Raw genomic sequence first — 576,716 nt, 5'->3', positions numbered from 1 at the left:
CGAGGAACCACTGAAGTGTTTGGTTTGGTTTTTTTTTTTTTGGTGTGCAGAGATAAACTTTATTATTTATTTGTTTACTTTTTATTGAGATACAATTGACATGGAACTTTATATTAGTTTCAGGTGTACAACATCATGATTTGGTATTTGTATATATTGTGAAATGATTATTGCAGTAAGTCAAGTACATCCATCAACTCACATAGTTACAGATTTATGCGTGTGTGATGAGAACTTTTAAGATCTCTCCCACTGGAGTTTTTTGAATGGACAGTCACATGAGGTAACTGGCATTCTAGATGAATCTGGCATTCTATTCATTTGACTCTTTCCTCACACTGCCAAATTCTAATTTATATTCTAAATGATCAACTTCTAGGACTTTGCTTGTCACCTACAGCAAATTCCAAAGTTACAGCTTTGCCCACACAGCTCTCCTGAACCACAGACCTATGTTTCAGTTGCCTCTGGGCCTCTCCACTTGGATGACTCATAACCATTTCAAAATCAACATGTTCAAAACTGAATTCAATATATTCGCCTCCAGAACCTGTTTGTCCATTTCCCTTCCCTATCTCAGTTAACGACCTTGCTGTCTAATTATTTGACTAAGCTAAAGCTACCCGCGCTTCTCTATTAATATTCGTGTGTGGTTCGTTTTGTGTCGTCTTGCTTATTCTGCTTCCATTCTGTACCCATCGCCCTCACCTTTGTTCAGGTCCATGTCATTTCCTGTGGAAACTCTTTCTCATACATCCCAGTACATCCAATTTCTCTCCTGTCCAGTCCATCCTCCACCCCGTCACCAGAGACATTTTCTAAAACAACTGTATATTCCTCTGTATTCCAGTTCTGCTCACAGATAGCTTTCACTCTCCCTGGCCTTAGGAGAGAATTCAAACTTCTCGTTATGGCATTTGGGGGATAATCTGACCCCAAGCAACTTTTCCAGACGTATCTCAACATTGCTCAAATGCTCAGTCTCTGCTTAGTGGATGTTAAGCAACTATGTGAACACAGTGCTCCCTTTCCTGCCCCTGTGGTTTTGCATATTTCATTCTTTCAGATTTCCTCCTGAATTCTTCACGTAGCAAACTCCTATTCTCTCATCAAAAGACAACTCAAATCACCCCACCATTTATGCCGAACTTCTCAGGGCAGCATTGCCAGGGATTCAGAGTCTGTTCCTCCGTTTAGCAAGACACACAAACCTGAAATTTTCTAAGCATTCAGATTCAAGAGGATTGATTCACATCAGTTAGACTCATGGCATTCACTAAATTACAACTTTGAACCGATTTATTAATTTACAATGAAAAGCACAGCTATCAAGCAAATCGTAAAGTTCATGATCACTAGTGTGGGAACTCTAGTAATTAGTAAACTACGCATCAGGTTGTTAGTGGAGCATGGAATCAGGATAAGGAGATTAAGGTGGGTGATCCCAGCAACTGTTGCCATCAAGCCAGGAGAGTCTGCTGTATCCCTCTGTGTTATAAGGATGTCTGTGCCCTGCAACGGACTGAATGTGAAAACAGCCAACATGTTGCCTCTCTGGGATAATTCTAGAGACAGACTAGAGAAGCCATTGCTCCCTTTGCTAGACTGCAGAGACACTATGTCCCCTTTGCCCCACATCCTTTCTCCACAGCCATGACATTGGATAGTTCAGCTGTGATTATAAAGGGGTCACTGTGGTTGCAAAGTCTCTGAGAGATCCTCCTGCCTGTCCCCCACTCCGGAACTTCCAAGAACGTTTACTTGGGTTCATGCATAAGCACTGGTCACTCCTCTGTGCCATAATCAGCTATAGCCTTCAGACCTTGATGTTCCCAAAGAGGAGCACCTCTAATTTGGAATTCTGCCGCCCATGCGCTGATGGATTGCATATCTCCTACCCAATGACTCTAGCCACCATCCTTTCCTGCCTGAAGTATAACGTCTTCAAGGTCTCCCTTAGTCCAGGCTTGTCCTCCCATAATCTACTCTCCATAGAGCAGTCAGAGTAATTGTCCCAAATCACGTCTGATCACCTCACACCTTTGCTCAAAACCTTCTACTGGCTTCTCGCCTCACTCAGAGAAAGGCTTTGTCTTCTGTTCTCCTCTGCCTGTTTGACTCTGCTCCAGCCACACTGGCCTCCTTGCTCTGTGTACACACCGGGCACACCCCCACCTCGGACATTTACACCTGCTGTTCCCTGGCCTGGTATTTCTCCTCCACTGATACCCTCTTGGCCCGCCCGGATCACTATGAAACAGCAACCCTCTTCCCCATCTCCCTTTCCTGCTCTATTTTTCTTCTTGGCACTAATACCATTGAATCCGTTATGCATTTATTTATTTTTCTATTATGTGTATCTCGTCCCTGGATGATGAACTCTGCGAGGGCTGAGGTTGAGTCTCTTTTGTTCTCTGCTGCATCCCCATGGGAACCGGGACCGTGCAGGGTCTGCCGTGTAGTGGGTGCTCCGTAAACATTTGTTGTGTAAATGAATCCAAAGTCTTCGGCTTCATTCTTTTCATGGCAATGCACATATTTAAAAGTAATCATAGGACAGGTATTTGTCCTTATGTCTTTTTTTAGCGGGAAAACCTGCTAAGGCAGGAGAGAAAGTGTTTCTCCTTGGTTCTTTTATGTACCTACGTATGTAAAGCATAGGTAAATAAAGAGAGAGAGAGAGAGAGAGATGCGGAATTGGCTCCTGTGATTGTAGGCGCTGGCAAGTCCAAAGCTGCAGCGTGGGCTGGAAACCCAGGCAAGAGCTGGTGCTGCAGCTTGGTTCTCAAGACAGACTGCAGACAGAATTACGTCTGCTTCTGGGGAAACTCGGTCTGTCTTCTCAAGGCCTTCAACTGGTCACATGAGGTCCACACACAACCAGAGGATAAATGGCTTAACTCTTAAGTCTACTGATTTAAATGTGAATATCATCAAAAAAGACCTTCTCAGCAATGTCCAGACTGGCACCGGACCAAATATCTGGGTGCCACGGCCTCGCTAAATTAGCACATAAAATTAACCATCACAGTTCCTCAGTCCTGGTTTTTCAGGCTCCTGTGTTGATGGGGATCTACTGAGGGACAGAACCATTATTTATGTAGCCAAATGTTGCTGGTTGTTTGTGTTGAACTTTGTGGTCGCTTTAAATTTTCTGTTTCAGCAGAAAAGTTATTAGTTTACTAACTTACTAGATTATTAATTACTAACTTGCCCCTACCTTAGCTTACCCAATCCTTTCTGATCAGTAGTTCATTCAAGATCCCATAGCAATGAATTCTTAACTCACAGAGTCTTAAAAACCTATTGTGATACAGACTACTTTTTGAAAGCTTAGACTTTTAAAATCCACATAAATAAAACTTTAGGTTTAAAAAACACATTTAGGGCTTCCCTGGTGGTGCAGTGGTTGAGAGTCCACCTGCTGGTCCAGGGGACGTGGGTTCGTGCCCCGGTCCGGGAAGATCCCACATGCCGCGGAGTGGCTGGGCCCGTGAGCCATGGCTGCTGAGCCTGCACGTCAGGAGCCTGTGCTCCGCAACGGGAGAGGACACAGCAGTGAGAGGCCCGCATACCGCAAAAAAAACAAAAAACAAAAGAACAAAACAAAACAAAAAAACCCCCACATTTAAAATTATTGCACCAAAAGCTATCTGAGATTTAAAAACAACAACCAAAAGAGCATTTTGGACATGACTTGAAAGCAAAATTTGATTTTATACTCTGCTATTTGGTTTCTGAGTCTTCAGTAATATACTTTTATTTTCTGAAATACTGTTCATCTCCTCATTATTTTTGAAAACGGCTTTTATCTGAGCAGTTATTGGTTGATTATCAGCTCTTCTGATTATAGCCTTGAGGATCCCAGGATCGTGGGTTCAGGTCTGACACGGTGCAGTTAGCCAGCCCTCCTTGCTTTGGAAGCTGCAGTACCTCCTAGTTGTCTCTGCCATTGTGCACATACGTGGTCTGGGGCCCATGGGGCAGTCTAAAAGAACACAGTGTGCAAAGCCAATATCAATAATGAAAAGTCAATTGGAAGTTCCTCACCCTATTTACAGTGGTTCAGTGGTGTACCCAAAAGCACATCGAATAAAAGAGTGCATTTAAAAACTTGATGTCTTCAATTATTTATTTGTGTTTTCTTCCCCTCAAAAACAGAAAAAAAGAATTCCAAGGGAAATTTCTTTTTATATTTCTCCTCCTAGACATTCTGAAGATTTCCCTAACATTTCATGTATTTTTTCAGAGTGACCTTTGATTTTCTCATGAAAACCATAATCGGATTTTCCTTCTGAACACCTTCAATAACGTTGGCAACATCTGTAAGGTACATGGAAAAAGTGTGAGTTCATCTTGTGCTTCTAGAACATTTTTAGATTAGCTCATGCTTTTGGAAAACTTTGAGATATCTGGCACACAAGTAAGTACATTTCTCACTATTCTTTTTTCTTATCTTTTCTTTTTTAAAAAAAGAATGGTTTGAAATTGTGATTCGTATTCTGATAAATGGTTGGGGAAATTTTTGGTGTAAGGTTAGAAATTTCAGTTATGTATTGAATAACTTCGGGTGGTTTGAAAGGATTAAGCAATGACAAGGCGGATAATGATTTCATATTTGATAACAGTGATGTTTAGAACAGGTCATCTGCCATTTGTTGTTTCCTGTTTGTCCACTGCTAACTTACTGCAGTAGACTTTCAGGGTTTGAAGTGAGGGTTCCTTATGAGTACTACCACTGCAGCTAAGCTCTCACCAACTTTCTTTTTTTTTTTGAATTTTATTTTATTTATTTTTTATACAGCAGGTTCTTATTAGTTACCTATTTTATACATATTAGTATATATATGTCAACCACCAACTTTCTGACAGGCACATCTTTTTAGATTTTAACAAGAGAAAGAGCTCGGACAGTCCATCTTTTGTTGAGAACGTAAACTGTCCTGGAACCTAGATTTCTCTACTGATGCAGCTTGCCCATGTAGCGGGTTTAGATACATCTTATTCCTCCCCAATTCAGTGAAACAGTGGACGATGCGGACCTGCAGACGTTTTTTGTCAGAATTTGGTTGCATGGGTATGTGAGCCTTTAGCCGCGATTTCCATAGATTACGGGTTGGTAAACAGAGCAGCATCACACCCTTGTCTTTTGCAACTATTTTCACATTAGCACAGTTTCTTTTTTTTTTAATTGATTAATTTATTCATTTATTTTTGGCTGCACTGGGTCTTTGTGGCTGCACATGGGCTTTCTCTAGTTGCGGCGAGAGGGGTTACTCTTCGTTGTGGTGCATGGGCTTCTCATTGTGGTGGCTTCTCTTGTTGCGGAGCACGGGCTCTAGGCACACAGGCTTCAGTAGTTGCGGCATGTGGGCTCAGTAGTTGTGGCTCGCGGGCTTAGTTGCCCTGCTGCATGAAGCACAGTTTCTTATGTAGTTTTTCCTTTTTTTTTTTTTTCCTTTTCAAGCCTTTCTTCATATTTTCCTCAAGCAGTTAAAAGTATGTTTACTTACATAAGCAATTCTTGTTGTAAAAAACAAGCTCAGACATTATAGCTAAAGCCCAAGTTCCCTCCGACCACTCCTGTCCCCTGAAGGCTTCCCCAGAGGCAACCACTGCTCTCATCGGTGGGTGTGTCTTTTTGCAGCTCTTTCTTTATGAATGCGTGTACATATATGTGTAGAATATATAATACTTGGAAATATAGTCTGTGTGAGAATATACAGCTAAAAATACATCATATTGTCCTTGTTTCTATTTTAGATCTTTTGGTGCCCAGAATATTTATTATTTGATTTTTGCTACACTTGGTGAAATTTATCTGTGGACACACATTGCAGACTTCCTTTTCCTTATCAGGTTCCCACACGTTTAGAGTGCTAGCCCTTCACGTTTTCTTCTTATTTTGGCCCCATGATAGAGGGGTGATAACGCGCTTGTAACTCTCATATACAAAATCTTATCACCCAACATATTCTAATCTCAACTAGCAAATGAGGGCTGGATCTAATCAAGTTGGCCAGAAAAAATGTCTTCTCTTGCAGTTTTTGCTGTTAGTTTGGTGGCCGTCACAGAAGTTTTAAGTGGCCTGGAATATCTGTTAGGGTTTCTGGAAAAGGGAGTTGTAATTTCTAACCTTCTTCCCTTTCTCAGAGCCACCGAGGGTTTTAGGACGTTGGTGGTCTGAAGCTGTCTTGAAAGAGTGATACTGAGACAGAATTATTGTTTCACTGAAATGGAAAAGACAGGCCAGTTGTCAACAGTATCCCCCCGTGGCCACCCTACAGCCAGGTCTTGCAGTAGATTTGTTCTTAATAAAAGTTAAATAAAGCCCAGTAGATGTAAATGGCATCATATTTTAAATGGAGCAGAGAAGTGTCTCAGCCTGGGATTATGGTTGCAAGATACCCACCCAAAGGATTGGACTTCTCAAATTCTGAGTCTGCATGCTCTCTTGATTCTGCCTTTCGGTCTGCCACTTTCTCCTGCCTTCATACTGGTCTCACCTCCCCCGCTCCCAAGTCCCACCCTTGCCCCAGCCTGCTACCTCCAGTTTCCACTCCCCTAGAGCTACAGAAGTTACTGGGCTCTGTCTTTGTTCTGTCAACCCTTTGATCTGCCAATAACTTAGCCAGCCCTGGGCAATCTTGGCCCAATCACCTGCGGTCTTGGAGGAAGGGAATGAAATTACATGGAACAAGCATGGCCATCTAGGCTGGCTCCTTGGGTAAGATTAGTTTGTAGAGACAGAGGCTGAGGATGGGGTAGGTACCCCCAGACATGTCGGCCACTAGGAGTACACACAGTTATTGAAAGGAAAAGCCCTTCAGTGAATACGGCAAAATAGTTCATTCTTTCCATTTTTCATGGAACAATGTTCTATACCTAGAATCACATGGTGTGATTAGAATTGTTGGAATGCACAATCGGATGTTTGGTGATGGCAACATTCTCCACAGGAGGAAAGAGGGGAATAGAGTTTTTCTTTAAATTTCAATTCTGTTAGGAAATTTACTTTTTTTCCTCATCTTACAAAAATACAAGTATGAATTATGTTTCACAATTCGAGACCTTGCTTCATGAATGAATAACTCTTTTCTTTCTGTTACCTGTACAGGTGAAACTTCAGCAAGATCTTCTGGTTCTACCTCTCAACTATGCCCTGAATCTGACCACTTCTACCATATCCACTGGCCATGCTATTTCTTTGCTTTTAATCCTGTGAGGTACACTCACTGCCATTAGACTGATACTCACACTTCTTACCACAGCTGACAAGAGCCTGCACGACCCCATGGCAGCCTATTTCCAGACTTCACCTCCTACCATGCGTTCCCATCTGCTGTGTCCCATCCCCTGAGCTATCTACGTCTTCCTGCAGCCTCTAAGCTTACTCTCATCTCCATGTGCTTTCACTTGCTTTGTTTGCTCCTTCTGCCTGGAGCCCTCTGTTCCCAGATCTTGGCATGGTTGGCACCCTCTCATCTTTTTTGGCAAATGTTGTCTTCACATAGAGACCTTTTCCGACTCTCCAAGGCAAAGTAGCCCTTCTCCCTTCTAACTCTTCATTTCATCATCCTTTTGAATTTTCTTTATAGCTTTTTTTCACCATCAAAAATGAGCTTATTTTATTTTTAGTTGCTTGTATTTCTTATCTGTATCTATCCACTGAAAGGAAGGTCCACGAGTGCAGGAATTTTGTATTGTTTATGGATGTATCTTTAGTGCCGACGGTAACGTCTAGAGTATAATCGTCACTCTCTCTAAGTGTTTGCTGAATGAGTGAATAAAAGGAAGAATAAATGAATAAATTCTGTCATGTTTCACATTCTGTTATGTTTCTTATAGTTCTATTTGTATTACAGTATTGGTCGGAGCATACGTTTTGAACTAAAAAGTTTTATGTGTCCCTGGGCCTCCTCAGTGTTAACCATTATAAATCTAAATCCTGTCTATATGTCTAGAGACACATGTATTAAATGTTCATTGGGAAATTTAACACAATCACTGCTATCTCCAAAGGACACAATAAAGAGGCCAGCAAATTGTCCTTGGAGTCAGACAGATCTAGGTTTGAATCCAAGGCCAGTAGCTTACTAACTTTGCCACCACAGGCCAGTGGCTTAACATATGTAAAAATGCCTGGTCCAGTGCTCAGTATTGCATGGTAACTGTCCTCTTCACATTGTATGTCATTTTTTATTGAGTAAGTTCATAAAGCATTTTGTGTGTCATCTGCAGTTGCTACTAGCAGATTGGGGTCAAGTTTGAGAAATAGCACTTGTAAGAAATAAAATTTCAAGCAAACTTAAAGTCAGGTGCTATTTCAATATAGGTAGTCTTCTAAACAAGTTTCTTTATAGTAACACCTTTCTCAAGAGGCAAAATAAATAGATACAAGTAAGAATTTAGTGAATTTAACAATGTCATGTCTTATACAATTTGAAAATTTTATAATTTGTAAGTAAAATGTACAAAGTCAAAATGAAGGAAGAGATACATAAACAGGTTTTTGAAAATAGAAAATGACAAAGATGTTTGTATGTTTATTCATTAATTTGTCAAAAAAATTTGAGTGTCTTTGGAGGCTAAGCATGGTGCTATGTTGAAATCACAGGTTCATTTGAAATGTTTAAATGAATAACCTTTGCTTGAGCGTCAGTAAAGCATCTGGCGCAATATATCTTAATTTTGCTTTCAAACACGTACAAATTATTTAAGATATAATATGTTACTTGGACCAGGACAGTTCGACAATTGGGCAATAATAGTCTCTTCAACAGATGGTGCTGAGACAACTGGATATTCACATGCAAAAGAATGAAGTTGGGCTCATACTTCACACATATAAAAGTTCATTCAAAATGGGTCGTCAACTTAATGTAAGACCTACACGACCAATCTCTTAGAGGAAACCATAGGGGTAAATCTCTGTGACTTTGAGTTAGACAATGGCTTCTTAGATATGACACCAAAAGCAAAAGTGACAAAAGAAGAAATGGAAAATTAAACCACATTAAAAATACAAACACTTTTGTGCTGCAATGGGTGTTATTAAGAAAGTGAAAAGGCAACCATCAGTATGGAAGAAATATTTGCAAACTATGTATCAGTTAAGGGACAAATATCCAGAATATATAAAGAACTCATAGAACTCAATAATAAAAAGGCAAATAACCCGATTACAAATAGGCAAAGAATTTGAATAGAGATTTCTCTAAAGAAAATACATAATTGGCCTTTAAACACATGAAAAGATGCTTAACATCATTAGGCACTAGGGGAACACAACAAAAGTCACAACGAAATACCACTTCACAGACTCTGGGATGGCCATAATAAACAAAGAAACAAACAAACAACCTCTAGAAAACAGCACTTGGAACATTTGTGTATTGCTAGTGGGAATGTAAAATGGTGCAGCCACTGTGGAAAACACTTTGGCATTTCCTCAGAAGATTAAACATAGAATTATATAATCCAGGAATTCCACTCCTAGGTATAAACCCCCAAATTTGAAAACATAGACTCAAAGAGATAGTTGTATACCAATGTTCATAGCAGCATTATTCAGAAGAGCCAAAAGGTGGAAACAACCCAATGTCCATCAACTGATGAATGGATAAAGAAAATGTGCTATGTATTACTGTTATATAATATTATCAATGCAGTATATAAAATATTTTATATTTTCAGTAATAAATAGAAAAGAATGAAGTTCTGATAGCTGCTACAACATGGATGAATCTTGAAAACATTATGCTACATTTATGAAGCCAAGCTCAAAAGACCACATATTGTGTGATTCCATGTCTATGAAAAATCCAGAAGAGGCAAATCCATGGAAACATGAAGTAGATTCGTGCTTGCTGAGTGGGGGATGGCAGAGAGGATGTGTATTGACAGCCCATGGGTACGGGCTTCTTTTAAGGGAGACAAAATTCTCTTAAATTAGAAATGGTGATGGCAGTGTAACTCTGTGACTATACTGGAAAATATTGAATTATACAGGGTAAATGGTTGAATTGTATGGTATGTGAGTTTTATCTCAATAAGCTGTTAAAAAATGTTGTTTGGAGTGAAAATTACCATTGGGATTTATAAATAAGGAGCTACACTTAAAGTCATTTAAGTTGTTCAATATGCCACCAGATGGCTTCAATTTAAATTCAACTAATTGACTAATCTGTAAGTGTATGTTCCTAATAGTTGGCAGATATATTTTCATCTGAGTTCACTCCAAAGTGGGTAGAGGGGAGAACCATAGGCTTTAACCTCTGTAGTTCTCGCTTATTGCTATTCTGTTGTAATATTTATCATAGTTAAAAATACACAAATTTTAGGGAAATATTTTTCTCTTTCACCACCAATTTTTTTCACTTGTCCTATGTGTGCCAAATTGTAAAATTCTAGTATCCTAAATGTTCATATGGGAAAACTGAATCTGCTATAAAGAAAGACTCCTTATTCATTCTTTGATTCTTTGACCCAAAGTATTATAAACACCTTTTCCCTATGCCTACCATTACCATAGGGATTTTTTTTTTGAAGAGGTGATAGAATATTCTTTTATGTTGACTAAATTTAACCAGTTGGAATTATTTTATTTTATTTTATTTTACATACTATATTTTACTTTTTAATTCAATGGATGTATAACAGTTTTTTTCAAAATATACCTTAAAAATTAAATTTTTTATTTAAAAAGCATATGCTTCACTATAGTATGGAAAGTTACAAACTGGTAAATGATAAAAAAATAAAATTCAAATCCCAATCAGAAAATCACAATGAACATTAACCATTAATAAAAGCTACCATCTACTGATCATTTATTGTGTGCCAGGTATTGTGTTAATCTCTTTATCTACATTGGTTAATTTAATTCTTAAAACTGCTTTACGAAGTAGCTATCATTTTCACTTCTATCAGATAAGGAAGCATTCAGAAGTGAATTAAACTTCACATTTGAATCAAAAACTAAAAGTGTATACTCTTCTGATCAAATTTAATTCTATTAGTGTTTTGGGTTTTTTTTTAAAAACACCTTTATTGGAGTATAATTGCTTTACAATGGTGTGTTAGTTTCTGCTTTATAACAAAGTGAATCAGCTATACGTATACATATACCCCCGTATTGCCTCCCTCTTGCGTCTCCCTCCCACCTTCCCTATCCCACCCCCTAGGTGGTCACAAAGCACTGAGCTGATCTCCCTGTGCTATGCAGCTGCTTCCCACTAGCTATCTATTTTACATTTGGTAGTGTATATATGTCCATGCCACTCTCTCACTTCGTCCCAGCTTACCCTTCCCCCTCCACGTGTCCGCAAGTCCATTCTCTACACCTGCATCTTTCTTCCTGTCCTGCTCCTACATTCTTCAGAACCATTTATTTTCTAGATTCAATATATATGTGTTAGCATATGGTATTTGCTTTTCTCTTTCTGACTTACTTCACTCTGTATGACAGACTCTAGGCCCATCCAACTCATTACAAATAACTCAATTTCATTTCTTTTTATGGCTGAGTAATATTCCGCTGTATATATGTGCCACATCTTCTTTATCCATTCATCTGCTGTTGGACACTTAGGTTGCTTCCACATCCTGGCTATTGTAAATAGTGCTGCAATGAACACTGTGGTACATGACTCTTTTTGAATTATGGTTTTCTCAGGGTGTATGCCCAGTAGTGAGATTGCTGGGTTGTATGGTAATTCTATTTTTAGATTTTTGAGGAACCTCCATACTGTTCTCCATAGTGGCTGTATCAATTTACATTCCCACCAACAGTGCAAGAGGATTCCCTTTTCTCCACACCCTCTCCAGCATTTATTGTTTGTAGATTTTTTGATGATGGCCATTCTGATGGGTGTGAGGTGATACCTCATTGTGGTTTTGATTTGCATTTCTCTAATGATTAGTGATGTTGAGCATTCTTTCATGTGCTTGTTGGAAATCTGTATATCTTCTTTGGAGAAATGTCTATTTAGGTCTTCTGCCCATTTTTGGATTGGGTTGTTCGTATTTTTGATATTGAGCTGCTTGTAAATTTTGGAGATTAATCCTTTGTCAGTTGCTTCATTTGCAACTATTTTCTCCCATTCTGAGGTTTGTTTTTTTCTCTTGTTTATGGTTTCCTTTGCTGTGCAAAGCTTTTAAGTTTCATTAGGTCACATTTGTTTATTTTTGTTTTTATTTTCATTTCTGTAGGAGGTGGGTCAAAAAGGATCTTGCTGTGATTTATGTCATAGAGTGTTCTGCCTATGTTTTCCTCTAAGAGTTTTATAGTGTCTGGCCTTACAGTTAGCTCTTTAATCCATTTTCAGTTTATTTTTGCGTATGGTGTTAAGGAGTGTTCTAATTTCAGTCTTTTACGTGTAACTGTCCAGTTTTCCCAGCACCACTTATTGAAGAGGCTGTCTTTTCTCCATTATATATTCTCACCTCCTTTATTAAAAATAAGGTGACTGTATGTGCGTGGGTTTATCTCTGGGTTTTCTATCCTGTACCATTGATCTATATTTCTGTTTTTGTGCCAGTACCATACTGTCTTGATTACTGTGGCTTTGTAGTATAGTCTGAAGTCTGGGAGCCTGATTCCTACAGCTCCGTTTTTCTTTCTCAAGATTGCTTTGGCTATTTGGGGTCTTTTGTGTTCCCATTCAAATTGTGAAATTTTTTGTTCTGGTTCTGTGAAAAATGCCTTTGTAGTTTGATAGGGATTGCATTGAATCTGTAGATTACTTTGGGTAGTATTGTCATTTTCACAATGTTGATTCTTCCAATCCAAGAACATGGTATATCTCTCCATCTGTTTGTATCATCTTTAATTTCTTTCATCAATGTCTTATAGTTTTCTGCATACAGGTCTTTTGTCTCCTTAGGTAGGTTTATTCCTAGGTATTTTATGCTTTTTCTTTCAGTGGTAAATGAGAGTGTTTCCTTCATTTCTCTTTCAGATTTTTCATCAGTAGTGTATAGGAGTGCAAAAGATTTCTGTGCATTAATTTTGTGTCCTGCTACTTTACCAAAGTCATTGATTAGCTCTAGTGGTCTTCTGGTAGCATCTTCAGGATTCTCTATGTATAGTATCATGTCATCTGCAAACAGTGACAGCTTTACCACTTCTTTCCCCATGTGGATTCCTTTTATTTCTTTTTCTCCTCTGATGGCTGTGGCTAAACTTCCAAAACTATGTTGAGTAATAGTGGTGAGAGTGAACAACCTTGTCTTGTTCCTGGTCTTAGAGTACATGTTTTCAGTTTTTCACCATTGAGAACGATGTTTGCTGTGGGTTTGTCATATATGGCCTTATTATGTTGAGGTAAGTTCCCTCTATGTCTACTTTCTGGAGGGTTTTTAATTGTAAATAGGTGTTGAATTTTGTCAAAAGGTTTTTCTGCATCTATTGAGATGATCATATGGTTTTTCTCCTTCAATTTGTTAATATGGTTTATCACAGTGGTTGATTTGTGTATATTGAATGTTCCTTGCATTCCTGGAATAAACCCCACTTGATTATGGTGTATGATCCTTTTAATGTGCTGTTGGATTCTGTTTGCTAGTATTTTGTTGAGGATTTTTGAATCTATGTTCATCAGTGATATTGGCCTGTAGTTTTCTTTCTTTGTGACATCTTTGTCTGGTTTTGGTATCAGGGTGATGGTATCCTCGTAGAATGAGTTTGGGAATGTCCTTCCTTCTGTTATAGTTTGGAAGAATTTGAGAAACATAGGTGTTAGGTCTTCTCTAAATGTTTGATAGAATTCACCTGTGAAGCCATCTGGTCCTGGGCTTTTGTTTGTTGGAAGATTTTTAATCAAAGTTTCAATTTCAGTGCTTGTGATTGGTCTGTTTATATTTTCTATTTCTTCCTGGTTCTGTTGTGGAAAGTTGTGCTTTTCTAAGAATGTGTCCATTTCTTCCAGATTGTCCATTTTATTGGCATATAGTTACTTGTAGTAATCTCTCATGATCCTTTGCATTTCTGCAGTGTCAGTTCTTACTTCTCCTTTTTCATTTCTAATTCTATTGATTCAAGTCTTCTCCATTTTTTTCTTGATGATTCTGGCTAATGATTTATCAATTTTGTTTATCTTCTCAAAGAACCAGCTTTTAGTTTTATTGATCTTTGCTATTGTCTCCTTCATTTCTTTTTCATTTATTTCTGATCTGATCTTTATTTTTGGTTTCTTTCTGCTAATTTGGGTTTTTTTTTGTTCTTCTTTCTCTAATTGCTTTAGGTGTAAGGTTAGGTGGTTATCTGAGATGTTTCTTGTTTCTTAAGTTGGGTTGTATTGCTATAAACTTTCCTCTTAGAACTGCATTTGCTGCATACCATAGCTTTTGGGTTGTCATGTTTTCATTGTCATTTATTTCTAGGTATTTTTTTATTTCATCTTTGATTTCTTCAGTGATCTCTTCGTTATTAAGTAGTGTATTGTTTACCCTCCATGTGTTTGTATTTTTTACAGATTTTTCCTGTAATTGACATTTAGTCTCAAAGCATTGTGGTCAGAAAAGATACCTGATATAATTTCAATTTTCTTAAATTTACCAAGGCTTGATTTGTGACCCAAGATATGATCTATCCTGGAGAATGTTCCATGAGCACTTGAGAAGCAAACAAGCAAATTCTGTTGTTTTTGGATGGAGTGTCCTGTAAGTATCAATTAAGTCCATCTTGTTTAATGTATCATTTAAAGCTTGTGTTTCCTTATTTATTTTCATTTTGGATGATCTGTCCATGGGTGAAAGTGGGGTGTTAAAGTCCCCTACGATGAATGTGTTACTGTCGATTTCCCCTTTTATGGCTGTTAGCGTTTGCCTTATGTATTGAGGTACTCCTATGTTGGGTGTATGAATTTTTACAATTGTTATATTTTCTTCTTGGATTGATCCTTTGGTCATTATGTAGTGTCCTTCTTTGTTGCTTGTAATAGTTTTTGCTTTAAAGTCTATTTTGTCTGATATGAGAATTGCTACCCCAGCTCTCTTTTGATTTCCATTTGCATGGACTATCTTTTTCCATCCCGTCACTTTCAGTGTGTATGTGTCCCTAGGTCCGAAGTGGGTCTCTTGTAGGCAGCATATATACAGGTCTTGTTTTTGTATCCACTCAGCCAGTCTATGTCTTTTGGTTGGAGCATTTAATCCATTTACATTTAAGGTAGTTATCGATATGTATGTTCCTATTACCATTTTCTTAATTGTTTTGGGTTTGTTATTGTAGGTCTTTTCCTTCTCTTGTGTTTCCTGCCTAGACAAGTTCCTTTAGCATTTGTTGTAAAGCTGGTTTGTTGGTGTTGAATTCTCTTAGTTTTTGCTTGTCTTTAAAGTTTTAATTTCTCCATTGAATCTGAATGAGATCCTTGCTGGGTAGAGTACTCCTGATTGTAGGTATTTCTCTTTCATCACTTTAGATATGTCCTGCCACTCCCTTCTGGCTTGCAGAGTTCCTGCTGAAAGATCAGCTGTTAACCTTATGGGGATTCCCTTGTATGTTATTTGTTGCTTTTCCCTTGTTGCTTTTACTATTTTTTTCTTGGTATTTAAATTTTGATAGTTTGATTAATAAGTGTCTTGGCGTGTTTCTCCTTGGATTTATCCTCTATGGGACTCTCTGTGCTACCTGGACTTGATTAAAATTTCCTTTCCCATATTAGGGAAGTTTTCAACTATAATCTCTTCAAATATTTTCTCAGTCCCTTTCTTTTTCTCTTCTTCCTCTGGAACCCCTATAATGTGAATGTTTGTGCATTTAATGTTGTCCCAGAGGTCTCTGAGACTGTCCTCAATTCTTTTCATTCTTTTTTAAAAATTCTCCTCTGAGGTAGTTATTTCCACTATTTTATCTTCCTGGTCACTTATCCGTTCTTCTGCCTCAGTTATTCTGCTATTGATTCCTTCTAGAGAAGTTTTAATTTCATTTATTGTGTTGTTCATCATTGTTTGTTTGCTCTTCAGTTCTTCTAGGTCCTTGTTAAACGTTTCTTGTATTTTCTCCATTCTATTTCCAAGATTTTGGATCATCTTTACTATCATTACTCTGAATTCTTTTTCAGGTAGACTGCCTATTTCCTCTTCATTTGTTTGGTCTGGTGGGTTTTTACTTTGCTCTTTCATCTACTGCATGTTTCTCTGCCTTCTCATTTTGCTTAACTTACTGTGTTTGGGGTCTCCTTTTCGCAGGCTGCAGGTTCATAATTCCTGTTGTTTTTGGTGCCTGTCCCCAGTGGGTGAGGTTGGGTCAGTGGGTTTTGTAGGCTTCCTGGTGGCAGGAACTGGTGCCTGTGTTCTGGTGGATGAGGCTGGATCTTGTCTTTCTGGTGGGTAGGACCACATCCGGTGGTGTGTTTTGGAGTGTCTGTGACTTTATTATGATTTTAGGCAGCCTCTCTGCTAATGGGTGGGGCAGTGTTCCTGTGTGGCTAGTTGTTTGGCGTAGGGTGTCCAACACTGTAGCTTGCTGGTCATTGACTGAAGCTGGGTCTTAGCATTGAGATGCAGATCTGTGGGAGAGCTTTCACTGTTTGATATTACGTGGAGCCAGGAGGTCTCTGGTGGACCAATGTCCTGAACTTGGCTCTCCCACCTCAGAGGCACAAGCCTGACACTTGACTGGAGCACGAAGACCCTGTCAGCCACATGGCTCAGAAGAAAAGGGAGAAAAAAAATAAAGAAATAATAAAAATAAAATAAAATAATTAAGATAAAATTTTTTATTTTTTTCCAGTATGCGGGCCTCTCACTGTTGTGGCCTCTCCCATTGTGGAGCACAGGCTCCGGATGCTCAGGTTCAACGGCCATGGTTCACGGACCTAGCCGCTCCGCGGCATGTGGGATCTTCCTGGACCGGGGCACGAACCCGTGTCCCCTGCATCGGCAGGCAGACTCTCAACCACTGTACCACCAGGGAAGCTCTAAGATAAAAAAATTTTTAAAAATTATTAAAAATATAAAAAGTAAAACAAATGGACAGACAGAACCCTAGGACAAATGGTAAAAGGAAAGCTATACAGATCACATCACACAAAGAAGCATACACATACACACTCAGTAAAAGAGAAAAAGGAAGAAAAAAAATATATCTTTTGGGAAGTCTGAAGTCTTCTGCCAACATTCAGTAGGTGTTCTCTAGGAGTTGTTCCACATTTAGATGTATTTCTGATGTATTTGTGGGGAGGAAGGTGATCTCCATTCTTATTCCTCTGTCATCTTGAAGGTCCATCTCTCCCATGGGTTTTTTTTTTATACCTTTATTGGAGTATAATTGCTTTACAATGGTGTGTTAGTTTCTGCTTTATAACAAAGTGAATCAGTTATACATATACATATGTTCCCATATCTCTTCCCTCTTGCGTCTTCCTCCCTCCCACCCTCCCTATCACACCCCTCTAGGTGGTCAAAAACCACTGAGCAATCTCCCTGTACTATATGGCTGCTTCCCACTAGCTATCTATTTTACGATTGGTAGTGTGTATATGTCCATGCCACTCTCTTGCGTTGTCACAGCTTACCCTTCCCCGCTCCCCATATCCTCAAGTCCATTCTCTAGTAGGTCTGTGTCTTTATCCCATAGGCTTTTGTGTTTTGTTTTGTTTAAACTGCTTTTAGACCAAAGCTGGGTCTCCAAGTCCCTGCCATCTAGTGGCAATATTGAAGAAATACTGGTTTCCTACACAGCTCTGAGTGCACAAACTTTGGTAGATGTCCAAGAACTGTTAAGAACCATCGGCAAACTAATGACTAATCTTTATGTTTACCCTTTAGTTCAAAGTACTGAGCTAATGTTTGCACAAAATTTTTATAACTTTATCAGTCTTTTATTTTTGATGTTAACTGCCTTCAGTACAAGACCTGGGACTTCAAGACATATTAATTTATTACTAGTTTCTAACCACTTAAAATGGAGGCCGACTGAGTTTTACAAAGACATTTCTATTTGCACTGTAAACAGAAGGTACTTGAAGAATTTGTTAGTTTTTGTCAGGTTTTGTATTAACTACAGTCAAGTTAATTTCTTAAGCTCTGATATATATACACATATTAAATGTGGGTTATGTTCACTATTTTAAATTAAGCTTTAATTGATTGAACGTATTTCCCCACATGTGATAGTGATGGATCTCTGTGTCATGGGTTATTTGTAGGATGTTTGTCAGGTTAAAAGTCAAAAATAGGATGTCTCATTCCTTAGAATATGTAAAATTCAGTGCTGGTAAAGTCTTTATTGGCAAAATTATAATGAAGCTTTTAAAAAGCCATTTTTAAAATAAAAAAAATAATAAAATAAGTATATTTTATTACTCATGATAAGGTATGCTTACTTCAGAGTGGACTTCTCTTATAAAATTGGTGGCATAAAGTTTGATTGAGATCAGCTAATTTTATTCAATGACAGAAAAATACTTCTTTATTAAAAGTGGAAAATACCCAAGATTAGGTTAAAAAGTAAAATAAAGTACAATTATTTAAAATAGAAATGAGGTAATTTGTTTACACTGTGGAGCCATTTTAGTTCACTTCTGGGTAAATGTTATCTTTTTTAAGGAAAATCATGTCAGACATGTAGGCAGCACATTCAGTAATAACCTGGGTAAGGATTTTAATAAATCCTGCTTGCAGATACTCAGCTGTAGCATTTTATATTCAAATGAACCCAAATCTCATTATTATGGATGAACTTAGAGAGGATAAGCTTAGAACTTAATCCTCAATAGATTATCCTGTTTGGAACTGACACTGGCATACTGCAAATCTTCCCACCTCTTTAGAAAATAGAATAATTATCATGTGCGTGTGTTTGTAAATTATAAAGTTGTTCCTTTGTAATGGGGTTGAACAGGGGAGGGGATGCGGAGGCTAGTGAAAACCACATGACTAGTGCATCATTTTTCTGCCCAAATGCCATTGAGTGGTTCGCGATATGTACATGAACCAAAACCCTATTGTCTTGGTTTGTGTACACATTTGTCTCTTCTTTGGGTCTGATTAACCATCATTTTTCTAGTGCTGATGAATTTCCAGCAGAAGTGTGCTGGATTTGCACATGGGAAGAAAAACTTTAATTTTCTGAGAAAGATCTACACAATTTGTCCCTGAAAGCCTGAATCTTATACTCTTGTCATTCGAGTGCCAGGGCCAGACAACCAGCTAAACGATTAACTCCAGTCCAGAAATCTATGAATAAAGTTTGTGAAAAGAGAGAGAATGAACAATGCAGGGTGGAGAGAAACCGTAGCATAGGTCTTGTAACGGAAATCTACAACTTCCATTGAGGCTGCTGTTTGAAAATCTGTAAGGCAATGGCTTTCCCCAAGACTGAATATACGAGAAAAGAAGCAGATGTCCTTGAACTGTCTCTTTGAAGATGCTCATTATTAATACAGAAGAAGACGAAATTCGGGAAGGGACTGAGTGTCAACAGAGATGTTATGAAAGAAGCCAGGAGAGGTAGTTGTCTGTGAAGCCACAGGACAAAGTGGGAAGAGCTGCCAACAGTTGACAGGAACATGCAGAAGTCAGAGGGGAAAGAACAGATTTTGGGTGACCTTGGATTCTGGTCCAAAGCATGGGGCCGTTGGAGTCAGTACCACTTGGCGACAGGAGGGGGCAGCAGAGGGCCGCAGGGTGGCCTGGTTGAATCAAAGTCAATTTAGGAGCCAGGAATGCAGGGAGAAGCTGGGAGGAGGGCGTGATAGTTACAGAAGCTCCAGCTGGGCTGGCTAAGTGGTGAAGCCTGCAGGGGACGCTCCTGCACGATCCCCTAGCCCTAGAAGGCCTTTCCTTAAAGGACCTTTCAAATACCCACTTGAGTGTGGCTGCAAACGCATAGCCCAGGTCCTAAGAGACGCCAGGCTGTAGCGCTTTGCCCGGAGCCTGTTAGTCACATTCAGCCACAGTAGGGGCACAAGGCCAGCAGTGATATTAACTGAGTGTCACCACGCTTCCCTATGGCCCCTCACGGCTCGGGACTCTCCCCAGGTGTCACACTTGACCTTGATTTCTGCCTGACGGCCCCTGAACTCCATCTGCCTGATCGCAACATGATTTCCGTGCTGTTAATTTCAGGACAATGTAAGTACTCCAGGAGCAGTGGAAACCCTGTAACTTCCATGGAGACTGTTTGAAAATTTGCAAGGGGGTGATTTCCCAGCTCTATTTTGGTCGACGTTTTGGTCACTCTGGTCCCTCGAGTGTGATGGGCACACCAGGGTGGGGACCGAGGTCAAGTTCAAGCTCGTGATCCAAGGTCAGGAGGAGCCGCTAGTGCTCTTGTGCCAGGAAGGCAGGGTTTAGCCTCTTTCTATTCTTCTAGGAAGCGCAGCACTTGCTAGCGAGATAGATGCACTATTTGACGACCTGCCACGAATGGGCAGCCCTGGCTCAACCACTGACTGAAGCCAAGGAGGTTGGTAGCCCTGCAGGTGGTTGTTGGCTGGCTGTGGATGGATTCATTAGGGGCTTATTGAGGTCCACCCGTAGTGCTGTGTTTGAACTAGCTTGTCCTGGCTCCTGAGACCGACTGTCAGCATCTCAGTTACATCACGTTGGTAGCTTGAAACGGGCCATGAAGGGAAGAGTCACAACACAGAAGTCGGAAGACTTTGCAGATGAGCCTCCCGCCTTCTCATCCTGAATGCTGGTGCTTAAACAGTTGCCAGCACACCACTGCCCAGGCTCCAGACTCAAGGCTCGTCCTCGTGCTGGTCCAGGCAGGGATGGTGGGATCGCGGCGCCCCTGTCGGGTCTTCTCTACTTTGTTTCTTATTAGAATCTCCAAAGCTGCTCAGTATTATAAACCATGAAGGTGAAAGATTACCTTTTTCTCAACTACCCTCTAACCTTGCAGGCATGGATGGTTTTTTCTGAACACCCCAGTTTGAGTGTGAGGCCAAATTGTTTGGATCAGGTCACAGAGCTGTGCTGTGAATCGCAGAAGCAACATCAAAGTTGGGACCAGCAGTCGAGGATGTTGTTTAGTTAACCTGGGTGAGACAGATGCCTCTCGTCCCCCAGCCCCTGCAAACCTGAGTTTCTCTGCAAAATAAAGAGGCTTGGGTCTAGCAAACTCTAATTATCCCTGCTCTTGCATTCTGAATTACAAATCTAATTTTCTTCTGCAATGTCGTGTATCAATATACTTTGGGTTATCAGTCATCATCTCTAAATTATTTTCCCCAAACCTCTATTTGTACTAAAGCACTTTTCATTCTCCCAAACACGCTGTGTCAGTTCTCTGGGCTTTGTATTTAATGTCCCTCGTGGCATGTCCTGCCTTCCTCTCTGTCCACCTGACAGCATCCTGCTCCTCTTTAAAGGGTCAGCTCATGTGTGTCCACCACTGTAAGGCCCTCCACGACTCTCAGAACACTTCGGCGCCCCATTTTGCTGCTTCTCAGTGTCCCGACAGCGCTCTCCCTGGCACAGCTGGAGGATGCGTAGGAAACATGGAGGCAGGTGTGGGACCTTCAGGGTCTCTCTATGGGTCCCTGTCCTGTGTTATCCTCTTGAGTTCATTTGCTCTGTTTAGATTGGCTGAACCTTGGATTCAGCTACTGCTTGGTCTTCACCTCTCTGCCCAGCACCCCCCTTCAGATTTGACGGTTTCCCTTTTGTTCCTGACCCCAAGGGCCATTTCTGTTATTCCACATCCATACCTTGTTCCAATTCCTGAAATTCCAAGCCTGGCCACAGACCTAATTCCCTACCCACCTGAGCAGGGAGTTGTGAGGAGAGCTTGGAAATTCTTTAGGGAAGAAACTGTTCTTTCACTTATGTGTCCTATTGTCCTGTCTGGAACATAGAAGTGCTCAGCGAATGTTTATTGAATGAATACATGAACGAATACGGTGTGGAGAACTGACCTAGCAGAAGATCCTACTTAGGATTCAGACTTGGTCTCACTTCTTGCATGTCATGTTTGGATTTTGCCCTCTAGACTGGTGGTTCTCAACATTTTTTAGGGCCTCTAGGAGGATGTGAAAAAACTGGATAATTTTACCAGCAAAATAACGCACAGTATACAAAAGTTAGCACAGAATTTCAATGGCTTCAAAAATCCCTTTGAAGCCCATCCATGAGTGCCACCAAATAGCCCCTGTAACACACAATGGAGAGGCACTGAATGGTTTTAGGTCTGGAAAGACGAGATGAAGATGATTCAAGGAGGTGTTCAGAAAGCTGGGAACTGGAGAGCTGGAGGGTGTGGGTATAAGGTGAGAAGGGGCTGAGACAGAGTGCGATGCCCTGCGGATGAGGAAGGAGACGCAGGAAAGGAAGACCAGAGAGGCTCTACTATCACTTGTATGGAGAAACCCGATAACAAGGATTCTGTGCTCTTGGAAAAAGGTTCTTAAAGATGAGACAATTGACACAATAACCATCCCTTGCTTTTAAAGAGTGATACTGGCACACGTGAAATAAATCAGTATTTCCAAATCTGTTGACTTGTTTGTTGGGAGCAGTAGGTTTTCGTGCCCGATTTTCCGCTGACTTGGACACTGTCGGTTTAGGAACTTTGTGGGAGCGAGCAGAAATAGAAGGGAGGGGTGTCAGACAACTTTCCAGAACTTTAGAACTGGCAACCCTCCCTCCCTCCCTCCCTCCCTCCCTTTCTTCCTGTCTCTTTAATATAAAGGAAAACACACTTTTCTGTAAATTACATTTTTCCAACCATTAAAAAATAATGAAATGTACCTTTTTCTTATGTTTGGTGTTCAATTCAAACAAGATGTCTGCCTGTAAAACCTGTGAATAACGGTCTCCTGCTTCCACTGAGTCAGGCTGGTAAACTCTCTCCCATCCCTGCAGCTCCCGATCTAAAAGTACGATATTGCTAGCGGCCATGGCGCATGAGTGACCGCCTGAAAATTCATGAAAAGCATGTAAGATTTAGAAGACGTCAGGCTTAGAGTGAATTAAGACTAGGTATTAAGTGTAGTCTGCAGGGATGAAGCTAACTACATTTAAGTAAGTGAGAGAAGATTAACACAAGCTCAGTCCTTTGGAAATTCCTTATGTCTCTATGAGAAGATGGGAAAAAGTGATCCATTTTGCTATTATTAGGTTCTCTGCAACTTTTCTGTTCCTTCTAATTTCTTTGTTTCTTCTCCCATCTTACTTTCCTTTGCTCCACTCTTTGAGCAAACCTTCCTTCCAAGACTTATCTCTTCGTTGGTGTCTTGAATCTCAGTCTTTCATTTCTTTTCATGAAGACTGGTCCCTCCGTTTCCTCCTATCTTCTTTACGTTGCCAGTGTCTCTCTTTCTTGGTTCCTTCTTGCTTGGGTACAAACAAGCTCCCATGGGCTCCAATGGGCTCACTATCTTTTCATGCAGTCACCCTCTCTTTCTCCTTCTTTGTTTGGGTCAGAGGCAGTGTAACCTACTCTCTTATCCCCACCTCTCAGTCTATCTTTGCGTTAATCAGGATGCAGGAGACGTTATGCTGTGATAACAAATATGTGAGAACTCTCTGTGCCTTTAGCGAAACAGAGGTCGGCATCCATCCACGGCACGGTCTGATGCAGGCTGGGCAGGCGCGTCTCTCCCAGTCTCACTAACCCACAGACCTCAGTTACATCCAGCTCCACGGGGCTGTATTAGCGTCCAGGGCTTTGCTTTCAGCCACAGCCAAGGGAGAGAGCACACGTGTGGAAGAGACCCTTGATTATACCCATCCAGGCTGGCAGAGACACCTCCATCCTCCTTAGTTCTGGTGGGAACTCGTCATGGTCCTGATGTACGAGGGCTGGGAAACCGTGAGCAGCACGTGGATATTCCATGAGTGCTGACGGGCATGGCGTATCTCCAGTTCCTCAACACCGTGTTTCTGCTGCACATCTTTGAAGGAGAGAAAAAAGCAGATCACGATCTGGGTACATGCCATGGCCCTCAGGCTGCACCTGGAAGTGCTTTGGAAGGTGAGGTCGTGAATACTAAATTGAATATAAGATTGAAAATTTATTTTATTGAGGTATAGTAGATTTACATTGTTGTGTTAATTTCTGCTGTACAGCAGAGTGATTCAGCTTTGCCTATGTACACATTATTCTTCATATTCTTTTCCATTATGGTTTATCACAGGGTATTGAATATAGTTCCCTGTGCTATAAGATTTGAACTTTTAAACCAGCCTATACTGGACTGGATGTTTTAATATTCGAAGTCACCAGAAAGCTATGGGTTCTGCCTGAGATGTTATTAAGGGTCAAGAAAGAAAGATTTGACACAGTATATTTGAAAACAATGACCGGGAAAAAATAAACTGGTTAATGTTTGTACCATGCTGGGCTCAAGACTGTCCAATATAAAACCTGTGTCTGGTTTGGAGAATAATGTCATCAGATATAAATAAACTATGCAATGCTTTATTATTAAATGTGGGCTACATGAAGAAACCAAAAGCTAATAAAGATATTCTTTTGTTTTTGAATAAGCTTAAACAATGACTTTACATCAGTTTAGATAACAGAAAAGGGAATTTAATCAAATTTTAAATTAAATTCAAAGGTACATCCTCTAAAAATAATTGAAGTTTGCTGAATGCCTTTCTACTAAGAGTGATGTGAAACTCTCATAATTAGATTAATGTGTTTAATTCCCCTGGAGTATTGCAGAGGGTGTGAATCAGCCCTAATCATAAAGTATATCCCATTTAAACAAAGCAAATGACCTTTAATATCTTTGTAATGACCTTTGTGTGGAATTTTCAAATTCTCATAAATTCTTATACATGTTCTTAACTTCTAGGGATTTTGGCATGCATTATGATTCAAAGATAGAGTTTGATTAATAATGTCTATGTCCATGCATAATTAAAAAGAGCTCTTCCTTTACAGAAAAAAATTCTTGAGTTCTGAAGAAAATGTCTCTGATAATGTTCAGAGGGCTGGGATGTGCCTGACACGTAATCCCAATCCTCTTGCTTCCTAAGCCATCCCACTGCAACTGCTTTGTCTTTAAAGACCTCCAGAGAAAGATGTTAACATCACACAAGTCAACCATCCTCTGGTCACAAATAAACCTGTCCATTATTGATTATACTGAACACTCTTTATTATAACTTTCTTAAAGCCAAGCCTATTGTATTCTTACAATTTTGCTTATTACTTATTTGTGTGAATTCTTTTTTTTTTTTTTTTTTTTTGTGGTACACGGGCCTCTCACTGTTGTGGCCTCTCCCGTTGCGGAGCACAGGCTCCGGACGCGCAGGCTCAGCGGCCATGGCTCACGGGCCCAGCCGCTCCGCGGCATGTGGGATCTTCCCGGACCGGGTCACGAACCCGTGTCCCCTGCATCGGCAGGCGGACTCTCAACCACTGCACCACCAGGGAAGCCCTGTGTGAATTCTTTATACATGAATATTTTCAAGTCCCTTTTTGCCTTCTGGAGGACACAGCCTTTATTTGTTATGAAACAATAAATTGTTGGAATATAAAATAATGTTGTGATTGGAAAGATACTTATCACGTGATTTTAAAATTGAAAGAACCCTACCAGGATATCTATGGTACCACCTAATTTTACAGAGTCTAAAGAACTCTGCAAGTTCACTTGGCTAGTGGCAGAGCTGGGACTCAACTGATTTTCGGGCCGGTGCTTTGTGCCTTATATAATAATTTCCTCATTGTGTATAGCTCTTTATGTACATAGAGGGGATAGAAAGGCTGATTTAGGGTCTAAGCAAGCAAGATTATAGCAATAACTAAAAAGTACTATGGACAAGTTGCCAACCTTTTTGGCACCAGGGACCAGTTTCGTGGAAGACAATTTTTTCACAGGCTGGGGGTGGAGGGATGGTTTCGGGATGATTCAAGCGCATTACCTTTATTGTGCACTTTATTTCTATTATCATTATATCAGCTCCACCTCAGATCATCAGGCATTAGATCCCGGGGGTTGGGGACCCCTGGGAGAATATAGAAAAATAAAATCCATATTATTGTTTGTAGTTGTACACTAATTTATTTGATTATTTAAAAATACCTTTCTAACCCACTAAATTGTAAGCACCAACAATTACATTTTAAATTATATTTTGATAACAGGCGTATAGTTGTCCTTTTTTAAAGAGATATTTAATTTGCCAACTTACAATTTCTCTTTAAGTATTTTCTCTAATATTATATGAGCAGTTCTACAGATAATTTCCAAGGTCTGAATTTTGTGAATTTTATGAATGTTTCTTTTTCATAGTCATCCTTTGAAGTAATTGCTGAACTTTATATATGTTTCTAAATGTCATCAGAAGAGCCACATTTCAGTGCTCTCTTGAATTTTTGACATTGTTCTGAAGGGTCTTTTCATTGCAATACTTGTTAACTGCATCACTTTAAAGTAGATGAGTGGATCAATGAGACATCTTCCAAATTGAGTGTGAGTACTGATGAAACGGACAGTTGAAGTCTTTCATCGATGGCTCGTTCAACCTGCATCTGGTACGCTTCTGAGTCTAAGAGATAACTGAAAGTATCACTGTAAATGGGCTATAGGGCTTTTTTCCCCCTTGATTTGCTTTTACTTCATTTAAATAATAAAAATACATTAATATATTCTTAAAGGAAAGTTACATAACATAGCAGTTACAGAGCAAAAACTGAAGTTCTTCCTTAATAATTGTCTTAGTCAGCTCAGGTTGCCATAACAAAATACCATAGACTCCACGACAGAAGTTTATTTTCTCACGGTTCTGGAGGCTGGAAGTCTGAGATCAGGGTGCCAGCATGGCCGGGTTCTAGTGAAAGCTTTCTTCCTGGCTTGTAGGTGGCTGCCTTCTTACTCTGTGCTCAGAGGCTGGACACAGAGAGCAAGCTCTTTGGTGTCTCTACTTGAAGGACACTAATCCCATCAAGAGGGCCCCACCCTCATGACCTCATCTGAACCCAACTACCTTTGAAGGCCTCATCTCCAAATACTATCACAACAGGGGTTAGGGCCTCAGTGTATGAATTTTGGCCGGGGGGTGGGTGGGTACACAATTCAGTCCATAGCAATACTATTGATAAACATTGGTGTAGTGCTTGCTAATTTATATAATGTGCCAAGATCTGTCCTGAGCAGCATTTGCACACATATACACATTTTACAGATGAGGAAACTGAGGGATCTAGAGAAAACATGCAGCTAATAAGGGGTAGAGCCAGGACTCGGTTTAGGAGGTGTGACCAAAAGTTCCACGCCCTTAAACTCTACCTTATAAGACTCTCTCAGCCCTCAATTTTCCCAGATAAACCTTCTTAGAGGTAACACTGCCTGCAAGTGGTGTAAATTCTTCCAAGCCCATTATGGACTGTTCAGGGCTCTGTGTTTTGGTCACCGAGTGATACTGTAGCACGTGGCATATAGAACCTGACAGGCTGAGCCTGCCGACTCACTCTTCTCCCAGCATCTGCCCATTTCTCGTACCTCACTGATGTATATCAGGCCTGCAGATTCCAACTGAGCAGCTCTTCATCAAGGAAGCCTCCCTGATTTCCCATCCCTTTTATTCTAGAGGAAAGAAACGAGATCCAGAGAGGCAAACTGATTTCCAAGAGGCTGCCTAGCTGTTTCGTATGAGAGCTAGGACAGGGATTCATGCCTCTGGATCTTACTGAGAGCTCTCCTCCAACACACCACTTGGATTTTCTGGAACTCAAACTCACCACCTAAAACTCAGGGGAGAAGTTCACAAGAGTACTACTGTCTTGTGATTTTGCTAATTTTGGAGAAGTACATTTTAGATCTTGAATCTTTAAGCCAATTCTTCCAAAAAGCAGCAGCAAAATAATAGAGACCATTCTTGCTTTCAGCAAAAGGCACAAGACAAATTTTTGAAATTTCTTCTGTGAAAGACAAGGTCATTTAAAATGATTTTTGGATGTTAAGTTCCTTGAAGGTATGGAGGCACTATACGATTAGAAAAGCAGAGAGGATCATATTCTTATAATAAGTTAGATCTGACTGTGTATTAGCTGCCTATTATTACCAGCATATTATCACAAACTCAGCAGTTTAAAATAGAACAGAGTTATTATTTTACAGTTACGTAGGTCCGAAGCCTGGAAGGCTCAGCTGGTTCCCCTGCTATGGGTGCCACAGGCTGTAATCAAGGTGCCGGTCCGCCTAGGATGTTACCTGGAGGGAGAATCTACTTCCACGCTCATTTGGGTCTTTGGCAGAACTCAGCTCCATGTGGTACAGCACTGAGTTCCTCATTTCCAAGCTGGCTGTGGGCTAATTGTTGTTCTCTGCTTCTGGAGGCTGCCTGCATCCGTGGCTTGTGGCCTCTTTCTCCATCCTCAAAGCAGCAATGGTGGTCCAGTCTGCATCCCAGGGTGTGGCCTCTTTCTCCATCCTCAAAGCAGCAGTGGTGGTCCAATCGGCATCCAAGGGTGTGACCTCTTTCTCCATCCTTAAAACAGCAATATGGTCCAGTCTGCATCCCTGGCTAGTGGGCCTCTTTCTCCATCCTCAAAACAGCAGTGGTGGTCCAGGGATTCTCATACTTATTCCCTGTGACTTCTCCTTTTGCCTCTTCTTTCTTGCCTTCTTTTCTGCTGCATCTCTGATTAACTCTTCCATTTTCCTCTCCTACTTTTAAGCATTTTGCCTGATAATATATTGGGCCCAGCTGAATACACTGGGATACCATGGCTATTTTACTGTCCATAACCAGGATCACATTGACAAAGTGATTATGCCTCCCATTTTGCCACATAGAGTAACATTGTTCTGGGAACACTACAGAGTGTGAACACTACACTCCTACAGAGTGTAACCCCATATCTCTGTCGAGTCACAGATGGGAATAAGAGAGGAGAGCTGGAAACTGAAGAGGACACAGCTCCTGGGAGCCAAAGGAAGAAGTTGGAATGCATCCAGCATCGTATGGACCACCGATGTCACAGCAACCACGCAGGCAGAGGCTGGAGGCTGGGGGTCCTGAGCAGCTGTTCACCATGCTGACAAGCCCAGAAAAGCCCTTCTGGTTTGAACCAGGAAGGCAAACTTATGCAGCAAGGGAGCCCAAGTAGAAGAAATAACGCCTGTATCTTTAGTCATCACGAACAAGTCTGATCAGGAGTCACAGTGTGAGAGCAGAGAAATAGGTTGGCTTCACAGACCAACACTGAACTCTGCTCTGTTATGGTAACTCAGTACATTGATTTACATATGGTACATATGGTACAACTCAGTACATTGATTTAGCTCCATGGTAAGAGTCCAGGCGTGCTTGTCTCATCTTGCAGACATTCTCACGAGTGTGGGAGTAGGGATGGGTCATAAACCAATAGCATCAAATTCCCCGAGACCATCTACGGGGAGAACTCCTGTCAGGGTGTCCGATAGAAGCTTACCTGGTTAGACCACAGAGCCATAACAGATAACACCACTTACCAGAGTAACAATACGGTAGTTGTATATTTATTTTTTCTGCAGTAGAATCATTCATCTGGGTCACATGAATCACACTCCCTCTGACCTGGCAACTCAATAGCCAATATCCACACATAACTCATATTAAGATAGGCTCTGGTGCTTAAACAAGAGACTTCTTAATCCCGGAAGAGTGTGCAGGAATCTTTTTAAGGACTTTGCCATCTCCATCTGCTTAATTTAAATTACATAGCCAGTGTGATGTTTAAACTGTCTTGTACTAGAAAATTAATCAAAGAACCTCATTCATGTCAGTTTGCTTTTCTGCAGCATTGGCTCCAGCAGAGAAGTGTGATGAGATACCATATTTAGCTTAGCACTTCAATCAAGGCTACAGGCTCTCTTAAGTATATATAGTGACTTTAGTGAGTTAATACTCCTTTCCCTGCCCTGATGGCTTGCTTTCTAAACGGGATTCTTTCCAAATCCCTTACACAGGGGGAAAGAAAAGCAATTTAAAATTTGAAACAAGCCAGAATCAAGTACTTCACACAGTGCGTTTAATCATGAAACTAAATCTTAAATTTAAAAAAAATGTCCAATTATCAACAATTTGAACTGGGGCCACAGTAATTACTGAAAGGTCTCTTTTCTTTTTTGTTTTTAGTGGTGAAATAAAGACTGTGGTGTGGTCATCAAGTTATGCAGGTGTGTGGGGGGAGCTTATTGGCCATTTTTCTCATTTAGGTTTTTCTTAAAGATGCAGTCCTTAATACTTATATATGCGTGTACTTTTGGAATACTGTATTTGAACTCCATCCCGGAACACCCTTTAGTCTTATGTGGAAGTAACTTGTCTTCATTGGGCCATGATCACCTGAGACAACGTGGTTCGGGGTTAGGGAGTGGGAGAGAGTCTATCTTTTTGCTTGCCTACATTTATGGTCATTGATTTTTCAGGGGATCTTTCCTCAGATGAGTCCATGCCGCCCCCTTCTACTAACCGTATGAATGTTCTCTGTGAATGAGCCTTTTTTGGGGGGGTGGGGGGTGGAAATTGATGAAAGGTTTGTATCTTCCGTCCAAATTGATGCCTAGTGAAGTAGGGACACATCTGTGGATGCAGGAAGCTGAGGCAGAGGAGGCCTTGGGGATATAGTTACCCCCAAATCAGCAACACCCTGGGGAAGGCTTTGGGCAGAGCAGGGCAGTTTCAGCTGGAACTCAGGGAGTGGAGAGATCCCATCTACCACCTGCATTACTCATGTGAACACAATAAAGTGTTTACATGTCACTGTCAGAACGGTCATCATCAGACACTGGTGTAAGTTAAAAGTTCAGATCTATAGAAGCATCGTCCCTGCGAAAGGACACGGCACAGGTGTGATCCTTGTCTCGTGATAGCTTGAGACGCTGTAGTCCAATCTGGGAGGACTTGGAAAGTCAGACTCACATCATCTTCCTGCTGCCTCTAAATTGAATTCCGACCCTCATACCTTTGTCCTCTTACTCCAATCTGTACTTGAAAATTACCCAAAGCCAGATTACCTTGTCTGCCAGAGGCGGAGTCTGAATTACAACTAACTGCTCACTCAGGGGTAGCCACGGCCGAGGATAATCACAGGTCGCCATGCCTTTGACATCGCGTCGCAATTTCGCAAACCGTGATTAGCGGAGTACAAAATATCCCGGGAAATCTGCAGTTCCAACACTGAAGGGTTGTTGTGTCTTTAGGATCTGCGAGCACACATCTGGGAGCGAGGGGTCTGCTACGTGTTTGCTTTTAGGCAGCTGTACGGTCAAAGTCGTCTTAAATATAAAGTTGCTAATTTCTCACTGAAAGAAAGGCTTTTTGCTTCTTGCTCTGACCTACTTAGACTTTACCGAGGAGGCTGCCGGACAAACAAGAACTTTCCTTGTCTGCTGTCGAGATGCCAGAAGAATGATGAGAAGGGCACACCAGGTCCATTTATGAGGTAAAACTGTTTTAAGGCACGACTCACAGCATTCCTTCTCAGATCTTCCAGACCTCACATAGTTCTGAAGCATTTGAAGAAACGTTTTTAAAAAATGTGTTAACAGTTTCTCTAAATTCTTAAACTTTAGCTGTTTTATCATTTGGTACTGTAGTTAAGATATAAATAGAGAGAGTTGACATGTGTGGGAGTTACTGGTTTATTTGAACATCATGTTAAGATATCTTTTGAGGTGTGCAAAGTCGTGGCTATAAATATGTTGTTTTTAGAGCTGGGAATGTCATTGATGGGCGCTGCACATCTTGAAATAATTTGAAACAGGATTTCCTGAAGTGATATATTTCTTCTACCTACCTTTCCTGTGCTACCAGCTACTGAATATAAGGAAAGAGTAACGCCATACTAGGAAAGACGAAGGGAATACATATTTTATACATATACATATATATAATAGACATATTATATATAATATACACACATAAAATATATAATATAAATATATATAATAAAAATATATATAATATACATTTTTCCTCTGCTAATGAGGCTGCAGCTATGAAAAAGAAAAGTTGGCAGACTGTGTTGAGATGAATCTCACGTGTCTTTTGAATCTTGGTGGAATCATTCCAGTTTTAAAGTCTTACATTTGATGATGAACAAATTTGATTTAGCTCCCTGTTATTGGCTCACCCTGTATAAATCATTATAACTTCACCCTGTTTTCTCCAGTATTTTCTACAAGTTATAAAAATCTCTTATTAAAATATGACTTCAATCATAATTGAATAATAACATCTGACACGTATCGAGTGCTTCTATGTGGTGGGCGTGTGCAAAGCACTTTAATGCATTATCTCATTTAATCCTCAGAACAACCCCATGAAGGAGTATTATTAACCCTGTTTTGCAGATGAAATTATTCATGTACTGCGAGGTTAGGTAACTTGACCATAAGGCTAGAAAATGGTCAAATTGTGATATAATAATAACTGTTGGTAATCTCAAACTCCTAATTTATCTCTCCCTGCCCCCATCCCCTTTGGTAACCGTAAGTTTGTTTTCTATGTCTGTGAGTCTATTTCTGTTTTGTAAATAAGGTCATTTGTATCATTTTTTGGAATGATTTTGGGATTAACATATACACTCTACTATACATAAAGTAGATAACCAACAAGGACCTACTGTATAGCACAGGGAACTATACAAAATATCTTGTAATAAGTTATAAGGGAAAATAATCTGAAAAGGAATATGTGTGTGTGTGTGTGTGTGTGTGTGTGTAACTGAATCACTTTGCTGTACACCTGAAACTAACACAACATTGTAAATCAACTATACGTCAGTAAAAATAAACTAAAAGAATACAATTGCTAAGATTTATGTAGCATGTCATGTAACACACTGAATCTTCACATCAACCCAACAATGGGGGAGAGAAAAGCAACAAAATAGATAGTGAAGCCAGAGTTTGAACCTTGTCAGTATGACTCCAACTCTGAATATCAACTCTGACTATTAAGATATTAATGTGTGCTGTCCATTATGGTTGCCACTAGGCACATGTCACAATTCAAATTTAAATTAACTAACATTTTTTTAAAAGTTCAGCTTTGTAGTCACACTAGCCCCACTCAGGTGCCCAATAGCCGTATGTGGCCGCAGCTACCATCCTGGACAGCACAGCTTACAGCTTCCTTCCATCACCGCAGAAAATTCCCTAGAACACTGCTTCTCTACAGACTGCGTACCAGTGTTTTCCTGATGAAATCTCAATAACGTGAACTCCAGGAAGAGATTTGGAAAGCACTTAAGTTCTACTGCCAACACGTGAGCTTATCATCATTTGGGGTAGATTAATTTAATTGATGGATCGTTTAATTAATTTTATGTTTATTCTTTTTGTCATAAATTCCATATGGGAAAAATTTCCGATCTTGCCCCTAATTCTGGAAATTTGGGATCCTTATTTCAGATCTGTGACTCTCTTCCCATGGGCTACATAACTCCTAATAATTTTCCATTTGGGAATATGAAGTGGTTAAAATATTTTCAAGCAGACAATAGGTGCAAGAGAGTATTAAAATTTCACTCTAAAATTTATTGGAGTTCTTCCAATAAATAAATTTACAGTTTCCTTTGCTAAGAAGAATAAAACTGTTTAAATGAGCCCTTTTCCCCACACTGCATTCTGTTTAGTCATTTGAAACATACCTTGTCTTTTCTGAATGGTGTACATAGCTCTATTTTGTGTGTGTGTGTGTGGTATGCGGGCCTCTCACTTCTGTGGCCTCTCCCGTTGCGGAGCACAGGCTCCGGACGCGCAGGCTCAGCGGCCATGGCTCATGGGCCCAGCTGCTCCGCGGCACGTGGGATCTTCCTGGACCGGGGCACGAACATGTGTCCCCTGCATCGGCAGGCGGACTCTCAACCACTGTGCCACCAGGGAAGCCCCTACATAGCTCTATTTTAATGCTGCTTCAAGAGTAACATAATCAAGAAGAAATGTTCTTACTTTGAATATGTTTGAATTTTTATGGATATCCAAGTTGGGTTCTTCTCTCTTCATTTTTTGACTTGAAAAGGAGACAATGCAGCTTGCTGCCTAAATACTGATACGCTGGGTACCTGTTGGATTCGTTCCAGTCTATAGCAGTGCTCTGAATAATAATTTCAGAATCGACTGGACGCATTTCAGATGCAGACTTGTTTCTATGGCAACATGTGGGATTTACAGACCGAAAGACTATTCCAAATAGCATTAACTAAAATTGCAAATGCATGAGATGAGTCCCCTCCTTCCCTAGAAAGCTCATTAAAAGAAAAAAAGAAAGCTAGAGCAGGCTGAACCAATTATCCAGTCACCTATAGGTTGTCCATCCTACCCAGCCCTAGAAATAAGCAATTTCGTGGCCAGTATGTGCCCTGTGAGAGGAGAGGGCTCCTTATCAGGGCAGTGCTTGAGTGTCAGTACCAGCGAGGTAAGGAAGCCGTCAGTGGTAGGATACTTGTGAGATCATCTTGCTGGGGGTATGAGCTAGGCACATAAGTCAGAAGTGATTCTAAGAGCTAGGGCTGGGAGTCAGTAGTTCAGACACCAGAGCAAAAACAAGGACTAGATTCAATATGGAGAAACCACTGGGGATCAAAAGGAAAAACATGGGGCAATTTGGGACTGGGGTGGTGAATGCAGTTTCTGAGGACGATGGTGCTGTGCGAGCAGGTAGAGATAGCGTCTCTACGTGGAGGAAGGTCAAGTCTGTTTACTCTCCAGTATAATAGGTCCATTTCCCTCCAAGACAAGCTCTGCCAGGCTGACTTCCCATTCTAAAAGATTGGGGTTTCCTAAGCTCTCCTGCAACAAGCCCCATTCCACGTGCAGGCATCACCTGGCCTTCACATCCCCTGTGGGAACTGGAGTTCAGGGCCCTGACACAAATGCTGATCCTCTGGCTACAGCTAGGAATGGTAAACTGTCCTTTGCCTCTGAGCCAGGAATCTCGTGTCTTCTGCCAGCAACTGTGAATACGTGGCAGCCTGTCTCAGTAGCTTGCAAGGAGGGTAGAATTTTAGACCCTTGACAGGTCTCAGCAGTCAGTATGGTTTGGAAATGCTCTTCATCTTCAGCTTGAGCCCTGAAGTACTTTAAAAGATACTACTGGGCTTCCCTGGTGGCGCAGTGGTTGAGAGTCCGCCTGCCGATGCAGGGGACACGGGTTCGTGCCCCGGTCTGGGAAGATCCCACATGCCGCGGAGCGGCTGGGCCCGTGAGCCATGGCCGCTGAGCCTGCGCGTTCGGAGCCTGTGCTCCGCAACGGGAGAGACCACAGCAGTGAGACGCCTGCGTACCGCAAAAAAAAAAAAAAAAAAAAAAAAGATACTACTGTCACCTAAGTCATCAACAAACAGGGCTTCAGCGTCTCCATGCTCTCCTCCCCTCACTGTAGGGGCTGCTGGAGGGGAAGAGCCCTTGACCCTTTGGACTAGGTCTCTGGCATCTCTTGCTGCCCTGTTTCCCAATGTCTCTAGCATAAAGGGTGGAGAGATATAATCTCTATTTGCACACATGTATAAATAACTGGATGTTGTATTTAATAATGGTGCCTAGTTTTAATCTTTTTTGTCATGTTTGTACATTTATGTGGGATCACTATATAGTCATTTTGTTTCGATTGCATAATTTTTGTCATCAGTGGCCACTATCATCTCACATGGATACTGACACCTACTTAGAATTGGGTTTGAGGTTTTCCAGGTTTCTTTAGATTTGGCTGCTGTGAACTACCGTGTCACACATGTTATATGACCTGCCTGGGTGTGACACTTTGTTTGATGAGTCCCTCCTAGGAGATTGTTATGACACAGCTAATATTCAGGATGCAGAGAAGGTATTGGATTGGCTAAAAAGTTTGTTCGCGTTTTTCCATAAGATGTTACGGAAAAACCCGAACAAACGTTTTGGCCAACCCAATATTTATGTGACAACTGAGAAAGACCGGAATTTAAAGTCAAATCTCTCTAAGTAACTGGAAAGAAACATTATTACATTCTAAAATTATTTCCTGTTTTGTACTCTTGCAGAGGATCAAAAAATAGACGTGACTCACAGTTTGCTGCTAGCAGATTACAAGATGCTTTTGGGGATCTTTCAACCTGGTTTTGGCTTGATTTGCTACTGGTGAGAATTCTGAAACACCTGATCCAGAATTTTTCCAGATCATCTCCCCTACCTCCCGTCAGTACAGCTTCACACAATGTCGAGTTTCTGGGGGAAAAAAAGATGTGTGTAAAGATTTCTGCAAAATGGAAACTGTAAAAGCCAACTTCCCCACTCAACAATTAGCCTGAGAGTTATTTCAGTTCTCTCCACAATTCTAATGGCATTGTCAATTAACTTGTCCGTTTGTGCTTAATCTTGTCTTGCTAATGTCTAGTGATTGGTGCAGAAAAGAGCGGAGCATAGGTAAATAGGAAACATGACCTGGAATTTATAATTACACATGTGTACTGGCTTGCACTGAATTGGTATTCGGAAACAGTGCCAAGCTTTTAACCTTTGATTTGAGTTTTTGTGCAAAAGCATTATTTACTTATTTTAGGGGTCTCTCTCTTTTTATGGCTCAATTATTATTATTTTTTTTTGCGGTACGCGGGCCTCTCACTGTTGTGGCCTCTCCCGTTGCGGAGCACAGGCTCCGGACGCGCAGGCTCAGTGGCCATGGCTCACGGGCCCAGCCGCTCCATGGCATGTGGCATCTTCCCGGACCGGGGCACGAACCCGTGTCCCCTGCATCGGCAGGCAGACTCCCAACCACTTCGCCACCAGGGAAGCCCCTATGGCTCAATTTGTAGCACTATTCAGAATGTCCATCTGTTTTTCATGAGTTTAGTGACTAAGCTTGCATGTTACTTTTTTTCCCACTGATGATGAAACAGAATATAACCAAAGAAGGAAGTCACCTGCATATTTATCAGGCAATATGACAAATATAAAATTTTCCTCTACATGGCTGGTTGTTAAAAAAATACAACCATTAAACTTTCAGGAGTTTACAGATATTACAATTATAAAATTTGATTTGCTTTTATTTCAGATTATTCTTTTCCATTTTTTCCTCTGATAGTGCAGATGAAGCAGTTATAAGAATTTTTTTTAAAGAAAATCTGGCAACAGTATTAGATTATGATAAATCCGTACAGTACTTAATTTAAAGTAAAAGGAACTAAATCTTTTTCTCCCACTCTTGATTCTCTTACGTCCCTCATTAGCTGGTTAAAGAGTTCCCAGCCCGGACTCTTCCCACTCACAAATAGGAAGAGGGAGACGCAAGAGGGAGGAGATATGGGGATATATGTATATGTATAGCTGATTCATTTTGTTCTACAGCAGAAACTAACACACCATTGTAAAGCAACTATACTCCAATAAAGATGTTAAAAAAAAAAGATGCTGTGTGAGCCTGTCTTGGTCAGTTTAAACTGCAGTAACAAGTTACCACAGACTGGGTGGTTTACAAACAATAGAAATGTATTCCTTACCATTCTGGAGGCTGGGAAGTCCAAGGTCAAGTGCCAGGAGATTTGATGTCTGGTGAGAACCTAATTCCTGCTTCACGGACTGTAGTCTTCTTGCTGTGACCTCACGTGGTGCAAGAGGCCAGGGAGCTCTCTGGTCCTCTCGTTCATGGGCACCATCCCTACAGTGAGGGCTCCACGCTCACGACTGATCCCCTCCCAAAGGCCCCACCACTTAATACCAACACGTCAGGGATTAAGATTTCAACTTGTGAATTGTGGGCGACAGGGGGGCCCAAAAATTGAGTCCATGGCAGAATCCATTCAATTTACACATAAAGTCCGAAGGGAGCCACCATCGCTGCCTGCACATCCTACGTTAGATTAGAGAGTATCTAATCCAGAGAGGCTACATCATATCCGTTCTGCTCTATCATGGCCAGTTGGTAAAAGCTTGAAGTACCTGAGTCCATTTTTGATAGAGTATCACATTTTGATGGGCTCTCATTTCCATGCCGACATAAAGGCTCTACAGGGTTTCCTCAGTAAAAGATCTCTTAAAAAATGATCCAAACAAACGTATTTATAAAACAGAAATAGACTCATGGACATAGAAAACAAACTTATGGTTACCAAAGGAGAAAGGGGGTGGGAGAGATAAATTAGGAGTGTGGAATTAACAGATACACACTACTATATATAAAATTGATAAAAAAACAAGGGGCTACTGAATAGCACAAGGCACTATATTCAATATCTTGTATAACCTATAATGGAAAAGAATCTGAAAAAGAATACATACATATAAATGTGTGTGTGTGTATATATATATATATATTTATCTATAAAACTGAACCACTTTGCTGTATACTTGAGAGTAATACAACATTGTAAGTGAACTATGCCTCAAAAAAAAAGATCTTTATGGAAAGTGCTGAAATGTGCTATGTTCAAGATTTCTCAGAGAAAAAGATACCCTGAAGATGGATGGAAATGGTATCCTAAAGACATTTTATTCAACTTTTCCAGATGTCAGAGGTGTTTGGTAAGCCACAATACTGGAGACTTTGGAAATTGTTGCGACCCAGACAATGTTAGGTCTGGTTGTTGATTCTGCCACTTGGAAATCTAGTTGTCTGACAACAGTTAAGAGTATATTAATTTTTTTAAGCTGCTGGACAACCTTAAGATGGTATAACATAGGAGCACACATTAAAAAAAATAATTAAAAATCAGCACGAGAAAGTCTGCCTCTCTGCCATTCTATTGAGAGATTCACATGGGGACCCTGCCCTGGGCCATCACACATCAATTATCACTGATGGGTGTCAGCTCCTTTCCTCTAGGTGTAGCTACTAGAAGTACTACTAGTAGCTACTGTAGTAGCTACTAGAAGGACATCTCCTTTGGTTTGTGCTTTTCCAAAGATCCACTGTAAGGAGGCAGATAATAGGACTGACATATAGGGAAAATTAAGAGTATAAAGGAATGTCAAGAAAAAGACAGCAGACATGAATTGCTTTAGGAATATCTTTGCAATTATGTTGGTCCAAAAATATGTGCTGACTTACATCAGCACGTATTTAAATATATGCTGAGAACAAATACACACAGCTAAGATATAAATTATAAATCAACAGTTTTCTTGCCCCTGTTAGATAGTTCTTATATAGCAACTTCATGGTCCTTGTAAACATAGAGAATAACTTAAAATACAAAAATTTAAGCAACAAATCATATTTATGCTAGACATTATTATTCACTCTAAGGAGAAATAATTAGGAACAAAGTATTTCATACATATGAATAGAACATCCTTTTTTGCCTAAGGTCACGGTATTTATTTGAATACTTGGGAGGATCCTATAAAGAAGCGTAGGAATTTGACTTTGGGCGATTTGTAATCCATCAGTTAGCTTCGGGTTGTCTTGTTTATGCCTCACATTTGATTGAATTCATATAGAGTCTGATATTTTGTTTGTCATTTCCATTCTTCCTCCATGTTTTATTACTTACTTTTGCCTTAGCTCTTATGAAATCTTCTCTATGTAGTCCTTCAGATGTATTATTGGTGATGGGCTCCTGCCCTACCAGGTACCACCAGTGTGGTCTTGGTCAGCTCACTTAATTTATCAGAGCCTCTATTTCTTTATATTCTAATATTGGGGTAAGGACAATTATCCTCCACATTGTTGGCAGGATTCCAGATAACATGTACAGAGCATGGTGGCAGGTCCCATGAGGGGAGGGGGCGTGGGGGGGAGCTGGTGGATCAGTCCACCCTCTTCCGCAGGTACCGCTGACCGTTATCAGGAAGGAACGGCTGGCCCCAAGGATGGTTCCGACAGCTCCAAGTCCACTCTGGGCTGGAGTCTGATTCTGGTTGTTTTTAGGGTAACCAATCATCCTGATCTGCTTAGGACCGGGATGGGAGGGTGACTCCCAGGACGCCAGGTTTTCTAAAACCGGGAATGGCCTGGGCAAACTGGGATGAGTTGGTCACCTTAGACTTTTGGTTTATATATTATTGAGGATGAACTGCGGATTCTTTGCAAAGACAGTGTGCGTGTGTGTGACATGAACCTGAGCCTAGAAGTTTCATGAGACAAAGAGCCACTCAAACTGGGGGTCAGGAGAATCGTGTTTCACTGTCCTCTGTGAGTTGCAGGAAAAAGTTCTTGCCCCTTGAGGAAAGGGTCTCAATCTAATTGCCTAACTTGAAAATGAAACCAACCAGGAATGAACTGAGGAGAGACCACAGCTGCCGCTGTTTGTAGTAAAACTCTGAAGCATGGTTTCTCGCAGTTTCTGCCCTCTACGCTGGGGTGCACTTCTACAGTTTTCACGAGTCACTGAGAGGTGAAAGGTTCTGTTATTTTAAATATGAACAGACTGTATTTAGAGCACCTGAATATTGCTTTATTCCAGACTTGGAAACTAGGAATTGAAACAAGGAATGGCTCTCCACGTCCCAAAGCTCACATATGTCCTGACGTTCAGGGCCAGAGTTTTATAATCTCTTTGACTAGATGTTTTTTAAAAAGTGCCACATCTAATTACTTTCAGCAGAATACACTTCTTTGCTTTCTTGGATCAAAGTCATATTAACATGGAAACATTCCCTTCCAAATGACTTTGCTGTCTCCTTAGCAAGTTTAGCGATGTCATGTGCAGCTGGTGTAAAGATAACTAGGTCAAATTTCTTATTTAGTCTCCTGAGAAGCCCTGGAGGTGATGTTTTAATTTAATATTGCTGTGCATGTTTGTAGTAAAGAAGAGATAATTTGGTGAAGAGCTTTGACTGTCACCTCAGATGTAATCTTATCTTAATTAGAAAGAAACTAGATCTAGAATGTGTTTCAAGATCCAATGAGGATACATAGATGTTCAACCACCCCTAAAACTTTTAGGTTTTTGGACTGGCTCTATAGCAGTGGTTCCCAACCTGACTACATGTTTGAATCACTGGGGGTGGACGTGGAGGGCGTGAGGGGCTGGGGAGAGGGATTTAAGAAAATACTGATGCCCAGGCAATTAAATCTGAACCTCTGAACAATTAAGTCTGATCTACCCAGATCTGCTTGAGCAGATCCAAGCACCGGAATTTTTAAAAAGGTCAGCAAGTCATTTTAATATACTGTTTCACACAGCTATAATGTCTCTAATGGATCAAAAATTCAGAGGACAAATAGGTCCAGAATTTCAGGCATTGTGTGACAGCTTTTTAAAAAATTCTTTATTTTAATCGAAGTATAGTTGATTTACAATATTGTGTTAATTTCTTCTGTACAGTCAAGTGTTTCAGTTTATATAAATATGTATATACACACATTCTTTTGTATTGAGTAGAACCAGCATTCTATTTAAGGGAGTTCTCTTTTCACTCTCATCCTGGGACCCCTCTCACCTGCACTTCTGGAAGAAATGGGAAGCAGTTCTTACACAATTACAACCTCCCCATCTTTCGTGAATGTGCTGAACGCAGGTCCACACAGGCCGGTGCATGGAGACAGGCTGATACTTACATGTCTTCCTCGCCCATGACTGTCTTCTTCCCCGACAAAGCCCTACAGGACCTGCATTGAACTTGGGAGGAAGTGATCCCCATGAATGGACCTAGGAGTTCAGGCTTCCTCCCTTGAAATTTTAATGTATAGCGGTGAGGAAACCAAGGGGAACAGTTTTCATAGGAGGAAGAGAAGCATGAACTTCAGGGATGGGTTGGCTAAGAGAGAGGGAGAAGAAAGAAAGGACTATCAAAATATAGGAAAAATGGCATTTTTGCTTTCTCTTCCCTAGAAAAACAACAATATCGGCAACAAGCACAAACTTAAAAAAATCAATACATTGAAGGAAAGTTACGTTAAGATTGAATGTAAAAGACTGCAATTTAATTTATAACTCAGCTTATGAAAATGACAAAGAAACAAAAATGACAGTATGCTCAGATTATTACTCAGATATCTGGGTGATGTTACAGGGGAAAGTTGTGAATCCCCAACATAAGACAGTGAGAGCCCATGGCAGGACATATCTGCCATCTGGCCGGCCGGCCCCAGAAGAGGATGCCTATATCCTAGGTCCTTAAGTAGTGGTAGTGGGAGATGGGATAATGGAAGGGGAAGGAAAAAGAATTAAAGCACGTACTAAAGGTACTCAAGGACAGCAACACAGGGTAGTTAGCGTGTGGAAAGCTAAATTTGAGGCATTATTAACAAGGGTCTGGGTTTGGTTGGGTTTAATTTTGTTCACTTTAAAAGCCACACACACACACACACACACACACACACACACACACACACACATGCCTCAGGTGCAGACGGTGGGGGGAATGGAGAAGTAAGGGACCGTTCCTACCCTCAGGATGCAAACCCTCTTATTGGAAAGCTTATTTTTACATAGAAGACATAAGGACAAATTTAAAGACAATATTAATCACTAACACGATCGTCCATTAAAAAAAAATTATTTATTTTTGGCTTCGTTGGGTCTTTGTTGCTGCACGCGGGCTTTTCTCTAGCCGTGGCGAGTGGGGGCTACTCTCCATTGTGGTTTGCAGGCTTCTCATTGCAGTGGCTTCTCCTGTTGCAGAGCATGGGCTGTAAGCGTGCGGGCTTCAGTAGTTGTGGCTCGTGGGCTCTAGAGCGCAGGCTCAGTAGCTGCGGCGCAAGGGCTTAGTTGCTCCGCGGCATGTGGGATCTTCCCGGACCAGGGATCGAACCTGTGTCCCCTGCATTGGCAGGTAGATTCTTAAGCACTGCACCACCAGGGAAGCCATGATTGCCCATTTTTGTATGGTTTAGTTTTCTGATTACAAAGATGATAATGCCTATGGTAGAGAAGTTAGGAGTTAAAAAATGTGGAAAGACAATATCGATCATCCGTAATCCCCGAGCAGTCCCTCCTTTGAGTTCAGATAGCATCTTTGCTCTCCCTGTAGGTGCTGGCTCCCTCTTTTCAGCCCACAATGTGGTCAAACTCTCCTCATCTCAGTTTCCTCATCCCTCCAGTGGGGATAACTGCACCTACCACTCTCGGTTGCTGTGTGATTAAATGAGTCACTATAGATAAAATGCTTAGAAGAGTGCCCAGATAAAATTGCTATTTTAAAGTTATGATTTAAAAAAGAAACAAACAAGAAACCCGTCTGGTAGATCCTGTCCTCCCGGAACCAACGTCCCTGTTTTCCCCTCCCTGGTTCCCTGACTCTGTCGGCACCATTCTCTGCCCCCCCCACGGTGATCAGGCTTCTGCTGGAGGTGGTGCGAACCCACCCTTACGCTTTCCCAGAACAGCTGAGTCTCCGTGGTCACCTCCACTCCCACCCCCAGCAACCAGCTGCCTTACTGCGCTGGTCGATCCAATGCCATGTCTGGTCCTTTTCACCTTTTCTGGAAAAAGAAACCCAGTACTTGGAAACAGATTTCACACTCTGCCATCTCCTGCAGGCTTTACCCGTGGACATCTAGGCTTAAGCCTCTCCATCTGCCTTTCTACACAGACCTAACACATTCCCAATAAGCGCTTTCTTTACGGGATTTATCACCATCTGCTGGTACTGACACCATCACTGTTTCTCTGTCCTTCCTGCCAGACAAGTGACAGGGACCATGTTTACTTTTGGATCTCAAGAGCCTGTTTCATGGATATTTGTCAAACTGAGTTGAAGTCATGGGGTATTGCTTAGGGAACTTACTATCTGCTACTCTGTAAGGGTATGTATGTCTTCACTTCTCTGCTACATTTTAAGGTTTTTGAGAGTTGGGAGTTTGCCTTCTTCAGATGTGATTACTATGCGAAACTGTGGTCCTGCACATCATAGGTACTCCCTAAATGCTTCCGAAACAATAATTACCTTTGTAGGTTACTTGACACTTTACAAAGCTCTCTCACGTGGATGAGCTTGGGTCTCACAGTGAGCTTCTAAGGGGGTCCCCACTGGACAGAAAAGGAAACCAGCTCAGTGGTTTTAAGACCAATGAAGGGGACTTCCCTGGTGGTGCAGTAGTTAAGAATCCGCCTGCCAAGGCAGGGGACACAGGTTTGAGCCCTGGTCCAGTAAGATCCCACATGCCGTGGAGCAACTAAGCTCTGCACCACAACTACTGAGCCTGTGCTCTAGAGCCCACAAGCCATAACTACTGGAGCCTGTGTGCCACAACTACTGAAGCCTGCAGGCCTAGAGCCTGTGCTCTGCAACAAGAGAAGCCACCGCAATGAGAAACCCATGCATCACAATGAAGAGTAGCCCCCACTCACTGCAGCTAGAGAAAGCCCACACGCAGCAACAAAGACCCAATGCAACCAAAAATAAATAAATAAAAATAAATTTAAAAAAAAGACCAATTAAGGACACCACTGGTGGAACGAGGGGGGCTCAAGGCCAAGTCTCCTGATTTTAGACGTCCCTGCCTTCTCCGCTATATCTTCCTGCCTGGGGAATGGAATGTGACATCATTCCATGCAAATAGCTTTTCCCACGAGCAATCAGAATGCAGAACACAGAAACAACCTAAATGTCCATCAACAGAGGAATGGATAAAGAAGATGTGGTACATATATAGAATGGAATACTACTCAGCCATGAAAAAACAATGAAATAATGCCATTTGCAGCAACATGGGTGCAAGAAATTATCATACTAAGTGAAGTAAGCCAGAAAGAGAAAGACAAATACCATATGATAATACTTATATGTGGAATCTAAAATGTGACACAAATTAACCTATCTATGAAACAGAGTCACAGACATAGAGAACAGACTTGTGGTTGCCAAGTGGGGGCGGGTGGGAAGGGATGGAGTGGGAGTTGGAGTGAGCAGATGTAAACTATTATATATAGAATGGATAGACAACAAGGTCCTACTGTAGAGCACTGGGAACCGTGTTCAATATGCTATGATTAACTCTAATGGAAAAGAATATTAAAAAAGAATGTGTGTATATATATATATATATGTCTATATATGTGTATATGTAAAGCTGAATCACTTTGCTGCAAGCAGAAAGTAACACAACACAGTAAATCAACTATACTTCAATTTAAAAAACCCTCGAGGAGACCTTCAAGATGGCGGAAGAGTAAGACACGGAGATCACCTTCCTCCCCACAGATACACCAGAAATACATCTACACGGGGAACAACTCCTACAGAACAACCACTGAACGCTGGCAGAAGACCTCAGACCTCCCAAAACGCAAGAAAACCCCCACGTACCTGGGTAGGGCAAGAGAAAAAAGAATAAACAGAGACCAAACAATAGGGACGGGACCTACACCGGTGGGAGGGAGTCATGAAGGAGGAAAGGTTTCCACACACTAGGAGCCCCTTCGTGGGCGGAGACTGCGGGTGGCGGAGGGGGGAAGCTTCGGAGCCGTGGAGGAGAGCACAGCCACAGAGGACAGCACAGCCACAGGGGTGCGGAGCGCAAAGCGGAGAGATTCCCGCACAGAGGATCGGTGCCGACCGGCATTCACCAGCCCGAGAGGCTTGTCTGCTCACCTGCCGGGGCGGGCGGGGCTGGGAGCTGAGGCTCGGGCTTCGGTCGGAGCGCAGGGAGAGGACTGGGGTTGGCGGCGTGAACACAGCCTGCAGGGGGTTAGTGCACCACGGCTAGCCGGGAGGGAGTCTGGGGAAAAGTCTGGACCTGCCGAAGAGGCAAGAGACTTTTTCTTCCCTCTTTGTTTCCTGGTGCGCGAGGAGAGGGGATTAAGAGCGCTGCTTAAAGGAGCTCTAGAGATGGGCGCGAGCCGCAGCTAAAAGCACGGACCCCAGAGACGGGCACGAGACGCTAAGGCTGCTGCGGCCGCCACCAAGAAGCCTGTGTGCGAGCACAGGTCACTATCCACATCCCCCTTCCGGGGAGCCTGTGCAGCCCACAACTGCCAGGGTCCCGGGATCCAGGGACAACTTCCCCGGGAGAACGCATGGCGCGCCTCAGGCTGGTGCAACATCACGTCAGCCTCTGCCGCCGCAGGCCCATCCCGCACTACGTCCCCCTCCCTCCCCCCGGCCTGAGTGAGCCAGAGTCCCCGAATCAGCGGCTCCTTTAACCCCGTCCTGTCTGAACGAAGAACAGACGCCCTCCGGCGACCTACACGCAGAGGCAGGGCCAAATCCAAAGCTGAGCCCTGGGAGCTGTGAGAACAAAGAAGAGAAAGGAAATCTCTCCCAGCAGCCTCAGGAGCAGCGGATTAAAGCTCCACAATCAACTTGATGTACCCTGCATCTGTGGCATACCTGAATAGACAACGAATTATCCCAAATTGAGGAGGTGGGCTTTGGGAGCAACGATATATATATTTTTTTCCTTTTTCTCTTTTTCCGTCTGAATGACAGGGTCTTGGTGCTCCGGCCGGGTGTCAGGCCTGTGCCTCTGAGATGGGAGAGTCGAGCTCAGGACATTGGTCCACCAGAGACCTCCCAGCTCCACGTAATATCAAATGATGACAGCTCTCCCAGAGATCTCCATCTCAATGCTAAGACCCAGCTTCAGTCAATGACCAGCAAGCTACAGTGCTGGACACCCTATGCCAAACAACTAGCAAGGCAGGAACACAACCCCACTGACTAGTAGAAAGGCTGCCTAAAATCATAATAAGGTCACAAACACCCCAAAACACACCACCGGATACGGAACTGCCCACGAGAAAGACAGGATCCAGCCTCATCCACCAGAACACAGGCACTAGTCCCCTCCACCAGGAAGCCTACACAACCCACTGAACCAACCTTAGCCAGTGGGGGCAGACAACAAAAACAACGGGAACTACGAACCTGCAGCCTGCGAAAAGGAGACCCCAAACACAGTAAGATAAGCAAAATGAGAAGACAGAGAAACACACAGCAGATGAAGGAGCAAGGTAAAAACCCACCAGACCAAACAAATGAAGAGGAAATAGGCAGTCTACCTGAAAAAGAATTCAGAGTAATGATAGTAAAGATGATCCAAAATCTTGGAAATAGAATGGAGAAAAAACAAGAAATGTTTAACAAGGACCTAGAAGAACGAAAGAGCAAACAAACAATAATGAACAACACAATAAATGAAATGAAAACTTCTCTAGAAGGAATCAATAGCAGAATAACTGAGGCAGAAGAACGGATAAGTGACCTGGAAGATAAAATAGTAGAAACAACTACCTCAGAGGAGAATTTTAAAAAAAGAATGAAAAGAATTGAGGACAGTCTCAGGGCAACATTAAATGCATGAACATTTGAATTATAGGGGTCCCAGAGGAAGAAGAGAAAAAGAAAGGGACTGAGAAAATATTTGAAGAGTTACAGTTGAAAACTTCCCTAATATGGGAAAGGAAATATTAAGTCCAGGAAGTGCAGAGAGTCCCATAGAGGATAAATCCAAGGAGAAACATGCCAAGACACATATTAATCAAACTATCAAAATTTAAATACAAACAAAAAATAGTAAAAGCAGCAAGGGAAAAGCAACAAATAACATACAAGGGAATCCCCGTAAGGTTAACAGCTGATGTTTCAGCAGAAACTCTGCAAGCCAGAAGGGAGTGGCAGTACATATTTAAAGTGATGAAAGGGAAAAATCTACAACCAAGATTACCCAGTAAGGATATCATTCAGAATCGATGGAGAAATTAAAATCTTCACAGACAAGCAAAAGCTAAGAGAATTCAGCACCACCAAACGAGCTTTACAACAAATGCTAAAGGAATTTATGATTAAAAACCCTGCAGAAAGTAGGCATAGAGGGAACTTACCTCAACATGATAAAGGCCATATACGACAAGCCCACAGCCAACATTGTCCTCAATGGTGAAAAACTGAAACCATTTCCACTAAGATCAAGAACAAGACAAGTTTGCCCACTCTCACCACCATTATTCAACATTGTTTTGGAAGTTTTAGCCACAGCAATTAGAGAAGAAAAAGAAATAAAAGGAATCCACATGGGAAAAGAAGAAGTAAAGAGGTCAATATTTGCAGATGACATGATACTATACATAGAGTATCCTAAAGATTCTACCAGAAAACTATTAGAGCTAATCAATGAATTTGGTAAAGTAGCAGGATACAAAATTAATGCACAGAAATCTCTTGCATTCCTATACACTAATGATGAAAAATCTGAAAGAGAAATTAAGGAAACACTCCCATTTACCATTGCAACAAAAGGAATAAAATACCTAGGAATAAACCTACCTAAGGAGACAAAAGAGCTGTATGCAGAAAACTATAAGACACTGATGGAAGAAATTAAAGATGATACAAACAGATGGAGAGAAATACCATGTTCTTGGGTTGGAAGAATCAACATTGTGAAAATGACTCTACTACCCAAAGTAATCTACAGATTCAATGCAATCCCTTTCAAACTACCAATGGCATTTTTCACAGAGCTAGAACAAAAAATTTCACAATTTGTATGGAAACACAAAAGACCCTGAATAGCCAAAGCAATCTTGAGAAAGAAAAACGGAGCTGTAGGAATCAGGCTCCTGGACTTCAGACTATAGTACAAAGCCACAGTAATCAAGACAGTATGGTACTGGCACAAAAGCAGAAATATTGATCAATGAAACAGGATAGAAAGCCCAGAGATAAACCCAGACACATATGGTTACCTTATCTTTGATAAAGGAGGTAAGAATATACAGTGGACAAAGGACAGCCTTTTCAATAAGTGGTGCTGGGAAAACTGGACAGCTACATGTAAAAGAATGAAATTAGAACACTCCCTGACACCATATAAAATAGTAAACTGAAAATGGATTAAAGAGCTAACTGTAAGGCCAGATACTATAAAACTCTTAGAGGAAAACATATGGCAGATCACTCTATGACATAAATCACAGCAAGATCCTTTTTGACCCACCTCCTACAGAAATGGAAATAAAAACAAAATAAACAAATGGGACCTAATGAAACTTAAAAGCTTTTGCACAGCAAAGGAAACCATAAACAAGAGGAAAAGACAGCCCTCAGAATGGGAGAAAGTATTTGCAAATGAAGAAACTGACAAAAGATTAATCTCCAAAATTTACAAGCAGCTCATGCAGCTCAATATCAGAAAAACAAACAACCCAATCCAAAAATGGGCAGAAGAGCTAAATAGGCATTTCTCCAAAGAAGATATACAGATTGCCAACAGACACATGAAAGAATGCTCAACATCATTAATCATTAGAGAAATGCAAATCAAAACTACAATGAGGTATCACCTCACACCAGTCAGAATGGCCATCATCAAAAAATCTACAAACAATAAATGCTGCAGAAGGTGTGGAGGAAAGGGCACCCTCTTGCACTGTTGGTGGAAATGTAAATTGATACAGCCATTATGGAGAACAGTATGAAGGTTCCTTAAAAAACTAAAATAGAACTACCATACAACCCAGCAGTGCCTCTACTGGGCATATACCCTGAGAAAAGCATAATTCAAAAAGATTCATGTACCACAATGTTAATTGCAGCTCTATTTACAATAGCCAGGAAGTGGAAGCAATCTACGTGTCCATTGACAGATGAATGGATAAAGAAGACGTGGCACATATATACAATGGAATATTACTCAGCCATAAAAACAAATGAAATTGAGTTATTTGTAGTGAGGTGGTTGGACCTAGAGTCTGTCATACAGAATGAAGTAAGTCAGAAAGAGAAAAACAAATACCATATGCTAACACATATATATGGAATCAAAAAAAAAAAAAAGAAAAGGTTATGACAAACCTAGGGACAGAACGGCAATAAAGACGCAGACCTACTAGAGAATGGACTTGAGGACACGTGGAGGGGGAAGGGTAAGCTGGGACAAAGTGAAAGAGGGGCATGGACTTACATACACTACCAAACGTAAAATAGATAGCTAGTGGGAAGCAGCCGCATAACACAGGGAGATCAGCTCGGTGCTTTGTGACCACCTAGAAGGGTGGGATAGGGAGAGTGGGAGGGAAGGAGATACAAGAGGGAAGAGATATGGGATATATGTACGTATATAGTGGATTCACTTTGTTATAAAGCAGAAACTAACACACCATTGTAAAGCAATTATACTCCAATAAAGATTTTTTTTTAAAGATAAAAATAAAAAACCCTCAAAAAAAAAAAAAAAAAAAGAATACAGAACACCTGGCTTGAGGTCCAGGGTGGGAGGTGCTTCGTGGAGGGCTTGAGGCTTGCAGAGAAGGGCTGGGAAGTGTGCTATAGAAGGGCGCTCAGAGGGAGGCTATAGTCCCTGAAGGGAAAAATCTTGTATTAAGATTACTTTCACTATGTCTCATTTGAGAAAATAGTGGTACTTAGGCTTGGCAGGAAACATATATTTTTAAAGGAAACTCATGCATGGCAAGTATACAAGTTACAGTTGAATTTGTTGCCAGTGTGACTCTGGACACAGAACGATAGAAATGAATATGGTGGGCTTTGTGGGCAACACAGCAAACCCTGAGGGTTTTTAATAATCTTTCAATCTCTTTAAAAAAAAACTCTTTTTATGGTTATTTATAGTCCAGTGAGGGTCACCTAAGTTCGTGGATTTTCTTTTAAAATAACGTCTCACAATAACACACCAAGGATCTATCATTTAGCCTCTGGATATAACATCAAAGTTATTTATTTCTTGCCGTCTGTGTTTATAGTGTGTATTTATGGACAACTTTATTATGGTACAAATCTGTAGCCAAATGACATTTCCCAGTATTGTACCAAGAGACAGACTCCTGCGATTCTTGAATAATGTTTCACACGTTCTTCTGGCTTTCGGCAGTATCCCGTCAGCTGACAAAGCTTGTAAGAGCATCTACAAGTGATGAAAGCCTGGTGGGGCTGCAGTTTCTCCACATCTGCTCCTGAAACCAATGCTCCGTAGCAAGTTCTGCTTGGAGAGGCCAATAATTCTGGGTCATTTATTCTTTTGTTGCTTGTTTATTATTTTGTTCTGCTTGACTGAATAGGTTTTAGGAGATCCGCCACGGGCATGCTGATTTCCATTGGGGCTGCTCTGGCTCCACTCTGCCTCTTCCCCGTCTCCCGTTTGAGCGTCACTCCAGAGCTTATTCCACCATTCAGAGCAGCTTCAATTTCAGATCTTTTCCCTGCACACAGCGCATCTCCCGTTCTCGGCTGTGTGCCCTCGCTCTTGCAGGCTGAAGCCATCGCTTAGTGTGTACCCAGGATTCTCTTGGACGGTTAGTTTTTAAAGTAATGTAGATCTTTATTTACTGGTTTGCTTTCCCCCAAGGAACTGAGAGCATTGCTCACTGGTTATGCCATCGATCGTCCCTAGCCCCTGACTTAAGGCAGGCTTCGTAGCCTAATACTGATATTAAAGGGAAAAAGTAAACTGTACTTTAAGTGGTAGCAAATAACTTGTGTGTCCTAGTGAAGACATCGTCCCTCCTTTACCCTCGCTCCTGGCATCAGGCACCTGATCTTCCTTTTGTCTTGATGAAATTCTCAAACTGAGAAACCTTTGCAGATGACAGAAAGTTTCTCCTGGAACTGTGCCACCCTACCACTGAAACTCTTACTTCTACCTTTTCCATGACAGCAAATGGGTTGCTGATTTGTTTTCCAGTGACAAAATAGGAATGTGATAGGCAGCTTAATAGAAGACAGTCATAAACATTGTTAGAGCCCTTATTTATTTATTTACCAAGTGGGGTTTAATGACTAGTTTTCTCAACCCCCGGGTTCATAATGACACACAAATAATATTTTCAAAAAGTGAAGTCATGTCTTTGACATAATTAAATACATGCCTCACATCATGATGCCTCTGAGGTTTTGTTCTCCTTGTTCCAACTGCCTTGTCACCCTTTCTGCCCGTAAAATCTGATTCGTCCCTCAAGGTCATGTTAAAATGTCACTTTCCTCTGTGAAATGCTCTTGAATCTTTCTAGACAGTATCTGTTAGTTTTACCTTTCTGTCTCTAGAACACTTTGTGGTTCTACTTATTTTCATTCAGGGGTCCTTTTAGGCCAAAGCGTGCGTCACAGCTTTGGGGTGTGTGTGTGTGTGTGTGTGTGTGTGTGTGTGTGTGTGTGTCCTTCTTCCTCGAGGGCAGATAAAGTGTTATTTGGCTCTAAAATGTCCTTAGTACCCAGCACTGTGCTTTAAATATGGTGTTGCTTGAAGTTCTGAGTGATGAAGTATATACGAACGCTGGCTGCAGTAGGTCATAAAGGAAGAGAGATGATAAATAATCGAGGTCCCTAACCTGTAAGAGTTTAAAATTTGAGACAAATTTTGAATAGAACCATATGAAAATATAGAAAAGACCTTTACTACTACTTTTTGTAGTTTTTAGCAAGGCACCAGTGATGCAAACCTTTGGACGCAACTCACCCAATTAGGGAACCAAGTTGTTGACCTGTGCAAGGACAAATTTTATCAGCTCTTGAAGGAGTTCTTAGCTTGGGGTTTATTTACTCATTTAAAAAATTTCCAATATAGATTATATTTCTACTTTTTAAAATATGGACAAATGAGGGAAACAGGGAAGTAATTATACTACCCTGTAAACTTGGGGCTTTATGAAGAAAGGAAAATAATCGTGAAGGATTAGATGCACAGTGAGATGGAAAATGTACTTAAGCTTACTGTGCATGTGTGTGTGTGTGTGTGTGTGTGTGTGTGTGTGTGTGTGTGAGTGTGGACCCAGAAACAACAAATTATAGGAAGAACATTGGCTTTGGTGTCAGATAAACCAAACTTAGGTTTGGCATGCCATCTGTGTCCCTTAGCAAGTTTTCTAACATCTTTGAACCTCACTCACCTCCCCTATAAAATGGCAGTGATTCGTGTAGACTGAAGGGGATGACGTCTTTTTAAAGCATGAAGCAGTTCCCGGCATGGTAGAGGGATCCCTTCTCCCATATCCTCCTTATTTTGTACTTCTAGAAAAAGCCCCGGAAGCCTGGGAGAAGCCCTTGGTCCAGACAGACTGGGATGACACCAGTGCCTCCGATCCTGAACCGCTGTCAGCATCTCTGTACTCCCTGCCCTCCTGTCCACTCCTCTGGTCCATTCTGGACAGACAGCTGCCTGGAATCACTGTGCTAATGCTAGAGCCCTTTCAGCTTGCGGGGGCTCTAAGGTCAGCCCTTAACGACAAAGACTCTTTATCACCTGCCCCTGTGTCAGTTGCCATTGCTATTCCTGGCATCAGTCGTGACTTCAGGGATATTTGAAATGCAGGAATGGCAGGAAGCATGGCTCCCCTGCGGTGGCCCTGCTGCCTCTGGAATGCCTGCCACACCTCTGCTGCTTTGTGGTTAGTCAGTTGGTTGTGAGTTTATGGTCCCACAGGGCTTTGGGTGAGAAAAGGAATGTCTTTCAAAAACCATGAGCTGCTGGAAGAATCTGCCCCAGTTACTCAATGGTCCTTTCTGTACAGTTGTTCTTTAGAGGTTACAGCAGTTAGAATTAAAAGGTGTAATCTTGACTTCAGGGCTAAGTTCTTACACCTGGGCTTTGCTTTCTATTCTGTACATGCCACATCATTGCATTTAAATTTGGGGAAAGAAAATGCTACGCTCTTCGTGACGTGTATTTAGAGGTTGTGAAACTATGTAGAATATGATCACAACTTGCGCATAGAAAAGGAATTGGAAAAAATATCCTAAAATGGTAATAGTGAGTTGTCTCACTGAGTGATTTTTTTTCCTTTTTTCTTTCTCTATGTCTATATTTTCTACTTTTCTATAATGATCACATATTGCTTCTAAAAATGAAGAAACCGATTATATACAGACATAGATATAGATATATATGTATATAGTAAGCAGCAGTTTCATTGTTGTATCTGTTTCAGATTCAGTCAATAGACTTGGGTACCTCCGTTGTCACCATGAACTTAGGCAGCTGTCTTCCATCTTCACCAGGAAAACAGGATGGTCACGTCTATCTTGTTGGCTTGTTGTGAGATACAAAGGAGATTATGATGATAGATGTTCTTGAAGAACCACACAGCACTATGAAAGAGAAGGTTTTATTGATGCCGAACTGAGCTTACAGGGCTTAGCAAGGGCAGTTTTGTAGGAGGAAGAATCATAAACGTGTAGCAAACAGCCAAAGATGTGAGTATGGCAGGGAGGAGGGGGCTTCCGATTGGTTTATTTTGGTAGCTGTAGGTGGGTTTTCCAGTAGTTGTACATTGCCTGGGAGTTTTCAGCTTCTAGCACAACCGTACACCCCACACAGGGAAAGCTTTTCTAAGGAGATCTCAATTAGCCACCGCTGGCCCCAGCAGAGTGGGACTGAGTGGGAGAATTATGTTTTGGAGAGTGAGTTACAGTAACAAAAACATTTGTAGCTGAAATTTATTGAGTTCCAGGCACCATGTTAAACTCCGGTTTAACCCTTAAAATATACATATAAGGTGGATGCTTTTATAATTCATATCGACACCATGAGGAAACTGAGTCACAGGGAGATTAACGAACTCTTCGGGGTTTCCCAGCTAGAAGGGGGTAGTGCTGAGTTGAACCTAACTGGTTTGGTTTCAGAGCCCATACTCTTAACCTTGGGGATGGCCTGCTTAGTTGTAAGGCTCAGTTTGGTGGTGGTGAGGGGGACAGAGTGGATGGCTCACCTCTTGGGGCAGAGTTAAATTTAATTGTTCATTTAATGTCTTTCTCCTTCAAAAGACTTTCTGAACAATCAGAGTGCATTGTATTTGTGCATTTATTCTGAGAGCAATCCCAAAATGGAATCAATTATAATACTCCAATATATACATATGGAAATAACCATGAATGGAATATTTGCATAAAATCAAAGTTGTCTACTTAAAGACCGGAAATCAGATTCTAGTCCGATGCCTTAGCTTTGGTTTCAAATTTCAGGATTACACTGCCATCTAGTGCAGACAAAACATTTTCCCAGAGTGTGGAAGCTAGTGAATCCATATAAAATTTCTTGGGATGCAACGTTAAACAGTGTTTATTTAAGGCTTCTTTCATAAAAGAGGAAGAACAATTCAGAATCAAGGATCTTTCTATATATATTGATAAAGGGTAACATGGAATTCAGAAACGCACTTTCTAGTTTTTGGTTGATAGTTGATAATAGTACAGAAGGAAAGGCTTGGTTTCCTGTACTTCATTTAATTTCAAGTACATTTCTTTAATACATATCCAGTAAGGAAATTAGTACAGTTTTTTTTTCATGATCATGAAAGTTCCTGTAGGTCTTATGAGTTCAACTGATAATTATTTTAAAAATTATTAAATGCTACAGTCAATATCAGCTGTAAGAAGGAGGGGTAGCTTAATGGAGCTGAAACCATTACTTTTTTTTTTTAAGGTTAATATATGGTCTTTATTTATTTATTTTAACATCTTTATTGGGGTATAATTGCTTTACAATGGTGTGTTAGTTTCTGCTTTATAACAAAGTGAATCAGTTATACATATACATATGTTCCCATATCTCTTCCCTCTTGTGTCTCCCTCCCTCCAACTCCCCCTATCCCACCCCACAAGCGGTCATAAAGCACCGAACTGATCTCCCTGTGCTATGCGGTTGCTTCCCACTAGCTATCTACCTTACGTTCGGTAGTGTATATATGTCCATGCCTCTATTTGTAATGAGGTGGATAGACCTAGAGTCTGTCATACAGAGTGAAGTAAGTCAGAAAGAGAAAGACAAATACCGTATGCTAGCACATATATATGGAATTTAAGATAAAAAATGTCATGAAGAACCTAGGGGTAAGACAGGAATAAAGACACAGACCTACTAGAGAACGGACTTGAGGATATGAGGAGGGGGAAGGGTGAGCTGTGAAACCATTACTTTTATGAGCAGCCTTTCTTGACCAGTAGAACCAGTGGCACCCGGGACCTTGCTAGAAATGTAAATTCTCAGGCCCACCTGAAACCTTCTGAATCAGAAACTCTGGTGGGTGGAGCCCTTGATGTGTTTTTAACAAGCCATCCAGCTGGTTCTGGTGTAGCTTTGGGAACAACTGTTAGAGAAGGAGATTACAGTATGTCAAAGAACATGCTGAGGTACCAGAATGTGAAGTTTCTTGGAAGTAGAAAAAGAGGCTCAGGACAATCAGCTGCTACAAACTGAAGATCCACAAGGCAGCAGATGTAGAAATCTGTGTTGGAAGCCCACACATGGTGCAGGAGAATTGATTTTTCTCTTTCTTGGAGAAAGGGAAATTCTCATATTTTAGAGGAAACAAAAGTAACACACTGAAAGGCTTGGGGGTAGGGATGGGGTGTATGTTAAATAGCACATTGTTGTATTAATGGTCTATGGCAAGGACACATTTATCTGCGAGTGATTTCAGAGAGAAATGGCTGTCATCATGGGGCTCTATTTGCTTGCTATATATGATTAGGCTACAATTACAAGTATAGAACCAAAATAAGCAGATTCAAAACAGAGCTTTGATTGTGGTGAAATTTCTTTACAGTAAAAACTGAACCCAATGCAAAACCGTGGGAGTCCTAGTTTTAGCAACTCTCTGATTGTTAATCAGCCTCTCAGCCAGATTTCTCTGATAAATTTCAGGCCCTTGCTGTATCTGATTTGTGGCATCCTCACACAACTGACACGTGCCCTTAGGCATTTTGGGTCTTTTATTTTTAAAGACAAGAGAGACGGAAGAAAACTTAAGCCTAGATACTATTAGGAAGCTAGTTTTTAAAGTGCCTCTTCTTTGTTTTACTCTATAATGTAATTAACAATGGGAGTCGTGGCATCTTTAATTAATGCTATAAGTTAATGGGAACTTCAAAAGAATACTTTCTAAAAAATATAGTCGCGTTAAAAGCGAGGAACTTGTTCTACCATTCATGAGTTTTATGGGACATCCCAACTATTGTGCCCTGTACTGGGAAATAAGAAGAAAGCTACCTCTTGGCATTTCTAGCGCAGCTATACTCTAACCCAATGTTTTTCAAACCATGGGTTGCAATGCATTAGGTGGTCCTGAAATCAATTTATTGAGTTGATCACATCACTAAAAAATGTAATAGAATAAAACAGAAAATAGAGTGCACCACACTTACGTGGGTAAGTACTATTTTCTGAAACTCTTGTTTCAGTTGTATGTATGCATATTTATCAAATCCATTCAATCCATCTTTCCAGAAATGCCAGAACCATCTTTCTGAAGACACATCTGAAAAGTCATTCTTGGCCTCAAACTCTTCACTCATTTGCTTAACAGCCAGAGTGAAGTCCAAACTCAAAGATTTTCAAGATCCCCTACTCATCTCCTCCCTCATGGTCCTTCTAACTGTCATTTTAAAAGAATCACCATCTACTCAGCTACTCAAACTTCTACTTCCCCACCCAGTCCTTTTCCAATGTTCCACCCATCAGTCTTACCTCCTCATTCTCATCTTGTCTGAGTTAAAATTTACCATCTCAGATAAGCCTTCTCTGACAGCTCAGTCTAGATCAGCCTCTAAACCCACCCTTCCCTTCCTCTAGCACACTTTACCCTTTTTAAAATTTTTTAAAAATAATAGTTCCAACTGAAATTATCCTGTTTCTTCTTATAAACATATTTAGTATCTGTCTCCCCAGAAGCATGTAAGCTCCATGGGGCAGGCACCTGGTCTTGCTCTGCCATATTTATGAGCTGAGATCCATTCAGGGCTCATGGTAGAAAAGTCACCAATAAGTATTTACCAAGTGAGAGTTCCAGAACTAAACTTATGGTTCCTGAAGTATACTCCTCTACCTTTTTGTCATGGTATCTGTTGTTTCTTCTGCCCCAAATGCACTGTATCTGTTTTTTCTCTTGGTAGGCATCTATTCATTCTTTAAGATTTCACCTCCTTGACAGTTCCTGGTTCAAGATGGTGGTGTAAGGAGATCCTGAGTTCACCTCGTCCATCGGACACAAGAAATCAACAACTATACGTGGAATAGTTTCCTCTGAAAAAGACCTGAAGACTGGATGAACAGAGCCTCCACAATAAGGAATGAAAGGGCAGCATTGAGATGGGTAAGAGGATCAGAGACACAATCTCTCTCACACACACAAAACCCCACTCTAGGAACAGTGATCCAAAATTGAGAGGTATTTAAGAAAATGTGGAATTTTCCCATAAGGAGTGAAGGCTTTGTGTTCCACATCAGGAACTCCAACCCTTAGGTCCTGTACAGGACAGATGAAGCCCCCAAATGCCTGGGTTTGAAAAACAATGGGGATTATGTCCAGGAAAACCATAGTACTGTAGGGGAAGAAGGGCTCCTGCGCAGACTCAGTCACCCGGGGATCCAGAGTGGAAAACACCAGTTTGAAAACTGCCTGGACCATATGTGAGGGAGACCCACTTACTAATCTTAAGGCATGAGCTGGAGAGGCAGGGACCTGCTGGGACTCTCCCTGGGAAAGACACACAGGTGAGTAACATCCTGTGATCTTAATCTACCTTACTAATGCCAATGTTGGTGGGAGCCACTTTGTAACTCTCCCTCTAATGTGCTAGTGCTGAGAGGTGCACCCTGCTGAGACCCCCACCCATCCCCATGCCACAGCTGCATGTCACAGCTGAACTAGATGACAGCACCCCCCATACCCATGCCACAGTAAGTGGGCATGCCCAGACTACACCAGGGACGCCCCTTGAGCACCCAGCTCTGGTGGCCAGGGGAGACTGTGCTTCTGGGCCCCATGGGACATCTCCTACCCAGGCCTTCAAGATTGGGAGAAGTAGCTGATTTGCCTAATACATAAAAACAAGCACAGAGAGTCAGGAAAAATGAGGAGACAGAGGAATAAGTTTTGAATGAAAGAACAAGACAAAACCTCAGAAAAAAATCTTAATAACATGGAGATCAGCAATCCACCTGATAAAGAGTTCAAAGTATTGGTCATAGGGATACTCACTGAACTTGGGAGAAGAATTGATGATCATAGCGAGAATTTCAACAAAGAGACAGAAAATATAAGAAAGTACCAAACAGCAGTTACAGAACAGAAGAATACAAAAACTGAACTGAAAAATACACTAGAGGGATTCAATAGCAGACTGAATAAAGCAGAAGAATGGACCAGTGAGCTGTAAGACAAAGTAATGGAACTCACTTAGAGCAGCAAAAAGAAAAAAAGAATTTTAAAAAGTAAAGATACCTTAAGGGAACTTTGGGACAACATCAAGCAGAAATAGCATTCACATTTTAGTGGTTCCAAGTGGAAAAGAGAAAGAGGGCCATAAAACTTCCTTCAAGAAAAAATGGCTGAAAACCTCCTTAATCTTGGGAAGGAACCAGACATCAAGGTCCAGGAACCCTAGAGACTTCCAAACAAGTTGAACCCACAGAGCTCCACACTAAGACACATTATAATGAAAATGATATAAGTTAAAGAGAGAATCTTAAAAGCAGCAAAAGAAAAATACCTTGTTATGTACAAGGGAAATCCCATAAGACTACTATCAGCAGATTTTTCAGCAGAAATTTTGAAGGCCAAAATGAAGTGGCATGACATATTCCAAGTGTCCAAAGGAAAAAAAACCTTTAAAAAAGAATTCTCTACCTGGCAAGTTATCATTCAGAATTAAAGGAGAGATTAAAAGTTTTCCAGATATGCAAATGCTAAAGAAGTTCATCACCACTAAACTGGTCTTATGAAAAATGTTAAAGGGACTTCTTTGATCTAAAAAGAAATGGCACTAACTAATAGCAAAGAAACATACCAAAGTAAAAATTTCACTAGAAAACGTAGTTTTATAGTAAAGGTAATGGATCAATCACTTATAAAGCAAGTATGAAGGTTAAGAGACAAAAGTAGTAAAATAAACTGAAACTACAATACTTAGCTAAGGATGCATTAAATGAAAACATATAAAAGGTGATGTCAAAAATATAAAACATGGTGGGGGAAGTAAAAACATAAAGTTATGGAATGTGTTCAAATTTAAGTTGTTATCAACTTAAAACAGGCCATTATATGCATAGAATATTATAGATGAAACCCACGGTAACAACAAATCAAAAAGGTATAGTAAATACACACACAAAAAATGAGAAAGGAACCTAAACATTACCCTAAAAAAGTCATCAAACCCCAAGGGAAGAAAGAAGAAAGGAACAGAGAAGAACTACAAAAATGGCCAGAAAAAATTAACAAGATGGCAGTAAATACATACCTATCAATAATTACTTAAAATGTAAATGGACTAAATTCTCCAATCAAAAAACATAAAGTGGCTAAATGGGTAAAAACCCAAGGCCCATTTATATGTTGCCTATGACAGACTCACTTCAAAAGTAAGGACACACTCAACTGAAAGTGAAGAGATGGACAAAGATATTACATGACAATGGAAAGGAAAAAAAAGCTGACATAGATATATTCATATCAGACAAAATAGACTTTAAAACAAAGACTGTAATAAAAGACAAAGAAGGGCATTACATATTGATAAAGGGGCAATTCAGCAAGAAGATATAACATTTATACATATATATGCACCCAACATAGGAACACCAAAATATATAAAATGAAAATTAATGAACCTAAAGGAAGAAATTGAAAGCACTACAATAATACTAGGGGACTTTAACACCCCACTTACATCAATGAATAGAGATCATCTAGACAGAAAATCAATGAGGAAACTTTTGCCTTAAACAACACATTAAATCAGATGGACTTAATAGATATACACAGAACATTCCATCCTAAAGCAGCAGCATACACATTCTTCTCCAGTACATATGGACCATTTTCCAGGACAGATCACATGTTAGGTCACAAAAGAAGTCTCAATAAATTCAAGAAAATTGATCAAGCATATCTTCTGACCACTATGGTATAAAACTAGAAATCAATTACCAGAAGAAAACTGGGAAAAAGAAATGTGGAGATTAAACATGTTACTGAATAACCAATGGGTCATTGAAGAAATCAAAGAAGAAATTAAAAAATACGTAGAGGAAAATGAAAACAGAAATATGACATACCAAAATCTATGGGATGCAGCATATGTGGTTCTAAGAGGGATGTTCATAGCAATGCAGGCCTATCTCAGGAAACAAGAAAAGATCTCATATAAACAATCTAACTTTACACTTAAAGGATATAGAAAAAGAACAAATGAAGCCCAAAGTTAGTGGAAGGAAGGAAATAATAAAGATCACAGCAGAAGAACATGAAATAGAGACTAAAAAGACAGTAGAAAAGGTCAATAAAGCTAAAAGCTGGTTCTTTGAGATGATAAACAAAATTGGTAAACCTTTAGCTAGACAAATTAATAAAAAGGAGAGACTCCTCAAATAAAATCAGAAGTGAAAGATGAGAAGTTACAACTGATACTACAGAAATAGAAAGGAACATAAGAGACTACTATAAACCATTATAAGACAACAAATTGGACAACATAGAAGAAATGGATAAATTCCTAGAAATGTACAATCTGCCAAGATTGCATCATGAAGAAAGAGAAATTGGAATAAACTTATTACTAAGTAAGTACATTGAATCAGTAATCAAAAATCTTCCAGTAAACCAAAGTCCAGGACCAAATGTCTTCACTGGTGAATTCTACCAAACATTCAAAGAAGACTTGATACCTATCCTTCTCAAATGCTTCCAAAAAATTGAAGAGAAGAGAATGCTTCCAAACTCATTTTATGAGGTCAGCATTACGCTGATACCAAAACCAGACAAGGATACCACAAAAAAAGAAAATTACAGGCTAATATCCTTGATGAATATAGATGCACATATTGTCGACAAAATATTAGCAAGTCAAATTCAACAATACACTAAAAGGATCACACATCATGATCAAGTGGAATGCAAAGATGGTTCAACATTTGCAAATCAGTCAACATGACATACCATATTAACAAAGCAAGGGATAAAAATCATACTATCATCTCAGTAGATGCAGAAGAAAACATTTGTCAAAATCCTACATCCATTTATGATAAAAACTCTCAACAAGGTGGGTATGGAAGGAAAAAAAGTGGGTATAGAGGGAACATACCTCAACATATAATAAAGGCTATATATTACAAACCCACAGCTAACATGCTCAATGGTGAAAGTTGAAAGCTTTTCCACTAAGATTGGGAACAAGACAAGGGTACATACTCTTGCCACTTTTATTTAACATAGTATCAGAAGCCTTATGTAGGCAAACAAAGAAAAGCATCCTAACTGGAAAGAAAGAAGTAAAACCGTCACTGTTTGCAGATGACATGATACTATATATAGAAAATCCTAAATACTGCACTGAAAAACTGTTAGAACTAATAAATGAAGTCAGTAAAGTTGCAGGACACAAAATCAATATACAGAAATCTGTGGAGTTTCTATACACTAATAACAAAGTATCAGAAAAAGAAATCAAGAAAGCAATTCCATTTACAGTTCAATCAAAAACAAACAAAAAATACCTAGGGAGAAATTTAACCAGGGAGGTGAAAGACCTATACACTGAAAACTATAAGTCTCTGATGAAAGAAATTGAAGAAGACACAAATCAATGGAACTATATATCATGCCCATGAGTTGGAAGAATTAATATTGTGAAAATATCTATACTATCCAAAGCAATCTACAAAGTCAATGCAATCCCCATTAAGATTCTAATGGCATTTTCCACAGGACTAGAACAAATAATTATAAAATTTGCACGGAGCCGCAAAAGATCCCCCAAAGCCAAAGCAATCTTGAGAATAAGAATAAAATTGGCATTATCATGCTCTTTGATTTTAGATTTTACTACACAGCTATAGTAATCAAAGAGCATGATATTGGCATTAACTCTATGGACACATATATGTACAGTTAATTTATGACAGAGGATCCAGGGACATAAAATGGAGAAAGGACAGTCTTTTAAGTAAATGGTGTTGAGAAAACTGGACAACAACATGCGAAGAATGAGACTGGACCCCTGTCTTACACCACACACAAAAATTACCTCAAAATGGATTAAAGATTTGAATGTAAGACCTGAAGCCATAAAATTCCCAGAAGAAGACACAGGTGGTAAGCTCCTTGACATCAGACTTAGTGATGTTTTTGTGGATCTGACTCCAAAAGCAAGGGAAACAAAAGCAAAAGTAAACAAATGGGACTATGTCAAACAAAAAAGCTTCTGCACAGTGAAGGAGTCCATCATCAAAATTAAAAGGTAACTTACTGAATGGAAGAAGATATTTGCAAATCAAATATCTGATAAGGACTTAATATAGAAAATATATCAGGATCTCATAGAACTCAACAATAAAAACCCAAACAACCTGATTAAAAAATAGGCAGAGGTTCTGAAGAGACGTTTTTCAAAGAATACATACAAATGGCCAACAGACACATGAACAGATTTTCAACATCACTAATTATCAGGGAGATGCATATCAAACCCACCATGAACTATCACCACGCACCTGTTAGAATGGCTATTCTCAAAGACAAGAATAACAAGTGTTGGCAAGGATGTGGGGACACGGGAACCCTCTAATACTGTTGGTGGGACTATAAATTGGTGCAGCCACTAATTCAAAAATATATATGTACCCTTATGTTTGTTGCAGCATTATTTACAATAGTCAAGATTTGAAAATAACCCATGTCCATCAATGGATGGATGGATAAAGAAGATGTGATATATATATATATATATATTCCATTGTATATATATATATATATATACACACCCACACACAGAGAAGGAAAAAGACAAATACTGTACAATTTCACTCATATGTAGAATCTAAAACAAAGAAACAAACAAATGAACAAAGAAAACAGAACAAAAATGAACTCGTAGATACAGAGACTAAATTAGTGATTACCAACGGGGTAGGGGGTTCGGGGGTCAGCCAAATGGGTGAAGGATCAGTTGTGTGGTGACGGATGGTAACTAGACCTTCATTGTTGATCATTTTGTAGTGTATACAGATGCCAAATTATAAAGCTGTGCACCTGAAACTTCTATAACGTTACATGCCGATTTTACTTCAATTAAAAAAAGAAAAGGTTTTTTAAATGAAAAATTTCCCAGTGTTCCTGGACTGAGTTCATACTTGTTTTCAGTGATGCTGCAGCCTCTTTCACTCGCTATCTTGCAGTCATTTTTATATTGGATTCCCCACTGGGCCATGGGCTTCTTCAGGGCAAGGTTGTGTTTATTCATCCTTTTGTCTCTTCAACTCCTAGCCCTTGGTAGCAGTGGCATATACTCGGGATACATAGTGATTCAAGAAGTGTTTGTTGAATGACTGAGTAAACTGAGTAAAAGAAAGCAGATGATCAAGGCATATGATTATTTGTGGTGATGTTCCCTGATTTAAACTGTAAATAAATAAAATTCTGGGTTTATAGAAGGGAAAATATTAGTATATATGTATGTTGTGTAGAGGACAGTGTGTCTGGGTGGGGAGGGAGTAAAGAAGGGTAAAAACCCAGTTACTCTGTATCAAATACTTTCATTTACAAAATGGATCATTTAAAATATCAAGCTGTCAGTGCATTTACAGTCTGATATGATTGACCAGATTTCATTTCCACATGGTTTTTCAGGATCAGAACTGTTAAGTAAGGTGAGGGAACAGAGTTAATGGTAAAAAATCTTGTGTGCCTATGATTTTAGGATGCAACCTGACCCAGACAGGAATAGCTTGGGGTTTGCACTGTTCCCTGTGAGACTCTAATGTCATATTAGGAAATATGATTAAGAGAAAAGGGGGGTGGGGGGAGGAGAAAAACTGTCCTAAATATGTGTGTGAGACAAAAATATCTTGTTTTCTCTGGATTTACATTCTTCCTTAATAGAGTTGTTGCTTGCTCTTTACCACCTTAAATAAAACTGCCAAGCTGGAAAGAAGCCCAACTACTTATAAACAAACCCATTTTCTTCTCTATTCTTTTATCTTTTATTAAAGTCTCTCCCTCACTTGTCTTCAGATCGTAGCTGGAGAGGATTCTTCAAAGTGGCGGGGGGGAGGCGAAAGCAGAGGTGAGATCTCTAAAACACTTAACAAAAAGATTTCTCGAACACTTAATTCCATAGGGAAATCTGCCTCTTCTTTCCCAGAGTATTAATATTAGAGGATCTGTATCGCAAATAGAGAACTTCAGTGGAGAGGGTCCCTTTGGAAAAGGCCCTTTTCCCTGTGGAGCTAGGGCTGGCTTACCCTGTGTGATTTCAGGATGTCAGGAGGTCCCCAGCTGCACAATTTCTCCTCTGATGTCCTACCAGTAGAGGGTCAGTTCTTTGGGCTAATAAACTGCTCCATTTATGTAAGATAAGCTCTGGCTGACTTATAAGAATAAGCTAAGACCCTCTGTAATTCTGTGACTCAGCCAGAATGGCTGCCCTAGGAAACTGCAACTTTGATAGATGAAAGAAGAATGACAGGGCCGTGTGGAAAGCCCCAGACAACGTGACGAAATGGATGTCCCAACGCTGGGGGGAGACAGGGGTCCAACCGATAGGTCATGAACAGAAAAGCAATGGGGCACAAATGGACAGTGGAGTTTGCCTAGCTCCCAACTTGTCAGGCCAAACCCTCCAGCGAGCTGAGAGAGGCAGAAGAGGAAAGGATTTTTTTGGGGGGGGGCACCAAACAAAACATAAGAAGCAACACTGCTTATTTTGCAGTGAAATAGAATGTTTAATTAATTTAAAAATTAAAGAAACGTCAAGGAAGCAAAGCAACTTCATGCTAGATACCATGGACTTATTAGGATCATTGGATGCTCCGACCCTGAAAGTCCTTGATTTTGGGCTCGACCGTCCTGAGTGGGTGGCATGGGGGCTTGCTCAGGTTCTGGGAGAGAGTGGGTGTGTGTGACACGGGGCTGATACAAATCTCTTTCTCCAGGTCTGTGCTCCTTGTAACTGGAACTCAACTTGTTTTTAGAGCATAATATGTTGCTGACTTCCGAGGATATTCTGCTCAGCTCTGGTCCTGTAACTATAGAGTTTAAGAAAAAATAAGACCTGGGCTTGATGTTACATTTTATCAAGATTTCCAGCCATCAAGTACAGAGAGCTTGCAGTGTATTGAGTAACTTAGCTGTGCAACTTTGAAGTTACAAGTTACTTCATTTTCTGTGCCCCAGTTGTCTCATTTCTAGAATAGAGATCATTTCAGTCTTACCTTATAGTGCAATGAGAATTAAATGTTATCAGACGTCAAGTACTTTCAATAGAGCGGCACACATGGTGAAGTGTTAGCTACAATGACAATGATTATGGGGAATAATGATGGTTTTCAAAGGCCAGGTGTGAGGCTCTTCTATTTTGTTTAATTCTTTAACAATTGTTTGGGGTAACTATGTTCAACTTGTATTGATTGCAGTTAAGGCAACTAAGTTACAGGCAGATTAACTACTTTGCCTGAGGCCAACAGCTGAAGAGCTTCAGAACAAACCGGGATTCAAACCTAGGTTGGCTGGGCACCTGGGCCGCTGTGAATTCCCACATCCCTGCCTTCCAGGGAGCCCCTCTTTACCCAAGTCCTCCAAAAGCTTGCAGTGTATTCCTAGAGCAGTTCTCAAAGCTTCCACTGTATTCCTATAGCAGCTTGTCTGGATTTTTTTCTGGTGAATTTCTCCACATCCTGATTTTTTTTTTTTCTTTTCAGCAAACGTTCCCTTGCTAATCCCTCCTTCAGTGTAACCTTGTTAGCTTTGGGGACACACCCCTGGCTAGGCCTGGCCTTACAGGGCGGCCTCTTCCCACCCCTTCCCTCTGCTTTGGCTTAAAGTGTCACCAGATGCCTCTGGTTCACTCCCTTTGCTTTAAGCCCTCACAGGGGCAGGAGGGACCAAGGCCGGCCTGGGGTGGCACTGAAGGGGTCTCGGGGGGGCACTGACTCCCCACAACCCCTTCTTCATTGGGACTGTTGGCAACAAAGGAAAACCAGTCAGGAAAATGAAGAACTTCTGGTAAGACCTTGACGCAGAAAAGAGTCGTGGGGAGACTGGGCTGGGGATCCTTGGAACCCAAGGTCTGTGTTTTTGCAGTGGTGGTAGGAGGGGAGAGGGGAGAGCAGAGAGACAGAGAGATAGATGATGGAGTGAGACAGAAAAGAGCAAAAATGAGAGACAGGAGAGAGCCAGAGAAAGAGGGAGAAAGAGACAGCCACCCAGATGGAGAGGCAGAAAAAGGAAGATAAACGAAAGCAGAGACAAGGATATGGGTGTAGAAAGAGTGAGACAGGTAGGTATGGAGAAAGCGAGACAGAAATGTGAGAACTCATTAAATCTCTTCATCGGATTTAATAAAGAAAATGGAAGAAGTAAACTGGACTGAGGGTCGGTCACCTGCAGTCATCGGGTGAGCTGTATCTAAAACAGTGAAGCAGTCCCCATGTGGAAGGACTCCTGTCTGAGTCATTTTTCTTCTCTTCTCTTCAGGAAAATCCCATTTCTCTTCTTTGTATGCAGCTTTGTGGGACCTTGGGCATCCGCAACTGTCAAGCGCCGCCCAAGTAAGGGCCACAGTTTCTAGATTTCACAATGTTACTCCTTCCGGAAAGGATCAAGCAGGGCTGTGGCTGAGTGAGGCATCCAGGACCCTTCACACCCTCCTTCTTCAACCCTGCTCTATAGCTTGTTTTCCGTGGTCAGTGTTGCACATGGAAAAGTCCTGGCTGTGATCACAGCTGGGCAGGAGACCTAATCTGTGGGCTGCAGTGCCTCACCCAGCGCCTCCCTGGTTCAGATGGTGATTGGTAATGATGGATGGATAGATGGATGGAAGCCAATAATCTGGGGTCAGGGGGCATATAAAGAGTATGTTTGATGTACTGAAATGGCCAGGCCAAAGCTGTGTAACTGGAAAATGCTTTTTCTGAAATCTAGGACGTGTCTGTCACCAGGTGAGGACCAGCAGGGCACCGGGGTTGGACAGTTACAAGAAGCCTTCTGTGTTGTTGAAAAAACTGTCCCCCCCTACAACCTTTCACTGAGTAAGGAGCACCCAATTTCATTCTAGGATTTCTCATCCTTCTTGTGATTGCGGGTTTAATTCTCACAATTCTTTTGTCTTGTCACTCTTCCTTATTCTAAGATGCTGGTCATAGTCTAGTTGGAACGCTTATTTGATCTCTTAGAATAAATTTATGAAATTAAGTGCATCCTCTATATTTTGTTTAGGGTTAATGAATCCTAAGACATCCTCAACTCCTTTCTCAACTTGACAAAGATTCTTAAGAACTTCACTTTTCAGAAGTCCCATTGAACTGGCTCTCTGGCTCCTCTCAGAATTTCTAAAATTTGTGGTGTTAAAGGAATATCTTCTAGCCCAAATCACCAGAAGTTTTCCAAACAGTCTTCTGACACTGTGCCATTCAGAACATCATGCAGCTCTGGTTCCAAAAAGAACAAATTCTGAACTTCCTCAAAGGGAACATTTTCCCAACACAAATTATTAAAACAACTTTGTGCCTTGCCTCACTTCCAGGATGGGTTGAAGATGAATAAATTATAATCATAGAGTCATAGAGTTAAAGCCAAATACACTACTTGTAAGTAAATATAGCATAGTTTAGTATGTTTTGTATAATTTTGTACTTTAAACAGTTGCCCAGCTCATTATTATTGATATATCCCCATGATCCCTGTAGGGGTTGAGGTAGGATGACATGTTATCTCTTTTGCAGGGTTCCCTGTTAATTCAAATGCTAATGGTGAAAATGAACTCTGTCCAAAGGTCAGGATTGGACAAGATGATTTACCAGGTGAGTATCAGTGTATCATATTGACAATGCATGTTTTCTATAAACCTACCTGATACATGTTTTATTTGGGAAAGTTGTGGAAAGGAATGAAACCAATCTCATTTTAGACTTTTATTTCATGTTCTCTTTCTGTAGGGTTTGACCTGATTTCTCAGTTCCAGATAGATAAAGCCGCATCTAGAAAAGCTATCCAGAGGGTAGTGGGGTCCACTGCATTACAAGTGGCTTACAAACTGGGAAAGAAGGTAGACTTCAGGATTCCAACCAGGTAACGTAAAAAAATACTTGATCTAATTATCTGCCTCAAGCGCAACTTAAAAAATGAAAATCTAATCAGTCTTGAGAGTCATCTCCTGCTCAGTGTTTATTGGATCATGATTTTATTTAAAGATGAAGGAATTTATTTACCTACCTATCTTTAGTACCTGAATATGTGAATGCTCTTCATGTTTTCAGTACGTAATTTACTTTCCATTCCAGGAAAAAAGGATCACTGAGGCTATTATACATTGATTCAGGACATGTTCTTATTACTTTGCTCTCTGTTTTTCTAAAATTTGTCTGGTTTTGCCTGAAAGGACCCTCTGTGAAAAGTGCCAGAGGTTAAGCATAAAATTTTTTTAAGCATCTTCATTGGAGTATAATTGCTTTAGAATGGTGTGTTAGTTTCTGCTTTATAACAAAGTGAATCAGCTATACGTATACATATACATATATCCCCATAACTCCTCGCTCTTGCAGCTCCCCATAAATTTAACTAGAAACCGCTGAGCGGTTAGAAGGCTCACGATGGCGCTGTTCAAGCATCCTGGTGCTGAAATAGATCCACACATCTAGTGCTTGGCTCCTGGCAGGAACCAAACAAAAGCAAAACTAGAATAATGATAACAGAAACAATGGTAGTGATAATACTTTAAAAATCCTGCATCTCCTTCTCTGGAACTAAGCTTTTTCTTCTAAATTATTATAACTGAGGTGGTTTAGTGCATGTGTAAGTTTTGAATCATGCCATTGTTAGGAATGAGCTTCAGTTTTATATCACCTGAAAACCTTAAATGTAATGATGATGATTGACTGTTTTAGGGCACTGTAAAAAATGTAACTAAGATTCCTTTGGTATATGAATGAGAAAATTAGGGCTTTGATAGAAATTAAGATGTAAAGGTAAAGAATGATTTATAAGAGCACTAAAAGGATATCATGAGATTCTAAATGTTTATAATAATGAACATTTTGTTAAAATTAGAATATTCTGATATAGTGCCCGATTGCAGATAGAAATTCATGTTTTGAACATACTATATTTTATAAAACAAAATAGTGTACTGTATAAGCTCTTTTTATAGATTTACTAATTAACATCTTCATTACAATTTTATGGTGGGGACATTATTATCCACATTTCATGGAGGAGAAAACCGAGGCCAGAAAGTTTGTTACTTGCATAAGGCCACAGGGTTAGGAGGTGCTGGGGGGATTGAAACCCAGGGAGAATCATTTCAGAAGCTGAGCTTCTAACCACTATCCCATACTGACCCTGGAAACCAGTCACATTTGGAAAGATTAAAGGCATGATAGCAGCCATTGACTTTTTTCTTATATTGTCTTTTCATATGCTAGATGTGTTCTTAAATAAGCTTTAGAATACTTTGGTTTTTCTTTCTTCAATAAAATAACTAAACATGACACGAGACCCTCAATGTTGACCTTTCTTTATAATTTAAGGTACAATCTGGACTGTCATTAACTCTAAGTTCAGAGGTCGATAAACTTGAGGCCATGGAGCCTTCCTACCTCCTGCTCATCTTTGCTGTTGTTTTTGTCTAAGTGCCTAGAGTGATCACGAAATATTTTCCACAGGTGAAAACGTCCCAGGACATTTTTACCAATGTCCCGTATTTTCTGTCTCCTTGACTCCTTGCTCCCACAAGGACTAAAGGCTCTTGCTCTACTGGCAAGGTTTATTAAGATATGAAGAAAGAAGGAGGAAGGAATAGAAGAAGAGAGTAGCAGAAAGAAATAAAAAAGGAAGGAGGAGAGCCAGAGGGCTGAGATAGGTGGAGTCCCTTGGGCAAGTTGCTTAGACGGTCTTTGATTCTGTTCCCTCAGTTTAAAACTAGGAATGATAATAATGATGCCATTGGGTTGCCATGAAGAGAAAACGTTAGTACACGGAGATGACGAATAGAGCCTGGTACACGGGTGTTGGTGAAATGTTTATTGTAAGTGGTGGAGAGCAGTAGAAGAGAGAGGTGCAGATGGGGGTGGTTTCACCTTAGTGGATTCTTTCTTTGCGAGCTGCCCTCCAAGTCCTATTCACTCAAGAAAGGCAGGGACCTGAACTGCTCTCAAACCATGCATGCAGTAGACTGTCTTGGTTTTTAAGGGAATCTGTGCAGGAGAATATAGGCTCCGAAGGAGTGAAAGAAACTATTAGCACGGTCTTTTTGGGAGGGAGAGTATGGCATAGGGAGCTAATGTGATAGAGTCACGATTCATCCTTATTTATGTTTCAATTTTTTAGAAATATTAGGAGCCACATAATTTTGGTGCTTTTTATTCTTTTTTTTAGGCATAAGAGTGTCACAATCTCAACTTGTACTTCAAATATATTATGTTTGTTTGCAGTAATAGTCTGTAGCTTTTCTTTGGGTTAAGGTCCTAAACAAATGTTCCAAGGTTCAAAGATTTCTTATGTTTTATTCAAACCCTATGGTTCTCCTTTTAAGGTAGTCTGTGCAGATTGTAACATAATGAAGTAAATCATTTATAGATTCAGCTTCTTTTAAATTATGTATCCTGTCAAGTTTACTTATCGATGTGTAGAGCATAGTTGCCAGAAAAGAATCTCAGTTGTTCAAAAAAGAAAATGAGACTGACTGTTCTATAACTTAAACTTTTTTTTTTTTTTTTTTTTTTTTTTTTTGTGGTACGCGGGCCTCGCACTGCTGTGGCCTCTCCCGTTGCGGAGCACAGGCTCCGGATGCGCAGGCTCAGTAGCCATGGCTCACGGGCCCAGCTGCTCCGCGGCACGTGGGATCTTCCCGGACCGGGGCATGAACCCACGTCCCCTGCATCGGCAGGCGGACCCTCAACCACTGCGCCACCAGGGAAGCCCTATAACTTAAACTTATGAGGACTTTTAAATGGCCTTAGGTGTACACAAATAAACACACACACACATATATTTTATTAACTTGAACACTAAAAGGAATTTTCTCTTCTCACCATGTTTTTCCTCTTACCATTCTCCTCTTCCCTCTTACTGCATTAACCTAGTTCGAAAGAGTAATAGCATGATAATCCTGATGACATTTGTGTAGACACACAAACACACATATTATACTCATATATATGGAGAAAGAGAGATGGCCGCTCTTGACTTAGCCACATGTTTATCATGAATTATTCTTCCAGCAACCTCAACCACCTCCCATTTTTAAAAAGTTTTTGGCATTACGTGACCAAGTCAGAAGTAAATGAAGACGTTTTGTCATATCTTACCTTCAACACAATCACTTTGTTCACTTAGCAGGAGAGATTGGATGAAGCACAAATTGGGAGAGATCCCTCTGTTAACCTCATAATGTCTTTGCAAAGGAGTCATGAGAAGTTACTGTGACTTCTAGTATCAAAACACCTAGACTTGTTTTTCCTAGAGACTGATGAAATTCTGCAGGCTTGCTCAGTACATCTTTAAACAAATATATAGGTGACACAGATAAGTTTCTTATTTTTTGATATTTTTTATTATTATTATTTTTTACACAGATATGTTTTTAAAAGCCTAGAAAATTAATGCTTTAAGGTAGAGAAGATAAAATATTAGGATTATCTTCCTTCTTGGAAAAACTCACACCTCAACAATAACTATCTTGGGCTCCCCCTAAAACTCTTTAAGTATCTAGTTAAATTCAGGTCATTGGTTGGAAAGAATAATAAAAAAAAATTATAATTTAAATGGAGACTTGCCAAATTTCACCATTGAATAAGACTTTTAAGTTACCTCCTAGCTCCAAATTAATCAAGGTTGGTTAAATGAGATGTATAAACTTCCATAAGGTTTTACAATTACACAGTAGGCAATATCTTTTTTTCACTGTTTACAATTACTATTTTATTGAACATTTACATTATTTCCAACTTTTTGTCATTACAAATGATGCAATACATGTTTCATAAATAAAACTGTTTCACCATTTTGTGATTACTTTCTTAAGTTTCCAAAATGAAAAGTATTGGATCAAAGGGCATGAATATTTTAAGGATGTGTGTATGGATCTAGTATTATCAATACTAACATATCAATATTAATTTAAAGTAGGCAATGTCTTACACTGTCATTAGTGAACCTTAGTTTCTTCTCTAGAAGATTCTGGAATAGGTGTAATCTGAGAAACCTAAAGTCAAAATGACAAACAGAATCTATATTGAAAACAAATATCAAAATAGATATGTTAGACATCCTTTTTCTGGGAAGATAGGATAGTAAATAGTTCTTGCATACGTTTTTTTCTTCTTTAGTTCCAAACTGAATCTTCTAAAATGTACATATTTAAACCTCCTGTACACTTGACAGACGTAAAATATATTTAGCAAATTGAAAGCTTTGCAATAAGAATAATAAACATCACCAGTAATCAATTAAAAATATGAACTGAAAATTGAATTCACCCAGTGTTATAAATAAAAACTAAAGTCATCTTAGAAAATAATGGCTAAAGAAGTACTTGGATGATAAAAGAATACTCAGATGAAGCTTTCACATTTTTGTTATTTTTATAAAACTAACAAAGCAATGACATTTGTTGACATAGTTGACAGCTAGCTATGACAGCTAAACATTTGGGGCTGAGGAAAATTTTGGTTTAGAACTTTTCGACCCCAGCAATATATTTTAAAGTAACGGGCAGAGTGCATATGCTAATACAATGATTTTTTATGTTATTCATATTAGGTTGTAACAAATTAAACCAGTATCCACTTAGCTGTTTCTTCTTGCCTTTTCTTCTTTACACAAGAAGAGGGCCGTAAAACAGGAGTTTGACCTGAAGGAAGTTTATTTAGGACTTTGGATCCTGGTCCGTAATTGTTCAAACAAAATTAATTGGCATCTAGTTTTCCTAGGATTTCTCCTTTGCTTAGGAAATTTTCTATGCTTATAAGGAGGAAGGTAGAAGGAAACAACCTTCAAGCCCCTGAAGGTAAAGATGTAACGGTGATGTTTACATTTACTGTGTCCTGATTTTTTAAAGCTTGGTCTTCAGCTTTTAGCCACTTGGCATCAACAGAAGACCCAGGTAGCTGGTGCAGCTCCAGATGGCTACCTCACAGAGATGGGGGATGCAGGAGGAACAATGAAGTCTTATGCAGCCATTTAGAGCAGTAAAGGAAGTTGACATGATACAGATTTAACTGGCAGATTGAGGAACAACTGGGTTGGAGTAGAGAATTAATAACTGGTCACCTTTCCCTTGTCACATGTCCAGTGACAAGCAACCAGCTGCTACTTTAACACACTGAAGTCCTTGGAAAAGACAGACACGCTCAGTGTGAAGGGGTTTCTCACGTCTGCAAGTGACCGATTCTCAAAGTACTTATGAGTCTAGGTTATACTAGGGGAGGGGAAAATCCAAGCAATTATGGAAATAACAAAAAATCCTAACATATTACGTTAAAATAAAATTTCAAGAACCCGCTTTAATTAAAGGGTGTCCTAAACTGGTAGAGCTGCTTTGGATTCCAAATGATCTCTTCTCTCATTTGTGGAAGAATGTTGCCCAGAACTTTGCAAGAATGTGTTTTTGGCGGAATGTGTTTTTTGAGGTGGAATTGCTGAATAGTAGCTCTTTAGGTAGCATAAATAGTAATACTGTTGGGATTATGTGACATTTGGGAACACTCCTTAGCTATGAGGGAGGGTTTTTTTTAAATGTGTATTTTAAGATTTTAAGATGTGTATTTTAAGATGAAACATTAATGTACACGAAGGAACTTCAGTGAAGGTCTTTATGAACAGTCATGAAAGAACAACTTGTACATGGTTTTTCACACTGGAGCCTTTCTGTAGGTCTAGAATCTAAAACAGCATAATTAGGAAATACGGTAATATGCTTGGGTACAGAAAACAAGGTTTACATTTACTGTCTTAAAATTTTGCTCAGGCAATTATATCCCAGTGGGCTGCCTGAAGAATACTCCTTTCTAACCACTTTTCGGATGACTGGAAGCACACTTGAAAAGAACTGGAGCGTTTGGCAGATTCAAGATTCCTCGGGGAAGGAGCAAGTTGGCGTGAAGATTAATGGCGAAACAAAATCTGTTGCGTTTTCATACAAGGGACTGGATGGAAGTCTCCAAACTGTGACCTTCTCGAATTTGCCCTCCTTGTTTGATTCCCAGTGGCATAAGATCATGATTGGCGTGGAAAGGAGCAGTGCGACTCTTTTTGTTGACTGCAACAGGATCGAGTCCTTACCTATAAAGCCAAGAGGCCAGATCGATGTCGATGGCTTTGCTGTGCTGGGAAAACTTGTGGATAATCCTCAAGTTTCTGTTCCGGTAAGTATACAAACGTACACTGTGGGAGATTAAAACAAACCCAGATTGGTGAAAATTAATACCTCAGACATCTTTAAAAATCATTCGAATATCTTAAACAATGGACAGTTATTTATCTTTAAAAGTCATCCAAGCAGTTTTGCAAGATGCCTTCAGTGCATTTTTTGAGCAGAAACACTTGCCAGATGGAATGGGGAATCAGAGCAAGTTGAGTAGATGTTTCCTCATCCTAAGGAGCTTGAGGTCTACTTGGGAGATGCTACATGCCCACCTGGAGCACCCAGAATCCTTTGAGGCAACTTGAAAGAAACCCATACTTGTGTGGTACCTATTGCTTATAAATAACCAATGAGCATATTCAAAGTAAGGTTAAGATGAGTGGTGGATTCAGTTAGTCAAGAATCCCATGCTTCTCAGAAGCAATGAAACCTTGAAATGGAAGGATTTGAATTGGTAAAAAGAGGAGAAAGTATATTCTAGCTGAGAGAAAGAGCATTAAAGGAAAAAGAAGTAAGAGAGTAAGTAGGCACATTCAAAGATCTGGAGCCTGGCTGGTTTGGATGAAATGTGTGTGTGAAAATGTGAGTGAGTGTGTGTGATGGGGGGTGGTGAGGGCAGGTGAGAGGCAAGGTTAGGAGGCTGTATGGTATCTGACCCACAAGAATGAAAATCATGTAGACGGCACAATATTTCTTTATTTAGAAGTAGGTCTCGCATGACATATTATGAAAATAAAGGATTTTAGAGCTCTGTTCGTGATTTTGCTGTAGAGACCCATGGATATAAAGGTAAGGAATTGTATGATGACACAATAATTGTGCCAACTAGTACCATATAGTTCTATCATTTTGAATCGTTAAACTTTCACTGAGCTGTCCTTTAAAGGATATTTCATAATATTGTTACGGGAATTTAAAAACTATATCTTACTGGACAAGTGATCTGTTGGAAAAAACAAAAGAATTTAGAGCTCAATAAATAAACTATTGATTCCCCCCCCCACCCCACTTCTGTCTCTCGTACAGAGCTGTTAAATTGTAGTCACAGAACTCATATCATGGAGGGTAGCAGAGGTGACACAATGATTTTGAATGGTTCCTGTGCACTTGTCCAAAGAAAGAAAGGTTATCGGGCATCTCAGTAATGGAATTGTTCAAATAACTTATTTTCAAGGGAAGAAGTGTGACTAGTGTGAAGGATAGTGTGAAATTTCTATATTCTGTGATGGACAGGAAGCAATTTTTAACTGCCACGTTACTGCTCTGACTTGTAGGCACTCGAGAAAGTATTCCTCCAAATAGTGAGTTATCACACTCAAGTGGCTGGGTTAGAAAGCCAGTGGGCCATCGTGATGCCATCTTGAAATTTTGTGCAGCAAGACCTTTGCAATGGCATTGGGGTGGCTTTCAGACCACACAACCTCTGCCATGTCTGTGTCACTTCTGGACCATAAGTGAGGGAAGGAGACCTGAGGGTATGTCCTCACTGTGATGGATAGCAGTCAAGTACTTGTATAATTGATTTACTAATTCATTGCTCTTGAAAAACATTTCAAGTCATTATAATTCTGAATTCTGCATGCTAGGATGCTATTAAGTTGACTGATGGCCAGAGCAGTAAAGTCTCAGTATTACTTCGTTATATTATAGTCTAGCCGATCATGTTACAGCTGACTGTAGGTTGTCTGCCGAATGTGGTCTTACATCACAGTGGAGACCAGTTGGGACAGTTATCTTCAATTTTATTCTGCCGTGTGCAGGAATGCAACTAAGATGCCGGCAGCTGGTGTTACATTTCACTTTTGTTCCACCAAGGAGCTTTTCAAAGTCAGCACACTGTCCATGTTAAAAGTATTTGGAACAGGCATGAACGATTTTTTTCTTTTGTACTGAATTCTGACTCTACCACGAGGAAACACAAAAGAGACTTGGGTCTAACGTGTCATTAAAGTTCTGTATTTGATGATGTGGTTGGTGGTGGTAACCATAACTAACATAGATCAAGGTTATAGGTCCAAAAATATCCTACTTACGTCCAAGGACAGACTGTGACAATGTCAAACTCAAACTTGTCACCAAAACATATTCCTCAACTTTTACCCTGTATAAGACAAAGAAGTAGAAAACTCTACGTAATTAAATCCCATTTATGCTTTTTTAGCATCTTAATACCCCTAATATACCAATGTAAAAGTTTTAAAAATACTTCTATTCCCATTAACTTACTTTATCCTTTCAACAAGTTCATAAGAGAGCAAACACAGATTGGATTCTCTCTATTTTTCAGTTGAAGACATGGCTTCATGTAGGTTTCTTGGCTTGTAAGAAACAGTGTTAGGCATAAAATTTCTAATCTACCTTATTTTGTCTATGCCAACTAACTTTCCTTTGAGAAAAATAGAAACATATGTAATAACCACATATCTTTTCTTATAAAGGATCTCATCATTCTCATTTTGGAAGGTATTTGTGATTTGCATAGATTTTTCAGAATTTACTTTGCAGGACAAAATAAAATAAATTTTTTTAAAAGAAGGGAAACTGTGCAGTATAAAACATGTCCTCAGACATTGGTCCTACTTGTTATTCATTTAGTGAGCTTTTGTTTTTTATTTATTTTTTGGCTACACCGCAGGGCATGCGGGATCTTAGTTCCCCAGCCAGCGAGATCAAACCCGTGCCCCCTGCATTGGGAGGGCAGAATCTTAACCACCAGACCACCAGGGAAGTCCCTAGTGAGCTTTCAGTTTTTGCCTCTATACTGGGTGTAGAGAATTAAACAAGTCACAGGTCTTGTTCTCCCAGTTCCTGGGAGGGTGAGTGGTTGAGATAAGTAAACGATGACAAAATAACATGATAAGGATCAGGAAAGTGGAGGGAGGCACAGGGAAAAGGCTCTTCACTCAGATGGGGGCAGGGAGGCATGGGAGTGAAGTCCAAGGAGGTTTCCTGTGGGAGGTGGCCTTTGAGAGGAATCCTAGGGGGAGAGGAGAGTTACCCAGGAGAAGATAAAGTCCAGTGTTCTAGGAAAAGGAATTCTCATGTGGGAATTCCCATATCTGTGAATTCTTACCTTTTCTAGCTTTATTAGTTTTCCGACACTGCTCTTTACTTTTCTAGACTAAGAATAGTCAAGTGCTCATACGAGTCCCCAGACAAACCCAAATGCCCGTGAATTGTCCCTACGCCCTTGTTTTTATTTTGTGGCCGATGATCTCACGTTGGCTGAAATCTCAAGCTGCCATCAATGACTGCAGCGACTGTCTCTTGGAAGACTTACAGAGTGGTGAACAGCGGGATCTGTGTATTCTGAGTGGTAGAGGACGTATCCTGATAGGGCACTCTTCTCTTGATTTGGAGACAGCAAGTCTTCAGTATTCCTTGTGAGAGATTTTAGATTAAAATGAAATGTGCTGCTAACATGAAAGCAACAAGTAACAGTGCCTTTTTCTATTTTCCTTCATGAAATCAGATTCATTCTAATCTTTGACACTCCACATTAATTAAATACTTTTTTCAGGATCGGCACTTGCTTTTCTTTAGTAAAGCAAACGCCCCTTTTAAAGGTATTAACAGATGTCAAAAGGTAACCCTAGGAACTGCATAATAAAAAGGCAGTGGAACACAACATTTGATGGGGCGCTAACACTAAGAGACTCATTTATATTGTGCTTGTTTGTGATTTCTCCCGATCTAGCCCATCTTTTGTCTCTTTCCCTTTTCTAAATTGGAAAAGGAAACCAGTTGCAAGAGGTTTACATAAGACTTGCAGAGCAGCTGCTCCCGTGCTGCACAGCTCAAACACCTTCGCATCATTCGTGGTTAGTTAGTGGGCTCAGAGTATTTATATTTTCCCCAAAGTACTGCTATAATACATAGTTTGACTCCAAAGCCATAAATTCCATATTTTCTATTCGCCTTTGTGCCTGTATTTTAGGCAAAGCTCAGTTTCTTGGCAGTATACCATAAAAACGTGACTTTATGGCAGGTTCTTTATTGTTCGTTGGCAACGTGGTTGCCCGGGAGAGTTATTTGGTACGGCTCCATTAGAAAACAAAGTAAGGCTTTCTACCTTTTCAGGGATGTACATTAGGGGTTTGGGCTTCTTTGAGGGAGGATGAAAGTATATATGGCTTTACAAATACATGATTCAAACCCTTTATCTTTTTTTTTACATTTGAATTTTATTTTATATTTTCTTATACAGCAGGTTCTTATTAGTTATCCATTTTATACCTATTAGTGTATACATGTCAATCCCAATATCCCAATTCATCCCACCACCACCACCCCTGCTTTCCCCCCTTGGCGTCCATACGTTTGTTCTCTACATCTGTGTCTCTATTTCTGCCCTGCAAACTGGTTCATCTGTACCATTTTTCTAGATTCCACATATATGTGTTAATATACGATATTTGTTTTTCTCTTTCTGACTTACTTCATTCTGTATGACAGTCTCTAGGTCCATCCGTGTCTCTACAAATGACTCAATTTTGTTCCTCTTTATGGCTGAGTAATATTCCATTGTATATATGTACCACATCTTCTTTATCCGTTCATCTGTCGATGGGCATTTAGGTTGCTTCCACGTCCTGGCTATTGTAAACAGTGCTGCAATGAACATTGGGGTGCATGTGTCTTTTTGAATTATGGTTTTCTCTGGGTATGTGCCAAGTAGTGGGATTCCTGGGTCATACAGTAATTCTATTTGTAGTTTTTTAAGGAACCTCCATACTGTTCTCCACAGTGGCTGTATCAATTTACATTCCCACCAACAGTGCACGAGGAAAACCCTTTATCTTTTTACCTATGCATATTCTGAATAAACCAAGGCAGAACATGATTAATCAGACAGATATAATGCTTTTAAAAATTATATTTCAACCGTGTTGCTCTATGTTATTTTTTTCAAATTCAGAGAAAATGTGAGAGCAAATATTATAGAAAGAACCAGCAAAACCCAGGATGGAGAAGCTATGTCTTTCTCTCTATCCCACAGAATTGTCATACTAACTTCCCAGTGTACAAAGAACGTTTCATGAATGATAACATGGGAAAGATAAATTATGAGGTTGTGATTAATATTATTTCTGGTATTTGAGAAATATTATAGGAAAGTTATGTTTTCAGTCATTTAAGAAATGCATTATCTACTGTGCAAAATATCTAAACTATTGTTTGCTTATTACGTTGCTTTTGACAAGTGCTTTTTACAAATACTCTTTCACTAGGAAGTATTAAAAAATATGAAAGAAATGGTAGTGTTATCTGTACATATCCATAGAAAATACTTTTTATAACACTTTGGTGCGATTTGATCAGGTTATTTTTGAACGTTGACTGTTAGTCTTTCAGAGATAAAACCTAGCTTGCTACATCCGCTGGATCTTGCACTAGGTGGCAATAAAACAAGAAGAGCACAGAAAATAGAGCTGCTATCACAGGAGGAGCCATGATGGGGGAAGGTGCTAAGGACAACCAGAGTGAAAACTAAACGACGGCCAAACTTGCTTTTAATGGAAAATAGAAAGTACAAAAACTTTTATTGGCTTCAGCTGTGCCCAGACTGTTGCAATGAAAAAAAAAATCGTTGTTATTAGTATTCTATTTTTCCTAAAATGTATACAGACTAAGATCATAAAGAATCTTTGTTATGTAGACTGGGTGACTAGAAAGCAAGAGATTCATTCAACGGCATTTTCCCTTCTCTTCACGTTAATTCCTCTGTTGTTAGTTTCTTTGGTTACAACATGGTATCCATAGAATCATGGGCTTTCAGAGCTATAGGAAACTAAGTCTATGTAGTTCCAACCTCTCAGTCTATACATGAAGAAATGAAAACCCAGACAGGGGAAGGGGCTTGCCCTGAGTTGTAATCAAACAAGAAGGCAAATACTAACAATACTTTCTTCATTATATTTCTTATCCATTTCTATGTATTCATTTATTAACACTCAGTAACTATTTACTAAACATCTGCTAAGTTATAGACAGAAATTAAAGCTGCAATGGTGCTTACATTCTTTCTAGGGAGAGGTGATGAACACAGATGAGTAAATCAATAGGTTTATAGTATGACAGGTGGTCATAACTGCTGTAGAGAAAAAAGAAGACAATTGGAGTGCCTAGAGAGAGAGCCTCCTTGAGAAAACAAAACAAAACAAAACATGAAGGAGTCGGGGGAATTAGCACGTATATACTATCTGGGGGAGGAGGATTCCACAAAGAGAGAGTGAGTCAAAGGGACTGTGTTAGTGTTGTCGGCTGTCTTTGAGGAAAGCATGGAGACCAGTGTAGCTGGGATGAGACGGAGAGAAGCAGGCTCTGAGGCTGGAGAGGGACCATGATGTGAAGGTGAGAGACACTGTCAGCACCCTGGCTTTCCTGTCATGTGTGAGATAGAAAGCTATCAGATAATTGGGCTAGATAAACAACATGTTTTCTTTTTAAAGCATCTCTTTGGCTGAGTTTTGACAGTATATTGGAGGGGGAGATAAGGACAGAGCATTTAGGAGCATCTTAAGAGGAGACCTTTTTTTTTTTTCTGAAGTATAGTTGATTTGCAATATTGCATTAGCTTTAGGTGTACAGCGTAATGATGATTCAGTCTTTTTTCAGATTATATTCCATCATAGGTTATTGTAAGATATTGGGTATATTTCCCTGTGCTATACAGTAAATCCTTGTTGCTTATCTATTTTATGTATAGTAGTTTGTATCTGTTAATCCCATACTCCTAATTTGTGCCTCCTTTCCTCCTTCTCCTCTTTGGTAATCATAAGTTTGTTTTCTATGTCTTTGAGTCTGTTTCTGTTTTGTATATAGCTTCATTTGTATTATTTTTTAGATTCCACATAAGAGTTATGTCATATAATATATATTTGTCTGTTTCTGTCTGGCTAACTTCAGTTAGTATGACAATCTCTAGGTCCATCCATGTTGCTGCAAATGGCAAAATTTCATTTTTTAAAAGACTGAGTGATATTGCATTGTATATATGTACCATATCTTCTTTGTCTAGTCATCTGTTGATGGACATTTAGGATGCTTCCATGTCTTGGCTATTGTAAATAGTGCTGCTAGGAACATTGAGGTGCATGTGTTTTTTCAAATTAGGGTTTTCATTTTTTTCTGGATATATACCCAGGAGTGGGATTCCTGGATCATATGGTAGGTTTTATTTTTTTTAATTTTAATTTTTGTTTTTTAAAGGAACCTCCATACTGTTTTCCTTAGTGGCTGTATCAGTTTACATTCCCACCAACAGTGTAGGAGGGTTCCCTTTTCTCCACACCCTCTCCAGCATATATTACTTGTAGACTTTTTGATGGTAGCCATTCTGACTAGTGTGAGGTGATAGCTCATTGTAGTTTTGATTTGCATTTCCTCTAATAATTAGTGACATTGAGCTTCTTTTCACGTGCTTATTGGCCATCTGTATGTCTTCTTTGGAAAAATGCCTATTTAGGTCTTCTGTCCATTTTTCAATTGCATTGTTTGTTTTTCCATACTGTATTGAGTTATATGAACTGTTTGTATATTTTGGATATCAATCCCTTGTCAGTTGCATTCTTTGACAATGTTCTTTCCCATTCTGTAGGTTGTCTTTTCATTTTGTTGATGGTTTCCTTTGCTGTGCAGAAGGTTTTAAGTTTGATTAGGTCCCATTTGTTTATTTTTGCTTTTATTTCTTTTGCCTTGGGAGAATGTTCTAAGAAAATACTGTTATGATTTATGTCAAAGAATGTTTTGCCTATGTCCTCTTCTAGGAGCTTCATGGTATCATGCCTTATATTTAGGTTTTTAAGCCATTCTGAGTCTATTTTTGTGTATGGTGTGAGGGTGTGTTCGAATTTCACTGATTTACATGTAGCTGTCCAGCTTCCCCAGCACCACTTGTTGAAGAGACTGTCTTTTCTCCACTGTATATTCTTGCCTTCCTTGTCATAGATTAATTGACCATTAATTGGTTTATTTCTGGGCTGTCTATTCTGTTCCATTGATCTATGTTCTGTTTTTGTGCTGATACTGTACCACACTGTTTTGATTACTGTAGCTTTGTAGTATAGTCTGAAGTCTGGAAGGGTTATATCTCCAACTTTGTTCTTTTTTCTCAAGACTGACTTGGCAATTCTGTGTCTTTTATGGTTCCATATAAATTTTAGGATTATTTGTTTTAGTGCTGTGAAAAATGTGATGGGTATTTTGATAGAGATTGCATTAAATATGTAGATTGCTTTGGGTATTATGGCCGTCTTAACAATATTAATTCTCCCAATCCAAGAGCATGGGATGTCTTTCCATTTCTTTGTATCATCTTCAATTTCCTTCATCAATGTTTTATAGTTTTCAGAGTGTAGATCTTTCACCTTCTTGGTTAAATTTATTCTTAGGTATTTTATTCTTTTAAAGCAATTTTAAAGAGGATTTTTTTTCTCTTTCTGATATCTCATTATTAGTGTAAAGAAACACAACAGATTTCTGTATATTAATCTTGTATCCTGCTACATTGCTGAATTCATTTATTAGTTCTAATAGTTTTGTGTAGAGACTTTATGGTTCTCTACACAGAGTATCATATCCTCTGCAAATAGTGACAGTTTTACCTCTTCCCTTCCAAATTAGATATACTTTATTTCTTTTTCTTGTTTGATTGCTGTGGCTAGGACTTACAATACTATGTTGAATAAAAGTGGTGAGAGTGGACATCCTTGTCTTGCTCCTGATTTTAGAGGAAAGGCTTTCAGCTTTTCACTGTTGAGTATTATGTTGGCTGTGGTTTGTCGTAAATGGCCTTTATTATGTTGAGATATGTTCCCTCTATACCCAGCTTGGTGAGCATTTTTATCATGAATGGATGCCAAATTTTGTCAAATGCTTTTTCTGCATCTGTTGAGATGATCGTGTGATTTTTATCCTTTGTTTTCTTAATGTAGTGTATCACATTGATTGATTTGTGTATGTTGAACCATCCTTGTGGCACTGGAATGACTCCAACTTGATAATGGTGTCTGATTCTTTTTATGTATTATTGGATTTGGTTTGTTAATATTTTGTTGAGGATTTTTGCATCTATATTCATCTAAGATATTGGCCTGTAGTTTTTTTTTTTCGTAGTGTCTTTGTCGGGTTTTGGTATCAGGGTGATGGTGGCCTCATAGAATGAATTTGGGAGTGTTCCCTCCTCTTCAATTTTTGGGAATAGTTTGAGAAGGATAGGTATAAGTTCTTCTTTGTATGTTTGGTAGAATTCCCCAGTGAAGACATCTGGTCCTGGACTTTTGTTTGTAAGGATTTTTTTAAAAATTACAGATTCGATTTCACTTCTAGTGATCTGTTTGTTCAAATTATCTGTTTCTTCTTGACCCGGTCTTGTCAGTCTGTATGTTTCTGGAAACGTGTTCATTTATTCTAGGTTCAATTTGTTGGTGTTATTGTCACCTCCTCTCTTCAGAACTCTATCCTTCAACCTCCCCATCTCTGCTTATGAAAACCTTAAATGCCTTCAGGTCCCTCCTTATGTATTCCATGTTATATGATCCCCTTGTTGATGACCTTAGCCAGAAGTATATCTTTCTCATCTCAACTGCTGTCGTATTTATTTTCAAAAACATTTTTCAGCTTAGATACTGTCCTATACACTAAACATTTTTGTATCTTCCATACTATCTTTCTTGAAGCACATGAATGTGCTATACAAAGATATGCTGACTTAAAAAATGAGTAAATGACTAGTTGCCAGTCTGCTAACTCCAAGTCCACTGCTTTCCCCTTTCACCATTCTGCCTCTGCCTTTGGTGTGATTTGGATGAGTGTTGCCCACTCATATTTAACCACATTCTTGGCACTAAGTCTGGAACCGCATGGCCTAGTCTACACAAAGTTAGGGGAATTTCTGATTTTGTCACAGCTCAGAACCTCCAGCTCAGCAACCAGGAAGCTTCACCCAGAGGAGGTCCCTTATGACGGTAGAGAACAACATGTCATCATAAACTGAAAAGAAGGACGAGATCTGTGAATTCAAGTATCTCTTTAAATCTTTGTTGCTACTGACTAGACAAAAAGCTTAATGAATCACCTCTCCTATTAAAGAATTTATATTTGAAGGGCTAGTTTTTAGGCAATGTATATAAAATCTAATCATAATTCAGTTTGCAAAATATTAAGCCTTGTGCCATTCTCCTTAATATAGAGTCAAGTTCCATAGTTTGTCATTAAAATTCTCTCTCGGAGGAAAAGGTAGTTGTCTGCTATTAGTTTTTGTTTAGTTCTTCTGAATGGCTTAAGTACCTTATTAATATTTGTCAATAACCTAGCAAAGTAAGTAGAAATCTCTAGCCCTATTAAAAGAGTAGAGAGTTGGGGCCAAAATTCCTTGGTTTAATGTGTTGTCAGCTGGACCCTACTCTAGCTTAGGGGATAGAATTATACCTCAGAGTCCTATTGAAAACAATTGGATAATGATGAATCTAGGCAGATGTAAGACAACTTACACTCACACAACCCAGTTTGCCTTGAAACAATGCAGAGGTATTTTACGTTGAGAAATATGGATTGTCCTAGGGCCTTTCATGTTCTGCTTAACAGATTAAAAAAAACTTTTAACTTTTTATTTCTCTGCTTGTATTTTTTTTTTTCGTGTCACATACTGTAAGCCCATTATGGGGAGGAGAATATCTGGTTCCCGTAGAATATTTCCTTAGTGCTTGGCTTATATTGGGACTTGAAAAATGTTTGCTGACGGACTAAATTAAAACATTAGTCACATATGTTTTGTTCATGGGTATTCAAAGTGAAGAATGATTCCAGGTATGAAAATGAGAGATGTGTGGAAATCAGCATTTTAGATGTATAATGAGAGTGACTTTTACCAGGGAACTCTGCCAATCTTCCTTCAAAATAATTAGCATGGAAATTAGAATTCATATTGTATGCCCCCAAACGGTTGTTGTATAGATGATTATTAGTGCATAGGTGGTGTTTATGTGGAAGCACAGATGTGTTCAGAAACCTCTGATCTGGGTGACACTCTGTCACAACCCAGCCTGTATTCACAAGTGAATTCCATTCCATTCCCCCTTATCCTGCACCACAACTGCATCGTGCGTACTTACACAGGTGTACCTATTTATCCAGACAGAATTACATTTTTGAGAAAATAGCTTAATGAATTACTTTGCATTTGCAATAAGTAACTTTAATGAACTATCTAAACAAAGGATATAGGTTTCCTGGTTAGCCATATAATTAAAATTTCTCAAGGCGGTTAAGGTATGAATTATTTTTGAGAATCAAAGAATCACCCACATACAATGCATGCCTAGTTTGATACCAATTCACAAAGGACTTAGTGAATAACATTGTATGAGTGGTCTCTTTTATTTTGAGAGTCAGGGAAGGGGAGGCACCTTTTCTTATTCTGGTAAAACTTTTATCTGGTCACTGAGGAAAAAAAATCACATTTCCTATGTGATATTTTGTCATACACATGAATATGTAACTGCATATAGAAACGGCTGTCAGTTTTGGGAGGAACAGTAGAAAGTTTGCTTCTGGATCTGTTTCTATAACAAGCATGCAAGTAGGGTGAGTTTTGAGTTCTTATGAAAATTTATTTGTCGAGTTCTGAAGTTTTCTAGTACATGTAGGAAGTAAGTTTATGCAGTTTTAATTTCTAGGTCTGTCTTCTTTTCTATTCATCTTTAGTACAAATGTTCAATCACCACACGCATGGGTTACCTGCTTAGAAAATCATGATTCATTCTGGAGAGATGCTGCATTCTCCAAGGAGGCTGACCGGGATAGCAGAGAAAGTCCTTATTTTAGAGTCAGGAACATTGGGAATGTCAGCTCTGACGTTTACTAGCTGTGCGACCTGGCAAATGATTTAACCCCTCTGAGCCCCTTTACCCGTGTGTGACTGGCCTCCAAGAGCTGTTGGGGGCATGCCGGGTACTTAGTAGTCATTAAGGAAAAGGTTGTTCCATTCTTTCATCTTCCTTTTACAGTTTCCTCTGCAGGTTGGAACAGAACCAAGATAAAATCCCTCCCAAGCAAACAAGACTATTATGATGCAAAACAAAGTGTTTGATTAAAGTGATTTCCTTAGCTGCAAGCTATTGTGTGGTTTGGAAAGCAGTTCTTTTGTAGGATGTCAATATGCAATTGTTAAATAATTCACACCAAGAACATGCAGATCAGCATAGATTTCATACAATTTGTAGATAACTTTCCACCCTAAAATATGTCTTGATTTAGCTGCTCACTTTCTTTTCATCTCACTGAATTCGTTTTTCCAGTGTCCACATTTTCTGGAGAAAAGGCATAGTATGGTTGAGGGAAACAAGAAAAATGGAGGAAGAGGAGAATTCCAGGGCCTGTGAGAAGGGGCACCAATGCAGGAATGTCAAAGCTTGATGTCTTATTTTCACCCCTTTATAAAATTTTGGTTAACTTTCCCTTCGTCTGTGGGGAGAAGGAAAGGACTTCATCTTTCATTCCTTCCAACTCTGACCTTCCATCCAGTAACTTCAACTCTGGTTGCTTCTGGAACAATGGGAAAAATGTGTCTAACTTGATTCTAGATCCAGTAGATGGAGTCATTTTGGCAGGAGGGATGGAGTGCAAATCACCATTGGATGAAAGAAAAGAGATTACCTTACATTAAGCTACTTTATATTTAGATGACATTATGTTTAGATTTGGGAACTGGACATGTGCAGAATGTCAGGAGAATCAACTGACCAAGAAACATGGATCCAAACAGAAATGCCTGACAAGGAACTTCCTCATTGAAGAGGGGCCAGAGTGGCACTTGGTGGCAGGCTTCCTGTGGGGTACATCTTTTTTTTTTTTTTTTTTTAACCTTCTCACCTGAGGCTTTCAGATTCAGACCTGGCCACTCTTCCTTTGTTCTGTTTCTCTCCTGTTCTTCTTTCTCCCTTAACACCTGCTAAAAGGTAAGAGGTTGTCAAGACACACCTGACTTTCAATTGTCTAGGAATTTTATATCTCTTCAACCAATGAATTAAACTGAAATATTTTTTATTACCTTGTTTTTTTCCTGAGTCCTAAATTTCTCTCATTCCCTCCACTTCCAGACCTTCCTATTTCCATTTTAAGCTGTGACACTCTGTGGCAAATGTCTAGCACGCATATTCTCCCAGGACCCAATTTTCCTTTCTCTACTTTATTCCTGGTGCCGCCTCTGTTTCTAATCTTTTCCCGTGTGAAGTGTCAGTGCATATGTCCTCTGGGATCCCATCCAGACTCTGACACTTATTGGCTGGTGCCTAGGACAGTTTCCTGTTCTCTCTGAGACTCATTTTAACAGAATCTACCTCTTGAACGTTGTGGTGAGGATAGAAATAGAAAGTCAGTGCCAGTGATGGGTTTCCTGCCCAGGGCTGTGCTGGAGCAGTGCAGAGCTAAAGTCATCTACATCCAATGATAGGAGAAAAGTGGGAAGGGTTTGCAGCCCGTTTCTATTGGAAAAAAAATGGTATTCAGGAACAAAAGTCCTGGTCCGCTGAGGTCAACCAGTTCAAGTTGGTGACCAGACACTTAACCATTGGACCACACTTACAAACTCATCTCCTTTTTAAGTGACCTGCTTCTGTGCTCCAAAAAAACCTGAACTGACTGGCTGCTGTCTTTCCCCAGTTTGAACTCCAGTGGATGCTGATTCATTGTGACCCACTGCGACCCAGGAGAGAAACTTGCCAGGAGCTGCCAACGAGGGTAACAGCGAGTCCCTGGACCACCTGCAAAGACCACTTCCACCCAGCGTAGCTCTCGCCACCTCCTCAAAATCCCCCCCTCCCCACTCTCTTTCTCTAAAGAATCCAGGCTTTGCAGCACAGACCAGATAGACAGTAAGGAAGCACCGGTCCCACCCACAGCTGGGCGGGTAGAAACCACCTTGGGGCGGGGGTGTCTGTTTCTGCCTTGGGTGGCTTACGACCCTCCCTTCTCCCCTCGCAAACATCTCCGCAAGAACACTGCCGGTCGCAGCCCTCAGTGGCACGCAGGCCGTCGCCTTGGCTCCTAGGACAGCAGGATGCTTGCTGCCCTGGGGCGGGAGGGGCGCGTGCAGAACCGGCCTGAGCGGCCGCGGGGAAGGGGTTAAAAGGGACTGTTGTCATTCTATCCGTCCTCCCGGCCCCGCAAGCTCTCCTCCAATCCCCAGGACCCTCTCCGGGGCCACTCACAAACAGGAGGAATTTAGGCCTCTCTGTCTGGGGGCGCTCTTTGTGGGGACAAGCGCCACTGTGCGCGCGTGGAGGGCGGGCCCGGGGATTAGCGGCGCGCGGCGGGGATGGCCTGGTCGGCGCGGGACCGCGGGGCCCTCGGGCTGGGACTGCTGCTGTCGGGGCTCTGCCTGTCCGTGGCTCAAGTAAGTTGCGCGCGGGTTTAGGGGGACGCCTTCCCACTGTCTCCCCATCTTTTCTTCTCCAGCCCAGCGAGACCACCGACCTGGTAAGCCAGGGGGCGCAGCCGTCGGGGGAGCCTCAGGGAAGGTGCCGAGCACCCCGTGGGCTGCCGGGCCCCGCGCATCCTGCGGCGAGCACGGTGGGAGGCGGGGGCCCTAGGTGACCCCTACGGTCCCGGAAAGGGCGCCCCCTCGCCCACCGGGCCCCCATACTGCAGGCTCAGGCGGTGGAGGCCGGCGGAGGCTGGAAGCCGGGGTTTAATTTTCAGCCTGACTGCCCCTCCCCCCTTCCCCTGCCCCTTCCCCCTCCCCCCTTCCCTCCCCTCCCTCCTTCCCCTCCCCTCCCCTTTCCCCTTCCATCCCCTCCCCCTTTCCCTCCCTCTCTCCTCCCCTGTCCCCTCCCCCTCTCCTCCCCCGTCCCCTCCCCCTCCTGGCGCGGTCCAGGGCAGCCCAGCGTGAGTAGGCGGTGTTCCAGCAAACTTTGCATCCCGCCCACTGTGCCCGCTGGTCAGGGTGGACCCGCGGCCCGGACTCGCCTCGAAATTTCGGCAGCTTCCCGAAGGCTCGGCGTCTCCTCCCTCCGCCCAGGACAGGACCCCGCGGGGGCAGGGGAGCCAGCGCCGTTTGAGGTTTCACTTACAAAGACCCCATTGTAACCTGTCTGGTCCCCGGAGTTTAGAAAAACCAAGTTTCCTTTCATCAGAATGAAGCTTTTTTCTTTCTTTCTTTTTTTAAATTTAGAAGAGAGACAGAAAAAAAATCTCACATTCCCTAAGCAACGTGTGCAAACTATTTCAGAGGCCAGCCTTCCCTCTAACACCATCAAAGCTGAGCTGTTTGCAGCCGATAAAAGGGGTCACACCCTAGGGTCAGCCTGAAATTTGGGGTGTTTTTGAAGCGAGGTGCCCAGACCTCCTGCAAGAGAATCGCTGCAGGCGGATCTGAAAGAGGGCCAGGCGCTCGCTGGGTTTCACCGCTTTCCCCACCCGCCCCCATCCTCCCTTGTCTTTCCCTGAGAGGATTCCCCCAGCTTTCTCCTGAGCACAGGAAGGTCTACAGAATGACACTGTAGTTGATCTGGGCTGGAGCGCCTCCGCTCCTACCTGTTCCACTTTGGCCAAAACACTGACCCGCAATCACCGATTAAATCGAGGTATTCAGTGACCACCAGCTTCAAGATCGAATCCCTTGAGGAAGAGGTCCCCTCTTCCTCACAAGCCCCCTTCGGTTGAATGCTCTGTAGACGTGAGGACTCCACCCTGGGGGCCTGGACTGTGCTCTAACCTCACTGTCAGCCTCACTGAGAACCTTGAGGAGGGGAAGAAGTTCCCTTGGAAGTTCGATCCCCCCGTGTTATGTTGGGTTCAAACCCCGGCCTCTGCAGGGCAATGCCTTTACCGGGCCACGCGGGGGGCCTTCGGCCCTGGTGTCCAGTTTCGCGTCGTTGCCCCACGTACTCTACTAATCCATGTGCGCTCTCTTGTCAGAGGGGACCCCCGGGTGAGCAGGGTCCTCCGGGGCCGCCGGGCCCCCCTGGAGTCCCGGGCATCGACGGCATCGACGTAAGTGTCACCTTCCCCAGCGGCTCGGGTGGGTTCTTTGAGAGCGCACGGAGCCCCCCACCCAAAGGCGGGATGGGACGTGGGTGAGCCTGGAAGCCTGGGAATTTCGGAGGGAGGAGGTCACGTGTCCTGTGACCCCAGTTGGTCATGGACCAGCACCGTTTAGCCCGTCCCCGTCCCCGATTTGTGAGGGATTCTCCCGGAGGGGTCCCCAGCGCCCCCCTCTCACGGACTGCTCTCCCTTTCCTCCTGTCCTCCAGGGTGACCGAGGTCCGAAGGGTCCCCCGGGCCCCCCGGTAAGTGGATCAGCGCCTTGGCCCTCCACTTCCTTCCTTCCGACGTGGTCTGCAGCCACGTGCGTTAGAAGAGTCTCAACTCTGCCCCCTTTTCTCTCCTTTTTTCTCTCCCTGCCTCGCGACCTCCCTGCCCAGGGCCCCCCGGGAGAGCCGGGAAAGCCGGGAGCTCCGGGCAAACCTGGCACGCCGGGCGCAGACGTGAGTAGTGGGAACTGGGGGCGCGCAGCCGGGCCCAAGGCGTGTGTGTGTGTGTGTGTGTGTGTGTGTGCGTGTAGAGAGGCGCAGGCTGCAGGGATGGGGGTGACCGTGGTCCCAGCTGCAGCAGGGCTGTGGCCCTGAACTTGGCCTTGCGCGCGGGCTTGGCACGGACGTGGCCGTTTCTGCGCATGGGTCTTCGAGGGTGGAGGCTCCGCGCAGCTCCCTGGGGAGAGCACGCAGCGCTGGCATTTCCTGCTCTCAGAAAACATAGGTGGGTACCGGTTCCTGCCTCTAACCGTCCACTCCCCTGCTCAGCCGGTGCCGGGGAGGAGGGATCCGACTGGCCTCTGCAGGGGCTTCCCAGCAAGCCGTCTCTGCCCTTGCCTTCCGGCACCCCCTAAATGCATTTAGAAAAGGAACCTGCAGGGGAAGGTTCTTGGGGTTCTCCTAAATCCCAAGGAAAAGAGAAGAGAAAGATGCTCTTGAGGGGAGGGTCTGAAGTGAGTGGGGGTGGGTGGAAGCAGGGCTGGGGCAGGGAACTGGTCAGTACACGTGGAAGAGGAAATTCAAAACTAGTCTTCTCTCTTTCCACGGGTGTTTTCTTGGCTGACGTCACTGACAGAAATAAGCTGACTAGGGTTGCCTGAAGACCGGGAAGCAGCAGCCTCTCCCCAGCCTACCCCCCAGCACACCTGCCTCCCCCGCATAGGAGGGACGCTCAGATGCTGAGCCGTGTGATAAACCTAACACTAAGTAACATTTCTTCAGAGTAAAAGGACTTCAGGCCTCTCGGCTTCTCTGTCCGTACACTGGACTGATATTTATTGAGGTCTCACTGCAGGCCACTCCTTGACTTTGCCGCTGGATACGAAGTGAAGTAAGACCCAGCGCCTGCTCTCAGAGAACAGACAAGGCTGGGTCCCTCAAGTTATCCTTCAAGTTACCATCTCATGTGGTTTCCCCCAACTAAGGACTTTTCTAAATCAAAAAAAAAAGCACCCGAAAACCTATGATTATAGATTCCGAGAAGTTTTGACTGGAGTTTAAGACAGAGCCTTCATTTTGAGAAAAAGAAAAACCACACAGCTAGATGTTAGTGGTTACTAAGATGTGCTTTCTTTATCGAGATTAGCATAATGAAAATATTTGTCTATGCTATTCATCGCCTTAGGAGATATCGACTTTGTTTTATGCTTCAAAGGCCCTAGTTTGAACTTTCTAGGTATGCAAAGTGGCACTGCATGAGGTTCCCAGGGACCAATATTCGTATAATACAAACTGAAATGATATAACTTGTTGGCTATCAAGCTTTTCTTTGAAACTCCGTGAATTACTTATGACACATGATAACAAAAACGTCTGATAAATACAAGGCCACTAAGTAAACCAGTAGCCCAATACAGGTTGGATTTATTTCTGCATTCCTTTGAAACGTGGACCTTGTTTTATGTGAAAAGAAAATTGATGATTAAATGACTATCATTATTATTGATTGTTGTGGCGGTTGAAGCGTAAACCAATGGCCTGAAGTCTTGTCTCACTATTGAGTTGCCATAATTTCAGACAGAGGACTAGAATTATGGTGCTTTTGTAGCAGGTGCAACAAATTTTTCACCTGTAAAGAAGAATAAAGACAATGCCTGGTTTTGCTTTATAAAGTAATTTCCACGCTTAAACAGAAACTTGGGATAAACAAATGAAAGGTCTTCAAAATCTTCAGAAGTACAATGTAAATAACACCTACAAATAGTTTTTTTTTTCTCCTTTGTCTATAGTTGCAGTACCACAGTGCAGATTTCCAAATCAGATTTCCAAAGTTAAAAAGTGTAAAATAGTAAGGTTTCTTATATCATAGAACTTTGACCCTGGAAGGTCCTCAGGGAGACACTGATGAGGGCATTGAATCAATCTTCTGGGATTGCAAAGGAAAGCAAGAGAAAAAGAGAAAGAGAAAGGAAGGAGAGATAAAGTAAGAAAGTCGTGTGTGCGCCAGTATTTTGGGCATTTTTAGAACTGAGCAAAAAATGAACCATACTAATTTGCATTTGAGTAGAACTTTTTTTTCAAATGCAGTCACAAACATTATTTCCTTTAACTTTACAACAAGCTGGAAAGTAGGTTTGGCTAATTTTATTCTTCACAGACCAGGACACTGAATAATTATGAGGACAAGTAGTTCCCCCAGGGGCCCAGAGTTATTCAGTGGCTAAGATGGTGAAAGAAACCAGATTTCTTGATTTTTCGAGTCACTTTCTTTCCAGATAGCTTTGCCTCATGCAGATATGAATGAGGTTCTTAAATAGATGAATATTTGGAGAAAATAGGGAGAAAAAGAATGATAGTGAATTTTTGTTATCTGAATTACCAACCAAGAAATATGATATTAAAAATTCAATGGATAGTAAAAATATTTTAATTGATAGTTTATAATTACTTGTAAATATTGGTATCAATTTCATGTTCACCAAAGTTTGAAATGGAACCACATGCAGCTTACAAAATCCTGACCTGAAAAGTTTTTTTTATTCCACTCTTTGACACATTTGACATTTTAAACAGACCTTTTACCCTAAATTGAGAATAGACCTTGAGACTAATGAAATACCAGAAGTGGATCAGAGTTTGCTGTTTGTCTCTGGGCTTGAGAGCTAAGTAAGTGGGAAAGCGTGAGTTATCTTTCTTGGTAGGTGAACCTAAGTGTAGTGGTGGGATCTGAACCCTCCAACCTTGGTTCATGGCAAAGCGGTATTTTTTGGTGATGTTAACAAATGGTTAATCGATGGTGTTTGGAAGGATCTGAAAGGAACGTGGCTTCAAGGTAATTAACCTGAATCAAGTGGATTCGTGACAGAAAAGGTAAACGAGTCATGGCAGCTAATCCTGTGGGATTATGTGTTGGGTCTCTTGAGCTGAATGGTTGGAATGTGGGAAGGAAATTACTGTTGATGGCTGTTGTGCTCTGCCAGACAGAGGCAGGAAGTTTCAGAACACAGTTGGCTTTACTATCGTCCCGTATAGAACTTAATCTTCATAAGCATTCATATGAAAGCAGTTCTTTCTGCCGCTGCCAATATTTTCCTCTAGTCATTTCTTTGACAAATAAGAACGATTGCAAGTTGGAGTTGTATGCGTGCATCTGTAAATGTAAATTGTAGGAGACTTATGTACATCCATATAAAATCCCTCCTTTCCTGCTAAGACTTTAGTAAGTTGATTCTTTTCCCTTATAGACGTGTAAAATTAAAGACGTCAGAGCTTGGTTGTAAGCTCTGCTCCCAAAGGACAGCTGTGCTGTTATCATTCATAACTTATATTCTTATAGGCGCTTTTGCTGTGGCATGCTTAGTGAGCTCTGTAAAGCAGTATTTTTTTTGCATTCGTATAGCATCCGTCTCAGATACAGAGAAGAGGAATTAGAATGAAGTACAGGAATTATAGTTAAGCCATGCTACTTTTTACAGGCAAGAGGTTAGAACATCCTCTGAATGTATACAGCTATCATCCCTGATAGATGTTATATGATTAGGATAGTGAGTAATAAAGAAACTACTCTGAAAGGTCAGTGTAAGTGGAACTAGTCAGGCGGCAAAAAAAAAAAAATGTGAGGGGGACTGTGAAGCACAGTGCCCGTGGTTAATACCTAGAACTTTTTGCTTGTTTATTTGCAGAACCCCTTCTGAATGAGGTTTTAAGCTCCCAGAGGGCAGGAAACATCACTTCCTGTGAACTCTTCGTTAGCATCTAGTGTAGTCTGACCACACAATGATGATGATGATAAGAACAGCTAACATAACTCAGTGTCCGCTCTGCCAGGCACTGTTGTAAACACTCTGTGTGTAATATCCCAATGAATGTTCAAAATTACCATATGAGGTAGATATTAACATTATAGCTATTTTACAGATTGGGAAACTGAGGCTACATACAGTTGAGCAACTTGACCATGGTTGCACAGCAATTAAGTGCCAGAGTTGGGATTTGAACCGAAAGTAAAGATGATGTGGAAGGACAGGTGTGAAATCCCTCCACCCAACACCCAAAGTAATTTATTCAGTAGTCGTGTACTGAGAGTGTGTTAGATGTTGGGACAATGTGCTAGGATTGTAATGGACACAGTCCCGTCCTCATGGAGCTTATGCTTTTCTACATGGCTATTTCATAAAAGAGTTCACTGGATTATCAGACACCAGAATATATTTTCATTCATTCAAAGAGCCTCCTAGTGTTTAGACATAGTTTATCATGTCTATGGAAGACAGTATAAATAAGAAGCGACTGGAAGCAGCCTCCAGGGTATCCGGCCATTCTGCTTCCTTATTATGGAGCTGAAGTTCTACCATATACAGTAGCTACTGTCCTCCAACCTTGTCAGTTATTTCAATCACTGAGTGAAGATGGTTAGCTGGCTGTGCGTGTGGGAATTGACCAGGATTGGTCTTGGAGGGTATATGCATAGAGTGGACATCAGACGTCCCATTCGTCAGACATGCCCTGAGGTTTATACAACCCATGTGCCATATGTGTTACCAGAGTGCCCCTGCAGGAATGGTTTGTTTGCTGAAATACAAAAGCCAACGTTCCGTTACCATAGGTGCTCAGCAACTAAGATGCTGGGACCTGTTCCCAAGTTACAGCGTTACAGTTATACTGGGGAGATTGAAAATCTCAGCCTGTCAAAAACTCTTCCGTGTGTGTTTGATAACTTTATTCTTTGCTAAATTTCCAGTAATTAACATTTTCAACTCATTCTTTTCTGCTTCCTTTGATTCGCTCTTTGGAGTTATGAGGGAAAATAATTGATGTAGAGAAATGTAAAAGTGGTGATCAGTGAAATAGTTTTCTATATAAGCTACGTGAATGCATCTTACTGATATTTATGCAGACTAGGACAGATTAAATATGGATTTTGGTGATTATTTTTAAGTAGGGCTTTCATATTTTCAAGGAATCCATCCCTCAATTAATATCATTTTAGCCTTTTTCAAAATCTTGATAATGTATAGGTTTTATAAGGTATTTATATTGTATATGCATGCATATATGTATATGTACATATATGTATGTATACATCTATAGATACACATATACATATGTCTTTAGCAAGGTGTTCCCTTCAAGATTACATTATAAATGACAACATCTAAAAGTAAAGAAAAAATTACAAAGATAAAAATGCATCCTTACCTGATGTGGAAATTTGGATGTACACGTGGTGTTATCATGCTTTGATATCTATTAAGTCAATTACTGTGAAACACAGTTATAACCATCATATGTAAAGCTAAAGCGGCTATTAAAGCATCACTTCCAAACATTGTCATTTTCCCTATTAATTTTCAGTAACTGACTTAAGTTCTACATACTGAGTGGCACATATGAAAATGTATACTTAATAATAGCCATTTTACTAAGGGAGATAACCTAGAAACATACATGCTCTCAAGTGATTCAAATTTAGAAGTTAATGTATTCCATAAGCAGTCATCATTGCTAAGATGACTAGAGACCTTTAGACGGCTCTAAGGCAATAATGCGATGGATTAGTTTTAATTACTATTGAAGGAACATTTTTAACTCTCAAGACGTGATTCAAAAGCTACAGAGACATACAGTGTTTTTGTTTTATAAACGAAGTCAAAGAGGTACATAAATATGGCTAAATGGCAGAGACAAGATCTGTCGTCGTATCAGACTTACCTATTAGAACACTGTAACTATTAGTTTGCATTTTTCAAAGAAGAGACAAAAGTACTAAATTATTGAACCCTGTGAGAAACAATGCATTTAGCAGGAAGTTAGGAATAGGATAGAATTTATATCAACAGAAAGTAACTAACAGGCAGATCTTAAACATTAGCTTTCAGAAAGAATATGCAAAGGTATTTCTTTACAAATATTTAGGCAACCATCCTGTATATAATTAACAAATTAAGCAAAATTATCCACTTAGTGGTTTGCCTAAGGATGCTGTATTAGTTCTAACATCATCTTGCTTTATTAGGGATTAACGGGACCTAATGGATCTCCTGGCTCTGTTGGACCGAGAGGACAGAAAGTAAGTTAGCCACCTGGTATTAATTGCTGGTATTAATTAAGTGTGGAAGCATAATTTCATTGTGGTGTTTCCATATCAACTAACAGATTAGTTGTGAAGTAGCTGAAATACACTTGTTCAACTAAAATCGTGTTTCAGTTGAATTAAATTACATCCGAAACACCAAGATGGAGTGTTGTAATGATCTCAATATTTACCCAGTTTGCATACTTACATATTCATTCTGCTAAAAGCTAAGTACAATGGAGCTATTTTTATTTTTAGGGAGAACCTGGCGTGCCGGGACCTCGTGGATTTCCAGTAAGTAAATGTAAAGTGACGTGGTTGATAATCTCCTATCTTTAGGTAAAATTCTGCCACTGTGAAATTTTTCAATGTAGTTTTCTACATAATACACATCACAAAGGAGTTTATGACTTATCTGCTGTGATAAGCATTCTGACTATGAGTAGAGAAATTTTAGAGCAATTTGAATGTATGGTGTAAAATACATACATCTGTTTGCAGGTAGCGTTTCCCAATAGACATCCCCCTCTCTGTCCCCACTGATGGAAAATGTTTCTTGCATAACAACAGCAAATCTAAGTATTCAGTGTTTAGACCTGGGCATCACACCACTTTCTTCACAACTGGTTTTATCTCTAATGAAATATTGGCTGTCAGATATGTCAGATATCATCACCCACCTGGTTCCCTGGCAAGTCTTTTTCTACATTGCACAATCTGGCAGACTTGTGTTATTTCAGTCTACAAGAGAACTGGGTTCTCAGGCTGCTATCTTTTTTTCTATTCTGCTCTTCATTCCTCTTTTGTTCTTGTCATGAATCTGTATTTTTCCTCCTTGTTTTCTATTCTCACTGTTTTCTTTGCCTTATTTCAGTGTCTGTCAACTTTTCCATTATAAGTCTATCTGCAGAAGTGAATATCTTGCTGGCCTTTCTCCCATATTTTCAGCTCAGAGCTCAACATCTTATAGAGATGCCTTTTTTTTAAGATTTAGTGAAATTTATCAAACCTCTAGGTCTCTGATAATGAAATAACTTATTGATTACTTTGGTATTGCCAAACAGAACATTTATTCCCCAAATTGATCCACATATTAAAATGTTCAAATAGAAGTAATTTTTCAAAGAATCGCTTAAAAAAAGTCCCACTTATCATTAAAACATACTGCTCATGTGAAATTCATACTTGTTGTGGCTGCCTAAATAATTAGAAATAATAGAGAACGGACTTGAGGATATGGGGAGGGGGAAGGGTGAGCTGTGACAAAGCGAGAGAGAGGCATGGACATATATACACTACCAAACGTAAGGTAGGTGGCTAGTGGGAAGCAGCCGCATAGCACAGGGAGATCAGCTCCGTGCTTTGTGACCGCCTGGAGGGGTGGGATAGGGAGGGTGGGAGGGAGGGAGATGCAAGAGGGAAGAGATATGGGAACATATGTATATGTATAACTGATTCACTTTGTTATAAAGCAGAAACTAACACACCATTGTAAAGCAATTATACCCCAATAAAGATGTTAAAAAATAATATCATTATCAGAGGATGTGCACTGATTCCACTGGGTGCTTCATATAAGGATATTTTAGAAAAGGAGGTCTGGAAGTATAAGCTATCAGGAATATGGTATCAGAGACAGTTATGAATACAAGGGATTCAAGCCAACAGAGGAGAGGAAACCCAAGGCCGGGAGACTGACCCCGGAAAGCATAGAGAGAATAGGGGCTCTAGGTAGCAGATGCTCAGTTTTATTAAGTTCAACAAGCGTAGAACTAGAGCTTCTTATGTACTAGGCCCTGTGCTTGGAATCCAGGCTGCGAGGCTGCGGAAGGCGTGGTTTCAACCCTTGATTACACGCAGTTCGGTGTTGCTCAAGAGATAGAAAATGTAAAGGAGTGTGAGATGGGGTGACCAGCTCTAAAATAAAATTCAGCATACTAAATTAGGATCCATTGGAGGTTATTTCATGAGTGACACCGTTTCATTTTCAGTATCTAATGGATTTGGTGTCTGCATATAGCCCTACCTGTCGAAGGGTGTGTTTCTAAACCCTTTTCTTCTCCCCCGCCCCTCTGTGCTAAAGGGAGAGAACTTTAGGAAGTTCTCTCCTAAACTAGGGAGAGGAAGTTTGGGGAACTTCCAAATATCACATTAGAAACTTTAAAGCAGTATTGTATTGCTTTTAATGTAGGTTTCTTATAAAACATGACAAGTGATATCACTTATATGCAGAATTTAAAACATGATACAAGTGAACTCATTTACAAAACAGAAATAGGCCCACAGACATAGAAAACAAACTTATGGTTACTAAAGGGGGAAGAGGGGGAGGGATAAATTAGGAGTTTGGGATTAGTGTATACAAACTACTACATACAAAATAGAAAATCAACAAGGACCTACTGCATAGCACAGGGAGCTATATTCATCATCTTGTAATAACCTACAATGGAAAAGAATGTGAAAAAGTCTGGTTGTGCCTCTTTGTGAGTAACGGTATCTTGGTTTTCTTTAAAAAAATTTTGGAAAAAATATTACTGGTTAGCTTAGATGTCAAAAGAATATTTGAGGAGCTGAAGCAAATTTCTTCCTTTAGAAGTAGAGCCGTGTTTGCTTTTCCTTACCCAGTCCTTTCTGTAGAATGAACATCTTATGTTTATTTAGTGATAAACTTTATTTATTTTTTTAAATTAATTAATTAATTTATTTATTTTGGCTGCTTTGGGTCTTAGTTGCGGCACATGGGCTCTTCGTTGCGGCACTCAGGCTTCTCTAGTTGTGGCATGCGGGCTCTCTAATTGTGGCGCGTGGGCTTAGTTGCCCTGTGGCATGCGGGATCTTAGTGCCCTATTGTTTATTTTTGAACTGAGTTATTTCTGTGTCTGTATTTACACTAAGTATGGGTGACGTACCGTAACAACTTTTATTTTAATCTTTTAGGGCCGTGGTATTCCTGGACCTCCTGTAAGTATTATCTCTTGGTTTGTTTTACATAGTCTACAAAAATGGCCCGTTTCTCAGATCCCGACCCTACTCTCCAGCTAACACTGTACCCAGTGGCGTTTATAGTGTCCTACCTGAATGATCTTACGGGACTACTATGACAGCACCCCTATTCTGCTAAAAGTATTTTATTAATTTAAGGAATTTCTGTTAATTTAATTAATTTCTATATAAGCAATTAAAATTTGGTCCAAATTTCTCGTTGGAAACCAAATCTAGCTCAGATACGTAATTCTAAGTCAGCTTATCGTACTTGATATCGCTTGTCATAGATTGTAAAAACATTCGTAAATCACCGTGTCCCTTTAATTTGTTGACTGCAGGGTCCTCCTGGGGGAGCAGGCCTCCCCGGAGAGCTTGGCCGTGTTGGACCAATTGTGAGTACACGCACACACAGTGCATTGACAGACATTTGCTGATTTAACCGAAGATGTTACTAGGGAAGGCTCATCGCCCTAGCTGTATGCTTCCCCCTGCAAATCCAAGAAACGGCAGATGAATTTCATTCCAGTTTATAATATTGATGAAGACCAGGGTGATAATACCCCCTCATTTTTGTAGAGTGATTTAAATTTTTTCCCTGAAGTTTTCAGCTAAACTTTTCTTCCCAAATTCTAGAATTAGTGATCAAGTGGAGAAGTGTCACCTTCGCTTTACAGACTCTCAGCCAGGATTGGGGTCCAGTGTCTCTTTTATTAGTCTCTCTGCAGGAAATGAAGTGAATAGTCTAAAATTACTACCATGTACACGTATGTTAGGATCATGAAATCATAATCGAACTGACAGAACTTAACTTTAGTCAGTAAAGAGCTGAACTTCATGGAAGAAATTGCTGGTAATGTGTTTGATGTTCATATTCAATAAATATTCAAAAAACGTTGAATCATTGACGTTCTCTGAACGATAGGTAATAGTAAATCCACGGAGAGGCTGTAGGTGCTACTGTTTGACAAATTTATTTAGTGAATGATGAATGAATATGAAATGATTGTAAAATTGATTGTCAGATGCCTTTGACTTCTTATGATAGAACATTAGGAAGGAAAAGATGCGCCAGGAGTCAACTCTGGATAATAAGTCTAACTGGACTCCATTTTCATCTGAATGGCTTATTTGAATTCAGCCATCTTGACCTTCCGTCCCAATGGCAAGAGCGTGCAGTGACAGACCGAGGGATAGCTTCTGGGTGAAGAGCCCCAGGGGTGGCTGGCCCTGCAGAGGTGACGACCTTCCCTGTTGCAGCTTCAGGCAGGCGCAAGCCTTCCTTGCTGCTGTTAGCTGGGCAGCATCAGCAGTGTTGGCTGTCCTGGTTCCCCTGATAATCAACTAGAGAAGTACGTAGTGTTTCCAGTTTGTTTGCAGAGTAGATAAAGTGATCATCCTATAGAGAAGGACTGGCTTTTTCGCCCAAGTCTCCCTCTGCCTTGTCTTACTACTTTGGTGAGACCGGAACTCCTTTATTCTTCTGGCTTTGTGGAGGTAGTTGGGTTGTGGGTCCCCCATCGATTTTGGTGGCAGGTCCATGCAGGCTGAGCTCTGCAGTGTTTCTAGGAATGTCAGTTTCTCATGCCTCGCCAGTTTTACGCACTATGTTTTGACATGTGTATAACCACTGTGTCACAATTTTCAAATAACTTAGGGTGACCCTGGGAGAAGAGGACCACCGGGCCCCCCTGGTCCCCCGGGACCCAGCGTAAGTTCTTTGAAGATTGAATTTCTCTGTGCCTGAGGGTTGGGATTAAAGAAACCTAAGAACCAAAAATGGAAGTACCTTTAAGTCAAGTCATTGTCCTAAAATTCCAGAATGGCTATGATTTTTTCACTCACTCAGAGCATGGTCTTTTTAGGCCAGAACAGTAGAGAAATCACAATAATTTAAAAGATGGTTTTCACGGGGACTGGTTTACTGATTGTATTTGAAGTGCTTTGAGGCTTGTGGTTTCTCAAATGTTCAAACCTTGGACATATAAAGGGAACATTTTCAAAGGAACTCGTTTTTACGAAGGATTTACAGTTAAGTACTTTAAAAATGCAGTTAATTAGGAGATTATCCTTATTTTTAATTTACGATTTAGAGTTCTCCATATTTTCTATTCTCTCATTTTATTTCCCTTCAGTCCCCTGAAAGAAATAATCTACTGCAATTTAGTTTTCTCCAAACAGAAGAGGCCAGGTCAAGTTTTTAGAATGTTAGCGTATTATACGCTATTTATTCCGTATAGGTTATTGAACAAGTACACTGATTGTATTTTTGTCCAATGAACTTTCTGTTGTTAGTAGTTTGAATTAAAATGTTTCACTATATTCTTAACTTTAGTATTTTCTTTACTTTAGGGAACAATTGGCTTTCATGACGGAGATCCATTGGTAAGACGTTTTCCTTTGAACAAAGTACAGTTTAGGTCAAAGACCAGGAATTCTCTTTAAAAGGTGAATTCTCTTTAAAAGGACCTCACTGGAATATGTTGTATTTCTGTCTTTTACTTTACTCAGATAGCAGAGCAGTCGGCCGGACTGGTGAACTGGTCGCTTGTGTACACTCAGAAAAACCGTTTTTCATTATAGAAATACCTTTTTTTCCATAATCTTTTTACTTTATGACTAAGGCATGCTTTTTCACCAGAAGTCAAACAATCCGCTCTGAGACTTGTTTTCCTTATAGACTAATATTCAAACGATGTAGGAAAACTGCACTAAATGCAATTTTGGTCCATTTGTTGGGGGGACGTGACCCTCAGGACAGAGCTGTTGGAGTGGGGGGCAGGTGGGAGGGGACAGAGGTCAGGTCCTGGGACAGTGGCCTGTCTGCAATCATTTTATTTCTTTAACAAGTTAAATCTGAAGTAAATATGGCAAAATAGTAACATTCATTAAATCTGGGTGGCGGATATGTGGGGAAAGGGTTTGTTATGTTCTCTGTACTTTTCTGTAAGCTAGGAATATTTCCAAGTTTAAAAATAAAAGAATAAAAAAGGAAAGGGGTTAGTCAGAGTTATTTCATGAATATAATTGAATTGGGGTTCTGTAGCTGGACTCCTAAAGGAGGTACCATTTTGTCATAAAGTAGAAGCTCTGGTTTACTGTCTCTCTGTCTCTCGGGCAGTGTCCCAGTTCCTGTCCACCGGGCCGCTCTGGATATCCAGGCCTGCCGGGCATGAGGGTAAGAGAATAGTTTCCATGCTGTATTCTGTTTTCTGTTTTCAAGAGTATTATCCACAGGAAAAGGAGAGCCTTTCCTTGAAGCACTGGCCTTTCTGGTGCGGAGTGCCCACTTTGATGGATTGGGAAAGTCTGTGTCGCTTATTCTGTGGTCCTTATACAGTCCTGGAGATTCCCGCTGGTACCCTGACAGACACAGATGCTTGATTATTCAGTGCTGTTCAGGGAAGAAATACCAGTGAAATGTATTGAATGGAGGGACCCTACAACACCAAATGAAGGTTCAGAAGTTTGCTCCAGTGATGAGAGATGCGAGCCAGGGACGGTACACATGATGTATGTGAAACTGGTTTAGTTAAAAAGAATTGGAAAAACTGTGCAAAATAGAGAAGAAAAGAGACTTTCCAAAAGTGTTTTTCTCTCACTCTGCCATCATAACTACTTCAAAATTGCCCATAAAAATAAGAGAATAAATACCAAAAGCTGGGGTTAAATGGCTTTCTCTCTCTAGTCCAGACCAGGGAAGTTCTGCCAAAGATCTCAAAGGCTCCAAGGCCCTGGGTTTCCCACTGTGATTTTCGTGGAGGTTAGCTTTGGTGGGTTCCCATAACTGCAGAAGACTTGGGCCTGGCTTGGTGTCTTGTTTTTCACAGAGACTTGCACCCTTGGTACAAGAAAGGTTCTGAGGAAGGAAGCTCTGACAGACTTAATTTCAGAATGTTTATTTCACACTTGCCCCATGTCCCTGACCCGAAGCGCACATATGCTTAGAACAGGTGGCTTGACAGTGAAAGATGAGGATTTCTGCACATGTTCTGCAACCTTCACGGGCTGCCGCTTATAGCTTGTCACCTGCACTTAAACTGTGTACAAGAAGAGGCAGAAAGTCGTGTGTCTGGGGAAGCCCTTCTTCTGCTTCCAGGAAGGAGATGGGCACAGAGGAAGCAGAGGTTTTCAGGGGAGCCTCCAGAGAGCAGAGAGTAGCCCGTTGGGTGTGTCAGCCGTCACCTCTGGAGAGCGAGTTAGTGATGCTGGAGAAGACTCCATGCCCTTCGCCCAACTGTGGGAGGGAGCTGAGGGGGGAGGGTTAGGGACCGGCTGGCAGTGAGTCATTGCCCAGTGGCTGAACTAGGTAACGGGGTGTTTGCTATTCTCGAACAGAGTTTGTCTATTAACTGAAACTGATATTTATTATATACTGTGGTCATGTAGCCCACATGGTGTTATTAAGGTCTTCTAAGGCTGTCATTTCTCTGACATAACCTTTCGGCTAGCAGCCTATGGACATAGATTTGGGGGGAGCAAGGTCATTTCGTGAGCCTTCTGACCACTTTCTGTGCCAAACTCAACACGTTTGTTTGCTTGTCTATTTATTTATTTCTGTACTTATGTACTTTTGCATTTGTTAGGGTCATAAAGGGGCTAAAGGAGAGATTGGTGAACCTGGAAGACAAGGTCACAAGGTAAGGACCGTGCCCCGGTCTGGGAAGATCCCACATGCCGCGGAGCGGCTGGGCCTGTGAGCCATGGCCACTGAGCCTGCGCGTCCGGAGCCTGTGCTCCGCAACGGGAGAGGCCACGACAGTGAGAGGCCCGCGTACCACAAAAAAAAAAAAAAAAAAGAATTATAAGGGATAATAAAAGCATACTATTTTACCCTTCCTTTTCCAGTGATGATTAACAAGTTCTCAGTAGATGCATTAATATTCTGATTAAGCATCATATTCTAACATTGTTCAGTTACAAAAAAAAGAACAAAGAAAGCGCCATATACTTTCATTCTTTCCTGTATTGCTACCCCTTGCTTTCCTTTTCAAATCAGTCACACTCAGCTCTTTTCCTTGATGGTTTTGATAGTCAAGTGTTATTCTAGCTGGTTGTTCCACTCCACTAAGCAAAATTTTTATGACAGGAGTAAAATTTCATGACAAGTGTTGCTGAGACTAGCAAACAGGGAAGTTGGTAATTGGCTCATAGCCTCTCATCTTAAGTTCTGAAATAATTTATCTGTTTCTGACCTAATTTCAGTGTAACTTAGATTTTGAGTAATCTGGAAGTTAGCAATTGGCACTTATATTATATTCTGGGTAGAAACTGAAATCCACAGCACAACTTGCATTGGGGCTGGCATGTCCTACGGAAAATCCAAGGCTGAAATTTAAAGCAAGGTGACCTATTTGCCTTTTCTTTTCATCCATTAGGATGAAATCTCTTTAGAGTAACTAAGAATTTGACTTCTTGTACGGTAGAATTTTAGTTCCGGTTAATTCCATGATATTTTACAAAGTCAAACTGTTCTTATCAATGTGGGTCTTCTAGACTTTGTTGAATATGTCCTTCTACACCATTATTGGATGGCAGAAGTCTTTTTCTTTAGAAGTTAAGAGCTTGAGAGGCAATTTATTAATACCTTCAGGCAGGCATTAATATTCCTTATTTTTTGGCCGTGCCGCAGGGCTTGTAGGATCTTATTGCCCCGGCCAGGGATCGAACCTGGGCCCTCGGCAGTGAAAGCACGGAGTCCTAACCACTGGACCGCCAGGGAATTCCCAGGCATTAATATTCTTGAACTCCTTAGGTAAAGCTGTTGAACAATCTCAGATAATGAGGATAAATAAGCCAATTTCCAGTACCTTATTACAGTATGAACATGCATTTAAAAAGTCTTTTATTACTTAGGCTCTGAATAGTTAAGGCATTTTATTTATCTGGCATATAACAGCTGGATTCTTGATGTCAAATTGGAGAAAATAGAAAAAAAAATCAAGTACTTTGGAAATTTCTCTGTGTGCTCATTCCTCCATTGAATTTTTCAATTCGTAATTTAAAAAAAACAACAAATATTTATTAAGTACCCACTATGTGCCAGGGTTTATTCTAAGCGCTAAGGGCACAGAAATGAAAAATGTCCAATATGGCTAAATTAAGTATGACGTACCCATATAATAGACTATCATCTAACCTCAGAAACAAGTGTGTAGGAATATTAAATGACACCAAATATTCAGGAGGTAATATGTATAATAAAGCAGATTTAGTAGACTTCTGCTATTTTTGATGCCCTGCATCCCTTTCTTTTTTTTGGGGTGACCTCTTTTCTTGGGGGAACTTCCACTTCCCCATCCCATGGGATTTGGGAATGGACCTGTCAGTCAGAGTGTCTCTCCACTCTCCCGCGAAACTAGCATTTTTGAGACCTATACAAGTTAGTGATCTGGACTTTCAAATTTGGTTTGGTCTTCATTGGGGAACCTGCAAATTGTTTGGTGTGTTAGGTAACTGGCCAAAATTTTCATTAAAAGTTGTTGAAAACTCCTTTAATTTATTTCACATGTTTATGTCACTTAACACTTTCAGTGGTGTCTTTGAAAATCGGCCTATGAAGATAAGATAGCTCCTTGAACAATGAAACTTGAAAGGACTAATAGATGCTTTTAACTGTAAACTGAAAGCAGAAAGATGAAGAATTATGAGACTATAGGGGTCTGAAGTTAGCTTTCAGATTCACAGTTCTGCCTTGAGTTTACTCTACAAATTAATTAATGAAGATTTAAAAAATTGTTTATAAAGATAAGAATGAATAGTCAAAAATCTTTCAGTAAAACGGTAATAAGTTGCTATTCCTAAATTTGTCATTTAGCTTTGTGGTTATAGATTAGTTATTGTGTGCTATTCATCTGCTGGTGAAATATTTCAGTCAAATACATTACTCCAAGGTTTATCAAGAATCTATGGGAAAATACCCCAAAACCTGCTAATGAAAAATTACAATCACTGTTGTTTTTGTACTTACATGGGGAAATACAAGTAGTATTTAATCATACACATGTGTTGATTGTCCGCTCCATAAACTAGCTTATTCACTGGCTTTCCCATTAGGACCATCTCCCTCCACTGTCAATCTTATGTTCTGATGGAATGTAATCTGAATATAATTATGAGACAAAGATCCACTATGTAAGACTCTCAGAGTTCATTCAAACATCAAGTGTAAATTACTTAGGTATAGCCTAGTTCTTTGCACTAGATGCCCAAATGTTCTATATTAACACTGCTACTAAATTTTTTGTATTTCTTTGCGTGTGTGTGTGTGTGTGTGTGTTTGTGTGCAAAAACTTCTATGTATAAAGTATAGCATGTGGAGTAGGAAAATGGGTGAATTGAAACATGTAATAAACAATAGAACTGGATTTTAATCTACCATTATAAACAAATATCAAAAACTAAGAATGTTTCTCATGATGAATTTCACAATTTAAGTTATTCATTACCACAGAAAATGTAAAACAGTATATCTATTGTGAAAAGCAAAACCTTTGTCAGAGAGAAAATAACTTTTTTCCCAGAGTCCATAAAGGAATCTTTCTGTAAGAAACAGTAGTTGGATTTCTGTTTAGAATATCCTAACATTTTAAAGTATATCAGAGATTATAAAATTAGTATCAAAAAGTTAAACCAATAATTAGTTAAAAAACATAATGGAAGAAGATTCCATTGGCAATAGCCACCAGGTAGTCAAAATACTTTAGAACAAACTTAAGAAGTATTCAACAAAATGAAAAGAAAAAAACTTTACTGGTGGAAAGAAAAAGAAAACGTTTTGACTAAATATGAAGACACACTGAGTTCTGAGATGGAAAGACTCAGTATTGTGAAGATTCTAACTCTCTCTCTACAATCTATTAATTTAATGAAGTCCTAATACAAAGCAAGCAGTGTTTTTGTGAAGATTCGCCCAACAATTCCGAAGTTCATGTGGAAGGGTAAACATTTAAGAAAATCTGAAAATAAGAGTAATTATAAATGAAAAATAAAGGTAAAGGAATTCTCCCAACCTGAGATTAAAATGTATTATAGAATTTCGATAATTAAAACATTATGGTATTGACAACATCATACAGCAGAACAGTATAGCTGAATAGGAAGGAAGTCCAGAAACAAGTATATTTATCAATTTAACATACATTAAAGATGAATTTTGCAGCCTGGGTGGAGAGAATCTATTATTCAATAAGTGATATTGGATAGAGTGCCAGTTATCAGGAAAAAAATAGATTTCTACTCTATATTTACATAAAAATAAATTACTGATAACTAAAAATTTCTATGTAAGAAATGAACTATAAAATTACTAGAAGAAAAATATAGATGAATATTCATATATTTTGGGGGTGTCAGAGAAGGCTTTTCCGAGCACCATCAAAGGTAGAAGCCATGGAAGAAAAGACAGATTTAGATTTAAGTACAATTAAAAAAAAAAAACTGTGCATGGTACAAAAACTATAAAGAAAAAGTTAAAATGAAAACCATAATTTAAAATATTATAGTTTAAGGAAAAGTTTGCATAGTGTGATCACACTTTCTTAATAATACACCCACAACACACATACTTAGAACATGAATGCATACACTCCCTCTCTCTCTCCCCCTCTTCCTCTTTCCCTCCCCTCCTCTCTCTCTCTTTAGAAAAGCTTTGAAAGGATAGCATCCAAAATGTTACTGGTGTTTATAGTGGAAAGGTGGGATTTGGGTGACTTTATTTATATGCGTCTCTGTATTTTCTGAATGTTCTGCAATTAATATGGACTACTCATATAAAATAATTTAAGCAAGTATAGTAGACTAATTCAGGAGATGCCAGATGAACTTACCACGTGCCAAGTTAGACCGAGCCCATTTCAGTGTCCATTTGGTGCCCTTCTCTCTGTTTTTTCAGGGTGAAGAAGGAGACCAGGGCGGAATTGGACAGGTTGGAGCTCAAGGACCTCCGGTGAAGTATTTTTAGAAACGTACTTAACTATGTTGCGGGACCCTGGTGATCTTTGGAGGATATCATTACTGCTTGCTGAACTTCTGGGATTTGGGAGAGGATATGCCAAAATATTTCTGTAAAATTCACAGTTTTTCATTTTTTAAATATACAGCATCTGTCAAGGAATGCAAGATTTGTAAAAAGTATGCTTTTTGGAACACTTATGCACGAGCTCGGGAGACAACACATGTCATTCTCATGTCTCTGCTATTGACCCAAATATTTTTGGAATTCTTTTTTGAATTACCTTCAGAGTCAGAAAATAAGCCCCACAAGAATGAGCGGCTTTATTCTGATTTGGTCAGATCTCACTTTGTGTCCTGACTGGATCACCCTGGCCATGTGTATTTCAGGCCATTCCTAATTGATCTACAGAGAACCGGGACTGACCTGGATGTAAAACAAACAGTTGGAGATGCCCCCTTTTCTGCAGTGAGAGCACGGGGAAATGACTAGCCTAGAGCTACTTTATCCTAAGCCATTGTGGACAGTTAGCAAGTTGCCCGGAAGTGACTACCCCGCTTTCCTGATGGGGCGTCTGCCCGCTGCTTCTCCCCAGGGAGCATCTCTACGGCATCTGCTGCTGTGGGTCCAGACAGTCAAGAATGACAACACTCAGTGTTGAAGGGGGTCCTAGGATCGACGCCCTGCACCCTCATTTTGAGGATTACCCACTCCTGTGCCCGAGAAGGGAGGAGATGGCTTCCTCCTGCCCCAGATTGGGATTCAGAATGCCTTTTATTGTAGAAATGGTGTAACGTGGAGTGATGGCAAGTGAATGATGGAGACCCCAGCTACACTTATAGGAAGAAGCTTTTGTGGGGACCTGTTGCCTTGGATGGCACACACTGGTGGGGAAAAATTAGTCCAAGGTTTAAAATCACGATCATGTGACCCGTAACCATGTTACAAACCACGAAGGAGGCAAAAGTGGCAGTGTATTCTGTGTGAGTTAAAAGTCAAAGGCTTTATCATGATTCTTTGAGGCTAATGATACCTACTCTTTTGCCATCAGTCATTGTTCCGATTCCAGATTTGTGTAAGTCTTCAGAATTTTTAAAAAGGTTTTAACATCAGAAGAATTCCTTTTGGATTTTTCTTCTAAACCAGGAAAGTTTGTCTGCAATATAATGTCACCTTTTCTCAGTGTTACCTTTGGTTATGATAACATCCTTCTTCTCGATCAGCTTTTGTGATGACATCAAGGAATGTGCGCTTCAACTAAAAGAATTTACTTCTCTTTTTTACATTTCCAGGGAGCTCAAGGTTTAAGAGGCATCGCGGGCATAACTGGGGCCAAAGGAGAAAAAGTAAGATGATGATGGTGATGATATGCTACCAAAATGCATAAATGTTTACGTTTGGGGCCATTTCAAATATCTTCTTATCTTTAACAACGTCACTTTTATTTCTTACTTGGTGCTTTGTAGATGTTTGGTTGGGTTCTTACTTTCTGTTATAAATGTAGATGATAGAAATGAGTCATACACAGGATACTTGTTATTATTATATATTTTAAATTATTTTGGGTAAATAGGAGTAAGCAGGGCTGTTACGGTTAATCTCTTTTCTTTATCAGTAGTTGACACTGATAACACTGACACAGTACCTGGAGTGCCCGGCAAAAGCAGAGGATGGAGAGGTGGAGCTGAGGATGGCGCGTTGCCCTTGGTGGGGAGGGCAGGGCAGGGCAGGGATGGCTTGTCTGAGTCAATAGAAGAAGCAATAACAACGCAAGCTTGAGCATTCATGATGAGCTCAGAAATATTTTTCTTGCTGTGTGTGCGTGTGTGTGTGCGTGTGTGTGTGTGTGTGTGTGTGTGTGTGTATGAGTGGAGGGGGCGTGTCTAGCTTCTCTCAGATGTTAAGGAAATGGTCAGCACTTTGTAGAAAGTTTGTTAGGAAAGCCCATTTGTAGACTCCAGAGAATTAAAAACGGGGCTCTTTGCCCACCACCCCTCCTGACCCTCGCCTCACCCTCTGCAGAACCTCTGAGGCTAATTCATGTTGTTCTGCACGGAAGCACAGAGTCTTTCATTAGCAACCAGACAAGGATAACGGGCACATTGTAGGTGCTCAGTAAATGAAATTCAACCTTTTCAATAAAGAGATGCACACTTTTGTGGATCGAAGGAATTGCTTCATGAATAATTCCATCACTTTCATTTTTTCAGCCACTTTCTCTGTCTGTCTAGGTTTTCTCATTGTGCCCGTCTCCCTCTTCTGTTTCCTATAGAATGCGGTTTCTTTTCTAAAAACACTGTATTTTTAAAAACATATTTTGCATTTCTGTACTCATGTTTCCTTAAGGAACATTCTGTGTGTACTCTTCTGTTATTAAAAAATAAATCCCATTTATTTTGAAGTTGCTGATACACAGGCTTTTGCTTTTTCTGGGTTTAAATCACTTCCTAAAATACGTGACCCTCACTTTGAAACCAATTACTGTTCTTGATATGCTCTTTATTTGAGGTATTTTGCTACTTGGTAGTTTTCAAAATTTCTCATTTCCTCTGATTTTTGTCCAATTGCTTTCATTAAAAAGAAAAAAGCTCTTCCGGTGAATTCAGACCTGCGGAGTGGTTACCTAGTAACAGCAGTTAGGGTCTGAGCTGGTGCTGAACAGCAATAAGAGAGAGAGAGAGAGAGAGAGAGAGAGAAAGGGAGAGAGACGGGCAGCGTCCAAGCCATTTCTATAACCGAAGGCTGGCTCTCCTTCCACCAGGCAACGTGAGTGACGACTTCAAGGGCTTTTTCAGGTCTCCCAAACCTCTTCTTCACTGGTGGAAGGAGAACGCCTTCTGCTCTATTCTAGTTTTAGGGATCAGAGGTTTTCAAGGCTCTGTGGTGCCTCTGCTTCTTTCTTTGATTCCACCCACGTCTGAACCTTCTAGCAAAGGTTTTCTAATTTTTAATTCTTACTGCAGACACCATCCACCTGGTTTTCTTGGCCTGACATTTACCCAAAACCCTTTTGACTGTTTTCCATTTCTTTTATCATCTCCTCCTTGCAAGCCTGTTTGTCAGGAGATGGCTTGTTCGCTTCAGGTGCCCATCTGTCTTCTCGTTCCCCTGGTAGAGGAGAAGAAGTTTTAAACAGGGGAGTGTGTCTTGTCATGCAGCATATGTAGAGAGCACTGAAAACCCCATATTCTTGTTTTCAAATCACATTTTCATTCTTATAATGAAAATAGGGAGGCGATATGTGCAATAGATAACAAAGACAGAGATAGTTTCACGACGATTAGATTTATAAAACTCTGTAGTTTTTAGCCATCATCACTCAGCAGGGTAAATCTCTTGTGGAGAAAATAGATCAATTACTTTACACATACTGAACCTACCATCTATCCAGGATGGAAGAGGAGATGCTTCAATCCTTATTACAATTCGTTCCTCTGAATCACACGGCTGGACTCCTGATTCTAGGTCTGGGTGGGGATCTTGAGTCCCAGAAATCCCTCCCACTGGTGTGGTGGCTGTGGAGTCCACAGCAGCTACTGTTTGGGTGGCCCCTTCGTCTTCACCATCAATGAATTCCTGTAGGGATCCTGAGAACCCTGGAGTGTGATGACCAAACCTTTTCCAGTAGGCTTGCCAAGTTCTCTAAACAGGTAGCTCATATCAGCAATCAGGAATGGACGCAGTGTTTGTTAACTTAAAATATTCAGGGTGGTATCAAAGATTGGGTGTAGGTACTTTTGGTGGGATGAGAGAATGTAAACCAGTGTTTTAACATCTGAGGTTTCTGATTAAATACTCCTCGGGTTCACTGATGAATAGAGTGTATATTACAAAACACAAAACCTCCTTTTTATCTGGCTATTGAAGTTCTTTAGAAAGACTGGTGTGCCCTTTAGCATACATGGCTGATCTCAAGTTCATTTCTTTGTCTCGTGTATTTCCAGGGCGCTCGGGGCTTAGATGGAGAACCCGGACCACAAGGTCTCCCTGGTGCACCTGTGAGTAGTTTTCCTTTCACGGGATCCACTGATAGATTTTTTCGCAATGATCAATGATAGACTTTTTTGCTATATGTATGTGTGTATGTGCAAGTGTCTTTACGTGTGAATAAGGTGGAAAAATGGGCAATAGTTTCTATATTTATTTAAAATTTTAAAATTAAGACAAGCATCTCTTTTTTGTACAGAGAAATGTTCTTCTGACTTGTTATGGGTTTTGTTTTTCTCATAAGTACAGTCAACTTGTTAAGTTTTTAGGCTTTTGCTGCGTTTTCCTTTTGCTTTGGTTGCTAGGAGGCATAGAGTCACAGAAACTCTCTCGCTTGAAGTTCTTGGGTAGTTCTGTCATTTTTCTCTCCTGTGATTTCTGATCTCATTATCTGATCTTCTGACGGCCGTGTGCACACGTGTCCTTATTGTGGACGGCCTCACACCTGTTTTGGAAGTAAATAAACCAAAGAGCTGTTCATTAATATCTCTCACACCACATTGAAAAGAAGAAAAGGTATAGTAAAATAGAATTTCCAACTATCGAGGTCCAGTGGGAAGGACAGAATGTAACTGAAGGATGACATTTTAAGATCAACCTCCAGAACGTGTGGTGGAGGTAGTGCACCGAGCGGGCCTGAGAGGAAGGAGGGCCTGCAAAGCCGTGCTGGGGGGGAGGCGGGGCACAGGCGGGAAGAAGCCCTGTCGGGGTGATGGGGGTGTGTGCTGCCTTAGGGCCGGCACGGCCTGGGTGCAGAGCTCCTTTTGAGAGGATGAACTTGAATAGATAAGGTCGAAGCACATGATGGAGAGTGTGTGATGCCAATCTGGGCGATCCGAAGTGATCCAGTAGGAACAGGAAGCCATTTGAGGTCTCAGAGCAGTTAAGCAATTCAACAAAAGCTATATTTTAGGAAGACACCTCTTCTCGTCTATTACCGCCTGTACCGTATATCAACATTAGTTGGGTAATTGTGACAGAAATCATTATTATTGACTGGGGGAGCAAGTAATATGGAGAAAAGGTTGGCAACTCGTCCAAACCTCGACCCACCACGATAGTCAATGAGGCTAGAGGATGTGTAGATATAGTTACGGATGTCAAGGTTACCTGCAGTGCGGACCTTAATTTTATTATACTTATTCATCCAAAGAGCACAGAGCATTATGCCTTGACAATGAAATCAATAGACATGTACGTCTCAATTATCTTTATGGTAATATCAATTTTGAGGACCATATAATTTTTATAAAAAGATTTCTTGAGGCATCCATGATAGAGCAAAGCCATTGGGATGAAAGGGCAATAGTAAGGCAGCGTAGATGGTGTTTTATAATTTCGAAAGTCTATCAAAAAGTTACTTTTGTTTACTTAAACGCAATTTTATTTTCATACAGGGTGATCAAGGGCGGCGAGGACCTCTAGGAGAAACAGGTCCCAAGGGAGACAGAGTGAGTTTGAATTCGCGTTCATCACCGCGAGCATGCAGGTTGTGCTGGTCTCTTTGATGTGACCTAAGTACACGTGGTAATTGACTGTGTCTTGTCTGTCTTCTCCCTTCTACCCTGTAGGGGGCTCAAGGTTCTCGAGGAATTCCTGGTCTCCCTGGGTCCAAGGGCGACACGGTACGTGAGCTGTAGTCATCAAGCCCATTTTTCAAAGTGCTTATTTTAATAAAACTTTAGAAAGTGTTGAAGGGAAGAAGAATGTGTTTCTAAGAGACAGTGTGTTTCTTTGTGCGTCTTTAGGGCTTGCCAGGTGTGGACGGCCGGGATGGGATACCTGGAATGCCGGGAACAAAGGTAGCTGTGTGATTTAGTCTAAAGGTGGTGGAGTCGTCCCTGCCCGGGGCCAGCCAAGCACAGAGTTTCCATTACTACACCATTGGGACTTTTATGGAGCTGGTTTTGGCTTTTTTCCTCCTTCTAATTTTTTAATCAAGTGTCAGTTCAAGATACTTATTAGAAGTCAGAAAGAGAAAGACAAATACCATATGATATCAGTTACAAGTGGAATCTGAAACATGGCACAAATGAACCTATCTACAAAACACAAAACAGACTCACAGACGTAGAGAACAGACTTGTGGTTGCCAAGGGGAGGAGTTTGGGGAGGGACAGACTGGGAGGTTGGGATTAGCAAATGCAAACTATTATATATAGGATGGATAAACAACAAGGTCCTACTGTACAGCACAAGGAACTATATCCAGTGTCCTGAGATAAACCATAATGGAAAAGAATAATGAAAAGAAGGTATCTGTGTGTATAGCTGAGTCACTTTTCTGTACAGCAGAAATTAACACCACATTCTAAATCAACCACACTTCAATAAAAAAAAAATTATTAGAATAGAATGTTTGTTTGCTTGGTTTCAGAAAGTCAGTAAAATTGCCCCATTGATGAAAGTAGGCAGAAGGAAATTATGTATTTTGATTGCATTTCTGTCCTAAGTCCTATCCCATCTCCCCGCCCTGAACTGGGTCATGCTATAAAAGTGCAAGTAAGGTCAGCTGTGCGGATACTCCTTTTACTTAGAAGGTCTTGGTCTTTCCTTTTCTTTAAAGAAGGACGGCAGTTCATACAGATTCAACAAAAATTTTTTTCAGGGTGAACTAGGGAAACCTGGACCTCCTGGGGAAGCAGGGTTGCAGGGGTTACCTGTAAGTATTTGAGTATTTAAATGTTGATTGGTTTATATACATATTTGGAAGATATGCACTTGGGGGAGAAACATGTTTTGTATGTAATTTGATAAGTTCTGGAGAAGAAATGATGCTTTCATTTTATATCTTTACAGTTTTACATTGACATTTCTGTACTTTTTCTCTGAATAACTAGTTATTTCTCTGGTAACCACCCTGAGCTTTAACTTTATATTTTGCATCCCTCCTCTCTCTAGAGTTCACTAAACCTTCCTTATATCGTTTCACTAACCCTGAGCTGTGGTCCAGGCTTTATACTTCCTCCTACTTTTAACCAGTTCTGAAGCTCTTGTACCAGGGTTGAGCCATAAGAGGTTGAGAGGATGTTCAGGGAACGATGTGAGATAATAAGATTTCATTGTTGGATCGTGTGCTATTTTGAATTATTCAAATTGGTGTTTTCCTGCATTAATGTGGCTGGAAGTTCACGTGGGTTATACCACGTGTATTCTTGGCCCTTTGGAGGCAAGTATTTCAAGTTAAAAGGGATACTTGGTAATGATGAGGGCTGCCCTCGGTTTCTTATGATATCTGAAACCTTAAAATAATCAGAGAAATCAGGCCTCCCAGTGGCACCAAATCTCAGACCCAGCATTCTCCTGCCATTCTCTTTTTCTACTTAAGGCTTAGAGTTTTTGATAGGTCCTTGCTTTGTATTCCACACGTGAAATCATGCCAGGAAGAGCTCCTGTTGATCTGAAAATAGGATTCTAATTTGGAAGTTCATCCTTGAAAAGTAACTTTAGTTTAGAGCTAGAATTTGCTGTAAGGGTATTCAGACATAACAAGCCAGTTACAGTTAAGTTGCCTTCTCCACTGTGGGTAGGTCTATAACTGTTCAAACTGGGGAACTAGGAAGAATCTCCCTCTAAAACTTTGAGGTTGTCACGACGCCCCCAGCCCCTCGGCAGTATGCAGTGGGCTTGGCATCTCACGGATTCTCAGAGGAGGTGATTAAACCTAAGTTCTCTGTGCGTGCTTTCAGGGTATACCTGGAATTCCTGGCGCAAAGGGTGTTGCCGGTGAAAAGGTAAAAACTTTGTAATTAATATTTTTCTCTATTTCTTTATTCTTTTACTAATATATTTTATGTATCATTTTATATATTTCCAACCTGCCTTTTATTTTATGCTTGACCTTAAGGAGAAATCAAAAAGGCCTTAAGGCTTCAGAAGCTAATCTCTTTCCCAGTTGCAGAAATGGTACTTTGACAAAGCGTTGCTGATCGGACTACCTTCTTGAAAGGGTCATCCTCTGCCAGTGTAAAACAGAGAAAGTTTGGTTGCTCTTTACGATTTACTATGAGGACGATATAAAGCCATAGAAAATGTCAGTGCATATTATTAAGATGATTTATCTTAAGCTAAAAGATATTAAGCATTTTGTTCACATAATGATCAGTTTTAAGTGCTTATATTCGAGCACTTAAGAACAACAGTTGAAAGAAAAAGTTAAAGGGATAAAATATAGCGTTACTTTAAATAAAATAGATCAACTGTGAATAACGTAGAAACTGATTACTGTTAGATTACACGGCTCCAGGCCTCCGATCATAGTGGCTCATGGAGTCTTGAGCAGAGATGTGCCCTAGTACGCAGACCATGAGCAACTGATGGTGGGTGGGGTCCCAGACACCTGCTTTCCCTGGAGCTTCCTGGCGCATCCCTTATTTCCTCATGTTGGCACGATCTTTTACAGTTTTAATGGTGTCAACGTCAGGTATCAATAAAAAGGCTCCAGGAACTGTATTAGAGGTGGAAATGATGAAGAAAGACATATACAATTCATATTGTAAAGAAAGAAAAATCCTCTCGTATTCTTGTCTGTCTAAAGACCTTCATTTTTGGACATCTGACCTTCGCTTTTAAACATTTTTGACCTCTATATTATGCCTCTGGAAGTGACAAAACAGTATCCTAACCTAATTCTAAAGAACTTGGATGTACCCACCAAGAAAGAGAGTTTACATCTCAATGTAAAATCAGGAAAGTAACGCTATTTAAGTGTAAGAAATACCCAGTCTGGGTAAGACAGGTTGATCATTATGCTTATTTACTGCCTGAATTACTCTAAATGTTGTATTTTACCTTCAGGGTAACACAGGTGCTCCAGGGAAGCCCGGTCAACTGGGGAATTCAGGCAAACCGGTAAGTTGCCATAGGTTACCTTTTCATACCTTGTAACCTGTTGTAATCACTAAGCAAAGGATTAGGGAGTTTAACTTTTTCTTTACCTGCCTTCCTTATAACAGGGCCGCCAGGGGCCACCAGGAGAGGTGGGACCCCGAGGACCTCGGGGCCTCCCTGTGAGTATTCCTTTTCTGTGGACCCCTCCCAAAGTGCCTTCCCCAGGCTTTGCTGGGTCTTCCTTCCCGCCTCTCCCTCCCTCCCTCCTTCCCTCCCTCCCTCCCTCCCTTCCTTCCTTCCTTTATTCATTCATCCACTAACTCATCCAGGAATGCCTTCTGACGTTTTAACATGTGAGAATCCAGATAAACAATGGAACAGGAATGCTACTTAGATATACAATATGCTTTTTTTCCCCTAGAAAGTAGAAACAAAAATGAAGTATTCAAAAAAAAACACGCTGACCCTTTCTGCTCTCATCCCATGATGTAGGAAATATTTTAGTGTGATTAAAAAAAACAACTTTATTGAGGTATAATTCACATACTATATAATTCACCCATTTAAATATACAATCCACTGAGTTTTAGTACATTTGCAGAATTGTGCAATCGTCACCACAGTCCACTTTAAAACATTTTCATCACCTCAAAAAGAAACTCTAGATCCACTTGCAATTCAACATTTCCCCGCCCCCACCCAGTCCTCTCAAACCTAGGAAACCACTCATCCACTTTCTGTAGATTTGCCCCTTCTGGAAATTTCACATAAATGGAATCATGCAGTATGTGGGGTTTTTAATGATTGGCTTCTCTCACTTAGCATAATGTTTCAAGGTTCTGCTATGCTGTACCATGTATCAGTACTTCATTCCTTTTTATTGCCAAATAGTATTCAATTGTATGGATGTACCACGTTTTATTCATCCATTCATGCATCGATGGGCATGGGGGCTGTTTCCACTTTTCGACCATTATGATTAATGCTGCTGTGGACGTTTTTCTACAAGTTTTTGTGTTGACTTGTTTCATTTCACTTGAGTACATACCTACGAGGGGATCGTGTGATAACTCTATTTTAATCTTTTGAGAACCTGCCAGACTTCTTTTAGTGTGAATTTATAAATGTGTCTATTTTGCAGCAAATATAGCTATGTATATTTTCTCACTAGATACACTTTAACCCTTAGAGAGAAACTGATTTGGAAATGAAACATGATGCACTCAAACTTAACTTTAAAAAAATTCTCCCTGGTCTTGATTTTAAGTTCTTATCTTCAAAGCCTGCCGGGTAACACAAAGAACTCCAAGTGAGAACACAGAAACGTTCCCAAATATCATTGTTACTTTTTAAAGAGCGTCTCTTGAGTATGTTGAGTGAGGATTTTCACGCTTCGGAAAAGTGAAATATCCCAGGTGTCTCGCGATATGAGAGTGGAGTGTGGAGTTTTCCCACCTCTCACCGCTGTCCGTCAGCTGACCTGTACCAGGCGGTGTCCAATACTTTCCCTCGACTGACTGTCAGAGCAGTGAGGTCATAGCTGGATCCTATTTCTGAAGCAACAGAAAGACTGATCGGTGTGGAGGAAGGGCGCTGGAGCTTTGAGAAAATTCTATTTCATCTCGTACTCACGTTATAGAGCAGAAAGCAGTACAGTTGTAGGTCCCCCTGCTGATGGCAGGACCAGGCACACAGCACAAGCCGTACGGGTGCAGTGGGCTCGGCCCATCCCCAGCTCAGGACGCGAGGCCGGCCTTCGGAAGCGATGGCGTGCGGTGGAGGCGGTGTTGACTTCGCTCACGGGAGGGCGGCGGATCCGAGGAAGTTATGCCTGCGCAGGGTTTGGGGCCTGATTCCGGTTTTGCTTGTTAGTTTCTGTAAGCGTGCGCGTTCTTCCCACTGTTGCCGTCACCGAGGCTCAAAGCCTTGGTGTCTCTTCTCTATCACGTTCCTGCCCCTGGTGGACCTGCTCATCCTACCACGTCCTCTCTAAAGCCTCCTGTCTGACCCTTCTTTCTAAGCCCACGCCCACCCCCTGGCTCAGGTGGTTCACTGCTGCTTGATGGTTGCAGTCATTTCCTGATTTGCCTCCCTGCTCCCATCTTTCCTTCTGCTGCGGCTCGCAGCAGGGTGCTCTTGGTACTCTGGCTGGGATAGCTCTCCGTTCTCCAGGACTCTTGCACACCGCAGGGTGTCCTGCATCCAGAACTCCAGCAGTGTCCCCGCAGTCCTGGTGACAAACGTAAATGCCTGGGGAACGGTAGGGCTCCAAGTCTGCACGTGCCTCCATACTGGTCTTTGCAAAGTACAGCATCCAGCATCATTTCTCGTCTTCATTAAAAAATCTTCAGTGGATTTCCACTGACAATAAAGGAAAGCCTGAAATCCTAAACTGTCTGTTTATTCCCTAGTTTTACTTCCCATTTCTGCCTTGCTAAGAGCCTGTGTTCCAGCCAAGCTAGACTTCATGCTAATTCCCAAACACTCTCTGCACTTCTCAGGCTGCCTGTTTTCTTTGTGATGCCCTGCAGCTGAGATGGCTTTTTCCTCTATTTCTGACTGGACATCCCATGTGCCCTCCTAGATACAATTGAAGTGTTAATTCTGCAATGGAACCATCTCTGATGACGCCCTACCCCCCAGATAGAAGTGATGTCTCCTTATTCTGAACCTGTAACCCTTGGTCCCTTTTTGCCCTGTGGTGTGGAAACTGCAGGAAGTCAGGAACACGTCTGATCCACATTTGTGTTCCCTACATCTCTTTCCTCGGGGCCTGCCGTAAGGTCGTGCTCAATAAATATTCCTTGAAATGCATTGGATGGGAGGTACAGTAAATCTTGCTATGCTGCCTCTGTTCATAATTGACTTTTCACCTACTATAAATTTTTCAGAAGAGTATCACGTGTGGTTATAAATATTATAGTTCTGGATCAGAGTTTTTACACCAAATGTACTTACTGAAAGATACATTTGTTCTTTCATTTTCCATCATTAAATTCATTTTCTTGGTAAATTCACACATTGTCACCTATTCCCCACAAGTTTGATCAGTTCTTCCTGCAAATCTTAAATTGAGAAGCTGAGTAGAAGGAATGAAACCTATTTCTAATGTGTCCTGTGGAAGAATCAAGGTTAACTGTAGTCTGTCTTTGAAATTAAATTCTCCCCTTTCCTCACCATTGTTCCGTCAACTTTCGCCAACGCCACGGCAAAAAATACTGGAGATTTGGCATCTCTAGGGATTACGTATGAGCACGTATCTTTACCACTTGGCTTGTGCGTCCGGCTTTCTCTGTCACATTCCCCTGTGTTTACACCTGCGTCTGGGTGACTCCTGGTTTAGAGCCAGCAGGTGGCTGGGACCTCTGATTTGGTCCTACCGTGTAGTCGCTCCGGCCCGGCTTCCTCTTCCAGGCTTCCCAGAACTTGCCAGGGCTTTTGTTGAGTGGGTTGTGTTTGCTCTGCTCTCGTGAGTTCGACTGGGATGAGTGCCACACCGATCTACCCCCAGTTTTCTGAAGACTATACACTCGTGGGATGTGGAAGCCTGTCTCCTCTCTCTTGAAGCCTTCTAACCTGACCCCATCACCAGCAGCTTCAGCACAGAGGTCCCACATGCTGTGCAGTTGAGTGACCTAAGCTACCTTCCTACCCCATCAGACTCTGGAATATTCTCCCAGTCAACACTTCGTGAAGCAGCTGTGATGGTTATAGTGTAAACAGATTGTCATCTGCTTCTGTGTGAGGGGATATTTAAACCTACACTGGAGAGAAATACAAAGTACACAATGTTGTAAAATTGAATGAATCTTAAAAAATATTTCTGTGGCAAGCCTAAAAATCATCCCTGTAGTAGGACTAATATGATCTGCCAATGTAATAAGAAAATGGGTTTGTAAAAGCAGCAGTCTTTAGCAATCATAACTCATCTTCTGGGTTGAACATCCTTTTTGCCAGAAAGAGGAATTTAGTGTATACTACAGACTGAGTAGAGTGATTTATAATTTCCCAGTTCTGAAACTGGCAAGGTACTAAGGATAATGTTTGTTCTTCAGCTAGTTAGCACTTGGGGTTATCAGGCAAATACAACCACCACCACAATCTAGAGCACAGTGGAGTAAAGTCCATTTTTTTGGTAAAATAATTATGACAACCCAAGTATGATAAAATGCATTTTTCGGTGGTATTTTAGAAGTCTAATAGTTCCATTTTGAAAGGGAGACTTCCATATTGAAGTATTTGGATTTATTAAAATGAGTTTTACAAAATAGCTGCTAGGATTTCTTTATAAAAAAGGCGCCTTCTTAGTGATCTGACAGAAACTCGAGAAATGAGGACTAAAGACTTGTTTTTTCCAAGCATAACTCATGCTTTTAAAGAAATTTGGAAGATTTGAAGTGAAAAGAACATTTAATGGAACATTTGATTGAAAACCATCATTTTGACTGATGTCTTTATTCCTTGGATAAACATAATAACTAGCATGTCTGCAGTGCTTACTGTGAGCTGGACGTTGTTCTAAGTACTTCATGTATCTATTCAATCCTCCCCAAAGCCCATTTTACAGATGAGGAGACGAGGCACACAGGGGTTGGGTTGCCTGCCTGGAGTCAGCTGGTGCCTGGCGGAGCCAAACTTCAGACCTGGCCTTGGGGCTTAGTGTCCAGGTCCCCATCTCCACCCTCTAATGCCTCCAACGTCAAGGTTCTGCTGCATGGTTTGTTTTTTTTTTTTGCGGTACGCGGGCCTCTCACTGTTGTGGCCTCTCCCGTTGCGGAGCACAGGCTCCGGACGCGCAGTTTCAGTGGCCATGGCTCACGGGCCCAGCCGCTCCGCGGCATGTGGGATCTTCCCAGACCGGGGCACGAACCCGCGTCCCCTGCATCGGCAGGCGGACTCTCAACCACTGCGCCACCAGGGAAGCCCCGCTGCATGTTTTTATTTGAAGTTAGCCTGGCAAATTCTAACGGCACAAAACACATTTAGCAAATTTTAGTATTTATGGAGCTTTCGCAGTGAGCATTTAACAAGAATCTAAGTCAAGCTGGTGAAGACAAATGAACAGAACACAAGCCCCAGTAATTTCCTGGGTCTTACCCCAGACCTACAGAATCAGGACCTGGGGGAGAGGGGTGGAATGCGGAGGGGAGAGGGGAGGTGGGGTGGTGAAGACACCACTGAAATATATTTCTAAAACCTCCTCAGGGGATTCTGATGCACAGCCAGGGTTCGGAATCATTGGTAGAGGGTCTGCATCTTTTGTTTTCTTTAAGCCTTGATTGGCTTCTTAGATAGAGACGAATTGGAAGATGTGTCTTAACATGTTGGAGATAAATATGGTGGCACAGAGCACCCAAGAGGAAAATAGAGCATTTTCTTATGGTCTTCGCATTTTCAGTGGTAGGATGTTGCCTTTTTATCTGGTTCCTTCCAATTCTCTTGTTAAAACCCATAACTTCTGTCAAGAGGTTTGTAAATATCAGCCATGGGACAGAAGAGCCATTTCCCCACCAGCCTCCCTGGCCCACATCCGAGAATGTGGTTTCACCGTAGCTGTTGAAACAGAAGAGATTTATCATTTTTCTAGCACTCTTGTTGTTACCAGGTTAGGGTGAATTGCTCCCTGCAGGATGTATTTAGTTTAACCTGTGTTTTTTTTAGAGATTACTATTTATATCTCAATTTCTCATGTTCATCTTAGTTACAGGTGAAATTAAAGAACTCACAGGAAGAATATGCATGTTTTTAGAACACAGAAATCATAAGAATGGCCATGAGAAAATCTTGCCCTTTCTTTTTTTTTTTTGGTAGCTGTTTGGTCCTTGTGAAAATAAACATTACCTTTTCGCACAGTGGGATGATTTCTATAGAAATATCTAAGTTCAGAATAGCCAAGGGTTTATAAGCTAGACGTGAAATGAAAATGAGGACCCACACGCTGTCTATTTGTGCAGGGACAGAAAAGTGAATGCCCGTAATTTCACCCATCCCTCCCCTGGTCCTACATGTGTTGCCCTGTCATGGCTATAGGTCAGCAGAGCAGGCTGCGTAGACTGGGTTCTGAGCCGTTCGTAGGTATTACCAAGGGCTGCCGGGGCTTGGAAAAGACTTCTGAACTGAATAATGAGAGCTCATGAAAGACAGAGAAAATAAGATTCCAGCAGAGGAAATCTTTGTCTTTGACTGAAAAGATAATTAATCTCTCCAAAAGTAAATGAAAGGTTATAGAGTCCTTTATTTTCATTTAGCCTTTTGGTTTGTGGAAGAGGAAAAGAGTATATTAATCATCTTTGTTTTGGATAAGATGGCATAATGGTTCATTTATTTAGACATGAATACTTGAGGTTGTGTCGAGAACTTTGCTTTCCCTTTCTGACACGATTAATTATGTTTCCCACCAATGACTGTTAATCGTTCTGTGAATTAAAGTCATTTTAGCTCAATGATATTTAGGATCTCAATCAGGATGCAGTTCAGAAATAATTTGAAAATGCCAGCAGAGCAGATGTACTGAAGAAAATCTATCTTGAACTTGGAAGTACTGGGTCGTATTAATGGAGTGAAACCCCATCTTTATGCGTAGAGACACATAGAAGAATCTCTCGTAAGATGGTTTTCACCTGATTTATCAACATATCCTTCTAACATCCGTCCACATGGGGCACTGCTTCTGTCTTCCAAGCTGCTCACAAGCGTTACGTACCAATGTATTAGTCAAACTCATGCATTAGACAGAACATTTATATAAAAGTTTTTGAAAAGCATTTACGAGTATTTTGTTTAAATCACCTGTAAGTCATGTGAAATTATAGCTAGAGACTTGTAATTTGGTATATAGTTCTCAGTCCTCTAGAGCAACTGAAAATGCAGAAGGTTTATAGACCTTGACATTTTGTTCTTTTTATAGATGAATGAATAACATATGGGTCAGATCAGGATAATCTTATCAGAAGCACTTATAAATATTAAACATTAATATGAAGTTGTCATGTCATTTGAAAGAAAAACAAACTCAAAAGACTGCCTTCATTTTGTGTACACCATCCAGGAAATGTGATTATTTATCCAGCAACCTCAGTGTTCAGCTTAGTGGAACTTGAGTTAGAAATGAAACAAGCTTTTGTCAGACTGCATTAAAGTGTGTGAAGTTCTCAGAGAAAGAAATTGAAGAGTTCGTGGTGTTTCCTTTTCTCAAAGGGCTTCCAGTTTCAAATAAATTGATATTGGCTCACAAGATGAAACGAGAGTGTTGCTTTTGGTGTATCTACATTATAAATTGTACTTTCTAAAGTCTATGTAATCTTTTAAGACATGTTTAGAATGAGTAGAACAAAGACTTTTTCAGAAACTTTATACATTTCTGCTATTTATGTCTTTTTGAAGTTACAGTAGTAATTTGAAGGCGAACATCTCTGTCCTGTGTCTTTTTCACTCTTTCGAGGTTCAAGATCACTTGCCAGATGCTGCTTTAAAATGTACTGTAGACCTGAAATGTACTCTGTGTTTTACACATTTATGTGGAATTCAAAATTTGACTATACCTATACCTCAAGAACATGTAGTCTAAAGGAGAGGATAAAGCATGTACGCAAATCACCATAATCTAATCTGGATGGTGAAGTAGATGCTGAAAATTCCTAATTGCCATTTCTTGTAGATGTATCAGGTATCCTGTCCATCCAACAGTCTGTATTCACAACGAACAGCGTTAGGACTGTTAGAACTCGGGATGAACACTGACGAGGCTGCAGGCATTTAATATAAAGGTCTCTGCCTTCAGGTGAAGATGGGGAGAATACTTTGGTGACCTTTATAGTTAAACAAAAACCTAGGTAGCATGTTACTTCATTGAAATAGTGATTAAACATTTGCATTTCGGCAGACTGTCTGGTTGACCATCATGTTTGTGTGTTTCTAGGGCAGTAGAGGTGAAGAAGGACCAGTAGGACCCCCAGGACTACCAGGTAAACTGGTAAGTAATCGTTCTGGTCCCGCAGTTTATTTGCTTCATACAAAGCACAATACGTTTTTAAAAGCAGCAAGGAGAGAAAAATAATTTACAAAGGGTAATTGCATCATCCGTACTTGATTTCTATTCCTATGTGAATGTGTGAAAATGTAAATGAGGAATTTCGAATTAAATCTAGGAGACCCTTAAAGGGTATTTTAATCAGTGTGGCTTGTAGCATTTATTTGAAAACTGGGAGAGATACAAAGTGCTACATTTGGCTCCTGGTTGTTCTTGGACTTGGAGAGCAAATGCATGAATGCCGCCCTTTTACTTCCCCAGCCGTGCTTGTTTACACAGCCAGCGAGGCGGGGACTCAGCTCAAAGAGCCCACTGTTGGGAAGGGGTGCTAGCCCTGGAACTGGGGACCTCAGAGGGGGGATGGAGTCCGGGGTGGGGGGGGACTGGCTCTCTTCTCCTGGGAGTTGGGAGAGTGACAAATTCGAGAAGCAGAGTTAAACCAATATAGCACATTTATTCTAGACAGGAGTCCACACACCCAAGGTTGTGTCTGGCTCATGTGCTTTCAGTGTTGCGGTAGCAGTGGTTCTGGGGACTCTGTGTTTGTCTTTCAGGGTTCTCTCGGCAGACCTGGCTTCCCCGGCTTGCCTGGCCCCCCTGGACTTCCTGGAATGAAAGGTGACAGGGTAAGATACCTAGCTGTCCAGAAAGTTCCTTATTTGGAAGGGTGATTTCTACTATGTTGAGAAACCAAGGTCGCTTTGGGCCCAATGGAGCATTTTTCTAGAAATGACCATAGAGAGCTATCAAGAAAGATATCTTAAATTACTGAGAGTTGAGATTAAGAAACAACAAAAAAAATCTATTAATATAGTAATTTATCAGAAGGGAAAAATAAAAGCTGAGTAAACATTTCAGCTGTAATCACACATCCTATTTAGTTCTAAACTTCCAGTCCTACTAGTTACATTTTACATGGATGTGATCAGAGGACACTTCAGGTTGCCAGTGACTTTTTTGGACAGCTGTCAGTTTCTCCAGGTCTGACCTGACTCTTTCTAGGTGGTGAGGTGATGAGGATTATTCATACTTGTTCCTATTCATCAGCCCAGTAAGGGGAGTTGGTTCGTTTTGAAATTATATAGTTAAAAACCTCAAAACACTGAAAAAGTATATTTTTTTTCATTACAGGGCGTAGTTGGTGAACCTGGTCCAAAGGGTGAACAGGTAGGTGCCATGTGTGAAATGCAGCGCTTAATGTGCATTAATGTGCCTTACCAGCAGGGGGCACTGGCTGACCTGCGGTGTGGGTAAAATGTGGAGGCTCAATGTACTTCACAGTGAGTGAAACGCAGGGTTTAATTTGGTCTGTAGCCTTATCTACCATTTTAATAAGCCAGAGCGAATGATGGCTCTGCCTTCAAGAATACACATTGTCCTTCCTTTGAAAAGAATGGCCCTGTCTCTCTTACGCAACAGATTGGTTACTCCAGTCTGATGAGGCCTTCCATAGCCGCATCATAACGTTTTGTTTTTTCTTTACCAAGACCTTAGCAAATAAACAATGCATGTGAATTAGAGTTAGTCCTTGCCCTGGTGTTTTTTTGTTTGTTTGTTTGTTTTTTTCTCAACTCTAAGAACCCTTTTTAAATATTACCTAATTATAAAATTGGTGGATATAGTCATTAATCCTTACCTTTAGCAGAAACTCAACTTCACCTTCTGGCTTTTCTCTGGGCTGTTTTCTGGGTTGGACAAGCCCCTGACAGCTAGATAGGAAAACCACTGAGATCATTTCATATTTCTGCATGATCTTGGGGGCACTGCAGGGACTTTTGAATACTTCTCAATGTTGACTGGTTAAAATTGAGCCAAGGAACTAAGAACTTAAAAAATGTGATTTTAACTTTTAGGGTGCCTCTGGTGAAGAGGGAGAACTGGGAGGAAGGGGTGAACTGGTAAGATCCTTTTTTTTTCTGGTTATTGATGGAGACTCACTGATTTTGGACTGTATTAGAAACATACGTACTTTTTCTTTTCTCTGACCTTGCTATCCTTGCTGACTTCTTTAAAGGTAATATGTTTCTTACATAAGCTAAAAAACAATCCCCGAGAATCGCACCCAAGATCAAGTAAAGTGGAGGGGAAACACGGCAACATCGATAGACGTGGCCTTAAGTGTTGGGAGGACAAAGCGTTCCCTATGGAGGGCATGTTTTCTTGTGGTTTTCCATGTAGACATTCAAGGTGATTCTTAGGTGGCTGTAGACAAGTCTATGAATAGTGCCCATCACGGAAACAAAATTAAAGCTTTATTATAGTTTGTATTATAGATTATTGTAGTTAGAGAATTGAGGCTCCCAAGTTTGACCGTGGGTATTCTCCACGGCCTTTTGGAGTCTAAGACCCTCCAAAGAAGTGATTCCGGGTCCAGGGGAGCCTTCTGCTAGATCTCCAGGAAGGCAGGGAGCAGAGCAAGTCATCACCTCCACAGCACTGCTAGGTCTGCTGGCGCATCCTTTATGGTCATGACACAACGTAAGAGGACCTTGTGTGGAAACTTATGCTTGGTCCTTTGGGGGTGTGTGTGCGTGACAGAATTCTCAGAAGATAGTTTCAGAGAGCTTTCAGTACAGGAGAAAATGCTGATAGTGTTTTATTCAGAGTTTTAGGATTTCAGTTAACATCTGAATGAGGCAAATCTTCCTAACTATTAAGTAAATTAGTAAAAGGGGGATTTCAATTTTATTTTCTGTTGAAACTGTTCATTTTATAAGCTAAGAGGATGTTTTGTTTTTTAATTTATTTATTTTTAAATTTTTGTTTATTTATTTTTGGCCACACTGTGCAGCTTGTGAGATCTTAGCTCCCCTACAAGGGATCGAACCCGTGCCCCCTGCATCGGAAGCGTGGAGTCTTAACCACTGGACCTCCAGGGAGGTCCTTAAGGGGATGTTTTAAGTCGTCCTGTTTTGTAGTGGACATGCATTGACGTGCTAAGATGAGCCGAATTCATACCTAGAACTAGTGGTGGGAGATAGTCAGGGTTTTTTTTTAAGCATAAGAGCATGCATATTTGGTTTGATAGACTTTTGGGGTTGAGTTTAAAAATATTGTTAGAGTTTCAGAAATGAAGTCATCTGGTTTAAATGTCTATTATGTTTTATACCAGCATGCTAGCTTAATGTCTTTTGACTTGCACATTTCAGTTCTCCACACCTAGCATTTTAAATCTGAATGCAGCCTTGGAGAGCTGTGGTTCAACCCTATTATTTAACAGACAAGTTAGCCAAAGGCTGGGAGGGGACCAGAATCCAAATTGTGAATCTAATTTTTTTCTGTGGTGTCATGGTTCTGTTCATGGTTTTCTATTGAGTTTGGCAGCATGATAAGCTTTTTAGAGTTTTTAGTAAACATTGTTCTAATATAATTTTGTTTTATTGATTTAGGGAGATATAGGATTACCTGGCCCAAAGGGATCTGTAAGTATAATGAACAGTAACGGTATAAAAATATGAATAAAGCTATAGAAAATGCAATGCTCTGCTTTATGAAAGAATTCTAGAAAATTCAATTCTAAAAGGATTTACCTTTAAGGAAATTAACACCTACATTTATTCTCTGAGTAGTGGATTAGTCCAAAGAAAAAACCTCACAACAGTGTAAATGGATCTGCCTTTTGACCTAATCAGTCTAAAGGAAGTTTTTTTTTTTTCATATTAAAGTGGCTCACTGAATATACATCGTAATTTCTTCCACAAATGGTTTACTTTATAAGAACCGACCTGTGCTTTGCAGTGACAAGAACATAAGTGAATTTCATTGTCAGTCATAGCATTGCAAATATTTCAGCAATTTTCCTAATCTTCTGTGTGTTCTCGTCGGGGAAGTAAGATATAGGCACGATACCTAAGAAAATACAGATAATTATTAGAGCGAGAAAATAACCATCTCATTCAATTTATCATTTTACAGAAACGAAACTGATGTCCTTAGAGATTAGATGTATTCAGAATTATAGAAACAATTAATAGCAAATCTAGAATGGCTTGCTAATTTGAAAGGAGCACACATCTAATAAAATAAGAAATTTAAGATAATACAAGCAGAAAGGAGGAAGCTCAGACTTCAGTCTCAAGTGCATCTATCACCAGTTTCCATGAATCTCCAAGTCTTCTTGTTTCTGGAATCCCCGCCCCTGACTTCTCTCTGTCCTGGTCCAGTGTGTTATCCTCGTGACAGCCAGTGTCATCTAGATGAGAAGATAAAGCCTACTATCTATTCCTCCTCTGCTTAAAACCCTTGAAGAATAACATTTTATAGAATAATTCAGACTCTTAGCAAATGTATACAGAGCCTTTGATGAGCCTCACCAGCCTCATCTCCGACCTCTCTGGAACGTCATCTGTCTGTGGTTCTTTTTGCTTGGCGCGTGCTGTTCAATGCCTTGTGCACTTCTTCTAGTCCTGGACACTCTCTTTCCTTAGAATAGCACCTCCTACCTAAGCTTTTAGCCCCATCCTCCGCTCAGCTTTCTCCGGGAGGACCCACCCAGCCTTGGTTACAGTGCCCTGCCCTGGGATCTTCACACAGCACTGAGATGGAAATTGTTACATTATATTATCTTACCTGTTTACATACTGCCTCTAAACATCATGTGACAGTCTCAAGCTTCAAATAACATCTTTATGCCTAAGAATCTTTGACAGAAATCGTTTAGGATTGAGAACAATGTAAAGAGTAAACCTTGATAGAATTCGGTAATGGAAATCCTCCTTCACTGTCTAGAAATAATCAGTAATGTTCAAAGGTGAGAATTCGAGTTATAAAAGAAAAAAGTAGATGAACAATGCAGGTGTGAAAATGAGTTAATTTCATTTAAATTTGGATATAATACGAGGAATTAGCTCTTGATTCATCACCTCCCTTCCTACCCCTGTCTTTCCTGACATTACCCAAGTAATACAGATGAAATTGAAGTGCACCGTCCCAGAATCAGGGGACAGAGTTACTAACAGAAAAGCTTTTCCTTTTCTCGGTGATTTCAGCAAGACAAAGCTGGTAAGTGGGTGAGGTCTGCACGCTGGTCTCTACATCAGCGTACCCCTCCTCAAGTGAGGAATTCTTTCCCAAAGACCCAGGGCCCTTGTGACGTCCTGGTCATGTTGGCCCTTGATCTCTTCATCAAAAATGCCCTGCTCCTTGTTCTAGCAACATTTCAGATGTTGCCAGCAAGGTAATACACTCCGATTCGGCCTCCTTTGTCTTCCACCAGCTCTTAGCGCATTCTGAATTCATCTTGGCTTCTCCTCTGGGTTTTTTTAGAAGTTGCTATGGTCTTGCATACCAGTCACCCGACAGTTCCCCAACCTTCGTTCCATAACACGTGCTTAGCTTTCCCCCTTGACCCTGACTCTGGAAATCTTTTAAGCCATAATTTCTTCATAGAGGCAATTTGGACAGGTTGACTAAGATGAATATCAATTTTTGTGTGTATAAAGCACACTCCGTGAGCTTTCTTTAGATGTGTCTAGGGACAGCCTTGCTTCATCACCTTCATTTCTTCAGTTTAAAACATTTGAGCTTTTGAACAAGTCGGCTTTTCCTAGATAAATGTTGCATATGCTTTATGAACATTCAGACCTTGAGCAGTGGTGTTTCCCTCAATGTCTCCTGTGCGTTTATCTTCTCGTTTTCACTCTGAAAACAGCAGTCCACTGAAACCACTTTGCCACAAATTCCACCAGAGGTCGTTTAAGAAAAAGTGAATTAATTTAGTCTCTCTTTAAAGCAGTTTTTGTAGATGAGGACTTTAAAGATGCTTTTAGTGGTCTGCTTTCAGAAGAAAAATTTAATTGGTATATGCTTTTGTGCCAAGGAAATAATTGGTTTATTTTTAACATCTTTAATGTTTAGATTTTTAACTTCCTCAATACTTAGATAAACTATGGACTCACTCTTCTTGTTCTGGCATTTTAAATGCATTGATTTAGTTTTATGTTAGTATTTTATAATTCCTGGATACATCTGGCTTCTTCAAACTCTCCAAAGAATGTTATAAAGGCTAAATAACTTATGTTCTTGGAAATATCTTTATGTTATGCTTTCTATTTTGGTGATATAGAAGGTGACGTGTCTTGTGAACTCAGTGGCCTTTCTGTGGCCAGAAAAAGTTAACACGTTTTATTAAAAATTAACGTGCTCTTAGAAGTGACTTAAAGTGTGAAGAATGTGGTTTTAAAATATATTCTTCCCATTAACATTTTGAAATAATAACTATACCCCAAAGAAAGATCTTTAAAACGTTTACTTGAGCTGGAATTCTAAGAGATTGGAGAGCTGCTGTGTGGCATTACGTGTGTTTACCTTGAGGCTTTGTAAGCTCTGAGCAAACACGGCTTGGGAGGCAGAACGTAAGTAAACCCACAATTTCATGGCAGCGCTTGTAGTAACATGAAGCAGACGCATTCCTTGTGTCTAGCCTGGACTAACAGTGTGCCCTTGTGTTCCAGGCAGGTAGCCCCGGGGAGCCTGGCTTGAGGGGACCGGAAGGAAGCCGGGGGCTTCCTGGGGTGGAAGGACCACAAGGACCCCCTGGCCCGCGAGGCGTGCAGGGAGAACAGGGCGCCACCGGCCTGCCTGGGATCCAGGGCCCTCCCGTGAGTGCTGGGCAGCCCCTGGGGTTTCCCTTTGGAGACTCCATCCCACGGCAGGGAGCGCGGGGGTAGGGCCAGACCTCAGCTCCTCAGCAGCATGGGGCCAGCTCTTCTGGTTCCAGCCACCTGTTTCCTTGCCCAGCCTGTCGGTTTACCATTGAACAATGTCCTCTTTGTGGTTCTGTGTACAAACTGGCTTTTGTCTTTTCTGTCCCAGGGCAGAGCACCCACCGATCAGCACATTAAGCAGGTTTGCATGAGAGTCATTCGAGGTAAGTACATCATCGCCGCTTGACTTTTTGTGTGCTTTAAAGGCGGGGGATTTTGAATACTGGTAATTTCACGTCTGTTCTATACAATTTGTCGCCATGTGCAATAGCTTATAGCCTCAAGGAAAAATAGTACCTTTCTGGGCTCGCCAGGATTTTTTTTTTTTTTTTTGCCAATGTGGTTAATTTACAAGAAAGCACACACACACACACACACACACACACACACACACACACACAGATACAGACACCTTTTTCCCCCCTTTGGAACACAAATTCTCAGGCTCTTTCCCCTCTTACTATCCTACCACTTGGTGTGTACCTGGCACTGACCTAGGCTCTCTCTATAGATTATATGAGAAGTAACTGTCAGACTTCTGCCCATAAGAAGCCTATGCCGATTTGTTTATTATTTGTTTATTATTTGATTCTGGTTGGAACCAATTCTCTCATGAAGAAACACTCATCTTTTGTGTGTTCAGGAGATAGTATAATTTGTCTAGTAGAATCATAGAGTTTTTCAGAATGAAACGGTCCCCTCTAAATTTGAAAACCAATATCGCAGACATCTTATCTTGAAAGGATATTTCCAGTTTAAACATTAAGTGTTGAGAAAATTACGACTTTATGTTAACTCTCACTTAAATAAGGCCAACTTAGGATACCTGCATTTGAACAATTTAAAAATCTTGTTGAGAAATGTGTTTCCAATTCATTTTCTCCTTCACACCCTAAATTAAAAAAAAATGACACTAAAATATTTCCCCTATTTTAATGGGAAGATGTTTTGTTCTCTATGGTTTTAGTGGATGTTTCTTAATCTATTTAATGCTTCCTGAAAGAGCCTACACAGTTATGAGTTTTTAAGACAGGCAGTGACCATTTCTAAGAAGCAGGCTTTCTTTAATGTCTGGTGTCTCTTCCAAGCGTGAAAAAACTTTTGAGAAGGAGAATGAATAGAAAGTCATGAATCCTCAGGGTATTTCATATTACTTAATATCTTCAAACTAAAACTGTGAGCCTAGGTCTCAAACGGTATCTCAGTACTAATTCTGGACAATGTCCTTGCATTTGAGAAGCTTCTGGGTGTCCACTTCTTCCTGTGTTGAGAAGCTCACTTTCTTTTCATCCCGGGTTTTCAGGTAACCAGCCAGGTTCAGGTGACACACTCATCTCTTTGGACACCGCTCAGCCCTGAAGTTTAAGGTCTTTTATCCCCTTGTCTCAGAGCAGCAGGGTCCATCCAGGGAGGGCTGAACAAAGCAGCACCAGTGAAACCTCCTGGCAGAAAGCCCGTGGACAATGGCCCAGCTCTATTCAGGCCTCACCAGCAGTTTTGAAGCTCTGGTGACACATTTAGAAAAAAGGCACTTGAAATAGTTCTTTTTTCGTTCGAATCGCTTTCATATTTCTGACTCACCGGGACTGTTCTGTTTATTATCTTTTAGAGCATTTTGCTGAGATGGCTGCAAGTCTCAAGCGTCCGGACTTCGGAGCCTCGGGCCTCCCCGGGCGGCCTGGCCCCCCTGGTCCCCCAGGCCCCCCTGGAGAGAACGGTTTCCCAGGCCAGATGGGACTTCGAGGCCTCCCGGGCATGAAGGGCCCCCCCGGGGCTCTTGGTTTGAGGGGAGCGAAAGGTAAGGCATTTTGTCCACGTGGAACCAGGAACACACACTGGCTTTTTTTCAGAAGGATTCACTTGTCCTAAAGTGCCAGGTATCTAGGAGACAAGAAGACGGATTGTTTTCTTACTGTGGTGACGGTAAAGATTAGAAAACTATCGTTTGATATTTTCTTGGCCTTGGTGTGTGACGACAGTAGACCCAATACTGGAATTAAGGTCCCTTGACTTGTGGTACCAATCTTTTACAGTTACACTGCTTTAATCATAGTTCAAGGTAAACTTTACAGGATCTGGTAAAGGATCTTTAAAGTTTTGTTTTTTGTTTTTTGTTTTTTTGAGACCTTAATATCATTGTAGAACTCTTCTAAGATGGCAACTGGCCCTTGAATGTTATCTGTTACTTCAAGTAACAAAATTTGTTAGCAGGACATCAGAAAAATCACAGCATGCATCAAAGCCGCCTCCCTCTTCTTTTAAAGAGTGACATTGGATATCAGTTTTGCTGGGTTTTTTTTTTTCGGCTCTGAGGTACAACTTTATTCCTTATTTAACATGTGAGAGGGTGTGAGGGAGTTTGTTTCTTCTCCTTTTATTTAAAGCAAGTTAAGCCCTGGAAACCGGTATTTTGTAGGCCAGCAGGATTGTGAGTGTGTTAGGTATTCTGCAGGATTTGCAGAAGAACTGGCTGCCTCTGATGGTGTTTGCTAGTTGAGGTGAGTATGTCAGCATGGGGGCTGGTGGGCCTGGGATAATCGACAGAAGGGACTAAAAGTGCAGAGTTTCTGCATCATGATGAGTGACTGACAGCTCTCTGGGGAACTTCAGAAAAATGTGGCTTCAAGAACAAGAGAGGTACTGTTGTTTTTTAGGCAGCGGTGCTCCAATTAGGGATAAATATTATGGTGCTAACGGTCAGAGGTCAAACAAGATGCCTTTCGGGATCTGTAGATGAATGCTTGATGTGTTTGGTTCACGACACTCTCAGCTGGAACAGTGTTGTTAATTACGTTTTTTGTTTTTGTTTTTTTGGCATGTGCAGAGCTGCGTGTTAAAAAAAAAAAAAAAAAAAGAGCCCTAATTGGGGCCTCCTGTAAATCTGGCACGATTTTCATGTTTTTGGAGGCTGGACAAAATCATATGGAGAGAGCTCCGAGTTCACCTTAAAGAGAACTGGACCTCTTCTCTGAAAGAACCCCTTAGCCATTCATTCATCTTGGTCCTGCTTTGAGCTTGCATTCAGGAATCCATAGCGGAGGTGCTCTCCCTGCGGTCGGGCCCGTTTGCTCCGTAAACCATTCTAGGGAACTCCGTGCTGTGGGCGGACTGCTGGCTGAGCTCGCCCTGTTGTGCCCCAGCCCACGGATGACTCCTCTGCCTTGGTGAGTTCACTGAAGTGAACTAAAGTACAACGGTTCCGAAAGAGTGGTCCCTGCAGCACCAACATCACCAGAGACCCCCCGAGTCAGCAACTCTGGAGAGGGGCCCGCAGTGGAAATGCACAAGTCTAGGGTGGTCCTTACCCTACAGGCAAGGTCCCGCCTTCCCAGGGGAGGACCACCTTGTAGGGCTAAGAGGATCACAGCCCTGTTTTCTCTGGCCAAAAGGAAGTCTCCATATTTGGGGCTGACCTTGACTTTGAGTTAGTAAGAGCCCACTCCTGAAGTCCCATCTTACTTCCTAAGACAGGAAAATGTCTGTGTCCTTGCTCCACCAGGAGAGCCTGCCGAGGGCTGCCTTCTCCAGCCTGGGCTCCCCATGGGACTGACCCAAGGAGCTTTAAACACTGCTCACGTCTGGGTCCCGTGCCCAGAGATTTTGATTGACTTGGTCTAGGCCCCAGGCTTTGAAAATATTCCCCAGGTTATCTGAACAAGCAATCAGGGCTGAGAAGCTCTGGAAACAAAGGTGACATGATCTGGACACTTTCCGGGAAGCTGGGAATCGCAGTGTGGAATTGTGTCTGGGTTGCGCTGGGTTGACTCCAGCAGTGAACCTTATTTTGAAGGGAAGAAAAATATATTCCTATATTTGGAACCTGAGAAATGTCTCTGGCACTAAGTTCATTCATCAAGCAGAGTTCGATGTTATAAGGGGCTTCCTTGTATTTTTTCTGCGGTGTTTATGACATAGCCTATAATCTAGAAGTGAGATAATTCTTTTCTTTTTTCTAAAGAGCTTTCTCGCCCCGCCCTCCTCCATACCTTTCTTGGCATTGGGTTCCTTTAAAGCAGCATCTCCTCCGAGTTCTACTTCTTAAGATTTGGGGTGTGGGCAGAAAGGAATAATCAGATTTTCTATTTCAGTTGCTGCTGTCATACATTTGGAGATGTATGGTTTTAGGTAATTGGACTTGACCTTTCTTGTCCACCACATACATTAGCAGCCCTACTTAGTAGAAAACACATAGTGTTCTACTACCCAAAGGTAGTAAAACAAATATTCCTTGAGAATAAACACTCCACCATTTGAAACTTAACTGTTCCACCAATCAGAGAAGAGACGTGTTTCATTGTCACCTGTTGCTTTTTTGTTTTCATGCTTAACAAAGAAGGGATGGTGGAAGTCTTGGTTTGCCGTAGAGTTGCTTTGAGGGTCTTTTTCCAGAGAAATTCCTATGTAGATAAGTTTTATTAAAACAAATAAGTTTTACTAAAGCTTTTAACAGTTCAGGCTATGTCTTAATCAAATCACTGTTTTCTTCCTAAAAAGTTACTTTGAAAAACACAGTGGAACATTTTTAACAGGAGCTAGTAGAAAAAAGCCTCAGACCGTACTGAAAGCTTCCATCATGTTTGTGTAGTTTTTGGTTTTCACCCACATGTTTTGCACACTTTTACACAAACGCATTAGAGCTGTGTGTTCATTTCATGTGACGCTTGAGCAGAAACACGAAAGGCACCTGACTGGCCCTGGGTCCACTTTACTTAGGATTAAGTCAGTCTTTCATGTCATAAATACTCTTTGTAAATGTTCATGGTTTGTTAATTTTAAGTCCCTTTGAGGAAGGCTGTGTGTATTTTTAGATCTTTTAGTGGGGGTCAAGCAGACGTGTCCCTGTGTTAACGCAGGCTGGGGAAAGTACACCGGGCATATCTGAGACTCACCTTTTCCAGTGTTAATCTGCTCACCTGGAGGTAGAGCATCAATTATAGCTTCCAAATAGATGAAATTGAGAGCAATTTTGGAGCAATGGGAATTTCTCTAGTTTCCCCAACTCTGTTCGTACAGAGCTATTTTTTGATTCAAACTGCCTATTCCCTTCATACCTTATCCAAAGCTTATTTTACAAGCTTTTTATATGTCTTTTCTGACAATAGGCTAACAAAAGTGGACTTGAGTTCCCTGAGCCAGGTTTCCTATGTCTTGAAGGAAGACGTGACCAGTGTTTGAAGAAGTAGATTAACCCTGGGGGTAGCAGAGCCGACACACGACGGCCGCTGCAGGTTGCAGTGTGGCTCTGTCCCGGGGCTCGTCGAAAATGTGTTTTCCCAGACAGGGGTCTTTTTTTTTAATCTGGAGAAAATGTTATTCTATATATCATACAGTGCTGTTTATTACTGTCACCGTGCTGTCTGTATTCTGCAGTATCCAAATATGCTGGCAATGCCATCCGATGAATTTTTACTTTCAGATCTTGTATTTTTCAGTTCTAGAATTACCATTGTTTTCCTTAAGAGTTTTCATATCTCTCCGGAAATTTCACATCACTTCGCCCATTATTTCCGTCTTTTCCTATACGTTTGGTAACATATATTGATATATAAAATAGTCCTTTTAAAGAGACCGCGGTCTTATTCCTTGCAAACAACATTTTGAAGTTGGTGCGGCTTCATGCTAGAGCGCGCTTAACTGTCACTATCGCTGTGAAAGTTGCATTTTAATTTATAATCTTCACCTCATGTCTTCAGAAAATGTGGCACATTCTCACTGCCAGCCTCAAAAATTACGAGGTGACACATTTAAATTGCTAAGTTAACAAGAGAGCTTAAGCTGTTAGTTTTAAAAATGTTAATTGTCATATCTTCCTAATACAGTAAGGCCATACTGACGATGAGTGTAAGAAACAACTAGTTTATGTATGAGTTCAAGCTGAGCTGTACATCCTTTCACAGTATTTATAAAATTTAAATTGATTTCAAAATGTAGTTCATTCACCATAAAAATGTTCACACAAGGACATTCACAGCTAAAGTTAAAGTATGGTAACTTTTAAACATTCATGTCACAATTTGAGATTTTTGACTATTTGACAAATGCACAGATGGTTGTACCGATATTCTTCCTATTTTTGTTGTGCACTTGTGACTTTGTTTTTTAAATTGTAACAAACCTGTCGATATTCAATGAGGTTGGGCGAATATTTGGAAAAAGTGATTATGTATAGAATTTGTTGCAAAATGCTATTGCATCTTGTAACGATGTAGTAAAATAATGATATACTACTGTACTAATGGGATAGTAGAACTGGTCTTGTACCAGAAGCAGCGTACGTCATTTAGGACCAGTTAACTAAGGTATTAGGTCATCTTGTCAATGAGGCCAAGTTTCTAAGTGTGGTCTCTGCAGGGCCAGGATAATTTATGTAACTTTGTTCCGTGGCTGCCGAATCCCTGAATTCAATCAACTGTCTTGCAAACACACATGGTTCGTTGCACTCCAAAGTACATTCCCTATAAATGATGAGAAGTGAAATGGAGGCACTGATGACAACACACTTTAAATTTTGAAACTTCATTAATTTATTTTTGGTGATACTAAATTTACATTGTTCAAGAAATTAAAATGTCTAAAAAGATATTTAGTGAAGAGTGTCTCTCCCACCCCTGTCTCCCATCTGTCTGGTTTCCTTTATCCTTCTCATTAGGGAATCTCTATTATTAGTTTCCTACATACCCTTACCAGTGACGCTATAAAGGATCTATGAATATATTTATTTTCCCTACATCCTTTTAACAACAAATCATGCTGTCCATTAGTAAGTGATCTGGGCCTTGCTTTTTTCACTTAACAATATCTTGGGGATCACTTCAAAGACCTTTCTGGTTCTTCTTCACCTGTGCATACTATTCTGCTCTGTGGAAGTACCATAGTGTATTTAACCCTTTAATGGATACTTAGATCGTTTTCAATCTTCTGTTCAATTTTCTTTCATGTTGGATTTGCATATTTCTGATTAAACTTATTCCTAGTTATTTAGTAAGTTAGTTGCTATTACAAAGGGGATCTGTTTTCATGTTGGATCTGCATATTTCTGATTAAACTTATTTTCCTAGTTATTTGATAATTTAGTTGCTATTACAAGTGGGATCTTTGTTCACTACATCTTATCACTGATTGTTGTTTGTATATATGAAAATGATTGATTTCCATGTATTTTGTACCTTGCTACTTTACTGAATTCTTTTATTGCTTTTAGTAGATTTTGAGTTGATTTTCTAGGGTTTAAGATAAGCAGTCATATCATCTGAAACTAGGGATGGCTCAAACCAAATAATAAATAATAATGATAAAGTGGGCATCTTTGTAATGTTCTGACTATAAGGAAGCTGCTCTGTGTTTCTCGTTAAGCATTATGCCAGCTTCAGTGCTGAGACAGATATACTTTATCATGTTAAGGAAATAGCCTGAGTCTTATTTTATTGACTGTTGTATCAGGGATGCATGTTTAATTGTCAAATATCTTTCCAGCATCTACAGATATGATCATCTGATTTTTTTCCCCCTTAGATCTCAATATAATTAACTTGATTTTTGCCTTGCTACCTACTTACTACGACCTACATTGTGGCAACTTCCTACTTTTTGGTTTCTGAATGTAGGCTTTGCTTTAAGTTTAAAAATATGGAAGTTTACTTTTATAGACGTATAGAAAAATAACATTTCTCTAATGAAACACAGGTGACATGGGGGAAAGAGGTGATCGTGGCCCCCCAGGAAGAGGTCCCAAAGGTTTGCCCGGGACTTCAGGTCTCCCAGGTAAGAACAAACAGGCTGAGGTGGGAACTTGGCGGGCAGCGGGTGGTCTGAACTGGAGCACATTTTAAAGAACTGCTCTTTGTTTGCCTCTGTTTATCATGTGATGTGCAGTGATGGCTGGCGTGGCTCTTTCAGGACCAACTTTAATGAGGAGTTAAACAGTCTGTAAATCACGTCTGTATTCTTTGAGAGAAAATACATGTCAGGGCTTGAAATATTACTTTCTTTTTTTTTTTTAAACCTCTTTATTGGAGTATAATTGCTTTACCATGGTGTGTTAGTTTCTGCTTTATAACAAAGTGAATCAGTTATACATATACATATGTTCCCATATCTCTTCCCTCTTGCGTCTCCCTCCCTGAAATATTACTTTCTTGAATAAGTACTTTAAAAAATAGTGTCAAGGTCCAACCACAAGGCACTCGTTATAAAATTCTGAATGAATGGGGTCCTGTCCACTTCTAGCCCGGTTGAGAGTTCCCTCTTCTTTTCCTTTAAACCAAAAAGTCAGAGCAGCAGGAAAACGAGTCCACGTCTTCAGCTATTCGTGACGCATGGGGAGTAACTGACATCTTATTCTAAAAGCTTCTCCTTCAAACATCCAGACCCTCCAGAGGCCCACATCCCCAAATAAATAAACCTGAAACATTCCTACTCACGAAAGTCATGCCCAAGGATGCATCCCAGCTGGGTCGACCGAGGTGACAAAGTGGCCTCTGTGTGAGAGCCCGGGTCCTCTCACTGCCCGTCTGTTCTCTTTACACACTGGCTACTCTGTGGCCAAAGTCCAGGCTGCTGCACGTTGGGAATGACTGCCAGGTCCAACCACAGAAGCAGCCTCGTGGGCCGAAAGCCAGTTCAGTTGAAGAGCATGAATGGCCTGCAGTCTCCCAGCAAACGCTCTGATCACTGCTGGGCCAGGGCTCAGGAAGGGCCCCAAAGCTCTGGGGACACCAGTCGGGGGAGGGGGGCTTGTGCAGGTGGGTGCCCCACACTCCCACAGTGGATTTGGAAAACTTGGTTGAGGGAAATCTAGCAAAAGAAATGATCGTTTTCTAATTCTGCCACAGGCTTACATAGTGGTTTGTGGCTATAATTGCAGCCTGAAGCATCATTGCTTTCTAATTATCCATTGCATTGCTTCTGGGTTTGGCTTTCTCATTTAAAAGAATTTTTAAAAAATGCGTTTGGAGATAGCTCAAACACTGCCTTTCTAAAACGGTGATTCATGGGCTGTCGAGATGTTTTCACAAACTGATGAATTTTTGTGATTGGAAAAGGAAGCCTTTATGATTGGAAAAGGACAGAAGACCTGGTTGGAGTTCAATGGGACCCAGACAAGAAGATTTTGGTAAACAATAAAGTCTGGATTCACTGATGGATGTTTAGAAGAGAGAAAAGGAAAATAGAATTTACCGAGTGCGCTTCTCCTTTATCAATGGTAGGAATAGGAGGTTTGAAAGCTGATAAAATATCATCTTCACCATTTACTTAGTTATCTATGTATTTATAGGAGAGACTGACAATTTCTCCTTTGCGCATTTGGTTGACAAATAACAGTTCTTGGATAAGCAACTTGCACTATTAGCACGATTTTCCTTTAACAAAAATACATGATCATTTCTGGTGACTCTTATTTTTAAAAAATCTGTTCATAAACCCCATTTTGAGTTTAAAAATGGGAAGATCGAGAAAGACCAGCTTGGATTTGTGCAGTGTCCCGGGCTGCCACGAGGGGGCGCGTTATGCCTCACCTCGGGCTTGCCTGGTGCTCCGGGGCCCTTGCTCTGCCCCAGGGGGCTCCACAGGTTTGCTTTTTAGCACACCTGTCATCTGTGCGGGCGAGTGGTAAGGTAGGGCAAGGCGTCTCTGGCATCTCTGCCTGGCCCTCATTGCATTTCCTTTATGACAATGGTTCGATTTGTCGCAGCTGGTCTTGGAATTAATACTTAAATCTGATTTCTTAAAAAGCTTCGTGGGCTCCCCAGTTCAGGACCCTGAAACCTTCCCTCTTCCGTTTCCTTTCTGCCGTTTCCCAGCCCTTGCCCCTCCCTTCCTGGTACCACTTGGAAATCTGGTCTTCCTTTTTCTGTGCTTTTGTTACATTTTTCACTGAGAGGATATTTGACATTATTTAGTGAAAAATCGGAGTTACAGATTATTCTTGAAAAAATTAAGGCCAGCTTTCTGAAGCGTGCTTTACCACACAGGCTCAAAGGGTCCAAATTTATCAGCCTCCTTGAGGCACCAGCTGAGCTGGGGCTTTGGTTTTGAGTCAGCTCACATCCCCTTGTCTACACCTAAACGTACTCAGATGACAGTTTCCCAAATCCATCAAGTCCCTGAACAAGAGCTTTTAGGGCCATTCTGCCTCTAAAGTGAGTCCTCTGAAAGTGGACTCTTGGGAGTGTGGGTTCCATAAATCAGACATCTGGGCTCAAATCCTGACTCTCACTTACTAGCTTTATGACATCGGGCAAGTTCTTGACTGCCCAGTGCCTGTTTCCCCACTTACGAAAGAGTGATATAGTCAATAATCACATCTCTCGGAGAGGCTAATTCTGAGAATTAAAGAAAAATCAATCCATGTAGCGTGCTTACGACAGCTTCTGGCTACAGTGGGTGCTCAAGAAATGTTAGCTATTGGTACTATTATTAACGTAACAAATGCACTTTTGCGTTTTGAGGTAGATGAAGGTCAGAGGTGGACCCTAGCTCAGTCCCTGTGGCTTCTCCCCTGGCTCTCAGTAAGAAGACGCTACTCTTCTGTCATCCGGCACCACCTCTGACACCTCGGACCTTCCCTCCGTGAAATCTACTTCAACTCCAAATCACAAATGCAAAGTGCTGGGTCACAGTAAATCATGTCATTAGTTCATTATCCACTGAGAGGCTGAGCCATTTTTCATTTCCCCCGTAGAGCACGGAATGTGATTAGGAATGTGATTTCTGGTCTCTCACAAACATGATCTTATGAGGACTTCAGGACCTGGGGGGACCTTCACCAGGGCTGTGTTCAGGAACTCGTCCGAAACCTTCTAGGTAAATATACGTCTTATGTAAAGGAAGGAGCTTGCAGAACAGGGTACTCTGTGACCCCCTTTGTTGTCCCGATTGTTGGATTTGGGACTCGAATTCTCCTGAATGGAAAGGAGATCCTTTGGTCATTCTTGGTGCTAACACATCTGATATCCTTGGAAAAAGGTTAACTAATACCTTCATGATCTATCAGTTGTCAGGATTGCTTTATTCTTTCTGGACTCTTTTAGTTCTCGGTCTCCCCTCCTTCTCTCAGCTTGTTCAGTGTTAAGTATTATGTGCCCTTCGGGTTTGTGATGGTACATCGCCTAATATGGACCATGGGTTATTATTATGACCGTGACATGGACTGTCATTTTGGCTGTAGTGCTCTGTTGTCTAAACGTAGACCTAAATCGTCTAGCTTGCTTCTCGCCTGCAGCCAGAAGCCGGCAGGGCAGGTGTGTAAGAAGGATGGGCTCCGAACGAGGCTGCCCTAGGGTGGGTTCTGCTGTGTCACTCCTTTTCAGCTCTGTCATCTCCGTGTGCTCAGCTTGTCCCCTGCACATTGGGGGGTTATACCCCTACCTGCCCTATGGACTCATCTAGGAGGGTCTGTGGATGTGTTCATACATGGAAAGCACTTAGGTTAGTGCGTGGCTTATGGCAAACATTCTGCAATTTTAGCTCATTACTATTATTATTATTTTTCTTCCTTTTGTATTTGAAGAAATACAGACTTACAAAGGTCACAGGCCCTGACAAAGGTCTCCCAGGTAGTAAGTGACAGAGGCCAGTGTTCACACGTCCAGGTTCACGTCGTGGACAAAATGATGCACTGGTGGTCCGGGTGTATGCTGAGTCTATCTCGCCATCCTGGCATCTGACTTCGGCACGATCCCCTTTCTGCCTCTCTCGTGGAGCTGTGGGGACCAGATCGAGCGAGACCCTTGGGGCCTTAGACCCCATCCCTGCCCCTACCTCCCGTCTCTTACCAGAGCCCTTCGGTGGGTTGTTGGATGGGGCTGTCTCATCACCAGTATCTTTTTGCCTGCCTGGTCCATTGGGGACTAGTTCCTTGGCACTCTGGGGATTTGAAGAAAAAATATTTGAGAGTGGGTCTTCACATCCTCTTTGTGCATCTAAACGCACTGGGGGAAGGAGGAAGTTAAATGATGGTCGTGTGTGAATGTTCCTGGGAGGTTAGAGCTGACCTGCGCTCATCATGCCAGGTTTCTTGTGCAAGATTTGCAGATAGGTGAGATTCACTTGTGAATACTGGGTGGAAAAAGTCCCCAGGCGCAAGGGGCACACCTGTTTTAGGTAGCAGTAACTGCTACCTAACTGCTACCTTTATATGTAGCAGTAGTCATTTCTCCTCTATTTCCACTGCTGTCCTGTTTCCACTATTTTATTCGGTCTTGGGCATCTTATGTAAACAGACCACTGTATACACCACATCCTTAAACATATGTGCTTTGTCAAACACCACAAAAGTTAGCTCGGTACGAGGTGAGAAATGTAAGAAATTCCCTATTTAATGCTGAAAATTATTTCCAGGTTTTGTTTTGTTTTTAAAGCCTGCCATGTACAGCCCCTTTTATTCCGTAGCAGGTATTATTTATTAGGTTCCAAAGAATGTTCCAGCCAGGTTGCGCCTCTGTCAGTGTAACACGACTGCCCTCTCCTGTCAGCTCAGAGAATGGCACAGACATTCATTTAAAAAAAAAAAATCATGAAAAGTTTGGCAATAACATTTTACAGGTCCTTGAAATTTCAGAAAACTGTGTAATGATTAGGCAGTTAGTGCAGCTACAGACCCGTGAGGTAGGCAAAGCAGAATGAGAACACTTCAGATCCGTGCTTTCTCTTCCTCATAAGAGTTGGAAAGTGGTTTATAAATATTTGCTAACGCAGCCGCTGGACTTCCTGAATGACTTGGTGTCACCCCCAAATTTGGCTCCCCCATAATAGTCTTAGAGCACCTTGGAGGGTAGATGCCCAAGGTCAGGGTTCACCAGAAACTCATAAGCTGTTATGGGAAGGCTGTTTTTTTTTTCCTCTGGCCATTTCACCTCAGAAAAATAGCTTTAGTCACTTGTGATAGTTAGAGTTGCAGAAGAATCGTTAGTCATGCTTGGCTATCGTGTCTCTTTCTGCCTCTCAGTCAATTCAGGCTCAATGAATTAAACCACACACACACACACACACACACACACACGCACGCACTCATGGATACACCTTGTCAGAGTTAGCAAATCAGTAGGTGTGGAAGCACAGTTAGGGTGGAGGAGGGGTCCAGGGCCCTCATTTCTAACTCCAGCGCTTTCTAGCCACGTGACTGTGTGACTCTGGATTTCACCTTCACTCTCTCAGTTTACACACCAGGAAAGTGGGATCGCCAGTGAGTGGCACAGGGTAAAGGGAATGCTGGTGGGCTGGTGATGACTTACCCAACGCTCCAAAGGGCAACTTGCTGCGTTTGCCAGAGGAAGACTTGGGCTCCATGTGCTTAGAATAAATCCAGGGGAGACAGGATGGTTTCATCAACTCTTTCCTTGGAGGATACGCAGGAATCTGGAATAAACTCAGTCACTGAAAACACCCTCTCCTGGATTGTGTTAAAATGGGGGAGCTCAACTTGAAAAAAAGTTCTCCTTCTGCTTTTTCATACTGCTTGTGTAGTAGAAAAGAAACTCCCTGAAGTTTTAGGTCTTAGGCAGGAGGCTGGCGTTACACATGTTAAAAAAGTAAATTAGTGGCTAAAAAAGGAAAGCTATTTATTTAAAAACTCAGCTTCTGAGTTGCCCTTGAAATGACCAGAGGTCTGGCAGCCCTGGCCCGTGTTCGCCATGGCAGCGGGGACAGGCTGGCGTCCACTCTCCAGGTCACCGCATGCCTCAGTCCTTCCTGCTGTCTCCATAACCCTGACGTGTTACAGCTTCCATTACGTCTGTGGTCTCCCGTGAAGACAGAGGGCGGATTTCTTAATCCAGGGCAGTTTCTTTACTACATCAGGAGTCAGCAAACTTTTTGGGTAAAGGACCACATTCTTTGAGCTCTGCAGGCCAGGTGGCTTCTGTTGCCACCCACACCTGTGCCCTTGTAGTGCCAAAGCAGCTGGGGCAACATGGAAACTAATGGCCATGCTGTGTTCTGATGACACTGCTTACAACACAGGAGCTGCCCATCCCAACCTACACTCCCTGCCCCTGTGGTCACTGCGTGTGCCACCTCTCCTTTGGGCGTTTTCTCCCCCTAATCTTGATTTGATTTTTGTTAAGGCATCCTGGAATGTCTCAGTGGGAGCATGAAAATCAGCTTTCAAATGCATTTATATCTGACCTCTCTTTTTAATCCTTAAAAGATCAACTTAACCTTCAACTGTCCCAGCGCCTGGAGATCTGAACAGGCTCTGCTAGAGGCACGGTTCTGCTGAAGCCTTGTTGTTGGGTGCTGTGGGTTAGAGGGAGACTTTCTCAGGTGCCTTGTCTTGAGAGGGAAACACAGAATCATCTGCTTCATCACAACTTATTATAGTCAAATGAAAGCTCATGGGATCAATGAAGGGAAATGACTTACATCTGCTTGTCTACAGCCTTGCGATGTATAAAATCAAAGATAATTATTCTCTGAAAACTTAGTAATGTTTTGTCCTGTAATGTTGCTTTGTGTGGGTCTAATTGTAGATAAAGCAGGAAAAATGAGGTGTTATAGCTAAAGCAGGATCTCTAACCTAGTTCCCTTCTAAAAGTATGCGGGCTATGTAATAAGACAGCTTAATAAGACCAGGTCACTGTAATAAGACCAACAAAAAACACATGTAACAAGACCGCTAAAATAGGAAAAGAAAACTAAAAACCACCAAGAAAGAAGGAAAGGAAGTAAACCTACGTAAATATATAGCTGAACATATAGATTTGGTTTTCAACTTTTTGGTTGAACAGCCAAGTTAAAACAGTTGACACCAATGAGGATCTGTGTAAGACCGTGTTATCCTGGCACAGACGATTCCTTTTACACGGCCGTCTTATTGCCCCCTTTGCAGTAATAGTATGTCAGCGCTGCTGGTGCGATGAAGTACACGTTCAGCAGAAATGTCTCTCGGTTACGGGAGCCGTGCCGCCGGGCCTCACTGGTTCGTGGGTGAACCAAACAACCTCTGCACTTGACAAAAGAAAGCGACGCCCCTAAGAAACCTAGGACACCGTGTAGTTCCGGCTGATGAGAGGACTTTCCGGCAGCTTTGCAGGGTGCATTGCACAGTCTTCTAAGAGACGTGAACCGGTAGCATTCTAATAGTCATTTATCGGGTGCCTTCAGGCTCGGAACTTTATTATCAGGCAAGCATCATCCGTCCTGTAGAGGAAGAGACGGGGAGGGGAGTGCCTTGCTGATGTCGCCTGACTCATAAATGGCAGAGCGAGAACTTCCAGCCACCTGTCTGCCTCTGCCCACCACCGAGCTGTACATCTCCCTGCCCGGAAATTGAGGACCCACTAGAAATAAGGGCAGCTGCTAGCGGAGTGCTGTTCAAAGAAACCCAACGTGAACCACATGAGTTGCGTGTATAATTTTAAATCTGCTAGTCGCCACGTTAGAAAAGTCCAAAGAATCAGGTGAAATTCATTTAAATAATAGTTAATATGTATACTTATAGTAGGATTTAATAATTATTTAACCCAGGGTCCAAAATATTATAATTTCATCGTGTAATAAGTACCAAAGTTATTAATGAATTATTAAGAAATCGAAGTCCAGACATGTTTGGCACTTATGGTTCACCCCCCATTTGACATGGCCACGTTCCCAGGCTCGGTAGGTGTCTGTGTAGAGAGGCTACCATACTGTGCAGTTCAGCTCCTCTGATGGAAATAGGGGTGAGAGAGGTGAGGTCTCCTAACACTTTTAATTTTGAAGCAACCCAGCTGCAATGAAGGAGTTTTTTTATATCATTATCATCATCATCATCGTCGTCTGCTTTAATCATCCTCTGTCATTTCTAAAAGCGTTTGTCAAGGGCCTCTGTACACGCTGCCGGGCAGTGGGCAGGGTGGAGGGTCCAGTGCCTTCTGTGTCTCTAGCTGCGAGGGCACGCCTGCTTACACGTGCATCTTCTGTGTGTTTCAGGTGACCCAGGTCCTGCCAGCTACGGGAGGAATGGCCGGGATGGTGAGCGAGGCCCCCCAGGGGTGGCAGGCATCCCTGGTGTACCCGGCCCCCCGGGACCTCCTGGCCCTCCTGGTTTCTGCGAGCCAGCCTCCTGCACCTTACAGGCTGGGCAGCGGGCATTTAATAGCAAAGGTCCAGATCCATCAAAGGCTTAGTGCGGCACAGCTGTCTGCACAAACCATGCCTGGCGAAGGGCTTGGAGGAGAAACACCCCAGAAGCCAGGGCCCAGGTGACGGTGCCTTACCTTCAATGTTATTCTATTGATAGAAGTCCCACCTGACCATCAGGTTTAGAACCATGGTGCTATTCAATAAATCCTCTTTCCTTTTCCTTGGAGAGGAGCCACAGGGTCATCGATCAAACTAACAAATAGAACTGACAGTAGTCCTGTCCCCAGGATCTGGAACTTCCGTGTGCTATCCGTGTGTGTTACGTCATGGGCCACGGAGCCAATAAACAAAAACAGCTGTTTGGTTTACCTCAGTTGCGGCAGTTCTTTTCATTTTTTATTGAGAGCTTGTTCTCAGATGATAGTTTCAGCTCTATGATTACCAGACTGATTATGAAGAAACCCCACTACCGTCAATAGAACTGGTGCTCAAAATCCCCCCCAAATCCCGGGGGGGCCAGGGGTGCTGTGCCGCTCGGAGCGGTTTCCATGCTGCACGTGTAGGTCCTCAGCATCAGCTTGAAGTTTTGTGGAACTGTACTGTGTCCCAAACCCGCTTATATTTTGGGCTCTTCTGTGTGAAAGCAAAGAAGGAATCTTAATATCCTGCCATTTGTAAGTTTTATCGATGAGATTATTTATTTTAAAGGTTTGAGGTAACGTCTCTGGTTGTACCAAAGAAGCAATAAATACGGTTTCTTGATCTCTTGCCGTGTTTTCTTATAGTCATGTTCAATGAAAAAAAGTCACTGAGATTATTCAGATACTTAAAACTTTCCTCATTTCTGTAGGCTTATGTTTATAATGTTAGTGATTTCTTCTACAGAGAAATTAAAATGCCCTTACTGCTCCCCAGAGGGTGTTGTTCTGTGACAGAGTTCTTCGTATGTATGTGTTTGGTGGGGGACTGGGGGGAGATGGGGAGGGCTTCACGGACCTTTCTGAAATGAAATGAAAACTGTGAACCCATAGCCCAGAAGGATGCACAAACGCATGCACGCAAATCCGCTCGCATGCTATGTCAGAGATTTCACGGGGCCCCTGCGCCTGGCCTTGCTTGGTTTCTAGGAGTGGAACCGCCGACTTCAATGGTGCGTTAGCGCCCTCCTAGTTAGAACTTCACTGATGCAAAAATGATTTGTGTTTTGCCGTTTTTCTTATAAAGGCAGCTCAGCTGAAGCACTGTATTCTTATCAATAAGATAGGTATTGCCTGACCACTCAAGCCCTTTATTACTACTTACATAATCACATTGGCCTGCTGTTTCATCAACAACATCATGTTAACTGTCGATCAGACTTAATATATTCATTTTACGTCACAGTGCCTACGACTGACTTGTCCCAGGCCATAGCACTGCGCTCCAGACAGCCAATGTCTTTTTAGTTATGGCACTCAATTCTCTCACGTCAAGGGGAGTGAGCCCCAATAGGATCTTTGATGCCATTTTTTTTCCCTCAGGTGTACTTTCTCTACATTTAAAAACTTTAGCCTGATTCGTTTGGTGAAATCAATCATTATATAGTCTGTACTTGGGATTCTTTTAAACTGCTCACGGCATCTAGTTCTGTGCTTCTGGTATGGACTGTGTTCAAGGGAAATAATTCCAACTTGGCCGCAATAGATCAGGGCCATTGACACCCTGGGAAGGATGGTCTTCCTTCTTGGGGAAGAGAGAATCTTTGGAAGCAGAGATATCTGTCATAACTACTTAAAATTGTCTTCATATGAATGGCAAACCTTTTCAGGTACTGAAAATAAATGCAAAGAAACTGCCTTGTCTTTTCACCAAGGTGGTTTTATTTTAATTGGAGTAACATCGTCAAATACAACAAAAGAAAAATTAGATAACCAAATAAATACGTTTCTCAGTTCTATACTTTCAGGTTCATAAGAAAATTAAAAAAAAAAATAAAATTTCAAAGAAAAGTTGAATCAACTGTTTTCCAAACTTGATATACAAAAGGCAGTACAGCAAGCTTCCCAGATACAGCAAGACCGGAAACAACCACTTACAGAGAGATTGGGCAAGATGAGCACATTCCAAATGGTGGGAACAGTCCACTGTAAATCCAGTTCGGTCACATAGTTTACAGAAGCAGTAAATACTTGACTGAGAAATTGCAAAGAAAAGCATCTCACAAATGGTCTCCATGAAAGAGAGTTGATGAATACTGAATTAGACCAAATCTCTCTCTCTAGCAAAACAGAAATCTTCAAAACCTTTGGGATTATTTTTCAAAGTTGGATGAAGTGTCAGAGTTGTTGAGAAGAGCATGTGAATAAATACAGGTGGTTAGAAACGGGCATGTCACTTACCCAAGGGCAAATGATTTATTTCCAGTCAGTGCTTCTATGGCATCCTGACCTGGTTTTCATCCCAAAGATCTGACAGGTTGATTAAAAACTATGGACATCACTTCCCGGGGTGACTGAGCACATCAATTGCCTGGCATAGTTTGGGATAATTGACTTTGTCTAGCAGAGGAGTATGAATGAGTCCCATCAGTTTCATGACTGATTTGATTATTTATGGACACAATACTTCAAGCTGACTAAACGAATATTGCTATTCTTAAACATCATAAATAAAATCTGATTTACTTGCAGCCTGAAATAAGCTGAATGTAAATCCCTGCTTTAGAAGATCACCTCTGATTATAGTATCTAATTTTTTGGCTATTACAGCCTCTCTGATATCCAACATCTCTGGGTTTAAAAATAGATCAGTATGCGGGGAAGATCACTAGAAATACATAAAATCACACCAAATATCAAGAGAATTGCTTTTAAACATTTTCTGGGAGCCCTGGCAAAAGGTGTGAAAAAGCAATATTAAGAAAAAAAAAATACTAGCCAACTAGTAATCCTGCCGTTTACAAACAGGGAATGGACATAAGTTATTTAAAATATCTTTTTAGAAGGTTTGTGTTCAATAAATATAGGTCAAGTCTCTTTGTTTTTTTCCTAGAGTAAAATAGATACTTTTCAGCAGTGTACTGAGTCTGTTAGCGAGCTTGTGATCTAGGACATGGCAGCATTAATGCACATGGCTCGGTAAATATTAAATCAAAATTGGTTTACCATAAGAATGTATGGCTATAAATACACATGCCCAAGTGCTCTTGAAATGATTAACTAGAGGAACTGTAATGTATTTGTTAGATCTGGTTATCAGAAAGAGGATGCTGACTGAACCTATTTTTAATCGTAATAAATGGGAATCCATGCTAACTTTCCCCTTAACAATGCCTTCACATCCTGCTCTTGACGCCAAGTTTTCTAAGAAAACCTACAGAGAGAACAAATGATGGAAACTGGCTCCAAGAAACTAACTTTTTTAAAGATTTATTTGAAATTGTCTCTGACCTCCAAGTTGAAAATTCTTGTATGAAAAGATCTGAAAATATCTTAGAGATATCTTAGCACACGGTCAATTTATATACTATGTCATAAGGGGACCTGAGGGTGAGGACAGTGAAGAACTACATAAATCATTTCCCAGTCTAAGCGGACATCTAAATCCACTGGCATGTTTTCGTGTGATTCATCTCAGTGAAGGAAACATGCTGTGTATTTAACCTTTCGTCGCCTATTGGCCTGTCACTCATGATGGAAGAGCTTATGTTTATGAGAAAAGTTAACTGTGACATTCTCGTCTCGCTCAAGCCCACGTGATTTAGTGAGCAGATCACTCTGTGGGACAAAAGTCACAAAGGCCTGGCTACTCGCTGACCTTTATTTCTGCTTTTAATTCTCATCTGAAATCATTAGACCAAGCTTTTTATGAGCTGCCCTGGAGATGGGCTATAAACTTAATGATTACGACCTAAGCATTGATTCATGTGACAAACATAAGTGTAATTACCAGCATGGTGTCGAGCCAGACCCTGCAATAGGCCCATTTGCTGGTTCCTTGGGCATCCGTGTGGCTCACGCGGGGCATGTGAGTGCTTCCGCAGTTGCCCTGTGGTTGAGACCCATCAGAATGACGGAAATGTGAGCCTTCGGCCAAAGAAGAGATGCTGTTAACAACGGCACCTCGGAATTCCCCGATTTAGGGTCAAATCCTTTATTGCTGAGATAACGGACAAGCTCATTATGCATCATGAACAAACAGGAATCTAGGCCTCAAAGCGTTATATCCATGTGGGATCTAGCAAAAAACTAGCGCCATTCCACTTCACATCAGTATGTTGAATTAAAGAGCTTGATGAGGTAAGATAGGGAACAAACAAAATGGGCAAAAAATGCATCCTAAATCTTAAAAATAGTTATAAAATATGCCATGAAACAATCTGAATTTAAATACATTAATACACCGAAAAATATTTTTCCCTAAAAGGTACTTTAAATAATACAGCCAGATAAAAAGTTGTCATGTAATTAGCATCTTTATACCCATACGCTTCTAATCGTCACGCGACACACACCCTCCTGATAAACTCAAAGCTTATTGAACTACCCCCGGGTTTAGTGAAACCTCCCGCTTTATTAGTATTCTCTTTTGACAAATTCGTGAGGCGAGTAGGTAACTCTTTGAGTTGTAACCTGTATCACTCACTGCTGGCTCTGAACACGACATTTTTTCCATTTAGATTTTCTTAGACTTAGCTTGGTTTTATAAGCCTGCCTTATCTTCGAGGTAAACTTTTGCTATTCTGGGTCTGCTTCTCTGGATGAGGTCTCTGTGCTCATCTGGTTCTTCATTCAATGTAACGAGCTTGACCAGTTACCCTGGCATGATTTTGCTGAGTGAAATGTTTTGGTCACAGCTCCAGCTATACCGCACAATAAAACTGAAGTTATCAATTTGTCTTGTTTCCTGAGACTGCTAGTAGTTAAACACATTTAATGTCATTAATGCTACCTTTACCTGGCAACTAATGAATGAATACAATTCAACGGGCTAAGTTGTTTTGAAGTAATAGGCATAAAAGACACAAATTCAATTCTGTCTGCACCTCCCCCTCTTGGAAGGCCGTGTAACCCGTGAGAGAGAGAGAGAGAGAGAGACAGGGGTATAAAAAGGGGTCTGATCCTTCACACTAGAGTACTGGGAAAGAACACGGGAAGCAGTGACAATAAACACTTGTGTGTCTTAAGAAGGTGGACACGGACAAATGTGAAAAATAATTTAAAAACGAGAGCAATGAACAAACCTGCAAAACTATTCTGAGACTTCATTGGAAAAAACTTAAGCATATAACTTAACCTGGAGGTTCTCATTATCAGGATATTATTACCAGTGTTAGGAAAATTTAAATGGTATTTTGAAAAATAGTGTTCCTTATCTTGCTTTTGTAAACAGTGATACATTTCTAGAAAAATATAATTATACAAATCTAATTGTAAAATTTTAAGTACTTTGAACAATGTGGAGATTTGGACATTGTCTAAGTCTGTAAATGGTCTACTTCTTGTGATAAGCCAGATTCTTTTTATTTGCCAAAAGAGACTTTCTCTTCTGTTTAGAAGGTAAGATGATTCCTCAGGGGTTTTCATGTTAATCACTAAAATAGGAGGGTAGCATACAAACTAAAGTTACAAATAGTAACTTTGCAAGTTAACTAGGCATATAAATCCCCTGACGAAATAAAATTGAAATAGCCAACAAATCAAGAGTTACTGTGCCTGCTTCATAAAGATACTTAAAATGAAGAAAAATATAAATGAACAAAACAAGATAACAAAAGATAAATTAACAAGAAATTATTTACAAAAGTAAAAAAGAATAAGTGCAAAAGCAAAGGTTCTGACTGAGTTGTTGCCCACTAAACTGTTTCTAGATTTGTATTTCTGCAAGTCTGTTCAGTTCTTCTGATACAAATTGCTTTAAACACCATCTTGTGGACAACAGGAGGTATATCACAGGTTCTCAACAGATTAGAAAGACTGCAGAAAGGCTAAATCTTATTTAACTCCTAAAACATATTCATAAAACATTATTTTATAACCCAAACATCAAATGGCATCTTTTACAGATAACACATCTTAAGATAATCACTGAAGTTCTATAATAAAATTGACTACAATTTTAAAGTTTCAACAATGTCATGAAACATAGAAATAAGCTTATGGGATTATCAATACTTTAAAGTCATTAATCAAATTACTTTGATCATGAGGTGAAAAATTTCAAAGGTTAAGACTGGCTGTGTTTCTGTTATGAAAAAATGGTTAATGTCTTCAGTAGGAAAGAACAATGAACAAACTCATGAATTATTCTTCCTTTTTCCTTTAGGTTACAAAGGGCATAAATATTAATTGAAGTCATATCTTGTTCTTTGCATAGAAGGATTTCTATCTGACAGTGTTAACTGACCTTGGTATAAAATGTTAGACTGGAAATCAAACATATAGGGTAAACACAATTTTAATATTTAATAGCCATCATGGCCAAAATTCTTTTGTATTTGAACACTTATGTTGTCTGGAGTCCAAAGAAGAGATAATTCAGGAAATGTGGTCATTCTTTTTCCCTGCTGTGGACATTACTGACATCTGTGTGAAAGTAAACAAAGTTTTGGAATGGAAAAAACAAAAACAATACAAGAGAATTGGCAACCACTGAGCCAGTTAGGGGAAATTTTCACACCCGACTTTGGGGCCTTAATTATCCCCTTTCTTTTTGTTAAAAGAATCAGGCAACTGCCAACTCTCCGCTTTATTTGGTGTTGTGTTAGCTGGACTCAGGCTTTCTTGCTGCTTTTGGCCGCATCTCGTGTACAGAGATGAGACGGTGGACACACAGGTGGCTGAGGAGAGACTCGCTCCACGTGACACAGCCTGTTCCCCTGGTTACGCCCCAGGTAGATTGAGTCACGTGTGTCGGTTGTTAAAAAACAGGCTGTGTCATTGTGACAGCTCTACCTTGTAATATGCACCAGCTCCTCAAACCAGCTGAATAAATCCAGATTCTTGAAGCAGGAATAAACCAGCCCGGCCTTAATGGAATTTAGAACAAGAAAAGTTCCTAAATATACCATTTGTAGGAAAGAATACATGACATATTCTCTGGAATTAAAATAAGCAGAATTTATAAAACAAGAAAGTGAAGCGAGTCTTCTGATGTCTGTGAAGGGATCGACTCAAAGAAAACAAAAATACATCGATCACCAATAGCAAAAAAGTTCATGAAAACAGTAAAATGCTAAAATAAATACTTCCAGATTAGCAAAGAGGCAAAAGGAGAACCAAACTATTAACTAATTTGAAAAAATAATCTTTGAAAACATATAAAATGTTGAGCTTTATGACAAGTTCAAGTAAATTTATGAGTGGCAGAGGAGTTGTAAAGCTTTCAGAAAATTCAACAAATTAAAGTCCCACAAATTAAAAGCTCAAGATATACACATAGCACCAGATTTTAGATCTCTATACATTTTTTTGGGGGGGAGTGATAAATGACCATTTTACTAAGAAAATGTGTATGTATATTCTGATTGTGTCAAGTCTAAAACACAGCACCATTGTAGGTATTGCACAGGAAAGAAAATGAAGAAGAAAATCAATTTAAAGTTAACAACACTTGAAATAAATAAAATGACCTTGGAAAAGAAAATAAATAAACTTGGAAGTGAAATATACAGCATCATTCAACATGAAATAATGAAAAGGTTGCATGTACGCACAGCCACGTAGACAGTACCTGACCAGCAGTTCATCCGTCTACAGTGAGACCCAGTTCAAACCCTGGGTGCGTTTGAACGAAGCCGCCTTCATGTAGCAACGCTCCCCACGAGACCCTGCTCACAGCTTTCCCCAGCTTGCCCCGACGGCCTCGGGATGGGATGTCTGCAGCGGGAGGGCTCTGGGCGCTCTCAGCATCCCTGGGACCCACCACGTAGACGTCAGCAATATCCTCATGCTCGGTGCCCTAGGAAATCCATTGTTTTCAACCAACAGTTTCTCAAAATAATGTAGAGCCAGGCAACAGAAGAACCGTTTTGCCCTGTGGTTGGCAATCGCACATTCTCGTTCCTGGCCAGAGGACGTGGTCCGGGCAGTGCCTGTTTCCCCGCAGTGCGTGGACTCTCTGGTCTCGGCGCCGGCTGCATGTTGGGTCTCGTGGCTTTCCTTCTCTGCCCCGCACCTCTGGCTGCGGCTTCTGAGAAACATCCTTCTCCACCAGAGCTTCTGGGCTTGGCAGTATGCGTCTGCTGACACCACACATTCATCTTCTAGGTCAAGGGGGTTTCTTTTCCAGTTGCTACAAGTCCCATCCTTTGTTCTGATGGCTGGTTCTTAAACTCTGAGAGTGATGAGGTCAGAAGGATAATGGATACAGGGGCCCAAAGACCTTGCGAGGCCCTTTAAGCTTCGAGAGTACCGAAGACAGCTTGGTGCCTTCAGTACCAGATACCTTCTAGGGAAAACAGCTTTCTGTTTCCCAAATGAGAAGCTCAGTGCAGGGGCCACAGTGCTGGGCTTTGACTTCTTGCCTCCCTTCTTATGCAGGACATACTCATGCCGGTGGGATTGCTTTGAATGGAGCTCATTACACAGAATCCACAAAATCATTTCAGCAGTTGGCTATGGTAGGATTTTGGGCTCCCTGATAAAACGGCCGCCTGGGTTTTCTTCCAAAATATAAGTTATGAAGTGAAGGTCTTATTGCCTATCTATTTCTCTGCATAAGTAGAATGGATACAGGACGGTGTAAGAATTCTTAAGCTATAAAAAGTAGTCAAAAAACATTCAGCAGGAACAATGCACTATATCAAAAAAGGTGATGAGATTTTTAGCAATGCTAGTAAATTTAAACACCAAGAAAACTTTCAGGTAAGTCTGAAACTGTAAAATTCAGAAATCAAAGGCCAGATACAAGTCGATGAGATTATAAGACGCACATCGCCGTCAGTCTGCTAAATCATAAGATGTCATTTCCTCTTGAAGAAGAACTAATGATATGATTTGCTTGCATATTTCATAGAAAACTCTGAATAAAAATCATAATAATGGTGAAACAAGACACATGGAATGAATTTGGAAAAATTCTAAAGAGACTGATCTCACCATTACTATAGGAATAGAATTCCAATTTTTGCTCTTAATGTCTGGCCTACATCAAAAAAAAAGTCACCCATGAATCATGAGGGTCTGACAGTACTAAGAAAGCTCCAACAGCAGGAGGGATGGCTGGGAATCAAGTCGTCCTCAGGTACGGTTATTTCCCACCTGTCTGCTGACGGGCGTGAGAGACGGGATACAGGCAGTCTCCTGGGTTACACCTTCCACTGGGTCCTGGGGGGCCCTGGGGCCCTGGGGCACCTGGTGAGCCTGGCAGGCCCGGAGCTAATGAAATAAAAGACCCCATCAGAACACGGGTCAACATATGGCATTTGCTCCCTCCCTCCAACCAACGTGGGTCATTCAGTGTCACCTGCAGCGATACCTAAGGGCCATCGGGGAGCAGGCATGGCTTCTATTTTGGGAGGTCTGCTCATGTTGTGAAGAAGATAATATCACTATTACCTGAGGTCCCAGGAAGTCCTGGGCTCCCTGGAAGCCCCATTCCCGGTTCCCCTCTTTCTCCCTTCTGTCCTCGGTAGCCTAAATGGGAGATATACAAAAAGAGAGACAAAAAAGTAAGCGTGTTCTCTGGCAACAGACTGATATACGTTCAGGAAATATTTTGAGGTGTATATTGAAAATCCACCCAGTGGACTATCTTCACACATTTATATCTGAAAACTATGTTACAGAGATTCAATACAATCCTAGATCCTAGAGAGAACAGTGGAGTGAACACTAAATAGATACATATTCACGTTTAAAATATCACCAGGATTTCTTTTATGTGAGTGACCTTCATTTAACAAACGTGAGCAGTAAGGAGAAATGTTTGGACTTAGGGTCATTTGAAAGCACGCTTCCAAATCTATATCTAAACATTTCTGCAGGAAAATGACATTTACCACCTGAGGTATATTTAATAGTTCAACCCAGCTCCTGCTATTACAGACACCTCGTTAAGGTGGCTCTCAAGTCATCTCAGTGAGGGCTTAAGATCATAGGCTAAAAACATGAGGAGGAAAGAAACATAAGTGAAGATACATGAACTTCCGATTAACAAGAGGGTTAACGACACCGAACACAATTCCAAACGAACAACGTAGGTGCTAAAGCTACATATTTAAACTCAGTTCTCAGATTTCAATATAATGCAAAATATATCATTCCATATGGATTTCAGTGCCTATGGCATCACAAAACAAGAAACAATAATTCGTGTATTTGTATAATAAGGTAACATTGACACGTGTCCTGTCAAATGTAACAACTTGTTTGTACAGATCTCTCACATCATTAGGTAAATACAGACCGACTATTAACAGATAAAGATGTTGAAGTGGACAAAGCACATGAGAACTTTCTACTCTTAACTTTCCTAAAAAGGTCCCAAGCTCATTCCTTATGAAGTCTCCCCAGAAGCCTTAGGGTCTTATTTATTTCTTATTTATTTATTTTTGGCTGTGTTGGGTCTTCGTTGCTGCGCGCAGGAAACGTGGAAAACGTTGCTTTCTCTAGTTGCGGCGAGCAGGGGCTACCCTTCGTTGTGGTGCGCGGGTTTCTCACTGTGGTGGCTTCTCTTCTTGCGGAGCACGGGCTTTAGGCGCGCGGGCTTCAGTAGTTGTGGCGCACGGGCTTAGCTGCTCCGCGGCATGTGGGATCTTCCTGCACCAGGGATCAAATCCGTGTCCCCTGCACTGGCAGGTGGATTCTTTACCACTGCGCCACCAGGGAAGCCCAGGGTCTTATTATTATTATTATTATTATTTAACATCTTCATTGGAGTATAATTGCTTTACAATGGTGTGTTAGTTTCTGCTTTATAACAAAGTGAATCAGCTACACATATTTTTTCCACAACAACACTTCAGATAGGAACGCTAATAAGGTCAAAAACAACGTCCCCATTCTCTAGAATTAAGCTTTTCACCCTTTGGGGTAGGCCTCTCTCGAAATTTGGAAAAGACTGAAAGGCTGGTCTATCTGCAAACAGACATGTGTTTTCTTGGCCCCTAGGTACAGGATGAGAGTTTGATATCAGTGTAGCTTACGTAGGAAAAAATATAAAACAACAGCAGTGCCCTAATCCAAAACATCTAGAGCTTCTCATCATTGAAGAACTGTGCTTGCTGGAGTTTTTAAGGTGTTAGACTTTATTTCCCTTTCAACACAAGGGATTTACTTCTAAAGCTGTAAATCAGTGCATTTACATGCACGCTGGGAAAATGAGGTCAGAAAAAGAGTGTTACTGGCATTTGGGAGGATGACTCTTCATGTGGGACCTTACAAGCTGTCTGCAAGCCTTCCACATTGTCTGGCCTGCTTGTTCTGGCCCACTAATTGGCCACTGAACCCGTCACCATACTGACACACATATGCCTCCCATTTCCTAAGGCCCCTACTGCTAACAGATCTGAAGGGTCAAATCTATCTCAGTCACGTCAACTACTCTATGGGCCACTGGCTTATACATAACAGGTGGTTTCTTTCATTACAAACCAATAACAGCTGAACTTTAGAAGTTCAAAAGTAAGAACCATCATTCCCAATACCACCCCTCCAAAACTGATGTGGGATAGAATGGCTGGATCCGTTTTCTCCTAGTAACCCCCCCAAAGCAACTCCCACTTTTGGGGCCTGGGAATAAAGGACACCAAGGAAAGCACTCCTCCCACAGCACAGTGGGAAGGCAATAATCCGAAACCCAAAGGATGGTTAAAATCGAAAACTGTCTGGAAATGCTTTTGAACTAAAAAAAAGGCATCAACAATTGCCCTTTGGGGAATTTAGGAAAAGTGCAAACAAGGTGACCCAACTCAGAATCATATTGGCATCTACTCTCACTGCAAGAAGAGCAGGTGCTGAAAGGATGTTCAACAAGATTCATGTTGTTTTCACGCCTGCTAACACTACATCCATTCTGCAGCCCATGGATCAAGGAGTCATTTTGACTTTCAGGTCTTATTATAAACTCCCATATTTCACGAGTTTTATTTTTTGGCTGCATTTCTGGCATGTAACAAATCCTGAAAAGGAGATATGCAAACGTTGAGGAGACACCTGAGTTATAATCAAGATATGTCTGTGGTCAGAACCCTCTGGTGGGACAAGAGTTTTGTTAATTTTACTAAACATTCTTTTTAAAAATGTTGGAGGGCTTCCCTGGTGGCGCAGTGGTTGAGAGTCCGCCTGCCGATGCAGGGGACACGGGTTCGTGCCCCGGTCCGGGAAGATCCCACATGCTGCGGAGTGGCAGGGTCCGTGAGCCATGGCCGCTGGGCCTGCGTGTCTGGAGCCTGTGCTCTGCAACGGGAGAGGCCACAACAGTGAGAGGCCCGCGTATCGCAAAACAAAAAAAAAAGAACTGGATCCGAAGCCCCATCAGGAGTGGAAACAGTAGATGAGGTCTCCTCAGCAGCACAGCAGATAAAACCCATAGAAATCTTTCGCGGAAGTGAAGGCCAATGAGTGGTGAACAGAGGTCTTGTTTCCAAAAGCTGCACGAACACTGCTGACCTGGCACGGCCTCTGCCCGAGAGCCTTCCAGATGGGCCTTCCAGGTGGGCCTTCCCTGCATGGGAGGGAGCCCGAGACAGGGGTTGGTGTGGACAGGTGACTCTAGTTCCAGAAAGGTTTTCCTTGCTATCCTGACCATGCATTGCTCTTGTCCCCTTAGATGGCCACTGTGTGAAGCATCTGTCCAAGATCTTTCTCCTATTGGTGTTAACAGTCCTGGTTCTTCACATGGTTTGAGGCATCAAACATCTTCAGATGGGCTATCAAGGTCTTCCTTCCCGTCTCCTACACTCTGAATTCACAACAGACCCAACTAGCAGAAGATGGTAATTAACCACCCTTTACACAATGGTACACACACAAGGCTACACCTGCTTCTACACGTGCTTCCAATTCCCTGCCCAAACTCTCTGTGACCTAAGAGAAACTAGGTAGAAAAGACAGTTCAGGTAAACTAGAGTGATTCACTGCCATTGTTTTACACTGTGCTAGCTAAACCAGAAGGCTTGTCAGTCTCAGTGGGAAGTTAGGACCCTCACAAACCCCATGACCGGGGAAAGCTGTGCCCCTTTCAGGGGAGGGAGGACACAGCAATCACCTCTGGGCCCTTCCTACAGAAAATAGAGAAGCCGTAGGAAGGAAAGTGAACTAGTGAAAGGGAAATAACTCTCCGCATATATAGTATTTTGAACTGTATTCCTATGTGATATTGGTGTTAACTTTCTCTTTTCTCCTTGATCCATTCATCTGTTGATGGACACTTAGGTTGCTTCCCTGTCTTGGCTACTGTAAATAGTGCTGCTATGAACACTGGGGTGCATGCATCTTTCCAGATTAGCATCTTTGTCTTTCTCCTTTACACAAGCTTTTGATTCTTCCAAGGAGAGCCCTTGAGTTCCTCTATAATAACACATGAAAAGCAGTGTCTCTGGTCTTTCCTCTCACAGTACGTACTCATTGGATCTAATGCTTCCTTGTCAGAGCTGTGAATCTTCTAAACCAGGGTCCCCTTGGCCCCTCTGCTGATTGCCAATCACACTTCTAGAAATGCTCTTGCCAGCTAAATTTAGCCAAGCTACATTTAAGATCATGTCTCTTATCAAGTTATCATCAGTGGAGCAAATTTTGTTTTTGCCGATTTAAGTCTTGCTTTGAAAAATTTAAAAACAACATGAGAATTTTTTTTTTTTTTTTAGTTCAGAAGTTACCATCCACAACCTTTAGCAGAAGAAAAAGGATTCTAAAATTTCTCAAAAATATATTTCGGACCCAAATCACTAGTCATAGTAGCAGGTCTTAAGACTTTTTCCTCAGTTTCTTTAAGATACTAAGATACTAAGATTCTTGTTGTCTACTTACATTAACTGCGACGCATAAATGACTAGAAATTTGCAGATAATAATGATAAATAAGCACATTATTGCTGTTATTATCATAATAAGTATTGTTATTAAATACATTTAGATTAGCAGATAATTATCAGTCAGGTTTAAACTGGAATGAATTAAAAATTTATTTCTAGAATATCAAATATTAACAAGATATCCTATATTAAATCATTATATATACATATTTTTATATAAATTTATAAAACACATACCAAGTATATATATTATATATAATCTAATATACATACTTTTAATGTATATTAATATATATTTGTAATGTATATAGATAGATATAATTTTTGCCTTAACTGTGATTAGCATGTTATAAATACTGAGAGTTAAAGAGTTGGTAAACAAATATTGTCCTCAAAGACGTACCTTGGGGCCCAGGGTCTCCTGGTGGCCCAGGCAACCCATCCTTTCCTGGTGGACCAGGCCTCCCATGAGCTTGGGCAGCCAGCATTGCTGCTGGCAGCTTGAGCTGAGACAGGAACACAGCCATCCTCTCTTCATTGATGAAAGGGAAAATAATATGCATGTTATGGAAATACTTTTTATGTCAAAAGTTTTCAAATATTTTTACATAAAATTCAACAAAAAATTACTTGGTTTTCAATTTAAGCACATCTAATTTACCAAGTGGTCTGAGCGTGGAGAGATTTTTTTGATTGTTCAAGTAGAACAGATTGTACAAAGTTGTTTGAATACGGATGCAGATGAGTTGTGTTGATCAGAGGACTGAGAACCTTCAGTGCTTCAGAGATGTTGCCCATCTAGAAGACAATACCCTAGAGCAGGGGTCCATGGCCCATTAGGAACCGGGCACACAGCAGGAGGTGAGCGGCAGGCAAGCGGGGCGAAGCTTCGTCTGTATTTGCAGCTGCTCCCCAGGGCTCGCATTACCGCCTGAGCTCCGTCTCCTGTCAGATCAGCTGCAGCATTAGATTCTCATAGGAGCACAAACCCTACTGTGAACTGCACATGCGAGGGATCTAGGTTGCATGGTCCTTATGAGAATCTAATGCCTGATGACCTGAGGTGGAGCTGAGGCGGTGATGCTAGCGCTGGGGAGCGGCTGCAAATACAGATCATCATGAGCAGAGAGGTTTGACTGCACAGAGACCATAATAAATCAACTGCTTGCAGACTCATATCAAAACCTTACCAGTGAGTGGCAAGTGACAATTAAGCTGCACCTTATGGAGTAGACTGGACATAAGCAACGCACATCGAGTGTCACTGTCTTCCATCACCCCCGGATGGGACCATAGAGTTGCAGGAAAACAACAAGCTCAGGGCTCCCACTGATTCTGCATTATGGTGAGCTGTATAATTAGTTCATTATATATTACAGTGTAATACTAATAGAAATAAAGTACACAATAGATGTAATGCGCTTGAATCATCCCCAAACCACTCCCGTCCCCAGTCTGTGGAAAAACTGTCTTCCACGAAACCAGTCCCTGGTGCCAAAAAGGTTGGGGACCGCTGTCCTAGAGCCTAATTAACCTCTGGTAATGACTTGAGGAGAGAATTCAGGTTCATATTAAAAACTGGTTGTTATAATACATTTAAGCCACTTTCCAGCAGTGCTGTGAATGTGCGGTGTGGTGGTTTAAAATATGTGGACAAGGTCTTTGACACTCCCTTCCAAATGGAATTAGGTGGAGCCTAATCCCCCTATTCTGGAGTGTGGGCTGAACTTCCTTTCACTTCTAATGAATAGAAGAAAGGCAAGTGGGGACACTAAGTCATAAAGCCTCGTGGCTTCCTGGCTGCTTTCTCTCTTAGATCCTCATTCTGGGGGAAGCCAGCTGCCGCGTCGTGAGGGCATGAAGAGACCCACATGGGGGTGAGCTGAAGCCACCTGCCAACAGCCACGTGAGCGAGCCCGGAGGTGGATCTTCCCGCCCCAGCTGAGCCTTCAGAGGACGTCAGCTCTGGCTGACACCCTGAAAGCAACTTCATGACAGACGCCGAGACAGAGCCACACAAGTAAGTGACCCTTTAAGTCCCTGATCCACAGAAAACGCACGATAATAAACACTGTTGTTTTAAGCCGCTAAAGTTTTGAGATATTTTCTTATGCAGCAATAGATAACTCATATGGTATGTGACACTTTATATCCTTGAACAAAACTGCATTATTGAGAAGTTTATTTATTGAAAAGATGGGTCACTGGCTTCCTATTCATTATGGTTTCATGGCACTGTTTAATTTCTATACTGGGCTAATCCTTTACTTTGTCAACAATTTATGCTTTTTAGAGAAAATGTTCTGTTATACACCCTCAATATTATTCTTTTTTTCTTTTTGTTTTTGGTTTGATTTCCAGTTAGTTCCATCAGTCAGCCAAGGTTTTAGTAGGAAGGATGTCTCATTTGGCCCAAGGGACAAACGCAGCATCGCTGTGGAGGAGTATGCGCCCAGGGAATGCCAGCTGCAGACACAGCGAAACCAGCAAAGTCTCTGTGCATTTCTGTGAACCTCAAGAAAACGCTGAAACTAAGAACACACGTTACAGGAAGTTGACAAGCTATCCAGAACATTTAAAAATCTTTTGTCAGTGTGGAGTGATGTGACCTTTATGACCTGAATACGTCCTAAATCTTCTCAAGGACACATCACTGTCATCTGCCCTTTGTTCATCCACCAGGCTGCCTGGAGCCCAACCCTGTTCCTCTGGGTCCTAAAGAGAAAGTCCAGGGAGGGGAGGCAGGACTGGGTAAGAGTGCTACCTCGGGTGAGCTCGGCTGTCTGACCGTGAGTGTGTCCTACAGGGTACATCGAATGTCAGTGCTTAGGGTCCACAAAAAAGTGACTCTGCATCATAGGACGCTGGTGCATTAATAACTCATAACATTTAAAGGGTCTGGAAAATGAACACCAAAAAATGTAAATATGAAAATATAAATTAAAAGTTTCACCCTAAAATTCCTAAACAAGTCAAATTATTAACCAAATTAAACATTCTCTATAAGCAGGGCTTTGCATTGGGCCTTTAACATTTTCTGCATTAAGTGCTCTTGTTCAGAAATCATGGAGAATTACTCACCCAAAAAAGAAACAAAATTGAGTTATTTGTAGTGAGGTGGATGGACCTAGAGTCTGTCATACAGAGTGAAGTAAGTCAGAAAGAGAAAAACAAGTACTGTATGCTAACACATATATATGGAATCTAGAAAAAAAAAATGGTTCTGGAGAACCTAGGGGCAGGACAGGAATAAAGAGGCAGATGTAGAGAATGGACTTGAGGACAGGGGGAAGGGGAAGTGTAAGCTGAGACAAAGTGAGAGAGTGACATGGACATATATATACTACCAAATGTAGAATAGATAGCTAGTGGGAAGCAGCCGCATAGCACAGGGAGATCAGCTCAGTGCTTTGTGACCACCTAGAGGGGTGGGATAGGGAGGGTAGGAGGGAGACGCAAGAGGGAGGGGATATGGGGATATATGTATACATATAGCTGATTCACTTCGTTATAAAGCAGAAACTAACACACCATTGTAGAGCAATTATATTCCAATAAAGATGTTAAAAAAAAAAAAGAAATCATGGAGAGAGCAGAGAGAGATTATCATTTCAATATTCAATAAGAATTATTATCCATGTTTTTATAAGCTCCGTGCACTATAAAGATTAACTACCAATAAGCTTTATTTTATGACTAGAAATCTGTTATATAATTATTCTCAGAATTACTTTTTTGAATAAGCAAATCCACGGTTACACTTATTATTGTAGAATTCTTGGTTATTAACCCCACATAGACTATTGTTCAGTTAAATTTCATCTCAAAAGCCTTTTCAATATTTTGCCACTGTATGGATAATTTTGGTAGTCATTAATGCAAATTCACCCAAAGTCCATGATAAATACAATGTATCACTGGATTCTGTATTTAAACTTGCTTGTTTTGTTTATATTTTATATAGCTCATATTTAAGAAATCTAATATATATGTAACTAGATTTAAAATAGAAAACTGGAGGAAGGCATATCCTTGCCATGACAAAAAAAAAGTAACCACATTTTTTTTTCACCTATTTTCTTTAAAAAGCAAATTCAAATGATTTCACTTGTAAAACTAACAATTTTTCAAAGATATAGCTAGTAAGTAGTAAGAAATGACCCTTCCATGTGAAAAATTCAGCATAGGTTTGGTGCAGACCAATCTTCTAGAAAAATGTTTTACTGATTAAATTAGTGTTTATTCTGCAACTAAGAACCAAATGACAGTAACAGATTAGAATCTATAGCTGCCAGTTAGAAAAAACAAGGGCCAAACCATATAGCCCTTGTAAAGAATTACCTCAATTTTCTCCAGTCTCTTCGCTCAGTTTAATTCACTTAGTTGAACTTTAAAGACACTTTTCGCTTAAACAGGATGTGTATGTTTTACAAATTTTTGATAAAGAGCAAATTACTACTGAGTAAAACCTATTTTTCAATGGACTTTCAATAAAAATTTTGTTTAAAAACATGTAGGTCCCTACACTGTTTAGGAGATAAAACCAAAATTCTTTTCAAATAGAATCATTAAGGGAAAAGCCTCAACAAATGTGGAGTATTAGCTATAATAAACAAAAGAGTAATCACCCTACACTCACATTCTGAAATCACAAAGCAAACTGAATGGAAACATGCCAGTACCCAGAGGACCAGAATCTCTGATGTGGATTGATTGACAATGATGATGAAAACCAATGAGGGTCTGATGAGTCATCCGTAAGAGTGACATTAAGTCACCGGCTTTCCAGTAAAACTTTTTATTACCTGACTTTCCACCTGGGGCGTGTTTGGTTGCTGTTAATACATTTGTTTCCAGTAACAACAGATAAAACAAATTTGCAATTAATATATATAGTTTTGCAAATCATCACATTGAATCTAGATAGAATATCTTTATATTACATCGTAAACTGCGTGTTTTATAAAAAAATATGAAATTCAGTGATCACAGTTTGAAACTTTGCATATTATTTGTTGTTTTGCACTTAAAAGATAGATATATATTTCAGTACAAGTTTTCTTAATTTGAAACATACCTCTTTGAATATCTTCAATATCTAAACACAAATATTCATAGCACTAGTTTTCCTCTTTAATGTAGGAATTGAATTTGTAAGTAACTTGCTTTGGGTGCTTTTAAATATTTTTAGCAAAACAGAGAGTTCTTTTAAATAATTACTTCTAGCTGTAAATTATCTAGCTTTAAGATACACTCAAAAACAGTTATTTAGCACAGGGTAATTACCTCCTCTGAACCATACTCCAGTGCTCTATAATTTTAAATAATATGTTTCTGAGCTGGTAAATAAATTGTAAAGACTTGGATTCTTAATTGCATTTCCTCTGTTTTCAGGGATCTTTGGTCAATTAAACTGTTTTTGGCTGTGCTTTGTAATGAGGCAGGAAATTGAAGAGTTTGGAGAGGAGCTTGGGTAAACCAGACTCACACAGGCCATCTGCTGAGGCAACCCCACAGCAGTCATTCTAACAAACGACACCAATGGCTGGCCTTCCTTGGAGAATGGGCTTGTTAATATCATGCAGACATTAACATTAATGTGATAATAAAGTACATTCTAAGGAGAAGGAAGTTTGTCATCTGGCCCAGTCTCCCTTCTATTTCACAGAATTTGTAAATACTTTCAAAGAGAGAAATTCACTTTTTTCTCCTAATGCCCATTCAAATGTTTAATTGCCCATTTTCTTGTTGTAGTGTCAACTTATTTCCTTTTGTTACCCCCTTATGGAAAACAGAGAGTAGTTAATGAGTATTTCCCTTGGGAAATCAGTCATCTACTTGATAATATTGTTACCTCTTAGCCTTCAGGTTAAATAACTTTTACTCATAGGCTTGGTAATCTGTTCTGTAAGTCACTTTTTGGTTCCAATGTTCTGGGTTTTTTCCATACATCTCTTAAATGTGGAAGCAAAAATTAGATACAGTTATCTCTTAATGGGCAAAAATATCAGAAGAGTAATTTCCTTTCATGTCTTGAGAATGATTTTCTGGTTTCATTCTAACTGTTAATTCAACAGCATCTTTGGTGGCTTCATATTCATTTCGTGGCACATTATGGTCCAAGGGGTTTATCACCTGAAACGTGTAAATAGACCATCTCTGCACTGGGGACCCCAGACTGTGTTGAGACTCAGGCTTGCCTACTGGAAACAAGGAGAAGAAATGGGCATTGCCTTGTTGGAGCTGAGGCCACCACTGCCCTATCCGCCTACCTTGCTCCCCAAATGCTGGCAACCCGGCAGGAGATGCAAGTGTTTCCTTTGGGGAATCTGACCAGAATACAAGGAAAGACTTCAAGACAGTGAAGTTGAGGGTCCCTTAATTAAAAAAATAACAAACAAAACCCCCCCAAAACCATCCAGATTACCCGACGGTAAAGCTCGTTGTTGGCAAGGCCACCATTCACTCCTAACTTTCCAGCAGTTGTTTAGAACCCATGCTCTTGTATGAGCACATGGCCAAGGATGGCTGGCACTGAGGAAACCCTCTAAGCTGAATGATAGACCCAAACAAACAGAAAGATGCAGGTTGGAAGAGACAGAGACTACGATGTGGAAACTATTTTTAAAAGCTATCTACGTCTCCAATTATGTGTATCTAGGAGAAGACTGTACATATACAAATATGTGTATACAAATACATATATAAATTACTATCTTCATCGTAGAGATGTTGCAGCCTGGAAACAAGAGGACAGGATAATCCATATTCATACATGTTCACGCACATGTGGATGAAACTATGTATGGAAAATGGAGAAAACATAGGTGAGGGGCTTTCCTGGCCCTGGCAATCTAGAGGCAGAAGCATTGCTCAGGGACACAGCCCCAATCCTCCCGTCCTCCCACAGACGTCGGTATGGCCTTGTCGCTTCCAAGTTTGTCTCAAGAACCCAGAGGGGGGCTTCCCTGGTGGCGCAGTGGTTGAGAGTCCGCCTGCCGATGCAGGGGACACGAGTTCGTGCCCTGGTCTGGGAAGATCCCATGTGCTGCGGAGCGGCTGGGCCTGTGAGCCTGCGCGTCCGGAGCCTGTGCTCCGCAACGGGAGAGGCCACAGCAGTGAGAGGCCCGCGTACCGCAGAAGGGGAAAAAAAAAAAAAAAAGAACCCAGAGGGCCAGACGTTTGTCCACTTGCCTGCCCAGGTTGGTAAATCCTGCCTGCAGGGTGATATAAATCCCCAAATATAATAGGCTGGTGGGTGTCATAGCAAGAATGAAGCTTCTCAGATCTGGCTGCAGAGCCCTCATCAAACAAAAAGGGGCTAAGCTGAGACGCACAGCTTCTGTCCCCTTTCTGTGTGGCCACCTTGCACGCACAAGGGTTTGAGCTCTTGGCCAATCAAATCAAGAATCTAACGCAACTTTAGATGGGGTGTATGTCTGTGCATTGTGTCTGCCAGAAACCCGGACCTGGGATGGGTGGAGAACCATCTTTCTTCCAGCATGCTGGGTCTGGGACAGGGCATCAGGAAGTTGAAAGAGGGCTCAGTGGCCTGGGTGACAGTCCCAAGTGTGAGATCTGTGGGAGTGCTGTGTCAGCGGGGTCGCCTGCGAATCCCCAGAGGGGTTGGAAACCTCCATGAGCAGAGCCTGAGTTTTGGGGCCTGGTCTAGGGCCTTGCTATGGTCTGGACGATGACCCGGGACAGAAGGACTCCCCTGAGCCCCGCAGACGACCCGCGGCTGCTGAGCAGAGAGGATCCCTCTCGAGGCTGAGGACTTGCAGGGGTGAGTGGAGCAGAGGCGATCGGCTGCCGCGGACACAGCTCTCTGTGAAGTGGTTCAGCCAGAGAGAGGCAGACAGGGGCTGCTTCACTGGAGCCCGTAACTGTTTTAACACGTGAGAATTCATCTTGGCTTTTACGGAGAAAGCTTTCTGAAAAGGAGAACTGTGACCCTGGAGCTCTAAGATTTGTGAAAATGGAGGATTTTGTTTTTCTCTTTTATAAATGGTGTTCAGAGGCAATGGAAAAGGTGACTTTGAAGTGGAAGATGACATGGACTGACCTGAAATAATCTTGGGACAAATGAACTAAAGTGCCGAATAACTAAATTCTGGGTTCCAGTTACAACTTTGTTCGGGAGAAGACGGTTTTGTAGGGCTGGGGCCAACAGAGATAAAAAGAGAGGGGAGATCCCATTTGGAGTCTCAGAGTCTGGAAGTCTCAGGAAAAAATTTGCTTTGGGGCCACTTGAGAATATTGTCTTGACGCCAAGACATCTGGGGCCTCTGCGGGGGGCACTGACCACTCTACTGGGCCTCACTAGGCTGGGGGAGAGGGGGTGGGACAGATGGGTCGTGAGTGGCCCAGCTTCCGTGACCTCCGTCCTCAGGAGGCCGACAGCCCTTCCTGGGAGGACCCTCCCGGTGGCCTGAGAGGGCCGTGTGGAGCCTCACCTGCTGGGCAGGCCACCAGGGCTCTGCCTTTATCCAGTGTCCCCAGGACTTGCAACACGGACACCTCCTGTATCTCCGCATGTCACGTTTTTCTGAGAGTGCCTGGCTATATTTTCTGACCTCCTTAACCAGCCTTTAAAAACTTAGACTAATTAACTACAGAACTATTTACTCTGTGTTTTTATGTAAAGTATTTTAAGAAATTGAAGCTCCACGTTAAAGCTGCCTGAGATAAGAGATCACGGACGTGATAAAAGGAGATTCTAAAATGTAAGGGCAAAATTAAAATTACAAAGAGAAAACTGGTAGCTCAGGAAAAAAAAAAGAGCAGACAATTGTATTAATAAACTATCATGTCAGAGCAAGCTAAAGGTACTTCGCAGGGATCAATGTGAAGTGAAATCAACAGCATGAATTCATGACCTTTGAAAAAACATTTTTCTTCTATTTTGTCACTGAAGCTACCAAAAGTCCCTGGGCTAATCTGTTCTCTCTCAAGTGCTCAGGTGAAATAAGATAATGTGCCCTCAAGCACCGAGAGATTTTGGTCTCTAAATCTAACTACTGCTTAAAATATTCAGGGCTTCCTGGAGAGAGGCTAACTCCATGTTGGCAGTGAAAGATTTAAGAGGAAATCAGGGCATCTTGTAATCCTACTGCTTGCAAAATTCAATAACGCATTTTTAGCTTAGCAAAGGAAGGATGCTTTGCAAAAGAAGTGGGAACCACCAGCCAATGTAGATTTATTTTCTCAAGACAAATAATTCCCACCTTATAAGCTCACAGTTGAGGGACGCGGTCTTGAGTTTAGCAAATCATTTGATTAAATCATGTAATATCCTTGTGACTAAAGAAAGAGATGTAGAGTGGATTTTAAGACAGCTGTATGGATTCAGAACTCGTTAATACCATAGATTCATAGATGATTTACGAACGAGCAGGACAAACGCAATGGCATTTAGCCCTAACCCTCCTTAGTCAACATTTCTAGCAACAATTAGAATGATAACATGCCTAGGAAATTGAGAGATGACACGAAGTTATGCGGGTCAGCCAGCCTGCCCCATGGGACAAGATTCCAAAAGATATTTTCAGGTGAGAATGATGTTTGAACACCAATCACTTGAAACTGAATAAGAAGAAACATAAAACCACACACTTAACGTTGTAAAAATGAACGCAGCGCGTAATGAGAAACCCCTGATTTTTAAAAGTTCGTATAAGGAACATAGGGGGTTGTTAGTTAACTGAAAACTCAAAATGAATCAACAGTGTGACATGGAGACTTTTTTTTTAAGGAATGCTATCTTAGGCTGCATTATTCAAGTATATACATCAGGCGTCAGAAAACTTTCTCCGCGAAGGGTCGCATAGTACATCTTTAAGGATTTACAGGCTATACGGTCCCTGTCACATGCTCAATCCTCCTGTCCAGCATGAAAGCAACCAGAGAAAATACATAAAGGAAGGAGTAGGACTGCACTCCAACGAAACTTTATTTGTGGACACAGATTTGAATTTCTGATCGTTTCACATGTCATGCAATATTACTTTGATTTTTAAAAACCATTTAGAAATGTATCCTCTCCCTTCACCTTGCCCCCCCCCCCCCCAAAAGGAAAAATGATTCTTTGCTTGCTGCAGCTGCACTGCCATCTTTGGAGAACGCTGCTAGAGGGACTCCCTACAGCTGAGGGGGCGGGGGGGACTTCCGAAATGTGTATTAAGCAAATCTCACCTTCAAAAATCCTCAGAACCTCTTGATTAATATACTTCTTTATTTCTTCAAATGAAACCACATCAGCCTAAAGAGAGAAAAAAGGCCTGTTAATGCAGAACCTAGCACAAGTGAATAAAGAACAGAAATGCTGGGAAGAAGTGCATAACTACAGTGCTTTAAAGGCTGTGGGCCGGCACCGTAACCAGCGATATGAACATACTTCCTATTAGATTTCACACGATTAGGAAAGACATTTCCTATTACTTCATTTTCTGAAGTAATTTGAACCAGTGTGATGACGGGACCACCCCAGGCACATTCTTAACCTGTAACTAATCCCTAGACACTGGTAAAGTCAATATCTAACTGATTTTATTATGTATCTTCAAAGGAAGAGAACTCCAAGTACGCTGAATGATTCTTCAGCATGTTTTGTTCATGGGATAAAACTTACCAAGTTTTACCCATTTCATGGTGAAGTTTATTTGCAACCTGCACATTGTAAGCACACTTGTATTAAGCAATTTCCTTTCCTTGATAGAAAATGCTGTGGGATCTGGTAAGGCGGAGGAGGTAAACGGCGCCAGTTGAATTTTTAACCCCTTGACAAATAAATCTCCATGAATTCGACAAAGAACCTAACATTTAAAATGGTATCTCACATTTATAACAGTAACGTTTTACTATAATACCTTGACATTTTTAAAAGGGAGCTATTATTTTTCATGATGGTTAGGGTTTCAAAGTATGTTGTTACTCATAAAGTGATGATTTCTGTGGGACAGAACAGTTCCAATTTCAATATTTTACGTTCACTGTTTATGGGGCAAATGAACTTGAATGAATGCATCTAATACCACGTGCTGACACAGCCCTGAGGGTTCACTGTATAGGCTTTATTCAAGCAGGGTGTAGGCAGAGTGGGTAAACGAAAGCACGTGGTGGGAACGCCCAATTCGGCCCAATCTCTGGAACTGGCTGACTATCTGAGGACGGCATGTCCTTATCCCCCTGGCCTCACGCTAGGACTCTCCTTTCTTCCTGATGTGGATATTTTCAGATTCAGTCCTCCGTGGAATGGCCATCCACCAGCCTCCTGACGATGCTCATAAGGACATGGGCTTCCTTAGCCAAACACTCTTTCTTGGCCTAACAGGTTTCCACTTCAAAGCACCATACAGGGCAGATGTGTTGTTCTGATCGTCAACAGAATGGAGTGTTAACGTGAAGCAGACGTGTGCTTTCTGGGTAGTGTAAGGGGACATTGTGGACAGTGTGGAAGAGTGTGGGCTTGGAGTCGGTCAGGCCTGGGTCTGACCCACTGGATAACTGTGACGTTGGACAGGTCGGCACTCGGCTTCTGCATTCGTCAAGGCGGACGGACAGGTCACCTGTCCTCCCAGGTTAGTTGTGAGGCTCTATTGAGGGATGTTTAGCGAGTACTGAGAGGGGGAGTCCACACATAACTTGAAATAAATGACAGCTATCGCCCCCCTTGTAGAAGCCAGCTTAGGTTCATTATATTAATCTTGAAAGGTTTATGACTGCTCTTGTTGTAAAAGGGACACGTGGTCAGTCCCAGCCACGAGGTCCTCGCCCACTTACCGGGGAGCCGGGGAGGCCTGGGTGGCCTGGAAGGCCTTGGTGCCCCGGAGAGCCCGGGGAGCCCTTATTTCCTGGGGGGCCCATAGGACCTATGGCTCCCTTTATGCCTGGAAGGCCTGGTTTTCCACGTTCACCCTGTGGGCCTCGGTCTCCTGGAATCCCCTGATCACCCTGTTAAGGAGAAACATGAATAAGAATGAGCTCTTCTAGAAGCACGTTAGCTGTGGCTAAAAGCAGAGGTTCTGGATTCATACTGGCCCGTACTAGCTGTGAGGCCTGGGGTGAAGTGAATCGAACTCGCTCCACCCTGCGTCCTCTCCCTAAAGTGGGGTTATTAAGAGTATCCACTGAATAGGCGATGCTGAGAAGTGAGTTAACTCAGGTGAAGGGCCTAGAACAAGCCGACACGTGGAAAGCACTCAGTACAAAGTTAGTGGCGATGTTACTTGTACCCGGGTGCCAGTCTACAATGATGCCACTTTTGAAAGTCAACAGCGGCTGTCACTTCAGGCTTGGGTCTCCTTTTCAATAAGGAAGGAAGATGGTTAAGAAGATTTCATCACTGAAAGCTTTCACTCGGAAAAGCTTCAGGACACTCAAAATCTCCCCTAAATCATGTGTTTTTCCTTTTTTCTGCTTTTTCCCATATGCTTGGCCTTTAATAGTTTCTGTGGGTTGGTTTCTGTGCTCGTGTTTTACATGCACACGTGTCTGTGTGTGTGTGAGTGTGTGCGTGCGCAGTGTATCTTAAAGAGTCAGGAAGGTGAGAAAGGGAGCCTTTGGGAAGGTTCAAAGTAGGTCACTGGGGTGGAGAGTCATCACTGAGGTCATTCGTTCAATAATGTGAATAAACTGTAAGAGAATTCATTGATTAAGATGCCATAATAAATTAGATGTGCCTGAATCTGAGAAGAAGTTTCGTTAATGTAGACTTTGATCCTGCAAGGTGTCTACTACTGTATGTGTCTGTGCATGAGAGTATGAAAGAGGGAGGGGGTGAGAGAGAGAGAGAGAGAGGGAGAATGTGAATGAGAGAATACGCGTGTGACTGAGCAGGTGTCTCAGTACCACATTTCAAACATTCAGTTCCACAGTTCCAGGAGGTGATGATCACACTGAATGTGAAAGAATGGTGCATTGACCTGCCCGGTGTTTCACTGTATGATTCTTTTATTTGTGACTATTCTGCAGAAGTCCAAACTCTATTTCTCCTGATTTAAAAAATAATAAAAATGAATGAACAATTACAAAGATCTATTTGGTCATAAATGAAGAGATATAGAAAGAAGCCATGTAGAAAGAAGCAAAACAGTTGGACCTAATTTCAATTCTACTGTCTTGGTTATAAAAATATGTCTCATACAAGTATATCAACCCAGCTTGCATCTGGAGAAATATTGGAGATGACTAAGATTAAAAAAGAAAGAAAGAAAAGAACCACTAGCACACTTCGAGCATGCGCAAAATAAACATGATTAAAATTATTTATACTTTAGGCACACGGATGTTCATTATAGTAAGGTTTTTATCATGAAAATTAGAAAGAACCTAAATACCCAGGAAAAGGGGGCAGGGTATTTTCCAAATACCTTGGAAAAGGTATATCCAAACAGTGGAATAACATATAGCCACTAAAATGTCCACGTGGATCTAGATTTACTGACATGGAAAGATGGTCGTCATATATTAGGTGAAAGAATTCACTTACGAAACAGTATGAACCAATTTTTTGAAAAGTATATATTCACTTGTACCGATGCATTGAGCAAACGTGTATATGATGTATAACAGTGAGATGGAAATATGTCCAAAATATCTCTGTGTAGTGGGATAAGGTAGGCTTTTTTATTTTTTCTTTATATTATCTCTATTTTTGTGTTTCCTTCAGTTAGCATGGATTATTTGGGTAATAATAAGTAAACTAGACACCAGTACACAAGAACGTGTGTGCACGTGCGTGCGCACGCGCGCGCGCACACACACACGCAAGCCCTCGCTAGAACCCCTCTGAATAACAATGCTCAAGGAACATGTTGCCATGGAATGAATCCATTTCTAGCAGAAAATGCTAAGGTTCCTTAGAGAAGAGAATGGGAAGCTGCAACAATGACATCAACAACCAAAACAATGAAAAGAAAAGCGTAGGCCGTGACTGGCATTACTAGTAGCTCTATATGTTCATTTCCCCTTTGTCTTTCTCTCGCCCCTCACCAGCCCCCCTTACTCAGCCTAGTATTATTCCCCCAGCTCAGGGGGTCTTGACAACTCCTCTGCTCCCAGGGAGGCATTTGGAGTTGCAAGGAGACATTTTTGGAGGGAGGTTGGTTGTACAGTGTCTAGTGGGTAGAGGCCAGGGATGCAGCTAAACATCTTACAAAGCACAGGACAGGCACCTGTGACAAAGAATTATCTGCCCCAGAGAGTAACAGTGCTGAGGTGGAGAAACCCTACTTCAGGTAAAGAACACACGGGTGATAGTTACCGTAGGGACAGGTGTCTGAGACAGGAGGCTGATAGAAGCTTTCCAAACTGGAACAGCAAACCAGACTTAGTTGTGAATAAAGGCGAACCAGGTAGGGGTATCTGCCATACACCCTGATCCTGTTTCCCTGAATGGTCCCATTTTATGCCTGGCAGAGACCTTGGATCACAAATACCCCAGCCTTTTCATATGCGGAGATTTCGAGGGGGTCTACAACCATAACTGTGTAACTCAAATGAGGGGGCAGTTGTGGAGACAGACTTAAATAACAATCACAGTAGGAATGTACATACCCGTTCTCCTTTGGGGCCTCTCTCTCCAGGCTTACCCACGATGCCCTGAAAAACAAATGTCAGCGCTAAAAATCACTGTGTGCCAAGATTTCTCATCAAGCTGCTGGATCGGGAGCTCTGGCAGGTAATCTGGATGTAGTTTTGCATTAGAACATTTATTTTCAACAGTATTTTCCATACCTGCGCACCTGGTAATCCATCTTTCCCATTTATTCCCTGTAAAGACAAAAAATGATCAATATTTCTCATTCTGCATTAACAGACATAGTTAAATGCAACAAGAGGGTAAAGTTTCAAGGACTTATTTCTACTGAGATTTTGGTGAGGCAGTGTGGTGAAATGGAAAACAAAATCGATAGAGTCAGCCCCAAGTTTAAATTCTGACTCTGTCACTTGCAAGTTCCATTTACTTCAGGCAATTTACTTAACCTTAATAGCGTCAGCTTCTCCACTTATAAAGTCAGGATAAAATAAGGGCCTTAAAACTAAGGATTTAGGGAAATAACAGAAAATGCCTAGCTCACTGTAAATAGTCAACAGGGTTATTTTCCTTACTTATTCCATTAGGTACATTCTGAGAAATAAGAAGGTTCCCCATGGCACTGGTTGGCTGGTGTACGGCATTTATTGTTCCCTTCTGACAATTTTCCTACCAAAGAAAGTCATTCTCAGTAAATGGTCTCCGTTGCTGCTTGAGAAATCTCATAACATGGCCAGAGCCAGATGCCACTATGAAATAAACTGTCAGCCAGAGAACGATTGTTATTTTTCAGGTAGAAAATAGGAAAGGACAGTGAGAAATCCGTAATCATGTTTTCTGAGAGTATTAAATAGTGGCTTTTTCTTAGTAAACTGGAAGTTTCCCGAACTATACATGGCAGTTCTGGAGGTGGTAATAAAGCCCAATCCTGCTTACAGATTTATAAGCTTGGGAGAACCACCGACTGGGAGGCGTTAAGAAGGGAGAGCACCTGGGGTCCCATCAGATACTGAGAGTGAGACAGCAGGTACGTTTCTGCGATTTGATTTGAAGAGGGAGACCAAGGTGAGGAAATGATTTCTTAGCCAGCAGGCAGGTGCATGGACTTGCTCCTCTGCAAACCCGGGAGACTCTGACTGTGCTGGAGTGCAGTCTGCAAGGATGGACCTGCAGAAAGGTCTGTGTTTTCACTGATGTAAATCACACTAACACCTGCCACAGTTGGGAACCCAACCAGAGTCCCTCGGCCTTCCTGAACAGCCTGGGAATTATCTAGGGCACTTTAACTAAGACCACGTTGCCCAAAGCATCAGGTTCAAAGGATTTATGTCATCCAGAAACACAAGCAAAAAAGGATAAAGCTGATGAAGGAGAGGATGTGAAAGAAACAACTGTGTTAATTGAATAAAAGAAGATAAATCTGGTGTAAAAATATAATTCATGTTTTTGGTAACAATACAAGAAAATGAATAAACCTATAGATAATTTTTTGTCTCTTGTAATTCATCAATGACTCTCATGTGTGTTCTCTTTTCTATGAAGGCGTTACTAACTTGTTCTCCATGGTGGGGGGTGGTGAGTTCTGCTTTCAGAAATTTTTGCAAAAACCTCAGTGGATTTACCTCTATCCCCCTCGTCTCACTTATCTGCAAGAACCCTATTCTTTTTTCTAACTCAGAAAGTATAACCAGCTTTCCCTCCGCTGCAACCTGCGTCTGAGCAGCTGACTGTGGGTGAAGAAGGGTTACCCTCGCTCAGGTGTTCTGATCTACACGTATGGCAGCAGCTCCCAAGCAGCCCCTCTGCATCACCAGCCATCCTTCTGTATTTCCTGACTTGACTCCTTCTTTCCAGAAGTACTTGCACATATTTTCCTGTCTCACGAAACCTCCAGCATCACCACCCCACTCCTCATGGTCAACTGATGACTTCCGTCCTTCACTGAGAAAATCACAGCAGAGGACCCGCTCACCTCCCCGCCGCCAGAGCCATGCACCTGTGCACATGCGTACTCGGACTTCCGCCCGCCCCCTCCCCGTGAGAAGGCTGCTCTGCCCTGTTCCTTGTAAACACCAGTTTCCACTTGGGAGTCTTCTCTCCTTACTCTAAGTCCACTCTCTTGTATCTTCAAATGTCCCCTCTCAACGGGGTCATTCTTCATCAAGATCCTACCGTGCTGTACTCTCCTCGCAATGAGGTCCACATTTCCAAACGTGGGGGAGAATTGTCAGATCCTTTGTTACTTTTCTGTATGTTTTCCTCTCGTTTCTCTTCAACACTTACCTCCCTCCACATCCAGGAAACCGCCTTCGCCTGGTTTTCTTCACATCTCACTGGCTGCACCTTCTCCGTCTTTCTGCCATATCCTCTCCTAACAGCCCTGTTCTCTTCCCAGTTTGCAGTGACCCCACTGCATCCAGGCTCAGGTTGAAAGACCCAAATCAGTCTCTCCAGTCCTGGCCTCTCCATTAATTGCAGAGGCACATATACACTGCTTACTTGATTAGAAATCCACTTGGATGTCTACTAGTGCTTCAACATGAAGTTTTACAACAGAGAACTCAGTTTTTCCTCCCAAACCCACCCATGTCACGAAACATACCACCCTGACCCGGTTGCTCAGACCCCAAACCACAGCTTTGACTGGTCTCTTCCTCCCACTCTGCATCTGTCTGATCCATCAGCGAGTGTAGCTGGCTCTACCTTCAGTGCACACCCTAGATCTCCTCTTCCCACCATCTGTGTTTCTCATGGGGATTATGGCGACGCTTCAGAGTTCCGTTCCCTACGGTGTGCCCTCCGCACAGAACTCACAGTACTCCTTGAAATGCAGTCCAGTCATTTTCCTTCCCTGCTACAGATGCTCCAGTGGGTCTCCGTCAGACTTCACATGAAACCCGCCCTCCATTCCCAGCTTAGAAGTTCCTCGTGCTCCGCCACTGGCTGCCTCTCCCTCCGTATCTTTGCCCCTCTCCTTTAGCTCAGCTCACGCCTGCCTTCAGGCCTTCCTCCCTTCCTTCAACACGGCAGGCTCTACTAGCCATTCCTTTTTCTTGGAACAAGCTCCCCCTTCCTCCCCGCCCTGCTGACCTCCCCATGGCTTGAGCTCTCCCGTCATGCAGGGTTTGCTCGAGTGGTGGGCCTTTATTGACTGCCCTATTTAAATTCTGCTCTAGGGCTTCACCCTGCTCAGATCATCTTCTCCCTGAAGTTGTGTGTGTCTGTTTGTTGTCTTGTGTCCCTGTACTAGAATGTAAATCCGATGAGCTGAAACCTCCCAGTGCTTGGCATGTAGTAGGCGCTCAAGAAGTATTTGCTGAGTGAACAGATTGCTTTTTGCATCATCCCCTCGGAACTGGATGGTAAGCATTTGTGAGTGGCTTACAGGGGCTGGGATGGGGAGGGGAGGGAGGGAATGAGACTAATATTAATGGGGCGTCTCCCACGGCAGGCATTGGACGTCTTACCATATGTCACGTTGCTTAAGTGACTCACAAACCCTTTGAGTCATAACTCAAACCCAGATCTTCCTGACTCTAAATTGCGTACACTTCCCGTGCGTTCATGTCGCCTTCTCTGGGGAGGCTGTGGCCAGGGAATGCCCTTACCCTGTGGTCTCACAGATTCTGAGCAGCCTCCTGAACTCTGCGCTGTGCGGTCACCTTCAGCCCCCCTTCTCCTAACAGCATCCCCTTCCCACCCACCCCACGGCACAGAAACAAGCAAAGGGAGCAGGGACTTCTACAAAAAGCGCACCCGAGAGTGAGGTATGTCTATTCCTCTTTATTTCCCCTCCCTCGGGGCCCAGCACATCCTTAGCAAACGGCAGGGATGAGCTGACAATATGTGGGATGGAGTTGAATTAGTAGGAATGGTTGTTACAATGTCACATCCATATTATATATCAGTAGCCAAGAGCTCTTCTAGGACAGGAGGGGATGATGTATTTGACAGCAGTGATTTATGAACGTGTAAGAACAAGGCCCACAGGTAAAGGAGGGAATCTGATACAAGAGCTTCTTTCCTCTCTAGCTTAACACACAGGTGCTACATCTGCGAGTCTTTGTATTTCAGGATATGACAGGCCATTTCATGTTTTAGCTCTGCTGAGGACCTCAGACCTGAGAAATAATGAGTCTGATTTCCTGACATTTAAAACAAAAGACCTCACTGTGGTTTAAGACATAGAGATACTCACAGAGAGCTGGGCACTCCGTGAGAACCACACCCCCCAAAGCCATTTGCAGACCTGCGCTTACTTACTTGGAAACTACTTATTCCAGTCTCAGACTTTCTGAAGAGAGAGGTAAAGAGGCAACGCTTAGAACATTTCTTAAACTGGCAAATAATAGATAAAGGACTTACGGGCTTTCCTGAGGGTCCTTCTGGTCCAGGGAAACCTATGTCTCCAACAGGCCCTCTCTCACCCTGTAGACATGGCCACAGACAAACATTAGCTGCGAAGAAGAGCTTTGAAGCTGCATGCAGTACAACACAAGCACCATGGCTAAGTAAGGAATGGGCAACTGACCGGCTCTCCTGGAACTCCTGGAGGGCCTGGGGCCCCGGGTTTCCCCTGGGAAATGAAGCCAAGGGGAAATGTTAGGAGCCAGATTACTGAATGAGGCCACGCGCTTCCCTCCCCCACCTGTGCGTGTACCACCTGTGCTGCAGGTGTGGCTCTACCCCGACCTGGCATCCCTACCGGCCAGAGTTCCGGAAACCACACTGCACTGGGCAGACGGGACGGCAGTCCCTCAATGCACATAGGGGTGTGTGGTATGGGAGGGAGGATACACCTTTTGAAAATATTAAGCCAGTGTATCCTCATTTCTGGAAATCCCTCTTGATGGGCAGATCGTCTTTACTTTAGGGGGAAGGAGGGCACGGTGGGTCAAAGAAGTCCTTCCTAGATTTTGATTTTCACAAGAAGCTTTTTCAGTTCATAGTGAGATAGCCTGAAAAGAAGCATGGTTGATTTGAAAGGCCGTTTTGTTGAAAGGAGAGGACAAGGTTGGTGTGACCCAGCGTACTGCAGCCTGGAAGACTGAGGACGGAGAAACTGTGGGCTAGAGAGACCACAGGAGGGATGAGAGAGGAAAATGCACCAGCAGAGACGGCAGTGGACACGAGCCCAAGCGTCCAGGCCAGGCCTAAGGATCCTGCCTTTGAGAAAGAGCCGCCGCCTGCACCTTGAACCTCTTGTGGTTGGAGATGCAGGTGTGGGACTGAGACCATGGAAATCCCAGTAGGTTGCAAGGGAATGCAGAGGGAGGCCATTTTCCGCACTTGCTGTATGGAACTCTGGGAGCAGACCGCCTGGCAGGTCAGCTACAGCTGAGTACCGAGGCGAGGCAGACACAAGGCCCCGAGATGGCATCCGGGCTCCCACCGCCCGCCTGCAGCAGGAGCGCCTGGAATCCCACAGACCTGAGTTGGGGGATGTGTTAGGGCTGAGAAAGCCAGTATCCCAAAGGGTCTTGGCATGGACTCAGGGGTGCAGGGTGCTTGGGCCTGGAACTCCAGACAAAGATCCCAAAGGCTGGGTAGTGCTGGCAGGGACCTCGGAGGCCCCGGGGAGGGCATGCTGCCCCCTCTGCCCACACGCCATCCTGGGAGGGAGGGGAGGAAGAGCCCTGGGGAAGGCCCTGGAGGGCCTGAGTGCACTAGGAGGAAACAGACAGCTCTGTTCCAGAAAGAGCAGGACCGGGCCGCTTGGCTCTCAGCAGAGGCCTGTGATGTGCTGAGCAGGTAGACACATCCCTGCTTCAACCAGAACCATCACCTTAAAAGTCTTCTATTGTGGTGAAATATACATAACGCGAAAGCTACCATTTTAGCCATTTTATGTGTACAATTCAGTGGCATCAAGTACATTCACACTGTTGTGTAACTGTCACTATTTCCAGAATCTTTGAACTAATTCATTTTTCCGAGCCACAGTAAGGTCCAGTTATAAAAAAGAGAGGTGCACTTTTAACTACCCAGTTGTATATTTGCAGCGTGCAAAATGTTTACCCTTCCCTATTTCTGTCATTGTCAGTTAATCTTCTTAATGATGAGATAGGAAAGCTGCATTTTAGGTAAATGTATTACATCTTGGACATCCCAACAAGTGGCAGGCTAGCCTCTAATTTCAATCATGCTGCATCCTTCAAAGTATCCTTGGAATTCTTCATTTGGATCGTCTTTTGATCCTATCACTGATTTTTTCAATACTTTCAATGGTTGCTAGTATCTTTTCTTTGAAGGTAGACTCAGTTTAGGGTAATGGCTGAAAGGAATTTATAGTCCCACCTGAGTGAGCACTGTGGGGCATTACACTTCATTATACCAGGTGGAAACAAACACAGGCTGTGAAGGCACCCTGAGGCGGGTTGTAGGGGACTCAGGGCAATTGCACAAACAGCTGCGAATATGTTGCTAGGAGTGGTAGTGAGCAGGGGACGGCGGGGAGGAGGGGGATAGTGTGAGCCAGTTGTCAAGAAGAATGCTTTCGTGTACCACAAATTCTGCAGTGCTTGCTAAAGAAAATATTTTCATGTTACTGTTTTTTTTTTTTTTTTTGTGGTACGCAGGCCTCTCACTGCTGTGGCCTCTCCCGTTGCGGAGCACGGGCTCCGGATGCGCAGGCTCAGCGGCCACGGCTCACGGGTCCAGCTGCTCCACGGCATGTGGGATTTTCCCGGACCGGGGCACGAACCCGCTTCCCCTGCATCGGCAGGCGGACTCTCAACCACTGCGCCACCAGGGAAGCCCTAAAGCAGCTAATTAAGGGGATGTTATCCTTCATACAGGATGCTTTGCTATGGAGTGTGGATGGGTTTTTATTTTTTTGTTGTTAGATTTAGCAACTAAATAGAGTGGCTACCCTCCTTTTGAAGGATGGGTGCTGCGGGGTGGTGGTAGGAGGGTCTGAATGGTGCTGGGTGGAGATGGTAGGGCCCTTTCTTATCTTCCTCATGTTCCTGTGACTGAAGAACACAGTTTCCGTTGACTTTCCTACCCTGGCCCACCCTGCAGGGGCAGCTAGCGAGGATAAGCGGGCTCTTATTCATCAAGCCTGACCACAAAGTTTTAATTAGAGCCTCATGAATGAAGATCAGAATAATCCCCAGGGCTCAGAGGAATGATTTTAACCTTTCCTGGAGCACTTCCTATTCATCTGGAAAGACCTTGATTGAGATTAAAACACTGGACATATTAAAACACTGGACACAGAGAGCAACAAAAATGATTGAGAGGCTGGAAGGGCTAGTTTACGAGGACACATTAGCAGCCATAAAGCTCTACTAATAACACCTGGCTGAGGGAAAACTCAGGCAGATGGCAGCTTAATAAGAAGGTCCTGAAGCACGTGCCTGAGGACTTTGCCTTTTGAGGATCAAGAAACCTTGAACTATGACAGGAATAGAGAAACCCAACAAGCTTCTCAGAGCTGTGCTATCTTAATGTGTTGACGCAGGTCACTGGGCTTCCCCTTCCCATGTGAAAGTGAGTTGGGGAGAAAAAAACAAAGAAAAAAATTTAAAAGATGAAAATAAAGAAAGGAGCATTCTTGAGGTGGGAGAGGGACGGATGGTTCTGCTTTTTAAACCGGAGGTTTAAGGAGTCACTGCGTGCTCCCAGCCCTTCTGACGGTCGGTGCCCGTGAAACCAACATGAGAGAATCTGGACTCACCGAGATTCCCGCCACTCCAGGGGGACCTGCCGGGCCTCGATCTCCCTGGAAAAAATGTACTATTTATAATGATATCTATAAAATCTCCACCGATGAAATTAATGCTCAAGTAATAATTTGGATTTGGTAAAGCTTCTCTTTGGAACTTATAAATGTTATCCGTATCAGCTGGGTGAAGCTAGAGCCCAGATGGGAAAAGAACAAAATGAAAACTGCAGCCAATGGAACCTACTAAAGTTCTCTCTCTCTCTTTCTCTTTTTTTTCCCCATAAAACCAAAGCAAATAATAATCTTAATGAAAACAAGCATTTCTGTGACCTATTCTTTTAAACAGAGCCCCATCCATATTACAGGTAAAATCAGTCAACAGTTTCATTCCACATATTCAAAAGTAATTCATCACTAATACTTAAAAGCTAAGCACACTGAATGTCTTCTAAAAAGCTTTCGCTGTACTTGTCTCATTGGATGTAGGTTAGAATAAATGTGTTTAGAACTGGGGATGTTGTAGCTTCTCCTCTTTAGGCCAATAAGAAGAGCCCTGGAATTGCTCTGAACAGTGGACTGACTCAACCCTTTTTCCAAAGGCAATGTGGTATTTTAGATAAAGCCGACAAGGCTAAGAATACCTCTGATTATATATGGGGTAATAAAATGGTCATTTTTTGTTGAGCAGAATCTACATTAAAAAACTTCCAAAGTTCCCTAAGGGACATAAAAGAAGACTTGATTAAATGGAGAGAGATGTTTTGTTCTTGGAGGGCATGGCAGTGCTATAAAGGTGTCATTACCACCCGAACTAATTTATAAATTAATGCAATTTTTACAAATTGTGGCTTGATCAAATGATATTAAAGTTCGCTTGGGATAATAAATATAGTCGAGGATAAGAGAAAAAATAAAAGAAGAATAATAAAGAGGTTAGCAATATCGTATTTCAACATACCATAAAGCTATAATAATTGCAATAATGGAATACTGGCCCAAGATTAAGCAGTATATCAATGCAATATAACAGAAACCTCAGAAACAAACCAACATTTATAATAGAATTTTAGTAATGAAAGGGCTGTATTATTCAACAAATAGTGCTCATAACTGAATAATTTCTTTGAAAAAATCTGATTCCCTTCTTTGCATTATACTCCATATAAATTCCATATAGATTATATAAAAATAAAATGAATTAATAAGAACTAGAAGAAAATCAAGTCATATTATCTGATTTTGCTTGAGAATGAGAATGAAAGTCATTTAGTGCATAAAAGCACAATAAGAAATCATAAAGGAAAACAGTTTTACATTTGACCACATAAAAGTTATATTTACATATAGAATAAGATTAAACATAAAAATGAGAGGCAAGGACCAACCAGGATAAAGCCTCCACCATATAAGATAGAAGTAGTATCTTTAATATATAAAGCATAGCTACAGTCCAAAAAAAAAAAAAAAAAAGAACTAGTAGAAAAATGGGTGAAGGATGTAAACAGGGAATCCTTGTCAGTTCCACTCTGCCCTTTTTTAATTACAGGATTTTTACCCTGGAAATGAATATACTGGAGCTTTCCATTCAATGGAAACATTTGCATATCTGATAAAGGTGAATGTTAAGAGGGCTCCTCTCTGGTAAGATGTTCCTTCCAACAATCGGGTCTCACAGTTCTTTGAACCACTTTCCCCTAATGGTATGGCCTCTTATTTCCATAGCTATACCTGAGACCTTGTCAAAAACAATAACTATATCCCTCCATAACCTCCACTGCATGCATTCCAACCTTGGACCACCATCTTCCATCATTCTAAACCACTCCCTTGAGTACTTTGAACCCCCAAAACTTTTGATGTCACCAAGATCTCTAATCCATCCATGATACAAATTTTTCATTATCCTTCATTGCCTAGATGGCCTCTCCTCCTTATTTATCTAGTTTAAATTCCACAGTCGCTTGTTATAATCACTCCCTTGTGTATACTGTTGGCTTCCTGGCCCATTCTTGCTTCTTGCACTCACTTGTCAAAACCGGAGGCTTGTTTAAAGCCAGCTCCCCTCCTGTTCTGTGCCTTTGCCTGAGCGTATGTACGTGGTACATAATCTCACTTCAGTTCATGACCATGAACCTCTAGGGTAGCGGTCCCCAACTTTTTGGCACCAGGGACCGGTTTTGTGGAAGACAATTTTTCCACAGACCAGGGTGGGGGAGGGGAGATGGTTTCGGGATGATTTGAGCGCATTACATTTATTGTGCACTTTATTTCTATTATTATTACATTGTAATATATAGTGAAATAATTATACAGCTCACCATAATGCTGACGGGAGGCGGAGCTCAGGCGGTACTACGAGCCATGGGGAGCGGCTGTAAATACAGACGCAGCTTCACTCGCTCGCCTGCCACTCCCCTCCTGCTGGGCGGCCCAGTTCCTAACAGGCCACGGACCAGCCGAGGCCCGGGGGTTGGGGACCGCTGCTCTAGGGGGTTCTGCTCAGCCATCACACTCTCTGGTCCCTGGATTTTCCCTCTCTCTGAGAAGATCTTCTCCTTAAATCTCCAACCTCTTCTCCCTACCACACTCTCAGATGATGACCTGGACTCCTCCATCTCTGAGAAAACTGAAGCAATCAGAAAAGAACCTCTATAGACTCCAACCAATTCATGGGCCCACATACCAGCATCTGTGCCCCTGTTCTCTGATTTCCCAACGGTTACCATAGATGAACTATCCATGCTTCTCTCTGAGGCCAAAGCCTGCATTTATGCTCTAGGTCCCCTTTCCTCTTAGCTATCTAAGGATGTCATTCCAGCAATTCTCGCCTCTCCTCCTATCTTGTCATCCCCCTCCCCTTTCTTCAGCACAGTAACAGTCTGCTACTTCTGTGGTCTTAAAGTTCGTTTTAGCAAACCTTGCCCTATCTTCTCCAGCAGCTGCTGGCCCATTTCTTTACTTTCCTTTGCAGCAAAACTCCTTAAGCACTGTTTAAACTGTATTTGCTGTCTCTAAATCTTGTTTTGTCATTCTCTCTTAAACCCATTCAAGTCCAGCAATTGGTCCTACCAACACAGTGAAACAGTAATCACTCCTCTGGTGATACGTGACCTCTATATTGCTGAATCCAATGTCAGTACTCTGCCATCCTACTTGACCCCATCCTACTTGACCTATCTGTAGGATTGAGACAGATTTTCACTCTCTCTTCTTGCTACGTGATCTTTGCTTGATTTCCAGGAAGCCAACATTTCCTCCTATTTCCCTGGTCACTCCTCCTCAGTCTCCCTTACTCATTCCCCCTTTTCTTCCTGATCTTAATGTTGGAGGGCCTCGGGGCTCAGTCCTTGACCCTCTTCCATTTTTTTGAGTGAATAAACAACACTTTTTGTTTTTAATTTTTTGTCTTTTAAATGAATTTTTATTGGAGTATAGTTGACCGATCCTCTTCTCTTTTAAAAGACTCTACTGTCATTCTCTTGGTGATCTTATCCAGCCTTCTGACTTTCAGGCAGCATCTATATGCTTAGACAAGCAATCCGTATCTTAGACTCTTTATTATTATTATTATTATTATTTAATTTTTGGCTGCACCACGCAGCATGTGGGATTTTACTTCCCTGACCAGGGATCGAACCCATGCCCTCTGCAGTGGAAGTGTGGATTCTTAACCGCTGGACTGCCGGGGAATTCCCTTAGACTCTTTTTTAAACTCCATACTTTTCTATTGTACTGCCTACTCAATACCCTCACTTTGCTGTCTAATAGATACTTCCAAACTCAGTCCCATGTCCAAAATCATACTCTGGATCATTGTCTATCTGTAACTTTCCTCATTTCTGTTGATGACGCCCTGCCATGCCAGTTGCTCAGGTCAACACCATGGAGCCGTCCTTGACTCTTAGACCCACATCCCATCAATCCTGTTGCTCTGCCTTCACAGCACGTCCATAACCTATCTGCTCCTCAGGACCGCCACCGTTTCTGCTCTTATCTGAGCCGACACCACTCCCCCCGTCTACAGGAACAGTGTCTTCCCTGCCCCATCCTCACTCTCCAGCTGTGGGCCCCATCACTCTACTACTCAGAAACCACCGCTGGCTCCGTATTCCCTCAGAGTGAAGGATAAAGTCCTTAAAATGGCTGGTAAGCCTCTTTATTAATTAGTGCTTCTCAAACTACCTGTGGCAAAGGAGCAGTTTATTTACTTATTTATTTTCTAATGCATCATGATCCAAGGTGAGTCTACTGGTCACATGTTTGGATATCATGGCAACGTCAAAAGTCAAGCTGCCAGACAAGTTGCTTAAATGCTTTCTCTCCATCTCTGTGCTCACCTTGCCCCAGAGTCCATAACAAGTCTGCAGACTGGCACTGGTACTGCACTGGCCAGTGAGTAGCATTGACCTCAACATGGCGGGGCTGCTCCTAACTGCCACCCCACCTCTCTGATCTCATCTCCTACCATATCCCCTCGCTCACTCCCCGGGTCTCCTTGGATGTACCAGGAATGCTCTGCCTCAGGGCATTTAGACCTGCTGGTTTTTCTTCTTTTAAAAAAATTTTTTTAGTTGTATATATTTAAGGTGTACAGCATGATAATTTGATATACGTATACATTGTGAAATGATCACCGCAATCAAAGTAATTCACATCCCTTTCACCTCACACAGGTCACTGTGTGTGTGTGTGTGCGCGTGTGCGTGTGGTGAAAACGCTTAGCAGATTTCAAGCGTACAGTTTAGCACGGTTACCTAGTGTCACCTTGCTATACACTACGTCTCTAGAACTTACTCACCTTGCCTGGAACATTCTTCATTCTGGCTTGAGGGGGCTTGGCTAACTGCCCCCTACCTCTTCCAAGTCTTTGCTCTGTTCTTGCGTTCTCAGACCACCCGATTTAAAATGATACCCTTCCCTTCCGCACTCCTGATGCCCTCAACCTGCCTCTACTTTTTCTTTCCATAGCACTTACCAACAATATTATTTCGTTATTTGTGTTTATTCTTTTAGTTTCTGTATCCCCTTCTTAGAACGTAATTTTTGTCTCTTTTGTTCCCTTATACATCCCCAAACCTAAAACAGTTCCTGGTCCAACAGTAGGTGCCCCATAAACATTCTTGAATGTTGAATCAGTGATCACACGTCTAACCCTGCACTTACCTTTATACCAGGAAATCCTTCTAATCCTGGCAACCCCATCACACCAGGTTCTCCCTGTTAAATATGAACATAAGAACACAGAAGCAATGGTCAAAAGGTTTTTTAAGCATTGATTTCAAAAGCAAAGATATTTTTTGCCTAAAAAATACTCCCTCAAACATCAATTGGTAATTTAGCAAGTAAATAGTACGCTCTATTTTCAAGCAACTGTATTCTTGCATTTGATATTTGGGAACAGTTTGAAAATAAAGCTATTCCCTGGAGAAGTATGAGTATCTTTTCTAATGAATCGTTTTTATCCTGATGAAGAATCTGCTCTGAACGAATCCCTCTAGTCAGTGATAACTCCAATTTCAATAAGAATTAGAAGGAAAGACTGGGCTTTAATAAACTTTGCCAATTTATAAGGTACCTAAGCCTTCTAGATGATCAGAAAACAAGACTGAAGTCTTTAAGAGTGGATGAAGATGGAGCTCTCAAAGTTTATAATCCCTCAATATTTCCTGGAGCTGGATGTGAATTGTGGATGCTTCCGAGGACAGCCCAGGAGCAGTTATTTATGATGGCTCACTGACAGGAGACAGGTAAGCATTTCTGCTAAAAAAAAAAACCTGTTACATATGCTGGTGTCTGGTCCCAGATGACTGGAACCTCTAGGCCCTCAAGGAACCCATTTAGAAAGGTCAGGGTGAAGGAAGCTGCCACCTTTGAACAATAAACAACAGGGGTTTTAAATTAAGAGAGATAAAGTGGGTAGTTGTTTGATACCTCCTTGTTAACGAATTAATGTTAACTGCAAATATTTTCTTAAGACACTGGATGTTTTCAACACAATCACATAGAAAAGGTAGCTTCCCAAGGTCATTCTCTGTAAATGTATTTTTGCATGCCTAATTCTAATCTGCTTCAAAAATATTACCAACACTTAACTCCCATTATGATTTATGATATTGTCCTTATCACGGGATGCTTAATGAGGAAACATATCATTTGATCCTTTCTTTGCTTCAAAAGCCTTTTTAAACAACTACCAATATGTAACCTGTCAATCAGGAAAAAAAGATGTTCAGATTCTATTCTGCAGGAAGCTCTGTAATGGAGGCTCTGGGTTATAGACAAAGGAAATAAGCTCTTTGATTTCCTTTGTTTATATTCTCAACTATCCTTAGGACAGAAGAATTGGTTGGACAGCGCTCAGCCAATCAATCAGTATTTGTCTGAAAGTAGCTAATAATAAATATTTAATTGAAGCCAATTATCAATTGAATACCAAGGGAATGAAATGGAGTGCCTCAGAAGATAATACATTCAATTAAGGGTAATTTTTGTCTGTAAAAGTTCACTGAGAAGATTAGAAACAGTGGTACAGATCTGGTGTCCTGGGATTTGAAGGATGCTGGAAGAGTATATCTCCCCACACCTACCCCGATGGGACTTTTCCATTTTCTGCTCTGTGACCTGTGACTCCACCATTCCTGGCTTATCTATCTCTATGCTATGAGGTAGTATTTCTCTATTCAGGGCAACTGGTCAGAAATGAGTTGCCCGGTGGTGGTGACATGGAGCCCAAAGGGATAATCTAAAGTTTTATCTAAGATAAACCTGAAGGTTTACTTGGTACTTAATTTCGTGATCCCACATTTCTGTTTTTGTGCTTCACCCACTTAATTCACATCTCTAAAAGCAAGGAACGTCGTCCACTTAGTTTTTATTCTTTATTCTTTGTTGCAGCTAAAAAATTTTGAAGCCTAATCTCTTCAAATTCTACTCAATGCTGTCTACATTTTTGTTGCCACGTGCTTTCGAATCCAAGTGAATCATAATTTATCCTTTATTATAATACTTTTTAAAAAGGTTTCTCACCTTAATCTACAGTTACTAATTTAAAAACTTGGGTGTTCCAGAAAAGTCAGCGAGAATCCTACGTGTCCCTGAATGACTCAGAGGGGATGCTTGTGTGTGTGAGTATGAGAAGGAAAGACCAGGAGGAAATTTTTATCAATAAGATGAAAGAAGATTCAGATTGGAATGAAGGATATGCGGGGGGAGGTGAAAGCATTAAAAAACGTTACAGATAAAGAAAGCACAGCATGAGTAATGAAACAACGGAAACTTCTAAATGACATATTTGGGGTTCGGAAAGTGCTACAAACTGGGCATTTCATAGGCGAAAACAAATTGGCTTTTAATATATATTGCCCAATAAAAAAAATAAGCTCTTTCACGCGTCTCCTTTGAAAATCTATTTAGATGTAAAAAGATTGCTTTTTATGGCTCTTCTTTCGCTTGTTTAAAATTTATTCATCTAGTTTTACCAAACTCCACTGTAAGGAAAGGGCCTGCGATTTCCTCCCACGGCAATGGCAAGTGGTTTGAAAGTTTATTTCAGTTTCAGATACATCTGAGTTTCAAGTATATACCCAAAGGTTAAAGGACATAGAAATGAAATATGAAGGACAGGACACATGCCTGAAAAGGACATGACAGGAAAACCTGCCAAGGAATAAAGGGAATCGAACTGCATCTGGCAGAACTTTTACAGGGCCGCTCCGTGGCTGAGAAAGGTGCTTAACAATCATCATCCTTCGGAAGGCTGGAGCGCAGGATCTCTTCCCAGGCCGAGGGGCAAAACCTCCTGAAACATCGCTCCTAATAAGCAGGGTTATGACAGCGCACCACATCGCCTCCAGAGCAACTGCCTAAGACAGTCAAAGCAAATAAACCGTCCCTGTCTTGTTGTAGCGTCGGTGGGGGAGATGACAGACCTATTAAGGAATTTCTTTCCAATAGTTTTCTCCCACGATCTACTGAACATGGAACCAATCATCAAAATAGTCCTATTGGAAGAAAGTGTCCTGTTTCTCGGGAGCTTTCTATGCGTCTTCCTCCAGCCCGGGGTGATTTTCAAAATCACCCTGATGGAAGAGCGTCAAGGGCAGGGACACATCAGGACCGAGGCATCCTGACACGAGGAGGTTGCCCGCTTCCTCCATGTAACCAAGGGACATCTCAGAAGGCAGGCATCTCTCCTGAAGGTCTTCTTTCAAACTCGAATAAAGATTTATTTTCTAAATGACACAAAACATGGGAATATACATACCACTGGGCCAGGATCACCTTTGGGGCCCTATAAGAAAAATATGAGAAGTCATCTTGAAAATAACGACCCAAGCAAACTTACAAACTATGAAGAATTTTTATCCAATTGGCTTTAATACACATAAAAATATCTGCAAGTTGTGTTTTGCTATGGTTTGGATGTGAAGCATAATAAGATGAGGAAATATAACTTGATGGAACTCCCATGACGGTGACTGTTTGGACATTGATTTAGTTCTCAGGTTTCCAAAAAGCGACACCACTACGCAGAATGCTGTTTTCCTTTATTTTGACTGTGTACGTTTCCCCAATGTTATTATAATTGGTTTCATTTATTTCCTCCTGCAGAAAATTTTCTTTGTATTTGTAACACATACTTTTCAGTGAACTTAGGAGGTGTGTGTGTGTGTGTGTGTGTGTGTGTGTGTGTGTGTGTGTGAGGCTGCTCAGCTAAAATATGCTTGGTGATAAACAACTGTACTCACAGGGGGACCAGGTGGCCCTGGAAAACTGGGAGCGTTCACACCTCCCTTCAAAAGAAAAAGACAAAGGTGAGAAGAATTTGTAGTAACCCATAGCCGGAAAGTGATTTTACATAATTAGAAAAGTAAATACCTGGATTTTATATAAACTGCTCATTCCATTTCCTTCATTGAATGGTACACCCTTAGGAAAGAAATGAAACATGGAGTTATCCTTTGAAGTTAATAGTGAGCATCTCTACCTTTTGTTGTTTCACCAAATGATATTTTTCCTACTCTATTTTAGAAACTGAGTTTAATGTTATCGGTAAAAATAATAACGTTCCCATTTTTGGTTCTTCTAAAGCAAACGTAGAAGAAAAAACCAGAAGGCATGTGGGCTTCACCTGGAGCACGCGCTCACACTTTGGGTGGGGCTGTGATGAATGTGCCGGCTTGACAGATGAGACACTAATGCATTCAGAGGAAAATATTATTTGCTCATTAAAATTCAGTTTCTGAATTGCCAATTTATGCTAACTGTTTACAGCCTGCTGACCTGCAGGCCATAACACAGGAGTGCTGATGAAGATATGAACAGGGAACAATTTGGCTGCTGAAAGGTAATTTTTTTCCACACTCTCTTCATACTAAATAGAAAATTAAGGGAAAGGGGGGAGATGTTGTTACTCACAACCCTGCATGGATGTTTCTACAAAAACATATTCTTTAGAACAATAGGGAAGAGGAACTTCCTAATAAATTGACCTCTGAATGCAAAGTCCCAGAGCAACTAACACTTAAAGAGAACTAATGTGAGAGGCTTTCAAAATCGTACATTTTGGCATTCAGGAAAAATTTGCATATGAAAATTTTAGTTAGGATCTCCTAGCCTTCTTTTTAAAAATTCCCATAGAATCATAACCTGCGTTTTCCTTTATTGTGATTTCCACGCTTCAGCTGCAAAACTGAAGAGCCATCATTGCCGTTTTGGGACCACGGCGGTCAGTGGTGCTCAGGGCGCATGCTTTGCATGCATCTTCCAAACACTTGTGAAGGAAGGAAAAATGCTCTGTTCGTTTATTCCTTCAGTATTTCACTCGTTCATGTGACAACTGCTGAATGTCTACTGTATTTAGTCCTGGAGGGGGAAGGATACTTTTGTCTGAGATTTCCAGGGCCGCAGGGGGGTGCTTCACAGAAAAGACAACATTTAATTTGTTTTGAAGAATAAATAGTTTTGGAGAATCGGGCTGGGGGGCAAGGGAGATTTCTTAAGCCCATCATAAAACAGAGGTCCCTTTTGGGAGCTCATGTTGTATTTTGCTGTTCTGTCCACTGGGGAGGGAGGGTATTTTAGTGTTTGAGCCTCAAATGCTGCCTGCTCTGCCTCCTTGTCAAGGGAGAAGGTAAGTAAAACAAAAATGAAGAGCACGTTTAGGGAAACCGAGTGCCAGTGTATTCACTGATGTGCGCAAACGTGCGATTGCATGCAGACTAGCGATGTATCTTTGCTGTCTCCAGCATCTCAAGAAACTCTTACCAGTGGAGAAAGCTGAGACGTGAAACTGCACAGCAGCCATACCCTTCCTTTCTCTTGTTTTTAGATGAGGATGGTACTTAAGGTGAGGACTTGGGCCATTTCAGGGCGTTACTCAGTTTTCCTGGATGTCTCCCTTGCATATAGGAAGCGCACATGTTATTAAACTTCTGATTGTGTTTCTCCAAAAAAAACAAAGTCATGGATGAATTCTGCCCCTTCTGGGGGAGTCTGGCTTCTTCACCTCTCCTTCTGAGGCAGGCGGGAAAAAACGCTTGGCCGGACGGACGCTGTGATGCTGTTTGAGCGAGACCCCACTTGAGGGCAGACTTGCTCCAGAGAGAGGCCCCTGTCCTCCCCAGCCTCCCGACAATGTGCGCGTCTGTCTCATTCCCTAGCACGAAAGCAGCGGTGGCCCTTGTACGTTTCATTCACTAGGCGCCATAGAAATAGAATTTCCTTGCATCTCGGGCATCATAGATGGTAACGAACACACACAGCACAACACAATTTTTCTACCAACTCACACTGCCGGAAGGGATGTCTTTTTACAGCCCCTGTCTTTTCTGTGAATGAGGTTCATTGAGGTTAAATGACTTTCCCAGGGTCCCCCAGGCAGGAAGTGGAGAGTAGGGGTGCACACCCACCTGAACTGAGTCCACAGCAGGGAGGCCCACAGTCTGCAAATCCGAGCAGTGTGCCTCAGGGCTGAGCTAATGAGGGAATCGGGGCTCCCCTAAGCCACCCTGGCTGTCATTCACATTTATACATAAAACTCAGATGACTTTTATCCTTGAGAATATCTAAATGTAGTCTGACCTCTGAGTCATAAAAGCTTTTTTTTGATTTCAAATACAGGACATTCTGAAAAAGGCAGAAGTATAGAGATAGTAAAGAGACCAACAGTTTCTAGCGGCTGGAGGGACAGGGAGGTGAGCGATGAACAAGTGTAACACAGGACGTTTTCAGGGCAGTGAAACTGTTCTGTATGGTACTGTGATGGTGGATACACGAGACCATGCACTTATCAAAACTAATGGACCATACAACCGAAAAAGTAAACCCCAGGGTCAACTATAGAGTTTAGTTAATACTAATGTATCAATATCAGTTCCTCGACTGTAAAAAATTCTACTCTAAGAGAGAAATTATATTACCTGGATAGTTAATGTGACAAATAATATTTCTCAACATATACTTCATAATAATAATTTTGTTATACATGCCACTGAAAAATCATTATATCAGAGTTAGAAGGAACTTTATACATATGTTTTTGATTTTTAAGCCGAGATAAAATTCACATACCATAAAGTTTATACTTTTAAAGAGTACAATTCCACACTAATGTAAGATATTAATGATAAGGGAAACTGCATGTGTGTGGCAGGACCACATGGGAACTCTTTGCATTTTCTGTGAAATTTTCCTTCAAACATAAAAAATCATCAAAAAAAAAAAATAAAGTCTATTTAAAAAAACAACAAAAAAACAAACAAAAAAAGTAAAATCCTTTTTTTTTCTTTTCCATTATGGTTTATTACAGGATATGGAATATAATTCCCTGTGCTATATAATAGGACCTTGTTGTTTATACAAGTCTGAAGTAGATGCATGAATTTATGTTTTAAACCTGAAACAACTCACAGGTGGTCCAGGTGGTCCGGGTCTCCCAGGGGGTCCCTCGCTGCCCTGCAAGGGGGTACACAGACCAACATCAACGGCTTAGACATTTCTACTCCAGGTTTATGGACCCGACTGCGCTTGCTCCGAGAGCCACATTCTGAAGTCAATATGACTTGTCATTTTGTTCACCCTTGCAAAGTCTTATTCAGTGGGGCTTTTCCCTTCACCTGGAGAATTAACATTACTAGACCGCGGGAAAGGTAAATGCCTTTCCCCACAGGCATTCGGATCCTCACGGTGTGAGCACCAGGGATGAAGCTTATTTTTAGATGGAGCCAGACAAGCAGGTGACCAGGTCCTGGACTTCGAGTGCAGCTGGGGGAACTCTCCCCACATGGGGGTGCAGAGCACACTTCCTGAAGGCTGGGGCAGCTCAGGGACACGGCTCTTTGGGTCAGACCCTCGCTTCTAGCCTCACCTCCACCACCTTCATCTTTTGGGAACCAGAGAGGGCATCCACATGCTCTGACTAAAGTAGAAAAGCACAACCTGTGTGTGTCTGCAGGAGGAAAACCTTCTTTCACATCCTAAGTGAATATCAGGCATGTCCCACTGAGCAGAAGTGACTGTGGTACAACGCTGTATAAGGGGAATGTTCTTTACAATGTAAACAGCCTCAGACATTCTGCTTCCAGGCAAAGCAGACTGAAAATGAAATGTGTGAGAAATGCATTCAAGTTGAAACGTGAAAAATGGGATTTCATCTATATTTTGCTAAAACATAGGATGCTTATTGGTCCATGATAAACAGAGGTATGATACTCCTTTCGGTGCCTTTAATCGGTTTTTCCTGTAATTGCTTTTTTATTTATTTATTTTTTTTTAGAATAGTAGCCTCACAAAATCTTTTGGGTCCTTCAATATCAGGGGCGATGGCAAGAAATGGTTCATTAAAAAAGAATCCAGAGAGAGTAAAATTCCTACTTTAAAATGCCCAAGAATTTTGAGGGATTTTAGTCTATTTTCATAAATTTGATGAAGGATTTCATTCCAATCTCCCCATTTTTTCAGTAACCAAAGAACCCTAGAAACCTTTTGATTGTATCTTTATCAATAAAAACCAACTGTTAAGTTTTTCTTGCAATGTATCTGTCTGAGAAGGAGTGACCATGAGTATACTGTATGTTTTCCCAAACTGCTCTGCTGGCGGCTCTCTCTCTAAGACGCATGGGGCTCTGCTAGCAGCGTCCTTCAGAGAATCATGTCATGATTCTCATGAACTGTGAGAGGACGACAAACAAGGAAAATATGCGCCTATTGAAAGGACTTTTTTTTTCCGGCACAATTAATAGTCATATTTTCATTCTCGATTGTGCCCCAAAGCTCATCTCATTGTGGAATTCCCATTAACTTCAAAAGGCAAATCTCTGACTGAATAATTTCCGTCGAGAACAAATCAAAAAGGCTGGTGGAGGTGGGCAAGCTCCCTGGGATGCTATCAGAGAAACTGTGCTGAGACTGTCCAGAATAAGCATGTTGTTGCCTTTCATTTTGGGGGGATTCCTTTGCTCCTTGATGCCATTATGCCCCACTGTGGTCATTTTGGGGTAGAAGCCACTTGAGTGGCTCACATGGCCTCTGGATTCTTAAATTTCTCATCCAAAGAGTTAGTTCGTGTGACTCATGTGCTGGCTCTATCACACTGTGGGTGACACTTTAGATCCTAAATGGGGTAACTGTGATCTTCCTGCTGAGACCTCTTTTGCTGGTTCTCCCTGCTGACCACAGCAACCCATCTGTCCTGTCAACCGGACCCCCCAGGAAGCAAGTTGTGCTGGTTCTTTCGCGGATCTCCCCTATGACCCTCTAAGGACAGATCTTGCAGATTTTCTCAGCAAGCACGTCATTTACTGGGATCCTCGTTGGTTCTGAGAGCGAGCCTCCTGTCGGGAGCCTTGGCACCTGCGGCTGGACTTCCAGATACAAACTACCTTCCTGCACCTCATCGGGAGGCGACCCTCACCCCATCCTTCCCCACGGTGGATGCCCAGGACCCTGAGTCCAGCTTGGATGTTTGCTGTGTGGCACCTATGTGCTATTCATCCTCTTCCCTGGGAACATATCTCTTGTCTTCAGACCAATTTTGGGACCTATGTCTTTCCAAGCCCACTTCCCTGACATCACTCCTATAGTACTTTGAGGCTTTGCTTGATTTTATGGATTTCTCTGTAAGTAGGCTCACCTTGCCCCTACCCCAAGCCCCAATCTGGACAGTAAGTGAGGCTTTCCCTCTGTACCTTGTTACCCTTTGTTCCCGAGGGGCCAGGATGTCCCGTTCTTCCCAACAAGCCCTGTAAAACACAAAACTAAGTTTGTCACAGAAACAACACCCAAACGGCCAAGGGTATTGGAAGTTGGTTGCTCAAACTGATACACTTCGAAGGTCATTTGATCCTAATTAAAATCAGTCCTATAAGCTTATATTTCTTCAGGCTGATACAGCAGCTGTATCCTGCTAATAAGCCCTTGGAAGGATAAAATTTGTATTTGCGGTCGCTTTTTCACCTTGGCCAACCACATTTAATGGCCTTAACTGGAACCTCTTAATACATTTAAGAATTTAGCCTTGCTGTTTAAATGGCAATTTACACAGCATTACACCTTCCTAAATGAGCTACAATTTTGGTGGTGATCACCATTTTAAATACTTCACAGAGCAGAATTAACAAGGTGGGTTATGCGACCTGCATTTTACCAATGGAAAATAAAATTTAGTTTAAAATCTTCTTTGAGCGTAGAGTTAGCTATCATTTCCATGGCTCCTTTCACAACTCTTTCTCTTAACTTTTAATTTTAGTGTACAATTTAGAGCCAGGTTTGTTCTATATAACTGTGGTGAAAGCATAAAAGGTAACATTTTCATTATGGCAAACCCATGATTCAAAACATGAAAGAACACGATTACATTCCTACGTACCCTTTGCCTAGGCACTCTAAGAAGGAAAGAGTTAGAAAAATTGAGGCTTGAGGAGGGTTGCTAGATTTAGCAAATAACAATACAATATTTGGGACAAACATGCTATGAAAGTATTTATTTACATGAAATTCAAATTGAGCCTCATGTCCTGTATTTTAACTGGCAAACCTAGATTTGAGCTCTGCTCTCATGATAGACTGGGTTTAGCAGGTGGGAAAGGAAAAAAGATTGCTTTAAGCAAACAGGGTAACTGAAGACAAAAAGGCCCTGATGCTGCGCTTGAGAGAGACAGCGGAAAAAAGTGCCGACCAAAGTAGAGCGTATTTTAAGTCAGAAACAGGAATAAAAGTAAATTGAATCTGATAGTCCTTGACCTGTTTTTTCTTTTTTTTCTGTCTAGAGAATAAATTCTTAGTTTATGGCGCTTAAAAATGTAAGGGTGTAACCATCTGAATATCTGTCCCTAAGGTTGATGCCAGAAAAATTATAGCTAAAAAAGATAACGCTCCTCTACATCCAACGTCTGTTCAAATCGACTTGCTTCATCACAGTCTGCTTTCCGGTCTGGTAGAATTTTCACGACAAGTCTCCACAACCCCAAGCAGCCTTAAGGAATACTAACAAAAATCTGAGATGTTGGATGCCACTTTCCCCAGCAATAGCTGCATACTCCACACAGAGGAACAGAGAACAAAAATCAATAAAGAATGTTAGTTCACTTTGCGTCATACCAGCAGATATGGGCTCTGAGTGAAACCATTTTAGCAAATACTTACAGGAGGTCCAGTCGGGCCAGGAGCACCTGGAAGGCCCGGAACGCCTTGGAGACCCTAAAAGAGAGAGTTCCTACCATAAAATCTGTTATATCATTGGAAACAAAGCATTTTAGTTCCTCAATTTTTTTTTTTTTTTTTTTTTCGGTATGCGGGCCTCGCACTACCATGGCCTCTCCCGTTGCGGAGCACACGCTCCGGACGCGCAGGCTCAGCGGCCATGGCTCACGGGCCCAGCCGCTCCGCGGCATATGGGACCTTCCCGGACCGGGGCACGAATCCGTGTCCCCTGCATCGGCAGGCGCTCTCAACCGCTGCACCACCAGGGAAGCCCTCGTTCATCAAATTTTTGACGATTTCATCAAATTTTGACGATTGAAAACTACCCATCTTTGCTGGCTAATCAAGAAACACATTTGTCATCTGCAAACACCCGTTTTCTAAGAGTAAGGATGGCGAGCTAAAATGCCACGACATGGAATTTGTTACAAACATAATTTAATGTGTTGGTAATTCACGGAACATTTCTGATCTCACAGAGCCCCTCCATTGACAATAGCCATCTCTGAGAAGCCGGCACTGCTAAAGCATGAAAATACAAATTTCAGATGAGCAGAATGCCATCAAAGAAATACATGATTACACTAACGCTTCTTTCAGTTGGTGGAACACGGACTCTGTTTTATGATACAGTATTTAGTTTAGCCGGCCAGTTCATTATAAGAAATACAGCTCATCGGCGAATTTAAATTTATAACCCTTTAATGGCTTAAAGGTAAAAGTGAAGAGATAGCTTCTTAGGCCCCGCCTAAGATTTGTAGTGTCATGCTAATTATACTGGATACATTTATATATTCAAAAAAGAATTGGTAAGATTAACTGATAACTCATGTAATTGATTTGTTCCTTTACCAAGTAAGTCAGCAAAAGAATATTAGTTAAATAAGTTACATAAAATTCATAATATGAAATATTTTGCAACTGTTAAAATCGTGTTTCAAAAGCTATTGAATAACAAAGAAAAGGAAACGTTACAAAATGTTACATAAAGGTCCAAATTATTAAAAAATTAGAAATGCACTTCATAAAATATGAGCCTGGTAGAGGCTCATAATGCCTTCTCTGGAAACTTTAGTGTCACGTGTGTTTCAGGGTTCTGAATTTTCAGATTTGTTTCAAAGGGAACACAGTGCTCATACTGGATATTACATAACACTCCCATGGCACCTGAGGCAGCACCTGCTAATAAACACACAAATATTTCTATAGCAAAACATATGATAGTCTCACCAAGTGGGATAAATAGACTAGCTCCATATGACTTCAGGTTAGACTTTGCTGCCAAATAAATTTGCTGCAAACTTGGGAAAAATTTCCCGGGTTTTCAGAGGCATTTGAACTTTGGAATTGTGGATGAGGGGTTGTGGACAACAATCTGACTTTTACCAACAGTCGGAGAAGTACAAATAGGAATAACTTTTGTCTTTTTAGTGCTTTTGTGTATTTCTCAAATTTTCTATAAGGAACTCAGATGATTTCTACAATGGGAAAAATATACTTTGAAATACCCATTTATTATTTCACATAACCATATGACGTGTCAAGTTCTATTTTGAACGGTTCCACTTTTTCAGGATTGAATTTTCTTTACTGAGTACTCCTTTTATAGTGCCAAACCATTCATTGTTATAATAAATTCCTTTATCCTTTACTGTGATGAAATATGCATTTTATACATATTATAAATATCAGGTGAAGTGACCATGGGAAAATTGCTACATAGTTATCTATGGGAGCTCTAGAGGAACAAAATTCTACAGGATCAAGGTTCTTTGCATCAATGGGATTAAGGACCAAGCTCTGTCAGGTCTGTCCATCTAATGCCGAATGGGACCATATATTCCTTCAGGTTTTTCCATGTGATGGGAGGTGAAGAAATGCTGGAAAGGCTCTCCTTGAAGGTGCCGAAATTCCTCATGTAACAAGAGTCTTGGGTAAAGTCTTATGTATACTTGTGTTAATGTGGACATATACTTTCTTCAAGATGGTATCATCCTCACCGGCAACGCTCAGTGTGTGTGTGCGTGTGTGTGTGCGCGCATGTGCCCATGTGCATTTGTGGGCGGTACACATTGTCATGTTGTATTGACTCTTTTTATTCCCCCACCATTAACTTGTATATGGGGTTATAAGTGGAAAGGAAACAAATTTCCTTCTGGAATGGATCTCTAAATGTCTGGAGATTATAAATGCTATGCCACAAATTGCTTTATCTCAAAACACCCACATTTCCATAAAATTCTCTATGTACGTGTATAAGATATGTGTGTTCATATGTATTCTTTTTTTTTTCTGCTACTTTTAGTCTCAACACTGAATCAGTCTAGAGATGCTGAGTGAGTCTTTAGGTAGTCCAGTTTATAAGCTTGGGACTCATTAACCTTTGATGACCACATTAAACTTTAAAGTAAACCTCAGTCCATAAATAAAAAGAAATCCTTCTCAGCCATCTTTCTCTGAACAAGCTGAAATTCTGTAGTAAGGGTAAAAGTTACTATGGATGTATAAAGGGCAAGCAGGTAATTTTACAAGACAAGAAAGGTCATTAAAGAAGACAAATACCTATTAAAGAGTAGGACAGTCAATTTAGCATATTGTACCAAACTAAAATACAAATTAAAATTTACTGCATAGTCAAGGATCATTAGAGCTAAGTTCTTTCCCTATTCTGGTATTTTGATTTTGCAAGTCCTACCTCAGTTGCTACCAAGAATATTTATTTTTCCATTGCTACAACTTACGGCTGACAGTATTTTTCCTGTCCTATCTATCAATTATTATTCTAAAATATTGTAGAAAGACCTGTATTCCAAGCAAGAACTCCCTCTGACTATGAGAGGTAAGTCTGTGTTCTATCAGCATCTGCTAATTTGCTACCTTGCATTGTGAAACAACACCTGTAAAAACCGTTGAGGGTAATGTCACTTTTGTAAGCGCAATAAACCGAAAGGCAATTCCTCTCTTTAAGTTCCCAAATGGATTAAATCGACCATTGGATAATTATTAAATAATAATTGGGAATTCCTCAAAGAGACAGGGTGTCCTTCTGCATCTTTTCCACTAAGGGTAGAACAGACATCTTAGATTTTGTATGATTAGATATTATATGCATATTAAAATAGTATAGTTTATTGGCCAGCTGGAAATACATATGTTCTTGGGCAAAGTTTCATTCACTTAAACAAATCAACAAATTAAAATTTAAGTGAGTATCTGAGTCCAAGTGGAAGACAAGATAATATTCAATATTTCCCACCTGCCTGAGAGGGACAAGCTGCCTTGCCCCGTTACCCCCACAAAGGCCCAACTGAGCTAGTATGTTACTTCAGGTTTATTCATATTATTCATGTGATGTGAAGAAACAGTGGAGAATCTCCTCCTGAACTAGCTGGAATTGTCTAAGTGTCTTGTGCAAAGTCTGTGTACGCTGTGTTAAAAACCCAGCAAGGTGTACTTAAGGAAAAGCACACTAAAATAGTGATTAAGGAGGGATTTCAGTTCACCAGGAGTGCTAAGGATTCTGAAGAATCAATAAAAGTTAACTTCTAATAAATTTAATTCAGAGTCACTTATGAAAAAGCCTGAATTCCAATTATTTCCTGATCTTTTTGTTATTACATTCTCAATTGCCTTTAAAGCCTACTTCTTGAGTCTAGGCAGTTAAAAGCTGTTAGACTATTAAAATCAGACACTGTGCTTGTAGTTTAGTGCAACGTTCTGTGGAGCATGAAGACACAAAAGCTCAACACCTCTTCCTTATTTAGAAAATAAAATGCCTTTACTGTTTTATTTACAGATGAAAAGAAATGTTGTATTTCTTTGCTCTTCAATTTTTAACTTGGACAAAAACCAAGCCAATCCTCACAGTTTTCTTGGATAGAATCCATGTTAATTAAAAACAATAACAACGATGATAATTTATAATGTGAAATATATAACTCCAACTCAAAAAAAAGATCTACTTTATATCATTTTGATTTTCTGCACTAACATCAAGGTTACTAGATGGCTTACTTACTTTCATTAAGAATTATTAGTATCAAAACTGTTTAAACTAACAAGAATTCATCATCCTAATTGGTTTTTCTAAGAGTTCGTGTGAATTATGCAGGAAAGAATGCTATCCTGAGCGTCAGTGTGGCTGAGAGTCAGAAAATTATGCCACCATCTCAAGAGCACATTTGACTTTGAACCTTAGTGGGAGGGTGGGCAGCTGATTTAAACCAGTCCAAGCAGACCCATTTGATAGTTTTTTTTTTTCTTCCTCCCAAGAGTTTGAAAGTTGAGCAGAGATACAAACAAACCAAGGTCAGTGAAACTGAGTCACGTTGCAGCAGCGGCCCAGGGAAGTTCTGCTGAGTTCTGGAGCTGCCCCTATCCCTAGGCTGGTTGCTAACTATCCCTTCAATTCTATGAGCTACTTTGGGATTCTTTTCAGTAAATCTCCTTTTCCTCTTTCTTCTTGCTTTTATCTTGAGAGAGCTGGAATTGTTACCTGCTATGAGAAAACAGAAACGTAGTAACTGCTATGTTAACTTTGTGTTTGAATTCCCTTGTCTCAGAAACTGGATCACTGAAAATAAGCATCGACGTATTATTTTAAATGTGTTAACACGTGGAAAAAACCTGTCTTTGTTTCTATTTGTTTAGCATCAAACATGAGATATGGAAAATTGATGTCCTTTTGTTGTGTCACATGGAAAGAATCAACAGTAGGGCTGCATGATCAGAGAAGAGCCTTTTACCTCATTGCCTTTCTCCCCACGTATCCCGGGGTAGCCTCGCTCTCCTTTGCTCCCCTAGAGACACAATACATTTAGTTAGTACACTCAGTCATTTTGTCATCTTTTGGGAGAATGAACATATCTCTTCTCAGGACACTTGGGGCATGTCATTTGGACAGAATCGGGGGAAAAAAATAAATGACATCTGCAAATGGCTTTTACACCACTTTATCAAAATAGTTTTAGAAAAAGGACTGTATTTTAAAATGTATTTCTTTTTTTTACCTGAATTAAAGGTTGCACAGAGGAGAGACTTCCTTACCTTTGGTCCCTCTCTGCCTGGGACTCCTGGAGGACCTCGTGGCCCTACATCGCCCTAGAGGACAGAGCAGTCACAGCTGAGAGAAGGCACCATGTGTCACCTCCAGGGTCCACCAACACTTAGCCCCCTTCTTACCTTCTGGGCTACAGAATCAAACTGTCCGGGCTCACCGGCACCTGCTTCTTCTCCTTTGTTGCTTTTCAGCCCAGGGACACTGGCTTGGCAGTTGCCACAGAAGTTCTAATGAAGACAGAGATAAGGTCACTGGAGATTCATTATTCATTGATTGGATTTGAACTTCTATTTGAACTTTTGTGAGAGTTGAGTGATAGCCATTGGTATGTCATTCTACTTTCAGAAACTTAATTTATTCAACTTAAAAGACTACTTTTGGGGAGGCAAAAACTATTTTAAAAGATAAACTCATAAGTCAAGAACACAGAGTTTCAGTTGCTTAGCAGCATGGTTAAAAAGAGAGGTGGCAATAAAGTTTGGAATAACCAGCAAGATTACAGAGCTCATAAAACCAATAGCATAAATCATAAGAAAGAAAGAAAGGAAGGAAGGAAGGAAGAAAGAAAGAAAGAAAGAAAGCTGTGAAGAAAGGATTTCCCCTTTTGAGAGCCCAATCAGTTGGAGAGCCCCAAACACAGCTTACTAACCTTTTATTTGTTAGGGGAAACACTCATGTGGGAAACAATTATTTGAGCGACTGGGACTTGACTTCTAAGTCAAATCCAAGTGCAGATAGGAAATATAAGTGGAATCACCTTTCCATCGCCTTCTCTGTAATCTTTAGCTGATCTGCAAAGGCTTCAATTTAGGTATCTGAGCTCACAAGATAAACTTCTTATCACATAAAGCCTACAGAGGCTTATTTTTAAATAACCTGTTATAAAAATATGATCAGGAAAGGCATAAAATAGGGACTACTGAGTGGGGGAGACAGCTTAAATTTAACAATTGACCAAAGGTAGGACAACCTAAGTCTCAATTCTTCCATCTTTTTAACCAAAGGGAAGAATCCTTAAACATGAAGAGGGAATGGAAGCTTGCCGTTGATGGGAAGCTGGCAAGAAAGCCCATGAAGTTCAGTATTTTTGACCCAGTGTATATCAGCACAAGTTTGATTTCCAAACATATGCTCCATGGAGGACTAATTTTGTATGATATTGAAAAGGTTCTGAGGCAATTTGCCTAAGAAATGCTGGGTCAGAACAGTTCTCTTTGTGGTTGTCCTTCTTAGAGCTGGAATACATGAGAAGGAGTTGGAATGTGCAAAGTTTCCCAGACTAATTTTACCACTAGGATCATTCTGCTGAGCTAACGTGCTGGTACAGGAGTTAAGAAACACGTACATAATTGTAGAACCACCCCTACTCAATCTGAAAAACTGTGACGGTAGAGACGCTTGAGGACTTCAGAGAACCAAAAAGCTTTCCATATTTCAAAAAGTATAAAGAATGTCTACTGTATCTGTAGACATTATAACATGGCATATCAATATATAGTAACATTTTAGAATGGATTATTCAATGGATTGCTTTTTTACTGAAGTATAGTTGATTCACAATGTTGTGTTAATTTCAGGTAAATGGCAAAGTAATTCACTTATACATACATATATATCTTTTTTTCAGATTCTTTTCCCCTATAGGTTATTGCAAAATATTGAGCATAGTTCCCTGTGCTACAGTAGGTCTTTGTTGGTTATCTATTGCATACAGTAGTGTTCATATGTTAATCCCAAACTCCTAATTTATCCCTTAGCCCGTTTCCCCTTTGGTAACCATAAGTTTGTTTTCCATGTCTGTGGGTCTATTTCTACTTTGTATATAAGTAACATTTTAGGATGGATTAGTCAATTGATTTTTATTGAAGTATAGTTGATTTACAATGTTGTGGTAGTTTCAGGATTGTTTTAATAAAACATAAAAAATGGAAATAATTACGAGTCAATAGGATTTTCTAGAGTCATTTCAAACTGACCTCATCTTCTTTAGGTTAGAGTTACTAGAATGGTAAATGAAGGAAAAGTGGATTTCATTAAGGTTCTTGAAAAAAAATCTTTTAAGATTTTTCTCACGGAGAGGATAAAGACGCAGTTATTAGCTAATACACAAGCTCGTTCAAAGAAGGACTGATACACAGATTAACCTGGAGGAAGGTCTTTGAAGGTATACATCATTCGGGCTGGGAAATAAGTCAGTTCTTTTCAACACTTTATTCAAACACAGTTTTTGAAAACAGAGAGCAGGACGATCAAGTCCGCTAAAGACTTTAAGACAGAGTGGGACAGTTAATGTACTGGGTGACAGGATTAGGATTAAAATTCCCATATGCTTTGGGGAACTACGTGCTTCTCTTCTACTGAATACAGCTTGCTGGGACTCAGTCAGGCGTCCTGCCCACCTCTTGCCAACTGGCTCCCCTGAGACTCAAAACCTCCATGAGGTGATGCTGGGTCTGGACCCCGGCAAGGGCATTTATTAAGGGGATGCTGCCCTGGTGAAACTGTTGACTACTTCCATGTCTGAGGCCATCGGAGCCCTGGTTCTTTTCCCTGTCAGAGCCTGTTTGCAGTCTTTTTGTCTGTAGTGGGAGCTGCCACAGCCTATCAATCAGGATAGTCAATAATTTTTTTTGATCCTTAAAGAGCCCTAACTGTTCCGCAATGATATAACTCCTACAATCCTGCCATTTCCAACATCACTGCCCTCGTAGAGAACATGAGACTGACTGTCTGAGGACCTGCACTCCTGTGTTAATGTCACACTTACTGGCTGTGTGACTCTGAGCAAGGTACTTAACTCCTCAGAATTTAGGTCTCTCGTGTACAGAATGGGAAACTCCACAGCCTGAACTCATAGGATTCTTGCGCAGGTTAAGTGAGATGATATAAGTAAAGCAGTGTGTTGCCTGGCATGTAATCATAACTCAATAAACGTAAGATCCTCCTGAAGCCCCCATAAATACTATTTTTTAAAAAAAATAGGATTTGCTCTTTTTTTCTTAATTAATTAATTAATTAATTAATTAATTTAGGGCTGTGTTGGGTCTTTGTTTCTGTGCGAGGGCTTTCTCTAGTTGTGGCAAGCGGGGGCCACTCTTCATCGCAGTGCGCGGGCCTCTCACTATCACGGCCTCTCTTGTTGCGGAGCATAGACTCCAGACGCACAGACTCAGTAGTTGTAGCTCACGGGCCTAGTTGCTCTGCGGCATGTGGGATCTTCCCAGACCAGGGCTCAAACCCGTGTCCCCCGCAATAGCAGGCAGATTCTCAACCACTGCGCCACCAGGGAAGCCCCTATTTTCTGACTTATGAGAAAATGTTAGCTTTTGAAAGTCTTAAAACCCCCCCTCTATATATTTAGATTTATATCTACATTTACATTTATATTCATATACTATTCTCAAAACCTTTATCACCTGACAAATATATTTACTAGAATTCTAGTCTTGTGAATTCAATTCAACAAATATTCCTGCCTGCCTACTATTGAGTAAGTCGTTGCAGGAACCATTGGGTTAAATGCTGGGAATATAAAATAGATCACATATACACACACATAGCTCGTGTGTGTGTGTACAAATATACTGTCCATTCATACATTGACAGATACGACACATGAGGTTTGAGTGGAATATAAAGGGACAGACTTTCATTTGGGTACAGTCTTAGCATTCCACAAAGAAACATGCAAATACACAACCTCCAGGTGTCCTATTATCAACCTCCCCCCATCTGTTTTACAAACAAAATAGAGGAAAGTATTAGAGAAAAAAAACGGTAGCAAGATTAATTCCCTGTGGGGTGGATAATAGGTAGAGATCATTTTTATTTAACAGAGTCACAGGGCAATTGTCAGCTATGGAATTTTGTAACTCACTTTGTAAAATCCCATGACATAAAATTGCAAGCTAGCTGTTTATTGAGCAGCATTGCTTTGCATCCTGGACTGGCCAGGGCAGATACTGTGAGGAGGACTGGGTTTCACAGGGATGAGCCTGGGTGGGTAAACACCATTAAGAGAAAGCTATTGCTGCAGAGAGAAAACATCTACTTAAGGGTGCTAATGACACCATTCCTCTCCTGCAGCTCATCTCAGAACTACCACCTCCTCCCCTGCCCCCCTGTTCCTCCACACCCAAAATGAGAGGCTGGTAGAGAAGAGAGTGGGGAATTAGTATAAGTGGCACTAGTCATATCCAGATACGTGTTCCTTTTTCTATCTGAAAGATGTTCTGCCATTAAGAAACTGAATTTTAATTCAGGCTAAGCAATTAACTCAAATTCTTGTAAAGATTTCCTTTCTGATTTTTCCCGGAAGTTAACACATAATTTCTTACATAGCCACAGAGTACCTTGAACAAGGCCCCAATGTCTCCCAAGAGAGGAAGTGCAATCTGTGGATAAGGAGAAAAAAAACCCCCAAGGCATGTAATTATACATATACAGGCACACAATACAATACAAACATAATGAATGTAGATGTTTTCCCTCAAAACACCAGGCCAGCTGAGATTTGTCACCATGGTGACAAATGGTAGGGCTTAGAAGAGCCTCACCACCAGGATGGTTGGCCAACAGGATGCTTCCTATCCAGAAACAGACACAGGACTCGGGCAGTGCTTTGGCCTCGTGTCTTAAAGCGTCCTTTCAGAGAGACACCGTAGACCCCAGTAATGCTTTAAAGGTTCCCAGTCAATACACATACACACATGACTCACTCAGCGAGGGAGTTAAAGGCCAAGATACGCCTCTGCATGTAACTTATAACGGCACATGAGGCTCAAATGGTGTAGGAGGGCTTGTGAGACTCAGAACCGAGAGGCCAGATTTGGGTTTTATTATACAACATTCTTAATACAATGTCATATACCATATGGCTTCTTAAATTATAACTGCCAATTTGGAGGCTATTTAAAGGGATTTCACTGTCACTCAAAGCAAGGTTTAACCTAAAATAAAACTTTGGAACACCCATTTAGTGCCTAAACCTGTTCTGAAAAGCCTACTCAAGCCAGTTTTGTAATTGAACCATTTCAGCATTCTTAAAGCCACCAAATCAATAGATATGTACCATATTGTGGGAAACTTACCCGCAGACTTTCATTTAGAAAAATGAAGTTCATTTCGTTACTAGCATTAGAAAGAACAGAATCCGTGGCTATGTATTTTAACTCAATTTTCCATGGGATTGAGACATTATACACCAAGGTTCAGCTTGGGGCAAAAAATTGCACAGCTGAATTATACCCTCGGGAAATAAGTATTCGTCACACACACAAAAATGCTGATGTAGCTTGAATTTTTTTCCCCTCTACAAAGAAGTGGGGATAAACAAAATCACTAAGCAGTCACTGAACATTCTAATTAGTCCGGACAGCAAAACTTGCTTGGTAGGCTGTTAGGCTGCTGCGTGCATTAAAGATACATAAATCAGACACAGTGTGTCAACATACCGGGTCACCTGGGGGGCCTGGCAGACCTGGCTTTCCATCCCTCCCAGGAGCTCCCTGAAAACAGAAGCAGCATGTTCAAATCTTTGCACCTCGGCACAGGTTCAGATTAAAGCAGGTGTGGGGGAGAGGGGAAGTAGGTAAAAACTGTCCTTACATCATTCCCTGGGGTCCCTGGAGCTCCTGGCAACCCAGGGAGACCTCGAGGACCCTGGCAAAGGGGGAAAATAGTTACTTATAAGGATAGTCTTTTAGTAATTGCCCCCATCCCCCCCCCCCCCAATCAGCAAGATGGATTTGCTGTGCCAGATAACTTGGTTAAGTAGCTTACCTGAATCCCTGGCTCTCCAGCTGGGCCTTGGGAGCCCTGAATAGAAGGAGATTCAGTGATCAGAATTCTGCTGGGAATGTCCATAGATTACCCAAGTGGGATAAAGGGCCAAGTACTGTAATTTACATAGTGGACAACAGGGCTTGCCACCCTGCACACTCTGAAAACTCTCTGCAAAGCTGGCCAAGAGTTCTGGGTGGCAGGTGAACACCTGACCAGATGCAGTGCTGGAAGCACCACCGTAACTGTGTTCAGACGCCTGGGCCGCCCCTGAGCCCGCCGTCGGTCCCTGCCCACTCACGGGCGCACAAACAACACGCCCAAGTTCTGTCTGCTAGACACTGGCCGGCCACAGGGTAACCGGCTTGGGGCTTCCTCTCCTTCCTGCTTTGTACTGGGAGTCATTTCTCTGAAGAAATTGCCAGAACCAGTGTTCAGTGACGGGAACTGGAAACAAAACTTCAGTTATTCTTTTCTATGTTAGAAAACTGGAATTGGGGGTAACTGAAATGAGGCTGGGAGATTATCAGTGAACCTAATGATGACAGATCCATCCCTATCTCATGACCATGGACCCCTGGATGAGGAACTGACTGATCACCTGGGTGAGTAAAGAGCTGGGGTCTCGGCACCTGGCTTCACTACCTGCTCATTGCCTTTTCCCTTCTTACTTTTAAATAAATATTCCTATTGTTAAAGCTACCTTTTGCTTCCTTTCTATTTATACCGTGTGCTTAAGTTATTTTTGGTTTTTTGGGTTATTTTTCGCTTCAACCTCCTTCACTCCCCTAATAATTTCCTGACCTACTTTTTTACTTTGTTTAATCTCCCATCTCCAGTGGTCTTTATATTCTCACCCTGGAAAATCAAACAGCAGCCACACACAATATAACCATTCACTATTTACATCTTCTTTTACCTCTCACGATAATTTCATTTCAAGGCCAATCCCCAAATTAATGTCTTTGGGATAACCATCCATTTCACTTTTCTTGTCCCAAAATCTTTTATCTTTTTTCAGAGCAAATAAAAAGTTTTATCTCTTACTGCTATTTAGTCCACAAGTATGCATACAATGGTCATTATTATCATTATTACCCTTGTAGCTAAAACACGTCAAAAAACTTTCTATTATGTGTCTTAACTATCAAAAACGATCTCTATTCTCTCTTCTCTAAGATATTACATAGAGATTTTTGATATCATCTCATTTATAGGCACTCCATTCACTTTAAAAGTAACTTTTCATTTTATTCTAATTAAAAACAAACAGTAATATATAATATCCTAATATTGGGCATTCTCATAATCTTACACTCATTTGTACTTTTAAATATATAGAATGGAGGAATAAAGTGTTAAATAACTTCTTCTAATTCAAAATCAGTGTACGTGTGATTAGCATCTGTAAGTCAATAAACAGTGGGTACCGTCTGTGCTTAGGATATAACCACAAAGCCCATTAATTCTTGCTCTCTGACTAGCACTTTTTGTATCTCCTCTGACCATTTCACTCTTTTCTTCATATTCAAATTTGTTGCTGGATTTTATTTCACAACATTGGGTCCACAGGGTTTCAAAAACTTGATTGAATTTCACTTACAGTTCGGCCAGGAATTCCTATCCCTGGGGGGCCTATGTCACCTGGGGAGCCGTGGATACCTGGCAGTCCTCTTTCTCCCTGTGCAATTAGATGCTTCCGTTAGTGTGAGGCTCAAGGGACATGGATTTTCCAGTTATATTTCGTTAATTATTAATTCTTTAAAAATTATGTAAGATATTTTTACCTTTGGCCCTCGCGGACCAGGTGCTCCAGGATTTCCATCTAATCCCTAAAAGAAAAAGAAGAGAAAAGGAAGTGAATACATTTCTTTTCCTAAAAAGGTTAATTACATCTTAGAAGTCATAACTCAAAAATATTTCATTGCTCTTCATCTTTTTTGAATAAACCTTTTCTGTAAAATAGTAAGGAAGAGGGAACACAAATTTCACTAGGCTGCAGATTTTGTGTAGTTACTTTAAAATGTAAGATGTTTTCATCTTTAAAATGAGGCATCTGATATTGAGAATTATTTATTACTATTCATATAAAAGGTCAAAGGGGATGAGAAAAAAAGGCAGATGAAACAGCCATATGGGTTGGATTTTCCAGCTATCCAGTTTTCTATGTCCTGGGATTAGCCCAGGCCACAAGGACATTTTTTTAAAGGTGACCACCTATGGCTATATATGCAGAGCCTCTAGAAGGGAAATTTCAGGCCGTTCTTCTGTTTTAAGATATTGTCCAAGGAAGGTTTATGGTTTAAAACTAGCAAACCTTACTAGGCTTCATAGATCCCTAAATAGTCCCTGCAGAAGCTTCAGGGGCACCTGTGAATCTCCCCAAATTGTATGAAAAATGGTGCATGTGTGTGCATTTTCTTCAGATGAGAGCTCTTTGCTTGCACCAAATTTCCAAAAAGATTAGACCTCTGATCTAAAGAATAAGATGAATACTTCTTTTTCTGCAGACCTAAACATTCCTATGCCTGTGATCTGAAACTCGGAACACACAAACAGTAATTAATCAACTTTCAAAGGAAATGTTAGTAAAAGGATTTGTACTTACTGGTTCCCCTGGCAGGCTTTTTCCTGGAGGACCAGCCTCACCTTTTGGACCTGGAAGTCCAGGAGGGCCTATAATCCCACCTGGGTCTCCCTGAGGAAACAAGGTAAGATTCTCACTTCATCACTCAGGTTCATGGTGGGACATGTAGAGGCAGCAGTTTCCATAGTATTAAGATGTCACCACAGCCAGTCACACTGCATTCTCTCATCCATTCACTCACTCATTCCACTATATGTACTGAGTGTCCAATCCACGCAGACACTGTTCTGTTATCTTAAGTGCACCTAGATCTTGCGGTGAGCTATGTTACAGTAGGTTTACAGTATCATGAAATGTATGTACGTGTATAAATAGATATGCAAAAAATATAAAAATCTATTCATATAGTTCTTTAGATGACCTTTATGTTTTCTTTATTTCCAAGTAATGGTTCAGTACTAAAATACTATTTCCACGTAGACATCAAGAAACAGGTACTGAGAGATTGAGACTTCTTAGGTCTATACCTGAGTTGTTAGCTGAGCCTGAAACAGGGTTTTTGAGTCCTGAGATCTTCAACTCTAAGGCAGTTCATTTTGTCACATTGCATTTTCAGTGCCAGAACCCGGGCTGCCACAGTGTCCAGGGATGACGCTCATGCCATAGTTTATGCGAACATCTATCTCCTGCACAATCCCAGCTGCCCTGGCCTGTCCTTTCACTCCCTCAGTGTCCTTATGACCCTCTGTCTCTTCCTCCTACCCAGCTACTTAATATACAAAGTGAGTGAAACGGAAGCTATACCTTTTCTCCCTTAATGCCTTGTTTTCCTGGGATACCGTGTTCTCCTGGCAATCCCTAGAAAATTCAGAATAAAAGGGAGAGAGCAATTAGAAAATCTCTTATTGTAATAACATTTCTGTCTGTGAGTCTTTGTCAGGAGAACAGAATTTTAACATGCAAACTACCTGGGAACGTGATTTTGGTCTGCTGGAGAGAGAAAAACCTTAATGAAAATATGTGGCTTGTTGTTTCAAGTGAGGTAACCTGAATGTAATGAGAAAGAAACTAAATAAGGGAGACCTGAACGAAATGCCCCATCCGTATTACTGCCAAAAGGCATGGAAGAACGGCTCATGGTGGCATCACACTATGACTCAGAAAGACAATGGGGTAAATAGAAAATATGCTTTTACTATGATTTGGCAAGAAAGGCTCTTTTATTTTAGTCTCTATTTTAGCTCTAGCCACTATCACTTAACGTCATTTCTTGGGCATCTTGTGGCTCCACCTGTGCCACCAGCATTATGTTTCTTTTGTAAGATCTCTCCATTAGGTACACCTTCAATGGTTCACTAAATGGCTTGGGGGGTGCAACAAAAAGATTTGCTTCATGAAGTGAATGTTCAAAGTACCAAGTGACCAAACGTGCTGAAAGATGAACCCCTGTAGTCTCAGTCAGGGAGCACGGAGAACAGAGCAAGATGTCATGGGGCTGCTCCCGAGGTGATGGGAAAAGGAGAGATTCTAACAGTTGCATGGAGGGTACTCAAATCATGGCCAGATAGAGATCAGTGTTAAGAAGTGATGGTCAAGCATTTTTCTCGTTTTGCTCAAGTGAGGATTGATAGTGAGGTTTTGGCTCCCAAGATGTCAGAAGGCTAGGGAGATTGTCCAAGGGACACAAAGCTGACATGGGGGAATGGATAGGAAAGTGCATTTATTCAATCAAAAAACAGAAGAATACACATTCTTTTCAAGTGCACATGGAATGTTCTCCAGGATAGATCACATGCTAGGCCACAAAACAAGTCTCAACAAATATAAGAGAACAGAAATTATATCAAGCATTTTTTCCAACCAAAATAGTATGAAACTAGAAATCAATTACAGGAAATAAAATGGGATAAACACAAAATTGTGGAGACTAAACAACATGTTACTAAAAAGCCAATGTGTAAATGAAGAAATCAAGAGGAAATCAGAAAACACCTCAAGACAAATGAAAATGGAAACACAACTTTCCAAAATCTATGGGATACAGCAAAAGCAGTTCTAAGTTTATGGTCGTATAGGCCTAACTCAACAAACAAGAAAAAATCTCAAATAAACAACCTAACCTCCCATGTAAAGGAATTAGAAAAAGAAGAAAAAACAAAACTGAAAGTCTGAAGAAGGAAGGAAATGACAAAGATCAGAGAAGAAATATTAAATAAAATAAAGACTCCCAAACCCCCAAACAATAGATAAGATCAATGAAACAAAGAGCTATGTTTTTTGAAAAGATAAACATAATTGATAAGCCTTTAGTGAGAGCTCATCAAAAAAAAAGAGAGAGGACACACATAAACCAAATAAGAAATGAAAGAGGAAAAATGACAACCATTACCACAGAGATGAAAAAAATCATAAAAGAATACTAGTTATATGCCAAAAATTGGACAACATAGAAGAAGTGGACAAATTTCTAGAAACATAAAACCTTCCAACACTGAATTAGAAAGTAATAGACAATCTGAACAGGCTGGTCACTAGTAGTGAAATTGAATTTGCAATTAAAAAAAACCCTACAGCAAGCAAAAGTCCAGGACTGGAGAGCTTCACAGGTGAATTCTACCGAACATATAGTGAAGAGCTAATGCCTTCCCTCCTCAAACTATTCCAAAAAGTTGAAGAGGAGGGAACACTGCCAAATTCATTCTATAGGACCACCATTACTCTGATACCAAAACCAGACAAAGACATTACAAAAAAAGAAAATTACAGGCCAATATCTCTGATGAATATAGATGCAAAAATCCTCAACAAAATGTTAGCAAACTGAATTCAAGAATTTATAAAAGGGATCATACACCATAATCAAGTGGTATTTATTCCAGGGATGTAAGGATGGTTCAATATCTGCAAATCAATCTATGTGATGCACCACATTTACAAAAGGAAGGGTAAAAATTATGATAATCTCAAAACATGCAGAAAAAGCAATTCACAAACTTAAACATCCACGCATGATAAATGCTCATCCAAGTTGGTACTGAGGGAACATATCTCAACATCACAAACACCATTTATGACAAACTCAAAGCTAACATCATACTCAGTGGTAAAAAGCTGAAAGCCTTTCCTCTAAAATAAGGAAGAAAACGTGTATGCCCACTCTCACCAGTTCTATTTAACACAGTATTGGAAGTCCTAGCCACAGCAACCAGACAAGAGAAAGAAATAAAAGGCATCCAAATTGGAAGGAAAGCAGTAAAACTGTCACTATATGCAGATGCCATGATACTATATATAGAAAGCTGTAAAGTCTCCACCAAAAAACTTTTAGATGTAACAAATGAATTCAGTAAAGTTGCAGGATATGAGATTAATATACAGAAATCTGTTGCTTTTCTATACACTAATAATGAAACTATCCAAAAGAGAAAGCAAGAAAATAATCCCATATAAAATTGAATGAAAAAGAATAAAATACCTAGGAATAAACTTAACCAATGAGGCGAAAAATCTATAGTCTAAAAACTATAAAACACTGATGAAGGAAATTGAAGAAGATATAAAGAAATGGAAAGACCCTGTGTTCATAGATTGAAAGGATTAATACTGTTAAACTGTCATTACAACCCAAAGCAATCGACAGATTTAATGCATTGCCCAATGCATTTTTCACAGAACTAGGATAAATAATCCTAAAATTTATATGGGACCACAAAAGACATCACATTGCCAAAGCAATCTTGAGAAAGAAGAACAAAGCTGGAGATATGACACACTCGGACTTCAGAGTATATTACAAAGCTACAGTAATCAAAACAGTATGGTACTGGCACAAAAACAGACACATAGCTCAATGGAACCATAGATAGCTCAGAAATAAACCAATTATTGGTCAATTAACCTACGGCAAAGAAAGCAAGAATATACAGTGGAGAAAAGACAATCTCTTCAATAAGTGGTGCTGGGAAAACTAGACAGCTACATGTAAAACAATAAGTTAGAACATTTTCTCACACCATATACAAAAATAAACTCAAACTGAATTAAAGACCTAAATGTAAGACCTGAAACCATAAAACTCCTAAAAGAAAAAATAGGCAGAACACTCTTTGACATAAATTGTAGCAATATATTTGGATCTGTTTTCTAAGGCAAAGGGAACAAAAGCAAAAATAAATAAATGCAGCCTAACTAAACTTAAAAGCTTTTGCACAGCAAGGGAAACCATTGACAAAATGAAAAGACAACCTACTGAATAGGAGGAAATATTTGCAAATGATATGACTGATAAAGAATTAATATCAAAAACATATAAACAGCTCATAAAACTCAATATTAAGAAAAACAAACAACCTGATTTAAGAAATGGGCAGAAGACCTGAATAGACATTTTTCCAAAGAAGACATACAGATGGCCAACAAGCACATGAAAAGATGCTCAACATCGTTAATCATCAGGGAAATGCAAATCGAAACCACAATGAGGTATCACCTCACACCTGTCGGAATGGCTACCATCAAAAATTCTACAAATAACGAGTGTTGGAAAGGATGTGGCAAAAAAGGAACCCTACTGCACTATTGGTGGGAATGTAAATTGGTGCAGCCACTAGAGAAATCATTGTGGAAGTTCCTCAAAAAACTAAAAATAGAGTTACTTAGTGATCCAGCAATCCCATGCCTGGTTATATATTCAAAGGAAATGAAAACAGTAATTCAAAAAGATACACGCACCCCAATGTTCTTAGCAGCATTATTTATAGTTGCCAAGATAAGGAAGCAACCTAAGTGTCCATCAATAGATGAATGGATAAAGAAGATGTCATATACATGCAACTCAGCCATAAGAAAGAATGAAATTCTGCCATTTGCAACAGTGTGGCTGGACCTAGAGGGTACTGTGCTTTATGAAATATGTCAGATGGAGAAAGACAAATATTGTATGTTATCACGTATATGTGGAATCTAAAAAATAAAACAAATGATTGAACATAACAATATATAACAGACACACAGATATAGAGAACAATCTAGTGGTTACCAGTGGGGGAAAGGGAAGGGGGGAGGAGATAGGGGTAAGGGAATTAAGAAGTGAAAACTACTGTGTATAGAATAAATAAGCAAGTAGGATACATTGTACAACACAGGAAAAATAGCCATTATTTTGTAATAACTTTAAATGGTATATAATCTATAAAAGTATTGAATTACCATAATGTACACCTGAAACTAATATAATATTGTAAATCAACTACTTCAATTAAAAAAAAAAAGTACATTTAAACAGTGTGAGGGTGTGTATGTGTGTGTGTGTGTGTGTGTGTGTGTGTGTGTGTGAGCTGAGTAAAGCTAGGTTTAATGCAACCGGAGGACCTTTCTCCAATTGCATTATATAAATATTTTCAGCCAAAAGACTTGCCCTTTTTGGAGAATGTTGCAAGAAGACAACAACAGAAGCTTTGGAAGTATCTTACTTGGATGGAGAATTGAACCAAAAGCCATTTATAATGATGTATAATGGAAATGCTAACTTGGGTTTCAAAGACTGATTTGTTAGGCTAATATTCAAAAGGACCTCGTATGACTATATGAAGATACTAATGTTCTCAACAGCCCCTGACATTAGGTGTGCTCAGTTTTATTGGTAGAGATGACCCATGCCTTTGGAAAATGTAGTATAACTCAGTCACATGAACAGATGTTGATGTTCTTTAAAACATGCTTTAGGGGGCTTCCCTGGTGGCACAGTGGTTGAGAGTCTGCCTGCCAATGCAGGGGACGTGGGTTCGTGCCCCAGTCCGGGAAGATCCCACATGCCGCGGAGCGGCTGGGCCCGTGAGCCATGGCCGCTGAGCCTGTGCATCCGGAGCCTGTGCTCCGCAATGGGAGAGGCCACAACAGTGAGAGGCCCGCGTATCGCAAAACAAACAAACAAAAAAACAAAAAAAAACATGCTTTAGTCTCAATTTAATTTCCAAATATCAAAGACACATGTATCTACTATACGTACAGTATCTCCTGGTGGTCCTCTGGGTCCCATAGGGCCTGCGGGTCCTTGCTGACCCTAAATAGAAGGTGATATGTACTTTAATTTGATAAAAATTAGATGGTACCTGAATATATGTAAAACATGGTGTGACCTTTTTCTATAGAAAGATTGACTTTCCACCATCCAGCCTCCTCTATATAACACTGAAACGTGCTTTGGGCCTACAAAGATAGTTTCAAGATGTTGTCACTTAAATGAGTCTGTTCTCACCAGTAGGTGAGGCCTGGATAACTTGCCTTGCCCACTGGTGGGGGCATATCACACGAATCTCTCCAGCACCTCCCAACAGCTGGTCTTCTTTGGGTCGCTCCTGTAGAGTCCTGCGTGGGCAACTCAAACACTTCTGGGCTGCATCATTTTGGATTAGGAAATTGAATCCTGAATCCTGTTCTCTTTGAGAATACAGCTCAGGGTCATAGACATGGCTCACACTGTTTACTCTTAAAGCTTTTAGGATGCTATCGTGAATATGGTCTGAAAAGAGCTTAAAAATCCCATTGTGAACCATAAGGCCCAGTTACCATGTAGGTAATAAATGCGGCCAATGTGGGGATCGGGGAGATCACCATGGAAACATGATAAAGTCTCTGAGAACATTTGTGATGAAAATGAGTGGTCCATCAGAGTTCCTTGTTTTACACAGAAATGGCTATAACTTCAAAATAATATCCTCATTCATCTCAGTTATTTCTTATATACCTTTAGTCCTGAGCTTCCTATTACACCAGGGGGGCTAGGATCTCCAGGCTCGCCCTAAACATATGGGTGGGAAGGAAAGTGAAATGGTTATTTTAATGTTTCACAATCTCATTACATCGGAGATGCAAGAGAAGGGGGTCAGGGGATTACCTTTATTCCCTGTGATCCTCTTATTCCAGGTTCTCCCTGTAAATGAAAGAAGGACCATATGTGTAATGTTTAAATATGGATGGAGAAGAGCATCTCTAATGCTGCAATTCATCTACTTCCCCACTAGCTGACATACAATAAAGGGGAAAATTATGGAAGACATGGTGAAGTCAAGGAGGGTTCATTCTAAAATATGATTTAAAATAATTATTGCTAATACATAAACAATAATTTCCTATTTTTCTTTCTTCTCTGTAACAGTTTTTTTCCCCAATGTCACTTCTGACACTTTAACCATCATGGTCCATTAGTGGTCACTGAGTTCCCTACTTAGCTGACATTGTTATAATTTGCTGCCAGTTCATCTTGTATCTCAAGAGAACTAAAACTGCAGATGAGGGCGAAAAAGAAAGAGTAAAGTTTAAGTTGATACGTCATGGAGATTCTACTTTCAGGTGTATGTATTTAATGGAACAAAACAACACACAAAAATTAAGGTTACACAAAAGAGGACAACATTGGCTATAATGAGTTTGCTTTTCTTATTTTCCATGACTTACTATTGATCCTTTCTTGTTTGAGAAATCCAATTTGTATCATTAACAAAATTTTTGAAAAAAATCTGTATCTTACATATTAATTTTGTATTTTAAATATCCTTAGTGTATACCTTTCATCACATTCATGTCCAGTCACAAATAGTAACGGGTTAAAGAAAATATACACTACCCAAAGCCAATGTGGAAGTGTCATCACATGATAACACTTAACAAGGTTTAAAATTTCTCATTTATCAAAATAAAAGAGTCAAAATTCACAGAGGAAAAAGTAAAATGCTCAGGGAGCTGACCTTATCAAATGTATTAGACTCCAAAGTAAACATACTAGAAATCAGAGAGAAAGAAAATGAAGTAGAAAACCCAAGACAGTGATAAAACATCTACTTACTCTATCTCCCTTTTCACCTTTTGTAAAGGGTTCACCCTAGGAAAATGGGTGGAAAACAGAATCATTTATAAACACTTTTAGGAATAATCTCTCCAAACCTGGATGTGGGTAAATCCTGCAGGCCAAACTCAGACTCCATTGCAAACATGCAGTGATCCGGAATGTCACATTGTCTGCCTATGCAGCTTAGAAGGACCATACGAAAATGAATTTAAAAACCGTTTCATATTTCCAAATGAACAGTAAGTTAATCATTTCAATGTTATTTTGAGAATCCTGCGTGGTTGACAAATTACAATGCGGTCCAAGGCCACAGCTTCCTCTTGCATGGTTCAGATAGAAGATGGTCACACACACACACACACACACACACACACACACACACACACACATCCAATCAGAGGCAGAATGAATGTGAAGATGCCAGAGTGATCAGTGGAAGGACATTCATTTGAATTTTTCCAGTTACTTCAGTTGGTGCTTAAAAATACAGAGTTTAAATTAGTGTTTAAAAATGCAAAATCATTATTTTAAAAATACTTTACTAATTTTCATTTTTCTTTTAATGAAAATGGCTTGAGGCAGTTAATTACTGGGTGAGTAACAGTACAAGTCTGTGGAACTGATACTAGTTCTTGTTGGGTCTAGGTATGAAGGTTCTGGGGAGAGACAGAAGCTTTGAAGGAATGCCCCTTATTAAGTAACACTGCCCCTGTTGTCACTGTGTTACTAACACCACAACCCACCCTTAACACACACACACACACACACACACACACACACACACACACATGGGGAGGCTTCCCCTTATTAACTTCTGTTCTTGAAGGTATGTATCATGATGTCATTTAACTTTCACTACAGGGCTGTGAGGGAGATATTGTCCCATTTCAGGAATGAGGAAAGAGACTCAGAAAGTTTCTGAGTAACTGAGTTACTTCCCCTAAAACAGCATTCGTCCACTGTATGTTCCCTTGTCTATCTTGCCAATAAACTCTGTGAAGGTAGAGATATAATTCATCTTGACTATCATAGCAACTCTGGGGTACACTATTGGTGTCGAACAAAAGTTTATTAAATTAGGGAATTTAAAGTTTTACAGATATAACAATAGTAGCTGACATGTATTGAATAAAACACTTATACCTGTTTTAATCACTTTTTATACACTAACACAGTTACCCTCTTGTGTCAACAGGCTGGGTACGATGAGTACACTCATTTACAGAGGGGTAATCTGAGGCCCAGAGAAATTAAGCCATTTCCTCAAGGTCACAGAATCAGTAAGAGGTCACTGATGATTTAAACCCAGGCAGTCTGACTTCAATCCCAGGCTTTGCTTGCTCAGTCTGTTTGATTTGATTTGAAATGTAATCGATTTATTATTTGAATGGAGTGAATTGACAATAAGATGGATACCACACATTTTTAGTAACTTAGTAATTTTAGTAATTTTCTTTTGCATCTGAAAGTCAAGGGCAAGTGTGAGAACCACTATGGTAGGTACTGCTGCTCTCAAAGGTCCTCTTAGGGGCTTGACCTTCAGGTCACGATCGGGAGGGGTGCGGTTACTGAACAAGCCTCGTGTCCCATGACCTGGACACTGTGGGCCCCCATCTTCTCCCTGACGTTTCCAAGCTCCCTGCAGTTATGTGAGGCCAGGCAGCTAGTTCTGACCGTGAGATGTGTGCAGAAGTGATGCATGCCGCTTGAAGGAGCCCATTCATCATCCTCCAGTCCTGCTACCCTGGCAGTGGTGGCTGAGAAGTTTGCACCTAGCAGATGGTGTAGCTCCTGGGTGCCAATCAGCCTGGTGACTGGTCACTGAGGGTCGTGTACAGCAGGACACCCACTCCTCCCGACCATGCTGGGCAGGCAGCATGAGCAAGAGAAAACCTTTCTTGGGTTAAAACCATAGATCTTTCAGGGCTAATTTGTTACTAGGCATAACCTACCTACTCTGACTAATATGACCCATATCTATCCAACATCATTACATCTCTTATTATTGGATAATTTCTATATATTAGATTAGGGCTTTACATTTTTGCTTTTCAGTCTTAATTCTAAAAATCAATTTGAGTTTTAAGATAGGAGACGAAGTTAATTAGATGTGAGCAATGGGCAACATTGCTTTTGTAACTGCTTGTTTCTGATTATAGCACATTGCTTATCTAGGACCTCTGTCAAGCCACACTGACTAAAGTAACTGCTTGTAAAAGAAAAAAGAACCAAAATCAGGAGCCTGGTTATCTAGAGACCTGATGTTTCGTCCTAGTTCCAATGGCTACCATCTGGGACAAGTCTTCTACATTTTAGAGCCTCTTTTTCCTTATCTATAAAATCCTGGGGTTCAACCAGACGATATTTCAGCTCTGATGTCTAACCTGGTCCTGTTCTAAATTTCCTATAACGGGGAACAAAGTGCCCTTTTAAAGTACCATTCAGGCTCCTAATTCAGATCTGGATGAAGACTATTGTTCTGTTCGGGCCTTCTGGTTATTATGCAAAGTTAAGTCCACATCCTGTTCTGTATTAAAGAGGTTGAGATCACAAAGAGCTAAACTGCTCTGCTAATAATGTGATATTTGTGTTTTTTCCTGTGGGGGGTGGTGAGAAGAGAGGCAGGCAAAGACGTGTAAGGGGTGTGGGATAATTCAGGGTTTCAGAGGGAACTGACAAGGAGAAGAACTGAGAGGAAAAGAAGCTGGTTTCTCCTGGGTAAGATAGATGGGGCGAAAGGTAGTCTCAGGGGGTTGGGTCTTGGTGGCAGGACGGAGAACCACAGGGAAACCCTTAGGAACTGTGACATCCTCCAGCGCTTGCTACGCAAAGCATGGTCTAGGGACCCACAGCAGGAGCACGGCCTGGGACTTTGAGAAATACAGCCACTCAGGCTGAAAGCAGCTCTTTTGTTCCTTTCCTGTTTGCCCATTTCTGTTCCCTTCTAAACTTAAAAGAACCTAAATATAAAAATGAGATCACTAAGCAATTGAAACTAACTCCTGACTTGTGCTGTCCTGAATGCACCCCATGCCTTGTCTAACCTGTTGATTCTTTTCCTAGATGAAAAGAAGTAAGAATGAAGAATTAAGCAGTTAAAATATGACTAACTCTCCTGCTGGCAGATCACACGGGCAAGACAACATCTGAAGAAAGAGTCAGCCAGTCTGCATGCAATGGAGAAAGATGCAGAACCCAACCTCCTGCCTCAATGATTCACTGAGATCCTTCCCCCATTTTTCCCTCTAAAAACTGTCCTGGCTGAGCAGAATCTTTGGAGTTGGTCTCTTGACACAAGTCCACCATCTTCTCAGACGGCTGGCTTTTCTGATTAAAGCATCTTTCCTTTCTACTGACATTTGCCTCTCGAATTATTGGCTTATGAGCCATCAGCAGCTGAACGTGGGTTTGGTAAAAAGCCCAAGGCAGACCTGCTGAACTAGCATTGGCATTTCAAAATGATCTTCAGGTTATTTAAGTTCACACTTAGTATGAGAAGCACTGCTCTAACCCATTCAGATTTCTCTATTCTGCTCTGTAAGTCCCAGCTATCCCAGTAGAACTGTAGTAAATCTTAGGGACTGGGCTGTTATGGGTCACGTGGAAATTAGGAGAAGGTGAGTGTCAGTGTTCCAGCATGGAGGGGAGTCAGTGGGGACCCAGAGAGGTAGGTAAGAGGTGGGAGACGTGCCCACAAGTGTGGAGTATCAGGAGTGAGCGGGCAGATGGACGGGGCAGCAGACACCAGACTGGATTTGTGGGACACATGAGATTTCCCAGAGAGTCCCAGGAAGGGCTGTTACTGGCCTGCATGGAATACTAAGGGCAAGCATGATTCCTGAAGTAGGAGAACTTCGGAGTACATGAGTGACAGCACTGATTCTAAAGCTGCCTGAAAAATGACTGTCATTGCCAAAGATGCTTCATTTTTTAAAAAATTAATTAAATTATTTTTGGCTGCCATTGGGTCTTCATTGCTGCACACGGGCTTTTTCTAGTTGTGGTGAGCGGGGGCTACTCTTCATTGCGGTGTGTGGGCTTCTCATTGCAGTGGCCTCTCTTATTGCGGGGCATGGGCTCTAGGCACGCAGGCTCAGTAGTTGTGGCACGTGGGCTTCAGTAGTCGTGGCTCACGGGCTCTAGAGCGCAGGCTCAGGAGTTGTGGCGCATGGGCTTAGTTGCTCCACAGCATGTGGGATCTTCCTGGACCAGGGCTCGAACCCGTGTCCCTTGCATTGGCAGGTGGATTCTTAACCACTGTGCCACCAGGGAAGCCCAAAGATGCTTTTATTATTCATTTGAGTTATTATGTTTAGTTATAGCATGGCAGCTTAGTGATTTTTTTTTTTTTTCTTTTTTGCCACACGCGGGCCTCTCACTGTTGTGGCCTTTGCCGTTGCGGAGCACAGGCTCCGGACGTGCAGGCTCAGCGGCCATGGCTCATGGGCCCAGCCGCTCCACGGCATGTGGGATCTTCCCGGACCGGGGCACGAACCCATGTGCCCTGCATCGGCAAGCGGACTCTCAACCACTGCGCCACCAGGGAAGCCCAGCTTAGTGATTTTTAAACCCTGGGTTCTGGAATCTGCCTGCCTAGGAGTGATTCATGGTTTCAATACTTCCTAGCTGTGTGAACTTACAGAAGTTACTTAACCTCTCTGTGCCTCAGTTTCCTCATCTGAAGGATGGGGGTGATTTTTTAAAAAATGAACTAAGTGAGGTAATACCTGTAAAAAACTTAGTACCTTGACTAGAGTACATGCTCAAATATCTGATCTATTGTTCCCTATGGCAGGGGCAACCAAGGTGCATGGAATTGGGGCTGATTAAGAAATATATTTTTAATTCTATCTTTTGGATATTCTTCCTCTGCTCTCAAAGCTAAAATACTTACAGATTCTCCTTTTTCACCTTTAGGGCCAATAGAGCCTGGAAATCCTGGTGGTCCAATTTCACCCTTTCAAGAAAAAGCAGAAGAAAGTTTTTGCAGGAAGCCAGGTGAGTCCTGTTGTGACTGTCAGGGTCAGAGCATTGCCTGTGCCCTTTCTAACCACGGAAGTTATCTCTTATCCTCCAAGAGGCAATGTGAAGTTCTGAATCCAGTTAGGCTATTTGCATAATAATGTTTGTCAGTGCTCCACGATGCCTTTAGGTCTTTTAGAAATCCATAATATTCATTAGGATCTTTAAAATTAATGTGAAACAAAAGTCAATTATTTTTCAAGGAAAGAACATTTAGAGGGAAAAAATTATAATTTCGCTCTGCTGTATTTTGTTTTTGCAAAAAAAAAATTTTTTTGTTGTTTTAAAGACATGAGATAATTTAACTGACACAATAATCCAGACCCATTTTATTTCAGACACTTCTTTCTTTTTTCAGGTTGGGGGAGGTGGAGGGGTGAGGAGTCACAGGAAGAAAAACACATCTCTCCACTGTTTCCAGCACTTATATCACCACTTAAATGTTCGGCTGCGAACAAAGAAGGCATTCTTGTTGATGTGGGGACAGTAGCAACTTAGAAATGCCTAAGAGGTTCTGGTCAAAAATCTTGAGAAGGGATTTGTATGTGACATATAAAGGGAATTTCGAGAAAATAAAATTTTAGAAATAATACTTGTGGCAAGGAAATGTATCGTTAATTAGACTTCAGGGATGTCCCAGCATTGTGCTTCCATTTAAATGTTAACCAGCATTCCCGAATACCAGACCGTTGTTAAATTAAATGCAGCCACTAGAAGTTATGTAATGTTGGTTATTTTCCAATCTCAGGAGCATTTTTGCAAAACAATATTCACCATTGCACTTCCAAGTATATGCCTTTTTTGCCCATCTTGTCTTTTTTTTTTATTTTGAAAAAAATACAAAACACATAAAGTTGAATATGTCAAACCTCCATGGACCACACACCCAAGATGGAAGAAAGAAAAAAAATTTATAACCGAAGAAGTTTCAAATTCTCTCTCTCTTCCTGTCCCAGAGAGAGCCAGTCATGGATTTAGTGCTTCTGTTTTCAGTCTATATTTTTGCACTTTTACTGCATATGTGGAACCATAAATAATATGTTATTTTGGATATTTAAAACAAATTCTATAGAAGCCATTGTTTGATCTTGTATATAATATTTTGTGACTTTTTTCCCTACTCAGTGTGGTTTTTAATATCCATCCTCTATTAATAGATATATTTAGATCTAGCTCATTCATTGAACCCTCAGATAGCATTCTCTTGTGTTAATGTATCGGGGTTCGTCAAAGCCCTACTGATGGGTATTTGGTTGCCTCTAGCTTTCCTCTATTATAAACAAGGCTGCAATGAACATCTTTATACCTGCCCCTTGTGTGGATATGTTTATGTGTTTATTTTTTTATTTTTAGTTTTTTTTGCAGTACGCGGGCCTCTCACTGTTGTGGCCTCTCCCGTTGCGGAGCACAGGCTCCAGACACGCAGGCTCAGCGGCCATGGCTCACGGGGCCCAGCCGCTCCACGGCATGTGGGATCTTCCTGGACTGGGGCACGAACCTGTGTCCCCTGCCTCGGCAGGCGGACTCTCAACCACTGCACCACCAGGGAAACCCTATGTGTTTATTTTGAATCCTCAAACAACAATCTATCCAAAGTATTTCAAGTACTAGTTAATTACAGCCCTAAAACATTGTTTTATTTCTATATTTCTATCCTAATCAGTATCTTGTGATTTTAGACTAGAGGAAGAGGGAGCCTGTCATATATAATGGACAGACAAATCCATGTTTTTATTAAGGTGGTGTCTAGATTTGTGGAATGTATTTTGTAAATGTAATCTTGATTTTATTAATACAAGTATTTTCCTTTATAGTGTACCACCCAAACATGTAATGTACCATCAGTTTTGCACTTACCATATTGTAGGAGAAGCCTTTTTTTCCTACAGATATTGAACTCTATCCATAGTACAAAGAGGAAGAAATTGGTGGAGACATTTAAGGGGCTGATTGCTGTTGGTTTGAAAGGATAAATAAACAATTGGCCTTATACAAGTGTTAGGCTGTACAGAGTGACCTTCCTATTACCCATTTGATGGGTGCTAAAAGCCCCAGTCCATAGGTGTGATAGAAAAACTTATGCCTAGTAAGGTGCATAAAGTAAATGTAGAAATCAAGGAAAGGGTCTAGAAATTACTATAAAAGTCACATCTGCTCAATACCAAAGGTAAGGGGAGGGGAATATACTTGCAGGAAGAGTACCTATGTTCACAGCTGCTAAGTATTTGAAGCAATGTATACAGGTCTCCATTGAAATGCAGAGGAAGGACCCAACAGAGGCTTTGGTCCATCTCTGATTGGTACGAAGGGGTGTCTGGGCTTGGAGGAAATCTAAGAGTTCTGTTCCCGTATATAAAACTCTACAAACAAAAGCATTTCACACCTGAAGCACAGACACGTATGCTGTTTTTCATAGTGAGAATGGGTGTTCAGTGAGTTATCAGTGGCTATGAGCTGGAAGACAAGTGATGAGTTTACTTAGCTTCAGGAAAGGCTGTCATTTAATTTGACACCTTGGATGCTATTTGAAAGGTCTGGTGGTGTTGAGCCTCCATCTTTCCCCTCTGACAACTGCCCTAAAAGACACCGCTAATTCCTCAGGAGTCCTTAGATATTCTGTCACCTATTCCACCGTCTCTATAAAGGAGCAGTTCTCCCCGACTGACCTGCAAACACAGCATCATCCCCTCACCAGATCCCATCAGTCTCAGGTCATCATTTCAGTCCTGGTAGACTGGTTACTTGGATATCATGGTCTCCATCGCCATTTACCATTAAAAGCCGGTAGTGTTCCTTGGTGTTTCTTCCTGTATCCCAGTGTTCTTGATACAGGACTTGGCTGCTAACCTAGGAGTGTGTTCATCCTACTGCTGTTTGCATCTGTTCTGGTGCTTCACTGGAAGGCTGGGTTCCAAATGGTAGGCTGGTTTTGTGATTCTACTCTGCCAGCCGGGGCGTCAAGAAGTGATGTGTGATGCGGCAATAAGTCACTTATGGGTTGAAATTGTACTTCTTGTTCAATCTTTTATTCTACAAGATAAATTGAGCCTCAACATTGTGGTGGGAGAAGCAAAGATGATCAAGACCGGGTGTTAAGGATGGTAACAACTAACTATTAATATCAAACAGAGATAAACGATGCCTTATGAGAATGAAGAAAGTTTGGAGTGGATGGATAGGAAGGAGTGAAGCATTAGTGAGGGCTTCATATGTGCCACGTATTGTGCTTCGGGCAAGTTCATCTCATCTCATTTGATTTCAATCCTGCCATCAATTCTCTGTGTACATGTGACTGTGTCCATTTCACAAATGAGGAAACTGGCGCTCAGAGAAATAAAGTGTCTTTCCCAAGGAGACAGAGTTGTTAATGGCACAATCAACTTTTGATGCCAAAGCCCAGGATCTTTTTAGCACTCAATGGTTCTCCACCCTGGCTGCCAGGTAGAATTACCTGAAGCTCTTTTAAATAATAGCAATATGGACCACCCCCCACTCTGCCGCCACCCCAGATCAACCATATACATGGGCTCTGCCCCACATCAGAGTATCTGGAGATGGAACCTGAGTACTGGTACCTTCTAAAAGCCTTCAGGGGGTTCCAACGTGCAGTTGGAGCTCTGAAGCACCAGAGTCCACCACAGGTTCAAGCAAAGATCTGAAAGAGCAGCTTGAAGGAGCTTTAAATTCTCACTACAGTGACCCAGGAGCAGCATTATAATTTTAAGAACAAAAGTATAGATTCAGCCCAGGTACTAAGTGAGTGTGTATAGGTAGAGGTGATTCTACTCTTCTAGCAAATGCGGTGCTTATGTTTTTGAGTTTATCATATGCATTATTTACAGGCAGAGTCTTTCTCCTTTTAATTAGAATTCTTACAAATCATTTCATATGGGCGTTTATATCAGGTTCTCTGTAGACTCTTCTGGGTTATTTCTTTGGGCAGGAAGAGGCAACAGTCATGCCACTGGCTTTTTCTAATTCCACTTAAGATTCTGAAGCAATTAGAAAAGATTTTGAGCCATAGAAAGGGTCCTTAGAGTTTGAAATACACCTGTTTGACAGAATCAAATTTCTCATCATTGAGGTCTTAAGAATTCCTAAGTAACATATGTTTCCTAATGAACATAGCAAAACCAGGGCCAGCTGTTTTGTTTCAAGAAATGAATCATCATTTAAATACTTTAAAAGTGCCACAACTCTCTTTGCTCAGCTGTCCTAAGTGACAAGCTTTGTGGTTTTCTTTTTTTTTCTCCTTAGTCTGCATGTGTCCAGCAGTAATTGCTTAAAATATAATGTGTTCCTTATGGTGGTGTAGGAATTCCGCAAGCTATTTGGTTACAGGAAATAATGCTAATGTACTAGCAGTACAATCCAAGACACATAAATGACCTTATTGCTGGATAATCAATTTCTGGGATGCCTTTTTAAGAATGTCAAGGTTTTAGTTGTTTACTTATTTGCAGGAAATTTCATTTTCAATGGTCAGTCTATAAGAAGCCCCTACTTTCTGTTGAGACTATCTTGTAGCAGTTTTTTCTGGTTACGGAGGTATGATCTTGTGAATAGATTGGCTGCACTGATTTATAAGGCACAGAAGTCATATTTTCTTGGATTCATGTCGAAACACCCTGCCCTCAATCATGAGAATTTTTACTGGGTGAATGAATGAAGAGAGGACCCCCAGGCCATGTTCCCGCAGAGTAGTTCCAACCCACTTGCCTCTGTCTGTGGATTTAACGTGCATTTTTCCCCCTTTTTTAAATTGAAGTATAGTTGATTTACAACGTTGTGTTAGTTTCAGGTGTACAGCAAAATGATTCCATTTTACATACATATATATCTATTTTTTCTGATTCTTTTCCCTTATAGGTTATTACAAAACATTGAGTATCGTTCCTGCATTTTGTTTTTCTTGACAACGGCATGTTCCCACTGAATCCAAGGTCATCCCAACTGCAGGATCGAACAGGAGTGAAACATCTTTTTGACCAGGCAAGGGCATCTGTCATCTTCACAGCTAATATAATTAAACCCGTGAATGATGATGAGAAGGCAGTGCGAATTCGTCAGTATTTTAACTGTAAAGCTATTTTGAAATAATTATTTGGTTAAACCGAGACTGTACATGATAAAACCCCACCCCAAAATGCTCCCATGATAGTTTATGTTTGGACGCTTAAGAAAACACAAAAATAGCGAGCCTCGGGCATCGTGTCAAAGGGCCTTTCAGATGGTTTTTGCCGTCTACATGGATCCATGAAACATCTAATTAAAAACCGAAACCTGTGTCCTAATTCCATTTACCTGTGACAGCTATCGCCCCTCGATGTGGATGTGTTCCCTTCCTGTAGTCAGCTACTCAGGGCCTTCTCTTGGAGGCCAGGGAGGCTCGTGCCCACTGCAGGCTGACTTGGAGCCCGCGGGGCAGCGGGACTGCCCTGATGTGTGAATGGGTGTGAGTTGGTGTAAGATGTTTTTACTCAAATTTACTTCACAAATTTGATTACCTTCTCTCCTTTTGGGCCACCAGCTCCATGCTCACCAAGGTTTCCCTAGGTAAACATAAAACAGATAAAAAGACAAAAATCCATTTATTTTTAATACATTCAGTCCCTAATTAAGCATAGAAATAGTGAGATAACAGCACAGTAACAGCTTTTTATAGATATCATTTTAATCCCGTTTGCCTCTCTCACGTTCTGTCAAATATTCCTGAAAAGCTCTAATTATTGAGACCCTACCTATCCTTGCTGTGACATCCCCCCAGGAGGTGACGCTGGAGAAATACACGTCTCCAGGGGTGAATTAGCAATACTTCAAATTAACGCCCGGCAGCCTCACTCGGTGCCCATCCACTCCACGGATAGGACTGTCTAAGGCTAGCAGTGATATCCTTGCTGCTCAGTGTAATGGACATTCCTTTCACTGCCCTCTTGGCTTCACTTGGCACGTCGTGACTTGCATCCCACACATTCTCCTGTTTCTCTGACCTCTCCTCCCACACCATCTCCTAACTGCTCAAGGTTGGACCCCCTCAGGACTGGGTCCAGCTCTCTTGTTGACTCAACATTTGGTCCCAGATACTCTTATCTACCCCGCAGCTTAGGCATCATCTACACCAAGAAAGACAAATTTGTAAACCCAGCACACGGCTCCCTTCTGGGCTTTGACACCTATATCTAATTTTCTACTTGACCTATCACTCGTAAATTCTAGAAGAGATTTATATTTGACAAGTTCAAAACTGAATTAAAAAATACAACAAATAAGGCGATATAAGTGAGAAAGATGAGAATATCACATTGTTAACATTTGTTAGTCCAGAAGGGGGAGAATGATAATTAACTTCTTCCTAATATATCTCTGCGGTTTGACTTGTTAAAATGAGTGGTAATTTCATTGTATAACTGAAAAAAATCAAGGAAAGAAAGTCTGAATTCATCCTCTCCCATCTGCAGAGCTCTTTCTTCTTCCATCTGGGTGTCGTCGTTAACTCTGCCCTCCTCTGTTCCTTGAGGACAATGTCATCCGGTCTGGTTGCCTCTGTCCCCAAATCTCTTCTCTCCATTCTACTCGCCCTCACTGGGAAGGCCACCATCACATCTCGCCAGGATCACTGCAATGGCTCCCTCATTGGCCCTATAATCCACTCTTCCCCCCTCCCCACCATACATTCTCTGTAGAAGGTCGGAGAGTGATCTTCAAACGACATTCTGACCTCCTTCCTTCAAAACCTTAGCAGAGTCGTATTAAGGTCTTCTCTCAGCTCTTCAAATGGACCGAGATCCTTCCTGTCCCTCCCTGTAGTTCCCCACCCTGTTCTCACTTCTTTGTCTGGTTAGCAACCTCTCAACCCTCAGGGCGCAACTACTGAGATAAAATGCTTCCTGTGGGTCTCCAGACAAGTTCCCCTCATAGGTTTTCATTGGACATGGTGTTTCTCCTTCATAATACTAACATTGAAAATGTTGTGTTTGTTTAAAAATATTTGCACCTCTTGCATTGGCATGTAAGGTCCATGATGGCCTGGAACTGAATGGCCGCCCCACGCCTAGTGCCCTACCTAACGTATAGGACGCACTCAACAAGTATTTGTTGAATAAATATGCCAATGATTCTGACTTACATGATTTTTTCCCATTAATGTTTTTTTTAATTAAAAATACATATGTTGGTAGAGAAAATTCAAAGTACAGAAATGCTTAAACAACAAAAATATACAGAGGCACTGGTTCAGATCACTGTTGCTACAGTTTAACATTTTAAATGTGCCTCCATGTTACTCATTCTACTCCAATTAAAAATAAATAGTTTATAACTGCTGTTATTACTGGTCTTGTGATATTCTCTCATTTTTCCTACTTAACTTTGATCCGAGATGTCTAAATTGAAAATAAAAATTGTCGTCTCAAAATCCCGAGCTATAAATTATTACAGGGACATATCTGAAAATGAGGTATAACACTCCAAGGCTGCTCATTGCAAGAATGAGCAGTTAGAAAATGGTAGGTTGTTTGAATGCAATCTGCACAGAAACACAGAAACTCTAGGAATTTCCTGAAAATACTACCACCTGGGCCTGGAGCCAATGACTATGCACAACCCATCAGAGTCTCTGCCTAGCTCTGCTTATGCCGTGACGTGTGGGGAAGGCGGAACGTGCTTTGGTCTAAGACACAAGTTGTCCAGAGGTGGTCTTTGGATTGGGAGGCCCCATGCTCTTGGCTTGCAGAGCAGAAGAGCACCCAAAGTACATTTGCTGAGAGCATCTCACAGTGTAGCACCTTGGTTTAGATTCCCCTCCTCCTCTGAACCCCGGCAACCTAAAGGGCATCAGAGATGCTTCAGGGATGAAGAAATGCCTCTGCAGCACCAAGTCATATTATTCTATCCATAGGCTGTATTGTTCTAAAATCTTGACTTTTCTGGAGGCTTTCCTATCCAGAGAAACAACATGGTATTTACTGCCTAGCAGAGTGCCATATGTTTGCTTCACTCCATAGCTAGGTCAGGAAACTCATCTAATCAAGGACCCACAGTGGCCTCTGTAGGTGTTCTCCACTCTTGGGCTAACAGTACTTAAGGCAGAGGCAAACTGGAACTTCAGCTGCATTTATCTGTTGGCATGTGAGATTCTCCTCTCCGCTTTCTCCAAGTTAATTGTACCGGATAATTACTTGGCTCTACAGAAATAATGAGACATCGTCCTTGTGTTTCTGGAGCCCACGGTTCTGCCTCAGATGTTATTCTAATTTTACGAGGTCATTTTGTGCCTTGCTGCCATGTTATCTGAATGGTTCTCATAAACCTTTTGAGTAGCTATAATAGCTGTACCCTCTTGAGTGTGTTTGTTGAAGAGTTTCTATGGTGCAGCGGAGAAGGTTGTTGTGTGTGCTACTCAGCCTGCACATTTCAGGAATTCTGGGGAGACCAAGGTGGCAGAGTAGGAGGAGGCTGAGCTCACCTCCCCCCACGAACACACTGGTAACACACCCACATGTGGAGCAACTCTCACTGAAAACTGACACAGAGACTCTTATACAATCAAGACCGTAAGAAGGATCCACACAAAATCTGGTAGGAAGGGAAGAGAAGCGATCAGGTTGGGACTTGCACCCATAGCGGGGGACACAGAAGAGAAGGGGGATTACATGGCCTCAGGGATCCTCCCTGGGAAGCAAGTGGTTTGAACCACATTTTGGGTGCTCCAGCCCTGGGGTCTGACGTCAGGAGGATGAGTCCCCTTAGCTGGTTTGCAGACCAGTGGCCCTGACAGCGGGGCTGTAAGAAACCTCGAGTCTGCTTGTGAAGCGTGTGCGCACACTCGCTTACTCCCAAAACAAGGCGGAGGGAGCAGATGAAAACTACCCAGGACTCTGGCTGGTTACCTGTGGCCATGCCTGCAGGTTCCCCAGCCCAAGTTGAGCACCTGGACCAGCCCGCTGGCTCTGTGGTGCAGCTCCACACTACAGCAAGGACTGCCATGGTCAAGGGGGATGCGCGGTTGTGGGGTGATGGAGCTGCCTTAGACCTGGCACAGCATCTGAGTGGGGGGACAGTGGCCATTGCTGTCACCCCTGGAGGCAGCAGAGTGGGGGCCTCCCAGAACTCTAACGGTGCCAGGAACACCACAGCCTGCACCTTGACCCACACTGAGTAACCACTCCAGGCCCTCTTGCTCCAACACTGCTCCCCTCTGGGGCAAGGGTGGTGGTGGTAGGAGAGGGGAAAGCACACTCTTGGAGGGAACAGAGCCATCTCAGACCTGACCCTCGTGGCTTCTGCTCCAGCAACCAGGAAACTGCCCCCAGTCCCCAGTGGGGCGGTGATGGTCACTAAGCAGAGGAGAAGCCCTGAATCACACCTGGCTCCAGCTCTAGCACCTCCATCTCCAGCCCCACTTCCTACCAAGGTAAGAGCAGCCAGCACACCCTGGAGGAAGACGTGCCTCAGGCTCAGGTCGGATCCAGCTCTCCCCGCAAAGCCACTGGGCAGATGCAGACTGTAGAGGGAAGCTCCCACAAAAGGACACCCCTTCAAGACCATAAAGGTAACTGGTTCACCTAACAGAGAAAGTTAGCAAAATGAGAAAACAGAGGAATTTGGTTCAAATGAGACAAAAGAAAACCCCTGAAAAGATAAGTAATTAAATAGAAATAAGTAATCTATCAGATAAAGAGTTCAAAGCGTTAGTAATAAGAATAATAACTGAATTAGAGAAAACAATAGATGAACACAGTGAGAATTTTAACAAGGAACTAGAAAATATAAAAAAGAATGAGTCAGAACTGAAGAATACAATAAATGAGTAATAAAGAAACACACTAGAAAGAATGAACAGCAGACTAGGTGATACAGAAGAACATATAAGTAATCTGGAAGATGGACTATGAAAATCATCCAATCAGAGCAGCAAAAAGAAAAATAAATTCTAAAAAGTGAGAACAGTTTAAGGGACCTCTGAGACAACGTTAAGCATACCAACATTCACATTATAGAGAACACAGAAGGAGAAGAGAGAGAGAAAGTAGTAAAAAAATGTATTTGATGAAATTATGGCTGAAAAATTCCCAAACCTGAAGAAGGAAAAAATATCCAGATACAGGAGGCATAGAGGGTTCCAAACAGGATGAACTCAAATAGACACACACCAAGACATATCATAATTAAAGTGGCAAAAGTTAAAGAGAGAATTCTAAAGGTAGCAAGAGAAAAACAAAGAATCATATACAAGGCAACCCCCATAAGGCTATCAACTGATTTTACTGCAGAAACTTTGCAGGCCAAAAGGGAAAGTGCTGAAAGTGAAAAACCTATAATCTAGAATAATCTACCCAGCAATCTTATCATTTAGAACTGAAGGAGAGATAAAGAAATTCTCAGACAAGAAAAAACTAAAAAAGTTCATCAATACTAAACTTACCCTAAAAGAAATGTTAAAGGGTCATCTCTAGGTGGAAAAGAAAAGGCTACAGTAAGAAGGAAGAATCTACAGGAAAGGAAAAATCCCACCATTAAAGGTAAATATATAGTAATGGCTGTGAATCAACAACTTAAATAAGCTAGTACAAAGATTAAAAGAAAAGAATTGTAAAATCAACTACAATAAACAGTGAAGGGATCAACATGAAGATGGAAAATATGACCTTAAAAACACAAAATGTGGGGGGAGAATAAAAAATGTAGATCTTTTAGAATGTGATTGAACTTAAACGACTATCAGTTTAAAACAAGTAGAAATAGTTATAGGTCATTACATATATGTAACAACAAATCAAAAACCTAAAATAGATACACAAAAAACTAGAGAGAAAGGAACACAAGCATACCACTAAAGAAAATCATCAAACCACAAGGGAAGAAACTACAATAACAAAAGAACAGAGAAGAATTACAAAAACAACCAGAAAACAAGTAACAAAACAGCAGTAAGTACATACCTGTTAGTTCACTTTAAATGTCAAAGGACTAAATGTTCCAGTAAGAAGAAATAGGGTGGCTGATTGGATAAACAAAACAAGACCCATCTATATGATGCTTACAAGAGACTCACTTCAAACTGAAAGTGAGGGGATGGAAAAAGATATTTCATGCAAATAGGAGTGACAAGAAAGTGGGGGTAGCAGTACTCATACTAGACAAAATAGACTTTAAAACAAAGACAAAAGACAAAGAAGGGCATTATATAATGATGAATGGATCAATGCAAGAAGAGGATACTATACTCGTTAACATATATGCACCCAATACAGAAGCACCTAAATATATAAAGCAAATATTAACAGATAGGAAGGGAGAAATTGACAGTACAGTAAGTCCCATACATATGAACGAGTTCTGTTCCAAGAGCATATTGGTAAATCCAGTTTATTCGTAAGTCCAACAAAGTTAGCCTAGGTACCCAACTAGCACAGTTGGCTATATACTGCTGCTTTTACACTTGCTTCCAGACATGCTGGGCTTGAAATAAAGATACTGTACTATTGTACCCTATGCAATACTGAACAGTAAAGTACACAAAAGCTCAACCACTCGTAGAGGATGCACACACATGACAACGTATGCCAGACAAGTGAACTAACTTACCTGATCGGACATGCAAAGGCACGTTTGCATCTTTGAAAGTGCACAACTTGAAGGTTCGTATATAGGGGACTTGCTGTACAATAATAGCAAGGGACTTTAACACCCCACTTACTTCAATGGACAGATCATCCAGAAAGGAAATCAATAAGGAAACAGTAGTCTTAAATGACACACTAGACTAGTTGGACTTAATAGATATCATAAGACATTCCATCCAAAAAGAGCAAAAGAAACATTCTTTTCAAGTGCACATGGAATGTTCTTTGGGATAGATCACATGCTAGGCTACAAAACAAGTCTGAATAAATTTAACAGGTTAGAAAATATATCAAGCATTTATTCCAACCACAATGGTATGAGACCATTACAATCAATCAATTACAGGAAGAAAAATGGGAAAAACACACACACGTGGAGACTAAACAACATGCTACTAAAAAATCAATGGATCAATGCTGAAATCACAGAGGAAATCAGAAAATTCCTTGAGACAAAAAAATAAATAAAATAAAAACACAACTTTCCAAAATCTATAGGATGTAGTAAAAGCAGTCCTAAGAGGGAAGTTCATAGTGATACAGGCCTACCTCAAGAAACAAACAAACAAACAACTTTCAAATAAAAAACCTAACTTCTCATCTAAAGGAATAATAAAAAGAAAAACAGCAGAAGGGAGGAAATAATAAATATCATAGAGGAAATAAATAAAATAGAGACAAAAAGAAAAGATCAATGAAACCAAGAGCTGGTTGTTTTAAAAGATAAACAAAGTTGATAAGCCTTTAGTGAGGCTCATCAAGAAAAAAAGACAGAGGACCCAAATAAAATAAGAAATGAAAGAGGAGAAATAAAAACTGATACCACAGAGATACAAAACATTTTAAGATAATACTACAGTTATAGGCCAACAAATTGGACACCCTAGAAGAGATGGACAAATTTCTAGTAAAATACAATCTTCCAAGGCTGAACAAGGAAGAAATAGACTAGCTGAACAGATCAATCACTAGTAGCAAAATTGAATTTGTAATTTTAAAAAAAAGCTCCAAGCAAACAAAAGTCCAGGACCAGACAGATTCACAGAGGAATTCTACCAAACATATTAAGAAGAGCTAATACCTATCTTTCTCAAACTATTCCAAAAATTTGAAGAGGAGGGGACACTCCCAAATTCATTCTACAAGGCCACCATTACTCTGATGCCAAAACCAGATGAAGAAACTACAAAAAAAGAAAATATCTCTGATGGACATAGATGCAAAAATCCTCAACAAAATATTAGTAAACTGAATTCAACAATATATAAAAGGGACCACACACTATGATCAAGTGGGATTTATTCCGGGGATGTAAGGATGGTTCAATACCCATAAATCAACCAATGTGATACACCACATTAACAAAGGGAAGGATAAAAATCACAGGGTAATCTGAACAGACACAGAAAAAGCATTTGTCAAAATTCAACATCCATTCATGATAAAAATTCTCATCAAACTTGGTGTAGAGGAAACCTATCTTGACATAATAAATGACATTTATGACAAACCTATAGCTAACATCTTATTCAGCAGTGAAAACCTGAAAGCCTTTCCTCTAAAATCAGGAAGAAAACGTGTTTGCCCGTTTTTGCACTTCTATTTAATATAGTATTGGAAGTCCTAGCCACAGTAATCAGACATGAAAAAAAAAATAAGAGGCACCCAAATGGGAAGGAAAGAAGTACAACTGTCACTTTTGGCAGATGACTTGATACTATATATAGAAAACCTCAAAGTCTCCATCAAAAAACTATTAGAACCAATAAACAAATTCAGTAAAGTTGCAGGATGTGAGATAAGCATACAAAAATCTGTTGCTTTTCTATACACTAATAATGAACTATCTGAAAGAGAAAGCAAGAAAACAATCCCATTTAAAATCAAATCAAAAAGAATAAAATACCTAGGTATAAACTTAACTGAGAAGGTGAAGTATCCATGCTCTGAAAACTCTAAAACAATATTCAGGAAATGAAGATGATACAAAGAAATGGAAAGATATCCCATCTTCATGGACTGGAAGAATTAATATTGTTAAAATGGCCATGCGACCCAAAGCAATCTACAGAGTTAATGCAACCTCTATCAAAATATCGATTACAGTTTTTCACAGAACTAGAACAGATCATCCTAAAATTTATATGGAACCATAAAAGACTCTGAATAGCCAAAGTCATTTTGAGAAAGAAGAACAAAGCTGGAGGTACTACAAGCCAAGGAGCCACCAGGAGCCGGGAGTGAGGCCTGAACACACCTCTCCCGGCAGCCCCAGAGACAGCGTGGCCCTGTCAACACCTCCGGAGCTGTGAGATCACACATTTCTGGGGGTTAAGCCAGTCACTTTGCTTCATTACAGTAGCCCTAGTAAGTTAAGTAGAACATGTGGCCTAAGAGGGCTGTGCTCACTTGGAAAGAAGGCCCAAGGCTGGCACCAAGTCCAGCTTCTCAGGTGCTCGCGGGAACACAGTTCACCAGCTCCGAGTGTGGTGGGCCACAGAGGGGAGGGGCCGGGCCCAGGTGAGTTTGAGATTTCTCTGTAATACTGCTAAAATCCAAAAATCCGTATGTCTGTGCCTAAATCCATGATGTTTTCCAAAGCTAGTGGATCCTGGGGCACTGGGAGGGGAAGACAGGAAGTTAGGACTTAAATTTTATTTCTAAGTCTTCCAGGCCCAGAAGGGTTGCCTCCAGTGTTTCCAAGGAGGTCTTCACTTTCTGTGCTATCTTTGGGTTTAACTCACCGCTTGGAAAGACCTTGAGTGTTTGATGCTGGAGAAATGTTTTCTGTCCTTTCTAGTCTGTGCATATGAAAATGAAGTTGTGGTTTGATACTTGAAAGGAAAAACAGATTATTTTGTTAGCAAATGGGTTTTCTTGGATCAACAATTTGGAGAAGTGAACACTGGAACTGGCTGCAGGGAGACACAGCATCAGTCTCCAACAGATGAGACTGATTCTCTGCAAATTGCACCGAGGCTGGTGATGTTAAGATAACCAACTACCCATTTTCCACATGCATCTTTAAAAACCAACGTGGAATGTAAAACCTGCAAGTACCTGGCCTCCACAGAGAATGCTTTTTTTTTTCCTTTCCCATCTAGATTGGTGTAAGGAGCTCTGGATCTGACCGCTTTAGCAGTTGACAGAACCTATCAAATTTTTCTTAAAATCCCCAGAGCTGGAGACAATGCAGAGCAGTTTGCTGGATTGTGAGAAGATTTTCCTTGAGGGGAAGAATATGCTCGGCATTGTTGCTCCTTTGCAACCAGTCTTGAAGAATGGGAGCAGCTGTTCTGCAAATTATTTTTGTGATGGAGAGGGGAATCTACCTTTCATTCTTTGCATCCTCAAGTGGGCACGCAAAATACACAGAAACATACTTATATAACTGTCTTGACCCCCCTCCTTAGTCTCTCTTTTCCTCACTTCCTTTGTTTTCTTCCCCAATTCTCTTTTTGATTTGTGCTGTGAGAGGAGAGGGCTTCTTATGCCTGAGCTTCTTCCTCTGATGACAAGGAAAAGTGTAGGGGAAAACGATCAACTCTTGTACAGGGGCCAAAGGCAATTACTTTGCTTTGAGGATTCCTGGGATGAGGGAATGAGCCAGGAGCTCTTTCAGGAGAGGAAGGGGAGGGGAGGTGTATGAGTGGTCTGCCACTCGTTCTCCCAGGGGCAGCTGCTTCCGCAGAATCCAGGCTGCAGGACGGCTGAGCTGCTGCGAGCTGAGGTGCCGAGGCCCAGGACTCAAGTGCAGACATTACATAAATCAATGACAATTTAAACGGGAAGATTATTTTAACCTTGGAATGTCACTTTATATGTTTCAATACATGGTCCATTATTTACTCTCCAGGAAAGTTTCACTCAGGGGCCCCCTTCTCTCTGTGCTTATTTGCGACGGCCAGACCATCAGGCATGCGATGAACTGCAAATCGAAACAAGCTCAGCCTCCCAAACGGGTGGGGGTCGTGACCTGCTGGGGACACGGCCAAGTGAAGACAGGCATCTCATTCACCATGGCACGCTTGGCCCTTTCTTTTGTGAAGCCGAGGGTGAAGAGGTGGCGTTTACAACCCAGAAAGGTGCTCAGTGTAGGTGCTGAGAAGGTGGGCCCTACCCCTCCATCCATCCTGGTGGGACCTCCATGGAACAGCCCTAACTATTCTCAGAAGGAAACAGAGTCAAGTATTTGGAAAGTTACCTTCCATTAATTCCCAGGCGGGTCTAAAGCCTTCTGATGTTAACTGGCAACGGTGTTTCATTTGGGGAAGAGAAGCTATGGTCTCCCCTCTTTACCCAGCGGTGCTCCAATTCTGAAGTCACCTTCTGAGCACAGGTGGACTAAACGCCTGTGAGCCTCAATCCCGTGGTAACAACGGTAGTAACAATAGCTGGAGTTCTTTTAGGTGAGTCAACAGCTAAATTCAGAGAACTGGTTTGCTGTTAGCAAGACTCCACCCACCTTCTCCGGTCAGCCTCGTTTTGGGGAAATATAACCTTAAAGTAAAAAATTTATGTTCTCAACTTCAGATTCTAAAATATAAATGCACTATATATCTTCATTTAAGGGAAAACTGACTCGCTGGCAAGATAAACTATATACAGAAGTAATGCTGAGAGACTTGCAAAGAGATGAGCATTAAAAGTTTTGCAAAGGATGGCAAATAGCTAAGTAGCTGAGTAGCAACTTGGTAAATTTTATACCAAGGGTGGTAGTAACACACAATATTCTTTACGTTTTTTTTAGCTGACACTGTTAGATCAGAGCCCACTCATTCTCATTATTTTGAAGCGTTTATAGTAAATCCTATTTTGTACCAGTAGATGTCATTACAGAAATGCAGTGTATTTTAACTGAGTAATTTTAGATATGCTTCTCTTACGTTTTTTCATGTGGGCCAAGCCTTATGGTTGTGAGAAAGTTGGTACAGAGAGAGCTCTACAGACAATGTTTACTAAAGGATCATACAATGTACCTCATACGTTCCTCCTAATACAATATTCCCTGGAAAATCTAAGGAAATGAGAAAAGTTAAGATAGGATCATGCAGGAAGTGGAAGAGACTTTCCACACTTCTGATTTTAAATTTATCAGCCACAAACGATCCACGTCTTCATGTTGAACTTAATCTGATGGAAGAATTGGGATTTTGAATGAATTAGCTTGTCATTTTCTGTGCACCTGCCTTCAAGGCCTCTGCTGGCACAGAGTGTTTCTTTGGGTTTTTAAACAGAGGAACAAAAGTAGCCAGAGGAATCTACGAAAGGGAGACCAAGAACACAGGACAGACATAAAGGGGAGTTTCTCCAAATTTGCAGCTTATCAGTGATAAACCATGATGTAATAAGGGATCCGAGTCAGTGGCCAGAATGCCCCTCACAAAGCGATCAGACCCCAAACATGTGCTGAATGGTGAGCCAACCAGTGGTCTCACTTAGGTCTCTGAGTCACACTCGGTTGCCCACACCCATTTTTCTCCGTCTGCTGTGCTTCCTTGTAGAATTGGGGGCAAAACTGTCTTGCCTTTTGGCTGTCAGATCCTTCTATGTCATATTCCATCCAAACCAATGGGTAATTAAAAATCTTGGTGAAGTTAAAGTGGCTCCTTCCTGAGAGGTGGGAGACTACAGTCTTGACCCATAGTATGTAAACCTTTGCTTGAGATTTTAGTGTAGCACCTGTTAGTTTGGTAAGAAATCTATCACCCGTTGCAGTACCCAGAGCTCTAAGGTAGCAAATCATCTCTTTCTGCCTTCAGGGAAACCACATATATGATGCTATCAATGGTGAAACCTGTTTTTTATGTTAATTTTTTGTATGAACTTTTGCAAACTTTGAAATAAACTTTTAAAAAGTAAAGATAGGGACTTCCCTGGTGGCGCAGTGCTTAAGCATCCACCTGCCAATGCAGGGGACACGGGTTCGAGCCCTGGTCCGGGAGGATCCCACATGCCATGGGGCAACTAAGCCCGTGCACCACAACTACTGAAGCCCGCATGCCTGGAGCCCGCGAGCCACAACTACTGAAGCCTGCGCGGGCCTAGAGCCCGTGCTCCGCCACAAGAGAAGCCACCACAATGAGAAGCCTGCGCACCACAACGAAGAGAAGCCCCTGCTTGCCGCAACTAGAGAAAGCCCGTGTGCAGCAACGAAGACCCAACCCAGCCAAAAATAAATAAATTAATTAAAAAATAAATAACTAAATAAAGATAAAATCCTGGTTTTGTAAAAAAGATGCTGATCAAAATACTTTTTTGGAAACATTTTCATTATGGAAAGATGTTAAGTGTATGTGATTATGTTTCAAAGTCTGAGCAGTTAGCAATTAAGTTCATTTTATTTTCCAAAAATACCATCACATAAAATCTCTGTATACATGATGTGAGTGGAAGAAGCCATACCTTGTGATAATATCCATCAAGAGGCTGTTGCATTCCTTGTATTCCAGGAGGTCCCTGTATTAGAAACAAATCAAAGACATACGTAAACATTTACCAAAACAATGTGTATTTAAATAATGTATCTAAGAGCTCTTAAAATCTCACAGGTAAGAAGAAGGAAGTGTCTGTTCAGTCAAGTATTCTAATTAATAGAGAATCACATGGACATTAGCTTATCTGGTCCTTAAACGTATTTCTAGGTTAAATCCTGCATGAATCCAAAGAAAGGTCCTAACCGGGAACACGTAACATTTTACTAAAAGGTCAGCCATCAGCATATTCCTTATTAAAAGGAATCTTACCCATAAAACTCCTCAAGGGAAGAGGCTGAAGAGCTTCAGTTTATGTTTGACACTTCTTATAGGGCTTTTATCAATGAATTATGGACGTGTATGCCCACGTGTTATTACCTTAAAAAATAAGGGAAAATATTGTTTTGTTATTGCTTTACTTATTTGAATTAGTTGGGTGAACATGGGCTTCCCACGGACTTTCAGGCCAGAAAAAGATATCTGCTGTATAACCTTGGGCTTAAGACCTTTAAATACATGTAGTTTTCAGATGATGTGGAAATAATTCACGAAGCCCTCTGCTGAGCTTTGGGTGGATAGGAAGGAAGTAAAGACATTTGTCTGTCCCTAAAACTTCCAGGAAGAGAGGAAGAGAAGCGTTCTCTGAGTTTTTCAGGGATTAAATTTTGGGGAAAGGGGTGTAAGAAAACGCAAAGATTAACGTGATTTTAATTTAGGTAGTTCAGCCAAAATAGATTCAGTTATCTCAGAAAAGAGACTGCATATTTCATCCGCACCTTGAAAGCTCCTAGAGGAGAGAAAATGTTACAGAAGCGAAGTTCTCAGAAGATAAGACACTGAAAGATCATGATTCAGCCAACCAAAGTCACCATTATACAAAGATGATTATTTTAAAAAGCAAACGAAAGCTTTGGAAAGTGAAGAAACATTTTAAGGAACATCTGCTAGCTGCACTCACTGATATAGGTAACACCTTAGGTTATCTCGAAAAGATTAATGTTGGTCAACAGTTATGACGGGTGTTTCTTAGGAACGGCCTGTGAGAGAAGATCTAACATGAAGGCTTTACTTTGTGCCGTTAAATGTTGAGGACAGCAAGATGTAGTGATGGATGATAGAAGGAGGCAGATGTAACTCGTGAGAAAATAATAGGCCTCGTGCGGAACGGAGCTGACTGTGGTTGGAAAGACAAACGACGCTGTTACCTTGCTGGAATCAAAACAGAGCTAATGTCAGAAAATAATTCTCAAGGCGCTATTGTTTTTCAGGTTCTTTTTCCATCAGCCAGCTTTGTGTGACGTATTCCAGGTCAGGTAGTTGAAGCGAAGAGGAAAGCAATTACTGAGTTGGGGGTTGTTTCACAAAGTTTCCGGCCAAGAAGGTACACGCTAGGAACTCATTCTTGAAATTCAGGAGACGTGAGACTCCATACACATTGATCCTTCTGCAACTATTTTTAACAAGGCAAGGAGAAATCTTAGATACCGTATGTAGTAGCATCAAAGGTAACTTAGGGGTATCTGCATAGCAGGCATTGGGTGACTGGTGAATGTGTATTGATCATAAGGTCAATTAGATCAAAGACTAGTGATGTGGTAGGTACGCTTAGCTTCAGACACATTCGTCTTAGCTAAAAGGGAAAGGCGTAACAAGTGGGGCTCCTGAATACAGCGGATCAGTTAATAACGTCTGTCAACTAGAGCAGAAGAATCCATTAAATAATAACGGCACACAGTTAGGTGGCGTGTGTCGTGCGCCCGGCATTACACCGAGGGTTTCAAATAGACTAGCTCATTTCATCTCTACAAGGACACCATGAGGTATGTACCATCATTATTTCCAATTCAAAGATACAGAAAAATGAGCGTTTGAAATAGTTAACTGGCCCAAGGTCACACCCCTGGTACGTGGCAGGGCTAATATTTAATGGAGGCAGCCTGGCCCCAAACTCACGTCTTAGTTGCTCAACTCTTGTAACTTAACAGCAGATTCTCAGCCTAAAATAATTTTTGCAGGAAATTTTAAATTATGGTTATGGAAAGGAAAACTGTCCCAGTGTCCTGCTCCTGTAGTGACCTGCAGCAGCTATACAGATACCACGGCTTTGCTCTATTTGTGTTGGGCTGGGAGACACAGGACGCCTGAGTTAATGGGATAAGTAGACAATTACACAACAGCTGTAAAATGCTCATGAGCTCCGGGGAGACACACCTGTTTATAACCCAACTGTGCTTGCGTGTAATTACCGGGGCGGTCCATCAGCCTGGTGTGGGGAGAGACCCTGATGTTGTTTCCTACTGCAAAGAACCATGCCTGGTGTGATGAAGGGAATTAAAGATACGTTCAGCTTGGGAACATATATGCTCGGTAATAGTTTAAAGCATTTAAAAAGGGGTTTTTTTTTTTTTTTGGCTAAAATCTTGCTAGAGGTGGAAGACAGAGAAATATCCTGTCTGCCACCAGCGTCATCAGATGCTAGTGTGAAAATGATCAACTGTTTGCATTATCAGCTCCTTAGATTTCAGTTTGGGCCACAGATTCCCAACGTCTAAAGGATGGGAAGAGCTCTGTGTTAAAGCTTCTTCGGTCCTGGTCTTGGCTGCACTTTCATTTTCCAGCCAGTTCACGCAGTATGCGGAGCTCGAAGAACCCACTTTTGCCTTTTTTCCCTTCCCTGGTCTCTGCTGCGAGCTCCCTGTCACCGTCGGGGCTGGGCCTTTGGGTCAGCTTTAGCGCACCCTTGATGTTCTGAATCAAGGTCTCCGTGGCCCCTCAGCCACTCTGCTCCCTCTCTGGCCCTCCTTCCTGAACTGTCTTCCTTCCTCCCTCTTCTCTGAAAGCATCCTTCAGCTCCCCATAACTGCTGACTGAACGTCCGTGCGCCATCTGGGTACCACTCATCTCCACGCACCAGCACTCTTCATTAGGAGCTCTCTCATTAGGGGCTCCTTTCAGGCTTCACAAATACATATTTTCAGGTTGTACACAACTGCCTTCTGGCCCCGTGGGTTTCCAATTAACTTTGCTAACAACCTTTGAAATACCAAAAACCTCTATGAAGAAAGTTGCACTAATCAACTTTTTTCAAAGCATGCTAAAAAACAGCTTTGCTATAAGAAGAGATAGAAAGTTTGTTATTGAAAAGTCATTTGGGCTAATTTTCAAGAAATATTTCTAACTTTCTAATGGCTAGTAGAAAAGGCAAAGACCAGTAATTATTTTTCTTATATTAAAAAAATTATTAGGAAGCCTAACCTCATTCATAGAAATGGTAAGATGAGGCATGTTTCAATAATACAGTAATTGCTGGGAAGGTTAGTGTCAGAATGAGCTTTTCTCTTACATATATATATTCCATCGATAACATTATATATAACTTAGTGAAGCACATTTATACTGATTTATGTTTTTTTTTTTGTGTGTGTGTGTGTGGTACGCAGGCCTCTCACTGTTGTGGCCTCTCCCCTTGCGGAGCACAGGCTCCGGACGCGCGGGCTCAGCGGCCATGGCTCACAGGCCCAGCCGCTCCGCGGCATGTGGGATCTTCCCGGACCAGGGCACGAACCCACATCCCCTGCATCGGCAGGCGGACTCTCAACCACTGCGCCACCAGGGAAGCCCTGATTTATGGTGGTTTGAGTACATGTCTATCTTTGCAGTTGGAATGAAAACTCCTTGAAGATAGGAGTTTCAATCTTTTTTATCTTATCATAACATATAGTACCCCCATCCCAGTATTTGCTGAATTCAATAGAATCTTTTGCAAGAAAAATTTTGAGGGTATAGCCAATTTCTTGCTCGTTCGTTTTGATTTCAGTTAGGAATGGTAGCAAACCGAGCAGGGGTCTTGCTGCTTCCAAACTCACAGAAAACAGGGCCAACAGATGCAGATTAATCTAAGAATCTGGCTAAATAACTGAAAACAAAGCTGCAGTGAGCTCCAGTTAGTAGAAAAGAGCTTATGGATGGATTTTTGACCAGAATTACAACATGGAAAGTTGTCTCCAATTCTGAGAGAAAAATCAATAGTACTCTTTAGAAAATATTTGGGATATCAATTTCTTTTTCTTTTAAACACAGATCCTTTTATTTATCTTAAATATTTGCTCTAAATGAGTTTTTTCATTGTCTCTTGGGATTTAATTAACTTAAACAGTTGTAATTTTAGAATAGATTGTTTTTCAGAGAATGTTTCTGCTACAAAGTTTTAGTGGCTAAGGAGATACCAGCACTCCAACCCCTCCCCTCCAAAATTGCTGAAAACTCTCAAATTGCAAAATACGATTTCTGAAGCAAGGAGGGGATTCATTAAGTGTTTATACTATGGTTATATTTCAACACAGAGACCTCAAGTTCTCCTTTATGGGATTACAGTGGGGATGTGGGCCAGAGAGCATGTATTAGGTGAAATTTAAGGTTCCTGGGAAGGGGCTCTTATTTCTGAAAATGTCTCACCCACCTTCTGGTATATGCCTGCCTAAAACTTCATATAGAAAGACTGGTTTATCTGGTGTTGGGTTTTATCACCAGCTCGAATACAAGTGTTCTTGGGAGACGTAATACTAATGTTTCATATTCATACAGCTCAGCATAATTCTAAATACGTTTTCACTTATATTTTCTTAGATGGCAGGGTAATGTGACTGCAAAACACATCATCTTATTTGATTCTCATAAAGACTATGTGAGACGGGTATGATTATGTTCTCCATCTGACAGGGAAAAACTGATAGACTTACCCCCAAATCACGCAATAAACAAATGGTAGAACCATGTATAAGAGTTGTTCCACTTGAATATATGCTTATGGGTCATTCAGTAAGTATTTCCTGAGAGCAAGTTGGATGGGACAAAAAAGGGGAGGACTAACGGGATGCTATGTGGCAGGTGGGACAGGAGAAGACAGCACCGAGGGAGGAGAGGGTACAGAAAAGGGGGGAGTACAGATCCTGAAGACTGTGGCTTCGCAGCCCCCCAGGCCTTTGGCACTCACTTTCTGGCATGAGGCTCTGAGAAATGTAGTTAAGTCTTAAGACGAACTTTGATTGTAAAAAGTGGGACTCAGAGGAAAAAGCTATAGGAGGATGATAATCAAAGAACTTGGAAAGGTATCAACAATTTTGCTTTAGAAATGGGAGGTCCTGGATTAAATCCTGGGAAAGAAAGTAAAACATAATGAGCAGATGGAAGAGAATGATAAAATGGGATAATGATAAGAATATTAATAAATGGCAATAGTAACCCTTGGAAAGTAATAACTATGTGGCAGGTACGTATGTTATTGCATTTTGCTTTTACAGCAGTCCAATGAGGTAGGCATTATCCTTATTTTACTTATAACAAAAAGTTTACTATCTCACCCAAGGTCATACAACTAGCAGACAACAGCTAGATTTCAACCCAAGATGGCCTGACGCTGTATCTTTGATATTTTAACTCTTTCCTTTATCTGCCTCACAGTGAGAGGGATGACAGATAGAGAAAAAAAAAACCAAAATCAATCATCTTAAAGCTGGTTAAAAACATCACGTAGGGCACTCAAGGGTAAAAGACTGCAGATCTATTAATGAGGGACAGAATCTACAAGGGCCAAGCACAGGGAGCTCCGGGACGCAGTGTAGACGCACCTTTTCAAAGACTGGACAAGAAGAGATCAAGAGGAGAGTGACCAGAGTGGGAGGAGGGTGAGGATAAGAGAGAGGAACCACAGGCAGATACAAGAAGTGTTAAAATCAAGGAGGGCCTGGATTAGAGAGAGGTGAGAGGGAGACTTCTGAGAGGGAAAAGGAAAGAAGTTGGCAATCTTGATCGGCATCTTAAGTAACGCTTGAAGTTCAAATGATACCAAATGAGGGGTAGAGTCTTGGCATTTAGGAGATGGTAGAAGAAAAACACACAAATGGTCAGAGGTGGTGGGAAAAAGACTAGAAACAAGAGAGTCAGATTGCTTAGGGATCATATTGATAGGCTGAAATTCCTACGAGCGTGAAATTGCGGTGGATGAACAGTCATGGGAAAGTAGTCACACTTAGTAAGAAGACGAGATACCCTTCAAACAAAACTACAATTGTGCCATTGTGTTCCTGTGGAAGAGAGATTTGTGTATTGCCACGTGGGATCTGAAGGATTTAAGTGATACAGCAATACACTGGTTCAAGCATTGGTCAAGGGCATCTTCTGGGGACTTCCCCTAAAAAAGATAAGAGCAGTTTTTGTTAGAAGCCAGCAGCCAACGTTTAATCTTGGTGAAGCTCTGGAAATTCTGAGCAGCAGTGATCGTCTCTTGTCTCAGCCAGGTCCCCCTTGCCCCACCCCAGTGGCATACACGTGCACTCTACTTTGAAAGATCAGTAGCTCCTAAGTATCTCTATATGAGATATTGCCAGCAACCCTGGTTCAGAAGTTCAGAAGCAGCGTGATTAACAGGTGAAGGATTGCAGCGAAGCAGAGCTTCTGGGTCTTGAATGAGAAGTTTTCACATCTGCCACTTTGGACATTTTTCAAATGCATCCCTCTGTGTATTCCAGAAGTGCTCACTTGAGCTGGGCTTGTCTCTTCTGGCCTGCACACTGAGCTGTGTAATTGAGGGAACTCAAGCAGAGGCAGTTTATGGTTATATGAATAAGCAAAATACTCAATATGTGACCTGATTGTTTTCCAAAATTACACAGCCGCTGGTTTCACTTGTCATTTTGGAACAGGGGTGGGAGGATGAGGCTGTGACAGTGAATGCATTCAATGGGTGTAATTAATCCATTTCATAAAAGCAGATTTTCTACATTATGCTGTGAGGCTCAGAAGTTTTTAACACTTTACTTTCCAAGGGAGAAAAAAAAATCATTTTCTAAAGGAGCTTATTTTCCCTGATACCATGAAACAAATCCATCTAATTGGTTATAAAGCCCATTGCATTCTTGATAGAGTGCCTTGCTGGGACATTGATGACTGATTTCCATGGCATGACAGTCAGAAAAAAATGATTCTTCCCCTAACGCTGCGATTCTGCTTATCCATCCATAAAATGTTTCATACTCATTTCCCCTCAGTATGTCCTGCAAAAGCAAAAACGTTACGTGTCAGCTTCCTGTAATATAAGGGGCAGCAGCAGTCTCTAGAGGGGCCTTGCCTCCCCACCGAAGCCACATCACTGACCCTGCATGAGGTGATTAAAGCCAGCGGGGCATGAGAACTAGTAAGGATGGAGATTGCGAAACAAATGATCTGTATCCAGTGGCATCGCCCAAAGTTCACCATCAACAGAAACCATACCTGGGGAACAGCTGAGCTTGCACTCCCCTGTCTGACCTCAGGAATCTCTCAATACACCTCTCAAATCTGAAGGGAGGTTGGCTTACACAGCCTGCACCTATCAGTGCTTTGAGATTCCACTTATGTAACTGATAATATTCACTCTCTTTAAAAGTGTTGGTACATGTCAATCCCAAACTCCCTAACTATCCCTTCCCCTCACCATTTCCGCCGCCCACCCCTGTAACCATAAGTTCTTCTCTACGTCTGTGCTCAATAGTATGTAACAACCTAAATGGGAAAAGATTCTGAAAAAGAATAGGTACATGTATATGTATAAGTGAATCACTTTGCTAACACAAAGTGTTAATCTAACACAACATTGTTAATCAACTATGCTCCAATATAAAATAAAAAAGTTTAGACAAACAAGTGTTGGTAGGATGACAGTGCTTCCTAGACAGAGAAAACGTGATTCCCAGGCAAACCGCAGAGACTTCAGACAGCCAGGCTGATGGCACTGGCTTGCATGCTGCCAAGTTACGTAGAGGCCAAGGGCATGTACACAACTCGAATGGTTGGGGACATTCTGGACAAAAGCAAAGGGACGTTTTATTTTTTGGTGATTGGAGCCTCCACTTTCAACTCAAATGTCTGCCAGCAAGGTTTCCTTGTGATCTGTAGGTCATACTCATGATAAATATGCAAGTGACATGTCTTGGCTCAACTGAACCGCACGGTTACAGAGGGGACACTCAGGGAAGTTCTAGAAAAGAATACTGAATGATTCCATTTTTAAAACACTTTGCCCCATTCTGCAAAGGATTTCAGGCAAAAGAGAAGATGCTGACACTCTAGGCCGGTGAAGAAGTAATTAGTGATATTAACCTCAGCCCATCCCACAGGATGCTTTTCCTGTTTTGTCAAAGAAATTTGGAATATTTCAAGCATGTTGAAAAGTACAGAATATAATAGGATAAATCCCCATGAATCCACAATCCAATGTTGTCAGGTCCTAACCGTCTGCCATATTTACTTTAGATCTCTTTACCTTTTAACGAAATTACAGATATAACTGAAGCTCCTTCCAGGCTTACTTTCTACAGAATTTCCTCTCATGTTTCAGGTTCCCCGGATAATGCTGAAAACTTGTTGCTTCTCTACTCACATAACTTCTTTTAGTCTCTCCTTTGATGGAAACAATTTCCTACCAGGTTGTAGCTGCTGTGAAGAGAAAACTGACTGAAGGGGTTTAGCTAAGCCCCTTACTTCTGGAGGCCCAGACTTTTCTTATTGTTAAAATGGAGATAATCTTTTCTTGCCTGTTTCACAGTTATACGGCGGTAAAATTAAATGCTGTATGGAGATAATTTTGTAAACTATATCAGCAAATACAAATTATAAGATCATTTAGGAATCAAGTCTCCCTTTTTGAATATTTCTCAAAGGCCAATCGGATTTATTAAACCCTTACTGTTTACCTCCCACAAAGAATCAGTATTTAATCTATGCACTGGCCCAATAACAAGTTTGGTGACCATATATCAAGGATTTCAAATATTCTGTCCCATCCTTGCTATACACAACGTCTGTCATTCAGAAGTCTTAACAGTTGGTTTCAATAACACGACCCCAAATGAAGAAAAGGAGTCAGTGGCTGTAAGAACATAAAATCCTTTTCTTCCCAAGTGTATCTATAATTAGTAAAAAACTCAGGCAGTCAGAAAGTGGCTAATAATGTCTCACTGCTGCTGCTCATTGGGAGAAAAAAAAGAGAAGTAATTAGGGAGTGGAGCCCAAGTGCTGGTTTTCACATTCTCCACCTGAGACCCCAGCTGCCTCACAGGCGTGTCTACAGATTCCGTGGCCACACAAGGTGACACTGGAATGTTAGTAATGTTGGCAACAGCTGTTTTGTCTGGGACCATGGCCCCAGTGGGGGACGAGTGGCAATAAAAATGATTAACTGGCCATGCCTCCATTTTATAGGTCTTAGGTATCTTTATTTTTAACTCTGAGGAAGTCATCTTATTTTTATTATGAATAAAATTACTATTCCCATTGACACAGATAAATGGTTAGGTTCTTTTCCTCCAAAGATATCAGTACAGTACATGGCCTTTAGCCATTAATAGACCAAAGAGACTAAAGTTCTTTGCTGAAAGGAAAACTGAGAAACAGAAAACCCTGATCAATTCAAAGCTTGTAGATGGATGTTCAGACTATGAACTGGATTCCCACTGATGCATGATGGTTCTCAAAATGCATATAGTCACACAGAGTATTTTAGCAAGAAGTCAAATGTTTTAATTGGACATTCTTGTCATCCACTTTATTGAGCAGTCCAAAATGTGTCTTGGGGACTAACTTCCCTTAGGGGTGGGCCTTGCTAACATTAACTTTGCACCATGGGTCCTCAGTGCATAGGAAATAAGGCTGGAGATGAAGACGGAAAAGGTGGGGATAGTGATGGATAACAGGGCACAGATGCAGGAAGGCATTAGTTCCACGGTGTTTCCAGAGCATAGACTTTCATAGTTATAACTGCTCATATCAACCTGCAGCCTATCAGAAAGGAAGCCTCAGGTGTAGCTGTGGGGAGGAAAGAATGAGACTTGTATGTGATGAGATTCTCCGTCTCCAAGGAAAAACATGGTGTCCCCTGGATTCAGGCTGGGCTGAAGTGAAATGGGCAACTGTCAAAGCTTTGTCTGTTTCCTTCTTTTCTCAGCAAACAAGTCTGTTCCCTGTCCATGCAAAGACTAAAAACGATATGCTACAATGATGCTGCCTTTAGAATTATCATTAGGAATAATAATTTCATCACATCAAAATAAAAATCTAACCGCCTGAGATAAAAACACAAAGACCTAAAAAAGGGAGATGTGACCAGTTGATTATTTTCCTTGCCACTTATTCTCCCCCCGACCCTGCTCCCCAATTCCACTCTCATAAGGCCACTCAGCTCCAAAGCCTCCTCTGGCACTGTTCTCCTAGCTCCTTTCTGTTTACTGAATCCAGCAACCTCTCTCCCACCTCAGGCCCTTTGCACTTCCTGATCTTTGTGGCTGGAAAGTTCTTGCTCTGGGCCTCACACTGCTGGCTCCTTCTCAAGTAATGTCACCTAGATGCTCAGAGATGCCACCTGGACCACCTTAACTAGGGCAACAACTCTTCCTCCCAAACCACTCTCACGCTACCCAGTTTATTCCCCTGCAGTACTGCATATTAAGCTGAAATTGTTTTGTCTACCTATGGAATTGCCTCTTCACCATCGGTCCCTCACCCTACACACACATGATAGAGTGTAAGTTATTGAAGGTAGAGACCTTAGCTTTATTTATTTATTTTTTTGTTTGTTTGTTTTTGTTTTTTACGGTACACGGGCCTCTCACTGTTGCGGCCTCTCCTGTTGCGGAGCACAGGCTCCGGACGCGCAGGCTCAGTGGCCACAGCTCACAGGCCTAGCCGCTCCGCGGCATGTGGGATCTTCCCAGACCGGGGCATGAATCCATGTCCCCTGCATCAGCAGGTGGACTCTCAACCACTGCGCCACCAGGGAAGCCCGAGACCTTAGCTTTAATTTGTCTGTTTTTTTTTTTTTTTTAAATAAACCACTGTATACTCAAGGTTTGTAACAGTCATTAACACATGCTAGGTGATCGAGGTAAGTATGTGTTGGATAAATGAATTCAATTTCACATCCTAAATTCACTCTTTTAACCATGTATCCTGCTCTGTAACCACAACCTTCAGGATTGAGCAATGCCTCATGCATTAAAGGTGAAAGAAGTTCTACACTGAAATTAAAATGAGAATGGAAACAACATGGTTGTATATGTTTTCAATCTTATGGTTCCTTTAGAAAAGAAGCACAAATTCCACCAGAGTCAGCTCCCACAAAAACTCACGCTGTAGAGTTTTATCAGCGTGTTACAATAAGTCAGCATTTTAGAGAAAGCTAAGGGCTTTCACTTCTAGAGGGCATCCGGTTGACATTGAAAATGACTGTCGATGAGCTAGCATTTGTATTTAAAATACAGGATAAGCATAAGATGCAACAAAATCCTGAAAATAAACTTTGAAAATCATGTAGATTTATAAATAAGCCTCGAACACTGAGCAATCTCCAGACCCTGGACAGCCTCCTGAGGGCTGAACAGTCATTCTTCTAGAGCTTTCCCAGTGGAAACAGTAGAGGGAGCTCCTGGTCCACATTAAAAATTATGTGAATTTCTGTGACACACGTGAGCCCCACCGCTCAATTCTCTTACTGCAATAATGAAACAATGCACAAAAACAATGCCAGAGAAAAAAAAAGAAAGGAAATCAAGGGCCCTGCCTGCACCAGAAAGGAATAATAACACATTTTCCAATTAATGTGGTTTTTAATAAACACGTTTGCTGGGATGATGAATGAGAAGTGATGGAAGTGTCAAACGGGTGGGCTAAGACATGCCGCCTTTAATGGCTCATTAGTTAAACTCTTCTGTTCCGCCTCATTGCCAGCTGCTCTGCTCTCCCTTCTAAAGGAATGAAAACCTGGAATACTCTGAAATAAACTAAGGCATTTCAAGTCCCGAGACTCTCGAAGCCTCATCATCCTAACACGAGGCCACTATTTTCCATTCCTTTATGCTACTCAGATAACTGGAAGGCTTGAAAGACAAAGAAATTTTTACTGGAGAGTGAGTGAGAGAATAAAGGTGGGTTTAGCGGTCCATTCCTGGGTCTCAAGTCTACAACCCCTACTTATACTTGTGTGATCCTGGGCAAGTTACTCGATGTTTCTAAGCAACCTTTACCCCATTATAAAATGAGCATCATTTCTACTTCTCGTGGTAGTTGTGAGGATTACATAATGCGCTGGCAGTGGAGCACCGAACACAGAGCTAGGGCTGTAATCACCTCTCCCGGTCCATTTCTCTCTCTTTGGTGGAATATGTTTCCTCAGGAGTTACTGCTATTTCCTTCCCCAGGGAGAGGCTTAAGGCTCTCGTGCTTCCTCTCTGAAAACTGCTCTCAATCATAATCTTAGGGACTTCCCTGGTGGTGCAGTGGTTAAGAATCCGCCTGCCACTGCAGGGGACACAGGTTTGAGCTCTGGTCCGGGAAGATCCCACATGCCGTGGAGCAACTAAGCCCGTGTGCCACAGCTACTGAGCCTGCGCTCTAGAGACCACGAGCCACAACTACTGAGCCCGTGAGCCCCAACTGCTGAGCCCGCGTGCCTAGAGCCCGTGCTCTGCAACAAGAGAAGCCACTGCAATGAGAAGCCCACGCACCACAAGGAAGAGTAGCCCCTACTCACCGCAACTAGAGAAAGCCCGCGCGCAGCAACAAAGACCCAATGCAGCCAAAAATAAATAAATAATTTAAAAAATCATAATCTTAGTGTATTTGCAGGTATTATCAGTCCATGACATTGCTACTTAATGGTTTCCCTCCAATGAAGAATATTCATTCAAAACAAGATGACAGAAGTTACTTGGGGGAATTTGGGAGCTTTTCCCTTTGTATAGGTAAGATCAGCTCTGCTTATTAACAGGAAATTGGACCAATACTTTATAAAAAGTGATGAAGGGTTGTGGCCAGCTCTGTGAACCAGTTAGTTGCCCCTCAATTACCAGCATCTCAATAAGGATAATTTTATGTATGCAGATTACATGTGTCTAAGTTTCAACTAAACCTTCCTCAAAGAGAGGAAAAGTTGCTGTTAAGTATGGGAAGCTAAATTGGAGTAATATATATGACTTTGATGAAACAATACTTCATAAAGAAAATCTAATAACATTAGTTCAAAGATCTACTTTTAGTAAATATTCCTTTATTAGATTCTTTCCCCTAGAGAATGTACTCTCTCAGGGTGAAAGAGATTGTCCTTCCACACACACAAAGTTGTGGGAAATTCTTCTTTGTAAACAACTAAACTTTTTGGTACCAATGTTTCTTAAGAAAGTGAGAAAATACAAATTTGGCTTCAGAACAATCACAAATAGAATGGTTGGTTAAAATGTTTTAATTATTTGAGTTGCTTCAGGCCATTAGAGATTTCTTTCTTCTATTTTTTAAAAATCTTCATTGACACTCCCCAGAATAACAACACTACCTTTGATGTAGGGAACATCTCTAAAGCCCTGGAGGGGAGAACATTTTCTTGAAGAAATTGAGCAAAGTATGCTGTTATCAAAGGATCCATGCCTCCTAAAAACTCCTATTCCTTGGTTCTTTTCAGACAATCCCACCGGTCAGAGTAAATCAATAAAAAATTTTCCCTTAACTTTTCTGAAGGCTAATTGCTCAAACATATATAGTAAAATTATATACTATTCTGTTCACTCATTTGAGAGACATTATGTATTATTTGATTATTGCTTGATAAGAGAGAAAATTAATATTTTTTTATAGTTCACATTGTCATAAGACATTCTAACACATGCTTTAGGAATCTCAGACGCCAGCCAGTAGGGTGAGTCAGACACCATCTCCCAGTCTCAGTCGGAAGGATCTTGGTGCCTACCAACCTTTCCTTCTTTCTCTTGTTACCTTCCTTCCTGTTGTGAAGGGGGGAGGGCTCATCTCACATAAGGTACAAAGTGGAAGAAGACAAACAAATGAAAAACAACAACATTTTGATCTAAAAATGCCCACAAATAAAGGGGGACGTCTCTTAAGCTCTACGTCAGTTGTAATAAAATACAAATGACTAGTAAATACTATGATAGCTGCGATGGATCTCACTCTCTCTCAGCATTCCAACTACTGTGCCACTAGAGAGACCTATCAGGAAGTCTGGCCCTGGGACTCTCCACTCAGAGCTCTTCACAGATTGTCCTGGCTTCTCGGGACATGTGGACCTCATAGCAGTTCTGCCAGGACGCTGCCCGGGCTGGACCCGACGTGTCAGTGCTGTGGTCAGAGCTGCCTGGCCGCCGCCTGCCCCACTCCCCGGGGCTCAGCTTTTGTTCAGGCTGCTTTCCTCTGTCAGCAGCTCCTAGCTTGCTCTCTCCTTCCCCTCTATTTGCTTTACTGGACAGACCTTCTCAACTTTTACAGAAACAGCTTTATTGAGGTATAAGTGAGACACAAAGGACTGCACGTGTTTAATGTGTACAATGGGATGAGTTGGGACAGATGCAAACACCTGTGATCTCATCACCACAACCAACGTAACTGACATACCCAGCACCTCCCAGCCTTCCCTTCTGTCCCTCAGTGTGTGCGTGTGTGCGTGTGTGTGGTAAGAACACCTAACATGAAATCTACCCTCTTAACAAGTTTTGAAATGCACAATACTGCATGGCTACCTATAGGCACTATGTCGTAGGGCAGATCTCTGGGATGTAATCATCCTGCATAACTGAAACTTTATACCTGTTGAATAACACTCCCCAGTACTCCCGCCCCTGTGTGTTCTCTGCTTCCATAAGTCTGACCATTTTAGAAATCTCAAAAAGTGGAGCCATGCAGTCTTTGTCTTTCGGTGAACTGGCTTATTTCACTCAGCATAACGCCCTCCGGGCTCATCCATGTGTCATGATGGGCAGGAATTCCTCCTTGTTTTTAAGGCTCAACCTTTATGCTTCAGTTGTCAATTCCAGAAGAAAACCACCCTGGCGTTATCTTTTCCAAGTTTTCTTCCTCTATTCACATTTTCTGTGAGTTAAACTTAAATACTTGAAGGGCAAGGTCCACATCGTATTCATTTTTGCAAGCCTAGCTCCCAACAGTGTTAGGCACGTAGTAGGCCTTAAATAAATGTTTAATAGTTTGTGAAACTATTGAATGATGTGAATTAGAAGCAGGTTGATTTTTGTATAAGCTCATTTTCTTAAAGTGTTGGTTAATATGATCTTGAAAGGACTGATTTTGAAGAACTCTGTTCATTTCTAACCATTTGGGAAATAGCAGTCCTCTTGCTAAAGTACATTATGTTTAGGGAGATTAAACATGAAGGTGGCATAGAAGAATGTGGGGGGCCAGGTAGTTCACCTTTCTTTTCAATGCTTCCCTTAACTAATTCCTGTAAGAATGACAAGGTGCTTCATAGGACTTTTTGCAGTATGGTGGTATGCATGTCATCTATTATGTGAATAACTTAAAAAAATACAAAAGCTGATGAAAAATGTACCCCAAGATAGAGTTTTGATAATACTTGTATCAGACAAAAGATATTTAATCCACTAGAGGAGTTATCCCACAATCAAAAAGACAAAGAGTTTCCATAAACCACAATTCTTATACAAAAATGAGCGGATGATATAGTCTAATAATTCTTTTTAAACAAGAGCTGACCTATGAATAAAAACCTTTTCTTTTTTGTATAGAATTTCCCCCCTTTTTTGGTAGTCTAACAAATTGGTATTTTATTGTATTACAAAAGATAATAAACCACTTTTCTTTTAAATACCGTGTACTCAGGATTTAATGAACACTGTGTGTCAGACCCATAGCTGAGTTTAAATTCTAAATCTAATACTTGAAATAAAATAAGTACCTCTCTCTCCCAAACACTCTGGCAATCAAAACCTGTGGAATTGAATATTATAAACTCTTTCATATGGTCGCATATTTCTTAATCTTCTAAATTCTTCAGTAAACTCATTTGATCTACAGCTGAGGACTCATTCCAGGATGTGGTGTAATCCTCTTCTCTCCTAGACATTTGGCAAGCCTGTCATAAAGGCCTTCATCGTTCAGATTCCTCCTCTGAGACAACAATTACCTTGTCTTGAAAGCAGCATCATGCATTTAGAAAACTATGGGAAAGTCTAATCTTGCCTGTTAGCTTGTACCAGCTTTTCTTGTTTATAGCACGAGACAATTACCGAAAATCCTACAATGAGTTCTCTCTTTTGCCAGGAAATTTGGGATAAAAATCAACAGAGCTGATTCCTTTAAAGACTGGATTCCAGGATGTCCAATTGATGCCATTTTCCCCCCAGTTGTTTCACAACCAGTATCAACTGACACCAGCACATTGCTAAGAGAACAATTTACTTGAACGGCTAAATGGATGAAATGAAATCATTGACAGAGCAGCAATCTTTTTCACCTTTGGCATGTGGCCACACCCTAAGTGACTCCTAAGGAGCTCAGTCTAGAGCCCTCTAGTGGTGGCGCAGGTGGTTCTAGCCTTTAAAAAGTCACCTCTTCTCCCGTCTTCATTTTCTCATCTATGAAGTATATTCATTTGTTGACTCATTCATTAAATAATTAACAATTACATGCTACATGCCAGAAACTGTGCTAGACAATGATGATAAAATAGAGGTTCAAAAAATATTCACAGGGCAGTGGTCAGAAAGACAAGGAAAATAGGAGTCATAAAACAATGTGCTCTGTCTGCAGGAGGCATAAGCTCATAGGATTGCGGAGGATGACACCTCTCGTGCTGTGCCGAGAGCACCGGCAAGGGCTTCGTGGGAGACCTGGGGTCTGAGCTGAGTCCTGCAGGTGGGGAAGCTCACCTGGGCCTTGGGGAGAACATTTGCAATGTGCGGCATTTTGAGATCATAAAGGAAGATGACACTACAGGTTGCAAAAGAAGAAAGGGCACAGAGGAGGATAGACAAAGATAGGAAAAGGACAAACTTTGAAGGGACTGGAATGGCCGTAGAAGATATGGAATCCATCTGGAAGGAAAGGGAAGTTATTAAAGAGTTTTCAACCAAAGAGCTACGTGATCAGAGTTATGATTTAGAAATATTACCCCACTTGTAGAAGGTAGAGGCAATGAGACGGCTGGGAGAAGGCTATAAAAATATAGATACAAATTGACAAGGGCCTAAATAAGGAAGTGGTATGAGGAATGAGAGCTAATGGGAAGTAGAATTGACATGATTTAGGAACTATTTGGATGTGGAGGATGAGAGAGAGAGAAAAAAAATCTAGGGTCATTTTTAGAGTTTAGTTTTGGACAGGCTATGTTTGTAGTACATAGGAGACCTCCAAGTGGAGATACTGAGCAGCCCGTGGTGTGCAGGAACCTGGAACTCAGGAGGAATGTTTGGGTGGAAATAGAAGACTGGGATTCTTTAAACCATACAACGTATAAATAAGGGAAGGGGGAACAGCTTTATGGAAGGAGACAAAAACGATGGCCTCAAAGGTAGGAGAAAACGATCAGCATCAGTGAACCAAGAGAATAGAGAGTTTCAAGGGTAGAACAGTCAACAGCGTCAGTTCCTATACAGCAGTGAAATAAGGTGAAGCCTGAAAGGCACTCAGGGAATCTCGTGACTCAGAGATACTGGTGATCATGGAGAATGCAGGGCCGGCGGAGTAGCTTGGACATAATCCAGACTCCAGTGGGTTGAAGAGTTAGCAGAGCCACAAGAAATTGCACACTTCCTCTAGAAGCTTGGGGTAAAGGATGAGATCAGCTAATTGGCTACACGATCTTTATGGCTCTCTTTAGCAACAATAGTCTATGAAATTCTACTGGCAAAATAGCTGTGTCAAGAAAAGTAGGCATGCTTCCCCAGATGTCTGACTGACCACCAGCCTGGATGTTAAGAAATTGAGGAGATGGGGCTCAGGTGGGTTCAGCACAGGGTTTGCTGATCTGGGACTTGGCTTGGGGCGCCCGTGCAGGCAGTACACTTGCTCCTGTCCAGGAATGAAGTGGGCAGGGGGTGCAGCCGGCCACCAGCCTCCCTGATCTCTTGGTTGGTGGTGGTGGGAGGTGTAGGGAGCACAACCATGTTAAACAGTGGAAAGATGGAAATTATTATCTACAGGGGATTAAGATAACCTTTAGATGAACACACAGCAGTACAGAGGGACTCATGAAATACCCTACTGTTTACTCACAGGTGGTCCTGGAGGCCCTGGTTTTCCTGGAGGACCTGGTTTTCCTCGTCTTCCCTAGAAACCAAAGAGAAACAGACAACAGCTACTGTGATTCCATTTTATTTTAAGATGAGACAATATTAAATGGCAATTTTAAAGACTAAAAATTAACTAAAAGTTAAAAAACAATTCCAAGTCCACATGACCTTTAAAGACCTGTGAAGTCTAAAAGCTCTGAGACAATTTTTAACAGCCAAGATGAGAAAAACAGTGCCTGGAATGAATAAACTGTGACTCTTATGAGCAGCCCTTCAAAGGCTGTCTACTTTGGTACTCTAGCAAAGTAATATAAAGTATCTGAAAGATGGGCTAAGATGGGCATTTTATCTGATAATTCAGTGGGTTCAGGTGCAATAATAAATGCATTTATCATCTTAAATTGGTATTTCTCAAAGAGTGATCTGAATTCCAATTTTATAGGAGCTTCCTGAGGGTGCTATCAGGTATTAAAAATACACTTTTCTGGGCTCCATCCTGGACTTACTGGTTTAGAATCTCTGGGGAAGGGATCCCTGAATATGCATTTAAAAAACCCCTTCAGGTAATACTCATACTCACTAAAGTTTGAAAAGCACTTCCGTAAGCCATATTATAATTATATATGTTGTGAAAAGCACATTAACTAGCTTTTTTCTTCCCTTTGGATGATTAAGCTGTTTTATAAGTGAAATAAAATGTTCACTCCTTGCTTATTAATCTTCATTATTGTAAGTGAATGTTAACTCCCCAAGTTCGCAACTAGCTAAATTCCAATTGCAAGAGCCAGAATGACATTTCTAAGTACCTGTGTATCTATATCATTTAAAAAACATTGATTTATTATACATTCCTTTTCTTAATTATTTTCTTTCCTTTATCATAGAAGGAAGCCAGCTTAGGTATGGATAGCACACATTTTGAATGAGAAGCATTTCTGAGCAGGTTTTCTAATTCTGTTTCATTGTTACTAATAACTTTATTTTATTACCATATTGGTAGTATGTTAATACATATTATGGCTTGTTGTTACTTAACAGGTAAAAGTATTAGGCTGATCTTTCAACTCTTTTTGGGGAGAATTGGAAGCATAAACAGGGAAAGGCTCATTTCACTGACAGATTTTCTTGCTCTGAAAGAGTCAGGCTTGATCTTTCTGGCCTTCAGCTAAGCTTGGAGTTGGGTAGGAAATGCAATACCCACTGAAGCAGCAGAGTAAGGTCTGGAAGGTAGGTAAGCAAATGCGACACTGTGATTGGGTGGGAAATGCTTCCGTTAATTGCTGAAGGCAAGTTGAGTACCTACTGTCGAGGACTCCATATAAAAATAGCAGCTGTATTCATAAAAACTCCTGGCTAACAACTACAGAACAGATTTTTTTTTTAATTTCATTAAAACCAGAAATAAAATGAGTAGTTATTTTCATGTACCTTCTGTCTTAGAGATCTGAACCTTGGATTTCCTTTGGGGGGTTGTAAGATTGGAATGAATATATAATTTAATATTCTGTATACTGAATAAAAGTTACACACATGGACATAATTTTCTTGTTTTGCAGTTTACACATTCTGAAAATCAATATATTGGGTCTTTTAGTAAATCCAAGTCAATCAGCCCCTGAGGATTAATCAACGATACAACGTTTGTTTACTTGGAAAGTGGAAGCACCGTAATTTATTCATTTACAAGAGCACAAAGAAACAAAATCGGTGACATTGGAGTAGGTGATTGGTTCTTTCTTTTAGGGTGAGGTAAGTTAAAACCATAGGATAAACTTTGTGTGCAGTCTCCTTTCCTTAAAAGAGATATATATATATTGATTTGGGCAGGAAGTGGAGAAAATGAGGTTATTGATCAACTTTTATCACAGAGTTAATGTTTAAGATAAACCAAGTCTCAGATATTGTAGCACAACATTGTCATGTCTTAACATGAGGAGTAGACGGATTCATGGTTCAGTATGGTACGGGCAAGCTTCCAAACTCTTGCACGTCGCTGCTGATTTACATCATTGTTCAAAGCCTTGCGACTGTCAAGAGTGTGCGGATGTGTCTCTGGAAGAGCACAGGGGAACGCTGACTGTCTCTATGCCTCCTTGCTAACAGTAGACATGCAGGTAAGATGTTTTTGAGGACCGTCAAATTATTGGAACATACCGTACACAGCTGACTTCAGCCAGCACGTATTTTCAGTTTAAATGTGGTTTCTAGGCTTGAATTTCTAGTAACATCCTGAAGCAGATTTGAATACTTTTTTCTTTTTCAGCTTTACTCAGATATAATTGGCATGTAACATTGTGTAAGTTTCATGTGTACAAGTGATGCCTTCATACACTTATATGTTAGAAATAAAGTTAGTGAATACCCCCGTCAGCCTACATAATTACCATTTGTGTGTGTGTGTTGAGAACATTTAAACTCTACTCTCTCAGCAACTTTCAAGTATAAACACAATATTGTTAACTATAGTCACCATGCTGTACATTAGATCCCCAAACTTATTCATCTTCTAACTGGAAGTCTGTGCACTTTGACCGGCATCTCCTCATTTCCCCTTCCTCAGCCTTTGGCAGCCAACATTGTCTCTGTGTTGATGAATTAGGCTTTTTTAGATTCCATGCTCTGGGGCTGGGGCTGTGCCTGGGAGGGCCAGGGAATACCCTCCTGACGTCGATAGAGGGGCTGTTTTTGCGTGTTTCTTTCCACTTCTGTCTCCTCTTATTTCAGGCCCTTCATTCTAGACCCACTGTAAAGTGAGACAAGAAGTGGGCACTCGGTTGTGGGTTGGGATGAAAATCCCAGCACATAACAGAAAAATGCTGAGCTGGGTGCGGCCTTCCTGGCTAGGGTGCCTGGTCCCAGGTGGCCATTTGTTCAGAAGCAATTGATCAGTTGGAGTCTGGCTCAATCTCCAAATGGATGGTTTCAGCAGCATTACAATTGGGCTAAGCCAATACTCTTCTGAAAATTGGGAGTATGAAGCATAAAAGGCAGATTTACCATATCAGGTTGCCCTGGAAACCTCAGAGTGCTCAACACGTACGTTTCCTGTTTGGCAACAGTGTAAAGGTTATCAGACTGCAGCTTAGGTATTTGTCTAATGATTTAAGCCCAGTGGTGCTCTAACCCGATCACACATCAGCATCCTCGGGAGACCTAGCAGAAACAGATTGCTCTCCCCACTTCCAGAGTTTCTGACTCAGCATGTCCGGGGTGGGACCCGAGAACTCACATTTATAACAAGTTCCCAGCAGTACTGATGCTACTGGCCTTGAGACCACACTGTGAGAACTCCTGTTCTAAACCTCAACCTCTTATTTCATATTTAAAGTCAGGCAATCTTGTATAGCCCTTAATCTTGTAAACCTTGTAGCTCAGAACAAAAGAGCTGGGTTGGTTTTGTGACTGCGTGGAACTTTAAGAATAAAAACCCCATTGTCAACTTCAGGACCGCCTGGATTGGAATCCCAGCCTTTTCTTTTATGGAAGGTTCTTGTGTCAAGATGTCCTTGCTGTAAAATTGGTACTTACCCATTGAAGCCTGTTTGTGAAGAATTAAAAAAGAGATCATGTGTAAAATTCCTGCCACGCACACACCCATTAGGATGGCTAGTTTCAAAAAACAAAATAAGCGTGCGTGAGGATCTGGAGAAACTGGAATGCTCGCGCACTGCTGGCGAGATTGTAGAATGGAGCAACTGCTGTGGAAAACACTGCGCAGATTTTTAAAATAATGAAAAGTAGAACGACCATGTGATCCAGAAATCCCACTTCTGGGTCTATATCCAAAGGAATTGAAAACAGGGTCGTGAAGAGATATCTGCACACTATGTTCATACGCAGCACTATTCAGAATAGCCAAGAGGCAGAACCAATCCAAACGTCCATTAACAGATGAGTGGATAAACAAAATGTGGTACATACGATGGAATATTATTCAATTTTGAAAAGGAAGGACATTCTGATACATGCTACAACATGGATAAACCTTGATGACATCATGCCAATCAAAATAGGCACAGTGAAATAAGTCAGTAGAAGACAAATACCGTATGATTTCGCTTATATGAGGTACTTAGAGTAGCCAAATTTATAGAAGCAGAAGGTAGAATGGTGGTGGCCAGGGGCTGGGGGGCGGGGGATAGGGGAAGTCATTTAATGGGAGCAGAGTTTTAGTTTTACAAGATGAAAAAGTTCTGAAGATCTTTTCACAACAATGCGGCTGTACTTACACTAATGAACTGTACAGCTGAAAATGGTTAAGATGGTAAATTTTATGCTATGTGTTTTTCTCCACAATTAACAACAACAACAACAACACTCCTACTATAATATCTGACACAGTGGGAATAATAAATGTTAGTTTCTTTTCTCCCTGCCCTTCTACCATCCTTTATCCAATTATCCTTTTTTTTTCCATTTAAAAATGTTGATAATATATCAAGAAAACCTTCTAAAATCTGTGTTGTGCATCAGTTAAAAAACGTAACCAACTGTCAACCTTGCATAGGGGATTTTTTCATCTAAAACAACAATCAAGATGCCCATTAAGAGTAGAAATAGAAAAAGTAAATTGTAGATTATTCATACAGTGGAATACTATATAACAATGGAAATGAATGGAATACAACTATATGCAACAATATGGTTAAATTGTGTAAACACAACGTTGATCAATTCATATAAGGAATAAAAGCAGGCAATACTAAGCTAAGCTGTTAGAAGTTGCAATAGGTCACCCATGTGGGAGTGGGGAGCGACTGAGATCATCAGACTAAGATGCGGACGTCCTGTTTCTTGAACTGTGTGCAGGTTACAAGCGTGTTCTTGATTTGTGAAAAATCAACAAGTGGTCTCCTTAGGATACATACATTTTTCTGAATGTTTGTTATACTTCAATAAAAATTAAAAAAAATGAAACCAGGAGATTTCCACGATGGAGTGATTTTATTTGAATTATCAGATGACTTCATCCATCTGCATTTGCTGTGTACATGACCACAGAGGGTCAATACTGTCAGGAAGGAAAAAAAAAAAACCCAGGCCTATTTAAATAAATGACATCTACAAATTTTCAACAGTAAAAATAACTTGATGCTTCCAGGATGACTTGCAGTATGAGAGCACATGTATCTTAAATTAGCCACTTGATTTATAAACACTTGACCATCCAGGAGCATTAAGAAGGGAAGAATGCAAATAATGGGCGACTGGTACTTATCTGTCAGATGGTTTTTGCTGTTGATGATGACGACGAGGACAAGTTACAGTAGTAATCGTACCGAAATAAAGGGTGGTATGCAGCCCTCAAGCCCACAGAGGAGACACGTGTGTAAGTAATCTCTCTAAATTGCCAGGTCTTCTAATGCAGCTGGCTCCTCTCCAGAATTCCCCTGTTCCCATGTGTGTATTCAGCACAGTCTTAGGCATCAACTCAGCCTGAACAAGGTACCAAGGAGATGTCGAGGAAGAGGAGACAGGGCCTTGACTGGCACCCACAACTGTGAAGTAGGTGTTAATTACACAGGAAAACATTACAGACCATCTGGGAAGTTTAGTTTTCTTTTTTTACATTGTGAACGGAAATAAGATTAATGACTGATGTAAAAGGTTAGCACATTTTGAAATCAACGATATGTGAAAAAATGGGAACGGAATACTTACATGAGGAATGCATAACATCTTAAGTGAATTTTATTTCTTAACATCTTTAAAAATACATCTAAGACAGCAATGAGGCTAGTCATAATGGTCTCCTTATTTCAGGGATCAGACAAGTGGCTCTTGTAAGGACACGGGGAGAGGATGTAATTCAACATGAACAAAGAATCTGAAATAGGTTTAGGGCTAAGGGAAGATGAATCCATATTGTGATGCTATTCCCGATATTGCTTTTCTCATTTAGGTTGGGATCTTAAAATTTCTAAATCATGTCACAATTTCCCCATCTCTCTGTTCCCTTTTTTTTTTTTTTTTGGCGGTACGTGGGCCTCTCACTGCTGTGGCCTCTCCCGTTGCGGAGCACAGGCTCCGGACGCGCAGGCTCAGCGGCCATGGCTCACGGGCCCAGCCGCTCCGCAGCATGTGGGATCTTCCCGGACCGGGGCACGAACCTGCATCCCCTGTATCGGCAGGCGAACTCTCAACCACTGCGCCACCAGGGAAGCCCAGTTCTCTTCCTTTTTTTCCCCTTTGGATGGACTCTACCAGTACCTAATGTGGCTTTTCAAAACAAGTTAGAAATGTGACAATATTAACTAAACCCCCTCAGCTATAACTGAATAAATGATAATCTGAATAAACGGTAACACTTCATCGAAGCGCTGGACTGGGCCAGGTGGTCTGGTCTGTGGTCAGCATGGTCTACAGTCACTGTTTAGCATTCCTATGAAGTTATCATGGCAGCACCAATTTGGTCATGAAGATAAGTATAATTAAGGTCTGACCTCTTAAGTCCCTTCTGACTGGATGAACCCCAAATCACCTTTTCCTTGTGTGCTCCAAGCTGTGCATGTACCAAGAAACATAAAAGCCTATGACAAATGATTATTAAAATGGTTACCATCGATCAGATGCTTGCCATGGGCCAAGCCCTGAGTGCTAAGCACGGACTTATGCTATTTCACTTAATCTGCTGCAAACTACTGTGGGTGAGTGATGCTGTTCCCATTTTACAGAGAACGAAAGATTAAACATCTAGCTCCAAATCACCCTGCTCTTAATTGGTGGGGCTAAAATTTAACCCCAAGTGTGTCTGATCTTAAAATCCGTAACCCTCAGGATGAAGGTGTCCTTGGGGGGGCATATCCTGGTCATTCACGATTTCAGTTACTTTGCTGCTCTAATTGTTGAGTTTCTCTTGTTTTCCCACCACCAAGCCAGATTTTTAAATGTCCCATCGCCTTACGACTTTGCCCTTTTGGGAATTCAGGTCTTTCTAGTTCTCTCAGCTGCTCCCCTGGTGGCTGCTTGCCTTTGCCTTGCGCCAGCAGGACAACCACAACCTTCCACTTAGACTGGACTCCCGACGGTCTTGCCAAACCACCAACTCTCTCTGTCCCAATCGCGGGCTCTGTTTTCTATCCTGCCATTGCCAACCTCAGCCAATGCACTTGGTTCATCCCGGCTCAGGGGTGGGGCACGGTAGGGCATGGCTTAGCTGCTTCCTGACCCTCTGTGATACATTTTATTGTGCGGCAGTGAGAGGGGGGACGCTCCCTCCGTATTTGGAAGTTTGCAGGGGGATGCTTGCAGGCCGGAGGAGGAGAATCGGGCTTGGACTCTGCCTTCCTTGTCCAAGAACTATGCCCATGCCCTGGGGTCCCCATCTCCAAGCACTCATAGGCTTCAAGCATCTTTCATTTTTATTCAGGAAACTGTTACATTTTTAGACTTAGAGAGTGGATGAAATCAACACGTAGAGGGACAAATAATGCACATAAACTGCTAGTGTCTTATTTAAAAGAAATGTTAACATGAAAACGATGTGATGAGGTTCCTCAACAAATTTCAGACGGGTCAGAGCTTGAGCCAGTGTATAAGAAGGAATTCAGCCTTACCAGTCAGCACTGGAACAAAGAAATCATTAATGACATTTCATATCTTGATTTCAATGAAGCTAAATTTATAGAAGTGCATTTTCAGTATTTTTGAGTCACATACTTTAACAAATGAAATGTACCCTCAAGGGGTGGAATTTTAGAACTGCAGTTTCAAAGAGAAAGACTGGATTGAGCAACAGCAAATAAATTCATAGGAATACATTTTGCAGCTATTCAATAACTTCCCGTAAACAGAGAGAATCCCCAAGGATCCGTAAGATGCAAGTATGAAGGTCACCCAATTTTGATACAGAAGAACTTTCAGTGCATAATTCTCAATCCATCAACTTAAATTTAATGGATTAAATCCCACTTGGATATTTAAATGCCCGCTTCAAACCCTATCCAAAAAATGAGTAAATGTATTCAGCAGAAATGTACTGTCTGTGTTTTACGTACTGTTCTAGGGGAAAATATATGAATAAGGCCTGGATCTTGCTTTCAGGGTAGAAGAGGAGGGACAGCTATTGACAACAGCTATTTGGAGAGTGTTGTTCATTTGGTTGTAGGTAAACTCAGGAGTTCTGGGGAGGGAAGGTGAGAATTAAGTTGCTTCCCAAACCTTTCAGTAACTCTCTCAGCCTTTCGTTTGACAGGGGAAGTGGCGGGGGGTTGGTCACCGGGATGGGATGGGAGGGAAATGCGGGTGGAGGAAGCCGTCTGCACCCCCTTGGCAATGAGATGGGGTGCTAGACCCTGAAGAGTCCCCTCAGACAGGAACAGCTTCCATGGACACTTGTGCCCCCATACAGATGTGTCCTCTTTGGTCCTTTTGTCCTCTGATACTTATTGCCAACCTTTCAATCAACTGGGCTTGGAAGGCATTTCCCGCCACCACTCCTTGTGCTTTCACGATGGACTTAAGTATTGGGACTCTGTATTGATGACCTTCAAAAACTGAATGCTTGTGGACCTGCCATTATGTAAATACTGGGTATGTTTTTTCTTGACTTGAATACTCTTTTCATTTCCTTAAACCTGACACCCAAGGTCACTTGCCAGTGTGACTGGGTAAGAGGAACTCTGAGTCTGACCTCTTCCAGCTGCTTTCCCACAGTCTCTTTCTCCTTCAGCTCCGACCTTTTCCCAGAGCAAGGTTAGAGTGTCTTGGGAAAGCTGGTACCTCAGTTGGCCCTGCCAGCCCCAGCTGCAGGTCATTTGCTGGATTCTTTTTATGTTCTCCTTTGACTTCTCAGTCCCCTTTAGAGAAGTATCCTTCAGGCAGAAACCGCAGCTACATCTTATGCTGAGCGTCCTGCTACACAGGACGTACATCCATCCATCCCTATACAGACATCCCTAAAGCCTAACCAACACCTACTCACAGGACTGACCTTCCTACGTACTTGCCCCAGGCCCCAGCAAGTGACTGTCCTTGTCAAAGGGCTGGTGAGGGGCCTGTGTCCCTCTGCTGGTTTCCCTGGTAACCGATGAGCCCACCTGACGTCAACTCCCCTATAACTGGAAATCCCTCCAGGACCTTGCTTCAGACGTGTAAGCGCCCCGATCCATGAAGCCACTGATGTCTCTGTTGCTGACTCCGGGCTCTTTCTTCGGTCTTAAAGCTGGGCAAATGCAGGCCTTCTAGGCCTGCAGCCCAGCAACCTGCCACCTCTTCACTGGGCAAATGCAGGCCTTCTAGGCCTGCAGCCCAGCAACCTGCCACCTCTTCACTGGGCAAATGCAGGCCTTCTAGGCCTGCAGCCCAGCAACCTACCACCTCTTCACTGGGCAAATGCAGGCCTTCTAGGCCTGCAGCCCAGCAACCTACCACCTCTTCACTGGGCAAATGCAGGCCTTCTAGGCCTGCAGCCCAGCAACCTACCACCTCTTCACTGGGCAAATGCAGGCCTTCTAGGCCTGCAGCCCAGCAACCTACCACCTCTTCACTGGGCAAATGCAGGCCTTCTAGGCCTGCAGCCCAGCAACCTGCCACCTCTTCACTGGGCAAATGCAGGCCTTCTAGGCCTGCAGCCCAGCAACCTGCCACCTCTTCACTGGGCAAATGCAGGCCTTCTAGGCCTGCAGCCCAGCAACCTGCCACCTCTTCACTGGGCAAATGCAGGCCTTCTAGGCCTGCAGCCCAGCAACCTGCCACCTCTTCACTGGGCAAATGCAGGCCTTCTAGGCCTGCAGCCCAGCAACCTACCACCTCTTCACTGGGCAAATGCAGGCCTTCTAGGCCTGCAGCCCAGCAACCTACCACCTCTTCACTGGGCAAATGCAGGCCTTCTAGGCCTGCAGCCCAGCAACCTACCACCTCTTCACTGGGCAAATGCAGGCCTTCTAGGCCTGCAGCCCAGCAACCTACCACCTCTTCACTGGGCAAATGCAGGCCTTCTAGGCCTGCAGCCCAGCAACCTACCACCTCTTCACTGGGCAAATGCAGGCCTTCTAGGCCTGCGGCCCAGCAACCTACCACCTCTTCACTGGGCAAATGCAGGCCTTCTAGGCCTGCGGCCCAACAACCTACCACCTCTTCACTGGGCAAATGCAGGCCTTCTAGGCCTGCGGCCCAGCAACCTACCACCTCTTCACTGGGCAAATGCAGGCCTTCTAGGCCTGCAGCCCAGCAACCTACCACCTCTTCACTGGGCAAATGCAGGCCTTCTAGGCCTGCAGCCCAGCAACCTACCACCTCTTCACTGGGCAAATGCAGGCCTTCTAGGCCTGCAGCCCAGCAACCTGCCACCTCTTCACTGGGCAAATGCAGGCCTTCTAGGCCTGCAGCCCAGCAACCTACCACCTCTTCACTGGGCAAATGCAGGCCTTCTAGGCCTGCAGCCCAACAACCTACCACCTCTTCACTGGGCAAATGCAGGCCTTCTAGGCCTGCAGCCCAGCAACCTGCCACCTCTTCACTGGGCAAATGCAGGCCTTCTAGGCCTGCAGCCCAGCAACCTACCACCTCTTCACTGGGCAAATGCAGGCCTTCTAGGCCTGCAGCCCAGCAACCTGCCACCTCTTCACTGGGCAAATGCAGGCCTTCTAGGCCTGCAGCCCAGCAACCTACCACCTCTTCACTGGGCAAATGCAGGCCTTCTAGGCCTGCAGCCCAGCAACCTACCACCTCTTCCCTGGGCAAATGCAGGCCTTCTAGGCCTGCAGCCCAGCAACCTACCACCTCTTCACTGGGCAAATGCAGGCCTTCTAGGCCTGCAGCCCAGCAACCTACCACCTCTTCACTGGGCAAATGCAGGCCTTCTAGGCCTGCGGCCCAACAACCTACCACCTCTTCACTGGGCAAATGCAGGCCTTCTAGGCCTGCAGCCCAGCAACCTACCACCTCTTCACTGGGCAAATGCAGGCCTTCTAGGCCTGCAGCCCAGCAACCTACCACCTCTTCACTGGGCAAATGCAGGCCTTCTAGGCCTGCAGCCCAGCAACCTACCACCTCTTCACTGGGCAAATGCAGGCCTTCTAGGCCTGCAGCCCAGCAACCTGCCACCTCTTCACTGGGCAAATGCAGGCCTTCTAGGCCTGCAGCCCAGCAACCTACCACCTCTTCACTGGGCAAATGCAGGCCTTCTAGGCCTGCGGCCCAACAACCTACCACCTCTTCACTGGGCAAATGCAGGCCTTCTAGGCCTGCAGCCCAGCAACCTACCACCTCTTCACTGGGCAAATGCAGGCCTTCTAGGCCTGCAGCCCAGCAACCTGCCACCTCTTCACTGTGTTTTTGTAGAACATGTTTCCCATTCTCAGCTGGCATGTTCCCAGATTCCTTCATTAATTCGTTCAACAAACATTTAATGAGTCCTTACTGTGGGCCAGATCCTTCTCTGTGCTCTGGAAATACCCTGAATCCATTCTGTCCTCAGAGAGCTTATATTCTAGCGGAGACAGTGATAGAAATAGATAGCACCTGGTCCTTTCTCTCTGCCAGACACCGTTCAAAGCAATTTATATCTATGTATTCATTATATCTTCAAAGTCCTCGTAATATCTTTGAGGTGTCTCTGTTTTACGGATGAGGCAACTGAGTGACAGAGCAGCTTGCCTGAGGTCACACGTCCAGATAAGCAGCAGAGCTGGGACTTGAATTCAGGTAACCTGGCTGTGTCATCCCTGATCATCCCTCCCTGTTATACTGACTGCGTATCTGATAACGACACGAGTAGAGATATAAATTCTGGATAGCGACAAGAATCATAAAAAGTAAAGCAGGGTAAAGGGATACAGAGTTAGATAGGGTGGTGTGCCATTTCAGATAGAAAAATCAGGGGAGGTCTCAGCAGACACCTGAACCAAGCGAGTCCGTGGGCTGTGCAAGGGCTGAGAAAGGACATCCAGCAGACGGAACAGTGAGAACAAAGCCCTGGGTGGCTGGAGAAGCGCAAGCCGTGGATGGGTGGCAGGCAGGGCACATTAGCTGAGCCTTGAAGACTGTGGTGAGGGCTTTGTGTTTTCTTCCTTTGATTGTCTTGGGAAACCATTGGGAGTTGTCGTAAAGGGGCCGCATCATGAGGTTGACCTAAACACTTGCCTGTGTAGATTAGCAGCCACTAGGGTAAAACTGCTACAGACTGATCATGTAATTCAGGGGCTCAACAGAACTGACTGTAGCTTATCTGATTTAGGTCGCTCGCAGGAACATTTCCTTCCATTTGTGCAGATGATCAAGAGTTGAGTATCTGTATAGCATTTTGTGGCGGTTAAGTTTATGTGGTGCCCAGATATTTGGCCAAACATTTTTCTGAATGTTTCTGTAAAGGTGGTTTTTGGATGAGATTAGCATTTAGACGGTGGATTCTGAGCACAGCAGGCTGCCCTCGATAAGGTGTGCGGGTCTCGCCAATCGGTCCAAGGCCTGAATGGAACAAAGACTGATCTCCCCAAGGCAAGAAGGAACTCTGCCTGCAGACGGCCTTTGGACTTGAACTGCAACTCTTCACTGGGTCTCCAGCCTACCAGACTACTCTATAGGTTTTGGATTTACCAAGACTCTACAACTGTGTGAGCCAATTCTCTCTGTCTCTTTCTCTCTGTATACACATCCTGATGCTTTCATTTTTCTGGAGAACCCTGACTAATACCCATTTCCATTTATAAGTACGAAGTATTTTTTACCTTCCTTTAACATCTTACGTTACTGAATATAATATCTATTATTCTCTGATATTTACCCAGTCCATTGTTTTTGACCGAAAAAATGATATAAGGAAATGAGATCTATTTCATCCTTCACTGTGAACAACGGTTTTCAAATAGAGAATGCTGCATTGTTTAAGTAATCCTGCAAGACTTATATAAAGATATTTATAATTTAATGAGCTTGTACTCAAGGGAAAAATATGTTCTTGAAACATGTCAGGATGAATTTTCAAGGGAAAGACCTAATTAGCAGTGTCTGAAGTGTATGTCATCACATTTAGAAAACAAGGACTGGTCCCTGTAGACAGAATGGTGAGTTAGACTTTAAAGCTTTAACTACTCCATTAATATGTATGATTAATGAGCAGTCTGTCAGTTGGTTGCCCTCACTAAAGCAAAAGACCTTGCAGGGGGGAAAAAAAGGATGTTTAAATTAATGTACACAGAAATATGCAAATGCAGTTTATAATCTTTTTTATATTATGATTAATTAATAACTTTAGAGTCTTTACTGCGAAAGGATGCCATAACTTGAACACCTTTTAAAATATAGAATCAAAGCTATAAAGATGTCTGAAAGTAACAGATGGCCACAGGTCCCAGTGACTTTACAAATGAGAACTCTGGGAAGCTAATGAAAGCAAAAAAACTCTCAATGTTAGATCATGGCTGAGAAATCAAAAGCTGGGGAAAAAAGTATAACTGGAAGTAGTTATGTCATTATCTTTTCCTTACATATAATAAAATATTTCTATCTGATGATTATTTGGAGAAAATCATATTGAAGAAACAAGAGTTAAGCCCATTTAAAGGAGAGGACATAGGCGGTGGGGTCTATTTGATGTCAAGATCTTCAGAGGCAAAGAGAAAATCCAGTCATGTGGGTAAATGATTCTAAACATAAAATTATTTGGTAATAGTTGCACGTTCATTTGGATATCTGGGTTTCTGAAGACAGAACCTTAATTTAAATCCTTCAGAGACACTGACAACTAAAACTACAAGAGCTAAGGTTGAAAGCAATCAAAATTACAGATCTGGGGCTTCCCTGGTGGCACGGTGGTTGAGAGTCCGCCTGCCGATGCAGGGGACGCGCGTTCATGCCCCAGTCCGGGAAGATCCCACATGCCGCGGAGCGGCTGGTCCCATGAGCCATGGCCGCTGAGCCTGCGTGTCCAGAGCCTGTGCTCCGCAACGGGAGAGGTCACAACAGTGAGAGGCCCGCGTACCGCAAAAAACAAAAACAAACAAACAAAAATTACAGATCTGTTTTGTACCAAAATGAGAAATCAACTTCCAGAAGAACATAAATGAGTGGGAAATTCAGTAAAGAGATAACCTTGTGTCAGTGATAAGCATTGCTGCATTTATTAAGTGCTTACTATATGAATATTGGAGATTAAAGAGAAAATTAGACACAGATCCTACCTTTGAAGGTTTGGGGGGCTTTTAGTCTAGTATTAATGTCTCTTCTTTCCTGTCTACCAGATTTTCTCCACACAAAAAATCAAGGCTGCTTAAAGACATTCAAGAAAAGAGAACAGTAGCTTATAACTATTTTCAAGAGCTGGAGGTTGCATTAAACTTGGCCAAAACTGATATTTCTATTTTGGCATACTTTAATTATGTGGTGTACTTGCCCATGGTCATGCTTTTTCTGTACAAAGGTAGAGGTGAATATAGATTTTAACTCATATATTTATGACAAAATAATTGATCATTGATTAACAATAAAAACAGAATGGAAAAGTGCGCTGTACTAAGAAGGGAGAGACCTGGCCATTAGTACCGTCTCTTGTATTTATCAGCTAAGCAAACCTGAGCCAGTTATATCATCTCTCACCCTTAACCGTTTATTTTTTGTTTTTTTTTAAAAAAGGACTAATAACATACCTGCCTAAAAACATTGGGCTGGAATATATGAGCCCCTGAGAAATATTTACTGTAAGAGAAATACCAAAGTTTGAAAAGAGCTTTCTATAATCTTTCCCCATAAATTTTCTTGAAGGCAGAGGGATGGTGCCTGGCAGCGAGCAAGTTCTCCATCGGTGCCCACCCATCCTTCTGGACAGAAGGTTCCAAGCTTTCCTGGAGAGGTTACACTGCGTGGGGACATGCGGAAGGTGGTCCAACACATTCAGATATAGAGCTAGTGGATCAATTCCACTTTTGGCAAATACCAAGGAAAAATATATCCCAAATACTCATTTTGAAATTTAGTACTTTGAGGCTACCCTCCTGGCCTAAACCAAAACTTTACGTAGAATGTGCTGTCTGACACTAATATTTCAGCCTGGCTGACTCATGGGTAAGATATGTCTGCAGAAATGTTTTTCAAATAGTAATAATATTCAGCCATCAGCTAGCCTGTTCTCTTCCCTGAACACTGGTCAGAATTGGCAGGATGGCAAGTCGGGTTAGAACTGAAATTTTCAAATGTAAATAATATTTTGCCTAAAAATGTGGTATCCATAGCTTTGGCCTCACTCTTGGAGTGAAATCAACATTCTAGATTTTACAAAGGACAAACTAGGGCCCTTACTAAGAGCAAAAGCCCAGCTCCTTGCCACGGCCTGCAGGGCTCTGCCCCACATCCGCTGCTCTCACACCCGGCCAGCCACACAGCTTCCTGCAGCTCCTTGAACTTTCCACCTCAGGCCTTGGCACTGTCTGCTTCACCCAGATTTCCACAGAGCTGGTCCCTCACCTCTTAGATCTTTGCTCCCAGGTCATCCTTGCAACGTGGCTTTCTCTGACCTCCTCACAACACTCCCTAACCCCTTCCCCTGCTTTCTTATTCTCAGTTGCATGTACCACCACCAACCATTCTAAGACATTTATTTTGTTACTGTCTGTCTTTGTAATAGATTGCAAGCTCCATGAGGGTAGAGGTTTTTGTCTATTGCAGGGGTTGGCCAAGTTTTCCTGTAAAGGGTAAGAGAGTAGATATTTCAGTCTGGCACAATACTCTGTTGTTGTAGAATAGTCATAGACAACATGTAAGCAAATGAGCGTGGATGTGTTCCAATAAAACTTTATTTACAAAAACGCATGGACCAGATTTGGCCTAAGGGCCATCGTTTGCTGAGTCCCAGTCTATTGTTTTCATCGGCTATCTCCAGTGGCTACAATAGTGCCTGGCAAATTGTAGGTGCTCAAGAAACACTTGTTCTAATTTTTGGCCTGAGCTAACAATTAAAATGGAATTAAGTGTTACGCTTTGGAAAGGTACCAGGCAAATGAAGAGCCTGTACTAATGAGGAAAACAGTGTGATCTCATTCATTACTGTACTTTTAGACAAGGATCAACACCAAAACTGTGGGATTAATTATGTCTCAAAAATTCTTTAGGATCTGGTGTTTTTTTTTTTTTTTTTTTTGTGGTACGCGGGCCTCTCACTGCTGTGGCCTCTCCCATTGCGCAGCACAGGCTCTGGACGCGCAGGCTCAGCGGCCATGGCTCACAGGCCCAGCCGCTCCGCGGCACGTGGGATCTTCCCAGCCCGGGGCACGAACCCGCGTCCCCTGCATCGGCAGGCGGACTCTCAACCACTGCGCCACCAGGGAAGCCCTGGTGGTGTTTTTAATCATTATTTTTGTTAGTGTTGTTTTAGAGAACACAACACAAAAATTTCATTAGTACTTTGAAATTATTTTGCTGAAAAATTTTTTAAAATGCAGGTCTATAAAAAGAGTAACATAACAAATGATTATCTTCCCACAGCACAGAATTAACAACTGGTAGTATTTTGCAATATTTTCTTCAAGTCTTTTTTAAAATAAATAAAATGTTACAGATTAAATGGGAGTCCTTTCTTGTAGTCTTGTTTCCCTCACTCCTCCTGAGGTGTAACTACTCTCACGAATTGGATGTCACCCTTCTGGTTCATGTACTCAATAAACACACACACACACACACATATATATATACACATACATATATATACATATATATTTATATATATGAATAACTAAGTAGTGCCCAGTATTTTGAAAGTTGTAAAAATTATTTTTTGTATGTATCCTTTAACAAATTTTTTTGTACTCAATATTATGTTTTTAAGATCTATCTTTGGGCTTCCCTGGTGGCGCAGTGGTTGAGAGTCCGCCTGCCGATGCAGGGGACGCGGGTTCGTGCCCCGGTCCGGGAGGATCCCACATGCCGCGGAGCGGCTGGGCCCGTGAGCCATGGCCACTGAGCCTGTGTGTCCGGAGCCTGTGCTCCGCAACGGGAGAGGCCACAACAGTGAGAGGACCGCGTACTGCAAAAAAAAAAAGATCTATCCTTGTTGGGAATGTTTGAGACAGAGAGAGAGAGAGAGAGAGAGAGAGTGTGTGTGTGTGTGTGTGTGTGTGTAGATAACATTTCCAAATAAAAATATTTCCAAAGTAGCGAAATACAGAAGTACAGAAAATGTAATGCTATTTATTTTATTATAAGGCACTCTCCATTGCTTTTTTTAGGTTTTCTGTATTGGGGTTTAGTGTTGCTCAAGTCTTTCACCCAAGAAAAGAACCAACGGCCCAAGGAATTCAGGAATTTAGCACCATTTCATTTTTCTCTCGTGGAAAACCTTTATCCTGTAAAATGTCAATTCAGTTATTAACATACGATCAGGGTTTCAACAGCGTAACTCACTTCCAATATTTCAATTTATGTAGCTAAATTTTAAAACACCTAGTTGGGGATAAAAGACTTCCGGTTACACAAAACGTTAGTCGTCTCTGTAACAGCACGATAATGAAAAATATTTTTAAATGGAGTTTAAAATGTAAACTGAGCAAAAGCCGAAATTAAATCTGGGTCTACTGATCCCAAGTATCAGTTTCTTAGAGCTTTGAAATAGAGTATCCGTTTTCAATAAGCTAGATATATGGTGACCTTAAAAAAGCCTTCTGTCATATTTCATAACATCAAGGAGTGGGAGGATAAAGAATGAAGAATCCTTTCGAAACATCTGCAGTCCATAAAACACTTCAAAAAATACTCTGTTGACCTATGTTATAAATAGTTTAGCCCTGATGTGCTGCTTGATAGTATGGCGTCTGTGTAACAAAGAACCTCTCACAACTGTTCTAGAATACCAAATATTTGGGGGGACCCATTGCAGTGAAAATGTATTCATCTAGCACTTTATTAAATGGAAAAGTCCACTGAATGGTACTTCTAGCTCCCACACAGTAGTGCTGACTTTGATGACCCAGAAGATGGGCCATCAGTGGCTGATCCAGTGCTTTCGTGCGAAGGAGAAAAAGGTACCCTTCCTCCTGGTGGCTGCAGCCCTACACTGGACACACGGTTGGTTCGTGGGTCACAGGCTGGATTTCAGCCCCTGAACACCTGGTGACTGGTTCCTTTCTTCAGGCCAAAACTATGCTAGGTGACAAATCCACAAAAGTCTCTGGGATTCTAAAAGAACCACTAAACGGTTTCCGTGGCTTTAGTGCTAGTGGATTTTGTTGTGCTCAAAGACTTGGAAATTACTTTTGTAAGTATGATATCATAGATAGTGGTCATTGAGCCCTTGTTGTGTGACAGGCCCTGAACTGGTTGCTTACACATATATTTTTCTAATCATCATTTTGGGATAGGCATCATTAGCATCATTCCCATTGTATAACTGAGGAGACAGAGGCTCCGAGAAGGTGGGTAGCATTCCCTGGGTCACAGAGCCAGGGTTTACCCAGGAATCTGCATCACTCCAGAACCTGTGACCTCCAAGGGTTTTCACTGATGAGGTGACGCAGAGTTTAACATTTTATTAATACAAAGTTCAAGGAACCAGATCCCCATACGAGACATTAACCAATCAAATGATAAATGGCCCTCCTTCCATTGGCTGGGTTTGTGGGTGGCCTTGACTACCACCACTCAGGCCACTCTACAACAGGAGAAGCATCTCCCCCACCAGCTAACCTTCACGTGCACGAGTTGTAGTCAGGGAGAGCAGGAAAGGTGAAGGGGTTGGGAGGGAGTGAATCAAGGCAGCCGCGGACTGAGGAGGGCTGGGCAGAGAAAACAGGCAGAATAGCTTCTGACACCACCCACTTTCCTCAAGATTGGTTAAACTGTTTTGTATATTCTGTTGTATTTGTCCAATTCTTTAAAAAAGAAAACAAAACTGATTGTGCTCCGGTAAGCCAATTTCTGACCTGCTAATGGATCATGACACAAAGTCTGAAAAACGGCTATTGTGGGACCAGGGTTTGGCAACAGACTTCTGTTAGAACCTGACTCTAAAAATTTCTTGCTCTGTGATCCTGAACAAATCACTTTAACTTCTTTAAGGCTCACGTCCTCATCGGACAAGTGGAGAGAATAATCCTTAATACAGGAGGATGTTGTGAGTAAACAGGGTAATACAGAATTACCATACATATTATTTTTATTGCTACAATAGTGCATATATTATTGTTATCACTGTAATATAGCACCAACAGTTGATGAGATGGTCCCAAATCTGGCAGTTTTGTGATCACGTCAGCTTTAGCCATGTCAAAATTAGTCATCATCTTACCCAAAGAACGCTGGTCAGCGTGAGCCTAAGCTGGGCATGACAGTTAGTTCTCTTCACAGACCCTTCCTGGGCTACCTTCAACGGTATCTTCTTGTTTGCCTATCTATACACCTATATCCATCATATTGTGTAAAATGGATGTTCAGATCTTAAAAAGGTAAGTCAGACTCTTGGTCACACTTTACCCATTAACTTCCATTTTATCTTCTTCCCGGGGGGAAAACCAAGAGTGAGAGAGGAAGGCACTTTCCTCTTAGAATGGTTTCTCAGAGACCCCGTTTACAAAAAGACTCCATTTACAAAGTCACTTTTAGCCCCACTAGTTGTCTTGACCTGCACAGAGATTCCAGGAGAACTAATTTAGGCGTCAGGAATAAAGCAGAGCAGGCGGTAAAACACGTCACCCTCTCGTACTTTATATACAATACAGCTGCTAGCATAACTGCATAGCTGAGAACTCACTGCATATTTGCATAGTTGATTCCTAGAGTTGACCTGGCTAAATGCACATTTCTTGTAATTATTACAAGGCTAACTAGTCTTACAAGCTTAATTAGCATTACTTAAATAAAATAAATTCTCTCTGCTGGTAATAAAGTGTTTGTTATCATAGTTTTTGCCTGTAGTCAGTGTAACTCACTAAGTCAGTGGTTCTCTAACTCCGTGGTGGAGGACTGGTTTGTAAATTTTCCATTTGTTGTAGACTGGTACTTTTATAAACTACAGTAAAACTGAATTACTAGGAAAAAAGAGATAAGAACATACAGAGTATAAGTCCTAATGTTTACTATTGGATTCGACAGACATAAAATTACACTTTAATAAATATCAAACTAACAATGGAGGGGAAAAAGAACAAAGTACAAAACTGTACAAACTGTTGAAAGTGAGTATATATGCTGATGAAAAAAGATTCACTGTTATACTTGGAACTTTTTGTTGTTTTGCAGTTATAATAAAAAGTTATGAGCAAAATAGTGATTCCATATATTAAATGTCTATATACACTCTCTGAACAAATAAACACCATTATATCAGTGTTTAAAGTTTTTAATGTAAAAAAGTGAGCTTGCTTTTTGCTTGTTAACATACCTAACCTAGGTTGAATTGACAACAATGCTACTTATGTAAATCACCCCTTTTCCCACAGGATATTTGACATTGAGGAATTGTAATAGGGAAGGGCAAATCTGATTCCATATTGGCTTTGTCTCTTTTTCTTTAACCTTTGTATTCTATTGCTTTTGCTACAAATTAGGAATGTTGCCTATAGCCTGAAATGTACAGGAGAACCCATTCTCAAGGCTCTGACCTTTAAAGGTTGCAGATCAGAGAATAACATTTGTCTTGTTGGAGGTTTATGGGAATACTATGACCAGACTTACGTGGACAGCTACAAGAACAAAGAATTCTTGCACCAAGAAGTTTACAGCAACCAACCATACCTCTCCACCCCTTTTATTATGGAAAAAAGCCTGAATTTTAACTTGGGGAAGATGGTTCTTTGGGACATTAGTCCACCATCCTCTCGGTCTGCTGGCTTTCCGAATAAAGTCGCTATTCTTTGCCCCAACAACTAGTCTCTCGATTTACTGGCCTGTTGTGCAGCGAGCAGTGTGGGCTTGGGCTCAGTAACACTTGTAGTGCACAACTTTATCTATACTGCTTCATTTTTTGTTTGAATGACTTTCAGTATAGAAATCAGTTTAACACAGGTATGTTGAAAGGAATGGACTAAGACCTTTCAAACTGGCTTCAGCAAGCTCAGAAGAAAATCAACATCATAATTTCTTTGATAATTGTTGTGAAACTATGGGAATATATTGTAACAATCTGCAGAAACTTCAGTTTTTACTCTTCAAATTTTTTTGGCCATTGGAAAACAAATTGCATTCTTTCTTTGCATGGAAGTATTGATATTATTAAAAATACTGAAGATATGAGACAAAAAGCACATCTGTCTGTCAAGGTTTCTTTTTGTTTTTTTTTCTTCTCCCAATTTCCCCCATCTCACAGTCCCTGGTAATCACCATTCTAGTCTCTGTTTCTATGAGCGTGGCTGTTTTAAATTCCACATATAAGTGATATATGGTATTTGTCTTTCTCTCTCTGACTTATTTCATTTATCACAATACCCTTAAGCCCAACCATGTTGTCCCAAACAGCAGAATTTCCTTCTTTCTCAAGGCTGAATAATATTCCATTGTATGTGTGATATATCTGTATCTATAAAATATCTTCTTTATGCATTAATTCATTGAAGGACACTTGGATTATTACCATGTCTTGGCTGTTGTGAATAGTGCTGCAGTGAACATGGGGTGCGTATATCTCTTTGAGATCCTGTTTTCATTTCCTTTGGATATATACCCAGAAGTGGAATTGCTGGATCATAGGGCACTTTTACTTTTAATTCTTTTTGAGGAACCTCCATTCTGTTCTCCGTAGCGGCTGCACCACTTTACATTCCTGCCACAAGTGAACCAGGGTTTCCATTTCTCCACATCCCCTCCAACACTTGTTATCCCTTGTCTTTTGATAATAGCCATTCTAACAGGTGTGATGTGATATATCATTTTCGTTTTGATTTGCATTTCTCTGGTAACTAGTGATTAGTTTCTTTTTTTTTTCTTGTGGTACGCGGGCCTGTCACTGTTGTGGCCTCTCCCGTTGCGGAGCACAGGCTCCGGACGCGCAGGCTCAGCGGCCATGGCTCACGGACCTAGCCACTCCGTGGCATGTGGGATCTTCCCAGATCGGGGCACAAACCCGTGTCCCCTGCATCTGCAGGTGGACTCTCAACCACTGTGCCACCAGGGAAGCCCTAGTTTCTTAACTTGCAGAAACAGTGATTTGATTCCCTAATTTTAACATTCCTAAGTTGTTCTCCTTGAAAACCATCAAAGTACCTCACTATGCAATAATTGTTGTTTTGACCGTTTTCCACATTATCTCAAAAATTTTAAATCTCACATTTGGCATATTAATCTTTACAAATTCATAATTTTTACCATGTCATTAAGCCTATTGTGTAGTTCAGCTGACATTCCTTTGCTAGCAAGACTTTCTTGATGAAGGAAGCAGAGTGTTGGTGTACATTCTCCTGTAAGCTCCCTAATCTGGAAAACTGCTCCAGAATAGTTCCCTACCATTGCAGCTTCACCATCAGAACATATTCCCGTACAAAAATTGAACTCCAAACCATATTTTGTTGACAATGTTTTTGCATAGTTCAATGACTATGTTCATAGTTTTTTTTTTTTTAACAGCTCACAGTTAGCTATATTTGTGGGCAAAGAAGCAGAAGAAAAAAATTCTTCCTAATATTACTATCATCTATAATTGCACATTTACCAAAACAATTGCAATATGGGCATTATCTGTGCATTTGTCAAGACGCAGCAAAAATGTTTTGCTGGTTTTGTTTGCTCTCTGAGTTGGTATTAGCTTGTTTTTTAAATATGTCAAGCAATGGAATCATTGTCACATATTCATTCAATATTTCCAAGCAAGTATCTCTGACGTCACCTTTCACTAGTGCCTTCACAATTGCATGTTTATTTTCCAGCCTCAGAAATCTAAAGTACTACTTTAAAAGACATCTCCAAAACATTAAGGTTTAAATATGAGTCACTGAACTTTGCTTCCATTGCCTTTTAAGTCAGTGTTCATGCTTTCAAAATTGTTTTGGTTTTGAATTTATTTTTGTTTCCTGTGTAAATGTTGCTTATGTCTTGATGATTTCATTGCTTCATTAGCCAGTCCACGTCTGCCCAGAACATGCAATGATTTAATACTTCACCTTCAATTAGCTGAACTCAGTATATGAGTGATCATACTTCCTAGTAAAACTAGTATCAATTCTTTTGGTCTTTGTTTATTTGCAGACACTTCCATGGACATCAGGTAGTTTGCTTCTACTGAAAACATATGTCCAAAAAAACCCATGAAGCTTGTTTTGCCATTAGTTCATTAGGGTTAAAAATGAGTAATATAAATTTTACTTCACTAACGTAATTTAAAGTTAAAGTAATAAAAACTCATAATAGAAAGTAAATGATTTGGGTTTCTCAGATTTTTGTGGATTATAATTGACAAGCTAACCTTAAAATGCCTCGTGTTGTAGTGTGACCCTACTGTTCATGACTTGTAGGCAGCTAGCACCCTCATGACTCTGCGTGTTTGTTCAACACACCAACTCATCCACAGCCTGCTCTACTTGCTAAGTCCAACAATCACATGCTTGTTAAATTGTTATAGAACTTTCTAAACACATATTTTCAATTTCTGTGCTTATCATGGTCCAGTAACACTTTGAGCACCACATTTGAGTAGCATCGTATTACACAGCATCCACGGTTTATTAATGCTTATCTCTTTTATAAGGACAACTTTTTCAATTCTTCTCCTTTCTTTTAGGTCCTTTTAACTAGGTGCACAGTAGTCTATGCTTTAAAGGAAAGCAAACACAAGGCTAGTTTTGAGGAAAATACAGATAAGGTAGGGTCTATTTTATCTAACTTTGTCTCCTTTCTTCTTTCTCTATCACACAGCTCTCCCAGGGATGCTGTAGGCACATGGTCCATGACAGTCTTTGTTTCATTGGCTGACTCTTCCCCACCTAATTAATCATCTGTCTTAGTGTTGGTTTAGCTCATTACAACGTCTCTGGAAAGTGATGATGCTGACATTTTTGTACCAGAATCAAATTGAGGTTGATTAAGTAAAACAATGCTAAGTCACAGAATATTTTCCAAGAGTGTTCTAATTTGGTTTTTCAGGGGAAGACTTTCAAAATCTGAACATGAACGGTAATAAGATCTGAGAAAGTTTCATAGATTTGTTCAACTTTGTAATTATGTTATTGCTAGAAAATGTGTCTAATTGTTGGAAATGATGTGGCAGAAAAAGAAAGCAAATAAATTGTTTTTGAGAAAACTCATTAAAGGTAATTAGATTTACAATTGAATAGCAAAATATAAAGAAGGAGTATGGAGGTGGAGCATAAGGCAGATAATTAGGAATGCTGTAAGTCCTAAGAAGAAAAGATTTAAAATAAAGCCTCATCCCACTAAATGCTGTGGGGGAATTCACCTTTTTCATTTTTTTTGTTTGTTTTAGTTTTTCTTATATAGACATTATCTAATAAAAGTATATTAGACACACTCCTGTCATGCAATTTTGACAAAATAAAAGAGAAAGGGAGTAGGGCACCATTTTCAATATTGAATTAGAAGCATAACTTCTTTTGAATTAGTAATTTTTATGCCATCTCTTGTTTTACCTTGGAGAGGTTTTATCGCTATGGCAACAACTGCAGAGAAATACACCATATTCATTTCCATCAGCTCCCAATGAAAAAGATTTTAAGCCCATAGAAAGTTGGCAGGATAGTATACAAAAATTTATAGGTATAACCACAAGGATTTATTGATGAAAAGACACAGGCAGAACTACTTATATGGTAGACCATACCCTTGACATTTCCTAGATTGGGAGTTATGCTTAATTAGCATGCTTCAGAAATTTTATATCATTTGCAAAAAAAAAAAAAAAAAAGAATGACAGTTTCCAGAATGTGTACAGAGATATAAAAAGTGAAAATTGCCAAAATCAATAAAAATAAGAACAATTTAATTTTGGTGATATTTTACTCTGACATCATTTACCTTATATCAATAAAATGAAGTTTTCCAAGGAGTTAGGATTGTATTCTAGCAAAATGGATTTATAAAACAAAATAAGTGAATTCAGACAAATGGCTGATAACAGAAATGTTCTCTTAAGATACCACTGGTAATTTACAAAGGAAAATTACAATAGACTATTTTTTCTCCTAATGCCCTGCCCACCCGACATCTATTTTAGTTCGGTGTCCTCTAACTTCTATATTTCTCTCTGCTTTTACTCGATTGAATTGGGCTTGCTGTTCATGGAAGAAGGAAGTAGTAGGTGTAAATCTCTGTGGCCTGAAAACAATGAACAGTCTTGAGACCCTTGCCTCTTATACACAGCAGAAGTCTCATGAAATTATATCTACGCTGGAAAATCCTTTTTGTAAGAGACACATAATGCCTTGATTCCTACTTGTCCCACAAAGTGAGGGTCCACGCCCCTCCTCTCTTCCCATACGTTCTCATCTTGTGTCTTATCTTTCAACCTCCTCTGGTACTTCTGGATTGCTTATTACTAAAAGTAATAATCTTTGTTGCTTGCAACTTCAGTTTCCCCCTATTTACTGACTTCCTTGCCTCAGTTTGCAAATGTACTCAATTAAAAAAAATCTTTTTCTTGACCTCTCCAAATGTGACCTTACACCATCTCTCTTTACATCTCACCTTCTGAAAAGAATAGTCCATAATCCTGTGGACAAAGAATGTCATCTCTATTGCAATAAACAACAAATGTTGCCCTCCATCAAGCCATCAGCCATGGTAGCCCTGAGGGGAATACAGGATAGAGAAAAACAGGAAACATTCTGTATTGGATACTGGCCGTAGGTAGTTACGATGCATACCTTAGGAGTAATTTCAATGAGCCCAGATTTTTGCATCTTCCCATAAACAGAAAAGCTCGAAAATCATTAGTTTGAGATGTCTGTTTTTTGTAATTAGCAGTAATTTTTTGATTTTGGACTACATTATTTTTTTCAGCAAAAACTCCTATATATCTTGATTCCTCCCTTACCTCTTTGGAGCAGTTCCTCCTCAGAGCTATCTGAGAGGCTGTCTCCCAGGCTGTAGTCCTTAGTAAGGTCACCCCAAAAAACATAACTTGCAAGTTTTAGGTTGTGTGTTTTTTTTCAGTCGACACCTCCCCACGCTGACTTTCTCAATACCTACTACACTCCCAAGACCTGTGAAAAGTCATGCCTATGTCTTCACAGCACAGCCAGTCTTAGAAACCAGCCTCATCCAAGGGCATCAATGGCTTTTCCTCAGCCCTCATCTGCCCTGATGCATTGGAAGCACTTCCCATCAGGTGATCATCTCCAGTCTCTTTCAAAACTTTCCTCTAGTTCTATTTCTCTTATACTTTTGACTCTCTCATTCACCTAACCACCCGTTCTTACATATAGGCTTATCCTAGTTTCAAAGTCTACTCTCAGTTCTTTCCTCCCCACAGTCTCCCCCTTGGTCGTCCTACCCACTCTGATGGCTTCATTTATCACCCACACATTGATGACTTTCTAACAGTAAACTCTGTCCTTTTTCTTATGATCTTGATTCAAGTTTTAAGGGGCTGGTGCATTTCCATTTTCAGAGCCTTTCCGCAGCTCTAATGCTTTAGGCTTCAAACTGACTCATCTCCAAAAGAATGTTTTCCTCCAGCGTTTTCTACTTTGGTCTACCACCATTTCAGATTTGGTACTTCAGTAAACACTTTGATGCATAAATCCATTGCCTTGTTTCTACTCATTCTCTCTCCTTGATGTCTGTCCCACCTGGTCATATCACTTGTTTTTACAAGCATGATCTGAGTTTAGCCTTTTATTACTTATTGATTAGACTAAAAGAATAGTTCTATCCTCTTCTCAGAATTGCTGGTTTTGATATTATGTTTATGTGCAGATGATTTCCTACCTATATTTTATGTTTGCCTTTACTGGTGAGCTTTTCCATTCGTAATTTTCTTGTTTCTAGTAGTGGCCTCTTCTTTTCCACTTAGAGAAGTTCCTTTAGCATTTGCTGCAAAGCTGGTCTGGTGGTGCTGAGTTCTCTTAGCTTTTGCTTGTCTGTAAAGCTTTGGATTTCTCCATGAAATCTGAATGATGGCCTTGCTGGGTAGAGTATTCTTCGTTGTAGGTTCTTCCCTTTCACCACTTTAAATATATCATGCCACTCCCTTCTGGCCTGCAGTTTCTGCTGAGAAATCAGCTGATAATTTTACAGGAGTTCCCTTGTATGTTAGGGTTAAGGTTAGGGTTAGGGCTAGGGTTAGTGTTAGGGTTGTTACTTTTCCCTTGTTGCTTTTAGTACTTTTTCTTTGTCTTTAATTTTTGCCAGTTTGATTACTATGTGTCTCAGCATGCTCCTCCTTGGGTTTTTCCTGCCTAGGACTCTCAGTGCTTCCTGGACTTGGGTGACAGTTTCCTTTCCCATGTTAGATAAGTTTTCAGCTATTACCTCTTCAAATATTTTCTCAGGTCCTTTCTCTCTCTCTTCTCCTTCTGGGACCCCTATAATGCAAATGCTGTTGTTTAATGTTGTCCCAGAGGTCTCTTAGACTGTCTTCATTTCTTTTCATTCTTTTTTTCTTTATTCTGTTCCACAGCAGTGATTTCCACCATTCTGTCTTCCAGGTCACTTATCCGTTCTTCTGCTTAGTTACTCTGCTATTGATTCCTTTAGTGTATTTTTTATTTCAGCTATTGTATTGTTCATCTCTGTTCATTTGATCTTTAGTTCTTCTAGGTCTTAAACATTTCTTGCATCTTCTTGATCTGTGCCTCCATTCTTTTTCTGAGATCTTGGATCATCTTCACTATCATTATTCTGAATTCTTTTTCAGGTAGGTTGCCTGTCTCCACTTCACTTAGTTGTTCTTCTAGGGTTTTATCTTTTTCCTTCATTTGGAACATATTCCTCTGCCATCTCATTTTGTCTAACTTTCTGTGATTGCAGTTTTCATTCCACGGGCTGCAGGATTGTAGTTCTTGCTTTTGCTGTCTGCCCTCTGGTGGATGAGGCTATCTAAGAGGCTTGTGCAGGTTTCCTGGTGGGAGGGATGTGTTCCTGCACACTGGTGGGTGGAGCTGGGTATTGTTGCTGTGGTGGGCAGGGCCATGCTCAGGAAGACTTTAAGTAGCCTGTCTGCTGGTGGGTGGGCTGTGTTCCTGTCCTGTTGGTTGTTTGGCCTGAGGCATCCCAGCACTGGAACCTACAGGCTGTAGGGTGGGGCCACTTCTTGTGGAGGAAATGGTGGCCTCCAGGAGGGCTCACGCCAATGAGTGCTCCCCAGAATTACCACCACCAGTGTCTTTGTCTCCACAGTGAGCCACAGCCACCCCCACCCTCTGCAGGAGACCCTCCAGTACTAAGTCTGTCCTGGTCTCTTATGAGGTCACTGCTTTTTTCCCTGGGTCCTGGTACACACAGGACCTTGTGTGCACCCTCCAAGAGTAGAGTTTCTGTTTCCCCCATCCTGTGGAATTCCTGCGATCAAACCCAGCTGGCCTTCAAAGCCAGACTCTCTGGGGGCTCCTCCTCCCATTGCTAGACTCCCAGGCTGGGAAGCCTGACGTAGGACTCAGAACTTTCACTCCTGTGGGAGAACTTCTGTGGTATAATTATTTTCCAGTTTGTGGGTTGCCCACTGGCAGGTATGGGATTTGATTTTATTGTGGGGTGTGCCCCTCCTACTGTCTCACTGTGGCTTTGGATGTAGGGTATCTTTTTTGGTTGGTTCCAGTGTGGAGTATTTTTGTCGATGGTTGTTCAGAGGTTAGTTGTGATTTGGGTGTTTTTGTAAGAAGGGGTGAGCTCATTTCCTTCTACTCTGCCATCTTGCTAGCCAATCCCAAGACAGTTCTTTATGAAACATTAGGCATGTCCTTTTTTGCCCCTTTTCCTTCATGCTTCATCTAGTTTCATTTGCTCTTAAGGTGTAGCCTAGATGCCTTGCACCTGGTGCTTCAGACCAGAGCTCCTAGTGCAAAAGGGTGGTGCCTGGCACCTCAGCTCAGCCTAAAGGAATAGTTCTATCATCTGTTTCAACATAAAACACACACTCTCTCTCTGTCTCTAGGTCGCTGTCTCTCTCACTCTCATGGTGAGGTCACTATTATCAAAGTTTTCATCATGTCTTCATTTCTGCTTGAAAGCCCTTGAGGATTCTGCACTGGTGATGAGTATGGTCTTTTATTTCACCTCTGGTGCAGGTGCTGTTGGTGCCAGGCTTGGTGTCCAGCTGCCATGGGTGTCAGCTGCTAATGGCTTCTGCCAGTGCCTTTCCTAGAGGTTTGCTTCACTCTATAGGAGCTAACTTGCCTGGAGATACCTGAGAAGTTACTGCACATTTCCCCACCTTGTGTGGTTGGTGGGTATCAAAACGTGGCCCCTAACCCCAGCATAGGACAGATCCTGTGGTGCTCCAGAGTGCCTCGTGAGATAATGCTGAGACTAGACTTGGGAAACCACATTTCTGCCTGCACTCTTCCTTTTTCCTGCTTTCCTCACTCTCTTAGAGATTTCTTCTGAAAATCACATGCACAGGAATCCCATCTTAGATGCTGCTTTTGGGGAAACCTGATCTAAGCCACCTTCCATGGTACCTCAACACAAAATAGGCACTCAGACATTTCTTGAATAAATAAATAGACTCTCAGATCTCTCAGGTTTTTGTTCAAATGTAGTTGCTTCCCTCAATATAGGTCTTTCCCCTTATTTTCATCTTTTTCCTACTTTTTATTAATTATCTCTTGTCTTCTCCTCTTAGTGTACAGATTTTGGTTTGATTGGATTTATAAGACCCTCAAATTCTTCTGAAGATAAACTATGAACACAATTGAATAAGTGCACAATTGAAATGTTTAATTTAAATTTAAACACAATTTAAGTGTATGTTATTGAAATATTTCTGCAAAAAATTTGGAACGTTGTAGAAACACATGGCCAATGGAGAGTTGAAGTGACAGCCTTCAGTATGGCAGAAAAGTGTAAATGTTTTCTTCAATGGTATTTAACTCTTTTCATTATATTTCTAGGGTTAATTTTATTAAGACGTTATTACTATTGAATAAAAATATATTATCATTATTATTGAATGTGTATAAATTATATGTGTTTACAATATCAAATTGTATGTACAATCAAGGCACTAAATATATTTTTAGATATTCTTTTTCATTATCTCATAGACACACTGTAAACATCTCTGATGATACAAATAACAATCCTTGTTCACGGTGTGCACTGTTTAGTGATTTTAGAACCACAAGTCACAAAGAACACAGTATAGTGGTCCCAGCATATGTTGTATGTAGTTATGAATTTGAAAAGCACAATGATAACACCTACATAGATATACACACATACATGTATGTATATGTTTGTGCTGAACATATTAAAAGTGTCAAATGTATCTATAACAATTCATGAAAAAATCCAGTCAAAAGTTTACTGCTTTTAAAGGAAAATGAGGAAAAGTAGGGTCTAAGCTATTTCTGCAGAGTACAAGAGCTACTCTGAATACAACTGTTTCAAGAAATTTAGAAGTGAGTACTGTGTAGTCTACTTATATCCCATAAAAGAAAAATTTCCAACTTTTCTTAGGACTGTTACACCACATTTATTTTGCTATATCTCTGCTCTCCCCTGAGAATTGAAATATAACATATTGAAAAAAACTAAAGTGTCATAAAGTTAAACTTACTTTGAGAATTCTGTACTATCATCTAAGGTAACTGAAAATACTATGGAATTTTACAAAGATGAGGTCTTGTATTATTTATTAGGAACATAATTTGCTGACTTTCAAGTCATTAGGCCATAAAAATGTTTCATGTTGCAAAGGTTTTGCATTTTTGAAAACATGTAAGTTTGTATTTCCCAAATTGATTAATAACTTGTGATTAATTCTTGGTTTTGGCCGCCACCCACATAGATAGTCACTGTGTCTCAAATGGATAATTTACTTTGTACTTGACACTTCCAATGGTAAACGTACCAAATAGCTGCTAAGGGGTTCAGTGTGATCTTCTGAAGAAAGATACTGATACGGGAGCATTAGCATGTCGCCACCCTGGCAGAAAGGGCCTCCCACTTTTCCATTCTCTTTGAGTGTTTCTGTGGCTGAGCAGGTAATACTTATAAGACTCTTTCAGAGAACACTGGTCGCCAGAGTCCATTCAAAGTGCCTCTGGCTTAATCCCATAATATAACTGAGAGCTAAACTGTGATGAAACAGATTAGAATCTTGAGTGATTTGCCTGCAGTCACAAATTAATCTGGAAAAGAGCAGCTCGGACTTCACTGACCAGGCAGTGCAGGTTCCCCATTCTGCTGCAAGGTAAGCAGGACTCAGGGGCAGAATGTGCAGGTTTTACAACGTGTGGAGACCACGAAAGGACCAACTATACCTATCTACATTTGTCCCTCATTACGTGTGGTCTTAATTAGAGAAATAAAGTGGCTTTGGTTAAATTCTCAACACGCAAATCTGGATTTTGGCATGAAGCCACCAAACAGACAGTGGACGCTTCTTACACAGAACAGTTAAAGAGGATAATAGCCGTCCAGACTTGGAGAACTGCTAAATATTTCTGACCCTCAGTTTCCTTAATTGGTGGACTGGAATGACACAACAGCCTCCTTTCAGCTCTAAAATGTGACAGTTTGATGTCCCTGAAATGGGCCCGCCCCCCAGACCCATTCATCTGAAGTGGCTGCCAGTCTCTCTGGGACTCAGTTTCTGAGTGCCTCCAGTTTGGAGAAGTCCCCATGAGATGGTGATCTTCTTCTACAGCAGAGACCAGCCCTTGGGTGTAATCGCATAAATAAATAAGACTTTTAGAGCAGGATCCGATTTGGAACATATAAAACATTTCCTCTTTACTAATGCAAATAACAGAGACAGCTTATAAAGCCATGCTGCTACAATACAAATACTGTCATTTGACCCTTCATTTATTTTATTTTATTTTTTTATTATTATTATTATTATTATTTGCGGTAGGCGGGCCTCTCACTGCTGTGGCCTCTTCCGTTGCGGAGCACAGGCTCCGGACGCGCAGGCTCAGCGGCCATGGCTCACGGGCACAGCTGCTCTGCGGCATGTGGGATCTTCCCGGACCGGGGCACGAGCCCATGTCCCCTGCATCGGCAGGCGGACTCCCAACCACTGCGCCACCAGGGAAGCCCTGACCCTTCATTTAAATGAATAAGAACCTCAGCTCATTGTGGCTTAATGATCTATGCGTGTATTACTGTAACAAAACCACTGGTTACAAGCTCGTTCTTGCTGCAGGCTCCCCAGGGCACTCTGTCTGCTGCTTCAAGGGCACAGCAGAGACTCCCTACATACAGTGAAGTTCACCACAGGTTCACTGTCATTAACCCGCTGTGATATTTAACTTTAAGGGGTGGCCTGGTCTCACTAAGACAGGGTTACATCTCTACTGTGTCTCTTTTTTACCTGATTCTAATTAGACTGAGCTACAAGTTGTCTCCCAACAGCTTGTTCCACTGATTTATCTTTCCTACCAGTCCTAGTGTGAGGCAAAAGTGGGGGATTCTTTTTCTGGCCACACAACGACTCCCTTGGAGACATCTGTTGGACATTAATGTATATTAGCCTCTTTTCCTTCTTCCTGCCTGCTCCATTGCTGCAGCAACTCTATCTGAGGCAGTTTTGGAGACACCCAGCTAGAGTGGGCAGGAGTACCTGGGGGGCAGGATACTAGGAGAAAACGGTGAAGCACAAATTTTCAGAAAAAATAGGCCAATGTCATTCCTTAAAATCTTTTTCAAAGTTCCCTGAAATTCTGATGTTATATCTTGAAGAACATCTAACGGACAAGAACTCCAAAACGTTATTAAGAAATCTCCCAAATGTTGTCACACCTTATTACGTGAAGGAGTTGATGGTGAAGCCACTTGCTTAATAAGAAATCACATGCTGTTCGGGGCCTCATCAGTTACGACAAGCACAAGAAGCTAATATGCGAAGTACTGAATGATATACTATTGCTCCGAGAAATGCATCACATGACAAAGGGACGAAGACTAGGCAATTTCTACAGTCTATGCTGATTCCTCACTGAATCTCTGAGATAGGGACTAATGTGATGGAAGACTTTATATTTACTTATTTATACACATGTACAACATATAGCCCCCAGAGCACATAAAAAAAGAACTGAAAAACGTCCGATGACAAATGCACATCATTCAAATATATATAATATCACAGATACTTAACAATGTTTGAAAGCTTTATATTCCTAGTAGAAATGGTACCTCATATGACGAGAGTAAGAATGCAAAATAAACTCTCACTGGGGAGGAGATCACGATGGCAGAGGAGGAAGACACGGAACTCACTTCCTCCGACAGACACATCAAAAATACATCTACATGTGGAATAATTCTCACTGAAAACGAACTGGAAACTGGCAGAAAGACTCCCGTGCAAGCAAGGCTGTGAGAAAGAGCCACACAGAATTGGTTAGGAATGGAAGAGAAGTGATCAGGTCGGGATCCGTGCCCGGAGGGCTGACACAGATGGACACCCTCCCCTGGGGAGTGAGTGGTGAGAGCTGCAGACCGACTTCCCCAGTCCTGGTGTCCCACGAAGGGGAGACAAGTCCCCTTGGTTGGCTGGAGGGCCAGTGGGACTGACAGGAGGGCAGTGGGAAGCCTGGACTCTGCTCAGGAGGAGTGAGTACACGCTTGCTTGCCCCTGAAGCAGGGTGCAGAGGGTGAATTGAAAATGCACGGGTGGCTGCCCAGTTTCCTATGACTGCCCCAGCTTGCACGTCCAGACGGAGCCAAGTGAAAGCTCCAGCCACACGTGCTTCATGACACAGATCCACACCAGTGTGAGGGCTTGGCTGTGAGGCACAGAAGTGGCTCAGACCTGAAGCGACCTCTGAGCAGGACAGAGGTCACCATCATCAGTACCTGCACCAGCAGGGCATCAGGAGTAGTCTGGGTCTCTGAGCACAGGGGGCTCACCACGGACCCCACCGTGACCCATGCTGAGTGCCCACCCCAGGCGCTCTTGCTGCAGCACAACAGCTCCCCTCTGGGGTGGGGACTCCAGTGCTGGGGTGGGAGAGCACACACTTGAAGAGAACAGAGCTAACTCACACCCAAACCTCAGGGCTTCTGCTCCAGCAACTTGAGACCAGACCCACCCCTGTGGGGCAGTGATGGCCACTGAGCAGAGTGGAAGCACAGGCTCAAACCTGGTTCCGGCTCCAGCCCCTCGAGCTCTAGTGCCTCCTCCTACCAATCTGATGGCTGTCAGCACGCCCTCAGGAAAGATGTGACTTCTGTTCACATCAATCCAGCAATCCTGCCAAAGCCACAAAGTACATGCAGGCTGTATAGGGACACTCCCACGTAAGGGCATCCCTTCAAGACCACCATAGGTAACTGTTTCATCTAATTTCATAGAGACAGACAAAGTTAAGCAAAATGAGAAGATAGAGGAATTTGTCTCAATTGAACGAGGAAGAGAAGACCCCTAAGAAAAAGAAATAATGAAACAGAAATAAAAAACTTACCAGATAACGAATTCAAAAAATTAGTAGTAAAAATGCTAACTGAATTAGAGAAAATAAGGGGTGAGCACAGTTAAAATTTTAACAAGGAACTAGAAAATATAATAAAGAATCAGACAGAAGCAAATCATTCAATAGCTGAAATGAAAAACACACTAGAAGGAATGAACAGCAGATTAGGTGATATGGAAGAGCACATAAATGATCTAGAAGACAGAATAACGAACATGACCCAAATAGAAGAGCAAAAAGAAACAAGAATTTTAAAAAGAACAGTTTAAGAGAGCTATGGGACAATATCAAGCATACTAATATTCACATTATAGGGGTCCCAGAAGAAGAGAGAGAGAAAAGGGGGTCAAAAATATATTTGCTGACATTAATAGCTGAAAACTTCCCAAAGCTGGAGAAGGAAAGAGATTTTTAGGCACAGGAAGCACAGAGAGGCCCTAACAAGATGGATCCAGAGACCCACACAAAGCCATATAATTAGAATGGCAAAAGTTAAAGATAAAGAGAATTTTAAAGGCAACAAGAAAGAAACAAAGAGTCACAGGGAACAACCATAAGCTATCAGTTGATTTTTCTGCAGAAACTTTTCAGACAAGAAGGGAGTTTCATGATATATTTAAAGTCCTGAAACAGAAAAACCTACAATCTAGGATACCCTACCCAGCAAGGTTATTATTCAGAATTAAATGAGAGATAGAGAACTTCTCAGATGAGCAAAAAAACTAAAAAAGTTCATCAATACTAAACTGACCCTACAAGAAATGCTAAAGGGTCTGCTCTAAGTGGAAAAGAAAAGACTACAACAAAAAGTGAGAATTTAGAAGAAAGGAAAAATCTCACTAGTAAAGACAAATATATGGTAAAGGCTATGGATCAACCACTTAAATAAACAAGTATGAAGACTAAAAGACAAAAATTGTAAAATCAACTGCAGCTAACAAACAGTGAAGGGATAGACACTAAGATGTAAAATATGACATAAAAAACACAAAACATCGGAAAGAGGAGTAAAAAATGTCATTAGAATGTGTTTAAACTTAAATGTGTATCAGTTTAAAATAAGTAGATTCAGTGATAGGTCAACATATGTGAACCACATGGTGACCACAAATCAAGAAGCTACAACATATAATTTCAAGATATTCTATGGAATTATATAGTATAGGCAATATTTAAAAATACTTTAAATAGTAATTAGGGTAATTTTTGTAAAATGAACCTTTAGCAGTTTATTGCACAACTATATGCATGCAAACTGTCCGAATCAGAAGTGTGTCTACAGTCTTATCATTAAATTTTTTTCATGCCTCCAAAAGTCCATTTTGCAAGCATGTTAATACTGGGTATGTTGTGGCATATGTTAAATAATGTTGATACATAAATTAATAAAGGAAAAAGCTTATAATTAAAAAAAAGAGAACCTACAACAGACCCATGCCTGAGCCCTGCAGCCTGCAGCCTGTATCCTGTGCCAGGCCCAAGGCCCCCACCTGCCACCATCTCTTTGTACCCACCACAGCTCTGGGGAGGCAAACCCCAGATTCCCAGAGCACCTGCCGTCCCACCCTCATATCCTAACAAAGACCAGGATGGGGAGGAAGGTGCAAGGGAAACCCTCATCATCTCTACCCTGGGTGAGAAATCCTTTGAAACCAGCTAGGAAGAGCTGCCCACAGCTAAGTTAAGTTAAAGGAGCATCCTCTCTACCCTCCTTGACCTCCAGCCTTCCAGGGAAGACCCAGGGTGAGGAATCCCTGGGGAAAACACTGAAAGGCGCTGCCTACAGCAACTGAACTTTGGGAAGGACCATCTCTACTCTCCCTTTTCCTCCAGGAAAAGACTGTTAAAAATCCCATGAAACAAACAAACAAACAAAGGGACCTACAATAGATACACAAAAACTAGAAATAAAGGAACACAAGCATGCCACTAAAGAAAATTATCAGACCACAAGAGAAAAAACTAAAAGAAGAAGAAAAGAACAGAGAGAACTACAAAAACAACGAGAAAACAAATAACAGAATGGCAATAAGTACATACCTATCAATAGGCACTTTAAATGTCAATGCACTAAATGATCCAGTAAAGTCATAAGGTGGCTGGTTAGATGAAAAACAAGACCCATCTATATGGTGCTAACAAGAGACTTACTTCAGAGCTAAGAACATACAGACTGAAAATTAGGGGATGGAAAAAGATATTTCATGAAAATAGAAATGACAAGCAAGTGAGGATAGCAATACTCATATCAGATAAAATAGGCTTTAAAGCGAAGTCTATAATAAAAGACAACAGGATATTATATAATGATAAAGGGATCAATACAAGAAGAGGATATCACACTTGTTAATGTATAGGCAACCAAAACAGGAGCACTTAAATATATAGAGCAAATATTAACTGACATAAAGGGAGACACTGACAAAAATAATAGAGGACTTTAATACCCTACTTATATCAATGGACAGATCATCCAAATAGAAAGTCAATAAAGCAGCCATGGTCCACAACAGACCAAATGGATTTACAGATATATAGAGGACATTCCATCCAAAAGCATTCTTCTCAAGTGCACATGAAACTTCTCTAGGATAGATCACATGCTAGGCTACAAAACAAATCTAAATACATTTAAAGGACAGAAATTACAACAAACATATTTTTGTGACCACAATGATATGAAATTAGAAATCAATTACAGGAAGAAAAATTGGAGAAACACAAACAAGTGGAGACTAAACAACATGCTACTAAGAAAAACCAGTGGGTCAATGAAGAAATCAAAAAGGAAATCAGAAAATACCTCAAGGCAAATGAAAATGGAAACACAACACTCCAAAATCTATGGGATGAAATACAGGCTTACCTCAAGAAATAAGAAAAGTCTCAAATAAACAACCTAATCCACCATCTAAAGGAATTAGAAAAAGAAGAACAAACTTCTTCCCAAAGTCAGAAGAAGGATGGAAATAATAAAGATCAAACAGGAAATAAATAAAATAGAGACCAACAATCAATAGAAAAGATCTAAGAGACTAAGAGCTGTTTCTCTTCTTTTAAAATAATCAAAATTAATAAAACTTTAACTAGGCTCATCAAAAGGAAAGAGAGAAGACTCAAATAAATGAAATAAGAAATAAAAAAAGAGAAATAACAACTGATATCATAGAGACACAAAAAATCTTGAGAATACTACAAACAGTTATGTGCCAACAAATTGGACAACCTAGAAGAAATGGAAAAATTTCTAGAAACATACAAACTTCAAAGACTGAATAAGGAAGAAATAGACAATGTGAACAGATTGATCACTAGTAGTGAGATTGAATTTGTAATAAAAAAATCTCCCAGCAAACAAAAGTCCAGGACTGGATGGCTTCACATGGGAATTCTACCAAACATACAAAGAAGAGTTAATACCTATCTTTCTCCAACTCTTGCAAAAAACTGAAGAGGAGGGAACACTCCCAGATTCATTCTATGAGCCCACCATCACTCTGATATCAAAACCAGACAAAGACACTACAAAAAAAGAAAATAACATGCCAATATCTGTGATGACTATAGACGCAAAAATCCTGAACAAAATATTAGCAAACCAATTCCACAATATATAAAAAGAATCACTATGAATACTATACACTATGCTCAAGTGTGATTTATTCCAAGGGAGCAAGGATAGTTCAATACCCACAAATCAATGTGATACACCATATTAACAAATTGAAGAATAAAAATCACATGTTGGTTTCAATAGATACAGAAAAAGATACCAAGAAATGGAAAGATATTCCACGTTCTTTAACTGGAAGAATTAATATTGTTTAAATGTCCATACTACCCCAAACAATCTACAGATTTAATGTAATCCCTATCAAAATATCTGTGACATTTTTCACAGAACTAGAACAAATAATCCTAAAATTTATATGGACCCACAAAAGACTCCTAATTGACAAAGCAATTTTGAGGAAAAAGAACAAAGCTGGAGGTACCACACTCCCTGACTTCACACCCTACTATAAAGCTACAGTCATCAAAACAGTATGGTACTGGCACAAAAACAAACACATAGAACAATGGAACAGAATAGAGCCCAGAAATAAACCCACACACTTATGGTCAATTAATCAATGACAATGGAGGCAAGACTATGCAATGGATAAAAGACTGTCTTTCCAATAAGTGTTGCTGGGAAAACTGGACAGCTACATGTAAAAGAATGACATCAGAACATTTTCTCATACCATACACAAAATTAAGCTCAAAATGTATTAAAGACCTAAATGTAAGCCTGGAGAGCATAAAACTTCTGGAAGAGAACAGCCGAATACTCTTTTGACATAAATTACAGCAATATTTTTTGGATCTATCTCCTAAGGCAAAGGAAACAAAAGCAAAAATAAACAAATTGGACCTAATTAAACTTAAAAGCTTTTGCACATCAAATGAAACCATTGACAAAACAAAAAGACAACCTACTGAACAGGAGAAAATATTTGCAAATGATATGACTGATAAGGGGTTAATATCCAACATATAAATACAGCTCATACAACTAAATATCAAAAAAATCCAAACGACTCAATTAAAAAATGAGCAGAAGACCTGAATAGATATTTTTCTAAACAAAGCATATGGATGGCCAACAGGCACATGAAAAGATGCTCAACATTATAGTCATTGGAGAAATGCAAATCAAATAAATATCACTTCACACCTGTGAGAAGAGCTATCATCTAAAAGATCACAAATAATAAATGTTGGTGAGGATGTGGAGAAAAGGGAGCCCTTGTACACTGCTGGTGGGAATGTAAATTGGTGCAGCCACTGTGGAAAACAGTATGGAGGTTCCTCAAAAAACCAAAAATAGAACTACCATATGATCCTACAATTCCATCTGGGTATACATCCAAAGAAAATGAAAACACTAATTTGAAGAGATACATGCACCTCAATGTTCATAGCAGCATTATCTACAATAACCGAGATATGGAAGCAACCTAAGTGTCCATAACAGATGAATAGATAAAGAAGGTGTGATATGTATATATACACTGGAATTACCAAAGAATAAAAATGAATGAAATTCTGCCATTTGCAGCAACATAGATGGGCCTAGAGATTATTATGCTTAGTGAAATAAGTCAGACAGAGAAAGACAAATATTGTATGTTACCACTCATATGTGGAATCTAAAAAATAAAACAAACGAATGAATATAACAAAACAGAAATAGACTCACAGGTATAGAGAACAAACTAGTGGTTACCAGTGGGGAGAGGGATGGGGGGACCACAAGATTGGGGTAGGGGATTAAGGGATACAAACTATAATGTATAAAATAATAAGCAACAAGGATATGTTGTACAGCACAGGGGAATATAGCCATATTTTGTAATAACTTAAATGGAGTACAATCTATAAAAATATCAAATCACTATATCGTACACCTGAAACTGATATAATATTGTAAATCAACTACACTTCAATAAGAAAATATACCAACATATGATTATATCATAGAAATTATACCACAGTATACTTTTCTCACTAAGTGGTTGATTTAACTCAGTGTTTTCTCAATTATGTAATATTGACCTTTTATAAGTGTTATTTTTAATAGTCTTATAGATAAAATGTGAATAACTAGATAATCCTAAATGATAAGTGAGGTTCTAGAAAGAAAGCCAAGTAAAGGCAAAGCTGGCAGCATCAGGTACTGAAATGATAGTAACAGCTCCCCAAAGTCAGGTACAGAACTCTGCATACAGGAGTCAGGTATGGAGATCTGATGATTTCTGTCCTCTGAGTCTCATGTTGGTTTTGCACATTCACGAAAGGAGTTGGGGGAAAGCAGCATAGCTCTCTGGACCTGAACAGGGTACACACTTTCCCAGTTCCCCATCTAAATGGCAGATGGCGTCAAAGATGGATGGTATCTCTCCGAAACTCTCTAATCCTTAAGAAGAAATCCTCAGGGGCTTCCCTGGTGGCGCAGTGGTTGAGAGTCCGCCTGCCGATGCAGGGGACACGGGTTCGTGTCCCGGTCTGGGAAGATCCCACATGCCGCGGAGCGGCTGGGCCCGTGAGCCATGGCCGCTGAGCCTGCGCTTCCGGAGCCTGTACTCCGCAACGGGAGAGGCCACAACAGTGAGAGGCCCGCGTACCGCAAAAAAAAAAAAAAAGAAAAGAAAAGAAAAAGAAAAACCAGAAAGAAATCCTCAGGAAATATCACAGGAAGTAAGTGGGAAAAGATGTCATCTGAATGCCAGGGAGTTTAAGACGTGCAATAAACACAAACCACTAGTTATAGGACGCAAAACCTCTAAGTTGCTCTTTACAACATGTGTGTTTACATATTTATACATGGATCCCAAGCAAAAAAGATGCTTTCCCTCCACATTTATGTTCTACATGGGACCAGGGTTAAAAGTATTATTTAAAATAATGTGTTGACTTTTTTCTCTCAGCAATACTAATCCTTGGTACAAGGACACCAGGCATTGATTTGGGGGCTGAGCAGAATTACGGATGCACTCACTATGCATTCTAAAGGGCACTGTCGGTTTCAACACATAAAGATAAGAAGACAATCTGATATTCTCCTCTCACCTTAATGTGCAACTAACCAAACTACTTCCTGAAACTGAAAGTTCATCACTATCCATTCTTTATAAGTCTCCTCTCCCATGTTCAAGCACATGTAAAATAGTGGAATTACAACTACAGAAAATCAGAGTGGTTTCCCCAGGCCCCGAACTCACTTCATTGAAACTCTGAGGTCATTCTACAGCTCTGAAGTCAGCCCCCTCCTAAGCAAGAAGAGACGCTTGTGTTGACCACACTGTGAGGCAGTTCTGACCTGCTTTAGTGGGTTTGTGTGTGTTCTATTTAAAGCTGCCACGGGTCATGGCCAGGCCATAATGGCATAATTTCACTTGAAAAATACGTCAAGCCCCATAAAAACAATTCAGCTTAAGGAAAATTTTACTTGGATGAGTCCTGTGGTGTGCATTGATTTCACAGAAGCAGTGATTTTGACGTCCTTTTTCCTGAGGAGATGGATATAACTCACTAATTATGAGAACATAATTGATGTTACTTGTGTTGCCTTAGGTAATGCATATAAGCCAGCTCAGAAACAAACAAGCCAAAAGAAGAACAAGTGGTTTTTCCATGAATGCCTTATGAACTTATACATGATCGGCACAAATTTGTTCACAAAACAAACATTAAGGTCTTAGCTACTCCACAATGAGGACACTCATCTCTGCTTCTTCAAGGAAAACAACTTAATCTACTCGACATTTCCAAACTTGTTAATATACTTGTTTATTGTGAAACTGGATAAACATTGGGCTTCATAAAGCTTCTGGGGCATTAGAACATGAGCATGGACATCCAAATAAAGTAGGAATTCAAGTAAAAGTTAAATAAAATGGGGCTTCCCTGGTGGCACAGTGGTTGAGCGTCCGCCTGCCGATGCAGAGGACACAGGGTCGTGCCCCGGTCTGGGAAGATCCCACATGCCACGGAGCGGCTGGGCCCGTGAGCCATGGCCGCTGAGCCTGTGCTCCGCAACGGGAGAGGCCACAGCAGTGAGAGGCCCGCGTACCGCAAAAAAAAAAAAAAAAAAAAAAAAAAGTTAAATAAAATGAGTTCAATGGAGTGGTAGTTAAAGCAGTCATTTTACTTTCAGTAGTTTTTCTTGACCAATTAGACATTCTCTTTAATCAAGTCCTAATACTCTGAGTTCACATACTTCCTTTCCCGTCTGCACACAGCTTCAGATCCGCAGGTCGCAGGTGAGAATCACAACAGCTAACCCCTACCTGGCACACTCCTTTCAACAGCTCTTCCAGGTAGGTAGGGGTTATTAGAATCTCTGTCTTCTAAGTGAGGAAACAGAGCGGCAGAAAGGCTGAGGAACTTGCCCAGGATCACAAAGCTAAGAGGTGGTGAGGCTCGGGTTTAAACCCAGGTGATCTGAATTGCCTCCACATAATCCCCTATGTTGCTTACACACTAAGAAGCCAGCAGACACATGGTCTGCCCTGTCCTCTGTGCCTTTGCAGGACTGACCATCAGACTCCCCCCTCGTGAAGGAAATATGACTCAGTTCCTTTGCCATCAAGTCTGGGCTGGTGTGGAAGGACACACCCTGATGGGACACACGCTAAGTAGGGTGAGTTCTCCATGCTGTTTAGGACACAAGGAACCCTGACCCCAGATGCAGGGTTCAGGGTGGTTTGGAGCAAGCACTTCAAGGGAGAGTAAAAAAAGTAGAATCTGCACAAAAATGTTAAAAGGAGGAAATTAAATGGATGGCTTCCTGGAAGGAATAAAAATGAAAAAAAAAAAAGGACAAGCACAGGCAGAGAAGCTAAACTGACATAGCAGCACTATTTACAATAGCCAGTACATGGACGCAACCTAAATATTCAACAGAGGAATGGATGAAGAAGATGTGGCACATATATACAATGGAATATTACTCAACCATTAAAAGGAATGAAATTGCGTCATTTGTAGAGATGTGGACGGACCTAGAGAGTGTCATACAGAGTGAAGTAAGTCAGAAAGAGAAAGACAAGTATTGTATTTAAAGGCATATATGTGGTATCTAGAAAAATGGTATACATGACGTTATTTGCAAAGCAGAAATAAAGACACAGACATAGAGAAAAAATGTACGGATACCAATGGGGAGGTGGGAGGAATTGGGAGATTGGGATTGACACATATACACTATTGATACTATGTATAAAACAGATAACTAATGAGAACATACTGTATAGCACGGGGAACTCTACTTAACGCACTGTGGTGACCTAAATGGGAAGGAAATCCAAAACGGAGGGGATGTATGTATACGTATAGCTGCTTCATTTTGCTGTACAGTAGAAACTAACACAACATTGTAAAGCAACTGTACGCCAATAAAAATTAATTAAAATAAAAGACACAGGGTGGCTTGTAAGCATTTAAAACATAAAATTTCTCTTCAGGATCAAAATGAGGATCCAGCAACAAAGAATGCAAGAGTGTGGTGGCATCTTGGTCCAGCCGAACAAACTTCTGGTCGGGGCAGTCACTAGCTGATTCACCAATAAATGTTCTTTCACAGACCCAGAGGGACTTTAACAAAAGGCCCTGAGATTGTTCAGACATGCACTTTAATGTGACTATAAAGGAGAAATCCAAGGTTACATTAAAATGATACTTATTTTTTATGTTTTGGGTATTAGGAATATTAGGAAATCCTATAAGGAATCTACATCTTAGAGGGGATTTTTATAAATGCCAGTTCTTTTGAGATGTCTCATGTAAACGTCCACGAACATGCTCAGCCGTCTGAAATATTCCACTTTTCATCAAGACACCTTCTTGGGCTCACATCCAATTCCCGTCCTTCTCTTTTTCCCCGATTCCCCACTGCTGCCTCTCCTTCCTCACAATTCACCCCCTAATTCCCTCACATCTTTTCTTGCAATTTTTGTTTCTAATGCTCTCCCATTTATTTATTCAACTAAAACTTCTCTCTCAGCTGGTACCAATTCCAGCCACCTCTCCTTTTATCCAGTATCTCTCCCCCAAATTTTTTCCAAATTTTAATGCTGTTGAACCCTCCATGCATCTTGAAACGCCCTTCTGTTGACTTCCTGGCTCTGCAGTATCCCGGTCCCCCTGCTGGTCTTTCTCTGCCACCATGGGCTGGACAGCCCCTTGGTGTCCAGGCAGGTGGTCCCCATGCTGCTTTCCCTTACTGCTCCCTGACACACTCCCACCTGCGGCTCAGGGTCAATATTCAACATTAGCTGAATTTTTAAAATTGTGTTAATCTATAAAGGATGTGAGATCCCAAAATATGCCAGCCAAATGTTTCACTTGTTATCAAAAAGATAACAAACGGAAAAAGCAATGGCATATAAGAGATTCAAATAAGGAGGTTAAGAAAAAAAAAAAAAGGCCACAAATCTCAGATATATATCACCACCAAACACTGTTATGGTTAACAGCAGCTTTTAAGTACAAGAATCATACTACTACGATGTTTTATTAAATGAACACTTATCTAAAATTTAGTAGCTTACAAGACAATAAAGAGAAGAAAGTCAACTAATGAAAATTTCAAACAGAATTTTGGTGTGGTACTTGGTAAAAAATAATGTTTTTATCGTGCTTATAGAAAACTCTACGCAAAGGGTTAAAGAGAAAAAATTTTTATATTTATAATATTTATTTAAGCCTCAATAAAATAACAGTGGTATTATTAGTAGTATTATTAACATTTTCTATAATGTTTGGTATGCTTACATGTGACAATTATGTTTGAAACTCACCATAATTGAGAGGTATTAGTAGAATACAGGCTAGTCTCTATTTAATCATTGAGGAAAACCAATAAATCAATGATTTCTTCTACTTTCCTTAAAGACATTATGCCTAGGAGTAAGGTGCATAAACTTGCACATATTTTATATTTCATTTCAATAAACTTGGCGATAGTCAATTCATTCCTGATCAAACACATGTAATCAAAATATGAGTTTTCTTGACAATGGGTCAATAGAAAAGAATTTTAAATTCCTAGATTTTTCTGTTGTTTTCTATTGCAAAGTTCAGTGAAGTGAAAAATGACAGGTCTTAGCTTTCAGTGTGTGTGTGTCTGTCTGTGTGTATGCACACACACACCTGCATATGCATGTACATTTGCATGTCCAAAAGAGGTGAGTGCTGCCTAACTCTTGAGCAGAGAAGAAATGGTGGCACTAAGATGGGTCTAAATGTAAATACGTAAGAATGCTTTTTCCTTTAATCTGCTTCACTTTTAAGTAGCTGAAAAAGCAGAATAAATCCCTGAGTACATTTGGAAATAATCATTTGTAAATGTGTATAATATCAATAATACCTGATCTAAATGCTCTCCTCTATAAATATGGCATTTGTGAAAGAGCAGTAATATTGATAAACCTTGCCTTACATTATCTACAAAATTCTATTACATTCCTTAGTTTCTGACACTGTTACTTGTTGATAAGTTACAATAAAAGTAATATAAAATTATCTGAATTATACATATTCATAAATGGAGTAAATTTGCATAATATAGTGGTTGAACTTTACAATTTGAATACGTTCCTCCAAAACTGTCATGAAGACTACATAAGTTTAATTTATTCTTTAACTCACCTTCTCCTGAAATGTAAGCTTCGCTAGGGTACAATTTCAATTTGAAGCATTACTATTTTCAAAGAGCCTCATCTGAATATTTTTTATTTCAGCTAGTCTGACAAAGACTCTCATAATTATCTTACAAGCCAAATTAAGAAATGTGGGTTGGAAGGAGGGAGAGTCCGAATGTATTTGTACATGACTTGTATCATGTCACATGAATATCAATGGTAGACAAGATGGCAGCTTTGCTGTTGTTAGAGTTTTCAGGCCCTGTTCTGCTCAGGATTTATTAGTGATATGAATGAAGACTCAACGGGTAGGCTTATCAAAATTTAAGGTGATGTAAATCTGGGAGCTGTATCACTGGCAAAAAACACAATAGAATGGTATTAGAAACTAAAATCCAGAACATGAAATTTAACAATCACAAGGGTCAATTCCTACTCTGTGATAAAGAAAGGCAACTGCACAATCGCAGGATGGATGAAGATCTGACTGGGAAGAAGTTTTCATTAAAATAAAGGAGGAGGCACCTTGAATTGACCACCTGTCAGTACAAGTCAGAAGTACAATTTCCTTGTATGCTTAAAATTCGTTAAGAGAGATGATCTCATGTTAAATGTTCTTACCACACAAAATTAAAAAAAAAGAAAAGCTCTGCCACAGGGGGAAGAATTCAGACATACTGTCTAGCTTCGCCCACCTCACTCCATAATTTCCATCTCAAACCACCTAGGGTTTTTTATTGGAGTTGAAATTAAAAACCTATTTATCGTTGTACTTTACTGAGTTATTGTTGACAATTAAAATTTTATATATTTAAGGTATACAACTTGATGTGATATGCATTTTGAAAATCACCACAATCAAGCTAATTAACATATCCATCCCCTCACAAATAGTTACTGTTTTTTGTCGTGAAAACACTTAAGATCTACCCTTTTAGCCAATTTCAAGTATACAACACAATATTAACTACAGTCTCATTGCTGTACATTAAGTCCCCAGAACTTATCCATCTTGTATAACTAAAAATCGTACCCCTTGACTGACATCTTCTCTTACCCCCTTCTCCCCTCAGCCTCCAGTGACCACCAGTCTACTCTGTTTCTATGGATTTTACATTCCCAGATTCCACATGCAAAGGCGTATTTGTCTTTCTGTGTCTGGCTTCTTTCATGTAGCATAAAGTCCTCCAGGTTCCTCCATGGTATCACAAGTGGCAAGACCTACTTCTTTATTAAGGCTGAATAATATTCCACTGTGTGTGTGTGTGTGTGTGTGTGTAATCACATTTTCTTTATCCATTCATCTGTCAATAGACCTTTAGGTTGTTTCCATATCATGGGAGTACGCATATCTCTTCGAAATACTGACTTCCTCCCTTTAGATACACACCCAGAAGTGGGAGTGCTGGGTCGTAAGGTAGTTCTATTTTTACTTTTCTGGAGGAACCTCCATACTCTTTTCCACACTGGCTGTACCAGTTTACATTCCCACCAACAGTGCACGAGGGTTCCCTATTCCCCACACCCTGGCCAACACTTCTTATCTCTTGTCTTTCTGATACTAGCCATTCTAGCTGGTTTGAGGTGACAGCTCACTGTGGTTTTGGTTTGCATTTCCTTGATGATTAGCTACCTTTTCATATACCTGTTGTCCATGTGTATGTCTTCTTTTGAGAAGTGTCTATTCAGGTCCTTTGCCCATTTTTAAATGGGGTTATTGGGTTTTTTTTGCTATTGAGTTGCATGAGTTCCTTATGTATTTTGGATATTAACTAGGGAGTATAATTTATCACTCAGTTTCCAGGAAGGGGTAGTTACTAGAAGGAAAATGTTCCCTGGATGCTGCAGACCGAAATTAATTCAGAAACATGGTCCTAGATACAACAGACATCTTGGTCATGACTGTGAGAAAATAGAATAAGAAGCTTGGAAATTAACTTCACATGATCATTTCATCTAGTCCTCTGCCCCCAGTGGGTGAAAACGCTTAAGGCAGCCTCAAAAACATAGATCTAGGGAAGTAATCGTCTATGTTTCCCCAAGGCTATTTAAAACATTGATCATGTGGATTAATGAACTCTTGGATAGAGAGGGGCTGGAGAGCTAAAAGGGGAAACTACAATTGTACACACAGGTGTTGAGACTAGAACCCAAATGTGACTACTTTGTAAATAATTTTAAAATACCAGCAGAGTCCACTTTCTAGCAAAGTGTTCGAACTCAGTTTTCTCTGTGAGGGCTACAGTAGAACTTACTTCACAGAGCTATTGTGAGAAATAAATGAAATATGAATCATTTAGCACATTGTAGGCAGCTGATAAATGTTAGCTATTATTCACAACATTTTCCCTTTTATTTTCTTAGCCATCAAAACTTATTAAGCCCTTTTATGTTCACTGAAATAGCCACTGGGAATAAAAACTGGACACAGAAATGTTCTAACTGAGAAAACTTAGACATCATCTAGTCCAGTGGGCAGAACTGGGAATAATAAATTTAAATGACTGAAAAGAGATTTGGGGTTAATAGACTGAGACAGTAAAAGAGAACATGGTATCCAAAGCCAGAAGCCCCAAATTCAAGTTCTGGCTCGACTTTTTAGTAGTTCTATGACTTCAGGCAAGTCATCTATGCTCTGTGAGTTACACAACTCTCATCCGTAAGGTAACAGAAGTTCAAAATACTACTCCTATAAGAAAGCACACATAAAATGTCTGGAGACTTCAACATGATTTGAAAACAGTTAATAACAATTAGCGACAAGAATGGGGTGCCCCCTTGCAGAAAGTGTTCATGCAGAGCTGACCAATTATCTGTCACTGCAGGGGTTCCTTTTAGGGGGAGCCACTAAGCCTAACTGCCCTGGAAGGTGATTGCTATACTCCCAGGCAAGTACAATGTATCCACATATTACATACTTTATCTCAAAGGCAGGAGAGTAACTACAAAGAGTCACTAATGTCAACAATTTAATTTGGCTAAGGAATGTAGTTAATATCCACAGTCTTTACAGGATTCATGAACAGGCTAGAACTCCACAAATAGAACCCATCAAACTTAACTCTGCAAAGATGAGCTTAACTCAAAAACCCCAAAAGAGGACCAACGTGCTTCAGATCAAATTATGGTTAATTCATTTCACCCAAATTATATTTCCACATTCCACAATCTGGAAAATATATAGAATTTTCTGGATTGTAAAAGCGCTGTCAAAATCTCAAATTTCGGCTTTCAGGTAGTTGATATTTTCCTCAAGCCCATCTGCTTGCTGGATTTTGATTTTATTTTTATAAGTGTTCAGAAACAAGTAACCCCTGAGTTAGTAATGCCTGCCAGTTGTTCTGTGTCTACTTACCCTCTGACCCTCTTTCCCAGGTGGACCTTGGGGGCCTTGGATCCCCAGGGAGCCCTAGGAGGAAAAACAACACCTATTAATAGATTGTTTCAAGTATACCTGCCTTGCAAAGAACGTTGTGAAAATTAATACCTATTTTATTGATTATAGACAACTTTTAAAGTGATTCGAACTCTTCCAAGCCTAGCCTAGCCTACCTAATACATTAATAATGCTGAATTGTCCTTTGACTGGTTTATCTTTGGAGTTAACACCAGAAAAGAAAAGAAAGGTGATTCCTAACCACGTGGGAGGCGCAGTGTTCACCCCCAGTGGCGACTCCCATATGACTGGAACCATGTTTTATCAAACTGCCATCAATAAATGGTAACAATATTTGCAGGCAGAAAAAAATGCTGCTTCATATACTTAAACTCTATAAATGCAATGGCATTTTTGGTTGAGAGTGGCTCTGTGACTATCCACTGAGAGAACACCTAGTTACGACGTTGGCTTCAACATTCACCTACTCCTAACATTTAATTTTTAGCATCATAGACATTATTTAATACTTTCTCATAACATTGTCAAGTGGTAGAAAAAATAACCTTTGTTTTTTTTCAGTTATACAGGAGGCCCAGGAAATCCCAGGTGCACGAATCCGAAAGTCAATCCCCTGGTTCTCACAGACAGTTACTATTACACAGGAATTCTCACTCAGCATGAAAAGCAAAATGATCACACGGCTGATTTTAAAGTCTCTGGCATTGATTGCTAGTTGTTACCTCTCTGAAAGCGTCTTAGTCTCCCCTGCTGCTTCCTCCTTCCCTATTCAACCTTTCAGTGTGAGTGTTTAGGCCCGTTTTCTTCCCAGTCTACACTCTCCCACCATGGTCTCATATACCATGGGCTTTGGATTCTCCAGGCCAATGATGCCAAGATTTATAACTCAGTTTATCTCTGAGTTGCAGGTCCACACATCCAACTGCCTGCCTAACACGCCCACTCCGCTCTCTCACCAGCATTTGAATTTAGCACACTGACACCACATCTAGGACCCTCCCACCAAAACTGGGTCCTCTTCCAGCACCCCCCAACTCTGTAAACCCACGCACCATTCTGCTAGGGCTCCTGCCAGGAATCTATAACTCGTCCTCCATACCTGCCTCTCTCACTTCTCTTTCACATCCAGTCACCAAGTCCAATTGCTGTAGCTCCACAAGAGATTTGGATACATTTATTATCTCCCTTCAACCTTCTGCTCCATCACCCTTCTTGCTTGATCATCTATGAGAGCCTCCTTCGTGACACTAGACATGGTGGACCCCTCCATCCTACACAGCACAGCCAAACCCGAAAACCCAGCCTGACCTCCTCTGGTTGTCCACATGAAGAGATGAATGCCTTGTTTCATCAGTCGTAGGGTGCCTTATACTTGTTCTTTAAAGTACTTATCATAAGTCTACTTAAAAGATTATTCAGGTAATGATTCACCAGGCTCTAAGGATAACAGGTAGAATCAGTGTCTTATTCAACTCTAGGTGCCTGTTAATGTCTGAGTGAAAAAAAAATCATAATGGGAAATCAATTCACTGTAAAAAAAAAGAAAAAAAAAAGGTTTTGGTAAGCCAGTACTGTTCAAAGGGTTTTAAAAATATGTATGGTTCAAGATGGCGGAAGAGTAAGACATGGAGATCACCCTCCTCCCCACAGATACATCAGAAATACATCTACACGTGGAACAACTCCTACAGAACACCTACTGAACGCTGGCAGAAGACCTCAGACCTCCCCAAAGGCAAGAAACCCCCCACGTACCTGGGTAGGGACAAGAAAAAAGAAAAAACAGAGACAAAAGGGTAGGGACGGGACCTGCACCAGTGGGAGCGAGCCGTGAAGGAGGAAAGGTTTCCACACACTAAGAGTCCCTTCGCGGGCGGAGACTGTGGGTGGTGGAGGGGGAGGCTTCGGAGCCACGGAGGAGAGCGCAGCAACAGGGGTGTGGAGGGCAAAGCGGGGAGATTCCCGCACAGAGGATCGGGGTTGACCGGCACTCACCAGCCCGAGAGGCTTGTCTGCTCACCCGCCAGGGCGGGCGGGGCTGGGAGCTGAGGCTCGGGCTTTGGTCGGAGCGCAGGGAGAGGACTGGGGTTGGCGGTGTGAACACAGCCTGAAGGGGGTTAGTGCGCCACGGCTTGCGGGGAGGGGGTCCGGGAAAAGTCTGGACCTGCCGAAGAGGCAAGAGGCTTTTTCTTCCTTCTTTGTTTCCCGGTGCGCGAGGAGAGGGGATTAAGAGCGCTGCTTAAAGGAGCTCCAGAGACGGGCGCGAGCCGCGGCTAAAAGCGCGGACCCCAGAGACGGGCGGGAGACGCTAAGGCTGCTGCTGCCGCCACCAAGAAGCCTGTGTGCGAGCACAGGTCACTTTCCACACATTCCCCTCCTGGGAGCCTGTGCAGCCCGCCACTGCCAGGGTCCTGGGATCCAGGGACAACTTCCCCGGGAGAACGCACAGGCGCCTCAGGCTGGTGCAATGTCACGCCGCCTCTGACGTTGCAGGCTCGCCCCGCACTCTGCGCCCCTCCCTCCCCGAATCAGCGGCTCTTTAACCCCGTCCTGTCTGAGCGAAAAACAGACGCCCTCCAGCGACCTACACGCAGAGGCGGGGCTGCAAATCCAAAGCTGAGCCCCGGGAGCTGTGCGAACAAAGAAGAGAAAGGGAAATCTCTCCCAGCAGCCTCAGGAACAGCGGACTAAATCTCCACAATCAACTTGATGTACCTGCATCTGTGGAATACCTGAATAGACAACAAATCATCCCAAATTGAGGAGATGGACCTTGGAAGCAAAGATATATATATTTCCCTTTTTCTCTTTTTGTGAGTGTGTATGTGTATGCTTCTGTGTGTGATTTTGTCTGTATAGCTTTGCTTTTACCATTTGTCCTAGGGTTCTGTCTGTCCTTTTTTGTTTTCTTTTCTTTTTTTAGTGCTTGTTATCATTGGTGGATTTGTTTTTTGGTTTGGTTGCACTCTTCTTTCTTTTTTTTTTTAATTACTTGAAATTTTTTTTAATAATTATTTTTTATTTTAATAACTTTATTTTATTTTATCTTCTTCTTTCTCTCTTTCTTTTTTTTCTCTCTTTTATTCTAAGCCGTGTGGATGACAGGCTCTTGGTACTCCAGCCAGGTGTCAGGCCTGTGCCTCTGAGGTCAGAGAGCCAACTTCAGGACACTGGTCCACAAGAGACCTCCCAGCTCCACGTAATATCAAACAGTGAAAATCTCCCAGATATCTCCATCTCAATGCCAAGACCCTGCTCCACTCAATGACCAGCTCGCTACAGTGCTGGACACCCTAAGCCAAACAACTAACAAGACAGGAACACACCCCACCCTTTAGCAGAGAGGCTGTCTAAAATCATAATAAGGCCACAGACACCCCAAAACACACCACCAGATGTGGACCTGCCCACGAGAAAGACAAGATCCAGCTTCATCCACCAGAACACAGGCACTAGTCCCCTCCACCAGGAAGCCTACACAACCCACTGAAACAACCTTAGCCACTGGGGGCAGACACCAAAAACAACGGGAACAAGGAACCTGCAGCCTGTTGAAAAGGAGACCCCAAACACAGTGAGCTAGGCAAAAATGAGAAGACAGAGAAACACACAGCAGATGAAGAAGTAAGGTAAAAAAAAAAAAAAAAAAAAAAAGTAAGGTAAAAACCAGACCTAACAAAGGAAGAGGAAATAGGCAGTCTACCTGAAAAAGAATTCAGAATAATGATAGTAAAGATGATGCAAAATCTTGGAAATAGAATGGAGAAAATACAAGAAACGTTTAACAAGGACCTAGAAGAACAAAACAGCAAACAAACAGTGATGAAAAACACAATAAATGAAATTAAAAATTCTCTAGAAGGGATCAATAGCAGAATAACTGAGGCAGAAGAACGGATAAGTGACCTGGAAGATAAAATAGTGGAAATAACTATTGCAGAGCAGAGTAAAGAAAAAAGAATGAAAAGAATTGAGGACAGTCTCAGAGACATCTGGGACAACAATAAAGGCACCAACATTCGAATTATAGGGGTCCCAGAAGAAGAAGAGAAAAAGAAAGGGACTGAGAAAATATTTGAAGAGATTATAGTTGAAAACTTCCCTAATGTGGGAAAGGAAATGGTTAATCAAGTTCAGGAAGCACAGAGAATCCCATACAGGATAAATCCAAGGAGAAACACACCAAGACACATATTAATCAAACTATCAACAATTAAATACAAAGAACAAATATAAAAAGCAGCAAGGGAAAAACAACATACAAGGGAATCCCCATAAGGTTAACAGTTGATCTTTCAGCAGAAACTCTGCAAGCCAGAAGGGAGTGGCAGGAAATATTTAAAGTGATGAAGGGGAAAAACCTATAACCAAGATTACTCTACCCAGCAAGGATCTCATTCAGATTTGATGGAGAAATTAAAACCTTTACAGACAAGCAAAAGCTAAGAGAATTCAGCACCACCAAACCAGCTTTAAAAGAAATGCTAAAGGAACTTGTCTAGGCAGGAAACACAAGAGAAGGAAAAGACCTACAACAACAAACCCAAAACAATTAAGAAAATGGTAATAGGAACATACATATCGATAATTACCTAAAATGTAAATGGATTAAATGCTCCAACCAAAAGACATAGACTGGCTGAATGGATACAAAAACAAGACCTGTATATATGCTGTCTACAAGAGACCCACTTCAGACCTAGGGACACATACAGACTGAAAGTAAGGGGATGGGAAAAGATATTCCATGCAAATGGAAATCAAAAGAAAGCTGGAGTAGCAATTCTCATATCAGACAAAAATAGACTTTAAAACAAACACTATTAGAAGAGACAAAGAAGGACACTACATAATGATCAAGGGATCAATCCAAGAAGAAGATATAAAAATTGTAAATATTTATGCACCCAATACAGGAGCACCTCAATATATAAGGCAAATACTAACAGCCACAAAAGGGGAAATCGACAGTAATACAATCATAGTAGGAGACTTTAACACCCTATGTTCACCAATGGACAGATCATCCACTATGAAAATAAATAAGGAAACACAAGCTTTAAATGACATTAAACAAGATGGACTTGATATTTATAGGACAGTCCATCCAAACACAACAGAATTGTCTTTCTTCTCAAGTGCTCATGGAACATTCTCCAGGATAGATCATATCTTGGGTGACAAATCAAGCCTTGGTAAATTTAAGGAAATAGAAATTGTATCAATTATCTTTTCCAATCACAACATTATGAGACTACATATCAATTACAGGAAAAAATCTGTAAAAAACACAAACACATGGAAGCTAAACAATAAACTACTTACTAACCAAGAGATCACTGAAGAAATCTAAGAGGAAATCAAAAAATACCTGGAAACAAATGACAATGAAAACACGACGACCCAAAACCTATGGGATGCAGCAAAAGCAGTTCTAAGAGGGAAGTTTATAGCAATATAATCCTACCTGAAAAAACAAGAAACATCTCAAATAAACCACCTAACCTTACCCCTAAAGCAATTAGAGAAAGAAGAACAAAAAACATCCCAAAGTTGGCAGAAGGAAAGAAATCATAAAGATCAGATCAGAAATAAATGAAAAAGAAATGAAGGAAACTATAGCAAAGATCAATAAAAATAAAAACTGGTTCTTTGAGAAGATAAACAAAATTGATAAACCATCAGCCAGACTCACCAAGAAAAAAGGGAAAAGACTCAAATCAATAGAATTAGAAATGAAAAACACTCCAAAACTCATTCTACGAGGCCACCATCACCCTGAAACCAAAAGCAGAAAAAGATGTCACAAAGAAAGAACACTACAGGCCAATATCACTGATGAACATAGATGCAAAAATCCTCCACAAAATACTAGCAAACAGAATCCCACGGCACATTAAATGCATCATACACTATGATAAACTGGGGTTTATCCCAGGAGTGCAGGGATTCTTCAATATATGCAAATCAATCAATGTGATACAGCATATTAATAAATTGAAGGATAAAAACCATATGATCATCTCAATAGAGGCAGAGAAAGTTTTCGACAAAATTCAACACCCATTTATGATAAAAACCTTCCAGAAAGTAGGCATAGAGGGAACTTACCTCAACATAATAAAGGTCATATATGACAAACCCACAGCCAACATCATTCTCAATGGTGAAAAACTGAAACCATTTCCTCTAAGATCAGGAACAAGACCACTTTTATTCAACATAGTTTTGGAAGTTTTAGCCACAGCAGTCAGAGAAGAAAAAGAAATAAAAGGAATCCAAATAGGAAAAGAAGAAGTAAAGCTGTCCCTGTTTGCAGATGACATGATACTCTACATAGAGAATCCTAAAGATGCTCCCAGAAAACTACTAGAGCTAATCAATGAATTTGGTAAGGTAGCAGGATACAAAATTAATGCACAGAAATCTCTGGCATTCCTATACATTAATGATGAAATATCTGAAAGTGAAATCAAGAAAACATTCCCATTTACCAATGCAACAAAAAGAATAAAATATCTAGGAATAAACCTACCTAAGCAGACAAAAGACCTGTATGCAGAAAATTATAAGACATTGATGAAAGAAATTAAAGATGATACAAATAGATGGAGATATATACTATGTTCTTGGATTGGAAGAATCAACATTGTGAAAATGACTATACTACCCAAAGCAATCTACAGATTCAATGCAATCCCTATTAAACTACCACTGGCGGCCTTCCCTGGTGGCGCAGTTGTTGAGTCTGCCTGCTGATGCAGGGGACACGGGTTCGTGTCCAGGTCCAGGAAGATCCCACATGCCACGAAGCAGTTGGGCCTGTGAGCCATGGCTGCTGAGCCTGCGCGTCCGGAGCCTGTGCTCCACAACGGGAGAGGCCACAACAGTGAGAGGCCCATGTACCGCAAAAAAAAAAAAAAAAAAAAATTCCACTGGCATTTTTCACAGAACTAGAACAAAAAATTTCAAATTTGTATGGAAACACAAAAGACCCCAAATAGCCAAAGCAATCTTGAGAAAGAAAAATGGAGCTGGAGGAATGAGGCTCCTGGACTTCAGACTATACTACAAAGCTACAGTAATCAAGACAGTATGGTACTGGCACAAAAACAGACATATAGATCAATGGAACAGGATAGAAAGCCCAGAGATAAACCCACGCACATATGGTCACCTTATCTTTGATAAAGGAGACAAGAATATATAGTGGAGAAAATACAGCCTCTTTGATAAGTGGTGCTGGGAAAACTGGACAGCTACATGTAAAAGAATGAAATTAGAACACTACCTAACACCATACACAAAAGTAAACTCAAAATGGATTAAAGACCTAAATGTAAGGCCAGACATTATAAAACTCTTAGAGGAAAACATAGGCAGAACACTCCATGATATAAATCACAGCAAGATCCTTTTTGACCCATCTTCTAGATGAATGGAAATAAAAACAAAAATAAACAAATGGGACCTAATGAAACTTCAAAGCTTTTGCACAGCAAAGGAAACCATAAACAAGGCCAAAAGACAATCCTCAGAATGGGAGAAAATATTTGCAAATGAAGCAACTGACAAAGGATTAATCTGCAAAATTTACAAGCAGCTCATGCAGCTCAATAACAAAAAAACAAACAACCCAGTCCAAAAATGGGCAGAAGACCTAAATAGACGTTTCTCCAAAGAAGATATACAGATTGCCAACAAACACATGAAAGAATGCTCAACATAATTAATCATTAGAGAAATGCAAATCAAAACTACAATGAGATATCATCTCACACCAGTCAGAATGGCCATTATCAAAAAATATGCAAACAATAAATGCTGGAGAGGGTGTGGAGAAAAGGGAACCCTCTTGCACTGTTGGTGGGAATGTAAATTGATACAGCCACTATGTAGAACCGTATGGAGGTTCCTTAAAAAGCTAAAAATAGAACTACCATATGACCAAGCAATCCCACTACTGGGCATATACCCTGAGAAAACCATAATTCAAAAAGAGTCATGTATCACAGTGTTCATTGCAGCTCTATTAATAGCCAGGACATGGAAGCAACCTAAGTGTCCATCGACAGATGAATGGATAAAGAAGTTGTGGCACCTATATACAGTGGAATATTACTCAGCCATAAAAAGAAATGAAATTGAGTTATTTGTAGTGAGGTGGATGGAGCTAGAGTCTGTCATACAGAGTGAAGTAAGTCAGAAAGAGAAAAACAAATACCGTATGCTAACACGTATATATATGGAATCTAAAAAAAAAAAAAAAAGGTCATGAAGAGCCTAGGGGCAAGACGGGAATAAAGATGCAGACCTACTAGAGAATGGACTTGAGGATATGGGGAGGGGGAAGGTAAGCTGGGACAAAGTGAGTGAGTGGCATGGACTTATATACACTACCAAATGTAAAATAGATAGCTGGTGGGAAGCAGCTGCATAGCACAGGGAGATCAGCTCGGTGCTTTGTGACCACCTAGAGGGGTAGGATAGGGAGGGTGGGAGGGAAGGAGATGCAAGAGGGAAGAGATATGCGGATATATGTATATGTATACCGGATTCACTTTGTTATAAAGCAGAAATTAACACACCATTGTAAGCAATTATACTCCAATAAAGATGTTAAAATATATATGTATGGTCAACCTATTATATATTAAATGCCTTAAACGCTTTGGAATATGAGAAATCTATTCAAACATATCATTCCAGGATAAACATTCTTTTGTTATCTAATTTTAGAAAATTAGGATTCTTTTTTATACTGTGACTATTTCCTTTAAAAGTCATGACTACCTTTAAACTAAAACATCAGGTGTGTTTGTGATGACCTATAATTATTTATTATGTATACATTTTTTGGTTTTTCATAGAAACTAAATTTTCATAAATGTCATAACATTAAGTTCACCATCTAATTTTATTTAGAATAAATAAAAAGGTTATAGATATACTTTAATTTTTCACTCAGATAGCTTTCCTTTGATTAAAATTGTCAGAATTTAGTGTAAATCACTATAAGTAATTTTAAAAAAGCATTAGTACAAAAAATCCTGGATGTATCACCCATCCTCAGTGTTCCCCAAATCTTTCTGAGTCTTTCTCCACAAAATATTCATAAAATATATTTATTTATTAATTTCTTTTACCTATTTTTGGAACACTTTGTTATAGGGGCATGTAGAACCTATGTTTTATGATTTACACAGGAATAAAAACCAGGGAATGAAAAAGGTGATCAGTTCTGTTTATTTTTACCAAAAACACCTGCCAAATGGTATATAACCAAGGAATTTGGCTAATTAGGCCAACTTTAGGATGGTAAATTCCTAACGTGTATAAGAAAAACAAATTTTACAATCCAAATGTACCAAATATTAATTACAAGGTAATTACAGGGAGTTGTGTCCTTTTTAATAAGATTGACAAAATCTTGGCTCCAGATTAAACTCTTTCTCTTTGCCCTTAGGAAACTATTTTCATTTCATGAATAGTCAAACTTATACATAATATTTTTGATATCCATCCAAATGTTGACAGCTCTTTCAGTGTTTTTAAACATGAGCTACTAAAACATACACACACCAAACATTCATCAAGGGACTACAATTAATTCTGAGCCACATGTAATCAAAATTCCATTCTCTTTACTAGTTTGCGAAATTATATGGCAAAAGTGTACATAAGACAAAAATATTAAACTTGATTTGGAATGTATTTGATGGATTCAAAAAAAATTTATGAGAACCTTTTGTGTGAAAAGTCCAAAAGTAAGACATGATACACTCACACACATAAACCCACTAATATGCCTCCTGTACGGTCATGATTCTGAATAATCCTCCCCCACCCCTTACCTTTGCTAAGTCTGGGGCCCAGAAAGGAATTTGATAAAAAAGTAGGATTATTCTTAATCTCCAATGGATTATTCACTATTTGAATTATCCATGACCAGGTTTTAATCCTAGCTATATTACATTAATATTCAGAATATTTTTGATCTGACTTTATTGAATATTACTACTTGACATTTACAAAGAAAAATGATATCAATATTGTCATTAGTAAAACACAGGTCAACCAACTGTGGAAAAATATTTTTTCCCAGAAATAAGAAATTAAAATTTGGGGATGATACATTATTTACAATTCTCCAGCTAACTACTCCTTGCATTTAGTAAAGTCAAACAATGGATTAACCTTCCACTTAGCATAAAAATTGTAGATATACCTAGGCTGATGCTCTTCAAATTAAACTTGGGTAGAGCCCACCATTTGTGTCAGAACCCTTCCCGTAATTCCTTCCTACTCTGACCTTGTAAATGCCATATGTGTGTGCTTTACTCATCCTCTCAGTTGATTATGAGTTCTAGAGAATAAAGAATCATTTTTTTTCTATCCTTTAGCACACTTACAGAAGAGACTCAATAAGTACTTACAAAGTTGGATCATAAGGAACTAAATGGAGATAGAATAACACTGAGCGGTGATAGTGGTAGCAAAAGGTTTCTGGTCTACATGTAATTATATTTATTTTCAAAACTTGGCCTTGGACTTAAATACCACACTGGTGGACTTTCAATTTTGTCTGTATTTCTCATCTAAACTGATCATTCCACTCTCTGATGTCTAACAGTAAAACTGCCTTACAGTTCATTGAAGAATTAATCATCTACTCTTATTGTAATACAGAATCAAAAAACCAGGAGAGTTTGTTCTGATTCTTGATCTGGATTTTGGTATCATGGTTGTGTTCAATTGCTCTGATTCTTGATCTATATGTTGGTAAAGTGGATATATTCAATTTGTAAAAACTCCTTTGAACTACATCTTGTGATACATACTTTTCTGTATATATGTTATATTTCAATAAAGAAAAAAATCCTAAAGTCTGTGAAGGCTCAAATTAAAAACAATTAATCATCTACCATTTTTGACATCATCTCCATTATGGAACTTATTTAAATCTTTGACCACTATTTGATGTTTTACAGATTTATATCATTTTTCTAGTTAGAGAATCATATTTAAGTATCTTTGTGCACATGACATCTTTGCATAATCTGTGCATTATTTTCTTCTTCAGTTTAATGTGGTAAAGAATAATACCTAATCATTTTTTTCTTCTTTTTCCATCTACTTAGGCTGCTATGAAAATAACTCTAAATTGTTTTATTCCTAAAATTTCACAACCATGAAGATTTATTGCTTTTCTGAAAGAGAAGCTTAAGAATGTATTTAGGATATTCACAATGTAAATATCTGCATACGTCTATACAAGCATTCATTTTTTAAAAAGAATTCTGGACATTAAAAACGTTGACAAGGAAAGGAATTCCTAAGGCTGTTACCCCTTTTAGCTAGGATAAAAATATGCAAAAAATAGTCCCAGCCAGCTAAACCATTTTAAGTCCCAGTGGATCGCTATTACAGTGTGTTACACTGCACATAGCTCTCTCTGGACAATCTGCTGATTGTTTAAGACAGGCGAGAGTTTATCATCATGGAAGCCCATGTAAATATTTAACTGAGAAATTACTTAGAATTAACTGGTTCAGAGCAAAGTTTTGAAGTGTCTAACAAATACAGCAGATGTTTAGTAGAGTTAATAGGGTAGATTAATTGCATTTGAACACAGTTTCATTTGTGAAATGAAGGCAAGACATATTCATAACTTCTCAGTCAAAGAAAGAAGCTGAAGTAAAAGACTGAAGTTTCATTTTAAAGTATCCTTTGTACTCCCTTGCCAGGAATGTTGCAGAACATATGATCCCTAAAACCCACTTCAGCAAAAATGTTATGCAAGTAAGTGTATTTTAAGTGTTATGATTATTGGTTTAGAAGATGCTTCATAGGTTTGAAACATAAGATTAAGCAGAATCTGCATAAATTCTTAGAATTCCACTAAGGCGTTTTCTGTGTTTCCAATAGCATGTAGAAAATTAAGACGGAAAACAGAGTTTATCTGTCTTTATAGAAAATTTCATGCCTTTAACATGAGAACAATTCGAACAAATCTTATAAGTTGGAGGTATCAGAACAAAAAACAAACAAATAAAAAATATAATAGACATATAGTTCAGTCATGGGAAGCGATTTTCATGTTAGTTCTGAGAAGCGGCATTTAAGAATATTTATGATGATAAATTAAAGGAGTGACCAGTTTTATGCTATTTCACAGAATTGTCAGGATGCAAGAAATAATTTCCCTTAGGGAGTGTAAGTATTTGGAAAATAAATTCTATGTTATACATAAAAAGCCTATCATTTTATCATAAGCAGTTGTCATCACACACTAAGAAATAGATGTTTTTGAAATAAAAAACAATAGAATCTCTTCTATACACTAAAAAAGCCCTTGCAAACCTTTGCAGTAACACTGACAAGAGAAGGATAAGAAGAGCTGTCACCAGAAAGAAAAGTCTATGAAATATTTGTGTGGACAGGAATGTTTCAATCATTCTCAGTTACAGTAAACAAGTTCCATAATTGGATGGACAATTTTATCTTACTTTCAACAATTTAAAAAATAGAGGTCATTCGTAGTGCTTTCAAAACTTAACAATTTCATTCAAAATCTCTGGCAGTATTTTAGACATGAGACATAATGAATTATGATTGTTCTTTGTGGTTGCAGGGACAAATTTTAATACTAATCTTTTTCTGTGTTTTCTGAACTCAGAAATCACATTTCTTTTTATTATATAGATTCTGAAATAGCACGTTCTCAGTCACCATTGATTTAACCAATAAAACTAGAAATATTATAAATTAAATAACAGAACACAGTCTGTGACTCTAGAATGCTGTGGGACATCTGTAAGTCCCACAGAGTTTCCCCTAACAATGACCTTTCCTCCTATTATGAGGCATTCCACTTCACAAATTATATATATATCCTCAGTTTCGTTCCCCTTTGCATCTTATCTAGCAAAATGGACTGCTTTCAGTAGGTGTTGAATGGACGAATGGCTGCTAAGATTCTGATTCTTTACACTTCTCCTAGTACTTCTGCTGTAGTGAGGATATTAATTGCCATAGCTACAGAAATTCCAGTTTAGAAACCTATATTCTTCATATACAAATCCCACTTGATACCAAAATAATCCAAGTTATTTAAAATTCTTACGTGGTAGTACTGCAGAATAGATGCTACACTTCTATCTGGAGGAGTTTGCCCTTCATCAGAAGAAGAAATATAAGCTCTGTCTTTAATTTATCTCACACTGATGAGGATTAAATACTTACTTTTTAAAAAAACAACATGAACTGCAGTGATTAAAGTATCTATGTAAACCATTAATTACAAAGAAATATATCCAATCAAATTATTTAAAATGCTTATATCACCTAAAATAATGTAGTTTCCTATTTGGCAATTATTCTTGACTCACTTTCATTTATTTGTCGTAAGTAATTTCAGATTTGTAATTATTATTGACTATGAAAGTCTTTAAGTAGATTTGCTTTATATCGGCCCTAACTTAATAAATGAAATAGTTTGATTTCAGTTAACTCAAAGCTCTGTTGACAAGTAAAAAATCTTTGGGCCACGGTCTGTCAAATCCATTTGTATCATCTGTCTTAATGACTTATGTGAGGGAGAATTTGATTGTTTCAGTTTTAATGATTAGTCTGATCATCATAACAATCTGTATTTTGGATTGGCTTTGCCATAAGTCAGTGGAACATGGTTCCACTGCAGAAAGATGGATAATCTATACATAGGTTGTCTTTATACCTCTTCCATTGTCTTCTGAAGAATGGACAACCTGATAGAGATGTAATTCCAAATGTAACAGCATTAATAATGTTTGTATTTCGGCTATGCAACATAAATAACCAGACTGAAGGTAACAAGCTAGTAAACTTAGGAATAAAATGTAAATCAGAACAGAGATATTCACACACCACATGAGAGACCTAGATATTTAATCAGATAACTGAAGATGGTTTATACAATATCAGGTTAAGTGAGTGGCAATTGAGTAAGGTGGTGAAAACCAAACTTCCAAGGGGGGGGGGGAATGCTCCATATGGTAATAAAGAACTTTAAAAAAATATTTAAAATATATATTGAAGACTTTTCACTTTTTAACCTCTTTCTACCTGTCAGAGGTATCCATTTTCCTCAGGAAGATTAAGATAATAATAGCAAAAGTGTAAAGACAATGGAAGAGTAAACACAGACACAGACAGGGGGCTGGAAATTAGGCTCTGTTAACAGAAGAGTGTTTTTAAACGTCAAACACCTTATCACCGTATATCGGGAGATGTTCCTATAGATCATAAAGTTTAACTATGAATCACATGGCACAGAGGAAGGAGCAAATGCAAGGGTAATTCTAACCCAACCGGAAAGAGAATGGAAAAAATGTAGCTTCCCTCTGTTTCCCTGAATGAAGAATTTCGGAAGAAGAATGGTGAATTAATCAGATACTAGAATCTTTGCCTTCTCTAGAGTTCATAAGGCATTAGATTTCTCAGGAGCAACATTGATATCAGCTAAAAGACAATGATGCAAAACCATTATAATTCTGATGGAAAGAGTTTTGAACCTAGAATTCTATACCAAGACAAGCTACCAATCAAGTGTGAGAGTAGAATAGAAACATTTTTATATTTATTTATTTATTATTTTTTTGGTGGAAAGGAACCCTTGCTTTATTTTGGATGCTGGCAACCAGAGATGGAGGTGGAGGCGGTGGATGCCTGTCCAAAGGGCAACTCCCTGCCCCTGTCCCACTCCTGTGACAATCCAGGGATAAGAGCTTTTATAGGTGAAGGGAGAGGGCTACATGCAGTACAGCACAGTCAGCTCTGACAGTCACCTTGAAATTGGTCATCAGCGGTCTGACTAGTGTCACCCTGATTTTTATAAGTACAATTAATCTTCAGTTCCAGGATTGGTTGGTTTCCATTTCTTTTTTTTTTTTTTTTGAATTTTATTTAATTTTTATACAGCAGGTTCTTATTAGTTATCTATTTTATACGTATTAGTGTATACATGTCAATCCCAATCTCCCAGTTCATCCCAACACCAACAGCCCCCTCCCTGCCACTTTCCCCCCTTGGTGTCCATACATTTGTTCTCTACATCTGTGTCTCTATTTCTGCCCTGCAAACTGGTTCATCTGTACCATTTTTCTAGGTTCCACATACATGTGTTAATATGCGATATTTGCTTTTCTCTTTCTTACTTCACTCGATTACAGTCTCTAGATCCACCCACGTCTCTACAAATGATCCAATTCCGTTCCTTTTTATGGCTGAGTAATATTCCATTGTATATATGTACCACATCTTCTTTATCCATTCATCTGTCGATGGGCATTTAGGTTGCTTTCATGACCTGGGTATTGTAAATACTGCTGCAATGGACATTGTAGTGCATGTGTCTTTTTAAATTATGGTTTTCTCTGGATACATGCCCGGTAGTGGGACTGCTGAGTCATATGGTAATTCTATTTTTAGTTTTTTAAGGAAACTCCATACTGTTCTCCATAGTGGCTGTATCAATTTACATTCCCACCAACAGTGCAAGAGGGTTCCCTTCTCTCCACACCCTCTCCAACATTTGTTGTTTGTGGATTTTCTGATGATGCCCATTCTAACTGGTGTGAGGTGATACCTCATTGTATTTTGATTTGCATTTCTCTAATAGTTAGTGATGTTGAGCAGCTTTTCATGTGCTTCTTGGCCATCTGTCTGTCTTCTTTGGAGAAATGTCTATTAAGTTCTTCTGCCCATTTTTGGATTAGGTTGTTTTTTTAATATTGAGCTGCATGAGCTGTTTATATATTTTGGAGATTAATCCTTTGTCCGTTGATTCATCTGCAAATATTTTCTCCCATTCTGAGGGTTGTCTTTTTGTCTTGTTTGTAGTTTCCTTTGCTTTGCAAAAACTTTTAAGTTTCATTGGGTCCCATTTGTTTATTTTTGTTTTTATTTCCATTACTCTAGGGGTGGATCAAAAAAAATCTTACTGTGATTTATGTCAAAGAGTGTTCTTCCTATGTTTTCCTTTAAGAGTTTTATAGTGTATGGCCTTATATTTAGGTCTTTAACCCATTTTGAGTTTATTTTTGCGTATGGTGTTGGGGAGTGTTCTAATTTCATTGTTTTACATGTAGCTGTCCAGTTTTCCCAGCATCACTTATTGAAGAGACTGTCTTTTCTCCACTGTGTATCCTTGCCTTAGTTGACCATAGGTGTGTGGGTTTATCTCTGGGCTTTCTATTCTGTTCCATTGATCTGTATTTCTGTTTTTGTGCCAGTACCATATTGTCTTGATTACTGTACCTTTGTAGTATAGTCTGAAGTCAGGGAGTCTGATTCCTCCAGCTCCGTTTTTTTCCCTCAAGACTGCTTTGGCTATACAGGGTCTTTTGTGTCTCCATACAAATTTTAAGATTTTTTTGTTCTAGTTCTGTAAAAAATGTCACTAGTAATTTAATAGGGATTGCATTGAATCTGTAGATTGCTTTGGGTAGTATAGTCATTTCCACAATATTGATGCTTCCAATCCAAGAACGTGGTATATCTCTCCATCTGTTAGTGTCATCTTTGATTTCTGTCATCAGTGTCTTATATTTTTCTGAGTTCAGGTCTTTTACCTCCTTAGGTAGGTAAATTCCTAGGTATTTTATTCTTTTTGCTGCAATGGTGAATGGGATTGCTTCCTTAACTTCTTTTTCTGATCATTCATTGCTAGTGTATAGGAATGCAAGAGATTTCTGCACATTAATTTTGTATCCTGCAATTTTACCAAATTCATTGATTAGCTCTAGTAGTTTTCTGGGAGCATCTTTAGGATTCTCTATGTAGAGTATCATGTCATCTGCAAACAGTGACAGTTTTACTTCTTTTTGAATTTGTATTCCTTTTATTTCTTTTTCTTCTCTGATTGCTGTGGCTAGGACTTCCAAAACTATGTTGAATAATAGTGGTGAGAGTGGACATCCTTGTCTTGTTCCTGATATTAGAGGAAATGCTATAAGCTTTTCACCACTGAGAATGTTTGCTGTGGGTTTGTCATATATGGCCTTTATTATATTGAGGTAGTTTCCTCTATGACCACTTTCTGGAGAGTTTTTATCATACATGGGTGTTGAATTTTGTCAAAAGCTTTTTCTGCATCTATTGAGATGATCATATAGTATTTATTCTTCAGTTTAATATGGTGTATCACATTGATTGATTTGCATATATTGAAGAATCCTTGCATCCCTGGGATAAATCCCACTTGATCATGGTGTATGAGCCTTTTAATGTGTTGTTGGAGTCTGTTTGCTAGTATTTTGTTGAGGATTTTTGCATCTATATTCATTAGTGAATTTGGTCTGTAATTTTCTTTTAAGTAGTATCCTTGTCTGGTTTTGGTAACAAGGTGATGGTGGCCTCAAGGAATGAGTTTGGGAGTGTTCCTTCCTCTGCAAATTTTTGGAAGAGTTTGAGAAGAATGGGTGTTAGCTCTTCTCTAAGTGTTTGATAGAATTCACCTGTGAAGCCATCTGATCCTGAACTTTTGTTTGTTGGAAGATTTTTAATCGCAGTTTCAATTTCATTACTTGTGATTGGTCAGTTCATATTTACTATTTCTTCCTGGTTCAGTCTTGGAAGGTTATACCTTTCTAAGAATTTGTCCATTTCTTCCAGGTTGTCCATTTTATTGGCATAGAGTTGCTTGCAGTAGTCTCTTAGGATGATTTGTATTTCTGCGGTGTCCATTGTATCTTCTCTTTTTTCATTTCTAATTTTATTGATTTGAGTCCTCTCCCTCTTTTTCTTGATGAGTCTGGCTAATGGTTTATCAGTTTTGTTTATCTTCTCAAAGAACAAGCTTTTAGTTTTATTGTTCTTTGCTATTGTCTTCTTTGTTTCTATTTCATTTACTTCTGCTCTGATCTTTATGATTTCCTTCCTTCTACTAACTTTGGGTTTTGTTTGTTCTCCGTTCTCTAGTCCCTTTTGGTGTAAGATTAGACTGTTTATTTGAGATTTTTCTTGTTTCTTGAGGTAGGCTTGTAGTGCTATAAACTTCCCTCTTAGAACTGCTTTTCCTGCATCCCATAGGTTTTGAATCATCATGTTTTGATTGTAATTTATGTCTAGGTATTTTGTGATTTCATCATTGATTTCTTCAGTGATATCTCGGCTATTTAGTAACGTATTGTTTAGCCTCCATGTGTTTGTGATTTTTACGTTTTTTCCCCCTGTAATTGATTTCTAATCTCACAGTGCTGTGGTTGGAAATGATGCTTGATATGATTTCAATTTTCTTAAATTTACTGAGGTTTGATTTGTGACCCAAGATGTAATCTATCCTGGAGAATGTTCTGTGTGCACTTTAAAAGAAAGTGTAATCTGCTGTTTTTGGATGGAATGTCTTATAAATATCAGTTAAATCTACCTGGCCTATTGTGTGATTTAAAGCTTGTGTTTCCTTATTAATTTTCTGTCTGGATGTTTTGTCCATCGGTGTAAGTGAGGTGTTAATGTCCCCCACTATTATTGTATTATTGTCGATTTCCTCTTTTAGAGGTGTTAGCAGTTGCCTTATGTATTGAGGTGCTCCTATGTTGGGTACACTGATATTTATAATTGTTATATCTTATTCTTGGATTGATCCCTTGATCATTACGTAGTGTCCTTCCTTGTCTCTTGTAACATTCTTTATTTTAAAGTCTATTTTATCCGATATGAGTATTGCTACTCCAGCTTTCTTTTCATTTCCATTTGTATGGAATATCTTTTTCCACCCCCTCACTCTCAGTCTGTATGTGTCCCTATGTCTGAAGTGGGTCTCTTGTAGACAGCATATATATGGGTCTTATTTTTGTATCCATTCAGCGAGTTGTGTCTTTTGGTTGCAGCATTCAGTACATTCACATTTAAGGTAATTATTGATATGTATGTTCCTATTACCATTTTCTTAATTGTTATAGTTTGTTTTTGTAGGTCCTTTTCTTCTCTTGTGTTTCCCACTTACAGAAGTTCCTTTAGCGCTTGTTGTAGAGCTGGTTTGGTGGTGCTGAATTCTCTTAGCTTTTGCTTGGCTGTAAAGCTTTTGATTTCTCTGTTGAATCTGAATGAGATCCTTGCCAGGTAGAGTAATCTTGGTTGTAGGTTCTTCCCTTTCATCACTTTGAATATATCGTGCCATGGCCTTCTGGTTTGCAGAGTTTCTGCTGAGAAATCAGCTGTTAACCTATGGGCATTCCCTTGTATGTTATTTGTCATTTTTTCCTTGTTTCTTTCAATAATTTTTCTTTGTCTTTAATTTTTGTCAATTTGATTACTATGTGTCTCGGCGTGCTTCTCCTTGGGTTTATCCTGCCTGGGACTGTCTGTGCTTCATGGACTTGGGTGGCTATTTCCTTTCCCATGTTAGGGAATATATCAACTATAATTTCTTCAAATATTTTCTCGGGTCCTTTCTCTCTCTCTTCTCCTTCTGGGACCTCTATAATCCGAATGTTATTGCGTTTAATGTTGTCCCAGAGGTCTCTTAGGCTGTCTTCATTTCTTTTCCTTCTTTTCTCTTTATTCTGTTCTGCAGCAGTAAATTCCACCATTCTGTCTTCCAGGTCACTTATCCGTTCTTCTGCCTCAGTTACCCTGCTATTGATTCCTTCTAGTGTATTTTTCATTTTAGTTACTGTACTGTTCATCTCTGCTTGTTTGTTCTTTAATTCATCTAGATGTTTGTTCTTTAATTCTTCTAGGTCTTTGTTAAACATTTCTTGCATCTTCTAAATCTTTGCCCCCATTCTTTTTCCGAGGTCCTGGATCATCTTCACTATCATCATTCTGAGTTCTTTCTCTGGAAGGTTGACTATTTCCATTTCATTTAGTTGTTTTTCTGGGGTTTTATCTTGTTCCTTCAACTGGTACAAAGTCCTCTCCCTTTTCCTTTTGTCTATCTTTCTGTGAATGTGGTTTTCCTTCCACAGGCTGCAGGATTGTAGTTCTTGCTTCTGCTGTCTGCCCTCTGGTGGATGAGGCTATCTAAGAGGCTTGTGTCAGAAACATTTTTAGATATGTACAATCTCGGAAAATTTACCTCCTTTTCACGTTGTCTTAATAATTTGCTTCAGGACGTGTTCACATAGAAGAAAGAATAAAACCAAGAAAGGAGATGACAAAGAAAAGAAGCCCTGGAATCAACCCAGGACAAAAAATAAAGGGAGTCACAGAATGAGAAATTTGTAGTTGGCTTAGAAAGCTTGTAGTAAAGGATGGAGTAAGAGGTCTGAAAGGTACTCCCCCAACATAAGAGACTCAGTAAGAGAATTTGAAAAACATGGAAGATAAGTGCAGGGAAAACAGAAATACAACTAGAAACACCACAAAACAAAACAACAGTAACAACAAACCTATTCAATAAAGGAAAGTATACCACTTGGGTCTGCAAACAGTAATATTTACGCAGTCATAAAAAAGTGAACATTTTCTATTTTTAGAATAATAAGAATAATACTATAACTCCATTCATCATTCACCTGCGCTTGGCACCGAGATTGTTTCCATTCTTTTACTATTTCAAACAATGCTGAAATTTTAGCCTTGTATGTGCACAATTTCATAAACGAGTGACAATATCTCTATTTATATTTTCTGGTTCAAAGAAAATGTGAAATATTGATAGACAGTATCAAATTATCCTCCACAGAGATTGTATCTAGGCATTCTTCCCTCAGAATGTATGAGTGTGTTCCTCTACATTTTTGCCCATGTACTATACTGTCAAACTTTTAGACTTTTGCCTATCTATTTTTCTTATTGTGGTAAGAATTTTTTACATGAGGTCTACCCTCTTAACAAATTTTTAATTGCACAATATAGCATTGTTAACTGTAAGCATAAAGTTTTCCAGCAGACCTTTAGACCATATTAATCTTGTATAACAGAAACTTTATAGTTTTCACAGCAGCTCCATAATTTCCCCTACCCCCAGCTCCTGGCAATCACTATTCTACTTTCTGTTTCTATAAGCTTGACTATTTTAGATACAAGTGGAATCATGCAGTATTTGTCCTTTTGTGACTGGCTTATCTCATTTAATGTCCTTCAGGTTCATTCATGTTGTTGCATAGGGCAGGGTTTCCTTCTTTTTTAAGGCTGAATAATATTCCATTTTATAAATACACCACTTTTTTAATCCATGTATCCATCAATGGACATTTAGGTTGTTTCCATATCTTGGTAATTTTGTCACAGACATATGAAAAGATCTTTAACATCAATAATCATCAGGGAAATGCAGGTCAAAAACCACAATGAGATATCACCTCATACCTGTTAGAATGACTACTGTTTTAAAAAAATAACAAGTGTTAGCAAAAATGTAGAAAAATTGGAACCCTTGTACACTGTTGGTGGGAATGTAAAATGGTGCAGCTGCTATGAAAAACAGTATAAAAGTTACTAGAAAAATTAGAAATACAATTATCATACGATCCAGAAATCCTACTTCTGAGTATATATCCAAAAGAATTGAGAGCATTGCCAATCTTGCAAGAGAAAAGTAGTATCTCAGAGCCATTTTAGTTTACATTTATTATAAGTGAATTTAGATGTCTTTTAATATGTTTAAGAGTGATCTTATTCTTTCTTTTCTATGAACTCTGTTCACATCCTTTCTTTAATCATCACTTTGTCTTTAGATTCAACTTTGTACTTACTGATGGCAAAACAAAGGAGTGGCCTTTAAAGATTAAACAAGCCTTGTTATTTCTGCAGAACACTTGAAAAATACCAGGGTGGTTACTTTAATATTGAATGGTTAATTCTTAATTCACAAGATCAGTGAGAACTCCCTGGGAATTAAGAATTAACTATATGGTGCATTTTAGTAATTTGTGCACTAATGGGTAAAGTAGTTGCCTTGTCTGTTTATTGGTTTTTTTGTGAATGTTAAGTGAGAAAGTGTGTGCTAGCAGTTTTTATATTGAAAAAAAGACTTATCCTTGAAAAATATTAGAATCCTGAGACTTATTTAAATACATTTGATAACTGTTTCTGTAGAAATTATACTGCAATTCAATGGACGAATCTGTCTATATATAAATACTGTTTAAAACACAACCTTTTAGAAATGGGATCAAACACTTACCTTACCTAATCACATTTATTTTATAGCCTGAATTAATTAAGGCTGTGTCAGTGTAACTCCAATTCAGTGCAAGCAACATCGAGATTAGTTGTGATGTGTCACATAAACCCCCCAGGATGTTGTTCCCGTGCCACTTTTTAATCTTCTGGGTTAGTAACATGATGTGTCTTCTAAATAACCAGATTGTGATACTATCAAAGCCAGGAAAAACCCCTTAATTTTCAAGCTACCAATCAAACACTAGAAAGTTGGCATGAAGGTTAATTATAATTAATGTTTTCTTAATATTTCAATGAAATGGAGCAGGCAAAAAGTTATTTTCAAGCTTCTGATAAAGAGTAACTAGTGTATCAAGTGAACAAATCAAGATAATTTGAGAGTCGATGTACTAATATAAAGCTGTAACAAGCAAACAATAGTAAGTAAAAGGACAGGTGAACAGGATAGAAAAAGACTCTCCTGTTTGCACAGAACCAAAAGGCAGATGCGCTAGTGCAGCATTTCAGCATCATTTCAACAAACGCTTTGATGACCTCCACACACTCACAATCATAAATTAGGAAGAGTACCTGCTCTTGCACCAGGAATTCCACTAGCCACTTTAAGTGATTGTATTTAATTCTAACAACCCTAAGAAATATAATTTCGCCCTTTTATAGATGAGAAAAACAAACTTCCTAAAGATAACACTGCAAATAAGTGAGGGACCTGAGCTCTAAACTTAAGTATGTCTGACCCCTAAACCCTATTCTACTTCGAATATATTCTACTTCTACTTCCAAAGAATTATCTGGAGCATACGATTTATTTGAATACGCATAATCTTCATCCATGAATTGTGTTTCAGGTCAATGGTATCATATTTAAGACCCGCAACATTTTTGATATATGAAGATATTAAACTTTCCAGAATATATTATACTGGGAAACTGAGAGTGGTTGTGAAACAGGATGGCACGCTATTAAAAAACAGAATGAAAAGTGAACAGCATAGACTGAAGGGAAGTTAAGAACAGCAAAGCCCCAAAAGGCATCTGAGGATTAGAACTGGTCAGAAGCTGGAGGAGGCAGCTGTACAGTTAGCAGTGCTGTGGTAAATAAATGAGCAATCATCTGCCAGGACTTGCCTAAAAAAAGATGCAATACACCAGGGCTGGTGGTTGGAGAAAACTCTCCATGAAGCTTGTGCATTTCTGCTTGTGTTGTGAGTGAGGTGCTAACCGTTCTATGTTCTGAACTACCTTTTCACACCCTTCAGGTGGTGGCCTAACCAGAAGGCGACCTAGAGAATTCAGATTTCATTCTGGCTCAGCCACCTAGATGCTCTTGTTGGCTCGATGTGGTTCTAGATCAGAAAGATAATGGCCACTGATCACTCAGCACCCTTATAACAGCCCGCCCAGCTAAAGTGACACACACAATGGGTCTCTGTAAGTTTTATTAAAAATATGCGTGTCCTGCCTGATGTACCTGGATTAATTCTTCAAGTCAAGGGGAAAGGTCAGCTCAGAAACTTGGGAAAATCATCTGGTCTCCTAAGACAGACTTGGAGGCTACATGGGATTTGCTTAGCTGGTTGGGTGTGGGATTCTGGGGAACATGGTTGAGATCAGCACTACAGGTTGGCCTCATCTACTTGCTTGGAGTCCTGTTAATAGTAGCCCTTGTTAAATGCTATCTGAGACAGATTGAAAGTTTGGTCCCAGCCTCTTTTGGTGAGGCCAGTCCGAGAGGCTGAATGAGTGGTACACTCAGGAAAATTTGCCAGAAGCTCAGACGGTAGAGCAAGAGGAGTGGCTGTTTCGGGGAGACTATGGGTCTTCCCATGGGTCTTGCATGTTTCTGTGTATCTTGTGAGGGAAGTACTACCTGCCCTTTCATTCTGAACTATCTTTTTAAGGATATTTGTATAAGAAAGTCCTTCCTCTGGGGCACAAAAACAGTTGCACCTTTCAGGATAGATTAGGGTTTCTAGGCTCCACATCCAGTGTTCCTTTACTTCTCAAAAGTTGACTTTAATAATGGATTAGAATATATAAAGCTTCTGTTCATGTCTGCAGTATAGTGAACAGAAGGTAGAATTCTTCAACTAAGGTGATAATTCCAGCTGCCCACAAAAAACATGTTTCTCAAACTGAATTAAAAAAAAAATCAGGGACAATAAGTGATATCAGAACCGCCATTCTGAAATTGAAAAATTTCAACATGGGAGGAGAATCCCTGCCCTAAAGTAATTAGCTTCAGCTGGAAAGAGAGAATCTACTCTTCATTATGATGTTCAAGTTGATGATTTTGTATTTTCCTATAGATATTTTAACTGTAGGATTTGGTGATATTTTGTTTTCATAATATGTCTGTCAATGAAAAATATTTGTTTCCTCTGCCTATGAAGAGGAAATATTTATTGGGTCCCTACACTGCACCAAGTACTTTTAGTCTCTGGGGCTACAGCTGTATATAAGTTAGACCAGGCTCTGTCCTCATGGAGGTTTTACTAGAGGTAAAAAAGAAAATAGTTCAATTTAGTTTACATTTACTAGTTTTCTCAAGGTGAAAGAATTCTACCCATAAAGATGACTATACAAAAGTTCTCTTTGAACATTTCTCAGCAAGTACTTCATAAAGGCCTCATTCCCATTGATGTTCATTCCTATTGATATTTTTGCCACTGAATAGTAATATAATAGTGATAAGAATACCTGCTAAAAGTTAAACAGTACTTACTAAGAGCCAGTCATTATTCAAAAGATTTTACATGTACCATTTAATCTAATCATCACTACAACACTGTGCAACAAGAAATATTATCTCATTTTTAGAGGATGAAACTAGGGCACAGTAAATTCAAGTAACATGGTGAGGTTCAAAGCCACTGTCTGGATCCAGGGTCTGCATAACTCTTAAGCTATAATGCATGGATTTTTGGTTAGCTAAAACCAATGGAATGGTTAATTGTAATGAATATAATTCAAATACTTTTAGAGAACAATCATTTTAAAATACCACCTTATAGATCAATGTAAGGTTTCTACCAAATTTTTTTAAATGTTTAAACAGAGTAGAATTGAATTAAACTAATTTCTGTGTAGATTTATGACTTAAGTACATGTTTTTCTGCATATAATTTTTCAAAAGTCTTATCCATTTTATAATTTTCTAATGGCATTTGAGATACATTTTAAGGTATTTTTCTAGGTTGCTCAGCATCTCAACTTGAAATAAAATAGCTCTTTCATAACAGTACTAAATTGCCAGTGTATAGCACTTTTAGGAAAGAAAGTTTTACTGTTGAGTTTTAAAATGCATAATTTAGAATTTTGGTGAAAACAATTTGAAATGTTTTTTGAAACAGAAGCAAACTATAAACAGGAGGGCAGAAGGAGTTATTCTCAAACCATTCATCTAATGAAAAATACATAAATCACCTCCTTGTCAAATGAGCCGATGGTAGGTTTTTCCAAAACATAAATCTTCTCTGAGGCTAAACATAAATCTTCCTAGGGCCTTAAGCATCAACTCCCCTACATTTCTGCACAGACTCAATAAAAATAGATTTATAGTATAGAAACACTCTCTATTTTAATCAACTAATTTATTTATGTAAGACTTTTGCCCACAAATTTTAAAAAGCATTAATTTAAAAAAAATATTTCAACTGCCTTCTTTCTACTGATCCACTAGTACCCTAAAAATCCCAATATTGGCCTGGATCACCAGTTTCAGAAAGTTAACAAGAATTAACTATGAATTATGTAACTTTACTAGATTAATATTATTAATTCAAATTCAGGCAATCCATAGAAAGACCATATAAATAACAGATTTTGAAATGTAAGGAATTCAAAATAATCTTAAATTGAATTGCCTGTCACTTACTATGCTATAGTACATATTTTAATAGGTAAATATAAATATGTATAATTCATAAATGCTATAGAACATGTATTTATTCTGATAAGAACAGAAAGAGAAATTATGTTCTATGGGCATTTAACAAGAATTTTTCTACTTCATTCACCTAAAAAGAAATAGTTATAGTTCCTTAGCAATTTTAATAAGAAAGCATCATTTAGTATTTGAGGCTGTGATTTAAATGTATTCAAAGTAAATAACTTTAAATTACAGCATGAAAATTCTAGCAAAAAAATTACTTTCTCTGAAATAATGTTTTTGTGTAGGGTCAACAGAACTACTGTTCTGTTGTGTACCAATACTTGTACACTATTTGTATATTAATTGCAAACGATCAGTTTATAAAATGATCAGCTTTAACCATCTGGTTGCTTTTTCTTAAACCAAATAGGTCCCAAGAAGGCAGTGACAATGAGTATTTCTGTGTCCCCAGATATCTAGTGTCTGATATATAATTAGCATTCGAATAAGTAAAAGTAGGTAAAAAGGGAAGGAGAAGCTAGGGAAGGGACCAGGTCATCTACTGAACTGATTTTGTATCTTGTACACACTAATTTAGAAAATAGCCTTATTCCTTAGGTGAATACTATATGATCTCTTGTGCATTAGGGCCATCTGTTAATTTGTGTCATTTGATCTATAAATGACCAGCTGAGATTGTCTCTCAGTTACTTTTGGTATTTAAGGTAGTTTTTATAGGGTGAAGTCTGTGCCCCGCCCCCGTGCCTATAACTCACATAAGCTGGATTTATCTGGGCCCCAGGGCTGCATTTAAAGTATCATTTAGTGAGTATGCCTAAGACACTTCTGCTGTTGATTGACTTAACCTTTGGCTTCTGTGTAAACATTTGGTGCCATCTGGGTGAGAATTTAATGACTCCCCAAAGGGACATGGCCAGAGCCACATAGGCATTTTCCTGGGAACTAAAATAAGTGGATACATTGAAGTAGCACTGCTGCACCTTCCTTCACCTGTCGCTTCTGACATGAGGTGCAAAGCCCAGAAGAGACAAGAAGGAAGGAGACAGAGGTGTCAGCCTACTGCCTCATTTCAGTAACAGTCGCTGCCTTGTTTCTGAAGCTTCAGCAAAACTTTACTGAAAAAACAGTAGTATATTATCTAGTGGAGGAGAAGTTGGTAATAGTAAGGATATAAAACATACACAACAATTTTTAAAAGTTTTATATATAAAGAAGTACTACATTTACACAAAATTAAGATTTTAACAACAAATGATGAAGAATAAAGAAATGTACTTTTTATACCTGCATATTTAAATGTAAGGGTTTATATCTAATATTTAAATGTAAAGAAAAAGCTAAGGTAAAATGTCATAATTCAAATAACGTGAATAAACCATAAAATACCTACATTTAATAGAGGATTATTAGGTCAAAATCTTGGTGATTTCAGAATAATTTATCAGAATCTATTTTTAACATAAATTTACATTATGCTCTTAGAATAAACTGTATTTTGATCAAACAAGTTTGGATGTTATTATAATAAGTTTTCCTTATTCAGTGTTGGTTTTAACTCACATAAATACATATCTTCTTTGTAAGTTATAAATACCAACAGAAGAGACATTTCAAATTCATCAGTAACTCATTTTTTCCCCCGGATTTATTGGGATACAATTGACATATCACACTGTGTAAGTTTAAGATGCACAACGTGATGATTTGAGATGCGTATCTATAGTGAAATGATTACCACAATAAGGTTAGTTAATAGCTCCATCATCTCACATAGACACCCTTCTTTTGCACGTCTGGTGATAACATTTAAGATCTAGTCTTTTACTCACTTTCAGGTATATAATACAGCATTGCTAACTAGAGTCACCATGCTGTATATTAGATCTCCAGAACTTATTCATCATAAAACTAGAAGTTTGTACATTTTGACCAACATTTCCCTATTTCCCCCACCCTCCACCCCTCCCAACCACTATTCTACTATCTGTTTCTATGAATTCAGTTTTTTTATCTTCTGCATACAAGTGGGAACATATAGTATTTGTCCTTCTGACTTATTTCATTTAGCATAATGACCTGAAGGACCATCCATACTGTCACAAGTGACAGGATTTCTTTCTTTTTATGGCTGAATAATTTTGTAAGTGTGTGTGTGTGTGTGTGTGTGTGTATCTCCATGTTCTTTATCCATTCATCTCTTGATGGACACTTGTTAGGTTGTTTCCATGTCCTGGCTATTTGTGAATAGTGCTGCAATGAGCATGGAAATGCAGATATTCCTTTGAAATACAGTTGACCCTTTAACAACACAGGGGTTAGGAGTGTAGTCAAATATCAGTGTATAACTTTATAGCCAACCCTCAGTATCCATGGTTCCATATCCTTGGATTCTACCAACCATGGCTCATATAGTAAATTCACATATAAATGGGAATTCATGCAATTCAAACCTGGGTTGTTCAAGGGTCAACTGTACTGACTGCATTTCTTTGGGATATATACTCAGAATTCGGATTGCTAAATCATATGGTAGTCTTATTTTTAATTTTTTTAAGGATCCTCCATACTGTTTTCCATAGAGGCTGCACCAGTTTACATTCCCACCAACAGGGCACAGGGCTCCCTTTTCTCCACATCCTCGCCAACACTTGTTATCTCTTGTCTTTTTGATAATAGTCCTACTGACAGGGGTGAGGTGATATCTCATTGTGGTTTTGATTTGCATTTCCCTGATGACTGGCAATGTTGAACATCTTTTCATGTACCTGTTGGCCAAATGAATGTCTTCTTTGGGAAAATATCTATTCAGGTCCTTTGCTCATTTTAAAATGGGATTAATTTGGGCTTTTTGCTGTTGAGTTAAATGAGTTCCTAATATATTTTGTATATTAACCCTTTGTCAGATATACGGTTGTAAATATTTCTCCCATTCCATAGTTGCCTTTTCATTTTGTTGACTGTTTCTTTTGCTGTACAGAAACTTTTGAGTTTGATGTAGTCCCACATTTTTATTTTTGCTTTTGTTGCTGTACTTATGGAGTCATAGTCAAAAATTCATTGCCAAGACCAATGTCAAGTAGATTTTCCTTATGTTTTCTTCTAGGAGTTTTATAGTTTCAGCTCTTACATTTAAGTCTTTAAATCATTTCAAGTTAATTTTTGTGAGTGGTGTAAGATAGGGGTCCAATTCAGTCTTTGGCATGTGATTACCCAGTTTTCCCCCAAATCATTGAAGAGACTATATTTTCTCCAATGAGTGTTGTTGGCTCCCTCATCAAATATTAGTTGACGGTATATGCCTGGATTTATTTCTGGGCTCCCAGTTATGTTCCAGTGGTGTATGTGTCTATTTTTGTGACAGTACCATACTGTTTTGATTAATACAACTTTGTAATATAGTTAGAGGTCAAGAAGTGTGATGCCTCCAGCTTTGTTCTTCCTTATCAGGATTGCTTTGGCTCTTTACAGTCTTTCATGATTTCATAAGAATGTTAGGATTTTTTTCTATTTCTATAAAAAAAATGCCATTAGAATTTTCATAGGGATTGCACTGAATCTATAGATGGCTTTGGGTAGTATGAACATTTTAACAATATTATTTCTTCCAATCCATGAACACAGCATGTATTTCTATTTGTTTGTGTTTTCTTCCATGTCTTTCACCAAAGTCTTGTAGTTTTCACTGCACATATCTTCTTCCTTTCTTGGTTAAATTTATTCCTAAAATGTTATTGTTGTTGATGCTATTGTGAATAGGATTGATTTCTTTATTTCTTTTTCAGATATTTTGTTAGTGTATAGAAATGAAACTGATTTCTGTGTGTTGATTTTGTATCCTGCAGCTTTACTGAATTTGTTGATTATTCCTAACAGTTTTTTGGTGGAGTCTTTAAAATTTTCTATATGTAAGATCTTGACATCTGCAAATAAAGAAAATTTTACTTTTTCTTTTCTGATTTGAATGCATTTTATTTCTTTTTTCTTCCCTAATTTCTCTGGCTAAGACTTCCAGTACTATGTTGAATAAGACTGGGAAGAGTGGGCACACTTGTCTTGTTCCTGATCTTAGAGGAAAAGCTTTCAACCTTCCACTGTTGAGTATGATGTTTGCTCTGGGCTTGTCATACATGCCCTTTATTATGTTGAGGTATGTTCCTTCTATAGCCAATTTGTTGAGGGTTTTTATCATGAAACATTGTTGAATTGTATCAAATGCTTTTTCTGTATCTATTGAGATGATCATATGATTTTCATCTTTCATTTTATTAATGTGGTATATCACACTATTTGACTTTTGTATGTTGAAACATCCTTGCATTTCAGGGGTCACAGTGTATAATCCTTTTAATATGATGTTGAATTCGATTTGCTAGTATTTTTTTGAAAATTTTTGCATTTATAATCATCCAGGATATTGGTCTGGAGTTTTCTTATAGTGTCCCTATCTGGCTTTAGTATCAGGGTAATGCTTGCTTCATGTTATGAGTTTGGAAATGTTTCCTCCTCTTAAATTTTTTGGAACAGTTTGAGAAGGAGTGGCATTAATTCTTTAAATGTCTGGTATAATTCACCAGTGAAATATCTGGTCCTGGACTTTTCTTTATTGAGAGGTTCTTTATTACTCATACAATTTTTTCACTCATTATTAGTCCATTCAAATTTTCTATTTCTTCATGATTCAGTCTTGGTAGGAATTTATCCATTTCTTCTAGGCTGTCTGATTTGTTGGTGTATAATTATTCATAGTACTCTCTTATGATCCTTTTTATTTCTATTGTATTATTTGTAATGTCTCCTCTTTTATTTCTGATTTTATTTAGTCTTTTCTCTATTTTCTTAGTTAGTCTAGCTAAAAGTTTGTCAAAAACCAGCTCTTAGTTTAATTGATCTTTTCTATTGTTTTTCTGGTCTCCATTTCATTTATCCCTGCCCTGATCATTGTTATTTTTTTGATTCTGCTAACTTTGGACCTTGTTTGTTCTTCCTTTCCTAGTACATTTAGGTGTAAAGTTAGGTTGTTTACTTGAGATCTTTCTTTTTTCTTAATGTAGGCATTTATAGCTATAAACATCTCTCTTAGAATTGCTTTTGCTTCATCCTATAAGTTTTGGTATGTTTTGTTTCCATTTTCACTTTTTTTAAGATATTTTTATATTTCCCTTTTAATTTTTGACCCATTGGCTGTACAGGAGTGTGTTGCTTAATTTCCACATATTTTTAAATTTTCCAGCTTTTCTATTTTTATTGATTTTAGTTTCAGACTGTCTTTTCTCCATTGTATATTCTTGCCTCCTTTGTTGTAGATTGACTGTAGGTGTGTGGTTTTATTTCTGGGTTCTTTATTCTGTTCCATTTGCCTATATGTCTGCTTTTGTGCCAATACCACAATGTTTTGATTACTGAAGGTTTGTAGTATTATCTGAAGTCTGGGAGGCTTATGCCTCCAGTTTTATTATTTTTCCTCAAGATTGCTTTGGCAATTCTGGGTCTTTTGTGGCTGCATATAAATTTTAGGATTATTGTTTTTAGTTCTGTGAAAAGTGTCATGGGTAATTTGATAGGGATTGCATTAAATTCGTATATTGCTTTGGGTAGTATGGCCATCTTAACAATACTAATTCTTTCAATCCAAGAGAAATGGATATCTTTCCATTTCTTTGAATCATCTTCAATTTCCTTTATCAATGTCTTATAGCTTTCACTGTATAGGTCTTTCACCTCCTTAGTTAGGTTTATATCTAAATTTTTTTTGATGTGATTTTAAATGGGATTTTTGAGGTTTTTTTTTACTTTCTTTTTCTGGTATTTCATTGTTACCGTAAAGAAATGCAATATATTTCTGTATATTAATTTTGTATCCTGCAACCTTGCTGAATTCTTTTATTAATTCTAATAGTTTTTGTGTGAAGTCTTTAGGGTTTTCTATGTAGAGTATCATGTCATCTGCATATAGTGACAATTTAATCTCTTCCCTTCCAACTTGGATCCTTTATTTCTTTTTCTTGTCTGACTGCTGTGGCTAAGTCTTCCAATTCTATGTTGAATAGAAGTAGTAAGAGTGGGCATCCTTGCTTGCTCCAGAAACTAACAGGAAGGGTTTCAGCTTTTCACCAGTAAGTTATAAGTTGGCTATGGGTTTGTCATAAATGGCTCTTATTATGTTGAGATATGTTCCCTCTATACCCACTTTGGTGAGAGTTTTTATCATGGATGAACGTTGAATTTTATCAAATGCCTTTTCTGTGTCTATTGAGATGATCATGTGGTTTTTGTCTTCTCTTTTGTTGATGTGATGTAAGGCACTGGTTGATTTGAGTATGTTGAACCATCCTTGTGACCCTGAAATGAATCCAACTTGATCATGGTGTATGATACTTTTCATGTACTGTTAGATTCAGTTTGCTAATATTCTGTTGAGGAGTTTTGCATCTATATTCATCAAGGATATTCCTCTATAATTTTCTTTTTTTGCAGTGTCTTTCTCTATTTTGGTTTCAGGGTGATAATGGCTTCATATAATGACTGTGGGAGCGGTCCCTCATTTCATTCTTTTGGAATAGTTTATGAAGGATAGATATAAATTCTTATTTGTGTATTTGGTAGAATTCCCCAGTGAGCCATCTGGTCCTGGGCTTTTGTTTACAGGGAAGTTTTTTTTTTTTTTAATTACAGATTCTATTTCACTTCTAGTAATCAGTCTGTTCAAATGATCTGTTTCTTCTTGACTCAGCTTTGGCAGGCTATATGTTTCTAGAAACTTGTTCATTTCTTCCAAGTTGTCCAATCTGTTGGCATATAACTGTTCATAGTATTTTCTCATGATGTTTTGTATTTCTGTGGTATTGGTAGTTATCTCTCCTCTTTCATTTCTCATTTTGTTTACTTGGGTCCTCTCTCTTTCCTTCTTGGTGAACCTGGCTAGAGGTTTGTCAATTTTATTTATCCTTTCAAAAAACCAGCTCGTAGTTTTATTGATCTTTTTTATTGTTTTTTATCTCAATTTTATTTATTTCCCCTCTGATCTTTATTATTTCCTTCTTTCTGCTGATTTTGGGTTTTGTTCTTCTTTTTCTAATTCTTTTAGGTGATAGGTTAGGTTGTTTACTTGATGTTTTTCTTGTTTCTTGAAGAGGGCCTGTATCACTATGAACTTCCCTATTAGAACTGCCTTTGCTGTATCCCATAGATTTTTTAAAAACATCTTTATTGTAGAATAATTGCTTTACAATGGTGTTAGTTTCTGCTTTATAACAAAGTGAATCAGTTATACATATACATTTGTCCCCATCCCATAGATTTTTGTAAGGCTATGTTTTCATTGTTGTTTGTCTCAAAGTATTTTCTGATTTTTTCATTGACCCACTGGTTTTTTAATAGCATGATTATGATTAGTCTCCATGTAATGTTTTTTTTTCCCCTGTTTTTCTTTCTGTGGTTGATTTCTAGTTTCTTACCATTGTGGTGAGAAAAGATGCTTGAAATAACTTCTATCCTCTTAAATGTGTTGATGCTTGTTTTGTGTCTTAGTATGTGGTCTATCCTAGAGAATGTTCCATGCACGATTGAAAAGAATGTGTATTCTGGGGTTTCTGGATGTAGTTTCCTGTAGATATCAATTAAGTCCAACTGTTATATTGTGTCATTTAGGATCTCTGTTGCCTTACTGATTTCCTGTATGGAAGATTGGTCCATTGATGTCAGTGTGGTGTTAAAGTATGCCACTATTATTGTATTCCTGTCAATTTCTCCTTTTATGTCTGTTAGTATTTGTTTTATACATTTAGATGCTCCTATATTGGGTGCATATATGTTAATGAGTATAATATCTTCTTCTTGTATTGACCCCCTTATCAATATCTAATGCCATTCTTTGTCCTTGGTTATAGACTTTGTTTTAAAGTCTATTTTGGCTGATATGAGTATTGCTACCCCTGCTTTTTTGTTGTTTTCATTTGCATGAAATATCTTTTTCCACCCCCTTGCTTTCAATCTATGTGTGTCTTTCACCCTAAAGTGAGTCTTTTGTAGCAGCATATTATAGATTCTAGTGTTTTTTTATCCAATCTGCCACTCAATGTCTTTTAATTGGAGCATTTAGTCCATTGACATTTAAAGTAATTATTGATAAGATGTATTTATTACCATTTTAAACCTTATTTTCCAGCTGATTTTGTAGTTCTTCTTTGTTCCTTTCTTTTTGGTTTTCCTTTTGTGGTTTGATGGTTTTCTTTTGTATTATGCTTGAGTGCCTTTCTTTTTGGTTTTTGTGAATCTGTTGTATGTTTTTGATTTGTGGCTACTCTGGTTTTCAAGTATGTTAACCCAGAACTATATCTACTTGCTTTAGACTGATAGTCATGTAAGTTCAGACACATTCTAAAAATATATATATATATATATTTTACTCCCCTCTTCTGCATTTTGTGATTTTGATGTCCTATTTTACATCTTCATATTCATCTTTTTGCTGTTAATTGTAGTTATAATTGCTTTAACAACATTTTTTATTGTTTTTTAATCTTTGCACTGGCTTATTTAAGTGATGTTTAATCATTTTATATATTGGCCTGTCCTACTGTGTTTTTCCCTTTCCTATAGATTCTTGCTTCTTTTATATTTAGAGAAGATCTTTAAATATTTCTTTTAGGTTAGCTTTAGTATTGCTGTATTCTTTCAGTTTCTGTCAAGAAATTATTTGTTTCTCCTTTTTTAAATGATAATATTGCTGGGTAGAGTATCCTAGGTTGCAGGTTTTCCCCTTTCAGGACTTTGAATATATATTGACACTCCCTTCTGGCCTGCAAAGTTTCTGTAGAGGAATCAGCCTATGAGGGTTCCCTTGTAACTGACTCTTTGTTTTTCTCTTGCTGACTTCAGAATCCTCTCTTTTACTTTTGCCATTTTAATTATGATATGTCTTGATGTGGGTCTGTTTGGGTTCATCTTGTTCAGAACCCTCTGTGCTCCCTGTACCTGAATATCTCTTTCTTTATTTAGGTTTGGGAAGTGTTCAGCCATAATTTCTTCAAATACAATTTTTGATCCCTTTCTCTCTCTTTTTTTTTTCCTTCTGGAACTCTTATTACGTGTAGGTTAGCACACTTTATATAATACCATAGATCTCGTATGTTTCTTTCATTTTTAAAAAATTTATTTATTTTTGGCTGCGTTGGGTATTCATTGCTATGCGTGGGCTTTCTCTAGTTGCGGCAAGCGGGGGCTACTCTTCATTGTGGTGTGCAGGCTTCTCATTGCAGTGGCTTCTCTTGTTGCGGAGCACGGGCTCTAGGCACGCAGGCTTCAGTAGTTGTGGCACGTGGGCTCAGTAGTTGTGCCTTGTGGGCTCTAGAGCACAGGCTCAGTAGTTGTGGCACAGGGGCTTAGTTGCTCCGTGGCATGTGGGATCTTCCTGGACCAGGGCTCGAGCCCATGTCCCCTGCATTGGCAGGTGGATTCTTAACCACTGCACCACCAGGGAAGCCTTCATTTGTTTTTTCATTTGTCTTTCTGTGTGCTGTTCTGATTGGGTGATTTCCATTATTCTATCTTCCAAATCACTAATTTGTTCTTCTGCATTATTCAGTCTGCTTTTAGCTCATTTTTTATCTCAGCAATTGAGTTGTCTAATTTTGATTGTTTCTTCTTTACAGTTTTTAGTTCCTTGTTACAGTGATCTGCATTTCTATTGAAAATCTTTCTTAATTCCTTTAGCATTTTAATTACCTCCTTTTTGAACTCAGAGGTCTAGTAGACTGAAGAGGTATGTTTCATTAATTGTTTTTTAGGGGATTTCACTTGTTCTTTTTATTGAGAGTAGTTCCTCTGTTTCTTCATTTTACTTATATTTCTCTGACTCTATGAAGTTAGGAGAAACAGTTATCTACTGTGGTCTTGGAGGGCTGTTTTTATGTCAGAGCATCCCTTTGTAGACTATGTAAGTCTAATATTTTTGCTGTGAGAACTGTTTTCATAACGGATGCCTGCCACATCTCTCCTCAGAGTGTGCTGGCTGTTATCCCCTTGATAGAGGGTATGACTGGTGTCGTGGTATCCAAATCCTGCCCTGCACGTTGGGTGGGGCCTCCTCTTTGCTCCGTGGCTGTCACAACCCTGTTGGAGGTGGGGTCTGCTCCCCAGTTGTTTCAGTAGAAGCCGTGAAGGTTGGGTTTGATAAGGCTCTGTTGACCTTAAGTGTATGCTCTGTCCCAAGGAGGTGAGTGCTGAAGCAAGAGAAGCCCATGTGGTCACAGTGAACCTATGCACCACCTATTCAGGCGTCCACAGTTCTGCTCAGAAGCAGCCCAAGGTCACATCCCTTTCTCTGTTGTGTTTGTCCCAGACCTAGTGTAAGGCTGGCCCTGGGGATCAGGGCATTGTAGCTGCAGGAATTGAAGTGGTGTGCTGCCACCTGAGACCTAGGCCTCCTCTGTGGTAGGGCTCTCCCAGAGCCTCTCCCCCAGGATTCCAGCTCCAAGTTTTGTGTGAGGTGGGTGGAACTGAAGCATTCCTGCTGGGAAAGGAACCTCTGCACACTTCTCGCCAGGGCCTGTCCGCTGGAGATGTGCCATTCTGTGGACAGTGCCCCCCACTGGTGTGCACACCAATGAAGTCTGCTGCTGCAGGGCCCACCTCTCACCTGCCCCCACTGTGGGAGTGCTGATTATGGGCTCAGGTGTCAGCCCCTGCCCCACAGTGCGTGCACGCACAAAGCCCGCCAATGGAGCAGTGCCCCGCGTGGGCAGGCTAATTGTGGGGGGTCCCTATGGTGGGCCCACACTCTGCCATATGTGCACTAACAACAGGCTCTGGGGTTAGGTCTGGACTACACTCCAGGCCCTGGGGACTGTCTACACACAGCTAGACCGAGTCCTCTCCCAGCGTTCGTCCACAGAAGCCCAAGTTTCAGCTCCTACCTCCTCTGTATTCTAGCAGCTCCACCCAAAGTGCGTTTCAGACTGGGAGGTGGGTAAGGTGGCAGCCATCACTACCAGTCTCTCTGTGCCCTGACTGCTAACAAGCCAGCACACACAGACTCCTCGTGGGCAGAGTCCAGGCCCGCTCCAGCTCCTCTATCTGTCCCGATGGACCCCCCAGCTAGTGAAGGGTTTCCAAGGGCGAGGGGCTGCCCATGCGAACCTTTCCTCTTTCACAGCTCCCTCCCAGGGGCACCTGTCCTGTCCCAATGCCTTTTTTATTTTGCGGGAATCTTTCTTCCAGCTTTGGCTGTGTAAGAGATCTTCTGCTAGATTTCAGTTGGTTTTCTGTGAGAATTGTTCCACCTGCAGTTGTATTTTTGATGTGTTTGTGGGGGGAGGTGAGCTCCACGTCCTCCTAATCTGCCATCTTGACCTCCTACTTTAGCGTCTCTCTTATATCTTTAGATAAGTGTAAAGATCAGCTTGTACTCCTTTGGTGTCTGCCAGCTGAACAGGGCAAAGGGACATCTACAAGGTGCTACCTGGCAGAAAGATGTCAGCTGTCACTAAAAATCCACAAGATAGATAGAGTCCAATATAATATTCTGGCTGAGGGGTCAAATTTGCTTATCGGGTGAAATGATACAGATAGAGATTGCATTTTGGTCTTCAAACACAAGTTGAAAACAACTAGGTAATCAGATAACTACGTGGAATGATTGAGCACGTAACTCAGTTGAAGAAAAGCAAGCATGTGATTTAAATAAAATGAGCAGGCTTAACTCGAAATCACTGTCAAATAATGTAAGAAATAAACTCCACAAATTATAAAAAATTGAATAATATGCATTTAAAGTCTCCTCTCAAATAAATAGTTTTTATTTCCATCTTGAAAATCAAAGCTTCAAGCAGAGAATTCCAGTGTGAATTGAACTTGGATAGTCCTAAGAAAGTCATTCGTTTGGTTCCTTAGATTTTCCACTTATGAAGAGATATTTGCCCTTCAAGTGAGCATTGCAAAGATTATCTGTGTAAGACATTATTAATATAGTGTTCATAATGACATTAGTACAAAGATAAATAGGAATGTTATCAAAGTCACACAGCCTTTGCGAGTCCTATGCTGCTCCGCTGGAAGACCCCCATCCAGATGCTAGACTTCTTTATACCTAACCTTCTATGACCACGACAGGTCTCGGAAAACTGATGATTTAAATTCTTAATTTATGTCATTAGATGATAGCAACATAAAATTCAAGAGACCTCAGGCTACACATGATCTTAATTAAAAGCTTTTCTTCTTTTCCATTAGGCTTAGTGTCATTCTCAGACCAAATCTTTACGTTAAATGAGAAACCCTAACGGACGACGAAGAAAATCAGTAACAGCAAATTGTATCCAAATATAAAATCATTACATACTTATGATTAAATGTTTAATAAATGATGAACCATTTAATTGAGAACAATCCCATTATGTGCACATTATAAACTTTTCTCATAAATCTGTTTCTGAAATACTGACATTTCATCATGTGCAAATCTTAGAAGCAACTCACATAGGAAAAAACAACAGTCTTGAACAGGTTTTGGAGAATGTAACAGTTTAAGTAGGTAGCTATATTTATACGTTGGGTGATTATAGTTTATTTTGTTCTTTTATAGTTTTTAGAGTAAATAGAACTGTCTCTGCTTCCATTAACTTTAAATGTCATGTTAAGGATGTATAATCAAACTTTTAAGGGGTAAAATTATGAACCACATGGAGGGTGGAGGAAATTGCTTAGGTTAGGTACTGCTTCCAGGCTTTTCTAGAACTACCTGCATGACCTCGGGTTAAGCCCTTCAGTGTTGTGGGCAGATGCCTCATCTTTAAAATCTGGAGGTTTGCCTAGATCTACTCAAGTCACTTTCAGTTCTCAAAATATCCAGTGGCTTAAATTCTGGTTTAATAATGATGTAATGTGAATAATAAAGAGGTTTAACGTATTAGTTTTGAATTTTGACTTCAAGAATACTTACAGTTAAGGCTGGCGGTCCTGGAGGTCCCAGATCTCCCTAAAATAGATGAAAGAAAAGCTGCAATTACCAATAGTCCCTTTTTGCTCATTTTATAAATTTTCTGAATGGATCAAAGCAATATCTAGATAAATCTGGAAGAAAAGTAGAATTTTACCTTGATAAAGGTCTCTGCACAATGAAAAATTGATCATGTGCTTTTAGCTCTCATGATATAAATATCGCCTTGTGCATCCCCATGCTTTCTGCAGCGGCAGAACTTGTTTTGAAAAGCTAAAATAATCTAGTTTCTATTCTTTTGTCTACTAATCCAAAATTAGAATATCTCTTCAAATATGGTTACTTGCCAATGGAGCAGCTGGAAATTGTCAAAACGACAGATTATATTTCTGACAAAGTTAACATGGGGATCAGAAGAAATAATAAGTGGGTCTCCCCACTTCATGCCTTCCAGCTGCAAGAGCAGTCCCACTGCCTCTTTTAAAGCTTTGCTGAACTGGCCTTGCACTTGCCAACAACTGTATGAGGCTTTGCCTATATTCATGTACTTTTAAATACTAATATTGCTTTGCTGACCTATGTGAATACAAATTACCAGGTGGATATACTGACAAACTATTCAAAATCTAAAAAATATAGTTAATCTAAAAGTTTATCATTTTCCAATTTATAAATATGTCACCTATATGCTTTATTGTATCAGCATCCTTATTTATTTCATGAGAACTCTTAGTCATTAAGATCAAGCATCACTGGGAAAGGCAAGATAGGGGTAAATGATTAAGAAGTACAAACTACTAAGCACGAAATAAATAAGCTATGAGGATATACTGTTCAGCACAGGGAATATAGCCAATATTTTACAATAACTTTAAATGGAGTATAATCTATAAAAATTTTGAATCACTATGCTGTACAACTGAAACTAATATAATATTGTAAATTAACTACACCTCAATAAGAGAAATTAAGTTTTTTTAAAAGGCAAGTCTTAGAATGTTAAATTTGACAGACTCTTAGGGACCCTCCATCTCAACAAAACTCCTCATTTTGCAGACAAATAAATTGAATCCTGGAGTGCCGTTGGTGAATTGAATAAAGTCATTGCTTAAAAAAAAGTCAAGCATCACTGCCATAATCCCCCTTCAAATGGACCTTGTGGAACCAACACCATGTGGCATGGGGCACTGGCATGCTGTATTCTCGTGTTGGGAGTATCTCTATGACGTTCTCTTTTTTATCTAACATAATCACCTCAAAAGTGAGGACTTAGCCTTGTGTAATCATTATTTTGGGAACAACTGAATAAAAATAACCGATAGCTGTTAAAGAACATCGATGGAGCTTAAATCAGTCATTGGGGACCAATTCGCAAAGTCAATTTTAATGTAGAGGTAAATATTGAAGATAGACAAAGATTTCTAAATGGGCTGAGAATGGAGAACAAAATACAGTGCAAAACGTCTACACGCACAATTGTCATCAAACTAGTATCATCCAAGGACCTTACTCAAAACAACTTTTGCTTTTTACTATCTCATAATTCTCTTTTCAAGGTCCCTGCCAATAGGCCACTATAAAATGACATATGAGAAAAGGTGTTAGGAAACGGGGCATTTAGATTAAGACTGAGATGCACAGTTAGCCTCCTTCCCCCCAAACGTCGCCTGCTTCACCATTGTGGTAGCAGCTCAGTGCTATTGGCAAAGGTCTCCAGTACAGGACATGGCTGCTAATTTGGTGATGCAATACTTAATGCTGTTAAGCAAGGGAGAGAAAAGGGAAATCTTATAAACACAAATTAATGTCGACTAGCAATTGTGCATTTAATCTCCTCAAACTAATTAAATGAACCAAAAGGCTTTTCTTCTTGTTCATATGCTTTTAACATAACAGCCTTTGGTTAATTTTAACAAAATTAACTTTTGGCAGTTAAACAGTATCAATGAAAAGTCACTTCATAGGTTCTTGGAGTTTTCTTAAGGAAAGATTGGCACTTTCCTGGGTGAATACGGTACCTTTTCTCCTTTTGGGCCAGGTGGACCATGCGGACCCACGTCACCTTTCAAACCCTGTGCAAAGAACACAGCCAATGTGATTTCTATATACAGTTCACAGAAAGCTGCAATTTCGAACAAGTCATTAGTCGCAAAATAAATCATAATTTACTGAACTCCCAAATCTCATCTTCAGTGTGTAGTATAGAAAAACTGGCTCTAAAATGATATACCACATCTGCGCTGTGGTGGGTACAGATACATTAAATCAGTGTGAGGCCGCAATACTGCATATTTGTGCAACTTTGCTTCCTGCTAAAATTACATTAATTCACCATCTGGGAGAACATCATTTAGGTCTATATGAGCTTCTAAGTATCCACTTGGGCTTAAATTTGTGGATGTTGTAAATACCTCTGATTTAGCATTGATTTGGCCTTTATAAAGCTTGCCCCCAAAATTCAAGATTTAAATCAAAAACATTTTTTCGTCTCTATCGAGAAATCTAATTGTGGGGAGGGGAAGGGATGAAGGATGTATTCTTTTCCCATCCCTCACAAAGCTGGAGCTAAAATGCAATCTCTCTCCTGTTTTAAAGTCTGGTTTAGTTTTCTAGCTCCTATTTCTTTTTTTTACCTGGATTTATAAAGCTATCAAATAAAACTATATAAGACATAGAGAGCATATCAGATAAATATATTCATGAGTCTTCCGAACTCTTGGGTGTTTTAGTAGGTATTTGGTTGATCCGATTCAGAAATGACAGCTGTGAGGAACACCACAATAGATTTCACTGGAGGAGATCAGTGCTACAGTTGAATGTATTCACAGTGTAAACAGAAAGAAAATTAGACAGACACGTCCCAGCTGTATGGTAAATAGGAATAAATATCTTTTCTCAGCCTTAATTTAACACATTGGGTGAGGGAAGAACAATAATGGAAAAAAGAAATATTCTGAAGCCACAGAAGGCACAGTAAATCCAAGCATCTTACTGTTCCTAGCTGAGGCATCCAGCTCTTACTGTTCTGACATTTTGTGGTGAATAAACAATGCCAAATGCCGTCACTTGTAGCTACTCGATGTAGAAGCTGAGGATGAATTTAAAGCAACAAAAGTAAACGAGATATTTAAAATAATCTTGTTACAAAGAATATGTGAAAACTGTAGCCTTATACTTTAAGAAAAAAAATTTAATGGGTGAAAACATCTATTCAATCATTGGTTAAAACAAACACCTTTGTGGTGCATAAACAACTTTGTGGATAAAATTCATAGCTATGTTCCTTCCATCATTACCTCCAGGTATTTATAGAACAAGGATGAGTGAAAAATTAAATCATATTTGAGATGTGATATTCTCTTTATTATTTGAAATACCCATTCTTTCCCAAATCAAGCAACACATACTCTATTTATACATGCCTCTGGAGTAAAACTTGGCATCAACATATTCTGAACACTTGTGGAAAGAAAACAGCTATTTCTGTGATTACGGTTTATTCTTAGTTTGCTCATGCATTTATTCAGTAGACATTTACTGGATACCCTCTGTGCAGTCACCCCTACAGTTGTCAGATCTGTACTGCCCGATAGGTGGCCCTGGGCCTCATGTAGCTTTTCACCCTTGACACGTGGCTAGTCTGAATGGAAATGTGCCGTGAGTGTGCAATACCATCGGGGTTTCAATATTTGGTACAAAAAAGAATGTACAGTAGCTCATTAATAATTTTTCTGTTGATTACGTATTGAAAAGATAACATTGTGGATATGGGATTAAATAAGATATATTATTAAAATTAGTTTCACCTGTTTCTTTTTACTTTTTACAATGTGGCTATAAGAAAGTATAGTATATTTACCTTTGTCTTGAAATTATAATATTACATTTTAAAATATAATATATTATACTTTATTGGTATTAGAGAGTGTTATTGAGAGACACAAAAAAGAACAGGAAGTTGACAAAGACCCCCTCCTTAACGAAACTTGAGCCAGGACTCAACTTCGGCCCCATCCTGTCTGTCCTTGGCTTGCTTGGCCCAGTTTTAGCAAGAATCTTGTTAAGTCAGTTTAGAAAGAATTCCCCAGCCTTGATACCTGATCAAGTCCCTCATCCCCCTCTTTGATGCATAAGTCTTTGGTGTGCCTTTAGCAAGAATCCTCTTAAGGCAGTTTAGAGAAAATCCCCCAGCCTTGATGTCTGCTCTTAGTAATATTCCATTCGCTGACTATATCGCTCTACTCCTTTGCTATAAATTCCCACTCATCCTTGTTGTATTCAGAGTTGAGCCCAATCTCTCTTCCCTATTGCAATACTCATATTGCAATAATCTTGAATTAAAAATCTTCTTTACCATTTTAACAAGTATCATAATAATTTTTTCGATAACAAAGTCAGGATTCCTGCCCCAATGGAATTCACGTTATAGAGGAGGGTGACCGACAATGAACAGGTCCACGGGCTGAATGTGATGAGTGTGGGGCAGACGCTGCTATTTCAGTGAGGGTAGTGGTTGGAAACGGGCTCTGGGTGGAGGAGATGTTTGTTTCACAGGATCCAGTCATGCAGTGATCCTGGAAAAAAGTGTTGGGGCAAGCGGAGGGACGGGTGGGTGAGGCAACAGCAAGCACAAAAGCCCTATAGGTGGAAGGAGTGTCATGAGCTGGTAAGGAGGTAAAGAGCAGGAGATGAAATCAAGGTTAGTCAAGGGTCACAGCACATAGAGAACTGCAGGCCCTGGAGAGAAGCACGGGTTTTGTTCTAAGTGCAAGGGGAAGCCACTTAGGGTTTTAGCCTAGAAATGGCATGATTTGACTGTGTTTCCAAAAAAAGATAGTTTTGGCTACAACATGAAAGTAGATTGTACACAGCAAAAGCAGAAGCAGAAAAGGGGGTCTTGCAGCTTTGCAAACAAGAGAGCAAGATGGCTGAGGATGGACTTGCAGAAGCGCTGGAGGTAGGGCCAGGGAAAGGGAGGGACCAAGGCTGATGTGTACTTGGCTTAAGTGACTGGCTATTCCACTCACTGACCACATCTCTCTATTCCTTGGCCATAAATCCCCACTCATCCTTGTATTCAGAGTTGAGCCCAATCTCTCTTCCCTATTGCAATACTCATATTGTGATAATCTTCAATTAGAAGCCTTCTTTACCATTTTAAAAAACCCTCAGAACAGGAGAAAGTATTTGCAAATGAAGCAACTGACAAAGAATTAATCTCCAAAATGTACAAGCAGCTCATGCAGCTCAATATCAAAAAAACAAACAACCCAATCCCAAAGTGGGCAGAAGACCTAAACAGACATTTCTCCAAAGAAGATATACAGATTGCCAACAAACACATGAAAGGATGATCAACATCACTAATTATTAGAAAAATGCAAATCAAAACTACAATGAGGTATCACCTCATACCAGTCAGAATGGCCATAATCAAAAAATCTACAAACAATAAATGCTGCAGAGGGTGTGGAGAAGAGGGAACACTCTTACACTGTTGGTGGGAATGTAAATTGATAGAGCCATTATGGAGAACAGTATGGAGGTTCCTTAAAAAAGTAAAAATAGGGCTTCCCTGGTGGCACAGTGGTTGAGAGTCGCCTGCCGATGCAGGGGACACGGGTTCGTGCCCCGTTCCGGAAGGATCCCACATGCCGAAGAGTGGCTGGGCCCATGAGCCATGGCCGCTGAGCCTACGCGTCCGGAGCCTGTGCTCCGCGGCGGGAGAGCCCACAGCAGGGAGAGGCCCACGTACCGCAAAAAAAAAAAAAAAAAAAAAAACTAAACTAAAAATAGAGTTACCATATGATCCAGCAATCCCACTCCTGGGCATATACCCTGAGAAAACCATAATTCAGAAAGAGTCATGTACCACAATGTTCATTGCAGCTCTATTGACAATAGCCAGGACATGGAAGCAACCTAAGTGTCCATCAACAGATGAATGGATAAAGAAGATGTGGCACATATACACAATGGAATATTACTCAGCCATAAAAAGAAATGAAACTGAGTTATTTGTAGTGATGTGGATGGACCTACAGTCTGTCATACAGAGTGAAGTAAGTCAGAAAGAGAAAAACAAATTCTGTATATGCTAACACATATATATGGAATCTAAAAAAAAAAAAAGATTCTGAAGAACGTAGGGGCATGACAGGAATAAAGACGCAGACGTAGAGAATGGACTTGAGGACATGGGTAGGGGGAAGGGTAAGCTGGGACCGAAATGAGAGAGTGGCATGGACATATATACACCACCAAATGTAGAATAGATAGCTAGTGGGAAGCAGCCACATAGCACAGGGAGATCAGCTCTGTGCTTTGTGAACACTTAGAGGGGTGGGATAGGAAGGGTGGGAGGGAGGGAGATGCAAGAGGGAGGAGATATGGGGATATATGTATATGTATAGCTGATTCACTTTGTTATAAAGCAGAAACTAACACACCATTGTAAAGCAATTATACTGCAATAAAGATATTAAAAACAAAAAGCCTTCTTTACCATTTTAACAACGGTCAGAGTGCCATTTACTGCTGAGAAATTTACTAAAAAGAGGTATTCTCTCTTCTTGCTGGTAGAACATCATCCCGAGAAAAAAACAAACATGAAGAAAGAAATGGTGGAGAAAGACATCAACTTTCTATTTACGCAACCAATATCATGGAACATCTACACACATGCAAGACTGAACCCAGTACTCCTACGAAGAGATAAGTAGGAAGTCATTGTTTTATTTATTTATTTTTTTTTTGAATTTGATTTTTTATACAGAAGGTATCTATTAGTCATCCATTTCATACACATTAGTGTATACTTGTCAATCCCAATCTCCCAATTCATCCCACCACCAGCGCCCCCCGCACTTCCCCCCTGGGTGTCCATACATTTATTCTCTACATTTGTGTCTCTATTTCTTCCCTACAAACCAGTTCATCTGTACCACTTTTCTAGGTTTCACATATATGCGTTAATATACAATATTTGTTTTTCTCTTTCTGACTTACTTCACTCTATATGAGAGTCTCTAGATCCATCCACGTCTCAACAAATGACCCAATTTCGTTACTTTTATGGCTGAATAATATTCCATTGTATATATGTACTGCATCTTCTTTATCCATTCATCTGTCGATGGGCATTTAGGTTGCTTCCATGACCTGGCTATTGTAAACAGTGCTGCAGTGAACATTGGGGTGCATGTGTCTTTTTGAATTATGGTTTTCTCTGGGTATGTGCCCAGGAGAGGGATTGCTGGATCACATGATAATTTTATTTTCAGTTTTATAACGAACCTCCATACAGTTCTCCATAGTGGCTGTATCAATTTACATTCCCACCAACAGTGCAAGAGGGTTCCCTTTGCTCCACACCCTCTTCAGCATTTTCTGTTTGTAGATTTTCTAATGATGCCCATTCTAACTGGTGTGAGGTGATACCTCATTGTAGTTTTGATTCGCATTTCTCTAATAATTAGTGATGTTGAGCAGCTTTTCATGTGCTTCTTGGCCATCTGTCTGTCTTCTTTGGAGAAATGTCTATTTAGGTCTTCTGCCCATTTTTGGATTGGGTTGTTTGTTTTTTTAATATTGAGCTGCATGAGTTGTTTAAATATTTTGGAGATTAATTCTTTGTCCGTTGATTTGTCTGCAAATATTTTCTCGCATTCTGAGGGTTGTCTTTTCGTCTTGTTTATGGTTTCCTTTGCTGTGCAAAAGCTTGGAAGTTGCATTAGGTCCCATTTGTTTATTTTTGTTTTTATTTCCATTTCTCTAGGAGGTGGATCCAAAAAGATCTTACTGTGATTTATGTCAAACAGTGTTCTTCCTATGTTTCCTCTAAGTGTTTTATAGTGTCCGGTCTTAGATTTAGGTCTCTAATCCATTTTGAGTTTATTTTTGTGTATGGTGTTAGGGAGTGTTCTAATTTAATTGTTTTACATGTAGCTGTCCAGTTTTCCCAGCACCACTTATTGAAAAGACTGTCTTTTCTCCATTGTATATCCTTGCCTCCTTTGTCATACATTAGCTGACCATAGGTATGTGGGTTTATCTCTGGGTTTTCTATCTTGTTCCATTAATCTATATTTCTGTTTTTGTGCCAGTACCATACTGTCTTGATTACTGTAGCTTTGTAGTATAGTCTGAAGTCAGGGATTCTGATTCCTCCAGCTCCGCTTTTCTCCCTCAGGACTGCTTTGGCTGTTTGGGGTCCTTTGTGTCTCCATACAAATTTTAAGATTTTTTGTTGTAGTTCTGTAAAAAATGCTGTTGGTAATTTGACAGGGATTGCATTGAATCTGTAGATTGCTTTGGGTAGTATAGTCATTTTCACAATATTACTTCTTCCAATCGAAGAATATTGTATATCTCTCCACCCGTTGGTATCATCTTTAATTTCTTTCATCAGTGTCTTATAGTTTTCTGCATACAGGCCTTTTGTCTCCCTAGGTAGGTTTATTCTTAGGTATTTTATTCTTTTTATTGCAATGGTAAATGGGAGTGTTTCCTTAATTTCTCATTCAGATTTTTCATCATCAGTATATAGGAATGCAAGAGATTTCTGTGCATTAATTTTGTATCCTGCAACTTTACCAAATTCATTGATTAGCTCCAGTAGTTTTCTACTAGAAACTACTAGTTTTCTAGTAGTTTTCTAGGTGGCATCATTAGGATTCTCTATGTAGAGTATCATGTCAACTGCAAGCAGTGACAGTTTTACTTCTTCTTTTCCAATTTGTAGTCCTTTTATTTCGTTTTCTTCTCTGATTGCCACGGCTAGGACTTCCAAAACTATGTTGAATAATAGTGGTGAGAGTGACATCCTTGTATTGTTCCTAATCTTAGAGGAAATGCTTTCAGGTTTTCACCATTGATAATAATGTTGCTGTAGGTTTGTCGTACATGGCCTTTATTACGTTGAGGTAGGTTCCCTCTATGCCCACTTTCTGGAGAGTTTTTATCATAAATGGGTGTTGAATTTTGTCAAAAGCTTTTTCTGCATCTATTGAGAATATCATATGGTTTTTCTCCTTCAATTTGTTAACATGGTGTATCAAATTGATTGATTTGCATATATTGAAGAATCCTTGCATCCCTGGGATAATTCCCACTTGATCATGGTGTATGATCCTTTTAATGTGCTCTTGGATTCTGTTTGCTAGTATTTTTTGAGGATTTTTGCATCTATATTCATGAGTGATATTGGTCTGTAATTTTCTTTTTTTGTAGTATCTTTGTCTGGTTTCGGTATCAGGGTGATTGATGGTGGCCTCATAGAATCAGTTAGGGAGTGTTCCTTCCTCCACAATTTTTTGGAAGAGTTTGAGAAGCATGGGTGTTAGCTCTTCTCTAAATGTTTGACAGAATACACCTTTATGCCATCTGGTCCTGGATTTTTGTTTGTTGGAAGATATTTAATCACAGTTTCAATTTCATTACTTGTGATTGGTCTGTTCATATTTTCTATTTCTTCCTGATTCAGTCTTGGAAGGTTATACCTTTCTAAGAATTTGTCCATTTCTTCCAGTTGTCCATTTTTTTGGCATAGAATTGCTTGTAGTAGTCTCTTAGGATGCTTTGCATTTCTTTGGTGTCTGTTGTTACTTTTCCTTTTGCCTTTCTAATTCTTTTGATTTGAGTCTTCCTTTTTTTCTTGATGAGTCTGGCTAATGGTTTATCAATATTATCTTCTCATAGAACCAGCTTTTAGTTTTATTGATCTTTGCTATTGTCTTCTTTGTTTCTATTTCATTTATTTCTGCTCTGATCTTTATGATTTCTTTCCTTCTGCTAACTTTGGGTTTTGTTTGCTCTACTTTCTCTAGTTCCTTTAGGTGTAAGGTTAGATTGTTTATTTGAGATTTTTCTTGTTTCTTGAGGTAAGCTTGTATAGCTATAAACTTCCCTCTTAGAACTGCTTTTGCTGCATCCCATAGGTTTTGGATCGTCGTGTTTTCATTGTCATTTGTCCCTATGTATTTTTTCATTTCCTCTTTGATTTCTTCAGTGATCTCTTAGTTATTTAGTAATGTATTGTTTAGCCTCCATGTGTTTGTGTTTTTTACGTTTTTTTCCCTGTAACTGATTTCTAATCTCATGGTGTTGTGGTTGGAAAAGATGCTTGATATGATTTCAATTTTTTTAAATTTACTGAGGCTTGACTTGTGACCCAAGATGTGATCTATCCTGGAGAATGTTCCATGCGCACTTGAGTAGAAAGTGTAATCTGCTGTTTTGGATGGAATGTCATATAAATGTCAATTAAATCTATCTGGTCTATTATGTCATTTAAAGCTTGTGATTCCTTATTTATTTTCATTTTGGATGATCTGACCATTGGTGCAAGTGAGGTGTTAAAGTCCCCCACTATTATTGTGTTACTGTCGATTTCCTCTTTTAGGGCTGTTAGCAGTTGCCTTATGTATTGAGGTGCTCCTATGTTGTGTGCATATATATTTATAATTGTTATATCTTCTTCTTGGATTGATCCCTTGATCATTATATAGTGTCCTTCCTTGTCTCTTGTAACATTCTTTATTTTAAAGTCTATATTATCTGATATGGGTATCGCTACTCCAGCTTTCTTTTGATTTCCATTTGCATGGAGTATCTTTTTCCATCCCCTCACTTTCAGTCTGTATGTGGCCCTAGGTCTGAAGTGGGTCTCTTGTAGACAGCATATATATGGGTCTTGTTTTTGTATCCATTCAGCAAGCCTGTGTCTTTTGGTTGGAGCATTTAATACATTCATGTTTAAGGTTATTATCGATATGTATGTTCCTATGACCATTTTCTTAATTGTTTTGGGTTTGTTTTTGTAGGTCCTTTTCTTCTCTTGTGTTTTCTACTTAGAGAAGTTCCTTTAGCATTTGTTGTAGAGCTGGTTTTGTGGTGCTGAAATCTCTTTGCTTTTGCTTGTCTGTAAAGCTTTTGATTTCTCCATCGAATCTGAATGGGATCCTTGCTGGGTAGAGTAATCTTGGTTGTAGGTTCTTCCGTTTCATCACTTTAAGTATATCATGCTACTCCCTTCTGGCTTGTAGAGTTTCTGCTGAGAAATCAGCTGTTACCCTTATGGGAGTTCCCTTGTATGTTATTTGTCATTTTTCCCTTGCTGCTTTCAATAATTCTTTGTCTTTAATTTTTGCCAATTTGACTACTATGTGTCTCGGCATGTTTCTCCTTGGGTTTATTGTGTATGGGACTCTCTATGCTTCCTGGACTTCGGTGGCTATTTCCTTTCCCATGTTAGGGAAGTTTTCGACTATAACCTCTTCAAATATTTTCTCAGGTCCTTTCTCTCTCTCTTCTCCTTCTGGGACCCCTATAATGCAAATGTTGTTGCGTTTAATGTTATCCCAGAGGTCTCGTAGGCTGTCTTCATTTCTTTTCATTCTTTTTTCTTTATTCTGTTCAACAGCAGTGAATTCCACCATTCTGTCTTCCAGGTCACTTATCCGTTCTTCTGCCTCAGTCATTCTGCTATTGATTCCTTCTAGTGTAGTTTTCCTTTCAGTTATTGTATTGTTCATCTCTGTTTGTTTGTTCTTTAATTCTTCTAGGTCTTTGTTAAACATTTCTTGCATCTTCTCGATCTTTGCCTCTGTTCTTTTTCCGAAGTCCTTGATCATCTTCACTATTATTATTCTGAATTCTTTTTCTGGAAGATTCCCTATCTTCACTTCATTTAGTTGTTTTTCTGGGGTTTTATCTTGTTCCTTCATCTGGTACATAGCCCTCTGCCTTTTCATCTTGTCTATCTTTCTGTGAATGTGGTTTTTGTTCCACTGGCTGCAGGATTATTGTTCTTCTTGCTTCTACTGTCTTCCCTCTGGTGTATGAGATTCTTTAAGAGGCTTCTGCAAGTTTCTTGATGGGAGGGACTGGTGGTGGGTAGAGCTGGCTTTTGCTCTGGTGGGTAGCACTCAGTAAAACTTTAATCCTCTTGACTGCTGATGCGTGGGGCTGGGTTCCCCCCTTGTTTGTTGTTTGGCCTGAGGTGACCCAACACTGGAGCCTACCTGGGCTCTTTGGTGGGCCTAATGGCGGACTCTGGGAGGGTTCATGCTAAGGAGTACTTCTCAGAACTTCTGCTGCCAGTGTCCTTGTCCCCATGGTGAGACATAGCCACCCACCGCCTCTGCAGGAGACCCTCCAACACTAGCAGGTAGGTCTGGTTCAGTCTCCTATGGGGTCACTGCTTCTTCCTCTGGGTCCTGATGCACAGACTACTTTGTGTGTGCCCTCCAAGAGTGGAGTCTCTGTTTCCCCCAGTCCTGTCAGAGTCCTGCAATCAAATCCCACTGTCCTTCAAAGTCTGATTCTCTAGGAATTCCTCCTCCCGTTGCTGGAACCCCAGGTTGGGAAGCCTGACGTGGGGCTCAGAACCTTCACTCCAGTGGGTGGACTTCTGTGGTATAAGTGTTTTCCAGTCTGTGAGTCACCCACCCAGCAGTTATGGGATTTGATTTTACTGTGATTGTGACCCTCCTACCGTCTCACTGTGGCTTCTCCTTTGTCTTTGGATGTGGGGTATCTTTTTTGGTGAGTTCCAGTGTCTTCCTGTCAATGACTGTTCAGCAGTTAGTTGTGATTCTGGTGTTCTCTCAAGAGGGAGTGAGAGCATGTTCTTCTACTCATGTTCTTCTACTCTGCCCTGCCCTTCATGGTTCAGGCTCAATAATTGGAAGTCATTGTTTTTAATAATGGCAGGGAACGTGAAACACAACATTTGGGAAAATGGTTAACTCTACAGTGGGCATGGCATTAGGTTGAGCTCTGGGTAGATCAGTGTTCCAGTTACTTCTATAATTCATAATCATCATATATGTGACATGCCACGAAAATATTATTTGAAGCATAAAATAATACATTAAAAACTTTAACATTCCTGCCTGACAAACTAACCCTAACTGCACCTTCTGGAGGAGGGACTTACTTGCTGATGTGTCAGATAACTATCCCTGGTTTAATCAACTGCTCGGGGAGGAGGTGGGGTAATAAAGCCACCAGCTGCCGGTGGACGTGAGCAGTGAGGACTATGATAGACATGTGCACAGCAGGCATGACGGAAGCAGGTCTCAGAGACGCCTCATTCTCCTGGAGGTGCTCAGGACTTCAGACACGTGGAGTTCAGGACAGTCAGGAAAGGACTCATGCATTATCATGGGTGCATTATTTAAGCTTCCCTATACAATAGGTATAAATAATAGCTGTCTTCATGGAAACAACCTAAATGTCCATCGACAGAGGAATGGATAAAGAAGATGTGGTACACGTATACAGTGGAATATTACTCAGCCATAAAAAAGAATGAAATAATGCCATCTGCAGCTACATGGATGGACCTAGAGACTATCATACTAGGTGAAGTAAACCAGAAAAAGACAAACATCATATGATAGTGGTCCTATGTGGAATCTAAAATATGATGCAAATGAACCTATTTATGAAACAGAATCACGGACACAGAGAACAGACTGGTGGTTGTCAATGGGGAGGGGTTTGGGGGAGGGAGGGAATGGGAGGTTGGGGTTAGCAGACGTAAGCTTTTATATATAGAATGGATAAAAGACAAGGTCCTACTGTATAGCACAGGGAACTATATTCAATATCCTATGATAAACCATATGGAAAAGAATATATATAAAAAAGATTGTGTGTATATATATGTATAACTGAATCAATTTGTTGTATAGCAGTAATTATCACAACATTGTAAATCAACTATATCTCAATAAAAATTTTTAAAAATGCAAGCTGAAAGCTGAAGGACAGTATCAAAACTAAAATTATAAAAGCAGGTAGACCATGAATTAATTTTTATTGGAGGACCTACTTACTGGTGGTATGCAGCATCTTTAAACATCATTTGATACAAGGTAATGTTATTTGTTAAAATTTTTAACCCATCTATTCATTATTTTCCCCATCTTCCACCCACTGCATCTTGTTCCCTAGCAATGGCACCAGCTGTCACCAGCCGATATCGCAGCTTTGTGATTCCAGTATTTTTGTATTCAGTATACAGATTGCATTGGTGTAAGGAGATTAACGTGACCATTTTAGAAACATCAGATGCTGTAATTCTGATAAGAGTTGTTTGAAAAACAATAACAAAGATGCAAAGAAGACTAAACTAAATAATTGAAATCTACTTTTCCAAGATTACACAACCCCACAAAAAATAAATTAGAAGATCTATCTACCTATCTCTATATTAGAGAAAATGTGCTTTATTTAAGTTTCTAATAATAGCAAATGTTTATATAGCTCTTACTGTATGCAAGGCACTGACCTAAATGCTTTATGTATGATGACCCCTTTAATTAAAAAAAAAAAAAGACTATGAGTTAGTGCTATTAATATTATCATCCTATTGTGCAGATGAAGAAACAGGCACAGAGACAAAAAATAATGTACTAATTAGTATGCCAGTTGGGCAGTGGTAGAGCTGGGATTTGAGCCCAGGTAGTCTGGCTTCGAAGATCATTTTAACAACTTTCTAAGGTTCCCCCTCAAGTCTGTTTTAAGGTGCCACTGTTGAATGCATCTCATAGTAGGTCACAGTCAAAATCACTTAATTATAAACTAGAATATGTGAAGCTGAGGTCTTATATTTTGAAGGCTAAATTCTAGTAACTCAAAGTTTTGACAAGTTCAATATATATTTGGTATGCATTATTTAAACTATAAGGGAAATATGAGCATGTATAGTCCAATACCTTTAGTCCAATACCCCAGTACCTTGAAGATCAATCAAAGTTTACACACACACACACACACACACACACACACACAGACACACACACACACACGGATGCATTTAGAAAGATATCAGAACATTTTTTTTTTTTGTCCTAATGACTAAGAGCTGCTACTGGTGATTAGTTGGTGAGCCTCAAGGACACTATGCATTCTGCTCTTGCAAGATAGTCCCACGTGGCAAAGAACCATCATGACCAAAATGCCAAGAATGTCCCATTAAGAAAGCTGAACTGGCATACTTCCCTTTAAAGGAGGTTTACATTTTCTGAAGTGAGCTTGTCCACTTTGCGGGAAAGCTGGCACAGATGAAATTATTAGAAGATACATTTATATCAAGATATATTTAATATATAAGAATAAAGACTATGAAAAGGCTTTGAATCTGTTTCACAGGAATATTAAATTCTTCCAATTTTCTCTGACTTGGAAAGTAGCTGCCATGACCTGGCCCACTGAGGTTATTCACTCTGCATTCCAATAGAATGTTCCTGAAGTTAAAATGTCCATCATGGCTTGACTTCAATGCAAGCTGAGACAGCTATTATAATGCCCTTCATTCCCTAAGAATGTGTACCTGCTCTTACCGAAAGGCAGAGCAAACTGTCATAAATGCTGAATGATTTTGGTTCGTGGAGTAAGTTTATTTTACCATTGAAAAATAGACAATGAGAAATGTGGCATGACTTAGTGGGAAGATTAAGAGACTTTTCGGTCAAACAAGGGATAAAGGCTGATTTTACCATTTTCTAAAAGAAAATTTCTTAATTTCTTAAGCTCTTATTTCTTGCCTCTAAAAATAGGGATGCTATCACCCCTTGCACCTTCTACCCCGTAAAGCTGGGGTAAAGACTGAATTTCAAATTCCTCATGAAAACAGTTTTTTGGACTATGGCACAATATTAAAACCATCACCGATGGAATAAATAACAGAGCACGTGATTCTTTACCCCTAGTAAGAGTAGAGGGGTAAAAAGAGAACTTTCATTACTTTTTCTTATTTCTCCTTAGTCATGACCTCTGAATACCTTTGGCAAAATTAAGGGAAGGAATATTAATTAAGTAACCAAGTGAGAAAACTTAATGTGCTTTGTCACGCTTTATAATGTACCTAATGAGCTATATGAGACAGTGATGGTGCTAAAGGAATAACACACCCGTGTGTGTGTGTGTGTGTGTGTGTGTGAAGGACTCTTCCCAGACCCTTGTCAAAGAGGAAAGGTCACACTACCCACTAGGCTGGGGGCTCTCTCAGCAAGACGGTCTTTAGATCTGGGCAAGTAGAAGGCACTCATATCTATGTGTGTACAAACTGATTAATTCTAAAAAGCCAAATCACCTTACCTTCAGACAACATAAGAAAAGTTTCCAAATCTCTAAGTTAATGTGACTATATTTCAGGCTCCAACCCCTCAAATCTCCTTCCAGTTTTACTCGAGTGTTTGGATAAATCCTTTCTCTATTTCAGTTCTAACACTATCTTAATTAACTTCTAAAAATCCTTGTTTTGGGAATTCCCTGGTGGTCCAGTGGTTGAGAATCCATGCTTCCACTGCAGGGAGCACGGGTTCGATCCCTGGTTGGGGAACTAGGATCCCGCATGCCACGAGGCGCGGCCAATAAAATAAAATAAAATAAAAATCCCTGTTTTGCTCCTGTATCTCGGGGAGCAGCATACATGCAGCTTGGTCATCTTTTGCAAAGCTGTAGTTAATCTCTCTCAACACTCTGACATTTATCATGAGATAATATCCTTCCTGTAATGAATGGTCAAAACCTTGGGCTATTTTTGAGTTTTCGCTGGAATCAAGCACCAAGTTGCATGTATTTTACCTCTGCAATATCACTGTGCACTCCCTTTCACCTCTGTTTTCCTAGTTTAGGTTCTAATTACTTATATTTTAGACTATTATAATAATCTCTCAAGTTTTAACATGAAAATTTAGCAACTAATTATTGAGAACTTACTCCAAACATCTACTAAGTACTAGCGGCTCCAAGAAATGGTCTTTGCTCTCATAAAGAATATGATAGAAAGAACAAAAGCACAGGCAAAGGCCTCAACTCTATGCATTTTGTAGAACACGCTGTGAAAGGAATCTTCCTTTAAACACAACACGAACCACATCACCCCATGCACCCAGCCAGAGGAGGAAAGTGCTCACACAGACCACTGCCCATGCCTGGGCTCCAGCTGTTTTCCCATCGTGTTTTCCCTACATTGCCTAACATGCATCTGGAAGTCCAAACACCTGAATTAATGCTTCAGGTTTCATCGTGCTTTTCAAGACTGTAATCCTAATTAATCTCAGTAATCTCTTTGTATTAAATAATAGGGCATTGCAGTGATGGGGACTTTAGAATCTATTCTAAGGCTATCACCTTACAGACTCTGAGAAGTGATTTCCTCAACTAGTGACAGAACGGGGACATACACTGGGCTCTGACTTCTCACTGGAGATCTCTTCCCACGACACCAGGATCTCCCGTGACAGGGTTGGGGGGTGGGGGGAAATTAGATGCTCTATTAAGTGTATGGGCCAATGGTCAGGACATTCAGCATCCTGATGTACTGTAAGGAGGCAGAGAAAATGCAGAGACTCCCTTAGCTCCAACCATTGCTGCAGCGCCCAGTCTCTGGTGGAGAAAAATCCCTTCGAAGAAGACAGAAACAAGAAGGATATCATATTAAAGATGTGAATGGGGCTTCTAAGGAAGTAAGAGAGTAAAGCTGTGGGGGGCTAGAGCCTCAAGCCGGAGTAACTCCTGGGGTGTTTCTCTCCCGCTCCCAGAATCCCTCTTACTTTGTCCACAGGCCCCAGGGACTACAATGTTCAGCCTCCCTTCCCACTGTGTGCAACCATCTACTGCAGACCAGGTGGATTTCATAGCACCTCTAGGGCATTAGGGAACTGGATCTAGCTTCCTTATTCTTTTATCCAGAAAGTAAGTAGTATGGTCCTTCAGAACCTTTCTGAAACACTTTTATGCAGATGAATAAGGGAAACTGTGAGGAAAAAAATTTTTCATTGTGCATACCTGCCTTAGTAAAGTTAGTATATCTACAGTAAATGGTACCTCTGATGTCCTGAAGGGGGAGTAATTTACACTTAGAGGAAAGCCCAGATTTGGTTTATCCTCCGAACTCCATCATAAGAACCCAAGTGAAGCTCCGGGGGGACAGCTGTCCTGGGCGGGGGTCGGGGGCAGGGTGCAGGAGAGGACTCAAGGATGTTCCCTGGGACAGGGACAGGAGCCCTGAGGTTGGGGAGTAGGTGCAATGGAGGGGGAGCAACACAGATACACATGGTTCCCTTCCTTCTGCCCTTTCCTCTCATCACTGAGATCGACCTCTGCAGACCCCTCAGTAGATGGAGATTGGGGGGGTAAGATGAAAAGTAACTTGGGTAAGAACACAGGTCACAGCAGAATACAGGCAAGAAGAAAAAAGAAAGAGAAAGGAAGATAGAAGAAATGCAAGCCAGAAATAGCAAGGAAGAAAGGGCTGTGAAGGATGAGTACACGTACAAGGCATCTAAAGCCAGGGAACTACCTGGTCATTACGAAACTAAAAATACTGGTGCCACATGTGTCCTTCAGCCATTTCCTAAGAAGGTCCTCATTTTTCTTCAGCACCAGAAGCTGGCCGAGGACCACATAGCTCCCCCTACCTGGTCTGTTTCATGCTCTTTGGCCCTCTTTTGGGCAGGACAGTCACTGTCTCTCTAAAGTTTTTTAAATCAATAAAGTCAGTGGCCTTTAAAAAAAAATAAATACTGGGGCTCCACTGAGCCACGTAAAAGACGACCTTGATTCTTGACTTTGCAATGACTATGGCTAGTTCTTCCAAGCATAGTCAAGTCTCAATAGCATTAGATAGTTAGCATATTTCAGCGGCAAAATGTTAACAGAATGTTAGAAAAAAAGTTAGGCTTACATCTTGCCCATTAACTCCGGCCAAACCTGGATCTCCTTTTTCTCCTTGTGCACCCTAGAAAGAAACAATTTATACAATGAAAAATGTTACAACTGAAAACCTTTACTAAGAAAAAACAAGGGACTTGCATTGTTTGGCTATTTATAACAACATGATTACTTCACTAATCCCTTGAAAGAAACATTGATTAAAAAACAATTCTGAGTCCTAAAACCGAAGAGAAGTTTAAAGGTTCAAAAAAAGTCGCATAAAAATGATTAAAGAGTATAAATAGAACAAGGATTATTTTTTTTTTCTATAAGCAACAAAGAATTTCCTGGAGGGCAATTTGGCAATGTATATCAAGGGTCTTAAATCTGCTCATGTCATTGGGCCCAGTGATTTTGCTGCTAAGAATGTATCCTAAGGAAATAATCAGAGATGAAAAGTTTTAGGCAGTAAGATGTAGAGTGCAATGCTATTTATAGTAGTAAAAAGAGAAACATACTAAATGTCCAATAATGGGGAACTGGGTAGATAAATTATGGTATATAGATACAGTGGAATAAGCTGCAACCATTAAAATCATGTTTATGAATTTTATTTTATACTATAGGAAAGCTCTCACAATATAAAAAAGTAAGATACAAGTATCTGATTACCAAATTTAGTGAATAAATGTTAATCAATATCTATTTTTATTACTGTAAAGTTACAAATGTTCAAAATGGCCACTAATGCCATTGTTGATGACACATCTCATAGCTCCATATATTTTTGTCTGATTACTATCTGAAAGGTATATACTTTTATTGGTTCACCCTGCATAGCTACAGTATAATTCAAAAACTTAAAAAGAAATGCTTGTCTACCTGAACATCCACCTACCTACCTGTGCATAAATCTACCTATGGGTCTTAGAAATGCTATTGGAAGAAAACAAATCAGAAAAATAAAAATAAATAATCTATGCATGCTGTGACTATGGACGATTTTATTTCCTTCAGTATACTCTTCACTGTTCTTCAATTTTTAAACAAGAAACATGTATTATTTGTATAATATGTAAAGTGTTTAAAAATAAAAGAATATATTATGTGTAGAAAGAACTCATTCAAGTTCCAAGTGGATCACACATCACTCTGTGTGTGTATAGTAGTAATAGTAGTAGTAGTAGTTATCTCTCTCTGCTTTGTGCCACTAGGGTGATTTTATTCCCTTCTTTATATATTCCTTTGCTCTTCATTTTTTAAGGCAATAACATTATTATTTTTATTTGCAAGAAAGAAAAGCAAGCGCCTCCTGGGCCAAGATGGTGGAGTAGGAACATGAGCTCACCTCCTCTCCTGGGTACAACAAAGTTACAACTATTTATAGAGCACCTACCAGTGAAGACTAGCAGAAGGGGTCTTCTACAACTAAAGATATAAAGAAGGAACCAAAACAAGACAGATAGAAGGGGTGGAGACCCAGACCCATATCCCTGTGTAAGTGACCCACAAATGGGAGAATAATTACAATTACAGAGATTCTTCCCAAGGAGCAAGGGGTCTGAGCCCCACGTTGGGCTCCCCAGCCTGGTGGTCCTGCACTGGGAAGACGAGCCCCAGAACATCTGGCTTTGAAGGACAGTGGGGATCACGTTGGGAGAGCCATGGGGGCTGTGGGAAATAGAGACTCCACTCTTAAAGGGTGCACACAAAATCTCACATGATCTGGGACCCAGGACAGAAGCAGTAACTTGAAAGGACCCTGGGTCAGACCCACCTGCTGATCTTGAAGAGTCTCTCAGAGGAGAAGGAGGCAAGTGGAGCTCACCCTGGGGACACAGACACCGGCAGCAGCCATTTGGGGGAGCTCATTCTACCATGTTGACACTGGCACTAGGAAGCACAACTATGGAATCCTCCTTCTAGCTTATTAGCCCCAGGACCCAGACCCACACTGGCTCAACAGCCTGTAGGTGCTAGTGCTGGGACATCTCAGGACAAGCAACTAACTGGGTGGGGGCAAAGCTCATCAGCAAGCAGGCTGCCTTAAGACCCCCTGAGCCCACAGCTGCCCCTGGACACATCCCTGCCCACCAGAGGGCTGAAGATCCAGCTCCACACACCAGTGTGCAGGCACTAGACCTGGGACTCCCAGGGCCCTGCAGCCAGAGACCTGGGGACTGGCCCTGCCTACCAGCCAGCCTGCTCTAGCTTCAGGACCAGCCTCACCCACCAGTGGGCAGACACCAGTTACAGGACACCCTGGGATCCAACCCCACTCACCAGCAGGCCAACACCAGCTGTGAGACACCATGGGCCACTCAGCCAGCTGCCCCAGGATCTGACCCCACTCACCAGCAGGCTGAAACAAGCTTCAGGACACCCCAGACCCTAAAGCCAGCTGTGCCAGGAATTGGCCCACTCTGGGACGCCTGGGCTCTGCACTTAGAGACTCCAAGACCTGGCTCGGCCTGCCAGTGGGCAAGACAAGGGTATGGGATTAAGAGATACAAACTACTATGGGTAAAACTGAAAAGCAACAAGAATATAGTGTACAGTACAGGGAAATATAGCTCTTGTTTTGTAATAACTTTAAGGAGAATATAATCTGTAAAAACACTGAATCACTATGTTGTACACCTGAAACTAATATAATATTGTAAATCAACTATACTTCTATTAACAAAAAGGAAAGCTGGGGTGGCAATAATTTTTCAGACAAAATAGACTTTAAAGCTATAAACAAGAGACAAAGAAGGACATTACTTAATGATCAAGGGATCAATCAAAGAAGAAGATATAATAATTGTAAATATATATGAACTCAACATAAGAACACCTATATACATAAAACAAATATTAACAGACAGAAAGGGAGAATTGTAACTAACACAATAATAGTAGGGGACATTAACACCCACTTACATCCATGGGCAGATCACCCAGACAGAAAACAATGAGGAAACACTGGCCTTAAATGACACATTAGATCAGATGAATTAAACAGATATATACAGGACATTCCATTCACCAAAAAAAGGAATACACATTATTTTCAAGTGTACATAGAACATTCTCCAGGATAAATCACATTCTAGGCCACAAAACAATAATTTTAAGAATGAAATTACATCAAGCATCTTTTCTGACGACAACAGTCTGACACTAGAAATTAACTACAAGAAAAAAACACAAAGAAACCACAAACACGTAGAAGCAAAACAATATGCTACTAAACAACCGATGAATCACTGAAGAAATCAAAGAAGAAATGAAAAGATACATGGTGACAAATGAAAATGAAAACACAACAATCCAAAAATCTATGGGATGCAGCAAAAGCAGTTCTAATGGGGAAGTTTATAGTGATACAAGCCTACCTCAAGAAACAAGAAAAAGCTTAAATAAACAACCTAACCTTATACTAAAGGAACTGGAAAAAGAAAAATGATCAAAATCCAAAATTAGTAGAAGGAAATAAATCATAAAGATCAGAGGAGAAATAAATGAAATAGACACTAAAAAATAATAGAAAATATCAATGAAATAAGAGCTGGTTCTTTGAAAAGATAAACAAAATTGATAAACCTTTGGCCAGACTCATTAAAAAAAACCCAAAAAGATGGAGGTTCTAAATCAATAAAATCAGAAATGGAAAAGGAGAAGTTACAACCAACACCACAGAAATATAAATAGGATCATAAAAGATTACTATGAACAACTATATGCCAATAAAATGGAAAACCTAGAAGAAATGGACAAATTCCAAGAAATGTATAATCTCCCAAGACTGAACCTGGAAGAAATAGAAAATATGAACAGACCAATTACCAGTAATGAAATTGAATCAGTAACAAAACAAAACAAAACTCAAGTCCAGAACCAAATGTCTTCACAGGTGAATGCTACCAAGCATTTAGAGAAGAGTTAACATCTATCCTTCTCAAACTATTCCAAAAACTTGTAGAGGAAGGAATGCTTCCAAACTCATTCTATAAAGCCAGCATCACCAGATAAAGATATCACAAAAAAGAAAGAAAACTACAGGCCAGTATCACTGATTTAAAAATCCTCAACAAAATATTAGCAAACTGAATCCAACCATAGATCAAAAGGATCATACATCATGATCAAGTGGGATTTATCACAGATGCAAGGATGGTTCAGTATTTGCAAATCAGTGTGACACACCACATTAACAAATTAAAGAATAGAAATCATATAATCATCTCAATAGATGCAGAACAAATTTTTCAAATTCAACATCCATTTATGACAAAAACTCTCCACAAAGTGGGAATAGAGGGAACATACCTTAACATAATGAAGGCCACATATAATAGGCCCACAGCTCAAATCATACTCAACAGTGAAAAGCTGAAAACATTTCCTCTAAGATAAGGAAAAAGCCAAGGATGTCTTCTATCATGACTTTTATTCAAGTAGTATCAGAAGTCCTACCCACAGCAATCAGACAGAAAAAGAAATAAAATCATCCAAATTGGAAAGGAAGAAGTAAAACTGTCACTGTTTGCACACGACCTGATACTATACATAGAAAACCCTAAAGACACCACCAAAAAACTACTAGATCTCATCAATGAATTCAGTAAAATTTCAGGATACAAAATTAATACACAAAAAGCTGTTGCATTTCTATACACTAACAATGAACTATCAGAAAAAGAAATTAAGGAAACAATCTCATTTACAGTTGTATCAGAAAGACTAGAATACCTAGGAATAAATATAACTAATGAGGTAAAAGACCTGTACTCTGAAAACTATAAGACACTGATGAAAGAAATTGAAGATGACACAAAGAGATGGAAAGATATACCACGTTCATGGATTGGTAAAGTTAATATTGTTAAAATGATCATACTACCCAAGACAATCTACAGATTCAATGCAATCTCTATCAAAATATCCAGGATATTTTTCACAGAACTAGAACACCTAACCCCCAAATTTATATGGAATTAGAAAAGACCCCAAATTGCCAAAGAAAGCTTCCAAAAAAAACAAAGCTACACATGTCACATTCCCTGACTTCAGATTATACTACAAAGCTACAGTAATCAAAACAGCATGGCAATGGCACAAAAACAGACACACAGATCAATGGAACAGGACAAAAAGCCCAGAAACAAACCCACTAACCGATAGTCAATTAATCTATGACAAAGGAGGCAGGAATATACAATGGAGAAAAGACAGTCTTTTCAATAAGTGATGCTGGGAAACCTGGACAGCTATTGTATATGTAAAAGAATAAAGTTAGAACATTTTCTCACACCATATAGAAAAATAAACTCAAAATGGATTAAAGACCTAAATGTAGCTCTGGAAACCATAAAACTCCTAGAAGAAAACATAGGCAGATCACTGACATAAATAATAGCAATATCTGTATGGATCTGTCTCCTAAGGCAAAGGAAACAAAAGCAAGGGTAAACTAATTGGAACTAATTAAACTTAAAAACTTTTGCACAGCAACAAAAACAAAAAAAACAACATAATGAATGGGAGAAAATATTTGCAAATGATATGACTGATAAGGAGTTAACATCCAAAATACATAAACAGTTCATATAACTCAATATCAAATAAAAAAACAACCCAATTAAAAAATGGACAGAAGACCTGAATAGACATTTTTCCAAAGAAGACATACAGATGGTTGACAGGCAATGAAAAGATGTTCATCTTTCAATGAAAAGATGTTAGAAAAATGCAAATCAAAACTACAATGAGATATCACCTCACACCTGTAAGAAGAGCTATCATCTGAAAGACCACAAATAATAAATGTTGGCAAAGATGTGGAGAAAAGGGAGCCCTTGTACACTGTAGGTGGGAATGTAAATTGGTGCAGTCATTGTGAAAAACAGTGACTGTATGGAGGTTCCTCAAAAAACTAAAAATAGAACTACCATATGAGCCAGCAATTCCACTCCTGGGCATATATCTAAAAAAACAAAAACACTAATTTGAAAAGATGCATACACCCCAATGTTCACAGCATTATTTGTAATAGCCGAGATATGGAAGCAACCTAAGTGTCCATGAACAGATGAACATATATAGAAGATGTGGTGTACACACACACACACACACACACACACACACACTGGAATACTACTCAGCCATAAAAAAGAACATTTTGCCATTTGCAGCAATATGGAGAGGTCTGGAGGGCATTATACTTAGTTAAATAAGTCAGATGAAAGACAAATACTCTATGTTATCACCTATATGTGGAATCTAAAAAAAATAAAACGAATGAATATAACAAAACAGAACTAGAAAACAAACTAATGGTTATCAGTGGAGAGGGAGAGGAAGTAAGGGCACCATAGGGCTATGGGATTAAGAGGCACCAACTACTATGTATAGAACAAATTAACTACAAAGATATACAGCACAGGGATATATAGCCATTATTTTGTAATAACTTTAAATGGAGCATAATCTATAAAAATATTGAATCACTATGCTGTACACCTGAAACTAACATAATACTATAAATAAATTATACTTCAATAAAAAAAAAAGAAAAAGAAAAGCAAGCACCTGATTGTAAGAGATAATATTTTAAATATTTTACAAGTAGAAATACACATGTACAGTCCCAATTAAGTGCCAGCAGCACAAACCACCCCAAAATGTGCCACTTTGGCATGTGGACTGCATTGAGCTAAAGGCAATTAAGCCCCATAAGACTCCGGAACAGCTTTTTTCCCTCTCCCTTGATTGCCTAAAAGAATTTAATAGGGGGGTTGGCCCAGAAACAGAACTATTACCAGGGATAACTTTGTATCTAAAGAATTGTCTACATGACAGGCAAACATCTGCTTACCACACATATGCCCTTCTCATCCTTCGGCGAGTTGTCTTCCTCCCCTTGCAAGCCTGGCCCGTCCCACTCCTTAGGTCTGATGGCGGATAAGCCTCAACTGCCTGACTGCCTTTGGGTGTCATATTTTTATGGGGCTTTGGTACTAAAACTTTCTTTTTCTCCTGTTAGTCTATCATATGTCAATTTAATTATTAGACCCGTCAGAGAACCTAGAAGGGAAGAAGGGAAAAGTTTTCTACCCCTACGCAATCATCTAAGACTATGTGTTATTACCATATTGAAAACACAGGAAATGAAGTAAAAATAATTTGATTACTTGCAATACAAGAAATACATATAATATATAGGATGAACAAAAGGCCACACAAACATATTCAGTGAAATACATTCAAGAAATAATGAAACTGAAGATGTTAAACTGGAAATGGAGGGTAAGGAGATGCTGCAGAGCTGGGCTCTCCAGGCTCGTAGCCGCTGGCCACACATGGCTATTTAGTGAAATTTAAAATTCAGTTTTTCAGTTTCCCTAGCCACATTTCAAGTGCTCAGTAGTGCCGACTATATTGGACTGCGCAGGATAGAATATTTACATCACCACAGAAAATTCCACTGGACTGTACTAATCCAGAGAGTGGCATATATGACAGAAAGCAAAATAGAAATCAAGAGGTTCAGAAATACCCAGAAGAAAATATCTAGTAAGGGGATCCAAAACAACACAGTGTCTAGATATCGATATAAAATGTATTCCGCACAAGTTAATAGAATAAACTGAATTCTTTGACACAAGAAGACAAATATAATTCCATAGATAGCATCATTGACTTTCAGAATGTAACTAAAAATGAATACAGTCTTTATTCAAAATTAATGGTTCTCATAGACAGAAAGCATAAGCAACTCTAAATATTAAAGAGACATGTGTCTACAAGGAAACCTGCAACTTGTCAGTTATAAAAGTTCAATAATAACAACAATAATATAGAGAACAGAGCTGATAGTCTGATGGGGTTTATGCGGCATGGCAAGGGCACAAGAAATGCGGCAGATGGCTAAAGAAGAAACAAGCCGCTTCAAATTGATCAGTGGCAAAAATGCAATCAATTTTAAAAAGTATTACTTTTAATATAAGAAGTAGGGGCCATGGTGATCAAATAAGGTTCATTAAAAAAAAGTCATTTACTTTATTATTATCACTGTCACCAACCCTTCTATAATGTTTACTATGTGCCAAGCACTGCTTTAAGCATCCTGCAATTCTATGACAATCTGGGGTAAAGATACGATTATTACCCTCATTTTACAGGTAAGGGAACTGAAGACAGAGAGGTTAAGTAACTTGCCCAATGTCACACAACTTAAAAGGGGCAGGATCCTGATTCAACCCAGGCACTATGGCTCCACAATCTGTGCTCTAAAACTATTAAGCTCATTTGTTTTTAAAACAGACTGGGGATAAGCAAAAATACAATGCAGAAATCTGGTTTTCTGCAAATCACGAGGCAAAGTCTCTGACAATGCCCCTCAGGGTAGGAAACAAATATCAGCCAGGTACTATCACTACTGATGAGCTTGTAACTGGCAGAGGACCTCCCAATCGATCTCTCTCTCTCTCTCTCTCCCTCTCTCTCTCTCTCTCTCTCTCTCCTCTCTCCTATCAAGATCTCTTACTCTTGGCATCATTGACAATTCTTCCTTGCGAGGGCTCTCCTGTACATTATAGGATGTTTAGCAACATCCTGGCCTCTATTCACTAAAGGCCAGTAGGTAGCCTCTCCTGCACCCTACCTACCTTCAGTCTTAACAAATAAAATATCTCCAGATATTAAAATATCTCCAGATATTGCCAAATTTCCCATAGAAGGCAAAATTGTCTTCAGCTGAGAACCACTGATATATATTATGAACATTTCATTTCATATTCATGATATGAAATGTTAGACGGAAACAATATGCTATATAAACACCATGGACTTTATTAGGAGTAAGTGCAATCTTGCATTAAAGTGAATTCTGGATGGGTTAGATAGCCCACTTAAAAATAAAAATGTTAAAGGAGCAGAAGAAAATATAAGTGAAACATAGCTTAGAACTCATGGTGAGTAAGGTGTCTCTAAGTATAGAAACAAAAAAAAAGAAATTCATAAAAAATAATACATTTGACAAAACACTAATTATAAACTTATAAGGCAAAAATATAAACTAAACCAAAGGGCAAGTGACAAAATGGGGAAAAAAAAGCATCATATGGTGGCTTAATGCTTAACATCATTAATACACAGAGCTTTTATCATTCATAAGAAAAAGAATAATATACCAACTGGTAATTGAGCAAAGGACACATCAGGCAATTACCCATGAGGAATACAAAAGAAATGCTAGATGACAATTACTAATATTTTAACTGGTATTAATTCATCAGGTTATATACTGGGACTAGGTGAGCTCTAAAGCTTCGTTATTGTAAATTCTATCATTCTTTGAAAGCAGTGGGAGTTCTATATCCAGACAGAAAAAAAAAAAGATATTCAAGCATTGCATACTTAAATCCCAAACAAAGTTGACAATAGTAACCAGCTGTTCCTTTTTTGTCCATTGAGAAGAAAATGATTGAAAACAAAACTACAGCATTAATAAGCCAGAATTAAAGAAAATTTATTTGACATCAGAGGTTGTTAGAGAGTAGTTGCATTTAGATTGTTTCTCAGTGTTAGGATAAATTCAAATGCAGAAGATTCAAAAACAAAACCAGTAGAACATCTCTGGAGAGTTCTTTGAAAATACGATCATTCTAGTCTGACAAAACTTAAACGCAATCCCAACCAAAGGAAAGAGGATAAATGGAAATCAGATTACATTTAAGATTCTTCCTATACCCATTCTTTGATGAAACTATTTTCAAAACTATACCAAAATTTATGAAATAATGCCATTTGCAGCAACATGGATGGACCTAGATTATCATATTAAGTGAAGTAAGTCAGACAGAGAAAGACAAATATCATATGATATCACTTATATGTGGAATTTAAAAAAATGATACAAATGAACTTATTTATAAAACAGAAACAGACTCACAGACATAGAAAACAAACTTACAGTTACCAGAGGGGATAGCAGGGGTGGGTACCGGGAGTAGATAAATTAGGAGTTTGGGATTAACATGTACACACTATTATGCATAAAACAGATAAACAGCAGGGACCTACTGTATAGCACAGGGAACTATATTCAATGTCTTGTAATAACCTATGATGGAAAAGAATCTGAAAAAAGAAGGTATATGTAACTGAATCACTTTACTGTATACCTGAAGCTAACACAATACTGTAAATTAACTATACTTCATTTAAAAATGGTTTAAAAAAACTATGCCAAAATTTAATATCCTTCGAAACAAAATCACAATGCCTTGGTATACAAAATATTGTGTTCAGGAAAGTAGTGAAACTCTTTTACAGAGTTTGGATTAATCTATTATTATCCACAATGCAGGTAGTTATTAACATTACTGATATTTCAATAGATAGTAGCAATAATACACTGGCTTCTATTCTGTGTGCTTTACTATATGCCAGGCTCTGTGCCGCGCACTTTACACAGAAAGGGCTTGTGATACTTGTAGCAGTAACTCTGCAAGTTGCATGTTCTCATCCCCTTTTACTGATGATAAATCAGTAGCTCAGAGGACATATGTAACTTTCACACACCCAAAGAACTCCTCCTACTATCCCAAGTTATTTGCTGTTACTCTGACCTCATAGGGACTTTCCTTCACTTGGTGTAATTTACCTTGTACCACATGCCCTAGCTCAACTCTCAGCTGAAGCTGTGTTCAGTTCCTATGGGCTCTTAGATACTGCCAACATCTAAGGGGGTGGGGGGAATTCAAGAGCCCTTGAAGCAATCCTCCACCAAAGGGTAACTGGAGTTGATGGATTAATGTGTCAGCTTCCTGTCCTATAGAGAGACAACCGTAAAGCACATTCTACAGGATTCCTCAGGGATCCCCAGCACGTCTCAGCCTCAGTTGCCTACAATGATAAGTGGCTAAAAATGTGCCTTTTTAAATTAGCTTTTCCCCATCCCTTTACTCCTGCTTCTTGAGACCCCTGCTAAATAAACTACCTGCTTCTAAGTCAGGAGAACCCAAGTGAAAACAGTGTCCATCAGACCCCAGTGTCTTCATTTCTGTCTGCATTCTTACTTCATCCACTCTTCTACCACTACTCTGAACACACTTGTTCTTCTGTCTCTCTGACGGAGCCAACCTCGAGTCCAACTGCCCACCTTCTCTCTTGTTCCTCAGCTGCTGAACAATCCTAGAGAAAGTCACACAACTGGGCCGATAATGCCATTATAAAATCATGATCACTAACCTCATTCTAGGTCCTTACACTACTCCGTTTCCTTCAAACCCTCGGTATTAAGATTCCTGATCTTACCCTCGGGCGAGCATGGTGCCCACGGAGAAAACAGACGCTGTCACACAAACCTTCCCTTAATGCCTTGAAATCTACGAATTCACTTACATCGATACCGTCCTCTCCTCTATTCTAAAGCATGGAAGAATTGTTTCATCCTCTGTTCCATCCCCCTGCTCCCACTGAAAGAGGTTGTTGAATCTTCTATTAAAACAAAGCCTCTCACTTCCCTCTCCTGTTGGTTTCTGCTTCATCTGCTCCTTCTATTTTCAGATAAGCTTTGGAAACAGGCTCTGATACCTCTTGTCTGCATTCTGTTCCTTCTCACTCACTTTGCAGGCCACTCCAGATTGACTTGGACCCTCCCTGTTACTCAAAACCCGCTCATGCCAAGGTCTCAGGTGACCACCAGATGCCGTACAGTCTTTTTTCTCCTTTGACCCATCGGTAGCATTTGATATCTTTTTGACCAAACCCTCCTAGAAATAACTGCTTGCTGAGACACTATATTTGTTTGGTTTTTATTCTACTTCAGTACCCACATTTCCTCATTTTCTTTTTTTGCTGCATCGTCTAAATGTTGCTCTTCCACAGGGATCTGCAGAAAACAGCTTCTTCTGTTTTCATTTTCAGCAGACTTTCCCGGTATAATCTCTATTTTTATAGCTAGAGTCACCATCTATATGCTGATAAGCCCCAAATTTCTACTTTCAGCCTAAATATCTTTTTAACAGATTTGTTAAGGTATAATTTATACACCATAATATTGACATGTTCAGTTCACTGAATTTTAGTAAATTTATATAGTTGTGCCATCACCACCACAATTCAAGATTAAAACACCCTCACCCGGAAAAGTTCCCTTGTACCCATTTGTAGTCAGTTGCCCATCATAGCTACAGCCCAGACAACCACTGATGTGCTTTTTGTCTATATTTTTGTTTTTTTTCTAGAAATTTCATATAAACAGAACAGTACAATATGGAGGTTTTTTATTTTTTGGTCTGGCTTCTTTGACACAGCATAATTCTGTTGCTACATGGAAAAGTAGTTCATTTCTTATTTCTGAGTAGTGTTCTTTGTACGCATATATCACATTTTGTTTATCCACTCACCAGTTTCCCGTTTTTAGCTATTCTAAATAATTCTGCTAGGGACAATGGCATAAATATCTTTGTGTGGACATGGTTTTTATTTCTCTTGGGTAAATACCTAAAAGTATAATAGCCAGGTCACATGGTTAAGTGTATGTGTAACTTTTTAGGAAACTTCCAAACCAATTTCCAAAGTGCCTGTATCATTTGCCATTCCCATCCTCAGTGTAAAGGTGTCAAGTTACTACTACTTCTCACCAGTAGCTGGTATTGTCAGTCTTTTTAATTACAGCCATTCTAGTCAGTGCATACAGTTATCTCATGTGGTTTTCACTTGCATTTTCTCAATAATTAATGATTTTTTTCATGTGCTAATTAGCCATTCACATATCTTTTTTTTTTTTTTTTTTGCAGTACACGGGCCTCTCACTGCTGTGGCCTCTCCCGTTGTGGAGCACAGCCTCCGGACGCACAGGCTCAGCGACCATGGCTCACGGGCCCAGCCGCTCCGCGGCATGTGGGATCTTCCCGGACCGGGGCACAAACCCGTGTCCCTTGCATCGGCAGGCAGACCCTCAACCACTGCGCCACCAGGGAAGCCCACATATCTTCTTCAGTGAAGTATCCATTCAAATATTTTGCCCATTTTTAATGTTTGCCTGTCTTATTACTGCATTTTAAAAGTTCTTTGAATGGTACATATGCAAGTCATTTATCAGATACAATTCGCAAACATTTGCTCCCAGGGTGTGGTTTGGCTGTCTATTTTTGTCAAGGCATTTTCAAATTTAAAAGCTTTAACATCTTTATTGAGGTATAATTAACATACTGCACATATCTAATGTGTGCCATTTGATAAGTTTTGACGTATGTATACAGCCATGAAACCATCACAACAATTAAAATAACAAACATTTGTGTGCTCTTTTAAAATTTGTTTTTTGTTTTTGCATTTCGTTAGTGACTATTTTGAGCATTTTTCCTGTGTTTATTTGTGATCTTTATTGTCTGAGTGTCCTTTTCAAATAATTTATTCATTTTAAAATTTGGATTGTTTAATGTTATTTATATATTTTGGATAAAATATATAAATTTATATTTATCTTTATCCTTTATCTTGTATGTAATTTGCAAAGATTTTCTCCACTGTGTAGCTTGTTTTTTCATTCTCTGAGCAGAGGCTAAGAGACAGTTTTAATTTTGATAAAGTCTAATATAACAACTTTATCTCTTATGGATTGGACTTTTAGTGTCATATCCAAGAATTTATAAACTTATTTATAAATAAATGGATAAATGTAATAGATAACATGGAAGATATGGATTGAAATTCTTCCTTTTTGACATGAATATCTAATTGTTCCAAAGGTTTTGTTGAAAAAACTGTCCATTATCTGCTGAATTGTTTTTGTACCTGTGTTGAAAATAAGTTGTACATATATATGTGGGGTTATTTTTGGATTCTATACTTTGCCATTGGTCTATTTGTTGGTCATTACACTAACACTACACTTTCTTAATTACTTTATCATAAATGTTGAAACCAGGTAGTTTTAATCATTCCGTTTTTTTTTTTTCCATTGGCTATACCAGGTCATTTGTATTTCTGTATGACTTTTAGATCATGTTTATTGTAATTATCAATAATTACATCCTTCTACCTTATAGATGTATTTTATGTTTCATATAACATAACCTTGAACAGCACAGGTTTGAACTGCCTGGGTCCACTTATACGCAAATTTTTTTCAATTGTAAATATGTACAATACTACAAAATCTGTGGTTGGTTGAATCTGTGACTGAGGAACCGCAGCTACAGAAGGCTGACGATAAATTTATACCAGAATTTTTAACCGCACAGAGAGTCGGCACCCTTAACCCCTAGAGTTGTTCAAGGGTCAACTCTGTGTGTGTGTGCGTCAGTGTAAACCTTTAACAAAATAAACTTAATATGGGGACTCTCTGATTTGTGTTATTATCTGGTCTATTGAAATGGAGATAAATCTACTCAATATAGGAGAACAGAAACAATTAAACACACTTCTTTTGTGAATTGTTAAGGCTCAAAGGTTTCAAATAAATTTTCAATATAATTAATTTTTCAGTTATTTAAACCGTTAAAATATCTTGTTTTCCATTCACTATTAAGAATCAGTAAGTTAAGAAATATCATTTTAAGCAAAACCCCTTTGCCTAAATGTTGTAAATTTGAAAATTAAAAGAATACACCTGCAGCATTCACTTGACTCTTGAACGAGGGAGTTAGGGGCACTGATCCTCTGAGCAGTGGGAAATCCACAGATAACTTCGAGTTGGCTCCCCATATCTGCTGTTCCTCCATATCTGAGTTTCCGCCTCCGTGGATTCAACCCATCACAGATGGCATAGTACCATAGTATTTACTGTTGAAAAACTCCGCAAGTAAGTGGACCCACACAGTTCAAGGGTCAACTGCACTACTAACTCACATATATATATATATAGATTAGTTAATGAAAGGCAGTTACAAAAAAGAACTTTTCTTTTCCAAATAAGACATTCTTTTCTAACTTAAAGATATCTGTGACTTATCATCTTAATATAGCTTACAATCAGTACTAATTTAGTGCTTTGTTATTAGGGATAATGAGGATGATAAAGATGTGACTGATTATGTCTCTAGCAGCTAAATATATACTGAGAAACGTGATAAATTCTCAGAAACTGCCAAGCCAGAGCTTAATGTTCCAATTGTGATCTAGTGAAGTGAGTCTGGTGCTAGGAAACAGGAGGCCTGAGTCTAATTACACGTGTCTCTACAGCTGTGTAAAGTCTTTACCATTATCGGCTTTTGGATTTTTAACTAGGAAAAGCAAATAACTTCTAAACCTACCTGAATACTACTGTTGCAATGCTGAGATGGAAGAACGTATACGTAAAGTGTTACATTATGAATTACATTCCCAAGATTCTTTTAAAATAATGACTTCCTGAGGCTCTAAGAATGAATAGAGATAAAGGCTGAGACAACTTCTCATTCAGAGACAAGTGGCCCTGCTTTTCAAAGTCTCAGAAAGAGTCTGTCTTGATAAACTTATTTGTTACGTCACAGATTGTTCAAAATTCTTTTATCTAAATGGATAGGAGCCAAGATTACTCACCTAAGTGCATTTGTCACATAAACCTAATTATGTTATCTCTCCAAGGAGGAGAAAGAACTTAATCTGACAAAATAACTTTTATAAAATCAGCTTATATCAATTTCCTTTAATAACTAAAAATGCAGATCTATTGATAATTATATTGTAAATTTAATTTGGCTCATATGTCATATAAGAAGAGCAAATCCTCTTTCAAGAAACACTCTCACTGATGTATCACAAACCATTTCCAAGGTCTAGTTGACAGTCCACTATTTCAAATAATTTTAGACACAAAATGTTAATATAATTAAGGAATCTAGATGGTCCTTGGAGTTCAAAATAGCAAGAAGTGGTCTATGCTTTGATTTACTAACAAAACAATGGCATAATTCTGGTTAAACAAACATGGTTTTACACGAGCTTAAGTCATCCATTATTAAGTTGCCTTAGCCGTGGCTGCCCAGTTAACTGGCTAATTGCTATGGTAGGAAAGCCACCCAACTGACATTTGTATGAGGTCTAAATTCAAGACTCTCTTCTTGAAAGCTAAATCTTTGGAAAATCTACTACTAGGCAGTGGTGTTTATGTTTGCTAATGTAGCCTCTGAATTTCCAAGTTTCTTAGAAACTGATTCTGTGGTACAGGGACCAAGGAAACATTCAAAGAACTGTTGTCATGACTTCTACAGATACTAACATATGACACTAAACTAAAGCATCTGTAGAAATGGCCCCAGTGTACCATGATGACAAGATGGTATGCCACAGCCCACCCTTCCCACTGTGCCTAAAATTGTGGTGACTACGTTAGGAACGACCGTTAAGAAGACACAAGTTATTCTCATATTGACTGATGGGGGTTGAGGGGGAGGGGGAGGGGGGAATATGAATGAATTTGATTATACAGAGGAGGGAGGCACCACAGCAGGAATAATCCTGGGTGATGTGACATACCAAGAGGCGCATCTTTGGGGAAGCCAGGCATGAGGTGATGTGTGAGCAGGTGGACAGAGCATAGGCAGAGCATGAGGCTGGGTGGGATGGGAGATGGGCCCAAACTGAACGGCCTCATCTCAGATGCCCATGGGCAGAGGCACACAGTGGGTCTCCCACAGATGTCTCTCAAATGAAGTATCATCAGGAAGAATTCTGAGTAAAATAATGGCATTTTAAATGACAGTCTCTAAAACTGATTTGGAATTCAAGTATAATGAATTCTCAAAACTGCCACATCATCTGTGTGTTAGCATGAAAATTTCCAAATTACAGCAATGTCTGCAATAGTATTACAGGCCTTTTCAAAATTCTACATTTCATTTCATTTTGCTGATGAGGAAAAGAGCTGAAACTTTACACTCATCTGGGAGAGACAGCTCAGTCCATTGCAGCTGCTTCCTGGGAATCCAGTGAGAATGACAGATCTACAAGGAAACCCTCTACAGTCATCACAGGCAAATCTCAACCAGACCAATGAATCACTGCTCCCATGGCTGTCTCTACCCTGCTCTTGGTCTGACTAGGATGCAACCCTTCTTTGCTTGTTTTGGAAGTAGATCTTCTATAAACTTTTCTAGGAAGTCTCACTTAACTGGAGTTAGCAAGACATAAAGAGCAAAGAACTAAACATCAGCAAAATTATAACCTTTCTGAGCTTGTTTCTTTATCAACAAACAGCCTAATAGTATCTTCTATCTCTTGGCATGATGTTGAGCTGCTGCCTGCAAAAGGTGCTTACAAACTGCCAGTAAATGTTACTTAGTTTTCTTAAAATCTACACATGTAATAAATTAATGTAAACATATGAAACTGTTACTTGTACTGTGGTTATATAAGAGAATATCCCTATTCTTAGAAACTACACAATCAAATATTTAGAGTTAAGAGGCCATGATTTAAGTAACTTATTGTCAAATCATATGAAAAAAGTTATATGTAAATATTATTATATAAATATGTATAATATACAAATATGTATGTTATGTATAAATATATAATATAAAACACATAATCTATTACCTATATATTATATGTATTATGCATATTATTATGTAAGATAATATATGATATTAAATATGATGTTATATATATTTTATAGAGATACATATTATATGTATATTTTATAGATAGGTAGGTAGGTAGATAGATAGGAAGAGAGAAAGAGAGAGAGAGAGGAAGAGAACACAAATGACCTACCATATGAGGTGAAAGATATGTGGGTGTTTTCTGTACTGTTTTTTTTAATAATTTTCCTGATATTTTATAAAGTTTGTGGTTTAATGTCACTCATTGAATCTTGACTGAAGAAAGCACATCCAATAATACACACAAGATCAGAAAACTACTTGGTTCTCAAATCCCACAATACGCAAGATTATTCCCATTAAATTCTTGAAGGGTTACGTAACTTTAAGTCTACCTAACAAAAGCAACATTAAGTAATCAAATCGATTTCATCAGGACCTATGTGAGGCCTTCTTCCAAGCACTGGCGACCTGAAGACTGAACGTTGCCGTCTGGGGAAGCCAGCCTCTGATGTCTGGCAAAGACCCTACAACTTTGAGGCTGCAGGGCTTCAGTGGTGAGGTGAGTACTGTAAGCAGATGTGGGCAGGAAGCCTTCAGGTTGGAGGTAAGAACTAAGGCCCTGCAGCATGGTTAGGACTTAAATCATACGCAGGAGCATGGAACATGTTATCCATGGAAGCTGTCCAAGATGCCTGCTTCACATCAGAGGGATTAGCAGGCTCACTGGAGAGGTTCCTACTGACTACGAAGAGGACAATTTGAGAATCAATAAGGGTAACTACAATGGAAGAAAAGCAGGTTCACAAAACTGAAGAAAACAAACAAAATAAAACATAAGTGGTAACCACTGTAAGATATTAGAGAATCAGCTCATTATTTTGAAAAATGGTATATAAATGGAAAGAATCAAGCATGTAGCAGGACTTTCCTATGTGAACCATACCACTGAGTAATCAGAGAGCAGATGAGGGGAGGTTCTTCCCTATAGAAACATTCCAGCCAATAAATGTAGAGGGGATGAGGAAATTAAAATAGTACCATTTTGAAACCCTAAATGAATTAATGGGTGTAGGTATTGATGATCAATGGCTGCTATCATCACAAAAAGAGAGATTTCTGGACATTAGGTCCCTTCCGATAGAAGAATACCACACCACTTACGAAGTGATCGTGCCCAGAACAGCATACCTAAGGCTTATCTAACTCCCCATTTAAAGGGAACACAGAGGAGAGAGGAACATATTAAATTACACCACGGAGATGTAATCAAATCCACACTGGCAAACCCTTCGGTACAAACAGCCCCGCTTCCTTAACAAATAATATAATGAAAACAAACAAAATAACAGAGAGAGAGAGGGGAAATTACAGATTAACACGCCTAAAAGCACAGCAACCAACTGGAACGTGTGAGCCTTTATTTGGATCCTGACTAAAGCAAAATGTTAAAAAAAAAAAAGTTACGATTTTTATACCATTCTTGAAATCTGAACACCGTGTGATTACCTAATGACGTTAAGAAGTTATTGTTTAAAATTTTAAGTGTGAAATTGGTATAGTGGTTATGTTTTTAAAAAGTTCTTCTTATTTGGAGACACGTACTGAACTGTTCATAGATGAAGAATAGGGGTCACTCCCACAGGAACACGGATGGGGTCGAGTGGAGACAAGATCGGCCGGGAGTCGAAGCCAGCTATGCACATGTAGGTATTCACAAGTCTCCTATATTGTCTTTTGTGTTTGTTTGAAATTGTCCTTAATAATTTCTTTAATATGCCCGAGCACTAGTTCTTTATTTTACCTGAAGGTAAGCAAAGTGATTTCATGCCCACAATTATAGAGATAAGTTATATACACATATTCATTATGAAACTTTCTGATACCTATATAAGAATCTGCTTAAAGGGTAAAGCCCTAGAAATGAAGAAAACAGTTACTCATTCACAATTGGTGTCTAGCATTTATATAAGATTTTACATGCATGAGACACTATTCTCAGAGCCTTAACTTCAAGTAAATAAACTTCACCACGGCACCATGCATTAGATGCTACAGTTTTCCCCATTTTCTAGATGAGGAAACTGAGGTAGAGAAAGAGTATCTTCACACACCGATAAGTGGGAGAGCCAGGGTTTGAACCCTGGCAGTTTCATTCTAGGGCTCAGGCTCTTCAACTTTAGTCTGTATTTAATTCTGTCCCTAAATCCCGGGCAAGTTCTCACGTTCTAGGCACAGTCTAGATCAAAAGAAATGAGGGGAGGCTATTCCAGAACAAGGAAAATGTAGAAGTAAAGGCACAAATCTGAAGGGCCAGCAAGTTACTTGGTTTCAGTGAAGCACAGGATTCTGCACAAGAGCAATGCTATGAAAAGAAGCCGGCCGACAGGGAGGATTAAGTGTGCAGGACCGTGATGGGTAAGTTAGGGAGCGAGGACGTCCTCCTGTAGCCATGGCGGAGGCACTGCACTTCTTGGAGATGAGCGGAGCGAGGCCTGTAGGACACACTTTGGGGAGGGGAGAGGTTAGAGGTAGGATTCAGTTAGGAGGCTATGCCAGCGGTCTAGCAAGAGCGAGGAGGGCTGGAACTCGGGACGATGGCACGGGAATGAAAACGCAGGGCAGCTACGAGAACTGAGATGCGACCGAAGAAAGAGAAATAAGAGTTAACGAAAACTACAGGTTTGGGCCTACGCAAAGCTCGGGAGGATGGTGAGGTCATCACCACAGGCAGAAAAGGGCAAGTGCAGGAAGAGGGGCAGACAGCAGAGGAAAGAGGGAAGGGGATGGGTTTCGTTTGAGACACTGACATCCAGGAGGACGGGTCTCGGGTAGTTTGGAAAGGGAGGCAACCTCCAGGAGAGAACTCAGGTGCAGGACACAGGTTTGGGAATCATCCTCGCGAGGGGTGATGGTTGAACTGACGACAACTTGAGTCTCCCGAGGGGGACAGGAGGTAGGCTTGGTTTGAGTCTCCAGCAGTGTTGTGAGTCTCTTAACACATGGGTCTTTTTCCTTCAGTTGTTTTTATTGAATGAGTCTTTAAATTATATAGTGTTTTACAATTTTCAAAAGTTTCACACACATGATTTCATACAGTTCCATAATAATAATTTTTCCTACCCCTATCGTGCCCCTCCGCCCTTCCCTCTCCCCACTGGTAACCACTAGTTTGTCCTCTACATCTGTGAGCCTGCTTCTTTTTTGTTTTCTTCACTAGTTTGTTGTATTTTTTAGATTCCATATAAGTGAAATCATACAGTATTTGTCTTTCTCTGTCTGATAATACCCTCCAAGTCCATCCATGTTGCTGCAAATGGCAAAATTTCATTGTTTTTTATGGCTGAAACCATTCCATTGTGTGTGTGTTTGTGTGTGTGTATTAATTACATCTTCTTTATCCATTCATCTATTGATGGACACTGAGATTGTCTCCATAACACATATATTTTAAAAAATTCCTCCAAATCATCTAGCACAAAACTAAGCAAACTCTCTTGTCAGATTCATGAGAAGATATAAGAGGTGCTAGGAGTCTTCTCATAATCAGAGTTCTGATCTCCCAAATGATCCCAGTACAGCATTTACTTATTGGTAGTGAGGATGGTGTTTTCCTTACTGTGTCATCTGGGAACAAACTAATAGGGAAAGACCAAATCCCAAAAGCAAACTTGTAGCGGAGGACTAAGAATTCAGACACACAACTCTGCTCTAGACTGAGGATCTAGATCTTCATCTTCCGGCCTTTATTACTCAAAAGCCGTTCCTGTCAGGATTCACTATTGAATTGTTAGTCAAATCCAGCCAGTGGGAAAAGTAGATGAAACGATGTACGTTTTCACCTGTCTCTAATGTAACAAATCACACACAAATAAGACTGCAGTTAGTTGAGAACGAAACTACAGGAATGAGAGAAAACTGTAAATCATTTCTTCACATTTAAATCATTTTTAATTTAAGTTTAAAAACATTAAAAACTCAAATAAAGTTGTTTCTAACAGCAAGGCCAACAGCATATCACTTCTGAGTGTTTCCCAGAACCTACATGAGCCAGATAATTTAGTTTAAAGCTCTAAAGATCCAAATAATTATCCTTATTTTTTTCACTTATTCAGTTTATTCTTCCCATGTCAGAACTCGATGTTCATACTTAATTTCAAACTTTTCACATTTTCCATTTACTGCAACCTTGGGCTAAGCAAGTCCACGACTTCACAAGATTTTATGGGGCACTTTTATGGTATTAATAACTATATTCCGGTAGGGGTTCTCTACAGGGGAACGAAGAGTATTAGTCAGAGGGCTCCTAAGTGAGCACAGCTGGGAATCCTTCTCCACAATCAAGAACCCCCACCCGCCCCCCCCCCCCCCCAAGGCCATGAAGCACAACCGGGAGGCATTTTGTTCCATCCAAGTCCTGGAAGCCTATGAACTGAAGAGCTTTGATACCAATGGTGGTGCTTACGACTCTAACTTTTAGAAAACTTCTCAAGCACATAAGCACCTCTAGATGATTCTATGTGTTACAACCGCTTTGCTGTGAGTGAAACCAGTAACCAGGCAATCCTTTTAAGGACTTTAAGCCATTAGTGTGAGATTTGTTTCAAATTTATTTCAACTACTGGAGTTGATACTTCTCGGTAGCACATGAAGAATTTTCCTGCAATGCAGCCTTGTAGCTGGGCCACAGATAACTGCAATTTTCACTGGCTCAAGAGGCTACTGTTCGTACCTCTAAAAGAAGAGAAAATAGTGAAAAAGTTTAGAGATAGGGTTATTCGTTATTAATATAGTTCTGTTTTTGAGGAAGACAACAATGAGACAATACGACAGAGGGTTTTGTTTCGTTGTGTTTTTGGTGTTGGTGGGTCCAGTGTTGTGCTGTAGGTGAGGGTCAGTTACTATCACTGAGCATCCCTAGGCCTTGAGTGGTTGATGGCTTTAGATTCTGAACAGTCAACATGATACGTATTCCTTGAAGAACGTTTAAGGAGTTATAGCATACACTGCGCGGTTCGAGTGTACACCCAGGCAGCAGGGTTTAGTCTAGATAGGACTCCAGGATTTGATTACGTTATAGGTTTATAGATGAAAATTACTACTGCTCTCAAATTTTTCTTGGTGTGCAAGAATCTGTGAGGGAGCTGATTAAAATGCAAAAACCTAGGGTGGGACTCAGAAGCAGGCATTTTAAGCACCTAGGAGATTCTGATGTAGGTGGTTTGCAGACCACATTCCGAAAAACACTGGATATAATTTACACTCAGTGCTTTTCATTAAATATATCTGTTGATAACTAACAATTAATAACCTCAGCTTAACCAGAAACACATGTACCTTGACATTTCTGACACAAAAATTTTTTTTTTTTTTTTTTTTTTTGTGATACACGGGCCTCTCACTGTTGTGGCCTCTCCCGTTGCGGAATACAGGCTCCAGACGCGCAGGCTCAGCGGCCATGGCTCACGGGCCCAGCCGCTCCGCGGCATGTGGGATCTTCCCGGACCGGGGCAGGAACCCATGTCCCCTGCATCGGCAGGAGGACTCTCAACCACTGCGCCACCTGGGAAGCCCGGAAGACTTTTTATACACAGTAATTTGTAAGTCATTAAAAACTTCTACTGGCAGCTATTATTCTTAACTGACACTTTTCTCTGTATGTGATTTGAAACTAAAAACAATTCAATTAATTGCAAAATTTGCTTTCTTCCTGACTTAGTAGACTGTCTCACTGAAAAAAACTTACTTTTCAATTTTTATTTTTAATTAAGCAAGACAAACACATTCAAGCTCTAGGTTACTAAAGTAAATTCTCTAAGTAGAATATGACATCAAGAGAATATATGTTTTAACAAGACCCTGAACTATGTTTTCCTAAGACCCTACTGGTCCCACTGAAGTTGTTACAATCTATTAAATTCAATTTATGTAAGTGGAAGCGCCTTAAATATGCATTTTACAATAATATGCGTTTTAAGATGTCCCCTGATATATATTATACACACTGCTAGACCATAATGGCTATAAACTCAGTAAAATTAATAATATGCATTTTTAAATAGCCTGAACTTTCAAAGACTCCCAGAAGAGACTTTTTTGAGCGAAGTTTTTGAAATAAGGTAAATTTTTACAATTTTGTGGACAAAGAAACGTTTCAGGAACTTTTGAAGATGTTCCGTGATGGTGAAGGGAACGCAGGCTCCAGGGCCCCTGTCTCCACTCTCCACTGTCTGCACTCACTTAGCAGTGGTCCAGGTTCTTCCGATTAAGCTCTCTCTCCAACCGACCTAACTGCAAAGTCTCTGCGTCTCCTCTCGTCCTCCTCTTCTTTTCTAACGGTGCTGAACTCACACTGGACCATGGAACCATGGGTATCTGGAAGGGTGTTTCTACTCAGAGTAGAAGCAGTGATTGTCATGCCTCCATATTTGGCTTTAGTCCTTCCCCACTGATTCACTTGGAGGCTCTTCCACTGAAAGCTAGAACCTGGCTACAAGTGGAATCAGTAAGCTAAAGATTCCAAAACCCTCCCACACAGCCAAACTCAGGTTAAATATATCTTTTAACCTTGTACTATCAAAATTTTAATAGTGAGGAGTTCTTTTTCAAGTATTATAATGCCCAGGGAAAAAAATACCTTCCCTAAAAGACATGTCTGAGGTATACTTTATGTTCTGACCCCAACTCCTCAGGTAGGGAGACTTTTTGTACTTAGCCGAATTAAGTCTAAAAAAATCAATTTCCCTCAAATGCTACCAGCTCTTAAATGAAGCCTTAAATTACACATTTGATTATTGTAGGTGCATTAACTCCTTCTTTAAAGTGAAGAAAATTATCAATCTCCTACAAAAAGTTTTAGGCTGGTCACACATAACTCCACGGCAGCATTCAAAATTCAATGTTAGTAGCAATGGCTAAAATGTCCCCCAAGGAAACAAAGAGTGTCCCAAGAACTATAAACCCAACTAAATTGTCATTAAAGTATAAAGTAAAAGAAAATTTGTGGTGATCGCCACGTACTCCATGTGTTTTTTTTCATAAACTTTTTGAGAAGGAACTACTAGAAGACAGACATCACCCAACCGAAAGAATATAGAAGCTGTAGGTAAAGGACTAACAATGAACACAGATTCCATTTAGCTGCAGGACTGAAATAAAAAAGAAAAATTATGAATTGTGATTAAAGAACAACATGTAATTACTATAAATACATGTTGAAAAATGTTGAAATTGTACATCTAACAAAAATTAGAAGAAGAGAGAAAGAATGGTAACGTGGGTGTAATAATTCCTTTACCTTTTGTGATGAGGTATTAAAAATTGTCTTTAAAGCTAAAAAATTAACAGAGATAAGCAAATCAATAATACCAATGTAAAAACTAAGAAAAATAATAATTCATTGAAGTCAGACAGTGGCAGGGATGGAAGTGGAAATATATTAATTCTGCCATTCCAGAGAAGGAAATCAATAGATACTGAGTAGAAAAAGAGATATCATAGTTTATGAATATAACCACTGGAACAAAAGTTTTCCAAATTTTGAGGAGACATGCAAAACAAAGCAACTAAGTAATACAAAATCACTAAACCCATAAATTAAAATATTTCACAAAGAAACCTCCAGATCCTGCTGGCTTTTCTGGTGAATTCTTAGAAACATTTAGGAAGAATTAACACAAATAGTATACATACTCCTTCAGAGAACAGAAATAAAGGTCACAGTTTTCATTTCATTTTATGAACCCAGCATAAATCTAATACCAAAATCTGACAGGGAAATTACAAGGAAAAACCTCTCAAGTTTTCATAAGCACTGCTTCGAAAATCCTAAAACAGATATTAGTTAATTGAATCCAGTGATATACAAAAAGGGATAATATATGATGAACAAATGAGTTTTATTCTAGTAATCCAAGTCTGGCTTAACATTTAAAAATCAATCAGTGTAGAAAAGAAGGAAAATCATAGTATCATCTTACCAGCTGCTAAAAAGACATTGTAAAAATTAACTATCTGAATGGGTATTCAGGAATAAGCTCAGAAAACTATATTCTTGATATCCTTATTATGATAAAGCGTCTCTACAGAAACCTAAAGCATACTTAATGATAAAATATTGAATTCTTTCCCCATGCATTCAGAAAAAAAGACAAAGATGTCCACTATAACCACTTCTATTCAATAGTGTACTGAAAGTCCTAGCCAGTACAATATGACAAGAAAAAGAAATCCAAGCGATAAAAACTGGAATGGAAGAAATAGAACTATTTATTCACATACAATATAATAATCTACAAACTAATAGAATTTAAATTAGTTAATTAAGCAAGGTTGCTGGATACAAGGTCAATAAACAAAGATCAGTGTATTTCAATATTCTAGCAAATATCAACTGGAAATTAAAAATCTAAAATTATCAAAAATAGTATTAAAAACATCAAATACCTAGTGATAACAAAAATTATGTAAGAAGCCTACAGTGAAAATTAATTACTACAAGATGATTTGAAAAACCTAAATAAACAGATATACTGTAGATTTGATGCCTCTATTATTAAAAGGTAAACTCCTCCCAAACAATCTATAGATTGAAAAAAAACTAAGTCAGAACCTCAGCAGGTTGTATGTATGTGAGTGTGGAAATTGACATGCTGATTTAAAAATTAATATGAAGATGCCAAGGTCCTAGGTTACACAAGACAATCTTTCTATTTTTAACATCTTTATTGGAGTATAACTGCTTTACAATGTTGTGTTAGTTTATGCTGTATAACAAAGTGAATCATTTATACATATACATATGTCCCCATATCTCCTCCCTCTTAAGTCTCCCTCCCTCCCAAACTCTCTATCCCACCCCTCTAGGTGGACACAAAGCACTGAGCTGATCTCCCTGTGCTATGTGGCTGCTTCCCACTAGTTATCTATTTTACATTTGGTAGTGTATATATGTCCATGCCACTCTCACTTCGATCCCAGCTTACCCTTCCCCCTCCCTGTGGCCTCAAGTCCATTCTCTACGTCGGCACCCAAGGCAATCTTAATAAGTAAGTTGAAGGACTCACACTACTGGTACTTTCAGTGCAATACTTACTATAAAATGTCAGTAATTTAGGCAGTGTTGTACTTGTACAGGGGTAGACAAACAGACCAACGGATCAGAAGAGAATCGCTCCTCCCTTTCCCCACTCTTCTTTCTTCGTGTATTTTCTTTTTTATTCTAGTTAAATTGCCCCTGTTCTGCCTGATCCTGCCATTACCATTATCATAATCCTAGTTCAATCTCATTTATGTATTATCGTAGCAGTTAGCTAGATATTTTTCATTCTTCAATCCATCTCTCTTGTACTTGTTTTTTAAAATTAAAAAATCACCTAACTTACAGAAATTTTACATAAATTCCTAAACATAATCACATAAAATATATATTTTAGCAGATTTTTAAATGTTGTCTTATAAAATATTTGATACATTCTCAAAAATATACGTATCTGTAGATTTATATAGTATATGAATATATTTATACATATATCTTATGAATGTAAAATTAATGAATATGATATATTAAATTCATAAATATAAACTATTTCATAGATAGAAATTTTTTAATATAAATACATATAATGTAAGTAATGAAGCATAACAATAAATAATACTCTTCTTCCCATACTTTTTTGTTTTTACCCCTTTTCTGAATGCCAGACCTTCGTTATCAACTTTGTAGGTATCCTTCCAATTTTTTCTCCAAATTCATATAATCATTGCTGGATACACACACACACACACACACACACACACACACACACACACACAGAGTCGCACACACACTATGGATTTCTTTTTTTTTTTTTTTTTGCTTTAAAAATTGGTTATATCATAGTCTGAAGTCAGGGAGCCTGATTCCTCCAGCTTCGATTTTCTTTCTCAAGATTGCTTTGGCTATTTGGGGTCTTTGTGTTTCCATACAAATTGTGAAATTTTTTGTTCTAGTTCTGTGAAAAATGCCAGTGGTAGTTTGATAGGGATTGCACTGAATCTGTAGATTGCTTTGGGTACTGTAGTCATTTTCACAATATTGATTCTTCTAATCCAAGAACATGGTATATCGCTCCATCTATTTGTATCATCTTTAATTTCTTTCATCAGTGTCTTATAATTTTCTGCATACAGATCTTTTGTCTCCTTAGGTAGGTTTATTCCTAGACATTTTATTCTTTTTGTTGCAATGGTAAATGGGAGTGTTTTCTTAATTTCACTTTCAGATTTTTCATCATTAGTGTATAAGAACACAAGAGATTTTTGTGCATTAATTTTGTATCCTGCTAATTTACCAAATTCATTGATTAGCTCTAGTAGTTTTCTCGTAGCATCTTTAGGATTCTCCATGTATAGTATCATGTCATCTGCAAACAGTGACAGCTCTACTTCTTCTTTTCCAGTTTGAATTCCTTTTATTTCTTTTTCTTCTCTGATTGTTATGGCTAAAACTTCCAAAACTACGTTGAATAATAGTGGTGAGAGTAGGCAACCTTGTCTTGTTCCTGATCTTAGTGGAAATGGTTTCAGTTTTTCACCATTGAGGATGATGTTGGCTGCTACAGTAATCAAGACAGTATGGTACTGGCACAAAAACAGAAATATAGATCAGTGGGACAGGATAGAAAGCCCAGAGATAAATCCACGCACATATGGTCACCTTATCTTTGATAAAGGAGGCAAGAATATACAGTGGAGAAAAGACAGCCTCTTCAATAAGTGGTGCTGGGAAACTGGACAGCTACATGTAAAAGAATGAAATTAGAACACTCCCTGACACCATACACAAAAATAAACACAAAATGGATTAAAGACCTAAATGTAAGGCCACACACTATAAAACTCTTAGAGGAAAACATAGGCAGAACACTCTATGACATAAATCACAGCAAGATCCTTTTTGACCCACCTCCTAGAGAAATGGAAATAAAAACAAAAATAAACAAATGAGACCGAATGAAACTTCAAAGCTTTTGCACAGCAAAGGAAACCATAAACAAGACCAAAAGACACCCCTGAGAATGGGAGAAATATTTGCAAATGAAGCAACTGACAAAGGATTAATCTCCAAAACATAGAAGCAACTCATGCAGCTCAATATCAAAAAAACAGACAACCGAATCCAAAAATGGACAGAAGACCTAAATAAACATTTCTCCAAAGAAGATATACAGATTGCCAACAAACACATGAAAGAATGCTCAATATCACTAATCATTAGAGAAATGCAAATCAAAACTACAATGAGATATCCTCTCACACCAGTCAGAATGTCCATCATCAAAAAATCTACAAACAATAAATGCTGGAGAGGATGTGGAGAAAACGGAACCCTCTTGCACTGTTGGTGGGAATGTAAATTGATACAGCCACTGTGGAGAACAGTACGGAGGCTCCTTACAAAACTACAAATAGAACTACCATACGACCCAGCAATCCCACTACTGGGCATATACCCTGAGAAAACCATAATTCAAAAAGAGTCATGTACCAAAATGTTCACTGCAGCTCTATTTACATAGATCAGAGTCTTAAGATTATGCATTAAAATTTTGTTTTAAATAGATGTTGCCAAATTTCTTTCCACAAGAGTCTGTAGCTCTAAACATCCCACCAGCGATGTATGGGAATGCTTTGTCCTTGAATCACATAGAGCAACAGGTGTCAGGCTGATGGTGTGAAGTCATAATTCCTAATTGCTTTAAATTACATATCACTGCCTACTGGTGAATCTGAGTCTGTTATATGTTTGTTAGTATTTTGAGTTTTCTCTTTACTAAACAACCTGTTCATACACTTTGTTCACTTTTAAAAATTAAACTGTTCATCCTTTCTCATCCATTTTTAAAAACTCTCTGAAAAGTACAAATGTTAACCGGCTGCCTGTTAATTTCATTATAATATTACCAGAACCATCATTTTCTAATTGTTTTTTTTTTTTTTTTTTTTTTTTTTGGTACGCAGGCCTCTCACTGCTGTGGCCTCTTCCATTGCGGAGCACAGGCTCCGGACGCACAGGCCCAGCGGCCATGGCTCACGGGCCCAGCCGCTCCGTGGCATGTGGGATCCTCCCGGACCGGGGCACAAACCCACGTCCCCCGCATTGGCAGGTGGACTCTCAACCACTGCACCACCAGGGAAGCCCTCTAATTGATTTTGACTATAGTCCTTCACCACTGAAATGTTTAATCTTTATGTCTAATATATTTGCCTTTTATTTTATAGTTTCTGGGTTTAAAATCTTGGTTAGATATACCCTTGTCCCTAGGTTGTACAAATACAAAATATATATTGTTTTGTTTTGATTTTTACATAAATCCTTTGTCCATCTGGAATTTATTTTTGTATAGGGTATAGGGTATTTTTCATATGTATAGAGTCAGTGGTACCAGAACATCTATGGAATAATCCATCCATTTCCACTGAATTGAAATACAGTATTTATTAAATTCTCATAAATTCAGGGGTCAATTTCTAGATTCTCAGTTTTGTTCTATCTATCTTTATACTATATGTTATAACATTTATATTATTATGGTTATTTTAGAAGATGGTATAATTTCTGGCAAAGCAAGTCAACCCTTACTATTGTTCTTGAAACATTTTTGACTCTTTTCAGGTATTTATTTGGCCCTATAAATTTTTTTTTTTTTTCGGTACGCGGGCCTCTCACTGCTGCGGCCTCTCCCGTTGCAGAGCACAGGGTCCGGATGCACAGGCTCAGCGGCCATGGCTCACGGGCCCAGCCGCTCCGCGGCATGTGGGATCTTCCCGGACCGGGGCACGAACCCGTGTCCCTTGCATTAGCAGGCGGACTCTCAACCACTGCGCCACCAGGGAAGCCCTGGCCCTATAAATTTTAAGCAATCTTATCCAACTCCAAACAAATTTTAAAATAGCTCAGCATTTTTATTTGTATTGCATTAAATTTACATATTGATTTTGAATTACTGAACTTTTAATATTGAAGCTTTTTAAGGAAATAGTTTGTATATTCATTTAGATCTTCTTCATATGCTTTTTCTTTGTATACACCATATTCCTTTCTTATTCAAAATTTCCCCAATTTTGGGGCTTCCCTGGTGGTGCAGTGGTTGAGAGTCCGCCTGCCAATGCAGAGAACACGGGTTCGTGCCCCGGTCCGGGAAGATCCCACATGCCACGGAGCGGCTGGGCCTGTGAGCCATGGCCGCTGGGCCTGCGCGTCCGGAGCCTGCGCTCCGCAACGGGAGAGGCCACAGCAGTGAGAGGCCCACATACCACAAAAAAAAAAAAAAAAAAATTTTCCCAATTCTTATTGCTTTCATAACTTACATTCAATATTAATAGAATATTTCCTATTTACCTTTCTAGATGTTTATGGCTAAGATAAAGAAAATCTATTGTTCAATACATCTCTGATATCTAACCCAATTCCTCAAATCTCTTAGAAATTGAAAATTTCTTCCTAGTAAAGTCGCTTAGGCTTTCTACATATGCAATCCAATAAAAAGGTATAGGTTTACCTCTTTTTTCCAATTCATACAAGTTATTTAATTTTCTTATGATGCAATGGTGATGGCAATTTTACCTCCTTAAGTCTTAATTTTGCTTATTTAACACTTTCTAACATAGTTTTGCCTTTTTTAAGAATAATATTTGTGGTTGGATTTTAGTAAAAATATTCCATCAATTCCTGTTTTCCTTGGAGATTTGATTATGAATGATCATTGCATTATCGTGTATTATCAAAAGCTTCTGCATCTATCTATATGATCACAAAAATTTTACACTTCACATGGTTGATGTCATGTAGTATGCTGATAAAATCTCTTAACTTGAATCATCCTTAACTTCCTAGTATTGAACTTCCTTTCGCTGAACTGTTGAATTCTATTTGCTAATATTTCATTTTTTAAATATATCTATATTCATAAACAAAATTAGGTTACAGTTTTCTTTTTGTTTTTTATTAGACCTGGCATTAAAGTTGTGCTGACATCTTAGAAGCTGTCCATCTTTTTTCTTTCTTTTTTTTTTTTTTTGGCAGTACGTGGGCCTCTCACTGCTGTGGCCTCTCCCGTTGTGGAGCACAGGCTCCAGACGCGCAGGCTCAGCCGCCATGGCTCACGGGCCCAGCCGCTCTGCGGCATGTGAGATCTTCCCAGACCGGGGCACGAACCCGTGTCTCCTGCATCGGCAAGCAGACTCTCAACCACTGCGCCACCAGGGAAGCCCCCGTCCATCTTTTCTTTGGTCTAAAATACTTTAAACAACATGAGCTAGGTAAACCCTGCTGAGAAACCACTTAGTCCTTGTCCTTTTTTCAGTGGTAGACCTTGAATCATCTCTTCAATTTCTTCCACATAATTAGTGAAGTCATATTTTCCAACGATTCTTTGTCTATTTTTTACATTTTTGGGAGGAAATCATCTATCCTTCTAGGTCATCAAAATCCTTTCTTTAGAATCACACATAGTAGTCTCTCGGAATCTTTTAGCCCACACACTATCTGTGGTCAAATTTATGTTTATAAATTTCTTTCTTCTTTCCAATTTGTCTCATTTCTAATTTTTATTTTCTGTTTCCTTAACTGAATTTTATTTATTTTATTGGCCATTTTATTAAACCAGATTTTGGATTTGTTTATCCTTTTAACAATTTTTTAAAAAAATTCTGTTGGAATGAAATTCTGCCATTTGCAGCAGTGGGGACGGTCTTAGAGGATATTATACTTAGTGAAATAAGTCAGAGAAAGACAAATACTTTATGGTATCACTTATATGTGGAATCTAAAATATAATGTAAATGAATGTATACAGCAAAACAGAAGACTAACAGACAGAGAGCAAACTAGTGGTTACCAGTGCGGAGAGGGCAGGGGGGAGGGGCCAGTTAGGCGTATGGGACTAAGAGATAAAAATTACTATGTATAAATTAGATAAGCAACAATGATATATAGCACAGGGAATTATAGCCATTGTCCTGTAATGACTTTTAATGGCATATAACCTGTAAAAATACTGAACCAATAGGCTGTACACCTAAAACTAATATAATATTGTAAGTCAACTATACATCAATAAAAAAATTCTGTTTAACTATTTTATGATTATACTTATTAATTCTCTTCTACTATTTTATTTTGGTTTATTTGTTGCTCTATTATTGTATGAGATAAAAACTTATTCCCTTTCTTTTTATATTTTCTCCTTTATACTTAAACATGTTTTGCACTGTATATTTTCACCCACAGTATAGCTTTTTCATGCTCCATTTATTTTGATATAAAGTATTTTCTTGTTCATTAATTTCTATGAATTCCCCTTTTATTTACTCTTTGGCTCAAGGGTTATATTTAGGAGTATTTTTCTTCATTTCTTGATTTCTTTATTATTGTTTATATCCAGGAATGTGTCTTGCAAGAGGTCTGCTTTTTAAACTTATTTGTTTTCCCAAGGAATCATAATCTTTTCTAAATATTCTATGAACATACAAAATAACTGTCTATTGGATAACTGATTCTCCCCCTCTGTCTCTCTGCCTGTCTCTGTCTCTGTCTCTCACTCTCTCTTTATAGATACCAGCAATCAACCTAAGTGAACGGAGATACAGCATAACCTGCAGGTGCCAGCTCAAATGAGACCTGAAATTTCTTCCTCTTCTTCTCAAGAACCAAAAGAGGGAATGGCAGCATTAAGGCCTACTGCTGACACACACACTGATCAGAGATCAGTGTGTGATCTCTGTGATTCTGTGAGTCTGTGTGAGTCTGTGATCTCAGGGATCACAGAATCCCTGAGAATTCTTGTGACAACTTGAGGAGGGAGATTACAAGAAAAGACTCAACATCTGGCTAGTAATTATTGGAATTCAGATCAGTAAATTGGGTTCTTCTATAAATACGACCGTGGCTGTTTATTACCACATAAAGCCAGGAATTCACCCCTTAGACATTATGATCAAATTCTAAATCTCATTTGACTCATAAAAGAGGTGGCTATATCTCATGCTCTTTTCTTTCTTTAATTGAATAAAGGATAAACTAATTCAGATTAAGTAGCCTTAGGACAGCAACTAGCAGAATAAACCAAGACTACAGCTCAAATCCATTTTCCCTCTTAGGCTAAAATTTTCAGTTCCTATAAACTGCAAGAATAAAGAAAATAGAGAGCCTCAGAAATTCCTAGTAAATGCCAAGCAAAAGGCAGAACTAAAGTCTTATTTAAGCCAGCCTGAGTCTTTCATAGGAACACTGGCTTTCAGATGGGTTTTCTTGTGGGATGACTCTTCCAGAATATCAAGGTTCTCTGCCTTACTGACTGCTTGCCTGGGGGTCAGGTGGTGCCCCTACCAGGGGAGAGCGAGCTGAACTGGCTGCTCAGAGGGCACCTCTTGATATTCCTTCCTCGCAATTCTCCTGAAGGGTGCTCTGCCTGAAGCTGTACTTTAGTCACTTTTTTGAAAGTTCTTTCCTTCTTTTTCCCCCTGGTGGTCCCTGCTTTTCATTTTGTTGTACAACATACTCCATCTGGTTCCCCATACAGCTCATACTTGTCTTACTCTGTGCCTTTGTAAGTGGACTATTCCATTTGCCTCTCCCTTGTTCTGGAGAACTCCTACCTATGCTTCAAAACTCACTAAGGAGCCCTTTCCCAGCTCACTTCCCTCTGCCAGGCAGAGTTTTCACTCCCTCCTCTTCCTTCCCATGGCACCCTTTACAAACCATCCAACACCTCACGCATGCTGTCTGAAAGAATGTTTTCTCTTTCATCTCTGTTACAGTAGCGCTGCACAGTGTCTGGTACAGAGTAGATAGTAAATGATCAAGTAAATGGATGCCTGAACAAGCGTGTTCTAAAACCTAGCACGTGTTCAGAAGGAAACTTCAGTATCAAGCTGGGTTCTAGTTGGCATCAAACTGCTTTGAAAATAAATTCAAGGCTTTTTAATTCATCGATTCTAGTTAACTACCCTTGAGACAAAGACAGACGTTAAGATAGGAGAGGACAGATTAAGCACAGATAACTAAGAGCTCATGGAAATTAGCCACTCACGTGAATTTCTGAGAATCTTGGAGAAGAAAAGGCCTAGATCCAACAATGTTTCCTCATTTAAAGAATACACATGAGTAATGAGTAAGCTGAATATCAATCCTTGGCAAAATTCTACAATTAGTTATTAAGCAAATTGGTTTTATGCCCTTTGTAAAGAATAAGATGATTATCAAGAAGGTACCTCATGTCAAAAAACAAAAATCATTCAAATGTTATGAGATTGGTTTATTTCATGCAGTAAGACATTTAACAAAATTTCTTAGCATGTGTTAGATAAATGTGGGTTAAACTGCAGTGAAGTAAGTGGTTAAATATGCTAATTTTATATCCATTTGTGTTTAGTCGTCATAGAAAGATTTCTCCAAGGGTGTGCCACAGAGCTGTGCCCTAGGTCTTGTCTTATTCAATATTTATATCAGTTACTCAAAGACTCAGAATTTATGTATACAAAATTTGTGGCCGCTAGAAAGCTAAAAAGTGACTGTCGTAATAGATGTCAGAATCAAGGGTTAAAGTTTCCAAGTAGAAACACTAGGGGAAAACCCCACAATAAAAGTTGGCACGTATAAATGTCAATGCTTACATTCTGATTCAAGGAAACAACTGCCTGACAATAGTACAGACCTATCATATTTTGAGATTCAGTCTAGCTCTGAACATTTGTGCTTCCAGAGGTAACCCAGCCTCGCCCTCTCCTTTTACAGATGGAGATTCCGAAACAGCCATGCAATCAGCTAAGCTGGAGCCAGGATTAGGGCTCAACCCCACTAAACCCCCTTCACTCTATTATATCGCCTGCATTATCCACTCCTCAAACGCACTAGAAGATCTTGCCCACTTGTGAGCATCCCACTAACAGCACCCTGATAAGCTGGCGCATCACAAGATGAAGTCTGTGAGGACCAGTAGGGGCCTCTGCATCCACGAGGCACAACAGAAACACCTGAGATCCTAGCGTGCAAATGTTCAGGAGAAGACATCTGCCACTGTCAATGCTCCAAAAGCCTGTCAGTCACTTGAAGAAGGAACAAGCCGAGAAAGTATTCTTCCCAAGGGGATAAACTGGTCAAAATAACAGGGAATAGATTTTGACTTAAAATGAAGAACTTAGAATTGTCTGTTATTAGCATTAGTGAGCAGACCCTGGAAGCTGTCAAAATCCAAATAACGGATGAGGGTCAGCGGAGATGACCTCCTGAGTTCCCTCTAAAAGGAAGAGGCCTTGGTTTGACCTCTGTCTCCTGGGTGCTCCTGTGTGACTCAGCCCTCGATTTTCACCAGGACATCAATGCCATGAATCATCTGTACACACAAGTAAACCTTAAGTGGGAGAAAGGACCACTGCAGGTGAGCCCTGGAACACGGACAGCAGGTGATGCCATCTGCATCACCACACTCCACCCCAGGGCGGGACAAGTGCGCGGACTTAAAGTAACATTCCACAAAACGTTTGCCCAAAGCGTTTGTGCTTTACCATTTTGTCATTATTTTTGATCTCATGGTATGATGACCTCATGATCAGCGGGACACAGAGAACATCAAGGAAGAATGCAGAAAAGACGAAGCCAATATTAACTGCTTTCCATGTCTTGCCTCATTCCTCCTCTGTTGCTATTAGAACAGGTGGTGGGAGTTACTTTTATGGCTTAAAGAAGATTGTGAAGATTAGCAAGCAAAATAAGACCCCAAAATAAATTCTTTAAGATATTAAACTAAGAAGCAATAGACGATCCTAAGTCCAGACAGTAACTTGTCACACAGGCGGTTGTTTGTACAATGTCCACTAGGACAGCAGCTGCATCACACCTCTGCTTTCTGAGCAGTGGAATTTTGCTATGTAAGTCTGGCGGGACACTTGTTCAGCAACGACTATACAGTGAATTGCTTTTACATTGACTGTGAAGGAAGCTCACATGCCACTGGGCTCTAAATAAAAATGATGCACCTGTCATCTAATATTTGGTGACCATGAATTAATGATTCCCCTACCATCTGGAATCACCTCCAACAAAGAGATGCGGTTATGTGAGGTATATTTATTAACTGGGATCTAGTGAAAACAGTGAGATATAATGAATATTTGATGATTATATGAAGAAGAAGCAATTGCCAGATACATTTTTAAGTCCATTTCTTTTTGTAATTTTTAAAAACCACATCTTTTCATTACACTAAAACCTCTGTCACCAAATGTGAGGGTTGCCTTTACCTTCCTCTTAATTTAAAACTCAGTCTGATTCAGGAATGCTCTCATGTGAGAGGGGAACTGCGTAACAGATCTCTTCCTTGTTACTGAGTCCACAAAATACTCAAGTCACCTGTTCAGGAATTTTTATGTTTATATTAAAATTTATCTTTCCTCCTCAGAGCTACCTGAAATAAAAATGGAAGGAAAGTAACTAGAAAAGGGAACTAGGCTTGGATGGGATGAAAGCAAAAGAGCTGGGAAAGAAAGCCGGAGCGGCGGCAGGATTACCAAGAGGCTGTGGAAAAAGGAGCCCAGGGAAAGTGGAGAAGACTATGTCTATAGCAGAGGGTGACCCTGAGCAAGGCGGAGGGAACTAAAGCGCAGGAGTGGGCACCCGAGACAGCGCCGGAGCCTGGAATGAAGAAAGAGGGTAACTGGAATAAAGGTCAAAATAAGAGCAGAATTCAGACAAACTGTAAACCACCCTTTGAGAATACTCAGCCCCTACTAAAGAGAAAGCTATCCACAGTCAAGTTGTCTTAACAATCATGTGAATGAGGGTCGTGACCCTTCTACTTCTCTCTCATTATGTGCCCTGAATTTCCATATTTTTTTGTCCTTAAATTACATAAAATAGTTACTGAATAAATTTCCATGCAAAACCAACCTAAGGTTACTGCTGTCAATAGTTCCAAAAATTCCACTCTAATTGCAACTAAAAATTATGACAGAAGACTCAATAGACGACCCTTCACACCACCACAAAGTTAAAAAGACACTGTAATATCTGGTATTAAAAGAACTGGATTATTTTGTTTTTTAGAGTAAGGGACTGAATAGTGGCTTGCCAAAGGCAAGGTCCTTCACAAGTAATGAAAAATGGAGCTATGTTAACCGATTATTACCTCTCTGCACATTTTAGTATACTATTAAATATAGTTTACTATTAAATATATGTTTTATATATTGTCTTTTTTGAAACAAAACTTATTTTTTAAAATTTATTTTATTGAAGTATAGTTGGTTTACAGTGTTGTGTTAGCTTCTGGTGTGCAGCAAATTGATTCAGTTATATACATATACACACACATTCTTTTTTCATATTCTTTTCCCTTATGGTTTATCACAGGATACTGACTACAGTTCGCTGTGCTATACAGTAGGAGCTTGTTGTTTATCTATTCTATATATTACAGTTTGCATCTGCTAATTCCAAACTCCCAATCTATACCTCCCCCTACCCTCCGCCTTGGCAACCACAAGTCTGTTCTCTACATCTGTGAGTCTGTTCCTATTTCATAGATAAGTTCATTTGTGTCATATTTTAGATTCCACATATAAGTGATATCTTTTCAAGACAAATATCATATGAAACAGAATTTCAAGGTCATACATGTGAAACTAATTTTGATCTCTCACTCCACCTCACAAATTCAATAGCCGGAATCTGAAAAAACAGGGTTGATACTGAGTTGAATAAATCAAAACAACAATTATCGAATACTTCAGAAGGTTGAAAAGAAACACTAAGCCTTGTCTACACTAATCTCTTCAGCATTGAATTAACCAATTGAATTCTTCTATGTGCTCGGCATTATGTTGGTTTTCTGAGATAAAGACGTAAACAGATACGGTCCCTGCTCTTATGAAGCTACTGTTCTACTGGGGGAAATAGAAAAAAAAAGTCAGTAAATTTATAATTATAAATTGTGATAAGTGGTATAAAGGTGAAGTGTAGTATTAAAGGTACAATGAGAAATTAAACAAAAGGAACTGAATTTGATTGGAGTATCAAGAAAGCCTCCCCTGAGAAAATGACTTTGAAGATGTAGATAGAGGTTAACAAACGGAAGGGAAAGAGTGTTCCAAACAGAACCAACGGACAGTTCCGAGGCAGAAGACAGGCTGGCGAGTTCAGGGAACTGCGGCAGGAGCAGAAGTACAGAAGGGGAGTGAATGAGAGATGCGAGGCAACTACAGGAACTGGGGATTTTCACTTAATGGGAAGCAGCTAAATATTTCAAGCACAAAGAGCCCATGAGTAGTTTTGTAAAGATCCATCTCTATAATTGGAGGATGGATGAGAGAAGAGAGAGAGTGAAAACAGGAAGATTAGGCAGGAGTTGATAATAAATGATTACAGCTTGGTGGTATTGGGGGCTATGGAGAGAAACAGATAGATGCAAACTATAATTTGGAAGTAAAACTGACACTGGCCGGAAATTTCAGAACACTGTTAAATAATAATGGTGATACCTTTGTCTTGTTCTTGATTTTAATGGGAATTTCTTAAATATTACATTATCATTGGCATAAGTCTGACATTCCTTAGGAAATGTTAGACATTTGCAGCTCTCTGCGTGAGCTTGGTCTGTACTATTCTTTGGGGGTCTATCTTTTTTTTTTTTTGGCTGCATTGGGTCTTATTTTCGGCATGTGGACTTCTTTTTTTTTTTTGCGGCACGCGGGCCTCTCACAGTTGTGGCCTTGGCCTCTGCCGTTGCGGAGCACAGGCTCCGGACGCGCAGGCCCAGCAGCCATGGCCCACGGGCCCAGCCGCTCCGTGGCACGTGGGATCCCCCCAGACAAGGGAACAAACCCATGTCCCCTGCATCGGCAGGAGGACTCTCAACCACTGCGCCACCAGGGAAGCCCTGGGGTTCTATCTTAATCAAGAAGGTTTTGCTCTCAAGGACTCAAGCTTGCTTTGGACGTTGGCGCATTAAAGTTTCTTCTTCTACAATCCACACCCCTTGGCTACGGCTGTGCCCCCTCACCCCTCACAGATGGTTCTTGAGAGGGTTCTCTGCATGCTCTCTTTACTTGTCCGTCACTCTTCAACATACTGCACTTGATGTCTACCCTTATTATTCCACCAAAATGACCTTTGCCAAAGTCACCAGTGACCCATGGCAACAATTTTACTTGCTCATCTAGGGAGGCAGTGAGTTAGGGCTCTGGTGTTCCTTCTTAATTTTTCACCTTCTGCCCCTGTTTCCTCATCTACAGAGTGGGGATAATAACAGCAGAGAGATGCTGGGAGGATTAAATGAGGTAATTCATATGAAGCTCATAGAAGAAAAATGGCTGAGCATAGTAAACGTTCAACAAATATTAGCTACCGATATTGCGATCCCATTTGACTGCTAAGCGCATTTTGAACTTGTAAACGCTCACTTTCTTCTGCTTGGCAACACATTCTACTGGTTTTCGCTGCACTTCTCCAGATGCATCTTCTCTATGTTCTTCTTCTTCCTCTACTCAACTTCTGAATGTTGAAGCTCCTCAGCTCACAGGCCCAGGCCTTCTCCGACTTCCAACCCCTCTCCTTATGCAGTCTCGCCCACTCCCATTGCAATGTGCTGACCACCCATCACTTGTAACTGGAGTACAGACTTTTTTTTCTGAACTCCAGGCTCAGACCTCATTAGATGCCTCACACAACCTCAAACTCATGGTATAAGCCCCTACCCAAATTTGTTCCTCTTCCAATGTACAATGGCCAGAATGTGACAGTTATCTCTTATCACCACCTTCTCTCTTACACCTACATCACTAAACTCAGTTGGTGCTATCTCCAAGTTATATGTGAAATCTATCCACTTCTCTCCACCTCCAGGAAAATTACAAGCTGCAATCATCTCTTGCTTGACTACTGCACAGCCTCCTAGTAGGCACCCTACAGCAAGACGTGACACATGAAGAGAGCTAAAGCAATTGGAACGAAGAAGCCAGAATGCACATTTCCTATGACACCGTCATATACAGCCCATTGCTTTCAATGGAAAAACTAGCAGAATTAATAAAATTAGGAACTAGATTCAAGAAAAGAATTGGGTAAAGTGACTAGATACTAAATAGAGATACAAAAATCAAGAGCTTTCCCATATATCAGCAATACTCACAGACTTACGGCTGCTTTTTTTTTTTCTCACCCCCGTATCCCTTCTTATAAATCCCATGCACTCTCTGTAAGTCAGCTGAGTTGGCCGCAGGGCTTTCCAGACTCAGGTGATGGAACCAGAGGTGAGTCAACTAGATTCTCTGTACTCGGAATGTGGGTATGACACCTGGTGATGGCAGTGTGTTACTGGCACTGGGATTATGAAGGTGTGCGAGCTGGGGACAAGGCTGCCACTCTGGTGTGGCCTCCTAATACTAAGTTTACCAATGAGCAAGCAGAGTCAGGATGTAACACAAGAGAACAGAGCGGTTTCACAGATAAGAGAGATCATGTGGCCAGAGAAGAAAAGAGAGGATGCAGAGGCGTCTGAGTTCCTGAGTCCACTCCTCTGAGGCTCAGCCACACTCTGCCCTATCCCAAGGCAACGTGTAGAGTTAACATAAAACCAACTGGTAGTTATACCAACAGTAATATTGACATTTTGGAACTAGGAGAACTAAACTAAATTCATAAAGAAGACAAAAATAAAAGCAAACGGGGCTTCCCTGGTGGAGCAATGGTTGAGTCCGCCTGCCAATGCAGGGCATGCGGGTTCGTGCCCCAGTCCGGGAAGATCCCACATGCCGCGGAGCGGCTGGGCCCGTGAGCCATGGCCGCTGAGCCTGCGCGTCCGGAGCCTGTGCTCCGCCACGAGAGAGGCCACAGCAGTGAGAAGCCCGTGTACCGCAAAAATAAATAAATAAAAGCAAACACTTTTCAACATCTTACTCTATGCCGGGCACTTGTTTGGATCCTTTGATGACAACATCATTTAAGTTTGACACAAACCCAATAAAATCAGTATCATTATTATTCTCGGTTCAAGGATGAGGAAATCAAAGAGTGGGTAACCATCCAAATTTAAACATGTAGCAAGTAGCACTACAAGTGGGTAAAAGTATGCAAGAAAACATTTTAAAAGAAGAGTAATGAAAAAGTGTTCCCAGTGCTAGATGTTAAAACGTATTATAAGAGCTAAAATAATTAAAATAATGTGGCAGCAATACAGTAATCAATAGACAGAATACATACCCCTAAAATAATCTTGGCATATAAGAATTAGTATATGATAAAGAAAGCATCATGAACAAACGTGTAAGGAAATTATTATCAGACACGGTTTTGAAGGAAAAGTCAAGTTTCATCTCATAACATCATCAAAATACATTTAGGTGGAAGAAAGGGTTACAATGTGTAAAAGCAAAACTAGAGGAAAATGTGAGTGAATATTTAACTGATTTCTTGAAAGCACAGGATATCAAAATACAGAAGGAATTAAGGAAATCATTAAAGAAACACCAACTGTCAACAAAGAAATTTAGAATTTCTGTATATCAATTCATAGTAAACATTAAAGACAAACCTTAAGATGAAAATAATATTTATAATACCTATGACAGAATTGTGTGTATAAGTGTTTAAGGTGATATAGTTAAAGAAATACAAGAAATAAAGAAATAAAATTTTAAAGGGAAATAATGTTTATTGATTAAAAATTGTAAACATTTGAAAAACTTAATACTTAAAGCTAGTGAGGGTGGAATAAGGATGCAACCACTACTTACGAATGTGTAAACTGATTGAAAAAAAACTTTGGAGAGAGTAATTTGAGTATATGTATCAAGAATCTTAAAACTTTCAATACTCATCAACCCAATAATTTTAATTCCAGAAATCTAGTTTAAAGGAAGAACAAGAGATATATTTAAAGATGCTTATCAAGGTATGCTGAGTCTGCATTACATGTACTAGCTAAAACATTTAAAACAACCGAAACAAAAAAGAAACAAAAACAAATAAGAAGGACTTAAATTTCCAACAAGGGAATGGTCAAATAAAATATATATCCATACAGTGAAATATTAAGCAATTATTAAAAATAATACTTTAAAAGACTAACATTCATGAAATAGTACAGCCCTTGATGGTTATTCTCCTCTTTTTCATGTCTCTTTTTTTGACATTTCACTTTTTCTATAACCACTATTAAAAGATGTAGCAACATATTTGACATAATCTAGAGTTATTCACTAGCCCCGTAAAGAATGAAGAAAATGACACACAATCAGTGAAGACTAACGTTAAGCCTCCAGCTTGGCTGTGGGATTACCATTACACTTCCCCACTGCCTGCTACCATGGCTAATTGAAAGTTGGCATGGCTGCTCCCATACCAATTGGCATTGGCCACAGATAAATTGCTGTGTATTTTGAAATCATAGTTATTATTCTACTCCATCTGTTCTCTTCATTTTTCAAGTCAACTGTCAAATTAAACAAGTAAGCCCTTCCTAAAAGTTGCCGAAGTGTTACATGTTACCAGGGTAAATGAAACAATTGTCCAATATGCTGATGTTCAGCAAATTCTACAAGGGGAACCAAGAGAGAATTCACAGGAAGTGAGGTGACATGTCAACAGTTGTTTTAAAGTGATGATGGGAAATGCTATATTTATAATAACAGTATTTAACATTCTTGCATTCCTTCTGAATGCTAAGCATAATTGCCCAGAAAGCTTTAATAGTGAAATCCTAAAAATACATTTCAACTCTGACCTGCTTTTCCCAGTTGTTCTGGTCTCAGTATTACTTTAGCTAAAATTAATAAGCACATGGGACTATGTAAAAGTACTAAGTCATTCCTTGGTTTAGCTATTTGACACCTTGTATCTCTCCCTTCCCATTCTAATTGAGAATTTCATCTTTCTATAATATTTTCCTATTACACACAAAGCATCTCTACCATTTCAAATATGGAAATATCTTTTGACCCAGTCTCTGAGTCCCACTATGTAAACATAACTTTAATGATTACTATGCAAGTCATGGGAGAAGAAGGGGAATGAAGTCGCTAAATTATTCACCCTTTTTGCTCTGAAGTAGAGTTCAACTGTTATACTAAAATAAGGAAATTTTATCTCATTTGCGTTCAATTTATTACAAAAATGGCCCCATTTTTCACCCGTCTATGTAGCCATACCCCTTGCAGTGAGACTTTGTCGCTATCAAGAGGTGGCATTTGTTTTCCCGCCCCTTGAATCAGGGCTCGGTTTGGGACTTGCTTTGGCCAACACAATGTGGCAGAGTTGATGGCATGCTGGCTCTGAACCAGGGGCCTGGAGAGGCCTTATGTGCTTCTGCCTGCTCTCTTTGGACCCCTGCCGTTACCTTGAGAACAGGGCCATCGTTGGAGGATGGGAGACCATCTGAGTAGACATGCTGTCCATCAGAGCCCGACCTAGACCAGCCACCCTCAGCCAACCCATCAGCTGAGCACAGATACACAGCAAACCTAGACAAGACCAGCTGGGAGCAAAGTCACTGAGCTAATAAGCCCAGTCTAAACTGCTAAACCACAGGAGAACAAGCTAGACAAATGAATGTGTTAAGCCACTGAAGTTTAGGGTGATTTGTTACACGCCAGTAGCTAACTAATATATCCTCTCGTCTTTTCCTTACTTATTTAGAAGTAAAATTAGGAAGTAATACTAGGCAAATAAAAAATCAGACATAGTAATTATATCAAATCTATTTTCCTCAAAATATCAATATTTACATTTTGGCTGTTGGGGATATTAACATTTACTGAGCACCTTTTAGTTACTAGGCACTTGTTTTACTCCTACAAAAATCCCATAAGGGGGCTTCCCTGGTGGCACAGTGGTTGAGAGTCCTCCTGCCGATGCAGGGGACACAGGTTCGTGCCCCAGTCCGGGAAGATCCCACATGCCGCAGAGCGGCTGGGCCCGTGAGCCATGGCCGCTGAGCCTGCGCATCCAGAGCCTGTGCTCCGCAACAGGAGAGGCCACAACAGTGAGAGGCCCACGTACCGCAAAAAACAAAAAACAAAACAAAACAAAAATCCCATAAGTATGAATTATCTTTATCTTATAGAAAAGGAGAGTAAGGTAAAGACAGCAAGGAACATGTCCAGGTTCACACAGTTGGCATGGCAGAGCTGGATTAGAACACGGGACACAGGAATGTGAATCCACTTATCCTACCATCAGTTCCACCATCAGTTCCACAATGAACTGTTAAGCCTAGGCTCTCCCTGGAGTGGTTCTCCAGAAACTAGGAATGCGTGTTCCCTGCCAAATGACCAAGATGCTACCCCAGAAGGTTCTGAAGAATAACTTATGCATATTATAGAGGCACACTCACTTGTGCTTTTTCTCATTCTCCAACAAAACTTTAAATGGCAAAAATACCACAGCTATGCCTTCAAATTCTCAACTCAAGTTCTATGTGCAATTACCATAACAACAATTGGATGGAATATTGACTAACGAAAAGTGAAAATATCTTCCAGTGTAAAAGGTCTTGATTTATTTGAAGGCATAATTGTTGTTTCTAGTAGCACATGATTACTATTGATTGCCTTATTGACTATAATCTCATGATATTTAATGCTAGAAGGCAAAAGGCCACACATCATTCATAAAATCAACACTAAGCCTAAATGTATATTTTATTCTAGGATGGCCAATGAGAATTTTAGTTATGTCATCTGAAAATTAAGAAATACAAACGATCGGATGCATGCCTTAATTATAAATAACCGAGACAGTTTTGGATTAGTAAAGCGTACTTGTACTTAACCATACATTAGAATAGACATTTTAAAATTCTATTCATTTGAATATCACATTTTCTACAAAATTATATTACAGATTATACTACCTTATATTGCAGTAATACAATACAATAATACGTGGTTAAATAAATCAACTAAATAGGCATCAGTTAGGTGTTTTTCCAGTGGATTCTGTCAGGTAAAGTATTTGCAACAGCTATAAAACCAGAGTAATCAATATTTAAATATAATTTTCTGATTTAAATAAATATATGGCATTTCAGGACCTAGACAACACTCTGGTAAGAAGACAATAAAAATCACAAGCCACTGGAAATTTATAGCAACCAGTTTTCCAAAGTTTTCAGAGATAAATTAAAGCAGGAATCATATGCATTTGTTAGTGTTATGGTTATGGTTATTGTTATTAGTTTAACTCAGGGTGAAATAAAAGATCATTGATCAAGATGATGAAAGTAGGTAATGCCCATAAGTCAGAAACTGTTGAAACATGAACACTCTAGGCTATAGAACACGTGAACTGTTGCACACTGTCCACATCTCCTGGAGCCACATGGTTCATGACAAAAAGCAATTTGGTTGTTCTCTTTTCTTTTCATTAAACTTAAGAGATCTTGAAGAGACCAGATAATCTCAATATCAAATGGAAAAGTTTCACAGTTGCTGAAACATCTTAGATCCCTGTAAAGATTTGCTGCCATGTGTGCCCATATTATCTTAAATGTCACTCTTGAATGAACCAAAATCGACAACATTTTAGCTAGAGAATGTCAGGAACACTGTGGCGAGAGTAACAGTTGCCACTGGATGTTTCTCTCTCACAAGTAAATGATATGTTAACAGTAAAGTGCAGCAGAATCAAGTTTAATGCTAAAGAAATTAGTTTTTAAACTTTAAGTCAGTTAGGGTTTGACTGACAACATACAAGAATGAGAATTTTAAAAGCAAACTAAATTACATGATCTGAAGCAATTACTTAAAATATTGAATTCTATTATGAAGCAGATGTTTACATTTGCTTTTCTATTTGCTCCTTTTCATAAATGCAACCAAGTAATACTCCTGTTTTCACAAAGATCTAAAGTAAAGATCTGGGCTCAGCATTTAGGAATGGTGATCACTTCATTGAACCCCTGCCAGATGGCCTTTTTCTAAAGTCATATTCAGAGCCTAGCTCTTGCATCTACCTTGGTTGTATAACAAGAGTTGGTTTGGCTATGTCACTATGAGGAAGGCTGACAGTGGGGATAACTGTCATCAAGAGTGGACTCTTGGAGCCTGTGCTCTGCAATGGGAGAGGCCACAATGGTGAGAGGCCCGCGTACCGCCAAAAAAAAAAAAAAAAAAAAAAGAGTGGACTCTTCACCAGTCAGAATGGCCATCATTAAAAAATCTACAAATAATAAATGCTGGAGAGGGTGTGGAGAAAAGGGAACCCTCCTACACTGTTGGTGGGAATGTAAATTGGTGCAGCCACTAGGGAAAACATAATGGAGGTTCCTCGAAAAATTAAACATATAACTACCCTATGATCCAGCAATCCCACTCCTGGGCATATATCTGGACAAAACTATAATTTTAAAAGATACATGCACCCCTATGTTCACAGCATCACTATTTACAACAGCCAAGACATGGAAGCAACCTAAATGTCCATTGACAGATGAATGGATAAATAAGATGTGGTACATATATACAATGGAATACTACTCAGCCATAAAAAAGAATGAAATTATGCCATTTGCAGCAACATGGATGGGCCTAGAGATTATCATACTAAGTGAAGTAAGTCAGACAGAGAAAGACAAATATCGTGTATCACTTATATGTGGACTCTAAAATATGACAGAAATGAACTTATCTACAAAACAGAAACCGACTCACAAACGTAGAGAACAGATTTGTGGTTGCCAAGGTTGGGGAGAGGGATGGAGTAGGAGTTTGGGGGTAGCAAATGCAAACTGTTATATATAGGATGGATAAACAACAAGGTCCTACTGTACAGCACAGGGAACTACATTCAACATCCTGTAATCAACCATAATGGAAAAGAATATGAAAACGATTGTACATATATGTATAACTGAATCACTTTGCTATACAGCAAAAACTAACACAACATTGTAAGTTGACTATACTTCCATAAAATAAATTTTTAAAAAAAGAAGAGCGAACTCTTCATTTTGTTTACTGCTAGTAGTAGCCATATAACATCTACAGTAATACTGAAGGAACCTAAGGAAAATCCCCCAAAGAAGGGATGTTTAAGACCACTCCTACAGAAACAGAGAAATCAGAATGTAGACCTCAGCTGGGGGTCTATTCCTCAGCCAGAATCTAGACATCCCCTCTCCTGCCTCGTGGGCTACGCTGTCAGGGATCCAGGGATCCCTGAATGTGCTCCAGCCAGTAACAGGTCAGTGGGGTGAGGTCGTTCCTAAGCTCAACCAGAACGTGGCAAACCTGAAGACAGCTGTCCTCTGGGAGAGTCTTGCCAGCATCAGAAACTAATCTTTGACACAAAGAACCACCCCTTCAAATACTTTTCCCTTTAGGACTGACTCGGTGAGGCGTGAGTTTCTGCCCTGTAATAAGTTGCTGTAGACAGACTCGGGAACATGCTTTCAGATGAGGTCCGCTATACTTGCTCTAGTTCCATGGGTTCTTTTCTGGAATGAGGGCAGCATCTTCAATACACTGAGGAACCCCGTGATAGTCCAGCTTGGGTCAAGCTGGCCTGAAAGCTAGTTTTCTAGCCATAAAGAGAAGCAGCAGATTTCTCTACGTGGTTTATACTGGATTATAGAAACATCATCTGAAAACCATCATATGGTATTTTCTCTTTGACAGTTGATAAACTTCCTTTTTTGGTCAGTAGCCACGTGGCTTTGGTAGATATGATACCTCTGAACAAGAGTAACTTCCTGAATTATTTCATTTTGCAACTCGTGAATTTTGTCATTTATAACAGTCAAATTTTAAACACAGTAGAGGCCACATTAAGGTAATTAAAGAAGAAAGGTGAGCCTTATTTTCACTATATATTCAGTTTTCCACAAAGAATTGAAATTCAAATGAGATTGTCTTTATATAGAAAACAAATTGTGTTGCAAGCAGTCCAAGAATCTCATTCTGGTGTCACACAGAGATGAGTGCCTCACATATTTTTCTTGTTTAATCTAGAAACAAAAAGTTTCTAATCTAGAAACGAATACTTGGATATCAACTATTTATCTTATGGAAAAATATGTGTGGTCATGTGTCATAATACACAGCATGTAACACTGAAGAAACCCAAACATCCCATATATGGTAAACAAAAATCAAAGCAGAACATATTTTTAACATAAGCGTTGTTATGTGAATCTTACATTTGACTATAAACCATTCAAGCTGTAATTCTCATTCAAGACACTGTCTTTTCTACTTGGTGCTTTATTTCTTCCTGATAACCATATTCTCCATAAATATTTTCACCTCTCGGTGACAGGGACTATTTGAAGGCAACAGTTAACAGATATGAGGAATTAGAAGGGAAATCTTTGAAGCCAGATATACTGAATGTTTTTCAATACCTCATAGCCTGTGAGAATCTATTTATTACTAAGCTATACCGACCATATATCTAAAATATCAAAATAGCCACTAAGATTCTAGTGAGATGGAGACTTTAAATTACAGGGAATATATCTGTTTTCCTTGCTTATTCTTACTTGTTCCTACAGGTAAAGTCCCATTAATAAAGCAGGACTATGTAAAGCATTTATTTAAAGCCATGGTCTCGCAATGATGGTTATTCTAAAGCAAAAATATTCAAGAGCTTCCTAAGAAGGAGGATCCACTTAAAAAACCCTCATCTCTCAATGGACTTCTCTTCAATTATACGATAATTACATGGCTATCCTTCCTTCCCCCTCACTGTTCTGTGAGGAAAAGTAATTAGCAAGTAGCTTACAACATGTGTAATTTGTCTTATAATAATAATAGATGCTCATTCTGTCTATAAATACTTACTGAAGGAGCAAGTATCTGACAACGGCTCAGCAAACTCAACACAGGCCACACAGTCTAATTTGAGGTGATCTCCTCTGGCTGCCCAACTACATGGCACGTTATGAAACAACGGAATGGTGCTGTTTTTGTTCTATTTGAAAATAAAACTAGACACGTGAAATGCAGAAGGATGCAGATGATTGTGTGAAGGGAAGTTCTAGATGACTAAGACAGTTCTGTCCTTGAGCACAAAGCTGTGAATGTGTGAAACGACTGCTTGAATGGAGGGGTTAACAGCTTCTCTCAGCTGCAACCTGCAGCCCTCTCCACATGGCTTTCTTTACCTCTGAGTCTGGTAACCAGTAACCTGGCGGGGTTTAAGGCGTTCCCTATAACCCAGTCTGGAATATTGCACAATCCTTACGGTTTTCCTAAATGTTGCCCCTGCCTTTTAAACATTCCCTTTATTCAACTCTTCCACACTGTTCTATTTTGAATGTGCCATACCTTTTCTGTTGGACCTTGACTATTACAATTAGTTCTACTTATTTATTTCCTCAGGAAAAGCTCCACTGATAAACTAGGTGTACATAAAAACAAAGCATTTATTTAGACTTGGACGTTTCATGAGCACATCAATGATGTTGCAGCACAAAAATATAATGCTTAATAAATGTCTGAATTATTTATGATTTCACTAGAAATATGTAGAAATAACTACCACCTAAACAAGTGTAGAAAGATTTATGACAGTCATCGACGCGGTAAGTCTACCTTAGGCGAAGCACACATTTTACATTATTTCTATAAAATCATTGAATTGCTTTTATGGAAAGCACAAAAACAAGTTAAATATTCTACTTCAAAATATTTTCAAGAACACAATTTAGTTTTACAGATGAGTATGAAAAGTGATCTTTACCTTCCCACCAATTTCTCCTTTGCTACCTTCGAAGCCTTGCTCTCCCTGTAGAAGAGGAATGTGACGGGTATAATAACGGGCACTACTTTTAACACAAGTAATAATAATAATCGTAGTTTCTAATATTGAAAAATCAATAATTGTATATATTAAAACCATTTCTGAAATGTAAGCTCGAAGCCAACATTAACTTATACAAAATTTAAACATTTCTAAACACTGAAGGAATAATTTTCTAGAGTAAAACCTATATAGCTTCACTACTTGCAATGCAATTTAATCTCCATAGACCGGAAGTTCTGCAACCAAAGTACCTTTCTCATAGGTGTTTTGAGAACTGAATGCATCAACTAGCGTGCCTGGCACAGACTCATTTAGCCATTACTGTTGTTATTACTACCACTATTTATTCCACCAGATCCAGGAGAAACATCCTTCTCAAGCTGACTTCCACGGAAGACCGTCCCAGGGAGAGGTATGTGATGAACGAGGCCAGGGTTCGTGCTCTGGCTCTGACACCGGTGCCAGGCTCTTTCCCACCCAGATGGCCCGCCTCTCCAGCACAGAACGGGTGTGGGCTCTCACTCATCATGTTGTTTCTGAGAGGTATAAACCCCCTGTTCTTCAAGTAAAACCTCTCTGATCTGACAAGCTTATTTTCCCACTTAACTCTGCACAGATATTTAGAGTACTGATGTTTCATTCATACGATCAACAAATATTCATTGAACGGCAAATATACATCAGGCACTCACAACAGCGTAGCCGGCAAGGGAATGCTGGGGGTGGGTCATACCCACCCCTCCACCCACAGGAAGCGGTCAGTAAACCAAGACGAGGGATGGAGGGTTTCTTATCTCCAGTTTTTATCTGCAGTGCTTCAAACAAGGTGACACTTAATGTAATTAAAATTTGTGTGTAAGCAAAGGAATGCCTGCTTTTTTACTATGTGTATATTATACATGTACTCATACACCCGATGACACATACACACACACCCGATTAAGTCATTACTTCTGGGGCTTCTGGTGGCGCAGTGGTTACGAATCCGCCTGCCAATGCAGGGGACACGGGTTCGAGCCCTGGCCAGGGAAGATCCCACATGCCGCGGAGCAACTAAGCCCGTGCATCACAACTGCTGAGCCTGCGCTCTACAGCCCGTGCTCCGCAACAAGAGAAGTCACTGCAATGAGAAGCCCACGCACTGCAATGAAGAGTAGCCCCCGCTCGCTGCAGCTAGAGAAAGCCCACGCGCAGCAACGAAGACCCAACGCAGCCAAAATAAAATAAATTTAATTTAAAATAATAATAATAATAATAATAATAATTACTTCTGCTTTATCTACCTTCAAAAAAGGTACAGGAAAGAAAGCAAGTTAGTATTTGGGTATATTTGCCACTGAATGTGTGGTCTATCTTTTTCCTACCACTTTTCCTAAAATATAGACTTTAACTTGATCTGTTAATTCAAGCTGACACAAAGCTGCTGAACACCGCAGTACATCGGCCACAATGCCAGCATGAGGCAGCCACCATAAACCGCTGCTGGAAGGTCCTAAACTGTTTCCCAGAAGATAAATCTACACATCCCTTGGCTGGCAACTCGACTCACAGATGCAGCACCCGCTGTATCAATGGGTTTTGTCTAGAACTGCTGTGAAGAAGTGCAGAAGCTTGCCATTTCATCACTGCCAGTTCAATCTTAGTATCTTCATCAAGTAAGTAAAGGAGGATTTTTCAAAAGCTGTAACTACAAATACGTGTGTATCTTTTTAACGGTAATTTTTAGCTACAGAGCAAAACCTAGATGCGACAGTAACTTCTGACTTCCTGTTGCTAAGATCTGTAAAACTTCTCCAGAGCATAGAAATGATATGCTTGGCTTTGGTGGGCATCTAATATCGCACCAATAATGCTCTCCCCTGTGGTGGGATTATCTGGGTGGCGTCATGACAGCTGGCGCCGCCTGAAGGGGCTCCCCATCCCTTCAGGAAACTGGAATAAACCAGTCTCTGTGTTTCCAATAATGCTGGTCACCTACAATCATATTTCTTCCCAGGAGGAAAAATCAGCCCATGGACAATAAAGGGGTGAAATGAAGTTTACCTTGGTAAGGAGAAAGATTCTAGGCCCAGAAAGAAGCACCCTAGCCAATGCAAAAGTCCCTACTGATTATGAATTTATCATTCTGAAAGAATTTTTTGAAGAGATTCGTTGTAGCATCTTTGTAAGATTTAATGTTTTATATCATTGCAACCATTATGTTTAGCTCAATCTGGGAAATACAAAAAGGAAAAGAAGTAACCACACACTGTCAAAGGTAGTAAAGCCTGTTCCAGTCTTCATTTTAGACTCAACAGTGAAAACATTCCCAGAGCAGCTGTGCTCACTCCCCGGGCCCCCATGAAGCATCATTGCCCACTTCTCCGGAGAAGCATGTGGCTAAACCTCTCCGATAAAGCTCCCTCCTAAAGTAGGTCCTTTGAGAAGGGATCGCTTCCATGGGCTCTCTTTGGAAAGGAAGTTCAAGTGCTGGTTGACTCAGGGAATTCAATTTCATCAAACACATTTTCTAAATCTTCACTATATTTATGTACACATTCAACTTTCAAGATGTTAAAGTTCTTAACTAATATGAAACATTAAAAATCTCTTTACCTTTTGACCAGGTAAGCCTGGAGCTCCATGTAAACCATTTTCGCCCTAAAAGAAATACACAGAATAAACTTTGTTAGCCACAAAAAACAAGTGAATAAAGAAATGTTTGTGTTTTTTTTAACAACTTGTTCTAGGCTGGGAGGAAAGGCAGCCTAATGCTGAACGTGTATCAAGTACAGGGGTACAGGGGGCTTCGCACCCATCCTTCATCTCCCAACTCCAAGACTAGTACTTGCATTCAGAAAATAAGAAAATAGAGGCTCTGAGCGGTTCGGTAGCATGCTCACAGCCACCAACTAGGAGCATCACCTAAGGTTTGAATGGAGGTCTCTCAGACCGCACAGCCCACGCTTTCCCAGGTGCCACTTAGTGCCCTGCATCTTATTTTCTCTCTTTTAAACCTCTGGGCATAATATTAAAATCCGACACAGGCTGTCTGTGGGCCAGGCACTGTTCTCACAACAAATCTATCAGGTAGATACAACTATTATGACCATCTTCTTACAGATGATTACACAATCGGGATATAGACCTGGAATTCAAGTTCACCTACTTCATCTCTGCGCACCTAATCACCCACCTGCACTGCCTCATGGAAAAGATTTCATTCTGGCTTGTAAGTGACCTCTTATCTAAAAACTATATATATATATATATATGTATATAAAATATTTTTATATATATAAAGCATATCTACTTTCTTTCTCATTCCCGTTGATTGCCTTTAGATCAGTTTTGAAGACGTGCCCAATGCCGTTCTACTTGAAACAGTTACTTGGGAGAATTCTGAGTTCTTTCCATCCATCTGGTTCCTGTGTTGGGTACAAAGGTTTTCAGCAGATGCCTATCAGTTTCCATTGCTGGAATTCATGGGCCATCTCTTTGACAAGTCTGGTTTGCAAATGGCACACAAGCTAGAACAAGATACTCCTGGGAGGATGTGCACATTCCCAGTGGAGCCTCAGGAATTCTGCTGCTTCAAGGATGTGACTTGGGCTCCCAAATTTCCAGGTTTAGAAAGCTCAAAATAAACTAACAATTCTACTGACCCGCTTTATTTCTAGCAAACATTTATGAAACAACAGCTTGTTTTTAAAGTGTTACCTAAAATGAAGTTAGATACCACTTCTTAGAGTTTTAAAAATAAAATTCAAATATATGAAGAAAAAATCATACATTCAAATTTTAAAATAGCAATAACATGTTCTGTTTAAGCCTAAAGAGATCGTTACCGTTTCATCAATTAATACATTTTTGGAAAGGCTTAGTCATTTTTGCCAGCAGTGTACTGCTATATACATAACATATTTTAAAGACTAAGGCTTTTCTTTGACTAGATTAAATTATCTGTGCTGCACAGTGTAACTGCTATCATCACAGAATATACTAAACACTAAAGGCAAAACTTTGTGGCCAAGTGTTGAGGCATCAGTAAAATACAGTGTACTTATCTATGTAATAAATATATTTCTATCATTTAAAAAGTTGTTATAGTTCTAGACCTGAGGCATCCCACAAATATATTAGAAACTTCCCATTTCACTTAATAAAGTGAAAGTCAAAGCACATTAAGTTTTTGACACCAGGGAACATTCTATGGAAACTGAGCTGTTACTCATCACAGAAGTATGTCCACTTGTCCATGAGGAGCAGAATTATTTTCACTGGTTGGTCCAATATAATGTTTTACACCATATTACAAGTTACACACAATAACAATATATGGTTTGCAATCCGGTAAGGTACATTGACACAGTCTACACTGCCAAAAATACTTTTTGGAAAAAGGAAAGCAATGTCAGTAGCTCCTTCCCTTTTTCTTTGCTCACAGCTCACTCCTATGTGTCATGTGCTCCAAAGACTGGCACCTAAAGGGCCACCTCTGGCACATGTCAGGTTAGGGTCACACCCAGATGCACTGTCAACTGGGTACCATTCTTCTTTGACAGGAAGAATGTTTCTCTCTTTAATGAACACTGGTTTTACGATTGTTGCAATTAAAATGTTTTCCTATGGCCAGTGTTAATTGGTCTCTGCTCTTTCCTGACCCAAAATTTGTTTTGTAAACATAATTCTAAGCTCCATGGATAACCCAATGGACACCACTGATTACTCTTCCAGGAAATGAGTTGGCTTCACGTGACACAACAACATATGAAAGATTTTGAGATACTGGGGAACTTCTGAAGCTTAAAGTCTGTAACTTTGGTATTCAGAAACCAATTTATTTTCTTCTCACAGATTTTCTCAAAGTTACCAGAGATGTCTGACATAGAAACTTATAATCATGTAAAATCATTTGTCATTTTTCCAGTCCGAAGGATAACTTAGCATATTCGTTTCTGACTATATCTCAAAAAAAAAAAAACAAACTACTAAGTAGCATAACAACTAAAGAAGAATATAGTCTTAAAGAGCAAAATTTTGTTTAACAGATTAACAGACTATGTTTCTCCTGTCAGGACTTTATCTAAAACCTAATTTATGTCAACAGAATGAGCCCTTCTTTACTCTGAATCACAGTTTCAAAGCTCTGGTGCCCATGCAGCTTGGGGTCAAATTGAATTCTATCCAACAAATAAATGCCTGCCTAAAATTACTGGATGAGCAGACATTAGCTGTTTTTTCTAAACTCTTGGTATCCCTCGGTGCTCCCAGTCTCAGCACAGGAGGAAATAAGAAGCCTCTTTTTTGGCTTCCCATCAATACCTTAGCCCATTATTGAAAGAAAATGATAATCAATGTTTTCTGTATCTACTATAACTTTCAAATTTTGTTTCTCCAGCATATACTTTCTATTACAGGTTTTTCCATCAAAGGGCCCGCGTCCCTTTTGTATTACAGATTGAAGCTCCAGATGGGCACTGTATGAATACGTGTAATATAAAGCAGGGCAAAATCTAACATTGCTGCTGATAGTGTCGATGCCATGGCATTAGTGTCATACAGAGCGTGTCTTCAACTTCACAGAGTAACCTAAAAAGCCCTTTCCAGAATTCAAAGTAACCTCTTTGGAAAGCTTTTGGAAAAAAAACTTAAGTGTGATTTAGGAGCAGCTGGTGGCTTTCGGAAAAGCTGATCAAAGGATTTCATTTTACCTCCTTTTTATCACTGCTCATTTCCTGGAAGTAAGCACAGCTAGGCATACAAGATAAATTATTAGTTTTCCTGATTTCTTTGACATTGGAATCAATGTCTTTTCTTATGCAGGAAATACATGCTGTCTGAAAGACATTTAATAAAGAATCATACTCCCTAAGGCTGTAGTTTGCAAACCTAGTACCAAGGAGACCAAGCAAAGAAAGGCAGATTAAGCAGGTAAATGAAAATTCCCTTATAACTAGACCCAAGCCTGGAAAATAGAAAGTTATATACTATGTTTTGGCGATTTTTTTCTTTTAAAAGTTAGGCATTCAGACTTTGATTAAAAAGTCTGAGATCCTGGGGCTTCCCTGGTGGCGCAGTGGTTGAGAGTCCGCCTGCCGATGCAGGGGACACGGGTTCGTGCCCCGGTCCGGGAGGATCCTGCATGACGCGGAGCGGCTGGGCCCGTGGGCCATGGCCGCTGAGCCTGCGCGTCCAGAGCCTGTGCTCCGCAATGGGAGAGGCCACAGCGGTGAGAGGCCCGCGTACCGCAAAATAAATACATAAATAAAATAAAATAAAATAAAAAGTCTGAGATCCTGCAGATGTACAGAATGGACTTGAGGACACGGGGAGGGGGAAGGGTAAGCTGGGACAAAGTGAGAGAGTGGCATGGACTTATATACACTACCAAATGTAAAATAGATAGCTGGTGGGAAGCAGCCACATAGCACAGGGAGATCAGCTCAGTGCTTTGTGACCACCTAGAGGGGTGGGATAGGGAGGGTGGGAGGGAGACGCAAGAGGGAGGGGATATGGGGATATATGTATATGCATAGCTGATTCACTGTGTTATAAAGCAGAAACTAACACACCATTGTAAAGTAATTATACTCCAATTAAGATGTTAAAAAAAAAGTCTGAGATCCCATTTATAACACTGTTTCCATATTTAAAAATGTAATTTGACCTATCATTTTACTTAGAGCAAGTTTCCCAGGAACACAATCTTCTGTTTGAATTTACTGTACGCTTGGAAGTATATCAATATTTTCCCACTAATTAATTCATATTCATTAAGAGTAAATTTACTTAAATTGAGTTTTGAGTGAAATAGCTGCAACAAATATCTGAAGTGGAATGCCAGAATCCTAGCATGAAAACCAGTAAAGGAAGCAGCCAAAAGTGAAACTGGTTATGATTTTGTGTATCACTAACTTGACCTCTATAATTCCGACAATAGGCATGCTGTACTCAGGCCATAATCTTTCGGGATTTAATTTTTATATGGTTCTAAATTCCTGCCACTCAACTAAATATTTCAGGAAATAAAACATATACCTCCTATATTTTTTCTGATATCTCGTCCGATCAGAGTCCTTTTGTTTCAGGGAAGAGTATTTTTTCCTTCTATATTCTGGGACTTCATTCCAAGAAATAAATTGTTAAGTAAAAAAACTATGTACTTCATAGGGTTTAAAACTTCAAACTTTTTGAATTCTTTGTATTTGTTGGATCCTTCATGCAGCTAACACGTGGGGATATATTATCACATGAATGCTCAGAATAAGGCAAATTTAAAACATTCTTAAACAAAAATGAATGAGACCCTATTATTACTTATTCTTATGGTCATTTCAAAGAAGAGAAAGCCAGCCCACCATCAGTAATACATGGTCAATACATGTTTTAATCATAGTTATATAAATGTGGGGAGTTAGCAGCAGCTGAACCCAACATCTACTTTCTCAAAAACTATTAACCTGAGTGTATCTGTGTGCACACAAGTACACGCAAGGGCACACACCTAGAAAACAAGCAGGGTGGGTATTCTTAAATACAGGGACAGGTGTAAATTTATACATTTGTATCCACCAGCTCCACCAAAGAATCTGCTAAGGCACTGACCCTATTGAAAGCTTCTTAAAGTCAGGCTAGTTTGCTGTTTAATTTGCATTGTGGAGAGCAAAACAAAACAATTTGATGTACGGATATTGAAACAATGCCTTCTGAACCCAAATTAACCTTTCCCAAATTTCTGCCCATTGGTCTTATTTCACACAGGACAAATATCATATGGGACTTATACATGACATCCTTTTGTGTCACCATTAAGCCTATTCAGTAATCCTATCATTTTTCAAATGATAGTTTGGAGTCCCTTAATATTATAGTAACTAACTGTTCCATGGGCACACACTGTCCTTTAAAATGTGGCACTGAGAATTCAGCACATCACTCCAGATATGGTCTCAACCACACAGAGATGAGTACTGGCATACACACACATACACACACACACCTTGTTCTGGATACTATACAATACTGGCATTACTACAACTTGCTTTTTTAAAACTAAATTGCTTGTGCATACATTGAACTTGTAGTCAACTAAAACCATTAAGTTTTCCTTTCAAAGAGGATATTTTTACAATCCTCTTTCAAATTACTGGAGTGCAAATTACGCTGAGTTATTCAAATAAAAAACAATTAATTTTGAAATGGTTTGGGGACGTAAACGTTTCTTTCCACTTACAGCAAAGTTAGGGAACTGAGCCCTGGCCAATGTTGTAAGACCACACTACAAAATCTAGTGTGGTTTTCAGTAAGGTTTTCAAAATCAGTGATTTTCAAAATCAGTAAGGTTTTCTTCAAGTGGATCTGTTAAGAATGAGTGTGTGGGCTTTTCACTTCCTTGTGAGACTAGCTGGAAGGCAGTCTTTAGGCAAACTTGAAGCTTCACAACAGTACCAGGGAAACAGAAGACATTTAGTGCAAATCATCCACTGAACTATCTAGAGTGGAGTAACTGACATCTGAATCAAGTATTCTAACAGGAGATAACTGAAGATATAAAGAGAAGGACAGTGTCATCAGTAAGCTCCTACTTGGAGACAGTGAGACACCGGTAACTGCAAACTGTTTCTGGCCCGAAGTAGTCCTCATGCTGAGTAATTTAGAGTTCTACTCTGTATCAGTTACTTCTACTGGAGCTTCAATGCATTGAAGGCATCGGTTACCTATCTTTAGACCTGAGATAAATGGCTGTGAAGGTCTGGAGGAAGAACACGCCTTAGCAACGTTGTAAGCAAGTCAGGAGATTTGCAAACCTAGTACGGAGGACAAGGCAGCAAAATCACCTGGAGATTTATGCTGGAGAGAGGAGGGAGAGCATGTTGTCTCCAAGGGAAATGGGAAGCCAGTTCTGGGGCTGCACACTCTTCCCTCTATTTCTGTTTCACCCCCGAAGCACCCCTGTCAGCTTCACCAGACATGGGAGAGTCTCTGGCCCTCCTATTCCCTGAAGTGCGCGTCTGCAGATAGTGCAGGAGATTTGGACCGAAGCCTCGCGGCTTTGGGGGCCTTTCCAATCCTCCCTCGGCATGGTTTTCTAACAGTCATCCTCTGTTCCTCTTCTCTATTGACTTGAGCTCTGAACAGCTCAACAAACATTATGCAGAACCAAGGAGGTGCCACGCACTGGGCCAGGTGCTGGGGTGAAAGGTGTGAGAGGGATTCCCGGCCCTTGTTCTCCAGGAGGTCACAGTGGGGACCAAGACACACAGACTATGTGGGTAATGTAAACAAAGCGCTACACGAGCAGAGTGCAGGGCTGCTAAGTCTGCCTGGTGGCCAAGGAGAATTCATGAAATAGATGCAATTTTTCTTGAGCTGTGAAGTCAGTGATCTGTGAAAATGCAGTGACGGTGGGAGGAAAGAAAGATGCTGACTGTGGTCATCCTCTCGAATCTTCTTCTCTTACCCAACAAGCTCGTGCATGACCGTCCACAGGCTATGACAACCCTGACTAGGCTGCAAAAAGCTCCTTTAGACACAGCCACATTAAGGAAATTCTATTATCTGAACTTGTAGACGTCTATATAAAATAACAATTACACCTCTAAATTCCCTATTGAGTATCTCAGTAATCTACACCAGAAATAAAATAATTAGGACAAAACTGTAATTAGAAAAGATACACGCACCCATATTTTCATAGCAGCACTATTCACAATAGTGCCAAGGCATGGAAGCAACCTAGATGTCCATCAACAGATGAATGGATAAAGAAGATGCGGTATGTGTGTGTGTGTGTGTGTGTGTACACACACACACACACACACACACACACACACACAGGAATATTACTCAGCCATAAAAGAGAATGAAATAATGCCATTTGCAGCAACATGGATGGACCTAGAGAATATCATACTAAGTGAAGTAAGTCAGAAAGAGAAAGATAAATATCATATAATATCACTTATAGGTGGAATCTAAAAATATGATACAAATGAATTTATATACAAAACAGACATAGATCCACAGACATAGAAAACAGACTTGTGGTTGCCAAGGGGGAGGGAGGGGGAGGGAGGGAATGATTGGGAGGTTGGGATTAGCAGATGCAAACTATTGTATACAGGATGGGTAAACAACAAGGTCCTACTGTATAGCACAGGGAACTATACTCAACATCCTGTGATAAACCATAATGGAAAAGAATATGAAAAAGAATGTATATATGTGTATAATAAAATCACTCTGCTGTATAGCAGAAATTAACACAACATTGTAAATCAACTCTACTGCAATAAAAATTTTTTTGAAAAGATTAAAATAATTAGCCACTAAACTATGCAGAGAAACAGAGACTGCGTGATCTTTTTGATGGCAATACTTTAATATTTGTGTGCTAGATTCTCACAGTGCATTAAACCAAATAGGAACATTAGCAGACTAGCTTCTTAAAACCTGGCTAACCGTTTAGCAAATAAAAGTCGAGTGCCTGGGTGCCAGAGCCACTGCATGTGTTGAGCCTGTCATCCATCTGTTGTGTTCTCTGCCAACTGCTCCACTTGGGGTGCGAGTGGAAGGCATTAGGAGGGAATAAGAAACCATTAAGAAATAAACTCAACTGCAGAGTGAGCAAGCCTCTTTTTCTTTTTCCTATCCTTCTATTACCTCTGTCCTTCTCGGGTTTCTGCTTATTTTAGTGCTATCTTGTATCAATATACTGCCCACAGATAAGACAATTAAATGAGGCTTACTCCAGGTAAAGGCAGTCATTTTTCACTGATAATTCAAGCATCATTCTTGTAACTGTAGTAAGTGAGGTCAAGAAGCAGGCGGACAAAACTGTTTTCTTTGTGGCCATTTTAACCATGAATAGAAATTGGTTATAATAAAAAGTTCAATCCTATGTCCAGATTTGACTATACCTTTATTCACTGCAGGATTTTCTGAAATACAAGGAGTATGTGTGTGACTCTCTGTTTAAGAGGTATCAACTCCTAATATAAACCTTGACAATTTCACAGAAAGGAAATATCCCATTTTTAGAATAAAGCTGTGTTGTACTTTTTTTTCTCCTCATTTAGTGTTGTGATTTGGACAATAAATTGTCACATACTAATAGATATTTTAACTTTTTTGATCTTGGGAAGAACTCTGAAATTCATCTTAATTCTGAATTTCACTGGCAAACTGGATGAAACTAGATAATGCAGGGAGAAAGCCAAATGACAAAAAAAAATTCTTCAGCTTTCTCAACAAATGCCTGTAAGTTTCGGAGTATCTGAGGCATTAATGCTACATCTGGACCAGGGCTGTTGCAGAGTTCATTATAATTCACAACAGCTACCGGCCTTGTCTGCGCTTTCATAAACTGTAACAGCGTCTGCCTTTATTTCCTGAAGCTGCAGTCTTCTCATAAAATGTCTTTTTAAGGGAAAACCGAGATTCAAAGATCACAGTCATTTCATTTTCCAACAGAAAAGAAATATAAAGACAGTTAGGGAACAATGGATCTGTCCAGTTTGCTCTCACCCTCCTGCAAAGAGCTGGGGCTTCAGAGTTGATGGTGCAAAGACCCGGTACACAAAGCAGCTCTTAATGAGGACAGTTAGCCCAGCTATTTTTAAGACATGCAACTTGGCAACTCTCTCACCACACTATCAGATACACTTCTTAAGCGCCTTAATGCATGTGGCTTTTTACCTCTAGAAGTTTGATTTTTTTAAAAAAAGAACATCACGGTACTAGATGAAACACTTGTATTTTTGATCAAGTAAATATACAATTTATAGATATATTTGATCAAATGAATATAAAATTTACACATATATATATAATATCAAAAGCATATTTGGAGAAGAGCATAAATAGAGAAGTTTCTAGATTAGACACTGAGGTAAGGTTTATCTGGACAGTGTGGCCATGATGGGCCTGCCTGGAGGTCAGACAGGATCTCCAGAGAGTCAAGTTTGGGAAGTTTGGAAACATATTTTAAATATAATTTGGAATTAGGAAACCAGACAAAATAAAACTGCATTGTTTTCATAATGCTTATTTCAGAAAGTAAAGCTAGACACAATCCTTTCATTTGGTGAAAAACATATGATGATGATTTTCAAGAGATGGACACAATTTTCTGAGGCCGGGAGAATTATCTCTAAGGATAGGCAGACTTTAAAAGGGTCCATAGATTTCAAGACAAGGGACACAGCCCTCCCTGGAGCAGGAAGGAAGGAAGTCCCCTGTGCAGTTCCCTCTCTTGCCTGCAGATAAATGAATTTAAGATCTAATTCAGAACTGTCTGCAAAGGAAATGTGAGCACTTGAGGGATGCTTCAGACGAGGTAATACGGTAAAGGTGCCAGAGCCATGGATTCACGTGGGTAGAAATTCAAATCCTGACTTCACTAGTAGTTAGCGATGAAACTTTGGGGAAGTTTCTCCATCTGTGAAACAGTGATGATAAATCGTACTTCATAGAAATGCAAATCAAAACTACAATGAGATATCATCTCACACCAGTCAGAATGGTCATCATCAAAAAATCTAGAAACAATAAATGCTGGAGAGGGTGTGGAGAAAAGGGAACACTCTTGCACTGCTGGTGGGAATGTGAATTGGTACAGCCACTATGGAGAACAGTATGGAGCTTCCTTAAAGAACTACAAATAAAACTACCATAGGACCCAGCAATCCCACTACTGGGCATATACCCTGAGGAAACCATAATTCAAAAAGAGTCATGTACCAAAATGTTCATTGCAGCTCTATTTACAAAAGCCAGAAGATGGAAGCAACCTAAGTGTCCATCATCGGATAAATGGATAAAGAAGATGTGGCACATATATACAATGGAATTACTCAGCCATAAAAAGAAACGAAATTGAGCTATTTGTAATGAGGTGGATAGACCTAGAGTCTGTCATACAGAGTGAAGTAAGTCAGAAAGAGAAAGACAAATACCGTATGCTAACACATATATATATGGAATTCAAAAAAAAAGGAAAATGGTCAGAAGAACCTAGGGGCAAGACGGGAATAAAGACACAGACCTACTAGAGAATGGACTTGAGGATATGGGGAGGGGGAAGGGTAAGCTGTGACAAAGCGAGAGAGAGGCATGGACATATACACACTACCAAACGTAAGGTAGATAGCTAGTGGGAAGCAGCCGCATAGCACAGGGAGATCAGCTCGGTGCTTTGTGACCGCCTGGAGGGGTGGGATAGGGAGGGTGGGAGGGAGGGGGATGCAAGAGGGAAGAGATATGGGAACATATGTATATGTATAACTGATTCACTTTGCTATAAAGCGGAAACTAACACACCATTGTAAAGCAATTATACTCCAATAAAGATGTAAAAAAAAAAAGAATAGCAGGCCATCTGACAATGGGTTAATATATGTAAAGAGATCTTGTAAATCAATAAGAAAAACAACAACAATCCAATGTAAAGAAAGGGCAAGGGCATTTCAGAGAAAAAAATTCATATATAAATGACTTATAATCTCTCATACTTTTAAACATGGAAAGTAAAATAATAATGTGGTATAATGTTTCACCTATTAAATAGAAAATGGAAAAACTCAATAATGTGTGTTGTTGAAGAAGTCATGTGGAAATAGGTGTGTGTCCCACTGCTATGGAGTAATTGTCATGTGGCGAAATTTTTCCAATAAATACTTTAAAAATTAAAAAACAAAATCGTACCTCATAGAGATACCGTGGGGAATGAATGAAATAATGTAAAGAAGTTTCTTGATAGTACTTAGCACATAATAATTATAAAGTAAATGGCCACTATTATTATTATTGTAAAAGTTTGTACTCATATTTTTTGGTTAGGTTGAAAATTCATTAGATTCCTAATATCCAGTTTGTTTTAAGAAGTCAAAGTTTTCTAAGATATGTGACTTTTATTTTAACGTTTCCATCCAATATATTTTGAATAAATAATATAAATTCCCTCAAATGAGTTCTAGTTTAGTCTCTTAGTAAGCCAGAGTTTAGAATAAGAGAATCATTAAACTGTTTTCTTTTAAAATTATATCTACTGTTTAAAATTATATCTACTTTTAAAATTATATCTACTGTTTTAAAATTATATCTACTGTTTTAAAATTATATCTACTTTTAAAAATTATATCTACTTTTAAAATTATATCTACTGTTTTCCAAATATTTATTTATCAGGCACTGAGCTGGCAATCTCATGAATTATTTCATCTAATCTTTAAGACAAAACTAGAAGTAGGTACAATATAATTCCCATTTCATAAAAAGAAAACTTAGAAACTGTAAGAGACATGTCCCAAATTACACAGAGTAAGGATTTGACCTGGGATTCAAACCCAAGATGTTTATAACTCTGGGTATTTAATAATTGAATGACAGAACAATGAGGGCTATCACTTACTGCACACCTACCCCACGAAAAGTGAAATAAATTTATCAAAAGTTTTCCCACTAAAATAAACACTTTAGGACAAATTCTAGGTAATTCAGCAGATCGAAAATTGGTTTTAGCATAAATTAGGCTCTATTTTATTTAATTTTTTACTGTCACATTATTAGGATTAAGATTATTGGAAGATAAGTATTCCTATTTTAAAAAACTATCCCTACTTCTCAAAAAACATATCTGATACATGACATACACAAGTGAAATAGGGAGTGAGGCCATTTTTTATTTGCAATATTCAAGCAGCAAATGCAAGCATGCTTTGAGTGTGAAGTCTGGAGGTAGGGCAGTGGGCAGGATTTGCTGCAGGGGCCCAATCTCATTTTCCCACTGCGCATCATGAGGATGTGAGTTGTGAGCACCTGTGTGTGTGTGTGTGTGTGCGTGTGTATGTGTGTATGACATATGTGCGTATGTCCTTGTGTGATCTCATGCATTAAGCCACTCAGTGCTCTTGGAAACTTAACCATCCAATTTACTTGTTTTGACTGACAGTGGCTTCTGTCCAACCAAGCTGACTGGAAGTCACCAGTGACTAATATCTAAGAACCCTTGCTGCATAGAGTAGATTTTCTTATTTGAACCCAGAACAGAAAACTTACCAAATATCTTAGGCAAAATCCTAGCTGTGCTGAGTAAACGTAAAGGGGACAGTTATTTTTCTGTGGTGTGTTGGCAGTAAGGCTATGTATCTATCAGGTTAGAAGGCCTATGCAAGTCTGTACAAGGTAATGCGTATTATAATTACAAAAGAGCATAATTAACTGCTATAGTTCCTCATCTTCAAAGTCTCCGTGATTCCATATTACATAAAGTCTCCTGGGCCTCAGAAGAAAAATGCCACCTCAAGAAACTAATACTTTGTTCAGGGCCTTGACTTAAAAAAATTTACTGCTATCACCTCGACAAACTTCGAAGTGTAGGTTTATTTTAGGATAATGGGATTTATATGCAAATCACTTAATTTATTACTGTATCACATTGTATGTAAGTATAAAGTGCAGTTAATATACAAATTCTACTCTACTCTGCTCAGAATAGGCTTCCCTCCATTCATATAAATCGGTTTTCTAGTTTAAATATTAAACCTTAAAAAAAACCTTCCCTTTGAGAATATTTTACCTGAGATATAGGTTCTATGGCACTTTGCATATGTTCTTCTCCAAGTGAGCAAATTCATCTTTTTTTATTTTGTCTTTTAACAGAACTCTTAAGCACTTCTAAATCTAAGAAAAGAACCCCAAAGAATCACAACTGTTGAGAAGCAGAATCCAGGCCAAGCTCGGGGATGCTGTGTGCATCCTCTGGGAGACACGGCTCTGAGGGTACATAACACTTTAAGAATAATTTTTCCTTGGAAACTTAGAAAAATCAATCAAGTTATTTTCATCATAAAAGAATGGAAGTACTGTACCCCAAACATAAGTGCCCATCTTTACAACTATATTTAAAGTTTATGAAATTTAAAAAATAAAAAAATTGATATATCCTCATTGGAGTCAAATATTTAAAACTTATAAAGCATGCCAATAGATACATAGTAGCTTTCTTGTTATTTTCATTTTGTGTATATTCATTAGAGATATTTTAAATAAATGGTAACCTGTGGATTATAGAAGTAAGAAAAATGCTCTTGAGGTGACATTTCTTCACTGATGAGTGTTATATACCTTTAACAGCTAAATGAAGTGACAAGTTAGAAGTAGACCTGGCACCACCAGTGACTGGGCCCTTGAAGAGAAGTTATGGTCAAAGACTTGGTGATTCTACAGATGTTGGGAAGGTCCCTGAAGATGCCTGAAACCAGGACCCAAGAGCTAAGTGCAGCCTGATACCATGGTTAGCACCACAGGAAGCTGAACAAATTCTCTGATTGTCTGTGAGGCTCTCTGAGAGCGACTCAAGTAAATTAAACTTGTGGAGACTGCTTGGGGAAACATGAGAGAGAGTTTGCCAGGACAGTGTGCATTGGTTTTAGAGTACCATGGATACGGCCTCTCCTTCACCACGTTAGCTTTTTTCTTTTTAACATCTTTATTGGAGTATAATTGCTTTACAATGGTGTGTTAGTTTCTGCTGTATAACAAAGTGAATCAGCTATACGTATACATATATCCCCATATCCCCTCCCTCTTGCGTCTCCCTCCCACCCTCCCTATCCCACCCCTCTAGGTGGTCACAAAGCACCGAGCTGATCTCCCTATGCTATGCAGCTGCTTCCCACTAGCTATCTATTTTACATTTGGTAGTGTATTTATATGTCCATGACACTCTCACTTTGTCCCAGTTTACCCTTCCCCCTCCCCATGTCCTCAAGTCCATTCTCTACATCTGTGTCTTTATTTCTGTACTGCCCCTAGTTTCATCAGAACCTTTTTTTTTACATTCCATATATATGTGTTAGCATATAGTATTTGTTTTTCTCTTTCTGACTTACTTCACTCTGTATGACAGACTCTAGGTCCATCCACCTCACTATAAATAACTCAGTTATTTATGGCTGAGTAATAGTCCATTGAATATATGTGCCACGTCTTCTTTATCCACTGATCTGTCGATGAACACTTCAGCTTTTAAGTTCCCTGGAGACAGTGTCTTCACACAGATCTTGTGAGACTCACTCTTGTCACCAGTTTGACCAAATGGGCCCAAAGGGCTGAGGCTTTCCATTCCCAGAATTACTACTTCCAAGTGATTCACTGCTAGCTAGTATATTCCCTTATATCTACTGCAGTTTTACTTTAAGTGGAGTGTTGGGTGAATCATCTCATGAAATTCTTTCTACAGATCTGGGCTTCTAGGAAAAGCAACAGCATCTTTAATTCTGAGTTGTGTTTGCCTGGAACACCACATCTTGCTCCAGCTCCTTCACTCAGCCCAAAATGCCCTTGCTTTTCTAAGAAACTCTATTTTTTTCTGGAGAATTCCTTGGCTTGCATGTTTAACTTCCCAGCCTGCTGCTTTCTTACTCTCACGGTCCTTGATGAAGATTGATTTGATCAACATCTGCAGCAGTTGAGCCTCTTGATTACTCTCTAGCTCCTGTATTGAGTCCCACCTGCTGAGAACTCCTTTTCAGAGCTAAGAGCCTCCTCCACAGCCAGTCAGTAGCACCTTAGGCCTGGTTTCCACAAATAGGATCCAAGAGATGTCACCTCATTTGCACCAAATTCAATTAACAGTATTTATTTTTAGACTCATTTTATGTATTTATTTATTTTTGGGCTGCGTTGGGTCTTCGTTGCTGCACATGGGCTTTCTCTAGTTGCAGCGAGCGGGGGCTACTCTTCATTGTGGTGCTTCACCTTCTCATTACGGTGGCTTCTCTTATTGCAGCACAGGGGCTCTAGGTGCCCGGGCTTCAGTAGTTGTGGCACGCAGGCTCAGTAGTTGTGGAACACGGGCTTAGTTGCTCCACGGCACGTGGGAGCAACTTCCCGGACCAGGGCTTGAAGCCATGTCTCCTGCATTGGCAGGTGCATTCTTAACCACTTCCCCACCAGGGAAGCCCCAATTAACAGTATTTTATACCAATCTTAGTAAATTCTGTTTTAAAATATAACAGGAGAATTTTATCCACTTTCCCTTTATTCATTGTGTAAACCCAATTAAATCTTATTTTACACCCCACAATAAAGAAGTCTAGACCAGAGGGCAGACAGCAGAAGGAAGAAGAACTACAGTCCTGCAGCCTGTGGAACAAAAACGACATTCACAGAAAGACAGACAAGATGAAAAGGCAGAGGGCTATGTACCAGATGAAGGAACAAGATAAAACCCGCAAAAAACAACTAAATGAAGTGGAGATAGGCAACCTTCCAGAAAAAGAATTCAGAATAATGATAGTGAAAATGATCCAGGACCTTGAAAAAAGAATGGAGGAAAAGAGCGAGAAGATGCAAGAAATGTTTAACAAAGACGTAGAAGAATTAAAGAACAAACAAACAGAGATGAACAATACAATAACTGAAAGGAAAACTACACTAGAAGGAATCAATAGGAGAATAACTAAGGCAGAAGAATAGATAAGTGATCTGGAAGACAGAATGGTGGAATTCACTGCTGCAGAACAGAAGAGAGAAAAAAGAAGGAAAAGAACTGAAGACAGTCTAAGACACCTCTGGGACAACATTAAACGCAACAACATTCACATTATAGGGGTTCCAGAAGGAGAAGAGAGAGAGAAAGGACCCAAGAAATTATTTGAAGAGATTATAGTAGAAAACTTCCCTAACATGGGAAAGGAAACAGCCACCCAGTCCAGGAAGCACAGCGAGTCCCATACAGGATAAACCCAAGGAGAAACATGCTGAGACACATAGTAATCAAACTGGCAAAAATTAAAGACAAACAAAAGTTATTGAAAGCAGCAAGGGAAAAATGACAAATAACATACAAGGGAACTCCCATAAGGGTAACAGCTGATTTCTCAGCAGAAACTCTACAAGCCAGAAGGGAGTGGCATGATATACTTAAAGTGATGAAAGGGAAGAAACTACAACCAAGATTACTCTACCCAGCAAGGATCTCATTCAGATTCGATGGAGAAATCAAAAGCTTTACAGACATGCAAAAGCTAAGAGAATTCAGCACCACCAAACCAGCTCTACAACAAATGCTAAAGGAACTTCGCTAAGTGGGAAACACAAGGGAAGAAAAGGACCTACAAAACCAAACCCAAAACAATTAAGAAAATGGTCATAGGAACATACATATCAATAACTACCTAAATGTGAATGTATTAAATGCTCCAACCAAAAGACACTGGCTCGCTGAATGGATACAACAATAAGACCCATATATATGCTGTCTACAAGAGACCCACTTCAGACCTAAGGACACATACAGACTGAAAGTGAGGGGATGGAAAAAGATATTCCATGCAAATGGAAATCAAAAGAAAGCTGGAGTAGCAATACTCATATCAGATAAAATAGACTTTAAAATAAATAATGTTACAAGAGACAAGGAAGGACACTATATAATGATCAAGGGATCAATCCAAGAAGAAGATATAACAATTATAAATATATATGCACACAACATCAGAGCACCTCAATACATAAGGCAACTGCTAATAGCTATAAAAGAGGAAATTAACAATAACACAATAATAGTGGGGGACTTTTAACACCTCACTTGCACCAATGGACAGATCATCCAAAATGAAAATAAATAAGTAAACAAAAGCTTTAAATGACACAAAAGGCCAGATAAATTTAATTGATATTTATAGGACATTCCATCCAAAAACAGTAGATTACACTTTCTTCTCAGGTGCGTACAGAACATTCTCCAGGATAGATCACATCTTGGGTCATAAATCAAGCCACAGTAAATATAAAAAAATTGAAATCATATCAAGCATCTTTTCTGACCACAACACTATGAGGTCAGAAATCAATTACAGGGAAAAAAACGTAAAAAACACAAACACATGGAGGCTAAACAGTATGTTACTAAATAATCAAGAGATCATTGAAGAAATCAAAGAGAAAATCAGAAAACACCTAGAGACAAATGACAATGAAAACACGATGATCCAAAACCTACGGGATGCAGCAAAAGCAGTTCTAAGAGGGAAGTTTATAGCTATATAAGCCTACCTCAAGAAACAAGAAAAATCTCAAATAAACAATCTAACCTTACAACTAAAGGAATCAGAGAAAGAAGAACAAACAAAACCCAAAGTTAGCAGAAGGAAAGAAATTATATAGATCCGAGCAGAAATAAATGAAATAGAAACAAACAAAACAATAGCAAAGATCAATAAAACTAAAAGCTGGCTCTTTGAGAAGAGAAACAAAATTGATAAACCATTAGCCAGACTCATCAAGAAAAAGAGCGAGAGGACTCAAATCAATAGAATTAGAAATGAAAAAGAAGTTACAAAGACCCCACAGAAATACAAAGCATCCTAAGAGACTACTACAAGCAACTCTATGCCAAAAAAATAGGCAACCTGGAAGAAATGGACAAGTTCTTAGAAAGGTATAACCTTCCAAGACTGAACCAGGAAGAAATAGAAAATATGAACAGACCAATCACAAGTAATGAAATTGAAACTGTGATTAAAAATCTTCCAACACACAAAAGTCCAGGACCCGATGGCTTCACGGGTGAATTCTTTCAAACATTTAGAGAAGAGTAACACCCATCCTTCTCAAACTCTTCCAAAAAATTGCAGAGGAAGGAACACTCCCAAACTCATTCTGGGAGGCCACCATCACCCTGATACCAAAACCAAACCAAGACACTACAAAAAAAGAAAATTACAGACCAATACCGCTCATGAATATAGATGCAAAAATCCTCAACAAAATACAAGCAAACAGAATCCAGAGCACATTAAAAGGATCATACACCATGATCAAGTGGGATTTATCCCAGGGATGCAAGGATTCTTCAGTATACACAAATCAATCAATGTGATACACCATATTAACAAATTGAAGAATAAAAACCATATGATCATCTCAATAGATGTAGAAAAAGCTTTCGACAAAATTCAACACCCATTTATGATAAAAACTCTCCAGAAAGTGGGCATAGAGGGAACCTACCTCAACATAATAAAGGCCATATATGACAAACCCACAGCAAACATAATTTTTAATGGTGAAAAACTGAAAGCATTTCCTCTAAGATCAGGTACAAGACAAGGATGTCCACTCTCACCACTATTATTCAACATAGTTTTGTGAGTCCTAGCCACGGCAATCAGAGAAGAAAAAGAAATAAAAAGACTACAAATTGGAAAAGAAGAAAACTGTCACTGTTTGCAGATGACACGATACTATACATAGAGAATCCTAAAGGTGCCACCAGAAAACTACTAGAGCTCATCAATGAATTTGGTAAAGGAGCAGGATACAAAATTAATGCACAGAAATCTCTTGCATTCCTATACACTAATGATGAAATATCTGAAAGAGAAATTAAGTAAACAGTCCCATTTACCAGTGCAACAAAAAGAATAACATACCTACGAATAAACCTACCCGGGGAGACAAAAGACCTGTATGCAGAAAACTGTAAGACACTGATGAAAGAAATTAAAGAAGATACCAACAGATGGAGAGATATACCATGTTCTTGTATTGGAAGAATCAATATTGTGAAAATGATTCTACTACCCAAAGCAATCTACAGATTCAATGCAATCCCTATCAAAATACCAATAGCATTTTTTACGGAACTAGAACAAAAAATCTTAAAATTTGTATGGAGACAAAAAGACCCCGAATAGCCAAAGCAGTCTTGAGGGAAAAAAACGGAGCTGGAGGAATCAGACTCCCTGACTTCAAACTACTTTACAAGTAATCAAGACAATATGGTACTGGCACAAAAACAGAAATATAGATCAATGGAACAAGATAGAAAGCCCAGAGATAAACCCACACACCTATGGTCAACTAATCTATGACAAAGGAGGCAAGGATATACAATGGAGAAAGACAGTCTCTTCAATAAGTGGTGCTGGGAAAACTGGACAGCTACATGTAAAAGAATGAAATTAGAACACTCCCTAACACCATACACAAAAATAAACTCAAAATGGATTAGAGACCTAAATATAAGACCGGACACTATAAAACTCTTAGAGGAAAACATAGGAAGAACACTCTTTGACATAAATCACAGCAAGATCTTTTTTGATCCACCTCCTAGAGAAATGGAAATAAAAACAAAAATAAACAAATGGGACCTAATGAAACTTCAAAGCTTTTGCAAAGCAAAGGAAACCATAAAGAAGACGAAAAGACAACCCTCAGAAGAGAAGACAACCCTCAGAGAAAATATTTGCAAACAAACCAACAGACAAAGGATTAATCTCCAAAATATATAAACAGCTTATGCAGTTCAATATTAAAAAAACAAACAACCCAATCCAAAAATGGGCAGAAGACCTAAATAGACATTTCTCCAAAGAAGACATACAGATGGCCAAGAGGCACATGAAAAGCTGCTCAACACCACTAATTATTAGAGAAATGTAAATCAAAACTACAATGAGGTATCACCTCACAGCAGTTAGAATGGGCATCATAAGAAAATCTACAAACAACAAATGATGGAGGGGGTGTGGATAAAGGGAACCCTCTTATACTGTTGGTGGGAATGTAAATTGATACAGCCACTATGGAGAACAGTATGGAGGTTCCTCAAAATACTAAAAATAGAATTACCATATGATCCAGCAATCCCACTACTGGGCATATACCCAGAGAAAACCATAATTCAAAAAGAGTCATGTACCACAGTGTTCATTGCAGCACTATTTACAATAGCCAGGTCATGGAAGCAACCTAAATGCCCATCGACAGATGAATGGATAAAGAAGACGTGGTACATGTATAATAAAATTATTTTTAAAATGGAATATTACTCAGCCATAAAAGGAACGAAATTGGGTCATTTGTAGAGACGTGGATGGATCTAGAGACTGTCATACAGAGTGAAGTAAGTCAGAAAGAGAGAAACAAATATCGTATATTAACGCATATATGTGGAACCTAGAAAAATGGTACAGATGAACCGGTTTTCAGGGCAGAAATTGAGACACAGATGTAGAGAACAAATGTATGGACACCAAAGGGGGAAAGCGGCAGTGGGTGGTGGTGGTGCTGTGATGAATTGGGCGATTGGGATTGACATGTATACACTGATGTGTATAAAATGGATGACTAATAAGAACCTCCTGTATAAAAAAGAAAAAAAAGATTTGTTCATATGGTGGTATAAGTAATCCCTCTCTTGTATGTACGTTCTAATTATCTTTTCTCAATTTGTCTTTTCTATTTTGCCTGGCATTTTACTGTTTCTATAATCATATGTATGATTTGATTTTTAAAAAAAGTAGCATAACTCAGCTCTAAGATATACGAAAAAAAAAAGAAGTCTAATAATCTATTTTATAGTCCAAGTTCTCCAATGATTCTGTACTTGGCAAAGAAAAAAGGAAAGAGTTCCCATATTCAAGTAATTTTTAAAATCCCAATGATCTGAAATCTAAACAATCTGAACAATATATTTTAGGAAGAGATTGGTGAAATGGGTATATAAAGCAAATTTGGACTGGGCAAGCTCTTCAAGAGTTAGGTGATTAAGTAGTATTCTCTTGGGGAAATGGCATTTTGAAGGATTCAGACCTTTAAACAAGTGTCTGAAGGAACTTTTACTTATTGAAGTGTCTTCGTTTAATGTCATCAGAAAGATTAAGCAAGAGGACAGCAGCCCAAATAATCATTAGCTTGCAGCAAGGTACCATTGTTTACAAAGTTTGTTGGGTTTTACTGAGTCTACCATTTACAGGAGCAAAGAATTTGCATATCAGGCTGAATAATTTCTAAAAGAAACAGAGCAACATCAGTGAAGCAGTCAGATATCAGAGACACGTTTAAGAAGGGCTCAGAAAATAAGTTCTGAACCTCCTACCACTTCAGCTTCAGTTCCCCTCGTGACAATGATAGCTTCATAACCACAGGGGTCATGACCCTCTAGATAGTGAGGCAAAATGGACTCACTTGATAATTAGTGCAGCTAGAACAGCTACGAAAATTTATGTTAAATTTATTTTAGTGAAGAAGAGAATTTTCTTAGCATCAATATGTAAAACTCTAATAATTCAACAATCTAAGTGAAAAATAAGACAAGATAATTGCAGTCTAATTTACAAATATAACAATTTTTTTAAGTTTCCTGAATAAGTATGCTAACCTCTTGTGAGTGGACTCATTATTTAGAATCATCTTTACAGTATTAGAGAAGACAATGTGAAAATCATTTTATTGATGGATTGAAATATATTTCTTGTATTTTTATTTATCATATTTCATGCGATACTTTATTTTTAAATGTTTATTTATGTCTGCAGTGAAATACATATTAAAAGATCCTATATCATGTGGTCGCTTATTTGTGGAATCTTAAAAAATGATACAAATGAACTTATCTACAAAAACAGAAACAGAGTCACAGACATAGAAACCAGACTTACGGTTACCAAAGGGGAAAATGGGGGAGTGATAAATTAGGAGCTTGGGATTAACAGATACACAATACTATAAATAAAATAGGTAAACAACAAGGGCCTACTGTGTAACACAGGGAACTATATTCAATATCTTGTAATAAACTACAAGGGAAAAGAATCTGAGAAAGAATAGATTTATATATATATATATATGTATAGCTGAATCACTTTGCTGTACACCTGAAACTAACACAACCTTGTAAATCACCTAGACTTCAATTTAAAAAGAGAGAAAAGATAAAACATATCAATAAGTAACCCTCCCCCGCAAGAAAGATACTATACCAACCATAAAATAGTGAAATTAAGAAACTTTGGGTCTCTTAGAATAATGACTAATGTTCTGAAGCAACTGTTTTCTGCAAAGGACCAGACAGTAAATGTCTTAGAATCTCTGCCACAATTACTAGACACTGCTGTGTGGCACAAAAGCAGCCTTAGCCATTATGAAGACCCATGAGCATGGCTGTGCTCCAGTAAAACCTGATTTACTAAATCATACAGCAGGAATTTTTGGCAGCCCTCCTGCAGGGTCACAGTTTGCTGACTGCCCCCCGCCCCCCGAAATACCAGACTTGTTCCATGTATTTTCCCTTCCTCTCTGATACAACCTGGTAAAATAGCTACAAAGCTTAATCAAGGGTCTGATCCACATACCTTTTCCCCAGGAATTCCAGGAGCACCCAATTCACCTTTAAGACCAACTGCACCCTGAAATATAGAAATGCTCATTAGGAGTTTTTTCAAAGGTGTATTAATTGCTAAGGTTGTCATAGATGAGTTGATTTTGCTCGCACCAAAGTGTGTGCCGTTAAGTTTTTTTTCCTGTTATTCACAAGTCATTAAACTATACTTTTGACAATTAATAAATTATCAGAAATTTAATAATAAATATCAGAGTGCTAATCAAAACTCAAACTAGACATTCTCCACACAGACATATGCAGTACAGCTTTCTCATTTCTTTTATATTTATCAAAGGTTAAGGAATGGTTCTATTGCTGTTACTTCAACTAGTACCTGGTACTTTCAATTCAAATAAGTCATGAAATTTCAGACTCCAAGGTACCCATATTTTTATATTTAGTGTGCCTGACCTTCCATTACATCCTCCAGGAAAACACTCCGAAGCTGGGTCAATCCTTTTGTCAATTTCCTTGCTCATCCACGTTAACTGGAAAAATCTGCTCAGTGAAGCTGATGGGCTACCTTTATCTGCCTTTATGGCTCTTTCACAAATTCAGTCTAATAAATTTATCCTTGAGACAGTGGACAATAATGTAAACTTTCTGAATGAATTTCTCTATTACTAATGCTTGGTAGAGATTAATAAACACATTAGAATTCTATGAGTATATAATACCATTATTACCCTGATATTACCTGTTAATTTCAGATTTAAGGCATACAAATAAATGTCAACTTCAAGTTCCTATAGATTAGATGAGATTGTATCAGATGGAGTAAAATTACAAAAACAAACCTGTCAATTAATCCAATATGCTCAATATTAGATTAGAAAGGATGAAGAAATATTCTTTAATTCTCATATTGACATAGACAAAAATTCAAAACCATAAATATTAAATCTTGCTCCTTTGAGGTTATTACTAAGGGAAAAATATTCCTTCTTTTAAAAAATTATGAACATATTTTGATTCAATTATTTTTTATTGGTGTGGTGTGTCTTCGGAACGGGCACATGAGTAATGTCACACTGGAAACAAAATAAAGGGAAATTCACTAGTAATCTCTGGGTTAACACACTAGACCACTCAAAATGGAAACTTCCATACAGTGAGATTGGAGAGTAGGGGTAGTAGAAAAAAAACAATACCAAAGTTTTTGACTATAGAGTCAAGTAAGTTAACATTTCATCTTAAATTAGTTTGATTTTCTCTAAAAGTATACCTACAAAGCAATCATTTCATAAAGCCTACACTTTTCGGGAAATTAACTTGATACGGAAGGTAATAATACAAAACTAAACTGGAAAATTATTCCCCAAATAGACCTCAGATCATACTCCTCCTTAGGTTCAGGAACATTGAAATTGAGCTGCTATGTTATAAAACTGAGGGAATTTCAACTCTGAAGTGGGTGAAGGTATTAGCAAGGGTATTAAAGAACTGAGAAAGTAATGTAGTTGCTAAGTAATTAGGCTGCTAACCACATCTGCTAAGAAAAGGGAATTAAAAGATTCAGAAAATTACAATCATTGAGTCTAAATGAAAGAAAAGTCTTAATTATTATTTCAAATAATGTCATCCAGAGTTTAGTCTTGGACAGAGGGCATGGTTAGGATGGTCTGATTGGGTGGCCTGATACAGAATATTCATCACAGCTATGTGTTCATAAGCAGTGGTTGAATCTCAAACTCTCTCCAAGAGAGGGGGTCATAAGCTTTATGAAGAAAAAAGCAGTAAATCAGACTTACGAAGCATCACAGTGTGGATGAAAAAATAGGCAAATAAACACTAAGTCATCCCAAAACTTGTGACTTTTCTCCAAATATTTCTGATTCATCATTAACTAGTGGGTAACATCAAGCTAAAACTAATCAGGTCACTATGTAAATTTTTTTAAATGCTTCTGTTTGTAAAGGAAAAAGTGTAGTAGAACATTAGTGAATAATATAACAGTTCTTAACGATTTAGCTTATCTAGCTCCTTCTCTGCAAACTGACTCTTCGCCCTGCTTGGCAAGGTCCACTGGGCAACTGGGGCAGAGAATTCACAGGTTCTAGAAACAGCTGAGTTGATGACTTAGACCTTCCTTGTGGTAGAATATTCATTCATTCAACGTATTTTTAGCTCCTATTATGTGCTGTTCTATGTATGGTGCTCAAGGAACTCATATTCTAGTGGGGGAATAAATGGAGGTATAATGATAACATGTCAAGTGACGATAAAAGTGCTAAGAAAAGAAAGAAGACAGAGGTGGAATGAAGGGATGCTTTTTACACAGAGATGTCAGAAGAGGTCTTTCTATTTTTTTTTATTTAATTAATTAATTTATTTAATTTTTTTGGCTGTGTTGGGTCTTCGTTTTTGTGTGAGGGCTTTATCCAGTTGCGGTGAGCGGGGGCCACTCTTCATCGTGGTGCGCGGGCCTCTCACTGTCCCGGCCTCTCCCGCTGCAGAGCACAGGCTCCAGACGCGCAGGCTCAGTAGTTGTGGCTCACAGGCCTAGCCGCTCCGCGGCATGTGGGATCTTCCCAGACCAGGGCTCGAACCCGTGTCCCCTGCATTGGCAGGCAGATTCTTAACCACTGCACCAATCAGGGAAGTCCCCAGGCCTTTCTATTTTAAAGTGATTTATGAGAGAGAGCCTAAATGATGTGAAGGAAAGAGAAATGTGAATATCTAGAACATTCCAGGTATATGTAGCCTGGTGCAAAGACCTTGGAACAGACATGAACAAGGGGAGAGTGTAGGAGCCACTATAGGGAGGGGTAGCGGGGTAGGGAGAGCTCTACACATTATGGGAAGCTTTGTGGCCCGTGGTTAGAGCTTCAATGTTATCTTGAGGGGAACAGGAAGCCATGGGTGGGTTTTGATCCAGGTGGGACAAGATTTACTTACAGGATTGTTCAGAACAGCTGTCTAACTCATAGTGTACAGGCATAAATAAAGTAAAATTTGCTCTTTATAAAGCTGCCACAGATGACAGTAAGGATTCTCAAAACGTAAGACCTGGGCTTCCCTGGTGGCGCAGTGGTTGGGAGTCCGCCTGCCAGTGCAGGGGACGCGGGTTCGTGCCCCGGTCCGGGAAGATCCCACATGCCGCAGAGCAGCTGGGCCCGTGAGCCATGGCCGCTGAGCCTGCGCGTCCGGAGCCTGTGCTCCGCAATGGGAGAGACCACAACAGTGAGAGGCCCACGTAACGCAAAAAAAAAAAAAAAAAAAAAAAAAATAAGACCTTCAGAAATATTGTAATGAGTAATACATAACTTGGAAAGAGATTTGGGAACTGTATTCTCAAAACTTTTCTCATTTTATCTCATTGGGCCAAAAGTAAAATGAGAAAAATGAGAATGAGAAAAATTAAATTTCAAAAACTAGCACACTATATCTAAAAAAAGTCTTGTCAAATAAGATTGGGAACAAAAGACACAGATTTGAATGAAATACTTAAATCACTGAGTGATCTTTTGAAGAAATGACTATCATTAAATTATTAATATTTACTATGAGTGGCATATAACAACTCAAGGTTTTTATAACCTAAAACATGTAATCAATTGAAAATTCTAAGGAATTATTTCACAAAATGAAGATGTGTTTGATTTTAATCAAACCACGTATGAAACTCAACTCAATCTAAAAGGATTACCCTCTACCTCTCCTTCAACACATGACTGTGGATAAAAAAGTAGGGGAAACATACATTTGCTAAGTATCTACTATGTACCAGTTCCTGGTACTAAGTATTCCTTCTTCACAATAAGCTGTTGACTCAGTGTTATTAAGCACCATTTTCAAAGCAAGTAAGAGGTGGACAGGATTCAATCCCAAGTCATTCAGGCTCCAAAGTGGTACTCCTTCTAATATACTGTCCTACAGCCCCTAAATATACTCTCTTGGTCTTACACACCAAAAGAAAAACCTTGAGAACAACATCTGGTTGCCTTAGTAACACTGCACTTCTGATCATTTCACAAAATCAACTATTCAATATGCCTTAGAGCAAAAATGACTTTTGATCTTCAAACTGTGCAGGCAGTATTTTGTGCACCTGCTCTAGTAATGAAACTTATATACAAGACTCAAACACAGGTGGAAAGCCATCTTTATTTACTGCCCATTAAAGTTGCAGGATCACGTAGTACAATAAGAACAGAAATGTACTCATCAACTCCTCAAAAGGAAAATACATCCATGTTTATTAAAAAAAGCTGATCACATTCATGGTCATGGTCATCTGAAGTTGTATTTGCACATCAAGGATTATGCTGGTTTAATTAAATGCTGGTGCATGTACTGAAACAATAAAGGAAGTATAGTGATTATTTGCCTTCTTTTGTAGGTTATCAATTTATTTTATCCCAGCTGTCATTGCCTTGCCACTAAAATCTCTTGCCATTATGAATTTTGTGTAGTCTGGAAGTTAAAACAAATGTTATTATTTTTTAAATGTATCATAAATGGGAAATTATGTAATACATTATAACTCTAAGATACATTTTGTATAGTTTATAGATTTGGCATACAATAAATTTTCTAATAATTATGATCTTTTTTATTTCTGTGGTATCAGTTGTACCATGCCCTCTTTCATTTTTATTGTTTATTTGAGTCCTCTCTTTTTTTCTTGGTGAGTCTAGCTAGCTATAGGCTTGTCAATTTGTTTCTCTCTTCAGAAAAGCAGTTACATTGATCTTCTCCATTGTATTTTTAGTCTCTATTTCATTTATTTATGCTCTAATTTTTTTTTTTTTTTTTGGCAGTACGCGGGCCTCTCACTGTTGTGGCCTCTCCCATTGTGGAGCACAGGCTCCGGACGCAGGCTCAGCAGCCATGGCTCATGGGCCCAGCCTCTCCATGGCATGTGGGATCTTCCCGGACCGGGTCACGAACCTGCGTCCCCTGCATCGGCCGGCGGACTCTCAAACACTGCGCCACCAGGGAAGCCCTGCTCTAAATTTTATTTCCTTCCTTCTACTAACTTTGGACTTCATTTGTTCTTCTTTTGCTAGTTCATTAAGGTGTAAAGTTAGGTTGTTTATTCGAGCCTCTGATTGTTTCTTGAGATGGGCACTTATCTCTATGAACTCCTCTCTTAGAACTGCTTTTGTTGCATCCCACAAATTTTGGTATGTTATATTTCCATTTTCTTTTGTCTCAAGGTAATTTTTCATTTCTTTTTTGACTTTTTTCACCCACTGGTTGCCCAGTAGCATGTTGTTTAATCTCTACATTTGTGAATGTTCCAGTTTCCTTCGTGTAATTAATTTCTAGTTTCATACCACTGTGGTCAGAAAAATATGCTTGATACAATTTCAATCCTTTTAAATTCATTAAGACTTGTTTCATGGCCTAAAGTACGATCTGTTCTAGAAAATGTTCCATATATATTTGAGAAGAATATATTCTATTGCTTTCAGAGGGAATGTTCTATATATATCTCTTAAGTTCCTCTGATTCATCTGTCATTTAAGGCTAGTGTTTCCTTATTGATTTTCTGTCTGGATGATGTATCCATTGATGTAGTGGGGTATTAAAGTTTCCTACTATTATTGTATTACTGACTACTTCTCCCTTTAGGAATGTTAATATTTGCTTTATATATTTAGGCACTTCTGGGTTAAGTGCATAAATACTTACAAATGTTACATCCTCTTGTTGGATTGACCCCTTTATCATTATATAAAACCCACCTTTGGCTCTTATTACATTCCTTGTTTAAAGTCCATTTTGTCTGATATAAGTATAGCTACTCAGCTTCCTTTTGATTTCCATTTGCAAAAGATTGGAATATCTTTTCCAATCCCTTCGCTTTCAGTTTGTGTGTGTCCTTACATATAAAGTGTATTTTATAGGTAGCATATAGATGGATCTTCTTTCCAAACTATACTATAAAGTTATAGTAATTAGAACAGTGTGGTATTGGCATAAAAACAGACACATATATCAGTGGAAAAGAACAGAGAATCCAAAAATAAACCCACACATATATGGTCAATTAATTTATGACAAAGGAGTCACAAATATATAGTGGGGAAAGGATAGCCTCTTCAATAAATAGTGTTGGCTATTTATAATAGCCAAGACATGGAAGCAACCTAAATGTCCATCGACAGATGAATGGATAAAGAAGATGTGGTACATATATAGAATGGAATAATACCCATAAAAAAGAATGAAATAATGCCATTTGAAGCAACATGGATGGACCTAGAGATTATCATACTAAATGAAGCCCTACAGAGAATGACAAATATCATATGATATTGCTTATACATGGAATCTAAAAAAGAATGATACAAATGAACTTATATGCAAAACAGAAATAGACCCACAGACATAAAAAACAAACTTATGTTACCAAAGAGGAAAGGAGGGAGTGATAAATTAAGAGTTTGGGATTAATATATACACCCTACTATATATAAAACAGATAACCAACAAGGACCTACTGTATAGCATGTGGAACTATACTCAATATTTTGTAATAATCTATAAGGGAAAAGAATCTGAAAAAGAATATATATAGATAACTGAATCACTTTGCTGTATACCTGAAACTGACACAACACTGTAAATCAACTATACTTCAATAAAAAATAAATAAAAATTTTAAAATAAATAAACAGTGAGTGCTGAGAAAACTGCAGAGCCACATGCAAAGAAGAATGAAACTTGACCAATATCTTATACCATACAAAAAAATTAACCCAAAATGGATTAAAGACTTGAACGTAAGATCTGAAACCACAGAATTCCTAGAAGAAAACATAGGCAGTAAGCCCCTCAACATACATCTTGGTGATAATTTTTTTGAATATGTCTCCAAAAGCAAAAGTAACAAAAATAAACAAGTGTGATCTCAAGGGCAAAAATAAATGCCCATCCCAAACCCAAATATTTCTTCTCAAGCACTTGCTTAGGTGCCAGAAGTTCCCATGGAAGGTACAATGGTGGACCCTCCTTTGGGAGTCAAAAGACCAAGGATGGCTTGGCTGAAGCTTGCTGTGCAACTTTGAGGGATCAGTCATTTCACAAACTTCAGTCTCTTACCTTTTAAAATAAGGAGTCCACGTAGATTATATAAATAATTTAGAACCATGGACTTCCAAGTTAAGGCATGAAAAGAATTTAAATCTGTTCTACCTTGGAAAGATAGTAAGAACATAATCAACTCCTAATCTTAGCAGGAATTAATCTACCTAGTTAGCTAACAAAAGACGTGACTCATAGAAAACAAACTTATGGTTACCAGAGGGAGATGGAGGGGGAGACAAATTAGGAGTTTGGGATTAACATATACACACTACTACATGTTAAACAGATAACCAACAAGGACCTACTGTATAGCACAGGGAACTATACTCAATGTCTTGTAATAACCTATAATTGAAAAGAATCTGAAAAAGAATATACTTATATATATAGAGTCAGTTATATATATATATATCGCTGAATAACTCTGCTGTACTCCTGAAGCTAACAAAACATTGTAAATTAACTATACTTCAATTAAAAAAATGGTTAATAAAAAGACATGACTCAAAGAGTGAGGAATAGACAGCTCTGTTTTGAGAAGGACAGGGAGAAAGGAAAAGCATGGATCCTGGCTAGACTCAGATCTGCACAGGTCCAGGTCACCCACCATCTTCTCTAGCAAACTCTCTCCCCAGTCTCCCCAAGACTGTTACCTCAGGGCCCCTGCAACCCTCCTACAGCACCTAACTGGTGTGGCCTTGTAAGGTCTTCTATCTCCTTCCGGATGTAAAATCCTGGAACATAGCCTGTTCCTTCTATCCACTCTAACACCCAGCACTAGGCCTTATGCAGAGCAGGTGCTCAACAAAGGTGAGCTGTATGAATAAAGGGTGGGGAAGAATCTTCAGTGGAGACCTATCAGCAGACAGAGAAACAGGAGTTCGTCACATATCTGGGGAAGAAAATGCTAAGGAAGGCTAGAGCCCAACTAAAAGACACTTTCTTGCTTCACAGTTTTGCTTGTGGTTTACAGGTACATTTTAGGCCAGCCTTCCAGTTGGAATACAAAAGCAGACTTACATGCCAATATAGTCTTCCTTATTTCAGTGATCAGCACTTAAATACAGCCCTCGATAGCCTTTCACAGAAATGTGCATTTGTATGGGACACAGAAACATGAGGTGGACACAATTGTGAAGTCACTTTTGGACGAATCCTCTTTTGTCCCGACAGCGTTGGCTGGTGTCTTACCTGCTCTCCTTTGTCCCCCTTCTGTCCAGGTGAGCCTGGAACTCCCAGTAATCCTGCTTCTCCCTGAGCAGAAATGAATTTTGTGTTATCAAATATTCTGTCATGTTGAACTAAAACCCCATAGTCTATAAATAAGAAGTTGACAATAGTAAGACAAAGCTTTGCTTTCCTGGGAGCTGATGCAGGTCCCTCCGCTGGGAGGCCCTTCTCCCCTCATCATAAGGCTCATACCCCCTATTCCAAACACCCGCCAGCATCATCTCCTCCCCGAGACCTTCCATGGGCTGGAACGTGCGCTCTCCTCCATGCACCCTGCACCTCGTACTAGCCTTTAGCACGGAGCTTCCTGTGCAGAGCTATTCACTTGAGGAAATGAAAGCTTCCTCTAAACTCCCACCTCACCCTCCCCACCACTACTCCAGCCCGGAAGGGAAGTGGCGCAGGATGCCCTAAGCCTAAGCGTGCATCCAGTCATGGTGCCGGGGACCTTCTGCTCTAGAAGCTGGGCAAGTCTCCCTTCCCTTTGTACTGGTGTAGAGGAAAGCCATCAGAGATCACTCAGGCCTCTGAGTGCCATTAACATCCACAAAAGACGTTTGTGTAGCCCAACGGGCCCAGGCTTCCTGACCAGGAAGGGGCAAGCAAAACAAATTCTTTGGGCAATAACAGAGCTCCTCTGCACTTCCTGTACAACTCACTGCAGAAAGGAGAGATGGGTGGATATTTGGGATACTGGACAGACACGGTCCCCACACTACGTAGAGTATCTTTGGGTATGCGTTGAGGGGCAGGCACTGCGTTTCCTTCATCTGTGAATTTGCAGAATTGAAGCCTATTCCTGGCATGTGTTATGCCCTTGTACTTAGCTGCTGTACAGGTGGCTCCTCCCTTTATTTTCTTCTACTTCCTACCCAGGAAAGAAGGTCAGATGGCCTCAGAACTCTCCAGATCAAAATCCAGGAGGTCCTATCCCCAACCCCCTTCTCTTAACCCACCCAGCAACTGAGAGGCCCAGGCACACTAAAGAGAAAGACCAGGGCCACACCCGCAGGGCCTGGCTCACTGTGTGGTGTGGCTTTTCCGTGGGCATAGGGGAAAGGGAGCATACCTTGTTTGGAATGCACTGGCACTGGTCTGTAAGTTCCTGCTTTGCTGGCAGAAATGCAGACATTCTACTGGCATGAGCGGGTACCAATGATGCTTCAGTACTTCCAAAGCTATGCTGCTCTGGGCACTAAAATCCAGAAAGAGGCTTTAGGATATGGGGTCAATTCCAAATGCGGTGACATTCTCAGCACTGACTCTCACCAAACTAGACATGACTGGAGGTTCTTGCAAGAACTTCTTTCTAATAACCAAAGGTTGACACCAACCTGTGAAAGTCCATAATGACTTTGCCTTTTCACTAGACTCCTACGTTTTTATTACACTGACAACACACTAGAAATGCATTAAATTGTTGGTTTTGGTGAGAAATTCGAAAGCTATTATAGGTGACTTTATGACAAGTACAGTAATATCAAACGTTTACAAGAATTACAATTGTTACAATAAAATACTTTATACAAATAACATTGGTATATGTGTTTCGGGAACAAATTTTAAAATAAAAGAATGTAATTTGAACTTTTAGAACATCGTTTAGTTCAAGAAGATGATTATAAACGCATGTAAAAGTAGAAAATAAACTCTTTTTATGCTCTAAGGTAGTATGTATTTAATCAAAGTATGTATATCTTATTCCAGTCCATTGTTCTTTATTCAAAAGTCTCCACTGTAACAGACAAGTGATGACTTTTATAACTTATCCAGTGTGTTCAGAACATGTGGGGATGGCCACATGAAGTGAAATTTGGTTACAAAGCAATGAACTTTTTTTCTGTCAAAAAATAAATCCAGATGGCCATCTGAAGAAGATAAATGCATCCTTTCCTCTCAATATCATTTACCAGAGTCCTTACCACGGTTTGTAACTCTGAATTTGCAGTTTCATGAATTTGCAATTTCATATCTCTGAATTTGCATTTTAGGGGGAAGTGTTCACACATTACTTTATATACTACAAATTATATATGCCTGGAAAAATACTGTCAGGATACAAAATTAAAATATTGTCTGTGGTTATTTATTGCAATGAGATCATGGTTGATATTTATTTTCTTCTATGAAGTTGGCTGTATTTTCCAAATTTTATATAGTAAACATACATAACTTTTCAAACAAAATAATATTTTGAAAAAGTGTGTAGCATTCTAATGCTTGTGAGCACAGTAAACACGGTAAGAAAAATAGCTCCCAGAAAAACTGGGACTAGTTTCCTGTCTTTACCACTAGTTCTATCACACTTACTCTCTGCAGATTTAATGATTAGCTGTTTAGTTATCATAAGTTTCCAAGTCCACAAGTCTAAAAATTACATTAGAATGAAACACACAAGATTATCACCAAAATGATCCATTTATGTCCTATGATTTGATATGATTTTCCAGCCAGTTCCTGCCCCGTGCCCCATGGGTTCAGTTAGATAATCAAGACCTATTCCGAGCTCACAGTTTTGCTCTGGATAACTGATTCACTACTTTAAGACTTTAAAAGCATGTCTCAGGCTTCACTATAAAACTGCCCACACTTTCCAAAAAGTGCCTACAGAGAACATAAGATGTACAAGTAAGGATCCCCTGCTTCATAATACCTCTGGTTTTGATATGACACATATTTAGTTAATAAACGCTCAAAATCTTAATCATCTTTCTCCTTTATTTTCAACAAATGTTGCTGCTTTTCTCCTCTCTTCCTCTTTATTCTTCATTCTCTGTGTCTAGGTCTGTAGTCATGAAATCTGACTGCTTCAGAAAGAGAAACCCTAATTAATAGCAGCAAAGAAGTATATTTATAGATTATCCTGAATAAATTTCACGTTTGAAATATGCTATAAAATATTATTAACAGAAAGGATGTCTGATTTGAAATTACAGGACAAAATCAGATTTTTAAGCGAGTACATTAAAATTTGCTGAGTTCAAATATTTTTCAAAAAATATAGTTGATGCCAAAATTACAACAGATGCACGTAAGTATCTTTTATATAACTATTTACCTTCCAAAATATATATTTCCATTAAATGTAAGTATAGCACGTATTCATTTCCTGTTAACGATTAACAGAATGGTGATGTCCGCCCCAAATACTTATCAGCAGGAAAATAAGCAGTCTTTTGTTATTTTTTTCCAAGGTTGGAGATGATTTCCTACCTTATTTTTCTACTCTTTAAAACCAAATCTTTTTCAAGCACGATTTAAAATTTTTTTTCATGATGTGTGGGTTCATGTCACCGCTTTTAATTATCGAGCCACTCCATCGAATCCATCACCTATTTCCTTAAACAGTTTTCTCGTAATTCAAGTTGGAGTGACTATTGGTCAAGAGTATAATATTTAGGTACCTCAGAACATCATGTTGTTACTTTTCAATCAGGGAAAATTCGTATTTTAAAAGCTCTCACATAAAAGAAGCATAATTAATTAAAGAAAAACTTCTGGAGAATTCACATCTTCAAGATTTAAATGTGTGCCTCCAGGAAGTCTAGGTGTTTCAAGTCTGTAGATTGGCATTCTTAATTACCTTTTCAGATATTTATAGAAAGATATTTGGCTGGCTTTCCTTGCAATGAGAGCCATAAACTGGGTTGGAGATATGGTTTATAAAACCAAGTTACATTAGCACAACATATAATTTTTACAGACTTAGCTATGCTTTGAGTCAGTTGATCACATTATTATCCTACTGCCCGAAGTGAGTGATAGAAGTTAAAAATACTTTTGAACTACTAAACTATGGATAAATATTCTTACAATTTTCAATGGTAAGTTTAGAACTTCTGGGAAATCTGACCCAAAGAATAACATTTTCACCTTTTACTTTTCATATGTTCTTTCTGTAAGACTTTTCAGAATTAATCCCTTTCAAACACCAGTCAACAAGTCAAGAAACAATGTTTTGACATCTTTTACAAACAAAGCAATAATCATTGTTTCAAAAAGAAGGGTTCATTGTTCAAAAAGAAGGGTACAAAAGTGCAATTCCCCTCAATGAGTTTCAAAGGTAGTTGAATAAATTAAAAGCAAATACAACTATATCTAATAATATAAGACACACACATGACCATTGCAATAAGAGATGCAGAAAGTACTGAATTTAGTGGGTTTTTTTAAATGGAAGGTTGGTACAAGAAAGTAATAGTTGTAGAGTTAGGTTGAGAATATTAAGAGTGAGAGACTAAGAAACTGAATTTCTAATTTGTTGCAAACAGGGAGTAACCAAAGGCTTTGAGGGTGAGATGAGCAGAGGACCGGGAATGTGCCTTATTCACGTCAGCCAGCCTTGTTGCTTAGCACAATATCTAGAAGATCAGTGTTTCTGAATAACAGATTTTTAGTGGAAGAAGGTAAATGAACCTACAAAGCAGTGATGCAGAGACTTATTCTGGCTATGTGGGGACAGGGAAGGAGGATGACACAATAATGCGACGATCCAAGCACGAGGTAAAGGTGGACCACGGCGCTAACAGGAGAGGGGAAGGTGCAGGTGAAAAATCTCTCACAAAGGAAAACTGGCCAGGAAGGGTGACGGCTAGGAGAGGGAAGTGAGTGAGAATAACGTACAATCACATACGTAAAACCCCTGTAACTGGAAAATGCTGATGCTACCGTCAGAGCGCGTTTAGTGAGAAAGGCATAAGTTCTCTTTTACTCATGTGGAGTCCAAAGTGAGGCCATATCTTTCCTGAAGTTCAAGATGAAGCACTGGGATTAAAATTGTGACAAGAGACGATGGGGCAGCCCCATGAGGGGTCTCTTGCTTGGAACTGTTTCCTCGCCTGGATTCAAGAGAAGACGTTCAGTGCTGCCCTACACGACTCTACAGCCCAGGCAACTGGCCTTCTACAGTCTTCACACCCCCAAAACTGAGCTTACCTTAGGGGCTGATATCTCACAACACGTTTCTTGAGCTACGAAGTTCGAGTTACAGTAGATTTGAAGTTGGTGAATTTCAACCTATTAAAAAATTAGTAATAAGATATATCATTAGTATTTTTCTTTTTGAAAATCACATTTAGGCATTTGGGAACGATGGTAATTTAACTGGAAAGAAAAAAAAGAAGCTAATATTTATACAAATAGATCACTGGCAGATATTTCGGTTTTTGTTTAATTTAGGATTCATGATTTTATGGACCCTTTGAGAAACAGAAATTGATTCGGCTGTTGAGATAAATCTATATGTAAAGGAAATCAAGTAATAGAGCAATTGCAGATCTTTGCTCCTTGTTTCAAACCATCAAAAAGAAGTATTTAATTAAAGAGAGGTAATGCACTACGATAAGAAGAAAAAAAAGGTATTTAGTTTTTATCTACTTTTCATGGATACTGTCTAATACCTAAGGATTTTATGTTACATGGCATACTCTTGAGCATGACTCACAGTATTTTTACAAAAATAATTGATTCTTCTATTTGCTCAGCAAATCCACACTTGTTGGCATTCGGACATGAAATTAAAAGTAGTTTCAGGAAAGTACAATCATGTCTTCAAGTGCAAGATCAAACAACCACATCAGAGAAAGTAAATGGTACAGACTATTGACAAAATTTCAATATGACAGATGCACAGAGAGGCTGCTTCAAACTAGTTTGTGGTTGTAAATTTAATAATTTAATTAATAATCTTATGATGATTTGACATATAACATAGGTCAGGAACAACCTCTTTCCTTCCCCTTCTCCCCGCCTTTCTCTCTCTTTCTCTCTCTCTCCTCTTTCCACATCTTTCTCTGTCTCCTAGTGTAACAGAGCTAGATTATGTATTTCTTTGAGGTCAGTAAGTACTTTCTATAGTAAGACCCAACTATAATAATATAATAATCCTATGATAATAGAAAGCAGATATCTTAGGTTAGCTCTGAATCTCTAACCCAACACCAACAAAGCAAGAAAGGAGGGAAAAAGCTGTAACTATTACTCTACACTGAGATGAACAAAATCAATTCAGCTCACAGAAAGCATTAAGAATTCCAGACATCTTTTGGCTTCATGAACAGCCTAAGATTTGCAGCCAATGCAAAATTCTGAGATGAAGTGAAACTTAATGATTTCTCTTCTATAACTTTTTGCAAGGTTACTGAAGTAAACTTTTATTTATAAAGTTTAAATACACTGTCTTACATAGTCTAATGAAACACCAGGCAGTAACATACCCATTATGTAGAATGAAGAATGTAGAGACTCCAATTAATTAATATTCTCCTTAACTAAAACTAATTTATCATCAACACTGTTATCTAAATAGTCAATACATACTGAAATTCTATTATGTATCATCCACTGTGCTAGGGCCTTCATATGAATTATTTTACTTAACTGAAGATAGATGATCAATTTTTCATGGATTAGAACCTAATAAAGTACCCATGACACTGAAACTACAATCAGCCTAGTTTAATTATGCTTTTTTAATTCATTAGTTGCTTTAGAATCCTTCACTGACATAGTGCTTTAGAATGAGAATGCACTGACCCTGTCACACAGAATTTTTTTGTTAAAAAAAAATTCTTTTATCAGTTTTGTCACCTATTTCTCTGCACGAAAGCACACGGGTAGTATATGTAAAATAAAACCTAATCATTAGAAGGTTTTTTTGATAACTTACGTTCTGAATAAACAAAACATTTTCATGTTACAACAGATCTTATAAATCACAGAGCTTGTATGGAGATAATAAAAATATTAGTTTACTTAGAGTTTTAGTAGGACCAAGAATCTTTAAAAAGAAAAATACGTATTTTATTTGTTTGTTTAACTTAAACAGTGACTCCTCTAAAGCTCCATCATCGTGACATGGCTTTAATATTATTTCTTAAGTGAACTAAGATTCCACATTAAACTATGAAAGTGTTGTGAGACTATAATTTTCCCATTGTGGCTTTTCATCAGGACTCACAGTGATATTCTTCAGCCTCAGGTTGTTCCCTTGAGTAAAAAGTTAATTAGACACAGGACACAACACTCAACCTTGAGACGGGAGCTTGGAGTCAGGACCCCACTCTTGGAATAACTTGCTCCTCTCTCATTGTCATCTCTCCCTCAAAGGTTATGAATTTATCTTAATCCTCATGTTCTTTGGTTCCTGCCATTCCCCACTTTGCCCTCGATAGTCCTGCAGGAGATCAGATTCCAGTCAACACCAGGGCTCCAGCAAGGGCTACCGCCACCCCTACTCCTGTTACTAGAATCCCCTGAAGATCACTTCCCATCTACCTACACTCCACCCATGGAAGTCACACGTCTGAGTTTTAGCTGCTGGACTCCACTTCCTCCCTTGACTCTGGAGAGACCTTTCTGAAAGGTCTGTCTAGGACTGTTGTCACTACAATTAATACGGTGATTATTATTGGCAGCCACCATTTACTGACACATACTTGATCCATCTTTCTGACACAGACTGAGCCTTTAAGATCTTTGAGAGAGGAGCAGATTTTGTTGTTGTTTTCCGCTCTTTTATGCCAGGTTGAACGGCATGTCTGGCCCTAAATAAATAAATGAATACACAGAAAACTGACCACATACTATGCACTATGGCACATACGCCATGCAATTATAACTAACGAGTCTATCAATATTATTTTATAATTTAGGATACCGAGACTCAGATAAATTAAGAGTGAGCAAGATAAATTAGCAGATCATAAGAATTAAGTGGATGAACTAGGATTTACAATCACATCTGTCTGATCCCCAAGCAAGCTCACTCTCCCTGATGCCATGATGTCTTATGTCCAGAACTGGCTTCTCCTGCTCTGGGGTATCTTGATAATCATCACTGAACCCTCGTTATGACACTCTCACTGATTTGTTCATTGTGTCTAAGAGAAGACAGTTTAAAAATAATATTTTATTGGAGATATATATATATATATATATACACACACACACATATATATAATATCTATCTATCTATCCATCTGTCATCTATCTCTGATGCCTTCCACAGGGGCCTTTAGAAATAATATGCTGGCCAAACATGTATGTGCACAGAACCGTACTTTTGAAACAAAATTGAACTGTTAAGGGCTTTGCGTTAACAATTCCTATTGGTGTCCTGCATTCAGATTATTTTTATGGGTTTTCCCATCATTCCACCCATAAGAAAATGTGAAGTCATCAAATTTAGATATATCCCCCTTTTTAAAGATTATAGGCCTTTGGGAAATTAATAATAAATCTGTACCATGTGAGCATCAAATATAATTTTTAAAGAAACTTTTCATCTGAAAGGGTTTTACTAGACAATTGTTCTCATCCAATGACCTACTGTTGTGTTTCAGTCCAACAGAACTCTAAAGAAACACTATAAGCTAATGAAAAATAGTCTGCAGTACAAACATTTGTGATTCTGAGGATGAATAAATAGCCTATTGTTCTTGAATGAAAACACCAGAACCATTTAACTTAAATTTCATCTTTTTCCAGTCCTTTCTATTCAAGACATAGGAACTTAGACCAAGCTTACTTTTGTATAATATTTTCAATTTTTACTAACATTTAATTTTAATAACCTTATTTTTTAAGGCATAACCTAGTTCTTTTAAATTCACAGGCTAGAGAAAAATGGGTGAAAATAGATAGAAAATAATATATGTAAAAATATAGTTGGAGGGCTTCCCTGGTGGCGCAGTGGTTGAGAGTCCGCCTGCCGATTCAGGGGACATGGGTTCGCGCCCCGGTCCAGGAAGATCCCACATGTCGCGGAGCGGCTGGGCCCGTGAGCCATGGCTGCCGAGCCTGCGTGTACAGAGCCTGTGCTCCGCAACGGGAGAGGCCAAAACAGTGAGAGGCCCGCGTATCTCTCTCTCTCTCACACACACACACACACACACACACTATATATTTATATATATATATATATACATATATATATATATATATAGTTGGAAATACATAGCTATGCTTCACACATCTGATGGCAAATTAATTTAAACAGTGTTGAGAAGGGAATATATTATACAGTTATTAAAGGAAAAAGGTTTTAATAAGATATTTTATTTTAATTTATGAATGTTACTAGTTAACAACTCACGTCCACAGGCCTGCCATCTGAAGCTCGGGTTGCAATAACAGTCCTTCCGTGGAAGTCCACAGTGCCCTTTCCATCAATATGCCGGCTTGCAACTAAGTTACAGTCCGTATAGACCGAAATGGCCCGGGATTGTATACTGAAGCCAAGTTTATGCCACTGACGATCAAACAAAGGACGGAGTTCTCGATTTTTAAAAACGTAGTTCAACACATCTCCCTCCACAGCTTGGAACATAAATTCCACCATCTTCTTTCCACCATCAACTACTATAGAAACCTGCAAAAATGCAAATGATCTTTAAATGTTTGAAATTCAGTTTTAAAAATTATTAAAGCACACAAATCAAAACTCAAGGTGCTACCATAGGACCCAGCAATCCTACTACAGGGCATATACCCTGAGAAAAGCATAATTCAAAAAGATACATGCACCACAATGTTCACTGCAGCACTATTTACAATAGCCAGGACATGGAAGCAACCTAAGTGCCCATCGACAGATGAATGGATAAAGAAGATGTGGTACATATATGCAATGGAATATTACTCATCCATAAAAAGGAACAAAATTAGGTCATTTGTAGTGATGTGGATGAACCTAAAGTCTGTCATACAGAGTGAAGTAAGTCAGAAAGAGAAAAACAAATATCGAATATTAACGCATATATGTGGACTCTAGAAAAATGGTACAGATGATCCTATTTGCAGGGCAGGAAAGGAGACGCAGACGTAGAGAAAGAACTTGTGGACACACAGGGGAAGTGGAGGGTGGGACGAATTGAGAGAGTAGCATTGACATATACACACCACCATGTGTAAAATAGATAGCTGGTGGGAAGCAGGTGCATAGCACAGGGAGCTCAGCTCGGTGCTTTGTGAGCGCCTAGAGGGATGGAATAGGGAGGGTGGGAGGGAGGGAGACACAAGAGGGAGGAGATATGGGGATAGATGTATACGAATAGCTGATTCACTTTGTTGTACAGCAGAAACTAACACAACACTGTAAAGCAATTATACTCCAATAAAAAAATTAAATAATTGAAAATAAACTCAAGCTGCATGTTAGTAGAACTGAGGTACTCAGTAAAATATTTTAGATGATACTTGTGTCCGTTGGATTTGTTAACATATAAGAACAGCAGGGCTTCCCTGGTGGCGCAGTGGTTGAGAGTCCGCCTGCTGATGCAGGGGACACGGGTTCGTGCCCCAGTCTAGGAAGATCCCACATGCCGCGGAGTGGCTGGGCCCATGAGCCATGGCCGCAGAGCCTGTGCGTCCGGAGCCCGTGCTCCACAATGTGAGAGGCCACAACAGTGAGAGGCCCACGTACAGCAAAAAAAAAAAGAACAGCAAACAACCGCTACAAAAATGGTTTAAATATGGGATATCCGATGAATGTAATATGCTCCTTTCTTGAGAGGACATCTAGGAGTGTGTGTGTGTGCGTATGTGTATGTGCGTATGTGTGTGTGTGTGTGTGTTTATCTAAGTATATATATAATTCTGTATGAGTGATTCAAGAATTAAATGTTCCTAATTTAAAAACAATAAGAAATAATCACTTCTCTTAGCATGGAAACTGAGATCAACTTCTTTAACCTTTGATGCTTTGCATGGTGCAAAGAAAATACATTTTCATAGAGAACATGTTCTTTCTGTTCAAGTCATATTTCCATCTTAATACTGTGACTATATAATAACATATTAAAAGACCAGTGAAATGAAACACATTTCAATGGATATGTACGGAAATAAACACAGATGGATGGTGCCCATAAGTAATTGTGATGTTTACCTCCCCTCCCTGGAGCACCTGCATCCCCTCCTTTCTGCCCAAATGCCACGTCTCCCACAAGTACTCCTAGACCCCTGCTCTTCTCATGTCCCATCTGGGGGAGCCGTCCTTTCCATGCTCGCACAGTCCCCACCCAACTCCGAGCTGTCCTCGGCCACCTCACTTGTCACCTTGTGGTCATGCTCCAATAGGCTGTTCTCATACATGGCATCCCCAGACCTATGTGCTCCCTGAGAAAAGGAATCACGCTTTGCCAGTCTCTTATCTTTGTCACTAACTAGCATCTAGCATGTGTTCAATTATTTTTATTGATGGAATCAATATTTGTATCTCATCTCTTAATTTACTAAGGATTTTCAGAGGAAACAATGAACAGCTTTAAAATGATGTATAATATCAGAAATAATAGGAAATGAAGAAGTCGTCAGTGAGTGGTCTTGGTGTCAATGAAGCAGTTGTAAAGGAAGGGTAGTTAGAGTGTCTTCAGACAAAAATATGAATCTAGTAGAAAAAAACAAACAGAAAAACAAAACAAAAACAGAAAACAAACTAATCTTGCCTCACCCACCAGGCTCTCCCATTACAAATCTCAGCAAGATCCTTCTAACTCTGAGAATACTTGCATTTCCCTGTGGAGGATTCCACTAAAAGACAGAATAGTCGTGCATGAGGTCTGCTCCCAAATTTATGCCCACAGATCCAAGATTCACCTGGCCTAATCCCACCAGAGGCCACAGATCAGTACATCTCTCTGGTTCCTTACCTGTGGCATATTCTGCTGGTTTAAAACCTGCCACAGAAACCACCGTTCCTTTTTGGTGCTTCTTCGTACCCGAAACACGGCTGCTATGGCGAACTCCTCAGGAAGGCCTTTGGGAAACACCTTACTGTGGGAGAAAAACAAAGAACCATCGTGGGAAAACTGAAGGCAAGGACACAAAAATCTCGGTATGAAGGTCTCTGCAACACAACATCTTAGTCACATTTTCTCAATGAATTTAGAATTCATTATGCATGTTTACAGCATTCTACCAAATGCATACATGGACGCTTCCACGTCTACTTTTACCTATGGAATTTGTATCCTTGTTCTTTCCCTTTTAAAAAAATTCCCGGGAAGGTGTTGTTAAAGCTTGAGGTGTGTAAAAGCGAGTGACTAGACTATAGTACTATGGGGCGATATTCATTTACTGAACAAGATGTTCCAACAGAATCTCAGAATTCACTGCAGTCTGGCACACGGTAGACATTTATAAAGGAAATAAATAGTACCCCTAGGCTTTATCGGTAGACAGAAGTACAGAGCATTTCAAAGAACACTGCTAGCAATTAAATGTATACTTCCAAAGAACTTCTGTCATATTAAACCCTTGCAAAATGAACTCCTAATTCTGATTTCCTAGTAGGTATCAATTTAGGACTGAAACTAAATATAATAAAGACATTTTAGCTTATTTTTTATTCTTACAGAAAATAAGTAAGTTATTTCTAGGTAGCAGAGAGAAGCCTAAAGACAGTCCAAATATGCTTCTGTCTCAACCTTGTTTCAAAATCCTGGTCTCACTGGATCCATGAAGAAACTTGGGGAGAAAAATTCACCATGAACATAAATCATATTTAGACTTTCATTGGAAAACATGGAGAAATACATTCCTCCAAGTTGACTTTTAAAGTTATCTGCATTGTATGTAAAAACTCTGCAAGGCAGGAATCTTGCTTTTCTTTTAAAAAATCATGAGGAGTAGTAGGTAAGAATTCTCTTAAGGACTAACATAGCCAGAACTTGTTTATATAAATAAAACATCATACATTGAGATGGTTAACTACTCACTGGGAATATCACACCAAGGTCCACTGAAACTGACAACCAAACTCATGGAGAATTCTGAAACTTTGGTTTTACACTTTGTGTTAGAGAAAAAGTCACAAGTGGTAGGGAAATCAGGAACAAAAAAAAAAAAAAAGCTATGCTGGCCTAAAGTTCTTAGTTGGTTAAACTCGCGCGCGCGCGCGCACACACACACACACACACACACACTCACGTATATACTGTATAAATGTAGGTATATGTACATAAGCATACCTCAGGGATATTGCAGGTTTGGGGCCAGCTCACTGGAATAAAGTTAATATCACAATAAAGTGAGTCACGGGCTTCCCTGGTGATGCAGTGGTTGAGAGTCCGCCTGCCAATGCAAGGGACACGGGTTCGTGCCCTGGTCCGGGAAGACCCCACATGCCGCGGAGCGGCTGGGCCCGTGAGCCATGGCCGCTGAGCCTGCGAGTCCGGAGCCTATGCTCCGCAACGGGAGAGGCCACCACAGTGAGAGGCCCGCGTACAGCAAAAAAAAAGTGAGTCACATGAATTTTTTGGTTTTCCCGTGTGTGTAAAAGTTGTGTTTACACTATGCTGTACTCTATTCCATGTGCAAGAGCATTATATCTAAAAACGTACATACCTTAATTTTTAAAATGCTTTACTGCTAAAAAGAAATATGCTAACCATCATCTGACAACCCAGGGTTGCCACAAACCTTCAATTTGTAAAAAATCCAGTATCTATGAAGTGCAATAAAGTGAAACACAATAAAAGGAGGTCTGCCTCTAAATATATATAAACTCTAGTTTTACCTTCTTCACTAACCTGCTTACCCTCAGTCCGGAGGCTTTCTGGCTCTCAGCTCTTGTCTGGCTGGATGAAGAAAGAGGAGGCAACCTGGGGCCTCATTTTCATCACACACACACACACACACACACACCCCCACCTGGGGCCTCATTTTCATCACACACACACACACACACACACACACACACACACCCACCCTCTCCAGCCTCCACAGAGGCTGGCTGGTGCCTCCCTGGGATGACCCTCTCCCGTGCCCAGGGAGGTACACCACCCCACGTGCTAGCAGCACCCCGCCCTGTGGTTCCGAGGTTCTAACTTCCTCCTTTCTGCTGCCTGTGACCCCACTGCTTCCCGTCTTCTAAGAATGTATTATGTCTGTCTCTGTGGCTTCATCTCCCACTCTACAGTCATTTTTGCACTTTAGAGGATAAAACTCCATTTTCATCTCCCATCTCTCCCTCACCGACGCCCCTCTTATCTCGGTTTAGAAATGTATGCATATCTTCACCCTCTCCCCTGCTGTAAAACAGACAAAACTCCCTCCAAACTCGATACAGCATTATATTACCCTTCCAGGTATCCACCAAGTTTCTTAAATGAAGACTCTGAACGTCACACTGTCACAGCCCTCCGCCCTGAGCCTTCCTGTATTCTAAAATCAATCCCGTGGGCCCTCGCGAGGATGCTCACGGTGCGCCCCTCTTCCCGAGGCGGGCCGTCACGTGAGCGGTCTCACCCAGTCGGCGAGTGGGCCTGGGGCGGGGTTGGGGAGCCGCGGTTCCCGCCCAGAAGGAGCGCGCAGCTGCGGGCGGGAGGGGGAACCGCAGCGGCCGCCAGAGGGGAGCTCGAGACGCCACAGGGCAATGTTGGAGGAACCCGGGCAGCGGCCACAGCCACGATGGCAAATACAGCCTAGCTTACCGAGTCAAGAAGTTAATACAAGAACCGGATGGGCTTATCTCCAAATGGGATTTCCACCCATAATGAATAACTCCGGGATTTGTACTGGGGATGGCGAGCAGATCAGAAAATGTGTCCTTCGGTATTCAGGCAATATCCCTGCTGTGGAAGCTTATCAGTTTTTTTTTTTTTTTTGGCTTTTGCTTTTAATTAGGATGTTGGAAAATAATGAAATAATGAAAAGATAACCCCTTTTTAAACTTAAGGAATTCCCCCCTCCCCCTCCGCCAAGCACTGCAAGTTCCATCATTCCTGGAGCATCTGGAATGTTGAAGTACCGATGGTCACTCTTCACCCTCGCCCTAAAAAGACGGCCTCCCTCTCTTTCGGTTTCCGCCCTTCACGCGCCTGAATCTCGTCCCGAGGGAGAAAACCCACGACACTAGGGGTTCTCAGAGCACGCCTGCGCCGAGACAAGTCCCCGAGTTCGGAACCCCTTCGGACCACTTGGAGGAAAACTGTCATATGGGTTCCAACACCGATTTTAGGCCGAAACTTGGTGACGGGAGTCACCAACTTGGGTACCTCTTGAAGAAGGCGAGTGGAAACCACGATGGGCCAGGCCGTGGTCATCATCGCCTGGACGGAGGGCTCGAGTGACCCACCAGGTGGCACGGTGGCTACAGTGAATTCTTCAGGAGGATGTAGCTGGGTCACAGAAGAGGCCGGAGGAGACGGGGCAGCTGGAGGCCGGTCCGAAGGCCGATCTGGTGAGTCTTGGGGAGGCCCTTTCGGAGGCTCTGCACCGAACGAGGAGGGGGCGCTGAGCTCGGGCCGCAGACAGGCGTGGACGTGCGGGGCTGCCCGGGCTGATGGGGGCGGAGACCGCACTCGCAGGGGACAGGCCTCAGCGGGACCGGCATCCTGTCCAAGGGATGGTGCCTGCGGTCGCCCTGCAGGATCTCCTGGGGCCAAACCCAGGCCCATCTCCTCCCGCCACACCTCCGGGCCAGGCCGGGCCATCCGCGAGTGGGACACAGGGTCCAGCCCCAGAGGACTGTGTCCCGGGCCACTGTCCCCGGTGTCCAGCCCCAGAGGACTGTGTCCCGGGCCACTGTCCCCGGAGTCCAGCCCGAGAGGACTGTGTCCCGAGCCACTGTCCCTGGAGTCCAGCCCGAGAGGACTGTGTCCTGAGCCACTGTCTCCGAGCTCGTCCTCCCCTACCTGTGCTCCCGCATGGCCCCTCCCGCCTCCATGCCATACCAAGGGGAGTATCTCCCCAGAACCAGTGCTGCTGGAATCCAGAGGCCTCTGCATCCGGCCCTTCACTCACCCAGGGACACCATCACCCAGATGGCTAATGGCGAGTGAGTTGGGCTGCGGGCCAGGTCCTGTGACTTCCGATGCAGAATTCTTTCCAATATGGAAAGCCGTTAGGGGTATTCAGTCCCGCGTACCCTGTGATTTGCTGGTGGTTCCGTGAAGTTCCGGTGTGTCACTCCTGCCCTGGTAGCCTTGTTCACGCCTACTTAACAGTGCTGGTCACCTTAGCCACGTAGTGACTATTGGGTGTCAGTGGGCGGCTGGAACCCTTGGGTCAGCCTTCAGCTCCCTGCCCACCTCCTGTTCCAACAGACACTCCAGGGACGTCACTGGTAAGCAGTAAGGTTGGTGAAGAGACCCCCCAGACAGTGGGAAGCATAAAAGGGGGCACTCTGTAGGGTCAGCTCTGGTCAGCATGGCCACCAGACTTAAAAACCTCACCCAGAGTGAGGAGGACAGGCGAGACCTGGCACCATGTTTAAGAACCCAGAAGGGTGACTTTGGAAATGTCTGTTTTTGTTATTGGCTTCTGATCAGCACAAAGACAGGTTCTGTCTCTGTGCTCATCTGTTATTAAGGTCCTGTGGGCAAAACTGATAAGAGCAGTCAAAATAAAATAAAGTAAAATGAAATGAAATAATATAAAATGTAAACTAAAATAAAAGTATTCCCAATCACCTAATCCCCTGGCCTCTTCTAAATCCTCACTCCCCTTGTTCCTTCTGAAGGTTTTAACACTGAAGACATCCTGTCTTCATTGGTATAAACCAAGAGTCACAACCACATGGCTCTAGGGCCCAGGCAGGAAACTGGAATGTAAGCTTCCTAAGGTTCTTTGTCTATCCTATTCACCAGCATCTAGAGCAGTGCCTGCACAAGGTAGGCACTCAATAAATATTATTAAAGAATCAATTAATGAGCTGAATTCGGATGTAAGAAGTCTGTAAACTAAAAGAAAAATAACATATGGTCCCCTCTAAGTCTAGCTTTAGTTTGTCTGTCTTGGATAGAAATGTGCATGTAAGAAATTTTCACTTTCCTCTTAAGAATTCTTTAGTAAAAACAAATAGAGCAAGTGAGTTAATAACAGCACTGTTACCCATTCTCATGTAGAGGACACACACGTTAGACTAAGGGAAATGCAGAGCCCAGCCCTTCTACAGGGGCAGCTGCTAATTAGCTCCAGCCAACTCTTACCATATGGGGAAGTTGGTCCAGGGTTGCCAGTTCATCCCATTTTTCAAGACAAGCCAAATACCCAGATTTTTTTTTTTTTTTTTTTTTTTTGCGGTATGCGGGCCTCTCACTGTTGTGGCCTCTCCCGCCGCGGAGCACAGGCTCCGGACGCGCAGGCGCAGCTGCCATGGCTCACGGGCCCAGCCGCTCCGCGGCATGTGGGATCTTCCCGGACCGGGGCACAAACCCGCGTCCCCTGCATCGGCAGGCGGACTCCCAACCACTGCGCCACCAGGGAAGCCCCAAATACCCAGATTTTTATCTGAAAAGTTTAGAGTTTTAATTTTGGCAACTATTTCAGATTTTTCATAAACACTGTCCAGACCAACATTGTGCAAAAGCAAACAAATCAGTGACTGCTAGTTAGCAAAGCTGGATCTACACAAATGTTTGCTGAATACCCAGAGAGGCTTACAAAGATGGAAAAAGAAGATTCCTGCCCTAATGAGTTCTTAAAATCAGTTGGGAGAGGAAAATTAGAACTCAAGGTTATGAACGGAAGACCTAGTATTAGGAATGGGACTGCTTTTAAAATCCTATAACAGCAGGAAAGTTTCAGTCCTTTTAAATTTGTTGAGACTTGCTTTATGACATAACATATGGCCTACCCTGGAGAGTGTTCCACATGCAGTTGAGAAGAGTGTGTATTCTGCTATTGTTAGGCGGAATGTTCTGTGGTCTGTTAGGTCTAAATAGCTTGTAGATTTGTGCAAGTCTTCTGTTTCCTTACTGACCTTCTGTCTAATGTTCTATCTGTTTTGAAAATGGGGTACTGAAGTCTCCAGCTATTACTGTTGAATTGTCTACTTCTCCCTTCAATTCTGTGAGTTTTTGCTTCATGAATTTGGGGGCTTTGTTTTGGGGTACATATTTGTGATTGCTCTATTGTCTTGATGTATTGACACTTTTTAACTTGTTTTAATTGAAGTATAGTTGATGTGCAATATTATATGTTACAGGTGTACAATATAGTGAGTCACAATTTTTAAAGGTTATACTTCTTTTATAGTTAGTATAAAGTGTTGGTTATATTCCCCGTGTTGTGCTTAGCCTTGTAACATTTTTTTCCATTGCCATCTTTATTTTTTTAATTTTATTGAAGTATACTTGATTTACAATGTGTTAATTTCTTCTGTACCGCAGTTATTCAGTTATACATATATGTGTGTGTGTATATATATATGTATATATTCTTTTTCATAGTCTTTTCCATTATGGTTTGTCACAGGATATTGAATGTAGTTCCCTGTGCTATACAATAGGACCTTGTTGTTTATCCATCCTATATATAATAGTTTGCATCTGCTAGTCCCAGTCTCCCAATCCTTCTCTCCCCTACCGCCCATTCCCCTTGGCAACCACAAATCTGTTCTCTATATCTGTGAGTCTATTTATATTTCATAGATATATTGATTTGTGTCATATTTTAGATTCCACATGTAAGTGATATCATATGGTATTTGTCTTTCTCTTTCTGACATCAATTAGTATGATAATCTCTAGGTCCATCCATGTTGCTGCAAATGGCATTATTTTATTCGGTTTGATGGTTCAGTAATATTCCATTGTACATATATATATACCACATCTTCTTTATCCATTCATCTGTTGATGAACATTTAGGTTGTTTCTATGTCTTGGCTATTGTAAATAGTACTGCTATGAACATAGGGATGCATGTATCCTCTTGAATTATAGTTTTGTCTGGGTGGGATTGTTGGATTATATTGCAACTCTATTTGTAGTTTTTTGAGGAACCTCCATACTGTTTTCCATAGTGGCTGCATCAATTTACATTCCCACCAATAGTGTAAGCGGGTTCCCTTTTCTCCACCCCCTCTCCAGCATTTGTTACTTGTAGACTTTTAATGATGGCCATTCTGCCTGGTGTGGGGTGGTACCTCACTGTAGTTTTGATTTGCAATTCTCTAATAATTAGCGATGTTCAGCATCTTTTCACGTGCCTGCTGGCCATCTGTATATCTTCTTTGGATAAATCTCTGTTTAGGTCTTCTGCCCATTTTTTGATTGGGTTGTTTGCTTTTTTGTTATTGAGTTGTATGACTCAATACAACTTTTTGTATATTTTAGAAATTTTGTTTGTTTATTTTTTTGTATATTTTAGAATATTTTTTGTATATTTTAAAAATATATATATTTCTAAAATATATATATTTTGTATATTTTAGAAATTAAGCCCTTGACAGTTGCATCATTTGCAAATAATTTCTCCCAGTCTGTAGGTTGTCTTTGCATTTTGTTTATGGTTTCCTTTGCTGTGCAAATGCTTATAAGTTTGATTAGGTCCCATTTGTTTATTTTTGCTTTTATTTCCATTGCCTTGGGAGACTGACCTAAGAAAACATTGGTGTGATTTATGTCAGAGAATGTTTTGCCTATGTTCTTTTCTAGGAGTTTTATGGTGTCTTGTCTTATATTTAGGCCTTTAAGCCATTTTGAGCTTATTTTTGTGCATAGTGTGAGGGTGCGTCCTAACTTCATTGATTTACATGTGGCTGTCCAGCTTTCCCAACACCACTTGCTGAAGAGACTTTCTTTTCTTCATTGTATATTGGTGCCTCCTTTGTTGAAGATTAATTGACGGTAGGTGTGTGGGTTTATTTCTGGACTCTATTCGGTCCCATTGATCCATATGTCTGTTTTTGTGCCTGTACCATGCTGTTTTGATTACTGTAGGCTTGTAGTATTGTCTGAAGTCAGGTAAGGTTATGCCTCCTGCTTTGTTCTTTTTCTTCAGGATTGCTTTGGTAATTCTGGGTCTTTTATGGCTCCATATAAATTTTAGGATAATTTTTCTATTTCTGTGAAACGTCATGGGTAATTTAATAGGGGTCACACTAAATCTGTAGATTGCTTTGGGTAGTGTGGCCATTTTAACAATATTAATTCTTCCAATCCAAGAGCATGGGATATCTTTCCATTTCTTTGAGTCATCTGTAATTTCCTTTATTAATGTTTTGTAGTTCTCAGCATATAAGTATTTCACCTCCTTGGTGAGGTTTATTTCTAAGTATTTTATTTTGGGCGGTGCGATTTTAAAAGGTAATGCTTTTTTACTTTCCCTTTCTTATATTTCATTGTTAGTGTCAAGAAATGCAACCAAATTCTGTATGTTAATCTTGTATCTTGCTACCTTGCTGAATTCATTTATCAGTTCTAATAGCTTTTGTGTGGAGTCTTTAGGGTTTTCTATATATATATTATTATATCATCTGCATATAATGACAATTTTACCTCTTCCCTACCAATTTGAATACGTTTTATTTCTTTTTCTTGTCTGATTGCTGTGGCTAGGACTTCCAATACTATGCTGAAGAGAAGTAGTGAGAGTGGGCATCCTTGTCTTGTTCCAGATTTTATTAGGAAGGCTTTCAGCTTTTCACCATTGAGTATTATATTGGCTGTGGGTTTATTGTAAATAGCTTTTATTATGCTGAGATATGTTACCTCTATACTCACTTTCATAGCGATTTTTACCATGAATGGATGTTGAATTTTATCAAATGCTTTTTCTGCATCTATTGAGATGATCTTGTGGTTTTCATCCTCTCATTTGTTGATGTGGTGTATCCCATTGACTGATTTGCGTATGTTGAACCATCCTTATGACCCTTGGGTGAATCCTTGGTCATGACCCTTGGTCATGGTGTATGAACTTTTTTATGTGTTGTTGGATTCAGTTTGCTAATATTCTGTTGAGAATTTTTCAGTCTATAATCATCAAAGATATTGGCCTGTAATTTTCTTTTTTGGTAGTGTTTTTGTCTGGTTTTGGTATCAGGGTGATGGTGGCTTCATAGAATGTCTTTGGGAGTGTTCCTTCCTCTTCAGTCTTTCGGAAGAGTTTGAGAAGGATCAGTATAAGTTCTCCTTTGTATGTTTGGTAGAATTCCCCAGTGAAGCCATCGGGTGCTGGATTTCTGTTTGTAGGGAGTTTTTTTAATTACAGATACTATTTAATTTCTAGTGATCTGTCTGTTCAAGTTATCTATTTCTTCTTGATTCAGTTTTGGTGGGCTGTATGTTTCTAGAAAGTTTTCCATTTCTTCTAGGTTGTCAAATTTGTTGGCATAGAATTGTTCACAGTATTCCCTTATGGTTTTTTGTATTTCCACGGTATCAGCTGTGATTTCTCCTCTTTCATTTCTTATTTTGTTTATTTGGGTCTTGTCTCTTTTTTCTTGGTGAGCCTGGCCAGAGATCTGTCAATTTTACTTACGCTTTCAAAGAACAAGCTCTTGGTTTTATTGACTTTTCCTAATTTTTAAATCTCTATTTATTTCCTCTCTGATCTTTATTACCTCCTTCTTTCTGCAGACTTTATGTTTTGTTTGTTTTTCTTTTTCTGATTATTTTAAGTGGTAGTTTAGGTTGTTTATTTGAGATTTTTCTTGTTTCTTAAAGAAGGCCTTATATCACTATGAAATTCCCTCTAAGAACTGCTTTTGGTGCATGCCATAGAATTTGTATGGTTATGTTTTCATTGTCATTTGCCTCAAGGTATATTTTAATTTCTTCTTTGATTTCATCACTGACCCATTGGTTTTTTAATAGCATGTTGTTTAGTCTCCATGTAATTGTTTTTTTCTTGTTTCTTTTTCTGTGGTTGATTTCTTGTCATGCCATTGTGGTCAGAAAAGTTCCTTGAAATAATTTCTATACTCTTAAATTTGTTCAGGCTTGTTTTGTGCCCTAGTATATGGTCAATCCTAGAGAATGTTTCATGTGTACTTGAAAAGAATGTGTATTCTGCTGTTTTTGGATGTAATGTCCTGAAGATATCAATTAAGTCTAACTATTCTATTGTATAATTTAGGATCTTTGTTGCCTTATTGATTTTCTGTCTTGAAGATCTGTCCATTGATGTGAGAGTGGTGTTAGAGTCTTCTACTGTTATTGTGTTCCTGTCAATTTCTCCCTTTATGTCTTAGTATTTGTTTTATGTATCTGGGTGCTCCTATATTGGGTGCATATATGTTGACAAGTGTAATATCCTCTCCTTGTATTGATCCTTTTAGCAGTATATAGTGTTCTTCTTTATCTTTCTTTATAGCCTTTGTTTTAAAGTCTGTTTTGCCTGCTATGAGTATTGCAACCCCCATTTCTCGTCATTTCCACTTGCGTGAAATATCTTTTTCCATTCCCTCACTTTTAACCTATATGTGCCCTTTGCCCTAAAGTGGGTCTCTTGTAGGCAGCATGTTTTAGGCTCTTGTTTTTTTAATCCAATCTGCCACTCTGTGTCTTTTGATTGGAACATTTAGTCCATTGACATTTAAGGTAATTATTAATAGATATGCATTTATTTCCATTTTAAACCTTGTTTTGCCATTGATTTTATATTTCTTCTTTGTCCTTTCCTTTTTCTTTTTGTTTTTCCTTTTGTGGTTTGATGATTTTCTTTTGTATTATGCTTATGTTCTCTTATTTTTGTTTTTTGTGACTCTATTGTATGTTTTTGATTTGAAGTTGCCCTGTTTTTCACATATGTCAACTCCTTCCTATATCTACTTGCTTTAGAGTGGTAGTCGTATAGGCTCAAACACATTCTAGAAAAAAAAATCTACATTTTTTACTCTCCTCCCCCACATTTTATGATTTTGATATCCTCTTTTGCATCTACATGTTCACCTTTTTGCTGTTCACTGTAGTTTTCATCACTTTTCCATAAATTTTTGTTTTTTGGTTTTTTTTTTAATCTGTGTACTGGCTTATTTAAGTGATTTAGTTTCCAATTGTGATTTTCTCTTTCCTATAGATTCTTACTTCTTTTCTATTTAGAGACGACCTTTCAATATTTCCTTTAGGATAAGTTTAGTATTGCTGTATTCTTTTAGTTTTTGCTTTTCTGAGAAATTCTTTAGCTCTCCTTCTATTCTAAATGATAATCTTGCTGGGTAGTATCCTAGGTTGCAGATTTTTCCCTTTCAGGACTTTGAATACATTTTTCCACTCCCTTCTGGCCTGCATCAGTTTTGTAGAGAAATCAGCTGATAGCCTTATGAGGGGTTCCCCTGTAATTAACTCTTTGTTTTTCTCTTGTGGCCTTTAGAATCCTCTCTTTAACTTTTGCCATTTTTATTATAATATGTCTTGGTGAAAGTCTGTTTGGATTTATCTTGTTTGGGATCCTCTGTGTTTTCTGTATCTGAATATCTGTTTCCTTTTTTAGGTTTGGGAAGTTTTCAGCCATAATTTCTTCAAATACATTTTCTTTTTTTCTTTTAACATCTTTATTGGAGTATAATTGCTTTACAATGGTGTGTTAATTTCTACTTTATAACAAAGTGAATCAGTTTACATATACATATGTTCCCATATTTTTTGCATCTCCCTCCCTCCCACCCTCCCTATCCCACCCCTCTAGGTGGTCACAAACCACCTAGCTGATCTCCCTATGCTACGCGGCTGCTTCCCACTAGCTATCTATTTTACGTTTGGTAGTGTATATATGTCCATGCCGCTCTCTTGCTTTGTCACAGCTTACCTTCCCCCTCCCCATATCCTCAAGTCCATTCTCTAGTAGGTCTGTGTCTTTATTCCCGTCTTGCCCCTAGGTTCTTCTGACCTCTTTTTTTTTGAATTCCATACATATATGTGTTAGCATACGGTATTTGTTTTTCTCTTTCTGACTGACTTCACTCTGTATGACAGTCTCTAGGTCCATCCACGACACTACAAATAACTCAATTTCACTTCTTTCTATGGCGGAGTAATATTCCATTCTATATATGTGCCACATCTTCTTTATCCATTCATCTGTCTATGGACACCTAGGTTGCTTCCATGTCCTGGCTATTGTAAACAGAGCTGCAATGAACATTGTGGTACATGACTCTTTTTGAATTATGGTTTTCTCAGGGTATATGCCCAGTAGTGGGATTGCTGGGTCATATGGTAGTTCTACTTTTAGTTTTTTTAAGGAACCTCCATACTATTCTCCATAGTGGCTGTATCAATATACATTCCCATCAACAGTGCAAGAGGGTTTCCTTTTCTCCACACCCTCTCCAGCATTTATTGTTTGTAGATTTTTTGATGATGGCCATTCTGACCAGTGTGAGGTGATACCTCATTGTAGTTTTGATTTCTCTAATGATTAGTGATGTTGAGCATCCTTTCATGTGTTTGTTGGCAATCAAACTGGACAGCTACATGTAAAAGAATGAAATTAGAACACTCCCTAACACCATACACAAAAATAAACACAAAATGGATTAAAGACCTAAATGTAAGGCCAGGAACTATAAAACTCTTAGAGAGGAAAACATAGGCAGAACACTCTATGACATAAATCACAACAAGATCCTTTTTGACCCACCTCCTAGAGAAATGGAAAGAAAAACAAAAATAAACAAATGAGACCTAATGAAACTTAAAAGCTTTTGCACAGCAAAGGAAACCATAAACAAGATGAAAAGACAACCATCAGAATTGGAGAAAATATTTGCTAACGAAGCAACTGACAAAGGAGTAATCTCCAAAATATACAAGCAGCTCATGCAGCTCAATAGCAAAAAAACAAACAACCCAATCCAAAAATGGGCAGAAGACCTAAACAGACATTTCTTCAAAGAAGATATACAGACTGCCATTTGTTTATTTTTATTTTTGTTCCTCTTCCCTGAAGAAACACAACCAGAAAGTTATTGCTAAGACCGATGGCAAAGAACATACTGCCTGTGTTTTCTTCCAGAAATTTTATGGTTTCAGATCTCATAGTCAAGTCTTTAATCCACTTTCAGTTGATTTTTGTGTATGTAGTGAGGTAGTGGTCATTTCCCTCTTTGGCACATGGCTGTCCAATTTTCTCAACACTAATTATTGAAGGGATTATCCTTCTCCATTGTATATCCTTTGCTCCTTTAGGTGAGACTCCATTTTTATAATTTCCTTTAGTTCATTAGACAGCTTCCTTTTGTTATTTGAACATAATTTCAATAGCTGATTTAAAGTCTTTACCTAGTAAGTCCAATAACTAGATTTCCTCAGTAACAGTTTCTATTAACTGCTCTTTTCTCTGTGTGTGGGCCATACTTTGTTTCTTTGCATATCTTGTAATTTTTTGATTGAAAAGTAGAAATTTTAGATAATATCATGTGGCAATTCTGGGAATCAGATTATTCTCCATCCGTCAGTGGTTTGCTGTTGTTGCTGTTTATTATTTTTGTCATAATTGTTGCTGCCGTTGTTTGTTTTCTTAGTCACTTTCCTGAACTAATTTTGTAAAGTGTGCTTTCTCTGTCATGTGTGACCACTGGAGTCTCTGCTCAGTTAGTTTAGTGGTCAGCTAATGGCTGAACAGTTAAGTGCCTTTGACCTATAAGCATCCACACCTCTTCTGAGACACTATGTGCATGTTGGAGAATGGCTTCAACGCTCAGGCAGGCAGTTTACAACTCTCCTTAGCCTTCTCTTTTTGCCTGTGCAGAGTTTCAAAGTTGGCCAGGGCAATGAGCGTAGGGCCTTTTTGGAGGTTTCCTGGGTTTCCACAAATCCCTATGCCTACACATAGGTGTAGATCGCACAAACACGCTGGAGGTTTCTAATGCTTTCTATGGACATCTCCTCCCCCAACTTTTCCTTTTAATTGTATTTGGTCATCTTCTCATTTGTCCCAATTTTAATTGCTGTCTTGGGTAGCTGCAATGTTAAACAATTACTATTGATTATTTTCAACAAATGCCAGGGGAAAAAGGCTGTACTTATTGAGTGAGCTGAGTCAGGTCAAATAAAGACAAGCCCTGTGAGTTGGGGTTTCCAAGGAACTACCAGTCAGGTAAAATAATGACAGCTTTCTAGAAATAGGGTTTTCGTTGACCTCTAAACCCATTCTCCTCCCTTCAATGGCTGCTAGGCTGCTAGTCTGCCCTTGTGATTATAGAGCTGTTGGTTTGCAAGTCAACCATTGTGGGAGAGGGAGGGAGGTGAATAGGACAAGTTTAAAATGCCACAAAGCTAGCTATTCTTACCAAGGGTCAGTCTTTTTCTTGAATAAACACCCATTAATTGTTGCAAGCCCTTGGTTAATTTCCAGAGTTCTGAAATATTGATTTTGACCATTTATCCTGTGTTCTTACTGTTTTTATGGATGGGTACATTTTCTGGGCTTCTTACTTTGCCATTCCTTCTGACATCATCAGTAATATCTTCTTGGATCTTCCAGTTCAGCCTGACTGCAAGCTTAATGCAGCTCAGTGACCTGAGTGAGCATCTCATGAAGCAGAACCATGTGGATAAATCCTGTGCCTTTTTCTAACTCAGAAAATCATGAGAAATAATAAATTGTTGTTTTTAAGCCACTAAGTTTTGCAGTGGTTTGTTACAAAGCAAAAAATAATGAAAACTGGGCTTCCCTGGTGGCACAGTGGTTGAGAGTCTGCCTGCCGATGCAGGGGACGCAGGTTCGTGCCCCGGTCCGGGAAGATCCCACATGCCGCAGAGCGGCTGGGCCCGTGAGCCATAGCCGCTGAGCCTGCGCGTCCGGAGCCTGTGCTCCACAACAGGAGAGGCCACAACAGTGAGAGGCCTGCGTACCGCAAAGAAAAAAAAAATGAAAACACCTTTTTCCTCACTTTCTACTTAGGATTATAGTCATATAGGTACCTGTAACATTTCATCATGAGATTGCAAGCTCTTTGAAGGCAAAGACAACATTTAATCCATCTTTGTACCACCCACAAAGCATAAGTACAGTGCCAACAGGGCAGTCTATAACTATTTGTTAAATGAGTGGAGTGAGCGATCCAGCAAATGAAACATTTTGATATGATTCCCTAATCCTTCATAAATAAAACTAAATATAATTATTTTAAAAAATTAAAAATGTAACTGAAATATTGAAAATATTTTATATTCCATGAAAGGTTTCTTCTGTGACAAAAATAATAAAACAAGATAATGTTATTAATATTAATAATGTTTTAATAAACATAGTCTTAAAATAATACATTGAAATAAATTTAGTTATGTTTAAAGAAAAATTATTTTTTCTTAGTCTAAGTTTATAATGGATGAAAATCCTTATAATTACTATATTTCCCTTTCAGAAATTGATATTCTGCTTTTGAGGCCAAAAATGATTTTGCTTGCCTAGACTGTAATTTTTGAAGAAAATATTTTGTATTTTAAAAATAATACAACATGTATCTACTCTTACAGACTATGTTTTTTGTTTATATCACACAAGCACAAACACTTAACGTGACACAGAATAATTTCTCTGCATCTTGCCAAAGTTTCTATTATAAAAGACACCATATTGGATTACTGGTCTGTTACCAGAGAGATAAAATGACAGCTTGCAGTGTCTAAGATATCCATGCTTGAATATTTTTGAATAGAGTGTAATTTCCTATAAGAAATTCTATCCTTTGCTTATTCAGTGATACTCCCATTAAGAAAAATACTGTTGAGACTTACTTGCCAAAGTCATTCATAGGTATATTGGGCTAGAAATTCTCAATGGGATATTTCCTACCTCCCTCCATTTTATACACATTGTACCTAGTTCAAGACTGTAAATGAGAAGTTCATCCACAGAAATTAATATTAACCTACATTTGAAGAGCTCAAAGTTTAGTGAAATATAAGTATAGTTAATCCTTTATTTCCCATTGTCTACTTTTCTTCACATTAATGAAAGTCACCTAAATATTCATGGACAGGTGAGAGCAGAGGTATGCCACATTAACAAAATGTTCAATGTAAAAACAATTTTTACAAAATATGACTAAGTAAAAGTCATAGAGAGCCAAAGTAAAGTCATTACAAATTACCCACAGGAGCCCAGGACACTTACTGCCTCTGGAGTCCTCCTTACACTAGCCCACTGAGAGTTCTAGATATAATCCGGAGTGTCTCTGAAGCCTTGTAATTCACATATTTTAGACTCTTTTGAACCTGTAATTTATTTCAATGTTAAGGAAAATCTAAAATTTAGTTGCCAACAGCTCTCTGATATTCTCTATGTATAGCAGCCCTCAGTTCGATCGTAAAATAGAAGGAAATGCTCTAAAACTATAGAGGAAGTGGTGGAGGATCAAAAGCGGGGTTCCTTATAATGACCAGCTATGGAAGAATGCCCAGATCTGAGGCTCTGACCTCAGTACAAAATTTCATAAAGACCCTTACATTACCGTGCTTCCCTCTTGGTATTAAAATTAAGAGGTTTTTATGCAATCAGCATAAATTGTAGGAGTGATCTTTTTTTTGAAAGCACTACTATTTTCAGTTTAGGAAAAAATAATCCTAACCTTTAAAACAACCTATAAATTAACCTTATATTCTTTTTTTTTTTTTTTTTTTTTTTTTTTGCGGTACGCGGGCCTCTCACTATTGTGGCCTCTTCCCGTTGCGGAGCACAGGCTCCGGACGCGCAGGCTCAGCGGCCATGGCTCACGGGGCCAGCCGCTCCACGACATGTGGGATCTTCCCAGACCGGGGCACGAACCCGCGTCCCCTAAATCGGCAGGCGGACTCTCAACCACTGCGCCACCAGGGAGGGAGGCCCCCCTAACCTTATATTCTTAAAGGACAGAGATGAGGGAGAATTAACACAAAAACATTATTTTTACTACTATGGGAGGTTAAAAATAAGTCATAAAATCTATAAGCCCCAGCCTATAGCCTTCATAATAAGTCACTGAGCTGTTAAGTAAGAGAAGATGAGAAACTTCAAATGAAAATACACTTTTTCCAATACTTTCTCCACATGCTTCAAACAGAATATTTAATTACAAAGTACTAGTAACTATATTTGTGGAGTCAGATAAAAATTAACATCTTATTAACCATAGGGATTTACTGTATAGGACTCTAAGAATGGATTGTATTTGTCTAAATAGCATAATAACTACATTCTCTAGATCTTTTTTTCCCACTTGACTAACGAAAAATACTTTCCTGATCAGAATTTATTTAAAATCATTAGAAAATACAAGGATTTCCCTGGTGGTCCAGTGGATAAGAATCCACACTTCCACTGCAGGGGGGCATGGGTTCAATCCCTGGTCAAGGAACTAAGATCCCACATGCCACGTGGTACAGCCAAAAAATAAATAAATAAATAAAAGCAATAGAAAATACAAATAAAACGATGATGTCTATAAGGCATCTATATTACAGGAAAGATCTTGGCCTAAGATGAAGTATTTAATCACTGTGTGTGTGTATACTTGTTATTAAATATTCAATGGAACTCTGCTGTCTGTTGTATATGTGGTATGGACTCAGAGATACTCACATTCTCCCTAACTATGAAGTACTTTCACTGACAAGCCCAAACACTTAATACTCTACTATGAGAGAGCTTTCTTCCTCTCTGGAAAATGTGTTTTATAAACACAAGCTTTGTTACCATTAAAATAGTCCCTAGAAACCAGTCACGCATTACTTAACAAATTGTGTAATAATTAATCCCGTCCTTGGAAAGCAAAGAACAGGGAATCTCTGGGGATTGCTGTAAAGCATGGAAGTTTAAATGGGGAAGGCACAGCGAGGGAGGAATAAGGTCAGAGCAGGAGGCACCCCTAAGTCAGGCCGACCAAGATGAGATGCCACTGTTGTGAGCCCTGGGCAGCAAATGTGTCCCGTGAAGGCACTGAAAGTTTGGGAGGAAGGTTCCAGAAGGAAGGAGGTGAAAAGGGGAGAGGCAACCAAGATAAACCTTGACTACTGCCCTTACCTGTACTGTGGACTCACACACCTAAATTGCCACTTGTCATCTCTACCTGGATGTTAAAGGCAAGTCTAAATAAATAACTGAAATTGAACTTTTTGCTTCCTACCAAACACATCCCTTTACAAGGATTCCGCATCTCAGTAAAAGACATGACTATTCACCCAGGTGCTCCAGCCAAGTACCTAAAAGTCATACCTGATTCTTGCCTTTCCTTTATGAACTCCAATCCCATCCAACTCATCAGCAAGTCTTACTGTGTCTACCACCAAATGGATCCCGACTCTGTCCACTTCTCTCCAGCTCCACCTTCACTCCCCATCCCAAGCTGCCACGTCTTGCCACGTCCTGATTGCTCTCCCTCTTTTCCCTCCCTTGAAGTATAGCCTGCACACAGCGGTCAGAATGAGCTTTTTAAGTGAAAATCAGACCAGGTCCCTCCCTTACTTATCACCTTCCTACAAGGCCCCGTGGCTCCTAGAATGAAACGCACATCACTGATGACGGCTCACAAGGCCTAGTGCTCTGACCCCTGCCTTAGTCTGCCACATCGTGTCCTATTCCAGTCTCTGTGTGGCACCCACGCTCCAGTGGCAGTGACCTGAAGTTTGTTCCTTGAACACCTCATTCTATTGAGGTCTTGGGCCTTTGTACTTCCTGATTCCTTCCTGGGAAGGTTGTTCCCAGGAGTCATCACATGGACGCTTCTCCTCACTATTCAGGTCTCAGCTCTAATGTCCCTTCTCTGAAAGGTCTATAGTAATACAACACTTGCTCTGTTTTATTTCCTTCATAGGTTTATGAAAGCCCAACTTTTTAAAAAAATGTATTAGTTTCCACATGTATTGCCTGTTCCCAGCCACTAGAATGTGATTTCCATGACAACAGGGGCTCCGCCAGACTCCTTGCTCTAAATCAAGCATCTAGACCAGTCCCTGGCATATAGGAGGTGCTCATAAAAATGTGTTCCATTCATGGAAAATCCATGATGATGCCTATGACCGGTCCTGGTAGATATCAAACACTTGCATTCAGTACGAAGTCTGTGTCACCCTGCACAACACCTTAAAAGTCAGGGCCTTATGAGACTGGGCTACATCACATTCATCATGAAAAATGCAGAAGGAAAAACCAAGCCCTATGCAAGTCTAAAGCAGGTTAATCAAAACGTTTGACACAAGACAATTCCAGGAACAAATACAATCAGTATTCTTACTTTCAAAAAGAAGTTTAAAATCTCTACAGACTGTAGCAAAATAGAATCTCTGCTCCAAGAAGATTTCTCCAAAAGTGTCTTTGAGCAGAAGTCTCCCCATCCTTGGAAATATTTCCGTTATAAAGAAACCACACATGACAATTTCCTGTAGTCCTACACTCCTAAAGCTGAAAGGGACCTTAACAGTGATTTAGAGCAACATCTCCCTGGATAAATGAGAAATTAAAGCCACAGAAGTTAAATAACTGCCTCTGTTAAATAACAAAGGTCAGGATGGGACTTGAACTCGGGACTCTTAGTTCCGAGGTCAGATTTTTCCAGTATATCAAGTTGCTTGCGTCCTCTGGGCTAAAGATAAAGTTTCCCTCATCATTACTGACCTGACTTAAAAGTAATGTTTTGGGACTGTAAGGGAGAAAAAACTATTTTCTGAGTACTGGGTGGGGCAGGGTCGGTGTAAATAAATATAAAATATTAACGTCAAGAAATGAAAAAATAATTAAACTGTTTAACATCATACTATAATATTAACGACAAGAGTAAATCACATTTTGGGCTCCGAGCAAAGGATTCATGATGACGTTTGCACATTCTAGGTGACCAGTAGCCCTGAGGGGTAGATTATTACAGTTCCTTCTTCTAATGATATTTTGAGCACAGATCAGGAAGTATCACAAACCACATAGTAATATCCTTAAAATGGGCATACTGTCTGTTGGGTTTTAGGAAAGAAATGTATGCTATAGAAGGTGATAACCAATGAGGAATATTTGCCCTGTATTCCTTAGAGATCACTTATTAGAGAAAAAAAAATAGGATTTTTCACCAAGCATTTTCTTTAAATGAGTACAATTGGGGGTATGTAGTGAAAAATATGAGAACAGTGTATATACTAATAACTATGTAATGTGAAGAAAAGTATGAAGCGTCTGATAAAAACTGCCTCCTTTTCTATCCTACTGGTGAGAAGTTATAAGTTGGGATTTTAATGCCTAAGGAAGAACATCAATAGAAAGGTTACCTAACTAAAAAGACAGGTAATTCCCTGAGATGTGAAAATAATGATCATAAATGTGCCTCTTTCAAGTGATTATGGAAAGAGAGAGAACCCTTAGCACTGACCCTGGCCCAGGGGTCAGTGGAAGCTTCCATCCCATTCACCCCCTGAGCTGTGGAATCCATGACTAACACAGCTATACACAAAGTTACCTTAATGAAGGGGAGCTGTCTAGTCTCTCGGGGACAGAACAATGTCAGCTGAACAAATAATGGGCATTCCTGGCTGTCCAATTAATGAGAAACCAATAAGCACTGCCTTAAGAGGATGAACTCTGCTCTTCCACACTCCCTTCCAGATAGGGAGTACTGCAAGCATGGAAGAGCCAGGGAAAATCATAAAACTTAAAAATAATGCACTCTTGGACTTCCCTGGTGGCTCAGTGGTTAAGAATCCACCTGCCAATGAAGGGGACACGGGTTCGAACCCTGGTCTAGGAAGATCCCACATACCATGAAGCAACTAAGCCCATGCGCCATAACTACTGAGCCTGCAAGCCACAACTGTTGAGCCCACGCACCACAACTACTGAAGCCGCGTGCCTGGAGCACGTGCTCCGCAACAAGAGAAGCCACTGCAATTAGAAGCCTGCACACAGCAACAAAGACCCAACGCAGTCAAAAAAATTAATTAATTAATTAAAAAAATAATAGTAATGCACTCTTTTAAAGTAAGTACATGCAAGTATTTATTGATAAAGTTGTTTTATGGGGAGATGGAATTAGGGAGTGGATCTCATTTTTTCCCCACTATGCCCTAGTAGTGTGTCAAGAAAAATAAAGACCATAATGAAGCTCATAAATTTGTTTACTCCTTAGTATATTAAGCAATTGGCAATTTCATTGTACAACAAGTTCAATTTGATGTATCTGTTCAGTGTTCCTAAAAGAACCTTAGTTTGTCATGTGGCAAGTAATATCTCTGTTTCATGTATAGAAAAGTAAAGAACAAAACCAAACTACAGAATAAGAGAGGATTAGAAAGAAAAACCCATGACTACCAGTTTCTTTTCTGTTCTTTTACCTAACTAAATAATAAGGAATTTGAGGCAAGGAGTGCAATGTAAAAAGGAAAAAAACAAAGATGAACAAACTTTCACTATTACAGTCCTTAGAGACTGAAAAACAAGATGGCACAATTATTCTGGAGAAATTTCCTTTTGTAAGTGGTGTTCCAAAAGCCAAGTGTGATATACACTTAGAGAACAAAATGTTTAAAAAGTTTAGTTACTAATTACAGTGATTCCAGGGCTAATTCCACCAGCTCATAGCGCAAGCCTTGAAGCGAAGCCCTTTTTTTAAAAGTCTATTTTGGTAGAGCCAAAGTGAGTTTTCCAGATCATATTTAGCAAGACCAACCTTTATTTTTCTGCTTTAAAAACGAAACGGCTAAATGGAAAAAAATCTATTTTTAAATATCAAGAACTGGCTTCCAAATTAATTCTTCCATTCTCAATAAGCGTGAGGCAGGCTTTATGAAGAACTTCCGTATTTACAAGTATCAGTGGGGCCTCTGACTTGCTGAATATCTTCCAGGAAGAGAAATCTGATACAAGTTACATTTCCTGAGAGTGAAGTGAGAGATGCTTGGAGTTTATAGTAAGTCATTTCTTGCCCAGCTGACATTCACCATCACCTGTCACGTTACAAGCAGTTTGGCTCGCAGGGCCTGAAGGGTTTGTCTGAAATGCCTTCACCCCGCCGTGGGGGGCTGGGGGGATGATGTCTGAGTTCCATAGTCACAGAGACTCTGAAATCTTAGCCTTTCTGTGTTTGTCGGGGGATTCAGCCACATAGGTTGCTAATGGGAAAAGAAAGCTTGGATGGCTCTCTAATAATCTTACGCCTGTTACGATTAGCATTTGTTCATTGTGACGTTGTAAATGACTTCCCCTTGAAAATGAGCCCTCCTACTAGATGGCATTCTGATAACAAAAATCGAGGATGGACCAGAGAAGCTGCTCTTCAAAAAGGTTTTTTCACTGTCCCCCACCCCCCCAAAAAAGATAAAACAAATCCCGGGTCAAACCCCGCTCCACCCCCAAGAAGTCCTCTGAATTGTGAAGTGTCCTTCTGAGTCAGGGTCAGCCCGGGAGTCCCAGGTCGCTACCCAAAGCTGTGACTTTCCCAACGGCATATACTCAGCCTTTTTTTTTTTTTTTTTTTTCTAGAATGGAACGTTATTCCTCCCACACCTTCACGCTTTTGAACATGGCTTTCTTGTGGTATAACTGATACACTCGGGTTTCTCTTCAGAGCCCAGAAATCTTTCACCTTTTACTTTCCTTTTTTACATGAATAAAGTTCTAACCCCTTAACCTGGCACGTAAGGCCTTTCAGAACAGCACCTCAGCTGCCCCTTCAGCTTCCTTCACCACCAGACAGTCTCTCCCCTCTGTTTACTAAGCACACGGGGTTTCTCACCAGTCTGCAAATTACGTTGACCTTGAAAACCACCATGATGCCCCCTCCAACTACCACCCGGCAAATTTGTGCTCATCCTTCAAGCCTTTTTTCACATCCCCTATGAAGTTTTTCCTGGTTCCTGGAAGGGTTCGTCCGCTCTTCCAGAGTTCATCAGACCTCATATCTAAAGATCGCTACAAATTCCATAATTCCCAGACAGAAATAACTAGGACGCTGTCTTTATTTATTCTTAAATCCTCAGTGCCTGGCACATAGTGGGTATTCAATGTCATTTGGGAATTGAGTAAAATACTTGGTTAGAATTTCTTCTTTCATTGGCATCAAAGCTGAACTGAGAAATAATGGTGACTATATCATGAAATATTTTTTCCTACATAGGTCTCCTAAGCAAAGGGAATTTTATTTTCTTATCCTGGGTAAATTACAAGAGAGCTATTATCTGTGAAGATAGTAGAGAGGATTGCCTATATCCGTATCGACGAGCTTTAGAGCCCCACAGAGGAAGGAGTGCCAAGAGTTAGTTGTTAAATACAGTGTGAGAGGGAATTCCCTGGCGGTCCAGCGGTTAGGACTCAGCACTTTCACTGCCGTGGCCCGGGTTCAATCCCTAGTCGGGAAACTAAGATCTTGCAAGCCGCATGGCGCGGTCAAAAACAAACAAACAAACAAATTACACTGTGAGGCTCTGTACCCAAGCAGCACTGCTCTGGAATCCACGGGACAGCTAGAGGGTCACTGAACCCATGCCACCACCCTCCAAAGCACACACACACAGAGCAACTTTGGCCTTGAAGGCTGAGGATAAGCAGCCTTGAGCAGAGGTTGGCTGGGTCCCAGGAAGAAGCGTTTTCATGGAGGGGACCCACAGCAAAGGGCGGGTGACATGCACTGACAAGGAGATTAGGACCCAAGAGCAGAAGCATACTAAGTGAAATAAACCAGACGCAGAAGGACAAGTATTGGATGATTCCACTTATACGAGGTCCCTAGAAGAGTCAAATCACATAGACAGAAGGCAGAAGGGTGGTTGTCAGGGGCTGGTTGTAGTGCCGACCAAAATGAGGCCATGAACGAGGCGCTACCAAGCTGATGTGAGTCACATACGATAACATACGCAGCTTTGTGGCCACCATGCTTACTTCCTGATTAGCCTTGATGGCTCAGTTGAAAGAATTGAGATGATAATAAATTAGTGATTTATTAGCTGACACTATTCTTCTTGGATTCACAGACGTTTCAGAGTTTGTCAGTGAAATCATAATTGCATCTTCCTATCTGATTCTGTGTCTCAGGATGAGGGTTAGACTATCCAATGCTATTTTATGAAACATGGAGTCCTGTCGATCCACAAGAAAATCTGTAGAGCTGTTATAAAGCTATTCTTGGGCTTCCCTGGTGGCGCAGTGGTTGAGAGTCCACCTGCCGATGCAGGGGACGCGGGTTCGTGCCCCGGTCCGGGAGGATCCCACATGCCGCGGAGCGGCTGGGCCCGTGAGCCATGGCCGCTGAGCCTGCGCGTCCGGAGCCTGTGCTCCGCGACGGGAGAGGCCACAACAGTGAGAGGCCCGCGTACCGCAAAAATAAAAAATAAAGCTATTCTTAAGCACTAGTATAACGAAACATCATATATTACTACGGTCGATGCTCTGGTTAATTCATCAATTTAAGGTCATGCTTAAATTTGGGTTTACAACCATTATAAAAGCAGCACATTTGCCACCACTGAAGGTTAATAGCTAATTAATCCTCATAGCATTTTTATGGGGCAAATAAGATTAAAGATGACTGAAGTGTGTGGTTCCATGCTTTCTTTCTTTTGTATATTCTGGAAACCTGCAGTGCACATTCCACAGATACATACGTATAACCCGCACCCAAGCAAAACCTCTGCTGTCTCTTATAAGATTTGATTCATAGGATAAAAAGACAAGTGAAGAGAGACAAAAATGTAATATATAATCTAACCATAGGAGTAGATTAATTAATGCCTGTCAAGCTGGCCTGAGTAATTACCAAAATAGGACGCCTTAATTTTATTACTTGATGATGACATCGGCATTATTATGACTCCTAAGTAGTAGAATTAACTGGTACTTCACTCCTCTCAAGGTAAATGGCATCAGGACGTTTTAAGATAAGATAATTTACATGTAATTAGCCATAATTACAAAGAGATCTGCTGTATAACATTGCACTTATAGTCAGCAATGACATATTATTCACTTAAACATTTGTTAAGATGGTAGATATGTTGAGTGATGTTTCCAAAATAAAATAAAATAACATAGATATGAATGTTGTAGAATCTATATACATAAGATCAATTACTGATACTTTTTACTTCTCCCTCCAAACTACTGAATTATATGAAATCTGAGGGAGGAAAATCACAACTTACTTAAAATTGTTGATAATATTAAATGCTTCCAAAACTGTTAAATGAAACTACTGAACTGATAATATTTCATATTATGTTACATTTTAGCAGTATTGGAGGAAGTCATTGAGAGGATTTGCCCACCAGTTGACCTGTGAGCTGGACCCGGGCAATCAGAGGTTCCAAACCTCCTCCCCTGTCCTTGGGATGTACTTTCTGCCCACCATTCCCACGTTAGGAGTTGTTTCAAGGATGCAGCCTTGAGAGAGTAATGTGTGGCTGAGACCATCTGGACAGTGTACACGACTGACCCCCATTAAGGCCTCTACATAAACTATGATTACGGTGGGTGGGTGCAGAGATTTACTGCTCTTGCCGTGCCCAAGACAAGCCTTGTATGTACGTTCCCTTGCTCAGTAAACCTGCCACCTACCAATCTGGGGGGCTCTGTCTCTTTCTTTGGTCTCTCCTTGCCCTCTGTGTATAGGGGCCAATTTCAGGTTTCACCAGGGGAACTCCCGTGGTTATGAACAAACAAGTAGCCATTTCAACCTAAAGCAATTTATTATTGGAACATATTAACATCTCTCAATTTTCTAGAAAAATATAAAAGAGGTCCTTGTGATAGAGAAGTAAATATTTCTGTGCATTCTTAAAACTCTGTAATACTCTTAAAATTCTTTTCTATCTAATATATAAAATTTGGCTAAACTGAATAAAAAAGAATGAAATGATGCCATTTGCAGCAACATGGATGGACCTAGAGAATATCATACTAAATGAAGTCAGAAATAGAAAGACAAATACCGTATGATATCACTTATATGTGGAATCTAAAATATGACACAAATGAACATATCTACAAAACAGAAAGACTCACAGACATAAAGAACAGACTTGTGGTTGCCAAGGAGGAGGGGGTGAGGGAGGGATGGGTTGGGAGTTTGGGGTGAGCAGATGCAAACTATTATGTGTAGAATAGATAAACAACAAGGTCCTTCTGTATAGCACAGGGAACGATATTCAATATCCTGTGATAAACCATAATGGAAAAGGATATGAAAAAGAATGTATATATATGTATAATCGAATCACTCTGCTGTACAGCAGAAGTTAACACAACATTGCAAATAAACTATACTTCAATAAAATAAATGTTAAAAAATAAAACTAAAATAAAACTTCGCTAAATTATATGATTTAAAAATTTTAGGGCTTCCCTGGTGGTGCAGTGGTTAAGAATTCACCTGCCAATGCAGGAGACATGGGTTCAAGCCCTGGTCCAGGAAGATCCCACGTGCCACTACTGAGCCTGCACTCTAGAGCCTGCAAGCCACAACTACTGAGCCCACGTGCTCAGAAAGTGTAGCTTTTATGAGAGGAGCTGTGGGCTTTGAGTCCTGCAGCCTATGCTCGAATGATAGGAGGGACACAGCTCAGTTTCTTCTTGGATCAAGGCAAGAGCAAAGTGTAGCTTTCCCTTGCACTGTGTATCTCTCCAGCAGGCTTCAGGAAGGCAAGATGAGACCCACACTTTTCCACCAGTGCAATCCCAGAGCTTAATAAAGTGCTCAGTCCATAGTAATCTCAGTAAATGTTGAATAGAAGGGTGAGCTCTGGACTAGACTGAATTCATTTCAGTGACTTATTGAATGCTACCTCTTATTCACCCTAAGCGGAACAGAAAATTCTGGGAACCCCTAAAATATTTATATAGTAAGCCACAGCTTTTATTTGTAATTGTTACAAGTTTTCAGTTAAAAACACAAAACTTAATAACAAAATTTTTAAGTATAATATCCAATGTTACTAAGGAAATTGGGTAATATGCAGAAGAGATGGATAAAACAATGATGGAACATAATTAGAAGTATATTACCAAGATCTCTAAAAATGAACTTGTAATTCTACTTTGAAAAAATCAATCTTATGAATTTTTTGGGCTCAACAAGTGTTTACTGAATGAACGGACACGTGAAAAATAAACAAAGGAGGTGATGAGTAAGTGGTGAGTCTTAACTGGCCTCTCTAGCCAGAAAAACAGAGGAAACAACTTTCCTGTATATTGTAGTGTTATTTATAATAATAAAAAGCTGAAGGTAGTGTGAAGGTCCATGTAGAAAAGACATGCCCACGGGGTGAATCATTTAACAGGAGCAAAGACCAGGGCTGATGATGCTGTGATACACACAACAGCTTTCCCCATATTTGGGAATATTTCCAAGGGAACTGTTAAGGTCCAGAGAACTTTAAAATCTCCTAAAAAACGCTATATATCTTCTAAATATTTAGAAGGATTGCTGAGGATTATTATGTATTACAAAACACAAATGAAAAGGGCTTCTACCAGCTTTTTTCTTCCATGTAAAGCCATGAAACTAAAGAGCCCTTTGCTTCCAGAAAGCAACCACCAATTTAATGAAAGGGACAGAGAGACAACTCCTCTTCACTGGAGATTTATTTGTTTGTAACAAAAGCAAAGAGGACCATATCTATCAGCTATGCCACTGTTTCTAGCTACACTATCCAAGCTCATAAAATCTTAGTAATCTGTGTTGATTATTTTTTCACACATAGTCTCATTTCCCCCCATTCTTGGGAACTGCTGCAGCTGCAAAAGCTACCCGGTCACAGGTGTCATCCTAAATCAGAGAGGCTACAGACTAGACTACAGACTACAGCCCTCCCTTCCCCCCTCTTTTCACGAATGGGCCATAGCACTCCAATCTGCTGAATTCAACAGGGCCTCAGAAGCCTTCTCAACACAGTATTCCAGATAGACATAGAACCTGAGAGATAAGGCTCTTTACCGTCCTTGAATTCAATAATAAATCAGGAATTCACTTTTCTGTGACATTTCAAATTTATATATTCAACTACTAACACATTTTTATTTAAAAACATGTTTATATACAAGCAGCCAATGAAACATAAGAATTATGTTATACCAAGAAAATAAGGCGCTCTGTACCATATGCATGTTCTGTATATGTTTTCTCTCAAAACTTCACCATTTTGCCCTGATAATTGCCAAAAGACAATTTAAAGGTAATCAGAGTATGATCACCTGGGATATTGCTTTCAATCTGTAGAGAAATAATTATTTCTTTCACATGACCAGAGATACTTGTAGATACATGAAGCTGAGAAAATTTCCTCTAAAATGATGCTAGAAAATTCTAGAAAACTGGGTAGCATGCCACCCAGAATCTTTGAAAGCACCCAAATACTTACGATTTGCTATCCTAAGGAATACTAAAGAATGGACATGAAGAGAAAAGAAAACCAAACGTAGAAACCTTGTCAGATGTTCCCTGAGCCTGTGCCACCTTTTTGGGTACAACAGTGTTTATCTGAAGGACGCTTGCAAGAGCTGCCTTTGGGTCCTCACATTAAGCCAGGCTCAAGGCACTAAGTGGGTACCTGACCAACAACTCATGAGATCTCTCCCCTCGTAACCCTCACCTGGAAGATGGCAGAACAATAAAAGCAAGCTCAGGCACAGAAAGAGTCCCAATTTCCATATAAACTAGCATCTGCCTTTTCCCATGCTGATTCTGCAAGATGGCTCATTTACAAATATATAAATAGCTGCAACTTTACTCCAGTCTCATTGAAAAATCAGAACGGCATCATGTGAGAGAAGCATCCTAGCATCCTTGGCTCACGGAGCGAAATGTAAGTGGAGCTGGGCCAAGCTACTTGACACTAGCTAGTCAGCTTAACCAGATGCCCTCCAGTTTCCTGCAGTGGAGGGACCGGGTTCTGCTGGCAGAGCCTGAGACTTCATGCACATCAGTTGCCCAGCAGTCGCACCGTGATTTAGAGCCAGAGGTCGGAAAATAAATTTCAAGTAGTACCTAATATTTATTATCACACATATTCAAAAGAGAATGGCAATGTCTAAATGTGGCAGGAAGTTTTCCAATGTAGCTACTTAAAATTCGCTACGTCTTCTTACACACAGGCTCGATGAATTTTCAAAGATTGTCTCTCCAGTACTCTGGCCACCTGGCCAGACTTAGAGGGGTTTAAGTCATCAGGAAAAGGGCAAGAGAGAAAATGCATTTTAATTTTTGGAAGAGAATTTATTGCCTTGCTTAAATTCATTAATTAAAGTTATCTACTGGTAGTTAAGAAACATCTAAACCAATATATATGAAATACAGATGAGATACATATTGACTTTTCTTTGCTGCATATGAATACCCAAATAGGAAGCTGTCAAGCCCTGAGGGTTTAATGCCTGCATGTGAAGCCACCTTCAGGCTTAAGATGCCCACAATAGCATAGATCTGTACAGTGACATCTGCTGAAGTTCTCCACCAGACAAATCACCCATTACATCCCCTGGTATCAAATTACCCTCTTCCTTAGCCCTCTGATTTCTTACCAATTAATGAGCAGTTTACTTTTTTTAAATTTTATTTTGCGGTACACGGGCCTCTCACTGTTGTGGCCTCTCCCATTGCGGAGCACAGGCTCCAGACGCGCAGGCTCAGTGGCCATGGCTCACGGGCCCAGCCGCTCCGCGGCATGTGGGATCTTCCCGGACCGGGGCACGAACCCGCGTCCCCCGCATCGGCAGGCGGACTCTCAACCACTGCGCCACCAGGGAAGCCCCCAAACAGAATTTGATGCTTTATTCATTGCAGTGTATTCACACCCTGAAATGTTCATCTTGGACTCAAAGGCTGAATATCAGGACCATATATGCTATATTTGCCTTCCTGATGACTCAAGCTTTCTGAATTACTATTGATCCATCCTCCAATTACATATAGCCAACCATATGGGGAATTATTATTGCGTTGTATAATTGCTGACAAATTGTCAGTATTTAAATGGCAAGTCATTCTTTTTAATCTCATATTTATCAGAAGAAGAAATATAGTAAAGATAACAAACCAACAATTAAAAAAAAAAACCTTCAGTAAATTCATTTTGAAATGAAATGAGTAACAAGACCAAAAAAAAAGGCTTTTCTTTACTATATACTCTACACAATATATAAAATGAATATACAGTAAGGGCTAAGTTCTTTTATTTTCATTTACCATGGAGCTTATCTATATGCATGAAGCATGTAGAAATAAATATCACTCTTTTGTCTCTAAGTCTACATTGTGTCCTAGTTTAAAATTCACATTTTAAAATCTAATTTTGGTTATGTCTATTTAAACATAAATAATATTTCTTCAAAAACAAATTTACTTACTATTCTCTAAAGATTATGCCGCTATCGATACATGTAAATTTACGCTATAGAACAAGATCAGTTTGTAAAGATTACTAAAAACCACAAATAATCAAACAACACATTTACCACAGCATTCAAGTGATTGTGTTACTGTTGACAAGACTTTTTATTTTTAAACAAATTATTTGGAATCTCTTTAGACAGTAGTTTATGTTGTATTATTAAAATGTAAAGAAGGGGCTTCCCTGGTGGTGCAGTGGTTAAGAATCCACCTGCCAATGCAGGGGACATGGGTTTGATCCCTGGCCCAGGAAGATCTCGCGTGCCGCGGAGCAACTAAGCCCGTGTGCCACAACTACTGAGCCCGCGAGCCACAACTACTGAAGCTCGCGCACCTAGAGCCTGTGCTCCGCAACAAGAGAAGCCACCGCAGTGAGAAGCCTGCGCACCACATCGAAGGGTAGCCCCCGCTCACCGCAACTAGAGAAAGCCTGCGCCCAACAACGAAGACCCAACACAGCCAAAAATAAATAAATTAAATAAAAATAAATAAATTTTTTAAAAAGTAAAGAAAAATTATTATTTTACTTACATGGTGTCTCTAATAAGACGTGAACTTCCCAATTTGATACAAGTTTTATCACCTTCACAAAACACACGTCTCAGAGAAAAGCGCTCTCCTAGGTCAAAACCTGTGGAATGTGACAAATGATTTAATCCAGCAGTTTTATTAAATTTAGTAAATTCACAGAGTTACCAACTTTTAAATAGGATTTTTTGTAGTCCTTATCTGTAGACTGACTTATTTCAAGTTAAATCTGCTCTTTACGGGATCAGCAAAATTTCTTGATTTCTTTTCCCTCTGTTTAGGATATAGGAGGATGAAATATATGTCACAAGATTCAAGTATTATTTTTCTTTGACCTAGGAATTATTCTAAATAAGTAAGCAGAGTAGTTTATTGTAGCAGCTCTGATAGCTAAAGACAGAAAATTAGTTAAGTAAAAAGTACTACAGCCATTCAATTGAAATCTAAGCAGTCTTTTAAAAGAAATCGTGCTTTAGAAAAATATATGTTGATGTGGGGAAATGCTCGGATTTCAAATGCAGTATATGTATTATGATTACGTGTGCATATATGGGTGGGGGAAGGGTGGAGAGAGAAAACGGAGGATGAAGGGAAAAAAGAGAAAGAGAAAGATAAGAATGTTACAAAAAGGGAATCATGACTGTATTTGGGTAGTGAGATCTTCTTTCTCATACATTTTCTTTTCTTTTTTTCAAACTTTCTACAATGGATACAACTTTTAAAATTTTAAATAATTTTTGTTCTCCGAGAGGTTGAGTTGTTGGGGGTCCTAGGTTAAATGATGTAGAATTCTGCGCTCAGAAATTTTTGTACAACATCTGACTTCTTTGCTTTTAATTTTTTAGTATTGGTGTTATCTTAAATTACAATGTGAAGGAGTCACCTACAATACACTATGTGTTTGGTGATAATTTTACACAAAAATGTTTCTTTGTGAAGAACTGTAATGCTTACCTGAAACTTCAACTTTATCTGTGTAGTCTGTTGTAAACTGGTGTCCCTCTTTCCTCAGTATAGGACATTGTTTCTCTATTAAAACAAAAACAAAAGGTTTTGAGAATTTTCATTACATTGTCTATCATTTTTTTCAAATAAATTTGAATCATACAATACAATTGGAAATGTAAGATAAAATGGAAAGAAATTAAACCGCTCTATTAAATTCCTTTTATTTTATTTATTTATTTATTTTAGATGTTGGGGGTAGGAGTTTTTATTAATTAATTTATTTATTTTTGCTGTGTTGGGTCTTTGTTTCTGTGCGAGGGCTTTCTCTAGTTGTGGCAAGCGGGGGCCGCTCTTCATTGCAGTGCGCGAGCCTCTCACTATCGCGGCCTCTCTTGTTGAGAAGCACAGGCTCCAGACACGCAGGCTCAGTAGTTGTGGCTCACGGGCCTAGTTGCTCCGTGGCATGTGGGATCCTCGCAGACCAGGGCTCGAACCTGCGTCAGCAGGCAGATTCTCAACCACTACGCCACCAGGGAAGCCCAATTCAATTCCTTTCAAATAAGGATAAGAGTATTACCCACCTCACAGTGTGTTCGTGAGGAATACATGTGGTTATGTATGTGAAGTCCCTGGTACACAGGGAACGCTTGTCAGTGTTAGCTACTATTTGCTCTAATGTTCTAATTGTCGCTCTATACTCGACATTAGGAAATTAGCTAGCTTTAATATCGTTAAGTTTTCATATTCAAAGTATATTCTAATGTTAGAAGAAGTGACCTACTACTATTTTCACACAGCTTGGATTCAGGTTTAGGTATTAGTGATATTAAACTTTAGAACAGGAGGAGACTGCATGGGACTAAATGTACCCCTCCCTAAATTCATATGCTGAGGTCTTAATCCCCAGTGTGGAGCTATCTGGAGATGGGGCTTTTGGGAGGGAATCAGGTTTGGATGAGGCCCTAGGGGTGGAGCCCTGGTGATGGGATGGATGTCCTTACAAGAGGGTAGAGGAACAGGGACCCTTTCTCTCTCTCTCTGCCTTGTGAGGAAACCAGGAAGAGGGTTCTCATCAGAACTTGGTCAGGCTGGCAGCCTGATCTTGGACTTCTTAGCCTCCAGAACTGTGTGACATAAACGTCTGTAGTTTAAGCCTCCAGGCCTATGGTATTCTTGTTAGAGCAGCCTGAACTAAGTTATTAAAATAAAGCTAAAAAGCAGAAGCAAAGACCTCTGCCATACCAAAGTGGCCTATAATGAAAAATAAATGAGATAAAAATCATTGAGAAAGTATTAATTATATGCTAATGCTAATTAACGATGTTCAAAGAAATAAAAGATAAAGTGTGCCTCCACTTATGGTGAATTTGCATACTCACTGCACCACAACACAGTAATATAGTAATGTATATACATACACTAATTTCTTATTATCTGGGGTTTGTTTAAATTTAATTCAGGCTAGATTCTAGGAAATTAATAGCCAATCCAGACAATATTGCAGCTAGTTTTTATAATATGCCAACTGGACAACTGGACAGTTCTTGAGCTAAATTGATGAACTATTTTGGCATCATGCAGTCACAACCTTAATTTTCTAAAATGTCTAAAATTCATGTTTGGGTATAATGACCTCAAAGTTTTTATGACAGAGAGGAGATAAACTGCTGAAAACCACACTGATCTCCTGCTCTGTGGGAAGTGGAAACCATCAGTTCTCCTGGTCAACCGCTCAGCCTTTCAGCCCTTCATTTCACAAATGTGTCAAAGACTTCAAGGGTGGTGCCAGGGCATCAGCTTAATATATTGAACCAGAAGAATCAATCGGATCATAAATAGTGCTACCACTTAGGTTTAAAAGCTGCAATCCACACAATTAAAATATATAGCACCGAACATTTTAAAGATTACTTAGTTTCTCTGGAAATTCCTGTCTCAGAGATCTTAACATGATTGCAGGTCCTAAATAATAATAAAATCGGGTCTTTTGTAAACACTACCCATTTTTTGAGAAGATTGAAATCATACCCATTTTCTATCTGAGTTCATCATCATGTTTGTAAAAACCAAGATCTCTGCACTGAAAACTAGAGAATGTTGCAGAGAGAAATTAAAGTCCTAAATGACTGAGTGGATTAAGCAAGTATTTAGACTGGAAGACTCAGTATTGTTAAGATGTCAATTCTCAATTTTATATATAGACGTAGTGCAATAACAAATAAAATCCCAAGAGGTTCTGTGTGTGTGTGTGTGTGTGTGTGTGTCTGTGTCTTTGAAAACTGACAAGCTGATTCTCAAATTTAAGGTGAACTCCAAAAATACTAGAACAGCTAAGGCAAAACTGAAGAAGAACAAGCCTGAGAACATGTACTATTGGACACCAGGGATTTTTATAATGTGATTTTGGTGCACATATAAATAGATTAATTGGACAGAGTCCAAACACAGACCTGTGCACATGTGGTCTCCTATTTACCACAAAAGGGCCACTGCAATTCGATGGGAAAAGGATGGTCTTTTCAGTCAGTGATTCTGCATCAACTGAATGTCCATGTAGAAAAACACTGGACTGTGACCCTTACCTCAAACCATGCAAAGAAATTAATTAGAGATGATCTTAGACCTAAACATGAAACGTAAAACAATAACGAACTACAGAAAAACGTAAAATCTTCCTGAACTGAGGGTAGCAAATATTTCTTGATAGGGACACAGAAAACACGAAAGGTTGATAAACTGGACTTCATTAAAATCTTAATAATCACAAGACAACATTAAAAGAGTGAAAAGACTAGCCACAGACTATTACAATACGTATATCCAATCGAGCATCATATCCAGAACATACAGAGAATTCTCACAAATCAACGGGGAAAAGATTGAAAACCCTATTTTGAAAATGTGCCGGGGCTTCCCTGGTGGCGCAGTGGTTGAGAGTCCGCCTGCCGATGCAGGGGACACGGGTTCGTGCCCCGGTCCGGGAAGATTCCACATGCCGCAGAGCGGCTGGGCCCGTGAGCCATGGCTGCTGAGCCTGCGCGTCTGGAGCCTGTGCTCCGCAACGGGATAGGCCGCAGCAGTGAGAGGCCCACGTACCACCAAAAAAAAAAAAAAAAAGAAAGAAAATGTGCCAAAAAGCTAAGCACGTCACAAAAGAAAATATCCAAAATGCCAACCCGCATATGAAATAGTGCTTAACATCATTAGTGATCAGGGGAATGCAAAGTAAAACCACAATGATATACCACTAAATGGCTAAAAATTAAAGAACTGACAGCATCAAATACTGTTGAGGCTGTGGAGCAAAAGGAAGGCTCGTCTACGTTGCTCGTGGGGGTGAACAGTGCAACCACTTTAGAAAATTGTTTGGCAGCGTTTCCGAAAGCTAAATATTCATGAACTCTATAACCTGGAAATTCAATGACCCAAGAGAAATGAGTACAAAAATGGTGTAAGTGGCTCTTTTAGAAGAGAATATTCCTCGCGGCATAACTCATAATAATCCAAAACTGGAAACAACCCAAATGTCCATTGACAAGAGGATAAATGGACAAATTGTGGTAAATACAATAAAAAAGTATAGAAAAAAGAATGAACTACTGCTACATGCAATGACCTGGATGAATCTCAGAGATACAGTGGTAACTGAAAAAGAATACCGTTCCCCAAAGAACACAAACTGCAGAAATCCATTTAAGTGAAGTTCAAGAGATTGCATGACTGATCTATGTCAGAATACTGATTGGCTTGGCAGGGGGGTCAACTGGGATAGTTACAGGAAAGCCTTCTGGGGTCATGGAAAGTTCTATATTTGGATCTGAGTGGCAATTTCACAGATGTGTAAATACATATGCAAAAATTCATTACACTGTGCACCTAAGATCTGTGGACCCCGGTGTGTGTCATACAAAACAGCATGTCTGTGAGAAAACACTTTAAGCTCAAAATAATTTTTGCAAAACACCAAAACTGTGATCAAATTTTTACAATGACTTTGCATAACTATATGACTGTAGAAAATGAGGTTAACTTTAAATTCTTCACAACATATATAGGGAAACCCCAATAGATGATTGGCAAAGCAAATATCCAGACTGTGGAAGGAACTTCCTACTGTGACACTTTGGTAATGAGTGGAAGCTATGTTAGCTTATTGCCAAGTTGGAAACAGTATATATCTTATTTAAATTCTTCTGAGGATCTAATGAATATATGATGATGTCAAAGTAATAAACCTGTCACTTTGAAGTGAAGAAAATTGAACATTTCCAGCAATATTTATGAAAGTATTTCTTCACTAAAGTCTTTAGTTTATGAAAATCAAATACAGCTTTGTATCTCTAGAATATGTGCTCTGTTATGAAAAGCTGAACAAAACAAATGAAAACTAAATGTTAATTTAAGTGAAGTAAGTCAAAGACAAATATCATGATATCACTTTATATGTGGAATCTAAAAAATGATACAAATGAACTTATTTACAAAACAGAAATAGACTCACAGACATAGAAAACGAACTTACAGTTACCAACGGGGAAACAGGGGAAGGGATAAATTAGCAGTTTGGGATTAACATATACACACTACTATATATATAATAGGTAAACAACAAGGACCTACTGTATAGCACAGGGAGCTATACTCAATGTCTTGTAATAACCTATAATGGAAAAGAATCTGAAGAAGAATATATATATATATTCAATTTTAACTCAATTTTATTCGACTTCAATTTAAAGTTTAAAAAAACAACTAAATGTTAATTCTTTGGGGGAAGACTCAAGGCACAAGAAGCTGAATGTGTGAGTCTCATGGTCCACTGCGTAAAAATGGCAACACAGGAGAAGTGGCTATTAAAATTTGGATATGTTAATTTCTTTAAGCATTGCCACTTGCATTTTAACATAAAGTAAAGCATACTTTTTGCGTAAATGTGTGTGCTATCTTGAAGAACTACTGATAAGACCCAAATATCCAAGCATCCTGTCAGGTAGTCAGGAGAATCCCGGCAGCAGTGTCATTTCAAAGGCTCTTGGGAACCTTTCAAAAGTAATTACTAAAATTTCACCACAAAAGATGCACTATTTAGGGGCCCTTAATCAACAGACCTTTTGAAACATAAATGCAGAAGTTTTTGACAAATTCATGCTAAGATGCTGTCAGTGATTTTCAGACCCACTTTCCTCCTGACTTAGCTTGAAGGATCTGGGCAGCTTATAGGGTTGGAAGGATATTGAAAGGGGGTAAAGGAACCAGAAAAGAAGACAACTAGGTCAGATTTGGGGAAGATTTTATCTAGATTATCTACAAAAAATTACATACATTTTACAAATGTGTGTAATTACATACATTTTACCCTTCTCTCCCTCTAAAAATTAGAAACCTGATGACCTACGAACAAATCATTCAAGAGAACTTACGTGATTTTCCCCCAGATCACATAGTAACTCAATGGCAAAGCTGAAATAAAATTCGTTTCCCATAGTCCAGCTTTTTTCTCTATACTGAACATCCATCTCAAAAACATGTTCTAGGGCTTCCCTGGTGGCGCAGTGGTTGAGAGTCCGCCTGCCGATACAGGGGACGCAGGTTCGTGCCCCGGTCCGGGAAGATCCCACATGCCGCGGAGCAGCTGGGCCCGTGAGCCATGGCCGCTGGGCCTGCGCGTCCAGAGCCTGTGCTCCGCCACGGGAGAGGCCACAACAGTGAGAGGCCCGCGTACCCCCCCCCCCGCGTACCCCCCCCAAAAAAATGTTCTAAACAAAGTAATAGAGTACCTATGATACTCTCTTCATTCGTTAGTGGAAATATACTTTGTCCCCACTCTCAGTTTGAAACACATGCTTAAAAAAATCACTTGTTCCCTTAATCTCTAAATCCTCATGCTTGTTTTCACCTGCTGACTGGGCCTCCTATTATATTGTTAAGCATTCTAGTCTGGAGATTAGATCACATGTCTTTTAAAACATACTTTTCCTATCATTGTTCTGGTCTTTCTATACCCACTCATATGTAAAAGTCTTCAGTTTAATGATGGGAGTCATGTTCAATTCCTTCTTTCTCCTCTCAAATAGCTAAAAAGCCCAGAACGGTTAAATCCATTCTTTTAACTTTCCATTTTTTCCCTGCTGATTGAATACCTAAAAGATGTGTGTATTTTGCTGGTGCTCATACAGAAAACGCACCAGTCACTCTCTGTGGCCCCAGAGGCCTCTGGCCTTAGGAGAAACCAGGAGTGAAGTCATTCCTTGTGCACCACAAAGACAAGGGGAAAAGTCAAAATTAGAGGCATCCTGAAAAATAAATGTATACATGTTCTATTACACCTTTACAATTTGTAGAGGGTTCTTAGCATTACTTAAGCTATTAATATACCACTTTACTGATTGCAAAGAAAGGAAATATATCATTTGTCTAGTGGATATATACTTTATATTTTAACTTTGCTAAGTGTACATGTTTCCACACATTTGTACTTAAATGTATCATGAATAACTCCTATTACAGTATTAAACTACCTGTGAATTAAGGCTTGTTGAGAGGTCTTTAGGGAAGATATGTGACTGAAAGATATAAATTCAGAAGCCTACCCGTTGGTACTCCTAGAGAGCAAGGTTTTCGCGTCTCCCAAGAGGCCTCACAGGGCAGTGTCTGCTGCTCTGGTGAATTTTACCAGAGTCCAAGGTCTAGCCTTTGAGCTTGCAGGCTCAGAAATCAGCTGCTGACAACACATAAAGTACAGATGCATTTCTGAGGGGCACGTGCCCTTCTCCTCACTCACTGGACTCCAGTCTCCCTCTCTGTCTCGTTTCTCCTACACGCTGAGCACGCCCCTGCCTCGGGGCCTTGGCATGTGCTTCTTTCCAGGTGATCACGTGCTTCACTCTCTCACTACCTTCCTGTCTCTGCTTAACTGCCCCTCGATGAGGTCAGCCCTCCCTGACCACCCTGTAAATAATGAAACACCCTCTCCTCCCTTCATACCATGTACGATTGCCAAATACAGCAAATAAAAACACAGGTGCCCAATGAAATTTGAATGTCAGATAAAGAACAAAAATATTTTTAGCATACGTATTTCTGATGCAATATTTGGAGCATACTTATACTAAAATGTTTTCATTATTTGTCCCACTTCAAACTTAACTGGGTGGCCAGTATTTCATCTGGCACCCTCACCCACATGCTCATACTCTTGGAGGCCAGGTAGGGTGGTAACTTAAAGAGGTGACACTGAAGATGGACAAGGGGGAAGGAACTGAGACACAAGAATGGACAGGATGAGGACTTAGCTGGTGGCGTGGTGGTTAAGAATCTGCCTGCCAATGCAGGGGACACAGGTTCGAGCCCTGGGAAGATCCCACGTGCCACGGAGCAACTAAGCCCGTGCACCACAACTACTGAGCCTGCGCTCTACAGCCCGCGAGCCACAACTACAGAGCCCATGCGCCACAACTACTGAAGCCCACATGCCTAGAGTCCGTGCTCCGCAACAAGAGAAGCCACCACAGTGAGAAGCCCACGCACCGCAACGAAGAGTAGCCCCCACTCGCCGCAACTAGAGAAAGCCCGCGCACAGCAACAAAGACCCAACGCAGCCAAAAATAAATAAATTTTAAAAAATTTTCTTGTAAAAAAAAAAGAATCAACAGGACGTGATAACAGACTGAACGTAGGGAGGAGGGGGAGATGCCTTGCTCAGCTGGGTAACAGGTGAGTTTACTGAAATGAATGCCACTAGAGGAAGAAAAGGAATTGTGACAAGGAGTGAATTCAGCTGCGGTGGAAAAGCCACGGAGTTAGAAATGTCAAGTTCAAGGTGCCACTAGGAAATATGGGTATGGAACACAAAAGAGGGGCGGGCTGTGAGGTAAATTTGGGAGTGACTGACATACAAACCATACTTAAAGCCACAGGGATGGATGGCATTACACAGGAGGTAAGGCCAGAAGGGAGGAAGGGCAACAGCTATCTCCTGAGAAATTGCAATATTTCTCTCTCTTGTCCATTTCACCTGCTTTATTTTTTCTATTTCTTCATATCCTCTGGAGTCCACATAACATATTATGGAATTATTATTACCTGTAAAATCGCAGTTAAATCTGCCCAGTTTCACAGGCGTTCTATGTATCACTCTTTTTTTTATTGAGGTATATTTGATATACAATATTATATGTTTCAGGTGTACAACATAGTGATTCAAAAATTTTAAAGGTTATGCTCCATTTATAGTTATTATAAAATATTGGCTGTATTTCCTGTATTGTACAGTATATCCTTGTGGTTTATTTATTTTATACATAATAATTTGTATCTCTTAATCCCCTACCCCTATCCTGCCCCTCCTTCCCTCTCCCCACTGGTAACCACTAGTTTGTTCTCTACATCTGTGAGTCTGTTTCTTTTTTGTTATATTCACTAGTTCATTTTATTTTTTAGTTCCACATATAAGTGATAACCTACAGTATTTTTCTTTTTCTGACTTATGTCACTAAGCATAACTCCCTCCAAGTCTGTCCACGTTGCTGCAAATGGCAAAATTTCGTTCTTTTTTATGGCTGAGTAATTTTCCATTGTATATATACACATCTTCTTTGTCCATTCATCTGTTGATGGACACTTAGGTTGCTTCCATATCTTGGCTATTGTAAATAGTGCTGCTATGAACACTGGGGTGCATGTATCTTTTCAGATTAGTGTTTTTGTTTCTTTCGGGATATATATCCAGGAGTGGGATTGCTGGGTCATGTAGTAGTTCTAGTTTTAGTTTTGTTTTGTTTTGTTGCAGTACGCAGGCCTCTCACTGCTGTGGCCTCTCCCGTTGCGGAGCACAGGCTCCAGACGCGCAGGCTCAGCGGCCATGGCTCACGGGCCCAGCCACTCCGCGGCATGTGGGATCTTCCCAGACCGGGGCACGAACCCGTGTCCCCTGCATCGGCAGGCGGACTCTCAACCACTGCGCCACCAGGGAAGCCCTAGTTTTAGTTTTCTGAGGAACCTCCATACAGTGCTCCACAGTGACTGCACCACCAACAGTGGTTTACATTCCCACTAACAGTGCACGAGGTTCCCTTTTCTCCACATCCTCTCCAGCATTTGTTATTGGTGGTTTTCTTGATGATGGCCACCCTGACAGGTATCACTCTTGTTTTCTAACATGCATTAGGAAAATTGTTTTCTTTACCTTTAGTGACAAAACTCTTGACACAGCATTTGTCTCAAGATCAGGATTGGGGAAGTTGAAGAGCAGTAATTTACCACAGACATAGAACTAGTTTGTTTTCTTCTCATAAATGGATCAAAATAACAGCCTTTAGGTGTTTTGTTTTGTTTTTTTTAAAGGCTGACAGACTTCCCATTGACAGAGGCCTTTCATTTAATTGTTACTAGTTGCCCTGGGGACTCCTGTACACTTCATACTTTGCTAATACATCTGATGAAGGATTACAGAGTATCCTAGGTTGGGAGAAAAACAAGAGGTTAGCACCTTGGACCAGAATATAACAAAAAAATATGGAAAAGTGACAAAACGAGAAAAAAATGGGAACACAGCTATATTAACAAAGGGGTAACGAGGGGTCACAGAACCTTCACTGCTAATTTTTTATCCAAAACTGTTCCCCCAGAGGAGTATACCAGGTTAGGAGCTATAACCTTTATTTAATAATTGTGAAGCTTTCCTGCACTTTAAAAATTTAGGAGTTACAAAGTACATTTGTCAGCAGTAGGACTCTTATCTGGTACCATACTGAACATGAGGAATTCTTCAAAACACAAAATAAAACTCTCTATGTAATAGCATACTTCGACTCTGAGTTTAAGAGTGCAGCGTGTGTCGATTAGTAAAAGCCAAATTTCAGAAGAATAGTTTTTCCTTATAATCAATAGAAAACTAGTTTAAAAAGGTGTATGTGTATAGTTTGGGGCCTAAGTTTATAATCAATTCCATCAAGACACTTAACCTGAAGTTTTACCATAAGTGAAAGGGATGACATTCTATTATCTCTTTATTGAGTCTGGCTTTTCTTGCTGCTCTTTCTTACCTTATTTTCTGTTTTTATTACTTTTGATGATAACTCAGTACTTTTGCCTTAGAACAGATTAAGGGAAATGCATGAGACATAGGAACCATTATGAGACATAAGCTTCTATCATAGAGAAAAGTTTTAAGAAAGTAATTAAAGCAAGTTTTGAGATGATCTCTGTGATGTATATTGATTAATACACATCCCCAGCCTCTTTTGACAACTAAACTGAAACGGCCACATTCGAATTGTTTATCTGCAGTGTGAAAATATGCAAACATGCCTTATGTCATAATCTCAACATAATAGTAAAACTGATGAAAGAATATGGAATAGCTAATTCTGAATAGCTTCGAGATTTTAATATTAAAGGTATTATCGAATCCCTCCATGTTACTCTTGAATTCCATCCCAACTGGCCCAATATTGCAAGCAATCATTAGGCACACCATTGAGTTAAGTAAAACAATTAAAAGACTCGATTTATCCTTCGTGTATTTAAGTTTAACAGCAGATTGTTGACAACTTCACAGACTCCAGAGCTGAAACCCTAGCCTCTCCCTCAGATTTGTTATATTTTATTTTTAGGCTGTAATCACTTCCCTCCGGTAAATGGTTAGTGACCACAGGCACAGGTCTGCACATGAGGAAACTAAAAAGGGAACTTTGTGCTATGAATCAGACACACAAGACATGAGAATAGCCCCTGCCAGGCCCGACATGTTATACTCTTCAATAATACTTATGACAGGGCTGTGCTGACATTTTCAATGAAAGCAAACGATACTTGCAGTTAAGCAATTTCCATGGCACGTTTAGTGTGGGCTGTTTCACAAGCATCTCCTACCAAATGCCCCGATAAAAAACAACTCTTCATTTTTTTTCTTTAGGAATTTCCCTTAGTGCTTCAGGTTACGTGAATCTACTAGAGTTCGTTAATTTGGAATTCACACTCTTAGGAAAATCTTTCAGAAAGATTAATTTGGTAGGGTAAATTGGGCTAGAATATATGCATTTCAGTCTTCCTGCATACAATATAACCTGATTAAAGAACTGACATAGCCAAGCTACAAGAGCAAAACATTCAGGGGAATCCCAAGATGGAGAAGTTTCAGTTACGCAAGATGATCAGTACTGTACGCAAGATCTATAGCGAACAGTACTGTATTATACACATAGAAATTTGTTACCAGAGAGGAGCTCATGCTAAGTGCTCTTACCCCTCCCAAGAACGTTATTAAAGTCTAAATAAATAAACAAATGCAACCTGGTAGTGTAAGGTGCAAGACAACCAGCTAAGAAAAAATAATAATAATAAAAAGAAATAGTTAATCATCCCAAAGGTGAGTGTTCCTCTGTTTTCCGCAAACATAGGCATTAGATTCACGTGGGGAGCTGGTTAAAGATGTAAATTACTGAATCCCACCCCATGCTGTCCCGCATCATAGGAATCTTTGGGAGTGGGACTCCAGAATCAGTACCCCAGATGATTCTTGCTCACACTAAAATTGGAAAACCATTTATGTAGATCCTTCAAATCAATGTCATCAGGAACATTTATTTATTACACACTAGCATGTGCCTAGAAACTGATTCATTCTCCTTTCAAACCAGAAAAGTCCTATCCCCTCTGATTAAGTAGCAAATTGCATTTCCTGCTACGTCTCTTAAAAGGAAGAGATGTAAAAAAGATTCAGAAGAGGGACTTCCCTGCTGGTCCAGTGGGTAAGACTCTGTGCTCCCCATACAGGGGGCATGGGGCTCGATTCCTGGTCAGGGAACTAGATCCCTCATGCATGCTGCAACTAAGAAGTCTGCGCGCCACAACTAAGAGCCTGCATGCTGCAACTAAGAACTGGCGTAGCCCAAATAAATAAATGTATATTTTTTTAATTCAGAAGAGTAGCAACATTATCAGAATAAACTCCCTGCCCTAGGGACTTCTTTTTGCCATGAGTCACGCCCGACTTTTCTGAAAAAAGATTTTCCCCCAAAAAAGTATGATAGCCACAGGATGTCATTTGTACAGTGTTAGAATATTCAAACTTTCATGTAGATTATTTTATGAAATGTAACTCCTGCCAAATTAGTAAAAAATCATAAAGACTTACAAAACACTGTGACTCAGATATGTTTTGATTTTATGAGTGCTTCAAACTCAAAAGTCTCTACTAGGGTATGTTTATACCTGTTTAGCAAAAATTCTGAAAGAAACATTCAAAAGAATAAGCACAATAAGACTCATAGTCTCAGGACACGTTATCATATGTGACCAGGGTCAGAATATATCATATGTGATCCTTTGCATAGAAGGTGAGTTGAAGTTTCTCTTTGCTCAGCAAATGGCTTTTCAATGTGTCTAGTTCAACTTTGGAATGCGAAGTACATTGAGGTCAGTAACTTAACGCATACTCAATCTTCAAGAAGAGCCATCCAAATTAGCCACCGGATCATTTTTAAAAATCAGAAGTGGAAGTGAATGTTTCAAATTGCCTTCAAGTCCTTTGGAAATATTTATGAGGTTGATAACTGAACAGTTGCAAATAAATATTATCTATTTAGTTCAAAAAGTGCTCTCACGACTGTTAATCTTTCGTTTGCCTCATCTGAGATACTACAAAATTGATATATAATTAAACTACATTTCCTTTTCTATTTCTTATTCTGTTTTTCACTTTTCTGTAATTAACATTAGCTATGTCCTTGGTTAATCCTAACTGAGGATGGGTTTCTATACTTACAATTTGAATAACTTGAAAAACTTCATTAAAAGGGGAAAAGGAAAAATAGACACACACAGAGATGTACATACATATTTATATTTGTAATTATCAGTGAGAGAAAGAAAAGGCTATTTAGACTAATATAATATGCATATAAAAAATGTAATTTTAGACATTCTCAATGTGCAATGTGAAGGTCAATGGGGAAAACAATAAATTATTATCTATTTTGTGCTAGTAGATTGAATCTATGGCTTCTTCAACCCTAATAAGATTTATTTTCATATTTTTTTAAAATAAAGACTATAAATAACATTTGGAGACCGGACAAGAGGTGGCCTGGATACCTGGCTTGTCCCTGCTCACCACGGAAGCGGAAGCAGGAAGCAGGAGCATCGCTGCCCAGAACCAAAGCTTCCAAGAGCCAGCGGGTCTCATGGCGCCTCAAAACCATGGGATCCAGTGGCCACAGACCTGCAACAGAACAAAATATCTGAATTGAGCTTATTGCATACAGTTCCCTTCATCATTATCTCCAGAAAATCCTCGTCACCAAAGAGAACACAATAGAATTTTACAATATATATAATTATAGAATTGGATATCTGCATATACATGTAATTAGACATTATATATTAATATATACCTTATTATGCATGAAAGCCTCTGAAAGTATTTTCAGATTAGTTCCTAATTAGTTACCAATGTCTATACAGCCTCATAGAACTTACATTTCTCTTCTAAATTTTTTTAAAGCCACGCTACTTACGATGATTTGTATATATCTTTATTTTTAATCCTGGTAAAATACGCGTAACAAAGTTTACCATCTTAACCATTTTTAAGTGTACAGTTCAGTGGCATTCAGTATCTTCATGCTGTATAATCACCACCACCACCTGTCACTTTTCATCCTGCAAAACTGAAACTCTGTATCTATTAAACAGTAACTCCCCATTTCTCCCACCCCAGCCCCTGGCAACAACCATTCTGTTTTCTGTGTCTACAAATTTGACTGCTCTAGGTCACCTGCACGTGGAATCACACTGTATTTATCCTCTTGTGACTTTATTCACCAGGCATATTGTCCTCGAGGTTCAACCATATTGTAGCATGTGTCAGTATTTTCTTGTTTTTTTTTTGTGTGTGTGTGGTACGCGGGCCTCTCACTGTTGTGGCCTCTCCCGTTGCGGAGCACAGGCTCCAGACGCACAGGCTCAGCGGCCATGGCTCACGGGCCCAGCCGCTCCGCGGCACGTGGGATCCTCCCGGACCGGGGCACGAACCCGTGTCCTCTGCATCGGCAGGCGGACTCTCAACCACTGCGCCACCAGGGAAGCCCTATGCCTTATTTCTTTTGAACTCTCTCATCCCGCTATGGTCATAATCCTCATATGACTTTGGAAACTTATCCTAGCTATTACTTCAAGGCCGTTGGTAACTGTTAAAGTAATGAATTCTATTTCAAATAAGTGAACTCACAAATATGGATCTAACTTTCAGAGAGATTCTTGATTGTTTGCATTTTTAACCAAACTGATTTTTATGAGTTGATAAGTTAGCAGTATAGCACAGTGGTTAAAACTTCATGCCTAGGTTCCACCACTCATGAATGAGTTACATGATTTCTCCAAGACTTCATTTATTCATCTGAAAACTGGGAATAATACTAGCAATAAATTGTTAAACACCTGGAAAGAGTATAGCACAGGGCATTGAATACAGTAAGTGTTCAGAAAAGTATCTGCTGTTATAATTGTTTGCTCCACATATTCATAAAAAATAATTAGTAAAAATGTAATGATATTTATCTATTCATCCTGAGGTTGATAGTGATGTTTGAACAATGGAGAAATGCCAAAGCATCCTAAAAATTTATGTTCATTGAAGCTTTGGTCCCTGTTTCGGCAACAAAGAACCAGACAGCTATATAACCATAAGCATATGAATTCAAACTTGAGGTTTCCCAACTATTTCTTTGAGTCACTTAGAGGATAAAAGTACTTAACTTCAAAATGTTTGAAGAATTGATGTTATGGTTAGTTGACTAAATGTTCTAGTTACAAAAGAATTGCCATTCCACCACTCTACTGAAATGTCTCCAGCCAAGTTCAGCAAAACTTGAAAGAAGGATCCTTTTCTCTTTGCATCTAATTCAACTCTCCGTGGCATTTCCAGCAGCTGATCACGCCCTCCTTCTTGAAACCCTCACTCTCACTGGCCCCCCTGCCCTCACACTCTCTGGTATTTCCTTCTAATTCCCCTTCTTAGATCTTCTTTCTACCTGATTTCTTTTTTTTTTTTTTTTTGTGGTACGCGGGCCTCTCACTGCCGTGGCCTCTCCCGTTGCGGAGCACAGGCTCCGGACGCGCAGGCTCAGCGGCCATGGCTCACGGGCCCAGCCGCTCCGCGGCATGTGAGATCTTCCCGGACCGGGGCACGAACCCACGTCCCCTGCATCGGCAGGCGGACTCTCAACCACTGCACCACCAGGGAAGCCCTCTACCTGATTTCTTAATGGTGGGATCTATGGGTCCTCCTCTCCTCTCTCTTTATAATGTCTCTTAGGTAATCTTACCAATCCTCTCGCCTTTAAGCAGTATCTGTCAGATGATGGGTCTAACATTTACCTCTCCAGTCTAATCCTGGTCTCCTAACTTTAGACTTTGCGTCCAGCGGCCTACTCACTATTGCCTCTCAGACATCACGGAGACATCTGTAACTACATACAAATCGAACGCTTGGTTCTTAACCACACCCTGCACCTTCGCGTTCTTCCCAGTCTCCATGATTAGCCCCCATCAAAGCGTTCCAGCTAGACACCCAAGCATCGCATGGATTCTTCCACCTTCTGTACCCCCATCTCACACATCCCCATCAACAAGTCGCATCAGTGTTACCCCAAACACATCTCAAACCCACTAACCATTGCTCTCCTCTCCTCTGCCACTGGCCTAGCTCAGGTTGCCCTGGTGTTGACTCCTCCAAAGCTTCCTAACTGATTCCCTATCCACGATGGGCTCCTGACCGAGTTCACTCTCTATGTAGCACTAGACAGCTTTCCTTAAAGTCAAGGTTGGATCACGTCACCCCCTATTTCTAACCCTTCAATGGTTTCCCACTGAACTTCGAATATAATCCAAAAGGCTTTCTATGGTCCAGAAGCCCTGAGTAAACTGGCTCCTACCCGCCCTCCTGCTGATGTCCTGTTCCTCAAATTCCCTCACTCTTTCCAGCCTCAGGGCTTTTGCACATGCTGTTTCCTCATCCAGGAACATGCTGGGTCCTGTTCATCCTGCATCCTTCAATGTAAATGTTACTATGTGGAAGAGCCCTTTCCTGACCAGTAGACGCCGTGGCCCCTCTCTTCTCTAGCTCAGACTTTTCTGTCTGTACACATGTTTATGGCCCTCACTCAACTCTAAGCTCCTGAGGGCAGGGACTGTGTGTCTTGTCCATCACTGTATCCTGGTGCCTGGCATGGTACCTGGAAAAGCAGGACTCAGTAAATATCCTTTGAATTGAAAGGGAGGAAACTGCCAATTTGTAAATCTTGAGACACAGTGAAGTGTACTTACGTTTGAATCTGTAGTGACAATAGTTTAATCATTCAGAATTCTTAAGGCATTTCAGAATCTTATAATATTTTAAGGGTCATTGTAATATACATCCTTTCTTTTTGTATGTTTCGAAAACGTGTTTGCTATTGGAAGTTTCCATTGTTTCAATCCTGATTAGACATGTACGCAGCTACGAACATCTGAAAAAACTTTTTACAGGGTCTCAAAAGGAAGCCTTGTTTGTGTTTAAAAAAAAAAAAAGACACCTTTCCCAGGTATTTTCCCTCTGCTGCAGGCAATTTCAGGGTTGACCCCAACGAAAGTGTCAAGGGCAAAACTTCCCTTGAGGTCTTCCTGGACCTCTCTCCCAGATCCTTCCCACAATCCCCAGACACCTGCTGTCCTCAGGCTGCTTCTAGCTGTTCTCCACCCACCTCTGGTGCCCTCCCTGGATTTCTCAATTCTGGGCTTTTTCCACCATCCAAAAATCTCCTTCCTCATTGAAACTTGCCTGTTTTCTCTCCTGTCCCCTCAGATCCTAGCTCATGACTATCAAGATAGTTTTACAAATGAATCCGAGCCAATGTTATCACAGTGTAATGGGTTGTTCTTTCCAGGTAGGATTTAAACTTTAACCTTCAGTACTTTACCGACTGAGTAACTAATGTAGAACCTCAGGGTAATATATGTAGATGCTGGGGTTTCTTAGGGCCCCCAAATCACCTTTTTCCATACTTATACAAACATGGCTCTTGATGCATTTTAAGAAGGATACGGAGATTACCGGCAACATACTTGGTCTCATTGTCTGAAGCAGAATTTCTTTTATATATGGTATTTTATTTAATATTCATAATAAGTTGAGAGGCAGGCATGCCTGCTCCTAACATGAGCAGGGTACAGGGCAAGAGCTCTGCATTCCATATGTCTAAATATTTAAAAGTTAAAAATAAAGCTAGTAAAACTGATAAGAAGTATATATTTTCTCCTTTCACCTTGACAAATAAACTTTCACAAAGACCTAAAAGCCAAGATCACATTCAAAATTGAACAGAGAAGGCTGCCAGGGATGCAGTGGCCTCTGGACTAGACAAAGCTCCTCCCTTACTGTTTCCCATTCCTGGTTCCATTGGCACCGTGAGGGGCCTCACTCTAGCATGTGGGAACATGCCCGTAAGCCCAAGCTTTGTCCACAGCACCTGCACACTTCTCTCCTTGACCACCCCTTGGGGTTAGGATCATTCACACCAGTGGCTTGGTCTGTCCCTGCGAAGATGGACCTAAGGAAGAGGTGTCCAGATCCTGCAAGATGACTAAAGGTCATTTGGTCAGGGAATGTCAGGATCTTGGATTCCCACAGCCTAGTTTAGAAGCTCTGGCTTTGGGTGGGCCGGTCCCCTTACCTCTGTGGACTCTTACCACTGAGAGCAGGTGCACAGACAGAGCAAGACCTTCTAAAATGTAGAGCCCAGAGCAGGGACCTTCTTGCCTGGTACAGACATGAAACATTAAAGCTCATAGAGAGGATCCCAGAGCCTGGGGTTCCGGTTTGGGTCTGCTTGACTAAAAGTCCTCTGCTGTTACCCCATGATGTTTACTACCAGGGTGTGGGACAGACCTATCACATCCCTATAAGCTTCCTTTTCAAATTTCAGCTAATCTCCATCAAGATTCGAGCCAGACCCTCCACAGTTCCTTCCCAGTACGAAAGTCACTGTCGTGAGTATGCCCAGCACTGGCCGTCTTGAGCAGACAACACTTCTGGAGACCAGGAACCCTCTAAGGTCATCCAGACAGCCCTGCCTGCAGCTGGCTTCTCATTGTCTTAACAGCAAAGAGAAATCGGCTGCCTGAAGGCTGGCCTCTGACCTCTACCAAAACCCATTATTCTCACCATCCTTTGCCAACCAGAATATCTGTGGAGACTGGTTGGGCTTAGGGAATTTTAAAGAGCCACTGTCCTTTAAACTTCTTTAATCCAGTTCTTGAAATCTTAGATGGCAACTATAAAAACTGAGAATATTTGAATTAGGACATAGATTTTTAAAATTTTCTTATTAATGTATATTTGTGTACAGAGACCACAAAGAGGACAGAAAGGAATATTGGGAAATCTTAATCTTTCATCCCATCAACAGGATGTGGTCCTACTACGTACACTGTGGACACCAAAGCAGTGAGCCAAACAGTCCCTGGGTCACTCTGGTCAGGGAGATGGCAAACAAACAGACACATACGTCATCTTTTAGAGACAGACACTAGGAAGCAAAGGAACGCAGAATCAGTAGACAGAATGACGGAATGGGGGCTGCCTAGATAAGATGGTCGGGGGCCATCTCAAAGGAAACCAAGCCCAATCTGCCTACAGAACATGAATAATTTTATTCTCTGCCATCAAACAGTTAATAATGCTCATTCTGCATCTCTGAAATTTGAATTTGGTCTTAGGTAAAGGGGCAGAGCATTAGATCTAATACCAACTAGAAAATAACATGCAAAAGATAAGTGAAAGGAGAAAATAGAAAGGCAACATTGATTCGCTTTACGTAAGCTGTTAAATGAGCAACACATGTGGACTTTAAAAAATAGGCTTGAGTTGTTAAGCGGCTGAAAGAACCCAAGTTTTCAGAACATTTATTATAAAAGGAAATGCCATGTGAGTGGGTAGAGGGTTGATTTTTAAATCAAACTTCCTTGACTACCCTCCAATGCGCCTGTACATAACTCCACCAAGGAAATCTGGCCATACTGTTATGAAGTGACACATCTTGTAAGTAAGCAAAAGCAACAGGTGTTACACATCTGTTCTTTTACCAATCTTTAGACTCTATCTTTAGTGAAGCTATAGTGGAGTCTATAAACTATTGTAAAAGACTGGCTGGAAAGTCACGCCTATGCAGTTAAAAATCCAAGCCCACAACAGGAAAAAAAGTATCCTCAAGAGCTCAGGACTCCATCCAGCGTTATTTCATCATTTTGCTATTGACCGTAGTCATGAAATTGAAGTTATTCCGCGAGGTCTTTTGCAGCTTCGGCAATGTTTCTGCCCTTGTTATATTCTACAGAAACCTCCTGATTTTTATCTTTTAATTACAGGCATCATCTTTAACTTAGGAATCCAGGCTAGAAATTTCAAAATCATCTTGAATTCATTCTTCATCCCCCATATAAAATCTCTTTCAAAATCTGTCAAATCTACTTTTGAAATGGTTTTTGAATCCATACCAACCATCCTCACAAAAGCTGCCTTACTTCACTTCCCTACAATTTTGAATCTGGAAAAGTGCGACTGACTCCAATAATCTCCTCTCCCCCAGGACTGTTCCCTGGAGTTCCATCTCCCTACTGCCCAGGAATTCTGTTTCTAAAGCAAAGACCCGGCGTTCGTGTTCTGCCTTCTCAAAGCCTCCTGGTGCCTTCCATGCCCACTCCTTAGGGCAGCAGGCACTCAAGGCTGTGTTACATCAGGGCCTCCACTCATCTGACCAGGCTCATGTCCAAACAAACTCTACTCCATCAAACTATTCCCAAGCCCCAAAATGTGCCAGGCTTCTGCACATGCTGGAATGTTCTTCCAACTCTCTTCGTCTAATCTGCCCTCCACGTGTAGCTCACATGCTGTGTCCTCTGTGACGTCTGCAAGCCCCATCTCAGAATCCATTACTCACTGCCTTGTGATCCACCAGCGCTCAGGATCCAGCCCTGCTTCAGCTTGGTCTACCCTGCATCGTAGTAACTTGTGCGCGTTCTGTGTCCTCTCTATACTGAATATCTTGGCGAAAACAGGTTGTATCTGATATTTGCATTTTGTTTCAACTTGGCATTTAATAGATCCTCATTTGATCAACGTGTATGATGAATATAGTCTAAGGCAATCCTATGTGGACTAAAATTAAGCAAATGAAAGGTTGAAGCCAAGTAACGTATTCAGATAGGGACTTAACAAGTACAAAAAATATGGATGAAGTGAAGAGTTACAGAGAAATAGAGGAAAAACTACTAAAAGAAGGCTCAGGGAACATAATTTCAGTTATTTAGTGAGACCAAAAAAATACTATTGAACTTTTCTTCTTTTACCGAAAACATACTTCCTGGTTCTTAATGTATATAGTTCTCTAAAACTGATCAACACTATCACATTTCCTCAAAGTTCTGTTATTTCTCCTGTCACTTCAAAACTAGTGTCGACTTCCCAGGGGGTCACCAGGCTTAGGTTCCCCTTGAGCAGGTTTAACCAACTCTCTCCACCCTCAACAACCCGTTTCTTTTATTGACTCACTTCTCTAAAAGACAGCTGTCACCATCAACTTTCTTTCTGGATGCTATTCTCAGTTTCAACCACCATGACCGACCTATATTTTGCCAGATTTTAATTCTCTAGCTCGGCCTCCACAGGTATTTCTGTATCAATGACCCAATGCTGCTTCAAATTTTAAATAAATATTGTATCTTTTTGCCTAATCTATCAACTTTTCCTGATGTTCCCATTTGGAAGCCTCTCCTAATATTCTGATCGAATAACCTTGCAATCTCAGGATTATCTTTGCTTTCTCTCCGAGAGGGATCAGAGGCGCGTTGGGCCTCACAACCTCTGCATGGATAAGAGAGGCCTATCGTTCCACTCTTTTTTTTTTTTTTTTTTTTGATACCATGCTTGCATTTCGCATCTTTCTATCATTTCCAAATTCGACGTGCAACTTCCTCACCTGGTTATCTCGCTCGTGGCCTGCAGAATCACACCCTATCGAGCCCCTGGCCCTTCAGCTCTCCTCTCCAATCTTTCCTGGGCAGGTGCTATCTGATCTCCTCATCTCTGGTTTCACCCCAGCTTAGATTCTCCAACTTACCAGGCACATGACGGCTCACGCCCACCTCTAAGCCTCCACACGTGCCTTTCCTTCTGGCTGGAAGGTCCTCTCTCCTGCTGTGTTCTGCTAAGCCTCCTTATTCTCTGCCTCTTTAAGATATACTCCTCAACGTGGCCCACCTCAAATATTTTTTCCAGCATCCTCTCCAGGTTATATATTGCATCTCTCTAGCTCTGCTAGTTCATATTCCTGCTAATTTTTCATTCTTCACTTGAATTTGTATTAATGCTGCCAACTGGCCAGACAACCATGGTCTCTATCTGCATATCTTCTCCTGCCTTTAAACCATCCATTCTGTGTACCCACTGGGCATTGCTGTCTGCTGGGGAAAAAAATGAACCAAAATTGCAGCAGGAGAGATTAAACTGAAGGACCAGAAAGTAGATGGGAACTTTCTATTTCTGGACAATACCACGGGTTTCCATCTGTTTTAGGTGGTTTCCTTGGATGATGATGATTCAGGCACAGAGATCACGTCCCAACTGTGAGAATGGATAATCACTCTTGGTTTCCTGTCATCTTTTTGCTCTTTCTCTGACCTTTTTTTTTTTATCAGGTTCAGGCTCTCTCCCCTACTCTATCGCCCACCTTCTCCCTCCTTTCTCAGCAAACCCCACTTAGATTCCTGACCAGTTCTAGAGATCAGGCTGGACAACACATTATAGAAGCACCTGCCTGTAACTTTCTCCATTTTCTAACACCCGGGGAGAGAATGAACTTTCCACCCTGGGCATCACCATTCTCTTTTCCATCCTGAAGAGCTATTCCTCAGGAAGGGGTTTTAGGGACGTGTTGCACCATCTGAAGACCTAAACATCTCTTCTCTTCGCAGGCACACGTCAAAGATCTCTACTTAGGGTCTCACCGTTTTTTCCCCATGGACCAGAAGGAGATGCTGAAAGACTGTCACTCAGTTGAAGCGGTTTATTAAATCCCTTAAAGAATGACAGTGGCACTTGTTTTGGGGCAGAAGAAGCACCATTGCTCTCTCCCTCTCTTTTTTTTTGTCGGGTTGGGTGGGAAGGGGGCTGTTGGAGAGGTTTTATCTCCTCCGCTCCATTATCAGGCAGATACAAAACCCTTTTGCGCGCCCGGACCATCCTCCCATCTGGTTTCTCCTCGGCCCCCTCCTCCAGGCAGAAGATGGAACCAAGTAGTCTTGGAACGGGGGGGGTAGGGGGAGGCAGCTCAGTGGTTTCCTTTAAGCTCCCATTTCCCAGCCTCCAGCAGTGGCTCCGGTCACCAGTTCCTGGATGGTTCGATTAAAACGATGCATTTGCGGGAATCTGGGTCCTCCTCTTTTTACCCCCAGCCTGCTGTCCCCTGAGGCTGGCTGACCCTGCGATCTGGAACTCTGCTTCTCCCCACCCTCTGCCAATTCGCGTCTCTGCGCCTCTGAGGCTGCTGCAGCCCTACCGGTCCACCGGCTCGTCTGCCCACCGACTCGCCTCGCTTTTCTCCCCCTCCCTCCGTAACCGACTTGAGGCAGCTTTCGCGGCCACGCCGCGCGCCCCGGAGGAGCTGGAGAGCCCGCGGCCGCGGCAAGCTTGATTCCGGGCCAACAAACTTCTCCGGGACCCTGCAGTGCCCGCCTCCTCCCCGCGGCCGCGGCGGATCTGGCGGCGGCAGGGGACGGCGGGGACCCCGGCGCTCGGCCCGGCCTCGCGGCGCCGGCTGCGGGGCAATCAGGGCGCAGGACCGGGCGCGCCGGGATGAGCCGGGCCGGGGAGGCCGAGTCCCGGGATCCCCGCCCGCGCCGCACCCCGGGTGCCGCGCTCGGAGAAGCAGCCTCGGGTCAGAACGGGTAGGGGAGGAGGCGCCGCAACCCCGCGTCTCCCAATTTATGTCCCGTAACTGTCTCCTCGCTTCTAGACAGAAAGCAAAAAATAAGCTCTAACGGCTTGAATTTCTATTGAGTGGGTTTGTTTTGCGCATTCCACCCCAGGGATCCTTGTTTCCTCTGTGTTCGGTGCCTGTTCTCACCGCATCAGCAGGGGTCCTGGTTCCGCTCTACAAACACACAGAGCCGGCAGAACCACCTAGAACTAAAGTATACAGCCCGCAGCCTGCATTATGGGAACACAGGAACACGACCTACGGTCTACGCAGCGTGCTCCAGTGGCCAGATCGTGCCAAACGTTGCCGGTCCCAGGGTTAAGCTACCTATGGGAATGCGCAATTGCAGGTGTACGTTATTTATCCACCCAAACCCACCTACGAGGGTAGCGCCGTTTTCAGCTTTTCTGGAAAAGCGGATGCACGCGAAGGAGCCCGAACGCGAGCGGCGACCCGGAGCCGCGTGCGTGCGAGGGAGCGGGCGACGGGCAGGGTCGCGGCGCCGCGTACTTACCTTGACCGCGCGCGGGGCCCTCGGAGGCGCAGCGGAGACCGCGCGCGGCTGCAGCACCGCGAGCACTGAGCGCCCTGCGAGTGGGGACGGGGGACGCCTCGCTGCCCTTATTAGTCTCTCCCCGTGTGACCCTCCCACTCGGCGAGGACCGAGGACTCCGCCAACTCAGGCCCAGGTTTTCCTGCATTACAGCCACGTCGCCCTACAGCCGGGAGTTATGCCTTTCAGGTTTCTGTTTTATTCGCTGGTTCCCAGATAGAAGGACGGGTGGATGCAAAGGCTTCAGAGTTTCTCACTCCTGATTGCGAAGTGTCATCAAAGTATTGCCTGCGGCGAGCACGCACAGGTAGATAATTGGCTTTTTAACAGTTGGGCTAAAGAAGGACATCGTTTACGTTTCAGTTTGTGCTTTTCCGTCAGTTTAGATGAATTTGGTCGGCAGAGCCCGCCAGCCTTCTAATCAGGCTCCTGTGTACAGGCTTGCGTGACACGGTTTTGTCTCAGAGTCCACAAAACTATTTTGTGACTTTAAATATTATATCTTTCTATGGATTGGTACTGCAGATCCTGGGTTTTGAACGCTTTGGGATCCCTTCGAACCTGTGAAGGTGACATTTTTCTGCAGATCAGTGTGTGGGGACGTGTGTGTAGAGACAGTATATATAGACGGTATGTATGTATACTTGTAGGTATATATACATATTATATAGACATATATACATATATATATATGTTTGAAAGAAAAGTAGAACCATTATAGAATTCGGAAAAGTAAGTCAGGCATTAGAAAACAGAGAACTTGGTTTAATGTTCAGTATTGCCACAATTGGCGAAATAGGATAAATTATACTATTGATCCATACTGGTGAAAATCATTAAGCTTAAAAGTTATCTTAAACCATAGCAATAGGCTTCACAAATGTCTGCGCTCACAGATCAGGAAATAAAATCAGGCTGGCAAAAAAATTTAAGTGTTAAAAAAATTGTTAGCAGACAGCTCATTTCCACCTCATTGAAGTGAAACTGTGAAAGAGTCGACTGGTAGTTTTTAAACCTGTCTTTCATCCTGATCAAAATCCCTGTAGTTTTAGAGTCTTGCATCCATAGTGATGCAAACCGTGTTTACATGTCAGGACTTAAAACCTCCTGATGTGTTTTCTTCTCCTGTGATTTTCATCACTGGTTTTTGGTTGACTGTGGAAAGAGGCCAAGGAGGGAGGATGTTACATGAGTCACGCTGCCCAGATGGCCATCCGAAAAACAGGGTTCCCATACCTGCATCAGACTGTGGTGACCTTTCTCTAATTTTCTAAATAGTATTACCCCTCTTTGAATATTTTTTCCTCTCAAAGCAATTGTACTTTACCTTTTAATTGAAATGAAAGCATCCAGGTTTTATTTCTCCCATAGCCAATTAACTTTACATTGACATTTAATTAGTACTATTTAAAATAAGCCTTTAAAACTACCTAACAGGAAGCCTGAAATTTTGCTTCTAATTTGTGCTTTAATACAAGTAAATCATCTTCATGTTAGCATTATTTTCATAAATATTTTAATAATTTCATAGTCTTTAAGAGGTTTTGGAACTAGCCAAACACTGTAATATTTTTGTTTCTCTTGAATTGCTCATTTTCCTGCTCAAAGTATTGAACTAGATAAGAGTTTGGAAGAAAGTGAAAAATAAAGAAATACAATTAAAAATTATTATCTACTGCTCCCTTTGTCCCTAGATACTCCAGCATCTCCATATCAGTAAATCCTCCTGTGTTTTGCTTGCAGGAAAGTGTTCAAATGTGGGCCGGCTTCATGATCACGAACTATCAGATCCCTGGGATTTGGTCCTTTATCCAGTTCCTTTCACTGAATTTCAAAGTGACTTCAAGTAGAGAGATCTCCTAACCAAGCCCATTTTATTTATCTAACCCCAATACTGTTATAAACTATGCATTTCCCACTTGCTTCTGAAGCTACCACTGGTGAAGGAACATCTGAAAATTACAGGGGAATGTGAAAGGACTTTGAATTCTGGCAAACAGCTTGGAGGGCTTCTAACACCCAGTTTAGCTGTATCCATGTGTGACAAAAAAAATTTTTAAGATTTCAAAAACAAACAGTTTTCTACTTTTCTCCCATGGGAGACATGTTTAACTAGTATTTTTTATGCCTTAAGTGGGCTAAATTCCATTTGAAATGCATTTTAAAAAACTGTTCCATATTTTTAATGCCCCACCTACATAATTTAAGCATTTAAATTAACACTGAACCATATTTTGATAATTGCCCCATAATAAATTGAAAGAATGCATGTGTTCTAAACCTCACTTCTCAATCGCTTCTGTTTTAACATGGCAACTTCTTCTTCCTTTCCTTCGTTTTTGTGTACTTCTGTACTCCCAGCCATGTTGCTTTACTTTTTCCCTTTTGTAATTTCTTTCACTTTTTCCCCCCTTCATAGTTTCCATTTTCCAAGAAGAAAGAATTTCAGCATTGCCCCCAGCTAACTTCTTAGTTAACAAGCCATAAGAGCGCTCATTCTCTATTGAATGGAGGGGCACAGGCATACATGACTCCCATACAGACCCCATGGAAATTCTTCAATGCATCCATAGAGGAGGAACAGACGTCACTGTCAGCTGTAATTACCAACTCTGACTTGTCATCGAGAGCACGTACTTCCCTTTCTATTCCTTTTTAGGCCGGTACTGTGTCTCGTATTCGTATCATACAAGTAAGGGTAGAAAGAAAGTAGTCCTGTTAGTTCAAAATGTTTGGCAAAAGTAAGTTAGGGCATTTAAGATTTTTAAATGCTATTTTTACCCCTGTTTCAAAAAATAATTGTCCTCATAGAGAAAATAATATTCCGCTGGTGGTTACTATGTTTGCTTCTGTTCCTGGAAGACATTGAGCTCCTGACATTGACTCAGCTTAGGAATGAGAGGAAGAGGTGATCATGGATCTGACTCTCACTTAGCTTATTAGACCCTTTTCCTAGGGATCGGTGACGCTGAAAGGAAATATGTTAAAAGACAAATGCCTGACTGGAGAAAATGTTTATTACTACACACCCAGCTCTCAAAAATCATTTTTTAAAAAAGGAGAGAGATACGTATCCCAATTTAAAAAAAATAGGCAAAAATGTAAAGAGGCAATTCACAAAGGAAATACAAATGGTCAGTGAACACATGAAAAAATATTCAACTAAATTACTATGCAAAGAAATGCAGCTTGATAAAGGGGTGATTTTTCCTCCACCCATTTTGACAGGATTAATATTCTTGACATCAAAAGAAGGGGCACCAAATAGTTGCCCTTTGTAAAGGGCAAATTAGCCAAGTGTATTAAACAGCTTAAAAAATGCATGTTGAATCACTAATCATTAGAGAAATGCAAATCAAAATCACAATAAGGTATCACCTCACACCAGTCAGAATGGCCATCATTAAAAAAATCTACAAACAATAAATGCTAGAGAGGGTGTAGAGAAAAGGGAAGACTCTTGCCCTGTTGGTGGGAATGTAAATTGATACAGCCACTGTGGAGAACAGTACGGAGGTTCCGTGAAAAACGAAAGATAGAACTACCATACGACCCAGCAATCCCAGTACTGGGCATATACCCTGAGAAAACCGTAATTCAAAAAGAGTCATGTACCAAAATGTTCATTGCAGCTCTGTTTACAATAGCCAGGACATGGAAGCAACCTAAATGTCCATCGACAGATGAATGGATAAAGAAGATGTGGTACATATATACAATGGAATATTACTCAGCCATAAAAAGAAACGAAATTGAGCTATTTGTAGTGAGGTGGATGGACCTAGAGACTGTCATACAGAGTGAAGTAAGTCAGAAGGAGAAAAACAAATACCGTATGCTAACACATATATATATGGAATTCAAAAAAAAAGGAAAATGGTCAGAAGAACCTAGGGGCAAGACGGGAATAAAGACACAGACCTACTAGAGAATGGACTTGAGGATATGGGGAGGGGAAGGGTAAGCTGTGACAAAGTGAGAGAGTGGCATGGACATATATACACTACCAAACGTAAAATAGTTAGCTAGTGGGAAGCAGCCGCATAGCACAGGGAAATCAGCTAGGTGGTTTGTGACCATCTAGAGGGGTGGGATAGGGAGGGTGGGAGGGACGGAGATGCAAAAGGAAAAAGATATGGGAACATATGTATATGTAAACTGATTCACTTTGTTATAAAGCAGAAAGTAACCATTGTAAAGCAATTATACTCCAATAAAGATGTTAAAAAACAAAACAAAACAAAAAATGCATGTTGAGCCTGCTTCATAAACTCCTCTGAAACAGTAGCTGTGGTTACTTCTGAGTTAGGATATGGGAGATTCTGATTTCTTCCTTTTGCTTGTCTGTAATATATAAATTTTCTGCAGTGAACATGTATTGCTGTTGTAATAAAAAGTACAACAAACATGAACAAGTGTGGTGTTTTATATATCGCCAACAAATTAACAAAGCAGTGGGTTTAAGAGAACTGAGAAATTGGCCTTTCAGGTACCCCTTTCAATGATTGCCAGGAGGAATCTTCCAGATAAAAATTAGGATGCAACGTAAAACATTTGAAATTAGCCTAGTGATTTCACTAGGAAGCTAATACCATTTAAAGCGTTTATTCATTTGATATGTATTTTTGAACGCTTCTTAAACTAAGCACTGTAGGGTATACACAGATAGGTTAGACATGGGCCCCACCTCCTGGGGTTTAACATTTGGTAAGAAAGAGATGTATATGTGTATAATGACGATCTGAAATAAAAATACGGAATGTAATAAGCAAAGAAGATATAAAATGCTAGGAGAGTTCAAAAGAGGGGGAAACTGTATTCATACGTGAAAGCGTCAGGATCAAAAGATTTCAGTGAACAAACTTCAGCTGACCCTTGAACAGCACGGCTTTGAACTGTGTAGGTCCAATTATACGTGGATTTTTTTCCACTAAATACGTACTACAGTACTACAAAATCCCATAGTTGGTGAATCCGTGGTTGCAGAACCACAGACAGCTGACTGTAAAGTTATACTCCGATTTTCCACAGCGTAGAGGTTCAGCGCCCCTAAGTCCCTCACATCCCAACACACACATGGTTCAAGGGTCCATTTTTTGTCGTCTCAGTAAATATATTTACAAATCATCAGAGCATCCTAGTGGGCACTTTCACTAAATAATTACATATGAAATGATGAGTTTACTATTTCTGTAATAAAGATTTGTTGGAAGAATCAACAGGGAACAAGCTCATGTCTCCCCTTATTCAGAAGAGGAAAGTGAATTGTCTTGTTTCCGACTGAACTAAATCCTTTCCCTGGAATTCGAGGCCCTAAACCGCGTAACCTCCACCCCGTCACCTCAGTTCCCTTAAATGCGCATGACGCCATAACCAGGTTAATGACCTGTGACCACAGAATGAACAGCCAGTGCTTTCTCACACTCTCTTGTTGTAGCCGCCAACTGAAATGCCAGGTGGCTCTTGAAATCCTGCTTATTTGAGGTGTTTTCTATCACACAGTTCCTTCCCTGGCCTCTTGCCACCTAACAGACCCTCCCTGCCTCTGTATGGTGGAGCGCAATTTGCACTTGTTAATGACAGCCTACTTGACACCTTGTTTCACACACATTTCTGTATTTGGCCCTGACATGACTGTAAACTCCTTGAGGGCTGGAACTGTGTCTTTTCCTTTTTTAAGGATACCCAGAGCATCTAAGACAATAAATTATTTTTCCTTAGTATGATCTTCAAGTATTTATTGAAATGAGGCCTTGGGGGGTTAAGTAACTAAGGACATACAATTTTCTAATGACATCGTATAGACTGAATCTCAGAGTTGGTACGGAAAAGTGGTACGTTCGTTTGGTATTTACATCTAAGGGAATTAAATTACCATATTGCCAAAATAATCTCATCTGTAAAAGACCCCAGCGCAGAGGCTCTGAGGACAGCAACACATCAAGACAACAGATTCTTATTAGTCGAAAATGTCCTCATCCTATGTCCTCTTCACTCCTTTTCCAAACCTAAGGGAAATTTTCATTATTGAAAATGAGAACACAACTTTGTTTAATCTCTTACTATTCTTAGAACAAGAATCTCTAATTATTCTCTAATTAAACTTTGCACTAACTCCTGAATGTTTTTAAAGAACCAATCTTATATGCATCTAAAAAAAAATTCAGTGCTGACACATCATAAATGATAGGTTGCCTAGAACATTATGTCAGATTTATGTCTATAAAATTGATTCTTTTCATTGTAACCTCCTTCTAGAATATTTATTTTCAATTTAGAATATATGTAGCTTGTGATTCTCATGGAATCACTTTAAAAAATCACCATGTGGGCTTCCCTGGTGGCGCAGTGTTTAAGAATCTGCCCGCCAATGCAGGGAACACAGGTTCGATCCCTGGTCCGGGAAGATCCCACATGCCACGGAGCAACTAAGCCCGTGCGCCACAACTACTGAGCCTGTGCTCTAGAGCCCGCGAGCCACAACTACTGAAGCCCGTGTGCCTAGACCCCGTGCTCCACAACAAGAGAAGCCACCAGAATGAGAAGCCTGTGCAGCGCAATGAAGAGTAGCCCCCGCTCGCCGCAACTAGAGAAAGCCCGCGCACAGTGCTTCCCTGGCGGCGCAGTGGTTGAGAGTCTGCCTGCCGATGCAGGGGACATGGGTTTGTGCCCCGGTCCGGGAGGATCCCACATGCCGCGGAGCGGCTGGGCCCATGAGCCATGGCCGCTGAGCCTGAGCGTCCGGAGCCTGTGCTCCACAATGGGAGACGCCACAACGGTGAGAGGCCCGCGTACCGCAAAAAAAAAAAAAAAGAAAGCCCGCGCACAGCAACAAAGACCCAACGCAGCCAAAAACAAAATAAATTAAAAAAAAAGAATCACCATGTGTGGGACTTCCCTGGTGGTCTAGTGGATAAGACTCCACGCTCCCAATGCAGGGTGCCCAGGTTCAATCCCTGATCAGGGAACTAGGTCCTGCATGCGTGACACAACTAAGAGTTTGCATGCCGCAAATAAGAAGTCCACATGCTACAACTAAGAAGCCCGCATGCCTCAGTGAAGATCCTATGAGCCACAATTAAAACCCAGCACAGAGAAAATTAATTAATTAATTAATTTTAAAAATCATCATGTGCTAGGAAGGGTACTAAGTGCTTTACATGTTTTATCTTTTTTAAATCATTCAACAACCCTATTGCCCTATTTTTACAGCTTAGGGCTAAGGCTCTGAACCCATCCCTGACAGAGCCAGTATTTGCACCCAGATACTGTCTCATTCCACAGCCCAGGCTCTCAGCCACTCTGCTCTGGCAACTTTTCTTCTGCAAACACCCGTTTGCAGCCCTACATCACCCAATAGACAGGCTAAAGGGGAACTCAAGACAAAGCAGGGTCCTCAAGGGTACATAGTGACAACATAATCCCCTTACAAGACAATGTGAAATAAACCTACAAGTCTCTGTTGTAAGACCGGAATCAATTTTAATTAAGAGAAAGCCATAAACTAAATTGTTTGGTCTTAAAACTACTTTATTTATTCAGATGCTGTGTTGCAACACGCTTTAGTCTATGCTGACTTAAAAAGAAATTCCAAGATAGTGAACTAGACAAAGTAATAGTCAACTAAGACAAGGTAAGATGAATTTGACTAGTTTCTGTTTTCTATCAAAGGTGACAGATTTATCTGCTTTTCTGATACTCAAGGACATTCTTGCTGTCAAATTATTTTACCATAAACCCATTTTTATCCATCTTTTTTTTAAACATCTTTATTGGAGTATAATTTTTATCCATCTTAAATGTAAGCTCTTATGTTTATAAAGCCCCTTTCAAGTAATTATGAGAAGTCATAAAACATAGCTAGTGAAGGAAATAATGATAGTTCATAAATCTACACTTATTTTTAAGCATGTCAGGTGTTAACCAAACTCTACAGAATATTTTTTTTCTTTTCCTATACAGAACAGTTCTTTATTTTTATAAAAACCTCACAATAACTTTTAATGTTTTGATAGTCATATTAAAACCCACTACTGGGCTTCCCTGGTGGCGCAGTGGTTGAGAGTCCACCTGCCGATGCAGGGGACGTGGGTTCATGCCCCAGTCCGGGAAGATCCCACATGCCGCGGAGCGGCTGGGCCCGTGAGCCACGGCCACTGAGCCTGCGCGTCCGGAGGCTGTGCTCCGCAACGGGAGAGGCCACAACAGTGAGAGACCCGCGTACCGCAAAAAAAAAAACCCACTATCTTGTATCTAAAGACTTGCTTGCATGGGCTTCCAGACAGATGCTTTGCGCTGAGCCTCTCCCCAACTGAGGTCACTGCTCAGCTGGTTCTGCTGTGGTGCTACCACCCAGTTTGGGCCCCAGCCTGGGGATGCTCGTTCCGTCAGGAGACAGGGACTATCTGAGGCCAGGAAGGGTCTGTTTTCTCCATCAAGGTCAGTCTTATGTCAGTGGTCTGTGTCAGAATGACAGTCTCATGGCAGGTGACACAAATGGTCACGGGCAGCATTCAGCTTCTTTACTCCACGTATCTTTAGCTATAATAATGGATCCCGCAACTCAGTAGCTGGAAGCATAACCAATTGTCATTGCTCACGGGTCTGCTGAGTGAAGTTCATTTGTCTGGGCTCAGTGTGACTGCTCTCAGCTGGGCTCTCCCCTGTGTCTGTCGTCAGCCGGCAGGTCGGAGGAAGATTGGCTGGTAGTAGGTGTTTCAGCTGGGACAGGTCATCTCTCCTCTATGTGCACCCTCCAACAGGCTGGCCTGATCCAGGAGGTCACAGGGGTTCGGGACCAAGTGGAAGCTGCAAGCCCTCTTGAGCTTAAACCCAGAACTGGCCTCCATCACTTCTACCATATTCTATTGGCCAAATCAAGTCACAAAGCCAGTTAAGAGTCAAGGTCCCATCCCTTGATGGGAGAAGCTTCCAAGTCACATTTCATCATAAGAGGGTGAAGCATGTGAGTCACCGGTAATTTTCCATGGTTAGGAGGATGCACAAAGGGCATCTTCACTCACTCAGCCCCACCAGGGCAATATCCCACATCCTCCCCTGGATCTTTGTGGCCTCGAGAACTGCCGCTAACCAGCTACACGTGCAGCTCTGCAGGCCCTGTCCCTCACTCAGCCAACCCAGCCCCTCTCACTGGGGATCTTCTTCAGAAAGTCTCACCACACCTCCAGGGGGATCGACCCAGCACCCCAATAAGGTGAGGGGGAACAATTTGGTAGCTCTTTGTTCTCTTTCTTGCAGAGGAAGCCCTCTTTCTTCTGTAGCTCCCATGGCTTTGCTGGTGACACGCCGTCAAGCCAGGTGAGCCTTCTTCAAACTGAGAAGGACCTGGGAAGCTAAGGGACCGGGGCCTTTCTCCTTTTGCACCTGGCCTTGGGAGTTTGGCATCTTTTTTTTTTTTTTTAACCGTTTGCTCTCTCTATAATAATGTGGAGGTGATGTGATAAAAAAAATTACTAGGCAAGAGTGCAAAAGACAAATATAGGTGGGATAGCCCTAGAAAGCATCTCTAAGGGGTGATATTAGAGCTGAGACGTGAATGCCAGCTCCACAAAGATCAGAGACGGGAGCAGCGAGTGCAGAGGTTCTGGGTGGGCAGAGCTGGGCCTGTTCATGAACTTAAAAAGGCCTTCTTGCCTGGAACGGGTAGCAAAAGAGGGTGTGGTCAGAGATGCTGGGGTCCAGGGCCAAGTCCTGCCGGACCTCTGAGGCCCCAGTAAAAAGGGTTTGAGCATGGGAATGACATGAACTGATTTTTGTTTTGCAAAGATCACTCTGGCTTCCCCGTGGAGAATGGGAGAGTAGAGATGAAGACACCAGTTCTGAGGCTGTGATATCCAGGCAAAGGATGACAGTGGCTATGATGAGGATGGTGGTTGTAAAAGGAAAGAAGTAAACAAATTCTAGGCACGTTTTAGAGGTGAACTTGACAAGACTTGCTGAAGGCTTGGATGTAAGGGCTGAGGTAAACAGAGAAACAGAGAACAAGCCTGTATTTCAGGAACACAGGAGACCTTAAACATCGCTTGGACCAATCCTGTTTCTATATTCATTTTAATCAATTCAATTAAATGCAAAGTTGCTTTGTTTTCAAAAGCTCATCCTTTAGGCAAAAGGGGGAAAGGGAGAACTACGTAATAAATGACAGACAAGCCCTGTGTGTCGCAGTTTGTGTTTGAGTGTGGAGGAGGGGCATAAGCCCTCCTAAGCGATCCCGTCACATTGCCGGGGAGAAGGGGGCCAGGGGTGGGAGGAGGTGACCTAGAATCACGTGAGCTTCTCCAAGATTCAACAGATTGAAGCAGCAAGTTCTGCACATGAAGCCAGATTTTCCTCACAGAAGGTAGTACATTAGTATTTGTTTTGGTCCTTGAACCTGGACAGGAGTTGCTATAGACCCGGATGACTCCGTCCAACCACCTTGGAGAAATTGAGGGAAAAAGGAGAGAAAGAGGCAGTGGGGAAGAGGAGGGGGTGCCGGAGAGAGAGAGAGCCCAGAAACAGACTGCTTTCTTTTCATGAACCCTAATTATCATTGTGCAGCAGAGACACTTGCAGATATGCAGAAGTGAAAGGGAAAATTAAACACTGTATTTTATGGACTTGGTGAAATAAATCAAACTTAAAAATTCTGTGTTGAGCTAGTGTTTAGGTTTCCTGGCATAAGACTTGGCAAAACACTATTTTAATAATCCAGTGATTTAAATCTTGAATCTGTTTTTTTAGCTATGTAAATGAGCACATGCACTCACACAATTCCCTAATAAATCGGGGAAGTTAAGTATGTGAGTGGCTGAGGGCAGGCTACTGCTCAACACAGCACCCTTGGTCATCTTAGAAGGACAGGAACCCCTACCATGTCATGTTGTGGTCAGTGGGAAAAAATAGTAGGATGCGATTTCCTAACATTTCCTCCTTTATTTAATAATCCTTCAATATTTTGGAGGATTTATTTTTGGAAAAAAGAAGGAAACAATAACCCTGTTATGAAAAACTGGTATTCATGTAATTTTTTTTAATATTGGAGTCCCATTAGGTTCATATGAGCAAGGTCGAATTTAAAGTAAAAATTATTCATATTTTAATATAATTTATATATGCACATGAAAACATAATTTTGAAATTATTGACAAACAGCAAGATGTATTCTTTAAATGATCAAAAGTAAATCAATTCTTAGGCTTTTCTGTTCCTTTCATCTTAATGAATCTCGTCAAGGGTATGGTCTGCAAGGAAGACTCTGGATAGATACTGCCTATGACAAGGAATCTTTTCCCTTTACACAGATGGGTTTGAATAGGATGGCCAGATCATTTCTTTCCAAGCAGGCACATTTTCAAGAGTGAGAGGAGGCTCTATGACTATTATAACAGGACAATGGGTATAAATGCCTGTGAGACAGCCCCATATTTAGCACATACAGCAAACAAACAAAGTATCGATAGAAGGACAGGACTTTACATATAGATCCTTTATATTTAGGATTGATTTCTAGGGATCAGACTGGGACCGATGTAACTATGGCCCAGTGAAAGCCCCAGATCACTGCTGCAACACTGTAAGCTTTCCTAAGAGCAGTGTTAATGGGCCACCTTATCTTCAGGGCCTGAGGCTCCCTCAGTGCCTGAGCTGTGTATCTTCTAAAATAACTCTCATGATGCTTGTAGGAGTTAATGTGCTTCTCTAAGCGCCTTTAACCAGAGCATGACTTGTGCTGTGTTCTAGGCAAAACTGAGTCTCCTGTTTCAACATATGTTTGTTACGTATTTAAGGTAAGGTTATAGTTCCTAGCACTGTTGTCCAATTTCTTCATGGTTTTATATTGGTCCCCATATAAATGAATTAATTAATATCACAGGTATCTTTTCATAAATAAAATAGAAAACTTCAATCATATAATATGTAGCCTCATGCTGTGTAAACATAATGGAATTTTAAAATGAATACGTGCGTGTGTGTGTGTGTGCGCGTGTGTGAGCTTCAGAGAATGTTGAAAGCATTGTTGGGCCTTAGGAGTCCTCGTTAAGATAGATTAAAAAATGGATGTATGACCTAGAGAGATCAAATGCTATATAACACTAAGGAGAACACATGCCCAAATTGACTTCTTATAAAAAGGGACATTTGTAAGTTGCAGCTGGCTTCCCGTTAATACCTTGGTAATTTACAAGGTTGGAGCATTTGACTTTGTGTTTTATTTGAAGATGCAAGAGAAAATAGAATCTTTCTTCATCAAATAATCAAGAGATTCTGAAGACCTAGAGCTTTATACACTGTAGGATAATACATAATATATATATATAAAAACACACACATATATATTTTCTAATAAATATATTTTTAATACAAAAAATATTTATTGAGCCCCTCACACTGTTTTTACTTCTCGGGAAACAACCATTAACAAGACAGATAAGATTCCATGTTCCTTACATGAATTGTGGTGGAAAAGTTAATCGAGATGGGGATAGCTCCAAATATTTCCATCAATACTTCTGGTTTAACCAGTTGCAGATATGTTTAAGGATTCTTCTAGATGAGATGAGATGAATGCATAGCAATTTTTCATATGCCAATGCTGTGTTCTAACTGGAAGATTAGATTTAATTTCTGTGAATAATTATCTCCTAATGGCTTAGCTGGATTGAAAACCTTCTGAAAATTCTTCACAAAATATTGTGTATTCAATATTCATTGATTCAACAAATACTTATAGAGTGCTACCACGTCTGAGGCACTGTCGAGATACAAATGAACAAAATGAATTCTCTTCTCTCATAGGATTTATATCCCAAGGGAAGTGATGGATAGTTACTTCAGAAATTAGTGACTAATATATGTCAGATGGTGACACATGGGATGGACGAAAATAAAGCTAGGAAGGAGATATTGCCAGGGTGGGTGCTGAGGGTAAGGCAGAGCGTGTGTTACTCTTTTATAAAGAGAGGTCAGAGGCCTCAATGGAACGGTAACATTTGAACAGAAACCTGAAAGAAGGAAGGGAGTGAATTATGGAGACACAGCAGGTAGACTGGAGACATTCAGGCAGAAGGAAAAGTTTGTGCAAGAGTGCTGAGTTAGGGGCTTCCCTAGTGGCGCAGTGGTTGGGAATCCGCCTGCCGATGCGGGGGACACGGGTTCGTGCCCGGGTCTGGGAGGATCCCACGTGCCACGGAGCGGCTGGGCCCGTGAGCCATGGCCGCTGAGCCTGCGCGTCCGGAGCCTGTTGCGGCGCGGCGGGGCGGGGCGCGGCGGGGCGCGGCGGGGCGCGGCGGGGCGGGGCAGGGGGGTGGGGGAAGAATGCTGAGTTAGGAATGTGCTTAATGTATCCAAGAAAACCACAACTGCCAGAGATGCGAGGGTCGAGGAGGGAGGTGGGGGATGGAGTCTGAGAGCTGGGCTGCCTCTAATTGCTGCGTGTAGCCAACCTAGACAGGAGACGCTGGCAATAGAAAGGTGCTCATTTGAAGAACAGTGGACACGTTAGAAGCAACTGCTCGACTCTCTTTTAGTCTGTTTATCCTATTAAATTCTTTCTAGGCTTTTCCTTTCTAATCCTTGTGATAAAAATATGTCAGCTTGGGCTTCCCTGGTGGCGCAGTGGTTGAGAGTCTGCCTGCTAATACAGGGGACACGTGTTCGAGCCCCGGTCTGGGAAAATCCCACATGCCGCAGAGCAACTAGGCCCGTGAGCCACAACTACTAAGCCTGTGCGTCTGGAGCCTGTGCTCTGCAACAAGAGAGGCCACGACAGTGAGAGACCACGACAGTGAGAGGCCACGACAGTGAGAGGCCCGCGCACCGCGATGAAGAGTGGCCCCCGCTCGCCGTAACCAGAGAAAACCCTCGCACAGAAACGAAGACCCAACACAGCCAAAAATAAACTAAAAAAAAAAAGTCAGCTTCAGGGCTACGGACATAAAATGAGATTTCTGAAATAACTTTGCTCTCCTGAGGGCATTTTTTTGGCAAACAATACAGCATCCACTCACTGAAGTGTCATTCAAAAAATAATTTATGAAAAATAAAGCAAGAACATTTATTCCCAGTTCTGGAAATCAATGGTCTGTTAAGTTACTAGACAAATGAAAGATTTTCTGGCCCATCTTCTGTATGTGTAGCTGTGTATATGTAATATGTATATTTGTATTTTTAAAAATCTATTTCTAGTACATGAAGAACCTAGCCCTAACTCAAACTGTATAAAATTTTTAAACACTCTCATTGGCAGGTGGGTTATGGATTGGTGGGGAAGATATTGGATACTTCCTTACAAGTTTAAGAAAAGTATCAATACCAAAGAAGAGGAAAAAAATAAAACCTCCAGAAGCAAGGAATAGTTCTCTCTTTTAGGTATGTTAATATATATCTTCATCTATCTATCTATGTGTATATAACTAGGTTCATATATTTTTAATTGCCTGTGAAAAGACATTTTTTCTGTCCTTATGCTTTTTATGTCCTTATGATGCTTGGGCATCATAGTGCAATGATTAAAGGCTTTGGGGTCAGACATACCTGAGTCTGGATTCGATCTTTGCCACGTTCAGGTAGGGAACCTAATCTCACTCTAAATGCCTGCCTCACAGAGAAACTGTACGTGTTATCCGACATAATATGTATGCAACATTCAGAACGGTATCTAACATGCAGGAATTGCTCAGATGAGTGTAGGGATTCTCACTTCTTAACTCCTCCCTCTTCTTTCGGTTCCTATGTTCAGTCAATCACCACTTTTCACCCTTCAAGAGAAAGGCTGAGTTTTATCACTTTATCTGTATTTCTTTTTTTTAAATTTTTTTAAAAAAATTTATTGAAGTATAGTTGACTTACAATGTTGTGTTAAGTTCTGCTGTACAGCAAAGTGACTCAGTGAACATATATATATTCTTTTTCATATTCTTTTCCATTATGGTTTATCACAGGATACTGAATATAGTCCCCTGTGCTATACAGTAGGACTTTGTTTTTTATCCATCCTATATATAAGAGTTTGCATCTGCTAATCCCAACCTCCCAATCCATCCCTCCCCCACCCCCCTCCCCCTTGGCAACCACAAGTCTGTTCTCTATGTCTGTGAGTCTGTTTCTGTTTCATAGATAGGTTCACTTGTGTCATACTTTAGATTCCACATATAAGTCTTTTGTCTGTATTTCTAATACAATTAACTCAATCACTCATTTAGTCATCCAACCAGTACTTACTGAGTGCTCCAGGCACTGTACTGGGAAACAAAGAGTGTGCTGAAAAAGACAGAGAATTGTCATAAGCCTTTCAGTCTAAATAGTACTACCTTGAGTATTAAATTCAGATCAAATATCCCCTCAGTATCTAGCACAGTGCCAAACATGAGAGCATTCCAAAATAACCTTAGACTTAGTCTTGCAGAATTAGAGAAGTACCTAGAGATAATCCTGTATAAACCCCTTACTTTTATTTATTTTTTTTAAACATCTTTATTGGGGTATAATTGCTTTACAATGGTGTGTTAGTTTCTGCTTTATAACAAAGTGAATCACTTATACATATACATATGTTCCCATATCTCTTCCCTCTTGCGTCTCCCTCCCTCCCACCCTCCCTATCCCACCCCTCCAGGCGGTCACAAAGCACCGAGCTGATCTCCCTGTGCTATGCGGCTGCTTCCCACTAGCTATCTACCTTACGTTTGTTAGTGTATATATGTTCATGCCTCTCTCTCGCTTTGTCACAGCTCACCCTTCCCCCTCCTCATATCCTCAAGTCCGTTCTCCAGTAGGTCAGTGTCTTTATTCCTGTCTTACCCCTAGGTTCCTCATGACATTTTTTTTTCTTAAATTACATATATATGTGTTAGCGTACGGTATTTGTCTTTCTCTTTCTGACTTATTTCACTCTGTATGATAGACTCCAGGTCTATCCACCTCATTACAAATAGTTCAATTTTGTTTCTTTTTATGGCTGAGTAATATTCCATTGTATATATGTGCCACATCTTCTTTATCCATTCATCCGATGATGGGCACTTAGGTTGTTTCCATCTCCGGGCTATTGTAAATAGAGCTGCAATGAACATTTTGGTATATGACTCTTTTTGAATTATGGTTTTCTCAGGGTATATGCCCAGTAGTGGGATTGCTGGATCATATGGTAGTTCTATTTGTAGTTTTTTAAGGAACCTCCATACTGTTTTCCGTAGTGGCTGAACCAATTCACATTCCCACAACCCCTTACTTTTAAATAAAAGTTTGTGGCTAAGCACAGCTTAATATTGTAAGGTGATGCTTCGAGGAGTATGAACAAAGTAGTTTCGTTTATCACATTAACAGACCTCTTTATTTGGTAGATGAGAAACAGTGACATTAGGACTTCATATTTTCAATGCTAGAAACGTTGTTAGAATCAGAGGTGGTACTGGAAGACATTGTTAAACACATGAACTTTAAATTAACTATGAATAACATGGCCAAGAAATTAAGTGAAAAGATGGAGAATTTTTAACAAAAACTTAATTTAATGAAAAAGAATCAAGTGGAAATTATAAGTATTAAAAACACACACAATAATTTAAGTAAATAAATGGATTTAACAGTAAATTGGACACAGTAGAAGAAAAGGTTGGTGAAACTGAAACAAAAGTCAGTAGAGGGGCTTCCCTGGTGGCACAGTGGTTGGGAGTCTGCCTGCCGATGCAGGGGACGCGGGTTCGTGCCCCGATCCGGGAGGATCCCACGTGCCGTGGAGCGGCTGGGCCCGTGAGCCATGGCGGCTGGGCCTGCGAGTCTGGAGCCTGTGCTCTGCGATGGGAGAGGCCACAGCGGTGAGAGGCCCACGTGCCGGAAAAAAAAAAAAAAAGTCAGTAGAAATAACTAGCTGGAAGTATGAAGACCAATGAGTAAAAAATAGCCAGAAGATCATCTGAACAAAGTGAAATATCTACATATGTATAATTAGAGTCCCTGAAGGAGAGGATGTAGACAATAGGTTGACAGTACATTTGAAGAGATAATGGCCAATATTTTCCCCAAGATTGATGAAAGACATGAAGCTACAAATTCAAGAAGTGCTATAAATCTAAATGGGATAAATGCAAAGAAAACAACATCTATGAACATAATACTAAAGCTGCAGAAAATTAGTAGCATTTGGAGAAAAAAAGAGACATTTTCAAAGGAGCAGCATAAGATTTACAGCTTAATTCTCAAAAGAAATAATGCAAGACAGAGGCAATGAAATGAAGCCTTTAAAGTATTAAAAAGAAATAACTGCCAATCTAAAATTTCAGACCTCAAAATTATCTTTAAAGCAAAGAGAAAATAAAAGCATATCCAGATAACAAAAGTAAGCTATTTCATCACCAACACATCCTAAAAGAAAACACTAAATATAGTTTTTCAGACAAAAATAAAATAATTCTAAATGTCAGCACAAAATTTCAAGAAAAAAGGGAAATCAAAGGAAAGGATAAACAAATGGATAAAGCTAAACAGATTTTGACGGACAAAACCAAATATAATGAATTTTTGAATTTAAATTATATGTACAATTATATATATATTTATCGTGGAAATAAATGCTTGATTAATCTGAAGAAGGCAAGAATAAAGGACATAAGGTTTAGAAAGAAAAAGTAGAACTCTCATTTTTCATAGAAAACGTGTTGAATAATAGAAACTTAAAAAGAATTTTAATACTACTAGAATTAATAAGAGAATTCAGCAATGTTATAGATCAGTATATAAATATTATCTATATTTCTTTACTAGCAATGTTTAATTAGAAAATGAAATTTTCTTTTTTAAAAAACCATTTACAACAGCACTAAAAACAAAATAAAAGGAATAATTTTAATAAGGTTGTGTGACTTCTACACAGAAAAGTATAAAATATTATAGAGGTCATTTTAAATAACTAAATAAGTGGAGGCATTTACTATGTTTGTGATTTGGTAAATTTGCTATTGTAAAGGTACCAGTTTCCCACAGATTAATCCATTTCAATGCTATACCAATCAAAATATCAGAAGTTATTTTTAAAGTATGTATCAATCAACATGTAGATTCCAAAATTTTTCAATTTATTTTCAATAAATAATGCAAAGGTGCATGTCCTACATGATACCATATTTTTAAAAAAACTCAATTCCAACTGGATTACTGATGTAAAAGTAAACATAAAAGCACAACTTTACAATATAATATAGCAAAATATACTCATTAACTGATGATAAAAAAACATTTTAATATAGAACCCCAAAAATATGCTAATCATAAAATGAGTAAATTTGTTTTAAATTTATACATTTATATTCAATGTAACTTATCATTAAAAATTTTTTCTCTCTAATTAGTTTCTCTATATTTTTTACTACACAGTGCTTTGCACAAAATATATATTGTTGAAAATCTTGTTGAGTGTTGATTATTTAATCTTATGCTTTTGTTTAGTGACTCTTTTTTTTATAACTTTTCCATAACTCATGAAATATTTTAAGCATGTAAAAGCTTTTAAAATGCATTATTTATATTCTTTTTTATAAGCTCCCCTGCTGGATAGTAATGCTCCATTTCCATATCATAATGGCAACAATATTTTGAAAGAAATCTGAAACTATCTTTTTATGCTCATTATTTATAAACTATAGATCACAGAATTTTAGAGTTTGAAAGACTGGAATAAATGGATTGCATTGAATAATGTCTGCAGTGAAGAAAACTAGAGTCCAGAGATGTTCAAATCCATCAGCAACACAATTACTGTCATAGCCAAGAGAGTAGGCAGGGTTTTTCTCACCCAGAATGATGCTTTCTTTCTTTATATGTTTTAGCCATTAATAAAAATTCCTAACTACATAGTGGGTATTTGGAAAACAGAAAAATAATGCCTGAGACTCCTACTATTCTGACATAAGCATATTTTAGATATACACTTGTTATTAGATATAATAATAACATACCTAAAATCTTTAAGTGGATTTTATTCTTTAAGCATGAAGACAAACATTTTGTTTTGGTTCTAATAACCTGTATTCACAATGCCTACATAATATTCAGATGATTATGATTAGATGTAGTTAATCATTCTCCCACTTTGGAATGTTTAGGTGGTTTCATCTTTTTTAGGGCTAAAAACCATGATGAACATGTTTATGAATCTAGAGTTTTCTACATTTGAGGTTATGTATTTTCTTAAGTTATTGGTTCCCAAATTTCAACCTTCTTATGCCTCTTGATATATACTGCAAAATTACTAAAAAGCTTACAAAATCACCAGCAATATATAACATGCTGTTTCAATAGTGAGAAAGGGTCCTTTTTTTATTTATACAAATCATTTATATGATTTGTCTTCACTGAAAATAAACATTTTCCACATATTTCTTTTTGTTTTTTCTTTTTTGTAAATTTTCTGTCCCTATCCTTTTCCTTTGTAAATATGTACTTTAGTGTTTTTTGTGCCCCATGTACTACCTACCTATTGACCAATTGATCAATCGATCAATCTATCTTCTATAAATAGGATATTAATTCTGTATCTGTTATATTTGCTAAAATTTTTTTCGACTTTCTCCTGTAGCCTCTACTACTATTTCCATTTTCAAATAATCGAGTTATTTAAAAAATTATAAGCCTTCCTAAATCTACTGAGAAGAAAGGGTAACTAATCACTCGTACGGCTAGTAGATTTTCCTTCCTTTTCTTATTTTAGACAATGATCTGAAGGTGTTTTTGAGTGTTCCTTTTCATTATGAAGGTATCATCCTTCAATTGGGTCATAGTAGGGTTTATGAGGCTCAAGTTTAGCCTTCTATGGCTTTAACATCACACAGAGATCCCAGGCAAATGTCCATGGGGAAATTAACTGGTCCTAAAGCTAATTCCTTATTTTGTGCATCAGGATTGCAAATTTATATATTCCACAATTTGGATGTGCATATAAATGTAACTCCATTTCTCTGTAACTGACCTAATCTTCATGACCCTACCTACTCACTAGGAAGAAGGATTGAAATACCAAATTTATCCCCATCTGACTCAAATATTAGGGCATCCAATGATCTGGACAGATTATTAGCATAATCCTAAAGTAACCCTGCAACAATGCCTCATTCTCCATCCCCTATTTCTCTTCAAGGTGGCATTTGGATGTGTAGGAGGGAAGTGTAAATCACTGCATGGCATTGGGGGAGAGGGAGGGCCAGCCTCACGCTGGTCCTGGGATATGCACGGATTGGTCAACCACGAACATTTGATTGTCATTTATTGATTGTGATGGTAAGAACTTTTTTAAAACCGGCACAACAAGGACACCTAAGAAAACAGACGCTGGCTATAAACAACAAGTACAGTCATACTACGCATGCTGGATGAATCACAGCTCTGCACCTGCTCTGCCTGATACTAATAAACCGCTGTCTGTCCCCTCTCGGCTCAGTCAGGATCCTTTGGCTTCTTCCAGCTGACTAGGTCTCTCCAGTCTGGTACTGGAGATCACTGTCCTGCCTTTGACTCCTCAGTTCCCCGCACAGCCCTGGACAAAGGGGCAGGCTTGCACTACATCCTAACCTCTTCCTTCCAGAGAAGGCCTCTCCCTTCCTCTATCTCTTTGCCTGGAACTGTAATGGTGATCTTCATGTTGGGAGAAAAAAACAGCTTACCAATAAGGAAAAAACTCAGGAATTTGTTTTAAAAATAGGTTATACTTGTATCATATGCAATGACAAAATAAGAAAAGGGTTTTATAAAATACTACAATAATAGAGCTTAAGGTATGCTTTAAAATAATGGATTAAGGTACTTCAAATCCTTGCTTCCTTCATGTTGACCCAAAGCAACAGATAATTCCTTGTAAGCTTGCTTCCAGATGCTCTATCTGTCCTTCATTCTGATACCATAAAAATCAAGATGAACCCACATTCTTACTGCTAGTCATTTCAAACTCAAGTCAAGTATCATATTAGGAAAAGACAATGAGTCAGCAGGAGTCATCAAGCAGTAAGTGGACCAAAATGCCCTACACTTGAGAGTAAGATAGACATTTATTGTTTTTTCCTATTTAGCATCTTTCTTCGGTAATATTGTATGGTTTTACTCCTAGGAGCCTCCTCTGGCTCATGGACAGTCTATGTGGCTTGGCTGGAACTGACAGCTTTGTGACCTCCCTGGACACAGTGAGAACATTTCTCCTCCCTTGCTTCAAGGATGTGTGCATGGTCCAAGTCACCCCAGGATACCTAGAGCTGGACTTTTATTGGAACTATTGAGGAGAGAACTCTAGTTTTAACACCGAACCTAGAGCTTCTGGAGGCCACCTTATGTCGATGACTTGCTTGAAGATTATAACCAACACAAGACAAATGATATCTGGGAAATGAGTGGGAGATCTCTTGAGCATCTGAATTTAGCAGTCCCCAAAGCAGAACCTAACCCTCAAGTTTTCCATAATGTTAGTCAATGAATTCCCTTTTCTGTTTTAGTCAATTTGAATTTAAATTTATATTACTCATAGACAAACAAAAAAAGCCCTGCTGAATAATGTAGAACTGCAATGCTTCTACTTTATACCACACCATTGCCAAGAATTTATCTGCCTCTCTTATAGTTTAAGTTCTTTCCAGAGGACTAAATTTAGATTTATAAGGAAATATTTTATATGCCATTGCTCCATGTAAGAGAAATAGAGTTTCTGTTTACTATCTCTCAAGAGATATCATTCTAATTTGGTAAAGAATAGTGCCTTGCAAACTGTGCATGTATAACAATTAAAAACAAACAAAGAAAAAAGCAAGCAGTAACAATTTGACCAGAAAGTACATATTAACCTCTGCCAGCAATGTCATTTCAAGTGCCAAAAGGCAATTTTTCTGCTACTTCAAATGTAAATGAAAGTATAGGGAGAGAAATTCCAACATTACCAGGAATAATTAACTACAATATTTTAAATATGATGGTAAAATGTAAATTATATCTAAAATATGTGATTGCAGACTGATGGATGACTTGAAAGCCTTTAGTAATATTTTGCTGACAAATTATTTTAAATATTATTCTAGAACATTTTTATATATTCCTAGAAGACTGTGGACCAAACTTATTAACTTTTAACAACAGAAACAACTTTTAACTATTATAAAAATGGCCTTTGTCTATATTAGAGTTTCTACAGATTCTGCAAAAGCCAAGATTTTCGTTTTCAATAATACCATCATAAAATCATGTGGGTCTTCCAGTTCATAGATATAACTATGAGCAAAATGTTAGGGTTCTGGAGTATCTCAGAAATAATTATATTTATCTTAAAAATAGACCATGCTTTCTACCTTTGGGGTTTGTTTTTTGTCAGAGTGGGCTGGGGAGATAGTGTATCATTACCAAAATTTTTTCGCATTCACCTGTAACTGTAACATGTACATCATGTATTGAACCACGTACACTCTGCTTTGAAAATTAGATATGCTTGACCTTTTCAAAGTCTGCTTTATGTAAAACAATTCTGAGTAGTCTCAAAAAAGAGAAATTTTCATAGCTCCTTACTGCTATTTATATTATTGAAATTAACCCAAGAAATCAAAGTTTTAATAAAATGGAGACTGAGTAAGCTATCTTCAAAATTTTAATATGAGAACTAGTAGCTTTATAAAAATAAACCAAGTTTGAAACTCAGTCTTTTATTATTTCAAGAAGTATGTATATAAACTTGGACTAAACACTGAATGTCTGAATTCATTAAGAAAGAAACACACTGCTTTCTTTTTACTCCATGTAATTCAGTTGGCAATTTATGATCAACAATAACCTTGTATCTTTCTTTAATAAAAATTAACTGTCAGCGTTGGAACTTTCTTTTCATGAATAATTGACATAAACCACTCTTTGTGACTTACAAGTTATATTCTATTGATGCAGCAAAATTAATACTACCTCAAATTTTAAGCTTTCTTTAAAAGGAAAAAATTTAGAAGACACAATAAAATATAGCATTTTTATTTGTATGGGGTTTTTTTATGTGTGTTTTAAACACTATCCTGAAACTTTTAATAAAAATAAATCTACCTGATTGGTTTATATCCAAGTCAAAATGTTAAATGAAACAAAACATTTCAACAAAACTTGTTTCTTTGGCTGCACTTTTAGCAGAAGTGTAAAGTGAGAATCTTTATCTCTTTGTCTAAGATGTTGTTGACAGCATTTTATTTTTTTTAGTCTACAGAAATTTTCCTGATGTCACCCAAACCTCTTTGACTTACAGGAAGGTCTCTGTCAATGCATAAAGAGCAGGGATCTGGGGATTCCCCCCTCACTGACACGACTACTCTCTTCCCTATGTACCCTCTTGGTATTATGTTTACTTTCTTTTGTAATGTTATTGCATCCTTTTAATTTATTTTTTTAATTAATTTTTATTTTATATTGGGGTATAGTTCATTTACAATGTTGTTCTAGTTTCAGGTGTACAGCAAAGTGATTCAGTTATACATGTACACATATTCACTCTTTTTCAGATTCTTTTTCCTTATAGGTTATTACAGAATATGGAGTAGAGTTCCCTGTGCCATACAGTAGGAACTTGTTGATTATCTATTTTATATACAGTAGTGTGTACATGTCAATCCCAAACTACTAATTTATCCCTCCTTCCCATGTTTCCCCTTTAATAACCATAAGTTTGTTTTCCAAGTCTGTGAGTCTGTTTCTGTTTTGTAAATAAGTTCATTTATATCATCTTTTTAGATTCCACATATAAGTGATATCATATGATATTTGGCATTCTCTGACTTACTTCAATTAGTATGATAATCTCTAGATCCATCCATATTGCTGCAATTAGCATTATTTCATTCCTTTTTATGGCTGAGTAATATTCCATTGTATATATGTACCACATCTTCTTTAACCATTCCTCTGTTGATGGACATTTACGTTGTTCCATGTCTTGGCTATTGCAAATAGTGCTTCAATAAACATCGGGGTGCATGTATCCTATCAAACCATGTTTTCCTCTGGATATACACCCAGGACTGGGATTGCTGGATCATATGCCAGCTCTATTTTTAGTTTTTGAAGGAACCTTCATACTGTTCTTCATAGTGGTTGTACCAATTTACATTCCCACCAACAATGTAGAAAGGTTCCCTTTTCTCCACACCCTCTCCAGCATTTACTGTTTGTAGATTTTTTGATGATGAGCATTCTGACTCGTGTGAGGTGATACCTCATTATAGTTTTGATTTACATTTTGCTAATAATTAAGAATGTTGAGCATCTTTTCATGTGCCTGTTGGCCATCTGTATATCTTCTTTGGAGAAATGTCAATTTAGGTCTTCTGCCCATTTTTTGAATGGGTTGCTTGTTTGTTTGATATTGAGCTGCATGCGCTGTTTGTGTATTTTGGACATTAATCTTTTGTCAGTTGCTTAGTTTGCAAATATTATCTCCCATTCCGTGGGTTGTCTTTTCATTTTCTTTATGGTTTACTTTGCTGTGCAAAAGCTTTTAAGTTTAATTAGGTACGATTTGTTTACTTTTGTTTTTATTTTCATTACTCAAGGAAGTGGATCCAAAAAGATCTTGCTGCAGTTTATGTCACAGAGTGTTCTGCCTATGTTTTCCTCTAAGAGTTTTGTAGTATCCCGTCTTACATTTAGGTCTTTAACCCATTTTAAGTTTATTTTTGTGTATGGTGTTACAGAGTGATCTAAGTTCATTCTTTTACGTGTAGCTGTCCAGTTTTCCCAGCACCACTTACAGAAGAGGCTGTCTTTTCTCCATTGTATATTCTTGCCTCCTTTGTCATAGACTAGTTGACCATAGGTGTGTGGGTTTACCTCTGGGCTTTCTGTCCTTTTCCATTGATCTACATTTCTGTTTTGGTGCCAGTACCATATTGTCTTCATTATTGTAGCTTTGTAGTATAGTCTGAAGTCAGGGAGTCTGATTCCTCCAGATCCATTTACTTCCCTCAAGATTGCTTTGGCTATTTGGTGTCTTTTTTGTCTCTATATAAATTTTAAGAATTTTTTTCTTCTAGTTCTGTAAAAATGCCATTGGTAATTTGATAGGGATTGCATTGAATCTGTAGATTGCCTTGGGTAGTATAGTCATTTTGACAGTATTGATTCTTCCAATATAAGAACATGGTTTATCTTTCCATCTGTTTGTGTCATCTTTGATTTCTTTCATCAGCATCTTATAGTTTTCAGATTACAGGTATTTTGCATCTTTAGGTAGGTTTAACCCTAAGTATGTTGTTTTTTTATTGCCATGGTGAATGGGAGTGTTTTCTTAATTTCTCTTTCTGATCTTTCATTGTTAGTGTATGGAAATGCAACAGATTTCTGTGTATTTATTTTTTATCCTGCAACCTTACCAAATTCTTTAATGAGTTCTAGTAGTTTTCAGGTAGCATCTTTAGGATTTTCTATGTGTAGTACCATGTCATCTGCAAACAGTGACAATTTTATTTCTTTTTTACCAACGTGGATTCCTTTTATTTCGTTTTCTTCTTTGATTGCCATAGCTAGGACTTCCAAAACTATGTTGAATAAAAGTGGTGGGAGTGGGCATCCTTGTCTTGTTCCTGATCTTAGAGGAAATGCTTTCAGCTTTTAACAGTTGAGTATGATGTTACTTGTGGGTTTGTCATATATGACCTTCATTATGTTGAGGTAGGTTTTCTCCATGCCCACTTTCTGGAGAGTTTTTATGATAAATGAGTGTTGAATGCATCTCTTGAGGTGATCATATGGTTGTTAACTTCAGTTTGTTAATGTGGTGTATCACACTGATTGATTTGCAGATATTGAAAAATCCTTGCATCCCTGGGATAAATCCCACTTGATCATGGTGTACAATCCTTTTAATGTATTGTTGGCTTTCATTTGTTAATATTTTCTTGAGGACTTTTGCATCTATGTTCATCTGTGATATTGGCCTGTAATTTTCTCTTTTTGTGGTATCTTTGTCTGGCTTAGGTATCAGGGTGATGGTGACCTCATAGAATGAGTTTGGGAGTGTTCCTTCCTCTGCAGTTTTTTGGAATAGTTTCAGAAGGACGGGTGTTAACTCTTCTATAAATGTTTGATAGAATTTACCTGTGAAGCCATCTGATCCTGGACTTTTGTTTGCTGGAAGTTTTTTAATCACAGTTTTAATTTCAGTACTTGCAATTGGTCTGTTCATATTTGCTATTTCTTCCTGGTTCTGTCTTGAAAGATTGTAACTATCTAAGAATTTGTCCATTTCTTCTAGGTTGTCAATCTTATTTGCATATAGTTCCTTTTAGTAGTCTCTTATGATTCTTTGTATTTCTGTGATGTCAGTTGTAACTTCTCATTTTTCATTTTAAATTTTATTGATTTGAGCTCTTTCGTTTTTTTTCTTGATGAGTCTGAAAAAAGTTTATCAATTTTGTTTATCTTTTCGAAAAACCAGCTTTTAATTTCATTGATCATTTCTATTGTTTTCTTCATCTCTATTTCATTTATTTCTACTCTGATCTTTATGATCTCTTTCATGCTACTAACTTTAGGTTTTGTTTGTTCTTCTTTCTCTAGTTGCTTTCAGTGTAAGGTTAGGTTTTTTATTTGAGATTTTTCTTGTTTCCTGTGTAAGATTGTAGTGCTATAAACTTCCCTCTTAGAGCAGCTTTTACTGCATCCCAAAGGTTTTGGACGATCATGTTTTCATTTTCATTTGTCTCTAGGTATTTTTTTATTTGCTCTTTGATTTCCTCAGTGATCCATTTGTTGACTGGTAGCATATTGTTTAGCCATCACTTGTTTGTGTTTTTTACAGTTTTTTCCTTTTATTTCCAGTTTCTCTTGATTTCTAATCTCATAGTGTTTTGGTCGAAAAAGACGCTTGATATGATTTCAGTTTTCTTAAATTTACAGAGGTTTGCTTTTTGGCACAGCTTGTGATCTATTCTGAAGAATGTTCCATATGCACCTGAGAAGAATGTGTATTCTGCTGCTTTCAGATAGAATGTTCTATAAATATCAATTAAGTTCATCTGGTCTAGTGTGTCATCTAAGGCCTGTATTTCCTTATTGATTTTCTGTCTGGATGATCTGTCCATTGATGTAAGTGGGGTGTTTAAGTCCCTCACTATTATTGTGTTACTGTCGATTTCTCTTTTTATGGCTCTTAGCATTTGTTATATATTGAGGTGTTCTTATGTTGGTGCACATATATTTACACTTGTTATATCTTTTCTTAGATTGATCCTTTGATCATTGTGTAGTGTCCTTCTTTGTCTCTTGTAACAGTATTTATTTTAAAGTCTATTTTGTCTGATGTAAGTATTGCTACTCCAGCTTTCTTTTGATTTTCATTTGCATGGAATACCTTTTTTCATCCCCTCACTTTCAGTCTGTATGTGTCCCTAGATCTGAAGTGGGTCTCTTGTAGACAACATATATATGGGTCTTGTTTTTGTATCTGTTCAGCCAGTCTATGTCTTTTGGTTGGAGCATTTAATCTATTTACATTTAAGATAATTATTGATATGTATGTTCTTATTGATAGTTCGTTAAGTGTTTAGGATTTGTTTTTGTAGGTCTTTTTTCTTCCCTTCCTCTTTTGTCCTCTTCTCTTGTGATTTGATAACTATCTGTAGAGCTGTGTTTGAATTGCTTTTTCTTTTTTTGTGTGTGTATCTATTGTAGATTTTTGGTTTGCAGTTACCATGAGGTTTTGACATAGCAGTATATATATATTATATATATATATATAAAATATATATACAATATATTTTATATATATAATATATATACAATATATATATTATATATATATATATGATTGTTTTAAGTTGCTGGTCTTTTAATTTCAAATGCATTTCCAATATCCTGCATTTGTACTCTCCTCTTCTCATGATTGATTGTTTTGATATCATATTTGTGGGTGGATGATTTCCTACCTTTACTGTATGTGCCTTTACTGGTGAGCTCTCCCATTTGTAAGTTTCTTGTTTCCAGTTGTGGCCTTTTCTTTTCTGCCTACAGAAGTTCCTTTAGCATTCATTTTAAGGCTGGTTTGGTGGTGCTGAATTCTCTTAGCTTTTGCTTTTCTATAAATCTTTTGATTTCTCCATTGAATCTGAACAAGAACCTTGCTTGGTACAGTATTCTTGGTTGTAGGATTTTCCCTTTCATGAGTTTAAGTATATTGTGTCATTCCCTTCTGGCCTGCAAAATTTCTGCTGAAAAATCAGCTGATAACCTTATGGGGATTCCCTGTTTGTTATTTATTGCTTTTCCTTTGTTGCTTTTAATATTTTCTCTCTGTCTTTAATTTTTGTCAGTTTGATTACTATGTGTCTTTGCATGTTCCTCCTTGGGTTTATCCTGTATGGGACTCTCTTTGCTTCCTGCACTTGGGTAACTGTTTCCTTTCCCATGTTAGGGAAGTTTTCAGCTATAATCTCTTCAAATATTTTCTCAGTCTCTTTCTCTCTCTCTTCTCTTTTTGGGACCACTATAATGTGAATGTTTGTGTTTTAGTGTTGTCCCCAAAGTCTCTAAGACAGTCCTCATTTTTTTTTCAATCATTTTTCTTTATTATGTCCTGCAGCAGTGATTTCTACCAGTCTGTGTTCCAGCTCACTTATTCATTCTTCTTCCTCATTTACTCTGCTATTGATTCTTTCTAGTGTATTTTTCATTTCAGTTATGGTATTGTTCATCTCTGTTTATTCTTTAAATTTCTAGCTCTTTATTAAACAATTCTTGTATCTTCTCAGTCTGTGCCTCCATTCTTTTTTCGAGATCTTGGATCACCTTTACTACCATTACTCTTAATTCTCTTTCATGCAGATTGCCTATGTTCACTTCACTTAGTTGTTCCTTTAGGATTGTTTCTTGTTCCTTCATCTGGAACATATTTCTCTGTCATCTCATTTTGTCTAAGTTTCTGTGTTTGTGATTGTCATTTCTCAGGCTGTAGGTTTGTAGTTTCTCTTGCTTCTGGTGTCTAGCCCCTGGTGAGTGAGGTTGGCCCAAGGGCTGTGCAGGCTTCCTGGTGGGAGGGACTGGTGCCTGCCCACTGGTGGGTGGGGCTGGTCCTTGTCCCTCTGGTGGGCAGGGTCATGTTAAGGGGTGTGTTTAGAGGCGGCTGTGCACTCAGGATGACTTTATGCAGCCTGTCTGCTGGTGAGTGGGGCTGTTTTCTCACCCTGTTGGTTGTTTGGGCTGAGGTGTCCCAGCACTGGAGGCTGCAGGGTGTTGGGTGGGGCCAGGTCTTGATGCCAAACTGGTGACCTCCAGGAGAGCTCACATTGATAAATATTCACTGGGTCCTCCACCACCTGTGTCCTTGCCTGCACAGTGAGCCACAGCTAACCCCTGCTTCCCCAGGAGACCCTCCACTATCCGCAGGTAGGTCTGTCCCAGTGTCCTATGGAGTCACTGCTTTTCCATGGTCCCAGTATGTGTGAAACCTTGTGTGTGCCCTCCAAGAGTGGAGTCTCTGTTTCTTCCAGTCCTGTTGAGCTCCTGCACTCAAGCTCCACTGGCTTTCAAAGCCAAATGCTCTAGGGACTCCTCATCCCAATGCCAGACCCCCAGGTTGGGGAGCCTGACATGGGACTTAGAACTCTCACTCCTGTGGGAGAAACTCTGTGATATAGTTTCCAGTTTGTGGATCACCCAGCCAGAGAGCATGCAATTTGATTGTGTCACGAATGTACCCCTCTTACCATTTCGCTGTGGCGTCTTCTTAGTATGTACGTAGAATATCTTTTTTAGCAGCTTCCAGTCTTTTTTGGTTGTTCAGCATTTAGTTGTGATTTTAGTGTTTTCATTAGAGGAGGTGAGCTCAAGTCCTTCTATTCCACCATCGTCTCCCTCTCCAAATTTGTTTTAATTTCACAATTCAATATTAATTTTCAAGTTGAGCTCACTGGGAAGACATGCATGGCACAGACTAAGGACAGAAGTGTCCTGTAAATGTCTGGAACTGTGAACCCCAGAGGCAACATGTCCAGTCTCACCAACCACTTCTGAGCAGGCTTCTCCTGCCTCTTTCCCAATTGGCCACCTCCACCCTCGCCTCTATCCCATCCTTTTAAGTTTGTTACACAAGAACCAATTTGAGAACAAAAAATAGTTTATTTACTTTGCATTCCCGATATTTTGTAGTCCCAGGTCTATTTTAATATTTGTAAAAGGAATGAATAGGTAACAAAGGTTAGAAATAGAAACATCAACAAAAATGTAGAGTCCAGGTTTACACTCTTCCCTCTGTCACTTACATGTCACCAACATTGGATAAAGCATTTCAGCTCTCTGGGTCTCAGTTTCCTAAATGGTAAAGTGATAGAGTTGGACTAGATAATATCTGAGCTTTTCCTGACCTAAAACTTCTATGAACCTCTGAGAGGGCTACTGTCTAGACACCTTTGGGACAAACATTCTTAAATGTATACCCTATTCTAATGTCTTATAGCTGTAAGAAGATAAAACTCCCTGAACTTAATATCTTTTCTCTCCTGTTTAAAATCCATCAATATCCTCTATATCTTTTTTCCACATCTATGTGATGCCAGTAATAAATAAATTTAATATCACTGTGAGCTCTGGAAAGGCAGATTTCATTCAGGTTTTTATATCTTCCTTAGTGATTGCAAATAATATGGATTCAACACCTGTTTATTGAGTAAGTTGTTAAAGAATGCTGATCTTTAACCTTTTTCTTTTTATAAAATAAAATAATAATAATTTATTTATTAAACTTATTTTTTAATGTTTTAACCTTTTTCCATTTTCCCTTTTCCACTGATTCCAACTATACAAGGGTCCTGCATGCTGAATCTATATCTTTATCAGTAATATAAAATTTTAAAATTTTAGTCCAGATAAATATTGACTCATGAGCCTTGTAAGTAATCATTGTCTACTCTCCTAAATCAAGTGTACCAGCATAGGGTGAGTAATTATATTTTGGTACCTAATTCTTGCCTTAGCATAACTAAGCCTACCCACATCTGCTACTCACAGATGAAAAATATAGAAAATGATTAAAAATAAGAGTGAGGAAATCAAGAAAAAACAATCTGAGAAGAAATTCAAGCAAGAGAATTAAGACACCATTGGCAGTTTTCTTTTAAGATTGAAAGGCATAAAAAGACACATATAGTAAAAAGAGAAAGATACTACAGGAAAAAATTGATGCTGTGAGAAAGGATATGATAAAAATGTTTCTCAGGTCCAACCCTAGAAACCTAGGTAGATATTTCTATTGGAAATACTTGCCTTAGTCCAATTTTTTCTACATTTCTTTTCATGTATCAAAGCAATCAGAGGATGTGAAAGTGTTTTGGATTAATTAGTAGTCAATGATTTTGAAATGCTTCTAAACACAGATTCTTAATTAGAATGGGAAAAACGTACTAGGACGTCCTGTTAATGGAACTACTGACTAATTGAGAAAAAAAGTGAGCTAGAACACTAAGACTAGGAGCTTTCAGGGTATATGGAGAAGTTCAAAGTACATAACCTCAAAGTCAAGAATATGGAAGGATAAGAATGTTTTGGACATATTTAGAAAACTGAGATAGGAGAGGAGGTAGTTCTGTGAATAGCAGGTTGAAATATAAGTAATTCAGAGCCTGGCTGATGCAAGAGAGAGAGAGAGAGAGAGAACGACAGATTGGATGTGGCAGCCTGCTTACATTATGGAAGTAGAACAAACACACAGAAGAAACAAGAAAGAATTCATCCTAGTAAAAATAGGTGGCAACGTAATAGAGAGTTTTCAAGCACAGTATCACCAAAATGACCTTGTGGAAAGATCTTAGCTCTCATGGGAATTCAGAGGGCCTGGTTTTGAAGTCTCAGCCTCAAACCAAAATAGCTGAGTGACCACCGGCAAGGTATTTCTTATCTAGGATCATTCAGTGGTATACACTTCAGCTTGCATTGACCCAGTTCTGAGCCAGGCACAGCCAGAAGTGGGAGGGGCACAGCTGTGAGTGAGGTCTGACTTTGCCCTCAGGGAGCTTAGATTCTAGAGGAATAAACCCGATAAGGGCTTTCTGGTTCAGAAGAGAAAGATTGAGTGTTAACTAACACACTGTGAATCTTGAGAAAAGAAACAATTATTCTCCCTTTGGGGAGCAGAAGAGAAATGTTTAAAACTGGCTTAAAATACAGGATAAGCAAAGGCTGAATGTCATTTCAGGGCTCATGAGCAAACTGATGTCAACTGGAGTGTGGGTTGTAGTGCAGATGAGTCTGGAAAGTTGTTAGAGATTGGGCCTTGCAAGAAATGTCATGTTTTGATCTTTTGGCAACTGACTGCAACTACAAATTTTTTTCAACATGCATAATCTGATCTAACCATTAATCTCAAAAATAGTTTTCAAAATTGGCTATTTCAACAGCTAAATGTATGTCACTAGCTATTTCAAAGGCCATTTAACCAATTGTGTGGCCATTTGCAAATTGAAAGTTAATATAGCACATTGTTTAAGGACAAACTCCTGAGTTAGACACTTGGGTTCACATCTCACATCTGCCACTTATTAGGTGTATGAATTGGGCGTGATACTTAATCCCTCTGTGTCTCAGTTTCTTCACCTATAAGATACATGTGCATGGCATATAGCAATCATTCCACAACCGTAGGCTGTATGAAAGGAAAGACAATGACCATCACAATGATATGAAAGAGAGAAGGAATAATGAAGGTCATGTGCAAGTGAAAAAACCCACTGGGATTAATCAATGAATTCTGTAACGTTGCAGGATATCAAAATCAACATATAGAAATAAATTGTGCTTCTATACACTAACAATGAAATATCTGAGAAGAAATTTTTAAAAATCTCATTCACAACAGCTTCAAAAATAATAAAATACTTAGAGACAAGTTTAACAAAGGAAATGAAAGATTTGTACAATGAAAACTAGAGGACTTTAGTGAAAGAAATTGAAGAAGACATGAACAAATGGAAAGATACCCTGTGTTCATGAAGTGGAAAAAGTAACATTGCTAAAATTTGGTCTATCCAAAGCCATCTCTAGATTCAATGCAAACCCTATCAAAATTGAAATTATATTTTTCACAGAAATAGAAAAAAAATTCCTAAAACTTGTATGGAACCACAAAAGACTTTGAATAGCCAAAGCAATTCTGAGAAAGATGAATAAAGTCAGAGGCATCACACTTGCTGATTTCAAAGTACAAATCTCTAGTAATTAAAACAGTATGATACTGGCAGAAAACCAGACACGTAGACCAATGGGACAGAATAAAAGGCCCAGAAATAAAGTCCTACATATATGGTGAACTAAAACTTGACAAGGGAGCCAAGGACACTCAATGGGGAAAGGATATTCTCTCTAACAAATGGCATTGGAAAAACTGGATAACCATATGCAGAAAAATGAAATTGGACCCCTTTCTTACACCACTCACAAAAATTAACTTGAAATGGAAAGAAGCAGCTGCTTGACATTGGTCTCGGCAATGATTTTTTTGGATATGACACCAAAAGCACAAGCAACAAAAGCAAAAAATCTATAAATAGGACTACATCAAACTGAAAAGCTACAACAGGGCTTCCCTGGTGGCGCAGTGGTTGAGAGTCTGCCTGCCGATGCAGGGGACGCGGGTTCGTGACCCGGTCCGGGAAGATCCCACATGCCGCGGAGCGGCTAGGCCCGTGAGCCATGGCCGCTGCGCCTGCGCGTCCGGAGCCTGTGCTCCGCAACCGGAGAGGCCACAACAGTGAGAGGCCTGCGTACCGCAAAAAAAAAAAAAAAAGAAAAGAAAAGCTACAGCAAAAGAAATAACTCATAAAATGAAAAGACAATGTACAAAATGGGAGAAAATATTTACAAATTGTATATCCAACAAGTGGTTAATATTCGAAATATATAAAAAACTCATACAACTCAATAGCAAAAACAAACAAGCAAACAAACATTTAAAGTGGACAGAGGAACTGTATAGACATTTTTCCAAAGAAAAAGAACCACAGGTCCAAATGATCCACAGGTACATGAAAAGACGGTCACTATCACTAATCACTGGGGAAGTGTTGATCAAAACCACAATGAGATATCATCATTAATTGTTTTTCTATCGCTTTTAGCATCTTGATTTCTTATCAAGAGAAGCAAAAATTCAAGAATTTAAATATATATTATTCGGATATATATTATATATATTTTTTGATCAAGAGCAAACAAGTAAATAAAAAGCCCTTTTTGCATGTATTAAAGCAGTGATTCTTGACACGTGGTCCCCAAAGCAGCAGCAATAAAATCACCTGGGCCTTATTAGAGATGTAACTTCTCTTGCCTCACCTCAGACTTACTGAATCAGAAGCTCTGGGGTGTGGGTCCAGCACTAGGTGGTTTAACAAGCTCTCTGGGCGATCCTGGTACACACTGACATTTGAAAACCACTACGAGCTAAGGTTTTGCTCTACCTTGTAAGGAGCTTCTAGGGGTACTCAGGGAGAGGAATCCTTGCCCCTTCACTGCAAAAGTTTATGCAACCTAAGTAACTGGAGTAGGTAGAGCTTGCTCATTTGAGAACCCACCTTTTGTCCCAGGGAGGAGACACCATGCCACTCTGGTAGTTATGTCACGTGTATTTGCATCTCATCTTCCCTAGGAGACAGGGCAATGTTTCAAATGGGAATATACTTTTAATCATGTATGCTCTTTTTAAGTTCTCAGCTAAGTTCCTTATAGTGCCAAAGAGAACTTGAGATTTGTGCTGGGGATGAGAAAATGTTAATGCAAAATAAATCCATGAAGAAGATAAATAAACAAAAAGAAATATTAAAACGACCACGATGGAAAAAAATTCTAAAAGTCAGCAAAAGCAAGCAACTTTAAAAATTTCTCTTGCCTTTTAAATCTTAAAGCACAAGTGGAATTTACCAGCTAGAAGATACTGAAGCAAATAGTTTCGTGAGAGTGAAAAAACGACAACACATTTATTTAGCTAAGAATAGAAATAGCAGTTACAGTACCCTAGATAAAATTACAAGGACTGTAAATCTTTATCCTTTAGGGTATACTGCTGGGATTAGGAAGAAAACCTACTTACGATTTATACTTTTAATAGTTCTGAGATTTCTAAGGGTCTTTCCTTTTTACTCCTTATATCTGCTTTGCCCAACCTTCTACGGTGTTTGGAGGATACTTTCTATAGTGCAAATACACTGTATAAGCATGATCTATGGTCAGTGTCTCAGTAACAACGACATCTTATTAATGCCTATTGTCAAGATACAGTGTCTTGTCGAAAAAGTTTTGAGTCCAAATTCTAAGTATTTCAGAGCAAATAGCGTCAGGAAATGGAAGAAAATTCAGTCAGCTGTGAATTTGGACTGAAGGGTTTTACCAGCCTGGTGAGACTTGGTGGGCTCAGCTGGGAGTTCCTAAACACAATAGCCAAGCAACCCCTGTGTCCTCGGCTTATGTACAGACAAAGCACAGCATAGGTATTTCAAGAATACAGTGAGAAAAAGGGACATTTTCTCTGAGACTATAAAGAGCCATGAAGCTCCATCCACAGAGAAACTCAGTGCTGAATAAAGACAAGGATCTGGATAGACTGAGCAATAATGGTTTAATTTTTTAAAGTTATTTTAGCCTTTATTATCTAGTTTGGTTGTTTATATTGATCAGATTCACCAGGTAATCACCCAATTCCCCAGACAGCTTTGAGTTATAAAATGGGCAGAAGCTGTTTACCCAGGGCAAAAAGAAATGAGTTTTCTGCTGTGGGACCCACCTAATAATTCATAATGGAGTTGATCAAAACTAAATATCCTAAAAACCTTGATGCAAAAGGATTGTCAAAAGTTTCAGTGACACACGAGTGTTTTTGGAGATGATGCGAAAAACATCTAACATAAAGAGAAAAATGAATCTCTTGGTGAAACTTTAAGATTTATGGAATTGAGTGGAAAAAAATTGTTTCTTTAAGTTTCACTATAAGCCTCTTGAATTTCCAAGTAGACAACTTGTAAAGCCAATCTTGATGAGAAGGTGATCATTTAAAAACAAAGACAGAAGTAGAGTAGAATAAAAATGATATGGAATGGACCTATGACCTACAATTATTTATGTTTCCTGCCCTTAACTTTCTGATCTTGATTCCTTAACCACCTAGAGGAAATTCCAAATAGGAAGGTGGTAAATGCAGGGAAAGCTACTGACGGCGCATATTCTCTGTTGAATACGTAGCCTTATACTCACACTTTTACCTGGCTGGGACATGCCTCACCAATATAATATGTGCACACTTCCTTTCTGACCCTGAATTTCTCAGCTCTCCTGAGGAGAAGGTAGCTTTGATTCCTTACAAAGAGCCCTGATATATTTTATCCTATTAAATCCTAAAACCTCTGTGAGATGCCAAAGAGGTCATCAAACCCGTTGCGCTCTACAAAGAGAGTCAGCAGAGTTCAGCCCGAGTTTGCAGCCAGATTCTGTCCCTTAGTAGCTGTGGGAATTTGAGAAGTCACTTACCCTCTCTGTGCCTCAGTTTACTCATTTGTGAAATGGGGACAAAAACAGTACCTCCCTCAAAGGGTTGTTGTGAGGTTAAAATTAGTTAATATTTACATGTAAAGTGCTTAGAGTCCTGCCTGGCACGTAATAGGTGCTAAACACACATGAGCTGTTTGTACTCGATTTAGAGTCAGGCCTAACTGTAAATCCCAGTTTCATGGTACCCACTGGCTGTGTACCCTGGGAAAAGTCCCTTTATTCATCTGATCCTTGATTTCCTCGTGGGTAGTTTGGAGGTTACAAACTAAAATCAAATCTCACAGAGGTGTTGTGAAGATTTAAGGGGATAAAATGTGTCACAGCTCTTTGTAATCTGTAAGACTAAAAACTGACCAGGACGGTTGAGGAGTTTTGGTGTCAGAAATCAAATGTCCACGCGTGATGCTGACCGAACTAGACAGCCTGTTTGCAGACCCTGACTTCGGGAATGCAGTCCAGACGGGGCTGGTAATACACGAATGTAAAATTGATCCCAATGCATCAGGCTATCAAAGCCGCACCTACCATAGGAAATGAAAATAGTAAATTTCACCTCTTACACAACGACCATAGCTTTCATTTCAGTGTGAGCATGAGTCCCACTTACAAGACAAGTGTGTAATCAAACAATTTGTGTAATCAAATGTTGAGAAAAGCTAATGAAATACTACAAAATGTCAACTGTAAAATTAATTTCAGTGCGTCAAATTTGAGAATCAGAAAAGGGAAGTTGGTTGGGAGTAAGGTCATCCTGATAATTAGCCATCAGAAAAAGTCTCGCTGAGCATGACTGAGGTCACACTGAGGTTAGTTGCTAAGCTTCTGAATTATCATGAATCAGAAAGTGAACAGTAATCAGAAATCAGTGGAGAAACAAAAGACTTTCAGCTATGCAACATAAACAATAGAGGTTTACACTTTGAGGATAAACACTTTCTTCAAGTCTCCAAATACAAGGCAATGGTGACAAGCCAGGCAGAAGTGGGTGAAAGATTGAGGAGGGAAGGAACACAGCTTGACATCTGGTGAAGGGGCCATTTTAAGGGTTCCTATACAGGTATGGGTTTCCTCTAAACCAGGCAGGAAATGAAAGTCTCATCCCAAGGCCAATGGCATTTTTTCCACATGGTAAGTGATTTCCCCATAATTGTGTCCAGACAAACACACCCATGACTGGTTGTGGTGGTACCTGGTGGGTCCTGTCCCGCAGTTCTCTTGGTCAGGGGCTCTGACTGCCTGCAGTACTAATTTTGGATGTAGCTGTCAGTAAATAAATGTGTAATGAATAAATTTTATATATGTTTTACCCAGTAATTTATTAAGAACATAAAGGAAGGAATCATGTCTTCTATTCATATTCTTTATAGTGTATTTGGCATAATTAAACATACTTGTAGGCAATTGTTAAAATTTAATTGAAGACCAGCAAGGACCTACTGTAGAGCACAAGGAACTATACTCAATATTTTGTAATAAACTAAAAAGGAAAAGAATCTTAAAAAGAATATATATATGTGTGTGTGTAACTGAATCACTCTTCTGTACACCTGAAATGGAAACTAACACAACATTGTAAATCAACTATACTTCAATTAAAACAAAGAAAAACAATTTAATGTGTCCTATTTGTATTCTTAGGGAATTACTTTATGGTCATAAAAACGTTATTGATTGCTCATTGACTAGCAAAACTGTGAAACAAGATAGTTTATGGCAATTATATGAAATAAAGCAAACAGCAAAAATATATGAGTTGACCATTTTCATGTACTTAAGTTTTATCTAAAACAGAAATTAATTATCAGAGGACTTATATTCTTATCTGATATTGCCACTGACTGGCGATCTGAACTTGGAAATTTCACTTTCTATTCACAGTGCCACAGAGTTGGCTATTATATTAAATGAGATAATAGATAGGATTGTACATTGCACGGTATTGACCTGGAATTGTGGCTTGCTCACTGTAGACAGAGTGTAGAAAAGAGACAATTACCAGTTTTCTTGGATGCCTTAATTACAGTTGTAGAAAACCCCATTGATATTCCTTGATCTGCCATTTATTGACCTTGGGGAGTTGTTCACCCGAGCGCCAGATTCCTCATGAGTAAAGGAGAGATCATTCATTCACACTTCCTCTGATTGCTTCAAAAAATAAGTACGGAAACACATGTCAAGAGCTCAGCTCAGTGCCTGGCACACAGAATGTGCTTCTCTGTGAGCTTTTCATAGTCCTTCTCTCTTCCTCTTCCTTCTGCTGCTTCTACAACAGATCCTCAGGGTGGAGGACAGGGGACACTGAGGTGATTCAGGACGGGAGTCAAAACTACTGTGTGTGATGATGGAAGAAACAGCAACAACCGGGTCTCACCCCGACTTTTCTAACTCCTTCCCATAAATGAATTCGGTCTTCCTGCCCATACTTTTTCTTCTTGTTAGGGAGGTGGCTAGTCTTGATACTGCAAAGCCAAGAACATTAATTCTAGCCAAGAGTTTGGCTAGCTGTGCAACACAGATTTTCCCCTTAAATATTACTGTAGGGCTTAATTTCTTTATCAATATGTCTGATGATTTTACAGGTGTTGAGTAAGGACTAAGAAGTGGGGCAAAGAATAACTAAGGCAATAAACAGAAGGAAAGCATGTCTCATACTCCCTAAAAAAGTCTATAGAGGGAAATATACTCAATATTTTGTAATAACCTATAAGGGAAAATAATCTGAAAAAAATTGGACGTATATGAATGTGTAACTGAATCACTTTGCTGTACACCTGAAACTAACACCACATTGTAAATCAACTACACTGCAGTAAAAAATTAAAAACAAAGTTTAAAAGGTCTATAGAAGAAGAATAGGAGATGGTCAAACCTGAAACTCATCCTTAATTAAGTCATAAAATACATCCTTAATTAAACCCTTGATTCCAATGACAGTAAACCTCTGGAAATTGACTTGATGCACTGATAATTGTAGAGCGCCATCTAGTCTTGGCGACTAGAACTGCAACTGAGTCTTCTGATTCCCTAAGGCATGTGAAATAAATTTTCTGAGGGGTGGGGACAGAGAAACATTTTCCTGTTTTGAATTTTTTTAATTATTAAAATTCTAAATTACATCCATTGATTCCCTATCAGCTCAGAAAAATAAGCATGCTTTGCAACAGCTGTTTGTTGACATACTAGAGTTTCTAAGGAAAAAATAAATGACCCATAGGTAAATATGATACCAAACAGATCATAATATCAAAGATTTGTGTATATTTTAGACAATGTCAGCCCTTCCAATATGAACTTTTTTTCCCACAGCTTATGGATCAGCTGTGTAAATTTACAGTGAGTGTAATCTAGTGTATAATGAACTCAAGCATATTTTAGGAACAGTCAAATTTTTAATAAAATCAATATTTTATAAAAAGAACAAGATTTCACTTAACTCAGCAGTTTTGGTTTCAAAAGTATATTTTAATCTTGAATGAAAAATTAAGTTATCGTTCTCTGAAAATATTTTAAATCAGAGAATGCTCTTGCTGTCTTCATTTTTCCTTGCCTTAGAGATTACATTATTCATTTTGGCTAATAATATATATTACCCTTTAAGGTCAACTTAAACACTTCTCAATTGGTTTTTTATTTTTGAAGAAACAATTATTTTTATTGAAAAATGTGAAATTGAAATATTATATTTATTGTTTTTTTAACATCTTTATTGGAGTATAATTGCTTTACAATGTTGTGTTAGTTTCTGCTGTATAACAAAGTGAATCAGCTATACATATACGTATATCCCCATATCCCCTCCCTCTTGCATCTCCCTCATTTGGGTTTATTGTGTATATGTAACTAGTTGGAAATAATTTAAAGAAATGGAATGACAATTTAAAAATGTCATTTTGAAAGACATTTTAAAAGTAGGATTTTTAAAAGAAGAAATCCTTTTAAAAGAAGGACTTTTTTTAAAAGAATCAGAATACAGGTTGATTTAACTAAGATGAATTCCATTTATAAAATATGCCCTTTGTATTGGCAACTCACCATGGCATTCATGTTATATTTCTACATAAGCTTTAAAAATATCCATTAGCTACAATGAGGTTAATCATCTCTAGTCTGACAAAGATCTTTCAAAAAGAAAGATTACTATAGGAAGAAATATGACAGTGCTTCAAAACCATAATAGTTTGAATTTATATAGCATTGTGGTAGCTTAAAACAATATTTAGGGGCTTCCCTGGTGGCACCAGTGATTAAGAATCTGCTTGCCAATGCAGGGTACATGGGTTTGATCTCTGGTCCAGGAAGATCCCACATGCCGCAGAGCAACTAAGCCCGTGTGCCACAATAACTGAGCCTGCGCTCTAGAGCCCACGAGCCACAACTACTGAGCCAGTGCACCACAACTACTGAAGCCCATGTGCCTAGAGCCCGTGCTCCGCAGCAAGAGAAGCCACCGCAGTGAGAATCCCGCGCACCACAACGAAGAGTAGCCCCCGCTCGCTGCAATTAGAGAAAGCCCCCGTGCAGCAACGAAGACCCAATGCAGCCAAACATAAAATAAATTTTAAAATAAATTAAGTAATTAAAAAACAATATGTAATAAATCACTCATCAAAAAGGAAGGATTGTTTCTCTGACAGAACAATATGCTTTGTGTGAGAGACCACGTTAACCTTTATATTTTCTATTCTTCAGTTATTCTATATACAATTAATGAAACTTCTGGACATCATTCTTTTGTTATTGGAGTTAAAAACGTGTTTGTTACTCCAGGAAAATATTTAACGACCTGGTGCTGGGGTTCAGTGGGTATTGGGAGAAGTGAGGTCCCAGCGTTCAAGTTACACAGCTTTGAAGCTTCTCAGAAGCTGAAACAATCGGGTAAAACTGATCCTGACGAGAGGCAAAATGAATCCCCCTCAGTGTAGTAGCTTCCACAGTCCCGATGAATTGCTTCCCCACCTCCTGATCCAAGCACGCAGTGCCTAAAGAGGATTCAACACTTCGGTCAGTTTTTCTTAAATAATCACCTTTATTTAAGGCCAACCCTTCAAGATCATATCATATTTTTAGTTTCCATGGAAATCATATTTCCCATCTTCTCCCAAATATTGCTTAGGGTTCTAACCCAAAGCAAGTATTACTGAGTCAGTTTCGGGTAAAAAAAATTATACATAACGATGATCAGGAAGTAAATTCAGGGGGACAGGTAAGAGGAAAATGGTCAAATCGCTGGCTTTCCAAACAGGACAAAACTCAAGTTTTAGTAAGGGACAAACCGTGGAGTGATCAAGTTTGTCAAAATAAAATCAGAATGTTTTGGACCTCTGAATGAAATTTGCAGATATAGTTACATTTTTATTTTCAAGTTAGTTTTTGTTACTCAAAGCAAATATTTGAAATGTCAAGGACTAAAAGTATTTGTAAACAATTTACAAGCATGAACATATGTCTTACTTTTGCAAAGAATTGTCCAATTTTTGAAAATATAATTTAATTTGTAAATATTCTTCTCTCCAAAATAGAATTGCTCTATTCTTATGCTTTCCTGCAATTCAGGAACTGTCTTTGAACACATAACTGCCTAAAATTTATTACTTAAAATTTTTATTCATATAAATAGAAAATTAAAAAATGATACTTGGAACTATACTAGAGTCCACCCATGTAATAAGTGCTCCGAAAGAGTGTATTTCTCAGAATCAGTAGAAATACAAAACTTTTTAAGTCTTCTGTAAGAAATTTGGGAAAAAAATTCTCATCTTTATGGAAGGACTGCAGCAGCTGGCAATAAGACAAAAAAAGGATCCTTCATTAGAACCAAATGCACAAAGGCATGGGCTTTGATCAGTTATCTAAGATTGATTCTCTTGGGATCATGACAAGTAAGCTTATGTCATCTCATCAGAAAGAATCCTAAAGCAAGTATTAAGTTTTAGGAACTTCTTCCTCTTGCTTTGTAAGTTGGATCACGTCCCTGGTTATTGCTGTAAGGAGTTTTCTCTAACCCAAAATTTCCCTGGGGATAGCAACATTCTATTAATAAAAATGTCAATTAATGGTATCTTGAAACTAAGCAGGTTCCATGATAAATGTGTGAATTTTATAACAATATCACCAGTCAAGTCTTCAGTTATATGGAATCTTGTCATTTAGTGTTGACTTGCTATCAGAAAGCGACCAGACAGCAGGAAGAGGAAGAGGTGAAATCGGGAAGGAAGAAAGAGTTGTATGCGACATAGTGGCCAACCTGAGCAGCAGGGCAGGGCTGACAGAATGGGTAGAGTGCTGGCTTGGCAGGAGGTGACACGCCTCTCACATCTCTTGAGAAATACAACAGCCCCATAGTTGAAGCATCAGTTTCCCATTGGCTCTGTTTTTTCCCTTCACCTAGAATAGAGATGGCTAAGAGGCACATGAAAATATGTTCAACATTGCTAGTTATTAGAGAAATGCCAATCAAAACTACAATGAGATATCACCTCACACCAGTCAGAATGGCCATCCTCAAAAAATCTACAAGCAATAAATGCTGGAGAGGGTGTGGAGAAAAGGAAACCCTCCTACACAGTTGGTGGGTGTGTAAATTGATACAGCCGCTATGGAGAACAGTATGGAGGCCCCTTTAAAAAACTAAAAATAGAGCTACTATATGATTCAGCAATCCCACTCTTGGGCATATATCCGGAGAAAAACTTGGTTCAAAAGTATACATGCACCCCAATGTTCATAGCAGCATTCTTCACAATAACCAAGACATGAAGTGACCTAAATGTCCGTAAACAGAGGAATGGATAAAGAAGATGTGGTACATATATACAATGGAATATTGCTCAGATATTAAAAAGAATGAAATAATGCCATTTGCGGCAACATGGATGGACCTAGAGATTATCATACTAAGTGAAGTAAGACAGAGAAAGCCAAATATCATATGATATCACTCATATGTGGAATTTGTATCAAAGATACAAATGAACTTATCTAGAATAAAGCTGTAGTATTTGATCAAACATTTTCCCTATTATATTTATATTTGTCATGAAAATAAGTTCAATCAAACATAAAAAATAGTCCCAAAACATTGACGTTAATGGAAAAAGTCAAATCTATCAAGTGAAATTTAATCCTTCCTTGATTTATATTCCTATTGTAACGATTGGAATGGTCAGTGGTTCCAGAGTTTAGGCTGACCTAACAATGATGGAAAGATTGATCAAATTGCCACATCACCTCTATGATATTTTTGATCCATTCCTCTGTCGTTTTAAAACTAGAGACCACATTTTTTCATTTTGTTCTGTTATAAATTTATACAAAAAATGGAGCTTTCCATTAATTATAAGATATAAATAATTCAAAATTAATATACATACTAATGCATACTCTTAAAGACTGCAGACCTATTACAGTTTCTTTTGTCTGCCACAGAATAAGCTGAAGATAACGTTGTGGACATTTTTATTCTCTCTGGCCATCCAACACGTGAATTCCTTTTCCATGTTTGGGGAATTCCCACCACACAAGGCTGAACTCCTCCCACTGTAAAGGCTGAAAATATGAGATAGTCTCTCTCCCAGCTAAGTGCACAATGAAGGAAGCAGTGGCGTTTTCACCAGACTATTTCTGTGCTGTGATTTAGTCACCGTTCCTTGTTACAGCTAAGTGCACAATGAAGGAAGCAGTGGCGTTTTCACCAGACTATTTCTGTGCTGTGACTTAGTCACCGTTCCTTGTTACAGCTAAGTGCACAATGAAGGAAGCAGTGGCGTTTTCACCAGACTATTTCTGTGCTGTGACTTAGTCACCGTTCCTTGTTACAGCTAAGTGCACAATGAAGGAAGCAGTGGCGTTTTCACCAGACTATTTCTGTGCTGTGATTTAGTCACCGTTCCTTGTTGTATAGCCACGAAGAAGTTGGGTGAGTTACCCTGTATCTGTTTAACAAAACCATTTTCTGCTTCCATCAAGCCGAGTTAGTTTCATTTGCTGAGCGATAGAGTGAATGAGGAGACATGGTTGCAGACCACGATCCGTCATGGGAATAGGAGGCCTGCCTGGAATTGAGAGCAGTGAAAATATAGCTTATATTAATTGATGGAGCCTCAGGAACTCAGAGCATCAAATTATTTACTAGGTTATTGAGATGAAATACCCACTGAAGACAAGGCTTTGGGGAACTAAGTGGCCAGTCTTCTGGAGCAAAGTGAAGGGCATAAAGAATTAAAGGGCTACAGAAGGGACCGTTATTTCTAACAGCACCGTAAAGTTTTTACATAAAGAGAATGACAAGGTCAAAGCAGATAGCCAAGGATAATTCTGCTTCTTATTTATGGAGCAAATTTACGTATTTGCTTGACTTTGTTCCCTGGACATGTATTTCCTTCAAGGAAATTTATAGTGGGATGGGTACCTGATAAAGCACTAATATTGACTAAAGTCAACTCCTTTCACAAGACCTTTAACATGAATTTTGCATTATGTTTCCCTATATTGGAAAGTTAACTGATACCATTAAATGATAATTAAATCAAACATAGGTGAGGAAGTAAGAACACATGTAACCTTTACCTGTGTTCAAATATCCAGGTCCAGATAAGTGAATTAAGTCATTTATTAGGTGGGTTAAGATATAAGGCAGGTTTCAGTCCCTGAAAATGCAGGGCAGTTAGGAGGAAGGAGTGAGTAGGAAACTGAATTTGAGTATTCAAGGTTTGAACACTGGAGAAAGCCCATCTGACCACCAAGATTAGCCCCAGGGAGAGGAATAAGTGTTCAAAGTTGGCCCCGGCAAGGCTCCAGCCAGCGTTGACACAGAAGATTTAATTTTAGAGGCAGGGTGAAATAGCAGGGGAATCTGGTTAGTTGTCCAATTCAGAAGTAAGCAGAATCCCCACCCCCTTGACATTCCCTAGGGAAGGAGGGCATACATTAATTAGCTGTGTTCAAGCTGATGTCTCAAGAGGCTGTATTAGTTAAGAAAACAAGAGAACTAAAACAACTAAGGGTTAATATACAAGATATGAAGGTGGGAACCCAGCCTGGTAATCCAGACCTGTACAGAAGCTGAGCAGGGAATATAAAGATTTAATATTACCACAGGTAACTGATAACACAGTCTCAGAACAGCGCAGGAGTTATGGCAGTGCATAACTGATACAGAAAGCAAGGCTATTTTCAAAGCCCCAAATGACAAAATTCCCTGCCTCGGCTGTAAAAATGGACTCTTCAGGAGGTAGATTGATACTGATTTTTAAAATTGTGTGGCATCAAGATGACTGAAGAAAACAAAACAAGACAAGGTTTGAAAAACCACCTCAGAGATAAAGCTTGGAGATTTTGTCATCGTGTTTTAGAGATCATGGGAAATGGGAGTGCTGCAGAAGAACAGAGGTGAGTAAGTACAGCCTCAATTTCCAAAAAAGAAAAATAGGTAAATCACTTAAAAAATTTTAAAGTAGATTTTAAAATAGAGGTATCAAGAGGATGAAAAGACAAGCCACATATCGGGAGAAAATATTTGTAAAAGACACATCTCATAAAGAACTGTAATTCAAAATACACAACTCTTAAAGTTTGACATTAAGAAGACAAACAGCCTAATTAAAAAATGGTCAAAGTCCTCAACAGACACCTCATCACAGAAGATATACAGAAGGCAAGTGAGCATATGGAAATATGCTTCACATCATATGTCACCAGGGAAATGCAAATTAAAATGACCGTGGATACCACTACACACCTATTAGAATGACTGAAATTCATAATACTGACAACACCAAGTGCTGACGAGGATGTGGGGCAACAGGAACTCTCATTCGTTTCTGGTAGGAATGCAAAATGGTGCAGCCACTTTGAAAGACAGTTTGGCAGAGTCTTACAAAACTAAATAAACTCTTACGATGTGCAATCCAGGAATTGTGCCCCTTGGAACTTACCCAAAAGAGCTGAAAATTTTGTCCACCGAAAAACCTGCTTTATTCCTAATTGTCAAAACTTTATTCATAATTGTCAAAACAAGATGTCCTTCAGAAGGTGAATGGATAAACTGTGGTCCATCTAGACAATGGAATAGTATCCAGATAGAAGGAAATGAGCTCTCAGCCATGAAAAGACATGGAAGAACCTTAAATATATATGACTAAGTGAAAGAAACCAATCTGAAAAGGCTCCATACTGTAGGATTCCAACTATTTGACATTTTGGAAAAGGCAAAAGTATACAGACAGTAAAAATATCAGGATTTGGGGGTTGGGGGAGGGATGAATAGGTAGAGCACAGAGGATTTTTAGGGCAGTGAAAATTCTCTGTATGGTACCATAATAATGGGTACATGTCATTATAGCTTTGTCCAAATCTATAAGATGTACAACATCAAAAGTGAACTCTACTGTAAACTATGGACTTTGAGTGATAATGGTGTAGCAGTATAGGTTCCTCATTGTAAAACTGAGAAATTGTACCATCTGCTGGGAGATGTTGATAATGGGGCATGCGATACACACGGGGACAGGAAGTTTATGGGAAATCTCTGTACTTTCCCCTCAATTTTGCTGTGAACCTAAAACTCCAAAAAAAAAAAAAAGTTGCAATAAGAAAGATGTTTAAAGTAAATCTTGAAGAAAAAAATAGAGGTAGACCTTGCTGCCTGGGGAAAAATGTTCATTTGGATCATTAAATAGAGGAATTATGAAGTTTGGGAAAGTTGTGTAGTAAATACGAAAAGAATTAGTGAGTCACTTAGATAAGATATGCCAAGAGAATATCATTTCCTTTAAAAAAAAAAATAGGGTTTCTAGACTGATGGTAAATAAAGAACCAAATGTACAGTGTACCTTGAACTGAGCCAAAGTATTTGATTTAAACCTTTTTTTTTTTTTTTTTTTTTTTTTTTGTGGTACTCGGGCCTCTCACTGCTGTGGCTTCTCCCATTGCGGAGCACAGGCTCCGGACGCGCAGGCTCAGCGGCCATGGCTCACGGGCCCAGCCGCTCCGCGGCATGTGAGATCTTCTCGGAGCGAGGCACGAACCCGTGTCCCCTGCATTGCCAGGCAGACTCTCAACCACTGCGCCACCATGGAAGCCCTTAAACCTTTCTTGATAGGCCCATAGAAAAGATGATGACATGTCAATTGAGTAATAGTGTCAATATTTACAGTGAAACTTGTTTGGAAAGATGCTACACATTGGATATGAAGTTGAAACATTTTTTCTGACTATAAAGTGTCCTCAGATAGTAAGGATATTAATTTTTAAATTTTTTATGAAAATATAACCGGTCAGAAGGCTTACGATGGAGTTAATGCAATGAATTTAAAAGTATATATAATCATCAAATAACTCCATATCTTCCCATTTTTTCATAATTTTCACATCTTCATCACAGTTAGTTCTGTCAAGTAGGCTTTGATGGGGGAGAGTCAGATGGAATTGAGGTTTTTATCTTGCCTTGGCCTGCATTTCATGGCACCCTTGTGTTCTCCTTGTTAGATGTGATATAATGGATAACAGTTTTTCCAACATCATGAAATCCCTCCTCTGAAAACAGGACCACCTGGGATATCTGCTTTCTCTTTTTACAGATTCTGATAAGAATGAGCCCTGACGGCACCTCCTCTATTTCTGTAGATGGTTTGTGACCCAGTTGCTCGTCTTGCTTTGATGTGCAGACATTCATCTTGAGAAGTGAATCTGGAATACAGAATCTTTGGTGCGTGGGGCTTTCTGAAACTTTTGTTACTCTTGCTTTCCAATCTCCTAAAAGGTGGGTCTGCCCCCAGGAACTGTCCTTTGGTCTCATTTTTCCTACTGGTCAACCGTCTGCTTTGATGGTCTTGTCTAATCTCCTGTTTCCTACCATCTCCTCCGTGAGAATGAATCTCAACTCCCTTTTCTAGCCCTGACCTCTCCTAATCTCCAGATTTACAGTGTGAATGCCTGGGTAGCTTTACAGAATACCCAACTTAACATTTCCAAAAATTATTCTTTACTCCCATACTTTCATTTCTCAGAAAAAGAAAAAATTTTGCTTTTACATGAAAAAAATGTTAGCAGTGCCATCACTAATACTATATTCCCGTGCATTAATCGTGAAAGGTCAGGTCTTTTCTTTAACTTCTTTGTTGTAGACTATGTTGCCTACAATAATACATTTTACTTTAATAACTTTGTATATCTATATCTATATATATCTGCCTCCTCATGTTTATTCTAAAGCTACTCTGTTGTTCAGGCTCATTTTGATTAGACTATTTCAATAGTTTCCCATTGGATTCCCACCTAGAAGGCATGCTATATATTGTTGCAACACAGATTCTTGAAGCATAGGGATATGCAAATCAAAATTACAATGAGGTATCACCTCACACCAGTCAGAATGGCCATCATCAAAATATCTACAAACAAAAAACGCTGGAGAGGGTGTGGAGAAAAAGGAACGCTCCTACACTGTTGGTGGGGATGTAAATTGGTGCAGCCACTATGGAGAACAGTATGGAGGTTCCTTAAAAAACTAAAAATAGAATTACCATATGACCCAGCAATCTCACTACTGGGCATATACCCAGAGAAAACCATAATTCAAAAAGACACATGCACCCCAATGTTCATTGCATCACTATTTACAATAGCCAGGACATGGAAGCAACCTAAATGTCCATCAACAGAGAAATGGATAAAGAAGATGTGGTACATATATACAATGGAATACTACCCAGCCATAAAAAGGAATGAAACTGGGTCATTTGCAGAGATGCAGATGGACCTAGAGACTGTCATACAGAATAAAGTAAGTCAGAAAGAGAAAAACAAATATTGTATATTAACACATATATGTGGAATCTAGAAAAATGGTACAGATGAACCTATTTGCAAAGCAGAAATAGAGACATAGACATAGAGAACAAACGTATGGACACCAAGGTGGGATGGGGGGTTGGAATGAATTGGGAGATTGGGATTGACATATATACACTATTGATTCTATGTATAAAATAGATAACTAATGAGAACCTACTGTATAGCACAGGGAACTCTACTCAGTGCTCTGTGGTGACCTAAGTGGGAAGGAAATCCAAAAAAGAGGGGATATATGTGTAAGTGTAGCTGATTCACTTTGACGTACAGCAGAAACTAACACAACATTGTAAAGCAGCTATACTCCAATAAAACTTAATTTTTAAAAAATCACGATATTAAAGATAAGGGGCTTCCCTCGTGGTGCAGTGAATCCACCTGCCAATGCAGGGAACACGGGTCGAGCCCTGGTCCGGGAAGATCCCACATGCTGCAGAGCCACTAAGCCCGTGCACCACACTACTGAGCCCACATGCCACAACTACTGAAGCCCGCGCGCCTAGAGCCTGTGCTGTGCGACAAGAGAAGCCACCGCAATAAGAAGCCTGTGCACCGCGACAGAGTAGCCCCCGCTCGCTGCAACTAGAGAAAGCTGGAGCATGGCAACAAAGACCCAACCCAGCCAAAAATAAATAAATTAATTAATTAAAGAAATAGCCTTTAAAAAAAAAGATAAGGAAGCTGAACAAATGTACTCTTCTTCACCTATTATAGTTACCTCTGGTGCCTTCATCTGACACACCAAATCAAAGAATAAAAAATATAAAAAAATAAATTAAAAAAAAGCATAGGGATAATAATGTCACTTTCCTACTTATAACTCTGAATGTCTCCTCGTAGTTTACAAATTCAGCATAAAATCATCTGACATCTTGACAGCCCCCCTTATCCTACTGTTTAAAAATATTGTTTTAAACTTTTTATACAAGTTTTAAAGGTTAATTTCTATTTACAGTTATTATAAAATATTAGCTATATTTCCCATGTACAATATATCCTTGTAGCTTATTTTACACCTAATAGTTTGTACCTCTTACTCCCTTCCCCCTATTTCACCCCTTCCCCCCATTCCCACTGGTAACCACTAGTTTGTTCTCTATATCTGTAAGTCTGCTCCTTTTTTGTTATATTCACTGGTTTGTTGTACTTTTTGGAATCCACATATAAGTGATATCATACAGTATTTGTCTTTCTCTGTCTGACTTATTTCACTTAGCATAATACTCTACAGGTCCATCCGTGTTGCTGCAAATGGCAAATTTCATTCTTTTTTATGGCTGAATAATATTCCCTTGTATATATGTACCACATCTTCTTTATCCATTTAGCTGTCAATAGACACTTAGGTTGCTTCCATGTCTTGGCTATTGTAAATAGTGCTGCAGTGAACATTGGGGTACACGTATCTTTTCAAATGAGTGTTTTGGTTTTTTCGGGTCCCCTCACCCTGACTTTTGACTTCATCTTCCACCATTCATCCCAGAGATGAGTGACGATGTCTCTGTAGCACTTGCATTCAAATCCCTGGATGTTTTGTCAACATTTGTATTGCTGGGGCCCAGTCTACTTACGGAAGCTAAATCTCTAGGAGCACAGGCCTGGAGTTTTCAGGTTTAAAAATCTTGTTCCATATTCTAAAGTTTTAGAACCATTGTCCAAAATTCAGACTAAATTGACTCTTTGCATTGACTGTGCATTCGTGCCTCTTTCTCTTGTTCATGCTCTTCCCTCTTTCCAAATGCCCTCTTCCTTCCAAACTCTACCTATTAAATCTTACCCATTCTTTGAGAAGTACGCATACCACATGCTGGGCTCAGGGTAGGGGAGTAGGTCAATAGATATATTTACTATAGGTCAACAAATACATGACTTTCCTTCTTGGCAAATTCCTCAACTTCTCTAAGTCACAATTGCTTCAGTGTCAAGAAGAATGTGTTTAACAAAATGACCCCTAAAGTAATGGTAACCCTCTAAATTATCATTCCTATTCTTACATTTCTTTTGATGCTTATCATAATCTGTCTAATGTTATTTTTATACTTGTCTTTTCACCTTTATACTATAAAGGTCTTAAGAATAAAAACTCCATCTGTTCCTATCCATGCCCTGCACTGCTTTGCAATATTCTTGCCACACAGGTGACATTCGAAAAATAACAGATTTGGGCTTCCCTGGTGGCGCAGTGGTTGAGAATCTGCCTGCTAGTGCAGGGGACACGGGTTCGAGCCCTGGTCTGCGAGGATCCCACATGCCGCGGAGCAACTAGGCCCGTGAGCCACAACTACTGAGCCTGCGCGTCTGGAGCCTGTGCTCTGCAACAAGAGAGGCCGCGATAGTCAGAGGCCCGCGCACTGTGATGAAGAGTGGCCCCTGCTTGCCACAACTAGAGAAAGCCCTCGCACAGAAACAAAGATGCAACACAGCAAAAATAAATTATTAAAAAAAAATAACAGATTCATTGCATTGCATTTCAAGGAGGTAAATAGATATTTAAACTTTTGCTATGCTTTTATATCCTGGGTTTTCCTGCCTTGACTATAATAATTTAGGCATATATACTTGATTTATAGCAAGAATGAATCTGAATTCCTTCCAAAAATTAAATTACTTAGTATTTATTAAACACTGCAGTGTTAATGGCATTTACTGTCGTATTAACATAAAAGACGGAACTGTGAGACATGGAAATCAATATTCCATTAGAAGAAGTGACATTTTTAAGTTCCCTTCAGAAGCATTTTGATAGTTCCATGTGTTTATGATTCTAGTGGTTCCTTAATATGCATAATGAATAAAGGGCAATGCAATGTTAGCAAAGAAAAGGCTTGATTTGAAAGAAGTTAACACATATAAGTTAATTACATTGAGTTCTGAAGTGCGAAAATGCCAAAAGAGATCATGTTTTATATCAAAGTATTTTAAGAAATGTGTCTGAAGTTTAGCCTGCAGATAGGAGGCTGTCAAGGGATTTGACAATTTCTGGAAATATGCAGACGTATGCAGATACATCCTCTGATAATGAGTAAAGATTTCCACTGGAGTAATTCAAGAAAGAATTAAGTAAGCTTCAGCAGGAAGACTGAAGGCTAGATATCGGGCAGAACTTGGGAACACGCTGAAGTCTATAGAGTCCTAGCAATAGTATTAGAAAAAGGAAACATGGAGGCTCTCCATAGAAGATGAAAAGATCACTACCTTTTCAATCTGGTTTATGCAAAGCGGTCACAAACACACACCACCCAAGCCATGTGTACAGACATAAAATAGGGCTTATTAGGGGGAAACGTACCGATAAAGAAGTAGCAGAGAGCACACACCACTGAGCTCTGCTTATCCCAAGGCCTGGGCTGGGTGCAGTTTGCAGGCGCCAGGCCTAACAGTCCAGATGAGACTCTCCTGCTTGGCTTCGTGCATATTTAATAAGGTAGGGGTCAGGGGACCTCTCCGTGATCACGTAACCGTGGAGGTTCCTGTTTGAACAAGTGGCCTTGGTAGAACGGGGTGACCTTGGAGCCCAGGGGTTGGTATCGGCTGCGCTCACTCTCCCTGCAGAACCTGCTGTCTGATGCGCCACTGAAGGGGGAGGTGGTCAGCCTCCAGGACCAGTCGGTGCTGCTTGTCTCCAGCCAGTGCCCTGGCTCCCGGGGGCCATTCAATCTGCACACCTCCCTCAGCTCCCGAAGGCTCTGGGTGTGGTGTTTGCACGGTGTCCTTGGGAGCGTGGGTTCTGTGGCACAGTCTGGAGTGAGGCATCATTTCGGACCCTGTGCCAGACACCAGTGCAGGCCAGATGGAACAGTCACCTCTCGCATCTCTCATGGATTAGAACCAGGCAATGGACAAGGTATTACAGAAACTACCTGAATACTGAACGGCAAGCAGATCGGGGAAGAAAGACAAAATCTGAAGAATGGCTGGGAGAGTGAAGGTAAGTTTTCTGGTTTTCTTCTTCCTCCCTCCCTCCCTTCCTCTCTCTCTCTCTTTCTTTCTTTCCTCCTTTATCTCCTGGTGTTGATCCTGGGACGGGCAGAATCAAGTGGAAGCAAAACTAAGAACTTCAAGAGAAACCGTCCTTCTACACTAAGGGCCAGCGAAGTCTCCTGAAACCAGTGCTAGTTGCAGAACTGAATTGCCATTACTAAGGAATCAATGACAGTGAAGAACTTCCTGTCACTGTGAAGTGACACGCCTGTGCTCATGGCGGGTACCATGCACCCTGAGAATCTGGATAGAGGAACTGGGTGAAGGGCAGGAAAACCACCTGTTGTACAAAGAATAGAGGGTGAACATCCTGATTATTTTCTTTTCTCTGTTCCCTTGAAACCTCACACCAAGGGTACACACAGATTGCACAACAGCATGGGGGACTAAAACTCTGATAGAATCCAAATTTTTTGGCCAGAAAAACCAGGGATATCTGGGAGCCAGAGAGCAAGGGACAAATTCCAGAGAGCAGAGAGCTAACTAATGTCATTTGCAGGTTCCCCCAAACTGAGCTTGTACAGAACACAGCCAAAGAAGAGTAACAAGGGCTTTAAGAACTAAATTACGAGCTAAGCCACCATTCACATCCCAGACTAGACTCTGAGTGGCTCAGATGTGGGGCAGAGCTTTGCAACTGAACCTACATTGCATCCGTGTTTGTTCACAACCTCGGGAGCCTCCTGGTGAAATCTGAAACTGGTCCCTGTACACAGAGGGCAAGGAGAGACCAAAGAAAGAGGCCGACCACCCCGAATGGGTAGGTGGCAGGTTTACTGAGCAAGGGAACTTACTTCCAAGGCTTGTCTCGGGCGGCAGTAAGACCAGTAGAATTCTGCACCCACCCACCTGAATGGCAGAAGTTTATATAGAGGCCTGAGCGGGGTCAGTCACATATATCATCCAGGGAGTCTCAACACCACATTTATGTCCCAAGGCTGCATCCTTGAAATGGCTCCTAATACGGGAATGGTGAGCAGAATGCACATCCTAAGGATGGGGGAGGGGTGAGGAACCTCTGATCACCTGGGTCTAACTCAAGGGTCAACCATTGATCACGCCCTCTCAGTGATCTCCTCCAACAATACAGAAGATGAGCTGGAACTTTGATCACCTGTGAAAACAACAAACAAACAAAATCAACATTCTTCAGAGAATTTTAAGAGGATCCAGAATTTCAAACTTAATGTTAAAAATGTCCAGGATAAAGTAAAAAATTACTTGACATACCAAAAATATGATGCATTTTCAAGGGAAAAGACAATCAACGGACAGAAACTCCAAGATGATCTAAATTTGGAATCATCAGGCAAAACCTTGATGTAGCAGTTAGAACCCTCTTCACTGAGGTAAAGCTGAACACCTCTTGAGATGAATGGAAAGCTGTAAGTTCTCAGAAGACACAGTTTTGTGAATGTTCCCTATGTATTCAGAAAGAAACATATTTTGTGTTTGTTGGTCACCATGTTCTGTACGTGTCCATTTGCTCAAGTGTGTTTCCTACATTCTTTAAACTTCTGTATCCTTATTTTTTATTTTTTTCAATACGCGGGCCTCTCACTGTTGTGGCCTCTGCCGTTGCGGAGCACAGGCTCCGGGCACGCAGGCTCAGCGGCCATGGCTCACGGGCCCAGCCGCTCCGTGGAATGTGGGATCTTCTTGGACCGGGGCACGAACCCGTGTCCTCTGCAGTGGTAGGCGGACTCTCAACCACTGCGCCACCAGGGAAGCCCCTGTATCCTTATTGATTTTCTGCCTGCATTTTATAAGAATTTCTTAGAGAGATTTGATGATTTATTTATATACTATTTATAGCTTCTTGCGATTCTATCAATTTTGACTTATAAATTTTAAGCTCTATGAAGTGTATACAAATTTAACATTTGATATCTTGTTTAGATATTAAACATTTACCGTTATGAAGTTACTCTCCTTATCCTCAGTAAATATTTTAGAATTAATGTCTATATTTTATATTAATATACAATATTAATTATATTAAATATATAAGCATATATTTTACATATTAAATTTACAGTATTACTATCTCTCTTACATTTAGATTGTGCCTGTTGATGGATTTTTTTCTTCATGTTTCACTTTAAACCTATCTGCACCTTTAGTTTTTATATATGTCTGATGTAAAGAGCATATAATTAGAATTTTAAAAATACAATCCGGGAATTCCATGGTGGTCCAGCGATTAGGACTTTGTGCTTTCACAATTGTGGCCCCGGGTTCAATCTCTGGTGGGAGAACCAAGATCCTACAAACTGCACAGCACACACACAAACACACATGCACACACACATGCATGCGCACACACATGCACACACGCACACTCACACACACACAAAATCGAATCTGACAACATTTGTCTTTTACTGAAGCATTTGGCCTATGTACAAAAAAGAATAGTTGGACTTTAATCCTCCATCTTATTTT

The 576,716-nt window shown here is 39.9% G+C and overlaps 3 protein-coding genes across 6 annotated transcripts; 1 reads left to right on the top strand and 2 right to left on the bottom strand.

The window, feature by feature from the left end:
• The first annotated feature begins 81,294 nt into the window (after window positions 1–81,294).
• On the top strand, window positions 81,295–149,937 carry COL9A1 (collagen type IX alpha 1 chain). 4 transcript variants are annotated; one of them, XR_009558635.1, is made up of 35 exons: window positions 81,295–81,425; window positions 88,734–88,811; window positions 89,529–89,549; window positions 90,990–91,064; window positions 91,325–91,360; window positions 91,496–91,558; window positions 97,560–97,613; window positions 97,878–97,913; window positions 100,560–100,583; window positions 100,946–100,999; window positions 102,262–102,315; window positions 102,957–102,989; window positions 103,726–103,782; window positions 105,191–105,244; window positions 109,498–109,551; window positions 110,850–110,903; window positions 113,502–113,555; window positions 114,942–114,995; window positions 115,116–115,169; window positions 115,293–115,346; window positions 116,153–116,206; window positions 117,234–117,278; window positions 118,342–118,395; window positions 118,500–118,553; window positions 126,293–126,346; window positions 126,958–127,029; window positions 127,535–127,570; window positions 128,257–128,301; window positions 129,793–129,825; window positions 132,856–133,002; window positions 133,217–133,271; window positions 134,717–134,905; window positions 140,791–140,868; window positions 143,789–143,910; window positions 149,017–149,155. XR_009558635.1 is itself a non-coding variant. In XM_060283257.1 (34 exons), the coding sequence occupies exons 2-34, from the start codon at window positions 88,749–88,751 to the stop codon at window positions 149,211–149,213; spliced, it is 2,061 nt and encodes a 686-aa protein (XP_060139240.1). In that variant the 5' UTR covers window positions 81,295–81,425; window positions 88,734–88,748; the 3' UTR covers window positions 149,214–149,937. The 4 variants fall into 4 exon arrangements, 3 of the variants coding, with proteins under 3 accessions (XP_060139240.1, XP_060139241.1, XP_030715060.1); XM_060283257.1 differs by lacking the exon at window positions 143,789–143,910 and having other exon boundaries at window positions 149,017–149,937; XM_030859200.2 differs by lacking the exons at window positions 81,295–81,425; window positions 88,734–88,811; window positions 89,529–89,549; window positions 143,789–143,910 and adding an exon at window positions 89,117–89,466 and having other exon boundaries at window positions 149,017–149,937.
• A 1,093-nt stretch (window positions 149,938–151,030) lies between these two features.
• Window positions 151,031–205,613, bottom strand: LOC132593411 (collagen alpha-1(XIX) chain-like). Its single transcript, XM_060283963.1, has 15 exons — window positions 205,522–205,613; window positions 200,970–201,023; window positions 199,459–199,567; window positions 193,591–193,617; window positions 190,491–190,544; window positions 185,340–185,384; window positions 182,190–182,234; window positions 182,024–182,086; window positions 177,859–177,894; window positions 177,679–177,723; window positions 174,904–175,074; window positions 173,317–173,383; window positions 163,526–163,654; window positions 158,706–158,783; window positions 151,031–158,525 (listed from the first exon to the last, which is right to left on the bottom strand). Exons 1-15 carry the CDS (start codon window positions 205,611–205,613, stop codon window positions 158,398–158,400), a joined length of 1,143 nt encoding a protein of 380 aa, XP_060139946.1. The 3' UTR covers window positions 151,031–158,397.
• A 119-nt stretch (window positions 205,614–205,732) lies between these two features.
• LOC115854745 (collagen alpha-1(XIX) chain) lies at window positions 205,733–510,587 on the bottom strand. The gene is made up of 33 exons (XM_060283962.1): window positions 510,459–510,587; window positions 497,370–497,444; window positions 496,419–496,518; window positions 465,529–465,652; window positions 462,972–463,247; window positions 458,813–458,893; window positions 454,947–455,072; window positions 453,839–453,901; window positions 445,581–445,634; window positions 423,046–423,090; window positions 370,181–370,234; window positions 353,496–353,549; window positions 351,481–351,516; window positions 312,494–312,547; window positions 263,485–263,538; window positions 245,351–245,404; window positions 232,829–232,873; window positions 227,194–227,256; window positions 222,297–222,332; window positions 221,349–221,384; window positions 221,199–221,252; window positions 220,461–220,514; window positions 215,258–215,311; window positions 214,475–214,564; window positions 213,654–213,698; window positions 213,470–213,547; window positions 211,867–211,902; window positions 211,693–211,746; window positions 211,539–211,592; window positions 210,438–210,479; window positions 206,208–206,312; window positions 206,073–206,126; window positions 205,733–205,825 (listed from the first exon to the last, which is right to left on the bottom strand). Exons 1-33 carry the CDS (start codon window positions 510,547–510,549, stop codon window positions 205,733–205,735), a joined length of 2,334 nt encoding a protein of 777 aa, XP_060139945.1. The 5' UTR covers window positions 510,550–510,587.
• Window positions 510,588–576,716: the final 66,129 nt, after the last annotated feature.

Source organism: Globicephala melas, chromosome 14 (assembly GCF_963455315.2).
Source record: "Globicephala melas chromosome 14, mGloMel1.2, whole genome shotgun sequence".
Taxonomy (NCBI): Eukaryota; Metazoa; Chordata; class Mammalia; order Artiodactyla; family Delphinidae; genus Globicephala; species Globicephala melas.
The sequence above is the reverse complement of the archived record's forward strand: the minus strand, read 5'-3'. Positions and strand labels throughout refer to the sequence as shown.

Coding starts and splice junctions, on each gene's coding strand:
- LOC132593411 (XM_060283963.1), bottom strand. CDS start 205,613: ATGCTTATTTTCAGTGATCCAGTTTCTGAGACAAGGGAATTCAAACAC. Junction 185,385..190,490: donor AAGGATTTCCTGGTATAAAG/GTAAGTGCAGGG, acceptor CATTTTTTCCAG/GGAGATCGAGGCCCGGCAGG. Junction 182,235..185,339: donor CTGGAGTGGCGGGAATCTCG/GTGAGTCCAGAT, acceptor TTCATTTCCCAG/GGGAAACCCGGGGCCCCAGG.
- LOC115854745 (XM_060283962.1), bottom strand. CDS start 510,549: ATGAGACCCGCTGGCTCTTGGAAGCTTTGGTTCTGGGCAGCGATGCTC. Junction 222,333..227,193: donor AAGGTGAAAAAGGAGAATCT/GTAAGTATTTTA, acceptor CCATTTTCCTAG/GGTGAACCCTTTACAAAAGG. Junction 215,312..220,460: donor GAGGACCACCAGGAGATACT/GTACGTATAGTA, acceptor TGAATTTTCTAG/GGATTGCCAGGAGAACACGG.
- COL9A1 (XM_060283257.1), top strand. CDS start 88,749: ATGCTGATTCATTGTGACCCACTGCGACCCAGGAGAGAAACTTGCCAG. Junction 100,584..100,945: donor GTGGTATTCCTGGACCTCCT/GTAAGTATTATC, acceptor TGTTGACTGCAG/GGTCCTCCTGGGGGAGCAGG. Junction 117,279..118,341: donor AGGGTGTTGCCGGTGAAAAG/GTAAAAACTTTG, acceptor TTTTACCTTCAG/GGTAACACAGGTGCTCCAGG.